The 510,818-nt window shown below is 39.5% G+C and overlaps 3 protein-coding genes across 3 annotated transcripts in view; all 3 read right to left on the bottom strand.

Moving 5' to 3' along the window:
- Positions 1 to 49,209: 49,209 nt before the first annotated feature.
- LOC309825253 (intraflagellar transport protein 70A) lies at positions 49,210 to 51,691 on the bottom strand (the record flags this gene model as incomplete). The annotated part of the gene is made up of 1 exon (XM_082658766.1): positions 49,210 to 51,691. The coding sequence occupies one exon, from the start codon at positions 51,689 to 51,691 to the stop codon at positions 49,694 to 49,696; it is 1,998 nt and encodes a 665-aa protein (XP_082514892.1). The 3' UTR covers positions 49,210 to 49,693.
- Positions 51,692 to 61,033: 9,342 nt separating this feature from the next.
- Positions 61,034 to 473,236, bottom strand: PDE11A (phosphodiesterase 11A; the record flags this gene model as incomplete). The annotated part of the gene is made up of 20 exons (XM_082658917.1): positions 472,334 to 473,236; positions 421,017 to 421,175; positions 317,003 to 317,092; positions 310,915 to 311,055; positions 289,035 to 289,099; positions 257,439 to 257,571; positions 242,196 to 242,271; positions 239,760 to 239,827; positions 238,730 to 238,822; positions 201,379 to 201,429; positions 146,738 to 146,884; positions 146,369 to 146,476; positions 131,683 to 131,792; positions 121,354 to 121,444; positions 117,653 to 117,753; positions 104,100 to 104,177; positions 98,249 to 98,312; positions 92,079 to 92,153; positions 86,693 to 86,776; positions 61,034 to 61,192 (listed from the first exon to the last, which is right to left on the bottom strand). The coding sequence occupies exons 1-20, from the start codon at positions 473,231 to 473,233 to the stop codon at positions 61,034 to 61,036; spliced, it is 2,793 nt and encodes a 930-aa protein (XP_082515043.1). The 5' UTR covers positions 473,234 to 473,236.
- Positions 473,237 to 494,433: 21,197 nt separating this feature from the next.
- LOC309825315 (cytochrome c 2) overlaps positions 494,434 to 510,818 on the bottom strand; it is a gene marked incomplete at both ends in the record, with an annotated part of 22,362 nt that continues 5,977 nt past the window's right edge. Inside the window, one exon of the mRNA XM_082658859.1 lies at positions 494,434 to 494,582. Coding sequence (XP_082514985.1) covers positions 494,434 to 494,582 — 149 coding nt within the window. The remainder of the gene's footprint in view (positions 494,583 to 510,818) is intronic.

The following is a 510,818-nucleotide window of genomic DNA, read 5'->3' as shown; positions in this document are numbered from 1 at the left end:
CAAAGTTACATATACGCATAGGCCTGTTTCTGGGCTCTCTGTTCTATTCCGTTGTCAGTTTATCAAGTTTTGGACCAACATTTTCTTAATTTCTGTAGCTCCATTAAAAATCCAAATATGGTTGGGGAAATACCCCCTCTATACTTTCCTTTTTCAGAAGTGAAGTGTCATGGCTATTCTTGGTCCCTTATCTTTCCTTATACACTTAATTTTTAAAAATCAACATAATATCCCTACTATAATACAAAGAAATAAAAGAAAAATGACTTATAGTAAAATAGTATGCAGTTTAATATGTTTAAGTGCTTGGTCAGGCCGACACCAGAAGAACATCCCCACAAATATTCAAAATGCCCCGTTAGAGTAGTGCAGCCGCATTGAGAGCTGACAGGCTAGAGAAGTGGGGTGATAATGTAGAGAAGCCTTAAAGGATGGGTAGGATTTAAGCTAGCAGATCTGAGAGAGAGAGAGAGAGGCAGAATTTCAGTGCAAAGGTGAAAACAAAAAGCACATGGTATGTTTGTAGAAAGTTCATCCTGTTGAAATTAGGAGTAAGTTAGAAAGGTATTTTTTTGAATGTTTGTTGTATGTTTGGGGGATGCTGGCACAGGCCAAGATTAGTTAATACCTATATTACAACCCCTTGGCTTGTATAGTCCAACACACAGCTGACCCAGCTGCTTTCCTTTGGGCAAATCATCTAGAGTCTAAATTAAGTTTTGAGAACATAAACCAATAAACCAAAGCAATAAATCCAGCTTTAATAGAAATGAAACAGGTTCCCCACATTTCACATTAAGCTGTAACTTTATTAAGTACATTTACCTTGTATTTTATTAAGCACATTTGTAATAACCTTTCTTTTAATTGAAAAGTATTTCCTATTGTTTCACATTGCCTCTGTGGATGGCTTAGATCTTTTGTAAAACAAAATTTGGACATTTTAAGAGCGTGATGGTTATTGCCTGATAAAGCCAGGTAGTAAGGGCCTCACTTGATTATATGGTGACTCAGCTGGCCTAGTTTTGTTAGGTAAGAGTCTCCAGGCTACATTTCATTCTGTTGACCCTATAAGTAGGGAGCTGAGGGACAAGCTATTCACTTGCCTCTCTATTGATTAGTTTCTCTGTAAGTTTAAGGGTCTAAATAACAATTCCCTTTAGAGATAGAATAGCTAGTTTTTTTAGACAATTAGTAAGACAGTGGTGTTAGAACCTCCTTGAAGTTTTTATGGCTAGTGTTGATGTTGAGAAAGAATATTCACATCATGTGTTTCGTAGTCTGAAAAACCATGTAACTGATACAAGTTTGTGAAGGGCTTTGAGCCTGACTCTAAATACAGTGCCTCTGAAAATGTACAATATTATTTAACCCAGACATTCACTGTACCCAAGCCATACTCTTCTGTGACATTTAAAATGTTTTTTACGTAGTCCAGCATTCCCTTACTCTAGGTCTGCCAGCTTTTGCAGATAAAACTACAGGACATGTATAAGGAGAAATATATCTGGGACATAACTTAAAAAGTCATTTGTTTATCTGAAATTCAGATTTAACTGGGCATTCTGTATTTTATCGGGCAACTCTGCCCCACCCCAATATTTTATAGATTTTTCACTTTCCCTGAATTCTTGATTTCTCTTACGTATTACTTTTTGCTGCATATCCCTCTTTAGGTCTTATAGCTATACAAATATGGAATACACTCATTTTCCTTACTCTCTTCCAAATACCATTCCCACCAGGTACTGAGTAGGAGTAACAATTAGGAGGGGGGTGTATGTGAGAATAATTGTGTTAAAGAGAAGCTGTGAAACCCTGTCTCGTACCCTAGGTACAATGTATAGCTGTGTGTGAAAAAGAACTTCACTTTATTTGGGTGCCTATATATGTAACATATTTTGATATGTTGAACTAATTTAAATGATCTTTATTAATTAATAATGATCATTATTTTTAAGCCTATAGCTTGTTTCATTGAGTGAATTTAATCGAGCTCCTTTTAATATAAGACTGATGTCCATGGCAGAATAAACAACTTTATATTGAAAACATTAATAATTCCTATTCTAAAAAGTCCATTTGTCATATCCTTCACTGTGAGTTTCTCACTCACTTTCTCTTTTTCTTGAGTCATAGACTCCCCTCTCTTGCTGGGCCATCCCTTCTCATCTCTCCTAGTTTATCCCGTTTCCCAGGCCCCCTCTTCCTCCAGCACTGCTCCTGTAAACTCAAAAATTCTTCTCACTTTATAAACCTTCTTGTCTCCATTCCACCTATGTCCTAAGGACCATTTTGCTTCAACCAAAGTGGCTTATCTTGGTAAACAAAAGACAAGTCTCTACCTGGTGAGTTCTGCTACTAACGTCTAAAACAAGGTTTCCCTCCCCCTTGCTGTTATTAAAGGGGAGAGAGATGGGGATCAAAAATGCCAGTTGGGCCAAGAGGATGATGAATGGAGGGACCCTCCATGGTCCTTTGGATCAATTTAAAGCCACTATGGAAAGAGGGATGAAGGTCAGAAGCTGATGGAGCTTCCCACGAGAAATTTTATTGGGCCTAGATGGAAATTCCCAAGCCAGTTGACAAGACAAGGCTCTGAGGGAACAGGAGGAGGCCGTCCTTCCTGACCTTCCTCAGCTTCCTTCTGGTGCCTGCAGTATGGGAAATCTTGCTGGCACCCAGCGACAGATAATGGTGTTCTTCCGACGAGCAGTGTCCTCTTCAGGCTGGGTTGTACAGCAGGAGAGAGAAGCACTACTGAAGAAAGATGGGGGACTGCTGTTAACAGACTGGTTCTCAGACCCCTATGAGGCTGCCTTTTGGGTCCCTCAGGAATAGCTAGGGGACATTATGACAAGTGACAAAAGAGAGGTCAAGAGAGAAATCACACTTGATTATTGGATCTATGGAGGAGGCATTACTTAACTAGATCTTGAAGGATTTCTCAATAGGCTGTCTGGCTTTGAGAAGTAGCATCTGTTATGTAAAGAGAAGTGCATCCATGTATATGATTTTTTTTTTAGTATTGTTACTAGCTAATGGATGTATGGACAATGACTTCCTGCTGAGGAAACAACTGCATTGCTTCTAGTAAATCACGATAAATCTCTCTCCCTGTGTTTTTAACAGATAGGTTAGTAATGTTGGCAGCTTATAAATGAGAACACTTGGGGGAGTGTGAGGATTGGTATAGCCCACTGAGATAGTGGCTGTGGGCCATGTTGGTTCATTCTGCCTTCATGGAATCTAGGAATACAAGTGTTTTATGACCTACAGAGAAATGTTTTTAAAAACTCACCTCCCAAAGAAGAAAAGCAAGCAAAGAAAACACCCACCAGTATAGAAGAAAAATGGCAACCAAGATGTGTCTCTGAGGGTCGTAGAAGCAGAGTCTGTCACTTCTCTCCTGGGAGCCACATTCATTACAGCTTATGAGAGTGACTCTACCCACTCTCTTAGAACCTTCTTGAGGTGTGTGGAGGAAAAGCTGCCCACTCCGGGTGGCCACATGAGAAGCAGATCCATTTGGCGGATGGACATTTTTAAAACCTGCCACATATGTTAGCCATTTTTATGGCAAGTAAATTGTCGGGGGATCTGTGAGGTGAATGTGCAATAAAACCTTTCACAATAAACCAGGTGGAAAATCATCTAATCCAACCTCTGGAGGTCAAAAGCCACAGTACCATGTTGCTTTCTTCCATGAAGAAGAATTAAGACTCTTTAGACAGCTTGCTCTTTCTTTTGTTCTTTATAGACTGGTGCTGCCTATTTGGGGTGGAAGGTAAATTGTGTGGAATGGCAGTGGTGGGCTGGAGGCGACAGGGGCGGGGGCTTCTCGCCAGGTGGAACCAGGGAGTGCTTTGCCAGTAATTTTTAAAGTGGTGTTGTTTCTGTGCCACTCTTTTGCCATCCTCAGGCAGTCGACATTCTTACCAAGGGATACAGAGCAGGGAAAGGGAAATAGGACATGGAAGTAAGACACATAAGTCAGAACAGGATTTCACAGTGAAAGGACTTGAAGTTTGGGAGGTATAAAGAGATACTATGATTATGTTTATTGAGATATATGCATGGGAACACACAGCCTTCAGGACACTCGAGATCCTTTTCATTTTCTCTTGAGGAAATACAATGGTTGAACTGAAAATAGAAACTTATAATAAGAGTTCGAGGACACATTCTTACTGATTTGTACTTTGAGGACTAAAGCCTCAGTCATTTATCTATATGAGAGTCTGAAAAGTTATTACAGTTAAAAGAAAGTCTTGGGGCCAAAAAACATTTGAAGTTTCTCAGTAAATTTTGAAAGATGACTAGTAAGTTTGTCTCCATTTGAAGTTCATTTGAAAACTTCTATCATTGAAGTTTTTTTTAATTTCCTAAAATAGGCTTCTAATGAAGTCAGCATGCTATTGAGTCCTCTTTTATCTTTTCTACCCAGTTGTTTTAAAATTTGAGATTTAGAGCACACCTGAATAACATGAAATGTATGGTTAGAACTGTTTAAAAAGAAAGAACAGGGTTGGTATTAACAATCAGAATACCATCAGTCGTCCTCAAAAAACTAAAAACAGAACTACCATATGACCCAGCAATCCCACTCATGGGCATATACCAGGAGGAAGCCATAATTCAAAAAGATACATGCACCCCAGTCTTCACTGCAGCACTGTTTACAATAGCCAGGTCATGGAAGCAGACTAAATGTCCATCAACAGAGGAATGGATAAAGAAGATACGGTACATATATACAATGGAATATTACTCAGCCATATAAAGGAATGAAATAATGCCATTTGCAGAGATGTGGATAGACCTAGAGACTGTCTTACAGAGTGAAGTAAGAAAGAGAAAAACAAATATCCTATAATACCGCTTATATGTGGAATCTAGAAAAATGGTACAGATGAACTTATTTGCAAAGCAGAAATAGAGACACAGATGTAGAGAACAAACTTACGGATACCAAGGGGAAGGGGGGGTGGGATGAATTAGGAGATTGGGGTTGACATATATACTATGTATGAAAAAGACAACTAATGAGAACCTGCTGTATAGCATAAGGAACTCTACTCAGTGCTCTGTGGTGACCTAAATGGGAAGGAAATCTAAAAAAACAGGGGATATATGTATATGTATAACTGATTCACCTTGCTGTACAGCAGAAACTAGCACAACATTGTAGAGCAACTATACTCCAATAAAAATTAATTTAAAAAAAAAGAATACCATCAGACGTCAAATTCCTATCTCGAATAACTGAGAAACAGTCTCACTCTCAGTCTCACTTTGTGATGGTCTAAGGTCTGCCTGAGGAATGACACAGGCGTTCAGGCCACGCTCACTGACCTCAGGTGCAAACCCAGACCACATCTGAATGAATAAAGATATGTAAACGGTGTTCCATCTGCCTGATTCTAAACACCTTCACAATGTGGTTCATTTCTTTGAAGGATGATTTCTGATCAACAGAGGATGTGCAGATAAAACAGCTGGTTGATGGATCAAATTTTCACTTCTAAGTTGGTTGTGAAGTGTGATTCCAGGGATCTGAACTGTACCATTTTCAGAACAAGCCTCTAAGATCTTAGTTGTGGCCCCTTTTCTGGGCTGGATCTTAGGGAGCATTTGGTACAAAACTTTCATTTTACAGATGACAAAACAGGTTCAGAGAAGTATGGGGAGGGGTGACTTTTCCATTCAGCAAACTAGGGCAAGAACCAAGGTCACCTGAGTTGAAACCCCAGGTCTTCTACTAAATAGTTGTGTGATCAGGGGTCAGTCAGTTATCTACTTTGGACCTCTTGCTTTTATAAAATCAGAGTGTTTGGAGATTTAACATGGTTTCCCTCTTGCTCCCAACATTCCTGCATTCTTTCCACTGTACTCTATCTTTGATTTCATTCATTCATTCATCCTACAGTAAGGGGCAGTTGTTTGGATCCCTTTAGGGATCATATTTCTCAGCCTGCTCCCCCCGCCCTCTCATCCTCTGCACCTAGCTGAGGCCAGTTCATACCAATGGGATATGATTGGAAGAGAAACATGTCACTTCCAGGCAGAAGTGATTAGGCAGCAGGTGTATCATTTCCATCCTTTCTTTCCCATCTGCTGACTGGAATATACTCTAAAGCCCTAGGGGATGGCAGAGCCACAAGATGGAAGGAATCTGAGTCCCTGAATCACCCTGTTTAAGGCTGCCTGCTGAACAACTGCACTGGACTGTGCACTGAGAAATACACTTCTATGTCTTAAATTTTGTTTTTGTTGAAACAACTAGCATTACCCTGACTAATGCAGTAAGGCCACAGGCATTTAAGTACTTACTATATGCGTTATGTTGGGTAGTAGGGACCCATCTGTGAATAACACAGTTTCTGCTCTCAAAATGTTCAGCCCAGTAGGAGAAGACATATATACCAACAGTTGCCAAACAGTGTGGTAAGTACCATGATAAACATGGGATATTGTGAGAGGACATAGCCTTGGACATTTTAGGAAACACTCCCAGCAGAAGTAGCATTTAAGTCAAGTCCTAAAGCAAAGCCTATTTGATGGTTATGAACCGAATGTTTGTATCCCCCCAAAATTTATAAGTTGAAGTCTTAACCTTAAATGCGATGATATTTGGAGATGGGACCTTTGGGAGGTTGAGTTGGATGAGGTCATGAGGATGGGACCCTCATGATGGGATTAGTGTCCTTATAAGAAGAGGAAGAGAGGTTTCTCTTTTCACCTTGTGAGGACACAGCAAGAAGGCAGCCATCTGCAAGCCAAGAAGAGAGTCCTCAGCAGAATCCAACCACGCTGGCACCCTGATCTTGGACTTCCAGCCTCCAGACAGTGAGAAATGAATTTCTGCTGTTTAAGCCACCCAGTCTATGGTGTTTTGTTATGAGTCTTACTGACTGAGACAGATGGGTTTTTCTTGCCAAGGGCCAGCCTTTATTTCTATCCCAGAAATAAGAGAGAACATGACTTAATTCAAGGAGCTTGGTGTCTCCCTATGAGGATGGAGAGGAAGGCTGAGGATGGAGCTTCAGGAGAGTCGCTCATTGCACTAAAGCCCCTGAATAAGGTTCCTGGGAAGAAGGCTTCTGTCGGGAGTGCCTTGCAGTGGCACCTGAGGATACTGGGATGAGCAGAGAGGGACCTGTGGGCATGGTGTAAAGGTTAGGCAGGTAGGGGATTGGCCTAAAAATGGTACTAGTGGTAGCCATAGCTTCCTTAGCAAAGATATCCAAATACTGTCAGCTTGCAGATCAATTGGATTTGATGCAATTTAGCAGCAAAGAGAAAAGCAGCTCCAAAAAATATAGTTCACTTACTAATAACATTGTTAAGCAGACATGGGCTTCACCTCAAATTCATGAAAACAGAATGCTATGTGGGCCTTAAGATTGGCAGTGAAAGCAAGTGCTTCAGGACCCCAGCAGGACTTTGGCTCTAACACTAATGAATTCCTCACTATAGAGAGAGAAGTCATTATTTGCATCATGATTTCTGACTTGGCAAGTAACCAAAGGAAGTAAATCAGAAATCTCCCACCCCATTTTCCAATGAGCATCATCTGGTGGACTTTTTAAATTGTCTTTTTTCTAGGCTTTTCCTCACCTTCAAATTTTTACAGAAGAGGGAAGAAAAACAGCAGAGACTCCCTTCTCTCTCCCTGTCTAATCCTTTCATAATTCAAGATCACAGAGCGGCTGTAAACCCCCCCTCACTGCTGTGCTTATTCCCTGTGTGCTTGGTAGAGCAAGCAATTCCATCTACCAGCACTCCAGTGAGCGTGTGGTGATAAATAAAGCTGCCACCCTCCACTTGCCCACCATGTTTAAAATGACACATTGGACAAGTGGGTCTCTATTGCCTCGACTTTTTTCATAAAAAGGCTAAAAGTGGCCTACAAAGGCAGTAAATCTTAATTTCTAATATGAACTCCAAACACAGAAAAAAAAATCCTAGGCCAGTTTAGACTGGAGTGATTTTGATGATCAGATGGCGAGGGTTTGAATACTAAAGAGATAAACAATCCAAAAACTAATTCCAGGAGCTGCCTGGATGTGTGGGGCTTTTCTTTCTCTCTCCTTGAAGCAAACTTGCCTTCTCCCCATGCAACGTTATTGGAAACTAAAACCACAAAGCAGGCAGAATAAAGTCAACATGAAAAAAGCTAAGTGTCTAACTTCATAATCTCAGAATTTAAAAATGACCTCTTGTTATGATTGTTCAGCCTGAGTTAGCTTTTATTAAACACTTAACTGTGTGACAAGTCCATGCCAAGTTCTTTCATGCATATCTCACTGAACTTTTGGATCTGTGAATTTTCTTTTAAATCTTCCAGTCTAGAATCAAGGGCATTCTTTTTCCATTGCAACCATTAACAGGAGAATTGACTTTGAGTTACCTATTGAGTACTGACGCTTGGATGGATGATCTCTAAGAGGATGAACATGAAACTGTCTTGTTGATCTGTTGTACGATAATAGATCCCTTTGACTGATGATCAAAGCCCTCCTGAGTTCTGTCCAGCCCACTTGGGAATCTGATTTCCAGCCCCTCTGCTTCATTCACTCTGTGCTCTAATCTCATTACACAGTGTTCTCTTTCCCTATGGGCACCTCATGGCTTTTCTGCCTCTGTACCTTTGCTCTCGGTAAGCTGTCTGCTTGGGCTGACTTTTTCCTCATTATCATCTCATAGTCTCTATACCTAAACATCAGGTCCAGCTCACATTTCATGTGTGCCGTGAAGCCTGCCCCAATTCTCCTCCCTAAGCTGAAAGACACCGTTTTTCTTCTGACCAGCCAGTCCTCTTTATTAAGTTCAGAAATGGTCTTTGCAGGGATGTTCACAGCAGCATGGTTATCACAGCCAAAAAAAAAAAAAAAAAAGGGAAGCAATATAAATGACCCTCAATATGGTGTCAGTTAAATAGATTATTGTATTCTTGTATATTGTGAAGAACAATACAGCTATTAACCATGGTGATAGTGAAGTGTATGCTGATTTAGAAAGATGCCCACTATAGATTGATAAGTTCAAAACCAGGTATGATCCTATCTTTAAACACAAAAGTAATTTAAATATCACTTGCTTCAATCTTCAGTGGCTCCAGTCCTCCTCCTCCCTTCTCCACCTGCTCAAGCAGGACCCCATGCCCTGACCTTAGAAGTGGCCCAGGGTGGTTTCTGAAAGTCCCCGAAGGGTGAGGAGGGAGGTTAACATGTGCCCACAGGTGCAGTCACTGTTCCGCATTTGCTCCTGTAGGTGCTCTAAGAAGTTTTATTGCTTTACCTCCTGACAGAGCCCATGGTGGGAATGATGCTGATTGGGCAAAACCCATTGGTCTGTGATCTGGCACTGAGTCCCACTGGGTGCCTCAAGTTTTCCTGCCCCTCTTCCTCCTTCATTCACTATTCATGATGAGTCTTCCACACACCAGCCCCTGAGACAAAGGAAAGCAGGACATGATCCCTGTCCTGAAAAGACTCCCAGACTGTCCAGCCTCCCATTGCAAGCCCTGCTTGGGAGTTCCTGCTTGGAAGTAGCTATAGGATCTTAGTACTCTTACAGCTACCCTAAGGCAGGCAGTGTGGACAGAAAGCTGAGCGAGAAGATCTGGGTTCCTATCCCAGCTCTGTCACTTACTAGCTCACCATCTTGTGGAAGTCAGTTTCCCTGAGGCTTAGTTTCTTCACATAAAATGGAAGTGACACTGTTACTTCCCATACAGCTTTGTTGTGAAGGATAAAGAATATGTGAATATCAATGTTATTCATACATCATAAAAATCTAAAAGGCCATTATTAAACGCATACTTAACCCTAATCCTACTTGTCTAACCCCTGATGAAATATCTTGCCAATTCATATGACTTCTGAGAATTTTTAAGCTCTAGTTATTTTTTAAAATTTTTTTTTATTTTTTGATATTTTTATTCAAATTATATTAACCTTATACATTAATATGGGGAGAACTATCAACTTTATGATATTTAATTCTTAGCCAAGAATGTGGGAGGTCTTTCAATTTGTTCAAGTCTACTTTGTGTTTCTCAGAAGTGTCTTATAGTTTTCTTTTTTATACATTTATTTATTTTTGGTTGTGTTGGGTCTTCACTGCTGCGCACGGGCTTTCTCTAGTTGCATTGAGCGTGGACTACTCTTCATTGCAGTGCGTGGGCTTCTCACTACGGTGGCTTCTCTTGTTGCGGAGCACGGCACTCGGACTTCAGTAGTTGTGGCACATGGGCTCAGTAGTTGTGGCTTACAGGCTCTAGAGTGCAGGCTTAGTAGTTGTGGCACACAAGCTTAGTTGCTCCACGGCATGTGGGATCTTCCCAGACCAGGGCTCGATCCCGTGTCCCCTGCATTGGCAGGCAGATTCTTAACCACTGTACCACCAGGGAAGTCCTTTTATAGTTTTCTTTAGATAGATTTTGTACATCTATTAGGAAACCTAAATCTTAAATATTAGGAGCTACTGACTTGTGAAAATGAATTAGAAATGTAGACTAACTACCTCTGAAATTAAAATACAAATCAAAGGGGAAGAGTGGGATTGATACTGTAAAGCTTGATTTACATGATTTTCCAAAGAAAAATATTTTTAATATAAGGTGAGCATTTATAAAAATAAATGAGGTGATTAACAACTATAATAAAATGGGAGAAGAAATGTAAAACATGCCTTTGTACCCTTGAATGAGCCATTTTCCTTGTAGTTGGTCTATTTTCTACTAAAATTAGCAATTTAGGTACTGTTTTCCTACTTTTTCTACCAATTACTGAGAATGGTGTTGAAGTCTCCAAACATAATTTGGTTTTGTTTCTTTTTCCTTTAAGTTCTATCAGTTTTTGCCTCAAATATTTTCAAGATCTGCTTTTGGTGCACAAACAATGCTGTTAAGTCTTTTTGGTGAACTGTCCCTTTTAACATTACATACTGCTCTTGTGATATCCACTGTCTGATATTAAAATAGTCATTCTGGCTTTATTTTTTTTTATTTTTTTTTTAACATCTTTATTGGGGTATAATTGCTTTACAATGGTGTGTTAGTTTCTGCTTTATAACAAAGTGAATCAGTCATACATAAACATATGTTCCCATATGTCTTCCCTCTTGCGTCTCCCTCCCTCCCACCCTCCCTATCCCACCCCTCCAGGCTGTCACAAAGCACCGAGCCAATATCCCTGTGCCATGCGGCTGCTTCCCACTAGCTATCTACCTTACTACGTTTGTTAGTGTGTATATGTCCATGACTCTCTCTCGCCCTGTCACAGCTCACCCTTCCCCCTCCCCATAACCTCAAGTCCGTTCTCTAGGAGGTCTGCGTCTTTATTCCTGCCTTACCCCTAGGTTCTTCATGACCTTTTTTTTTTTCTTAAATTCCATATATATGTGTTAGCATACGGTATTTGTCTTTTTCTTTCTGACTTACTTCACTCTGTATGACAGACTCTAGGTCTATCCACCTCATTACAAATAGCTCAATTTCGTTTCTTTTTATGGCTGAGTAATATTCCATTGTATATATGTGCCACATCTTCTTTATCCATTCAGAAATCTCTGGCATTCCTATACACTAATGATGAAAAATCTGAAAGTGAAATCAAGAAAACACTCCCATTTACCATTGCAACAAAAAAGAATAAAATATCTAGGAATAAACCTACCTAAGGAGACAAAAGACCTGTATGCAGAAAATTATAAGACACTGATGAAAGAAATTAAAGATGATACAAATAGATGGAGAGATATACCATGTTCTTGGATTGGAAGAATCAACATTGTGAAAATGACTCTACTACCCAAAGCAATCTACAGATTCAATGCAATCCCTATCAAACTACCACTGGCATTTTTCACAGAACTAGAACAAAAAATTTCACAATTTGTATGGAAACACAAAAGACCCCGAATAGCCAAAGCAATCTTGAGAATGAAAAACGGAGCTGGAGGAATCAGGCTCCCTGACTTCAGACTATACTACAAAGCTACAGTAATCAAGACAGTATGGTACTGGCACAAAAACAGAAAGATAGATCAATGGAACAGGATAGAAAGCCCAGAGATAAACCCACGCACATATGGTCACCTTATCTTTGATAAAGGAGGCAGGAATGTACAGTGGAGAAAGGACAGCCTCTTCAATAAGTGGTTCTGGGAAAACTGGACAGGTACATGTAAAAGTATGAGATTAGATCACTCCCTAACACCATACACAAAAATAAGCTCAAAATGGATTAAAGACCTAAATGTAAGGCCAGAAACTATCAAACTCTTAGAGGTGTTAGGTTTTGATCCCTGGCTATAGTTCAGGATTATTTAATTTCTATCTCCTCCCTCACCTCCCTACTCTCAATCTGTTAAGATTTAAACCCTCAGGCCCATAACTCTGGTTGTCTGATTTGTATCTGTTTTGGGGCTACAGACGTTACCATTCTTGCCTTTTATAGCTTTAGAGTGAGACTTTTCTTTCCATGCATGAAGAGGTTGGGCATTGATGGGGAAACCTGTCACATTCAAATACTTCATGCTCTTTTGATTCTCTTCTCCTGGGTGTGGATAAGAACTGGGCAGATCCTTACTGCTGTGGCCCAAGTAATTGACTTAAAAACAATAAAAACAACACATATGGGTTTATGTTCTCATGTGTACAGTTTTCATTTTAACACGCATACCCTAGTCCTTCTTCAGAATCTTGCTCTGAGTCAGATGTATGAGGGGTTTCCTACTGGTTATTTTTCATCTTGACAAACCCAAACCCTCAATGGACTCTGTTGATGGACAGTCATTCTCTCTCATATTTTCTCTCTCTTGCCCTTGATTAAAAAATAATACATATCTATTGTAAAAAATTTAGAACATAGAGGTGTACAAAGCAGAACACAAAAGTCACACATTAGCCTGTTAGCCTGAGACAACTGCTGTTAACAAGTGGTATGTCTTTCAGCTAAGATCAAACAGAATTGGTACCATCCCATTTAGGCTCTTTTGCAAAGTACTTTTTTTCACTTAATATATCACAGCCATGTTACCATGCCTGGTCAAGCATTCTCACTCTTCAATACAGTTCTTTCTGGCCACAGAGCACTGAGAGCTCCTGTCTGCACTGGCTCCTTTGAATAGACCTTGTCTGGCTCCTGGGTTGGAAGCAATGACCCAATTCCTGGGGCTGGGTACAGGCTCACTGGAATCACTATCCCACTTCTGAACATGGCTATATGCTCTCAGAAGGAATAATTTCAGCATAAAAATGTAAAATATTTCCATGTCAAAAAGAACCCAAGAAATCCGCTGAGGGCCCTAGATGAGAAACTTACCCATCAGATCCACTCTTCAAGTTTCCACAGCTTGGAACACCTTATTTATTTATTTATTTGTTTATTTTTTGGCTGCGTTGGGTCTTCATTGCTGCACGCGGGCTTTCTCTGTAGTTGCCGTGAGCGGGGGCTACTCTTTGTTGCAGTGCGCAGGCTTCTCATTGCGGTGGCTTCTCTTGTTGCAGAGCACAGGCTCTAGGTGCGCAAGCTTCAGTAGTTGCAGCATGCGGCTCAGTAGTTGTGGCTTGCGGGCTTGGTAGTTGTGACTTGTGGGCTCTAGGGTGCATGGGCTTCAGTAGTTGTGGCACGCAGGCTCAGTAGTTGTGGCTCGCAGGCTCTAGAGCGCAGGCTCAGTAGTTGCGGCGCATGGGCTCAGTTGCTCTGCGGCATGTGGGATCTTCCTGGACCAGGGATCGAACCCGTGCCACCTGCGTCGGCAGGCAGATTCTTAACCACTGCGCCACCAGCGAAGTCCCTCTTCCACGTCTTTTTATGGCTTGATAGCTCATTTCTTTTTAGCGCTGTATAACATTCTGTTGCTTGGATGTACCACAGTTTATTTTTACTTTCAAGTTTTGGCAATTATGCATAAAGCTGCCTTAAATCTGTGCGCAGGTTTTGTGTGTGTGTGTGTGTGGACATCAGTTTTCAACTCCTTTGTGTAAATACCAAGGAGCATGATTGCTGGAACATATGGTAAGAGTATGTTTATTTTTGTGAGAGATGGCCAACCTGTCTTCCAAAGTGGCTGTTCCATTTTGTATTCTTACCCGCAATGTATGAAAGTTCCTGCTGCTCCACATCCTTATCAGCACTTGGTGGTGTCAGTGTTTTGAATTTTAGCCACTCTAGTAGATAGTGATAACCCTTTTTTTCCGTTTTCTTTTTTGGTAAAGATAAAAGCCTTTCCTGGTTGGAATTGCCTGAAGATGAGTGTGTGAATCTGAATCTAAATATGTTATTTCCTCTCTGTTCTTAAGCAGATGAACATTAACTTCGGAGAGTAACATAGTTTGTCCTTTAGCCCCTGTGTTTCAACAGCATGCTTGGCACCCTGGAGGTGTTTAGTAAATATTTGCTAGTTGCATGGTTCTCAATGACCTGTCTGTCTCTGCTTTTGAGAACCATAAGGGGTCTATTTGGAGAGATTCAGACCAGCACATGGGCCTTTTCACACACATGCACGTGTATGTGCACACACAAAGAAACAACAGGTACTCTTCTGCACAGCTGGGAACCATATTGTCCAGGCTTTCGAACCCCAGACTCTAAGTACTTCCAAATGCTGGCCTTGCTCTGTAAGTGATAATAAATGAAAAATATTTTCAGTGATGTTTTATTTTGGTCAATAATCAGGTCTAGTACTATCTCTGGGTCTCAGACAATGAAAAGTCACTCTTCCTATTTCGTCCCACACCTGCACCTATGGACACTCACATCTTGAGGTGATAGGAGCAAAGGCTGATGTAGCTGTGTTCACCATTCTTCTCCTTTGTTTTTGTTTTTCTTCCATCATTGTTCTTCCAAGAGGGTTCTTGGAAGCCATGAGACCTAACATGTATTGAGTCCCCTGGAGGTAAACTTACCCCCCATTTCTTGGTGCTTCCATGGTGCTGATTCTGCACTATGTGCCTGGCATATGATAGGTGGTAATCAATGTTTATTGAATGAATAATGTACCTTTGGTCTGTTATAGAAGTCTAGAGTTTGCTAGTAAAGAACTGCTTAACATTCTAGGGCTCATTGTTTGGAACCACTGTTGCAGTTGCTTTGCAGTAGCAGAAGTCACTACGGGTTTGCCCTCAGTAGCCCAAGTCCATGGGCGAATCTGGAGCCAATACTCCCCAACCCCCCCACCTCCTGATTATTGTCAAAAACACACCACACATTGTAGCAATCATATTGCCAAACTTTACAGCATCTATAAATCGAAAACTACTGCCTTTGACAGTTATGGGCCTGTGTCAACACCAGATCATGTTGACCCTCCTGGAATGTGTTTGCAAATGTACCATGCCAGCCTTGGAAGCTGTTGACGTCAGAGGCTGTAAGTTAATTAGACGTGGCCCCAGAGCATTGTGGGTCTTGCTGTCTGGGAAGATTTTTTTTTTCTTAAATTCTTCTTTGATTTTGTCCCAGGGCAGGAGCTGTCTTGGCTGTCATGTTTGGCAGACAAAAAAGCCAGTTTAGAGGAGTCCACGTTGCTGCGCAAGTGATAATATCTGTGAACCGCTTCCCTTTCTTCCCTCTTGGCAGATTGCGGTAGGAATTGCTGGAGACACTAGGAAATGGTAGTGGCTGTGGATTCTGCTGTGAAGGAGAGACTAAGTGCATCCTGTGTGGTTTGAGCAGGTTCTATCCAATCTGCCAGGGCAACCACCTGGACATGGTGCTGCTGAGACCTATGTTGTGATTTTATTCTAGCGGCAGTACCTGCTTGAGTTCCCTGGCCTGTGACTCTCTGTGCGTGTGTGTGCACACGTGTGTGTAATGGACTCCCTGAGAGCACTGTACATGCCTTTGTGCATGGACATACACGTGTGTAACTGAGTTCCCGAGAGGATACCCCAGCTCTTGCTGCCTTATTTTTCCTCTCTTCTCTAACATCTTTGTCCCTCACAAAAATAACAAGAGAATCTCCACTAGCTAGAATACGTCCCAGAGTATATATAACAGCTTCTATTCTGGAGAAATCAAGAAAGGAAGAAGGAACTGGCCAGTTCTATCACTCTTTAAGGAAAATGTCTGCCTTGGGACACCTTCAAGACTTAGGTCCCTCTCCCATTACCAGTGCCCTGTTGCAGGGCATCACCCTAAACTCACAGATGTCTGCAAGTGCCTCAGCTGACAAGAGCCAGGCAGAGTGACAGAAGTGGGCATCCTGGGAAGTGGGAAATGAAGCCAACGAGGTCAGAGCTATTCGCTGCCAATTCACTTCCCTGCTTCCATCAGTATTTATTGAGTTCCATGTGCAGAGCACTGAGCAAGACCCAGGAGACAGATAGAAACCCATTTCTGCCTTCAGGTATACAGTTTACATTGTAGTGATAGAAAGATGCACACATGTGTATATCCACACAAAGCCATGTACGTATGTGCCCAGAAACAAGGGTAGCATAACATAAATAGTAGCGAGTGGGTGGTGACTGAGTGAGGGCCGCAGGAGTTCAGAGGAAGGCGAAAAAGATGGCTGTCCTCAGAGACAGGAGACACTGAACTGAGATTCAGATAAGTGCGGCTCCGGCAGAGAAGACGTTCTAGGCCAGGGGAGAGTGGGAGCAGAAGCCAGGAAGTGGGGAATAAGGATGTGTTTTCAGGTAGTGGGGAGCAGGTGAGAAAGACGGTGAAGCATGGTGGGGTAGACGAGGCTGCAGGGCTAGAAGGTGAGGTCCCCAAGGGCTGGGAGGTTTTTTTTGTTTTTTGTGGTTGTTTTTGCGGTACATGGACCTCTCACTGTTGTGGCCTCTCCCGTTGCGGAGCACAGGCTCCGGACGCGCAGGCTCAGCGGCCATGGCTCACGGGCCCAGCCGCTCCGCGGCATGTGGGATCTTCCCGGACCGGGGCACGAACCCGTGTCCCCTGCATCGGCAGGCGGACTCTCCACCACTGCGCCACCAGGGAAGCCCAGGCTGGGAGTTTTGTCCATTGAATTCACTGCTGTGAATAACTAGAGCTGGTGTTGCCAGTTCACTTTGTTGACTATTGTTGAGAAGTAAGTTGAGGCTAGAAACTGGAAGACCTGCAATTCCATAGACCAAGTTCTCCAGATATGTGGAGGAGTGGGGTGGGATTTTGTGTGGGGTGAATGCTTCTGGCAGGTGATATGTAGAGTGATTGAAGAGGGAGGTTGCTTTTAGACCAGTGTCCTAATTAAGAAATAAGTGTGACAATGCAAGCATGAGATACTAAGGGGCTCAACTACCTTAGATAGAGCTGGAAAGGTGGGACAGTGTGAGAGGCAGTGAGCATTTAGGGAGCAGGCCCACTAATACATGTTGCAGAAATCTCAGGAGACCCTCTAACTCATCCCCCTACTTCTCTGAGAGCTGAGTGGCTGTGCCTGCTGGGACAGACCTCTCCTTGCCCTGCTGCTGCTCTTCAGCTGTGGAGATTTCACTGTCAGTCTTTGTGGAACATTTTGTGTTTTATCACCATCCCCAAGTATATCCCACTGAAATGACTCCTGTTGTAATTTGAGCTGATTTACTCATTCATTCATTTACTCATTCATTCATTCTTCAGCAATTATGGAGCATGTATTTTGTGCTTGGTCCCCTGCTAGGCCCTCAGAATTTGCAGGTAAATCAGACCTTGTGCCTGCCCTCAAGGAGCTTACAATTCAGTAGGGGTCAGGCATATAAACATACGTGTGAGTAATAAGGGGCTGTATATCTGCCAAGGGCATAGTGAGTGCATGGAGGAGGGTATCAGCTCCACATTGAGGTGTGAGGCCGGGAGCATCTTAAAAGAGGAATTGACAACTGAGTTTTTGCTTTAAAGGGTTCACAAAGTGGACAAAAGACGGTCAGGGAGACGATGTTCCAGCAGAGAACAAAGGGTGCAAAAGCCTTGAGGGGGAGACAGCTGACGTGGCTTTTGAACTGGGTTCTAAACCCTCCTTACTGTGGTGAGGACAGGTGTATTGGGCTGGGAAGACTCGAAGTCAGCAGAAAACTATGGCCTGTTCACTATGTATGTGATTTTAAACAATACATGTATATCCAAGCCAATGAGACTAGTATGAGGCAGAATGCAAGAATATCAAAACTTATTCTACAGCAAAAAACTTCAAAGGAATGTCAAGGTTTATGCAGACTATTTCACAGTATGCCCCTGTCTTAGTCAGCCTGGGCTGTTGTAACAAAATACCATAGACTGGGTGGCTTAAATAACAGAAATTTATTTCTCACAATTCTAGAGGCTAGAAGTCCCAGATCAAGGTCATCTGGCAGGGTTGATTTCTGCTTACAGATGGCTGCCTTCTCATTGTCCTCACATGACACAGAGAGACCTCTGGTCCTTCTTCCTCATCTTTTTTTTTTTTTTTTTTTTTGCGGTACGCGGACCTCTCACTGTTGTGGCCTCTCCCATTGCGGAGCACAGGCTCCGGACGCGCAGGCTCAGCGGCCATGGCTCACGGGCCCAGCCGCTCCGCGGCATGTGGGATCTTCCCGGACCGGGGCACGAACCCGCGTCCCCTGCATCGGCAGGCAGACTCTCAACCACTGCGCCACCAGGGAAGCCCTTCCTCATCTTATAAGAACACCAATCCCACTGTATTAAGGTCCTACCCTTATGATCTCGCTTAAGCTTTATTACCTCCTTATAGGTCCTTTTTCCAAATACAATCACACAGAGATTAGGGCTTCAACATATGAATTTTGAGGGACACAATTTAGTCCACAGCACCCTGTATTCAGGCAGTGGGAGAAGACAGTTCTTTTACCCACCTCTTCAATGCAGACGGTTAGCAGGCACTAACTTCATGTGAAATTTCAAGTGGTGAAAATGGTGAAGAAGGGAGAAACTTGCAAGAGATCTGGAGAAGTAAGCCAGAGAGTAAGCATAAGGGTCCTTTTGTGGTGCTAAGACTTTCCTGAGCGCAATGGAAGCCCCTTAGAGGGAGAGACACGATCAGATGTGGGTTTCTAAGCGATCCCTCTGGCTGCAGTGGGAGAGTATTGGAGGGAGAAGCCTGAAGGCAAGGAGACTGGTTAGGAGGCTCTGGCCCTGGGCAGGTGAAAAGCTGGAGACCTGAAGGGTTGTGTAGAGATGAGAAGTGTTCAGGGGACAAAGTGAAAGAAATTGGTACCCGATCTGATTTGGGGGAAAGAGGAAAGAAAATGGAGGCATCTAGGTGTCTCCCAGGTTTCTGATTTGGATGAATGCTATTCCTCTATTCAGGTTTTCAAGGAAGTGGAAACAGCTCCAGGACTCCCCTCTCAAGGTCTATTGTCAGACAGTTGCCAACAGTAACTGGGTTCCCTCCTGTCCTTGATTCCCTTAACTTTTCCACCATTTTCCTCATAGTAAAATCTAGTTATTAGCAAGGTAGAGCAAACACGGGAGTGAAGAGCAAGGGATTCTGTGGTTTCAGGTGGTGAACACCTGTTCCTTTTGGCCACCCAGCTGTTGTCCCACTGTCTCTTGGTAGAACCCTCATTTCCCTTTGGGAACAAGCCCTCCCCTCTGCTCTGTGAAGTCTTGGTTAAGCCAATCTGATTCACCAGGAAGCTTGAACAGCTGGATACTGGGACAAAAAAATGTTTCGAAGGGATTAATGAGTGCTCATGCCTCATAACCTGGATCTCAAGACCTTCCCTTCTTCCTGCCCTTTCTAAGACTTTGTTTTGATTTTGTGATCTACCGTGTATCTTTTCAGCAAACTCTTTTTTCTTAAACTTATCATATTTGGTTTCTGTTGCTTACAACAAAGGAACCCCAGCTAATGCCCAGAGAGTAGCAGGAAAGGCCCTATATCCCCAAACCAGCTCAGTTTGGCCTGCCCTGGGTTACAGAAGGAGACCTGAGACCACTCCTACTGCCTCATTGTGGCCACTGCTTGCTCTGCACAGTCCCCTGTGCCCATCTGCGATGGGGAGTTAGGTGTGTATGCTGCATGTCTAAACCATCTCCCCTCTACCCCAGTCTTTGCCGACAACCCATATGGGAATTGCTTCAGCTGTCTTGCCCAGCTGTCAAACTGTAGGGAGGAAAGAGTAATAAACCAGTGGACAGTGGAAGACCATCCACAGGCCTCCCCGCAACGAGGGCATGGAAAGGACAACATAGGCTCTGATCACTAAAGAGAGAGTAAAAATGGTGAGCCACAAAGGGGACGACAGATGGAGGTGGCCCCAGGTGAGCTTTGCCAATGTGACATTAGCTTTCCGCACATTTTTTTAAAGGTACTATTTCCCAGGTTCTGCTGCCAGAACTTTCTGAAATGCCAGGCCTGAGCGCCAGGGCAAGCTGCAAAACCAGCCAGCCTGGGCTGCAGGTGCCAGAAGATCACAAACACAGCCACTAATAGCTCGCCCAATATCCCAGTGCCTTTTCATTTCTGCCAAATTGCTGTGGCCATCAAGGTAATCTTCCCGGCCTCACGGCCCAGGTAGCATGCCTGGAGAGGCAGGCCCAGCCGGGAACCCTGAATCTGGCCTCTGGAAATGGTTTGAGGGCTTTAACGAATGGCCCTCCTTGTCACTTTCAGGCAGGTCTGCGGCCACCTGAGAACTGCAGCTCTCAGTGTCTCTGAAGCCAGGAGTGATCGCAGAACATCTGTCGGTAGTTGGATCAGGACTCACTTCTGTCTCTCTCTCTCTACTCCTTTGCGCTTCCTTTAAACAAAGAGGCCTCCCACTTCCTTCCCCACCCCCATTCCCCCTCCAAAAGTCAGCTGTCAAAGAGCATTTATATGCCACAACTACTGAGCCTGCACTCTAGAGCTCGTGTGCCACAACTACTGAGCCCATGTGCCACAACTACTGAAGCCCGCATGCCTAGAGTCCATGCTCCACAACAAGAGAAGCCACAGCAATGAGAAGCCCACACAGTGCGACAAAGCGTAGCTCCCCGCTTACCACAACTAGAGAAAGCCCACGCGCGGCTACAAAGACCCACCGCAACCAATAAATAAATTAATTAAAATCTTTTTAAAAAGAGCATTTATACACAGATGTTTGTGTCTTATATTTCTACAAAGAAATATCAAAGACAGAAATAACAATAACCTTAGAATTGCCCTGAGCCAGCAGCCACTATCTATCCTATGTGCACATTTGGTCTCAAATATCAGGCAACTGATAGCCTTAAGTGTGAATTTACTTTATCATTTATTGAGCACCTACTATTCCAAACACTGTGCTAGGTGCCATCGGGGAAGCCCTTGAGGAACTTGGTTGTCCTAGTGGGGGACAAAGACAAGGTCATAAATAACTGACCTCAAGGTCTAAAGCTCAGCTCAGGTTCAGCTCAGAACACAGTTGTTCTGAGGACTGATTCTAAATTCCCTATGCTCTATAGCAAGACATTCTGTACTATCAGGGTATTGCCTGTGCCACTCTTTGGCACTTATCACACACCTCCTCGGATGCTCAGCTCTCCTTGTAGATATGTGGGTATCTCTCCATTTACAAGGGAGGGCAGGGAGAGACTCACCTTTGATCTCCTGCCTCAAAAAGCAGGAGAACTTTATTTGAAAAGAAAGCCTGAACTTCATTTGAAAAGAAAAATGTTTTTAGTCTCAGTGAGAATCTATGTACTGAATTATCCTATAACTCAGGCTCATTTCAAATAAATTAGTGAGATTTTAGAGGTGGGTGCTTAGGCTGTCAAAGAAAAACCCAAACTGCTTCTCCTTTTGTTTGGGATTCCTGGATGAGAAGGTGGGGTAGAGGTCAGTGCTCACAAATGCTCCTACTTGACTGATGAGGGGAGGGCGCCTTTCAAAAACAAGAAGGTGGGGCTGACTGGGAAATAAGAGCAGGGTCTGTGGATAGTTTACAGCGAAATGATCATTTCAGGGCCATTTCAAGGCAGATAGTATATCTCATTCCTTTACTCATCACAACTCATTTATGATTTCATTCAAAACTGTTTAATAATAAATGGTTATATTATTTATTGCATGTTTGTGGATATGCTGAAGTACAAAAGAGCATCTGTAATGTGAACTCCTTATTGTTTTTTTGAAAAAGGATATACATGTTATATATATGTTTATACAGACATGGAAACATTTCTGGAAGGATACATAAGAAACTGTCAACCATGGTTCTCTCTGGGAGGGAGTAAGACGGATGGTGGTTCAAGAAGAAGACACTTACATTTTATACATTTTACATTTTGTACCCTTTTGTACATTTACATTTTATACCTTTCTCTACTCTCTGAGTTTAGTTAAATATCATTAAATCTCTAGCGCCTGGTACCTTGTCTCTTAATAAGGTTGTCATGTGTTTTCGTAGTGAAATTCAGTGTAGCAGTTTTTAATGGTGTTCTACAAAGAGCACAGTGAATTCTGTTTTCTCTATTAGAGGAACATGTTTGAGCATCAGTGCATTAGCTGGTCGGATGTGCTCATGATATGTGAAAAAAAACAAAATAACACAACACAGGGACATAGCAAGCATAGAATAGCAGTTTGATTTGCCTTATCAATGACATGCAACCTTTAAAAACCCATACATTCTGGATTACTAGTGGTGCTAGAAACCTCCTTTCCTACTTGGACAATTGATGCCAGCTGCCTTCCTAGCTAGACAGATGTGGAGTCCCTTTCTCCCCTCTCCATTGCTGTCCTTGTCTTGAAATGATCAAGACCTCATAGGACAAGCTGGTACCTGCCAGGTTTCCTCAAGCTGAGGACAGTGTGCAATTCCTTTAGTTTTGTTTAAAGGTTTGTATCAGACATTATCCCCGAGGATTGGTCCAGAAGAAGATGGTCATTTTCAGACCTATATACTCAGTCCTCCCTGTGGTCTTCACAGTAGTGCCTTACTCCCAGAAGCCCTTTCACTTCTCCCAAGAGTGAAATGTGTGTCCAACCAAAACAAGCTCCAGATTGCACAGGAGTTTGGCAACTTGGAGACAAATGCAAAATCACAAGGACACAGCCCTCCAGGACTGTTACTAATAGCTGGGCCCTGAGGAAACAGGCAGAGGCAATGTGGACTCTGGAATAGCCCACTTGAATCCAGACTCTACCAGCTATGGGACCTTAAGTAACTTATTAACCTCTCTGAGTCTTAGTTTCTTCATCTTTAAAATGGGAATTAAAATACCTGCCTTGCAAGCCTATTGTGAAGATTTACAGTAATAAATAAATCCATAGTGATATGATTAATCTTTCATTTGTGGATAGCACATTACTTGTTTATTATGCGTCAAGCAGTGTTCTAGGCACCAAGAGAGATGTCAATATTAATAAAACACAGCCCTTGCCCTGCAGGGATTTGAGTCTAGAAGAGGAGATGAAAATTTAACAAATACATTATATCAAGATGATAAATACAATAATAAAATATATACCAAGTTCACTGGTGTTACAAAAATAGGAGTGAAATTCAGAATTTCAGAAATCACTGTAATAGGTAATGTTTTTTTTTTTAAACTGGTAATGTTTTGATAAGATGATTTCTTTATAACAAACTGAGATTACACTTTGTTCATTTATTAAAAAACTTAGGGCTTCCCTGGTGGCGCAGTGGTTGACAGTCCGCCTGCCGATGCAGGGGACACGGGTTCGTGCCCCGGTCCGGGAAGATCCCACATGCCGCGGAGCGGCTGGGCCCGTGAGCCATGGCCGCTGAGCCTGCGCGTCCGGAGTCTGTGCTCCGCAACGGGAGAGACCACAACAGTGAGAGACCTGCGTACTGCAAAAAAAAACAAAAAAACTTAGATGCCTCATATGGGCCAAAAAATTGAGAGGATCCCTGTCCCTTTCTTCCATTCCCACTACTTCTGCCTGGGTTCAGGTTAGCATTGCCTGTAGCTGGTGACCAGCAGCAGCGTCCTCACTGACCTTGTTACCTGCGGATTTCCCTACCACCAGTCCTTCTGCTTGTTAACTGTGTGCTCATGCTAGGAAGAATCTCTCACATCTCGGCAGCATTTTACCCATTTACAAACACTTTCCCCGAGTGTTGTCTAAATTGGTCTTTACTATAACCAAATGAGGTGTGGGGAGGACAGATGTAATTATCCTACTTTTAAAGGAAAGTGAGGGCCTTAGGGGCCAAGTGACTTGTTCAAGGTCAAACTCAAACTCAAATTCACCCCTTTTGGGTCCAAGCCCAATACTTTCCCTTCCATGTCTCTCAAGCAAGGGCACTGGACTCAAATAGTATTTTGGCTTCTTGTTCTTTAACATAGTTGACAACTTTGTTAGTTGGGAGAGCTCATGAGAAACATCTGTTGGACTAGAGATTTTTTGACACTCCTGGTCACTCTTGCCAAACCTGAGATTGATTAGGGAGTGCAGATAAAGCCCTCTCTCACGCCAGATGCCTCTTGGGTCAAACTCCTGTTGTTGGCAGGGGGCAGTTTTCAGGGCCAGAGGGAGGTTCTGGGTGAAACATCTGGCAGGCAGGGTTTTTCCTTGCTCACTCTCTGAGAGGGCGGCCTGTGAAGGGCAGGTCTGGGGTGTGGGAACTTAAGAGCGTGCCAGGAACAGCTCTAGTTCAGGAGGGCTGCTGAGCAGTGTCCCGACTCCTTTTTGTCCTGGTGTTAGAGTAATTGTCTTCCAAGTAGCACTTGCTTCTGCTTCATTAATTTCATTTATGAAATATGTTCTTTCATTCATTTATCCATTCATTGAAAGCATATGAAAGCACTATATGGGCATTAGGGATACTAGAAACAATAAAGTGTGGTCCTTGCTTCCTTCTTTCTCTCTTCAGACCTGTACTGGATGTATCAGTTCTGTGCCTGCTTCACTGACTCACCCCACCCCCATGCCCTAAGGAAATACCATGATCACAGCCCTCCTGCCAAGGTAGCCCAATGTGGTACCATGTGACCTTGCCCTGCAGCCCAGGCTGATTGGACCTGGGCTGGGCACCTCACCCAGAGCAGCCATCCAATTGACTGACCCAATGTGGCCTGGTGGTAAAATATGGGCTGTACCAATCTGATCTATGCTCCTGGAATTTTGAATTGGAAAACATGCAGAGATGCAGGCAGTCCAGAAGCATAAGCTATAAGGCCGACCTAAGGTTGAGCTGGAACCATGGCTGGCTGAAATGATGTGTAAGCTGAAATCATGGGGAAGAAGCGATTAAAGAGCAAGGGATACCGTGGTGAGCAAATAGACAAAATATCTTTCCTCATAATGTGAAAATCTTTTGGATGAGCCATCCTCAAGTGGAGACCTAGTTCACTGATCTAAGAGCCAAGTTATTTAAAAATCTCAAGAGAAAGATTTTGTTTAGTCTCGGCTGGATTAGAAACAAGTGTATGAAGTACTGTGATTGGGCCAAACTGTGTTACATGCTTCTACTCCTGTGGCCAGTGGAGTGGAACGCCTTCCAGAATACCAGGTGTGTTTTGGAAGAAGGGTACTGAGTGAAAGATATTTAAAAAATAACAATGGTGGACCCCTATGGCTTTCCACCGCATTGGGGTAGCTGGCATAGCTGCATATCTACCACTGACCAGTGAACCTTAGGGACATTTTCACCTTGGAACCATTCTCCTGGTCTGGTATGTGATCCAGTTATTTCAAATCCATCCATATCAGTGAGCTTCATCTTTGCTTAGGGCAGCTCTAGAACTCCTCCTCCAAACCAGTTACTCCAGTTACATAAAGGATCTGGGATACACAGAAGTGGAATTAATGCATGCAGAAGAATAGTCAGGCACTGCATAATGGTGGGTTTCTAACAAGGATGTTTCCAATTAACCATCCTCACATCTCAGATGGGGAGAGGGCAAAGAGCCACTGAGGGCATGTCAGCACAGGCGCGCTACATGGCTTCTAGTTAATGGCAGGTGCCGTTATGTGAGCAGCTGCAACCAGATCCCACCCCCTTGTGAGGGAGCATGCAACTGAGTTAAGTGTTTCTGGGTGTAAGAGTCCAGAGGGTCATAACTGAGAACTACTATGCTCTGTGCCCCTCACTAAGCTTGCCTTCCAGGGGCCAGCGTGTCCATGGGGGAGCCTGCAGTTAGGCCTCAGTAGGGTTGTACCAGAGCACAAAGTCATGTCTAGGCAACGCCAAAACCTTAGGGGAAGAGGCTAACAATTCAGGCTGACTCCTGGATTGCCTACAATAACTATAATCCAGGCAGATGTGGAAGCAGATATGGAAACTCTGCCCTACGATCTGGCAGAGGGGCAGGGGTGGTGGTGGACAGAGGAGATGCAGCCTGCTCAGAGCTGTTAGCTGGCTCTGTGAGGCTCAAGCAAATAGGCAGGAACCTTTCAGTCCTTTCCATTGAATTTTGGAAGGGGATTCCTATGCCAGGCCACCAGCGGAGAAATGAGGTCAACAATGCCTATTATGTAACCAACAGAATGTCAGGATCAAAGACATCCTAGCTCACAGAGCTGCCCACCCCTTGGGACTGGCCCCATTACAACTGTCATGTTTCTTGCTTTTTCAAGGCGGCACTCTCCTTTCTGGGCCGCACTGCATTCACCACCAAACCGCTGAGCACCATCCTGTGGCCCTAGACGTCTTTCGTTATAGACATCACCATACTGATGAATTGTGTTTGTCAAGAAATGTCAAGCTTTCCCCCCAGTATTAACAAATGATTGTAACTTTTCTTATTCTGCAACCATATTGCCAGAAGTATTTCAGAGCACTACAGCGCTAAGTTCTAGATGGCTAGTCCTGCCAGATTCTGTCCAGGTCATTTATAAAATATCCCAAGTAAGTCATGAGACCTGGACCCTTGCTCAGTCTTTGTTATGATCAGACATCAAATTTTCTTTAGCTCCTCAAGTTTGACCAATGTCTTGTCTTTTCATTCCCTATAACTTTCCTTTTTCATTGATATCGAGACTTTTAGCTTCATATATTTGTTTAGTTGACCTGTGATAGATTGTAATATTGTTCAAAATATTTACTTATCCTTTCTGGGGCAGAATTATGCTTCTTCACCCTGTTGATGTCAGACTTGGTCATATGACTCTCTTTGGCCAATGAAATGTGACCAGAAGTGACATGTGCCACTTCTGAGCAGAAGCTTTCAGAGGCATCGTGTGGCTTCCCAATGTTCTCTCTCCTTTTTAAGGGGACTGTCAATATCCCATACAAGGGCTGTCCCATCAGTCTGGCTCCTGAAGTGGAGACAAAGTGTAGCATTGCCACAGCTGACATGAAGTGGCATGCAGCCTGAGCAAGAAATAAACCTCAGTTGTCAAAAGCTCTGAAGTTTGGGGAATTTTTTCTTCCTGCAAAAAACTTAGCCTATCCTGATTAATAATGGGCCCATATATACCAGGTAGATTTTGGAAGTATTTCATTTCTTTTTGAGACACAATCCTCAATACTTTTATGTCATGTGTCTTGGGTGAAGGTTCAATAATTCTAAGACTTGTATATGAAACTATGGTAATTTGTTTCCTTGTTACTGTGGGCCACCATCCTAGTTCAGTTAGAATTTTCTGTGTCTCAGTCAATAATAACAAAAGCTATCATTTACTTGGGGAATAAATGCCACATATTGAGATCTGGGATTTATACAGTCCTCACACGTGAGCCCTGAAAGGTGTGTAAAGTCATCACAATTTTCCAGATGAGATGATTGGAATTCAAAGAGATGAAATAACTTACTCAAGGTCATGGAGGTGATAAGTGACAAACCAGATCCAGACCTAGATCTGCCTGGATCTTTTCACCATGCCACATTGTAGGAGGAAGAGGAAATGGCTATCCAAATGGCCAAGATTAGGTATCTTGGGATAAACAAGCAATGTAATTCCTTGTTTCAGGGAATCCAAGATTCTCAATTCTCTTTCTGGGCACTGTCAGTTGAAATGGAAACTTTGGAAAGAGAAATTGATAACAGGAGAGAAATGGCTTGAAGGCACCCTGTTGGGCTCTGTGGTTTAATCATAATCATGAAGATCAGTTATGTAAGCACTATCTGTGATGTAGAAAGTCTTGGACCTGTAGTCTTGGTCCTGGGGCAAGGGGAGGAGGTCTCCCTAAAATAATCACAATTCTGAAGCAAAACACCACCGTCAGAATTGGGGATGGAGTATTTATTTTGTGTAAGTAGCTTCTTGGAAGTTATTTTATTCAAAAGTGTTCGGAATTAATTTTAAAAATGTTTAAGTTCAGTGAAAGCAAACATTTACTATATTTCATATACAAAAATTTATTAACTTACTGAAAAATATCAAGTAAAAATATTAATTCATACAAATATAAATGATAAGCATATGCTGCCATTCTGATATAAACACCATCTGCTCCTGGCTTGGCAGTTTCCTTTCAGTCCCCATCCCCACTGCACCCTGCAGTTCCCTTGGAGCTGCCACCTTTGAGGTCACTGGCCCCGCAGGTCTCATCCTTCTGCCATGTTTGGCTTTCTTGAGTGGGGGTCTCAGGAACCCCATCTCTGCACCATGCTTCAGTTGTGGCCAGTAATTTCCAGTTGTGGATGTACGATTTTCCTCCCGCTGACCAGGAGGGATGAACCCACTTAGGATTTACCCCGCCCCTTCCCTTGTGGAGAGATCTGGCTCCTGCCACCAAGTCCAGTCGAGGTGAACAGTAGAGCTTAAAATGCCCTTGTCCGGGAAGATCCCACATGCCGCGGAGCGGCTGGGCCATGAGCCATGGCCGCTGAGCCGGAGCCTGTGCTCCGCAACGGGAGAGGCCACAACAGTGAGAGGCCCGCGTACCACACACACACACACAAAAAAAATCCTGCATCGTAAGGAGGGGCTAGGAGGATGTGTGGTGAGGGTATCAGTGATAAGGGTGGGAGATAGGTAGGGGGCAGGTGAGGTTGGAATTGGAGACAGCCCAGTTAACTGATGACCAAAATAACATTATTATACCAATAAAAATGTCAGTATTTCTAAACATAAAATAGCATGTTATACCAAACATCAGAAAACTGAAAACAAGTATTGCAATCGCTGGATAGATCCCTCATGATTATTATTTTAAAACGGCCTATACAGTATTTTATACAGAGGGGTAAGCTCTCAAGCCTAGTCCAGTCATGGTTCCCATTTTCTCCCCTTCCAGTCCCCAAGGCTCCTGATCCAGACTCCAGCTAATTCTGGGAAGGGGAGGGAGAGAGGCGAGGAGGAGGCGCAGAGGGAAGTGTTGGTAAAGATGTGGCTGCAGAGAACCAAGCCAGGAGTGACAGCAGCTGAGCTGGCCATTACAATACGCAGGTTTTCCTAAGTGCTGTGTGTGGCAGCCTTCTTGTGCCAGCACAGAAGTAAAATCTGGTTGAAGGGGGAGCAGGGAACTTTTATGATGCCCAAAGATTTCCTCAAAACAGATGCTTTTGCTTCATGGCAGCCTATTTCTGAAGGAGACAGCAGAGAGATAGACTTGCTGTCATTTAGAATGACACTGTCCCCGTAGTGAAATTGGCCAGCCAGAACTGGTAATGTGTTGAGGTGGTCTCCTAGTTTGGTTAGCTTCCTGGAAATGAAAAGCCTTATTTCTCTGAGCAGGTTTCCCTTTAATTATTGTGCTTTCCAGGGCCCCAGGCTTCAGCTTTACCCAGCCCAAAATAATTTGGGTCCAGGCTCCAAACAGGACTCCAACAGGGAGTGTAAAGACTCCAGTTCCTGAAATGGATATGTTTCTTTTCCCATCACCTCTACTCCCACACATGCCTATGACATGAATTTGAAATGCTCTGTTCACTTGAAGACTGCATGCTGTTTCAAGCCATCGCAACAATGGGTGACACACATTTAAGTCGTCCCTTTTAGTGCAAAAGATGGGGCTACGCTAAGCCATGCTGTAATTAGCTTTGTATGTTTTTTGTCACTACCAGAGTCTGCCATGCGTGGAACCAAGATGAAATGCCATTCCAGCTACTCTGACTGTGAGAATGTGTGTTTAGGCACTTATTTAAAACATAACCACAGGCCAGTGTGCCTTTATTGAAGCACATGGATATCATTACTGCACTTGCATTTGGGTTGGAAGGAAATACAACAGTTAACCACCTGAAATCTCAGTAGACAAAAGGAGAACACCATAAAGTTTTACCACTGCGAGACAAAAGATTGCAAAATGTAAGTTCCATTAAAGAAGTTAGGAAATTATGTTATGTTACATACTTGAATAGTTCTGTCACAGAGTGATTAGTAGAGCTTAGTTATTACCTGTGACTAAAAGATTCCATTTCCACAAAGAAATGGAGTTAAGAATTGGAAAAACGTCAGTTGTTACGTCTTTGATCCCAATCCCATTGTATTCAAACAATGCAAACAGAATTTCTCAAAAGCTTTCAGTATGTAAAAACAATGAACTAGTATTACTATTTTGAATTTGTGTTGCTAGTTTTTTGCCTGCAGCGACAATGACCACCATTAAGGTTTCTGTCGAACAGTTTTCCTCTTGATTAGGTGCTCCACAAGACTCATTTTCATGGAGAAAATCCCATTCAAGCCCTGAAAGATTAAAACATCTTAACCTTTAGTTCTAAATATAGTTTCTCTGGGAAGCGAGTTGAGATCCAGAAGTCTTGAATGAAACCGAATGCTTTGGGAGACAGCTTGGGTTGGCTTAAATTAAAGCTTGTCTCCTGAGGGCTGTAGACACCACAAATAAAGCTTTCTCTACTGTGTTCTGCTACTGTATTCAATGCACTGAGTAACTCTAAATGTTCCTAGGGTTTCCTAAATGGCCTAGAAATAAAGCTAACAGAAGAGAGCAATATATTTCACTTAACTAACTTTAACAGCATACCCAAAGTTATTTCTTTTCAAAAAGCTCATGAAAGGCCTTGGTCAGAATTTTGGTGGCAATAGAAATACTTGAACAAGAATCTATCAGCTGCCTTTGAAGTCTCCAGACTTTAAGTACATTAAGAATGAAGCACCACTCTGGATGCTATAACCTTTATAGGTCTTTATTTCTTTTCAACAACAACAACAAACCCAAAAAACACAAAGTCTCCAGTCTCACAACAACTGGAGGAAAACTCAGTAGAAACTCAACATTTTGTCAATGAGAAATACCTGATGTCATATATTTTGTTTAATAAAGACTGAGTTGGCTGTACAGTAAGCCAATTTAAGAATGTGATCTGTAACTCACAGTCTTAATTACATGGAGAAAAAAGTGAATGGGTTCATTAATGCTGTGAAAAGGAACAATGACCTATCTGCCAAGTGGCAAGGTGGAAATAATTAATCTGGTCAATTAAAAAGTAACAGATAATTTAAAATGCAAAGACTTCCAGGTGGTGCACTGGAATTGCAAATTCTTACTGCCAATGCTGGTCTTCTCAATAAATTTTCTTCATCCTTTCCTTTTCTTTTTGTTTTTTCTTTTTGCCATAGCTCAAATCTAATAGAAAAAAAATCTTTCTGAGCTATAAATCACCACTTGTTTCTTTACGTCTTATGTTCTAAAATATTTATTTATTCTAACATGTACTCCAGAAATCCTCCGGGGGTTACCAGGTCCTTACTACCAGCTCCAGAATTCCTTTTCTCTCTTTACTGGGGGTCTGTTATATCTTACTTTCCCTTCAAAATTGTTTGCCTTTTTTTCTGGAGTTTTAATAATATTTTTAAAGTGCTGGAGTCTGAGCCACACTATCTGGGTTATCTAATCCCATTTATGATTCTATAACCTTGAAGCTTGCCACGGCCTAGTTGTCAGCGCCAGGTTCTAAATACATAGGGTAGTGTATTTGCTCCACGGGACCGGAAATTAGTCAAACAGTTACTTTTCTACAAATGTTCATAATTCCTCTTGACATTTACAGGCAAGTAATAGTTCTTAGTCATAGAGTGATCTCAAAACAACCCAGGTTGCGCCACGGATGCAGGATGCTGGGGGCACTCTGCTCCATCCGCGCCCCGCCTCTCCGTGCGCTGCTGAGATGCGGAAAAAGGAACCTGTTGGTAGCTTAATCCTTTCCAGCTGGTCCAGACTTACTCCCAGGACAAATATTACTATCATGTTCATTTTCACCACGGCAAAGCTTTATAAAAGCTGCATACGAGTTTTTTAAAAAAAAAAAATGCACCAGGGAAGGCTGTTTCTATGGTGAGTGGCTGTAAATTTCTGGTTGCTAAGGAGGAAAAAAAAAATCTCATCTGAGAAAACCAAATGCTGCCGTGGTGAAGTGCGAGTTGAAAGTCTCTGTTGCCTAGGTGTTAGACTTGGCAAGTTAGAAATAGCTGGGGAGGCGAAAGACGCTTTCACTTATGTGCTCCAACAAAGTAGTACATATTGTCGGCTCCGCGGGAGGCGCGCGGCGGCCATATGTGCGTCGCCCAGCGAAATGGAATAAACAGCTGCTGCCAGGAATCCAGTTCCTGGCAAAGAGGCAAACCCAAGTCCGCCTGTTTCCAAAATAAAAATCACCAGAGGGATTCCCCTTCCTGCAGTTCCAGCGAGTAGCTTTATAAAAGCATAAGGCATCGCTGTATTGTGGTTTATAATAATCCCTTACATTTGTAAAGCATTTTACAGTTTACAAAGCTCTTTACGTACATTATCTCATTTGAACCTCATAACAGCCCTGGAGAGGACAAAGCACAGATACTGTGATTCGCTTTTCAGTTGAAAAAAGGAAGGTTCAGAGAATGATGGTGAGCCTGTGCCTTGCCCAGCGCTGGCTACTCAGAGACCTCCTAGGGCTATGGCAGGGGGTCCCAGTGAAGGGATCAGTTTTTGGGTAGTCGAAGTCCGAGCTGCACTTTTTCCCTTTGTGCAAACATCAGCTCCCTCTGCCAAAGGTCTTCGCCTGCACTTTTTGAAGCAGGAAGGGAAGCAAGTAGGTTGGAAGGGAGCAAGGGGCAAGGAGAAAAGGTCCTCTGCACTTCTACTGGATGTGGAATCTGGTTTGCCCTCGATGGCAGTCAGAGCCGCCATTTCATTTTCAGTATATACTGCAGAGATCAGCTAAGGTCACTCTGAGCTTCAAAACTGCAGGGAAGAAAGAACTTGGATATTGTTCAATTCATCTCAGACACCGCTGCCTCTGCACAACCCTTTGCAGAAAAACAGGCCTTTCTCCGGAAACTGCCCTGCTTGTGCTCATTGCAAAAGCAGATTTACAGAAGGGATCTACCAGAGACTTTTATCCAGAAATCCCCTCTGACCTTAGGAGATGGTGAAACACTGGTACAGCAGAGCCCTGCCCCGTGGGATAGAGGACATCATGGGCAGATGCAGTGGTGGCCCATCATAGGCTGCTTTAGTTTTGAAATCGGGACTCACTTTCTGGCAGACACTTGGACACCTCACTAACATGTGCCTGGTTTCCTGGTCATGTCTCGCTGGGCCTGCTACAGTGCCTTGGGATTTCGTGGTCTTTGGTTCTAGCTGCAGAATCTGGCGATAGAATTTAGTGGTTAAAACACAGGTGCTAGGACCAAATGCCAGGGCTCTATGCTTCCCAGCGGTGTGAGCTTGAGCAAGTTTACTTCAGCTTTTTGTGGTGCCAGAGGTGTGCCGTACCCGAACAGATGAGGCTATTAATAAAATCTGCTTCATGGATTATTGTAAGAATTAAGTGATTATTACCTGTAAAGTGCTTAGGGCAGTGCCTGGTGCAAAGTGAGTGCTTCATCAGGCTTTGTGAAATCCAGTAAGGCTGTGCATCAGGCAGCAGCAGCCTAGCTCCAGCCAGCCCTTTCCTGTTCCCTGGTGGTGTCCCAGTTTTGGAGAGTAGTGACATCAACTCCTTCCTGTGTCAGCTTTGACCCAGATGTGCCTTCTCAGGATCCCCCAGGGAGATGCACAAACCAAGAGGCAACTTTGCTTCTCACAATTTGGTCCCTGATCTTTTCACTCTGCAAAGCGATCAGGGTTTACAGGAACACAATACATTTTATTTGACTGTATTTACATGGTTGGAGTCAAAGCAAACATTGCACCAGACAAAGGTAAACATACGAGGAAGACTACTCAAGGATGTTGCAATAGGGGAGCGAGGCCAGAACTCAGTCTGAAATCAACTCTGTTGAAACAAAGCATTGGGGGTGAGAGGGAGATCATGGGCCAAGGGAAAGTCACTTCTCATATCTTTACGAGGAGAGGTAGTCTTGTATCTTGGAGTGAGGTGCCTGCAGACGTTAGGCTCTTACTCTCCCACCGACCTGAAAGATGGCGGTGGTATCTGCTTGAATGATTACTTTTAAAGAGATGGCTCCCAGGTCCTTGAGAAATATATTCCTGGGTTGTCAAACTGTCAAGAGACTTTTAAAAAGATCTACATACATATATCTCAAAGGGGCAGAAAGAGAACTTATCATCACAAGTTTTATAAAGAAAATGCACTAGAAAAAGGGAAGTCAGGGCCTAGAGTCAGGAAGAAACCTATCCAAAGTTTAGGCAAGCTGAGGGAAATGTTAAGGCCATCTTGGTCATCTGTGTTTTAGAAATTGGATGGGAATTTGATGCAAAATGTTGCTTCCACAGACGTCCCTTGGAAGGCGAACAGAAACAGTGCAGTTTCCCTCTGAGGCCATGATAAAGGCCCAGTTTCTTTTGGTTACCAGTGTCCAGTCTTAGCCCTTTCCTCTTTCAGAGGATAGCTAACTCTCACTGACTAATAAGGAGAAAGCCTCATTTTACTTTCTGTCTTGAGCCTTCTGAGACCTGGTCCACTCAGTAAGGAAATATCTCTCCCCTGGACCAGAGATGGACATTCTGTCCTTGAGTTCATCAAGGCTCTATGGTTTTGGAAAGAACTACATAGCAGAGGAAAAGTCAAGACTCTAGCCAATTTGGAATTTGCCCTGAATCTCAAAGGGGATGTACTTTAAAGATGTAGGCCTCCTCAGAGGAAGAAGACCCCTTGTGGATTCCCACTCCCAACCTGAGTCCCAACTAGCTCATCAGCCCTCAAGTGCACACCCATTTCCTTTGGGAAAACTCCACTCCCATCCATTCCTAGTCATCTGGTCTACAGAAACCATCTGGGACTGCAGCACAATGGTTAGTGATGCCTCTTGCTGTTTAAACCTCATGAAGCAGCCAGGGATGAGGGCTCCTTGTTACATGGAGATGGGTAGTAGACCTGGAGTCTGCTGGTCAGATTCATTTTTCATGATTTCTACCAGGGTAAGCTACAAGCATGCCCATTCCTTCACCCCTTATGTTCTGTCTGTCAGTCTTTCCCAATGGCCATATTAATTTTCAGGGATGATACAGTCTAAGTTGATATTGAGAAGTATTTCTCAAACTTGCAAGTCCCCTTTCTCTTCTCTTCCACTTTTCCCTCTCCTCCCTCTTCCCCTGAGACAGTGAGCCCCATTTTTGTTCAGAACAGTGTTTAATTTCTTTTCTTCTCTGCCCTGGGGTGAGCTCGGGGTGGGAAGGAGAAGATGACTGGAATATTGAAGGAGCTGCATTACCCAAGGGCCATCCCCACCCTCCTTAGGGCCTTTTGTGAGCGACAATGGGGTGGGAAGGTTGCCAGTTCTTGCTGTAGCCCATGGGCTTTTGGCTGTAGGAATAATCCAGAGTTATAGTTAAATTGCTATATTTTAGCCTCTCAAAGGAACCACTTTCAGCCTTAAAGCAGACTCTGACCAGCAGAAGACAAGGGTTAAGGGTCAAGAGAGTTTTGAGTGAGACACAGTAGGACACTGGGGCCCCTTTGTTGTTTGCCACATGCAGGTCTGATTCGGGTCAGGATGGAGCCCCCAACAGCAGGAGTGCACACTAACTTTTACCCCAGGCAATGCTTTAAGAAGGACTCACTTGCTTCTCATGTCGGTTCTAAGAGGTTAGAGCATTCTTAGAGCAGCCACAGTATAAAGAGCACGGGACTCTGGACATTTGGGGCAGAGACAAAAAGCATGCTGGATGGTATGTGACCAGACACGGGCTCTGACCTGGAGTTTAGAAGGCAAGAAAGGACTCAGCTTCACAGAAGAGGCCCACAGGCTGCCATCTGAGCTCTAGGAAGACACAGGCTCTTGACTCGCAGTAGGCCACAGCTGACTATGTTCAAAAGGCTAACTAACCAGTGAGTGGCCAGGTAAGAAATGCATGCAGTAATATGAATGGCCTCAAAAATGCCCAGCCCAGGGACTCCCTTGATGGCACAGTGGTTAAGAATCTGCCTGCCAGTGCAGGAGACACGGGTTCGAGCCCTGGTCCGGGAAGATCCCACATGCCGTGGAACAACTAAACCCATGCGCCACAACTACTGAGCCTGCATTCTAGAGCCCATGAGCCACAACTACTGAGCCTGTGAGCCACAACTACTGAAGCCCACGTGCCTAGAGCCCATGCTCTGCAACAAGAGGAGCCACCGCAATGAGAAGACCGCGCACCGCAACGATGAGTAGCCCCTGCTCGCTGCAACTAGAGAAAGCCTGTGTGCAGCAACAAAGACTCAATGCAGCCAAAAAACAAAAACAAAAGTGCCCAGCCCAAAGCAGCTACATCATTTTCGATGCCCAGTGCAACATGAAAATGTGAAGTCCCTTGTTCATAAATTATTAAGAATTTCAAAACAGTGCAGCAGAGGATTAAGCCAAGCACAGGGGCCCTTCTGTGTGTAGAGCCTTCTGTGATTGTACAGCCGTCCATGAACTTGGCCCTGTGTCTCCAGCAGAATTAATCCAGATGTGTAGGATGCACCATCAAAACTCTTTTCTGCATTAATCTTACATAGCAGTCAGAGAAAGCACTTTGTCCTCTCCACAGAGCAGTGATATCGGAGTAGTGGTGGGGTGGGCCTCCCCAGGGTCCAGTCTGAACAAAGGTGTCTTTTCTCTGCAGTGGAGACTGACTCCCTGCCCCTCTTCCTTCCTTTCTTTTGTGTGTGTGTGGGGTCTCTATTTTAATTTATCTGCTGGTATCCGTGCCTGATCTGGAGTTGCCTTTGTTCTGTGAAAAGGCTTTCCTTACATATGATTTCTTTCCCACCTCCCTTCTTCTTAGCAAACACACAGCTCTTTAAAAGACTTTTTTTTGGCAAGTTTTGTGGGCTTTTATTAGATATACACTGTAATTCAAAACGGTGATTACATGATGTCTGGCTTTCCCTGAACTCAAATTTAATGTTCTGAAAAATGGGAAGCTTTATTGCAAGGCTGAAGCACACCAGAAGTGGGGGACTTGGGGGTGAGCACTTGTGGGCCTGCTGATTGCTTTCATTCCACCTCCTAAAATCTCTACCTGGCCATGGTTTGATACTTATTAACCTCCACTTTGCCTTTTAGATTGACTTTTTCATCCTCTTGAATTATGTTCATTACACAACGGTTATCAACATTTTTTAGAAGATGAATCATTCATAATTCTACAACCTTAATACTCCAACTTTTCACCTTTCCACATTCTCTTACTGTCCTGGATTATATATTTTTTGATTGTCACATTCATAATGGAGTTATAGCTTTTTGTCCTGGTGTAGTTGAATTTTAATCCCTTCTATACTCATAAAGGTAAAACACATGTATAAACTTAAAGGAGATGAATGAACAATAAAGCAAACAAGAAGCCTTAGAATTGCCTGCAAATAGAAGCAAAAGCAGTAATCATTTAGAGGCAGAGAGCCTAATAAAATAGAACTGAAGTGATCTTAGCAATTACTGGCTCTGTGCCTTTATTTTACAGAAAAGGAAACTGAGGCCCAGACGTTAAATAACCTGCCACACAGCTCCTAGGGGGCAGTCAGGACTAAACAGCTGCAAATGACTTTTTAAAAATAAAAGCTGAACAGTACTATTTCCGCACTAGTGTCTTTCAGTGGAGCATAAGTTCGAGTGTCTATCCCTCATTTGTGATTCGAGGGAGTTGGAACAGATGCTCTTAAAAATCCTTCTAGCTCTAAAACTTTGAATCCCACTTGAAGTGAACACAACTGGATCCCTGCCTAGTCAGTGCAGAACACACATAATGAAAAGTGTGGTAACAATTAGAACATTCACTATTTTAGCTTTTAGCAAGATGTGTTGAACCCTGGCTCACCAGGTCCTTAGGAAATCTGAAGACTGGACCTCAAACTGGATTGTGACAGCATGTCCACTGCCAGACTGATCCCTAGGCTAGTGGTCTCATTTTAGAATTAGTGACTCAGAGAAAAGTGACAGGGTGTTAAGCAGACAAACGGATGAGCTATCCTCTTTCGACTGGAGTAAACCATCCCTTCAGCCTTTCAGAATACTTTTCAAGCCGAGTGAGGCCCCCTCTACTGGTAGGATCCATCATCCACCAAAAAATCAGAACTTGGTAGGTTTGTGAGAAATGGAAAAAAAGAAAAAAAAAGTCATAGGATCAGAACAGATCAGAACGGCAAGGAAACGTGAATAAATGGCTAGTCTAAAAATATCAGCTTTTCAGACAAGGAAATGTGGATCTAGAAAATTTAAAACTGTTTTCTCATAAATTTGTTAGTAACATTCTTCTGAGGAAATGTTCACAGTAGGTGGCAAAAATCTCTGTATTAAAATGTGAAGTTAGCTTTCTGAAAATAGAAGACCCTTGACAAATACGTACTGAGTCAAAAATGGGTAAAAATCCCACTTCTGCTCAGAGGAGAGTGGGGTTCTCTCACCCTCACACGAAATTCTGTTCTCCATTTGCTAAACCAAAGTTTCCTAAATTGTAGTCATTCAAGTCACATGCTTCTTGCCACAGCCAAGTACTAAGTGTCTTAGTATTTAATACTTTTCAATCAAGTAATTTTTTATTTTAACCTCATCCTATGCAATAGAATGCATGAAATTTCAGGTTTGATGTATCTTGTGTGTGTGTGTGTGTGTGTGTGAACATGCATACAGTAAAATGAGTGCATGGCTGTTAAACAGTGTTCTTTTGTGTGCCAACTAAATTCATCTCATTTAATTATCTTGTGCATTTATCGTGCTTTAGAAAATACTGAGGTAAATATATCTCATGTTTAAGTCATGTAAATATAGTAGCCGTAATTTCATCTTTCCATTAAAGGCAAGTTGTTTATTGCCTTTCTTCACCTGGTCTCTCCCTCGTGCCTTACCCTCTGTCTTGAAGTCTTCCTTCATCCCCTTTCCATTCTTTCACAGTCTTTTAGTTCAGTACTCACATTTCCTTTTCCCCAGGGAGGTGAGGAAAACTTTGCCTCTCTACGGCCCACTGGGGACTGTGCCTCATTTGATATTGAACTCCAGGAAACCATATTGAAACAAACTGGTATTTGACAGAATGAATAAAAAGACCTTTGTATTCTTGTCTTTTTCTAGGAATTGGGGCTTGAGGGATATTGAAAAGTGGTGTTATTTCTATTTCATCCTTATAGTTAGCCTTCTCTGAGGAAATGGCACATAAACACAGAAAGTCCGATTTATAAAAACACATTTAATAAATGATTCCTTGAGGAATATACTGGAGAGTCTGTTTTTGTTCAGGCACTGTGAAAGCTCTAATACCTGTAGGGGAGAATGGAGATGAGATAAAGGTTGATCTTCATGAAATCTTTTCCTTTATTAAACATTCCTGTGGAATTAATTGAAGCTTTGTTTTTTCAGGAATAAAGGGGACCATTATGCATTTATTGTTGGATGAATATACTCCATTCGCAGTTAGTTATACCTTGGTACCAGTGTGAACTCTCAATTTACAGTGAATTATCTGTATTGAAGCTGATCTGAAAAAGATCAGTTTTGAAATCTCTTGTCATTATAATCTGTTTTCTCTGCTTTAACCTATTGTATCATCTCTGTTGACCCTTAATGAGAAGTGAATAAATAGCCTTTTGACACAAAATATTTATATTTTTAAGCTCAGAAGGAGCTGCTCCAAATTCAAGCTGATTTATAATAAGAAGTGCAGAACAGGAAGTTATGTAGAAAACTCTTCTCCCAAAGGAAAGAATGTCAGTGATCGGATTTTCATTTTGGTAATATTTGCATAGTAGTTTCAGAATCATATGGAAAATTTTTACAGAACAGTCCATGATAAGCCAAACATAAATTAAAACTAAAGTTACAGCAATACTTTCCTATTCTGGGAAAGCTTAAGCATCTTCAATCCTAACAACAGTTGATTTTAAAAACACTAATGCAAGACTCTGGGACCCTTGGGGAGGAGTGGGTGCTCTGCATTTACTGTGGCTCCCCAAAGAGGTTCTTTCTGATGGCAAACAGATGGAAACCCTATAGAGAGGCAGATTTCCGCTGCAGCTATCACAGGGATATACCGTGCCTTTGAAATGACATCAGCCAGGCGGAAATCAGTGACTGGAGTTTCAGATTTCATAGGAGGGTTTTGCTTTGCTTTTTGTGGGCCAAAGGATGGCAGGCGGAGGCAATAAATTCTGTCTTAGAACCTCTCCTGGTAGATGTTTAAAGAGATTGTATGAATAAATCAACTGTCCCAATCCCCGGATGTGATAGGGACTATCCTGTTTGAATTTGAATTTTTTTCATCTTTCTTGTACAGAACTGGTATAAGCCAACAGCTCAGAATAAGTTGGGCCTGATGGGTGGAATGCAGAGCTGGTGGGGATTATCAAGAACTAAAGTATTTATTTTTCATGAAGTTATTCCTATAACCAGGTTTATGACTGGAAAGGGCCAAAGCTGAAATAGTGCAGTACATAGATTAGCATTTCTCACCGGAGAAAAGATGAGGTTGCCTCACTTTAACACGTAGGTTTACTGTTCATGAATAAATACCGCTGTTGTTTCCATTTTCATCTTTATTCTTCTATTATTATTGCGCTTTTACTGAAACAGTCTTACATGAATGTGGAGGAAATTCTGAAATTGAGGAATATGTTTTCTGGATGAGTCACTATACACATTCGTGTTTATCTTATATGATTTTGCCAAAAAGCAGTGAGCAAGCCTTAGACTTAAGGCAGTTCATTTGGGTGGGGCAAAACAATTCTCATATACTTGTACATAAGTGAACGTTCACCCGAGAATACGAAGGCACACCCACTTTCACGAGTAGCCACTGCAATTTCAAAAGGCTGGATGAGCAGTTAATACTAATGAAGTCAAAGTTTCAGGCAATGTCTTTACAAAGGTCAACTAACTTTGTCCTGTTCACTGGTACCTAAGGAGTGGCACTGGATCTCAAGGAAGACTGGGTGACTAACAGGGATTTGCATAAAAATTCATCGCCTCCTGGACAACACTCAAAATGTATGACCTAAATATGATGAGTGTGGTCTGGGTGCTTTTAGACACAAGTAACAGAGAAATTTGGCTCAAATAAGTTTAAACAATAAAATAATTTATTTTTTTCCCATTTTGAAGGAGACCCAGAAGTAGGTCAGGCTCTAGGATAGCTATTACAATGGCTTAAAGATGTCATCAAAGACTCAAGTTCTTTCTTTTTCTTTGATATCTTCAAAGTCACTTTCACCCTTAGATTGGTTTCTGTCATGGTCGTAAGATGGCGGCAGCAGATTCAGATCAACAATACACAGAGAAAGAGTCCTTCTTACATCCTTTTTGTTTTTTTAGGAGATGAAGAAAACTTTCTCAGCAACCCTTCAAGAGACTTCCCATGCCTTGGAAAAGATTGGTTCACATGGTTATTTCTAAATCAATCACGAAAAGGGGAGTTGCAACAATGGCCTTAGATCAGTGGTTCTCAACCTTGGCTGCATTTTGAAAGTTGAGAAAAATACTGATATCTGGGTCCCATTCTCAGAGATCCTGGGATGCAACCTGGGGCATTGAGAGTTTTAAAAGCTCTCCAGGTGATTTCTAATGTATAGCTAAGCATTTGAGAACCATAAATTTAGACCAAACTTCTGGAGGTGAGGGTAGAATAGGGGTAGGGAATGGATATTGGATTATAAACCACCATAACCATTAAATTTTATTGTATTTGCAATGTAAATTTTAAAATGTTAATATAGAAATCCACACATGGGATTGGAGTCAAGTTTGGAGGAATTCATATTTATAGGGAGACCTGATGAATGTGGTCCATTTTAGGAGAACAAATTAGATGCATCCAAAGCTAATCAAAACCATTTATAAGAATGGTTATGATATTAAATAATCAGCAGCAATGAACGTAGTAAAAGTCGTGGCTCTGGAAAACGAAATGCTTAGCATTTTATAGGGTCAGAATAATTTGGAAAAAAAAAATCTAAGGAGTGAATGAGGTCTAGTGGAAAGAGCACAGGAGCTGAGCCAGAAGCCCTGGATTCTGATTCTGGCTTGGCTACTATTTGCTCTGGGGCAAGTCGTATTAATGTCTGTGAACCTCAGGTTTCTGATTCAAGAGGTGAGCTAGTCCAAGCCCCGGGCTCATTGTTGCAGATGCATTCCAAATGTTTATCATAATACCCAACTTGTAACTTAAAGAATCTATTTAAGTCATATTTACAAATACTGCAGAAGAATGCATTTATGGTTTTCCATTTTATATTCCACACTATTATTTCCAGAATAATTTTACAGTTTTGCCAGTCATTTCATTATAAATCTCATATACATTGTCAGAAAGTCTCCTTAGTTTCTGAAAGGGGCTAATAACTACTCTCAACATCTTGGTCAGATCATGTGTAGCTCATGACCATTCTTTGGCATTCTGTTGAAACAGTTTATATGTAATGAATCAGTACGAAAACAAAAGACCTGGAAACAAAAATGCTCTACTAACTACTTTTTCTTGTAAACACACAAAATAATGGCATTCATTGGCATATGTAGGTATCAGGTATTTCCTCATAACAGAATTCTTTTTAGCAATGTGTTTCTTTTTTTTTAAATTGGAGTATAGTTGATTTACAATGTTGCGTTAGTGTCAGGTGTACAGCAAAGTGATTCAGTTATACATAAACATATATTCATTCTTTTTTAGATTATTTTCCCGTATAGATTGTCACAGAATATTGAGTAGAGTTCCCTGTGCTATACAACAGGTCCTTGTTGCTTATCTATCTTATATATAGTAGTGTGTGTATGTTCATCCCAAGCTCCTGATTTATAAACCACCCCCCGCCATACACACACCACGTTTCCCCTTTGGTAACCATAAGTTTGTTTTCGATATCTGTAGGTCTGTTTCTGTTTTGTGAATAAGTTCATTGGTATCGTTTTAAAATTAGATTCCACATATGAGTGATATCATATGATACTTGTCTTTCTCTGTCTGACTTACTTCACTTAGTATGATAATCTCTAGGTCCATCCATGTTGCTGCAAGTGGCATTATTTCATTCTTTTTTATGGCTGAGTAATATTCCATTGTATATATGTACCACATCATCTTTATCCAGTCCTCTGTTGATGGACATTTAGGTTGCTTCCATGTCTTGGCTATTGTAAATAATGCTACAGTGAACATTGGGATGTATGTATCTTTTTAGATTATGGTTTTCTCTGGATATATGCCCAGGAGTGGGAGTGCTGGATCATATGGTAGTTCTATTTTTAGTTTTTTAAGGAACCTCCATACTGTTCTCCATAGTGGTTGTACAAATTTACATTCCCACCAACAGTGTAGGAGGGTTCCCTTTTCTCCACACCCTCTCAAGCATTTATTGTTTGTAGACTTTTTGATGATGGCCATTCTGATCGGTGTGAGTTGATACCTCATGGTAGTTTTGATTTGCATTGCTCTGATAATTAGCAAGGTTGAGCATCTTTTCATGTGCTTTTTGGCCAATCTGTATGTCTCTTTTGGAGAAATGTCTGTTTAGATTTTCTGCCCATTTTTGGATTGGGTTTTCTTTTTTGACATAGAACTGCATGAGCTGTTCAGAGATTAATCCGTTGCTGGTCACTTTGTTTGCAAATATTTTCTCCCATTCTGTAGGGTGTCTTTTCATTTTGTTTAGGGTTTCCTTTACTGTGCAGAAGCTTTTAAGTTTAATTAGGTCCCATTTGTTTATTTTTGTTTTTATTTTCGTTACTGTAAGAGGTGGATCAAAAAAGATATTGCTGCGATTTATGTAAAAGAGCGTTCTGCCTATGTTTCACTCTAAGAGTTTTATAGTGTCCAGCCTTACATTTAGGTCTATGATCCATTCTGAGTTTATTTTTATGTATGGTGTTAGAGAATGTTCTAGTTTCATTTTTTTATATGTAGCTGTCCAGTTTTCCCAGCACCACTTATTGAAGAGACTGTCTTTTCTCCATTTTATAGTCTTGCCTCCTTTGTCATGATTAATTGACCATAGGTGTATGGGTTTATTTCTGGGCTTTTTCCATTTATCTATATTTCTGGTTTTGTGCCAGTACCATACTGTTTGATTACTGTAGATTTGTAGTATAGCCTGAAGTCAGGGAGTCTGATTCCTCCAGCTCTGTTTTTCTTTCTCAGGATTGCTTTGGCTATTTGGGGTCTTTTGTGTTTCCATATAAATTAAAAAATTTTTGTTTTAGTTCTGTGAAAAATAATGTGTTTCTGTTATGATTTGATTCCTGAAGCTTTTGCTTTACATTGTTAGGGTGTGACCATATCTTGAGATATATACACTGTATTTCCTGACTTAAAGAGGAACTAAATGTCTTCTAGTCTCCAAAGTATATATTCTCCTTTCCGTATATGAAGTGCATAAATTATAGGAGATGGCTTTGGAAAATTTGGAATAACTGGGACCAAGAGGTTGAGTCTTCCCAGAATAGCCTCTCACCATATGCAGCAGAGACAGAAGTACTAACCAGCCAGTAATTTCCTGGTGAGTCTTGACAAGCTTTTCTAGAGTTTGTGGACGCTCTGTGGACATACTTTTTAGAGCAGTTGCCGTGAGTGCTGGTGAAACCTTAAGTCATGTGTCTTTTATCTTATGCATTTGCCTCTTGTAATAAAATAACTGGAAACAAAATAATAATAGCAATAAATGCTTGCTCACATAGCTTACTTGGGTCCTGTTAGCACAGTGCAATTTTAGCCATTTGCTCTTTTGAACTGAGGTATCCAGTCATTGACAGTGATGTGCTTACTTTCACAAATATGTGCAAATTTCACTTTTGGACAAGGACTTGGACTCAGTGTACATGTTCACCTAATAATATTCACAATCAAGTTATTGTCTGGTCCTACTTTAACAAATGCTTATTTTTCATGATAGAAATATGTATAGAACTCTATTTTCTAATATTTTTTCCCTATGAAGGCAATTCCTTTTCTATTATGTACATATTTTGTTGTAGACAAAATTTCAGTATGTGATGGATTAATCTTGGCCCAAATCCAAGGGAGGTGATTTAATTAAACAGCCAAAAGAACCTCAATTAATAGGGGGATTCAGGTATAAAATAATCTCCTCAAACTGCCCACACACAGCCTCTTACCAAGACAATATTAAAACAAGACCACATTATACATGATATAAAAAATATTCAATATAAGTATGATTATGGATGCAGAAAAGCAAGTATACACTAGAGTTCAGAGTATAATTAATTCCCAATGTCATGGAACATTTTAAATAATAAAAATATTGTACATCTTTTTCAGTCACTGTTTTTCTATTGAGGTCAAAGAGAGTTTAAAAGAAAGTATAGGGGGCTTCCCTGGTGGCGCAGTGGTTGAGAGTCTGCCTGCCGATGCAGGGGACACGGGTTCGTGCCCTGGTCCGGGAATATCCCACATGCCGCAGAGCGGCTGGGCGTCCGGAGCCTGTGCTCCGCCACCGGAGAGGCCACGACAGTGAGAGGCCCGTGTACCACACACACAAAAAAAGAAAGTATAGGATTTACTGCAAGGATACAAATAAAGCTCACTGTGTTCTACAAAATATACAGATCCAGTGTTTTAGGTGATTCCTTTCAAAATTTTCTTCTGGCTTTACTAATTTGAGAGTCACTTTTTATTGATAAATGTGATTTCAATTTGCAAAGATGCATGGTTAAATGGTTTCTAAAGTCACCTTGATAATCATAGTGCTAGCTTACCTGACACTTATCGCTAAAACGTTGGTATGCATATTTTATACCAGCTTGTGGTTTCAACCGCCAGCTATCAGAAAAGTGTCCCTGTAATTGACAAAAGGGAGAAAATAAAAGATAAAAAGAAAAAGGAAAGGCGGGGTGTGGTAAGGGAGAGAGATTTTTCATTTCTTATCTTGTGATACATTCTGTAGCAGTAAACACTACTACCTCCTAAATAGACCTTTTGAAGGCAAAAAAAGAAACAGCTCCAAAAAAAGCTTTATAAACTGGAAATTGTCCTCCTGCTCATTGTGGCTTTGTCCTTTTGGAAAGTCTGCATGACCTCCTTGTATTAAATAAAACAAGGGTGTGAGGACTGATGACTTGATTGAATGAGTTATTTACAGAAGTAGCTCTGGCATCTGTTATCCATTACTGCTGTTCTGTTAATGGCAGCAGACCTTTGATTAACTACTGAGATTTGGACATGAAGGGGATCCAAGGTGGGTTGTGAAGTAAATCACATAGCTAAAGCTCCGTTTCATCTTCACCTCAGTGTTCCTCTCTTTCCAGATTTCTGGCAAACCAGCAGTTGGAGGCCTCCAGGGGTAGGAGAGACTCTAATTATTTCAAGAATAATTGATTTTAAAAATGCATATTATAATAGCCTGTTAATAAACTCCTGGAGTATATATCATTTATGTATCATTTTTGGTATATCATCTTGGGGAAGAATTAAAATCACATCTCCCCATCCCCAACAAATAGACATTAGTAGATAAACTAAAAGAGGGAAGTTAAGAGAATTAATTTCTAAATATTTACAAAATTCTTGATTTATGCACAACCATAGCAGAGAACGAGGACTGCCTTACAGTACATTCATAGCTAGAGCTGTAAGCAAATCTCCAAGTGAACAAAAAGACAAAAATGCAAATTTCTTAGTAGTAGTCAAAATGTTATAGCATCCAACAATAACAACAAACATCTACCTGAGGGGTTAACGTTTACTGTCATAAGTCAAAATACCATAAAACATTCATTTATAATACAAATATATATTGTGTTCCTTAGTGACTTGTTTATATATTCAGGTCGTAAAAGAAGGCAACTTTCTTCTATATGACTTATACAGAATCAGATGTTACAGCCAGAAGTAACTGTGAAGAGCATCTAGTAGTTCGAATGATTGGGATCTCAAGGGGTAAATGAATTTCTTAAGTCCTAAAACTTAATTTTGGAAAGTCTGGAACTCATACCTTAGTCTTTTCATTATCAGTTTGGTGCTCATTTTCACCTATACTGAACACATCACAAAGTGTCCACACTTGATATTTGTTAGTATTCACAAGGAGGCACAACAATTCTGGAAAATAAAAAGTGGAATATGAAGGGAAATTTTGATTATAAAACTTAAGACCAACCAAGCAACCAAATTATAGAAGAAAAATGAAGTCATGGACCAAACTTCATACCTGAAAAAAACCAATTCTCATTCAATACTTCTAAAAGAGCTTAGGCCAGGGTCCGAACTCAACTTTGCTGAGACCCAGAAAGTTGAAGGACTAAAAAATGAAGTGGAGGCAAAAATTAAAGTGAGAATTGGTCTTATTGGACAGCACGGTCTGTCCTGAGATGGCGCAATGCACCTATATTTATTTGCTGCTTGAGAAATGGTCCAGCCATGGACCATTACATATTGGTCACCAGATGAATGCAAACATACCCACTTTAGCAGTTCTTTCGCTCATGCCACACCCTTTTCTACAGCCTAAAGTAGAATAGAAACTGCTATTTACGGTTACTTGCTTATACAAAGATGTCACTCTAGCAATTGTTGCTTGGGGGCAAGACCTGGTGACTGTTACTGGCAGAGAGAATGCAAAAGTGATTTAGCTCATACTGCATGCTCCCTACTCTTCTTAAAAAAATGGAAAAGTTCATCAAATAATATTTGTTATTATAATTTTAAGTGTACAGAGTTCAAATGTAACAACTGTAAAGTTGTCAAGGATAAATACAGATTTTTTAAATGTGTGAAATGGGAGTAACGAAGCTATTTAGATAAAAGCCATTATCAGACATTACTACATATTCCAACCTATAATCTCATGAATCAAAGCTTTTAACTGTCTGGATTCAACTGTGACTGTATTCTTTCCAATATGCATTGTTTCTTCTCCCAGGGGTTGTTCAGTAACAGCAGGTGTGTTGAGTGTGCATCCCAGTTAACATGCCAACAGGAAAACCAAAACTGTAAAATATTTATTTCTTTACATGCTCCAGAAGTTAATTTGTAATAGAAGGAACCACTAGGTTTGGAAAGGAGTCCTTTACTTGAGTGAGGACACTGTATGTTTTCTATATTTCTTAAGCAAATGGAAAATTTCCTCCAATGTACAGCATATTAATTCATTTAATAATGCCTTCAGAGTTTCCTTCCAAATATGAGACCATCACCATCAACTAGATAAATGGTACCAGCTCGGATAACAGGCTAGAGGATGACATAAATTCCAGCCCATGCAGTAGAAGTCACTATGAGCCAAATTCTCACACAGATTACAATAGAATTTCAGTACCCAAAGATGTCATGCTACAGAAGAATTATTCTCAGCATGCTTTATCTGGGCACCTATCTAGCTGTTTCCTCTGTGAAAGAAAAAGAAAATTATTATAGCAGGAATTCCTACTGTTCATCAAGAGCTATTAGGTTGATCCATGGGAATTGCTATTTTTATAGGCTGAAAACTTTCAAAATCAGCAATTTCATATGATTCAACCTAATGCTTTTGACTTTTTCTAAACCAGATCAAGTGAGCATGGCAGTTACTTTTATGAAGAGCAAAGGTGTAAGGGGTTGGGGAAACAAACAGTAAATCTCTTGTAGCTTACAGAAAATTAAATGTCTATGCAGAATGAGTGGGGTTCACAGTGAGAACCCCCAAACACTATTGAGTTTTGACTATGAAACTGACATTATGAGTCTAACAGATAAGTTTTCAGAATCCATTGATACCATTCTATGGTATGAGTAGGAGAGTTTGATAGGGTCATTGGAATAGCATAGAATATTTTTCCTTTTCCAAAAAGCTACAACATAAAAACAAAGTCCAGTATTAATGTGTCTTAAGTAGAAACAAGAACTAAGAACCGAGTTCTAAGGGTACTTGTTATTAATCACTGTTAAAGATCAATTATGCAAAGAGTAAGATTATATATTCAAATTATTCACAAATGGACACAAGAAAACCATAGAAATTTGTCAATTGTTTATTGTCTCCATACCATAGCACCATAGTTTTACTATGGCACAAGATTTCCTACTGAATCTTACAGATTAAAAAAAAAAATTTAGAACATAAGGAATTCTTGTTAGATAAAGCATTACAATTGTATTGGAAAATTCTGCCAAGACATACTAAAATCTATGCAAAATGTATGCATTACTAATTAGTGTTACTTAAGGGTAAATTATTGAAGTATAATGTGAAACCCTATTACTAATGTCCAGATGTTCTATACATTAACTGAGTTCTGGATTTGATAGTGCCTGGTCTCTGGATGATATAATCTTCTCATGCAGGATTTTTTCAGGATATAGCAAAACACAAAAGATACAATGGAGAGAGAACATAGGCATTACAAATACTATTAGACACACTTCCCCATTCATTTTTGAATTTTTCATAAATCCTTCTAGGGTTCAAGTTCTTTTTATTATAATTCTTTTGTGAGGTTTCTCGAAAGATACATCAAAATTATTTTAATTATAATTTTAAAGTGTACAAATTTCAACGTATCACAAATGTGAAGATGCCAAAGGACAAACACAGATAAAAGAGTTGCAAATATGTATAGTTAACAGAGCCATTTTGATAAAAGCCATTATTAGACATTACTACATATTCCAACCTATAATCTCATAAATCAAAGCTTTTAGTTGTCTGGATTCATAAGTGACTGTATTCTTTCCAATATGCATTCTTTCTTCTTCCAGGGGTTGTTCAATAACAGCAGGTATGTTCCTGCCATAAAGTTCACAGTGTTCTAGAAACTGGACACATTCTTGAATAACACTGTCACGAAGAACAATCATGTGTTTTGACATGTTTTCTAGTAATGACAGGAAGCATCTTTTGGCGTAATACCAGGTATCAGTTCCCAGTTTTTTATTATAAGGTTCCAAGCTTTTGATAACCCGAGAAATACCAAAGTCATAATTTCCTTTGGCACAATAGAGCGTCCCTATCACCAAATTCACAATGCAGAGATGGTAGATTTTCTTATCTGGGTCCTCATAGGAGAGCTGCTCTTCCTCCTTTTCAATCTTCCTCATCAACTCCTCGGCTTCTTCGTTTTGACTTGTCATAATATATGAAACACACAGGTTAGCCAGCACAATAGCACTGACATTCAGGATGTTGTCATAATGCTTCTTGACTATGGGCTCATAAAAACCTATGGCTTCTGTGTATTTGTTTTCCTGCATGAACAGAACATGAGCCACATTCAGCTTCCACACATCATGATCATTACAGAATTCCACAGATTTGCGGAAGATCTTTTCCACCATTGGATAATTTTCAAGGTCCCAGTAGATTTTGGCCTGGGCCATCAGCACGGGAATATACTTCTCAAGGGTGTCATCATATTCATTCACTGCCTTTTTGACAGCTTCATCATCTCTGTTGTGTCTTGCTTCCTGTACTTGTTTGGTGAGTCTCCGGAGCTGTTCAGTCAGCATCCCTGCTAGCCCATCAAGCTTAACGAAAGCCTCTTCAGGAGCTGTCTGGCAAGTAATCATGGCATCCAAGAAGTCATAGAGATAGGGTGTGAGGAACTTGTAAGTCAAATGGGCATTCTCTGCCAGGACATCTGCTGCCAGGTCAAAATATTCATATTTACAGTAGAGCAGCAACAGGTTGCCAAAGGTCTCTGGGGGAAAGGGATTCTGTTGGAGCAAAAACTGTAGCTTCTCAAACCCTTCTGTAGGCCTGGCATCCATGTTCATTAGCGCCTGGTTGTGCAGGGTCACAGGGTCTAACTCTTCCTCTGCCCTCGGAGGCATATCTGTGAGGGTTTCCTGGGCCACCTCATAGTTTCTCAGTTGGTATTCTATGGCGGCCTTGAGGTTGAAGGCTTCCACCAGAGCGGTCTGGTGAAGGACTAAGGTGTTGCCAACACTTCGAACATCAATGCCCTCAGTGGTCATGCCCACACCCAGCTCTGGGTGCTGGCGGATGCCGTGCTCAATAATGTCGGCGATATGCTTCAGTGCGGATGCATACTGCCGGCTGCTGTAATAGGCCAAAGCCAGGTTGTAGGAAAGGTCAGGCCGGTAGCCCGAAGCCTGCAAGGCAGCAGAGAACTTGGAACACGCGGCTTCATAATGTCCCTCCTTGTAGAGCAAACAGCCCAGGTTGACCTGGCCATCGAGCTCGTTCTCGCCACCGATGTCTTCTCCTCCTTCCTCACTCAGTAGCTGCTCCACCAGGCTCCTGGCCCCGGGCAGATCGCCCTCGCTGTACTTGATCGCGGCTTGGAGACGGAGAACCCGATTGTGGTAGGCGGGGTTGTCCAGGAGGAGGAAGGCGACGCGGGTGGCCTCTGGGTAAAGGCAGGCCTTGTACAGGGCCTGGGCCTGGTACAGGCGGTACTGCTCCAGCTCCGGGTGCAGCTGACCCAGCTGCTCATAGCACTCGGCGGCCAGCGCGAACTCCTGCAGGCGGTAGTAACAGTAGCCTAGCAGCGACAGGCCGGCGCGGCTTCTCGGGCTCCGCTGGAGCTCTCCGCCCAGCAGCTGCACGGCCTCGGCGTAGCGGGCATCCCGGATGAGCCGGTACACGACCGCGGTGAACTCCCCGTCGGGCATGGGCGCACCGCTCAGGCCCGCCATAACCTCCTCGGCTGTGCGTCCGTTACCACGGCAACATGCCAACCGGAAACGGAAGGCTGTCCGGATATTGCTTTGCAACGGAAAAACTCTGTAAGGAATATAAAGGAATCACTGAGGTGAATCATTAAACTACTGTATTGGCCCTCGAAGACTCTGGGCTGCGAAGGTCGTGAGTCCAGCAAGAGAGATGAAAGGCCTCGTGGCAATTCAAAAACGGAAACTCTACTTCCCGGCATGCACTGGTCCGATGGCGCCGACGTCGGAACGTGGCCGCGCTGCACTCTGGGAGGCGTAGTCTCTGCGGGACGGACCCTCGGTTGCCGGGAGATGAGGTTTCACTTGCCTTTCTTTAGTGTTGAGGTTGGTTGAGAGTTGCTGGCTGCGTGCTGTGTCACCTGTCTCCGGCGCGGGGAAGAAAGATTTGCGGTCTGAAATCCCTTGCTTTTTTAGCCTTATACACTTTGCAATACATACTAATGGCGTCGTTTCGCGGTTTGTTTTTGTATTTTAATTGGAAGGAAAAGGTGGAATATCTCTTTGGCATTCTCCTGGAATTAGAGTAGCCTCTCTTTTTAAGCTGCCTTGAGGGCACACTGTCTAAGACATAAATGCAGAGGGTAATAATAGTTCTTATTTTTATCGTTTCCACAAATTAACAATGGTAAATGGTTTTGTGAATATTATCTGGTATTGGGAGATGTTTAATTTTAGATCCAGGTGTTCCCCCCTCACCCCAAACAGTTATTACTGAACAGATGTTAGCCTTTAATCTTGGCCATATCTATTGGCCTGGCCCTCCAACTTTCACTAAAAATAAGAAACCAGTCTTCCTTGATCTCCCTGCATCTCCACTGGTCGTCCATGATCTGCCTTGGACTATCTAGTATCTAAGATAAACGGCGTACGAATAAAATTATGTCTTTGCTATATACTTAAAGGCTTCAATGCAAGTCCTTTTGCTGCGCATAACATCTTTTCTATGTATAAATTCCAGAGCCAACACCAACCATATGTATGGCCCTAAGACAATTTACACATTAAGATTATTTTTAATCTTAATGACCACCGTGTGATCTGTATATTACAGATATGGAATCTGTGCACTAGAAAGTTTTAAATAATTTGCTCAAGACCACACAGCTAGGTAGCAGCAGTGCCATGATATCCAGCAGATAGTTTCAGTAGGAAATAGTAACTGCTTGTAACTTATTCCATTTATTTCCTATAGATGAGTTTGTAAAGGCCCAGTGTTTGCTGCCACATTGTATTCTGGAACATTAGTGTCTTTTTTTCCTCCATTAAAACAACGAACCAACTTGGTGTGGGCAGTAGAAATTTGAACTTCCAGATCTGATTTGCAGCTGTGAGCAGGTGTTAGGAAATAACTAGTGGGGGTGGTATAGTTCCTAGTCACCCAGTATAGCTGGCAGGGGACTTCTGCAGGCATGTGATTGCTTGTATCATAAAGCAACTGACTTTATATACTCATTCAGTCTTCCCTGCTGAGAAATTGACAGAGGTCTGTCCTTCTGGGTGGGACCAGACAAGGAACCTTCCACCTCATGAATACTGAGAAAGGGACAAACTGTACCCATTTCAGACGGGTTGAGTGGCATTCTGGCCCACCTAAGATCCCCAGAGAAAGCAGCTGATGGGGTCCACCATAACTCTATTCCGGGGCTTCTTTGCACCTGATCTCTGGGTGCACTCTTTTAGGGCCTTCAACTCAGGGAGGTATGTGGGTTGAGGGTTGCTTGCTGGTGCCTCTCAGTAATTGGGGAGTGGGTAGGTGGCTGGGGGAGGATCTTTACCTTTATGGCTGCCTGACTACACTTGTCTCTTGGAAACTCAGGCTCAGTATTTATTTTTAAATCCTTATGTATGACCTGATACTTTGGGTGAGGTGCTATTGTAAATCAAGGTAACATGACAGAACATGGAAATGGGAAATTGCCTTTTATATCTTTAGTCTATCAGTCTGATTTTCAGAGTTGTATTCGCACCATGAAAGCATTCACCTTCAAATGACTTCTTGGGAATGTAAGCAAAATAGAAGGAATCTCTGCTGTCCCCCAAATTTCTCCAATCCCTACAGGCATCAGTTGAGGTTCCCTCTTTGTGCTGGTACCTGTCTGTGAGTGTGGCTGCTGAAGCGGGCAGGAGGGAGACGTTCTGTGCCTTCCTCCTTATTTCATGTGCTGCTGCTCCTGAGGCCTGGCTTGGAAAAAGCAGGACATTCGGCTTAGACAGATGGAGGGCAGGGTCATTTGCAAAATAAAATGAGTGCACAAATCACGCTGTGAAATTGGCATGACCATCCCTGCTGCTGTGATAGACTGACTTTTATTTAGTCTATGACAGGCAGTTGGGGAATAGATTAGGGTTTTTTTTGGGAGGGGGATGGTGAAAGAAGGCCCTTTAATTAATGATAGAAATTCTGGAAAGCAGTAAATGGGGTGGAATATTATAAAATGTCATAAAGGATCATTTTGTTTCCAACAGAATCTTGGAAAGCTGGAGCATGTATCAAAAAAGTTAGTGTATTGTACCATTTCTAGCAATAAGAAAGAATTTTGTGGTTGCAATAAAAAGATTTAGTGCCTTATTGAAAGGAATTAGACTTTAGGAAAGCAGTGTTGGGCTCAGGGTGGATTTTGCTGCATAAAGGGAGGCATGTTTACCATGTAGAAGAATTCCATTCGGGCAAAATGTATAGGAGCTAAAAGTTCTTAACATGCTTATGCTTCTGCCTGTCAAAATGTGAGATGACCAAATTCCATATTCTGTTTGTATGTGAAATCTATTTGACATTCTCTTTTAAAACTAGTTGGAAGTTATGTTTTCTTATTTATCCTCTAAATGTAATTGCTTCCTGTTGGTAAACATTGGTAATTTATGAACAGCTCAACAACCACAGCTGTGGTCAATTTCCTTGTTAAAGAAAGACCTTCTGCAAAACCATTTTCCAGCTGTTATTTCTCTTCCCTTTCATTCTAGGCCATTTTCTTCAGGATGGCCAGTTTGGTGGTTCAGTCCCCTTGCTTCTTCCTTCCCACCCCCCAATCTTCCACCATAAAGAAGGCAGAAAGAATAAATTAGTGTCAAATTGATAATGTAACTGATTGACTTTTAGGATCATCTGTTTAATCTTTTAAGAGTTTTGGAAAAATTGTATACCAAATCAATATTTGGGAACATTTATGCTCAGATGGTAAGACATTTAACCTCATTATGAATTCTCCTTTCACTGGCAGTTCCAGCTTTATTAATATTTTAATTAGATTTCCTTCTTGGATATACCTTTAAAAAAAAAATCAAGTAGTTTATATTTGGGGGCTTGTGGTGTTATTACCTAAATTAACTTGTTAGGAAGAGCACAATAACATGGTTTATAAATGGAATTACCAGAGAAGGCACAACTGTGGATATTGACATTTAAAGAAATCAATCAACCATCCAAACAAAGAGCTACTCTAAGCCCCTGTGTTTATGCAGGACTTTCTGTACCAGGACCAGATCCTGCTTTGCCTAACTTCCCTCATTAATCCTCACGGCCCTTCTGTGAATTAGGTAATTTTAACTGTTGGCCTCACTTGAAAAGCATGGACTGAAAAGCACAAAGAAGCCTGTGGTCGCCTCAGCACGGGGGGGTTGGTGATTGCTTAAGCTGGCCAGTAGGGGCCACACTGCACCTCTTCCCTCTCCCCCTGAGCACCTCCTCTCCAGTCATTTGAATTGGCTTTGGATCATTTGCTGCAGTTCTAATAGAACAGGCACAATGGTGTAAGAATTTTAAAGTTTAAGCACCTAAGCCGTTGTGTAATTGTATGGCATCAGTGGCTGGAGGCCCTGCATCGATGCGATCCCCCTGTGTAATTGCCCACGCAAATTTGAGCAATCTGTAACAGACACAGGAACCCGTCTGCATTGGGCTGCAGACTCTTATCCCTTCAGAAAAACCTCAATAATTCAAAGAAGACCCTTTTGTCATCTTTAAAATGCTCTGTGGACAGGGCTGTCCTACTATCCCTCTCACACAGGCAAACATCACAGATCAGGACAAGGTTAATGGGCTAAATTGACAGTCAAAATTTAAATCGTAGGTATTCGGATGCATGCTTGCCTCGTTCAGTCCTTAAATCGTCCTTCCTAAGAGAAATAAAGATTATTCCAGAGCTTTAGTTAAACTTTAAGCATTTTATTAAAAACAAAGATATTTAGGTCTCTTAAAGCAGTTTCAAAATCATGGATTAGATGCTTGTGAAATGGGCAAACAGTCTATAATGTAGTATTCTTAAAATGACACCTCAGCTTGGGAAATCTACACAAATGGAGTGATGTGAGACAATTCAGTTGAAGACATATTTCCCTTCTTTTGTGTAAAACAATAATACTTAGGAAGCAAATCAGTAGGGGATCCTTTTTAGATGATTGTACATCAAAATAAAACGGCAAAAGCATTTTTCACCAAGGGAGTGAGATTAGCCAAAACCTAAACTCCTGTTCCCATACAATGCTGTTTGTGTTTTTTAAAATTCATCTAAATATGATTTAATCTAAGTCTAAAGAAAAAAATAATCGACATTCTAAACACATACACACACAGCAAATAAATACAAAGGTAAATGGTGGCCTGAAATAACACATTTTTTTATAGCAAATACTTCATTTACTTAATAAAACAAACATATTTCTGTGCCAGTGTATATATTCAGTGACATTGGTAGAGATATGCTACACAGATAAATAACTTATCTTTAGCACTGTTGAGAGATGGACTAAATATGCAAGAACATTCAAAATTAAATTAGAAAAGATGTACAACACCAAATTACTAGTTGAGGAAAAGGTACACAAGCGATGTAAGCAGGACCTCAGGCATTGTTAAATCCAAGTACTCAACATGAACTTCCCCAGACACACCACTTTATTTCTGCCATCTACGTGTTTTATTCTATTATTGCTCACTTAAGAAACTTAAGAAATTTTGGCCTTCTTGTAGTCAGACTCAACCTTTAAATTTCCTGTGACATTTGAGTTTTGGGAGTTCTTTACAGCATGCGGCAGAACAACAGTTTCAGAGACTGTTATTCTGAAGCAGACAATGAAACTTCACTGGCATTGCCAGAGTTTTTAGGGTCCCAAATTAGGTTTTGCTCTTTTGCTTTAATGAATCCTTTATGAGTGTTTACTTCCAGCCAAAACATTTTTCTTTAGATGTAAATCTTCCCTTAATATATTTAGATTTCTGTCCTGCTTGAGAGGAGTTTTTCACACTATTAATGGGGATGAAATTGTATTTTATCTTTGTGCAATTCATTAAGAGTCAGCAGGAAAAATGGATTTTAAAATAATTCTACCACAAAGTAAATTGAGCAGACTCTGTTTAACGACTTCAGGTAAGTGGATCAAATATGATAAATTTTGATACATGAAAAAGCAACTGAATTCTTGTAGCATTAATATTAGATAATGTTATTTCACTAACAAAATTTTAAAGATTATTTCCAACCCAACCCAATGAGTATGCAAATATAAAATACCTGGAAATGTGTAGACAGCTTAGATTTTAGAAACAGAAAGCACACATGCAATTTTAACTTCTTTTGACTCACTTTATAAATTGTAAATTAAACTACCATTTATGGGATATCTATGAAATGAGATAATCTAAAGTTATGAAATAAAAGGGTATATTTTTGTACCTATAACCATGTACTGATGACCATGTCTTTCGTGATCACTAGAGGCAGGCTCAGACATATCTGTGATAAGGTTGTTTTTATATCTACTCCATATATGTAACTTTTTATTTTGTCTTTAGTGAGGAGATGACCTCTTTGCTCCTATCTTTTTTGAGAAGTTTTTAAAGTTAAATACAGCTTGGTCCTTTGGTGCAGAAATGAACTGAATAAAACTCAGTGCTTTTATTTTATAAGTGGAAACCCGAGACCTGAGAGTCCCAAGATAACAGGTCTGGCTGATGGCCAGGCTTGGGGGAGCCCCATCCACTGTGCACTGGGGTAGTGCCCTTTACAGTTTGCCAAGCCATCCCTCCTGGCTGGGATTGCCAGTTACATTGTAGGTTGTGCATGTATTCTCCACATACTGACTAATAAAATTATAAATAGCCTGCCTGAAAAAAATACACTTCGTGGAGAAAGTAGGATGAAGTCATTTCAACCATTAATGCCAAGAGACCTGAGGAAGCGCACATAATCTGGTCAGTTGTAGGTTTTATAAGAAGGCTCACATTTCAAATGCCTTCCTCCAATAGGAAGTAAACAATAATAAGGATTGGAAAAATTTCTCTATTTTGGAAAAGCAGATTATATGGGTAACCACACATACCCCCAATTCGTGGAAAGTTATACATTAGAAAAGGGATTAAAAATACCTCAAACGCCCAAGAGTTCAACCTCTAACCCTCTGGGTTGTTGGCACCAGGGAGGCTGCTACCCTCTTTTCTACTGTTTCATGGTTGTGGAGGAACAGACTGGGGCATTAGTCAGCAGTTTCTGAATTTTGACCCCAATAGGAAAGATACCTCGAGACAGGAGAAATAATAGATGGAGGCAGTTACAAACAGCTGCTTGATTGATGGTTGACATTGTCAGGGCTCCACTGTATGGCAGATTGCAATGGTGTTGAGCTGCTCTTGCTACCAGTGGGTGTTGCTATTGGCAACCATGCAGTGAAGCCAATAAAACGGCAAGAAAATGAGAGGAAAACTCAACCTTAGTGGAAGCCGTAGAGTTTGTGCTATAAATTACATTCCCCTTAGCAATATGCAGCATCAACGTTCAGGGTAGCCACAGTGCGTGTAGCTACCTGCAGTCTCCATTGGACCCTGGGTCTAGTTTTATCATAAAGCACATGCTTTCAAATTTTACTCTAGATACAATGGCATTCGTCTGTCTGGGCTATTTATTTATTTATCGTTGGGGAGGATGACAGATGTGGGTTCATCTCTGCCTCACATGGACTGATTTTCAATTCCCACTTGTGATATAAACATGATGTGACACAATAGCTAGGAACACCTGCAGTGCTTCTGAGCTGCAGACACACGACCAGAGTCTGTCCCTACCTCCACCCCCCCTTTGTTCCTCACCTGAAGGAGGGAGACAGCCCGGCAGAAGCTGTTTTCCTTTATAGCAGAGTGATTCAGAAAACTGGCTTAATAAAATCCATAAATCTGAACAACCTCCTCTTACCTGCTCCGTGGAGGCAATTTTTCCTGCACTCATTCTCTCCTCTAGTTTCTCCAGTCTTCCCCGCAGAGACAGCTGTAAAAGGTAGCTGGGAACATTAATTTTTAGGGTTCCTACTCCTTCCTTCTCTCTTTTGTCAACCCCCTCCCTGCTCAAGTTTCTCTCTTTTCTAGGCAATTGATGATAGGATTCTGTACCCTCATTTTTTTGGGAAGACATGCCATTTTTCTTTGTTTGGATTGATGTTCACCTTCCCTTTATCAGTTCTCTTACCACCTGCCTCGGTCCCCATCTCTTCCTTGTTAGCTGTTCTCTTTTGCTTCCCCTCCTCCTCTTCTTTTTCCCTCTCCTCCTTCTCTTCCCCCCATTTGCCTGGTTTATAATTTTCTTTTCCTCTAGTTCTGCCCATATAGAATCTTCCTTTTACCCCATGGGTACCTGCTCTTCCCTTACTTCCGTTTTGGTACTTTAATCTACCCATTCTTTAAACATTTCCCAGATGTCTACTATGCGCCAGGAAAAAAATGTCCTTGGTGGAACTTGGCCCCTGTTCCTCTGAGTAGTAAAGTTAATAACTGACACTGACGAGCAACAACAAGAACAAAACTGGTTTGTAAATTTTAGATTCTTTAGAGCTGCAATGGACTTCAAGGTTCATCTGGTCCAGAGATTTTCAAACTCCTCAGAGCCCAATTATGGGCTACTAGGTATGTAATCAAAGAAATAAGGATTTGTAGGGGCTCTGGCTCTCCCAACCCAGCTTCAAACTGAGGACTTGGGCTTTTAGATGTTTTATGTCTTGGGGATTCTTTGTAAGATTTATTTGAACAAAGAGTTCTAAGGTTAAATCATGTTTGAAAATAATTTCCTAGTGTAATCTCATTTGACAAATGAGGAAAAAGGCTGGGAGAAGTTAAGTGACTTGTCTAAAGCCATCCAGTGAATAGTGCCAAACCTAGGGTACAAGTGTAGCTTCTGGCCCAGCGTTCTTTGGATAAGGCATACCATGTCCTCAGTCTCTCAGCTTTCTAGTCATTGCATCTATTTAATATAGCTTATTCTTATCTACTATAAACCTAGCTTTCTACAGAATATCTGTTCTCTGCCTAGACTGTTGTTTCTTAACCTTTCAAGCATTGTATCTTACACTTAAGGAAAAATCCAAAATTGGGGACCTTTCCATTTGGCTTTAGGTTGGCACTGGTAGTAACCTTACATTTTATACTGAAACTCATCACTAGGAGAGCTAAAGGTAGTCAGTGATCATTCTCCGTGGCTCTGCTGCGTCCTATGAAATGTCTCACTGTTGGAAATAGTTCTGAATGTTCATGTGTCATTTGCGTTAAATCCACCTATAGATTTCCTTTCACCCTTACTTTAAGTCTATTAATCCATTCCTTCTGGGAGAAGACTTGGTCTACAATGAAGGTTGAATTAAAAAACTGAAAAGGGGGACCACAATCCCAATACAATGTTATGAATCTTGTCTAAACGCCAATCAGACAAACACATTTGCTGTCTTCCTACTATCGACCTTTTTAGGGGAAAACTGGGAATGGCTGGTTTTTGTAAGGATAATATAGTTTCTCTTTTAGGTAGGCGATTCTAAAGGTTCTGATCCATCATTAAGAAGCTTTAGGATTAAAAATAAGATATCTCTACAGAATACCAATTGGGATGCTTGGGACAGTCTGGCGCAGAAGGGGGAGCTCAGGAGAGGATGCAAAAGCAGGCGTTGTTTGGCTTGTAACAAACAGAACAGCCATACACAACATGAAGCAGCGCTAATGACGCCTTCACTGTTCAACATTCCCTCAGCTCAGAGTGAGCAGGGCCAACCGTCCTCAGGTCCTGGACCCAAGTGGCCCACTGCCCAGAACCTTCATCTCAGCCCATGTGTGTTCATCAGGGAGAGGTGAGCGTCCTGGGGCATGTGCTCCCCGCCCCACCTCCTCCTCTGTCCTTTCTGCTGGCACCACACTGCAAGGTGAAAGCCCAGGCATGCTTCCCAGCACAACCCTGAGACTTTATGTCTGTTTGAGCTTAAAGGAACGAAAGAATACTGTGGTGGGACCGAAGCTGGCTCTTGAGGATGCAGTCATTTCACAGCTGCGGCTGACCTGGAGGGTTAGTCTCTGTCATCTCCTGTCACCATGAGATTGACAGAGGGGGCAGAGGCAGCCGAAGAGATGAGCAGCCTTTTCTGGTGCAGCTCTTCCCACTTACTTCTGTTGGCAGCTACTGAATCCAGCATCGGCTTCAGTTTCACATTGACCTTCACCAATGCCTAAAATATAACAAAAGCAGGTGGGGGAGAGAGGAACCGGAGTTACTGCCATGATTTTCTAGGTTTTTGCTGTGAGGAGAATGACAGCTGGCTGTAAGAAATGCAAGTGATTATTTTGGTAAACATGAGCTATTTATAAGAAGTAAATATGCACTTAGCACCACTGTGTTGTATTAATAGAGCTTATATAGAAAATGAAAAAAATAAGATAGATGCCTGTGCTCTCCTCCAGGGGGTGCCAGCCAAGTTGATTATGATCCTGTTTTAAATTCACATCAAACAAGAAACGAAATATGCAGCTCACACCGTCTACTAGTATGTGTATCTTTGCTTGCTAGGGAGGGCTCCAGATCTCAATAGATAAGGAACTGAAATTTTTACAAAAATAAACCTACCATTTGCTCCACCAGAGATGACTCTGGGTGGACTCACGTGAATGAGAAAGGCCAGGTGAAATCCTGAGATGAGAGGAGCTCATTTTTAAAGCACAGGATCTGGGGACAGATCACCATGAGAATATGCATGGAAATAGACACGAGAGAAAAGAAAAAGGGGTGTGGAAGGGAGGGACAGGTGGAGGGGTGCAGGAGAGAGAAGGGAGAGGAAATGTAGGGTGGGGCTGGAGGCCGACTGACCACAAGGCTAAGGAAGCTCAGGATTCAGGGTCCTCACTTTTAGGAGACCCTTCTAAATATTTCTTTTTTGCACTTAATTTTGTGTTATTTTTAAAAACGGGTCCCCAACTCCCAAATGGTACAAACTTTCAGCCTCACAAAATGTGGATCACTCCTCTGGGGGAACAAAGCAATGAATGAAACAGGGATCACGGGGCTGCGGGGCTTTAGCCCCTGGAAAGGAAATGGTCCCGCTTAATGCCTTGGGTCAGCGTTCTGTGGCCAGAGATTATACTCCCAGTCCCATGGAGACACCCTGCAGGTGTGTCTCATTCATCACAAGGGGAACAAAAGGTGACCGGTGACTAAACCACCGTGGTTGCAGGACACCTCCTGAAAAGCCTTCTCCAAGCCGGACCCATAGTTAGCGGGTACTCCAGAGCGAAGTCCTCCAACAGGAAGAATAATAGTTCTTTCTGTTGAGGATAATCCCCTAAGCATGACTGCAAACCACCTGTTAGGAGGACCTGAAGTATCCCCTCAAATAACCCTCCGCTCTGGGGAGTTTCAGGGATACAAGTGAAGTGTAACTAGATGTAAGGTAAGCGGGGGTTTGAAAGCCCAGAAATATGCAGGGATCCTGTTAAGCGGCGAGCGCTCCACCGTGGCAGTGTCCCCTCACACTCCTGTCCCTTAAACACAGCATGTTCTCGCTTTTATAAGCGATGTTTATCACACCAAGCAACAACGTCTAATTTGAAACCAGATGTATTTGTTATGCCATATGATAATAAATCACAGCAACATAATAACTCAGGCAGTGATCAGAATCCCCTTTACATCCATGAGAAAAATGCAGGTGCCTGTGTTCTGCTTAATGCAGTGGTTTTATTTAGACAATAGTGTAAGAGGTGGGGACGAATGCCATGGTTTTTAGTATAGTTTGGCACTGGCTCCTCTTCGCTCTGATCAAGCCTTTTAATTAAACTGACTACTATAATTCCTATGGAAATTAGTGTTTATGTTATTTTCCTGCCACAAAAGCATTTCTCTAGAACTTATTTTTTTTTTAATCCCAGGAGCACAAATTGGAATTTTTTTCTGCATGAAATGTAATTAAAAACTCATTTGATTACTATAGTTCTGGCTCTGTTTTACTTATTAAATTCCTGTAATCAGTTTTCTTTTATGAAGCTGCTGGGAAATGATCTCAAAAGCAACACATTTTTCTCTTCCTTGGCAGGTTCCCGAGCGTTTACTAAATTACGTTCATAGCACCTGCCCATGATTCGAATTACTCCACCAATTTATTCCTTAAACTATTTAAGTTTATTCGGCTTAGCCCCAAACAGATTGCTTTCCTTTATCTAGCTCTTTGTTCTCTGTCTTCCTTTCTTTGTGTTGAATAAAAAAAATTTGGGGGGGTGTACATTATTTCTCAGAATTCCTTCTTCTCTTTATTTCATATTCTCCTTAAACACAGACTTGCCACACTGGAATATCGTTTTCCTCTAGTCAGGTGCTGGTTCTAGGCAAAGGTAGCAAGAATCTCATCTTGAAGAATTATTCTTACACTATAAATTTGTTATATAAATGCAGTTAGCTGGAAGAATATGGAGCTATTAGAATATTAGGAAGGCAAGGGATTATCCACAAACCTAAATTCCAAGGTTTACGGTGATTACGTGCAATGTACCATCAGCAAGAGAATTGCTACCAGTATTTAGAAAGATATGGGTGTTCCTACAAACAATCAGCGAGTGACACCCAATGAGTTCTGTGCAAATGCTACTGGTCTCTGTCTCGTTTGACTAACTCTACTCTTAGCAAAAGAGAAAGGGGACACATCACCCATCTGCCCACTCTCCCTGTACACACAGAGGGACTCTAAAGGTTATGTGTGTGGCACCATCCACCACAGGATGCTGAGTCCCTTCCTTGACATCCCCGTGGCGTGACCATTCAGTGTTTAAACACGTCTGGAGGCAGTGAACTCACTACCTCCCTGGCTGGGGGTGTCAGTTTACTCTTTGTTCTGATTTTAGAATGTTGTTCTTTATACTGAGCTGAAAACCATATCCCTGTAATCGACCTGATGGTTCTAATCCTTGGGGCGCTCTCCCTTTTTTTGGGGGGGGGGTGCTCTCCCTTTAAACTCGAATCTACTGAGCAGTAGGCTGATGACTCATGTGCTGCTCCAAGTGTCGGTTAGGATTGATTTATTGACCTCAAAACCCAACTTGGGCTGTGTATGGATATCACTGAGACTCCCAAGCTCACTGCAGCTCCCCAACCCTGGCCCATCACAGACAGGACCCTGGATACTTGCCTGACTTGGGGACACAGCCCTGGGCACCTAGTCATCCAGGTGGCTGAGGGGCCACTTGCTTCTTCATTCCTTTCACACTCCACTGTTGAGTCCACTTGTGACCAGCACGTACAGTTTATTCCATATTTTATTTATTTTTTAAATAAGTAACACATTCACTAGTCCAATGAATACAAAGGGTACAAAACATAGTGTTAAAATCTCCTTTCATCCCTGCCCCAGAGACTTAGTTTCCTTCCCTAGAGGCAACTGATGTTACCAGTTTCTTGGGTATCCTTCAATAAACATTTTATGCCTATGTAAGCATAAATACATAGAATATATTTATATATATATATATAATGTATATATGTATAATTAGGTTGATTCCCTCATCATTTGCAGTGATTCTTTCAGAGAGGGAGTGAAAGCAGAGCCTTGTGGAACAACATTATTATGATAATGCTTGAGTGAGACTAATCACACTGTGTAGAAATTAGTATCTGGAGTATATAGAGAGGAGAGGGATCAAATTCCAATTTTCTATTGCTATGCCACTGAATTTTTCTTCTGCAGAGCTTAATCTGCTGTGAATCCTATCTAGTGTAGTTTTCCTCTTAAAAATTGTAGTTTTCATTTCTAGAAGTTTGATTTGTGTCTTTTTTTTATATCTTCCATGACTCTGTTTTTCATGCCCAATCTTTCCTCTACTCTCTTGAACATATAAAATGTAATAAATGTCTTAGTGTCCTTCTTTATCAATTCTATGATCTGTGTCATTTCTTAGTCTGTACTGTTTGATTTTTCTCATCATTATGGGTCAGATTTCTTGCTGCTTTGCATGCCTGGCAATTCTTGATTGGATATCAGACATTATGAATTTTATGTTGTTGGGTTCCTGATTTTCTTTTCTTTTTTTAAATTTCTTTAAACGTTTCTCAGTTTTATTGGAGACTGCAGTTTTGATGGTTTCTTGGAAATAATAATTCGATCCTTTTGAGGCATGCCTTTAAGCTTTGCTAGGTGGGTCCAGAGCAGCTTTAGTCTAGGGCTAGTCTGGCCCCACTACCAAGACAGTAATCTTCTGAGAACTGTACCCAGAACTTCATCTATTTCAGGGTTTTTCTCTAAAATTCTGGGTGGTGGGACCACGGACTACTCCCCCGCCTGGGTGAGCTCTGAGGATTACTCTGCCTTCTCCTTTTTGCTGGTGCTCTCCAGCATCAGTGGTTTCCTCACATGCCTGGGGTGAACAGCACCGAAGACTCAAGGGGCCTCTGCAGATCTCTGGAGCCCTCTCTTCTCTGCTGCTCTTCCCTGGGGACTCTCACCTCCTTGGCCTCCCCAGGTTCCTGGCTCTGCCTCCTCGTCTCAGTGGGACCATCGAGCTCTGCCTGGGTTCCCCTCCCTGTGCTGTGGCCTGGACACCCTCCCCAGGGAGTAAGCTGGGGCACCTGGAGGGCCCATTTCATTTGTTCCCCTTTCTCAGGAATCACTGTATTGTGTTGCCTGTAGCCCAGTGTCTGAAAACTGTTGTTTTATGTATTTTTCTGTTTGTTTTTGTTTTTTGGTGGTTTTCTTTTCCCCCTGTTACTCTGGTCCAGCAGTGGAAGTCCCTATAATTCGTTTTAAACAACTCTGTCTTGGGTACTAGCCCATGAGCTCCAAGGGAGACTGGAATCAAGGCCTGTATCTTTGGATCTCTAGCTCTGAGCTCAGTCATCTCTGGGAACAGCACCCCTCATCTACTCCACCCACAGAGCAGTGGCAGGAGGATGGGGTAAGGCCAGGACGAGTGGGGTCAGTACGTTCTGACCTGCTACAAGATCCTGCAGTAAAAGCAACCTGAGAATGAGCCCCTTGGGAAATGAATATAGTATTCTGTCTTATTACCATTATTGCTGAGAGCTTGTTTTTATCAGTTCGCTAAGCTGCTAGGAGTGTGACTCTTGCTTTCCCACTGCCATCAGTATCCACATCTGCTGTCATCTGGCCCCATGTGTGCTTATTAGTTGACCACAATCACTTCTTGGAGCTCAACTGCTGGACAGATGGAGGCAGATGTGGGACAGGGGAATAAGCAGAGAAAGCCATGCTCTTAGAAAAAGTCCCTGCACCTACAGTCTTGCAGAGGGGAGAGAGGAACACCACCAAATTACAACCAGATTTTCTTGAACCCTGAAAATGTCCAACTATGTCATTAATACCTTTAAAAAACTTTGAGGAAATTATCTGAGCTGGCTAGTTATTTATTTTTTTAAAAGACAAAGAGGGAAGATGGTTTTTACTTCCTATTGTTGACTCATGTATTTCCAGAGTGTTGGCAATAAGAATTATATTTTCTGCTGTCCTCCATCCCCACCTTACCCAAAAGAAATAATCAGAAACTAAGAGATACAATGCATGGCAGAGAAGAAAGAAATTAAAATATTTTTTAAATATCAATTTTTTGATAAAATATGAAAATAAACTTGGAGCCCCTCTCATATATCTTGTTTGAGGCAATATCCCTGTAATGAAGATGTGATCACTTTTCTAACATGATTATTTAACTTCCTGGGTGAGAATGTCCAGAAGCTGACTTGGGCGTTGGTATTTTGAAAAGGAAAGTAATTGAAGACATGACCAGCTGGTGTCATCTCTGCTCAGACCATCAACAGAAGGGGCAAGAACGCATGCAAGTGGTGGCAGCTCCTGAAAGCCTCTTGAATTCTCGAGACTGGCCAGCCACATGTGTAAAGAGTACCTCTCTCCAAGAAACAAAGGAGGCTTCTACTTAAGCTATGTGACTTCAGAGAGAAGTGGCTAATTGTGCAGCAAACCCAAACTTTTAAATTAGTGAATTGTTGAACTGCTAATCCTTCTTGGTTCCCAAAGGTAAAGATTATTCATCATTGAGTCTGACATATTCCTGAATTTTACATGTCACGTTGCAATGCTGTAGTTGCTAAGAATCCCAATTGGCTTGTCAACCTTCTATTCTTCCATTGTGTCATAAAGGTCAGAGCCAGTGAACTGATTGTCCTGAACTGAACTCATCGCCTTCCTCCGAACCCTCCTCTGCTCTCAGGTTTACTCCCTCAGGGAACTAAGCATTACCTCTCCACCCAACTGCCCAACCCAGCAATCTATGGATCATCCATGACCTCTGCCTCTTCCACCGCATCCAAACTATCACCAAGTCCTCTCAATCCTACTTCCAGATTGTCTCCGTGTGTCAGTCCAGTGCCATTCCTACCACCCTACTTCAGGCTGCCCTCACTTCTCCACTGCCTTAACCTCCTGCAGCTCCTACCTGGGCTCCCTGCTTCCTCCCCTGGGTCCTGTCCAATCAACTCTCATTGTAGCCATCCTGGTCAATCAAAATCACACAGCCGAGCTGGCTGCTCTCTACCCTGAACCTTTGGGTGGCTCCCATATGATATGAATGTGTTGTAAGACCTACCAGAAAAGGAGAATTGTGGGATTAAAAGGCAATGAAAGCCAGAAATAACACAGAAAAGAAAAGAACCATAAAGCCCAATGGAAAATCTGAGTTATGGTACAAAAGCAGAATTTTGAAATGCTAAAATAATCCCTTTGAGTCTCTAGAAAACCTGAAATACACATCTTTCTATACATCTTAACATTTTTCTGAGTAAGGAAATAAGCTAAACTCCACATGGTGCGTTTGGCAGGGGAGTAGCTGAAGTGTTAGTTACTACATGTGAGAGCAGACGGAGCTGGCTGTGGGTCCAGATGGGAGGCAGCAAGCAGATTCCCCCAAACCTCAAACCTCCCCTCCCCAGTTCAGTGGCCTTCGAAACCCAAGGTTGTGCAAAAATTAATTTGCATTAAATTACTTAAGATAATGTATTAACTACCACAGGAGGCTTCCAGCAGTTTTTAAAACTTGCTTTGGAAAACAAATAATCAAACAATAATGGTGAACACAGAAGTGAGCCAAGACTTCTTTGGATAAATGTTTTTAGACATTTACATTAAAAATACCACCTTTAAAATAAAGCTTTAGTATGTAACTTGATCAAGATGGAAAATTAGTAATAACTGTTTATATATGTCACACATGTACCTGTGCCAGGCACCGTGTTCTATTGGGTTCTTCCCTGGCTAGAACAGAATGGAGTTTAAAAGGTTCTAGGCTTATGACTTCTGCCCCATTGGGGATGGAGTCATTTACCCCACAAGGACTGTGGTATCTCTAACAGAGACTGCTAGTTGCCTTCCCACCTCCCTTAAGCTTAGGAATGGCCAGGGAGGTGCAAGCAGAATTCAGAAAGAAGAGCTTCTGAGAAGACTCTTAAATGGGAGTTTATTCAGTTGGGAAGTGCATCCTTTTGCCCTTGCCCCTATCTCCTTCTTGCTGCTGGAATATTAACATGATGGCTGGAGCTACAGTGACCATATTGTGACTATGAGGCAACCTTGAGTATGGCAGCCATGTCCTAAGGAAAGATAAACAGGGACTGGGTCTCTGATGGCTATGGAACTGCCACATCATAGCAACCTAGAACTGACTTCTCTGGATTATTTTTATCAGAGAGATAAGTAAATTTCTATTTTGTTTAAGCTATTGTGATTTCAGATCTCTGTTACTAGTAGCCGTATGCAATTCCTAATTGAGAGAATTGATATCAGGTTGTTGGTCTCTATTTTATGGCTACCTGTGTAGGTGTCAAAGGATTTAGGCATCTTGATACTTGAATAAATTGATCCCCTGCATCGTGTAGTTGTGAGTTAACTTTTTTTGGCAGTGGATTATAAGTGAACTGCAGTAGACAGCAGAGGCTATATAAGGTCCCTTTACCCTTCCTCAGGTAACAATCCACTCCATGTGCTCTGGGTAGGAGCATAATTCAGTCCTGACCAACACCAGTGACTGGTGTAGGGATGTGGATGTGGGTGTGGCTCAAGCTAAGGCAATCAGAGGTCTCGCAAGGTTTTCCCCAGAACTATTGGAAGTGAGGCTTTTTCTTCTTTCTTTTGGTATGATAATACCTAGAATGAACATGTGACCTTAGAGCTGCCAGGATGTGTGAGGAAAGCTTGGTTGAGAATGAAACCAAAACATAACTAGGAGGCAGAGGAAAGGGGGTGTCTGTCTTATGATATCCTTTGAATCCTCTGGATGTGGCCACTTGCTGCCCAGTCAACCGCACCTCTAAGCTCCCCAGTTGCTTGAGCCAACAAATTCCCATTTCTGCTCAAACTCATTTGAGGGAGTTTCTGAGCTCCAAATTATGGGCCTTTTGCTATGGTCCCTTATTGTTCTCTGTCACCCCCAGGAATTACTTGAGATTGAAACCCCCCACCAGACTTTGAACTGGTGGCTGGCATAAGGGAGTCTCAACTTGCCCAGCATAAAAGGTTGCTGCTAATACTCACCGGGCAGCCCTCTCTACCCAAGTTCATGAGAGTCAGGGACCAGCTAGCACTTATCTCTCTTCTCCTTGAACCCCCAGAGTCTGCCAAACAGACTCTTTAAAAGGTTTTAAAGGTTGCTGAGTCTGAACCGCCCATGCTATGGGGACTCAGAAGACCCTAACAGAGGATGCCAACTCCCCCTGGTGGCAAAGTCAGCTGACCTACGGGATTTCGGCTTCCAATAAGGAGGACTCAAAGGACCCGGGTGACGGCATCAATTTAGCCTGCGTTTTTCCTAAGGACCAGGTGAACTCAGACAGAAAGGAAAAACAGCAACTAGCTGTTATTTTCTCCTTAGTGGAAGCTCAGTGTCACTCCACATTTATCACATCAGGTGAGAGTCTCTTTCCAGTTGAGAAAACTATTTTTCTATATGTGATATTAACTCTGCAGATCTGTTACAGCAGTAACAGTTGTAGTATCTATTCAGCAGTAACAGGTTGGCTATGTCTGATTTTTGCAAATGCCAAAAAATATTGTCAGATCTTTCTGTTTTGTTAGTGATATTTGAGAGCTTAAAATCTAAATAGTGTGAGAGAGTTACCCAAATTAGTAGTAAAGATGATAAAGCCACAGAGGTAATACTTAGTATGAGGAGGGCAAGCAAGCTCATTAGAATCCAACATAAGAATGATTCAGATCTGTAATCGGAATCCTAAGGGCATAGTCTAGCGAAGCTGTAACACTGATGTTTGTAGCATCAGTTCTAATCTCCTGAAAGCTAATTACAGTACTACTAATAACTTAGAAAGAAAGACATCATTTTCTTTCCTAGGTTTGAAGCAGATTAATAGGGACTGTAAAAGTGAAAATGCTTTATTGAAATTTTCTCTCCCTCTTTTCTTTCCCTTTCCATTTCCTTCCTAATCTCTCAAGTTCCTTGTTTCGCTTATTTTATTTACATGCTCAAGGGATTCCTTTGTGGAAAATGATATTTACAAATGAGATTAACATTAGGAATTAATGAGGGAGGAATTTTAATCTCCTTGGATTAACGGCATTGTTATTTCCATAATACAGGGCAAGAGTTTTAAATACAATGTCCACCGGGCCAGGCCAGTAAAGTTGATGAATGAAATAGGCTGCATGATACAGTTGGGAATGGTGGGGCCTTTGGCAAACTGGATATGTTACACGTTATAAACAGTGTTCAACTGAATGAGACATGTCCGGCCGAGTCTACTCTGAAGGCCACCCACTCGCTCTCGGTGAGAGAGAGTAAAACACACCTTGCCAAAATGAACTAATAACTACTGAGTACTGAATGTGTCCAGTGTTCCGCGTGCCATCCTGGGGCCTGTCCAGATGGGAGCTCATTAAACCTCACAACAATGCGGAGCGATTGGTATTGTTGACCCTGTTGTGACAGATACGGAACCTGAGATTGCGGAAATCAACTTAAAAAGGCCAAAGTTTACATGGGTAAGTATACAGCAGAGCTGGAACGTCAGTTCAGGCCTGCCTGAGGACAAAGCCCCTGGTGTCTTCCCATGAGGGATCTCAGTGGGATGTTGGTGATGACACGTGTCTCACACTTGACTACAGTGTCCGGACACTGGAGCAACTTTTCGGTTCTAGTGTCCTCGGCACTGCTTCAGGACAAATTCACAGGAGGGAGGCAGCCTCACGCCAGCTTTTTTCAAGGTAGGCTCTTTTCAAGCCTACCCTGGGAAAATAAAGGTTTTAAGTGGTAAATCACGGCAGGCCTAAAGATGGCTCCTGTACACGGGAGCCAGGAGACAGCTTCTTCTGTTATAATGAGCCCCTCTAGGATTCTGTCCTAGGTTATCCTGTTGGTCGGGTTTTCAGAGCACACTGGTAGCTAATCAATCATGTTCACTGTGTAGCCAACATCTGACTTGGAAGGAATAGCTGCTGACCCAGAAGCCACAGCCTTTGATGAATGGGGCTTCATGTAAGAGGTGGTTGGAACATGTAAGTAAAACACAGCCACATGGTAACAATCCACCTCTCCATACACTGTAATGTTTTCTGGTGAAACTATGCCACTTGAGATTTTATATACATATATATACACACATATATATGTATATATATAATCTATTGTTTTTGCAAAGTTCAATGTGTAAAAAGAACCATTTTAAAAATTTATTTTTTGCGGTGCAAGCATGCGTTTACTATATATATTTTTGTATACTTCTCACATGCCTTGAGCCCTAGGGTTCTCCAAGCATAATGGCTAGGATGCCTGTGTGGGAGAGGGTTTTACAAACGTGGAATCCCTTGCCCTTAGTGTGAATGGTGTTCTCAGTAAGCTACCATGGTACCTCCTAGAATGGATTCTAGAATACCCTATTATCATTTGCCCTGCTATTTTTTAGCTGATATTTGTACTAATGAACTGCTTAGGGAGTGCCATGCAAATCTGATGATGCCTGAGCATTTCTTGTGAGAGTTTAAAGGTGTTCCTCATGCCAGCACCAAACAGGGCTCAGATTTGAGACAGAGAGGGAACCATCAAAGTCTGTGCATCCCAGTGCCCCAGATCGACAGCGAACCAGACCCAAAGAATCCATGAGAGATGTTTTGTCTTTAGGTGAACATCCCTGGGGACAAAAATCCTCTATTATTTTACTGGTCTCTCTCCATATGGTAAGATAACCTACTTTTTCTTAATTTTACAACATAATAAAGATTTTGGGGAGAACGAATAGGAAGACAAAGAAAGGGGTATTTTACACATACCACTGGGTGTATCATTTGCTGGCCTTTTGTCCAAAGAAAGGGTCACCTTTAAGAGCTGATGGAAGGTATGTTATTGTGGCTTTATTGCATTGCTAACTCTCCCACAGACTAAGATATGGGAAAAGTTTGTATGTGTGGGGACAACAGGACCAATACTCTGAATGTTTTTTTTAATTAAATTTTTGAAGTGTCGTTTAAGGAAGGGAACATTAGAATTTTAGGAACAAAAACTTCCTAATAGGCGACGTTTTTCTTCTTTTCAATGTTGGGAAGTTTTACGTTAATTTAACTTTCAGATATTGATCATTTAAGATTAAATAAGCATCCCAATAAGAAGACAAACTAGATTTGTGTTTGAACTAAATTCTAAAGCTTATATGGAAAAATAAACAAGAATACCTAGAAAATACTGAAAGAGTAATGGGGAAGGTGAAACTAGGCTTATTATTAAAATATAAAGCAATATTAATTAAAAGAGTGTGATTAGGCAGACAGAGTAATACAACAGAATAGAAAGAGTAAAAATAGAATTAAATTTAAGGGAATTTGGTATATGATGAAGGTGACCTTTTAAATCATAAGGAAAATGATTAGTCAAAAACTTATGGGACAACTGGGTAGCTAACAAAAAACTAAAGTTGGAATCTGACCTCACACTTCACATTCAATCAAATAAAGTAAAACCAGATGAGTCATAGATATAAATATAAAAAAATGAAGCCATAAAATACTAAAAGAAGTTCTGAGAATTTAAAATTTTTTATAATTTTGTAATGGGAAAGTCACGATCTGTATGACATAAAATCCAGAAGCCATAAAAAAAAGATGAATTTGACTACATAAAATCAATGTATTTCTGTATAGCATAAACAAAGTGAAAAGATATATGAGAATCTGGGAAAAATATTTGCCACTTTTGCTACAGATAGAGGTCTATTTCTTTAATATATAGTGAGCTCCTACAAATCAATAAGAAAAGACCACCAGCCCAATAGAAAAATGGGCAAAAATATGGAGAGTTTACAGAAAAAAATACAAATGGCTCCTAAGTAAATAAATCTGTACTAAAAACATGATCAGACTCATTTATTATATGGAAATTACAAACTAAAACTACCATGAGATAGATTTTGCACCATCATATTGGCAAAATTCAAGAAGTCTGATAACACATTGTCTTGGTAAGAGTGTAGAAGGAGAGGCACCTCAGCCATTGCTGGCAGAAATATAAATTGGTTCAGACTCCACAGAGAGAAAGTTGGCAATACCCATCAAAATTTCAAATGCCCATATGCCAAATGCCCACTAATTCCACTTCCAGGTGTTTGTCCTACAAATAAAGTATGAGGATGATGCATTTACAAATATATTTATTCCACTTTGTTTATAATAGCAAATTATTAGAAACATCAGTGTTCATAAATAATTAATTATTGATTAAATAATTTATTCTACATCTTTAAGATCTAATACTCTGCAGCCATCAAAACGACTGTGATAGCTGCTATATGGACACTGAAAAGGAGTGACCTCAAAAATATATTAAGTGTAAGAAAACAAGGTATGGAGCAGGATAGACACTGTTCATATATGTGTATATGTGCATATATACACACACATACATGTATATGTATACATCCATATATGTATTACACACCAACTATATCTCAATAAAAGAAAAAGCCAAAAACACTATTTCTGCTTTTGTATAGACTGTTTTTGGATGAAATTGCTTAATAGTGGTTGCCCTGAGGGAGAGGACCTGGGTGACCTGGGGACAGGAGTGTGAGGGAGGACCACTTTTCTCTAATACTTTTGTGCCTTTTGGACCTTTTGAATTCTGTTCACTGGGCATGTATAAACTATTTAACAATAAAATATTCTACTTAAAAGTGTAACATGAACTGATAAAGGAACTAGCAACTTTTGATCTTGTGTTAGAATTACTCAATAGCAAGTCATTTCATTGTTAATAAAGAAAGCTTACGAATACGAGGATAAAAAAGATAAATATTTCATAAAGATCAAAATAATATAGTGCTTTGCCACCATGATTCAAAAATTATCTCAGTACCTTAATGCACGCTGTTCTAATGTGTGTAAATCCTCTCCCTACATCCACGTTCCAATAAGGGCTGACTACCTCATTGATCCTAAACATTTCCTCTGAAAAGCGATCAATGTCCCCTGCCTGGACATTAAACAGATTTTGAAAAACTCTTCAATCCGTATCAGTCTCATATCCTTATTTAGTTCCTCAAATTTTCCCTCAGCTGGGAATCGTGCAGGCGACTGTGATTCTGTTGTGTTCACCACTCATTTGAAGGGCCCCATTCATCATCATTTCTAGGCCTTTTCTGATGCAATGTAGCTTGTTCTTTGTCTTTCTTAAAAACTGAATGGCTGTTAAATTATCCATTTATCTTCCTTCAGATTTTCTGTTCAGTTTCTCAGGCCCTCTCAGGGCTGTCTTTTCTACCTTGTTTGCTGACTTTTCATTCCATTTCCCCTGTTCTTAGAGGCATCTTGGTTCACCATGCTGTCCTTCAAAGCAAACTCCCTGCTTCCATCTGCTTTCTGTGTGTTTGAAATCTGCATCACTACTCAGATAGATTTCCTTTTTAAACTCTGTCCCCTCGGGATAGCTTTGAACACTTGGAGACAATATGCTTCAATATGTTCGTGGCAGAGTATCTTGGGACAAACCCTACACTGGAGGTCAAAAGTCTTGGTTTCTAAACCTAGCTTTGCCACCGTCAAGCCGGGTCACGGGTGACCTTTCAAGGTTTCACTTCCCTCATCTACAGATGATCTGCAAGCTCACTGTTAGATGAACATTCTAGTATTACAACAGCGTGTTGCTTCTGTTTCAGGGGACCTGATAAGGACCTGAGGTTTGTATAACATTAATGCCTGCTCACACATCATCTCAGGTGGCAGTAAGGTCCTATCGGTTAGAAGCCCAGATTTGAAGGCAGAAAAAAAAAAATCAAAGCTCTGTCACTTAATATCTGTGTATTCTTGGGCAAATCACAGAAACTCTGTAGCTTCAGTTTTCACATCTGAAAAGGGGGATGATAGTAGTATCTAACTTGATATTGCTAAGAGAATTAAATCAGATAATGCTTGGAAAGTCAGTCTGGTGCCTGGCACATAAGAAGTGCTCAGGAAATGTTGTTATAGACGCACTACACCTTAGTGAGACCAGCAGTTTGGCTATTTACTATCCAAACTTCCAACAGAGGCTATTGAAGCTTAGAGATGATATTAATGGTGATAAAAGAATAATGGCTCACATGTATGGAGGGCTTTAGCATGTAATGTTTACTTTTCCCGAAGCATTTCCACATACTCTATCTCCCTTGTTTCAGACTCTTGGAAAGGCTGATATTAACTATCATCAATTCTACTTGCTCCAAGAAGAAAGTCACTTTGTAAGGCCAAAGGTGTTAAAAAAGCAGCAGAGTGGAGTTATTTTCATTCAAGCCTTCAAGCCAGGGGTGATCACCATGAAAAGAAAGCTGAGCATATGGAGCTAAATCCAAAGGCTGGTCTCCTTATAAAAGAAGGCCATGTGAAGACACAGGGAAACAGAGACACAGGGCAGAATGTCATGTGAAGACAGAGTTGGAGATTGGAGGGATTCAGCTACATGCCAAGGAACGCCAAGGGCTGCTGGCAACCACCAGAAACCAGGAGAGAGGCGTGGAATGGATTCTCTCGCAGAACCTCCAGAAAGAACCAGCTCTTCTGACACCCTGATTTCTGACTGCTGGTCTCCAGAACTGTGAGAGAATAGATTTCTGTTGTTTTAAGCCACCCAGTTTCTTGTATTTTGCTAGGCAGCTGTAGGAAATTAATAGACCCCCTCTTGGCTGAACTTGGACCCTTAAAGTCCTGAACCTGTTCCTTCTGAAAGACAGATAAGCTCTCTTCCTGTCGATGTCCCCTTCTGCAGACATCCTGGGACATAACTTCCTTTCCAGCCTCCAATATTTGAGGATATCTTATGCCCTCTCACATTCTGTTGTCCTTGAGAGTTTATATCTTTTTTTAAAGAAATGCAACGTTATTATTTCTAATCACACTTAACAGCATTAAATAATCAATAAAATATTGAACAAAGGTACTCATTTTAGAATTATGTCACTTAGCAAAAACAACAACAAAACAACCAAAAAAAGTAGGCAATGACTGAATAAATTATGACAAGTCACTGTTTGGAATACTAGGCTGCTGTTTCAAAGGACAATATGAAAACTATGTTAAGGATGTGGAAGCATGTTTTGAACTTTATCTTAAGTGGCCAAAGCAGAATACACTGGTGTACCTGGATGAAAATGTGTTTGCATGTAGACAACAGTATGAAGGGGCATCACAGGAAAAAGAGAATGTGAGTCCTTCCTTCTGCCCACAGTCTGCTCTTGACGATTTAGGTGTGCTCTGAGGCCATGTATGTTTTCTCTCCTGTACTCCTCATTTCCTTCCTGGTCCTCAATCGCACGTTGTTAATACCCTTACTTACAAACTGTTCAAGGCATTGTAGGCTTTTTCTATCATGCTCCTTAAAATTCTTCCAGCCTCTTCCCATTTCGTAGGAAAGCTTGTATCTTTAAAAAATTCCTATATTATTTTATGAATGGAATTCTCAGAAGGATGTGGAATAAATTATGGAGGTCAATCCAACATCCTTCATTGGCAACATCAACTCAGTTACAGGTGAAAGTGTTTGGTCAAGGACAATTTGACATAAGGTCTTTCTGAGAAAGTATTTCTCTGGTAACCAGTTGAACAGAACCTACAGTAGCCCATTCGGTGCTCTAGCAATTACTCTCCTTGGAATCTCTACTCAGATCCCTGTATCCTCCCCTCTGAAGAATTCAGAGTTTTACTTTGTAAATGGGAGGTTTAAAGAGGTAGAGCACTGCCGGACTAATGGAATGGCCTTTCACTTCCTCAGGGCAGTGCAGTGGGAAAAAGCAGCAAAGTAAGGCTGAGAAGACTTGGCTTCGAAATTCTGGCTCTGCTGTGTATTAACTGCTTCACTCTGGTTAAGTCCATTAGCTTCTGTAGGTTTCAGTTTCCTCATTTATAAAACTTAAACTATTAGACATTATAGGATTCAGAATGAAGTATTTTCTTCCTTCACAGGGTTAGGGTAAAATTACATTGTGTATGTAAAAGCGCTTTGTAAACTTTAAAATTTAAGCCCTATCCAGTGGCCACTATAGTCAGTATTCACTAAATGTCTGCTTATTGAAAAAGTATGCATAAGGATACCTTTGTATTCTTATGGGCTTTAATACTGAACTTCTTTTCCAAAAACTCAGTCAGATAGAAGTCTTTAACTTCGTTTTAGACTCTGGCTACCAGACTCAACAGCTGGGCTGCCATGTTCATTGTACATGAGGTTGAGAGCCTGGCTCCCTCTGAGCACATCTGCTCGCTAAGATGGGGCAATGTGCCTGGAGTGATTTATTTAATATTTTTACGGCTGCGGCTCTGATAACGAAATATAAGAATAGTGAGAGCTGAGGATCCAGATATTGCCTCCTTGAATTCTCTTAGGAGACATTTTGAATAATACAGAGGATTCTGTTGGCAATAGCGTAATAAGAATGCTTTATGTTTATCTCATGCCTCACTTCCCAGCAGCAAAAACAATGCTGACCCTTCAAATGAACTTTAAATTTCAGAGATTTTGGAGAGGCACTTAGAATGCAAAACACAGTCTTTAAAAGAGGACTTGATTCATTTCCTAGTGAAAAATGCAAGTTTTCTTCTCTTTCTCCCTCTTTCGCTCCCTCCTTCCCTCCCTTCCTCCCTTTCTCCCTCCCTTCTTCCCTCCCTTCTTCCCTCCCTCCTCTCCCTCCTTCCCTCCCTTCCTTTCTTCCTTCTTTCCTTTTTCTTCTTTAGAGAGTCACAGAAGAGAGGACCATGAAGAAGACGTAAATCCACGTTTAAAATACGCTTTCTTGAGGAACTGGAAAGTAACTTAAGTAAAGACGACATTCCAAGCCTTGTATGGACTTGCAGTTAAGTGATTTTTAGCTTCGTGATTTCAAAGCATAAACACTTTTAAAAAGAGTTATTTATGTTGGTCAGCTGGATAGGGAGAAGTAGATCTTATCTTAAATTCTACCCTCAAAAGCCTTATTAGGGGACTTCCCTGGTGGCGCAGTGGTTAAGAATCTGCCTGCCGATGCAGGGGACACAGGTTCGAGCCCTGGTCCGGGAAGATCCCACATGCTGCAGAGCAACTAAGCCCATGCGCCACAACTACTGAGCCTGTGCACTAGAGCCCGTGAGCCACAACTACTGAAGCCCATGTGCTACAACTACTGAGCCCGCGTGATGCATCTACTGAAGCCTGCGTGCCTAGAGCCTGTGCTCCACAACAAGAGAAGCCACCGCAAAGAGAAGCCAGCACAGCACAACGAAAGAGTAGACCCGGCTCGCCACAACTAGAGAAAGCCCGCGTGCAGCAACGAAGAACCAACGCGCCCCCCACCCCCAAAAAAAAGCCTTATTAGGGAGTATATTGTAACTTTTTTTTACCTGATTCCAGCGTTTTAATATAGATTCATGATGGCAGTTTTGAACTCATATAATGCATATGAATAGAAATTAAGTCCTACTGTATAAAGAACAGGTTTTTAAAAGCTGCGTGAAATAAACCAAAGTCCACTTTATTTACAAGAAAATGTATACAGAGCTGGTTGCTTTATCAAGTCAAAGTCATTTTTTGGAGGTGGAAAACTCTCCAAATCAAACAGCCTGGCATGTCAGGTATTCAGGAAGAACTCTGAGATGTAGCCAAGGGTGTGAAATGCCTTCACCAGCCACATACCATGCTTGATGCAGAAAGCGACATGAACTTTAATGTTCTTCTCTTAATGAGCCCTCTGGGCTATTCAGCACTTCACCCTACAGAGCACATTGTTATTTCGTGTTTGTATTGATAACTGTTAGGCACTAAAGGATCTGAAAAGTCTTCTAAGTCGAACAATTATATTTTAATCATGATAATTTAGTGTTTTAGATAATATATAATATTTCTTGAAATCTGTGTGTATGTGCTAGCTCTCCCTATCAACTTGAATACTAAAATAATGAGAAGACTATATTTTCTGCCAGTGCTGGAAAAAAGAAAATTTCATGTATTTCCTAGCTGAAAAAGTCAAAGCCCTGAAAAATTCATGGCTATAAACTGGTCTTTTTATGCTAGAATTAAGGACCAATTCAACCATGATGAGAACTAAACCACTTTCTAAGAAGACATCATAGGCCATATACTTCAGATTATGGGCAGTAATATAACAGTGCACACTCTGATGAAAGGTTTTATATATTTACAGATGATAATTTAAAATGACATTATAACCCTACTTCGTACATTCCACTGCTTATTAATTCTGTGTCCAGTGTCTCATCGTTCACTCTTCTGTTTCTTCACTCATTTATTCAACAAACAGCAGTTTGAATATACTTAGGCACCATTCTGGGTACCAAGAATATGATGGTCCCAAGAAACTAGTCCAACAGGGAAGAAAGACAGAAAAGACAGACAGAAAGATGACCACAACACAGAGTATTGCGTGTGGTTATGAAGAGATAGGTAGAGTGGAAATGCTGAGGAGGAGTAAAGGTTTTACAGAGGAGGTGACAGTTTGAGCTGTCCTCTTCCAGGCAGAAAGAAGAAGGAGGGAGGTATAAGCAAAGGCAAAATGGACAAAAGCGTTCGTGAGTCCTGTGCTTTGGGGCAAATGGTGTGTGGGTAACAGGAGATGAGGCCAAGAGGCAGGGAGCCTCAGAATGAGAGGGCTAACCCCAGGAATCTGGAAGGTATCTTATAGATTGTGGTAGTAACCTGAGGTTTTTAAGCAGGAGGATACCATGATCTGATATTTTTTTAAAAAGGAAGATCATTTTGGCAAAAGTTTGGAAGACAGGGTATAAACTACATAAAACTGACACTTCTGACTGTTTATATTTCTCTTCCATTTGTACTTGACTAATAGTACATAGAAAATTTTGAACAGGTTTTCCTATCAGCACTCAGATTTGGATATAGCATATGTAACAAGGACAATAATTTGAAAATATTAAACCAATGTATTTTCGTTCTGCTTGAATCGTGATGCCAGTGGCTTCCCACCCATTAGCTCAGTAGGCTTTCCTCCCCCAGGCAAGCAGTGGTTCCCAGCTAGAAACAGCGAACTATCATCACCTAGCTTTCAGAGAGAATAACTCTCAATGCCAGCTTTGCGTGGTGAGAAAAGGGATTTCTAAATTCCAGAACTCTATCTCTTAGGAACCGAGCCTGGCTAGGTCAAATCATCAAGTTTGAGTACAAAGTTCTGGAGTGGGGAGCACAGAGGAGACTATATAAGGAGAGTTCCCATTAAACTAGGAAAAGGAAATTCAAAAACTTTCCACTCTGGGTGTTAGAGAGGGGAGGAGGAGGGAGAGAGACAGAAAGGGAGTGAGGGGGGGAGAATGGGATCAGAAGTGAGTGTCCTGGCTCTGTGTTCCCTGGGGGTCGAACCCTGGGGGTGAGGGGAAGGCTTGTCTCTTGAATCTCAGAGCCTAATTCAGGAAAATGACAGAACTTTCCTAGAAGGAGTTGGCACTACCCAGGTGGCATATTAGAAAGAACCGAGGAAGCTCTTGTGTGGATGGCAGGGTGAAGAGAAAGTAGCTGGGGGTTCATGCGTGCCACAGGCTGAGCAATGGCAGAGAACCAGCTGAGCAGGAAGCTGGTAGCGGCTTGCCATGGTCTGCATGGACCGGGGTCTGCAGCAGCCAGAGCCAGTGGTCAGGCCCTCCACGAAGTGCTCACTGCGCCCACCCCACAGTCCCAGAGGCCAGCTGGGCATCACGCCCAAAGCCTTGACCCCAGAGGCTGCATGTGCACTCGGTCCCTCTCCCTCCAGTCACAGAACCCTTACAAAGACAGGTGAGCTCTCCTGGCACCTGGATGTCAGCTGGGGAGAAGAAATGGTTCTGACTGGGAACAATTCACATTTTAGTCTTCCCAAGGACTTGTTTTAACCGGAAGGAATTGAGATACTTTAATTGTCAAGTTTAAGTACCAGTCCCTGAACACCGCGCCCCCCCCCCCCCGCCCATCACCAGGAAAAGGTGGAGCCAGATAAATATAAATTATAGAGAATACAGGAAGTTATTTTCTTCCCTCCCTCCCTTCCTTCCTCCCTCCCTCCCTTCTTTCCTCCCTTCCTCCCTCCCTCCCTCCCTCTCTCCTTCCCTCCCTCCCTTTCTTTCTTTCTTCTTGAGTTTTTCAAGTTATATATGATGTCATTCCATATATGTCCCCCCTTTGTAGGGCAAATAAGAAATCAGCCTCAACTATTTCTTTCTCTCATTCACAGGAATACTAGAAGTCGTACAGATAACATTTACAGGAAACTGATTTGGGTGGTGTCCTGCTTTTTTTTTAAGTATGGGATGAAATTGTTTCCCTCTCTAACCACATTCCATTCCTTGTAGGTTTTTAAGAGGAGATGATGTTATATTCTAACTAGTCACTCTGTAGCTCACTACTTTTTCTTTTTTGAAAAAACCTGAACACAAGGCACGAGCCATCTGGGGAACACTGAGTTGTTTCTGAAGTACTTTTATTGGTGTCCAGAAAAATTGTCTTGGAGTAGCACCTTACTTCCTCTTTTCCAGTTTATCAATTCTAACTCCCAGTTTCTACAACTTCAACTATATTTTAAAGATTTTTTTCCTCCCTTCTTTTCAGAGAGCATATTTAAAAAAATTTTTTTTAAGTCTTAATTGAATTTGTTCTTCTGTTTTATGTTTTGGTTTTTTGGCCACAAGGCATGTGGGATCTTAGCTCCCTGACTAGGGATCAAACCCACAACCCCTGCATTGGAAGGTGAAGTCTTAACCACTGGACCGCTGGGGAAGTCCCCAGAGAGCATACTAATAACTGCATCAGATGGAATGCATTTTCCAAAACAACCATTACAGCTGAAGGCAGAAAAAAAGTCAAAAATCACTGTTATCATAACTTCAGAAGCCCTGCCTGTTGCAGAAACCCCATGACATTTTTATAAAGAGACAACACTCTTGCCTAGCTCTTCTTTTAATGGAGAGAGAGAATTATTCCAGCTAGATCCTGTCCAAGTCAAGCCGTTTTCATTATCTGTCAAACACTCCAAAATCAAGAGCCAGTTTGAGATAAGCTGAAAATCTGATTATGTTCATAATAAAAATTAAATCCCTCAATCCTTAACAAACAGAAGATTTATAATGATTTACAGTGTATCATTGAAATTCTAGGTACACTGAGGTTTGAGTTGAGAATGAAAATAAAGGGCAAAAACTTTGCCCACTATTGCAAAGAGAGGCTCAGTGTGACGCTGCCACATCAGGTATTCTGTTTATCCCTAAGGCTGGTGCAGCAGTGACTTCAAAGTTTGATAGTGCCTGTTTTTTTTTTTCTTTCTTTCTTTTTGCTTTTTATTCCTCCAAAGATGTTGAGCAGCAAGCTAATGGATCCCCAGCGGGGTGCAAAGACAGCAGAAAGCACAGGAATCAGATGTCAATGTATTCCTCGGAGATACCCTGCTAGGACAGAGCTAACTAACTAGGGTTTTAGTCTTCTCTTGGGGGAACACGCTTTGATGGTTCCCTGCCCACTCTTGGCTTCCTATATGTTTCCTGATTTAAATGCTGTCACAGATAAATCATGACTTCTGCCTGTCAGGACAATTTTCTATTTTTTTTTTTAAGGAAAAGTTTGGAATCATAAGCTTAAAAAGATGAGCAAGTTCTGGAGAATTTTATACTCACATATAAACATATGTATATAAGCATGTCACATCTCCCTACTATAGAATCATCCATGGGTCTGGGACTGTTCTCTGCATGCTCTTTCCCTACCCATTACTTTATTAGATATATCTATGTATTTTCTGCCAGTCACTTTCAGTCAATTGCTAGATTGCTTAGGAAACTTATTGAATAGATTTCGGGGGTTTGGGGGGTTCTCCTTGTTTTTCCTCAACACAGGCACAGATTGGAAATTGAAGTTGTCCCAGAGGTAAGAGTTTTGATTTTAAGTGTAATGGGCATCCAAAATGTACCGGTGTACTTTTTGTGGGTTTCCACCTATAAACAGCCCTTCAGGTACCAGAGAGTATTGTTAATCTACCCTTTGCTTGGAGCAGAGACAAAACTCAGCAAACTGGAGCGAAAGTGGAAAGAGCTTGATCTACTTTGACCAAGCACAACCCTCTCAAAACCATGAAGTGAAACCGATGTACCCAGTGAAAGTCAAAGAAGTCAAAAAGCTGCACTAAAACCATATCTGCATCTACTGACCGGCTGCCCCTCCGCCCTCGCCTCCACAAGCCCTGTCCTGTCCCAGTCTGCGCCCAGAAGCCTCAGGCACACAGTGCCTTTGTTTGGCCTCTGCCTTTGCTGGACCGCATCTCTCCACACTGCTCCTCCTGCAAGGGGGGGGTCCTCATCGTGATGTACGTGTCATTTTGCTTCGGGCTCTACATGAGGCTTCTTGCCACCCAAACCTGCCCCACCTTGGGGTCAGCAGGGCCCTGGCCATTACAATGACATCTCTTGGTCTCATAGCTACTGTTCTGTATCCTTTTGCCCTCTGCCCAGACTGACTCAGCAAAGCCACGTTGGATTCTTCTGTTCCGTAACGCAGACTATGTTGTCTCTCACAGTCTGGGATTCATGCCATCTGCATACCTTCCCATTTGCCTCTATCCTCTCAGACTCCTTATCACTGCACTTTCACATTAAAAACCCCAAACTGACCTCTCAGCAACAACCTGAGTTCCTGCAGACATTGTGACATTTGACCAGTGTCATAGCAGGGACCTTCCTTGCTTCGTGAGTCATTTCCTCAAGATTTTGTGTCTTCGTACTCATGGTGATTCCTGCCCACTGAGGGATTCCATTACCTTTCTGGAGCATCAACAGTTAATGTGAGATTAAATAATCTCACATTAACTCTCACAGTTAAATAATAAAAAACACCCAACTGCTTGAGATGGGACAAAATGAGGACTCTCAAGGGGCATACTTAAAGTCACTCTGCAAGGTTTCAGTCTGAGGGCTTTTTGAAATGTTGGTTTCAAAATTATATATATTATATATATATATATAAATTATAAAGCATTATAAAGAATTTATAAATGAAATCCATGAAATTAAAAAAATAAGTGATGATAAGGAATTTTAAAAAAGAGCATGATTTTCATGCTTTGTTCACTGAGAAGATCCAGCAGCAGGTAGGAATATGAACTTTTATAAACAGCTCCTTCCGCATTCCTCTTTAAATGCCATGACTTTCCCCAGTTAAATAAGAAAAGATTGTGGGACGATATCCAGCAGAGGTGAAGTGAGGCAGTAGAAAGGCCATTACATCAAAACCAAGGCCACAGATGAGTAGGACAAAGCGAATTTGGTGGGAGTGTCACTTAAGCTTTCTATATGTCAATTTCCTGTGGATAAAAATAGCAGGTGTATCTAATGTCACAGATAGGGAGTAAAGTAAAACAGATGTGAAAAATCAGGAATGATAATATGATGGGTTAATATTACTCCTTAAATTCTGGAAGCTGCTATTTTCATTTGAAATTCAAGTAACTTCCTTTTTAACCTGAAGATTTCAAAGTATTTAATGGGAAGTATAAAAGTAAGCCCAAATGATTGTGAACCAGTAATGAAACACTTAAATTAACATGGAAAAGCGCACGAGAGTCCTTTCCAGCATTTACTGTAACTAATCACATAGGAAGGATGTGTGGAGTTGGGTTCATTCCAAAGTAGCTTTTCAGACTAATACCAAAAATTTATCAGCCCCACAAATACATGTCTTCATCCTCCTAAGCTTTACCCACAGTAAAAGGAATTTATTAATTTCAAGAATTCATCTCATTTATGGCCTAAGTGTGCACAGCAAAATGAATAATGTTAAAAAATAATTCAACATGGGTGGTCAAGGTCAATTTAGCAAAGCAAGGTATACCTGACACAACAGCGATGTGCCTTACACATGGGGACCCAGCTTATTCAGAGACACCACAGGAGTGAGGGTGGGAGACGCAGATGGGACAAAAGAGAGTTGAGGATCCTCTTATAATATCGTAGACATCATTCTTGATTTTTCATCCAAACTTTCATTGTTAAATAAAAGAGCATTATGTCCCATGTATAACTAAAAGAATCTATTCTAGATTCTTTTAAAGCTTTACTTGTCTGATTTTATGCTGTCATGTATTTAATGGATAATATAATACAAATAAGAACTTACTTTTGTTGCTTATAGTCATTAAAAATTACATTTCCATCTTCAAGACAGAATTCTAGGTTTTTTTAGTTTTTACTTTTATTTTTTTTAGAGTAATGTGACAGGGCTCAGCAGTCCCTAAAAGTGCCGAAAGTTAAGTGGTAGATAAGCCTCAAACTTAATGGTTGTGAGGTCCTTAAAAAACAATACTGTGTTTTTAATGGAGTTAGACAGAGTGAGAAATGAAGCCGTTTTGCTTTCCCTGCATGTGTTTCTCACTTTGAAGTTAAAACAGCAGCTCAGTCTGATTGAGGTAGGTAGGGGGTAAAGAACTGGCCAGGTTTTACACATGAAAGCAAATACTTAGAAGCAGAATTAAAAGCCAATGCACACTAAACTGTGAGTGTTAACCCACGTCAGCCCTAATTGTACTCAAAAAGTGGAGTGTGAACATTCAAAGCTGATGACACTAGTCTCCTTGCCAGGAGCAGGGTCCCAAACTCACGCAGCAGGGCTGGAAACAGGGAGTTCGCCTTGCTCAGGGTTCAGTGGTTGCCGTTTGTCATGCATCTCAGACAGAGGCGTAAGATGGAAGGGGCTTTTCAAAACCCTGTGGCCCAGACCATGGGGTCAGAGCAGAAAACCATGGAACTCTCATGTCTAACATGATATTAATAAAAGTAAAAGAAAAACGTAAAAAAACTGAATGAGATTTCTATGGTCAAATGTTTGAGAAATTCAGAATTAATCAAGGTTAAACGTGTTTCTTTTCCAAAGGACTTATCCGAGCCTTCAGTATTTTAATGTGCAGGAGAGGTTCCCTAATTATTGGGCCTGAGAGCTTTTTCTGAAAAGTTATGGGTGGATACTTATGTCCCATGGGGCACAGTTTGGGAAATACTGAGATAAAATATTACTGTCCTTGGTTTATAGATGAGGGAGTTGAGGCCCAGGAAGAACTCGGGTCTCCGGCCTCCGAGTACCAAATCTTACCGGGGGACCGATCAGAAATCTGAGAAAAGATAAGCTGCAACCTCTTTAGGCAACACACATACCCTGGAAGGGTGTCCTAAAACTAATACTTCTGAAAGTGCGGTATACACACTCTTCTTTCCTGGCTCGATCAGGACACACAGACCCTCCCAAGTCATGATTACCTGATACAAAGGCATACAGATGCTATCAATCCACTCCAATTGCAACCGAGGCAGCTCATCCTTCCGGTTCCGATCAAAAATAGCCTAGAATGGGGGAGGAGAACCTTGCTTTATTACACTGGAGTCTTTTCAGGCGCTTTGTCAAACACTTTGTCACAATGATCCGATTTTTACCAACTGAACACTTCACAAATGACAATCAATCTTTACACGTATTTTCTTTTCCTTTATCTATAATGAGAAATAAAGTATTTTCACCTCTTTTTATGAGATTTGTAAATGAATTTATTTGAACTTTATAGCATGCAACTCCTTGGGGCCAAAATCTGTCTTCAGTTATAGGTAACTGCCACTAAATCAAGTCATCAGGTCACTGGGAATTGGGTACAAGTCAAAGGAAGGGGAGATGTTTTTTTGCTACAAAAATAGTGCAGCCTTTTATTTTTATAGCGAGAGAGGGTGGGATAGATTGGAAAAGATCCTTAAAAGCAATTTCATTTTAAATAGAAATTATTTGTATTAATTTTTCAGGGTGGGGACAATTTTGTGTTTCTCAGTAAGGTCCTGTCATGAATAAATTCCTAAATTTTTATCTATCACTGGATGGATGATGGGGGCAGGTACCCATTCTCTCCTCATTCCCAGCCTTTAAACGTTATGATATTATAATGTTTAGAAAACTTAGAGAAAAAGAAGTGACATATTCCGTTGGGCAGACATAAAAAGAAAGACAATCAGTTGGAATTGGATAGCTGAGATAGAGTCCTCGGACAAACACTGCCTGTTCTACGCCAGTGAGACTGTCCCTCCCTTTATTCCTAAGGAGTAAGGCCAGGGTTTAAGAAGCAACCCTGCCCTGCCTATGGTCTTACAGTAGGTTTCATCTTTTTTCTAAATAAAATGTGGCATCCACATCATTTTGGCATTCACATAGGTTGTGAGGGCAGATTCACAACATCTCCTTGGTTCAGATATGTTGAGAAATCCTGCATCCTTCAGACTTAGGAACAAGGGTGGGAGTGGGTGGGGCCCAAATCACTAGCTGCTGAGGTCACAGAAGATAGAAGGGCGCCGCTGAGGAAAATACCTCCAAATTAGAGAGGAGGTCACCGTCTCCTACGGGCTCTGTTCATCCTTGATTGTAATGTGAAACGTAAGTATCAGGAAGGAGGACTAGGCATTTGGAGAAGACTCTGAAATATGCTGGAGGAAGGGCTAGTTCTTGTGAACTGCATGAATCTTGGTCCAAAATGTTCCTTTAAAAAACATTACTCTGGGGCTTCCCTGGTGGCGCAGTGGTTGAGAGTCCGCCTGCCAATGCAGGGGACACGGGTTCGTGCTCCGGTCCGGGAAGATCCCACATGCCGCAGAGCGGCTGGGCCCGTGAGCCATGGCCGCTGAGCCTGCACGTCCGGAGCCTGTGCTCCGCAACGGGAGAGGCCAAAATAGTGAGAGGCCCGCGTACCGCAAAAAAAATAAAAAAGTAAATAATAAATAAAAATAAAAAATATTACTCTGTTTTATCCTCTCTAGCTCTAATTGTTATCTGAGATTTTTAAATTTATTTAATGACTGGTGCATAGTATATAGTTATTTTGTTTTTAATTCACTGGTTTTTAGTATATTCACAATTAGCTGTGCAACCATTACCACAATTTTTTTTTAATAAATTTATTTATTTATTTTTATTTTTGGCTGTGTTGAGTCTTTATTGCTGCCCGCGGGCTTTCTCTAGTTGCAGCAAGTGGAGGCTGCTCTTCGTTGCAGTGCACAGGCTTCTCATTGCGGTGGCTTCTCTTGTTGTGGAGCACGGGCTCTAGGCGCGTGGGCTTCAGTAGTTGTGGCACACGGCCTCAGTAGTTGTGGCTCGCAGGCTCTAGAGTGCAGGCTCGGTACTTGTGGCGCATGGGCTTAGCTGCTCTGCGGTATGTGAGATCTTCCAGGACCAGGGCTCAAACCTGTGTCCCCTGCATTGGCAGGTGGATTCTTAACCACTGTGCCACCAGGGAAGTCCAACCACAGTCAATTTTAGAACATTTTTATCGCCCCAAGGAAAAAAAAAATCACATATCAATTAGCAGTCGCTCTTCATTCTTCCTCAAACCCCCCAAGCCATAGGCAGCCACTAATTCACTCTCTACCTCTATGGATTTGCCTGTTCTGCACATTTCATGTAAATAGAATCATATGATACGTGGTATTTTGTGACCAGCTTCTTTCGCCTAGCATAATGTTTTCAAGGTTCACCCCGTAAGCATGCATCAGCACTTCAATCATTTTTATTGCCAAATGATATTCCCTTGTATCATTATTGTATACCATATTTTATTTATCCACTCATCAGTAGATGGACATTTGGGTTGTTTTTACTTTTTGGATATTATATATAATGCTACAACAAACATTCAAGTTTTTGTGTGGATGTATGTTTTCATTTCTCTTGGGGCTATACCTAGAGGTAGAATTGCTGGCCCCATGGTAACTCTAATGTTTAATGTTTTGAGGAACTGCCAAACTGTTTTCCAAAGCAGCTGCATCATTTAAATTCCCACCAGCAATGTACAAAAAGTTCCAATTTCTCCACATCCTTGCCAACTCTTGTTATTGTCTTTTTGATTATAGTCATCTTAGTGGGTGTGAAGTGGTATCTCAGTGTGGTTTTGATTTGTATTTCCCTGATGACTAATAATTTTGAACATTTTTTTTTCATGTGCTTATTGGCCATTTATATATGTTCTTTAGGGGAATGTTTATTCAGATCCTTTATGCATTTAAAAAATTGGGTTGTCTTTCTATTGTTGAGTTGCAATAGTTGTTATATATTCTAGATACTAGGCCCATATCAGATATATGCTTTGTGACTAGTTTTTCCCATTCTGTGAGTTGTCTTTTCACTTTCTTGATAGTGTCCTTCAACACACAAAGTTTTAAGTTTTGATGACATCCAATTTCTCTATTTTATCTTTTGTTTGTTGTGCTTTTGGTATCATATCTAAGACACCATTGCCAAATCCAATCCAGAAGATTTATATCTTGCTTTCTTCTAAGAGTTTTATAGTTTTAGCTCTAACATTTAGGTCATTTAGGCTATGGTGAGAGATAGGGTCCATCTTCATTTGCATGTGATATCCCGTTGTCCCTGTGCCATTTGGTGAAAAGATTATTTTTCCCCCATTGCATTATCTTGGCACCCTTGCCAAAAATCAGTTGACCATAACTGTAAGGGGTCATTTCTGGATGTTTGATGAGTATGTGAGATACCACTTTGTCCTGCGTTTTCCCTTAACAGAATTTTGCATCTTGTAATTGATTATTGGTGATTATTTATTTAATGTCTATATTTCCCAGCAGTTGACAAGCTTCTTGAGGGCAGGGAAGATGGTGCCTTGCTCATGGCTGGATGCACTGTGTCCAGCTTCATGCCTGATACTTGAAGGTGTTCAAGCATGTGCTGTTAACTGACTCCCTGCTTCCAGTATTAATCTGGATGTTGCCCACATTAGCCTTTGTCTTCATGAAGTTACTCTGGTGACCTTTAGGACTATGACACCTGAAAGGGCTCTTGGACAATTTTATTCCTAAATATCATGGAATAATGGGCACAGCAGGTGTCCAATCTGGGTGTGTGCATTTCCAGACATTTCTGGAAAAGCACTAATGTGGGATAGCCCTGCCACAGCAGTTAGGCCTGAGGAGATAGTCATCAGCCGTGTTAAGTAGGCTTTTGTGGGGAGAGAGCAGCACTTACAGCTATGTATCCACCTCAAAATTAATTTCATTTATGTCTCCAGAAAAACCCCTACCTGAGCCTACAAAAATTCCTTAGTGCTGCACCACTGCACCCACCAGCTTGCCAATGCTGTCAATTGACTCATTTTTTTTTTTTTTTTTTTTGTGGTACACGGGCCTCTCACTGCTGTGGCCTCTCCCATTATGGAGCACAGGCTCCGGACGCGCAGGCCCAGCGGCCATGGCCCACGGGCCCAGCCGCTCCGCGGCATGCGGGATCCTCCCGGACCGGGTCATGAACCCGTGTCCCCTGCATTGGCAGGCGGACTCTCAACCACTGTGCCACCAGGGAAGCCCTGACCCATATTTTTTTCATTTAATTAAATAACCTGTGGTTTTGCTGCATTGTAAACCCTTCAGAGGAGGCCTCTGAAACAGTTTTTTAAAGAGGAGAAAAGCTTTTATTTGAAAATAGATATACATATAGTTGACAGAAATTTGAGTTGTGCTACGTTTTACACGTTAACTATGTATCCCAATCTAGTATCTGTATTTTGTAACCAAATTTGGTGACATCACCAAAGAAGAACAAAGGGATGTGTTGAAAACAGTATAAATAGATATTGCTTTGGAAACTAAAATAATTGATGGGTGTTTTAACTTATGTAGTCTTTCTGACCTTTGTAGGTAAACAACAAATAAAGAATAGTCAAAATTAGTAAGTCTGTGAGTTCTTTAAGCTAGGCGCTAGTTCTGCTGCTTTTCCTTGTCTTTAAATGTCAGCAAAGAAAGGTGTTTTAAAACTTGAAGATCTTATAAATAAAGCCAAATATTCAAAACTGAATTGATTTGAATCCTCATAAACAGACATTCTTGACAATTAACACATTCCTTGAGCTGCAGTGAATCTTCTGTGCTGTGGCAGGCTTTAGAATACTCTGGACCATTCTTTGAGTCGTTGGGTGGTTTGAAGCTACCCATTCATTAAGAATAAAGAGGCCGCCCTCTCCTTGAGGGTGGTGACTGAGGCATTTATGTCTTTGTCTCCCGATTAGTAAAAACAGAATCATCCTTAGCCTACAGTAAGCATTCTCAAATAATAATTGAATGGATGAATCCAATCTAAATAGCATTTCAATCAGCAGAACTTAGTTCCCCAGATGCAACTTTTCATTTCGCAAAAAAAGGAAAAGAAACAGAGACTTGATTTGCTTTTGGGATTTTGGAAAGTTCAAAATTGGAAAGTAAAATCCAGAATATCCATTATTTACTGCACCTGCCTCTTCTAGCCCATCAAGGCTGGACAGCTTGCTTGCCTTTAATTTTTTTCTGTATTTCTGTTTCAAAGTAGCCACTGATTACATATGAAATGCCAGCCCTAGGCTTTGTGTTATTCAAATACTACTCTGCGATCCTCCCTTGCGCCTACTTCTCCCACTGTGGGAGTACAGGAAATGCTTGTTAAGTAGATCAGCCCTGTTAATCAGAAACCTGGGAATAAGTGTTTAGCATCTAAGTTCAATTAAAGCTTTAAACTTTAAAGAGTGATTCCTTAAATCCATTCTCTGTCTTTCCCATTTTCAAGGTGCGATTTGAAGTTATTTTTGAAAATGTCATTTGAAAGGGTAAATACGTCATAAGAAAAGGAAGAACTTACTGAAGGAGTGAGTTTGAGTTCTGCTCTCTCCCGATCTCCTTGTTCAAAGAACTCGCTGGTTACAAGTTCAGCCACCTGAAACAGAGAAATATTTAAATTGACAGGTATGTGTAATTCATCACGAGACACAGAAGTTATTTCTGGCTTATGTGTATGGTAGCTATCTTCAAGACAGACAATCATTTAAAAAACTTATGAGTAAGTACATTAATCTTTTGTGTTTGAAGGTATTATAGAATTTAATCAATGAAACTGATTTCCTTTTAATCAGAAGAACTTGTGCAATGCTTTTTTATTTTTGTTGAAATAGAATTGAAGTACAGTTGCAATGTATCCTTAAACACATGCCGATAGACCATCTCTGACAGTAGAGCTTATATATACACATGAGGCACAAGGTTCCCACCTTCAAAGCAGGCAATGTTCTTATCCAGAAAAATGAAGCAAATAATAATCTAATAATAACTGATGTTATTATAATATATTATTATACTATGTTTGTAATAATAATTCAGCCAACTTTCGGTTGTTTCTGTGCAGATTCTTTACTTTGTCACATACCTGTATTTTAGTTTGGTTTCATCTTGCCATCACAAAAACTCCTTAACCACGTCACCCTACCAGTATATATGTGCCCTCTGGAACGGACACACCCAGGGCCCACCCCTTACTTCCTACAGTAGCCATCAGTCAAGGGGCAGAACTAATGCTAGATTCACTGTTCATACCAGACTTTTACAGTATGTTATGATATAGTCTGAAGAATTTGATTTGGTCTTCAGGCTGTCTCAATCCATGTACTAAATAACAGTGTTTATTTATGGTGGGTTCTAGCTGGTACAGCACAATGGAATGGCTGTTCTACCCCAAACCACAGAGATTTTTTCCAAAGTAAGGACACATATTTTTCTACTTTTCATCCATTAGTGTGGATGGTCAGAAGCTACTGATCATGGTCAAGCTTACAGACATTTTCTTCTTCCCCAAGCCCTGTGCTTCTACTGATAGTTTTATGGGAAGCAAACTGATGTAACAGATAAGTGCTGAACGGGCGTTTTCAACAACACTATGATGTACATCTAGGATATCTCTGAGGTGAACTAGCTGGATTACAAAATATTGGAAGAGCAGAAAAGAAATACCAGACAACTTGATGGCAAGAAGATCTGGATCCCCAGACTAATTTTTCTCTATTCCAGGCTCTTGTAAAGATGAGGTTTTTAGGTCTGGCAAAGGTTAGAGTGGTTTAATTTTGGTCAAGTGCAGAGAATCAAGATAATTTACCTAAAGTATATCTCTCAGGAGATTTGTCAACCATAAATGGTAACCATTGCCAAAACTTAACAACAACCTCTAACACCCACACACACATCTGAGAGTAGCAAGTATGCAGTCATTTATTAAAAAATAGAACGGCCAGTTCAGATTTTAAACATTTTAAAAATTCAACAGCATAAAACCAGTTGGAACTGACTCAGTCTTTCTAGGACCAGGTTCACTTGTCTCTCTCTAGTCTCTGCCACTGCCTTTCACTTTAGCACTCCAGGCCTCTCTCATTGGTCTCTGGCCTTCCTTTTGAGAAGAAATGGTCCCCCAAGGACCTGGCCTCATTATTCAGTTCCCATAACTCTCCCTCAGAATCCTCTGAAGTGGATCTTTTGCACTAAAGAATGCAAGTGTGCATATGAGGTCACCCCGAGGTGGGAGTCCTGCAGAGGTCAGTAGCCCCTGGAAAGCAAAGAAATTAAAACAAAATCCTTTTCCTTGAGCTTTCCAAAGTGATCTTGGGTATTTCCCCTGAGCTGCTTTCACAGCTCAAATTGTACCACTGTTTCATTTGTACTTAAAATCCCAATCAGGACAATTAAGTGGCTCTTGATTGAATTTTTTATTAAAAAAGGAAATTGAGATGCTAATCAGGCCTTGGGGGCTGACTGGGGAAACCCACATGCTTAGAGTCATGTGTGTGAGGAAGGCAAAGTGAAATAGACACCAATGAAAACACATTTTGAAAGGGAATTAAAAAAAAATCAACATCCAGGAAATTGGAAATACATTTCTATTCTTAAAATAAGTTTCTATTGTTTTTGTCTCACTGTTTCCTAAAATCCTATTAGAAGTGAGTAAGGTTTTGAAAATACCTAACCTATTCAATTCAGATACAAACACAAATGAGATCTACAGTTTAGAGTCGTGACAAGATTTCTGATGGAAACATTTGGAAAAAGATGGTTTTGTGTTTTATTTCCCTGACCTCATGAGTTTCTGCACTGGTCGGCAGAAGTTCAAATCCTAAAAATAAAATAATATTTATATCAGTGACCAAGAAGACCACCTACAAGTGGCCATTGGGCCTCTTCATTCTATAATCTCAATGTGGAAACTTTTTTCCTTTCAAGTACTTTGGTCACTTTCTGGCTCCCACATGGGCTGCTGCTCCTTTCCTTGTGACATGCATTTCACTGGGGTTCTGAAGGCCCTGGCAGATCATCCCTCATCTACCCCCTTTCTAATCTTCTTTATTTTTCCTCCGGTTCCCCTAACTTTCTCCTACTCTCCACTACCTTCCACCCCTATCACAGGGGCCACTCTCAATACTACACTTTTCCCCACTACCTGGAAGAGCCACTTACACATTCTCTTCAGTTTATTCCCAAACTGTACTGTAAGGGAGGCCTTTCCACACTGGGCAAGGGAAGGGTGGGCAGAGATGTAGAAATAAGCAATGTAACCACACAAATCCTTCACCATAACCTGCTTTATGTAACTTCAAGCATGTCATACTAAAACGAAAACCAAGGCACTGGAAGAGAGCTATTCGTTGGAGGAGAGTCTATAGGAAAACTGCACCACCTGCACTGAACTGTGATGTGAGAAACACATAAACTTTCATTTGTGCTAAGCAACTAAAACTTGAGATTATATTTGTTACTGCAGCAAAGCCTAGCTTAGCCTTGACTAACAAAAATTGGTATGGAAGTGAGGTAGTGCTATTAAACAGAAAGGAAGGGAAGGAAGGGAGAGAGAAAGGGAAAGGAAGGAAGAAAAGAAAGAAAGACCCTAAGATATGTGGCATCGGCTTGGGGGCCAGGTATTTGTGAAACAGTGAGGTTGTTAGAAGCTATGAGGATGATGACCCATGTTACACAGTGGCAAAATATTTTGTACAGTTCTCATGGAAATAAAGCAAACAGTGTACCCAATGAATTTACAGCCTTAGGGGAAGAGACTGGAAAACAAAGTTAATAGCATGTGATGGTTGCTGTTGACTGTTTTGCTAGGTTATTGTAAGAAGTGAGCTCAGAAAAGGTTGGCAGGTCTATAACTAGGAATGAAAGGGAATAGAGAAAGTTACAAATTCAGGATCTTGTAGGGATAGAATATGAAGCTGCTTCTTAATCCCAAACTATGAAAATAAAAATTGAGATACACTTTGAATGACAAAAGCTGATCAAGACTCAGCCTTGCAACAAGAATCAAATGGAAGATGTGGCCAGTAACACATAGTTAGCAACTATGAATGAATTAGGTGGCACACACAACATCCTTTTAGTTAGACAAAATGGCCCAGAAAAATGATTGAACTACATGGTTTCCTCACTGGTGCCAAATACTAGGCCCCCAATACTAGGAATTAACTGTTGAGAGAGGAAGAAAGATGTATGCATGCTGTATTTCCTTGTTCCTGAATATAAGGAAGCAAAGAAATACAGTAGATCTAAGAAGGTTGTATAGAATCTAACTGTGGATGTGTTATTAGCAAATGGAAGTGACTGGAATCAAAGACCTAAGAAGGTGACTAAATGTGCCAAAAACCCCCACAAGCCTTTGACTATTTAAAACTTAAAACAAGCCTTGGGTCTTCAAACTTCTTTAGGGGGGAAGCAGGCTGAGAAAGCTGCTTGGCCTTTGAATCTAGCCAAGGAGGATAATGGAAAAGGAATAATTTCCTAGGGTGGATCTAAAGGCCATGGAAAATATTGAATTGGGCAGCATCTCCCTGAGAATCAGGGCCTACCACAGAGTAGAAGGCCCTCCCAGAGAATGCCCAGTGGGATTTTGGAATTGCTGTGGACCCCTAACTGCCAAATATTGCCATCTCTTCCCTTTCTAAATGGGATTGTCATAATGAGTATTTTGTGGAGTGGGTGTTATGTGCTGCATTTTGGGTGTGTGTGGGCCTTTAGTTCATCTTTAGTTTAATCTTTACAGACCTGCTGTAGAGATTAGCACATATCATCCAGAGATCCTGGACTTCCAGCTTAATATCACGACTGATGGGATATTTGGGTCAACTCCCTTGGAGGGTGGGGGGATGAGTATATTTTGCCTGGAGGAAGGAGAGTGAATCACATTTTTGGTGATTAGAAGGGCAAACAGTGGTATGTTTTCACCAACTATTTCTGGCTTTCTACTTTCTGGGCACATGGAAGGATGGGCACTTCCTGGCTGGGTGGCATCATGTGACCAAGTTCTGGCCAATGAATTGTAGGCAGGGGGACAGCATTTAACTTCCAGTGTAAGACCCACCCGGGCCTCTGCTGGAATGATCCAGACAGTAGCTGCTCCCTCAGCCCCAGTCCAGGATGAGGACAGAGGCGCCAGCCATGCCCAGAGGCACATGTCTCCAGGTGATGTGTTAGTTTAAAACACTGAGATTTTGAGCTTAGTGATAACATAGCCCATTCTGCCAACACACTTGCACCATTTAAAAATGCTGATTAGTGCCTCCTGTGTAAGAAAGCATAAAACACTAAGAATGAAGGCTTTGGAATCTCATCTGCTAGGATTTGAATTCCTCCTCCACCACTTACCAGCTATATGCCTGGCTACGTATCCTTTCTAAGCCTCATTTTTCCCATTGGTGAAATAGGAATAATCACTGTATTAGTTTCCTAGTGCTGTCATAAATTACCACAAATTTGGTGGCTTAAAGCAACAGAAATGTATTCTCTCAAAGTTCTGGAGGCCAGGAGTTCAGTATCACTTCACTGGACAGAAATCAAGGCGTTGGTAGGGCCATGTTCCCTCTGGAGGCTCCAGGGGAGAATCTGTACTTTGCCTCTTTCAGTTTCTGGTGGCTGCCAGCATCCTTCTGCCTGTGGCCACATCACTCCAATCTCTGCCTTGTCTTCACACACCTTCTCCTCTTCTGAATGTGCCACCTCCCTGTGCCTCTCTCTTATAAGGACACTTGTGATTGAATTTAAGGCCTACCTGGGTAATCCAGATAATGATGATGATAATGATAAAGGTGGTCCTTAACTTAATCACATCTGCAAAGACCCTTTTTCCTTCTAAGGAAAAACCATTTACAGGTTCCAGGGATTAGGACCTGATATCTTTGGGTTGCCATTATTCAGCCCACTACAGTCACAATACCCACCTCAGGGGATTTTTGAGGATTAAATGATATAATACTTATAAAGCAGTCATTTAACATTGGTTATTTAGTCAATAAATATTAGTTTTTTATTGTTATATGAATGTATCTTATTTTCCCTTAAATGTCAAGTCTCAGGATACCAAGTTATCATTTTAGACCCTGCAGCCCATCCAGTAGGTGCCTCATAAAACCAAAAGAGCTATTAACCAAATACTATCAAGGTAATAAAGGACCTTTAGTTGGGTAGTTATGGGATTAAAAACTATTCTAGCTCTAGAACTAACACTTTTGGGCAGTGAAACCAGAGAGGTGGTAAAGGCATTAAATTTGGGACACAAATTAAATTAGATACTACACATTTTGGCCAAAGAGCCCTCTGATCTCTAAATAGACTTTAAAGAAAAAGAAAAATAGAAATTCCTTTTTATCCTTGTTTTTTTTTTTTTTTCCTTCAGATGTAAAAAACTGGACCTTGTACTAAAACACGGTTACCTATTCAAGAACACTACGTATGAAACTCCTGCCTTAAGAAATGGTCAAGGTGTTATTTGGATTTAGTGCATTAAAAAAAATCTTACAGAGTCAGAAATATTATTTCTCAGTGGAAGCACGATAAAGAAAGGCTGGGCAATAAACCGTCGCCCTAAACCTCCTGCTATTTTTTACACCACGTTAATACTGATGCAAATTGACTCAGGTTTCAGTGCCTGGTAGACAGGGCTCTGGGAATACTGTCCCCCCCCAGTCCCTCCTCGGCTGAGACCTGTCATTAATCACCACTCGCCTGTCTGGAGATCTCCCACGGTTTGGTCACGGCTCCAAGGTCACAGGCTGTCATTAACATTGATCTGAAAAACAGAACCAAACAAAACAGCCTGAATAATCTTTTGTTGCATTCCTAAACAAACCCGTCCTAGATACATACATAAATAAAATGGGACCCGGCCAGCTTACATCTTCTTTTCCTCAACAAGGGCAGCACTGCTGACAGACCCATGTTTAGCACCTCCATCATGCAGCCGCACTACTTCGGAAGACAAAGCTCGCGCACACTCTCGGTGGCCCTTTTGTTTTGCCTGCGGCAGATCAAGGAAAGCCAAGCACTGCTTTCTCTATACCTGAACCAAGCAAGCTCTGCTTAAAATAATTTGTAATGGACGATGCTTTTTATTTTTAACTCTCAGCAAGGGAATCAGTATATAATACTCTATACATAGCTCATAAACCTGTTTACCAATGTATCACTGATTGATAGGGACAGAAGAAAACCCACACCAAAAAGGCAAACTACATGCCCCATTAGGGGCTCCTGAATTTTCTTTCTTTCTTTTTTTAAAATTTTTATTGGAGTACAGTTGCTTTACAATGTTGTGTTAGCTTCTACTGCACAGCAAAATGAATCAGCCATACATATACGTATATCCCCTCCCACTTAGGACACCACAATGCATTAAGTAGAGTTCCCTGGGCTATACAGTATGGTCCCATCAGTTGTCTATTTTATACGTAGTATCAATAGTGTATATGTGTCTCCTGCATTTAAGATTTGCGGGGGAGAACCACACAGTTTGACTCCAGTTTACTACCTGGCTACAACCATATTTTATAAGCGTTACGAAGAAGAAACATATTCAGCTACAGCTTTCATTAATTTGAGCCCATAAGAAAGTACAGGAAATATCTGAATCAGATTTTTGAGGGGCAGATTTCTATTGGTTTAGAAATCTAGAATCCAGATTGAAACCTGGATATAAAAAACAGGGGGAACAATTCAAATTGTAGATAACTCTTGTATTTCTAATTGGATGTGGTGAGAAGGGAAAAATCAGGCACACTCTTTGTCCAAAATCTGCTTTCTTTTACTAAAACCAGCAGCGCGTGATGAAAACTAACGAAGGATCTGAGCTGGGAAACCACATCTTGGCTAACTCCTTTTGGAAGAAAGGAGTGTGTTGTCAAAGGTCAGAGGGCTGCCCTGATGTCAGGTGTTAACATTTCATACCCTGCTGGATTCTACTGCCTTGGAAACATGTCTGCTTCCCAGATGGCAGGGCATGCCTGGATGGTGGTAGGGTTTGTGTAACTTCTCCAGAAAACCCTCCAGGGAACAAGGCAGACCGGCAAATAACAATAGGTCATTCAAGGCACAACCAGGCAGCGCCAGCATGAGCAGCCCTCTAGGAATCAGGCACCGTCTAATTCCAAACACTCCTGTGCTAAGCCCTGTGCAAAGAGACACATCAGTCTATTCTTCGTGCTTCATCTTTTGTGACAAGCACTTCTACAGTGCTTACATGTGCCTGCCTCTGTACTAAGTGCTTTACCAACTACCTACTAACTAACTACTAACTAAATGACTCCTCATCACAAGATGCTGTTATTTCTATTTTACAGAGAGGTCAATGGCAGCATGGAGAGATTAAGCAACTTTCCCAAAGTGCGTAAAGGATTCAGGATTCTGTGCTTATCGCAAAGCTGCCAGAGCCCCTCTTTCTAAACTCCAGTGATTCTCATTTTAGGTTCTGCTGGTACCAGAGAGGGACATGACTGTAGGTAATGCATTAGACTTTGTAGTCTCTCTCCCGGACAGGAAATAATCTCTGTGAAGCTGCCTACTTGTACCATAGTTGGATAATTACTTAAGTTCCATCTGCTTGATAATTTGAAACTTACTTCTCAAATTCATATCAACATTAATCAGTCAATCAACAAATTTATTGAGTATCTGCTAGGTGCTCTGATGATGAGAATTCTAATAGCTACCATTTATTGAAGAGGCATTAGAGGGTGATTTACATAGTCTCTATATGAGGTAGGGATACTATTATTATCTCCATTTTACAAAGCAAATAGTGCTTTGCATTCCTGGATCAGAGAGTTCGGGTACCTTGCCTGAGGTTACACTGCTAGGAGCTATCAAAGCTAGGATTAGGATCCATATAGTCTGACAGAAGAGCCTCTACTTTCAATGAATACTCTGCAGTGGAGCAGAAAGTCTGTATAGAGAAGGAAGACTGAAAAAGACTGGGAGGGAGGACGGTGGAGTGTCTGAAACCTTTATCCAATTGGTGTGGGGAGTCAATGAAGGTTGGGGACACAGGAGGAACCTGGCCAGAGCTTCAAGGAGAGAACTTTAGGTAGTAGATGTGGAAATAGTTTAAAGAAGTAGAGAATGGAAGCAGAGAGACAGTAGGAAAGCATAAATTGATAAGGTCATAAAACAAAGGAGGGGAGAGGGGAAAGAAAGTCAAGGATAGGGTTGGGAGCTTGCACAGGAAGGATGAACAGAAGGAGGCGAATGGGCAGTTTTACCTTATTTTTTAGATCAAGCCTCTGTACTTGAAAGGCCTTCTCTAAAATATGAGAGCAGGGAGGGAGTTTATAGCAACTGTTTGAGTCCTGAGGTCTGCACAACTCTAGTGCATTTTAGAGCTAGGTGGTACAATCTGCTTAGTGTGACTGCAGGAATGAACGGTCAGGAATGTCCTCTGTGGGGCGGGAAGGGGACGGTGTGTTCCTAGTGTATCTGAGACTCGCAGCAGCTCCTTGTTATCATGGCTCTCCTCCTCTAGGAGCCAAAATTATTTGGATAACTATCTTGTGATTATTACTATTTTCTTGTTTTTCTCTACTTTTTAAAAGCATTAACAACTCAAAAGGAATACACTTTAATTTAAAAGATATATCCAAATTCAGTAAAAGATTACACGTATGAACTGAATTTTATGCTTACCATACAAAAAGATTACACCTCGCAATCTGCATTCTGTTTCACTGTTTTAAATTTTGAACACAAATACAGACCCCAAATGGTCAACATAAAATGACAGAATGGAAGTAACTCAAGTTCTGTTTCTTTATCTTTAAAATCACCGAGCTATCATTGTTTATTCTGAATATATGGTTTAAAAGCAGAAAGGTGATGTTCTCAGAGGTTGGAGACACAAACTGCATCTGGAGTGAGTGCAGAAAGTTCCGAACCGTTAGCAACTTACTCTTGAAAATGTGTCCGGAGTCCACCTGTGCCAGGGGCTGACGGAATAACTGGACGTTCTTGGAATTAACTTACATGTATGATAGATGCACAATGAAAGGATAAGTAATACTGTGCTAATTTGAAGCGTTCATAGCAATTATTTTGATACTCAACAGTAATCTCAGCCGTTGTTTAGAATTTATTCCAACAAAAGATTTTTCTCTGGGAGGAGCGTCTCATTGTTGACATTGTTTAGATTGCAGGCACATGGTGATGATAAAAAGCAGACCAACTTTTAGTTGGTTTTATTACTATTTCAAAATTCTCTAAGACAGTGCTCCCCCTGAGCCCCGCCAGCTGCCCGCAACGTGCACATGGTCAGAGTCCAGCTGTGAAATTGCGGGGCGGGGGGGGGGGGAGGGCAGAGCTGGGGGAAGAGGAGAGTTCCTGAAGCATCTCACCTCTGTTTTATGTACTGTGCTTCTAAATAAGATTTTCTTACATATGGGGTTCCCTGCCGAAGAATTTGAAAACGTCTGTGGGAAAACACTCAGGTGGAGACATGGAACGAGTGCTGGCATTTTACGAGTTGTGCTCAGGAGGGAGGCCAGACCCAAGAAACCCGGTGGGACCATTTGTGAGGATGCTGAGGAAAAAGAGAAGAATTCCTTGAGGGACGATTACACTTAGGGGGCAGTGGGGAGGAGGAAGGACTAGGGAAGCACAAATAGGAGAAGAAAAAGTCAGAAGAAAGTGAATATACAGAAGAGCGTGGGCTTTGCGGAAGCCAAGGCAGGGAAAAGTTTTAAGAAAGGAAAGGCCAACACAGTTAGGGCTGCGAAGAGATGGAGGAAGCTGAAGAGAACAAAGGCTGTAGGATCTGATCCTTAGGAGGTGACCGGTGACTTTCAAAACGCACAGAAATTACATTTCAGCAACTAAATTCCTCAGTGGAGGAATTCACTCTAAATACTAAATACTCTGTGGTAACTTCATACTTTGGAATACTATGCAACAATCAAAGATGATACTGGTATGGACATGGAAAGAATTCCAAGGCATACAGCTGAGTGAACAAGTGAGTCCAGACTGACATGTAAATATATAATTTATGTTAAAATGAACAAACAAATCTACACTAAATAGTATGTTTCCCATGGGTACACATGTATGGAAATGCTCTGACAACAGTCTGAAAAGAAACAAGGAATTGCTAACAGAGCAAAGCTATGCACAGTATGGGAACTGGGAATGATGCTCAAAGAACTGGGGGGTTATCTGTAATTTTACTTTGTTTCAGAAAAATATATTCCTGTCATTACTTGTGGGATTAAAAATGATTTAAAAAGAAATAAATTGCCTTGTAAGAAGTTAGAAGGAGTGTGAGTGAAGTGTGGAATTGAGAGAGAGAAGAAAATTATGATTGAACTTGAAGAAGGAGGCAGATTTTAGGGATTTTTTTTTTTTTTTTTTTTTTTTACTGAGGAGATGGAAGCATATTTTTTAGGCTTAGAGAGGTCATGCTGGGGGGAAAAAGAAGTCAGCTTTTGAAAATGCAAGCCAAAGAAGTATAATTGACACAGCAAGGTCAGGGGTCGGGGTGGGGCAGGGAGGTGGAGGGACTGGAATAGGACAGGAGCAGAGATGCTAGTGTTGAAGACAGGAAGGGTCCTTCCCACCCTCACCCATCACCAGCCCCCCGCCCCTGCCACCCCACCGGAAAGGATGCAGAAAAGGTCTGTAAAGATAACAGATCTTGATTTGTAAGACAAGCACAGTTGTCTTTAATTCCTCAAAAAAAAGCTAACACAGAGAAATAGTAATGCAGAGAGGGGAGAAGTAGAGCGCCCTCTGGTGAGAGAGTGAGAAGAGGGAAGCGGCAGGCAGGGCTCTGTGTTCTCAGATGGAGGCGGAGGTCTTGCACGTGCATGCGGGCCAGGGCTGGGGTAGGGATCTCACTGGGGGCGATGCCAGTGGTCGCCTGGCTGTGGAGCAGACACACTGCGCCCAGAAGCCCAGAAAGCTCACAAGCTTTCCCAGAAATGCTTAATAAATCTGGAACAGGACTAATTCACCAGAAAGTCTGGGGATGGGTGAGATGGGGACAGTGGAAGGACAGGGTGTGAGAGAAAGAGGAATAGTGCCTAACCAGCTGGAGTGGCTGCAATCAGGTGGTTAAAATGTGCCACATAAAAATGATGGTTTGCTGCTGTCTTTTCTAAACAACTGGGAAGAAGTCCTGTGAAAAGTCTAGAACAGATTCCTTATTTCCAGCACCAAAATCTTTTGATTGGTTTTCTATCTACAATGTCTATTGTCTCTAAAAAAAACCCCAAACTAACTCTCACTTTCCTTTGTTCTGTGTAACTGTTTCCGGAGATTCAAAAATCCCCCCTCTCCTGCAATTTGCATGCCTGCTGAAACGGGACCAATTCAAACATCATTTTCTAATTTTGAAGGCAAATTTATGGAGAGGAGGCAAAATAAAATAAATTAGAAAACGAAAAGACACATTCTCTAATTATTCAACTAATTTCTGAACGTTTTGAATGTAAGCTTTGTTACTTTAAAAACTACTTGTGTGCTTTTAGCACTGTCAGAAAAGCATGGCTAAATCGTCAAATAATGAAGAAACACATAAACAAGAGCTGTTTCTTACCGAAATATATCACGATGGTTTTTGATGTTCCAATCATATTCTCCTTTACTGACAAGTTCGAAGAATTCAGTTCTCCTCCTGCATGAAATCAAATGAAAAAAGAAAAAAAACAAACCCTGGAATGAAATTTCTCAGTCTGTGCGGTGACATAAACACATTTATGGGAAAATATAAGACCACCTCAACCAAGTAACTTAATATTTGAAATCATGAGGCTAAAGTGCTATCAAAATAAATCACTTTAAAAAAAAATGTTGAGGCTTCAAGAAAAAGCCACAATCATTTCTGAATGTATTTACAACGGAGGAGATTATCGAGCCACAAAACAGAAAACAGTGTGGTCCTGCATTTGGGATTACTTGATGTGAAGCCCTGTGACTCTTACTGAAAGTCAGAGAAGGGAGGCAAGGACACATAAAAAGCGGGAAGAGTTCCAGAATGTTCTTTTATCATTCAACTTAGAACTGACCTGTATGATGATCCAAGATATGATAAACTCCCTGGTAGTAAATTCAGGACAAATACTTTTGTAGAGGTTAGAAGATAACTATTTCACCATTTCAGTGCTTAAACACATAGGCTATGGAGTCAGAAATAACTCTGTTTAAATAATGGTTCAGTCACTGCCTTGCTCTGCAACTTTGGAAAGTCACTTAAACCCTCCGAGCCTCAATTTCCTAAGCTCTAACTTGGGGGTCCTATTTGCTGACTCAGTTATTGTGAGGATTAAATGAAACGACATGCAGCGCATTTAGCATGTGTCTACACATTTTAAGTGCTGGATACACACGCATGTGGAGACACATTTGGAGATGTATAGATATGGAAAAGACAAGAAGGGAATCTTCTCAAATTGTGAATATAGGGTGACATTTCTATTTTCAAAATCTTCCTTTAGTCTAGTTATGTGATTTTCATATTTATAGTGAGAAAGGAAAAAAAAAGACATCACCATTTTTATTCTTTAAGAATCATTTCCCAAGGTTTCACTCTCTTGGCACTTCCTAATGAGAGACCATTTAAAGGATTCTGGCACGCTGTTTCCCGAAGTGCATCCCACAAAATGCCAGTCTTAGGAGGTGCTGCATGAAAAGGAGTGCTCTGGCCGAGTGGGTATGAGAAATGCTGCCTGTGATATACCTCTCTAGAGACTCACCACGACAATAGCCTTTTGAAGGCTCTGCAAAATACTGAGAAAAGCCTACTCACCCTGACTTAACCACAGAATCCCATAGCACTGATGTTTTAAGGAATACACTTTAGAAAATAGTACCATGTCATTTATGGTGGAAATCAGAGTAGGATCTTAAACACTTATGCTGACCCATTGTAATCTGGGGGGACAAAGGACAAGATGCTGAGTGCTATTGGCTTCTCTGTTTCTTGTCTGGAGTCCCCATCACCAGCTGGCCAACAGTATGGACTTCTTGCCACCTGATCAGATGGAGAACTCAATTCACCTGAAAGGGGGCAGGTCAGGAAGACAAACAGGTGACTCATTTCCTTATTTGAGACACAAAGGCAGGGCCTGGATTTGCTTCTTCAAGTGGGTACAGGTCAAGGTCACACCACGGATGGAATAATCTCCCCAACAACATCACTGCACCTTTACCACCTTTTTCACTTGCCCACTCCCTTCTTTTTGACCATGGTCATGCCTTTTTCACATCACCACCACTGACTGTGATCTGCAGTAGAAAGAGATGGTGGAATGCAAAGAGCCCACGTCTGGACTCACACAGACCTGGGCTTGATGCTGACTGTCACTCACTAGCTGTATGGTCCTGGGCAAGTGGTTCCACATTGCTGAGCCTCAGTTTCCAGCTCTGCGGTGAATATTTGCAAAGAGGTGCATCAAGTGTTTGGTACTGGTAGATACTCAATACCTGATAGCCATGGTTGATGTGTAAATAATATTAACGGTATTACTGCCAACAGTGATACACACTGGACTAATTGGACTTTATGGAGATTGAAGAGGTCATCTACTTCTTTTTTCTGCCTGAATGGAAATTCTTCTTCTTTTGAATAATTGTGGAGCAGAAAGTTTGGTGCAACAGATATTTATTGAACACCTACTGTGTGCCAACTCTTTACTAGGCTTTATGGACACAAGACAATTTGTAAACATCTCTGAGTTTACCAGGGGTGATCAACAAATACAGGTAATCCCCCTTCAAAGGTGATGCTAATGATAATACTAATGATACTGGGACTAGAGTGAGGTTAGAGAGAGACTCGCCTTGGGTACAAAATTCAAGTGGGTGCCCCAAACTCAGTAATCAAGACAAATAATATCTTAATGCAATGTTTTTAAAAATCAGCATAAATACAAAAAACCCCATGATGAACAAAACATCAAAATTTTAAATAAAGACAGGATCTGACGCTGCACTCTTCGTGACCCACCTCAGTTGCCTGCCCCTACTCCTCACCCTGAGGAGGCTAATATTTGTTGGGCCCTTATTATGTTCCAGGCGGACTTCCTGGGTTCTGTCACTTATTAACCACATGACTGACCTTGGGTAGGTTATTGAACTTTGCTGGGCTTCAGTTTTCTTGTCAGAGAAGAGTAACAGCAATAGGATCTATCTTGTTAGGGTTGGTGGGAGGATTCAATGAGATGATTTATGTCACACACTTAGCAGAGTGCCTGGCACACAGTAGGTGCTCAGTAAGGATTAGCTACTGTTATTAAGCTCAGAAGGGTTGAGTGAACTGGCCCCAGGTGGTGAGTGGCAGAGCTGGGATACGAACACAAGCTGTTGGAATAATGGCTGCCCCAAGCAGCTAAGATGTGCTCAGGGTGTCCTGGGAGCACAGAGGAAGGCACTTGGCTTAGATAGGAGAGTCATGGAAGATCATGGAAGGCCTTCTGAAAGAGCTTGTCAGTCATCATCTCTGTCATCATAAGCACCTGGATGTCTTTTCAATCCTATGAGTTATTCTAAGAAATCATTAGAAGGCAAGCTCTATGAGGACAATAGCCTGGCCCATTTTTGTTCACCCCTGAATCCCCAGTGCCTACAACAGTGCCGGACATGTACCAGGAGCTCAATAAATATTTGTTGAGTTGGTGAATGAATGAAGAAGATGATCTCAGAAAACTATTCATTAAAGAAAAAACTCTTTAGACACTGGTTCCACCTAGATTCCAATTGTTCTACACTCTTCACAGCTGTCATTTGGAGAGATTGAGATAAGAAAATAACCTAAAACCTATCCAAGAAAAGCCCTGTCTTGAAGACTAGATTCTAACTTGATCCAGGTGGACAACATAACAAGTTGGGGGAAATGTAAGAACACCGTTCCCAACCAACGTCTGACCCTTCCTCCATAACTATTGGAATACCTGCTGAGAGTATGTTCAATATATGAGACATAACATTTTTGATGTAAAGTGGAAGCATATTACCTAGGCGTCTAACTCAATATAGAAGTTTGTTTGTTTTAATTGCAAATGTATGACATGCCAACCAAATAGCACCAGAAGAATAAATCTCCATGATTATGAAAATTTTAACACCTAGAGCTGCTGGTGTGAAAGTCTTAAATCAACTGAACCCAAAATCAGTCATAGGCATCATATAACATTATAACAAAGCCAGGGTCTACTGCATCAGGACAAAAGGGAATATCCACTATCCCTAGGGGGTGGTAGGTAGAGGAGGGGCAGAAGGAATCTTTTCATAGAGAACAGAAAAATGTGGCATACTAATTTTATTTTTCTCCACTGACTATTTCTTTTCTTTTTTTTTTTTTTTTTTTTTGCGGTACGCGGGCCTCTCACTGTTGTGGCCTCTCCCGTTGCAGGGCACAGGCTCCGGATGCGCAGGCTCAGCGGCCATGGCTCACGGGCCCAGCCGCTCCGCGGCATAGGGGATCTTCCCGGACCGGGGCACGAACCCGTGTCCCCTGCATCGGCAGGTGGACTCCCAACCACTGTGCCACCAGGGAAGCCCAATGTGTGGCTATTTCTTGATAGGTTCTATTTATTCTGGCGTCCCAAGGTTTGGATCCCTCTTTGCCTCTCTGTCTGTCTGTCTCTATGTGTGTTTGTGTACATAAATCACACACACACACTTATATATATGTAAAATTGCTGGGTCATGGAATGATTTCTATGTTTAATTTGAGTTTTCATTATAAATACAGATTGTTAGGGGTATACGGAACCTTTGAAAAAAAATCTGCTGTAATTCTCTCATTTATAGGTGAGGAAACTCAAGGTGAAGGAAGGTGAAGTGATTTGCCCAGGGTCCCAGGGTAGTTATGGGCAGATCTAGGTAGATTCCGGGTCCTGAGCTTCCCAGTTCTGGCCCTCTGAGATAATCTTTATAAACTGTGTGTTGCATGAACGGGGGCAAAATAGGCTTGCATGCTGTGAAAATCTGGACATAGGTATAATGGCATCACAGGCTGCTGTACTAAGGAAGTACCCAGTACTGAGTACCACGGTGGGCACCAGACAGAGGTCTTTCCGTCAACAATGAGATGCTCCAAAGAGCTGCAGATGGCCCAGACCAGATTGGTAGTCTGCAGCTCTAGGTGGTGTATTTCTGACCTCCTCCTTAGAGATAATCGTGAAATTCACTGTGCTTTTGAGAAATTGGCCCACACAGATGCTCTTTTTAACATCTGTATGTGTATGTGTATATAGATCATAGAGTCAAAATCAGCATATGTGAAACTGTTAGAAATAGGAGTGCTTTTAAAAACATGGGGCTGCTAAAACGAACATTTGAAAATCCACAAAATTATATAACACTCCCTGTATCCAGACTCCTTGTCATGAGGAAATATATCATTAACTTTTCAAGCAGATCATTGGGAACCTTGGTTTTCAAGGACAATGGCAAACACCTCAGCTAGTGGAAAGCAACTTACTGGAAAATCTCATTTATAATCATATATGTTTTTATTAGGCTTTTATTCTGCTCTCCTGACATACGTTTCACTCCGAAAAATAGCAATCTTTAAAAAAGCACCATTTGAACAGCACTGCTAAAATTACCTTCAAAAATAATTTTAAAGGTTGGTTACCAGTCACCCATCACTACATTGAAAATTTTTCTGGTTTGTAATTCATCTACAAGGCACCTTTTATTTGTAAATTGAGAAATCACCAATCCTGTGTATATTTTAATCAGGAACATTTTTTGTAAATTTATATAACTATACATGTATATATGGACACATAATCTTTATCTATTTATCTAACTGTTCTGAATCTACTAAAATTCTATGAATGTTAGGAAGGTTTTACTGCTGAGGTGGAAAATCATCATTGTGACTCTCCTGCAGTTTCAACTCCAGAATTGTCAGACGTGTGGAAGGAGAGTATAGGGGACGGGGTGGAATGGGTATAGGGGAGGGGAATTTTGTTCTTTCAGCGTTCTTGCAGCTCGTTCAACAGGCAGACCATACATCTGCGACTGATTGCTAAATGCAGATTCTGGAGACACTTCTGGACTTTGGGCATAAAAGCATCAGAGAGGAATAATAAATTAGTAGGCAGATGTTAATTCCAGTAATTATGACTAAAGGCAAGAAAGTCATATATTTTATTTTGAAAGTGAATTGTCTCCCTGTGTTAGACTAGCACTGATAACACATGACCAGCTAAGAACCTGAATGAAATTACCTGTTAGGTGCTGTGCTGTTGGTGACAGCACGAATAAAACTGGCAAATGCAGGAAATGGAAAGACCAGAACGACTCTCAATATTGAAAATGACAGAAAATTAGACAATACAAGGCCCTGTTAGTTCAGTTGATCCATAATCTCCAGGACAAGAAGTGGTCCAAGGGGTGGCTGGATAGAGCATGCCCTAGTTGCCCCTGCATTTACTTGGCCCGTAGCACTCCCCACGATGTGGTATTACTGTTTTTCTCACTTTTACACTGGGTTCTCAGTCCCTGAAGGGGAGAATTATGTCTTCTCTGCCTGTGATCCCCAGCAACTAGCACAGTGCCTGGCATAAAGAGGGCATCAGTAAGTGCTAGTGGATAAATTTCTCATGTTTTATTCAGTTGCAATATCACGTGGATGGGGATATGAGGATGAATAGATATAAAATGCTTTGATGTGCATAGAAAAGTACCAAAATATTTCTTCCATTAACCTGTCACTGTGTCTGTTGTTTTACCATTAGAGTAATTTCCGTGGGTTAATTCATCAGCTCTGTTAAAATATAAGAATGTTTGGGAAAGAACAATGGGTTAAGCCCTGTAAGTCATTACACCTTACTATGCATTAATTTATCCTCTTCCTTTCCAATATGGGGCTAGTTGAGTGTAGGCTACTATAGAGGTTGAAAACTCTGAACATAGTGGACTCTTAATAAACATTTGTATGAATATTCCTGTCTGCATAGCAGTAGAAACATTTGTTGAGTTCCTATTGTATTTTATAAAATAAATTATTTTGGATATTAGTTTAATTTTTAGAAGGACAGTCAAACCATAACTCCTAACAATCTAAGACAATTTAGTACATTTTGTTGTCATCATCAGATGCTTTTGAGAAATGCTACTTATTGCATCCCTTTGGAAAGACAAAGACAAAGAAACCATTAGACTGGGCATTTTCCTTAATGGCTGATGAATGCTTGCAGAGCACAAAGGGAAGTGAAAAATTTTCAATTTGAAGATTAGTCTGATGAATTTAGAAAGCCAACCAGAAAAGCATTAAGCACCCAAATGGGTTTATAAAATCTGAATTCTTGGATAATTCTCGGTTTAAATAGTGATCTGAGGCAATGTGGCATGGAGACATGTCACAGACAACTTGATGACTTTGGGTAAAGTATGTGCCCTCTCTAAGCCCAGGTATCCTTATCTAGAATATGGGGATAACAATATCTACCTTGCAGGCTGATATGAGAATTCAATATCAAAGAGTTAATATTTTGAGAATTTATTATGTCAGGCAGTGTGTCAGGTTTGGGGGCTCCAAGAGTGAGCTAAAGAGGAAGATGTCTGCGTTCATGGAGCTCCCATTCTAGTGGTGATACAGGGAGATACTATGCCTAGAACAGTGCTGGGCATGGAGCAGGCACCTGGTAAATGATGGATATAGTATTCTGTGGTCACAACCTGTTGGGGATGAATGCTAAACAGTTACTGCTACCTGAGAGCAACAGCTTCCATGACTGTATTAAAGCTAAAGAACTGCCAACTTCTGATGTCCCAGGATAGCTCAACAACAAACAAGGAGCCTCTACTTGCAGTCTCAGCCCCACAGGTGAGGCTCCTGAGCAACTCTCACCTGGAGCCTCCACCCTACCCACAGCCTGCTGGTGGCATCAGCAGTTTGTTCAGTTGCCACCGGCTTGATATCTAGTGGGTCTGGAACTGGCATTACTGCTGCCCTTGGTGCCCAAGTATTTCCAGGAGTGGCCTCAGTTTCCCCTTTGGTTCTCTTAAACTAACTGCAGAGAGAATGACAGAATAGTTACAAGCATTTTGGAGTCTAAATACTTGGTTCCAATCTCAGCTTTACCATTTAACATGGTGAGCAATTTACTGAATCTCTCCAAACCTCAGTTTCCTCATGTGTATGATGGGGTCAATAATAGTACCTGCTCTGACAGAACTGCTTTAAGTATTAAATGGAATAATGTATATATAAAGCTCCCAAGTGAGCACTCAGGAAATTTTAGGTGTTGTTTTTATTACTAATTGTGGAAGATGCAAGGTCATCTTTGTTGACTTCATGCAGACAGTCTAAGGCAACTGCGACATCTCTTTGAAGTTTTAACACTTGTAATTTTGGATCTCTCTCTCTGTCTGCCCCAACAAGTGCCATCTTTTATGGTCCAAATTTTATTAATTTTTCCGGCTGAATGATTCTTTTCTTTATAAGGTACTTTAAATGATCGGTGTTATCAAATTTAAATTATTTAATCTAAATTTTAATTATCTTTCACATAGGTAATCTCCTTTGGCCACCACAAGGACTCTAGGAGCTCGGTATGGGTGATGTACCTGTTCCCATGTTGCTGACAAGGAAACCAGGGCAAAGAGAGATTAAGTGAGTGACTCTCTCAAAGTTACATGGCTGTTACCAACAGGGTATATCTAATTCCTGCTTGAGATGCTGAAATTACTATTTAATTATCAAAGCCATATTCACTGCGGGGACTCAGAAATAGGCACAGAAATCAATTTCAGAAAATCACTCAGCAGTAACTGGAAAATGCTTTCAATGAGTTGGAAAATCAGACTAAAGACTTAACCCCCAGACTTAGGTTGTGAAGCCTAGAAATTCACACTGAGGTTTTGTTTGATTTTCTGTTTTTTAAACTTGTGAATTCTGCTTTCACCCATCATTTGTAGTATAGAATCCTGAGCATACCCAAAGCCATTAGAAATTAAATTTACAAGGTTTTGTGGTTGTTTTTAAAGGAATTCCATATTTCCAGGAATTTTACATTTTTCCCTTTTGGCTCATGGCAGGAAATCCTGCCTCCAGGAATGAGTCATAACCTCCCTGCAAAAGGACTGGATCTTCTCCCTGCCTGCTTTGACCCCTTCTAGATTGACTTTCCCCTTCTTAGGGGAGGAAAGCAGTGAGCTTCCTTTTTGGTTGACCTCAACTGTGTCAAGGCTTTTGATTTAAGTAGTCAGGGCAGAAGAACCAAGGATGATCCAAACTTCTAGAAAGGGTACAAGGCTGCTCCATTGTCCACCTTCCTTCAGCCATTGCTGCTCCAACCAGCACCATGGCTCCTGCCTCGGCTGCCCTGTGCCTTGCTTACTTTCTTCCCTGGCACTTCTCTGCGCCCATGCATGGGATGGGGAATGGCTGTAGGAATCCCCAGCCCTTGGGCATGCATGTCCTGGAAGTGCATGGAAGTTTTAACTCCCATGGAACAGCCTCGCTGATAGAGGCTGGAGGCTGGTGGGTAATTCTGAGGTGCAGCTTATACAAGACTTTTCAGACAGTCCCTGTGGTATCAAGCCCGACTGACCACAGTGGTGACCAACAAGGGAATGTGTCTTTACAAGAGCTTCCCTCCTTCCCCATTTCACTGTCCCAGTCCCCGACTCCTACTCCTGATGTTACCTCCAAAACTAGACTATGTGCATGCAAACCCCTGTCTCTGGCTCTGCTTTGGGAGAGAGGATGGGAACTCATCCTGCTTTTCATAATAAACCAATTCATGTACACCTGGGAAGGTCAATGTTTCCATGTAATGCATCCCCAACTTAAATGACAACTACTTCTTAATTCTTCCATTAGAGGAGGAATACAGTATTTGTGGAAAAGCCTCGAAACAGGAGGTGTGGGTTCCAGCTTAGCCACTAATTAGTTATGTGACCGAAACTACACTATTTAACCTTTTCAAGCTTAGTACCTGATCTACAAAATAAAGGAGATGAATTGGATTACATCATTTCTAACATCCCTTCCAATTCCACAACTGTATCTCTGTGAAATAAAAGCAACTGGGAGACAGTCTGTAGTAGCTGCTTTCCCCCTCATTAACCCTAGGAATTGTTTTGCCTAAAAATATGGCAGTACTTTAATGCAACTTTAGACAGGCAAGTGAATCAGCCTCCTGAAGGTCTAGATTAGAGAATGAGCAGCTATTCAGAAACTCAAAGAAACAATAAGGCTGACAAAAAGAGAACAAGCCAGCTTTTCTGGAGTCAGCAAACATTAGCCGGGGCTGCAGCATTAAGATAAGAGCAGAGTAATGAGAAAACAAGTTGCAACCAACTTCCTTGACTGCATCCCAGCGGTCACTCAGTGATTCGTCACATCCCTAACAGGGCTTAATGAATGCACTCCTACTGTTGACATTTTTTTCTCCCTTAGAACTTACTTGGAAACTTGGTTTGGGAAAATGCTTCTACTTTGAGAAAAATAACACAAAACCCTGCAAGTGTCAGACACAGGAAATAAGAATATTAAAGGGATACAGGCTTCCATAAATAACCAATTCAGGAGCATCAATTCAGAAAAAGATGGAACAGCATGACAGTTAAGTCAAAATGAGGGCCACAAAACATGCAAAATAAATAGCCTATAAAGCAAATGAGGTTGTAGATGCCACCATTTATAAGACATACAAGACATTTATAAGATATAAGACATTCATAAGACAGATAACATAGGTACTATTATCTCCATTTTACACATGAAGAAGAGAGGCTCAGAGAGGTAAATAATTTGATGACACACAGCTATGTAGTGGCAGAGCTAGGATTTTTTACTTTTAAAATATATTTTAAAAATTAATTAAATTTATATTTATAAAAGTAATACAACAGTTAACAAGTCAAACAGTACTAAAAAGCATATAATGAAATAAAGCAGTGTTTTTCATATTGCTGCCTTGTTGTCCTTTGACTGTATTTCTCAATGCTTTCATTTGATTTTTATTTTGGCCATCATGTTTTTAATTTGCAAGAGCTCTTTCTTCTTCTACAGTTTGCTCCTATTATTTTTTAAAGCGTTCTGTTCTTATTTCATGGGGGCAATATTTTAGCTCTCGAAGGATATTAACAACAGTTTTTGGTTTTTGTTTTCTTCCTCTCCCTGTTTTCTCTGAATTCCATTTATTTTCTGTTTGCTTTGGTCTCTGCATTTCACATGCGAGACTTTCATAAAATGTTCTGTGATCCTTGCTATCTGCATGTTAAGAGTACGGCATTAAAAGGCTAAGCAGGAGTTGTATGTGTGTGTCCCCCACACACACTGCATACGACACATTTATACTAAAAATTATTCATTGTTTATCTGAAATTCAAATTTAACTGCACTTCCTGTACTTCCATTTGCTGAATCTGAGAAACCTGGATGTGTGGCTTACAGATTCTGGCCTCTGGGTGACTGGGCTATGGGCTTGGGGTTTCAATCCAGAGACCTGTTCCATTTGATTTCATCCCTTCTTCTGAGCTCTGTGTCTCATTCCCACCTTGAACTTTTCTCAGTCCAGAGTGCTTTCTTTCATTTCTCCAGAGAATAAACCTCTGCCCTTCTCCAGGGATAGAGGAAAGGGAGTTATCTGGTTAGGTTGGTGGAGGACTTAGTGGGCTCTGAGTGTTCTGAAAACTGACTTTTTAGTAATTTCCTTGTCTTAAGCTGTGAGCGTCGCATTCACTTTTCACTGGTACTTTTTGTCTCTAAGCCCCAAGCAAGGCTCTGCAAGACAAACTGGCTTGCTTCTCAGAGTTGTCCTCCCACTTTCCACTCCACTCTGCCAGATCAGTTACATTCATCAGCTGGCCTTCCATTTTCCACAAATGGATTATCTCTTATCAGTTGTTTTGGGCCCTCTCTGGTTCTCTGATTTACGCCTTTTTGTTTTTGCTTTTAAATTTATTTGGTGCCATTTTAGTGGCGTTTCAGAAGGGAGAGGACATAGACACTTGGGCTCAATACACCAGGTTTAACTAGAATGCCAGAACGAGACTTAAATCCAGACCAATATAATTCCAAAGCCTTTTACTCCTTGCACTGTACTGTGTCATAACCCATTCACTAGAGACCAGCAATAAACACCTGTGGCACAGATTATCCGTTGTCTACTCAAATATCTCTCTTCCCTTTCTTTCTTAGTAATAGAACTCCTAGACTTTAGCAGGGCACATAATTACCCAAAATGAAGCCTTCCTTTCCTAACCTCCCTTCAACCTAGGGATGGCCAAGTGACTAAATTCTGACCAATGAAATGGAAGTGGAATTGTTATGTGAAGCTTCCAGAAAACTCTCTTAAAAGATAACTTGCATCACCTTTGGTCCCTTTCTTTTTTGTCCCTTCCTTCCTTCTGATAACTGGAATGTGGACATTTTGCCTGGAAAATGAGCAGCTATCTTGGACTCAGGTGGAAACCATGTGTTTGAAGGTGGCAGCACAGAATGATAAAGTAGCCTGGGTCCCTGATGACTTAATGTAGCTACTCTGCCAACTGCAGATTGCTTATCTCCAGATTTCTTTTATGCGACAAAGAAGTAAGCTCCTGTTACTCTGGGTTTCCTGTCCCTTACAATTGAATCTAATTCTAACTGATGCAGTGCCAAGTACAATAAAATTCAAAGGGAGTGACATACGCTTCCTGGAAAAGGTGGTAGAAGATAGTTCAGCCAGATGGGGAAGTGGAGGAAGAGGATTCCATGTAGGAACGGTGAGATGATTGGGGAACTAGGGCCATTGCATAAGGTGTTTTCACAGGGTAACATGCAGTTAACTAACAAAAAGGATTATTTTTTCTGAAAAACAAAAAACAAAGGGTAACATTAGACCTGTCTGGTTGGAGTACAAATCATGCTGGAGAGAAGTGGAAGATAATAATGAAAAATAGTTGGGGGCAGATTATGGAGGGAGAACCTTGAAATGCGAACCAAGTTTAGAGGTTGCTTTGAAAGCAATGAAGCCACTGAAGGCTTTTAAGATGGGCGTTGGAGATGCAGGTCTAGAATGTGAGGTAGTATTAGAGTGAAGAATTTCAGGGTCTTCTCTATGCCTCTATAGACGTAATATAGCACTGAGGCTAGGGGAGTGAATCTGAGTAGAGTAGAGAAAGAAGAACATGGGTTCAGGAACTCATACGTAGAAGCAAGGAGAAAAGAAATCTATAAGGGATCCAGAAAAGGAGAGAGGAAGGCAGATGGATGTTGCGGAAGAAAAGAGAGTAGAAATTGACAATGAGAAATCAGTAAACCTGTAGATGTCTCAAAGAAGCTAGAAAATATCAGAAATGAGTAAATGACATCGAATTTGGGGACAAGGAAGTCTCTGGTGACCTCTGAAAGTACAACGCTGGTAGAATGTGAAGGTGGACGCTGGTCTCCAAAGTGTAAGTGGGTGTTAGGAAAATAAAGGTACTCATGTGCTCCATTTATTTTAAAAGGTGGGCAGTAAAAGAAAGGTGAATTGAAAAGCAACTAAAGACCAAGGGGTCAGGTCAAAGAATTTTTTAAGGAAGGGAAGTTGTTTGGTCTTTAAGATCAGAGCAAACTGTGCATATCAGTGAAGGAAGAGATAACCAGGCTGCCAAAAGAGGTGGTACCCGAGGGAGCAGGTCTCACAGGAAACGAGCGGGATGGAATCGCCAGCTCAGATGGAGGCCTGAGCTTTGGGAAAAGGAGGATGGCTCTTCTGAGAAAGAGAGCTAGAGGAGAGGCAAGGAATGAAGGCTGGGCTTTCTGGTCATCCTTTCAGCAACAAATCTTTTTCATTAGCATCATCATTGCCATTAGAGATCTAACCGGAAATCATAGTCTAAAATAGCAATCTTAGCCAGTCTCTAAAATAAAAATGGCCATCACTTAGTTTCAGCCAAGAGTCCCAAACAAGGCTCATAAAACAGAGGAAAGATATAAATCTCGTGATTGTAGCCCTGATTGTCTTGTTTTATAGACACCACACTAATGAAGTTCTCTTAGATGAGGGGAAAAAAACAACAACAAAAAGTTTAGGTCATTTACACATTGATATCAGTGCTAGAATAACAGGCAATCCCTAATATGGACCTGAAAATTAATTACAGCTTGAAACTTTAGATATCCATTTGTCAAATAGATCAAATGCCAATACCTACTCAAAGTACAGCGTGAGGTCTGTTGCTAGTATTGACTGCTTCAAAAGCTGCATAAGGTCACTGTATTCCTTGGAGGACAAATTAGCAAAGATGTTGTGACCCTGGAACGAGAACGTACAAAGTCACAAAAGACAACGTTAAATCTGAGCTTGGTGACTACGTTTTTCCTTTTTTTTTTTTTTTTTTAAAAAAGGTTTAGAAACATGATAAAATCATTTTCTAAAAAGCTTAATGACATTTTGTGCAACTACAAACAGATTCCCTGGCAAACATAGCAAAGCTAGGAGTACAATCATTGTTGAGGAGGACCACCAAGGGACACTTTATTATGCTTAGTCTTGAAGACAAAATTGAAGAGTGTTTGAACTCATCTTCCTCAGGCCACGTTTGTGCCAACAACTCCATTTAACTGCCCACGTCCTGTGGAATTACAGAGCGGAAAAGCTGACAAAACTTTCAGGAATCTTTCTGACCCCGATATATCAATACATACTAGTCTCACTAGTAAAGACTTAAGTTGGCCTTTTGGAAGTATTTGCTCTGGCAACAAATGACTTCAAGGAAGAGAAGAAACATTAGACCAGTGGTACAAATGGGGGTGATCTTGGGAATGGGCACTTCTAGCAATGTCTAGAGACATTTTTCTTGTCACACTGAGGGACGGTGCTACTGGGATCTAGTGGAGAGGCCAGGGATGCTGCTAAACATCCTACAGTACACCCTACAGACCCTACAACAAAGACTTACTTGGCCCAACATGACAATTCTGTTGAAGTTGAGAAACCCTGTGTTAAGCTGTGAAGATACGTCAGGATGGAGTGTGTGAAATTCAGGACAGTGAATAATTACTGAGTAGCTAGAATGTATAAGATACTGCTCTTGGCATAGGAGGGCTCTAAAGATGCCTTTGGCCTTGAACAACCTGCAAGTACACCTGTGTCTCCATACCTTTGAAAAGTACACCTTTTTCCATCCAAATTTGTTTTAGCCACACTAGACAGTTCCACAGTATTTTTAATAAAGTGTGAAAAAATCCTTTTTTTTTTACATCTTTATTGGAGTATAATTGCTTTACAATGGTGTGTTAGTTTCTGCTTTATAACAAAGTGAATCAGTTATACACATACATATATCCCCATATCTCCTCCCTCTTGCGTCTCCCTCCCTCCCACCCTCCCTATCCCACCCCTCTAGGTGGTCACAAACCACCGAGCTGATCTCCCTGTGCTATGCGGCTGCTTCCCGAAAAAATCCTTCTTTAAATGACTGACAATTCACTTAATTTGCTTTGAAAGTTAAGACTTCATTTGTCAGGTTTTCTTAGCATGAGATATGAACTCATAAACAGGTGGTCTGGGAACTGGATCAGTTTTAAACCTAGCGTTGAGAGCCAAAAGATGGTGCAGAAGGAAGGCAGTGAAATGACTGCCTGAGAATATTTTCCAACAAGAGGTACATTAATTCTTCCAGGGAACCAGAATATCAATTGGTAAATTACTACCTACCAGGTACCAGATGATAGATAATCTGCTTCCTTGAGTTAATTTATCTCATTGGGGGAACCCACCACTCCTTAGAGACTAAAGTATATTGGTTCCACCTGGGACCAGGTCCAGTATTAATAATAATTTTCAAATGAACTGTTCCAGACCCTTAATTCAGCCATTAGGAAGAAGACTAATAACTAAAGGAATGCCACACCATAATTCTGCCCAGCGTTCTTTGCCTCAGCCTTGCCCCATGGATCAATCACAGGCTGGTGTACTGGGGCCTGGGAAAAAGTGGTTGGGACCTCTGGAATAGTGGTCATCTGGTTCCAGCCACACATCTAGCATCTCTCAGGGAAAGAAATATAGCTATTAGGAGCCAGTTACAGTAAAACCTAATGTGGAGTCCAGGAGAAAGTTGGTCTGAATTTGAGGATCTTGATTATTTTGAAAGTGCATTTTACTACTTTTAAAGGACATAAAGTAACTTAACACAATTTATAGTTAAGAGAGTGACAAAGCCAGCCAGGTTAGCTTTAATAATAACAATAATAATAAAAGTTAATTTGCAATCAATGTATTGCTTATATGTAAATTGGCCTTCTACAGTGCCTCAAGGGTTTGGTCTCTAAAATAGATTAGTCTCCCTAAAACACTACTTCTACTCCTTGTTTAGGGAGGAATGGTATTGATGGGGGAAAAAAAATGTAGAGGAAGAAAGGACTGGAGCAACTTTCTTCAGGCTATCTAACCTCTCTGTGCCTCTGCATTATTTGGAAAGTGGGGTGGTGATGACATCTGCATTTTTGCCTTTCTGATGGGCAGGATGGGGCAGGGCGGGGGGAGCGTCAGGGCAGAGCCTGAACACACCACTGCTTGGTTCCATTACTGTTATTCTGCGTTCTTCAAAGAGAACCCCTGGAGTGAAGTGCAGCTGATGTATTTTGTTTATATGAAGACGAAGTCTGAGTTAGTGGGGTTTGTTTTCCCAGAGAAACAAGCAAATGACCTTCTAAGAAACCCTGACCTCCTGTATATAATCTGTTATTACAAAGGTGAGAATGTCTAGCCTCAGGGGTGTAAACCCATCATACTACCAGTACAGAAAAGATAGTCTGACCCCAGTTTCCTCCTGTTCCTACTTCCCTCTGCCACAGCATGCAGCTAAAACATGGCCTTCATAGGAAAATTCCAGAGCTGCAGATGCTGGGATACTGGTTTCTGTCAGAGTTACTGAAAGCCTAACCCTTGATGTTTCATTCCCAACTGCAAATACATCTCCCCCAGCGGTTTTGCCTTCTGCAGCTGCACTCAGGTTCCGGAGTGCCGACTCTCCTTTATGGGGTCGAAGAAGGCTTTCGTGATATTGCAAAAGACACTCTTTCTCAAGATAAGCTGGAGGAAAAAAACCTCCATATTTAATGATGCTATTCCAGCAAAGCAGGGCCTTAATGATGATAATAATAATAATTAATGGCACAGCTAGAGAACTGACAAATAATGGGGAACAGATGATCCCTTCCTGGCCTCAAAAAAAAGTCTGTATGCCTGCAGAAAATTAAGCAGATCCTTTCTTGGCAATTTCACACTCAGACGCCTCAGCCAGAGTCAGTTAGCAGTTTTACTTTTTTTCCATGGAGAGCTAAAAGTATAAAAGACCAACTACTTCTAACTCCTGCAATGCACATGAAGCAAAATAAGCCATATGGCTGCAGCCCTGGGTCTCAAGTTTAGTTGCAGTTCTCACTTTCAAATCGGTCCCACCAGCAATTTTAAGTTCTCTGATCTTTTATAGGTTTCTCAATTATGCGAATAAAGTGTAACTTTCTCACCCTGTTTCTGCTTCTACCATCTTTTTAAATGGGTTTCACAAAATGGAGATGTTGGGCCACTCACTACTTGGATCTGTTAGTGGGCTTCTGTATTGTTAAGAAAGGTAAGGCCATGCTCTGGTGACAAGCTGTGGCAGTCTGCTCTGCTAAGTGAATCTGAAAAGCCTCCTAACCAATAATAAAACCCAAATGAATCAGCTCAGGACGAATTTGAACAAGGTCCTTGGTCAGGCATCTGAAAGAATTTTTAAAAAGCCACACAGAAAAGGTCCAATAGTGCCGATTCTCTGTATCTTCCTGTGGCATTGCAAAGAAAGAGAAGTAGGAAACATCATTTCATTGGTTTTCTTTCAAGGGGAGAAGCAGAATGTTAGGTCTGTACCTCGCTTTGAAGGATCATCACTGCGTGGTTGAAATGGTGATGCTCTAAGGTAGCAGAAGTTCCATAGAGTTGGGCCAGGGCAGAGCCACTCCTGAAAGAGGACAGATGTGTGAGTGACCAAGGTCCTTCACCCGTCAACGATCCCCCGACACTGGCTCTTTGGATCAACGTGTTTCTCCTGCTTCCGCAAAGGACCATGAGCAGATACATTCTCAGGTAACCACCTGTGTAGTTCACGAATGTATTAAGTAAACGTTTTGGGAATCTTCTCTGTGTTAGGCTAGATGCTGTGGATGATACGACCGTGAAAAAGACACAGCCCACGCTGCTAAGAAATTTACAGACTAGTAAGGGAGATGAGATGTGGTCCTACGGGAAAATAATGCACAGAGCACATAATATAAATACCATAGAAAATGTTCCAGGTCCAGTCAAAGTGCTTTGGATGATCTGAGGACAAGAGACATAATTCCTGGCTTTGGGGATCAGGATAGGCTTCATGAGCTAAACCTTATAAAGCTTCTGAGTGTCCAGAACGAATGTCATATACCAAATGTATTTGCGGCTCCATGGGAAAAGACCTTGTGAATATTATGTAGAACCCATTTAATCTGCTTTACATGTAAGGTTGACAAGCTTCTACATGTAAGGTTGACAAGCTTTTCCAACCTACAGTCACACTGTGATATCTCAATGTCGAACTCCAGAAAGTTCCCTGGATTTGGAGTCAGAACTCAGCTCTCGGTAATAGTTTCGGGTCATTACTTGGTTGCTTTAAGCATCAGTTTCTTTGTCTCTAAAATTATGATAATACTCTTTACCTCACTTGTTATTTAGGAGCATACAATAAAATACTTGTAAGTGCCTATCATAGTGCCTGCCATGTAGTAGATTGTAGTCTATACTAATTATTAATCAACAATGAAAATACATAGATATTTCCATTTTAAATAAATAAAATGTTAATTGATACTTGAAAGGATAATTTTGAATTATCTGTATATTTTGCTTATGTAGAACAACCCATTCCTCAACAATGTCAGTTTGGCAAGTGCTCATTTAAAATGTTCCAGTGTGTTCATTTCCAATTCTCCTGAAGTAGCATTTAGAGCATCTTAAGAGTTGAGAGACATTCTGAGAATCCTATGGTTTAAAGGACAGTCGTGGGATGGCAGCCGAGGACCCATGAAGGTTCTTGTGTTCCTTCTTGCTAATTGCAGAGAGTGTGGACATTGAAAGGGCAATTTGGCCTTAACCTGGAAATGACAGACATTGCCCGATCACAGTCTGCCCTTTTAGTGAGAGGAGCAAAGACTGCATGTAATGCCACGTGAGGGGTTTCACTCATAAGGTGCCCTCTAGCTCCAGCATGAGGAGGCCCAAGATCATGGCCGGTTTGGGGGTGCGGGGGACCTGTGATCTCTGGAAAGACTCAGAGCTGACCACATGTTGGAATAAAACAGCAGGGTTAGGGGTTATTAGGAATAGGGTTAGTAAGCAGGGTACTAGAGTTTAATCAGGTGGTGTTATTTCTTTAAATCTTGCCTTAATCAATATCATTTAATATGTTAAAATTTGTTAGGCTAATCTTAGCATTAAGTGATTAATATTTAACATTAGTCACTATTTTTCTAACATAGAGTTCATTTTTATGAAAATACATTTTTCAAAATGCACACTGTATTGTGTCTTAGCTGTATTTGTCTTGGCTTTTGAAATTCTAGGATGTTTTATATGCATGTCAAATCCAAATGCCTGGCATGGAGTAGGTGCATAAAAAATATTAGTTGCTTGGCTAATAAAGTTGTGGTGGTATGTCTAGAGATTATAGTTCAAACTGAAGGTTGACCATAATAAGTGTGTTAACATTTTAAAATAATGTTATTAATGATAATAGCTCTCATGAGAAGTACCTGTCATGAACTAGGCAACATATTAACACTTTAATATATTACTTCATCTAGTCTTGACAACAACCATGAAATAGGTATTATTTTCTCATTTTACAGATAAGGAAACCAAGGCTCAGAGAAGTTATGCTACTTTTCCAAGGTCACAAAGCTAATAAGTACCAGTTCTAGACTGGAAGCCAAATTGTGAAGCTTTTTCTCATTACATAATGAGAAAGATAATTATAACTTATACATTTCTGATATTCAGTTCTCCATTTTTGCCAAGCTGGTTGTCATCAATGAAAGAAGGTTTCAAAATTTAATTCAGAATTCTTCTAGTATAACTGCTAACCACAGGCTCAGATTCCTGTGATTTGTTTCTATTAACTAGCCATGCCAGATGTGCCCCAGTTACTGGTGTGAATCCTGATAAGAGAGTCATTGATGTAAAGTAGGGTCAAGATGCAAAATATCCTCTCTTCCTTTATCAGGTTGGTTTAGCAGACCTCACAAAGTTAAATCAGCTACATGATAACAAGTCACTAAATATTTTCTTTTTTCAGGATGAGTAGGATGTTTCCTCCTTTAACCAGGGGACACCTTGTAACAAAAATACTGGTGCCTCCTATGCTGCCCTCTCCTCTCCACCAGATCCACATGGATTTGGAACTGCTGCATTTCATCAGAGGACTCTCAGTGTGTTTGTGCAAATGCATCTGATGGCCCACGGTTTGAGCATCTTCATCCTCACATTCTCTTTGTTCCTTTTAGTAATTCCATCTTACATTGCCCCCACCCTCACACAATACTGATTTAATCACAATATGTAGATTTTGCAACAGAACCAGACTAATGCTATGAAGAGACTGTGATTGATTGATTGATTCATTCATTCATTCACCTAATAAGGACTGATGACTACTGCAATGCGGGACTGTGGGCATGTGGGATACAAAGATAAAGAAGACATGGCTTTTACCCTTAGGAAGCTCACAGTCCCCTGTAACTGCGCAGGAGACTTTCTCTGTCCAGACTTGCACTCACGATGTCACCTTTCTGCAAGCAAGATGCCATCTTAGCATTCACAGGATGGAGCATGATACTAACTCTACTTTTTTTGTCTAGAATGAAATCATCTAAGCAAGAATGCTTCCAATTCCATATGGTTCCTTTATTTACATTACTAGGTTTGGTCTCTGTCAGATTTTCTAAGACTGCAAGACATCCTGGTGCTCTCTCTCAGTCCAAGGCTCACTGAGAATGCGCCTACACCTGCCATTACTCATGCACATGCTATGAACCTCCTAAGACCGCAAGAATGAAGTCCATGGTCAGAAAACTTGATAAAAGTGGCAAAAATTAAAATCTATCTGTTAGGATAAACTTTATCAAAATGTATTCTACAGAATACTAGTTCTCTGGAATGTTAAATGGCATTACAGGCAGAAATAAAAATGGTCCCATGGTTAAATATGTTCGGGAAATGCTGGGTTTAAAAAGTTAAACTGTTTCTTTATTATAGGATTTCTCCGTGGCATCAATATGTGAAAATATGCACTGTGATTCTGCAGGAAGGGGACGTAATATGCAGTATTGACCAATCTTACTTGATCATAAAACCATTTTTAAAAAAGAAGACATGTCTTTCATGTAATGTACTTTATGTAAAGGCATACTGTCATTTATCATGTAAAATGTGAAAAAAAAAACCCTCAAATCAATCACATGTGGAAAAAAATTGACTTTAGCACCACACCTCACTTTCTGTGGTAAGTAAATCCATCATATCAGTAGCTCCGGGGCACAGGCATTGTAATTGTGAAAATATTACAGATACATGTAGGGTATGTGGAGACAGGGCGAGAGAAGGAGAGCAGAAGAGAATCCAGATCCCTTTAAGCACAGGAAGATTTATACCTGTGATCTTTCATGATGCTCATTATTGATTAGGTCATCCCAACATACTGAAGTTTTTAATTTTTGGACAGGCAGCACACCGAGGAGAAACTTATTAAAAAGAAAAGTCAGGGCTTCCCTGGTGGCGCAGTGGTTGAGAGTCCGCCTGCCGATGCAGGGGACACGGGTTCGTGCCCCAGTCTGGGAAGATCCCACATGCCGCGGAGCAGCTGCGCCCGTAAGCCATGGCCGCTGAGCCTGCGCGTCCGGAGCCTGTGCTCCGCAACGGGAGAGGCCACAACAGTGAAAGGCCCGCGTACCGCAAAAAAAAAAAGAAAAGTCAACGTGAAAATTCAGTCCCCATAGGCATCCAGCACTTTGCACAGGCACCAAAAATAAGCGTGTAAAAGGAACTTGTATAGCTATGAACTATGTACCTTCATAACTTCCCTAGATATGCATATTCAGTGGAAGTGTGCTGCCATGGTTTTCAGAAAAGACAAGAAACTTTCAGAAGGAAAACTATGAAAGGTAATTAGGAAATTGAGAATTGTTGGGAGGTGGTGAGGAATGGGATTACGCTGTCACGGCAGATTAATGCGCCCCCGTATTTCACTTCTGGGACCTGGCTGAAAGCGACAAGATGGGTTTTCATTCCCAAGAAATGAGTACAAGAGATTATGCTAGAAATGAATAGAAGAAGTCTCCTAGGAGAATATACTACAAAGCTGCTCGGTACTGATATTTAATCATCAGGGGCAGCTGTAATAGGGAGGGCGCTGAGTGGGAAACGCTGTCCCCGGAGAAAACAGGAGAGCGGTGTTAACAGAGTAATTTCAAAGCACTGTGGGATCGCTGCCCTGGCTACCTATCGATCATTCACTGCACGCACTCCAATACTTTAAAATTAAGAATAAAGCATGAAAATGCAAAGGTTCACTTATCAGAAAGGCTAAGAGAATAAATCATACTGTGCTATAACTAAAATCACAACTTTTTATTGTAGAGGCATTTTGCATTTTATATAGTAATTTGTCCCTTGCTAAATGTCTCGTTTCTTTATAGCCTTATATAGGAAAAAAGGTAGCATATGCTTTGCCACATAATAATTGGTGCATTTAAATCCCATTTCCAAATCACTTGAAAGGTTGGAGTTAGACTGAGTACTTTAAGGAAAGGGACTATTATACTCCCCACACAATGCCTAGCACAGTGCTTCGCACTTAGAGAGCACTCAATTAATGGGGAGTAAATAAGGAAATAAGGATATAGATTTCTTTCTAGGGATTTTCCTAAACAATGGCACACTTGCTGAATAAATCTTATTCTAATCAATAAAAAGGTAGTTCCTTCATCATGATGTAAAAAGGTCTCTTTCAGCATTTATTGAAAAAAATTTTAACTGAGGTTGCATGGTGGTGGCCTTTGGTGTTCTAAGTTCAAAAGTGACTCTGTCAGTTAAGAGACAGGGCTGATGGACATCCCATGAGCTGGTAACTTGTGTACAAGATCGATCATTGTGAGGAAACACGTCAGACCATCTTGGAACAGGTAGATTTGATCATGTGGTATGAGGATGCAAAAAAAATTTTGAATTCTGGTATCAGAGACTTAATATCTGTCTCATATGTGTGAAAGCTGTTCATTATAATACAAGTCACTTGAAATTTAGGGACCTCAGTTTCCAATTTCTAAAAATTAAGGCACTGAAGAATATGACTACCAAGGTCTAGTTGTGTTCTATGAATTTTTTGGCTCCACATCTTGAGTTTTTGGATGTCAAAATATATCTTAGTTTTCCAGAGTTCACATATATGGCAAGTCAGCCAATAAACTGGAAGCTCAAAGGGCTAAAATAAATATCACAAAGTCATGAAAGAGAGTAGAATAAAGTGGTTAAAGAATGGTTTTTGGAGTCAGATAGCCCAGGTCCAAACACCACTCTGCCACATGCTGGATGTATGAATTTGGGCAAGTTACTTACTTTCCTGAGGCCCAGTTCCCTCTGTAAAATGGAGACAAAAGTATCTACATACAAGGATGTTGATGAGCACTTGAGATAGTAAACAACAAATAAACTGTAGTTCTTCTTATTGTCTCAGGGACCATTCATTGCAAAGAACAGAAATGAATTAGAACCAGCTTCACTAAAAAACAAAAATAAAACAAAACAAAACAAAAACCCGTTGACTAAATGATGCCAGGAGCTCTGAGTAAGGCCCATTGTCACAAGTATGGCTGGGTCTCTTGGAAATAGGATTAAAGATATGGAAAACCAGGGATCAGGTCTGCTTTTTCTCTGTCTTTCTCTAGGATAGTATAATCTCTGCTTCTCTCTGAATGTTGGCTTTCTTCTTCTCTCCCTGCAGATTTGCTTTCTTGTTTATCCACTTGGGACGTGGTCAACACAGCTTTCCCCAAATGGCAGCCTCAGCTTCCAAGTCTATGTGCAGCTTAGACCTCAACAGCTAACTGAGTCAATATCATGGTAATCCAAGTCCAAATTCCTGGGAGATAAAATATGATTAGCTGGGTTTGGATTAGATGTGTACTCTTGGTCCAAACAGCTAAGAGGTCAACTAGCAAGGAGGGCTGGCTCTCTCAGTGTGACACAGAGGCTGTCTCCAGGCCAGGGGCTGTTATCTGGGTACATATATTGTGCACTTGACTCTTAAAAGAACCCACAAGGTGCTCACTCTTGTTTTATAGATACAATTCTTTGTGCATAAGTGGCAGAATGGTAGGTGGCTGGAGGGAGGCTGCTCGAGGAAGACACAGTGACAGTGATGCCATTGGCCTCAGAGAGAGGTATCCTAAAATAATAATAGCAATGAAATGCAGGCACAGGGGCTCAAACCTAAAAATTCCTAAGACCCTATAATGAAAGTGTGCACAGTTTACCATTCAGTAGGCCCCAGGGACACTATTGTTTTTAGTACAACATCAAACCGATGTGTGTAAAAACTGTGTTTTAGGGCTTCCCTGGTGGCGCAGTGGTTGAGAGTCTGCCTGCCGATGCAGGGGACACGGGTTCGTGCCCCAGTCCGGGAAGATCCCACATGCCACGGAGCAGCTAGGCCCGTGAGCCACGGCCGCTGAGCCTGCGCGTCCAGAGCCTGTGCTCCGCAACGGGAGAGGCCACAACAGTGAGAGGCCCGCGTACCACAAAAGCAAACAAACAAACAAAAAAACTGTGTTTTATAATAATCTTATGAAAGGTTGCACTTGTTGAAGAAATCAGGAAACTTTGTTGAAAGGCAATATTAAAATAGTTAAAACGTCATCCATTCATGCATTTGTCATTCATTCATTCACTCAGCAAACATTCCTTGTGGTTTTATCATGCTGCTGGTACTTGTACACATCACGAGGACTCAAGAAGAGGGGAGGCACACTGGTAAATCAGCAACTAACATGGTGTGAGATGCACACTTTTTTTTTTTTTTTTTTTTTGGTGCGCGGGCCTCTCACCGTTGTGGCCTCTCCTGTTGCGGAGCACAGGCTCCGGATGCGCAGGCTCAGCGGCCATGGCTCACGGACCCAGCCACTCCGCAGCATTTGGGACCTTCCCAGACCGGGGCACGAACCCGCGTCTCCTGCATCGGCAGGTGGACTCTCAACCACTGTGCCACCAGGGAAGCCCGATGCACACTTTTGAAAAAGTATAGCCAGGGCATGATGTGGGCACAGAAAATTGACAAGGGGAAGGTACATCAGAGATAGAACCCTGGGCGGGGTGCTTTTAGAGGAGTTTGGGGGAAAGAAGGAGAGGAAGGGCATTCTGTTCAGGGGAACTGCCGACTGGGAGCAGAGAGAAGGGAACTAGCTGGACCCCACAGAGCACTTTAAGTAGCCCCTTGTGTCTGGAACCTGGATGCCTGGGTGGGGGTGGGATGACAAGGAGTGACTGCTGGGCCAGAGGAATGGGCAGGAGCCTGATTGAAAAGGGTCTTAAGGGCTAAACTAAGGAATCTGAACATTATCCTGAAAGTTACAAGAGGCCAGTGAACGTCTTTTAAGCAGGGGAGTGATCTGATCAGCTCTGTGAATTATAAAGAGCATTCTGGAGCGCCAAGGGGAAACGACTAGAGGAGAAGAGTTACGCTGTTGGTTGTAGCAATCCAGGAGGGATGCAAAAGAAGCAGTGGTTACTTTAAGAACGCAGAGATGTCGACTTTGGGGGGCGCTAAGGAGGGAATCTGGGTGACTTGTGGATTTCTGGTGGTGCCATTCACTGGGATAGAGAATAAGAGAAAAAGGGAGAGACTGGGATTGGGGTGACTGTGGGACTTGAAATAGGAGGTGCTCCTCAAGCAGCTGGAATAAGTGTGTGGAGATAAGCAGAGAATTATGGTCCAAAGGTATGGGCTTGGGGCTGAGCACCAGGTGGGTGGAGGTCCAGCGAGAAGGATAAAACGTGGAGCAGAAGAACAGGAGAGAACACGTCCAGCGAAGCCTGGGGCAGGAGGAGAGAGGCCTTGAAGCAAACTGAGAAGAAAGCCTAGAAAGGTGGATGGAAGGTGTTCCTCTCCCAGACAAAGGAAGACAGAGAGCTCTAGGAAGGAGGAAGAGCTCTACAGGCAAAATGTGTCTCATAGCAAGAAGGGTCAAGAAAGAAGGACAGTAAGAGTGTCCAACAGCTTTGGGACAAGGGGTTGTTCATTGGTGGCACTACTGAGGGCCGCTCCCCTGGTGGGCAGAACTGGAAGCCATGTGGGAGGGAAGTGAAGACAAGGAACAGACAACTTTCCAAGAAGATTGGCTGGAAAGGAAAGAAGAGAAATAGAGCAGAAGCTCAAGGGGGAAGCGAGATGGAGGTGGGGTTTTTCAAGATGGGGGACAACTGTTCATATTGTTAGGATGCTGAGAGCCAGTAGACAGGGGAAGGAAGATACGGGGTAGAGAAAGGAAGATTGATGGAGCAAGGTCCCGGAGGAGGGAGGGAGAAGGGATCCAAAGCCGAGGTGGAAGGATTAGCCTCACATATGAGGAAGGACAGCCCTTTCACTGAGATAGGAGGGAAGGAGGAAAGGATGGGGCCAGACAGATAAGTTTGTTCGTGGCAGGGGAGGAAATTGAGGGAGTTCTCGATTGATGGCCTCAATTTTCTCAGTGAAGGAGGAAGCAAGGTGATCTGCTGAGTGGCGCGGGGGAGGGGGGTAGAACGGGAGGTGGTTTAGGAAGAGAGAACATTTGGTACCTATAACCGCTGACAACAGTGGGGGACGGAACTGGCTAGGGACCCAGAAAGATTGGTGGGGAGTACTGAGCACCTAGCCGAGTTGGGAGAATATATATTGGGTATGCCCTAAACTCACAACTGTGACACTTTCTCCCAAAGCCTTTAAAAGTCTAGACAGAAGAGCAAGAAATTAAATTGCTAGATTGAGCCAGGGCTGAGTTTTTGCAGAGTGACTGTCCCAGAAAGGTAAGAGGGTCAAGAAATTATAGGACATGGAGAAGAGCAGTTTGAAGTGATGGGCTACTGCATTCAAGGAAGATAGAGGGACACAAAATCAATATTCATCTGCGAGATCAGGAGCAAATAGAAGGGCCCAGGACCCCAAGGCCTCAGTAGGTAGGTGTTTTGGGGAACAAAACAAGTGACGAGCTGAAAGGTACCTGTTGACACACAGTGGGCTGCTGGGGTTTCAGATTATAGAGGCAGACCTGCTCCACAGGCTTGGAAATTGGTCATCTGACACCTGATCTTACCTCTTTCTTGAAGCTTTCCTTAGTCCCTCCATCCCCAAACGTTTTTCTCTAGCCCCTGAAGTCTCATATCAATTTGTTTGCAGACAGGTAGTAAAAAGCACATTAAACTGTAACCTCAATATGAGAGCCAGGAGACCTGGGTTTTGGTCTTTTCTCCAGCACCCATAAGTTCTGTAGCCTTGGCCACATTGTGAGCCACCAAGCAATGGCTATCTGGACCAGTCCTACTTGCTTAAGGACAGATTATTTTGTCCATGAGCATTACGTGTCTCACATCACCTGTATTGGTGGAATTCCTTTGTTTGTTTCCCACCGTTCTGTAGGATGAGGCCTGGCAGGACCAGGGACCCTCTGCCTTCTGTGTCACTCTATTTCACTGCGGTTTCTACATACCCAACATCAAAAGAACCTGGAAGAAATTCTATTGAGGAAGGAAGAGATCTTTTGCTTCATAAAATTTCCACTTTTATTTTAATAGTCTCAAAACCAGCTTGCAAGAGTAGCAAATCCAAGAAACTTATAATGCCATGAAGGCAGACATTCTGGGAGAAAAAAAAAATAGACCTTTTAAAATCTGAGCTTTGTTATCTGACTGAGGTCAGCAGAGACAGACCAAATCAACAAGCATGACATGAAGGGCAAATTTGCAATTAAAAGAAGAATAAGGAATTATAAAGATGGATGAGCCCTGTTGACACACGCACCCAAGCCTGCGTGGCCTTGGCCTCGGATGCCAGAAATTAATGCTTTACTCTTTAGCATTCGTCACCTTTGGCTCAGAACAGAAAGGCAAATGCATTAAAATAACAACAATTAGAACACTTACTTAGCTTGGAAGGCATTGTTGGTTCCCCTGTGGTCGAGGTCATGACACAGGCATCCCACAATCACCGCTAAAATTTCCACCTCGGTCAGAATCTCTTGAAACCCGGCGGTCTGGGAAGATGGGAAAACGGCAAGAGTCACTGCTCGGGGCAGGCAGGATGGATAAGGCTCGTCTGCTGAGCAGCCATCAGCTCTGTTTTCATACCCACGTCATTCAAGGGAATGATTAACTGCCACCCCTTGTGGGTGAGTTGGGTGGTCAGTTGCACAGCCCAGGGTCCCCAAGGTGATGAATTAGCTTCACTGGCTGGCACACCAGGACAGAGTTCAGACTATTTTGTTCCCTCTTTGAAGAAGAGGCTGTGCTGTCCAGATACAGTGACAGTTTGGCAAAGGCCCAGAGCAAAATGTGTTTTGTGATTCGACATTTCAAAATGAGCGTCTAGGGGTAGGGGGGAGAAGGGGCTGTGAATTTAGAACTGAACGCTATATCCACCAGATGCCATTCAAATGAAAGCAGGCAAAAGAAACCCCCCTTTAAAACATATATATATTAAAAGAAGCAACTTAGAAGTACTCAAACTATTACATGATGATATTTTAGCAGTTATCTTGTAAAAATCTTAATGTATATTAGCTTGGAGGACAGATTAAATTTATACGGATAGCAAGGCAGTGAGTGTCTTGAAAACTAGAATTTGGCAGGGGGTTAGGCAACCTAGAATGAGGATCAGGTGCGGTATCCATTACATGGAATACTTTTTCTATTACGCTCTGGTAGCTTGCTCATGAAATGCATAGGGGTGGTGTAATATCTTTGGGGAGCAGTGTGATGTAATTATATAATCAGGAGCCAAAATGGTTCTCTGGTTCCTGCTATCCTTTCATTAGTTTAGAAGAGAAAGTGAACGTATGGAAAAGCAGGTCTATGTGTTTTCTTGATCTAAGGCCTTTATGTCTCCCCCTTTTACTTTGTAAGTCTCCCATTTCATTACTTACTAAAATCTTTACCAGAGGGCAGGAGGAGGGGAAAGGTAGAGTTCAAATTGCTTCCCTTTGAGTGTTTTTTCTCCACATCTAACATCACTAGCTAGTATCCTAAGACACTTCTCTTAGAGCAATGAACACTTTGTTTTTTAGTTAATTATGTTTTTATTGCAGAAATAACTGAATAATAAAGTTTCTGTGTTGACAATTTTATTTTAAAAGATTGAGTTGGGTCCACTGATACACTTAGAAATATATATAATTTCATTTGCATAGCAAATGGGAATGTTAATAAATTATCTGGGGAGGATAAAGTAGCCCATATTAAAGCTGTGTGTGCCCTTCATTTTAAAATTTGGAGCTGGCTGTTGGCTTTAAGTTAATTTTATTCTATTTAAGACATTACCTGTAATAGTTTTTAAAAATTCAAGTTGTAGTAAGAGACTTAGAACCAAAAACAATGGTCCCTCATCCTTCCCCTATCCTGATTCCCAAAGGCAACCACCTTCAGTTTTCTTTTTTATCTAATTTGGTAGGTATTTTCCTCCATATTTCTGTATAATAGACACATATTATAATTATATATATATAATTATAACTTGGTTATTCATCCTTCCTGTGTGCCCAACACTGTCCTAAGAGAATTACAACCGTTTAACTTACTTAATTCTCATAAAAGACCTGTGATGTAGGAATTTTATTATCCACCAGTTCAGATGAGGTAACTGAGGCACAAAGAAACTTATGTGCCCTGGGTCTCAGACAGTGCCTACCTGATTGTCACTCTAAATATTATTCGCTGCGGAGCCAGTTAGGTATCCAATTATTGTTTCCTTTGTTATGTAAATGTTTTCATTTCCTGGAGTTAAGATTTCTTTGAACATCTAAGTCGACTCACATCCTGTACAACTCTCCAGTCACACCTTTTATTAGATCCCTTCCTGTCCCAGGGACTCCCTGCTTTGGCCTGCTGCTGTTCTTTGGTCTGGATTCTCTGTCTGCTGTCAGCTTCTCCCTCCTGGGGTTGGTCTCTTATCTCCTGCATCCCACATCTCTCTCTTTCCTTGTTTTTCTCTCTCAGTTTGCGGGAACACATCTGCCAGTGGCTTCATGAGAAAGGGTGTTAATATTTCTTTTACACCTAGGAAGCTGATTTTTTTGAGGCTTTGCATGACTGAAATGTCTTTAATCTATTCTTCTACTCAATTGTTGGCTTGCCTAACAATTCTGGGTTGCAACATTTTCAGTCAGAATTTCGAAGGACTGCTCTATTGTTTCCTAACTTCCAAAGTTGCTTTTGGGAAGTATAAATCATTCTTATTCCTAATCCTTTGAATGGTACTTGATCTTCTCTCTTTTAGAATCCTCTATGCCTGGGGTTTGCCAGTTTCACAAAAATCTGCTTTGGTTTGGGACTTTTTCCCCATCACTGCTTGATAAACGCTTTCAATCTGAAGGCTCATTGTCTTCAGTATAATGTTCTTGTAATCTTTTTTTTTTTCCTTAATAATTTCTACTTCACTGTTTTTTCTGTCCTATTTGAATGGCGCTCCAATTGGTTGGACATTGGATTTCTTGTACTGATTTCCTTATTTGCTTTTTTTTTTTTTTTAAACATCTTTATTGGAGTATAATTGCTTTACAATGGTGTGTTAGTTTCTGCTTTATAACAAAGTGAATCAGTTATACATATATATATGTTCCCATATCTCTTCCCTCTTGCGTCTCCCTCCCTCCCACCCTCCCTATCCCACCCCTCTAGGTGGTCACAAAGCACCGAGCTGATCTCCCTGTGCTATGTGGCTGCTTCCCACTAGCTATCTGTTTTACATTTGGTAGTGTATATATGTCCATACCACTCTCTCACTTCGTCCCAGCTTACCTTTCCCCCTCCCTGTGTCCTCAAGTCCATTCTGTATATCTGTGTCTTTATTCCTGTCCTGCCCCTAGGTTCTTCAGAACCATTTTTTTTTTTTTTTTTTTTTTTAGATTCCATATATATGTGTTAGCATACAGTATTTGTTTTTCTCTTTCAGACTTACTTCACTCTGTATGACAGACTCTAGGTCCATCCACCTCACTACAAATAACTCAATTTCGTTTCTTTTTATGGCTGAGTATTATTCCATTGTATATATGTGCTACATCTTCTTTATCCATTCATCTGTCAGTGGACACTTAGGTTGCTTCCATGTCCTGGCTACTGTAAATACAGCTGCAATGAACATTGTGGTACAATTTCCTTATTTTCTTGTCTCTTCTTTCCCATTGCCCATATTGACTTTTCTCCCCTTACTTTCCAGGAATAATAATATTTTAAATTTATAAGCATTTTCCTGTCTGCTGCTCCTTTTCTAATAGCATGCTATTCTTCTCTCATGGATACACTATGGTCTCTTCTTTTTTTTTGCGGTACGCCTCTCACTGTTGTGGCCTCTCCCGTTGCGGAGCACAGGCTCCGGACACGCAGGCTCAGTGGCCATGGCTCACGGGCCCAGCCGCTCCGCGGCATGTGGGATCTTCCCGGACCAGGGCACGAACCCGTGTCCCCTGCATCGGCAGGTGGACTCTCAACCACTGTGCCACCAGGGAAGCCCTGGTCTCTTCTTTTGAAGATATTAATTATAATTCCTTGAAATTCTCTTCTGTCCCCTGAATTGTCTGTTTCCTCTGAACTCCTTGTCTCTGTATTTGGTGGTTTCCTCAAATGCCTGATATCCTTGGTAGTCTACTTACTCATGGAAGAGTAAAGCACTGCTACGCTCGCCACACACGCATACTTGGGGATGGTGTCTGTAGATGGCTAACCTCATCGCAGGGTGAGCACACGGCCAGCTGGTCCTGCTGCAGGTCCCCATGTGTCAGTATCTAAACTCACTTCCTCTGGACTTTCCAATCTCGTGCTTGGTAATGGCGTGAGCACGGGTGTTGGCATTCTGAGAAAAGAGTATGTAGCTTCTCACCTTTGAGGATATAGACTTTCACTTCATTCTCTTACTTTCAAAGTGCACCTCATGCTAACTTTTCTTTAACTGGTGTCCCCAAGTCTGGGGTTCAGTTTCTTTGGCAAATACACTGGCTTCCTGAATAGATGGGGGAAGAGTAGTTCTCTGACTACATGGAGAGGGGATGGAGACTTGGGGACTCAGTGTTTTCATTACCCCCTCGCTCCTGCTCGCCCCATGTTTATGGTATCTGATGCCTCTGGTTCTTGTGCTTTGACAGCTCCTGGGGGAACATTGTTTCTCAGGTGTACCCCTTCCTCCACTCTCTGCCCCTGAAGGCACTTGGGTTGGACCTTCCTTTTCTTTGTTAATCTACGAACCATCCTCCCTCCATGAAAAATGGAATTTGTGTCCATTTCTTGTTCTCCTTGTTGTTTTGGGATAATTTTTGAAAGGATGAGGGGATATAAATGTCTTTCTCTGTCATTTCTGTCACCTTGAAAAGGTAAGTCAGTTTCGTTGGGTTTGGATCTTGCTACTACTAAGTAAATTCTAAAAGTCCCTCAAGTATGAAATAATTATCCGTGATACTCTGGAAATCAGTGTGTAAACACAATGACAATGCACTGAAATTTAGAGAGATTGTTGCCTGTGAAAATGCTACTGTTTAGAACTTGCTGATGAATTAGAACAGTAAGAATAGAGGTGGGATAATGTCAAAATAAGGTAATTCAGCTAGAAATTTAATTGGAAGATAAAATCGAATGCCATCTAATAGACTCACGTTCAGAATGCCGAATCACTGTTACGCCATTGGTTATCACGCATTGTATGATATGATGGACTATGTTTTGCTGTAAGGTTCTATGTAGCCACTCCTGCCGCCCCCACTACCCCGTCCCTTCTTGGAAACCCAGCATCTAGCTCTTAAACTATTTGTATCATCGATACTTTTGAGAGTTTAATAAAAGCCACGGACCTTCTCCTCTGAAATTACTCTATGATTTTATGGTGTTCAAAGAACATGGAGCCCACCCCTGGATCCTTGGAATAAAGGATACCTCAAGTACAGCACACACACCATCACACGAAACATATTTACCTCTCTTGACTGTGGTGCCTGAGTTACTGAAGCAGCACCTATCTCTTGACTGTGACTTAAAGCTGCCTGGTAAGTGGTTTCAGAGAATCGTCAGGCCTGAAAAGTATCCACCTGCCACTAAGTGTCCATTTGCCCCTCCCCACCTTCATCCATCTTCTTTCTAGTCCTATCCATTCTGACCTACACTTTACACACACTGAGGAGAAAAAGTCAACTGCCACTGAAGACAATATACTTTCAACAGAGAACAGAGTGGCAGTAGGAAGTATATTTTAATGTGTTTCTCCTATGCTTAATTCTATTTTATTTTCAAATAAAATGATATATTTGCTGCTCCTGATCCAATAATTATGGGTTTTATTGACCACTACTTTATTCTATCCTCTCACCTGTATTCCCCCACGGTCCATATCAGAAATATATAGGTATGTGGTAAAGCAGTGAATACCATATACCTAAGTAAAGAGATAGCCATGGCATATAGAGCTAGTTCCCATGTCACCCTCTCCAGAAAAGCCTGTGACTACCCTCTGAGCAGGTCTCCTGTGACAGTCCTTCACTGGGTTAAATGTATACTGGGATAACCTTATTCCCAGCCATTAGAGCATATAATCACTGGAATGCCAAAGGACCCAAACAATAAGATTGATTTGAAGGGTTTCACTACCCAGTAGTTTCCTATCACTTAGTCAACATAAAATTTAAACCAGTGAGGATGTGCATCAAAATATTACCAGTAGTGGGATCACAGATGACTTAAATTTTTTTCCTTTGTGCCCAAAATTTCCATAAAGAATGTTTATTCATTAGAATACATATACATTATGTGTGTGTAGGTAAATTCTTTTTTGTTTTAGAAGTAAGCCCGTGTTTCATCAAAATGTCCTACCTTGGAATAAAACAGTGACATCCTGAAAAGTGTCCATTCATTCATTTATTCATTGAGCAAATGTTGATTCAGCATTTACTCCACTGCAGGCTGAAACGGAGAGCTAAGGAAGAAAGGTGCATCTGGCCCTTGTTGCGCATATAGTCTGGTCATGCCTTGTGCCAACCAGAACAGTGCCATGGAGCACCCTTTTCTAGTGAGAAACTCTCCCAACATCGGTTGCAATTTGTCGCAGAAAGTGATGGTGAAAGTGGCTAGCTCCTGCTTTGTTTCTGGAGACGGTGCATCATGGTCTGCATGCCCGTTGTCATGTATGCAGCTACGGTGCGGGAATCTGAGAAAGTGATGCCAGAAATTCTGCCTTCACGTTTCTTTTTGAACTTGGCTATCAGAGGTACTGAATGACGAGGAATTTCCTGGATAATCCTGTTGATTCTGAGATCTGGCAGATGGCGGACTAAGAGGGAGAGAATCCGGTGATGTACTGGAAATTCCTAACGGTCCCAGAAATTCCAAACCGAAGAAGATCCTTGGCTCCAAATGCTCCTCCGTGGATGCTGGCAGCCGGCACTGCAGTGGAGCCTTCCACAGATTGGCTGAGGTTAAGAGAGAGCATGATGGGCTTTTGTAGAGCTTTTCTTCTCCCCTTCATCTTTCTCTTTCCTTGGATTAGAAGAGCAAAGAAGACTGCTCAGACCATTCCAAGAGGTTTGGAAGAACATAGTTTCTCAAGGAAGTGCCTTCTCTAGAAGAATCTGCACACCATATCCCTAATCGTGTCATCATGTCTCAACTGATCTAAACATGACTTCATACCTTAGAAGTGATGTGAGCTTGGGGACGAAAGGTAGCATTTAGAGAAGCATCATTTAATTCCTGGTGTTTCTTAATTTCTGGTATGCAGTGTTGCAGGGGCCCTGTCTGGGGCCTTTGTTTGGTACATTATTAAAATCAAATTTACTGTAGCCAAATAATGCTCGTTGAGGGTTTCATTGTAAATGCCACATACAAAGTGTGTTGGTCTTCTAAAGAAAGTCCCAAACTACAATGCTGATGGCTGGTCCAGCTGTGCTAGACCATCCTTCACATGTGGTGTCTATCAGTGAAACTCAGATCTCCTAACAAGGACGGAAGGTTCTGTGAGAAGGGTGCCTCTGTCACCCTCCCAACTCAGCCCATATCCCAGCTGACTGGATCAGAGTGGATCAGAGTAGTAAGAGCATTAAGCCCGCAAGTTTGGGCTTCACGGGCATTTACAGCAAGTCCAGCGTGCTTTATTTTGGGATCTATTTTTTTGCTTCAAGATGGAATGGCCACCTCTTAACATGTAAATCCTGGGGGCAGGCTGATGGATACCAACCTATTCAATTTGCTCCAAAGCAGTGATTTTAGGCAGAGGACTTTCTCAAGCTTTAAGATAGAAGTAGATTTCATTTGCTTACCAAGAGTGCTACGAACAAATTTATGCTTAATGCCATATCCTATCTTCCTTTTAAAAAAGATCCTGTCTTTGCCAACCAGAGATAGTGGGTAATGAAAACACAAGGGGGAGAAGAACAGATATTCACACAAGCGCAACCTTCCATTGCAGGAAAAAACCCTACTGGACAAACCATAGCATCTAGATTTAACGGTCATACTCCTTTGGTGTTTACAGATATGTTTGTCTGCCAATATTTGGGTCTGCTAGGCTGAAAACAAGGCACTTCAGTCCCATTTTCAGGTCCAGACACCAGAACCTTACCAGCTGTTAGGGGACCACCAACCACCAGCACCATGTTTACACGTCTCCTTCACAAAAGCATGCGATAACAACACAAACCAGTTGTAGTCTGTCTGATTTCCACAGGAGTCGGATAGTTTTGATCAAATTTGCTTCTCTTTCTTCTCAAGATATTAGTCAATTATTGATTTGGCATTAATTAAATACTGATTTAAGTCCACAATAATCCTTTCCTCAAGCTCAGAGTTGGAAAGACCTTACAGTCTACACTTACGTACTTTCTTTTACAACCAGAAGCTCCTGAAGGCACTTATTATCAAATTGCAAAACCTAAGTCATGTTTTGGACACAACTTGTCTCTGATTCTCAAATGATATTGCGAATGCTTGTAAGTCGCAGAATGGCAAGGCAGCAAAACTGGTATAAGTATGTATGTTTGAGTAGATGATGCATGAATTATAAAAAATGAATTGATTGTAATCAATTTTATTTAGTTATTTTTTAACCACCTCCTTGACTTAATTTTTAACCTACTTGTTACCCTAATTTTATAAAATCATCTATTTTGTAAAGTTAAAAGCATATGAAAAATAGAATTCTGTATTGAGCCCCCATGTACTCATTACCTAACTTCAGGAGGAAGCCATGTTCCTCTGTCTTGTTTCAGCTACCTCTTCACATGCACGGTTTTGTTTGTTTGCTAGAATATTTCAAGGCAAACCTCTGGCATCTGTCAATACTCTTTATTTCATTCTCAAGAGGTCTTGATGTGGTCAAATAAAAATCGGTCAATATATCTCTGCTCTCATATTTAGATAAAATGTGTGAAAACAAATACAACCAGTAAAAGGAAAATTTCAGAGTAACTATCTTAAGACTTTAAAAATTGAGGTTTTTCCTTCAATTTAGATAATACAAAAAACAGAGCTACATGTATGTAGCATGCATACTGTATTTCAAAAAGAGACAAAAGAAAAACCACATTAGATTCTTAAGGACTCAGTTTGTAATACTAAGAATATATGCGCTTTATGATTTTTTGGATAAAGATAGCATGTTTTTTCATGTTTAGAAATATGGTTTATATTTTATGATAAATTGCGAGTGAATTGAATATAACATGTGGTGTGTGAGCACAGAAAATGAAGCACATCACCTGGTGCACATTAATTGTGCAGACAGACTGTCCTCTCCAAGTGCCACAAAAAAGCAAGGTTGATGAATTTCAAGAATATGAGGCCTCTTCAAAACTTACCCAAATTTTTATTACGCATCATTGAGCTAAAATTAAACACGAGACTAGTGAAAAAAAACTTAAAAGTTCCCAGCTTGACACCCTTAGGTGCCAAGTTTCAGCCTCAAGAAGGTGCCGCTACTAAGTCATAAACCATGAAAAATGACTGGGGCTCTACTCCTGGGTCTCCCTGACCTGGAGGATTTGGCTGGCATCATAAAATACAGAGTGACAGATTAAGCAGTTTACCAACACCGTAAAAATCTCAGGAATAAATTCACTGTAATCAAAAATCCTATATTGTAACTAGGCAGCCCCAGCCCTGAAACCACATACATTTCCTGACAAGCCTGTGTCCATGGACAAGAGCTTATATTCTCCCCGAAACAACGGCACAATTATGTTCATACACTTTTACAGTTTATGTGTCCTAAGAAAAATACTCAGCTCTGGCTGATGGTGCGGGAGAATTTATTTTCACTAGAAAGGGAATGACCCATAACTCACGAATGGCAGCGCTTAAAGTGAGTTATGGAGGGTACTCTCCTGTGTGAGGAAATGGATTGCATTATCCTTCTGCCCAATTGTTTGTTTGATTATTAGCACACCAGGTTCTTAAGTATGTGCGGCTTTGCCTTTTTCCTTTTGTAAAATAAGTGTGGAAAAAGGGAATGTCAGCTAGAAGCATGGGGTACCTCACTGGAGCTCTGAGAGGTGGCAAGAGAGAATAAAAATAGAACCCTTCTTAAATGATTAAAAGCCAGAGTCTTAAATGTAATTTAAACACAGTATTCAAATTGATTAGCTCCATAGTGCCCAGTGCTGGTATTCTGCAAAAGCATTAAAAATCACTCCTTTCCTAAATTAAAAATTTGCCTTCTTTGAAGTTACATTGGAATTCAAGATATACCTACATGATGATTAAAGAATTGGTATTTCTTACATACAGATTTTATTGTATTATTCTGATAATGCTGCTATTTATTTTAAAGTAAATATAACTAGTTACTACTTACAAGGAAATGCAATGTAAAGTGATGTTTGATGATAATAAATACGATTATTGTTTGTTACTTTGTTACTGTGAGTTACAGAACAAGACCGCAGATCTCTTTGTACCTTCCAACGTTAGGACCTACAAAGAAACTAGATTTCCGTCAAGATTAGGATCCTGGTTATTGAGCAAAAATATTTTATTTGAAAATTCAACTGGTTCTGTCCTTCTCTGGGTTGGAAGGGGAGGGAGAATTACAACTGTGCTTCTAAGATCTCCTTCCAGAAGGAATTTTCTACCTCAAAAATCAAGGACTTCAATGCAAACGGCAGACAGAGGACAGCACATTATCCTCACGCTAGTGAACAGGAAGGATTTTTCTTCCTAAACGTCCCTTCTGCTCTGTAGTTTGAATTATCAATAAAACGACTTGGCTTATCTCTGAAAATAACCTTGTTGACAACCCAAATATGGACTTAAACGCGCTACCTCCACATTTAAGATTTAAGAAGCCCCCAGTAAATGTCAGGAGGTGTCAATGTGTTTGCTGCAATACTTGGTTATTATTAGTGTTTAACTGCAATTCCCAACCAGCACCAGGCCGCCAGCACCACCATAAATTTTAATGTGATCATGTGCTCATCTCTTTTCATATCCAGTGAATTCTACAAGATCATAATATTCTATATGAACCCTAGCTGAACCTTAGTGTGATAGGAAGAAAGAACAAGATTTCTAGCAATGATAGCTGTTCATCATTTTATAGTTTTTTGAAAAACTGGACACTGAGCAGCACGGGTCCCTGAATAATATGACCCTAAACTGAATCCACTCATTCAGTGAATCTTTATTGAGCCCTACAGGATACTGGGCATGGCCCAAAGTGCTAATGAGTACATTTATGGGATAGTGAAGAATACTGACTCTTAAGGAAACCTGTTTTTCCCCCTGGAAAATCTGTCAGAGCTCATACATCATTTATAAAACCGAAAAATGCCCCTGCAACCTTGGCATCACCACATGCCTTTTTATTTGACAGAATACAAACAAAAGCGTGGTCGGTTCCTGTATCTGGTCTACATTGTGCATGTAAGAAATGTGCTTATCGTCTTTCACTATGTATGTGCTTGCTGGAATATTTATTCTACAAGCTTCTATAAATAAAGAAAATTTGTATAATTATTCTTGATCTATCTGCAGTTTTTATTCCCTGTTTTAACCACAAATAGTAACTGGCACTGCAGACTGCATTTATCCAAGGAATTAAAAATATTTGGTAAATTTTAACTACCTAAATATCTCTTTAGAAGCAAAGAATAAGACTGAAGCTTTCATTTTAATATTTGGAATTTCAGGCCAGAGGCTTGTAATAATTTAATAAGTCATTAACAGGATTCCCAGTGAACTAAATTTCCACCGTTTATACATCAAATTGCCTATCCTAAAATGCAGTTTGTTCTTTTTCTTTTTAATTTCTAAAGGAACAAAACCTCTTTGTTACCTAGACATGAGGTGGAATACTTTTGCAAAACATGATTCTGAATGAATGAATTCACTCATTCATGAATAACTTTATATTCTGTGTCTGAAATTATTTTAGGGTTAAAGGTTGGGAAGCCGGTTCTTATATGTATAATTTGCTCTGTTGTACATCGTGTCATAGTTTGCTCATCAATGACACACAAATGTGCATCTTCCCATTCCCAGAGACAATGGGCTTGGAAAAATACACACCCACAGATGTTAGACACATGGAGAGTGCCATACTATTCACACTAATAGCTCTGCGGGCAAGGAGGCAGCCCTAATACAGGTCCATCTTGATAGGAGGGGCTCTTTTCGGCACACTGGCTTTGTTGGTGTCTCTTTTAAGAAAAGAGTGTGGCGTGTGTGTCTCAGTACTTCTTGTCTTAGAAGAAAAGAAGCATTTTCAGGGAATGTTGGTAAGGTTTCCGCCCCCCCACCCTTCTTTCCAGGCAACTGGCTGGGAAACTTTGCCTTGGAGTGCCATCTAGAGGAAAATTTCGTGCACATGCACCATGCTTTCTTGGCTTTGTGACTCAGGCTGAATGGATGAATCCAGGGGTTAATGTATGATGATTTTTTACTTTCATTTTTTGGTTCTAACTCAACACATGCAAATGGAATATGGGATAACTAGAATGTAAATAAAATCACTGATGAGAACAAAACAGTGAAAGACCCTAACAGTTTTCAGGAGTACCTGAAGCATTAGTGCCCACTCATGGAGAAAAGTAGGTTATCATTTTGCCTACTTTGCCTACTGAGGTCGTATTCCAGAAGGTAGAATTGATGAGGGAATTAAGTTCACTTTTTCTTCCCTGATCAAGTAATATTTGTTATTTCTATAATTATTTTCTTAGTGAAAAAATTCTGATTGACCAGGCTGCCCATGGTCAAGTTGGAGAGGAGACTGCTTGTGTTAGGGACAAACAAAAGTTGACATTTTCAACCTACTGTAACCCTTAGTCAAGTTCAGCAACATTTAATGAGCAGAAAATAATATCTTTTCCAGATGTGGCTATTCTATTCAATGTGAGGGAGAAAAAAATAACATTCACCAATGTATTTTCCCCAAAGTCATGTTTTTATTTTGCAACCTCTGCCCACCCTACCCCCCAGCCCCACTCCCGGCCAGAAGAACTTTAAGAGTGAATTCTTCTCTTTTTGAGCTAGTATTAATACGAAAACAAAACCCAGACTTTCTCAAACAGTGATACTCTTCAAGGTTGCTGAGCGGACTTGCAAAAACAACTATACCCTTGAAATATTTTGGCAGTAAGAGTACCTCCATTGTGGTTGACATAGGTTGAGAGTTCTGCTGTCTTCAATTTCTCAAAAAGGATCAAGATTGTCCATATTGTGGAAACATTTACCAAAGAAAACTGGGTGTGGATTCCATTTTCTCCTAAGTGTCCACCTGACCCCGAAGCTCTTGCCAGCTTCCCCCATCCCAACTATTTTAAGGCTTGTCGTAAAATCTATTTCTGCTTTTGACATCTCCAATCCTTTGTTGAACAAGGTTCCCACTTACTTATTTTGGGAATTCACCAAAAATCCATATGTTTTCCAAAATAACAGGTTAATAATTTCTTTATTAAATGTCCTCTGTGAGCCATGTACATAAACTCTACACACAGAAAGTTATTCCTTGTCTACTGAGATCTGATATGGAAAAGCAAGACGAAAGCGTTTTTGTTTTTGTTTTTTTCATGTAATTTTGGCACTTCAGCAATTAAGGCTCACAGCTCAAAGCATCTTCCTTCCTCATTTGGCTGCTTTCATGGTGTATGTTACAGCGAGATGGGGCCAGTCCAGTTTTTCCAGGTTATTCTCCTTGCTCCTTAAGCAGTTAAGGACCCAAAAAACAAGTCCTTGAGTATAACAATGAAGACATTTTGGTCTCATCTTCTTATGCTACATGTGCATTTGAGTTCAAGTCAATCCAACACAAATTTGTTGAAAACCTACCAAGTACATGATTGAGTATAGGGTGCTAGTGATGCTCTCAACAGATAGATTAATTAAGATTATTGCAAGAACAACAAATTATCTCTTTAGCCTCAAGCTGCTTACTTTATAGAAGAATGAGAGATCTTTAACTTAAAATACACAGCAGAAAGAAAGATGTGTTGTACTAGACACAGTGCAGAGAAGTAAGTAATTACTGATGATTGCTGATGATTACTGAAATTATTGATGATTAATGGAAAGCAAAGACTTCACGGGAAAACTGGCATTAGATCAATGCCTTTTAAAGAATGAGTAAAATTTTAGTAGGTAGAGAAGTGGGCAGAACATTTCATGAGGAAGGAATGGAAGTCTTCCTTCATGTGGACCAAAGGAAAATGTCATTTGGAGTTCCTTCTTTTGGGTTTAAATTTTAATCTGGGTGCAAAGATGTAAGGTATTTGGATTTATGTTATGAGAATCCAAAATAGGTCTCCTCTTTTTTGTGAGTGTGGTAAATATGTTTACACACACACATATGGGCACATATATATGTATATATCACCAGGAGGCCAAAGAAACCAATATATTTAAGCCAGAGACCATTTTACTTGATGATAGCTTAACAGTGTAAGTGCAAATAAAACCAAAACAAGCCTTATTTTTTGCCAGCAAATGGAGGTGAATATAGGATTTTGTTTCAGTCTTTGCCACAAACATTTCCTTTTAGATTAAATTCCAAGGCTTACGTCTGGCCAGCTGCCCTGGCTGTCCCCATTAAAACAGACTGGCCACCTTAACTGAGTTACGGCACCTGGAGCGAAGGTTTGAAGCCTAGTGTACCCTTAAACCCTGAGAGCATTCACTCCTACTCCTTCCTTCCCGGGGCCTCCTTGGACCTTCTCTCAGATAAGCATCTCTCAGGATTCCCGTGTCCCTGGGGGTAATGTTCACACACCCCGTCTTTGGCTTTCTACCAGCCTAGAAAGTCTTATCCAGTGGATCTCTTTGTTTAGTCATTCATCCCCATATCCTCTGCAAAAAGATTGCTTTGAAAATCCAAGCATTTCTTTTGTTAAAAAAAAACAATTTCCCAAGATAAAACATTAAAAAGAGACTAAAGCAATCATTCCAAGACTACACCTGCTTCAAGGTGTCAGAGATCTTACAGCCTTAAAGCTCAGAGATCATTGTGAAATATATACTCCCATCACCAGGGTAGGTAACTTCCAAAATAAAATAAGTCACAGGGCAATTTGTCAGAGAAATGGGAACGTGAAGGGGAAGCCTGTAGGTCCTCACAAATGACAGATGACCTTCCATCGTCACCGAACACACTTACAGTTAACATTGCGAACATCAGCTGGCACACGTTGAAGGCATGTCTCCAGTTGTGGTATAGAACCATCCGATAATTTTTCCTTACTGTCAGAAGCCACCTACACAGTGTCTGAAATGGGAAGGGAAAGATTATGTCAGGAAGTTGTATGTATCTCCGGTGGACCATTACCAAAATGATGTCTTCTGTCTGAGTAATCCTCAACCATTGAAGTCCTGCCACAAGCATCTCACAGGATTCTCACGGTAATCCCACCAGGTGTGCAGGGAAAGTATTAACTTCCCCAATTTTATTCGGGAAACCTGAGGCTCAAAGTGGCTACCATATTGTTCCAGGTGCACTCCTGGGATCGCCCATGACAGAACATCATACCTCATAGTCGATTTTAAATTTCTGTACCATCCCCAGCTCCATGAACATCCGAAGAGCAGCCGTGATCATGGTGTCAACATCGAGAGAAAAGTCATCAAAATGTATGTCGTTGATGGCAAGTTCTGACACCAAAGGGATGTTGGCTGCCTACAAAAGCAGAAGACATAAGTCAAGCCAAGTTCACCAGCTTTCCCAAACCCTTCATCTTGCTCTCCTCTCCTACTTATCAGACGTGCCACATAAATCAGACCTGACCTGCACTTACACTCTGATACAGCTAAAGTCTGAGCTGGAAATGTCTTTTGTTTCTGAACTGCTAATGCCCCAAGCAAATGAAGGGGGTAGGGGAGAGGGAAGCTAATCTGAAGAAAAAATATACACACTGGATCTAGTCTGCAGAATTTAGAATACAAAGCAGTCTAGTTTACTGAAACTGCAGTCATACAGTATATTCTGATGCATATTACAGAGCACTAAACACAAGAAACATCTGGGCAGCCAGCAGCTGTGAATTTTAATTGCCACTATTCAGGAGAAGGACATGGGAATACACCACTTTGCCTTGTTTCTTACATCCTTATATCCTGTAGCTGTGTACTTGCTCTTTGTTACACACATGTTCTGTATATTCAGAAAGATGGAAAGGATCAGACAGCACATTTCTAGTGCAAAATGTGTTTCTTAATAGGATAGAGATGTTTGCAGCATATGTTTCATTGAAGGAATAAATTTGCAATATAGTTTAGTGACATTCTATAAAAACATCACAACATAATTATAATACTGGTCGTACATATTCAGTGTTTTCAAAACACTCACTCATGTTAAGCAGCTGTCAGTCAGTTGCCCTACACAAACTTAAAGGGCATAAAAAGTCTTGGGGAATAATTATTTTTGCTGGTTTCATTGGGCCACTCTTGATAAGGGAATCATTTCTATGTTTTCAGATTATCAGAGACCATTCTGTGTTCATATTCCTAGTCTATTCACTGGGTGTAAACTACCCAAGGAGTAATTTATGCCCTGGGACCGCTTTGGCCGAGCAATGAAATCCAACTCTGCTCGCTCTAAGCATCCCAGAAACCACTGAATCAATCCTTCTTTCTCAGCCCCATGCTCCTCCATAAGAGCAAACACCTCTAGGCTAAAATCCAAACACTGGTTATTCACCACAACATGGAAGAACAATGAACAGATACATACATTATGGGACAATTTGCCTGCTATTCTGCTGATTGTTTATTTTTGTTAAAAATTAATCAGCTTATCTTTCAGTGAATCATTTTACTATATTAACACATTTGTAGAATTCAGCTCCTTGGAATGAAAAAGGTGAGGCTTGTGAAATTCAAACACGGTGGTGGTAGAAATAGTCTTTGTGTGTAGGTGTCCTTATTTGGAGTTCCTGGCCTCATGCTAAGCACTTTAACACCTTGCTTTTTGCTTTAAGAATAATTTAAAACCAGGGACTTCCCTGGTGGTCCAGTGGCTAAGACTCCACTCTCCCAATGCAGGGGGCCCGGGTTCGATCCCTAGTCAGGGAACTAGATCCCGCGTGCCGCAACTAAGACCCGGCGCAACCAAATAAATATTTTTAAATCAAAGTTATACGTGCACATAGTTTTAAGAGTTAGATCTGCAAGGTTAGTTACACACGCGTGCACGTACGTGCACACACACACACACACACACACACACACACACACACATATACATACACATTAGCAGAACTCTTCCAGTACCAAAATTTTCCCTTACCTAGAGGCAACCACGTTCAAATCATCTAGATACACTTTTTTGGGTATTTGGCAAAGTAAGGTGCTTGTGATTTAATTTTTAAATTATTTTCTGATTTAAGCACTATCTACTAACTTCCCCCCATTGAAGATGAAGATGAAGCTGTCTTACACTGTACCTGTCAACCTCTGCTACCTCATACACTATCCCTTCTCACTCCCCAGTATAATAATATAATAACTTTGTTTAGAGAAATATTCAGGGTTTATACTATAATGACTCTGTAAAAGATATTCATAGCTAAGTCATGCAATTTAGTATGATTACTTTTCCTTTCCTCGACAGCATTTTGTATTCTCAGAGTTAATAACTGTCTTCCTTAATGTGCGCTTAGTTTTCTTCATCCTTATCACTAATTCAACCTCGAAACTCTCTACCAATTATCTAAATCTCGTCTGAAAATATTCAGATACTTTGGGTATTCCATCAGTTTTATTAAGAAATATCTGTTGGAACTTTCTGAACTACAATCTGGACTGGCAGTCTTCTCAGCTTGTTATATAGCTTTCATCCTAGATGTTTCCTCACCATAATTTTGGGGGTGTCTTCATCTCTCTTTTATTTCTGTATCCCACATCTTTCTCTTTTCTGGCTCTCTCCTTATTTTGGTGAGACATGTCTTCCAATAGCTTCCCAAGAAAAGGTGTGTGTGCTGGGTAAATTTATGAGAGCTTGCATGTCTGAAATGTCTTCATATTATTGTCACATTTGATTGATAGTTTGTCTAGATATCAATTTCTAGATTGGAAATCATGCCATTAGAATTTTTAAGGCATTCTCTATTAGCTTTAGATGTTACTTTTGACAAGTCAGAAGCTATTGTGAATCCATTACCTTTGAAAATGACTCCTCCTCCCTCTCTGTTTTTGTAGGATCTTTTTGCTTCCAGAGTTCTGAAATATCATGAAAATGTGCCTAGGTGTGAGTTTATTTTTAATCATAATCCTAGGTACCTGGTGTGCCCTTTAATCTGGAAAATCATGTCCTTTAATTCTAGGAAAAATTGAAAAATGAACTCTTTGATCATTTCTTCCCTTCTTTCCTTTTCTGGAATTCCCATTATTTGACCTTTGGACTGTTTTTTTTTTTTCCTCTGTTTCCTCCTATATTTCATTTCTTTTCTTTTTTCTCTACTTTCTAGGAAATATTCCCTCTCCTTATTCTTGATATTTTAATATCACAGTTTTCATTTCTAAGAGCTCTTCTTTTTTGTCTGGGTTTTTAAAAATTTTTTTAATAGCACCTTAATTTTGTTTCATGGATTCAATGTCTTCTCTTACCATTGTGAGGATGTTAATAATTCTATTTAACGTTTTCTTCTCCCTTCAGAGTTTACTTCACTCCCTTCATTTTGTTTTAGTTCTCTCTTTTTTATTGTGGTTAGAAAACACATAGCATAAATGTATCCTCTTAATTTTTAAGTATTGTTAACTATATTTACATTGTTGTACAACAGATGTCTAGAACATTTTCACCTTGTGTATGAAACCCTGTACCCAATGAACAACAACTTCCCATTTCCCCCTCCCTCCTGGCAACCACCTTTCTCATTTCTGTCTCTATGAATTTGACTTCTTCAGATACCTCATATAAGTGGAATCATGCAGTACTTGTCCTTTTGTGATTGGCTTATTTCACTTAGCATAATGTCTTCAGGGTTCATCCATGTTGTACCACATGACAGTATTTCCTTCTGTTTTAAGGCTGAATATTGTTCCTTTATATGTATTCACCACAATGGTAAATACATTTTTAATCCACTCGTTGATGGTTTAGCCTCTTTCTCAATCAGCTTATCCTTCCTTAATCATTTTAATATATTTGACTGCTTCAGAGGTATTAGAAGTTTTCCCTAGCTGTGTGGTGATCTTTGGTTTTCAGCCCCCATTTAAAAATGCGCCTCTGAAAGCTTCTATTAGAGCTTCTGGGGGCTTCTCTGAAGAGGGATCTGACTGACCTGTTTCCTTGGGGAAGCTACCGATATCTGTATCTTCGGGCCTTTGCTCTTTAGCTACTCAGATTCCCCGGAGAAGAACCTTCTGGGTGTTACAGGGATGGAGATTGGAGGAGCTCAGCATTGGTATATAACTTCATTCAATCCCATTGTTTCCAGCCTGTATTCCTATCCTCAAGCTCTGCACTGCTGTCCCCCTATCCCAAAAAGCTGCTATTATACCCGCTTCAGAGGAGAAGCCTCCAGTCTTTATGGAGTGGACGTGTGGGATGAAGGATCTGGAGATCTAACTGCTTCTTAGATTCTCCATTTTCTTGTTTACGGCCCTACCTTCATCCCTATTTCCAAAGGTACTTAATTAGCCAATTCCTGACCTATTTGGGGGAGAGGGGTCTGTGGCATAAATCTGTTTACCTCTCAGCTTTTCCCACTTAGCTTATTTTGGCTTTCTTGGGTTTGCTGAATTAATATTCATCCGTTTTCTAGCTTTCAAAATTTTGTCATGGTTAAATCCCTTCCCAATTTCTTTATCTTTGAGAATTTCTGCCTTTAAAAAAGTCCCTTTATTGTTGTTTTAGTGGGGCTTAAGGAAGGAGTAAAAGAAAATGAGTGTGTTTACTCTACCATCTTTATCTAGAAATCATTGAAATTAACTTTATTAAATGGTACCTTAAATGATCAGCTTGGAGAACTCAGAGGTAATCCAGCCTTTGATTTAGCCCCTTTGTTTCTGTGTGCATGGCCTGGCTGCAACCATGTAGACCTCTTTCTCTTGTTCTGTGTCCCCATGTGTTTACTTGTGTCATCCTGACCTAGCTTATTAGGCTGTAAAAATCTCAAAGGCAGGGCTTCCCTGGTGGCGCAGTGGTTGAGAGTCCACCTGCCAATGCAGGGGACACGGGTTCATGCCCCGGTCTGGGAAGATCCCCCATGCCGTGGAGTGGCTGGGCCCGTGAGCCATGGCCGCTGAGGCTGCGCGTCCGGAGCCTGTGCTCCGCAACGGGAGAGGCCACAACAGTGAGAGGCTCGCGTACCGCAAAAAAAAAAAAAAAAAAAAAAAAAAATCTCAGAGGCAGATGGCATGCTTCTTTCCCTTAGGGAAGCTCCAGAATGACTCTCTACTTCCATCACATGTTTCAGGGCTTTGCATACAGAGAATGCCAGGTACTTAGAATGTTCTGTGATTGTTGTAATTTGTTCAAATTCAAAGTCAAATACAACTGGAAAACCACTTCCCAAGAGGGTAGAAGCCTTGTCCCAGAAGACACAAGTCTTTCTGGTTTCAGGAGAGGAGTTTGGTTCTGCTTTGGCAACCCTCTTACAGCTTGTTGCCAAAGAGCAGAAATGGCGATGCAGACTGAATTGCTGCTCTCCAGGTGCCCCTGTCTTGTGGATTATTAATAGCATATTCCCTGATGCCATTATAAATCCTCTACCCTTCAAAGGCACTAAATTCACTTAATTATCTTAAAAATTAAAGAATATAGGCATTTTTTCATTATGAAATGTTAATGGAAAGGAAATAAGAACATTAGGTTGAAAAATGTAAGATGACCTCTGGTTCACCAAGACCCATCCTTATTGACCTTGTCTTTTTTCCCCTACTAGGTTGAGTGATCCACAGTTAAATAATACCAGTCTATAGATCATCCTGAGCCCTGTCATAAACCCTTGCTGACACTTGTAGATGCAGAGAAAGTTCCAAGCCTTTCAGGAATGACCATTTTCAGCTATTTTGAGAAGTATGGATAGCTTTCATCTACATTCCTGGGTTCAAGAGCAGTTTCTGGAGAAATCTATGAAGAATAAAGAGTAGTGTGTGTCCTCTGGAGGTGCACATGGAGGTCTAGTCTGCAAAAGATTTGAGAAGAGCATCCCCAAATTTCCTTGTTACAGAGCCATATGCACCCCATCTCTTCTGATAGGTAGAGAATGGGGTCACATCTTCCAAAGCTATAACTACTCTAGCCATAGGATATTAACAAAACAAATCAAAGTCAATTTCTCCAAGTGTCAGTCTTCAACTTTTAAATATTTATAAGGTACCATATCCCTAAATCAAAGAGGAGTGCTACAATCCGAAATAACTACTGAATTAATAGCCAGGAAATAACATTTGGTTAAAAAAACCATTTACTTTATTGTAACAACAAATGAAAACACAGAATTATGAGTCCTGAAGCTAATTTGAATAATGTTCAAGAAGTGGGACTCTAGCTGTCTGGGGGTACCTGATACCCTGTGACCATTCCTCTTCTTTGTTTGGGTCTTAATAGTTAAGTGGTTATCAAAGGGAGTCATAAAACTGTCTCCTCTAAACCTGAAAAGGTAGCTTTACAAAGAGGCTATAAAATGTTAAAATACTATCCTGGACCCCTTGACACAAGAGTATTACATTTTGTGATGCTCAGAAAATGGGAAGAAACAACAAAGTGGGTGGTGGTCCAGCCCTAGAAATTCAAAGGAGAACTGTGTTGTCAATCCAACCCACTCACCCACTAAGCCCTCTGGACCAAAGGATTCTGGGATGAATGAAATAATGAAGACAGGACACTGGGCTGAGGTGATGTGGAAGGGACTGCAAAGTTGTCTGTTTTGCCAGCACTGTTATAGCACTTGCTACATACATGCCAGGCACTCTTCTAGCACTTTATGTATATTAACTCATTTGATTTCCTAAGAGGGATCCTAAGAGGTAAGGAATATTCCTAATCCCATGTTATAGATGAGCCAACTGAAACAGATGATAGAAAATTTGTTCTAATTTGCATTGTTGTGATTGGCAGAGGTGGATTTGAACCTGAGGAGTCTGGTTCTAGATCCTGGCGCCTAACCACTATATTGCCTCTAAAAGCAGACCGCTGCCAAGTCGAAGGGTTTCCCATGCCCGCATTATGCAGCTAACTTGGGTGCACTGTGAGCAGTGTTTGTGATTCCCAGATGACTAGCCTGTTGATCCATTTTTTATGATGGGCAGCCTGGATCCGTTTGAAGGGACAATGTTTTGGTCTGTACTTATTTGAATCCATTTGGGGAAGTCTCTAAACTTGCAACTGACTTTGGAATAAGCTCCAGTTGTTAGCTTCGTTTTGATTACTGTGAACACAGAATCAGCTAAATACTCCCAAGACTATCCTGCAAAAAATAACTTGTCCTCTGAGGGAGCAGAGGCAGACTTCAGGCAAACAACCTTAGCTCAGACTCATCAGCAGAGCATTGATGGGACTCTAATATCACCCTTGGCTGGACAGGATAACTTAGTAAAATAAGGGAAGCAGCAAGCAGGTGATATAGTGGGGTGAGCAGGGAGATGAGGGATCCTTCTGTCTGGATGGGATTCTGTGAAGGTTTCTCTTGTATATTTGGGACACAGCTGAGATATGCTTAAAACACACACGCACTCAGGCTTTAGAGGGACTAGCAGTACTACAAGTAACTAGTCGTTTAGATAGCACACAGGCCCCTGTCCAGTAGGGAAGGGTGAAATTTTAACTAATTTCTATTCTTCCTCAAGAAGGGAGGACACAGGTCCTGCTGAATCTCAGTACAAGTTTGCTTACCTGCACCAACTTCCGAACGGGGAAAACTAGGATACTTAGGTGGCTCACAGATTTATCCACGACATGTGAAACATGGGAAAGATAGAGAATTCCAAAAAGAGGCAGCAATAAAGCTTCAGTAGTGCACCGTCAGCTGACCAAGAATATGCTGGCCCAGCACATTCCCAGGCTCCACCAGCTCTCTCAATCTACACACAACACAGAAGCTGCAAAAGGCTGCGAAGCCACCTGGTGGCGTGTGTGGCAGTGATGTGAAGATCTGAGTCCTCCTCGTGTTCTCGGGGTCAGGCATACAACAATGCCATAATCAACCTCTGCAGTTCATGGGCTAGATTTATATACAGAAGCAGTAAAACTTGGAAGCTAAGAGTGAATATAAATGTCTAAGAACTGTGAAGAAATATTTTTAAAAAAGAATTATTAGGCCTTATTCTATCTCATATTAAAATAAATAATAAACATGGTATATGTTTTTATGTTAAAACTTAGACTTTATCCCTTTAATTCAGCCGATACCATTTTTACCATGTCACTCCCTCTTTAAATGCCTTTAAGGACTCATTGTGGCTTGCTGAATGAAGTAAAATTCCTTAGCTTGGTATCCAAGGCACTTCATAAACTGGTTCTACATTGCCCATCCTGTGTTACCATCTTCTAGTCTTCCATGGATGCATCAGGATGGGCAATTTATTATCCTTTTTCTCATCTCTCCCTCTATGGTTGCAGATTATTCTACCCCTCCACCCACAGGGTTTGACTTCTTCCTCACTCTGCCAATTGAAATTCAAGTCCCATTTTCTGTACAAGCTCATTCCCATTCATTCATCCATTCCTTCTTATTTTTTTTTAACATCTTTATTGGAGTATAACTACTTTACAATGATGTGTTAGTTTCTGCTGTATAACAAAGTGAACGAACTATACGTATACATATATCCCCCTATGCCCTCCCTCTTGCGTCTTCCTCCCACCCTCCCGATCCCATCCCTCTAGGTGGACACAAAGCACCAAGCTGATCTCCCTGTGCTATGTGGCTGCTCCCCACTAGCTATCTATTTTACATTTGGTAGTGTATATATGCCCATGCCAATCTCTCACTTCGTCCCAGCTTACCCTTCCCCAACCGTGTGTTCTCAAGTCCATTCTCTACATCTGTGTCTTTATTCCTGTCCTGCCCCTAGGTTCTTCAGAACCATTTTTTTTTTAGATTCCATATATATGTATTAGTATATGGTATTTGTTTTTCTCTTTCTGACTTACTTCACTCTGTATGACAGTCTCTAGGTCCATCCACCTCACTACAACTAACTCAATTTCATTTCTTTTTATGGCTGAGTAATATTCCACTGTATATATGTGCCACATCTTCTTTATCCATTCATCTGTCGATGGATACTTAGGTTGCTTCCATGTCCTGGCTATTATAAATAGAGATGCAATAACATTGTGGTACATGACTCTTTTTGAATTATGGTTTTCTCAGGGTATATGCCCAGTAGTGGGACTGTTGAGTCATATGGTAGTTCTATTTTTAGTTTTTCAAGGAAATTCAATACTGTTCTCCACAGTGACTGTATCAATTTACATTCCCACCAACACTGCAAGAGGGTTCCCTTTTGTCCACACCCTCTCCAGCATTTATTGTTTGTAGATTTTTTGATGATGGCCATTCTGACTGGTGTGAGGTGATACCTCATTCTCATTGTAGTTTTAATTTGCATTTCTCTAATGACTGGTGATGTTGAGCATCCTTTCAGGTGTTTGTTGGCAAACTGTATATCTTCTTTGGAGAAATGTCTATTTAGATCTTCAGCCCATTTTTGGATTGGGTTGTTTGTTTCTTTGATATTGGGCTGCATGAGTACCTTGTATATTTTGGAGATTAATCCTTTGTCAGTTGCTTCATTTGCAAATATTTTCTCCCACTCTGAGGGTTGTCTTTTCGTTTTGTTTATGGTTTCCTTTGCTGTGCAAAAGCTTTTAAGTTTCATTAGGTCCCATTTGTTTATTTTTCTTTTTATTTCCATTTCTCTAGGAGGTGGGTCAAATAGGATCTTGCTGTGATTTATGGCATATAGTGTTCTGCCTATGTTTTCCTCTAAGAGTTTGATAGTCTCTGGCCTTACATTTAGGTCATTAATCCATTTTGAGTTTATTTTTGTGTATGGTGTTAGGGAGTGTTCAAATTTCATTCTTTTCCATGTAGCTGTCCAGTTTTCTCAGCACCACTTATTGAAGAGGCTGTCTTTTCTCCACTGTATATTCTTGCCTCCTTTAACAAAGATAAGGTGACCATATGTGTGTGGGTTTACCTCTGGGCTTTCTCTCCTGTTCCATTGATCTCTATTTCTGTTATTGTGTCAGCACCATACTGTCTTGGTTACTGTAGCTTTGTAGTATAGTCTGAAGGCAGGGAGCCTGATTCCGTTTTTCTTTCTCAAGGTTGCTTTGGTTATTCAGGGTCTTTTGTGTTTCCATACAAATTGTGAAATTTTTTGTTCTAGTTCTGTGAAAAAGGCCACTGGTAGTTTGATAGGGATTGCAATGAATCTGTAGATTGCTTGGGGTAGTAGAGTCATTTTCACAATGTTGATTCTTCCCATCCAAGAACATGGTATATCTCTCCATCTGTCTGTATCATCTTTAATTTATTTTATCAGTGTCTTATAGTATTCTACATACAGGTCTTTTGTCTCCTTAGGTAGGTTTATTCCTAGGTATTTTATTCTTTTTGTTGCAGTGGTAAATGGGAGTGTTTCCTTAATTTCTCTTTCAGATTTTTCATCATTACTGTATAGGAATGCAAGAGATTTCTGTGCATTAAATTTGTATCCTGCTACTTTACCAAATTCATTGATTAGCTCTAGTAGTTTTCTGGTAGCATCTTTAGGATTCTCTATGTATAGTATCATGTCATCTGCAAAGAGTGACAGCTTTACTTCTTCTCTTCTGATTTGGACTCCTTTAATTTCTTTTTCTTCTCTAATTGCTGTGGCTGAAACTTCCAAAACTATGTTGAATAATAGTGGTGAGAGTGGGCAACCTTGCCTTGTTCCTGATCTTAGTGGAAATGGTTCCAGTTTTTCACCATTGAGAATGATGTTGGCTGTGGGTTTGTCATATATGGCCTATATTATGTTCAGGTAAGTTCTCTCTATGCCTACTTTCTGGAGGGTTTTTATCATAAATGGGTGCTGAATTTTGTGGGAAGTTTTTTCTGCATCTATTGAGATGATCATATGGTTTTTATGCTTCAATTTGTTAATATGGTGTATCACATTGATTGATTTGCATATATTAAAGAATCTTTGCATTCCTGGGATACTGGTATATGATCCTTTTAATGGGCTGTTGGATTCTGTTTGCTAGTATTTTGTTGAGGATTTTTGCATCTATGTTCATCAATGATATTGACCTGTAGTTTTCTTTTTTTGTGACATCTTTGTCTGGTTTGGGGATCAGGGCGATGGTGGCCTCATAGAATGAGTTTGGGAGTGTTCCTCCCTCGACTACATTTTGGAGGAGGTTGAGAAGGATAGGTGTTAGCTCTTCTGTAAATGTTTGATAGAATTCACCTGTGAAGCCATCTGGTCCCGGGCTTTTGTTTGTTGGAAGATTTTTTTTTTGCGGTACACAGGCCTCTCACTGTTGTGGCCACTCCCGTTGCGGAGCACAGGCTCTGGACACGCAGGCTCAGCTGCCATGGCTCACGGGCCTAGCCGTTCTGTGGCATGTGGGATCTTCCCGGACCGCGGCACGAACCCGTGTCCCCTGCATCGGCAGGTGGACTCTCAACCACTACGCCACCAGGGAAGCCCATGTTGGAAGATTTTTAATCACAGTTTCAATTTCAGTGCTTGTGATTGGTCTGTTTATATTTCCTATTTCTTCCTGGTTCAGTATCGGAAGTTTGTGTTTTTCTAAGAATTCGTCCATTTCTTCCAGGTTGTCCATTTTATTGGCATATAGCTGCTTGTAGTAATCTCTCATGATCCATTGTATTTCTGCAGTGTCAGTTGTTACTTTTGGGGTGTCTGTGACCTTATTATGATTTTAGGCAGCCTCTCTGTTAATGGGTGGGGTTGTGTTTCTGTCTTGCTAGTTGTTTGGCATGGGGTATCCAGCACTGTAGCTTGCTGGTCATTGAGTGGAGCTGGTCTTAGCATTGAGATGGAGATCTCTGGGAGAACTCTCGCCAATTGTTATTATCTGGGGCCGGGAGGTCTCTGGTGGTCCAGTGTCCTGAACTCGGTTCTCCCTCCTCAGAGATTCAGGCCTGACACCCGGCCAGAGCACCAAGACCCTGTCAGCCACACAGTGTCAGTCGCCATGGTCCGGCCCCGAGATTGCAGGGCTTATTCATTCTCTCTTATCCTACAGTGACCTTTTCCTTCTCTGCAGTTGTATAGATCACTGTAATATTTATAATCACTTTATAGTGTAGGGTTTTCAAATATACCCCTAGAGTAGGAATTAGGTCCCTGAATCAGCTAGGTGGATTGGCTCGAATGTGTTTATGTGTGATTTGGGGAGAGGGGTCCATAGCTTTTTTCTGACTCCTCTGTAGTTCAACACGGGTTCTTAGCTGGACACAATTCCCAGATGATTCTTATATGCACTCATGTTTGAGAAGAACTTCACTAGAGGCTGTTTGCTCCTAGGGCCTTGGTACCTATTAATACCTAAGCTTCCCATGGAATGGCAAATCTTTCCATTATAGGGCTAACCAAGTCAAAGGGCATTTTATATATTTGTCTTTTTTAAGTGCATAAACGCAAGGAAGATTAGTAGTCAATAATCTCTATATTGAAAAAGAGAGGAATGTGTAAAGAAATGCAAGCTTCTAAGTACAATATTTCCCCTCTCTTACTAAAGTTCAATTATTCTCAATTATTGCTTAATTCACTTTGGTTTTCTAGGCTTGAGTAGACCTATTACTTTGATCCCCTTAATAGGAGAATGAAAATTCTATCATCTCTTCACATGTGATTTTCAGGAATTTCACCAGAAGTTAAAAATCTTATGGCCTTTCCTTTACTTCTGCTTGAGCTATTCTGGTGAAACAATCTTATCTGTAACTGTTTCCTATTAATCTCAGAAACTGCCTTTGTTATCCTTCATGCAGCAACATAACCTTCATGAGAAAACATGATTCTCACATATTTTTCTTGTCATGGTGAGAACCAAAAGAAAAAGAAACATCATAGTGACTACCTCCTTTTGAAATAGAGAAACTTTCTCTTACGTGAACTGTCTTTTCAACCCTGGCTCTTGGATAGTTCTAATATGCTCTCATTATTTATGTTTATCAAAGAAACAGTTCTCATTAGCAGCACTGAAAATTTAAATGCTGCATTTCAACAGAAATAGGTCATTTCAAAAGAGATTTTCCTTTTTCCCGGTATATAACATTTAAAATAAAATTAGAAAACCATTTGGTACAAGTTTTTAAAAGAAAGGTATCCAGTGTTTCTTCTTTAACACATGCAGTTGATGTAATATTTGATTATGTATTTCCATGTTTTCTCTAGTTTCTTTATGAAAGAAGATTATTTAAAAGAAGGATTATAAGATTAATCCACCTTGCATTGTGTACATTACAATGATCTTAAAGGCAGTGTGTAAGGTAAGTAGAACCAGCCCTGAGAGATGATGATGATGTGTTGAATCTTTAATTTAAAATGGCTGTTCATCAAGCCTATGGTTCCTAAGTGAGGTTGGCATTCTGAAGTAATTTTTCTTTGAAAAAATGTTTCTGTTATGAAAGTTTACTGCTTTCTTATTAAAGTTTACTCAACATGGTTTATCAAAGTGTTGTTTTGTTGTTGCTAGCAGTAGTGATATATACATAACCTGTTTTGTCCCAAAAAAGGTTTAATGTGGATTTCAAAGATCCAAGCAATAACAGAGAATAAAAGAAAGTAAAAATAGGCCAGAAAGACAAATCAAAGGGAAACTAAGGAGAGGAATGTAAAACATGATCAGAAGTGAAGTTACTAGACAAAATGCATGCTGCAGCATCAATGCATTTGTAAGGATAGCCAAATTTGTCTGTAAGCTTCCTAGTAACCATTACAAAGAGAATCTGATATATTAGATGATTTACAGTGTTCGTAAGATTAAAGAAAAGCAAGGGCAAAGGAAACCCACAGAGACACAGCTATGCTATCTCTGAGTCTAGAGAGAAATGTCTTTTGTGTTTTGCAGGGAAAAATTTCCCAAACCAGTGATTCCCAAAGTTGTACACCAGACCAACTACATCAACATCATCTGGGAACTTGTTAGAAAGGCAAATTCTGAATCAGAAATTCTATTTGTGTTTAACAAGCTGGTGCCCATTAACAACTGAGAACCATTGTTCTAAACATTATCCCCACCACAAGCACTCAGAGCTGGGGTGGCTTTGGGTGGTGTGCAAATTTGGGGGATGGAAGGCAGAGTATAAGGGGTTCTCCAAGGAAGTTAAAAACCACAGACTGATGAGGGTTTTCTGTGCAATTCTTCTGAATTTTTCTGTTTGAAATTTTTCATAATAAAATATTGGGAAAAAATAATTCACTGCTAACAAGGGATGAAACATCAAACTAACAGTGCTATCCTTCCAGAGAAAGGTTTGACTCTATCAGGGATTTGTGCAGTGATATTACTAAGACGTATGGTTTAAATTTTTCTAGTAAGTATTTTCTCTTGAAGCTGTTTATTAAATTTACCTTGTACTTGCCTAGAACACTCTTCACAACAGTTATGGTCTCTAATCCTACCTCCGGTTCCTACTTGCTAAGTGGCTGTGGGCAAGAAACTGAAGTAAGCCTTGATTGAGCGTTCTCTGTGTAGACAATAATACTACTACTTTGTATGGTTGTTGTGAGGCATAAATGAAATAACACACATAGAGTCTAGCATGGGGCTTCCCTGGTGGTGCAGTGGTTAAGAATCTGCCTGCCAATGCAGGGGACATGGGTTCAAGCCCTGGTCCGGGAAGATCCCACATGCCGCGGAGCAACTAAGCCTGTGCGTCACAACTACTGAGCCTGTGCTCTAGAGCCCGTGAGCCACAACTACTGAGGCTGCATGCCACAACTATTGAAGCCTGCGCGCCGAGAGCCCATGCTCCGCAACAAGAGAAGCCACTGCAATGAGAAGCCCCCACACCGCAACGAAGAGCAGCCCCCGCTCACTGCAACTAGAGAAAGACCGCGCACAGAAACGAAGACCCAACACAGCCAAAGATAAATAAATAAATATATAAAAATTAAAAAAAAAAAAAGAGTCTAGCATGGTGCTCAGAAACAGGAAACACTAAATCATACTGACTGTGACTGTTATAATAATTATGGTTGTTTTTGGCATGTTGTTGTTACACTTATTATTTTTATACTGATATCAGCCTCAGAGAAGGAAAGGGTGGACATAAAAGATTTCCATGACTAGGCCATGAGGAATCAACTCTATCCACTCCCTTTGGAGACCTCTACATTTAATTCAACTTAAGTTAACACACATGTATTGCATGCCTAATTCTACAACAGGCCCTGCCCTGTGTTATAGATACATTTGTGAAATCACTGTGGTCCTTGTGTTCACAGTGGGTCAGGGGACCAAAGAAGTAAACAGTCAATTATAATACAGTGTGGTAAGTGCTGTTAAGCAGGGGAAATATAGGACTCCATTGGAAGCCCTGGGAGAATGTGATGAAATACTTCTAGCTTAGAGTCTCTGCCTTAATTCTAAATCATTGTTAAACTTCAGCTTTATAAAGTATATTTATAATAATTTAAAAGGTTTAAAAATAGTTATCATGATCGAAAGTTTCTCAAGGTCACAGAGCTTGTATTGCAACCTAAAAAAAGATGTGGACTCCAATCCTAAGATGCTCATGGTCTACTCAAGGAGAGACAAGAGTAAACAGAATGGAACTAGTCCAGAAGATGGTGGAGGAGTAAGATGTGGAGATCAGCTTCCTCCCCACAAATACATCAAAAATATATCTACATGTGGAACAACTCCTACAGAACACCTACTGAATGCTGGCAGAAGACCTCAGACCTCCCAAAAGGCAAGAAACTCCCCTACATACCTAGGTAGGGCAAAAGAGAAAAGAAAAAAACAGAGACAAAAGAATAGGGACAGGACTTGCACCTCTGGGAGGGAGCTGTGAAGGAGGAAAAGTTTCCACATACTAGGAAGCCCCTTCACTGGCGGAGACAGGGGGTGGGCAGGGGGGAAGCTTTGGAGCCATGGAGGAGAGCACAGCAACAGGGGTGCAGAGGGCAAAGTGGAGAGATTCCCACACAAAGGATCGGTGCCGACCAGCACTCACCAGCCTGAGAGGCTTGTCTGCTCACGCGCTGTGGCGGGCTGGTGCTGGGAGCTGAGGCTCGGGCTTCGGAGGTCAGATCCCAGGGAGAGGACCGGGGTTGGCTGCGTGAACACAGCCTGAAGGGACTAGTGCACCACAGCTAGCCGGGAGGGAGTCCGAGAAAAGTCTGGACCTGCCTAAGAGGCAAGGGACCAGGGTGCGCGAGGAGAGGGGATTCAGAGCACCGCCTAAACAAGCTTGAGACAGGTGCGAGCCGCGGCTATCAGCATGGACCCCAAAGATGGGCATGAAATGCTAAGGCTGCTGCTGCAGTCACCAAGAATCCTGTGTGCAAGCACAGGTCAATATCCACACCTCCCATTCCGGGAGACTGTGCAGCCCGCCACTGCCAGTGTCCCATGATCCAGGCACAACTTACCCGGGAGAACACACGGCGTGCCTCAGGCTGTTTCAACGTCACGTCGGCCTCTGGAGGGCACAGGCTCACCTTGCATTCCAGTTATAACTACCGTGTTCCTCCCTCCCCTCGCATGAGTGAGCCAGAGCCCCCTAATCAGCTGCTGCTTTAACCCCGTCTTGTCTGGGTGGGAACAGAAGCCTGAGGGCGGCCTACATGCAGAGATGGGGCCAAAACCAAAGCTGAACCCCAGGAGCTGTGCAAACAACGAAGAGAAAGGGAAATTTCTCTGCGCAGCCTCAGGAGGAGCGGATTAAATCCCCCAAATCAACTTGAGGTACTCTGCATCTGTGGAATACCTGAAGAGGCAATGAATCAACCCAAAATTGAGGTGGTGGACTTTGGGAGCAACTGTAGACTTGGGGTTTGCTGTCTGCAACTGACTTGTTTCTGATTTTTATGTTTATCTTAGTATAGATTTTAGCACTTGTTGTCATTGTTGGATTTCTTTATTGGTTTGGTTGATCTCTACTTTTTCTTAAGCTACTTTTTAATTTTAATAATATTTTTAATTTTTAAATTATAATTATATTATTTTATTATTATTTTTTTAATCTTTTTTTTCTCCCTTTTCCTCTGAGCTGTGCGGCTGACAGGGTCCTGGTGCTCCAGCCTGGTATCAAGCCTGAGCCCCTGAGGTGGGAGAGCCAAGTTCAGGACACTGCACCACCAGAGACCTCCCAGCCGCATGTAATATCAATTGGCGAGAGCTCTCCCAGAGATCTCCGTCTCAACGCTAAGACCAGCTCCACCCAATGGCCAGCAAGCTCCAGTGCTGGATGCCCATGTCAAACAACTAGCAAGACAGGAACACAACCCCACCCATTAGCAGAGAGTCTGCCTAAAATCATAATACGTTCACAGACACCCCAAACCACACCACCGGACACAGTCCTGCCCACCAGAAAGACGAGATCCAGCCTCATCCACCAGAACACAGGCACCAGTCCCCTCCACCAGGAAGCCTACACAACTCACTGAACCAACCTTACCCACTGAGAGCAGACACCAAAAAAAACTGGAACTACGAACCTGCATCCTGTGAAACGGAGACACCAAACACAGTAAGTTGACTAAAATGGGAAGACAGAGAAATATGCAGCAGGTGAAGGAACAAGGTAAAAACCCACCAGACCAAAAAAATGAAGAGGAAATAGGCAGTCTACCTGAAAAAGAATTCAGAGTAATGATAGTAAACATGATCCAAAATCTTGGAAATAGAATGGAGAAAATACAAAAAACAATTAACAAGGACCTAGAAGAACTAAAGGGCAAACAAACAGTGATGAACAACACAATAAATGAAACTAAAAATTCTCTAGAAGGAATCAATAGCAGAATAACTGAGGCAGAAGAATGGATAAGTGACCTGGAAGATAAAATAGTAGAAATAACTACCACAGAGCAGAATAAAGAAAAAAGAATGAAAAGAATTGAGAACAGTTATAGAGACTACTGGGACAACATTATATGCACCAACATTCGAATTATAGGGGTCCCAGAAGAAGAAGAGAAAAAGAAAGGGACTGAGAAAATATTTGAAGAGATTATAGTTGAAAACTTCCCTAATATGGGAAAGGAAATAGTCAGTCAAGTACTGGAAGCACAGAGAGTCCCATATAGGATAAACTGAAGGAGAAACATGCCAACACATATATTAATTAAACTATCAAAAATTAAATACAAACAAAAAATATTAAAAGCAGCATGGGAAAAGCAACAAATAACATACAAGGGAATCCCCATAAGGTTAACAGCTGATCTTTCAGCAGAAACTCTGCAAGCCAGAAGGGTGTGGCAGGACATATTTAAGTGATGAAAGGGAAAAATCTACAACCAAGATTACTCTTCCCAGCAAGGATCTCATTCAGATTTGACAGAGAAATTAAAACCTTTCCAGACAGGCAAAAGCTGAGAGAGTTCAGCACCACCAAACCAGCTTTACAACAAATGCTAAAGGAACTTCTCTAGGCAGGAAACACAAGCAAAGGAAAAGACCTACAAAAAACAAACCCAAAACAATTAAGAAAATGGTAATAGGAACATACATATCGATAATTACCTTCAATGTAAATGGATTAAATGCTCCAACCAAAAGACACAGACTGGCTGAATGGATAAAAAAACAAGACCCGTATATATGCTGTCTACAAGAGACCCACTTCAGACCTAGGGACACATACCGACTGAAAGTGAGGGGATGCAAAAAGATATTCCATGCAAATGGAAATCAAAATAAAGCTGAAGTAGCAATTCTCATATCAGACAAAATAGACTTTAAAATGACTATTACAAGAGACAAAGAAGGACACTACATAATGATCAAAGGATCAATCCAAGAAGAAGATGTAACAATTGTAAATATGTATGCACCCAACATAGGAGCACCTCGATATGTAAGGCAAATGCTAACAGCCATAAAAGGGGAAACCAACAGTAACACAATCATAGTAGGGGACTTTAACACCCCACTTTCACCAATGGACAGATGATCCAAAATGAAAGTAAATAAGGAAACACAAGCTTTAAATGATACATTAAACAAGATGGACTTAATTGATATTTATAGGACATTCCATCCAAAAACAACAGAATACACGTTCTTCTCAAGTGCTCATGGAACAGTCTCCAGGATAGATCATATCTTGGGTCAAAAATAAAGCCTTGGTAAATTTTAAAAAATTGCAGTCTTATCAAGTATCTTTTCGACCACAACCCTATGAGACTAGATATGAATTACAGGAAAAAGTCTGTAAAAAATACAAACACATGGAGGCTAAACAATACACTACTAAATAACCAAGAGATCTCTGAAGAAATCCAAAAGGAAATAAAAAAATACCTAGAAACAAATGACAATGAAAACACGATGACCCAAAACCTATGGGATGCAGCAAAAGCAGTTCTAAGAGGGAAGTTTATAGCAATAGAATCCTACCTCAAGAAACAAGAAATATCTCAAATAAACAACCTAAACTTACACCTAAAGCAATTAGAGAAAGAAGAACCAAAAAAACCAAAGTTAGCAGAAGGAAAGAAATCATAAAGATCAGATCAGAAGTAAATGAAAAAGAAATGAAGGAAACAATAGCAAAGATCAATAAAACTAAACACTGGTTCTTTAGAAAATAAAAAAAAATTGATAAACCACTAGCCAGACTCAGCAAGAAAAAAAGGGGGAAGACTCAAATCAAAGAATTAGAAATGAAAAAGGAGAAGTAACAACTGACACTCCAGAACATAAAGGATAATGAGGGATTACTACAAGCAGCTATATGCCAATAAAATGGACAACCTGGAAGAAATGGACAAATTCCTAGAAAAGAACAACCTTCTGAGACCGAACCAGGAAGAAATAGGAAATATAAACAGACCAATCACAAGCACTGAAATTGAAACTGTTATTAAAAATCTTCCAAAAAACAAAAGCCTGGGACCAGATGGCTTCACAGGTGAATTCTATCAAACATTTACAGAAGAGCTAACACCTATCCTTCTCAACCTCCTCCAAAATGTAGCAGACAGAGGAATACTCCCAAACTCATTCTATGAGGCCACCATCACCCTGATCCCCAAACCAGACAAAGATGTCACAAAGAAAGAAAACTACAGGCCAATATCACTGACGAACATAGATGCAAAAATCCTCAACAAAATACTAGCAAACAGAATCCAACAGCACATTAAAAGGACCATACACCGTGATCAAGTGGGGTTTATCCAAGGAATGCAAGGATTCTTCGATATACACAAATCAATCAATGTGATAACCCATATAAACAATCTGAAGGATAAAAACCATATGATCATCTCAATAGATGCAGAAAAAGCTTCCGACAAAATTCAACCCCCGTTTATGACAAAAACTCTCCAGAAAGTAGGCAAAGAGGGAACTTACCTCAACATAATAAAGGCCATATATGACAAACCCACAGCCAACATCATTCTCAAAGGTGAAAAACTGGAACCATTTCCACTAAGATCAGGAACAAGGCAAGGTTGCCCACTCTCACCACTATTATTCAACATAGTTTTGGAAGTTTCAGCCACAGCAATTAGAGAAGAAAAAGAAATTAAAGGAATCCAAATCAGAAGAGAAGAAGTAAAGCTGTCACTCTTTGCAGATGACATGATACTATACATAGAGAATCCTAAAGATGCTACCAGAAAACTACTAGAGCTAATCAATGAATTTGGTAAAGTAGCAGGAAACAAATTTAATGCACAGAAATCTCTTGCATTCCTATACACTAATGATGAAAAATCTGAAAGAGAAATTAAGGAAACACTCCCATTTACCATTGCAACAAAAAGAATAAAATACCTAGGAATAAACCTACCTAAGGAGACAAAAGACCTGTATGCAGAAAACTATAAGACACTGATGAAAGAAATTAAAGATGATACAGACAGATGGAGAGATATACCATGTTCTTGGATGGGAAGAATCAACATTGTGAAAACGACTCTACTACCCCAAGCAATCTACAGATTCATTCCAATCCCTATCAAACTACTAATGCATTTTTCACAGAACTAGAACAAAAAATCTCACAATTTGTATGGAAACACAAAAGACCCTGAATAACCAAAGCAACCTTGAGAAAGAAAAACGGAGGTGGAGGAATCAGGCTCCCTGACTTTAGACTATACTACAAAGCTACAGTAATCCAGACAGTATGGTGCTGGCACAAAAACAGAAATATAGATCAATGGAACAGGAGAGAAAGCCCAGAGGTAAACCCACACACATATGGTCACCTGAACTTTGATAAAAGAGGCAAGAATATACAGTGGAGAAAAGACAGCCTCTTCAATAAGTGGTGCTGAGAAAACTGGACAGCTACATGGAAAAGAATGAAATTCAAACACTCCCTAACACCATACACAAAAATAAACTCAAAATGGATTAAAGACCTAAATGTAAGGCCAGAGACTATCAAACTCTTAGAGGAAAACATAGGCAAAACACTCTATGCCATAAATCACAGCAAGATCCTATTTGACCCACCTCCTAGAGAAATGGAAATAAAAAGAAAAATAAACAAATGGGAACTAATGAAACTTAAAAGCTTTTGCAGAGCAAAGGAAACCATAAACAAAATGAAAAGACAACACTGAGCATGGACGAAAATATTTGCAAAGGAAGCAACTGACAAAGGATTAATCTCCTAAACATACAAGCAGCTCATGCAGCTCAATATCACAAAAACAAACAACCCAAACTGAAAATGGGCTGAAAATCTAAATAGACATTTCTTCAAAGAAGATATACAGATTGCCAACAAATACGTGAAAGGATGCTCAACATCAATGAAAACTACAATGAGCTATCATCTCACAGTGGTCAGAATGGCCGTCATCAAAAAACCTGCAAATGCTGGAGAGGGTGAGGAGAAAATGGAACCCTCTTGTACTGTTGGTGGGAATGTGAATTGTTACAGCCACTACTGAGAACAGTATGGAGGTTCCATAAAAAACTAAAAATAGAACTACCATAGGACCCATCAATCCCACTACTAGGCATATACCCTGAGAAAACCATAATTCAAAAAGAGTCATGTACCACAATGTTCATTGCCTCACTATTTCCAATATCCAGGACATGGAAGCAACCTAAGTGTCCATCGACATATGAATGGATTAAGAAGATGTGGCACCTATATACAATGGAATATTACTCAGTCATAAAAAGAAACGAAATTGAGTTTTTTGTAGTGAGGTTGATGGACCTAGAGTCTGTCATACAGAGTGAAGTAATTCAGAAAGAGAAAAACAAATATCATATGCTAACCTGTTTATATGGAATATTAAAAAAAAGTTGTTGTGATGAACCTAGGGGGCATGACACGAAAAAAGACACAGACATAGAGAATGGGCTTGAGGACATGGGGAGGGGAAATGGTAAGCAGAGACAAAGTGAGAGAGTAGCACTGACATATATACACTACCAAATGTAAAACAGATAGATAGTGGGAAGCAGCTGCATAGCACAGGGAGGTTAGCTCAGTGGTTTATGTCCACCTAGAGGGGTGGGATAGGGAGGGTGGGAGGGAGATCCAAGAGGGAGGGGATATGGGGATAGATGCCTACATATAGCTGATTTACTTTGTTATACAGCAGAAACTAACACACCATTGTAAAGCAATTATACTCCAATAAAGATGTTAAAAAAAATAAAAAAAATATTATGAGCAAAAAAAAAAAAAAAAGAGTAAACAGAATGAATAGTGAAAAAATAGAAGCATGAAGGTCAGAGGCCACAAGAGGAGGGAGCATATAGGAGGCCAAGAAACAGAGTGGAGGAGTATCATCTGATGTGGGTGTTGAAGGATGAATAGAAGTTCACCAGGAGAATTAGGAAACATAGACTGTTCCAGTCAGAGAGAACAGCATGGGCAGAGTACAGTTCCAATCTCATCTGAATATAGCACAAAACCATGAGATGCAGACCTATAGGGCCCCAGAATCGATGGAAATGCTGCTTGATTCAGGACTTACCCTAACTAGCCCTGAGAACCCATAAGGTGTCAGCTTTGCCAAGCTCCCTTTGGTGGCCTTGGGCCACAGCACTGGAGTTTGACTTTCCCTCCCAGAACCTCCCCTTCAAAGCTGTGGTCACAGTTTTTGTTGTGGCAGGTGATAGATATACAGACTCTTCCTATGGAAAGGCAATTGTCTTTGTTTCCTTTTCTCTTTCTTTGCTGCATTCAGCAGCAAACTCTTTCCCTCCTCTTCTGGGAGAAATTGAAGATCAAAAAGCCCTCTGTGTCCTCCAGGAAAAAGAACTTGTTTTTGGTTGAGTCAATGGGCCATCAGGATCTATTTTGAAAGAACCAGAGGAGAAAGGAGTGTGCTCTTGGGGAGGTAAGAAAAGGGGAATGAACACTGTGGCCGTCTCACAGAGGTCAGGGAGTGGGGTAAGAGAGGAAGGAGAGAGCCCCTGGGAGCATGGCAGCTGTACCCAGGAAGGAGATGCACCCAGCAAAGGACCACTGTGGAGGCATTGGTTGAGCTCCCGTGAGCCACACGGTAGTTGAATCAGGACCATGGACGGTCCCACCTTTGCTCAAGTAGATACCTCCCGTTGCTTGCAGTCAGGGACCCACCAGCCACTCCTCCCATGGGAGACTGGTGAAGACTTTAGCTCCTCAGGGTCCAGCACCTCACCCACTGAGCAACCAATGGGAGGGGCACTTGTCTGGGCAATGCACTTCTGCCCAGTGCCCAAACACATGCCTAAGAACCTCAAGAAATCTAAGAAGGAAGGGCAGGATCCTGGGTACCTAGAGGAGTGCTGGTGGGGGAGCCCTGCACACATGGACTTGGGTGGGAAGCTGAAATAAACCAGCTCAAGACTCCCTGAGAGCTGGGAGCATGACATTCCTCCTCCATCAGTAATATGTTGTGTAATTATTTGTTAATGGTCTGATAGAGGAGGGTAGGAATTGGGTGTGTCTACTGTTAACTCCTAAGTGCCCAGCACAGTCTTCATGGGCAAACCTGCACATGGAAGAAGCTCGTTAAATATTTATTGGATGAGTGAATGAAAGCCTGATAGTCTCACTGAAAGTTATTTTTCTAGTTCTACCCAAGCCATGCCACAATATCCTCTGGTGGATTTTCTGCCAACCACCCCTGTGAATACTTCACACTTAGACACACACACACACAGAGGAATCCTAGACACACACACACACACACACACACACACAGAGAGAGAGAGAGAGAGAGGAATCCAAGATTAGGTAATATGAGCCAAGTAGCCTTCTAACTTTGAGTGAACCCAATGCACTATTTGTTCACACACCACTGGGACTATTTGTAATAGGAGACACACAGAGAGGCCCTCACCCCTGCAGCCCTAGTCTTCAGGCTCCAATCTGAGCTTGCCAGCTGTGTGACTCTGAGCAGTGAGACAGCCTGCTTCATCCCTCCAAGAAGATTGGTCCTTGCAGTGCAGATGTGTGAGTGTGACATGGCGGCCCTGTGAGGTTATCATGAACTTCTTGTGGCATTCTTCTTCCTATGTCTTAGTAACGGAAAGATAGTAGATATTTACAGGCAGCTGAAGGTGTGTTGACTGCGTTAGACTTTAAGGTTAGAGATGTGAGATAAGAATACCCTAAAGCAAGTCCTGCCTGTTCAGCATGGTCTTTCTAGCCCAGAGAATGGCCACCTGCAGTCTTGGCCCTGACAGAACCACCATCCCCTTTGGCCACTGCTTCTCTGATTCACGTACTTGGTTGGATCTTAATGGCTTCCCGCCCACCTCAACCTCAACTTGCTGTACTGTGGGTTTTGCTTGAGTCCTTGCTGCCCCTCTCAGCTGCAGCCTCACCTGAGAGATGCCTCGTCTATGCTCTATGGTGCCTGGTAGCTTACAGGGCACGTGGCAACTCTATAATTGTGCGATGAGTAAGGGTAAACTCTACGCTCACTGGTAGTTTATCTAAGTCCCTAAGTCCACCTGAAGAGTATTAAAAGAGAGATAGGAAATTAAATAACATTACAAAAGAGATTTTTGAAGATAACCGAGGTCATCATTTAGGAAGTAATACAGATTTTGTAATGAATAATATAGATTTAACCAACATTGCTTCCATTTACAAAAGGACACTTCGAATGTTAGCATCCTACAGCTTGAATACAATCTACTCCAACTAACAGCCCCTCTATATTGGTTTTAGAACAATCTAGGCATCTTAGAAAACAAACAAAAACTTCACCCAGCACCCTTAACTTTTTCTGCTATTAGCCTCGGCATGCTGTAATTTTTCTAATGGTTTGAATTTAGTGAGCAGACTCATGTTAATTTCATAAACAGAAACTTATAAAGATGGTCAGAAATTCCCAACTCTTGGTGGGAATGGTGAAAAGAAAAAATGCAGTTTCATGCACAAATATGATTTCAACATGGGTTGAATGGATAACTGTCTACATGCCAGGTTGGGGGAAAAGATCTACAATTCCAGCTGAGGGCTCTCTTCTGCCTGCCTGAAATATCACCGTTAGAATTTCATCAATATACATCAGAGAATTATTCCCTATTAAAATGAAAATACCTTTGAGGCAATGGGGTGGAAGGAAAGGCTCATAAAGCAGACAGAAAATGAGAATAATTCCCTAAGAAATGCGACAACAATTCAACAACTAGACAGAAAAGGATGAAAGGAGGAAGAAGAACTTCTGCACCAGCAAGAGGTGAGGCTGTTTAGGACATCAGCCCCTGGTGATGGATCTGGGTTTGGAAATAGGGACCAGGTGAGTTGACTAACAAACAGCTGAAGACTAAGGAACATCATGCTGCTTTGTTTCTGTAGTTTAAAATTACAGGTTTATGAAAGGATTTCCACAAATAAGAATTCACAGGAACAAGCAAACTCTTAATACTGAAGCATGATGCCTAAGGCACAGGGGTCAGCAAAGGGATGGAGCCTGGAGGCCTGTGAAGTGGTAGAGAAGGACAACGTTGGGGATCAAAAGGAACCGGAAACTCAACCTCTCCTCTTTATGGTTTTGGTAAAAGTCCACCTGATCCTGCCCTTCATGTGCTGGGACGATGGGTCCCAATGCCCTGTTACAAAGTTCCACACCCCACCAAGGGAGCAGAACCAGCGAGGGGCAAAACCTGAACATTGAGATTAGAACCAGGGCAATGGGGCGCCACCCTGGGTGTGAGGAGGAGAGTGCGGAGCCACTGACCAGGGTAAGGCTTTGCTTGGGTTTTCCATTCATGCCACTGGCCTGATCCCACGCTCTCTCTCCCCTTGTTCCATACCCGGAGCCCCATCTTTTCGGCCTGCTAGTTGGGGTTGGGAGTGCAATCTATCGCTACAGACATATGTGGCTGGCCACCCAGGCATCACTTTCCAATGAATTGGCCAGAAGAAATATTTCAATGTTCATGCATTCAATAGAAACGATGGAAATCCTCTGCATCAAAAGTATAACAAAGCCCCTTTGTCACCTCTGAAACTAAGCATGTATTTGCTTTGCCTCAGCGTGTAGTTGGATGTCTTCTTGGAAAAAAATACTCAACTTTCCACACGTTTTTCATGGTTTCACTGTGCAGCAAGATAAATAAGACTTTATATACTTTTACTTACAGATCCAGTAAATACTTATATTGGTTTGTGCCATAAAAGCACAGGAAGCATTATAAGAAAGTTTCTGCTCTTCGGGCCAAATAAAGCAATCACCTGCAGTGAGGAAACAATCTATCAAGTAAGGCAAGGAGGGTGCAGGGCTGATTCCTCAGCCACGATTCCCTGTCCAGAATCTTATCTGGATTTATGCTCAGATGGGCGGAGGTGTGCCCCAAAACACGCTCACACATACATCCATGCACACAGTGTCACACACACACTATTTTTAATTTGCTCTTTAACTTCTATCAGATATTTTATTAGTCCTTTCTGTCTTGCCTTTCTGTCAGACTCTCCTTCCACACTGATGAACATTTTAACTTTGCCCTGACTGTGTTGTTGGTGGTGTATGTTGGTATTTGATTTAAGCTGAATGTCCCAATAGGCAAACATATTTTGGAAATGAAATTGTATTTAGAAACCCACATATGTGTCACTGAAAATATTCACAAATTTAACAACACTAAACATTTTCATTTAAACAGTTAGGAACTCAACCATGTTTAGATGGGTTGGCTATTTTTGTTAGTACCCAGTAGGATACACATTAGAAGAATTGTTTTTTCCATCATGGTACATTTATTAAGATGTACTATGTACCAAGCATCATGCAAAGTGCTTTACAGTATCTTATTTAATCCTCCAACAACCCAAGGGGTAATGTTCCATCATTAGTCCCAATTTAGCCCCCCTAGCACAGATGAGGAAACTGATGAGGTTAAGGATTTAAGTAAGGATAAAAGCCCAAGGTCACATAACTAGAAAACTGCTGAAATCTGCCCCCTGGCCCCTGTGTTTGTAGCAACTCCCCTATGCTGCTTTCACAATCATTTGAATGCTCTCTTAGCTTAGGTTCACCATGGCGTTGCCATGGCATTATTGATTCCAGGTGGTCTGGTCCAGGCAGCACTTATTTATTTATTTACCTTTGTAAGTCTGTCTCTCATCATTTATAAGTTCCATAAGGAAAGGATTAAGGTTCTCAAATGTCAGCAATTACTATAGCCTCGTACTTCTTTCATGGTCAGTGCTTCATAAATGTGGGTTGGTGGTATGCTAAGCGCACATGTCTGGAGCCAAACAGATGTGCCTTTGAATCTGAGTTTTGCCACTTGCTAGAGCTGTGGCCTTGGGCATCTATTTTCTCTTCTGAAAAAGGAACATAACAATAACTGTCTTTCATGGTCATTAAAAACATTAAGTGAGATCAAATACTTAGCACAGTGCCAGGCCCCTAGTAGGCCTCAGTATATGACAGTGTTATTAGTTTGCTAGAGTTGCCACAACAGAATACCACAGACTGGGAGGCTTAAGCAATGGAAATTTATTTTCTCGAAGTTCTGGAGGCTGGCAGTCCAAGATCAAGGTGTTGGCAAGTTTGGTTACTCCTGTTCTTCTTGCCTTAGCTCACAGATGGCTGCCGACTTACGGTGTCCTCACATGGCCTTTCCTCTGTATGTGTGGACTTCCCTGGTGCATCTTCCTCTTCTTACAAGGACACCAGTCATCTTGGATTAGGGCCCTACCCTTAATGATCTCATTTCGCCTTACTTACTTCTTTAAAGGCCCTGTCTTTAAATATAGTCACATTCTAAGGTACTGGGGGTTGGGTTTCAACATATGAATTTGGGTGGGGGGGACACAATTCCATCAATAACAGACAGTTATCATTACAGCAGATGAACTGAATACTAAATTTCCAGGAATTCAAAATAATTCATGTCAGACCCATAGTGGTCCCCTTCAAAAGTATCCTGATTACAATTCTAGTCTTTTCTTTCTCTAGTTCTTTAGAGAAGCCAATCTAGAAAGGCTTCCTCTCCCCAGCAAACTGCACCATATTCACTCCTGGAAAGAAACATATTCTGCGCTGGGATATCTAAGATACACTGGAGGAAAACATGATTCATCAGGTTCAAGTTAAACATATCAGAAGATAAGGATCAAGGGGGCTGTAAACTTGTCGAATCTGAAATCAGGCTGCCCGTTCTTCCAAGGAAGGTGATCCTCTTGTGGAGAGCTGGTAACCGAGTCCTTCTTCAGTCTAATGCCTTGTTGATCGAGCCCTTACCATCCCTGTGTTCCTATCACTGTACTTCCCTTATTTAGAAAATGACTGCATGGCTATGCTGTTGAGAATAGGCCCAGGAAAGATTTCTTATTCCCAGGGAGCCCTGGTGTGCCAGCCTCATTTGTCTCACCCCGCCAGGCTCAACAGAATGCCTCCGGCTGCAAGGCTCTGCTCTTATCTGTCTCCCCTTATGAGGCCCTCCCCGGCGCCTCTAACAACCAGCAGTCTCTCAAATCAACCCCCCCACAGTACATTTTGTCATTTTTTCCTCTATAGCATTTGCTATAGTCTGTTAAAGTCACTGTGTAGTCATTCCTTCACTCATTCATTCAACAAATACTTAGTGAGGGCTTCCTGTGTGCCAGGTACTTTGAAGCATGCTGTGTGCCCATTTATCCTACTAGACAGGGGCCCCCTGAAGGGCAGGACAGAACAGAAACTGTGTAGGCTTCATTTCTGTACCACCCAGACGGCTTTCCCTAAATGTTAGCTTAATTTGATGGACAGATGTAAAAGGATACTTTCTCTGAGAACAGTTTCCTGGGAAGGAAGAGGTGGTTAGGAAAAAAGGAGGAAGCAGTATCTGGAGGTCTGAAGAAAAGCTCCATTTCCAATGGGCAATACAAGTAACAGAGGCTTCAGTTCCCAACCTCTCTCCCCGAAGAGGGGCCCCGGGTAAGAGCAGATGTGGCACAGGCAGCGTGAGGGGAGTGCCAGGGACCGACCTCCTCATCGATCACATCAGCAATGACCAGGCAGCTCCATATCAGCTGCTCTTTCCTCCTCTGCTGCTTCTGGAATTTGTGGGTAATGTGTTTCTGAATTTGTGTCCTGCTACTACATAAACAGCAAAGTGACTTAATGATGTGAAGAGTCGTTTGACAAAGCCATTCATGCTGGTTTTTCTTCAGTTCTCTTTGGGACAAGGAGAGGGATAGATGAATCAAACTGGATACAGATGCTGATTACAGACACCAGAAGTAGAACTGAAGATTTAAATAACGGCACTTTACTGCCTTCCTTATTTTCTGTTAAACCCTCATAGTCTCTGACCATTAGCATCATGGGTTGTTAGCCCCACACATGAGTCAAATGTGCCAATGCTGCTCTCTTGGTTTCGGCCACGAAGTAGAGGAGGTAAGAACAGGATGTGTGCAGAGGGGGTGGAACTGACAAGGTGAGGGGCAGGGCAGCGAGGGAGGAGGGAGGGAAACTGGGTCATCAAGTGCTCATTGAGCACCTACTGAATGCTTTGAACTGTGCAAACATTGGATAAGAGGGTGCAATGTAGAAATGCCTCCAAAAGCAACCTCACCTGATTTAGGATGGCCAAGAAATAGTAGTTCACTCAGATCCTTTGAAGAGAAATAAAAAGAAAGGGAGCTAGCATTTCCTGAGTGGCTACCACCTGCAGCTAGTTTCTCATTGAATATCACACCCCTATGAGGTTCAGAGAGGTTAACCAACTTGTTGGCAAGAAGCTTGAACAAGTTAAGAAGAAATGAGAAGTCTAAGGGGAAAGGGAGAAGGGTGGTAGAGCAAAGGCTTTGGACAGTTTTGTACTCTGACTGCCGGCACTCAGGAAGAGAGTACTAAACAGGCCCAAGCATGAAATTCAAGTTGGAAATGAGAGACCGTGTGAGCAGGGAAGCCTAAAATCCATGTCAGCCTTGGCTGGGTGAGATAGCTCGTGCTTTTTAGGTATCTGGATCATCCACCCGGCATCCAGACCACCTTGGGGCTTTCCTCCCCTCCCCTCCCCCTCTGCCCCTGCCCAGCAGTGATACCAAGCAAGAAGGGAAGAGCTGGGCAGGAGACTTTAAAATTTCTAACACCAAAGGAGGATGCCAGCTTAGAAAACAGAGGGAGGAGAGAATCTTGATGGGGTAGAAATTAAAAAAAAAAAGATATTGGGGGAGGGGAAGAAAAGAGTGTGTGGGAGAGCTCCTAGGGGGAGGCAGGAGGAGGAGAAATATGCCGTGGTGACCTAGTAGGATGTCCCTGAGGTCTGCCAGTGATGCTCTGTGCTGGGGGAGAGTGCTGATGAGTTGGGCCACTCTGAATGTTCCATGCTTTTTATGACTATGTAACAACATTAGATAGATCAGCATGAATCCCAAGTATGTTCAAACCTTCTTTGAATTCCTTTTTGAACATTCACACTGTGGAAGGCAGGAGGAGAAAGAACATCTCCCCTCCTCCTGAATCACGGAGTACCTGAGATCCACCAGCCAGGACCTGCAGCTGGCCATTGGTCCAGATCACCTTATTCAGTAACTGTCTATCAGGTGATTTTCCTTATTGGGCCTCCTTATGGGAATAACTTCTAAAGGGGATGCTTTCCTGCTCAGTAAGTATAATGAATGGTATAATTATTCCTGATTATTTGCTCCCCTCCATGTGAGAAGATTCCATGTGCCCTTGTACCACCACACGACCCAGTTCCAGCTGTGGAATGGAGATACTTCCCTGCCCATTGACTTCAGGCTTGGCATGACTTGCTTTGGTCCAAGGAATGTGAGTGGAGATGACTGTCTACCACCCCACCCCACACATACATGGAGCAAACCTGTAAGGCCCACGTTGTCATTTTGTCTTGTGCTTGAATCCTGGAATGAAGAAGATGGGTGGGGGGAGCCACAGAGCCACAGTCGACCTATAACTGACACAGAATGAGAGCTAGAACAAACCTTTGTTGTGGTTCTTTCCTCAATATAACCTAATGAAAGTAGCTCTAATGACCCTTTCCTTTGTACCCCCTCCTCATTCTATATTGCCCTGGCTTTATAGGTCCAGTGTCCGTAGTAAAGGATAACTGTTTCCATTCAGGAATACTTTTCCTTCTTACCTCAAACAATAGCAGATTTTGTATGTCACAGAAAAATCATGGTCTAAGGAGAGAGAAAAACTGGCTACTGAGAAAGAAAAAGAGATTAAGCGTATCTCAGGTCTTTGGGTGACTTAGCACCCCTGGGTGTAAAAGCACAAGGGCCAGAACTCTCACCAGGGTATATGCAGCCCCAAGCACCTCTAGAATGGGCTCCTAGCACTCTTAGGTGGAAGCACCAGCTTCCACCTTAAATCAGTGGTTTCGATACTCAGTTCTGTTCTAGATTAACCTGAGTAGATTACAAATCCAGATTCCCAGGCCCTGTCTTGAGATTCTGATTCAATAGGTCTACGATGGGGGACCTGGAATCCTTTATTTTCTAAACATTCCCCAGGTGATGCTGGTGAGATGCTGGGTTGTGAAGTCACCACCAGCCCCCCTCCACTGGCAGGCTTGCAGGGCTTTTAGGGTGCCAGGAAAACCCAGGCTCTGCCAGGATTCTGGTCTGAAGACTAGATTGGATTCTGGCTTCTCTGGGCCAGATGAGAGTCTGGGCCCAGTGCTGAAGAGCCCCCCATATTCAAGGAATACTTAGCCCCCTGTGGTCCTTTGTGGAGGGGAGGGGCAGCAATGGCATGAATATAACTGTTCTCCCAGGCCCCTCTTCACCCTCTCCCCAAGCTTATCAGGTGGGCTCAGTCCTCTTCCACTGCTGAGAGGGAGGGATGGTATCAGCCTTTGCAGCCAGTTGATGGGCCCAGGAAGCCAAGATGTCTTCTGCTGAAGTCTCCACAGAGGTTAGCCTCCTGCCTATTAGCCGTCGCTCACCTATGGGGTCTCTGTGCCTTCCCATGCTCTTTGGACTGTTGCTACTGAAGTCTCCCAGGAGTTGGACCTAAGCCCCGGTGAACAAAGCGAAAGAGCAATGCATAGGAAGGAAGTCAGGTCATAGAGAGACAAAGCTGCTGGAGGACAGAAGACAATTTGTACATCACCATCATCACCGACATTTAAGGATTATCGCCATCACATTTAAGGATTACAGCAGAAAAATTGGACTAAAAATGGAACTTTTAAAAACAAAATTCAGTAGATAAATTGGAAAAGATGGTTCCTGTGCCAAGTACTCAGTTGAAAGATCAAGTAGGAGAAATATATTGACACACAAGAAAAATGAAACTATTTGGAAATCTAGAGGGAAAAAACAAAATGCTTGGAGGATAGATCCAGGAGGAAAATAAGCAAACACCAGGAATTCCATATTACTCAGCCATTAAAAGGAACGAACTTGGGGGCTTCCCTGGTGGCACAGTGGTTGAGAGTCCACCTGCCGATGTAGGGGACATGGGTTCATGCCCCGGTCCGGGAGGATCCCACATGCCGCGGAGCGGCTAGGCCCGAGAGCCATGGCCACTGAGCCTGCGCGTCTGGAGCCTGTGCTCCACATGGGAGAGGCCACAACAGTGAGAGGCCCGCGTACCGCAAAAAAAAAAAAAAAAAAGTAACGAACTTGGGTCACTTGTAGAGACGTGGATGGACCTAGAGACTGTCATACAGAGTGAAATAAGTCAGAAAGAGAAAAGCAAATATCGTATATTAACGCATATATGTGGAATCTAGAAAAATGGTACAGATGAACCGGTTTGCAGGGCAGAAATAGAGACACAGATGTAGAGAACAAACATATGGACACCAAGGGGGGAAGGGGGGGTTGGGATGAATTGGAAGATTGGGATTGACATATATACACTAATATGTATAAAATAGATAACTAATGAGAACTTGCTGTATAGCACAGGGAACTCTACTTCACTTTTCTGTACAGTAGAAACTAACACAACATTGTAAAACAACTATACCCCAATTAAAAAAAAAAAAAACAGGAACTGCAGAAGGGAAATAAGGAACCTACTGAGGAAAGGAAATAATGAAACAGCCAAAATAGACCATCTTCCTAAATTGAAGAAAGACCAGAGTCTGTAGAAATGATGAAAAATGGCCTACATCCAGGCATGTTCTGATAAAATTCCTGAAAACTAAGGTAGCAGGAAAAACAAATCTACAAGCTGCCAAACAGAAACAACGAGTAACTTAAAAAGGAAGAAGAATCAGACTGGTATTTATTTCTCAATGCAATGTTGAACGCAAAAGGATAGCATCTGAGCACACGTGAGAAAAAAAAAAAAAATGCAACCCTAGATTCCTACGCCCAGCAAAGATGAGCTTCACCTGCCAGTGAGAGAGAAATATATTTGTTGCTAGGTAAGGATTCAGAGGCCCTAACCAAAAAGTGGGCCTGAACAGAGATTCCGAGAGAGTGAAAGATGAAGAGGAGAGGAAAATTGTGCTGAGCAATGAAACTTGCAATATAGAGAGCTCAATCTACCTGGGAGATAATAAAAGATTGACTGGGATTATCTAATATAAGTGTCTAATAAGGATTACTGATAAGATAGATATTGACTGCCTGGGGAAACCTAATTACCACCTAGACGAGAAAGTATTAAAAACTATGACAGCAAAACTTAGGGTTGGAGGGTGGATATGAGGTGGGTGGGCACAGGGGAGGAGAAGAGAAGGGAGGAAAACATTTCATGATCTCAGCTGCTTAGAGTGGGGAGCAGAAATGTCCTGAAGGTTCACTGAGGTGGTGGTGGAAGATGCAGTGGGGAAACGGTTGACTTGTGGCCTCCATGTAACACCAAGTACTCTGGAGTACTCTCCACATAGGTGGAGGAGAAGGAATGGCTTGAGAAGCACCAAAGATTTTCTCAGGGACCTGCTTCACTGCTCCTGAAATACTACCTAATGGTCCCTCACCTGGGCCCTGTTTTGACAGGTTAGCTCCCAACTCTGAGTCCACCCCTGCTCTGGGAACTACCCTGATCTGCCCTGTCCTATGCTCCACTTTGCACTCATTTGCTGTGGGCCCTGCGCTCTCAGCAGCTGGTTCCAGCCCTCCTTGCACCTAAGTCACCACACTTCCCAGCTAGATGGGCTAAGGGCAGTACAGGGAGTCTGCTAGGGAGGGTCTGGGCCAAGCCCCAAATGGCTCGGGATCTCTGAACTCAGGAAAGAGTTGTCCAAGGAGAGCATTCAAAACAGCTCTCTTGGACCAGTTTAAATCCTTAGGGATGCTGGAATGATTCCTTCCACACACACACACACACACACCCATGGTCCTTCTAATTCTGAACTCCATTTTGAATCTTTGGGTTCTTGGGCGACTTGCAGACTGCCTGTCATTGGATTGCCTGTAGCATTCTGGGATTTCATGAGAGCATTTGAGACCTTTGTCTCATCCTCAGCTCAGCTCATTAGAAACAAAGGAGAATAGGTGTGGGCCTCTGAATATCACTCAGAAAGTTGGAAAATGATAGAAGGCTGGTGTCTTCTAGTTTAATGCCAGAGAAGTTGAATAACTTGCCCAAGGTGAGAGCACCTGTTGGTGTCAGAGTCAGGATCAGGATCTCCTGATTCCTGGTCCAGGGCTTCCAGTTTGAGGCAAAATTTACAAACATTCAGGGCGCTCTGCTCCATCTCTGTCTTAGATCTGACCTACTTAGTAGCATTATGTAGCTTTGCCTTGACTATGAGGCATTTTAGATGATACATTTAACATCATGGTCCTATTTATACTTCTATACCAAGAAAATTCCACCACATGGAAACATACTTAATTCATCAAATAAATTATAAATAATATAGTTTATCCAAGAGAGAATATTCTTAAAAATTGTAATTACCACTAAGAAGAAATAGTTTTCCTTTATAATAATGATTTGATTACATGGAAACTTCAGACTGAGTCCATTTTATGGATCCATATACAACTGTGCACTAACCCATCTAAGAAAGAGTAGATAGACTGTAAATTTATATTCTAAAAGTGAATCAAGTCATATTTCTCATCATGTCAGTTACTCTTACAAAGACACACCAGGTGAATAAAGCCCTTTTTCTGTCTTATCTATTCGTGTCTTATTAAATACTGAGCTCATTCAGTGCCCTCGGCTTCCTAGCAACAGTATATGGGTAATTTTTCCAAGAGTCATGAACCACAGGGTGAAGGAAAAAAGCTTCTTGCTCTTATCTAATGTGGCTGGATATAAACTACGGGCATGAGACAGCAGTTATTTTTTTATTCTTTTAAAGGTCACAAAGGATAAATGATTACAATAACACTTCACCCACTGACTCTAGCTTTTTACTAGTAAATCCTGATACTGATTTTAAAAGCTGAAAATATTTAATTCAAATATTTCTGATTGGACCATAAATCCTTAAAATTCAAATCTTTTCCTGAATGAAAGATCTATGAAAATAGATGATGGATTTCATGGGCTGTCAAAGAAAAAATGTTACATTTCATAGTTTGTCACTGAATATGACATAAAACACCTGAAGGTAGATTATTTATACTGATAAAATTATTCTTGGGCATCGGAAGCTGTTTTCTGGGAAATAAAAATAAAATATTGAAATAACTAGAAATTTTCTGCTTTCGAATTAGGTGGTGAAAATAATGTGGGAAACTGCCAAAGCTATTTTCTTTGAGTCAAATACGGGGTATGTTATTGCAAGTATAGGCCAGAGTAGACTAGTTTCCCGTGAGACACGATATATTTTAGCAACCATCTACCATTATTTTTGCTGGAGATATAGGAGTTCATCTTTTAACTGCTTTTTGTTGTTGTTATTGTTCTTTTTTACACTTCCTTCCCAGAGGTCACTGAACATTAGATTCAGATTTCAGTCAGATTAAGGATGTCAAACATTATTCTCCTCTTTCTGGGTCGTGATTGTGGGATTAAGAAGCAAGTTAGCTTTGTTATTTTCTACGGCTACAGACATGTTCCTCACTCCAACCAGCTTTCTCATCAATAAATGTGTCATGAAGGGGCTCATTAAAGAAATGTGGCCAGACAAAGCAAATCCAATATCACAGCTCCCCAAAGAACTAGGAGTTAATGTGCCACAGAGATGGGTCTAGAAAGTCATCTTCCCCTAATAAAGACATCAAAGGATGCTTACTAGATGGAATAGAAGCTGGTACATGTATGTGTATCTTTGTCTGTATAAATATATATGTATCCACTAATCTGCTCTTTGCAGCCCCATAAACCATTTTGCAAATAAGGACCACAATTATATGATGCCAAATATTCTTTTAAAAATTAAAAATTGCTAAAAAAAGAAAATTAAAAAATGCTATAAAATTATATTCAGAGATTAAAGTCTCAGTATACTGAAAGAGTTCACATATGAAGTTATAAACATATATCATTATCTCCTTTATATTAATTGTCATTTCCTTTAACTAATGGAACAAGGTATACCATACATTTAAGAGCAGGCCTTACTGCAAAGAGCATTTACAGGCAGTAGTTCCAATCCCAGCTTTGATGCTGACTTGAGCAAGTCATTTTATCTCTCTAAGATGTAGCTTAGGCCAAGAAGGGCCAAATCACTAATCTCAGAGAATTGTTTTTATGATTAAATTATGATATGTCATATAAGGTGCCTGGCACATAGTAGGTGCTCAATAAATGATAGCTATAATAATGATAATAATAATTGTTAATACTATTATTTTCATCACAAATAACTTGAGTAATTTCTGAGGTCCTTGGATGCTTGTGACGGAGTATGGTCCCTATTTTACTATGACTTAGAAATTGCTAACTGTTATATACTACTGACACTACGAACAGAAAAATGATGAGGTCATTGGAAAACGGAATAGGTCAGATATTTAGAGAACGTCCTGGGCAGAAGGGAAGATGCAGACTCAGAGAGCTCCCTTCTCAGACCCTGAAAATTGGAGTTGAGGTTTTATTTACAACAGTACATAATCTCAGCGGTACATAAGAAAGCTTGCCACCTCTGCCCAGTAAAATACAAATCACTGACTACCCATTTTTATTTTAGGCAGTTAGATAGTTAGTACGTCGTTAATTCCTGTACATACTCAGGCTCAGTATCATTGTCAATTCCATTTTATTTCCACCTCCTTTCCAAGATCCCCAGTTGGAGGTAAAGCCCTGCTCTCTGAGCATCTCTGGATATTCTAAGGCAAGATGAATCTTTAGGAGCTGCCCTCCTTTGAGGCAATTTATAACTCAAAACAGCAATACATTTTCTTTTCAGGGTAGAAATACTGACAATAAAAATGGAGCAGCTTTGAAACATACATTACTGTAATTAAAGTGACTTGCTCTTTGGAAATTCCTGAGACAAGTCTTTACTGCAACTATTATTTAATGATAAACACAATAATTAAAGGCTTATTCTCAGAACAGTATCAATGCTAGGATCTGGACGTTCCACAACTTTTCAGATTACAGAGCATGGCCACTGCCGGATGCCCCTACTCATTGTTCTCAGGACTCTCTGTGCCTTTCTTTCCTTTGATGATGTGTTGACCCAGGCCAGAGTGTGTTCAGGCTGGTGTTCCCTGACACCCTGATATAGATGCCCTTAGCTGAGAGGCTTTGACAGAGATGTGGTCCAAAAAATGGCTGGGCAAAGTCGATATGTACTCTACCAGATGAGGCACAATGCCCACGAGGGTATAAAGTCTCAAAAATGGTGCAGTAAAGTCACCTATTTAACTTTATTGAATTGAGTATTTACCAGAACACTTATTGTGGATGTGTGACACATATTAATATTCCATGGAATGGTGCTCTGGGAGACACCAGTTTTGGAAATAAGCCAGACCCGTGTTTTTCATTCTTAGCTCCATAATAGAATGAACTGAGAGTTTTAAAACATATAGCAAGCCAGCCCTCTGCCCCACTTCTTTTCAGTCAGTCTGGGGGTGATGCCCAGGTATTGGTATTGTTTTTAAAAGGTCCCATCCCTAGGTGAGTCTAATGTCCAGTCAGGATACTCACTCTGATCCAGGTCTGCCACTTAGGCCACCTCTGCATCCCAGTTATCCCCTTTCGAGTATATAAAACCACAGCGAGTAAGAGAGAAAAAAGCCCTCCAAAGCTCTGATGTGTCAGAGAAGGTTTTCTCTGGGGTGAGATCTGAATGATCAATTGATCTTGAAGTTTTAGCCCATGTGCTGACGTGCTGGTTTCACAGGCCCATGCTTCCTTCTCCTTGGTTGTTGACATTTTCAGTGGGAAGGGACAGGCTTGCCTGCTTCACACAGAATCTTTCCTGAAAACCCATACCTGCTAATATCATGGCTTTACGTGAGGAATTGCTCTTCCACAAAAAATGGTGAGACCCCCTGCTGTAGGTAAACCTTCCAAGATTTTCTCCGTGACTTAGGGTAGCCTGTCTGCCACTTGAGCTAGCAGGTGACAGAGGCCTCTGAAACTCCCATCATTGGTGCAGTTTACCTGGGAAATGAAAGCCGGGGCAATAGCCTGGTAGCTGGAGCCTTGGAAAGCTTTGTTGAATGTAAATTTCTAGCTCAAATTTGCACCTTGTCTCTGAGTTTTTCTAGAGTTTTGATGGAATAGAGAATGCATTTCTTTTCCTCCTTAAATAGGAGCCAACATTTATCAATTAAATAAGATCAGAGAGAAAAATTGGATAATTCCATGGACTCCTTTCACAATCTGCTAAACAAATAAGATTCTTTATCCTTTTTATTTGAGGGTACAGGAGAAAGAGAGCTGTTCCATATGTATCAAGCATCTGCAATGTGCCAGGATAAATACAGTTCTCTCCATACTGTCAACTCATTTAATCCTTATACAACCCCTCGGGGAGGTTCCTATTATCCCACTTTTCTGACTGTGGAAAGGGAGGTTCAGAGGGGTTAAGGCATTGCCCACGGTAGAATCAGAAGTGTGAGGCAGAGCTGGGACTTGCAGCAGGTCTAGTGATGGCGGTGGCAAAACTGTATCCAGACAATCCGTTTCCCCGCCTTACAGGGCCCACCACAAGAAACAGGTTGGGACTCCAGTCTGGGCCTGATGACCTGTTTAGAGCTCAGAAAGTTCTAGGTTTTCTATCCATCCTGCATCTTGACTCTCAGTTTATTTTGTATCATCTCCAAAATGGTATCTGAAACATAAGCATTTTCTCCTCAACATTCTACTCTGTGCTTTGAAGCAGAAGGGTTAATGCTGTGGGGAAAGGCAGCATGTCCTGCTCCACGGGCTCACATACCAGTACTTAAAAAATACACAGGTGTGCAGGCAGACTCACACCATGCTAACAGCATGAGCTTTGGCTTAGACCTGCGTTCAGATCTTATGCTTGTGACCTGGGGTGAGTTACTGTATCTCTTAGCCCTCGGTTTCTTTACCCATAAAATGAGGTAATAATAATATTTATCTCATAGACTTGTGACTGAACAAGAGTACAACTCAGGTCTCCTGAGTTTAGTTTCCACTAGAAACATACACCCAAACAGTTAAAAGAAGATTGAAACGTTTCATAACTTTCCAAGGTTTGTCATTTGTGAAACTCACGCAGATTCATAAATTTTGTGTCACTGGCTGATACCTCAGTTCAGTCATCAATGTATTGCTTTCGTCACTCAAGAAATATTTATTGAGCACCGACTATAAGCCGGGCACTGGGTTAGGCACTGGAGATACAGCAATTTTCAAGTAGCTTAGAGTCCAGCTAAGGCAAATTTGTATTATATTTATACCCATTAGAGATACACAGAAATGGTATTCACATACTAATTTATTAATGTGCATGTACAGAATTAACATGCATGTAATCGTATTGGATCTACTGTTAATATGCTGCCCGTTGTTAATTATAATTACTATTGACTGTGGTTAATTTCCAACTGGATGAACTCTCAGGAAGAGCAGACAGCACCTTCCCTCCACTTGGCTGTCCTAAGGTGGCCAAGGGCAGTTGCTCAGGGGAGTGGGCAAGGAAGAGTTACACTGAGCGCTGAGTGAGCTCTCACAACCAACTGCCTGCTCTGCATTCCACTAACGTTCCTTAACCAGTGACAGGATATGCACATGTTTCTGGCATTGAAGCCTTTAGAGTTTAGCTGTTTTTAATTATTGAGAGCTTATGTCCTTCCATCATACAACCTGAAGTGAAGAGAGGCCAGGGCCTCAGCAAGGACTGGGTGCTGTCAGTTGAAGAACTTATTTTTCTCCTTGTCTGGTTTACGGCGAGTTCTTTTCAGAGCTTTGTTTTGCTCTTTGGTTCCCTAATGGCTTTGATTTCACATATGCATGCAGTCAATATTAATTTTCTGTCCTATAGTAACAAGAAAAGAGTAAAAACAGAAAGAGAAAACCCTGTTTTCCTGTGTGGCTTGCACGGGACCACCTGAAGGAGAAATTAGAGGAGCCTGGGGGGGCCCAATAGCGTGCTATTCAGAGCCCAGGTCACCTTGACTTGTACCTTGGCCCTCTCTTTGGTTCTTCTCTGGCGGGGCGGGGGGGGGGGGGGGTTGGGGGGTGGAGTCAGCCTGAAGAGGAGGTAGAAATTTTTAAGAGCAAGATAATTCACAAGATCAGATATTGATAAAGTAACTTAAGGGATTTACATCACATTTAGAATATCCACTATAGATGGCATCCCACCTGTGGCAGAGAGGCTAATTGTTTCCACATCAAAAAGCCCTGCCCTTATTTATTTCTCACTGAGGCTCCATATTCAGCAGCACTTCCTTTGATCGGGCAGATAAGACTGGGGGCCAAGTTTGATCTTTTATGCGTCTTTATGACACTGCAGATGAAAACTGCCTGCCTGGTGACAGTGCTATTCTTTAACATTAGATTTTTACTGGCCAGGGGGGAGGACAAAAACATCATGCTTTAGACTTATAAAATATCACATTTGCCACTGAGAGGCTCGGATGTTCAAACATCCAGCCTCCCCACCTTTCCACTGACTCATCTTGATCTTCACAGATGAAGTCCATCCAATTGTCCTCCTTTCTAGCTGACAGGGAGAGAGCCAATGAAATGCCTTTTCCTGTTGCTGGGTGACTGCGAATATTTTGAAAACACGTCCCATAAATGCAGCAGCTTAAAAGCCTGCCATTGGCTGGTTGGGCGTTCTGTGCATGGTGACGTGTGAGGCTGGCACAAGTGACAGGTGGGAACAACTATGCAAATATATCACTGGCCTGATGTTCCACTGGAGAGGAAAACTATTTCAAGGCTGAGTGACAACTATAACATACCCTGTAGAAGAAAAATAAATCTCCCTGAGTCTACATTTAGGCATCTGAAGAACGGTTATGGGAAAAAAGCAAGAAAAAAACCCCTCAAGGTTGTCTTACCCTCAATACCCTGTTTTCATGGTCTGATTAGCAGTTCTACCTGTCCTAGAAATATATGTGTATTTCTCCATATCTTTTGCAGTTCTGTGTTGACACATTTTAAAGTCCAAACTTGTTTATTCAGGGAAATAATTTAAACACTGTCAAGGAGGCCTTTTAAATTTTTCTTTGTCTCCTTGTCTCCAGCGCCCCTTCCTTCACCTTCCTCCCCTGACCTTCAAGTCCAAATATCCCGGGGCCACAGGATGTGGTCAGTGTCAGGACCAGCACTGACTGCATTTTATCTCCCTCTGTCCACTTAAAATATTTGCATCCTGGTGGGAGGATAAGCAAAGTCTTGTCTAAACAGCTTTGGGATTCTCTTTGCAGCCAGAGAGCTGTTTGGATTCAAGTAACTGCTTTTGCTAACACTGGGTTAACTGTTCATACACAAATCTGCCAAAGAGCCTCTAGGAAAGAATGTCCTTCTACTAATTGAATTCTAATGAGGCCAGGAAGTAGATCAGGAATTGAGCTATTTTACTGTGAGTTTCAAACATCAGATATAGGGATGTTTGGCTTTGATCTGCTTAATTCTTTAGTAGGTCCTAATTAGTTCACGAAAAAATGATTATTCCAGAAGGTATCTGTGGTTTATTGGTGGATCCAGTTGAAGGGCGCTTTTCTGGTTATACATCAGAGCCTCCAATGTTCAAGCACAACAGAAAGACACTGTTATGATAGGACCAGATGAAGCAGTTGTTAATGAGGAGTTTCTGGGCCAATTTAATTGGCACATCCCCGGAAGTTATATTTATTTGCTTTATAAGGTTTGGGTGAGTTTGAGAGCCAAATCAGGGTGACCATCAGTGGGATTAGCTTTGGATACAGAAATGCTTTCAGGACATAATAGAACTTTTTTTTCAATAATGTGACCTAGACAAAGTCTCTCGAGAAACCACTTCAGCAGACAGATCACTGGCGGGTATCACCCAGTGTCTACAAATTATGAGTTATGAAGGGGCTATTGTGAGCACCTTACCTGTGCCTCAGGGAATCTGAAAGATACGTGCATATACACCTCACCTGTGAGGGACAGCCATGATATTATCTGCCTCGTACGTCTCTCCTTTCTGGGGCTCTGGTCCTTCTTCCACTCCAACCATGTTTTGTCCTGGGGGCTGACATATTCTTCAATGACTACGCCCCTGTCACAGTTGATTGGTCCAGGGATGGGCACTGGACCAAAACTGGACCAGCTGGAAAACTTCCCTAAGATTCTCCAAACTGGAACTTGGGAATAGTTCTTTCTAGATGGGGTTGCTGAAAGATTAGAAACTTAGGCCCTGACAGAGGCCATGGTGACCCCTTTGTAAGGAAAGCCAGGCTGTAGTCAGCATAGCTGGGGGCTCAAGCTGCAGTGACATAGTTCTGTCCATTTGGCTTGAGGGACCACCGGGGTGCTTGCTGCAGCCAGTTCCAGGAGTGGTCAGTTGGCTTCATAAGCACAGTCTGTGGGGCATATCTTCCTTTTGCTATGCAGTGTACTCCCGTTTGTAGCACTTCCTGGGAGAAACTTTGGGCTTACGTATAGAAGATTTATCTGGGACCTTGCACCCTAAGCAATCCTGCCTTCTCATGAGTGAATTACTGTGCAGGGAGAGAAAGAGCTCCAATGGGGAGAGATGCTGAACATAGCTCACTGCACAGAGAGACATCCCTAACAATCCGATACTTGGACCTTTGGTTTTCAAGGGGGTTATCAAAATAACCAGCCTTTGTTCTCACACATAACTTCTCAGAGAACCAGAGGAAAGCTATATTCAAGGAGATCACTGATGGTTTGAAAGATATTTCAGGCAGAAGCATAAATTTCTCCACGGTTTTAAAGGGAGAGAGAGTCCCATGATTTTTCATATTGGAGCAACGAAGTCATAGAAAGCATCTCTCCCTGTTCTCTTTCTTTTCTGAATTCTGGTAGTGGGGGGAAGAGTACAAAGTGTCCTTCCTTAAAATCTAGCTTCAGTGTTTCACGGACTTCTTTGACACATGTAAGCCCAGTGGTGAGGATGGCCACCTGTTCCTGCAGAAACCATCACAAAGCTTGGTTTTCACAGAACTCCCTTCCGCCTCCGGAAAGGCCTGAGATGAATTATAATATATGTTAGGAAAATAAACCTAGTAGAGAGAGGAATGGGGTCATTCAGCATAAGAGTTGTTTGGGATTTACCCTGGGGGGAAAATTGCTTTTAGATCCCATAAACCTACCCCTTGAAGTTAGTTTTCCAGAATGCTAAAGGCGGAGAAAGCACACTTGCTGAAACAGTTGGGCTGGATTACTTTACAAACTATGTAACCTTAAAAACAAAGAGGGGTAGGATAGGGAGGGTCGGAGGGAGGGAGACGCGAGAGGGAAGAGATATGGGGACATATGTATATGTATAGCTGATTCACTTCGTTATAAAGCAGAAACTAACACACCACTGAAAAGCAATTATACTCCAGTAAAGATGTTAAAATAAAAACCAACAACAACAAAAACAAAAACCAACCAACCCAAACACCCGCAGCAGAATCTCTTGAAATCTGAACTCGTCTATTAAGGAACTAAGCCATAATTACAGAAGGGCTCATAATCAGACCATAAGGATAGCACCAAGCCAGGACCAGAAAAATCTAAGATAAAAAGGGTTCCACATCATTTTGAAAGGGAATATAACAAATTCAGCATGCCTACCTATATCTCATTTTTTTCATTTGTACCCTATAAATATTTGGGCATTTCTCTGTACCTCAGTTTCATCATCTATAAAATATGAAAAATAATAGTAGGGGTTTTGTTAGGATTAAATGAGTTAATACAGGTAAAGCACCGGAAACAGACCTGGCACATGATAAAATGTTCATGAAACGTTTGTTGTTTTCCAGGTGACCGTCACACTGAGTGGACTGAACAGGTACTGGGCAGGAGAGTCCAAGGAAAGGACCTCAGCAGCAAAAAGTGAGTCCCCCAAACTGGCAGTGAGCTGTCTCCCTCAGCTGCCTGATTCATAAATAGGATGCAGCCACCAACACCTCTTTAAAAGGCCTCTCTGTTAACATTCAATGAAATAAGAGCTACGAAAGCACTTTGGATCAGCAAGCATGCTACAGCTATAATAGCACTACTCTGAGCAAACAGCAATATTTAGACGTATATAATGATTGGTATCAGGTTATCCTACAGTAAGCCTAGAAAATGTATTTTAAAGTCCATCCACCTGGAGATGCTTAACAGCAGAATAGTATATAAGCCTTTTATCCCAGGATAGGTTGAAAACAGCCTGCCCTTTCGTAAGTTCTCACCAGCTCTTCTCACACTGTCCTTTCATGGGTGTATGGATTTGATTACAGTGAATCTAAGGAAGTACCCATAGGCGCTGCTCTGGGCCACCTTCTAGGGCCAACTAGGAGGTCAGCTGCATGGCCCCCAGCCTGGGGGCATGAGGCAAAATCTATTTTGAGCTTGGATCCCTTCTACAACATGGTCTCACAGAAAGGATTCTAGAGTTTTCTCTGTTATAGTGTGGCTGACAAATTTTCAATTTTTATTAAAATTCTTGCTTGTTCACACACTAATTCGTTTTAATCCCAACCAAATGTTTGAGGCCCTGGATGGAAACATCAGCCTGTATTACATGACAGTCTAAGAACAGTCTCTGTGGTTATTCTTGTTCATAATACTGAGTTTAATTTCTTGGTTTTATGTATATGAGTGTCTAATGCAAAGACAGCAAAATCTTGCACAGATATTGTGTCACTGACTATGGGGCTTCTGATGCCTGGTTAAGGTGATGTCTGTAAAAACTCCATGAATTGCTCCTAGGGAAACAAAAGCACCAGAAACAGAGTTACTATACCACCAACCAGCAGCATTCCTAGCAAGAAGAGCGTGGAATAGCTCCACCAGCTCTGGTAATGAAAGGGCTGCTTTTGACGGGACAGAGCAGAGCCCCTCAGATGGCTGGGTTCAAGCCCTGTTGCAGGCATGCTGCAGTGCATGTGCAACAATGAGAATAATGGAGCATCTGACCAGCTGACCTCTGGCTACTGACCACACTACCTCACCATCCACATCGCTTCGCCACCAACTCCCAGCCCCTCCAAGGGGCCTCCCCGGCTGCCCACTGGGATACAGCCAGTGGGATGGCTTTGACCAGGGTTTGTCGATAAGGCTGAACCACAGGGAGATTTTCCCAATCCTTCTGCCTCGCGCCTGGGCAAATGAATAAGCTGCCTGTGTCACTAACATATTCCAGGTCATGCACACACACAAACATTATTAGATCTTGGAATTACTTTTAAATTACTGTCTTTTAGGTTTTAACCGTTTTCCTAGAAATGCAGCTCAGCAAATCCTTGCGTGGAGCAAGGATGGCACCCAGTGGCCAAAGTGTTTCATCTCAGATCTTGTTTTCTCACAGATTTTCTGTTGCTTTTCTCTTTGGAAACAATGAATGCCGCAAGATCTTTTTCTAAAGCCAGAGTTGAAACTCCAGATCACTTGATCCCTTTGAGCTAAAGTGCACACACACACACACACACACACACACACACACTCACACACACAAATTGGGGCAGTATACAGAGATTAATTCAGAATAACTTCTAAAAATCCTCAAAGATTTACCTTAAATGTCTTGTGTTAAAGTCATCATATTGCAGATATGCAGATTATTTCTCACGATGTCCCTAATATCATACATCACCCTAGGAAATACTATAGAAACATAAACCCAATCTCACATTCTTCACTTCCTATCTTCCCCCAAATAGTCTCTAGTTCATGAGTTCTCATGCCTTAAGCATAAGACTTTATCTCCTGACAAGTGCTTTATCATTAAACTGATATTTGCAATCTCATATCCTTGTTATCTTTGCTACAAGGTACTTGGCAGGTCTGGAGAGCACAGGATAATAAAGTGAGACTGCTCTTTTTCCTTTGAGCTTTCCAGATGTCGAGAGATTTCTATACAGCTAGATAGCCAATCAGACTGTAAGGAAGACAAGCAAGATGTCAGAATAATGGATCATGTACCCTCTTGCTACGAATGATGCAATATCTTCATAATGTTTGCTGTTTCCAATTTCCTTAGGTTTCTAAGCAGTCTGAAACCCCAGGGCAAGAAGTCACATGGACGGCACAACCACAACACAAAAAGAAGCTTCTAATAAAATAGCTAATAATAAAATATATTGATTGCCCAAAGAATACCACAAAAAGTCTCTTTTAAAATGTCTATGTTAAGTTCAGCCCAAAATTCTGTTTTTCTCAGACATCATCACCATTCATGCTTATTTGGCCCCCAGGCTGTTGAAATGCCATGAAGGTTCCAAGATAATAGTTAGATCAAAAGAAGCGGCTTCAGGATAAAAATCCATGATATTGCTTACACTTTCCTATTCAGCCACCCAGAAAGAAGCACTGTCTTCAGAGTCAAAATAAAACACTGGAGAGAAAAATCAAAGCCAAGCATGTGCATTGTTCTTGCTGGTGCTTTGGTTCTTGTTGTCTCATATGTAAAATGGAGCTGTGATAACCCTGCCCTCACCAAGAGGTTGTGAGGCTCAAGTGAGATAAAGGTATGAAAAGGTTTTTATATACTGAAAAGTCATTATTTAAGATATTATCAGGGCTTCCCTGGTGGCGCTGTGCTTGAGCGTCCGTCTGCCGATGCGGGGGACACGGGTTCGTGCCCCGGTCCGGGAAGATCCCACATGCCGCGGAGCGGCTGGGCCCGTGAGCCATGGCCGCTGAGCCTGCGCGTCCGCAGCCTGTGCTCCGCAACAGGAGAGGCCACAACAGTGAGAGGCCCGCATACCGAAAAAAAAAAAAAAGATACTATCATTCAAACATTTATAGGTAGCACTAGTGTAAGTTTTTATTCTGAAGAGACTGAGCCTCTTGTCTTACCTAAAATAATCACTTATCTTCCTCACGAGTATTATTGTACTATTTCACCCTTCAAATGTAATAGAGCAACGGTGGGCTTTGGAAATCACTTATAATATATAATTAAATCAAGTTGAGCCAAATCTTCTACCAAACACCCAAGTTTTTAAACAAAGCTTAATTTAAAGCTTAGGGTATTTAGAAATTATAAGGACCCCAAGATGTTTTGTCAACTTTATGTTGCTTTCTGTTTTATTTTCCCCTTCCCTCCTACAGATAAATTTTACAGGCTTGTAAAATTATAGCGTTTTATAGCTGGAGATGGCTTTGTTTTTCAGATGAGGAAACCTGAGGCCTAGAAATTTTAAATGAGTCAGGAGGTTTGGTGGCTGCTTTGTCTGCTTACATGTTTGCTCTTTCTTGCCTTACTGTCTGTGGCCTTACAAAGACTGCCTTAAAAGGGGCAGCTCTGGCTACTGAGACTGTAGAAAACCCTTCAATCAGACACTCTCTCCTAATTTCATATTTCAGATGGTACCTTGGAACCAACAGAATCATGATTTGTACACGCTTTTAAGATTTTGAATAGATCCATTTTCAACTGAGAGAAAACATACAGAATTACCAAAGCAGTACATAATTTCAAAAATAGGTAGAAGGGAAAGAATACAGGGTCATACAAATAAAAAGAATTAGATAGGAATCCTGAGATTCAAGAAAATAATAGTTTTAAAGAATTTAGTCAGCAGAGTACTGGTAGCAGGACACGTGACTGAAGAATCTCACTTAACATTAAAGAAATTGCTGAATCAACTAAGAATTAATTTGCCCTGCTGTAGAGCAAGGAAGGACAGATATTGTCGTTACTGAATACTCCAAAGAGAACATCTTAAACAAAGACAATGAATCCCTTTATTTTCATGTAGTTTATGCTTCATAGGAAATCCAGAAAACTAATCATCAAGAGCTTAAAACAAGGGGTTGAGGCAGGATTTGCAGACACTCTCAATGTCATAGACACTTGCTTCAAAATTCTACTCACATGTTGTAACTTCCTCTGCCATCAAAACTGCAAACAGTTCAATGAATTTGGTCACTTGGTAGAAATTTCTCCAGCACCCAGAAGCAAGGCATGGCTTTAGGTGATTGAAGGGTTACAAAAAGGAACTAGACAAGGGCTCTCACCTAAAAATGCTCCTAGTTTCACCAGATGCTTAGACAGGTGCACGAAGATTTATATCACAGGGTAGACACTGATAAGTACAATGAAAGAATGAGCAGATCACCTTGGCCTGAAGGACAGTTAGAATGACTTCATGTCGGGGGGCAACTGAGCAGGATGAGATGGCCTGTTAGGACTTTAAATATGCAGAGAGAGGAACAGGATGGGAACAAAGATAGGGAAGGGCCAAGTATGGAGAGAAAACATCACATAGAACTCGTGTGAAGGGTGGGTAAATGGGAGCATGAGAAACAGGCTGGAAAAGTGAACTGGAGCTTAAAGCTCAGAGCACTTTTAATGCGCACTGAAAGAATTTGTAATGATGGACTCCAAAGGCTTATAGCAGATGCTAAGCGTTGTGAGAAGGAAACTGGCACCAACGGAAGAGTACTGCTGATTTGGCAGCTGTGTACAGGATGAATTTGGGAGTGCAGCAGGGAGCCCAGACAGGAGAGCACTGCATAGCCACCGTCTGCGTGAGAGAGAAGGAGGACCTGAACTGTGATGGCTGTGAGGATGATGAGAGACGTTCCGAGTCCGAATGGAGGGGACACATGAGAGTGGGGGGCGTGAGGACTCAAAGATAACTGCACAATTACATCTACAGTGCACGTCTGGAGAGGAGGGTGAGGGGAGCGTAACAGGAGTTTGTAGCTTCTACCTAAACTGAAGAAAGAGCAGAGAGAAAACCAACCATTGTGATGGCTAAGTCACGCCCACATCATTGAAGTGATGGGCTATTGGTTCTTTATTTCCGGTTCCATCTCTATAGTTGCAGATGGCTCTTACTAGAGAGAACCAGAAAGAAGGGAGAGTGATCCAGGCCCAGATGCCCTAGTGTTCTGGAAGGTTCTGAGCCCTTTGGCCTTTACAGTTGCCTTCATCGTTCAGGGGTCAGGGCTCTAACTGGGCCACCCTGTCTCCCTACACTGCTGTCTTCTTCCCTGGACCTTCAGGACTGTCACTGCTCTGAAACCAAAACCGAACTGCCTTTGATTTCATTCCCTCAGGCTCAGACTCCCTGGGCCTTCAAGTGTGACACTAAGGAACGCAGGGAATCCAGCTGTGTTAATGGGTAGAGGCAAGAAAGTGGGAGGATCTCCGCCCAGGAAAAGTAGATGTTCATAGTGCCCTTTGGGAGACAGCTTTCAAATGGAAAGAAGTGACAAACAGTGGCTATTTTAGGTGATCTGAGAGGAGGTCAGTGTCACCACAGGATGTATTTGGCCAGGTGGGTCCTTGAAGAGCCCTCCACTCAGAGACGCTCAGTTCAGCAGGAGGAAAGATCAGCCTGGACTCGCAGCCCTGGCTCCCCTCACATCACCCCCCCCACCCCACCTAGTATTTTCTACACTTGGAATGACAAAGTACAAGCATCTTTTTTCTGATGTGGCATTTGATTAAGACACAATTCATCAAGAGGACTGTGTATGAATACATGGACATTTGAACACAAGGACTCCACATATTTATGGGGTTGTCCTAAGCAGCTCAGGCCATCAGCTCAGTCTGCTGCCTTAGGAGCAGAAGATGCACATTAGGATGCTGACTCAGCTGTTTCCCCTGCAGTCAATTTCTTGCTGAAGGTTCAATAACTTTCCCTGACGATAAAAAAATCTGATATTAAACTTGGCATAAATACTATTTAAAGTCAAAACAACCCCCTCAATTCCAGAGGTGGGGGGGGACAAGAGAGGAGACAGAATAGGTTAGGTGTAAGATGATAGCCAAATTCTGTTCATAATGCTGCGAAGTCATCTTTTAAACAACCTTAGAAATAAGCTCGAGTGAACTGGAAAGTCATTGTTGAGATTCCCAAAGGCAGCCTTTCATGAAGGCTGTGAGGGCTGAGACTAGAGAAACAAGGGAGAGTTCTTCTTCCCTCCCTGGCACCCTGAGGCCTGGGGTTACCCCTGGGCCATGAAGGCACCTCTGTGGGAACACTCAGCCTGCGGGAGAGCAGCTGGAAGATGTTCCCTACTGACAGGGGTGGGGAACACGAGCTACCCAAACCTCTGCCACACAGTGCCCTGTGCCATTTCTCCCCTCTCTATACAGTGCACTTGTCCTCTGCAAGAAGCTGCTGCAAGGATTGGGCTTTTCCACAGCTCCACAAATGGAGCTGGCAGGGCAGTGGTCAGCACACCTGCTGCCTTCCTGCAATGAGAAAAAGATGCACCCTCTGGAGGCTCCATTGCTAAAAAGCATCCCGTGCACTTGGCCGGCCAGGTGGGGATCAGTCCCAACTCCTGCCTCCCTGTGCAAGAACCCTTGTGCAGGGCCCTATGACAGACACATCCACCGGCATAGTGGCAAGGGCGGTTCTGAGGGCAGGAACTTCTTATTATAACATCTGAATATTTCATGGGTCAAACGTGTCTCCTGAAACTTAATTACTTACAAAAATAGTACATCACATCCCATTGCTCAGCCTGTCCCCTGCCATCCATCTCACAGAGGAGGCCATAAGATCCTATTTTTGATGTGGCCATTCGTATTTTGGTACGTAAAGGCCACAGGGAGCACCTATCCTCAGTACTTTATTTGCTTTACCAGGATGTTAATTTGTGGCCTAGGCAATAACACTGAAAACTTGAAATATGCAAGAGGCAGTCCAAACCCAAACACCCAACATGAGTTATTGGCGTTTAATTACTGAGGCAGTTAAATAGTGCTGTAAACGAGTTCATCTCTGATTGCAGCCATAACCCTTGCAGTTTGGAATTGAAAGAAGGGATGATAGAAGATGGCAATATAACATGAGGACGTCCATGAGTTGGTTTTAATTGGTAAACTGGCATATATAGTGATAACAGTTTGGTCTGTCCAATGCATTGGAATCCTAGGAAAGTGCATAAAATTACGGAAGCATATAATTGGTGTACTAAACTCATTTTCTTATGTTATCACAGCTGACATCTTCAGGTTATTAAAAGCCTTTAAACCAGTCATCTTCAAAGAGATCTAACTGACAATATGGTCTTTATATATTATTCCTGTTCGCACCAAGCAGAAGAGATGTAAACAGGCACTAAAATCTGCACAAATTTTCTGGGCACATCTTTCTTAGTTCAAGTTCAAGGAAGATCAGTAAATGTTAATGAGGATAAAAACCATTCTTTAGATCCTGGTTTCCTCATTCAATGCACAGGGCATCAACCCATAAAGGATAAACTAATATTATAACCTGAATCAGACTTTCAAAAAGTTAACTCATTAGTTTGAGGAAGTTCTGTGATCTTTTCATGTATAGGGGACCCTACATAAAGGACTGTTTCCCAAGGTATAATGATATATTAGAATGACAAAGATGGGCTTAGGTTCTGACATTCCTGGATGAGCAATTATATGTTGTTTCACCTACTTATTCTGCTTAGACAATCTAGGTGCACTTCTGGGACGGTTTTCACTCTCTAACCACCGTTCACCCACTCACCACCACACACCTCTCAAGGAGATTTTTCCCAACAGGAGAAATAGGGTTAACCGAACAAAACAAAATGAACAGAAACACCCTCCCCCTGTCTTATGGCATTCTAGAATAGGAAAAGAAATCCCCAAATGTGGAAGAGTGTGAAAGAGGAAGAAAAGGTAAGTGGAAAGGTAATGTGGTGTCATCCTAGCATGAATGATTATTGAAGATTCACTACAGGTTTATCATATAGGAAATCTGTGTTCCTTTAGGCCATACCACCTAGGAGTACAAATAGTAGTGAATTAAAGTGATTAACGGTATGTATCACACTCTCCAGTATTTTGGGATCTCCATCTCTCCTACTTGTTCCTGGGATTACTCAAGGTTCTTGTCCTTAAGATGTGACCACTCAGCTCGCAGTGAGTCCTTCCACCTCTGTTGGTCATATTGGTAGGCAGATGTCTTGCATCTGGCCATAGTGATGCTTCCTTCCATTGGGCTGCTGCTTCCTGTTGTGTGCTACTGACACTCTGGAATCCCTGTGCTCTTGGGGTAATTTAATGCACGGAAACCATACTAAAGTCCATGCCTTTTGTGTTCATTCATGTTCTTAGCTGAGAACATGAATCCATGGGAAGCTGGAGTAAGAGACAAATCCAAGAGACAAACTCCATGCTGAACCTGGAATCATCCAGACACTGAGGCCCATGGCCTCAACTCCCAAAAGGGAGTTTTTGACTCAGAAGCCCTCTTAGTCTCTCATGTAAACAGACCACATCTCACTGGTCTTCTAGACATCTCTGAATCCCAGATATGGTGAAGCTTAGGCTGCAACTGGAATCTGACCTGTGTACATATGTATTTGACCTCCAGATCCTGTTAGCACTCGATGATGAAATAATTTTCTTCCCAAAATTCTGGCTTAATCTCTGAATCACTGATCACTAGCTTGGTCCTGGCTGGGCATAATCCAACACACTGAAACTCAGCCATTCTTTAACTCATAAAATCTCATGGATAACTCTGATTCTACATTTCAAATCTCTCTTTTCTCTCCCTCTCTCTCTCTCTAAATATATATATTATACATACATACATATAGATATATAGTACTAGCTCTGTTAAAAAAGTATTGCAGTAGCCAAGGTTACAATATTTTTGAATATATGCATAGTTTATTTGTATATATTGGTCAAAACAAAGCACTTATTTACTGTGATTTAGCTACGATGTTAGGAAACTGCCATTGCACACACTCTACTGTGAAACTTCAGTAAATACTTTTCTATGTGCAGGATTATTTTAAGCCCACTGCAATTATAAGGCATCAGCTACCAATTATGATAATGTTTCATTTACTTTATATATCAAGAAAAAAGCCATTAGGTTAAAATTATCTACTATATCTCAATTATATTGTAACAAGATATTCACTAATATCTTACGATAAAATCTGGAATACATCACTTTAGTTAATAATCTTGATCATTTTAAGACGAAATAACCCATTTTTTCTCAGATTTAAATACTTCATGTTTTTAGTATGTTTGTGAACTAAAAATAAAAAAAGCATGGCAAATTCCAAGACAATGGTGTTTGCCTTACTCTAAGGAAAGAATTAAGCCTGAACATAGGGCAATACTTTTAGAGAGTAGACAGCTATTGATTTTGGCTGCTCTAGCTCTAGACATGTCCCATCACATAGCTTCTGCAGTCATATTTAGTCCATTATGAGCTTTGCTGTATTTCTCCCTGCCTGCCCCTTTCATCTTTTAGCAATTAAGATGATTATAAAATGGTAAAAATATAAAACACAAAACAGTAAAAACAGTAAAATGTTTATGGAAACTTATTTCCATAAGTAGAATTGCTAGGTAACTGAACTTGATTAAAGTAAAAAAGCTTTAAATATTTTTGATGGAAATATTTATCAAATGTATATAATATAAAATATAAAAATTTATATATAACCATGTTTTGAACATTTTGTTAATGACTAATTGTTTTGAGTTACAGAACACTAATGCTTTTTGGATTGATTCAATCATTCATTCATTCAACCATTCAACAAGTATTTATTGAGTGCTACTATGTTCCAAGAACTGTGAAAGGCAGTAGAGATAGAGCAGTGAACAAAACATACAAAAAGCACTGCCCTGCTGGTGCTCATATTCTAGGTGGTATGTAGGATGTTTATCTCTACAGCAAATGGACCCTGACTGCTGTGGTTTTAGCTGTTCTGTCTCCTTCCTCTGTTGTCAGCTGTCACCTCACTGGCACCATGCTTTGTATTGTACCTGATCCATAGTAAGCACTTGGTAAATGGTAGCTACTATTATCCTAATCTCTTCACTTATTTTTACAGATGAAGATATAAGCCCTAAGATTTTTTAGTGAACAGAAAGTTAGAGGTAAGACCGAGGCCAAAAGCAGGCATCCTGATTCTCACCATGTTACACAGATCTTTTTCTGATACCCTGCATACTTAAAAAAAGAAAGAAAGAAATACTGAATCATTTAAATGATCATGAAGGGGCCGTTCAGCTCTATATAAGTCCCTCTTACCCTCTAAAACTGAAATATGCAAACATGCCTTCCCCTAATTCTATTCCCCCAACATTCAGTGGGCAGACCTCGTTCTAGAGACAAGTAACAAAGGGTCCGAAAGCCCTGGGAAGTTTAACTTTATGCACCATTAGGGCACCATTTGCTCCCTTACCTTAAACTTGTCAACTTCAGCTTTTGAACATGTTGCATGATAAGATAGCACCTGGTTCAGAAAAAAAGGAAAATAAACTTTAATAACGAGACATGATTCAATTTTCTGAAATTCTCCTGGCTTAAAAATAAATTTTGTTCATGTATATCGCCTTGACATAACAGTGAATGCTAATGCACGACGAGATATTTCCAGTAACAGTCTGTGACACAGATTGTCATCTGTGCAACTACAGTGGAATCTATTACAATGTGGAATGGAACAACAGCCCATGTTAAAGGCTAAGTATTTTATATCAGGATGTTTTTATAAGTAGTTATTTTATAAAAGGGACATAATGTGGCTCAAGACCACAGTTCCCAAAGATGTGAATACTTGTCCTGTGAAATGCTTTGGAACACAAATAAATTAAAAGGTGGGGTGTGTGTGTGCGTGCACGTACGTATGTGCGCAAGTGTATGTGTGTTTGTGTGTGCATATGTGTGTGTACTGTGGCAAACACTGTAGCTTGCTGACTCCATTTCCATGTCTAGTCTATGTTCACTTGCCTGCTTTTGTTGTACAGGAAAGATTACATTGTTATGCCCAATCATCTGCAATGCTTTTTGTAAGAGGATTTTATTTCCCTGTCCTACTGACAGCCTGTTATAGGTCTAGAGTGGAAAGGGAAAGAGAAATGAGGCTGGCCAGGGACTGCCCTGCCCCAGACTTCTTGTTTTGTAGAACAAATAAACTCACATTTGCTTGAGTCAGTATTGGATGTTATAAGGTATATGTACACACTTACGCACGCACAAACGTAATGTATATATTATATATACGCTATCAGTCCCAGCCTTAATCTATACATATCTCAAACAAATAAATTTGAGAAAAGCTAATTCCCTCTTCAACTACCAACCTTAGAGAATCTCAGTGCATGTTTGGCCCTGAAAAGCGAAATAACACATTTTATTTTGTTAAACTCAGCATTTCCCAAATCTAGCCACAGAACTTCCTTTTAGGTGATATATTAATCTAGGAACATTCCAACCTGATAACCTACTGACCAAGGACTTTGAGAAACGCTGACCCAAGTTATGTACCATCCGTATGATAGAAACAGAGCCACAGTGGAGGCAGTGTCTCACAGAGGTTAGAGCACAGCCTCTAGAGCCCGACTGGCAGGGCTCCACCGCTTCCCAGCTGTGGGAGTGTGGACCAGCATCTTCATAACTGAACAGATTTTGCTCTTTTGGTTCATAGTTTACTGTGGTAAACTTTAGTTTGGCTGCCATTAAAACTTCTTACTATTTACAAGTCTCTTTCTGTAGATTCAATCTTCAAAATTTATCTTTATTTACTTTACAGAAAAATTCCCCTGAAACTCAAAATCTCTGCCACTGGGTGTTGCGCGGCCAGGCTTTTAGTATTTAAGGCATATTACCCACTCCCTTTATTTAAATCAACTTTACTTACTTCCTTTATTATTATTTTTTAAATAATAAAAGCTATTAACTTCACTACATTGAAACTATTTGAATGAGTGAAGCAGACAATTATTACAGATTAAGAATTCTGTCCACTTAACATGTTCTTTTGTTTTGTTTGTCATTATTGAAGTGTAGTTCTTTGTATATTTTAGATACAAATCCTCTGTCAGATGTATGTTTTGAAAATGTTACCTCCCAGTCTGTAGCTTGTCTATTATTTTCTTTCTTTCTTTCTTTCTTTTCTTCGTTTAATTGTGAAAGGATTCCCACCATCTAGTTAATTTATACATCTATCACCTCACATACTTATCTGTTTTTTTGTGAGAGCATTTAAGTTCTACTCTCTTAGCAAATTTCAGTTATACAGTAGTATCATCAACTAGTCACCATGTTGTGTATCAGATCTTCAAACCTTATATGTCTTATAGCTGAAAGTTTGTACCCTTTTATCAACCAATTTTTCTTTCTTTTTTTTTAAGCAGTTTTATTTTTATTTTTTGAAAATTTTTATTGAAGTATAGTTGATTTACAATGTTGTGCTAGTTTCAGGTGTACACAAAGTGAATCAGTTATACATATATCCCAATTTTCTTTTAATGAACAAAAGTTTTCAATTTAGATCAAGTGTGAATTGTCAGTTTTTGTGTATTGTATTGTTTTTATGTGTCCTTTCTAAGAAATTTTGCCTATCCTAAAGTTGTATATCCATACTTTTTGCTATCTTTTACAAATTGTATAGTTTTATAGTTTTGTTTAGGTCTATGATACATCTGAAATTAAATTTGTGTATGATGTGAGATTAAGACTTTAATGAAATAAATGCCTTGGTTACTTTGTTATGATTCTTAAATTTTCCGGAGCCAAAACTTGGAGCCAACATCATTTTGGAGTTCATTCTGAGATCTTAAGCCTCTCTACCTGCCAATCTATTAAGTCTAATGACAAACTGATATCATAATGGAATAATCATAGTTCAGGCATACAAAATAGAGTTGGGCAGCCATTGAGGATCTGGTCTCAGATATTTCTCTGCACCACTGAGAACTTGAACTTTCTGTGAACTATACCAAACCTAAGGACAGCAGCCATTTTAAAAACAACATCTGCTAGCTGGTCTCAAGGTTGTTCCCCTTTGTAACTATGCAACCATTTTGGACCCCAACCAATTCTTGCTTAACAAGCACCCTTACTTCTTGCCAGTTCCAATTATAATTCTTGGTAAACAACTCATGTAACTAACTGTGGCTCCGCAGTTCTTGACTTTATAAGCTTTGTCCATTTTGTAGTCCAGTGGAACACAATTCAAGTGCTTCTTGAATCTGTGTCTCCCGGGCTGCAGTCCTAACAAACCCCCAGTAAATGCCTCTTTATTTCAATCAGGTCTCCGTTTCTGGAAGTTTGGTTAACAGTTCATAGGAATTTACTTATTCTATCTAATTTGACCAAGTTAACAATAAGTTCTACCCTTTGAGTCTTTCTGCGCTGAGAGTTCTCATTTACTTTTGTAAAACTCTGAGAACCAGTAAAGGGAGCGGGAGAATGACCTCACACAAGAATCTCACAGCCACTTTCTTCCGAAAAAGTACAGTCTCTTGTGGATGAGCAGGGAGGAATCATCAGCTAATAAGAGTACCTTGTTCCTGCAGGAGCAGGCCCTTTGGTAAACCGCAGTCTGGGAGGATGCAGCATTGTCCCCTCTAAGATTCCCTAGAAAGGCAACAAGCCAGCAAAGCTTGAGATTCCTCAAGACAAGGGGATTCTTGAGTCCTGCCACAGAATACTCTGATTTTTCTCCTTCCAAGCAGTTTCTGCTGTTTGGTCCTAAAGGGTTTCCTGGGATGCAGCAGGAAGATGGAGATGTTTCATTGCTCCAGTTACCCTCTGGATTTGCTCAACACACAGAGCACAGCAATGGGAACCCAGCAATATCTGTACCCCTTTCATATAAACCATCAATGTAGCTATCACACAATCCTGACTAGATAGAAGTACACAAAAGTGATCTTGCTTAGCTCCTAGCTTCTTACGGTAGTAAAGTCTCTGATCAAATGTGATCACCTCACTGTTTTTAACAAGCATCTACAAAGGTTGTGAGGACACACAGGACTTTTCCTCATCACCTGTGGTCAGTGATCACATCCCATTCACTCCTCAAACTGCATCAGTTTTGGTTGTGCCCCCATAATTTCATTGAAACAGCTTGTATAAAGGTTTTCAGTTTCTTGCTACCAAATCCAAATCTTGCTGGACAAATCTGCAAATGTCTTTTGCAGCAATATTGAGCACAGGTGATCACTCTTGCCTTTTTTGAAGAATCTCCTCTCGGGGCTTTCTTGACACCACACTATTTTGGTTTTCATCCTACTTTTCTGTCTGTTCTTTCTGTGTTCTTTGTTGGCCTGTCTCCTCTACTTTAACTCTAAATGTAGAAGTTTGTTGGGCTCAGTCTCTCCTTCAGTGATGTCATACACACTCACGGCTTTATACATCACCTATAGGTTGACAACTTCCATATTTAGCGCTAATTTCTCCTTGAGCTTCAAACTCACATATTGTGCTGCTTACATCACTAACTTCCTACTTGGTTGACTCACTGGCATCTCAAATTTAACACATCTAAACATGCCTGTTGATTTTCCCATCTGTAGTAGGCAGAATGATGCTCCTTGCCCCTTCATGATATCCACATCCCAATCCCTAGAACATGTGCATATATTTATGTTACATGGCAAGGGGGAATTAAGGTTTCCAATGGAATTAAGGTTGCTAATCAGCTAACCCTTAGATGGGAACATTATCTTGGATTATCTAGAGGAGCGTAATGTAATCACAAGCGTCCTTATAAGTCAAAGAGGAAAGCAGGAGAGTCAGACTCATAGTGATGTGATGTGAGAAATATTGAAACTCCACTGCTAACTCTAAAGATGGAAGGGAGCCACGAGCCCACAAACGCAGGTAGCCTCTAGAAACTGGAAGCACTATGAAGGCAAGGATCAGATATGGTTTTGGTCACCAGTGGGTATCCTGTCCCTAGGAGAATGCCTGATACTTAGTTGGCACTCAGTAAATATTTAATGAATCATGCAATAGAAAATAATCTTAAAAGAAAAGAATCTTTCTATTTCTTGTATGCTTCTCTGCTTCTATTATTAGTGGCCTTAATTTATGCTTTTTCCTCAACAAAAATCATAATATGTCTTAGAGCACAGACTGAACAGTGTAGGAAGGGTTGTAAGATTTAGCAAATAAAAATACAGGACCCCCAGTTAAATCTGAATTTCAGGCAAACCATTAATATTTGCACTATTTGGGACATACTTCTACTAAAAATATTATTCGTTGTTGATCCAAAGTTCAAATTTCACTGGGTGTCTTGTGTTTTTACCTGGCAGCCCTACTTCTCCAAATTAAGAAGGCTAGAAACAAGTATGGAACACTCTGCACCATGTTCCCAAATATTCATGTTCCTCACCCAACCCCAACCCCACAGCAATTCCCAGTGACTTTTTCTTCACAGCATTTTATCTGGCAATCTTACTGAATATCTTCAGTCTAGAATATTTTCAGCAATGCCAAATAACCTCATTAATCTAAAATCTGTGACAAATCTATGGATGCCATTGAAGGAAATATAACAAAAACAAATCCTGATTACTTATAGCATAACCAATATTCCAAAGAGAATCATTACTCTCTGTGTGTGTGTGTGTGTGTGTGTGTGTGTGTGTGTGTGAATGACCATATGGCACAGCTAATGACTAAAGATCAGGCAAATTTCTATGGTTGAGAATAAAATGACAAATTAAAGAATTTATTTTTTTAAACTACTATTGTTGTTAAGCCCTTTTGGATAAGTTAAAGCTTCCTCCATGATTCCAGACTACATTAATTTTATAAGAATTTCCTCATAGGTTGTTGGGTTATGAGAGTTTAGCCATAACACACACATTCACAAATTTTGTCTGACAGCTAAATAAAATCTGTATAACATTTACATTCAAAAGTAAACAGCTGACCCACAGAGCACTTGACAAACATTAAACTTTCACAAGAAAATGTCTATCCCAGATAGATTTATCTTTTGTGTCTGTATTAATTTAGAAAATATTTTAAAGTAAAATCTAGTGACTCAGTTTCACTAGATTTTACTTTAAAAGATTCTATTAAGAAATCTTTATAATTCCAAAAATAAATCACTATTTGCAAAACCCTACCAACTGCAATTACCTTTTGGATTGAACTTGCTCCTAGCAAAACAAAGAAACAGAGGCAAGAAAATGTAAAATAAAGCAATAATCAGACTCATGCACAACAGAGTGAAGAAGTCATGTTTTTGTGTCGAGTCTCCACAGCAGGAAAAGACCATTAACTACATTTCAAAAGAAAAACCATGAGCAGAGCTATGAAATAGGACCACTGTAGTAAGTAAGCCTTGCCCTCCACCACGTGCGGTTCAAGACCAGAGCCAAATGCTTGCCTTGCAATCCCAGGAACTGCCCCTAAGTAGCTGAGGGCAAATCTCTCACATCAGTAGTATTGAATGTTAATTTATTGTGAATCTAGGAAGCCATTTGCTCCTGTAATGAGAAATGGACCATTACAAATGCTGGCTGCCAGGAGCATAAACATAAAGAACCACTTAACAAGGAATAGGAACACAGACCTCGCTGAGGACCCAGACTGGCTGTCTCGGGTGGCATGAATATTTACTGATAAGTTTATGGCTCAGGTGGCAAAGTGACACTTGGTGGCACTTGGAAAGTAAACTGATAACAGAGTTAAGTTAAGGTGGTCTGAAGTAAAATTCAAATAATTTATATTGATGAGCTCCAAAGAAGTAAAGAAACTTAGCGATCAGCAGCAGGCCTCCGGCCAAGGATGGTGACGAACCACAGCAATGAAAAGTCAATTTACCTGGGATGACATGATGGAAGTGCTAACTGAGTGAAGAAGCATTCTCCAGGATTTCTTAACAAGAGGATGGTAGGCTTCAAAGACACTGCAACTGAATGAATGCAGAGAAACTGAGAAATCATCAGTTTCTACTGTCAAATATTTAAGAAACTGCCTGCTGCTTAATGGAATGAAATGTTTCAAAAAGATAACTTCAAATAAGTGCATCTGCTGTGTGATCTGTTATCACACCCTTTGGATTATATCTGTCATGAAACATATTTTTAAAATTCTAAAAGTGACAAAACCTTTCTGAATTTAAGGTAGAATAAAAGATAACAGCGGAATCTGGGGTAATAAACAAAACAGTAAATTGTCAGGATGACTTTAAGGTCAGCTGCTTTTTAAATACTACGTGCAGGAAACAAGGGCCACACTTGTAGTTCATATCAACATATATTTCTGGTGTACCTACTATGTGTAAACCATTGTGATAGATATTTTGGTCTTCTTTTTCCCATATTGGCAAATACATTTTATTGGAGGCCTCAGTTTTATTTGATTGTTGGTAGTTGTATGAAGCACTGTGCTGAAAATGATTGTTGAGGCTTAAGGCGGAGCTCAGCAGGAAAGTACGCTGTGATTGATTAGTGATGTCTTCCATAGGCTTTGGGGAGGGAAGAGTGGTGGCACGTGTGCTATGTATTTGCAATCACTGAAAACATCAGAATATAAGAAATGACTCTCTGGATCAAACTCATTCAGACTCTATTGATGAAAAGTGATGCAAAATATATTTTGAGAAAATCATGGATGTCTAAATTTAAATGATTAGGGATACACCTAAAACATAGATGTACTTTTGACTGTCAATTTCATTTTGTATTAGGTAAAATTTCTACTGGCAATAAACCTATTAGCTCTGTAGCCAGCCACTGGCCCTCTGTGATATAAGAAAGAGTGACCGACCTTCTCAGGTAAGAGGCTAAAAGTTCTCCATTTGACCAGTAGGACAAGCTGGTAGAAGGTATAAGAAAGTACAATTACAAGAAAGTACCAAGTTCTTACTGGGTCCATCTTCTTAGGTATTTAAAATAATTGTCTTGGTTTTGAAAAAACAGGTTTCCTGTTATATGGAAACAGGAAGAAAATAAAAGCATCTATTAAATTGTGTTTAGGGGGATATGAGTAAAAGGAGTTTTCCAAAGAGCTTCTTGTACTGAAATCTATCTTGACAACAGTGTCCCCATATTAAAAAGACTTCTAGGGTAATATGAGACCTGCCCATCTTGCTTGGATTCTCTTTTAATTAATCTTCTTGACAGAACAGACATGCCATTTTTACATTTCATTCAAAGATTCGGAGTCAACTTCTCCAGTGGTTTGAGAGAGGCCTCAACTTAGGATGAGAGACACATTCATTATTTTTTCACCCAAAGCAAAGATTTAATTTAATCATTCTATGTCACTACCAGATTAAAATGTTAATATTTATAATCACACTCCAAATTTCAATCTAATTTTGAAAAGTAAGCCCTAAAAATACTGTCATTATTATAAACGTTACCCATTAGCTAGAATATAATGACAACACTAGAATATAATTCTTTTGGTAGCTACCCAAACTATCTTTCACTCTTTGCTCATAAGTTGTTAAACATTGGTACTTGTGCACTTTCCAGAGGATAATGTTATCTTGTATTACATAAATCCTGAAAATTAACAGGTACTCTGAAACTACATCCAAATTATTATCCATGGCAGATCAAGAAGGCCACACATTCTTTGACACTCTTCCCATAAGAAGTGGAGTCTACGTCCTTTCCCCTTGACTCTAGGTGGGGTTCATGACTGGTTCACTAGTAACATAATATGTAATAGTGATACTGTGCCAGCTGCACTGGGCCCAGGCCTTAAGAGACTGGAGGCTTCTATATCCCAGCCCTTGAAACATTCTCCTCGTAGCTCTGAGCTGCTGTATATAAGGCCTATTTACCCTGTGAGAAGTTCCAGCCACATGGAGATGCCTGAAGGATGAAATACCAAACACAAGGAGAGAGAGGCCAAGGAACACCACGAAGCCACACGTGTGAGTGACTGGAGAAGCCATCTCAAAATGCACTGTCCAGTTCCAACCACCCCAGCTGACCCATGTGGATCAGAGATGAACCACCTATCCCGGCCATTTTGGAATTCCTGACCCATAAGATCAGGAGCCTTTTGTGTATCTTAAGACACTAAATTGCAGGATAGTTGGTTAAGAAGCAATAAATAAAACAACATCAAACTTCAACAGGGCTTGCCACCCTAGGCCATCCACAGATTTCTGCAATTCAGGTGTCAACTGAAGCTCATCTTTCAAAATCTAGGTAAATTGGTTTGAACCCTTAAAACTATAAAAGGCTGTGGAAATTCAAAGCCTTTTTCAAAATATCTGCAAATTACTGGCAGGTTTATATTCTTACCTGACCTTCAAATTCTTATGTATTCTTGTACTGTATCTGCAATATAATCACCACACAAAAATGTGAAATTCAACTCCGCTTCCATTTCCACAAAAAGATCCACTCACATCAAGCGTTCATGAGTTCAGCAGATCTTGAAGAAGATTTTTTTTGTTCTTTCCTCCCTTCCTTCCTTCCTCCTTCCTTCTCTCCCTCCCTCCCTTTCTATCTTTCTCTCTTTCCTCTCTTTCTTTCTTCTCTTTTTTTCTCTCTTTCTCTTTCTTTCTTACTGGAAACAAATGACGATGTTTCATGATTTCCGATAAAATGTCAGCCTTGCCATTCTCAAAACATCTCTTGGTTCTTCCACCAATGGGGCATTTCACTGACCATTGACCTTATAACTTTTAGCCTCTCTTCATTTTTCTGGCTTCTCTCCAATATAACCTTCCTTTTTACTTTTTCTCCCCTATTCCTCCATTTCAAACGTAGAATAACACAATTATCTCCCTTTCTCATATAGAATGGTTTTCCACACCCTCTGGTTTCTGGAGGTGGTCAAAATCTATTCCTTCATATCTTTACTATCCCACGAGGGCTTGTCAAGGTTCTTCCCATAGAATTCCAGTGCCTAAGTTAGATAGTATGTCGCCCACCTTCTTACACTTTGGGAGTTCTCACATGTCTCTTAAGCTGTTCATTAGCTCAGTGGTTCTCAAACTTTAGCATGCATCAGAACACAGATGGCTGGGCCCTGCCTCCAGACTTCCTGGCTTAGTGTATCTGAGGTGGGACCTGAGAATTTACATTTCTAACAAGTTCCCGGGTGAGGCTGATGCTGCTGGTCTGGGGACCACACTGTGAGAAGCACTGTTCTAATTCCCATCCATGGATTCCAGGTTAAAGATGTCTGGGTTAGAGGGGAGGTTATCAGCTGGATGTTGGTATGAGCAGAGAGGAAAGAAACAAAGTTGTTTGGGTCTTCTCCCAAATACCAGTATGATTTGAATAGCTCTTTTAAAGAGGTTTAGAACTGTTTCCTTAGTTTTATTTTGCTAGTTACAGTTTTCATAACTATCTTTTCATTTCTGAATCACGTTGAAAATAGAGATGAAAAATGCTGTGAAATTAGTTTCAGTGCATATGTTTAGAACACTTTGGTTTATGAAAGCAATTTGGTAAAGATCCTGCTTAAAATCATGTCATCATGTAAGTCAACTCTCTGACACTTCTGAGCACAGATATCAGAATTCATCCCCTGAACTGCACTGGTTTGCAGAATGACCTCATTCTCTCCTTGTCTATAGGGGTCAGTCAGTAGGAGTCCTTGATTTTGCTTACATAGATTAACTGCTTTATGGATTATCTATAGCATTCTTAAGGCAGGCCATTTCCTTCCATTTAGTACTTTTGTTTTGTTAATTTTTCACCACTTGGTACACCAACATTAGGAAGCTGTATAGCTTGTTGGTTGAGTACAGGGGCTTTGGAGTTAGACCGCTTGAGGTCATAATCCTGGTCCACTAGCCCTGTAACTTTGGCTTAATTATCTAACCTGATAATTAAGTCTCAGATTCCCCATCAATAAAAGGCAGGAAATATCTGCATTTTCCACTCACATTTCACTGGCTGGAGCAAGTCCCATGGCTCCATTTAACTTCAAGGGAGTGGAAGGTATAACCCTACCATGGACTCAGCAGGGGCAGAATCAGAAATATTTTGTGATGAACTCTAAAGATTACCACAATGGTTTAGGCAGTCAAACAGCAAGTTGTGTTAGAACTGTTTTTGAAATCAGAGCAAATTAGTCCAATATATGAACTCTAGTATATGGATTTTACGGTGTTTGTTCAACTTTTGCTTCTTTCCTGATTCTCTTCTGTATTTCAAAGAGTTGTAATTTGGTAGGCAGGCTCTCCAAATAAGTGGGATTATAGTATATCCTTATTAAATTCTCTATATTTAACAGATACAGTACATGTAGTGTATGGCCATTAAATACTGTTGATTTGACTAAACACACTTTGATACCTATTGAAGAAAATTATTATAAGTGAAGGATCATTATTGGGTTATTTCTGTTCCATAACTTTTAGAGCTGCTTAGTTACTAATTTCAATCACTTCAATGTCCTTAGGGTGAAGGAAACAGCCTATTTCTTTTCAAAAAGTTGCATGTGGCAATAATTCTTCTAATTTTTAAAAAGTTTTTAGTTGTCTCTCATAAAAGGTCTCAGCCATTAACACTTAAATTTAAAAGGTTTTTTTGATTAATTCTTAGTGTTATTCATTATAACTCTATACCTATGCATATTGGACTATAATTTATAACTGTTTCAAAATAAATGTTCCTTTTTCACAGTTGCATTACTCTCTACACTATATGTTAAAGTGAGGCTGTTTTTCTTAATCATGTAGGTTATTAAGTATATTAATGTTTCACAAATGCTTTTCTAATGAACTCCTTGCTTACTTGTTTTTTTATTTGTTAATAGCAACAGAGGAAAATATAGCATTCTTTTGAACTAACTGAGCAACTTCGATTAGTTATTTCTGTTTCTAAAACAACTATAATATATGCCAATGATTTTTTCAAATCTATAATTTAAATATCTGGAACCATTAGTGATCTGATTTCACTTACTGCCATACTTCCAAGTAGCCCATTATTGAATATTTATATATATTTATTTTTTGTACCTCTCCCCTCGTGGTTTTTGTATAATCAACAAGGCTACCACGGTTGATGACTTGGGAGAGAGATACCTTGCTTATTTGCATTGATTATGCAGGAACACCATGGAGAACTTTATGTTTGAAGCAGCGTGGTTTTGCTGGGAGCTCCCCCTGGAGTAAAAGGAATAAGAAGGGACCGGACCTTGTTTGGGCCACTGTCAAACTGACTGGGGCCACAAGGGCAACCGGTTGCCATGGAGGAAAGGGAAGTCCAAAAGTAAGACTGAAAAAGGGCAACTTTTAACCTGCCTGGGCAAGGTTGGTGGCTACAGAGATCAGATTAGATTTGAGGGAGTAAGTCAGGGCATAGCATCCATGCGGTTGAGGTGTCCAGATTATGAATCATCCATTCAATCAAGAAATATGAATTGAGGACTTGCAAAACATTATCTGACATAAATGGTACCAATGTTTTCTTAGGTAGTCTCCCAAGGCAATATAAATGAAAACAAAAATAAACAAATAGGACCTAATCAAACTTATAAGCTTTTGTACAGCAAAGGAAACCATAAACAAAATGAAAAGACAATCTACAGACTGGGAGAAAATATTTGCAAATGATGCGACTGACAAGGGCTTAATTTTCAAAATATACAAACAGCTCATATAACTCAATAACAGAAAAACAAATAACCCAATCAAAAAATGGGCAGAAGACCTAAACAGACATTTCTCCAAAGAAGACATACAGATGGCCAATAGGCACATGAAAAGATGCTCATCATTGCCAATTATTAGAGAAATGTAAATCAAAACTACAATTAGGTACCACCTCACACCAGTCAGAATGGCCGTCATTAAAAAGTCTACAAATAACAAATGCTGGAGAGGGTGTGGAGGAAAGGGAACCCTCCTACACTGTTGGTGGGAATGTAAATTGGTGCAGCCTCTGCGGAAAACAGTGTGGAGGTTCCTCAAAAAAACTAAAAATAGAGTTGCTATATGATACATCAATCTCACTCCTGGGCATATATCTAGAAAAAACTAAAATTCGAAGAGATATTGATTCATGCATCCCTATGTTCATAACAGCACTATTCACAATAGCCAAGACATGGAAACAACCTAAATGTCCATCGACAGATGAGTGGATAAAGAAGATGTGGTGTATACATATACACAATGGAATATTACTCAACCATAAAAAATAATGAAATAGTGCCATTTGTAGCAACATGGATGGACCTAGAGATTTTCATACTAAGTGAAGTAAGTCAGAAAGAGAAAGACAATTATCATATGATATCACTTATATGTGGAATCTAAAATATGACAAAAATGAAACTATCTATGAAAACAGAAAAAGACTCACAGACATAGATATACAGACTTGTGGTTGCCAAGGGGGATGAGGAGGTGGGGGAGGGATGGATTGGGAGTTTGGGATTAGCAGATGCAAACTACTTTATATAGAATGGATAAACAAAAAGGTCCTACTGTACAGTACAGGGAACTATATTCAATATCCTGCAATAAAGCATAATGGAAAAGAATATGAAAAAGAATATATATATATATATAACTGAATCACTTTGCTGTACAGCAGAAATTAACACAACATTGTAAATCAACTATACCTCAATAAAATCAATTTTAAAAAATATCTATTGAGGACTTAATTGTGCCAACCACCGTGCACATGGTCCCTGTCTTAATGGAACTTCTGTTTTAGCAGTAGAGACATACACTAAACAGGCAAACATATGCATTGAAATAATGGCTACAAAGTCAACTAGCAAAATGCTGAAAGAGACAGTGGGGGTGGGCGGAATGTGGGGAGGTGGCAGGAAAGTGGGTTAGAGACTCCCTCTCTGAGATGGTATTTAAGCCAAACCCAGAAAATATAAAGGAGCTAGCCAGGACAAGGGCCAGAGGGAAGGTATTTTGGGTGGAAGGCAAAGTTGCTTGGAGGGCAAAGTGAGTGAGGCGGGGAGACCTGAGGAGGCAGGGCTGGGCAGAGGCCAGGCCATCCAGGGCCTTCTAGCCCAATAAAGGATTTTACTGTTGTCAACGGGATGACACTGAGGGATTTGGAGCAAGAGGCTGGCTGTGACCTGGGCAGCCCCTTATGCACTCCTCCTCAGTCACACCCCACTCCAGGCGTGACCACCACTCCCACTTTCGAGGTATTCTTTTCCTTGGTATATTACGTAGTTTTTCCTGTTCCTGAACTGAGAAAAGCAGATCCCCATTACATGTAGAACATGACCCTGTGGAGGATGGACTGGAGGTGGACAAGAGTGAACGGGGAGAGAGAACGGTGGCTGGGCCAGGATAGTGGAAGTGGAGACTGAGATATGTGGAGACAATGCACCAGGATCTGGAAAAAAGAGCCCCATCCAGGGAGAAAGGACCAGAACCATGGAAGTGCTTAGCCTTTGTCTTTGTCTTTGTGATGCTTAGACAACTGTATTGCTCGAGACCCTGGCCACCCAAGTCCCAGCCTGGGCCCCACGCAGTGAAGGGTTCAGCTCTGGCCATCTTGGGCTGTGGTCCACCTCCTTGGGGAGGGAAGTCCCTGGTTCCCAGGGGGACATGTCCACCCAGACTATGTTCCAGGTACCCCAGAATTTCCCCAGGCACCCCACAGGCCCCAGTCCACTGCCAGGACCTGCATGGGCTTCTACCCGATTTGGCCTCCTCTGGGTACACGTTTATGGGGCTGTGGACAGAGTCTGGAATGTGCAGACTGGGGGGTTCACATGTATGTACAAACCCAGCACAGTGCAGGGAGGGGATGGGTTGTAGAGAGAGGCAGGCAGCAGGTAGTTCCTGGGTGTGATTTACCATCTTTTGAAAGCAGCATCCCCTTTCTGCTCCCTGTGTTATAGCACTATCAAGCTACTCAGCATCCAGATACTGAGTGAGATACTGAGTGAAGGCCAGTTTCTTACTTAGTCAAGTATAAACCTGGTTTCAAAGGCCAGTGTTTCACTACAGAAGCAGGCAGGCTCAGGCAGGGCTGCTCCTCGGAGGAACACTGTTCTCTCTCACTCTGTGGAGTAATCAACCTGCGCCTACTGACCCAGGCTCAGCATTTGCTTCTGTCAGGATGGAATTAAGGACTGTGATGCTGGAGCTCAACACAGACCCAGGCTATCACTCCTAGAATCTGTGCTGTAGAACCAAAGGCATTACAGCAGAAAGGAACAGTCTCCTAACTGATAAATAAGGTAGTAACTTTCAGTGAAGCAAAAGAGAAGGAGGACAATACATTTCCAAGGTGCTTTATTCAACTTGAGCTTTTAAATCAACTGCCTTTTCTTCATTATTTGTCCCTTAACTGCTGTCATCACTGTCTCATGAACCAGAAGAGACCCTTTACTTTGGCTCTCTTCTCACTCGCATCACAGCTGGTCAAAGGCTCCAGTGGTAAATGCAGTCCTGCAATTGATAGGACATTCCCTAAAAGACACCTGGCTGCACAATCTGCAAACGTGGCTCCTTCAAACATACAGACCGAGCTTGAACCCTTTGGCTCTGCTTCTAGCTGTGCAATGCAAGCCACAAAACCTTTCTCAGCAAGTTTCTAAGACTTCCTGAGCCCTAGTTTGCTCATTTGAAAAATGGTAATGATACTGTCTACTCCATACTGTTTTGGTGAAGGTTAAATGAAATATACATATAACTTAATTCAGTGCCTGACACTTGATAAATATTTAATATTTGTAGCATTTTAAAAAGTACCAAAGAATAACATGACAAAAGGAGAAGAAAAAATAAGAATGTAAATTAATGAAAGAAAAATGTTTAAACAAATAAGACAGAACAAGTTACCATGGGGACTACTGTAACTTACTCCAAACATCCTGTGTCCGGGAACTCTTGTCCAGGATCCCAAAGCACATTCCTGAGACCACGGTAGTGGTGGCAAATCATTTGAACGTGGATTTGATTTTGGAAAACCACCAAATATCACTTAACAGGAAATAAAATGAAAACATGGCCAACTTTTCGTTAAAAAACAAAGTATGACTATGAAGTACTGAGATGAATTTTCTCTCTATAGCTGCCAGAATGATCCCTCTAAAATGTCAAACTGATCATGTTCTTCTCCTGCTGAAACTCCTCCAATGATTCTCCACGGCCTTCACAATCAAGTCCAATTCCTTCCAGTAACGCAAGCATCTTGGTGATCTGGTCGTTGCTACCTCTCCAGCCTCAGGCCCTGCCTCTGCCCCTGGTGTGCCCTTCGCTCTGGCTGTACTGAGGCAGCCTAAACAGCAACTACCTCAGCCCTCCATGCTTCTGCTACAACCCTCCTGCCTGGAGTGTGCCCACTAGTTGTCTTTCAAAATTGTAGAGCTCCCTGACACCTGTCACTCAGAAGTTACCTTCTCTACAAAGCAGCAATGACTGAACTTTCTGATTTAGATGCCCCTCCTCCATGCTTCTCAACCTGGTACCCACCTCTCTCCTGGAACTCATCACCCTGTACGGCAACCATACTGTCACTTGTCTCTATCCTCCACTACACTGAAATTACTTGAAGTATTGTACCATGGCTTATGACATTTACATATTATCTGTCATGTTGTTTTGGTGAGACATTAAAAAGTACGAGGTATGAATGTATATACCTCAGGGTTAAGTGAGTTCTTGGCACATAATAGGTAATACATTCATTACAATAACAATTATTTCTTGCAAACCTCACAGTTTCCACTAAAGCGTTTCAGAGTTAATGATGATAGGAGTTAGTTAAATGATGACAGGATTATTAGAAGAAGTGCACAGACTCCTCAGATGACTATTTTTGCAGGGAAGCACCACTTGCTCATATCCATGTGTTCTTTGTTAAAGCTTACTGGATTCTGGTATAAAATGATATAAGATAAATGGGGGGGACCTTCAAGATGGCAGAGGAGTAAGACGTGAAGATCACCTTCCTCCCAACAAACACATCAAAAATACATCTACATGTGGAACAACTCCTACAGAACACCTACTGAATGCTGGCAGAAGACCTCAGACTTCCCAAAAGAACAGAGGCCAGAGGGTGACCTACATGCAGTAGCAGGGCAAAATCCAAAGCTGAACCCCAGGAGCAGTGAGAACAAAGAAGAGAAAGGGAAATTTCTCCCAGCAGCCTCAGGAGCAGTGGATTAAAGGTCCACAATCAACTTGATGTACCCTGCATCTCTGGAATACCTGAAGAGACAACGAATCATCCTCAAATTGAGGCTGTGGACTTTGGGAGCAACTGTAGATATAGGGTTTGCTTTCTGCATCTAATTTGTTTCTGGTTTTATGTCTATCGTAGTTTAGTATTTACAGCTTGTTATCATTGGTAGATTTGTTTATTGATTTGGTTGCTTTCTTCCCTTTATATACATATATATATATATATATATATTTTTATTCTTTCTTTTTCTCTTTTTGTGAGTGTGTATGTGTATGCTTCTTTGTGTGATTTTGTCTGTATAGCTTTGCTGTTACCATTTGTCCTAGGGTTCTGTCTGTCCATTTTTTTTTTTTTTCAGTATAGTTTTTAGTGCTTGTTACCATTACTGGATTTGTTTACTGGTTTGGTTGCCCTCTTCTGTTTTTCTTTTTTTTAATTACTTTTTTTATTTTTAATAAATTTTTTTAAAGTTTTTATTTTAATAATTTTATTTATTTATTTTTCTTTCTTTCTTTCTTTACTTTTCTCCCTTTTCTTCTGAGCCATGTGGCTGACAGCGTCTTGGTTCTCCGGCTGGGTGTCAGGCCTGAGACTCTGAGGTGGGAGAGCCAATTTCAGGACATTGGTCCACCAAATACCTCCCAGCTCCATGTAATATTAAATGGCAAGAGCTCTCCCAGAGACCTCCATCTCAACGCTAAGACCCAGCTCCACTCAACGACCAGCAAGCAACAGTGCTGGACATCCTATGCCAAACAACTGGCAACACAGGAACACAACCCCACCTATTAGCAGAGAGGCTGCCTAAAATCATAAGTTCACAGACATCCCAAAACACACCACTGGACACAGTCCTGCCCACTAGAAAGAGAGACCCAGCCTCATCCACAAAAACACAGGCACCAGTCCCCTCTACTAGGAAGCCTACACAACTCACTGAACCAACCTTACCCACTGGGAGCAGACACCAAAAACAACAGGAAGTATGAACCGGCAGCTTGCAAAAAGGAGACCCCGAACACAGTAAGTTAAGCAAAATGAGAAGACAGAGAAATATGCAGCACATGAAGGAGCAAGGTAAACACCCACCAGACCAAACAAATGAAGGGGAAATAGGCAGTCTACCTGAAAAAGAATTCAGAGTAATAATAGAAAAGATGATCCAAAATCTTGGAAATAGAATGGAGAAAATACAAGAAACATTTCAGAAGGACCTAGAAGAACTAAAGAGCAAACAAACATTGATGAACAACAAAATAAATGAAATAAAAAATTCTCTAGAAGGAATCAATAGCAGAATAACTGAGGCAGAAGAACAGATAAGTGATCTGGAAGATAAAATAGCGGAAATAACTACCACAGAGCAGAATAAAGAAAAAAGAATGAAAAGAATTGAGGACAGTCTCAGAGACCTCTGTGATAACATTAAATACACGAACATTCAAATTACAGAGGTCCCAGAAGAAGAAGAGAAAAAAAAGGGGACTGAGAAAATATTTGAAGAGATTATAGAAGAAAATTTCCTGATTATGGAAAAGGAAATAGTCAGTCAACCCCAGGAAGCACAGGGAGTCCCATACAGGATAAATCCTAGGAGAAGACACATACTAATCAAACTATCAAAAATTAAATACGAAGAAAAAATATTAAAAGCAGCAAGGGAAAAACAACAAATAACATACAAGGGAATCCCCATAAGGTTAACAGCTGATCTTTCAGCAGAAACTCTGCAAGCCAGAAGGGTGTGGCCGGACATATTTAAGTGATGAAAGGGAAAAACCTACAACCAAGATTATTCTACCCAGCAAGGATATCATTCAGATTCGACGGAGATATTAAAACCTTTCCAGACAAGCAAAAGCTAAGAGAATTCAGCACCACCAAACCAGCTTTACAACAAATGCTAAAGGAATTTCTCTAGGCAGGAAACACAAGAGAAGGAAAAGACTTACAATAACAAACCCAAAACAATTAAGAAAATGATAGGGCTTCCCTGGTGGCAAAGTGGTTGAGAGTCCGCCTGCCGATGCAGGGGACACAGGTTCGTGCCCTGTTCCGGGAAGATCCCACGTGCCGCGGAGCGGCTGGGCCCATGAGCCATGGCCGCTGAGCCTGTGTGTCTGGAGCCTGTGCTCCACAACGGGAGAGGCCACAGCAGTGAGAGGCCCGTGTACCGCAAAAAAAAAAAAAAAGATAATAGGAACATACATATCAATAATTACCTCAAATGTAAATAGATTAAATGCTACAACCAAAAGACATAGACTGGCTGAATGGATACAAAAACAAGACCTGTATATATGCTGTCCACAAGAGACCCACTTCAGACCTAGGGACACATACAGACTGAAAGTGAGGGGATGGAAAAAGATATTCCATGTAAATGGATATCAAAGGAAAGCTGGAGTAGCAAGTCTCATATCAGACAATATAGACTTTAAAATTAAGTACTATAACAAGAGACAAAGAAAGACACTACATAATGATCAAAGGATCAATCCAAGAGGAAGATATAACAATTATCAATATATATGCACCCAACATAGGAACACCTCAATACATAAGGCAAATGCTAACAGCCATAAAATGGGAAATCGACGGTAACACAATCATAGTAGTGGACTTTAACACCCCACTTTCACCAATGGACAGATCATCCAAAATGAAAATAAATAAGGAAACACAAGCTTTTAATGATATATTAAATAAGATGGACTTAATTGATATTTATAGGACATTCGATCCAAAAACAACAGAATACACTTTCTTCTCAAGTGCTCATGGAACATTCTCAGGATACATCATATCTTGGGTGACAGATACATTATATCTTGGGTGACAAATTAAGCCTTGGTAAATTTAAGAAAATTGAAATCATATCAACTGTCATTTCCAACCTCAACCCTATGAGCCGAGATATCAATTACAGGGAAAAATCTGTAAAAAATACAAATACATGAAGGCTAAACAACTACTAAAGAACCAAGAGATCACTTAAGAAATCCAAGAGGAAATCAAAAAATACCTAGAAACAAATGACATTGAAAACACGATGACCCAAAACCTATGGGATGCAGCAAAAGCAGTTCTAAGAGGGAAGTTTATAGCAATACAATCCTACTTCAAGAAACAAGAAACATCTCAAATAAACAACCTAACCTTACACCTAAAGCAGTTAGAAAAAGAACAAAAAACCCCAAAGCTAGCAGAAGGAAAGAAATCATAAAGACCAGATGAGAAATAAATGAAAAAAAAATGAAGGAAATGATAGCAAAATCAATAAAACTGGGCTTCCCTGGTGGCACAGTGGTTGAGAGTCTGCCTGCTGATGCAGGGGACACGGGTTTGTGCCCCGGCCTGGGAAGATCCCACATGCCGCAGAGCGGCTGGCCCCGTCAGCCATTGCCGCTGAGCCTCTGTGTCCGGAGCCTGTGCTCCGCAACGGGAGAGGCCACAACAGTGAGAGGCCCACATACCGCAAAAAAATAAATAAATAAAAATAAAAAATAAATAAAACTAAAACCTGGTTCTTTGAGAAGATAAACAAAATTGATAAATAAAATTGACCATTAGCTAGACTCATCAAGAAAAAAAGGGAGACGATTAAATCAATAGAATTAGATATGAAAAAGGAGAAGTAACAACTGACACTGCAGAAATCCAAAGGATCATGAGAGATTACTACAAGCAACTCTATGCCAATAAAATGGACAACCTGGAAGAAATGGACAAATTCTCAGAAATGCACAACCTTCCGAGACTGAATCAGGAAGAAATAGAAAATATGAACAGACCAATCACAAGCACTGAAATTGAAACTGTGATTAAAAATCTTCCAGCAAACAGAAGCCCAGGACCAGATGGCTCCACAGGTGAAATCTATCAAACATTTAGAGAAGAGCTAACACCTATCCTTCTCAAACTCTTCCAAACTGTAGCAGAGGGAGGAACACTCCCAACTTATTTTACGAGGCCACCACCACACTGATACCAAAACCAGACAAAGATGTCACAAAGAAAGAAAACTACAGGCCAATATCACTGATGAACATAGATGCAAAAATCCTCAACAAAATACTAGCAAACAGAATCCAACAGCACATTAAAAGGATCATACACCATGATCAAGTGGGGTTTATTCCAGGAATGCAAGGATTCTTCAATATATGCAAATCAATCAATGTGATACATCATATTAACAAACTGAAGGATAAAAACCATATGATAATCTCAATAGATGCAGAAAAAGCTTTCGACAAAATTCAACCCCCATTTATGATAAAAACCCTCCAGAAAGCAGGCATAGAGGGAACTTACCTTAACATAATAACAGCCATATATGACAAACCCACAGCCAGCATCATTATCAATGGTGAAAAACTGAAACCATTTCCACTAAGATCAGGAACATGACAAGGTTGCCTACTCTCACCACTATTATTCAACATAGTTTTGGAAGTTTTAGCCACAGCAATCAGAGAAGAAAAAGAAATTAAAGGAATCCAAATTGGAAAAGAAGAAGTAATAAAACTGTCACTGTTTGCAGATGACATGTTACTATACATAGAGAATCCTAAAGATGCTACCAGAAAACTACTAGAGCCAATCAATGAATTTAGTAAAGTAGCAGGATACAAAATTAATGCACAGAAATCTGTTGCATTCCTACACACTAATGATGAAAAATCTGAAAGAAAAATTAAGGAAACACTCTCATTTACCACTGCAACAAAAAGAATAAAATACCTAGGAATAAACCTACCTAAGGAGACAAAAGACCTATATGCAGAAAACTATAAGACACTGGTAAAAGACATTAAAGATGATACAAACAGATGGAGAGATATACGATGTTCTTGGATTTGAGGGATCAACATTGTGAAAATGACTATACTACCCAAAGCAATCTACAGATTCAATGCAATCCCTATCAAACCACCAATGGCATTTTTCACAGGACTAGAACAAAAAATTTCACAATATGTATGGAAACACAAAAGACCCTGAATAGCCAAAGCAATCTTGAGAAAGAAAAATGGAGCTGGAGGAATCAGGCTCCCTGACTTCAGACTTTATTACAAAGCTACAGTAACCAAGACAGTATGGTGCTGGCACAAAAACAGAAGTATAGATCAATAGAACAGGAAAGAAAGCCTAGAGATAAACCCACGCACATATGGTCACCTTATCTTTGATAAAGGGGGTAAGACTATACAATGGAGAAAGGACAGCCTCTTCAATAAGTGGTGCTTGGGAAACTGGACAGCTACATGTAAAAGAATGAAATTAGAACATTCCCTACACAAAAATGAACTCAAAATGGATTAAAGATCTAAATGTAAAGCCAGACACTAAAAACTCGTAGAGGAAAACACAGGCAGAATACTCTATGACATAAATCACAGCAAGATCCTTTTGACCCACCTCCTAGAGAAATGGAAATAAAAATGAAAATAAACAAATGGGACCTAATGAAGCTTAAAAGCTTTTGCACAGGAAAGGAAACCATAAACAAGACAAAAAGACAACCCTCAGAATAGGAGAAAGTATTTGCAAACGAAGCAACTGACAAAGGATTAATCCCCCAAATATAGAAGCAGCTCATGCAGCTCAATATCAAAAATCAAACAACCCAATCCAAAAATGGGCAGAAGATCTAAATAGCCATTTCTCCAAAGTAGATATACAGACTGCCAACAAACACATGAAAGGATGCTCAACATCACCAATCATTAGAGAAATGCAAATCAAAACTACAATGAGGTATCACCTCACACCAGGCAGAATGGCCATCATCAAAAAATCTACAAACAATAAATGCTGGAGAGGGTGTGGACAAAAGGGAACCCTCTTACACTGTTGGTGGGAATGTAAATTGATACAGCCACTATGGAGAACAGTATGGAGGTTCCTTAAAAAACTAAAAACAGAACTACCATACGACCCAGCAATCCCACTACTGGGCATATGCCCTGAGAAAACCATAATTCAAAAAGAGTCATGTACCAAAATATTCATTGCAGCTCTATTTACTATAGCCAGGACATGGAAGCAACCTAAGTGTCCATCAACAGATGAATGGATAAAGAAGATGTGGCACATATATACAATGGAATATTACTCAGCCATAAAAAGAAACGAAATTGAGTTATTTGTAGTGAGGTGGATGGACCTAGAGACTGTCATACAGAGTGAAGTAAGTCAGAAAGGGAAAAATACCGTATGCTAACACATATATATGGAATCTAAAAAAAAAAAAAAAGTTTCTGAAGAACCTAGGGGCAGGACAGGAATAAAGACAGATGTAGAGAATGGACTTGAGGACATGGGCAGGAGGAAGGGTAAGCTGGGACGAAGTGAGAGAGCAGCATGGACATATATACACTACCAAATGTAAAACAGATAGCTAGTAGGAAGCCGCCGCATAGCACAGAGAGATGAGTTTGGTGCTTTGTGTCCACCTAGAGGGGTGGGATATGGAGGGTGGGAGGGAAATGCAAGAGGGAGGAAATATGGGGTTATATGTATAGCTGATTCACTTTGTTATACAGCAGAAACTAACACACCATTTTGAAGCAATTATACTCCAATAAAGATGTTAAAAAAATGATATATGATAAAGTAGTAGTTTATTTATTATCCAAAGTATAAAATATATATCCTTGAGTCCATACTAAGATAAATAACTAATTGAATAAATATTCAACCAACCAGTAAGTTGGTAGAAGAGAAATACCCTGTATAAAGAATTCTAGATAATGTATGTGGCTATTTCTTTCCTCAAGGAGGTCAAGCATAACTCCCTACTCCTTAGGTGTGCTTAGGGACTTCCTTCCAAGATTTCAGTATGGAAAGGTGGGGAAGAGGAGAGTAACTCCACAGTAGGGAGACCTGAGAAACACTACCCCAGTCAGGTGATCAAGGTCAACATCAACAGTGATATGTCATGTTGAAAGTATGTGCCCTTGACATGATGTAATGAAAATGTCACCTTACCTCTGTGGTTTTCCTCCTCCAGACCCATAACCTCAGTTTAGTCATGAGAAAAACATCAGAGAAATACCAATAGAAATTCTCACAAAATACCTGATCAGTATTCCTCAAAATTATCAAGGTCATCAAAAAAAAGAAAGCCTGAAACGCTGTTAGGCAAGAGGAGCCTGAGGAGACATGGTGACTAAATGTAACTGGGTTTTCTGGATGGGATCCTAGAACAGAAAAAGGATATTAGGTACCTAAGGAAATGTGAGGAAAATAGAGACTTCAGTTAATAATAATGTAGCAATATCAGTTCGCTAATTATAAAATGTACCATACTAATGTAAGATGTTAATAATTGGGGAAACCTGGTATAACATATATGGAAACTCTCTGTATTATCTTTCCAGTTTTTTCTGTAAATCTAAAACTGTTCTAAAAACAGAGTTTATTTTTTAAAATGTTATCTGGCTGATTCTCCATGTAGGGTCTCCCACTTTGCACAAAATACCTAAATGGAAACCCAGAAATCATCACTAAAACTGATAACCCACTGCTAGATTCTGGGAAGAATTTTCCCCATTTATAAGGCAGGTGCAGCTAAACTGAGGAAAATGACAGGCAGCGTAACCATGTTTCACCCCTGAAATAAAGCATTCCCCCGGCCTGAAAGAAGATGGGATGGGAGAGCATTGCTCCTTTCTCTCCTGTCAGGGCTCTTACTCAGAGACCCAGGATCTGCACTAAGCAGAAAATTAATCAGTTGACCTATTGAATGACAGCTGTTTTTGAAGGATTAGCCTTCATCTTGGGGGACAGAGTGACTGCAAATAAAACACTGTATGATGGGGGGATATTATAAGCAACAATTATTATTGACATTTTATGAGCACTGTGCTAAAGGTTTAACTTGCATTATTTCCTTTAATCCTCTTAACAATCCCACAAGGTTGGAAAGTGAGAAAAACGAAGCACAGAGAAGTTAAGTGACTTGCCAAGAAATATACAGAAAGTGGCAGAGCTAGAATTAAAATCCTAACAGTCTAATTTTAAAGCCCACACTTTTCTTTTCTTTTTTTAAAATTAATTAATTAATTAATTTTTGCTGTGTCGGGTCTTCGTTTCTGTGCGAGGGCTTTCTCTAGTTGTGGCAAGCGGGGGCCACTCCTCATCACAGTGCGCGGGTCTCTCACTATCGTGGCCTCTCTTGTTGCGGAGCACAGGCTCCAGACGCGCAGGCTCAGTAGTTGTGGCTCACGGGCCCAATTGCTCTGCGGCATGTGGGATACTCCCAGACCAGGGCTCGAACCCGTGTCCCCTGTATTAGCAGGCAGATTCTCAACCACTGCACCACCAGGGAAGCCCAAAAGCCCACACTTTTAACCCTTCTACTGTACTTCATAAAAAACCCTACCAGTAGTGTATACTGAGGGTTGAGATTCTTATTGTACTTTAATTGTGATCTTTATTTGTACTTTACTGTACTGGATTCATTCAACAAATATTTTTTGCATGTCTACTATGTGCCAGGTCCTGTGCTGGCACTGGACACACAAAGGTGAACCAGACATACAGACACATCCCTATACACAAGAGATCCAGAGTTCACTGGATTAAAGGGAGAATACACCATTTCAGCCTGGCAGAACCACACTAGATCTGTGCCTACATACTGGGTACTGACTCAACATGGAACTAAGTACATCAGCTTGCCCCCTTTTAGTGTATCTAATAAATGGGATTCTATAGTATGGAAGTGGACAGTGAGAGAGGCTCAAGGCCAATCACAAAGCCTTGCCAGTTGGTAAACACTGAAATCAAGAGAAAGCGCATCATCATGAAAACTCAGATAATCACTTCATGCAAGTGTTGTTACCTTTCAGCAATGTTATGCTTAGTGTCTTCAACAAGATACAAGAAGAAAGAGCCTCATTGAAACTACAGCAGAAAAACATAGGTAAAATATGTTGGGACAAAATTTAAAATACAAACAAAAGAATGAGACAACAAAGCTCAGCTGTTACTTTGTCAGGGAGGGCTCTCTGGGACATACAACAGTAGCCCCCTATTTCTAGTCACTATGAAAACATCCTGCTTTGTTTTCTGTATGACACAACATCATGGATTTATCTTGCTAATCTATTTGTTTACTTATCTACTGCCTGTCTTTTCACACTAGAATAGAAGGTCAATAAGAATATGAAAATTATTTGTTTACTACTGAATCGTCAGTACCTAGAACAGCATCTACCACAAAGCAGAAGCTGAACAAATATTTATTCAGTGATTGAATACACAGGCAACAACGTGCAAATGGAGATGGGTGTAACAAATGGAAAAATTTCAAGGGAACCCAAATTATGACAGCAGAATTTAAACCCACATTGGAGTTAATAAAGATTTTTTTAAAGTGTAAGAGCTCAGGATCAACAAATCAATGGAAAAGAATGGACAGGCTAGAAGTGAACTGACACTTATAGTCATTTGTTTTTCAACAAAGGTGCCAAAGTGATTCAGGGGAGGAAGAAGAACTTTTCAATAAATGGTACAGATTTTTTAAAATGAACCTCAACTGCTACTGTATACAAAAATTATTGAGATAAATCATATATCTAAATGTAAAAGCTAAAACCATAAAGCTTTTAGAGGAAAACAAGGAAAACATCAAAGAATATATTCTTGATTTGAGGGCAGGCAAAGATTCTCAGATCACAGAAAGTAATAACCTTAAAAGAAATTTTTAAATGATATATTAGACTTCATCAAAACTAAAGATATGTGCTCATCAAAAGACACCTTTCAGAAAATGAATAGGCAAGGTGCAGATTTGGAGAAAATATTCACAATACATATATCTGACCAAACACTGGTATCCAGAATATATAAAGAATTCCTACTACCTAAAAATAAAAAGACAAGCAGTCCAATTAAAAGTGGCAAAAAATTTGGACAGTTCACAAGAGAAGATATACAAATGGTAAATAAGTACATGAAAAAGTATATAACTTTATTAGTCATCAGTGAAATGAAAATTAAAACCACAATAAAATGCCATTATAGACTTACCAGAAAGGCTAAAATTAAAAACAATTATGGCACCAAACATTTGTGACATTGTAAAGCAACTAAAACTGTAATAGTTACTTCGTAGGAAACTAAAATGGTACAATCACACAGGAAAAGAAAATCTTATAATTTCTTGTAAAGCTAAATATACACTGACCTTTTGACCAGTAATTCTAATACTATTAGCTCAAGAGAAGTAAAAGTATATGTTCACAAAAATACTTAAACAAAAATGTTCATAGCATTAATTCATAAAGCCCCAAACTGGAAACACAAGCATGTTGATCAATAGGAGAACGGATAATCCTGTGGTATAATCCCACAATGGAATACTACTCATCAATTGAAAGGAAAAACTTATATACCCAACATGAATGAATCTCAAATGCATTATGCTGGTTGAAAGAAGCCTTACACAGAAGAGTATATATTGTATAATTTAATTTATATGAAATTCTAAACAGGTAAAACTAATTCCTGGTGGAAAAATTAGAACAGTAGTTGTCTCTAGCGTTGGTGGTAGGTGTCTCTGGGAAGAGGCATGGGGGAACTTTTTGGGGTGATGATATATTAAGATATACTTCCAATTGAGAAATAACCAAATTGTCATTTTAAGCTAGTAAGTTTTGGGGTGATTTGATAGGCAAGATTAGATTACCAAACAGAATCTATGTCCAAATAAGTATTAGAAATACAGTTATAGTAATATGGAAAAATATAAGTAGTGCTGCTTGGAAAAGTAACTGCATTTTGTAAATGTAATAATTTATTACTTATAATGTAATTAAAACCTTTTAATACATGAACAAAAACAAGCAAACTGAGGTAAGCACATACTCAATTCATTTTCTTACATAGTGGAGAGTTAAAAGATACAGTTTCAATTTTGTCTTTATTAATTAGAGATATACTGATTAAAGAATGCTTTTGTAAAAGGAGCATGATAAATAACTTTCACTTCACTGAAGTAAAACAAGTCAAGCAAAATATAGTACATATAGTAGAATTCAGAAAAAGCAAAACATAATAAAGTAAAAATTCAGAAAGAATAAAATAATAGACTTAAAACCAAACACCTTATTTAAAAAAAAAAAGATTCTCAGACTGGATTAAAAAATTAAATTCAGATGTATGGATTTATAGGAAATATGCCTATAACAAAATTAACCAGAAATAATAAAAATAAAAGAATGAGTAAGGAATTATCAGTTTAAACGTATATCCTTTAGAAAAGACTTACCTAAACCCCAGTTTACATCCCCTGCTAGATGCTTTTATGACATCTTGTATTTTTTCTGCACAGAATTTATCACAACTGATTAGATTCTGATTTGCGAGACTTTTTTGTTTGTTTGCTTACTTCACATTCTAAGCTCTGTAAGGAAAGGCACCAGCTCTGTTTGGCTCACTGCTTTATCTCCAGTGCCCAGCACAGTGCTTAGAACATAAGAAATACTCATTGAATAGATGTATTCTTAAAATTCAATAAATAAAAAAAATAGAAGCACAGATGACAACATTAAGTTCAAACTAAGTAGATTTCAAAGTAAAAAGCAATCAAGTAAAACAAAAGAGTAATTTTGAATCTGTCAAAGAAACAATTCTCAGTTGTGAATCTGTTTTTGCAAAAAATATGGAATCAAAAATATATAAAGCAAGAAATATTAGCAATTCAAAGAGAAGATTGATGATGACAGACTATAAAAATATTCAACTCCCTTCCTGACAAAATATGACATTACAAAGAAAAGTTAATATCTAATAGATCCATATCAGCAGTGGAAAGTAAAAGGAATTGGCCAGAGGTTTCCACTTCCTGATAGGATAAAGAAGATCTTAGAAGATTGCTACCCCCTTCATAACAATAAGAAAAAAGACAAAATAAAGCTGTCATTTTAAAGCTGTCAAAGAGTGAGTGGTGGACAGAGAGAAACCCAAATGAACTACATTCCAGTCAAGAGACAGCCTTTATAGATGAATGGAAAGCAGGGGTTACTTTCATACCTGGGACCAGCTGCTTACAGTAGGACGATGAGCCTATCATCAGTAGAGTGACTGCTGAAAGGGGGAAAACGAGCCAAATTTTTAATAACAGGGTGGGCTGGCACAGCATATAGGTATCTGCAGCCACAGATGCAAAAGTAAATTTCTCAGCTTGAAATTACTCCTCCATGGGAAGTTTCCCATGAAAGTGGTGGTGCGTGCAGAGCTGGAAAATCGAAATCTTATATTCGTGTACATTAGTTAGGTTTTAGGCCCTGATGGAGTTGAATCTAGAAGTCAACTGAAATGAACTTTAAGCTACAACTCAAATGGCTTCAACTCAAATCCTGAACAGAGCCTGAGTATTTGGGGTTGGGTTGAAGGGCAAAAGGAGATCTCCATAATCTCTTCTGAGACCAGAAATAAAGGGAAACTAACAAAAGCTCTGCCTGTTTTCAGCTAAGCACCACAGATGGTTGAATTTGAATGATCAACCCTTCATGTTAGCAGCCTGACATAAAAAAAATCACATATCCTATCTGGAAAAACAGAACACAACAAAAAATATTATTTAGCTCAAACGGTACCCACTAAAACCTTTATCTACTCTTGTTTTTCTATACAAGATGTTTTACATGCAATAAATATTTATGAAGACAGGCAAAGAAACAGAAAAATGTGATCCCTCACCAAGAAAAGAAATACTCAATAGAGGCAGAGTCATCAATGCCCCTGATGTTAGAAATAAAGATGAGTGATATAAAATAACTTGTGAAGAATTGTACGTTAAAAATTTAGAGGAAAAGTTAGACATAATAACAGTTGGGACATTTCAGCAGAGAAACCAAAGCTTATAAAAGAACTAAGTCAAAATGTCTAGAACTGAAACATATAATATTAATACAACAGAGTACAATAAAATATCAGAAATGGATGGACTTTATAGAAGACTAGAAAAAAGAAAGAATCAGCAAACTCTAAGAAAGTTCAGTAGAAACCCCCCCCCCCAAACTGAAGCATAAAGGAAAAAAGAATGAAAACATTACAAGTGTCAGAGATCTGGGGGCCAATATCACACGATTCAACATACATGTAACTGGGCCCAGAAAGACAGAAATAAAGAAAGATAAATATTTGAAGAGATATTAGCCAACTATTTTCCAAAATTAATGAAAGCTATCAACCCTTGGATCCAAGAAAATCAGTGAAACCCAAGAAAAAGAAATACAAAGAAAAACACACCTAGACACATCATAGTCAAATGATTGTAAAACCAAGATTAAAAAGAAAATGTTAAAAGCAGTGAGAAATAAAGACACATTACATTTACAAGAATAATGGCAGATTTTTCATTAGTAACAGTGGAATCCAGAAGACAGCCTTTAAAAAGGCTGAAAGAAAAAAAGAAAGAAAAAATTGTCAACCCAAATGATAAGGTGGTAAGCTCTAAGCAGTAGGTTACCACTGATTTTGATTTCTGATTTTACATCTTCTATAACCATAATACATTGTTTAAACTTAAAAACACTTAAAAATATAAGAAAAAAATTATATCATATAGGGGTCATATTTAGTATAAAAGAATCATAAGAAAACAATCTGATTAATCTTTATCCTTATTACCAAAGACTTAAATGGTAAGCACTATGTTTTTACTAGTGTAAAATATTTGTAAAATATTTCTATCTGAAGATCAACCAACACAACAGAGATTTTATATGACAATAGCCCTTTTGTAAAGAGATTAAAGGAAAGGAACAATCACATCTCTTGGGGACACATCAGGAAACATTAAAGGAAGAGGTGAATCTGAGGTTTGTTAAAAGGTTTTACAAGCAAATGGAGAAAAGACCCAGAGTGGGAATCTCTGGATATTTCTGAGAAACACATAATAATAGAGATTTTTTTCCTAGATGGAGGCAGTGAAAACTAAGGTAAAAAGAACATTAATGTCAATAGTGGAGGATCTTGAAAGGTCTAATTTGTAGGCAATGGGAAGGCACTGATTTTTTTTAGAGCACATTAGAGATACGGCCAATATTATACTTTAGGAAAACAAATCCGTACATTGTGAGTACCATGGGTGGGGAAAGAAGAAACTAGAGCCAGGATTATCAGCTTGAATAAGCAGCATTAATACAGGAAAGAGAAAATAAAGACCTGAACTACAGAGATGGCAGTGAAAAAGGAGATACTGCAGGAACCAGATTGACTGAACCTGGCAAATGGCTGGATGTGGAAAGCCAAGGAGAAGAGAAGTTAATGATAAACCACTGTGAATGAAAACATCATACCAATATTCTATTAATAACATATATACATATTTTTTAATGAGGATTGTAACTGTTACATATGTTAAGTCTGAACTTTTGGACGTACATAAAAGAACTAAGAGTTAGTTGGAAATGAAAGTCTGAAGCTTCAAAGAGAGAGAAAGAGTGAACTAGGAATACATATTGGAGGTCATCTCAGTTAAAGCCAAATGAGTAGCTGCAGTTGCTCAGGGAAAGTGTGTATAGAGAGAAAATAGGAGCAAATGGGTCAGATGATTCAACCTTGAAGAATATTCAGAAGAGGGCTGAAGAGAGGAGATTTAAGAATGAAAGACCAGAGAAGAACAACCTAGGTATAGGGTCATAGAAGCCAAGGGAGGATGTAGCAGAAAACATGGAAAACAGGAAAATCTCTAGAGTTATGACTGATCTGCCTCCAAACAAAAAGATTTTTAAAAATACTTTGTGACCCTAATTATCTACAGCAGATATTATTGAGACAAAAGAAACAAAAACATATCTACTGGGACTTCCCTGGCAGTCCAGTGATTAAGATTCTGCGCTCCCAATGCAAGGGGTGCATGTTCGATCCCTGGTAGGGGAACTAAGATCCCGCATGGCCAAAATAAAAAAAAAAAACCATATATACTTCCTCATTGCTACCTCAAGGAATGCCCCACAGAGCCAGTTTTGTAGAATTTGTGGAATTCATTTACAAAATTATAAACTGGAAATCACAGTTTTCATAGATATTTCAAGACTATGTCCTAAATTTGCAAAAACAGATGCTTACAGAAGCTGTTAGCAAGTCACAAAATGCTTCAGATACCATTAGGTATCAAGTTAGGTATGAAATTAGGTTCATTTATTCATAAATAAACTAATAAATTAAAAAATAATATAACTAAGCAAATATTTATTGAGTACCTACTATGTGTTGAGAACTATTCTAGGCACTGGAATAGAAACTGTTTCTCCTTTTACTAAAGAAAATGGAATATATTATAGATAGCTATAAAATTCTAGTAAATTACATGATGAGTCTTGTAATACTAAAATTGCTGCCCTGTTCCTTGTTTTTAAGGTTCATCTATCTTTGCTCTGGATCCTGGTCTCTCTTATGGCCATGAAATAAACCAGTCATTTACAGGTTAATTACCACGGTGGACTGGTTATTTTCTTTTCTGTGATCGGAGAAAATAGTCAACAGCATGAACAGATAAGAGAAGTTAAGAACTGAGAATGGGGACTGGGCATAGGTGTTCACTGATAACATTCCAGATGACTCCTCAAAGGAGAGGTGACAATGGAAGCCATCAGAAGGAGTCAAAGAGTAAACGGGTATTTAAAGCAAGGAGGAGATAGCACCCTTCAGCCTCACCTCATTTCATCTACTGTCTTCAACCTAATTCAACAAATATTTACAAAGAAAGTACTGATATCCAATACTGTGGTTGCTTTTTGTGAAAGAAAGACTTGGAGAAATTAACCCACAAATAGATCACTCTGTGCCAATGGTTCTCACCTTGCACTGTGCATCAGAATCACATGGACAACTTTTTGTAAATACATATGCTCAGTCTCTATTTCCAGAGATTTTGATTCAATCAGTTTAGAAAAGGGTGCAGGCATCAATATTTTTTAAAAGCACCCTGTTGATTCTAATGTGTGGGCTATGCTAGAATACCCCAAAAGCCCAATCAGCATGTCAACTGTGAGACTTTTCTTTGGGCAACAGAAAGCAGCAAGTGAAAAGTTGAAGCTCACACTATCGTTTAGTTGGTCTTTACTGGCTATTCAAAGAAGTTCAAGAAATTTGGCATGATTATTTTCTTAGTGCCTTTTTAAAAGCCATAATTTGATCATAAATTTATAAACCAGCTCAATAAGAGCCTGGAATTTTCACAGAGAACAGCTTCCAGAGTTTTTTTTTTCTTTCTTTCTTTCTTTCTTTTTTTAAGTAACTTACGATGTAGTAGTGGCTACAATGGGGAACTAATTACTACATAATCATTTCAAGACAGCAATTAATTTGTGTTTCCTTTTTTCCTTTTCTCCAAAAGAAGTGTTTACATAATCCAACATATTGTCAGTAAAGAAGAATTCACAAGTGGGAACAATTCCATTTCTGCTGATGTGTTACATTTGGCTTTGTAATTGAGAACCTGGATCCATTGTACCTGCAAATAAACATGGGTCTTCCCAGGCCTGACACTTATCATTCAGACAATCATTGGATCATGGTCTGACAGTAACTTGGTCTGAAAAAAATCATTTTGATAGACAAAATAGGATGTTTAAATGAGACTCTGTCTGAGTTTATAGTTGAGACCAACAGGTATCACATTCTAAAGGGAGTGCTAAGGCCATCTAGGCCTTCTATGTAGGACTTGGAAAGAAGATGCCCTTGCCTCCAAGTTAAGGTGCTGGTTTCCCAACTCTGCACTGTGTAAAAAGGGTAACAGTTCATGAGAGCCCCATATTGAGGATTTCCTAGGGTTTCTTGAGAGTTCCTTCCAGAGAACCACTTGTAGGACCTACAGTGTATTTCCCCAGAGTATAGTGTGGGAACAGAGACTGGTACCTGATTCATGCCTAAAAATTCCAAAAGTTAGTGGGCAGGAGAAGAGAGCTGCTTTGCAGAAGACTTGCATTTCAATCTAATGGTTGAAGACATGTGAGTTTTCCCATGGACCAAATGGACCTATGAAAGATACCCAGGCTTAAAAGGACTTTGGCATGGAAGCAACCCAAGTGTCTATCAGTAGATGAATGAATGAACACAAGGTGGTATATACTTACGATAGAATATTTACCAGACTTAAAAAGAAAATTCTGACACGTGCTACAACATGGATGAGTCTTAAAGACACTATGCTAAGTGAAATAAGCCAGTCACAAAAGGACAAGTACTGTTTGATTCTGCTCATATGAAGTATCTTGAGTAGTGAAATTCATAGACATAAAGTAGAATGGTGGTTGCCATGGGCTGCATGGAAGGAAGAATGAGGAGTTGGGGGTCAATGGGCACAGAGTTTCAGTTTGGGAAGATGAAAAAGTTCCGGCGATGTATGGTGGTGATGGTTGCACAACAATGTGAATGTACTTAATGCCACTGAACTGTATGCTTAAAAATAGTAAATTTTATGTTGTGTCTGTTTTACCACAATTAAAAAAAGAAACAAAAACAGACCCTGACCAAGAGAATTTCCTGGAAGAGTGAGATGATCCCCACAGAGGAAGGGTCTGGATGGGCCCCTGGAAGCCAGGGGCTGAGAGGAGATTATAACCCGTCAGTCAGGAGAGGCAAATCCACATCAGGGATGGCTATCAGGAGATTGCTAGCCCTGAGAGTCCTCTAAGAATTTATAAAAGCAACTCATGATAAAAAGAGAATGCTGATGTCTGATATAGAGGGTCCTGAAACCAACTTAGGACAGCATCAGTCTTGTAAGGCTTTGCCCTCTCATCCAACCTCCTTGTACCTGTCTTAGGGGAGGAAGTGAAGTGAGGAAGAGTCACAAAGCCCACTATGACTCTCTCCTGACCATAGGCTTCTAATCCTGGGCAAGGGGAAAAGCTCAGAGACTATTTAACACCTGAGTATGTCAGAAGAGCTGTGGAATCTACCAGACTTCACTCGAGTAGAGAAGATTGATTCAACAGAGTAGGTTTAAAGGAAGAGGGGTGACAAAGAATCAAATGGCATTCTGCTGGCATCCTAGAAGTCTAACTTCTTTAATCACCCAGTTAGAGAGAAATCTCTCCTTGGAGCTTAGAGGATTGCTCACGGAGAATCATCCGTTTCACTTCTCTCCTTCTTCCCCACCTTCAGGAAGCCAGACTGGTCTCTTAATCATCATCTAAGAAATACCCCAGGGAACACAATATCTGGGAAGAGGTCCCACACCCAAATAAATAAATAACAATTTTCTACTCATGGCTTATAAAGGGGGAAGGGAATACAGAGGTGCTGCTATGTGGCCAGCAAGACTGTCACTAAAATGACTGCCAGTTCCTCCATCACAGTCCTAGCTTTCCCCTTCTGCAATGTTGATGTGGCAGACCAAAATAATTATTTGTGGCTGCATGCATTCATTTATTCAATACACTTTTATTGAGTACCATTATATATAAAACACCAAAAGGAATAAAAGATAGCTAAGACATGAACATATGCTTTGATGGACATATGTTCTAGTGGAGGAAAACATACAGACTCACCATTAACTGTAATATAGGTCAAAGAGAGGAACAAATAACCATGAGATTAGAAGGTTTATAGAGAGAAGGTTACATTTAAATTAAGCTTTGAATGATGGGACAATTTTGAGGGAAGATGGCATAATTGGAACAGAATAAAGTGGAGAGGATGTTAGAGCAAAGATCAGAGGGCAGAGAAGCAGGTGGCTGATTTGTAGACTATGAAGTAGTTGAGTTTGTAATTTGCATAGAATACTCTGAAAAGAGAAATGAGGGCCGGGAGCAGGAAGATAGTTTGGTATGAGATTTCCAAGGGCCTCAAAGGCCAGAAGTTTGTACTTTAATAGGTAATGGGGGAGTAATTTAAGGTCTATGAGTGGGTGAATGATGCAATCTAAAATGTGTTTAGAAAGAACAAATAGAAGGCTATTACGATTGCTCAGTCAAGAGGTAATGAAGCCCTTGAGTAGGATGGTTGCCGTGGCAACTGGAAAGGAGGAAAGGGATGGGAGAGGTTTTGGGGAGGTAGAATAAATGGGGCTTGGCTCCTGATTGCATATGCCCTTTCCACACCCTCTGTTTGACCTTCATTCCTTCCCTCTTTTGATCATAAAGGTGTATAATGTGTCCCTTAATACCCTGACTTATATTTCCTGGAAAATTTCTCATCAGTGTTAGGTAAGGCTTCATTTGCAGTATCTATGAAAGATTCCCCAAAGGACAATTCTTGATGTTCAAAATGAAGAAGTAATATTCTACATCTACATTCCTGCTTTAATTTCTCTGTATTCTAGACTTACAGGTAAAGTTTTACCCCTTTTATCCTAGGATCCTTACTGTCAGGAAATGTAAGCACACATTAGTACATTTCTCATGAAGCTCCTGCTGCTCATGCAAAATGGAAATCAGGATCATAAAAGTAAAGTTATTAAAAATGATAGTAAATTCCTTTCTTTGTTCCGTTAGTCAGCTTTAGGAGCATCTCTGTTCTCTAAGAGCCTCAGAGTATTAATTTTATATATTTAGGAACAAAAGAACTTAACGATATTTGTATTCACGTACAATATTTATAAATACATAATTCTAACGTACAGATCTATTCAGAAGTTAATGTATACTATAGTATAGGTATATCTCATTCCAGAGTTTGAATTCAGTAGCTCTCAACATATCGTTTTTTGTCTTCATAAAATTCTGAGATAAGAAATCCTTCCAGAGGAAATTCCCTGGTGGTCCAGTGTTTAGGACTCTGCGATTTCACTGCCGAGGGCCTGGGTTTGATCCTTGGCTGATCCCTGGTTGGGGAACTAGAATCCCACAAGCCGCGTGGTGTGGCCAAAAAAAGAAATCCTTCCAGATATTCTTGCATATGGATTCCTGGGCTAGGGACTGAGGTGATACCACCTGATTATTAGAGTCGAGAGTTTGGTATCTGGTGGGGCAGGGGTTGAGTGGAGGTGGGAGGGACAAAACCAAGATGGCAACACTTGAATTCTGACTGGGAACGCTACTTTTGACACTGGCACAAATAAAGCACACAGAACATACAAGGCCACACAAATAAGTCAGCTTCTGAAAAGTGAGATTGTCACAAGGCTCACAATTAGGCTGGAAATTTGGGAGTGTCAGTAATAATTTTTGTGTCTAAGGACAGAAGGTATCTGAGTTATACAAACAAGGGGGTGTACACTATGAACCCAAATGAACAATTCATGGGTGAGGAGACTGTGACTACATTAGCACAGGGAGGGGTGCATAATGACAGAATCAGTTTCCCCCATCTGAGTCACAGATCTTCATAGAGAGGTTTTTTTCTTATGGTAATAAAAGTTGTGAATTTCCAGAATATCTATACATATTCAAAATACATTCATAATACATTTTACATCCTGACAAATTCATTTTGGATCATCTCTTTTAATAATCCTAATATTTAAAATTTAACTGTACACCATACATGGCTGGGCTTCAAGGAATCTGTGAACTCCCTGAAATTACATGTAAAACTATGTGTGTATGTATATTTTTCTAGAGAGGGTCTCTAGCTTTCATCAAACTCAAACCTATAACTCTAAAATGATTAAGACCCAATGAATAGATAATTAAAAATTGAGGACCTTTTTCCCCTCATAAAATCAGGGCTTTTTAGCATAAATTCTGACATAAATATTGTACTTACATCAAGAGCCACAGATTGCTTGGCCCACGACTTCTTCACTTGATCATACATAATTGTATTGTTGATGCCAAGGCCACAAAAGATGACAAAAGCCTAGGAAAGAGAAAGCTCACTAACTGAAAATTGCAATAACTCATTGGCATAATCTAATATAAAAGCAGGCAGTCATCAGGAATGGGCCTTAAATATAATTTTATTGTATACAGAGGTAGGCCTTAGGGAAATATGTACATTAAAATTCTTAATTACTATTGTCATGTAACAACTTTATCGCTCACATTGCACATGAGAAAAATTATTAATTTAATGTCATTGTGAAGAAATGACTTTAAATACATTTAAAAACGTACAGTCCGTTTAAATGCATTCTTTATTTAGGTTGTGAACTGATTTTAGTAATTTCATCCCATTTAACCAACAGCCACCTCTTTCAGCAGCTAGGCTATAAAATATTTTGGTAAGGAAACCAAGTGAGTGTAAATGAGGTAAATGTTAAGGGGACAGAGGATTCAGATTTAGAACCAATTAGTAAAGAAGCCCTGATGTAGCCTCAACTGGAGAAAAAAAATCATGGGGTTTTCATGTTGGCTACTGGTACGAAGTCTCCTAGGAAGCCTGTTCAAGGCTAACCTCTCTAGCTAGAGGGCAGACTGGAGTAAACGGAAGCTTGTAAACATAAGAAAGGTGATGGCAGTATGCCTGGCAGAGCTGGCTAGAAGTCTCATGACTGAACACACACAAACAAGACAAAGGTAAGACAACACTTTGGAGAGAAGAGCAAGGCAATTCAACTCTGTAAAAACAATCAATTAGGGTAAAAACATCCAATTCATGAAAAAAGAGAATCAAATCTTACCTAAACATTGATATATTCTTTAAATCTTCCTTTAAATTTCATCACACTGTCAAAGTATAATGATTAATAAATGTCAAATAATAATTATTTATCCTTCCTAATGGGGGCAAGCTGTAACCAGGAGACTACTGATGACTCAGCTGTAACCCCTGGTTCACAAATTTATTTTCTTACCTCAAAAAGTCGTTGATCTGCGTCATCAAAAGGTTTCCCATCAAGTCTATTTAACACTTGAGCCACTCCTGTGAGAAGAGGTTGGGATATGTGGTCATTTTCGGTGCTGGACACCGTGTTCCTACAATACAGTAAGATGACTCTATCCTCCTTTAAGTGCACACACTCAGCTTAATCCCTGGTTACTCTCACACCTGCTGCCTCCGTGAGAGCAGATCTGAGGTGTACAGGGATGCAGTCTATTTTCCAGCTGTGATATCCAGACCAGGTCTCAGGGAAGCCTGGAGTTCTACCAGGCATCAATCAGATTCCCTAAAAATGGTTTTCAAGATGACTGTGCACAATAATTGATGTATCTGGCATACACATATATACACAATTACATACTTATACACATATACATACTTGAATATCTATAACTGTATGTATATATAAACACATATATACATGCAATATATTAAAAAATTAATTATAAATTAAAAATATATAAAAATATAATGTACATAATTATATAAATATAAAAATTTTTAAATATACATAACTAAATTTTTTTTTCAATTCTCTGAAGCACAGCGCTTGAGTTCAGGCAGCACGGCATAGTGATTAAGAACATAGGCTCTGGAGTTAGACAGTCTTGGTTTGAATTTTCAACTCCACCATTAGTGGTGTTACCATGAGCATGTTACCTAACATTTTTAACACTGAATTTCCTCATCAGTAAAATGAGGATTAAAATGTTAACTGTCTCAGTGGGTTATGAAGATTAAATGAGATAACATTTGATTAATGTTTGGAAAGCATATTGTTCCACATGGAGAGAACATTCAAGAAATGTTAGGAATTATGATACAGTTAACTTTCAAAACAAGGTTAGTTTTGTTGCCTGCTCGCAATGGGGTTAAACTAGTTTTAACAAATTTAACTTGTGTGTGTCTTCTTTCCAAAGTTCATTTCCAGCATTATACCAGATGTTTGGGGCACGACTATCAAAGCACACAAGTCTAACTGGAAAAATTCAACAATCTTGAAAACCATTCCCTTGTATCCCTATTTAGTATAAACAAAAATGACTGTAATTCTAAAGCATGCTTGTTTTAAAACACCTAACTTCGCATCAGGGAGGTAAGTCGTCATATGCTAGAAGACATGTATAATAAAATACAAAGCTTTTAGTGTGTAACAGGCAAACTACAGTCTTAGTTTTGAAAGAATAACAGATGTTTACTGTTAGAAATGAAATGTAGGACTGCATGTGAGATTGCCATTGGACATCTACAGATAACGTATGGTGTTTCTTATGAAATTTCTCTTCTCTTTAAACTTATATATTATATATTTTGGGAATTCCCTGGCGGTCCAGTAGTTAGGACTCCACGCTTCCAGTGCAGGGGGCAGGGGTTCTCTGGTCGGGGAACTAAGATCCCGCATGCTGCACAGCGTGGCCAAAAAAAAAAAAAACCACCTTAAATATATTTAAAATTCTACCCATGATGTAATTCAATGCTTTGTACTAGGGGCTCAAATTCTCAAATCTTAGAATATACTTTATGTTCAATAATGTACTAGTATTTTCTGCAAATTAAGCAAACTGATGAAAAAATTCTCTTAGAATTCAAGTCTTAACAATATTTACAGAATACTGAATCCTTTGGTAAGTCCAATATCTTAGAGTTTAAGAGGCAACCTTAGGGTGAAGCAAAGAGAGGCAAATAGTTACATTAGTTACCAAATGTATTAGTTACCTTATGTCTCTTAGAAAAATAACACATTTTCATTGTGTTTAAATAACTAATGTCTCCATCCTTCTTGACTTTAACAACTGGTCCCTTCTCGCCTAGACTTCTTTCTTAGGTTTGAGATTTTCTAACTGAATTTTCAAGGAAAGGAAAGGAGCAGGGAGGGAGAGAAAAATTGGAAACTGCTTTGGTCCACAATTCCCTTATTCAGGAATTGGACCTATTTTGGAACCATCCACGCAGAAAGACACATGTACAGTATATGCCTAACAATGCACGTCCTTTCTTCCTTTGCATTTACTCCACGTGGAAAAGCATAGATGCACTAGGAGTTAAGAAGCCCGAGTTTTACTTGGGACTCTGCTACTAACTCACTTTGTGACCTTATGCAAGTCTTTTCTCTCTCTTTGGGCCTCAGTTTCCACAGAGTAAGATAAAAGAGTTCAGTTAGCTGCTTTCTGAAATCCCCTCCAACTTCAAAACGATTGGTTCTTATTTAAAGGAATAAATATTTCTTCATTGTCCTGATTAACACTGATTCATCAGGAGTCTTCACTTACGAGATTACACAGGAGTATGAGACATAAGTTGATGAGTCCTGGACATAAAAAGGGGAACATTTAAAAAAGAGATGGATGTATTTTAAAGTAAATTGTACTTCTTTATAAAAGAAGTTTGAACTATTTAGGTAATGTCTTACCAATTATTTGGTGGTTGCTATTCCAAATAGGTACACAGAGAACCGATCTTATGTGAAAACCAGATATCTGTTCAGCCTAGGATAAAAGAAATTAACTAAAATTAAATATTATCCACCCATTTCTGACATATAGCTTACCACTCTTCATAACAGATATTTAAAAATAACTTTTAAAAAGACATATTATAATCTAATTGTAATGCATATACTCACCTGTCTCTTTTCATTTAAAACATCACAATGCACATCCCAAGGAAAGCATGCCCTAACCAAATATGAATCAACCAATGAACCCTACACCCACACTACCTCTCCCAATCCCTGCACCCACGTAAAGCTGAATGTAAAACTATCTTGATCACGATCACACCACCAGACAAGAATTCTGGCAACTGTTTCTGCTCTGAGTATTTAAAGCATTTTAATTAAACCAGTGGTCAATATTTCTCTTTGAGCACATCTTTTAGTAAAAAAATTGAGTCTATAATGCTGTTATATGGGTATTTACTTTTTAAAAATTTATTGAAGTATAGTTCATTTACAATGTTGTGTTAATTTCTGCTGTACAGCAAAGTGATTCAGTTATACATATGTATACCTTCTTTTTTTTAAGATTCTTTTCCATTCTGGTTTATCACAGGATACTGAATATAGTTCCCTGTGCTATACAGTAGGACCTTGTTGTTTATCCATGTATTTACTTTTAATATTCTATATTTCTAACATTACTGATTTATTACATATGTTGCAAAATCATATAAAAATAAAAGTCACGAAAGATAAGATAAGATAAGGGTTCAGCAATCTTTCTGTACCCTAACAGATTGTCAGGAGATGATATATATGAAATACAAAAGTATAATTATCAGCATCAGACAAATGTCATTCAGTAACAAGCTCCACTTAATATTAAAACCAATGATCCATATTTGAATTGCTAGATAAGAGCTACTAAAGACTGAAAGGGTGTTAGTGAATTGATATGACCTTGGTTTCTAGTGAGAAAGGTCAACCTGTCATCCCAATCCAATCAGAGAAAAAATAAAACATTGAGGTTCTAGATTATCGTTATTGGGATAAAAGATTTTTTTATTATTTTAAAACATTTACTGTAGGAGTTAAGAGCTACATATTTGTTGAAGTTGGAAGTTAATTTATACACCTAAATTTTATATTTGGATTTTTTTTTTGGTTTTCCTCTGAGGAATTAATTTTTCAGATATCTTCTACTCTTGATACCAGTATATTAGTTTGTTTTTTAAAGTAATTTTTTGATCTTTTCCTTGAAATCTTTCCCTATTCCTAGCTCATGAAGATATTCTCCTATTATTTCCCTAGAATCTTTATTGTTTTAACTGTTACTTTTAGATTTACAATCCAACTGAAAATAATTTTTGAGTATAGTGTGAGCTGAAAGTCAAGATTCTTTTTTTTTTTTTTTTCTTGGTGGATATCCAACTGGACCAGAACTAATTCTGTGGGGCAGGGGAAATGCCTCTCCCCACCACTATCTGGTACCACTTTTTTCATTAATCATGTGTCCATATATGTAAGGATCTGTTTCTGGACTCTGTTCTACTTCATTGATTTATGTGTCTACCCTTATACCAATACCATACTGCCATGAATAATAAAGTCTTATAATACATCTTGGTATCTGGTGGTGTAATTTCTCCAACTTTTTCCTTCTTTAAGATTGTCTTGACCATTGTTGGCCCTTAGCATTTCCATATTAATTTTAGAATCAACTTGAAGTACACACACACACACACACACACACACACACACACACACACACTTACACTGCTGAGATTTTTATTAGGATTCTATTGAATTTATCAGTCAATTTGGGAGAAATTTGGCATATTTACATCATTAAGTCTCTCAATCTATAATATCCCTCTATTTAGAGTTCTTAAAAATTTCTCTAAGCCAACTTTTATAGTTTTCTATGCAGAAGTCTTACATATAATTTGTTATATTTGTACCTGGTGTTTTAAAAGTTCGTGTTATTATAAATGGTATTATTATTTTCTAATGCTTTTAATTGACATATAGAGACATAATTGATTTTTGTATATTGAACTTGGATCCATCAATCTTGCTAAATTCAATTATTAACTTTAATATCTGTAGTGCTTTAGATTTTCTAGGCATATTATCATGTCATCTTACTCTTCAATTTTATGCCTCTTAATATGTGATTTTAGATCATGTGATTTTTTTCTTTTTCCATTTGCTAAGAGCATAAATTACATCAATTGATTTTTGAGAATTCCAGAAAAAAACAAAAAAAGCCAAAAGCCTGGGCATAAATCATTCATCAATGCACTCTTTCATTATATATTTATTTACCACCTCCTATGCACCAGACACATTGCTGGGTATTAAGGATATAAAAATGAATTCAAACAGTTATTACCCTTGAGGAGCTCACAGTCTAGTCAAGACAGAAGTAGTTAAGATAAAATAAGTGTCCAAGTAAAGAACGTTCAGAATACCACAGAAAAGTCAGCAACTGACTGTGTTTAGAGAAATCTGTAGCAGTTTTAGCTCCTTAAAAAGTGGGTCTTCAAAGATGAGGGTGACAATGATGATGACAAGATAACATTTACTAGATGCTCACTTGATATCAGGCACCCTGTTCTGCACTTTCACATGCATTATTGCATATACTTACTCAAACAACCCTATGAAGTAGGTACTGTTAACATCTTCCCTTATCAGATAAGACCTAGAGAGACTGACTGCTTTGAAAGTGGAAAGACTGGTTCAAAGGAAGCCAATCACAAACACATCCATCAAAGTTATCTTCCAAAAGAACAAAGTGGTTTTCTTCCTCTCCCTAAGGAGAGAGTCTGAATAACAGCAATATCAGTGAGCACAAAGAGAAGGAAGTCAATATTAGAGAGGCCTGGGAGGTGTAATCTATAGACTTGGGCTGGCCTGAGTAGCACTAGGATGCTTGGGTGTGTTTTGTTTTGCTGAGGGTCATACACAATTGTCGGGCGGTCCCGCCCCAGCACTGAGCAGTAGGCACAATTGGCTCTGCCAGCTCTTGGGACAACTGTAGCCCCTGTCTCACCTCTCCTGGGAAATCTGAAGCAGCTGAGGGTAGAGGTCACAGTGCAAGAAGAAAGGGAACATGCACTGAGTGACAGAAACAAGGAGAGAGACAGCCTGAGAGGCTTAGTGGTGACAAAAATAAACCTCAGGCTCTTTGTCAGTGAAGTAAAAGATAATTTTGCTTACCAAAAAATTAGTGTAGTTTCCCAAAAGAATTTTTGTTGTAGGGAGGTAGGAGTATGTGTTCTCCCATCCCTACAAAAGATAATATTGAGGTTCCTGGTTTGAGGAAGGGCGGTGGAGCTCCTTGAGGTGGGAAACACAGGAAGTTTGAGGGAAATGATTCCAAATTCAAGCTGACACACATTACAATTGAGAGGGCAAGGGGAAGGGAGAGTGACGAAGGAGCCCCTCGTATTAACTGCGTGGGTAAAATCACCAAGAAAGAGCTCGTCCAATAAAAAGACAAAAAGGATGAAAAAATTGAATCTGAGGGGACACAATATTTAGGACTGGAAAAAGAAGGCAGGATGGAAAAGAACTCCAAAGCTCATATTCTTCAGCTCAGGCTTTATAGCATTCCTAATGTGTGAACACATTGCTAACAGCCTTTCTGGAAATAGATTTATTGACGTGTATCCAGAGTCTAAGAAGTACAAACACCCTTTGCCTTATCAATTTTATGTCTAGGAATTTATCCTATGGTAATTATCATAGCTATGCACAAAAGTTTACGTATAAAGGTATGAATCATAGCATTATTTATGATAATGATATATCAGAAATAACCTGAACATTCCACTGGAGGGAGTTGGTTAAGTAAATCATAGCACAGTAGAATATTATCCATCTAGTTAAAATCATGCTATAGAAGAATATTTGTAAACAGGGAAAATTGTAATACATTAAGTGATAGTAGTGTGGGCATCTGTGGGTGTACAAACATATATTACATACATTGGAAAATCCTGGAAAAATTATAACCATAATAGTTGCCTTTGAATTGTTTGTCCATGGGGGTTTTTGTTTGTTTCTTTGCTTTTAAAATAAACTTTATTTTTTAAAAACAGTTTTAGGTTCATAACAAATGAGGCACGTACAGAGAGTTCCCATATACCCTCTGCCCCAACACATGCACATCAACACCCCTCACTATCAACATCCCCCACTAGAGTGGTACATTTGTTGCAACTGATGAACCCACACTGATTCATCATTATCATTCAAAGTCCATGGTTTATATTAGGGTTCACTCTTGATGCTGTATGTTCTATGGTTTTAACAACTTTATAATGACATGTATCCACCATTACAGCATCACACAGAGTAGTTTCACTGCCCTCAAAATCTTCTGTACACCACCTATTCATCCATCCATCCCTCTGGCAACCACTGATCCTTTTTTCATCCAGCTCTATTGAGGTATAATTGACAAAACTGTAACATATTTAAAGTGTACAACATTATGATTTGATACATGTATACACTGTGAAAGAACTCTGCCTATGGGAGTTTTTTAAACTACTATTTCTATTTTCTAAATTTTAGATAATGAATTACTTGTACACAAGAGAAAAAGTTATTTTCTAAATAGAATTAGAGGGGAACAACAGTGTCAAATGTTGCACAATAGTCAAACAGGATAAGCGCTGAAAATGGGCTATTGGATTTAGTAACACAGAAGGATAACTGAAGGCAAAGATAGTCAAGGGAAGAAGGAATGGGATCAGGAACAGAAGTAAAGTGGTTAGTTCTGGAGAAGAGGAAGGCCACACTGAGAGAGCAGAGCTAGAGTCTCGCACGGGCTGAGCCCAGGAGGAGGGGAGCGGCGACTGAGGATGTTGAGGGTATTTCTAAGCCATTCCCACTGTGGCTGAGGAAGGGAAGTGGGGCCAGCACTAACTGGCTATGAGCACAGGGAAGAGGGGGTGGTGACGATTAGCAAGCTTGATGAGCCCAACAAGGTGGGAGAGGGGAAGAAGGAAGGATGGCAGAGTATGATGAGAGTGAATTTTCCAATTTTAAGATAATTGAGGCAATCCTCTAGTTGTCTATTTGTGGCAATGGCTGTTGTTTCTGGAAAGATAAAGATTAAAATTCACATTATTACAGTCCCAAATATTAGACCATATGAGACTAAGCAGCCTTTCCAGGAGGCTACCATTAAAATAAATACATTATCTAGGGGTGCCTAGTTCTTTCCAATTAAAGATGTATATACTAAAAATTTTCCAAGTCTCTGTCCTCACTGGGTCTTTCCAGTTAATGGATATAATTTAAGATGGTTTACCTCATGGAGCCATCAAAACATACTTGTCATATTTTCCAGACTCTCTAAGGCAGTCAAAGGGAATGTTAAAAGAATTGGTGATAACGTAATACTACTCATTAATGTGCAATGTGTTTTCTTCCCCTAGAACAATATGTGCAACTTTAATAGTAATCTAAAGTAGTACTTTATCCCCCAAACACCAATCTACCAGTGAGAAATTCTGGTACTAGGACAAGTGAGGGAGGAGATGTTCTGAGTCAGTCCCCTGATTTCCCTGAAACAACAAAGAGGCATTTCTTTATGCCAACCTCATCTGCACATAGGTTTCTAGAACATTGCCTACAAATGATTCCTTAAATTCCTGACGAAAGCACTCCTAAATAATAACTGACCTTTGGACTTAGAGCCGATGCGTTGTCTTCCACTATCAATGCAGCAAAGTCTGTTTGACTCTTACAACCATGGCCCCCTATTTGTCTTCACTACCCACAGCTTCCCCATTGTACAACTTATTCAAGTCTTAGTAATCCTCCTAACTTTCCTCACCCTCCTGGTCATCTGGAAATTTTATATCCATTGTCCAATCTTCCCTACCAAATCCCATTCTCGGGAAAGGCTCTCAGCCTGGTTTACACTAAGTATCAGCAACTGAGAGATTACCGGGAGCGAGTGCATTTCAGCCCTACCTCTTAATGGTTCCATTTTCCCACATTTCCCTTTGTAACAGAAGCATAACTGATAGACCAGAAGGCGTTACAAAGAATGGAAAAGGAGCTGTCCTGTCAGGCTAGCACTCAGCATCCCAGATTGCAGAAGTGCTTTGCTGTGAAGATCTGACAGGCGAAAGGGGCTTTAATGCTCTAGGTCAAAGGATCTCAGAGCCTGAAGTCCCATTATCCTTAAGTGCTACAGGACAAGGGTAAGAATTTTTGAGTTGTCTGTAACAGGCTTTAATAAAAAAAATTTTTTTTTTTAAATCAGAGAAAGAACGTCACAGGGAAGAATTGCATGGGATTGAAGAGTGACAGAATTAATATCATGATATCTTAGATTTAACTGTGTAACTCTGGGCATCAGCCCCCCATGGCAGAGGAGACCTGGGTGCTGATGGGTTTTCCGCCACTCCTGAATCTGTAACACACAGACCACCAAACCATCCATGAATAAGGCCTGCCCTACTTTTTAGTTATTTTCTGCCATTCCCCTTGCTGAACCTTTCCTATTTAAATGTTGGGTCCAATTGTTCATTTCTGTTGCAGGCAGAAAAGAAACCCTGCATGTAATGGCTCTGAAAATTCTTTCCATAACTATATAAAGGGAAGGAAATACTAAATTAAGCAACAGAATAGTATACCTTATATTGAGTAAATAATAGCTTGTTGTGCATTCGTATACTTGTTTTAAGGTGTTCTTTGATCTAGTATGAAAAAAAAGGGCAGAAAGCTTCACAGATGATGTGCTAGAGTGTAACTAATTATTGGGAGTTGAGTTCATAAGCACAATGCTGACTAAAAGCAAGGCCAGAATAATTGTTTCATGGTGAAGGTATTTGTAAATAGAGTATGCACTCCAAGAAGCCACCTGACCCAATGTCAGGTCATTTGCAAATGCAGTTTATGTACATGCTGTTGGGACAGTCTCAGACAAGGATATTAGTTAGAATAAAATCCAACAAACACTCCTTGCTGACGAGGGCAATAGAAAGTAATCCATCTGAATTCCCCAAAGATACAGCAAGACAAGTTAGTTTACTTAGATCTTGCATTATTTCAATTCTGGTTTTGAGTAACAGTTTATAGTTTTTAGAGGGCTCATAATAGCCTGGTAAAATATAATTTCACATAAGATATAAAAGGTCTAACATTTTAAAACTTCTTTATAATTTTGCCTAATTACAAAAACAATATATGCACTCGTGAAATTTTCAAGTTAAACCAAAATCAAAAGCTGTAATCTTGCCATCTCTAGAGATAGCAACTATTAACAGTTTGGGATAAGTTCTTCCTGATCTTTTCCTACAAATATGTAATATGTTCATACATCAATTTATAATATTCAACAATATATAATTATTCATAAATAACACAGATAATATATTCAATAATATTGAACAATATTCAATAATAATGCTTATTAGATATTGGGGATACATCAGTGAGCAAAACCAATAAAATTCTCACCTTCTTTGAGCTTACATTCCAGTGAGAAAAGGCAGATGGTAAACAATACAAAAAAATACATAAATAAACTATATGTTAGAAGGTATTAAAAATTATGGGGAAAAAATAGAGCAGGATAAAAGGGATTAGAAATACCACCTTACTAACAGGTAACATTCGAACGATGACTATAAAGAGATGAGGATATGACCCACGCAGACATTGGAGAAAGAGTATTTCAGCAGAGGAGTAGCCAGTGCAAAGGCCCTGAGGTAGGTGTATGAGTGGCATGTTCTAGGAGTAACAAGGAGACTGGTGTGGCTGGAGAAGTATGAATGAGGGCTGAGGATAGAAAATGAGGTGACATCATGTAGGGCACTGTAAACCTCTGAAAGAATGGTGAGTTTGGATTTTACTCTAGTGAAGTAAGGAGACTATGAGAACTTTGTGAGCTGACTTGTGATACAATATAACTTAAAAATTTAAAACCCCTGGTATTGTATTGAGAAAAGAGTGTGGAGGGGAAGAGTGGAAGCAGAGAAGTAGGTTAAGAAGCTACGGCCATGAAATGGTCCAGAGATGATGGTGGCTTGGACCTGGGTGGTAGCAGTTGAGTGGTGAGAAATGGTCAGATTTTGGATAAATTTTGCAGGTAGAGCCAATTATACTTCCTGATGAGTTAGATGTGCAACACGAGAGAATCATGCCTATAACATTTTTGGCACAAGCATTAGGAAGAACTGAGTTGCCTTAACAGAGATAGGGAAACAGAGGAGCAAGCTTGGCAGAAAAGAGATTGTAAGTTCTGTTTTGGACATGTTAAGTTTGTTGTCTATTAGAAAAATATGTGCATATATATGTATATATACCCACATATATTATTCTATACATACTTTTAAACATTATTCTAAACATACTTCTCTATGACTTGCTTTTGTTCTTGTGGACATTTTTTCCATATCAGGACATACAGATCATCTCATGGGATATTTTGTATGGACTCAATTTTGGTCTTTATTATAGTGTTATAGGCAGAATTCTAAAGATATGGCCTCTAAGACTCACACCTGCCCGCCCTTTACTTTGTACAAATCTGGTATAATCCCCTCCCCTCGGGTGTGGGCAGGACTTGTGAATGTGATAGGACTGTCACTTCTTTGATTAGGTTATGTTATAAGGCTGTGATGGGACAGCCTCTCGTGTGTCACTCCTGACATTATGTAAGCCTCTGTGAGAGTCAACTGGAGTTTCTCCCTTTGGCTTTGAAGAAGTAAGCTGCCAAGTTGTGAGAGGGTCATATGGCTAGTAGTACCTGAGGGCAGTCTCTAGGAGCTAAGAGAGACTTTTGGCCAGCAGTCAGTAAGAAAATGGGAAGCTCAGTCTGTAACTGCAAGGAACTCAGTTCTGCCGACAACCTGAATGGGTTTTGAAAAGAATGCCAGGACCAAATGAGAACGCCACGGGGCCACCTCCTTGGTTTAGGCCTTGTGAGACCCTAGGCATCATGCCAGACTTCTGACCTACAGAAGATAATAAACAGGTGTTTGCCTTAAGCTGCTGAATTTGTAGTGATTTGTTACACAGCAACAGAAAATTAATATACATGATATTCCTGTCCGTGTCTTTAGGAGCCAAGCATGAATACCCCTACCACGGAGCAAATGACTGATTAGACTACAAAACTCACTAGCATGATAACCCATGAATGTGAGTGTTTCTTGAGCCACTATGAATAAATATAATGAGTTACATTTAGTCAGTCTTTTCTGTCTTGGCTCCTTTTTGAGGACTGCAGAATCTTGTAAGAGAATTAGCATACAGTGATCTTCATAAGGCTGCAGAATGTAAACCTCAGAAATTTGGTTCTGGCTTTGTGACTATCTTATATAACCACTCTGTCATAATTTTCCACCCATAAACCAAGGAGTTTGGCCTTAAAACTATGCATGCTATCAAGCCCAGCAGGTACCTCTCTAGGAGTCAAACAGGCAGACAGAAGGCAAGTAATCACTGTGCCTCACTGCTAAGTCGTTCTGTTCACCACAAGGAGGGAACACCATTAAATATTTAAAACAATCACAAAGAGAACACACAGCAGGTAAACAACTATGATTACTTGCCCCGTAGCCCTCACAGCAAGTGCCTGGGATGAGGTTTACATCACATTAAAGACACCCCTTTGTAGCTTCTATCAAAAGGAAGACCAAGGGTTTCACAACTGAGATTTCAAAATAAGGATCGTTCTCTTGCTGCATATCTTTGGGCAGAGTTTCTGAGGACTTACCAGAAGTTACCACAAGGTAGGAAAGACACAGAAATGAGAAATGCAGTTTCCACTTTGTATAGCCAAAGCAAATGTTGATGGAATAAATTCTCTCTTATTAGGCACTGGCTTTTAGCCTTATGATTTAAGGACTGGTGGGCTGCTTGGGCCTGGGCAGTATAGCCAGCCCCTAAAATCCGATCATACCTAAATGTGCTTGGGTAACCTGGCCCCTGGATGACTGGCCAGCCACTCTCGTGAAGAGCCAGGGCAGCATATTGCTGGTCTCCGCAGGGGAGGATATGGTGAACATCTCCCCAGAGCCGCCCAAGGCCATAGGACATGCATCCAGCCTTATTCACCTTTGTAGGTAACACCTGCTATTGTTTCTCCTCTGACCAGACAGGAAAAGACCTGGCTTTCTTGAAGACCTACAAGTTATCAGATTATTGCCACCATCCCTTTTTTGCTGTCAACAGTCACCCTTTATTCCTCTCTTTGGCTAGAGACTTTCCTCTTCTTTCCTCATGTGTCTCTGGAGGAAAAGAACATTGACATTGGCTTGTCCATGATCAAGGTCTGCTGGTCTGCAGTTCTGTGTAAAGACCTCCTCATTTAGAGAAGAGGACCTGCTTCTAGCAATCCTTCAAGAACCGAAAAACTAGTCCTCAACCAGACTAAAATCTTCACCTGACATTTATATATTTATAGGACTGCACGATTTACAAAATAGTTATATAGAATTTTACTCGTTACATTATGTATGCAAGTAGTATGCCCAAGGCCACCCAGCTGGTGAGTAGGGCAGCTGGGACAAAAAGATAGGTCTGCCGTACATAAATTCCTACACCAGTGTAGACAGAGGAATGACAGAGTGGTGACTGTTTTCCAGGCAGCCCCTGAGCAGCTGGTCCCCGTGAGAGGCCACTCAGGGAGAGAGAACTGAATTAGGAATCAGAAAGCCCATAGTCTGTTCTGTGCCCTGTCTTGAGGAAGCTGTGTGGCCTTAGGCAAGTCACTTCAGCTCTCTGAGCCTCTGTTTCCTCACCTGTAAATGAAAGAAATCTCTAATATTTCTATTAACTGAAAGTGATATATCTACAGTATGAAACCCCAGAATAAGGCCAATCCACTTTGGGGGGCTCTATCCCAGGTCCCTGCTGTCTAATGAATTGGTGTCCTTCTTCATGTTCAGTGAAGAGAATTCAAACTGCCAGAATTAGTCACTGAGCCATTGAGAAATTTAGGATAGATGCCAGTGCTCAGGATATAGAGTTATGTTGAGAAAATCTATATGAAAAAATAGGAAATGCTTTGAAAAGAATTCCCCATGAAACCTCCCTGCAAATTATCATTTTTGTTAACCAGCCTCAAATTATTCAGGGAACTTAGTGAATGTAGAGAACAAAAAAGCATACAGTTTTCCCAGTGGAGATACCTATTGGAGATAATCCATTAATCCTAGATTTTAAAAAAATGATTTCCTTATATTCTATCACTGATAAACAACTACTTAGTTATGATTACTGGGAGAAATTATGGACCCATATACCAGACTCAAGAAGAGAGGATGTAAACCTTTCCAAGAAGACAGCACAATTCTAAAAGGTACCCTCTGTCTCTAGGATAACTCTAGAATTACCTTTAGTGAAAGGGTGAAGCAATTCCATTTTGTCATTGTATTTTTTTATCTTGAGGGAAATACTTAGTATGTTAATGAAAGATACTATCTGAATTGATTATCTTTATCATATCATCTACACCATCTTATATCAGGCTTGTAAGGAGAAGGTTCAAGCCTCTTAACTTCTTGAGGGAGAGCTCTGTGGCTCAGTCTGGAGTCTGTTTCATTCATTAATTAACATAAGCAGTTGACACCTGTCACTGAGGCATAATATTCTTGAAAAGGGAGGAAGCCTAAGCAGATAAATAATTTTGTTTTTCCTGGTGTGATACATAACACACACACACTCACACATACACACACACAACATACACACATTTGCAGGACAAATCTATTAACTACCTATATTTAGGCAGAATTCTCTCTCTCTCTCTCACCTCCATCTGTATTGATTAATTCTTTTCCAATTTTTTCCCTCTCAGCATGAGAAGGGGAACATAAAGTAATTTTATATTTCAGTACCACACAAAGAGAACATGTAAAAATCATGGTATATTGCATCTTCAGATTTGCATTTAAAATCTGGTATTAGTTGTGTGGAAGATTGGAAGCATTTTAGGTGGAAGGTCAAGAAATAATGATGGTCTAGGTACTAGGGAAGAAAGTGACTTCACAAAATGGTCACTGCTTAAACTACCACAGTTTACTGTCTTCAGACATCATTGCCTCTAACTACTGGATCAGGGCATGAAATTTTTATGCTCAGTCCCATAGAATTAACTGTTGCATTTTTGCTCAAGAGCCCACAACATTCTTTTTATAGATGAGCGGGCAGGCTGTCTTACTGGAATGGAGCAGTGTGTGGAGGAAGACATAAAATGGCTATATCGCTAATCAGGAAGAGATGTGGTAGGAGTCTGCCTGTAGACATAAGGATATAGGCTATTCAGGCTCACTATATTGTATCAGCAAGAAGTATTCTTGAGACATATACTGTTTTTCATAAGAAAAAAAGTAATGATTGGTCAAGAACTTTTTATTCCCTGTTAAAGGTGAAGATACCTGTAGCCTATGACCCAGCATGTCACTCTCCTAGGTACAGACACTACAAAAACTCTTGCACATGTGCACTTGGAGACATGGACAAGAATGTCTTTGGCAGTTATGCATGTAACAGCAAAACACTGAATCCAAATGTCCATCAACTCTGCAGTGGATAAAGTGACACATTCATACAATGTAATACTTAGAAGCCCTAAAAATAAATGAATGAATTACAAGTGCACATGACTCAGGAATTTATGTTGAATGAACAAGCAAGCCACAGAAGAAGATATACAGTATAATTCAATTTATATAAAGTTCAGAGACATGCAAAATGTAAAATATGTAATAATATGTAAAAAATGTAATAATATATTTGGCAGGGATTCAAACATATGTGATGAAACTATATATAAAAGCAAAGGAATGTTAAATTTAAATTAGGATAGTGTGTGGGAAAGAAAGGAGACTGGATTAAGGAAGATCAGTACAAGGATTCAAAGGTAATGATTGTATTCTTTTTCTTAAACTGGGTGGTGGGTGTTTATCATGTTTTGTTACACTTTTGCATATGTCTTATGAACCAACTTTTAAAATGGTGTAAATTTGTTGACTCTTTTTGCTACCCCAGAATTTGACTTTATGGCCCAAAGCTCAGAGCAGAATAATAGCAAGCCATACCAAATTTAGCACTATAATTTGGGGTAGGAATCGACCATCATCTCTTAACCTCTAATCTAATATGTTGACTTTGTAACAATGAATTGGCAATTAATGATTTTTTTCTGCATAGCTAGCCTTTCAGTTTGTTCAGCTGTTACTGATGTTAGTAATAGAATACTGAGAACATTTCTTCATAAAAGTGTGTGTTTAGAGGTCTTTTCTTCAGTATCCTCTCTCTAAAGTCAAGAAGGAAAGAAACATAGCAGAAGGCAAAACTTCATAACATCAATCCTAACCCAATTATAATGTTAATGCATATAAATATTGACACCTATAAATCATTTCTGCTCTGTTAGTCACAGAACCAGGGATGATGGTATTCTTCCTTACAGGAGGAGAACTAAAGAAGTTCTGGACTGTGTACTTTCCCAGGGAGGGTATCTCAAAGCTCAGAAATACTGCATCAGAACTGACAAGAGCTAGAGGCTGGTGAGCATTGGGGCAGCTAAGAGAGCACACTGGAGAGACACCCAACTCAGAAAGGGAGTTCATGAAAGGATGTCCAAGATACAGGCATCTCCACTTGATGTTGAAGAATGAAGAGAAAATACGTAGAGGATGTAGCCTGGGGAAAGAGAATTCCAGGCAGCCACAGAGATGTGGTAAATTTCACGAATTTAAGCTTTCCATGCAGACATCTGCAAAGATCTGAATGAAGTTATACATTTGACTTGGATTCCAGCCTCCCAACCATTGCTGTGTCCCACCCCAGACATTGGAGACAGCACAGGGCAGGATTCAGAGGCAGAGCTGTGGAGTCTGAGAGACTAGGACTGAATCCTTGTCTGTCTCCAGAGTCGTAGACCAGCTCTCATTTCTGATTAAATGTTCAGTTATTATTACTGATCTAACCTTTGTTCTGAAGCCAGTGTGATCTTTCTAAAGTATAACTCCTGCTTCTCCCCCATATGCAACTCAACTAGTGTTTCCCCATTGCCCAAGATAAATACTCAAACTTCTTAACAGGGCTTTCAAAGCCTTTGGGCGATCTGCCCCCTACTTCCCTCCCCCACCTCATCAACCTGGCCCTCCAGCTACATTAACTCATCTCCATTCCCAGACTCCTCATGCTCTCTCAGCCTTGCCTGGAACACACCACTGTCCTCACTGCAACACTCCTGTTACTCTTCAGACCTTAGCTTTGTAATGTAGTAATTTAATCTTGCAATTTATTGAATACACACCACACACACATATGGGTGCACACACACCCCTAGAGACATTTTATAAATTAATGTAAATTTATCTGGATGCTACTCTATACCACCTTAAAAGTTAGGCTTCTGCCAAGTCAGAATCTATATTAATATATTCTGTACATCAGCACAATGCGCCTACATAATTAACATTAAACAGTAACAGAAGCCAACGTACTCTTTCTTGGGAGCAATCTTATAAAATATGGTAGTTGTACTAACATCTATCGGGAAATAACTATGTTATATACACATTTTTATTATTAACCATTTCATAGTTTAATATAAACTATGTTTAATATAAAATGTGCATGAGTATACTTAATGCATGTGTTTACTTATATGTTTAATACAAAATGCCCCCAATCATAAAAGAGCATCAGACTAGAGGACTAAAGAATGTCTTTAGCAGTTATGTGTGTAACAGTGAAACACTGAATCCAAATTTCCATCGATACTACAGTGGATAAAAAAAGTGACACCTATTCATACAATGGAATACTTTGCAGCAGTGAAAATAAATGAATGAATTACAAATTCATGTGACTTAGGAACATATATTGAATGGAAAAGCAAGTCACAGAAGAATACATACAGTATAATTCAGTTTATATAAAGTTCAGAGACATGTACAATATAATTGGCAGGGATTCAAACATATGCAATTAAACTATATAGCCATTTTGCCACAAATCAGTGTAGAGAGAGGAAGCTTTCCTGTCAGTCAGCAGTAGGCGATGCTAAAACTCAGATCACAGGGGAAAGATTTAGAAGAATTGCCAGTAAATTCAGGGGTTGCTCTTGAGTTGTATGATGTCCCTTTTTTGCTTCAGCCAGCAAACCATCAACAGGGTAACAACCGAACCTTAAGACTGCAACCAGAGGCCTCCTCTTACCTCAGCATCAAAGCGGGGATCCTGGTAGGCGTCACTGATGTTTACTGGAAGGCCTGTAGAAGCTACCAGCTCAGCAACGCTGTTATTTATCAGCCAGTCGGAGTATGATGATTTCTCCATGCTTTCTTTGAAACTATCAGAACACCAAGGCAGGCAGTAAGAAAAGAGAAAAACATCAGTTTACCTGCAAGCAAACCCTGCAAAAGTACACTCATAGCAGGATTACCTACCCTCATTAAGAAGGGGTAAGTGACCTTAATCACAGAACAATAGTGAGGTAATTATAAGCAGCTACTTTATCATGTAAAATAATCAATTCCATTGGTAGAAATGATAGACCCTCTATGATCCAGAGGATAACTCTAGGTTGTATTTAGGCCCCAAAGCAGGCAGACATAAAGCAGATAACCAGGTAATGACCAAAATTGATGATAGGATGCCAACGCCATGGCATAATCAATTCCACTGACCTTCCCAGCTTGCATCCCCTAACTAAGCAGACCAGATGCTTGATACCAGGGAGAATTAAACCTAAGGATGGAGAAAAATCCGGAAATAAATTGAGAATTTACAAAAGTTTAAGTGTAGCAAAAGAGCACATCTAGACTCAGTGTTAAGTGTTTTGTAACTATTGTTGTAGTTTCAGAGTATGTTTCTTAACAAAAACACACTTCCTACTTACAAAATCTTACTGGAAAATCTGTTTTAACTCTACCCTTAACAATAATAATTTAAAATAATCCATATTTGATTTTAACAAGGAATTTTATGTTAAATGATTTTGTGAATTTTCCTTTGTGTCACTTTCACTACTTCACTACAAATGTCAAATTTACAGAAATGCCATAAGAATTAGTAAGATTCCTCACTTCATCCCTCCCTTCCATCATTTCTCCCCCCCATGCCTATTGAGCACTGCCACGAGCTGTGGAAATGCAAACTTGAGCACTGTTCAAATTAACAATATCAAGGAAAATTTTCTGGGAGGATGTTAGATTTGTGGCTTGACCAGTAATAACTGAAATTATGTAAAAGAATGCAAGTATACAGGGCAATGTTTTCCAAACTACGTTCTGTGGAACCCTGGGTTCCTGAAGATGTTAATGAGTGTACTACAGTCAGAATAATACCTCTGTTGACTTTTTAATCTAAGCTGCATTATATGTAATAAAAACACTAAATGCTGTACACAGTCGTTGTTATTATGCAATAATGTGCCTGTGTGGAATTTGTGCCATACTGAGAATGCCAGAAACTGACATGGAGAGGCCACCAGATGTGTGAATGAGAGGGAAGCACAGACATCATTTACCATCATGAATATATCTCATCTGTAATGACTGCTGGTCTGCGTCTGATAAATTCAACATATATTTGTGAGGTTATTCAGCCCTTATTGCATATTAAACATTACTGGTACATAAACGTATTCCCTATGGATCTCTGGCTGAAGATGGAAGTGTTAATAAAAAGCAGAGTCTTGAATTTCTCAGATGATGGCTAAGTCAAAGAAGGAAAAAGACTGAGGACTTCAAAGAGAAGATGAAGCCTTTATTTTCTCAAACAAACAAAGGAACAACAAAAAAGTCCACGTTTTATTTTCTCTTTGCTGTATTCTACCTGTGAGAAGTGAAATTTTACATTGTGCTGTAATGAAAGCAAAATACAGGAAGAAACATAACAGTGCTCCTGATATGAGGTTCCAACTTAATGAAGTCACTTGTCAGCTTATAAAATCATTCAATGCTGATGATTTCTTGCAGTGATTAATCAAGCTATTGATTCATTCTGCGCTGCCTGTGTACCACAGGTTTTGTCTACATCTCTTCTGTGATGAAACAATGTGGAAAATGCTGACCTGGTGTGTGGTGGGAAGAAGAGCTGTGCAGGACCCTGGGGACGAGCCAGGGAGGGAACCTGCGAAAGAAACGCTGGGGTGGGGGAGGCTGAGGAGGGGTAACCAAGAACTAAGGAAGGAAGCAGCTTTATCAACAAGTGTCAAAAACCTTTAAGTGGGTCTCAGGATGGGCAAGAGTTCAGCAAGGAGAGATTGGAAGGGTGAGGAAGAAGGCACCCATGGAGGAGGAAAGAGCAGGAACAAAGGACATGAAGCAGCAGAGTACAAGGGTGTGTTCTTGGAACATGGATTAATCGCCTTGGAGCACGGGACGCATACTGTGGGGAATAAGACTGAACAGGAGGTCAGAGCCCAAAGGTGGAGGCTTTGACCAAGGAGCTGAGACCTATGTTATAGGCAATGGGGAGTGATGTAAGAGTATTGAGCAGGGAAGTGACAGGACTTGAGCTGTGACCTTAGGAAATTTAATCCAGGGAGAATGAGCAAGAAGAACTGGCTAAGAGAGGCTGAAGGTGGGGAGAGGTCCTGGCAGACCAGTTAAGTTGTGCAGTGGGAGGTGACGATGCTGGCCACTCAGGAGGTACTGCAGACGATTCCACAGGGCTTGGTGGACAGGCAGCAATGGCTTACATTTTGCTGCTGTATGCCTGTGGCACTATTGGCAGAAGGGAGTTGTTTAGAGGATTGGGGAGATGGAAGAAGATAACAGACATTCTGTGAGCCTGGAACACGTTATTCATTGTTGAAAATCCAGGACCAGAGCCCATATCAAGTCTTCAGGACTGAAAATACTGATACAGAGTTGGGGCTATCTTCAGGGAAGATAGGGAATGAAGATAGGGAAGATAGGGAATGGATGAGATCACTCAGGGAGAGAATATATAGGTAAATCTGTAGGGGAAGGAAGAAGAAAGGCAGTAATAAAGAGGAGAAAGAAAAAAGGGAAAACAAATTAATCATCACCCACGGTGAGCGAAGGGAAGCTGGATGCTTACCTAACTAGTTTGTTTTGTCCTCACCTAAATCCTATGAGTACAATTCTCTACATTTTACAGATCAGAAAACTGAGGCTCAGAGATGCTAAATGACTTTCCCAAGTGGAAATAGGATTTTCAGCTAAAGTGTGACTCCAAAGTGTGACTCCACTTCTGTTTACCCTGTTGCCTCTCTGGGAAGGAGTCGATGGGTAGGAATAGAGCAAGAAGAGTAGGTTTTCACTAAAAAGAAGGGAGGCCAGTCAACATTACAGAGGGTTTCAGGGAGAGGCTGCAGGTAACAAACACTTCAGCCTCAGGCTGCAGTCAAGGAAGAAGGAGGACAAAACACTGGATTTGACAATCCAGAGCTTTAGGTCCCTACTTACAGAATCCTCAAAGATGATGATGGAAACACTTACTGAGCAGGGGCTCCTGAAAGACTCCTTCTAGATCTAGAGCTGCTCAGAATCTGGCTTAGTGCAGGCTGCACATGTACTGAAATCACTCCAAACTGTAGACAATGCAAAAGTATCAGCCCTGGGCTACAGGCACTGCTGAGGTGGTTTCTAGAAAGTACAAGTTATGGTCTCTGCCCTCGGGAGCTTGCCACCTAGTCCGGGAGGTGAGAAATAAACACGCTGACATTAAACAACGCACGACTCAAATACTCAGTTCAAATTTCAAATAAAAAATTTGTCACATGGCTGTGTTGGCTAGTTGCCAAGCCAATTGTGCCAATCATGAATGAGGAAGAAGTATAGGGAGGGAGAAACAACTGCAGGTGGGGCTAAGGCTTCAGGTGAGGCTAAGGCTTCAGAGAGGAGATGAGATTTGAACTGACCTAAAGCTGCAACAGTGCAAACAGATTTTCTGAAAACCACCCCTCCATTTCCCTCAGTTTAATCTTGCCTAGGTACATAAATTAAGGCCCAGGGGGACAGGATGGTTAGAGAGACAGCAAGGTTGATTTGTCAGTCTAAGTATTTATATCACATTCTGGCCTTTGTACCATTCAACCTTCCATGATTCTGGAATGCAGAATCATGACACTGAGTTAGAGCTTTCAAAACCTTGATCCTTTTCTTTAAAAAAAAAAAAAGGTAATTTTGTTTTATGATTAAGACTATGGGTTTCAGAGTCAGACACACTGACTTACATGACTCTCTTGCCACTTCCAAGCAAAGTACTCTCAGACAAGTTACTTACATTTCATCTGTAAAATGGGTATAATACTACTACTTAGTTATTGTGCAGATTAAGGTAATAATTTATGAAAGTACTTATCATATTATCTAGCCCATAGCAAACATTTTTTTTAAGTATCAACTTTTTAACAACTTCTAAAGTAAATTCTGCATGTGACAGTACCCCTTTGGACATTTCAGCAATGTGGTGTTGTGGGTTTAATCACAAAGGAAAAGGCCCAAATTATTTCTACTTCTTGAGGGACACATCTAGCTTAAAGGATCAGTTCTTTCATAAAGGTCCTATAGGTCAACTCCTCCTGATTTACGAGGGCCCTTTTATTCTGTGTGGTTTACTCCCTTTGACTGACTGCTGTTGGAATAGAACATGGTAAGATCATGGACAGAGCTATGTATATTATGCAGGTTTTGCCCTGTACAGGGGTGCCCTGTCAAAGGAATGAATGGGGCTGAAATCTAGCCTAGTTGCGCACGTTGGTTTAGAGCTGCATCCATCTAGAGGGAGTACCTTTTTCCTATCTCACAGAGACGCTGTAAGGGCTGAAAATGGCTCTGCTTCAATCTCTTCTTCAACACACATGACAAATGGACATCAATATCAAACTGAATGCCTTTAGTGACAGGGAACTCATTACCTACAAAAATATTCCATGCCATTTTGTGGCAGCTCAATCTACTTTCCAATAATCACCATCTTTTGCTCCCAGTCCCATGGTTTGCAGCCACAGAGCATGGCTCTAATTAACTGACAGCCCTTGAAATATTCGACAATAATTAACATGTTCCCTATAATCCTCCACCTGAGATCATTCTTTTTAACTTATCTCCAATTCCTTCAGCTACTCCCTTTGTGGCATAGCTTCCTTATTCTCATCCTCCCAGTCCTAGATGCGTCCGAGATGGTTAATAGCCCTCTTGCGTATGAAAGCCAGTCCGGAACAGTCTTGGCCATGGGGTCTGAGCAGCATAGAGGTGGGATGACCACCTCCTTCATTCTGGATCCTGTTCCCACCAATGAGGCTCAGAATTAATAGTTCCTAATAGCTCTTTTTTAAAAATAGGGTTTTTTGTTTGTTTGTTTTTTGCGGTACGCGGGCCTCTCACTGCTGTGGCCTCTTCCATTGCGGAGCACAGGCTCCGGACGCGCAGGCTCAGTGGCCATGGCTCATGGGCCCAGCCGCTCCGCAGCACATGGGATCCTCCTGGACTAGGGCACGAACCCGCGTCCCCTGCATCGGCAGGCGGACCCCCAACCACTGCGTCACCAGGGAAGCCCTTAAATAGGTTTTTGAAAGCTTAAATTAATATCCCAAATTGAATTAACCAATTTTCTAGAGCCCCCAAAATATGACCAGAGATATCAAAGGTCAATAAATTCAACACTAAGGTTTTCAATTTGAGCCATAATCAACCTAGGGAGAGTCACTGCAGTTTGGAAACACATCAATAATTTGATTACTCCACAGCCTGTGAGTGCAGATGAGATCATGTCAGCTCAGTGGATCTTAGCTGCCATGTGCATGACTGCAAAATGACCAGTTAGGTTATTTTAACTGTTTAAAAAGTAGACCTCCTTAAGATCAAGATTAGTTTAAAATAACAAGCATATTGTAAAGTAATCCTTCAGCTTGTATTTTACTAGAACCAGGTGCATATGAAGATGTGGGTTTTTAAGTGAGTTTCCTGTAAAGAGCTACAGTTTGATTCCTTTTCCTCAGTGGTATCTTGCTTCCAAGTGTGAGACTCATACTGACTTCAAAGAGAATTTCATGAGCTTAAATATATTGACTGTGGAGGGATAAAAGAGAATTGCCCTATTACAGAAAACACATAGTTCCTGAAATGTGGCTGTCCCTGAAATAAGGGCCAGTGAGATAGATATAAACCTCGGGTCGACAAGGTGCAGAGCAGCATAGGAGAGAAATCGATACAAGTAAAACAAAACTAGACAAAATAAAATACCCCGGGGAGCAGGAACTTTGCCATCTTCAATTGTCTGAAAAACCTACCTTAGCTAAAGGTTCAAACACAGAAAATTGTATGAAAATAAACTTAAGACTATTTTTTAGAATTCTCAAAACAAGTCTCTAAATTAGAAGACAAAATATCTGAAGAAAATAATATTAATCATTAGACTGTGTCTGTATTGACGGTTTTGTTCTCAACACTAGAGTTCACTCTAGTTTTCACTAGGGACTCCCAAGACTTCACTTTTTCAAGAATAACCATTGGTTGGGCCCCTACAAAATGCTGGAAAGTAGTGGGTGAATCTTGCATGAAGCAATTAAAAAGGGTCTTTTCCTTTTTGCTGAAAGGAGTTGGTCAGCTCAGCCCTGACCATCCTTATATATATGTATATACGTACGGAAAGAGGTATAGACAGGAGCAAAAGGGGCCCCACCCTCAGGGAGCTCACAAACAATGACAATGGATTGTGACGTCCTAAGGAAGGATGTACAAGACATTACGGCAATGGAGAGAAGGGCCAGTTCTGTTTGGGCTGGGAATGGTATTTGGGAACTACTTCGCAAAGGAAGTTGGTATAAGCTGATCTTTGTAGGATAAGAATGAACTCATCTGGCAGAGGAAGAAGGTAAAAACAATTCAGACAAAACCACAGCAAGAGTAAAGCTTTAGAAGTGTGAGGTTTTCTGTGTTGATATGATGAATAGTAGAGCTAAAACTTAGGCTAAATGGTAGAAGTGATGAATAAGGCTACAACGGAAGAGGCCAACCTGTATATTGTGTGGCTCCATACACAAACACAACCACATTTATACTACTGATGATTCCTGCACGGGTATCAGGAGCCCACTGAGTCCTGAGTTCCCTACATATGCATCCAAGCACTTTCTGGACACTTCCTCCTGGTTACCCACAGGCACCTCAAACTTAACATTTTCAAGACTGAACTAATACACTCTCCTTGATGTGCTAACAATCATTAATAAAAACTGTGACCATTAACTAAAAATAGATCATTGGGTAAGGAACAGAAGTTTCAACATAGACACAATCTATTTTCTCATTTTCAGGGAATGATTGATTGTCAATTGACCTCGATAGTGTGAATATTATCCAGTGGGGGTAGGATTCAGAGAGGCGAAGAGTCAGGAACTCCAAGAATTCTTTAGGACAGATATTTCTTTTTCATGCTTTGTAAACAAAAAATGATTTTTTTATCTACATGCTATGCCTGGTACTATTTTCCATCTTGCTTCATTGACTAGAGGTCAGTCTGAACTTTGGTTCACAAAGATATATTCCCCTCCTTACTTCTTCTTCTCAAGTAAGCCTGCCTATCCCTGGGTCCTTCCTGAAGCTTCGAGCTGTGCAACATTATTTGAAGTTGTCTTTCAATTAGGAGATTAAGGAACTAAGTCAATATCACTGGGACTTAAAGCTAGGATCCCAGCAGGAGAATCTCAAACATCTAAGTCTAGGACATTAATAATTTCCTACTGGCTTCAGTATATCTTTGAAGGTTACCAAACAAGTCTTTCAGACATAAAAGGTAATGGGAGAGAATGTAGTTAGCAAGTAGAACCAGCCTGTCAGTTCTTATACTGTGGTGGGAGAGGAAGATGCTCTAAGTTGCACACCTTCCTGAATTTTATCATGACCTGGACCTGTTAATGGACTTGCCTTTAAGGTCTTGCCTGAGGACACTTCATCACATGCATATTTCTCTCATTTCAAGCATTGTGTTATCAGAAATGAAGACGTGGAAACCAAATAATACGTTTTCTATACTTCATTTCCTCAAGCTGTACAATTAGAGTGATGAAATTTATCACCCCTAGGAGTTGGTGTCACTTTGGGAAGTGTCTTGTGCCTCTCAGATGGGTGTCAGATGGCATTACTGTGAATGGTTGGTGTCTACAATTTAGCACCATGTGGTGACAACTGCTTGGTTTCATAGCTGAGCAAAGCTGGGTTTTTGGGGTTTTGTTTTTGTTTTTGTTTTCTTTGTATCTTGGCCCAACATTTCCTTGCTGTGAAACTACAGATAAAATTTTAACTCTGCCTGTTAGTTTCCATAATAGAAAATAGGGGAAAGATAGCCCATTTTACAGGGCTGTTTTGAGGATACAATAATATAATGTTGAAGAATGCATGACACATAGAAAGTTCTCAATAAGTATCAGTTCCTTGTAGGCCACAGATTTTTCTTTTATTAAAAACACTAGGTGAGACATGCTCTGTTTAACTGCTTATCTACTGGGGCAGGAGAGATGTTACTGTTTTTGGCTGTGGCATTGTTGTCAGATTTGAAGAAAAAATGTGCTATGATAATAAAGGACAGAGGTAAAATTCTATGCTTCTAGATGGGTCAAGTAGCCCTACCCCATCTCTCTTTGGGGCTGCTGTGGGCACCTCCACTCATCTGCTCTGGATTGAGGGCATACCTTCCCACAGGTCCTGGGCATATGTCTACACAGTAAGAAAGAAGTAGACTCAATGTGTTAAAATATTAACTAAGGCATGTTAAATGAGAGACCTACAAAAATGAGAGAGCCAAGCATAAAAACCAATCGTTAAGAATTCTGAGTTGCCATGATTCCGTTTACTGTGTGCCATCAATCTAAGGGACAGCTGACCTACATAGCTACTTCCTTATGTTTGATCTCAGTACTTATTCATGTGCCTTGTTGTTCATGGGATATTTGTATAGCTTTAATTCTCCTCTGTGACAGTTTTACTAGAGTGACAAGCCCACTGGCCTGAAATAAATAGGGGTAATGAGAGGGTTTGTCTTTCATTTGAGTCTTCATGTTCAAAGGTAGAAAAAAGAAATTAAATGTATTTAAGAGGTGAAAGTTAGATGCTTGGGAAATATGTCTACTTGAGTTTCCTAAGATTTTGGAAGATACAAAACTTTGTTACAAATATTTCCTCTCCTTAATTGATGTTTAGTTCTTATAATTAGCATCATGCAAACCGGGTGTAGACACATACATTACTAGTGCCATGGAGGGTATTTATAAAATAGGGTTATTTGGGGGATTGGGGGCCATATAAGCCTAAAAATATCAAAGTGATACTATCCCTGCTCAGGTCAGTGTGTAAACACTCCATTCTAATGACACTCTGTATATTTTTAGGGAAACGGGCTAGGAAATATCTAGGTGACTATGTAACAATGGAGCTTCCTGATAAAGAAGAGGCCTTGGTACCAGAGCTTAGTTTCTGGTACCAATCTGTCTTCCATTAAACTAATTCAGACCTGCTGAAATACCTCCTTGCGAAACAACTGAAAGGGAGTTGGGCCATCTGGATCTTTCATTCTTCAATTAGCAACATTAAATACTGGCATAATAAGCTTCAGCAGCCCTGAATTTGCCACAACAGACAGTCAAGAAGAATGTCCTAAGGTTTCTGTTTAAAGGAAGTTACACAACAAAAGAAATCTTATGTTCCAAGATGACTGGTCATGGTGGTGACAGTGCTGTTTTCATGTTTAATGTTTTAAAGGTTTTCTTCATTTCCTTGAAATCAGAATAAGTATCACGTTTCTATTTCTACAAAAACTCCTGTCATATGCTTCCTAGCAGAGGTACAGTCAAAGAAAGAAGATCCATGAAGAAGAAAGTAAAAGAAAGAAAATGTATTCATGACATACTGTGGGAGTATTCTGTCTTACATCAGTGTGTAAGTTTGTCTAACATTCCCTATTACTCTAGGTAATAGAGAAATTTAAAAGAAGGTAAGAAGACGACAGACCTTCCAAACTGGCACAGTAAAGCCCACTAAAAATTTGTTCCTCCATAAAAGCATGAGAATACTAGCAAAAATTGTCAAAATCAACTTTCTGAAAACCCTGGAAATTAAAGAGAGGCTTACAAAAATCCAAGGAGTGTTTATTCAAGAAAGACAGTTCAATTTCTGTAAGGGCAGTATGTTGTGTGGCATTTTAACTTACCTTATTCTCATCTCCCTCTCCCTAGCTCTGGGGTAGTGGTGAAAACCAACAGATTCATAACCATGCTAGCTGTGAAAACCAGCAGGCAAGCAGCCACTGGCAGAAGAAGAATGGGTTTGGAGCCCTCCAAAATCCTATCGCCACAGAACTGTCATTATTTGACATGTTTGGCAGTTCCACGGAAACCTCCACTCATAGAGCTTTCCTTTATTTAACCTGACTTGGAGCTTGCTCACTAAGAACAGCCTTTATCCCCAGGTATCTGTGGGAAAAAAACACAAAACAGCAGCAACTGTTTAACATCACAACTGCCTTAGGCAGAAAAACAGTTACAGCTAACAAGAAACTGACCAGAAAACTTAAAAAGGAGAAGTGCAGGAATAAGATATTCCTGGGGAGGTTTGAAAAGTTCTGACATATTCCTGGAAATCTAGAGTTGTATTTATGCCCAGGAAAGACCTGAGAAGGCCCTAATCTCCCACCTCTGGTTGACCTTAAAGTTCTATGAAAGCAGAAAGTAAAAGCTAAGTAAACTTCCTGTCAGAGAATTGAAAGTATCCCCCACATGAACACAGATCCCCTCAGCAAGGCTGGAAGACTTATTGGTTCAAGTTTTTTTTTTCTTTGTTTGTTTTTAAGAAAATCTCGGTCCAGTCATTAGCTGGCAAACTACCTAACTATGCAGAGAATTCAGTTGCCACACACAACAAAGATAGTTCATGAAAGTCATGAAACAAACAAACAGCAGAAACAACAACAGAAACAAATAGAAACAACCACAAACTCTGGATGGAGTGGGTGAGGAGCAGATTTTATTTCCAGAGTTTCCACATTATATTATTTAAATTATTCAGGTTTCAACTAAAACAGAGAGAGAGAGACAGAGGGAGAGAGAGAGACAAAGAAATAGGAAACTATACAGGAAAAAGCAGATGACTGTCTCCAAGTAAGCCCAGATGTTGGACTTACTAGACAAAGACTTTAAATGAGCCAATATAAATATGTTCAAAATACTAAAGGGAACCATACCCCATTCCCTCCAAAAAACTAAAGGAGAATATGATAACAATGTCTCACCAAATATAGAATATCAATAAAGTGATGGAAATTATAAAAAAAGAACCAAATAGAAATTCTGGAATTAAAAAGAATAATAACTAAATGAAAAAATCACTAAGAGGGCTCAACAGCAGTTTTCAGAAGCCAGAAGCCAGAATCACTGACCTTGCAAATAGGTTAATTGAAGATAGAGACTATCTGGTCTTAGGAACAAAAAAATGAAGGAAAATAGAGTCTCAGAGATATGTGAGACATTATTAAGCATATAAACATATCCATAATGGGAGTCTCAGAAAGAGAGGAGACAAAGAAAAGGAGCAGAAAGAATATTTGAAGAAATATGGTAGAAAACTTCACATATTTGATTAAAATAAACATTAATCTATACATTCAAAAAGCTCAACAAAATCCAAGTACCATAAACTCAAAGTGATCCACACCTAGACACATCATTAACAAACTGTTGAAAGTCAGTGACAAGGAGAGAAGCTTGAAAACAGCAAGAGACATGACTCATCACATACAAATGTTCCTCAGTAAGATGAATAGCTCCATGATCAGGAAACATGGAAGCCAGAAGGCAGTTGAATGACATATTCAAAGTGATCAAAGAAAAAGACTGTCAACCAAGAACTATAGATTCAGCAAAATTACACTTAAAAAATAAAGGAGAGGTTAAGACATTCTCAGATAAACAAAAACTGAGAAAATTCATTGCCAGTAGACTTACCCTATGAGAAATACTAAAGATAGTCCTTCAGGCTGAAATAAAAGGACACTAGAGAGTAATCTGAATCCACATGAAGAAATGCAGAGCACTGATAAAGCTTACCCTATAATAAATACAGAAGACAGTATAAATGTATTTTTCGTTTCTAATCCTTTTTTCTCTCCTATCTCACTTAATGGCATAATGAAACAACTTTAAAACTTCATTAAAGGGTTATAATGTAAAAAAAATATAATTTTTAAGACAATAATAACACAAATAGAGGGAGAACTATATAGGAGCAAAGTTTTGTGTACTATAGAAATTAAATTAGTATTAATCCAAATTAGATTGTTATAAGTTAAGACGTTAATTGTAATCCCCAGGGCAATGACTAAGAAAAGCATTGAAAAAAAGATAGTAAAAGAAATGGCAAGATAATTTAAATGGCACATTGAAAAGTATCTGTTTACCAAAAAAGAAGGCAGAAATGGAGAAATAGAGGGACAAAAAGACATGACATAGAGAAAACAAATAACAAAAAAGGTAGATGTAAATCTTACTTTATGAGTAATTACTTTAAATATAAATGAATTAAACTCTGCAAACAAAAGGCAGAGATTAGGGGCTTCCCTGGTGCCGCAGTGGTTGAGAGTCTGCCTGCCAATGCAGGGCACACGGGTTCAAGCCCTGGTCTGGGAAGATCCCGCATGCCCCGGAGCGGCTGGCCCCGTGAGCCACAATTACTGAGCCTGCGTGTTTGGAGTCTGTGCTTCGCAGCGGGAGAGGCCACGACAGTGAGAGGCCCACACACCGTGATGAGGGATGGCCCCCACTTGCCACAACTATGGAAAGCCCTCGCACAGAAATGAAGAGCCAACACAGCCATTAAAAAAAAAAAAAAAAAAAAGGCAGAGATTAGTAGAACAGATAAAACTAACATGATCCAACTATATGCTGCCTACAAGAGACACACTTTAGGTTCAAAGACACAAACAGGTTAAAAGCATAAAGATAGAGGGCAGACAGCAGAAGCAAGAAGAACTACAATCCTGCAGCCTGTGGAACAAAAACCACATTCACAAAAAGACAGACAAGATGAAAAGGCAGAGGGCTATGTACCAGATGAAGGAACAAGATAAAACCTCAGAAAAACAACTAAAAGAAGTGGAAATAGGCAACCTTCAGGAAAAAGAATTCAGAATGATGATAGTGAAGATGAATCAGGACCTCTGAAAAAGAATGGAGGCAAAGAAGGAGAAGATGCAAGAAATGTTTAACAAAGACCTAGAAGAATTAAAGAACAAACAAGTAGAGATGAACAATACAATAACTGAAATGAAAACTACACTAGAAGGAATCAATAGCGGAATAACTGAAGCAGAAGAACAGATATGTGACCTGGAAGACAGAATGGTGGAATTCACTGCAGTGGAACAGAATAAAGAAAAAAGAATGACAAGAAATGAAGACACCTAAGAGACCTCTGGGACAACATTACACGCAACAACATTCGCATTATAGGGGTCCCAGAAGGAGAAGAGAGAGAGAAAGGATCAGAGAAAATATCTAAAGAGACTGTAGTCGAAAACTTCCCTAACATGGGAAAGGATATAGCCACCCATTTCCAGGAAGCACAGAGAGTCCCATACAGGATAAACCCAAGGTGAAACACACCAAGACACATAGTAATCAAATTGGCAAAATTTAAAGACAAAGAAAAATTATTAAAAGAGCAAGGGAAAAATGATAAATAACATACAAGGGAACTCCCAGAAGGTTAACAGCTGACTTCTCAGCAGAAACTCTACAAGCCAGAAGGCAGTGGCATGATATACTTAAAGTGATGACAGGGAAGAACCTACAACCAGATTACTCTACCCAGCAAGGATCTCATTCAGATTCAATGGGGAAATCAAAAGCTTTACAGACAAACAAAAGCTAAGAGAATTCAGCACCACCAAACCAGCTCTATAACAAATGCTAAAGGAACTTCTCTAAGTCGGAAACACAAGAGAAGAAAACGACCTACAAAAACCAACCCCAAAAAATTAAGAAAATAGCCATAGGAACATACATATCGATAATTACCTTAAACATGAATGGATTAAATGCTCCAACCAAAAGACACAGGATTGCTGAATGGATACAAACACAAGACCCATATATATGCTGTCTACAAGAGACCCACTTCAGACCTAGGGACACATTCAGACTGAAAGTGAGGGGATGGAAAAAGATATTCCATGCAAATGGAAATCAAAAGAAAGCTGGAGTAGGAATACTCATATCAGATAAAATAGACTTTAAAATAAAGAATGTTACAAGACACAAGGAAGGAAACTACATAATGATCAAATGATCAATCCAAGAAGAAGATATAACAATTAGAAATATATATGCACCAAACATAGGAGCACCTCAATACATAAGGCAACTGTTAAAAGCTTTAAAAGAGGAATTTGACAGTAACACAATAATAGTGGGGGACTTTAACACCACACTTACAAAAAAGGACAGATCATCCAAAATGAAAATAAATAAGGAAACAAAAGCTTTAAATGATACAATAGACCATATAGATTAATTCATATTTATAGGACACTCCATCCAATAACAGCAGATTACACCTTCTTCTCAAGTGCACACGGAACATCCTCCAGGATAGATCACATCTTGGGTCACAAATCAAGCCTCAGTAAATTTAATAAAATTGAAATCATATCAAGTATCTTTTCTGACCACAATGCTATGAGACTAGAAATGAATTACAGGGAAAAAAACATAAAAAACACAAACACATGCAGGCTAAAACACGTCACTAAATAACCAAGAGATCACTAAAGAAATCCAAGAGGAACTCAAATAATACCTAGAGACAAATAACAATAAAAACACGATGATACTAAACCTATGGGATGCAGCAAAAGCAGTTCTAAGAGGGAAGTTTATAGCTATACAAGCCTACCTAAAGAAACAAGAAAAATCTCAAATAAACAATCTAAACTTACACCTAAAGGAACTAGAGAAAGAAGAACAAACAAAACCCAAAGTTAGCAGAAGGAAAGAAAACATAAAGATCAGAGCAGAAATAAATGAAATAGAAACAAAGGAAACAATAGCAAAGATCAATAAAACTAAAAGCTGGTTCTTTGAGAAGATAAACAAAACTGATAAAACATTAGGCAGACTCATCAAGAAGAAGAAGGAGAGGACTCAAATCAATACAATTAGAAATGAAAAAGGAGAAGTTACAACAGACACCACAGAATTACAAAGCATCCTAAGAGACTACTACAAGCAACTCTATGTCAATAAAATGGACAGCCTGGAAGAAATGGACAAATTCTTAGAAAGGTATAACCTTCCAAGATAGAACCAGGAAGAAATAGAAAATATGAACACACCAATCACAAGTAATGAAATTGAAACTGTGATTAAAAATCTTCCAACAAACAAAAGTCCAGGACCGGATGGCTTCACAGGTGAATTCTATTAAACATTTACAGAAGAGCTAACATCCATTCTTCTCAAACTCCTCCATAAAACTGCAGAGGAAGGAACACTCGCAAACTCATTCTATGAGGCCACCATCACCCTGATACCAAAAGCAGACAAAGATACTACAAAAAAAGAAAATTACAGACCAGTGTCACTGATGAATATAGATGCAAAAATCCTCAACAAAATACTAGCAAACAGAATCCAACAGCACATTAAAAGGATCATACACCATTATCAAGTGGGGTTTATCCCAGGAATGCAAGGATTCTTCCATATATGCAAATCAATCAATGTGATACACCATATTAACAAACTGAAGAATAAAAACCGTATGATCATCTCAATAGATGCAGAGAAAGCTTTGGACAAATTTCAACACCCATTTATGATAAAACCTTTCCAGAAAGTGGGCATAGAGGGAACCTACCTCAACATAATAAAGCCCATATATGACAAACCCACAGCAAACATCATTCTCAATGGTGAAAAACTGAAAGCATTTCCTCTAAGATCAGGAACAAGACAACGATGTCTGCTCTCACCACTATTACTCAACATAGTTTTGGAAGTCCTAGCCACGGCAATCAGAGAAGAAAAAGAAAAAAAGGAATATAAATCGGAAAAGAAGAAGTAAAACTGTCACTCTTTGCAGATGACATGATACTATACATATAGAATCCTAAAGATGCCACCAGAAAACTACTAGAGCTAATCAATGAATTTGGTAAAGCAGCAGGATACAAAATTAATGCACAGAAATCTCTTGCATTCCTATAGACTAATGATGAAAAATCTGAAAGAGAAATTAAGGAAACATTCCCATTTACCACTGCAACAAAAAGAATAAAATACCTAGGAATAAACCTACCTAGGGAGACAAAAGACCTGTATGCAGAAAACTATAAGACACTGATGAAAGAAATTAAAGAGGATACAAACAGATGGAGAGATATACCATGTTTTTGGACTGGAAGAATCAATATTGTGAAAATGACTATACTACCCAAAGCAATCTATAGATTCAATGCAATCCCTATCAAATTACCAATGGCATTTTTTACCGAACTAGAACAAAAAATCTTAAAATTTGTATGGAGACACAAAAGACCCTGAATAGCCAAAGCAATCTTGAGGGAATAAAACGGAGCTGGAGGAATCAGACTCCCTGACTTCAGAATATACTATAAAGCTACAGTAATCAACACAATATAGTACTGGCACAAAAAGAGAAACATAGATCAATGGAACAAGATAGAAAGCCCAGAGATAAACCCCCGCACCTATGGTCAACTAATCTATGACAAAGGAGGCAAGGATATACAATGGAGAAAAGACAGTCTCTTCAATAAGTGGTGCTGGGAAAACTGGACAGCCACATGTAAAAGAATGAAATTAGAACACTCCCTAACACCATACACAAAAATAAACTCAAAATGGATTAAAAACCTAAAGGTAAGACTGGACACTATAAAACTCTTAGAGGAGGAAAACATAGGAAGAACACTCTTTGACATAAATCACAGCAAGATAATTTTGATCCACCTCCAAGAGTAATGAAAATAAAAGCAAAAATAAACAAATGGGACCTAATGAAACTTCAAAGCTTTTGCACAGCAAAGGAAACCATAAACAAGACTAAAAGACAACCCTCAGAATGGGAGAAAATAATTGCAAACGAATCAGTGGACAAAGGATTAATCTCCAAAATATATAAACAGCTCATGCAGCTCAATATTAAAGAAACAAACAACCCAATCCAAAAATGGGCAGAAGACCTAATTAGACATTTCGCCAAAGAAGACATACAGATGGCTAAGAAGCACATGAAAAGCTGCTCAACATCACTAATTATCAGAGAAATGCAAACCAAAACTACAATGAGGTATCACCTCACACCAGTTACAATGGGCATCATCAGAAAATCTACAAACAACAAATGCTGGAGAGGGTGTGGAGAAAAGGGAACCCTCTTGCACTGTTGATGCGAATGTAAATTGACACAGCCACTGTGGAGAACAGTATGGAGGTTCCTTAAAAAACTAAAAAGAGAATTACCATATGATCCAGCAATCCCACTACTGGGCATATACCCAGAGAGAACCATAATTCAAAAAGACACATGCACCCCAATGTTCACAGCACCACTATTTACAATAGCCAGGTCACTGAAGCAACCTAAGTGTCCATCGACAGATGAATGGATAAAGAAGATGTGGCACATATATACAATGGAATATTACTCAGACATATAAAGGAACGAAATTGGGTCATTTGTTGAGACATGGATGGATCTAGAGACTGTCATACAGAGTGAAGTAAGTCAGAAAGAGAAAAACAAATATCGTATATTAACTCATATATGTGGAACCTAGAAAAATGGTACAGATGAACCGGTTTGCAGGGCAGAATTTTAGACACAGATGTAGAGAACAAACGTATGGACACCAAGCGGGGAAAGCCGCGGTGGGGTGGGGGAGTGTGTGATGAACCTGGCGATTGGGATTCCCATATATACACCGATGTGTATAAAATTGATAATAAGAACTTGCTGTATAAAAATAAATAAATAAGCAAAAAGATGGAAAAATACATACCGTGCAAACAGAACCAAAAGAGAGTTTCAGTGGCTATATTAATATTAGACAAAATAGAGTTTAAGAAAAAAAAAGTTGATAAAGACAAAGAAGGATATTTTAAATGGTAAAACGAATGAACCATCAAAAAAAAAAATAACAGTTACAAACATATGGCACTTAACCACAGAGCCCCAAAATGTGTGAAGCAAAAACTTAGAACTGAAGGGAGAATAGATAATTCAACAATAGTGGTTGGAATCTTCAACACTGTACTTTCAATAACAGATAGAACAACTAGGCAGAAGAATAACAAGGAAGTAAGAGACTTGAACAACACTATGAACCAACTAGACCTAAGAGACATCTATTGAGCACACTAAGCAACAGTAGCAGAATAGACATTCTTCTCAAGCACAGATGAAGCATTCTTAGGATAGACCTTAAAAGAAGCCTCAATAAATTTTAAAAGATTGATATCATAAAAAGTATTTTCCAATCACAAGGAAGTGAAATTAGAAATGAATAACAAAAGAAATTTGGGAAATTCATAAATATTTAGAAATAGAACAACATACTACTAAAGGATCAATGATAAAATATCCTTATATGAAAAAAAAAAGAATCAATGAGTCAAAGAAGAAATCACAGGGAAATAAGAAAATATTTTGAGATGAATGAAAACAAAACGCAGCATACCAAAACACACTGGATGCTGCTAAAGCAGTGCACAGGAGATAATTTACAGCTATAAATGTCTACATTAAAAAAAGAAAAAATATTTCAAATCACTAACTTCACCTTCTATCTGAGACACTAGAAAAAGAAGAACACACTAAACCTACATACGCAAGCAGATAGAAGGACATAATAAAGATTAGAGGAGGAATAAACAGACTGAGAACAGAAAAACAATAGAGAAAATCAACAAAAACAAAAGTAGGTTCTTTGAAAAGATGAATAAAATTGATAAACCTTTGGCTAAGCTTACCAAGAAAAAAAAAGAGAGAAGACTGAAGTTACTAAGATCAGGAATGAAAGAGTGTTACTACCAACTTTACAGAAATAAGATGGTAAGGGAATACTATGAATAATTGTACAACAAATTCAATAACCTAGATGAAATGGACAAATTTCTAGAAAGACACAAAGTACTGAAATGTACTCAAGAAGAATTAGAAGATCTAATAAAACTATAACAAGTAAAGAGGTTGAATTAATAAAAAATTAAAATATATAATTTCTACAAAGAAAAGCTCAGGACTAGATGGCTTCACTAGTGAATTCCACCAGTGCTTCAAGAAGAATTTTTCTGTAAGCACCAATCCTTCATTTCAACAGCATAGCAGAGAACACTTCCCAACTCATTCTATGAGGACAGTATTACCCTGATACCAAAACCAGATATCACAAGAAAACAAAATTACAGACCAACCTCCCTTATGAATATATACATAGAAATTCTCAACAAAATACTAATGAACCTAATCCAGCAACATATAAAAACGATTATACACCATGACCAAGTGGGGTTTATCCCAAGAATGCAAGATTGGTTTAACATTCAAAAAATCAACCAATGCAATACACCATATTAATAGAACAAAGCACAAAAAATCATGTAGTCATCTCAATAGACACAGAAAAAGCATTTGACAAAATCCAACACTCTTTCATGACAAAAAAATCTCAACAAACTAGGAATAGAAGGAAACCTACTCCAAAATAATTAAAGCAATATTAAAAAAGAACAAAGCTGGAATAAAAGTAAGTTGTAGCTTATTTCAAAGCTACAATAATAAAGACAGTATGATACTGGCATAAGGATAGACATATGGATCAATGAAATAGAATTGAGAGTCCAGAAATAGACTCATACATCTATAGTCAGTTGATTTCCCACATGGGTGCCAAGACAATTCAATGGGGAAAGAATAGTCTTTTCAATAAATGATGCTGAGGCAACTGGATATACACATGGAAAAGAATGAAACTGAACACCTCTCTCACATCATATACAAAAAGTAAGCTGAACATGGATCAAAGACCTACATGTAAGAGCTAAAACCATCCCACTCTTAGAAGAAAGGCAAAAATCTTTATGACTTTGGATTAAGCACTGGTTTCTTAGATATGACATCAAAAGCACAAGTGACAAGAGAAAAAATATATAAATTTGACTTCATCAAAATTAAAATCTTGTATTTGAAAGGATACTATCAAGAAAGTGAGAAGACAACTTATAGAGTGAGAAAAATATATGTAAATCATGAATGTTATAAGGGACTTATATCCAGAAAGTACAAAGGATTTTTACAACTCAACAATAAAGACTACTAACATAACTAAAGGATGGCAAAGGATTTAAATTCATATTTCTCAAACAAGATATACAAACGGCCAATATGGACATGAAAACATATTCAAAATTGTTAGCTATTAGGGAAGTCACAACCACAATGAGATGCCACTTCATATTCACTAGAATGGCTTTAATTTTGTAAATAAATAAAGTTGATGAGGATCTGGAGAAATTGGAACCCTCATACTTTGCTGATGGGCATATAAAATTGTGTAGCCATTGTAGTAAACAGTCTGGCAGTTGCTCTAAAAATTAAACATACAGTTAACATATGATCCAGCAATTCCACTCCTAGGTCTATACCCAAAAGAATTGAAAATGTATGTCCACTCAAAAACTTGTACATGATTGTTCATAGTAGCAGTATTCTTGCTAGCCCAAAAGTGGAAACAGCATCATCAACTGATGATGAATGGATAAACAAAATGTGGTCTATTCATACAAAGGACTATTATTCAGCCATAACAAGGAATGAAGGAATAAAGTCCATGCTACAACATGGATAAATCATGAAAATGTGCTAGGTGAAAGAAGCTAAATGCAAAAGGCCACATACTATAAGATTCTATTTATATGAAATGCCCAAAATAGGCAAACTGATAGAAATAGAAATTAGATTAGAAATTGCCAAAACCTGGAAGGAGGAGGGAGTAGGGAGTGACTACTAATGGGTACAGAGTTTCTTTTTGGGGTGATAAAAATATTCCAGAAACATACAGTGTATGGTTGTGCAATCTTGTGAATATATGAAATATACTAAAACCCACTTAATTGTACATTTTAAAAGGATGATTTTGTTGTACGTAAATTATATCTCAATCAAAAATTTAAAAAATAAGAATAATTAGGACAAAGATGATAATTAACCTGCCAAGTGAGAATTTGAAAAAGATTTTTGGATAGTTAATTAAAGCAAGTAATATGAGTGGCCCACTAGTGCAGTTGCTGTGGGAGATGCCCCATTCATATTCCCCTTTAAAAGAATCTGCAACAGAGGGCACAGTGGATTGAAAGTCTCCATCTCCCGACCTTTGGATCCAGGCTTCCTCTGGGGCTGTTGTCTGCCAATGACTGAGCATGGCAAGGGTAGGAACTGAGCCATTCCTGGCGATGAGATTCTTCCCATGGGCATCTTCTGCTTAGAACTCCCCACTGGCCTGGGAGAGATGTTCTCCAAACTATGCTGCAATCTATCACTCCTCCTGTTCACTCCTTTTTTCCACTCTCCTTTCTCAGAGCAGGGTAGTAAAAGGTTCTCCCTGCCTACTCCTTGTCCCACCCTTTATCCTTCACAGCTGTTTCCCCTGAAAAATCTTTTGCTCATTTAATCTTAGCATATGCTTCTTGGAGGGCAGGAACTGACTCACTAAGGTATATATAAGAATGACTCTAGCACAAGACTTGAAGAATGTGGCTGAAAAGTGCTGGTAGGACTGAATGTGTCTGCTCTCTAGCAAAAAAGAGTGTGGGGACATCATTACTTCTTGCATCCCCAGGATTCCAAAATCAGATCATGTAACACATTTCATTCACTTGTACTAAACAGATGTATAAAGAACTTACACAAACAAATTCTCCCCAAGGTGTCTTATTTGAAGAACAATATGTATTTGAGTGAAGGAGTTCTGAAATGTTTGGGAAAAATCAGTTTCACACAACTACTATATTTTAAAATAACAAATATAGGCATTGATTGAGGCCACACACACTGCAAGTGTAAATCAGATGTGGCTTAAAAGTCTAAAGTTTTGTTGTGGATCACAACAAAATAGTGAATCATGAAATCAATTTTGTGGGTCAAGACAGCAAGTGGGTTTTTTTTTAAGAACAGAATAAATCAGAAGATACATACATAGTAAAGGTAAGTATAGTTTCATGAAACTTGTTTTAGATATATGTGTGTGTGTGTATTTGTGTACATATTTATATACATTAACTAGGTTTGGATATAAAATGTATTTTTGTTGTAGGTTGCAATCAAAAAATGTTGAAAGTTACAATCTAAGGGATACACAGTGAAGCTGGCAAGGTTAGGATTCATGGTAAAGATATTTAGCAGGCTTCCCTGGTGGTGCAGTGGTTGAGAGTCCACCTGCCGATGCAGGGGACATGGGTTCGTGCCCCGGTCTGGGAAGATTCCACATGCCGCGGAGCGGCTAGGCCCGTGAGCCATGGCTGCTGAGCCTGCTCGTCCAGAGCCTGTGCTCCGCAATGGGACAGGCCACAAGAGTGAGAGGCCCGCGTACAAAAAGATATATAGCAACATTCTCCAAGGTAGGAACAGAATTTCTAATTCCCCAGAGCCTCATCAAGGGGGTATGCTTTTGAGTGGTAATGTCCAAGCAAGGGTGAGTCACATCACACTTTCTGGAAGCATGAGCCCAAAATCATACTCATAACCTGGATAAGAGCTGGAGATTACCTCGCCTGGGCCAGGTACATCTCGGAGTTATAAAATGTACAATATGACTGCAAGGTACAATCACAGTAAACATGATAAACAAAATCTCACTCATCATACTTAGTCTCTCCAGGCTAACACAGTCTATCCCAAATCTATTCCTGAAAATATCATTGCTGCTGGCCCAAGACAAAGAACATCTCTAGAAAGCTTGTTTACAGACTCTTGACCCAACGCTAGAGCTCATCCTGTAGTTTTGTCTCATTACAGTCACATCTCATGGAAGTCAGTCCCTGCCTCCACACACACCTAAAAAGGCCTGATGTGGGTCATGGAGGCTGGAAGCCTAAAGGAAAGAGTTACAGAGAAGTGAGGAATGTTGGAAAGAGTAATTTCTTTGCAAAACTAGATTCCACACAGAATTGAAAAGGAAAAGAAAAAAATCAGTAAGGCATTGAAACATGAGTTTCAGCATTCTGACCCCAAAAATGCAACAAAGAAACCTAATGTTGAGAAGAATCATGGGGCTGTTCCATCTTAAAAATGAAAGAAACCCTAAAGGTCTCCAAGATGCTTCTCAAAGTTGAGATATATGTACCCTCAGGGATAGATGTAGATGAGCTAAGGAATAGAAAATCCACAAGAAAAACGACGTGTGGAAGGGTCATATTATTTCATTGAATCTACAGTACCACAGATTGTAAGATGCACTGTTATTTTTGAACCACTGAAAGAAGAGAAAAAATGCTGCAATGAGTCAATGTGTTCTTTCCACTTAAAATATTTTAATCTTATTTTAGAGATCTTTTGGATTAGATATAAATTTTATCATATACCATTCTTGAAGGAAAATTTTAACTATACAAGTTGATTATATATAAAAGGAAAAATTATGGGCAAAATAAATTGACTAAGACATTCTAAAATTTCTTCAAATTCAGTGTCACTCTTCTGAATCACTTTTCAATATACAGTCTTTGATGTTCACAGATATGAGCCTTTGAGTCATCAGGATGCAGCCTTTTTTAGAAGAGTGCTCTGCTATCATCTCCAGGACTCTCTTCCAAGCTGCCAACCCCTCCTGCAAGTCTTGATGCTGTCATTCTACTGAACTTAGTAAGAGGTGTCATTGGCGGGTTTTTACACAACAACCAGACTCACATTCTTTCCTCAAGTATTCCTTAGTTCGTTTGTTGACAGAAATTTTAAGGGGCTACTGTTGTCCAGTCACACCACCAGCAATTCTTTTACTGTGCAGATACATGTCTGAAAACTGTATCAAGACCTAACATAACTTGGAAGGTTACGTAGGGTTCCTGGTCATCTGTTCCACATGGCTGTACATCGCTCATTCATCAGCTCAGCTGTCATCCATCTGTGGGAGTGTGTGTGTGTGTGTGTGTGTGTGTGTGTGTGTGTGTGCGCGTGCGTGCACACTTTTAGAGGTTGCCCACATTCCTTGGCTCATGTCTCCATTCCTGCACCTTCAAAGCCAGCAATGACAGGTTGAGTCTTTCTCAAACTGCATCACACTGACTTCTACTGCTTTTCTTTTTCTCTTTTATTATTTTTATACAGCAGGTTCTTATTAGTTATTTATTGTATACATATCAGTCCATATATGTCAATCCCAATCTCCCAATTCATCCCACCCCCACCACCCCACCCCCACTTTCCCCCCTTGGTGTCCATACATTTGTTCTCTACATCCATGTCTCCACCCCTGCCCTGCAAACGGTTCATCTGTACCATTTTTCTAGATTCCACGTATATGCATTAATATATGATATTTGTTTTTCTGTTTCTGACTTACTTCACTCTGAATGCCAGTCTCTAGGTACATCCATGTCTCAGCAAATGACCCAGTTTCGTTCTTTTTTATGGCTGAGTAATATTCCATTGTATATATGTACCACATCTTCTTTATCCATTTGTCTGTTGATGGGCATTTAGGTTGCTTCCATGACCTGGAGATTGTAAACAGTGCTGCAGTAAACATTGGGGTGCATGTGTCTTTTTGAATTATGGTTCTCTCTGGGTATATGCCCAGTAGTGGGATTGCTGGGTCATATGGTAGTTCTATTTTTAGTTTTTTATGGTACCTCCATACTGTTCTCCATAGTAGTTGTATCAATTTACGTTCCCACCAACAGTGAAAGAGGGTTCCCTTTTCTCCACACCCTCTCCAGCACTTGTTGCTTGTAGATTTTCTGATGATGCCCATTGTAACTGGTGTGAGGTGATATCTCATTGTACTTCTGACTTGCATTTCTCTAATAATTAGTGATGTTGAGCAGTTTTTCATGTGCCTCTTGGCCATCTGTATGTCTTCTTTGGAGAAATGTCTATTTAGGTCTTCTGCCCATTTTTGGATTGGGTTGTTTGTTTTTTTAATATTGAGTTGCATGAGCTGTTTATATATTTTGGAGATTAATCCCTTGTCCGTTGATTTGTTTGCAAATATTTTCTCCCATTCTGAGGGTTGCCTTTTCATCTTGTTTATGGTTTCCTTTGCTGTGCAAAAGCTTTTAAGTTTCACTAGGTCCCATTTGTTTATTTTTGCTTTTATTTCCATTACTCTAGGAGGTGGGTCAAAAAAGATCTTGCTGTGGTTTATGTCAAAGAGTGTTCTTCCTATGTTTTCCTCTAAGAGTTTTATAGTGCCTGGTCTTACATTTAGGTCGTGAATCCATTTTCAATTTATTTTTGTGTATGGTGTTGGGGAGCATTTTAATTTCATTCTTTTACATGTGGCTGTCCAGTTTTCCCAGCACCACTTATTGAAGATTGTCTTTCCTCCACTGTATATCCTTGTCCCCTTTGTCATAGATTAGTTGACCATAGGTGCATGGGTTTATCTCTGGGCTTTCTATCCTGTGCTATTGATCTATATTTCTGTTTTTGTGCCAGTACCATACTGTCTTGATTACTGTAGCTTTGTAGTATAGTCTGAAGTAAGGGAGTCTGATTCCTCCAGCTCCGTTTTTTTCCCTCAAGATTGCTTTGGCTATTCGGGGTGTTTTGTGTCTCCACACAAATTTTAAGATTTTTTTGTTCTAGTTCTGTAAAAAAAATGCCATTGGTAATTTGATAGGGATTGCATTGAATATGTAGAATGCTTTGGGTAGTATAGTCATTTTCACAATATGGCTTCTTCCAATCCAAGAACATGGTATATCTCTCCATCTGTCTGTGTCATCTTTGATTTCTTTCATCAGTGTCTTAACAGGTCTTTTGTCTCCTTAGGTAGTTTTATTGCTTGGTATTTTATGCTTTTTGTTGCAGTGGTGAATGGGATTGTTTCCTTGGATTTCTTTTTCTGATATTTCATTGTTAGTATATAGGAATGCAAGAGATTTCTGTGCACTAATTTTGTATCCTGCAACTTTACCAAATTCACTGATTAGCTCTAGTAGTTTTCTCATGGCATCTTTAGGATTATCTATGTATAGTATCATGTCATCTGCAAACAGTGACAGTTTTACTTCTTCATTTCCAATTTGTATTCCTTTTATTTCTTTTTCTTCCCTGATTGCCATGGCTAGTGACCTCTGCTTCTGTCACCACATCTCCATTTATAAGGACCCTTCTGATTACATTGGACCCATCCAGATAATCCAGGATGATCTCCCCATCTCAAGATTCTTAATCAGATCTGCAAAGTCCCTTTTGTCATGGTTCCACAGATTAGGACCTGTATATCTTTGAGGGGGCATTACTCTGCTTACCATATACCCTCATCTTATGAAACAGAACATTTTAGCTCTCCACCCTCCAGGCTGACCTGCATGCTGAAAGACTCATTAAACAGAGATTCTTACCCTTTATTTACCTCCTCTGGGATTTCTAGCTTTATTTTTCTCCTCCCCTTCTAGTCATACCAAATGAAAAATATAGTAAGAAGATGGCTTTTTAAAAAAGATTGTTTCCCTCTGAAATAAGTTTTCTCCCCTCAACTCCCTTACTCCCAAAATGCTGAAATGATTACAGTGCTTGTGTTTTAAACAATATATATTTCCATTATATTCCATTAAATGATTATGTGAAAATTCCCTTTTAGTCAGTTGTTACCTTCTAGAAATTACAGACATTTGGCTTTTTAAAAAATTTCTTCTTCTTCTTTTTTTTTTTTTAGCCTTAAGTAGCAGTGCTGAGAAAGTGCAATTTCCAAAGCACCCACATTTATACCTAGGAGATACATCAATAGAATGTGGCCAAATATATTTTAAACTAAATAAAAATTTCTAACTCTTAAGATGTCCATAAATGTTCTTTTTCATTTCTAAGTACATATGATCATTCAGACACCCTATTCCCATTGAGAACAGAAAGAGGTTTATTAAAGCTTGAATAAGAGATTCAAGAAAGTTTATTCTGGCCGCTTCACTATATATTATTAAATTAGGCTTCACATGAAAGGTCCTAGAGTGAGATCTGAGGGGTAGTCGAATGAATCAGACAAGATCTTAATTTTTTTTTTAAGTCAGTATGGACAACCCAAGAGGACTGTAAATAATAAATGCATCAACAGTATTATATTCTGCAAAAGAGAGACACATGTCTATTTCTAAACTGTTCTGATTCTGGAAAAAACTGGAATATCATGTTCCATTCTAAGCTGGGGCACGTCCAGGGGAGAATAAAAAGGGTGGTGAAGAGTCTGGGGACCATGAAATATGAAAATAGTCTAAAAATAGCAGTTGCTGACTTGGAAAAGTTAAGGATAGTGGATCCGTGCAGTCTACCATAACTGAACCACTGCCATGTGGGTAAGGAAGTAAATTTAATCCTTGGTGGCTTTAGCTTGTCATCCTCTGGTCCTTCTCCCACACCACTGCCCAGAGGATTTTTCAAGACAAATCTTAATATTTCACTATCTGTTGCTACTCCCCCGTGAGCAAGCAGGCATGTAGCCAGTCTCCAGGCCAATTAAGAGGGTCTGAGCATCTGAGGACCAGATAGGACCCAAACCCCTATGAGATGGCATTCAGGGGAGCTGGAGGCCCTCAGAAGGAGTTAAGGGCCCTCACCATCAATTATGATGACCCTTGTGACAACAGATCACAGCCCTAATTAAAGATTCTGAAACATGCCATGTTTTCTCTCCCACCTCTATGCTTCTGTTTACGATGTTTCCTCACCCTGGAAGGTAGTCGTGTCACTGACTTCCCATCATTCTACAGTAGTACCTAAATGAATTTTTACCATGTCTGAAAGCTTTCTCTGAGGATCATCTTCCAGTTTTCCCCAGATGAGTTGGGTGCCCCTTCCTCTATATTAAAATACCACCTTGCACAAACCTTTTACAGAAAGTATTGAATTGCTTTGCTATCACTGATGTACTTGACAGCAGGACATATGAGCCTAATCTGGGACACATCTGTATATGAGGGGGCCTTTATGTGTTATATAAGCTGATGTGCATGGAGGGGAAGGGACTGGGAGGAGGAGGTCTTGAGCATCTGAGTCTGGTGGCTAAGATGGAAAAAAGGTGGGGAAATCAAAAGAACAACTTAGTGGCTAGCTCTCAATCTGGGGACTGGTTCCTAAGCCTGGCCCCATGGACTAAGTCCAAGTCCTATGGAGAAAGAAAAGCTTTAGGAACTAAAAGACTTGTAAAAAAAAAATGAGGTACATGCAGGACTGATTAGGGGTCAGGCAACAAACTATAGCACACTGTAGGGAAAGTGAAACTTCTTACTTTCTGCACTGACTACCAAGCCCTGCTTGGATTTGGAAAGGCCATCAGTGCATCTGAGACAGTGCCCAGGGAGCTGTGGCACAGCGGTGGTGAGGAGTCCAGTTATGCTCATGGGAATTCTGCAGTGGGCCAGGAAGCCCATGTCCAGCAGATGCTGTTCTGCCATGTTTAGAGGAAGAGGACTTAGGAATACTTGGAAGAAATGATGGGTGAGCAATAAAAAAAATTTTTTTAATCTTGGGGATTCCCAGAGCTACTTCAAGAGTGACTTTTGCAAATGGCTTGTGTTCTTACACTACGAGGGAGAAATGACCAAGCAGCCAAGTATAGATGATCACTGTTACCGTGACTCTACTTATAGCCATGGTCTGGAGGCCTGGTGAAATCCAGGTATGGTTATATTATATTCTTAACCCACTCCTACCCCTGTTCATTGGCCTTGAGATCCTTGAGGGCAGAGACTGCTGATTAAAAAAAAAAATCTCTGTAGCCCCATTACCTATCAGAGAGTAGGTACTCATCATATGGCTGTTGAATGAAGTAATAAAATTAATGAAAGGATAACTATCTCCAAAGGACAAATTTAGGACAAAGAGGTGGAAGTTACAGAAATGTGATTCAACCTAAAATGCCTTTCTAACAATTAGAACTCCCTATCAGTAGAAAAAGCCCACCGTGACAGTGTGAGAATCTTATCACTAGAAGAGTCATCAAGGCTGTCCCAGAGGAGGTAAACACCGCATGAAGAAAGACAGATCAAATCATTTCCAACTCTCAAATTGCTTGGTATTAATTACATGGAGACCAAGAGGAGACTGGCCATGACAAAAGAGTTAGCCGCATAAGACAGGAGGCAGAAATGATGAGTCAGCAACAAAATTGGTTTTTAAAAAAGTCTTCAAGGACTGTCTATAAAAAGCAGCAAGCTTTAAATCAAAGTTCATCAGAATTAAACTAATGCCCTGAAACATTGTTGCATGAAACCCTAGACATTACCTTCAAGAGCTATCCTATTAAAACTCTGAATGATGTCCAGAGGACTAAGGTATCCAATGGACATTAGCTATAGAGAAGATGTTAAGTGATGAAGGTTAAAGGAAAAATTTACAACGTGTTGAGAGCAGGCTGTCATTTGTAGACTCATAGCCTGTTTCAATGTCTCTTCCATGGCCACTGGCAAAATAAATGCTAGAGCCACTTGTCTTTATTCCTTTAACCTGCAATAAATGACCAAAGGATCCCACATCTACATGAGGAAAATTACTAGACAATGCAGGAAAGATCTTCTGAAATAAATGGACATTCTACATAAAGGCCACAAATAGAATGATGGAGAGTACTATCTCATAATGTCAAAGTTCAAAGGCACTTTTCAAATGTCTCTTTAAAGAAAATCTGACCTTTCTTTCTTTCTTTCTTTCTTTCTTTTTTATTATCAGAAGTTTGCCAAGAGCAGTATGGGCCCTGGGTCATTTCGTTTTGACATGGAAGTTCTCTCAGCATTAAAAATAATGAAATATTTAACTCTGCAGTGACCATGAGGACACATTCAGTAGTTAAAAAAAAAAAAAGAACAATATTAAAACATTAGGATTTCAAAGGAAGGCTTTTCCCCCTCATATATGAGAGAGAGAACCTATATGAGGCCATAACTAGCTAAAGGACTAAGTACAGACAGATATTTTTAAATGTATTTCATGTTATTTTACATGAAAATTTTAGGAAAATGGCTGAATACACCACTAGTAACTCTATGTCTAAATCTTTTTTGGGTATAGATTAGCTGACATTAAACATAGATGTGAACATACATTTTCACGAAAACAAAAACCTCTTACAAAAGACCTCTTGCTTCCCATTTTAAGGTATAATTTACAAACAGTAAAATTTATGTTTTTTAAGCGCATAGTTCTGCAAGTTTTGACAAATGCAGTTGTATAACTGCCACCACAAGCAAGACGGAGAACGGTTCCTTCACCACTCAAAATTCCCCTGTACCCCCTCACAGTAAACTCTTCTCTCTATCTCCACACCTGGCAACTACTGATCTGCTTTCTGTTGCTATAATTTTGCCTTTTCAAGAATGCTCTATAACTGGAATTAGAAATGGACTCTTTTAAATATCATACACTTGATAAAAAGTGAAGCAACTAAAGTGCCCATTTTAATGTGCTGATTTCTATTTTCTGAACTTAAAGGCAATAATAAGTACATAAAATCAAATTACCCTCAACTACTACATCTTGAAACAGGTATTACCCAAGGAGCCTTTTGAATATACAGATCTTTAGGACTTCACTTTCAACATATTGAATCAAAAGCACTCATGTGGGTCCTGAGAATTTAGTTTTTATTCAGTTCTCCTAGCTTGATTCTGATTGATCCAGCCAGATTGGGAAACAATCCAGCAGACATTCACTATATGAGATTAATTACCAGACTGTAAATTATGTGTGCAATGGGATCAAAATTCAGAGATTGGGAGGGTTTTATGCAGGTGATCTTGTCCTGAGATGTGGCTACCATTTACTGGCTGCAGGGCCTTGAACAAGTCACTTAAACTCACTGAACCTTGGCTTTCTCCTCTGTCACGCATGGGTAATGATGCCTACTTCATCAGGTTATCTGGGGGGATTCAATGCATATAAAGCATTTAGAATAGTACCTGGCACACTCAGCAGGTACTCAGATAAATGGAAGCTGCTTATCTAGCTGGTATTACCATCATTGATATTGTCATCATTATCATCATCATGCTTTACTTGTCCTTCTCCATATTTCTGCATTTTGGTCAATTTCACTATTTTTTTAGCCCTTCTTCTAGAGGTGACCAAAGTAAAGAGAATCTATTTTTGTAGTAGCCAAACTATTATTCAGGGTAGTGCAAACTAAAAGAAATTCACTGATTGTCCCCAACCCTAATTTTCACCCTGCTACAGCTTCAAAGATACCAATAGGGACAAAAAGTGAATTACCAGAAACTCTTAGTCTTTTCCCCAAGGGGTATTGGTCAAACACAAGCAAACAAAAGGGAAGAAGACAAACGAGGGACCAGAATAAAGCAAAAAAAAAAAAAAAAGGTTATCTATGCAGTTATGGAATATCTAAAAATCGACTTTATTCATTAGCAGTTTTAGATGTATATACATGTATTTTTATGTATAGTTTTAATTTAAGCCCTGAAATATAGAAGAGTGATGATATTTGGCTGCACTTGCTGATCTAAAGAAAGAAAAACTCTTATCCTCAGAAATTATGCAATGCTGCCAACACCACGGATCGAAGATGAGGATCAGAGACAAAACTGAAAGTCATAAGCCCTACCTGTTCTCAGCATCGGCACTGCACTTTGGGGACAGCAATTCAAAGGATTTGGTAAACTTCACCACCTGCCACACAGAAAGACAACAAATCCAAGTCAGTTAAAGCTTTCTCACAGTTTAAAATATTCCAGTAAACATTTTTCATCTTTATAATGACTATTACAATAATTGGAGATTAAAGAGAGATTTTAAGTGGAGAAATCCCGAGGGATACGAGAAAATTTTATCCTACATTTTGTACTTTATTTCTTACACGGCACATATTGCCCAAGTTTTAATACATTTCTAAATATGTATATATTTTTACAATAAGGTGTAAGAATCCTGTGGTGGTCAGGCAAAGGGACATCTCATTTGAAAACTTTTTTACTGCCCTTTTAACAACCCAGTCACCATCCATGGAGAACCTGGTAGAGACAAAACATCTTTCAAAAGGTTGCCCTCCATCAACCCCAGGTTCCTGAAATTACCTTCCCTGGCTTATCACTGTCCTCAGGTGAATGTTTTTCTGTCACCTGCAAAGGGTAACGAAGAGGAAGACACTTAAGATCATCCCTAGTGTGGACACTTCCTACCTTACCTGTCCAGTGAAACTGGCACAATCAGTTCAAAATCCTGATCAAGACCTATTATGCTGAAAGGTAATTTATAGGCACAGAAAATGCAAAGACAGTTTTTCTTATCATTAGCTACTGTTGAGTTCTTACTATAAACCAGGCCCTACATCAGAAGCTTCTTTGACTATTTAATTTCCCTATTACAACTCTTTGAAGTGGGAATTTTTATCTTCAGTGTATAGATGAGGAAACCAACCCATAACTTTTAAGAAACTTACACTGTTTCGCACAACTAAATGGGGCCTCTGGGATTAAAGCAAGTCTGCATGACTCTAGAGTGTCAGTTTTTTCAACAACGCTAAAAATATTGAGTGGGAAAGGCACCGTTTCTGCTCCTCTTTTGACAAGATATAACACATGATAGAAAAAGGAAGCCCTATACTGAAAGGAGTCATCTGAATGTCACTGGATGCTTCCAAGGTTGACATTTAGATTTGCCTTAGCCAGATGCAGTCATGCTTCAAAGGCCGTTTAAATTAACCACTTATAAGGAATTGATGGGCACTTGAGAAAATGACTTGGGAACTGGGAATAGATTAAATATTAAAACAGCTCTATCAGTGAGGTAATGAACCCATACTAAAAAAAATGCAACATTAAGAAAAAGATAAAAGCCCATCACAAAGAAAACTGTGTGTGACTAGCAGGGCAGTGACAATAGCTCAACTAAAAGGAAATACCCTTGAAAACTATAGGACATATTTCATTTCATATTCTAATGTGAAATAAGCCTCTACAAAATCACTCATTGTGGCAAACTTTATTTTCCAGAGATGGCCACAGCAATATCTCCTATCCCACATTCCTCTCTACAATATGACCCTGCCACCTTCCTACCAAGTTGTAGGGTCTATGTTTCCTCCCCTTGAATCTAGGTGGGCTCTAGAGCACTACAACAAATAGAATATATAGAAGAGAGGCTATGTGCCTTCTGAAGTTGTCATAAAAGGCAATGCAGCTTCTGCCTCATCTGACTGGAATACTTGTGCCTGGAGCCCTGAGCCACCACGTCATAAGTCCAACTACCCTGAGGACACTATGCTGAAAGGTAGCCAACCATACAGAGGAGTCACGTGTAGATGCTCTGGTCAGCAGCTCCAGTCTTTAAGCCCTCCCAGCCCAGGTGCCAGACATAAAAGCAAACAGACCTTCAGATGATTCTAGTTCCCAGCCATTAAGTCAACCCTGATCTCCAACAGTGGTTCCAGATATCCTGGAAAGAGGTAAACCATCCTGGCTATTCCCTCTTCAAATTCCTGATCCACAAGATCAGTTTAAAACAACATGGTTGGTTTAAGCCTCTCAATGTTGGGCTTATTTGTTACACAGCAAAATTAACTAGAACACTTATCTTAACTGAGGGCTTAAACAGAAACCAATCACTTAGAACACGGAAATCTTGATCTAGCTGCAATATTCTTGGGGTCTCACAAGGCCAACAAGCCACAAACAGACTATTTGCTATCATCAAACAATAAATTCCTCAAACCATACCCTAAATAACTCTTAAAGTTAAAACAATAACAGGATAATAAAAAGAAGCATTTCATTTATGCTTGCAGAATAGGAAACTGTTACAGATTTTAAAAGAGAAAGTCATATCTCTACTTTGATCTCTCATCATCTGTGATTTCTTTCCATTATTTTGTTAGATGACAGTAAATTCTTCTACTTTTTAATCATGTTTTAGGCTGTTGCTATGAACTGAATGTTTGTGTCCCCCCCAAAATTCATATGTTGAAACCCTAATCCTCAATGTGATGGTATTTGGAGATGGGGCCTTTGAGAGGTTATTAGGTTGTGAGGGTGCAGCCTCATAAGGGGATTAGTACTTTTAAAAGAGACAGAGAGAGCTTGCTTCTTCTTCTCTTCTCTGCTACGTGAGGATACAACGAGAACATGGCCATCTACAAACCAGGAAGGGTGGCCACACCAAACACTGGATCTGCCAGTGTCTTGATCTTGGATTTCCCTTTCCCAGCCTCCAGAACTGGGAGAAATACGTGTTTGTTATTTAAGCCACCCAGTCTATGATAATTTGCAATAGCAGCTCAAACTGACTAAGACAACCATATCCTACCATTTTACTGCAAATCTGTATGAGGCATTTTGCATACATTATGACCAATCCTTTATGTACGTATCGATGCTTACAACGTCCTAGCAAGGTAGGTATTATTATCCCCATTTTCCTGAAAGAAAATGAAAGCTTAGAGGGGTTAAGTGGTTTCCTGGAAACCATATAACCAATATGTTAACAGAATTGGGATTTGAACCATGTCGGTCTGATTCCACAGCTTCTAATTTCCCCACTACTCACTGCTTTCATAAACATGAGCAAGTAGCATTGACAGAGAAAATTATTTGGACATGACTCCTTCAGAGCCAGAATACTTAGATAAATTCTGCCTTTATTTATTAATTCTATGAATATTTATTGAGTACCTGCTATATACCTGAATCTGAATAAACATAGACTAAAAGTAACTTGAAGTAAAACACTTGGCTTGATATATAGTAAATCAAGTTACCAATCAACTAATAATTGTTTTTGCATTTGGAAATCAAGAAGGATATATCTTTTAATTTCCAGACTTGATAGATGAAATTAAACTCTCCAATATTACTAAGAATACTTTATTTGGCTTAATTTTCACTGCTGATTAGAATACTTTACAACTCTGAAAGGACATATGTTAATTTCTGAAAAACTGATATCCATTGGGTGGTAAAAGGGGGAGTAAGCCCCCTTGGCGGGGCTTTTGAGTATCACTCTAACACGGCCGCAGAGATTACACTCAGAAACGCATGAGAGATTACACTCAGAAACGCATGTGAAATTAAAGGGTTTATTATATTCACAGGCCCTAGAGAGGGGGGGGGACAGTATGCCCAAAGGACCACAGAAAGTCATCCAAAGCTCAAAGTTTGGTTACTGCAGGCAGGCAGACAGCAGAGCAAGGACCCACGGGTAAGTGCCTTTATAGAGGGTCATAGGTAGGGTAACTTGTGGCACTCAGGAAGCATTCCCCTTGGGTAATTTGAATGTGACTGGGTCTACATGGAAAGGAGACAAGGGGTAAAATGAGGAAGTCATCATGAGGCTTGTGGCTTGCGTACATTATGTTGACGATGGGTACCCAGAAGTGGGCAATAACTAAGTAGAAGTTCAAAACAAGCAGGGCAAGTGCTGTCACTCAGGAAGCCACTGGGGCAACAAAGATCAGTTTGACATTACAAAAATGATTTTTGTCCTATAGCAATGCAAATGAATTTTATCCAAGCAGAAATGCGAATGGCTTCTGTGCAGTAGAAAAGATAAGCCCATAATTACAATTTTATTGTCCTGGATGATGGTAAGCATTTTTTTTTTTTTTTTTTTTTTTTTTTTTTTTGCGGTACACAGGCCTCTCACTGTTGTGGCCTCTCCCGTTGCGGAGCACAGGCTCCGGACGCGCAGGCTCAGCGGCCATGGCTCACGGGCCCAGCCGCTCCGCAGCATGTGGGATCTTCCCGGACCGGGGCACGAACCCGTGTCCCCTGCATCGGCAGGCGGACTTTCAACCACTGCGCCACCAGGGAAGCCCGGTAAGCATTTTTAAACTCTAACCTAGCAATCTTGTGCCTGCATTCTCTGGTGTCTGTTTCAGAACGGACTACTACCTTGCTGGCTTCTCTCATTAATGTGTTAACTACATCTCTGATACTTGCTTGTTTTAGATTTGTGCAAGGGTTAGGTTTTTAACTTTTTGAAAACTGTTGTTTGACACAACAAATATGTACTGAGTGTCTGTATGTGTCAAGTAGTGCAATAGGCACTGGGGCTACACAGTAAAAGAAAAAAAAAAAACCCTGCATGCATGGAGCTTACTTTATGGTAGGGAGCTTAATTTGTCCTGGCTCATCAAAATTAGTGCTCCCTGGAATAAAAAGTGAACTTCTGCTCTCCATACCTTAAGAAATAAACCTGGAAAATGTCTAGAGATTAAAAAAGAATAAAGATCTTCTAAGAATTAAAAAAAAAACCCTCTGAGTGATAGAAGAAATGGAACAGAAAATCCTGAAATCTTAAAGCTATATAACTTACAGCTCTAGAATCACAAAGAGAATGGATAAGATCAACAAGTACCTCAGTGAAATGTCAGAATGTTTGAACCCTTGAAATGTAAGAGAGGACTTGTTAAAACTAACAAAAGGAAGAAATTCTTTTTTCTAAAATGTTTTAACTTTTTATTCTAACATAAATCACATGCTGAAAAGAAAAACAGGGTCAAATATTTTGTTTTATTTTATTTTTTGGTTTTAGTTTCTAAATTCCTTTTTAATGAGTAAAGGGAAAGTCAAGGATTATGCATCTTTCAACTTTAGCACTCCATATGGAAAGTACTAGTTGTGTTCCCCAGTAAACCAGCCCATGGTGTCCTGATCAAAGTCAGATACTAGATTCATGAACCACAATGTTGACCGTGTGTGTAGGAAGAAGTAAGCTCACCCAAAGAAAGGTCTGGCCTTTGCCTTTGTCTCCTGGGAGGTAACCTCTAAGCCCTTGGAATGTCCAGCCTGGGTAAAAATGTCTTTGTTTACCTGGGTGCCTTGGGCCAGCCAGATAGTAACAATGTAACTTAAAGTGGTGGCTTTGAGCCACACCAACAATGTGATTTAGGGTGGAGCCTTTGGGTCACATGGTATCAGTTGACCTCTGGAGGGCAGGGAAACTGAGGGCAGCTATGAGGGTGGCCAAATAGGTTTTAGTGATCAAGCCCCAACAAAGACCCTGGATGCCAAGGCCCAGGTGACCTTCCCTGGCTGGCAATACTTCATGCATATTGAATACTTCATGCACACACAGTGATGTGTGCATCACTGCTGGGAGAAGTTAATGCTTTCCATGACTCCATGGAGAGAGGACAATTGGAAGCACCACTTTCGGAACCTTCCTGGACTGATCTCTCCCTTGGCTTACTTTAATTTGTATCTCTTCCCGTAATAAACCATGACCGTGTATATAACCGCTTTCAGTGAATTCTGTGAACCCTTCTAGCAAAATATTGAGTTTGAGAGTGGTCTTGGGAACTCTTGAACTTGTACTTGGTATCAGAAGTGAGGACAGTATTATAGACTATGTTTCCTAATTTCATACCTTGTATAATTCTTAGGTTCCCGTGTCTTTAGAAGAAAAATGAGGACAATACTAATGTTGCCTTGTCTTTGGATACATACTGATCATCCAATGTGTATTAAGTACTGGATAGCATAGAGAGATAGAAAAGAAATAGTAAATACAGTCTCCAACTTTTAAAGAATTAATATTTTAGAGAAGAAAAATTTTTTAACTTAATGGTCAGAAAAACTTTCTTAATCTGTTGATGTGTTCCTTTTACTAAACCAAAGGAATTATAAAAGCCTATTCATTTTTTTCTTTTACCTTGGCTGTTGAGAAGCTCAGAGAAAAGCCTTAGGTTCAAAGTTGTATCATTTTTTGCACCACAATTTGGTTTTGAGTTTGTTGTTTGATTTTGTTTCACTTACAACATCTACTTTCTCTTTCTTCCTTTTAATTTGAAAGTTTGCCTTTCATTCTGCTATGTGTCTGGAATACAATAAGCACTCAGAAAATATTTGTTCACTATGAATTTTTGTATTTTTGCTGAAGGGTGCCTTAAATGCTTTCGGCGATTAATTGAGTAAAAGTGTAAACAAAAAGGGGATGAAGTACTTACATACTTGAAAAATGTATGAAGTATATAAAAATACTTTTACACATGAAATCACATAAATTTGCTTATGTACAACTAATTACAGTTGAACAAAGCTATTATGGGCCATTAATTTGTGTAAAAGAGTATTTTTCAGAGGCATGGGAAAGGAATCTGGAATGGTGGGTAAGAGAAATACAACATTTAAGGATCTACAGCTGATAGCAAACAATGTAAGAATAAAAGAGAAGCAAGCTTGAGTCCCATCAAGAGAGTGACAAAATATAAGCAGAGCAATGAAACTGTGAAGACAAACACACTGCTGACTGTAAGCCAGATAAGATCAACGAAGTGGCAAAACACTAGCCTTGGCTCCATAAGGTGCATAAAGTTAGCCTGGTTCCAAGCCATCAGACTATGAAGGGCTTCAGAAACATTCTAGAATAAATCTAAGATTGTCACAGAAATTCTAGCCTAAATCATATATTCAAGAACGCAAGGTTGCTGGTGGAATCCCCCTAAATTCTCTGAACTTAGGGCAATCTGAGATTAGGCTCACAAGCAAATTAACCCTCAAAGTCACCAGAATATTGAGCCCTTAAGGCGACATACACATGGGCCTTGGTCCTTGAGGACAGCAAGGAACAGCAAAGAAGTATTACAGTTCTGGAGATGTAAACTATCTGCTTGCCTCCCATTCCTCCAGAGTGGGGTTGGGCAAAAAAACTCTGTAAGCTCAATTTGTCCCCCCATCTGTTTTTATAAATAAAGTTTTATTTTAACAGAGCCCACTCATTCATTTAAATATTACCTATGGCTGCTATTCGCTATGACAGTAGAGTTGAGTAGTTGTAATAGAGACCCTATGGACCACAAGACCTGAAATATTTACTAGCTGGCTCTTTGCAGAAAAAAATTGCTAACTTCTGGTCCAGAGAGATCTCTGAACCAAGTCAACTAGCTATTTTCTGCTAAATCGTTAATGGCTAATGATAGATTAAAGTATTCGTGTTCCCATGTAATTTATCTATAGTTCAGAAAGGAGATTCCTGGAGTCAAAATCTTCTCATCTAAAACAACACTGTAATGACAGAAATTTTAGGCACCAGGGCGAGTGATGAGGGGTATATCTGAGGACATGCATATGTCCCACTTGTCACGGGACCATCCCAGTCTAATAAAGCCTGTTGTCATGCAATAATTATTAAAAGTACCTCCTTGCACTCTCAAAAATATCTTTGTTTGAAAAGCAAAACTCTAGGCAGCCATGCCTCAAACAATTTATATTTTTAAAAGGAATTTATTAAAAATATAATGCACCCAGTGGAAAATTATTTATAGTCAGACACCTGGGTTAAAAAATGAAACAGCTAAAATTTTTTGATGCAATTTAATGGGATATATATAGTGTCACTGTGGAGATTATGACCAATAAAAAATAGATGAAAGCATAAGTAAATGAGAATAAAGTTCATGTTTTATTCTCGACTTGGACAAATTGAACGGTTCTTAGTTTCATTAATTTTTTAAAATTTATTCTCTAATTCTGATTTTTATTATAGATGCACTAAATGAACATAGATTAAATAAATAAATACACACACATACACTAAGTAAAAAGAGAATCTTATACGAGAAATATCAGAAGTGGTTTATAGGTCAATGAAACTGAACAAATGATTCCAAGCTCCTCTGGCTGTTGATCAGCCCTGGGCATTACACCCTGGGGAAGGCGGTACACACGCCACAGGGAAGTAAACAAAATATCCCAAGCATCTCTGACTGTTCTTTGGAAAAGCTCCATGGGCAGAAGTCTTTTTGATTTGAATATTTATCAAGCACTAGCTGGTCTGATTGCTCTCTGTTTTTTTAATTTAAATACAACTAAAAAAACAAAAACTATGCTCAAATAGATATTCCTGCTACCAAGAAGAAAACAGGAATGATCTAACAAGTAATCACCATTTTTTGGGTTTGAGTTTTCTTAATTCCTATTTTTCCATAAGAAGACTAATATATAGGGCAAAAGAATGAATTAAATGGCCATTCACTGCCATCCTTCTTGATTAATTCCTCTCTTACACCGATGAGTAATTTACTCTAGTCATTTATTCACTCAATCAACATTTTCCAAATACTTAGGGTACAAGGCACCGTGACAGGGTCTGGAAATAACAAGAGGCATAAATCACGTCCTCTCCTTGTACTCACAACACAGTATGGAGGGAGAAACTGTTCACAAAGGTATAATCTCACCACAACATATGGTCAAAATTCTACCAGCACACAGAGGAGAGTGCTGAAGAAGTTTTCATGTGAACTCTGTCCTAAAGGGGGAGCAGGCATGCTCTAGGCTGAAAAGTGGGGAAAGGTTTCCAGGTTGAGGGACTAAATCAGTGAAGGTTTTGCCAGAAAACAGAGAGAACACTCCAAAATGGTTTAACTGAAAGTAATTCAACAAAGGGACTAGGTACAGAAGCATGGGCAAGATTAAAAGAAACCAGTAAGGAATGGTGAGGTACCTAGGGAGTAGACATTGGGAAAGTCATTAACACCCCTAGGTCTGAGGGGACACAGGAGAGAGTGAGGGAGAGAAGGAGAGATGGAGGAAGGGAGGGGATAATGTTATTGGAGCCCCGGGGCCATGGAGAGGGGCCTTGGAAGAATTCAGCCACCTCTACAACTGACAGAGAAAGAACGAGGGGAATAACTACTCCCAGTAGCTCTCTCCTTCAGCTCTTAAATCTTCTGCTGCTTCCTCCCATTTGTCAAACGCAACTGAAAGCCAGAGGACAAGAAAGCCCAAGTGGCGCAGTACATAGAAATCAGCCTTCAAAGGCACTTAGCTGAAGAAAGAAAAACCAGCATGAGACGGGGGAATTGGGATTTGTAAAGAATAGTCAGTACAGAGGTGACAATGTTGAACTTTACCTGAGCCCTGCTCCCCAAAAAATGGTATAATGATGAAGAAATACCCCTACTGCTTTGTCTTCCAGATTTGGCTAACCTCAAAGAAACACCCTGCCCTAGAACATTCCAAAATAAGACCTTTGTTCTCATGACTCCTCTGGGATACACAAATGATGCAGTCAACTCCTTTGTCTACATGCTTCTGTAGGACCCCAGGCACCCTTTCCTTTCTTTGAAATGTTCCTCATAAATGAACGTTCTTCCTATTGCAATAGCCCAGATGAAATCATCTCCTTAATTGCCTGGTGCCTTTTGTCTTTCACAGGAATTATATATGCAAAGATACAGAGGCAACAGATGCATAGGCTGACCATGGGGAGGAGAGGTGGAAGAGGAAGAATGGGATAGAGCGAGCCTGAGGACCAGAGAGGAAAGCTAAAAGTTAAGTTGGGAGCAGAGGTGATGGACCTTGAATGTTGGGCAGTTTGAATTTTACTGTGTAGGCAACAGATAATAAATATTTTGAAGCATGAGACGGGCAGATGCATGTTTTAGAAAGATAACTAGAAGTAGTATTAAGAACTGATGAAAAGGAAGAGTGCCCTGTCTGCAAGTAAAGAAATGAGTGAAGAGGAAAATTTCCAAGCTAGAGACTAGTAAAGTCAGAGTAAAGAAAGTGGTAGAACGGGTGGGAGGGAGGGGCTAGAAATGATGTTTCAGCGTAGAGGCAACAGACCTTACAAACAATTGAATGTAAATGGTAAGAAACACTCAGAGATTACTCTGTGGTTTTTAGCTTGAGTTACCCATTAACTGAAATAGGAAACCTCAGAAGTGACAGGATGCGGTGGAGATGGACAGTGGGGACTAAAGTTCACAAGTTGGAGACATATACACATATACATACACACACACACACACACACACACACACACATATATTCACATACCTATATACGTATATTTAACATATATAAATGATTAATGATGTGAGTTAATATATTGACATATAATTACTAATAAAGTGAGTCAATATATGCAAATACATAATATGATATATTAATGATTAATGATGTGAGTACATACATATGTATATACATACATATACATAACAATGTTTGGGTAATTCTTGGAATTCTTTTAGATACCTTCTATTCTGCACTCTGGAAAAAGCACTTGGAATAAAAATCAAATAGAATTTAAGTTGGTTTCCTAACAGGGATAAGGAAAATTAAAGAAAGTAGGATGGGGAAAAGGAAGAGAAAGTGAAGTAGAAAGGAAAGCCTGAAGCAATTTTTACCATCCACTTAGGATAGTGGCTGTTTCAGAACAATCAGATGACAATTACTATCTCCATCTCTTCCTTTCAAGTGCTGGGTTCAGGAAGATCATCTAGTTCAATGGCTAAATTGTATGTGTATTCACATAAGAACCAAGAAGTTAAGGAACACATTAGAAAACAAGTGGAGCTTGTGCTTCATGGTTTAGAAAATAAACTCCAGAAACCAGTCTCATATTGATAAGCTCAGCTATAAAGTACTTCATGGAGCTCTGAACAACAAAATAGCTGCCAGCCATCAGGATAATCCATGAAAGAAGAACACATGTAAACACCAGTGCTGAGACAGCGCCTCAGGACAGAAGATTAAAATGTCTTCATTCTCGCTTTCCTCGACTAAGTGCAAAAAGAAACAGAGATAATAGTAAGTATACGAGCTAGAAAAGAGCTAAGAGAATTGATAGGAATTGCTTAGACAGGTTCATGGAATGGAATAACATTAAGCAGGGAATATTCAGTTCAAAGGACTAAGTAGTTCCTAATGTTGACAGCAGCTAGCTATGGAACAATCTTTTTATTTTTTCAGTCTAGTGGAAAATACCATTGACAAAGTCACTTAAAATTGATTGACTGACAGAATGAGAAAAACAAATACCGTAGGCTAACACACATATATGGAATCTAAAAAAAAAAAAAAAAAGGTTCTGATGAACCTAGGGGCAGGACAGGAATAAAGACGCAGACATAGAGAATGGACTTGAGGACATGGGGAAGGGGAAGGGGAAGCTGAGACAAAGTGAGAGAGTAGCATTGACATATATACACTACCAAATGTAAAATAGATAGCTAGTGGGAAGCAGCTGCATAGCACAGGGAGATCAGCTCGGTGCTTTGTGACCACCTAGAGGGGTGGGATAGGGAGGGTGGGAGGGGGATGCAAGAGGGAGGGGATATGGGGATATATGTATACATATAGTTGATTCACTTTGTTATACAGCAGAAACTAACACAACATTGTAAAGCAATTATACTCCAATAAAGGTGTTAAAAAAAACTGATTGACTGAAACACTAAAGAAAAGCAAAAGAGGGTAAAACATTAATTTTGGCAGGAGAGAGGGCTAGGAAGGCATTTCTCATCTCTATTTTTGGCATCCACGGAGTAAACTGATCAGTTTACACCTGATTGCCCAGTTTAAAGACCATGAATGCAGTCTTAACACTGAGTTAAAATCTTGGTGAATCAAAGCTTCTACAACTAGATTTAAATGCTTTTTTCTCCCTCTTTCCCTCAAATGTAGAGAGGCCATGAAATACCATACATCTGCAATAACCAGCTTTTAAAAATATACAAATCACACACACACAAAAACCAGAAGTTTTTGTTTCCAGGAATGATTCTAATAAAATAGAGAAAAGCAAAAGCTATTTTCAGAGGAAACTGAGCAGATTTTTTTCCTGAAATGATACTTTTTTCCTGAGTGTAAAAAGTAGTGTATGGAATGCCAATAAAGATGGTGCTATAAGTTCATGCTTTGATTCTTCTGCTCTCTTCCAAAAACAGAACAAAGATCGATAAACTACAGAAAGAAAAAACCAGAAAGACATATAGAGGTTTAAAGGCAGAGAAAAGATAAGGGGAGGGGAGCAGAGGGGAGAGAAAAAATAAGATCTCTAAAGGCATGAGCCTGAAGACTTAGACCTACTGTGCTCCAAGTCCAGAAACAGGCAAGGAGCAATGGTTGGGATTTCAGCTTCTACTTTCAGTTTGGGGACTAAAAGCATTCCCTTGAGACAGGTGGCCTAGCTTCACCCCCAGAAACTGAACCAAGCTGCTTCTGGTATAGTGTAATATTACCACACAGCAGGAGACCCAAGCCATCAATATAAGACCTGGTTCCTGACTAGGGACAAAGGAGTTGTGCAAACTATTAGACAGGGAGGGAAGAGTACAAGAGAGAATGAAAAAAACAATGGCACAAACAAATAAAACACCCTCCCACTAAAATGAGCTCCAATCCCAAATTCAAAAACACATAAACAATTAGGATTAATACAGACAACTAAGTCAACAACCTACAGAATTGGACAAGAAAATAGTGATAAATCAGTTACATTGAAGATCTGAACACACGTCTATCAGAGAATGATAGATAAAGAACAAAAAAATATTGAGAATATAAATGATTTGAACATCTTGTTCTTGACCATGGGTCTGGAAGGAAAGTCAGCTAGGAAAAAACCCTTTTGAAAAAGGCTTTCCTCCCTGAGAAAAAGAAGGATACGTAAAAAGACATTTCCCTTCTTCTTCGGGGACACAGTTACAGGATGACAAGCTGCCTGGAGTTGTGCCAGCCTGTTGGACCATGAGGGTGAAAGCCAGCTGGTGAAGGCCAACCACTGAGACACGGACAGGAAAAGGACAAAGCCTGGATCATTGATTACATTATCTGCTGCTGCAACATCCCCAGAACTACCTTCTGCAGCCTTCCTGTCATGTTAAGATACAAATGTTCTTATTGTTTAAGCCATTTTCCCCTGTAGATTCTGTTACTTGCAGAAATCCCGCAAATCAATCTATCAGTTAAAGCAATTTCAATCAAAATCTACACAGAGTTTTTCATGGAATTTGATAAGCTGCTCTTAAAATTTATATGGAAGGGCAACAGGTCAAGAATAGGCAAGCCAATTTTAAAGAAGAACAACATTGAGGACTTCTATCAAATATCAAAGAGGATTATAAACTTACAGAAATTGAGAAAGTGTAATACTGGTTGAGAAATAGACAGAGCAATGGGACAAAATAGTGAGCTCAGAAACAGTCCCAGGTATATATGGAGACTTGATATAATTCAGAAAGGGGGAGGGGGGGATAGTTCTGAGACAATTGGTTATACATATACAGCTTTACACTATACACAAAATAAAGTCTAGATGGATATAAAAGCCCATAAAAACCAGATGGATTAAAGAAAAGATAAAAGAATGTCATTATAACATGGAGGTAGATAAAGAATTTTTAAAATCAAAACCTGTAAGTCACAAATCAAAAAGGAAGATTGATAAGTTTGACACATTAAAATTAAAATATTCCATGCAATCAAGATACCTGTTGAAAGAAGCATAGTGCTAAGTGGAAAGTCTTGGCTGTGTATGCCAAGACCGCAAGGCCCTGCTCTCTGTCTGGTTCATTTCTCAGGATTGTGTTCGCAGGGAACATTTGAGCAATGAGGTATCATCTCTCCCCAGACAAACAGCAGGCTAGACACCACTCAATGTAAAAGGGATCTAGTCTCTAGGCACAGTGTTCCTCTATAAGCATATGCCTACTGTTTTTTTGCCTTAGCTCTATATTCAATACTCAATACTACTCTTATTCATCATGTTTTCTCCATTGCTTGCTTGGCTTGATCTCAACCTCTCATATTTTTCAGGAAGGGCTTCTTGGAACTATGTTTCCTGCACTCTCCTTTGCATATTTAAAATGCATAAATGTCCCATATGACATAGATATTTTTGTGTGATGAAATTCTATGTCTATGTGTGGCTTACATAATTGAATATGAATTTTGCTGGATTTTAAATTGTAGAGTCATATTTTCTTTCCCTGAGGACTTGGTAGCTATCACTATGTTGTCTCCTTGAACTGGAGAGTGCTACCAGGAAGACTAACACCAGAATGAATTTTCCTCCAATAGGTGACTCGATTTTGTCTAGACGCCCAAAGAATTTTTTAATTATCTTTGAAGTTCATTAGCACTGAATGTGTTTCAGTACTAAGCAGTGAGCATCAACTTTTCCTGAAATGATATGTTCTTTCAGTCTGTAAATTCAAGTTTGCCTTCATTTCAATAAAATGTCCTATTGTTATAATTTGACTTTGTTTCCTGTTTCATTTGTCATGTTCTCTTCAGAGATACCAATTATCCTTATTTTGGACTTCCTTTATTTTGACTCCATTTTAATCATTCTATCTTGTCTTTTTATTCTGTATTATTTTCCATTTCATTTCCAATTTTATCCTCCATGCCCCTGAAAGTATTTTAGAAGTCCTTCTCTTCTTTTTTGATGTTTTTAATGTAATATTCAGTTCTATATGGTTATATATTTTTCTTCTATTTCTTTCTAAGCTCTGCAACTCAGTTTTCTTATCTATTAATATTTACTGCTTATCATTTATTCCTTGAGTCTTGTATCTCTTCTTTGAACACTTTTTTCCCCCCTGAGAGATCACACTATCTTTAATTTCATTTCATGGAAAACTGTTAGCAATTTTTCTGGGGTGTGTTCTTCATCTGGTTTTTGTTTTCACATTCCTTTCCTTCTTTTTTCTTGTGGTATCTTTGCATTAGCCCCATGCTGGGGACTTTTTGTTCTATGCTTATCTTTAAGTGAATAATGGAGGAGGGGTGACTTCAGGGGAGTGGATTAGGGTGACTGCATTTGAATTTTGGTCTATCGTCTTTGAGTACTTTCTCACCAACACTCTCCTCTGGCAGCAATTTCAGCCCCTGCCTAGCAGAAGCCTCCCTTGCTTACTCTGAAGTCTCATATGACATAGATATTTTTGTGTGATGAAATTTTCTTCAGCTGACCAATATTAGCAGCTGCAGGGTGACTTTTCACTCACACTGTCAATTATCTTGACACACTGACAGCCCTGTTTCCAAGATGGCTTGTCTAAAAGTTTTCTTGCTCCACCCCACCTCTCCTGCCACGCTATGGCAGCAAGGAGGACTCAAGAAACATCTCGCCTGGCCAGGCACTCGCCCTTACTGCTCCAAGCAGGTATGTGCGACTTGTTCTGATGAACACTGTACTCTGCCCAAGATAGTTGGATGCAGACAACCACACTCAGCTTTCTACTTCACCCCGCCCAATTTTCACAGCATTGGGCAGCTCTCCCTGCATTATGTGCGGCATGAGTGGGGTGATGATTGGAAGCATAGGGTTGTGAATGCTTCTTCTTTTGTGGATTATGGAGTTTTACTTCCTGTCCTTTTTGTTTGTTTATTTGTTTGTTTTCAGGTTGGCCCTTAACTGGTAAAAGGCAATATAAATCCATTTAGCAGATCCTCTCTCCTGACACCCGACTTTCAAGTTCACTCTCTTACCAGAAGATCTTCTTACCAGAAGATCCAGTACCTGCCCTTTTTTCCCATGAGGTGATAAATTCCTGACTCTGCCTAACAGAGAAGATACAAGGAAACATAACTCAAAGGGAGAAAATTTAAATTCCATCAATTTAATAGTTGTGAAAATATGATCTCATTTATGTACCCATATATTGATAAAAATCACTTCCTTTTATATTTGTTTTCTCTCCTTTATTATTTGATTAAAAATATATCAAGGATATTGTTCCTATAGATATACATCATTATTTTAAAGGACATATAAAATTTCATTATATAAAACTTCTGTTGATATTTGAATTATAGTTTCACTACTGTAAATACTGCAATAAACATTCTTATATACTGATTTTACTTTCTTCTCCATCTCTTTCGTTATGCTAAATTTTAAGAGGAAGAATTGCTGCGTGCAAAGGCTAGGCCCTTTTAAAATTGAAATATATTTCACCAACCTTATATCCATAAAGGTTACCCCAATTTGAATTCTCATCATCAGTAATGATAATGTCCATTTTCTCATAACCACACTCAAACTCACTGTTATAATACTTTTAAATCTTTACCAGTCTGATGGCTGCAAAATCATAGAAGTGTTTTAATGTGCTTATATTCTCTAAGGAATTGCATGCATGTTTTAGAAAGCCTTTACCCACAGAATGACTATAAAACAATATTCACCAGTATTTTTACATTCTTTTTTTTAAACATTAAGTCTTTGATCCATCTGAAATTTATACTGACTTACAGAAATAAAGCAAAAAGGGGGGCAGCTCATCTTTCAATGTCATAAGAGAGTAAAGGCCACACAAGAATTATCTAGGGCAGAGAACTGAAAACTACTGCCTGCTGCCAAATATAGCTCACCACCTACTTTTTTTTTTTTTAATATTTATTTATTTGGCTGCACCAGGTCTTAGTTGTCACACGTGGGATCTCTGTTGCCAAGTGCGATCTTTGTTGCAGCATGCGGGATCTTTTAGTTGCAGCATGCAGGTGAGATCTAGTTCCCTGACCAGGGATCAAACCCAGGCCCCCTGCATTGGGAGTATGGAGCCTTAACCACTGGACCACCAGGGAAGTCCCCCCCACACCTATTTTTATAACTAATGTTTTATTGGAACATAGCCATACTAAGACTGCTTTCATGCTACCATGAGTAGCTACGACAGAGATCATGTGACTTGCAAAGCCTAAAAAATATACTATCTGAAAACTTACAAAAAAAAATTTGCCACCCCCAATCTAAGAAATGTACTAAGTCCCATCCTTGGTTACTACTTATTAAAGACTCCAGACTTAATAAAGTTACATGTTAATTTGTAGCTTTTTCTCTGATTAAAAATTTCTATCCTACGGAAAAGATAACCTTAAAGATTACAGTTTATGGACTTGCTTTGTTTCTAAAAAGTTTTGTCTCTGAGAAATTTTATCCTAACATTGCCTATAAATACCTAACTTCTCAAATGCTCTTTGGACTTGTTTTAACATCTTATTTGTTCCCTCATAAATTAATGAATTAAAAATAATCTTTGATATGTATTTATTAAATATTTACATGAAAGTTACGATTTTGCCTTATAGAAAATTATATTTTGATGAGTATGAGGTAAGAATCCAGCTTTTTGAATTTTTTCTTCCTAAGTTACCAGCTATTTGTTTCCAAAACATTTGTAGGACAATCCATCAATCTTCCCACCAATCTAATTTCAAAGGCTTGCTTTGTCATATTTGTGTACTGAATATAAGATGATTGACTAGAGAATACAATTTGTATACTGATTATAAATTTCAAAGGCCACAGACATAGGTGTACAAAAAGTCACTTATGTTATTTTCCTGTGGCAACTGAATCTCTTCTTGAGCCCTAGTTCTGCTTGCTGACAGAAGGCAAAAGAGACAATCCAGTTAATTCAGCCACTTCAGATTTTCTCAATCGTTTCAGAATTCAATTCATTTAATACTGAAATTTTCACCAGGATGACATGCAACTTTTTGGCTTCTTTGGAGCAAAGCATCTGATCTATAGTCACCCTCTCAGCCAGGCTGGCCTCTAAGAGGCAAGAGAGCCTCACTGATCTTCAGCCTAGTCATTCCTAACAGTGGATGTGCTTAAATATCTACACCTATAGCTCCCCAGGCCCAGGTCAGATCCTCTGTGCCTCCCTCGTCTTGACAGTTAGGCTTCTTTCTTCAGGTCTCAGCCCTCCCTCTGTTACCTTTTATCAGGAAATGGGAAAAACTGTATTTGCCCCTCATGCTTTCGTGGGGCTCTGGCTGTCCCATGGCTCCTCCCATATTGCCGCCTCCAGTCTTCTTCCCTGTCGCGGGGTCTGGGGGGACTTTCAATCCCCACCACCCCCCTAGCTCCACTATGAGTGGCCTTGAGGCTGGGCAGGGCTAGGAGAGCTGGAAAACCGTATTTCCTCTTCTCTCCAACTCTCCCACTTTAGTCCGGGCAACTCATGAATGGGAGAGTCTAGGGCTTCATCTATTCTCTTTCCAATCTACTGTTTTGGGTACAACGTTAAGCTCTGGTTCCTTCAAGTCTCTAAGAAAGCCTTGTTCTTGCCAATGAAAAAGTCTTGGTTTTTGAGAATAACAACTCTGTCATAACTTTTTAAAGCCCATTTTGGCACTCACAAACCCCGAATGGAGTTCTTTGTCTCTGTATTCAGTGCAATCCCTTGCCTGAAACAACGTACCAGGCTAACTGGAGGGTTGGAGAGAGGGATGGAGAGTGATAGGTTTGCTGATGATAATAAAGAAAGAAAGGTCATAAGTAACAAGGGCAAGGCATGACTGAATTCTGGATTTGCTCAGTGACGTTGAGAACTTATACGTATTCCTTTATAATTACAAAAGCATCTTTATTGTTGAAATGCTTGCAGTAAAAAAACAAACCCAAAACACTGTCATTTCAAGTCTGAAACTCTCTAGTCCTCCAACACACTTTTGTTTCTCAGAAATAATTTTCTAAACTCTACAGGAAAGAGAACAGTCTTTACTAGCTTTTCACATGTATAGGGGTCTTTGGACTCTATTCTGTTCAGTTGTTTCTTATAAGGAACAAATCTCTAGTGTTATAATATATTTTAACAGCTTCACAGGCAAAACCTCATCCATTTTACATCTTTGTTGCCTTTAAAACATTTTTTCTGGCTACTTTTATATGTTATTTTTCCATATGAACTTTTCAAAATTAAAAATCATGTTGTCAAGTTCCATCTTTGTTTTCTAATATTGGGATAGGAATCTAAGTGTGCTCTTAATCAGTAAAATAAGATCATGTAGCATTTACAGGTGTTGCTTGGGTCCCTCTATAATAATCATTCAACCCCCTGATTAAATCTAGATGACAAAGGTTTTTAATATCATTCCATCCATTCAGCATTCTGAGGTGAGGAGGACGAAGTCCCAGCCAGAGAACTCTGACTCGGCATGATTTTCTGTTTGCTGTGCCAGCACCAGATTTTGGCATCTGGTGTCCTGAGTTGGCTTCTCCTCTTACACATGGAGTGACTGTATCTGATCGCCTTCGTATCATTTTTACCTGACAATCAGGGTAGTGCACAGAACAGCTATCCCTTTGAGTCTGAAGTTTCAACAAACCTTTGGTGAGAAGCGTGTTAAAGGAAAGCAGGGCATTGACGGGTTTTCTGCATGGTGATGCCACATTTATACCCCATTCCCACCCCACCTCCCCAAGCAGTAACCTCGGCAAAAAATCTTCACAGCTTCTCAAATGGAACCAAACAGATTAGTCTCCTCTTTTTGCACATAGTTCACTTTTACCTGCAGACCTTGCCCCTCTGGAGTAAAGGAGTTCCTCCTTACTGTGAGGGGGAGGGGTTGGGCAAAGAAGAAATGATAGGCTAGGCCCAGATAGTCTGCCCTGACCCCAATATTACAGTCTTAGAATGTTCAGCTGTGACAGTGAAAACGTCTTCTTAACCTTCAGTACTACACCAACACCTTTATGCATGTACCATCTAGTCATCTAGTCTAGGGAGTGATTTTTGACCCCCTCCCTACTTTATACCCTGAAGCTATTACTGTCGCTGTTATTCTCTCCAGCTCTGCCCGCACTTTCCATATCATTGTCTGTCTTCTGTATTTTTTCATCGGACTTGCCAGAAAGCAAGACTGCAGGGTAAAAACTAGTCCATGTTAGAAGATTTACAAAAGTGACCACCCTAAGCTGGTTTAAATTAGTTCCATGTCTGTTTTAACTGAACTAGCAAACAGTGAGCTTGTCCTTGCTTAGATTCCACATGGTCCCCCAGCCACTTGCCCTCACAGGGACCTGGGAGTGGCTCAGGAACCTTGGAAGCTGAAAAGCCCCAAGCACTGCCCCTTCCTGCCTTTGCTCAGGGAGAGCCCACAGCCTGCCAAGAACCACCGAGCACCCCACCTCTTCCCACTCCTTGTGGGGGTTTCAGAGTCAGGTGGTGGGGAAGACTAATAAGTCACTCGACTCTTGGAGCCTTAAGTCCTCACCTGTAAGTGAGGATAATAATAATACCTATCCCGTAAGGATGCAGTGAGTACTGAATAAACCCAGATGCTTCACAAAGCATCTGGAAGCGCTTCACAAATATGGGCTATTGGGGTGTGTGTGTGTGTGTGTGTGTTCTCCCAAGGTTCTACTGAGTTTTACACAATCGCAGGATAATTGCAAGGCTATTGTTTGCTTAAACCACACCTGCTGAGTAGAAATAACGCCAAACTCTGCTAAGATATAGGGAAACACTCCTAAACATTTTAAACATATATAGATTTTTTTTTAAATTTAATGTTGAATAGATAACCAAAAAGGACCTACTGTATAGCACAGGGAACTATACTCAATATCTTATAATAACCTATAACGGAAAAAAATCTAAAAAGGAATATATATATGTTTACAGTTACATATATATATATGTATATATATGAATCACTTTGCTGTACACCTGAAACTAACACAACATTGTAAATCAACTTTATTTCAATAAAAAAAATTTTTTAAACTTAATGTTGTAAGTTTTACAATACTTATGATTAAATCTCCAAAATTTATCCTAAGGTTCTCATTCTTTGAGGAAAGCAAACCTAAAGACAATAACATTTTTTAAGTAAAGTATGGTAAAATATCATTCTCTGAGGTATTAAAACAGCACTTAATTGCTAGACAATTCCTGGTCTTTGGCGAGAGTTCATGGCAAAGATATTAAACTGCTGTTGAGGGTTAGACAGAAGCAGCCGCATAGCACAGGGAGATCAGCTTGGTGCTTTGTGACCGCCTGGAGGGGTGGGATAGGGAGGGTGGGAGGGAGGGAGACGCAAAAGCGAAGAGATATGGGAACATATGTATATGTATAAGTGATTCACTTTGTTATAAAGCAGAAACTAACACACCATTGTAAAGCAATTATACTCCAATAAAGATGTAAAAAAAAAAAAAAAGAAGTTAGACTGAAGATGATCATTATTTTCAATATTGTTATGTATTTAACCAGCAGATTTCCCACAAAGAGCCAGAACGTCTAACAGAACCTGAGAGCCAAGGTGTGGCAGGCCTGAGGCTGAGACCTAGCTGCTCGCCCTTGGAGTAAGAGCAGCCCCTGCATAAGGAGGAAAGGAGCCTCCGCCTCCTGACTGGAGTACACTGTGTAAGCGTCCACAGGTCTGAAGCAGCAGTGGAAGAACCTGGAAACTGCACCTGAGAAGCAGCAGGACAGACCTTTGCTGGAGAGCACAGCCCAGCTCAGGGTTGCTCCACTCAGCTCAAGCACAAAGGGCACTGCTTCCCCAGGGTTCGTTTGCTTCTCCTCACCCCACCCCCAGAAGAGGGCTGTGGAGCACTGTGTGGATTGCAATCCATGCCCACCAGTGCCCACTGAGGGCCTTCCCTTGCTGGGTGGGTACGATGGGAAGCTGGCACCCAAGCTTCTCTTCTATTCAGCTGTGTGAGTTTGGGCAAACCCTTCCAACCCTTAGCTGCCTCATCTGTATACATAGGGCTAGGCTAGACGTCGAAGGTCCCCCATCAGTGGAAGAGTCTATGTTTCTCAGGTGACAGCAGATCAAGACCGAAAATACATGTAAAGGAAATAAAAAATTTTACTTTTATAAAAAGTCACCTCACCTCATGGTTAGAAGAGTCACAAAAGAGTGGTTCAAGTCACGATTTCACAAACTTAATTACAACTAAACAAAACTAAACTTTACTTCATTAACGCAGATGACAGATAAAAGACGACTTACTGGTGATTCGATGTCCTCTAGGAGTAAAACAGAACAGCGTTCACATTTCAACAGTGTTTGGGCCCGATGCATTATTTTCTTGACAATTTTCTCCAGGTCAGTCTGTTCTTCAAAGAGGTCATTAACCACCTCTAGCAAAGCCTAGGAAAGATAAAGTGGATGTATTTAGGTGGCTAAGGGACTGAATTAAAATTTTTCTCTCAAAATTCCATTTAGTCTTTGCTATAAAAATATAAACATTTTTGTGTGGCTAATTTTTATAGTGTTTATGGTTGTTCTGACAAACTTCCATCATTTCATTTTATAACATAGTCTTTTTTTATATGTAAATTTATTTATTTATTTTTGGCTATGTTGGGTCTTCGTTGCTGCATGCAGGCTTTCTCTAGTTGCAGCGAGCAGGGGCTACTCTTCGTTGCAGAGCACGGGCTCTAGGCACACAGGCTTCAGCAGTTGTGGCACGCAGGCTCAGTAGTTGTGGCTCGAGGGCTCTAGAGCGCAGGCTCAGTAGCTGTGGCACACGGGCTTAGCTGCTCCACGGCTTGTGGGATCTTCCCAGACCAGGGCTCGAACCCGTGTCCCCTGCATTGGCAGGCAAATTCTTAACCACTGCGCCACAAGGGAAGTCCCTATAACACAGTCTTGAATTGTAAAATGTAACTTGAGAATACTGCCAGTCCATAAAATCCCACATAAGTTCCTCATATATCTGTATGACTATATTCCATATAGTTAATGACTACATGATCTCATATAATCATTATTGATAGGCTTTTCCCCTCCTACAGTAGTTTTTCTGCAATGTGACTAGGTATAAAACCAACATTTTATGAATAACAGATACCTGATTCTCTCTAATGCACATTTATTTCAGAAAATTACAAAGCATCTCTTCCTCACCAACCGGAAGAAATAGCTTCATGGTCAAACTCAAGACTTATTTTCACTAATACCCATCTCACACAGAACTCTTTAAGAATCACAGTGGCGGATGCTACTTAAGTTTCAGAGCCTTCAAAAAAAATATATAAAAACTCCATTAATCCCTCTACACAAGAAGTATTGCTTCATCCCAATCTGTCCAGGAGAACATTTAAATACCATTATACTTCTCAAAAAGAAACCACCATTAAAACTTCTATTAAAACAATAGAATGAAAAGCACAAAAATTAAAGAAAAAACTTAAATTCTAACTTGAAAACTGTATACTCATTTAAAAATGAAATTGTAATAACTTGCCATTCTATCCAGCTAAGTTAGCTTACAATTTATGCATTGAGATAATATTTATTTAGAATTTTTAATTACATGGATATTTCTGGAGGTGGAGGAATAGTGGGCCATTTACAGGTGGCAGATATTATGCCTCTATAAGAGTGCAATCAGAAAATTACACAGCCAGTGAATTGACCAGAGCCTGCTTTATTCAATAGAATTTAATAAGATGTGCACTCTCCAGTCTGACCTGTCACAAAAGGATTTCATGAGTTTTCAAATTCACATCTATTCTGGTAGATGGTGTTGACTAATTTTCAACTTTGGTAATGAATTTGATTTGTCCTGAAACCATTTGAAACATGTGAATATTCCTTCTCTGAGTCTATTCAGGTGGAAAAGCATTTGAATGAGTTAAGAGATCCATGAAATGAGTCTAGTTCACTGAGCATCTAAAATAGGACCCAATATCTTGGGTAGCGCTTTCTCTAAAGAGAGCTTGTGACTATGGCTAAGGGCCATGCATTGCTCTATGAACCCAAAGCAAAGAGAAACACCAGGAGGTGAAAAAAGTTTTAAATGTATCCTGTCCATTTGGCATTTGGACAGCAAATCACTGTAAGAGGTCAATGTGCGATAATTTCATGTGCAAATATAACATTAAAAATGAGGCGGGCTTCCCTGGTGGCGCAGTGGTTGAGAGTCCGCCTGCCGACGCAGAGGGCATGGGTTTGTGCCCCGGTCCGGGAGGATCCCACGTGCCACGGAGCGGCTGGGCCCCGTGGGCCACGGCCGCTGAGCCTGCACGTCCAGAGCCTGTGCTCCGCAACGGGAGAGGCCACAACAGTGAGAGGCCCGCGTACCGTAAAACAAAAACAAAACAAAACAAAAATGAGGCAACTGTCTGCATAATTACCAACAAAATCCCCTGTTATTAAGGGAGAGGACATTATTTCCTTAATCATCCAGACTATTTCTTCAGATGGATCATATTAACTGAACAATTATTTAACTTTTCAATTTGTTGGGACTGCATGGATGGGGTCTCTGGGACCCATATACAAGAACTTTTATCTCAGAGGAAAAACTAATTGTGCCTTGAGTTTTGCACTGACAAATTACATTATAGTAATTTTATTGTTTCTAATTAAAAATTTCTGCTTTACTAACAAGTGATAAAAATTTCACAAAACAATGCAGACTAGCTCCAAAATAAGAGAAAAAAAGAAGAAAATCTAGGATGACATGCAATTCAACAGACATTGGAAGCCTTGCACACAGCTGAATACTCCTTGCTTCTTGATGTCACTTGCATTTCCCCACCTCCTTCTTCTTATCACCTTTTTTGCTCCTGGGCTCATCCTTAGACCTCTTCCCTTTCTTACCCATATATTTCCCCCACCTGTAGCCTAGTTTTAAATACCATCTATATGCTGATGGTTCCCAAATATTAATCTCGAGTCTTCACATCTCCCCAAAACTCTAGATTCCTGTATCCAACTGTTTACTTGCCACCTGTACAAGCCTAAAGTCGTTTTCACTCATTTCCAATATCAGTAAGCCTTATATATTTTACTGCTAATTTTTTTGTATAATCTCTCACTTCTCACTGACCAACCACATTATTTCTCCTCCCCCCCAGTTTTATTGAGATATAATTGACATAAAACTTTGTGTGAGTTTATGGCGTACAATGTGATGATTTGATCCACCTATATATTGCAAAATGATTACTACACTAAGGTTAGCTAACACACCCATCACCTTACATAATTACATTTTTTGTGTGGTACGAACATTAAGAGTTATTCTCTCAGCAATGTTCAAGTACATAATACAGTATCATTAACTATAGTCACTATGCTGAACACTAGATCTCCAGAATTTATTCATCTTACAACTGGAAGTTTGTATACTTTGACCAACATTTCTTTTCCCTCACACCCCAATGCCTGGCAACTACCATACTACACTCTGCTTCTTTGAGTTCTGCTTTCCATAGATCCAACATATACATGAGATAATATAGTATTTGTCTTTCTCTGTCTGACTTATTTCACTTAGCACAGTGCCCTCAAGTTTCATCCATGGTGTCACAAGTGGTAGGATTTTCTTCTGTATTATGGCTAAATAACATTCCATTGTGTGTGTGTATGTGTGTATAACAATTTTCTTTATCCACTCATCTATTAGTGGACACTTAGGTTGTTTCCATGTCTTGGCTATTGTAAATAATGTTGCAATGAACATGGGAGTGCAGATATTTTTGAGCTAGTGATTTCATTTCCTTTGGATATATACTCAGGAGTGGAGTTGCTGGATCATATGGTAATTTTATTTTTAATTTTTTGAGGAACCTCCATATTGTTTTCTGTAATGGTTATACCAATTTATATTCCGATCAATAGTGCACAGAGGGTTCCCTTTTCTCCACATCCTCACCAACACTTGTTATCTCTTATCTTTTTGATAATAGCCATTCTAACAAGTATGAGGTGATATCTCATTGTAGTTTTAATTTGCATTTCCCTAATGATGTTGAGCATCTTTTCATGTGTCTATTGGCCATTTGTATGTCTTCTTTGGAAAAATGCCTATTCAAATCCTCTGCCTATTTTTTAATTGGATTACTTTTTTTTTTTTTTTTTTTTTTTTGCTATTGAGTTGTATGAGTTCCTGATAAATTTTGGATATTAACCCCTTACTGATATGTATGATTTGCAAATACCTTCTCCCATTCCGTAGGTTGCTTCTTCATTGTGTTGTTTCTTTTGCTGTGAAGAAACTTTTTAGTTTGATGTAGTCCCACTTTATTTTTGCTTTTGCTGTTTGAGCTTTCATATCAGATCCAAAAAAATCATTGGAGCTTTTCCCCTACATTTTCTTCTAGGAGTTTTACAGTTTTAGGTCTCACATTTAAGTGTTTAATATTTTTCAAGGAAATTTTTGTGAGTGATGTAAGATACAGGTCTAATTTCATTCTTTTGCATGTGAATATCCAGGTTTCTCAACACCATTTATTGAAAAAAAACTACCTTTTCCCCATTGAGTATTCTTGGCTCCCTTGTCAAAGAGATGTTAACTATATATGCATGAGTTTATTTCTGGGCTCTTGATTCTATTCCATTGGTCTATGTGTCTGTTTTTAGTGCCAGTACCATACTATTTTGATTACTATAGCATTGAAGTATAGTTTTAAATCAAGAAGTGTGATGTCTCCAGCTTTGTTCTTCTTTCTCAGGATTGTTTTGGCTATTTGAGGTCTCTCCTCTCTGCTCTCTAGACACATGGACCAAGGTTTCTCCTACCCCAAGGCCTTTGCACTTGATATTTCCACTGCCTGGAATGTTCTTCCCAGATCTTTGTGTGGCTTTACTCCTTCATTTAATTCAGGTCTCTGCTCAAATATCATCTCTCTATAGACACTTCTTGATCACCTTCTGAAATAAACATCCTCTGAAACTATCCTTCAGCAACCAGTCTGTATTCCATTACCTCACTTCATTCTTCTTTATAGCACTTACCACTACCTGATACTATATTAATTTTTATTTGCTCGTTTGTCTCTTATCTACAGTTCCCACTAAAATAGTAAGTTCTATGAAGGCAGGGGCTTTGGACAGACAGTGTCTGAAGAGTACCACAAAATAAATACTTGTTGAGCGTGTAAATGAATACATGAGGATGGAAAGATTCATAATTCATGAAGTGTTCCTTAAGGAATTTAAAATGTAGTTGGAGAGGAAGGCCATCAATACATATTATACAGTGTGGTAAGTGCCCACAATAAAACAGTGGTGGTATATATAAGGCAAAACAACAAGCAAAGGAAAGATTAAATGGAAGACTGAGCTGGGTCCTGAAGGAAATGCAAGGCAAAAGCAGTGGGAGGAAGAAGGTGGACATAAGGCATTGAAGGCAGAGGAAGAAATATTACTAAGGGAATGAGAAAGTGAAACAGACTGTTTTCTGGAAATTGGGGACTGTATTGCTGGGATGTCCAATGAAAGGAGGAGAATGGTAAGACATGGGGCTAAAGATGACAACAGGATCCAAGTCAGAGAAAACAGGTGGTATGCTGTGCTAAAGAAGATAGCTGTAGCTGTCAATTGTCCCCTGTGAAATATTCATAAATCATAATGCTTAGCAAATGAAACTTTTAATCAATTTGATTACCAGTTAACTGAGGGTTTCTAACCTTTCTGAACATCTTCTTGTTAAACATATTTCTAAATTGTGACAGTAACTTCCCTATATTTAAAAGTATAGTGAGCCTAATATAATTTAATCTGTATTTGATCATTTTGCAATTATTTGAGCACCAGTCTTTGTTTTTGTTTTGTTTTGTTTTTTACTATTTAACCCTATAATTGGTGAAGGTATATGAGATCAATCCCTCTATGTGAGTTTCTTTATAATCTATAAGATGGTGTTTGTAGCATTATTGTCCAGTTACCTTGTGATGCTCTTCCAGGTAAACTTTCAATTCAAAATTTGTGAGGTGGGGTGAAATCATTTGTAACATACCTTGCTTCTTAAGGGAACTAAATTGCAAAAAAATCACTAAATTGTGTTATTGTTTCAAAGCTATAAGTAAGCAAGAATATATCTGCTGCCTTGAAGTATAGATGTGAAATTAATTTCCTTTTTAAAAGAAGCTATTTCCTGCAAACAACAACAGAGAATTTATATCCACTTCCATTTGGGTTTATTGCTTAAAGGGGATCTTCAACCATAGACTTGAAGGATTATACAAATAAAAAGGATTCCTGGACTATTCAAAGATCATCCGCTGTTTTTAAAAGACATAATGACTCACAGACACTTGAAAGAGAGCTTTGAGGGTTGTCAGCAATGTTTCTTTCTACTCACCCTGCTTCTTTCATATTCTTTCCTTGAGGCAGCAAATAGCTGAGCATTAGATATGGCAATTCCGCAAAATGGAAGATACATCTGCATAACCTGGGGGCAAAGAGAGTGTTATGAACATTAAAACATAAAAATATGGAACTAAATTTCACATTTCCTTCATATGCCTGATTTCAATACTATCTTTTCAACCACAGAGACTGAGTATGGTGTTGTTGATACTAGTATCTTAACTTCAGAAGGAATATTTTTCAGAGTTAACTAGGGACAGTCAAGCTTTAACTAGGGACAGTCACATCTATGAAGATATAAAGTGAAGCAACAGACTGTGATGGCTGTGATACAGGAACTGTGTCTAAATCATCTTTGTATTCCTTCCTTGATCAATGAAAAATGAGTAAATGAAGTCTGATATATTTAGAATTTAAGGCAGTGCCCATACTCACACTTGGAGGTAGGCAGGATATAAGCCAATTTCTTTGCACATATGTATCCACAGCAGGGATCTCAGCTTGACGCTAGAACTCTGTCAGCTACAGACTTAAGCATGCCTGTTAGGATGGGCCCAGTAGGAACATAGGCGCCAGAGGGCCTAAGAGCCTCATGCAGAAGGGTTCAAATTGAACCCACTGCTCTGTTGCTATAACTACCCAGGAAAGGCTGGGTACCCTTTAAGAGAGCACTCCTCCTATGGGAAGAAACAGCCACGTGCGATGGGCATGATCCTAACAAAGATTTTCTTATCAAAGCGGGTCTAGGTCTAGGGATTCTCAGTAATTCCTGGCACTCTCACTCAAATTCATCTCCAGAATCTCTGATTCCAGAGAGAGAGAGAGAGAATGTCTCAAGTAAAAACCAAAAGAATTCTTTCTATAAACTCTTCACAATGTAGGACATTGTGAAAAGAGACAACGCTTTGGGATTTTCTAAAGTAGAGGGAAACGGGCATGTGGGCATGTTTTATATAACAGTCAGTTTCTCTCTTTCTCTGTCTCTCTCTCTCTCACACGCACCATGATGCCATGTCAAGAGGCAGCAGCAAAACCGAGCAGTTCCTGCCATGCCCAGAAGAGGGCAGTGCAGTGCTCACCGTGGGTGAGGGATGCAAACAGCAGAGGCAGATCCACCCAGGAGCAAGCGTGAGACACCCCTGGGATACCCAGAACAGAATTACCTGGAGTGGGAGGTGCTTTTGTAGAGGGGCTGGAGGTGAACAAAAGATGATTGGCACTTCACAATCCCTATCATTTCTTTCCTATTAAAATCTTGCTTTGGCTACCTGGGCATACTCAACTCTGACAGTGTCCCTAAAAGTAATTCAGAATTTTGTAGAAGTGAATGCTGAGATCCCACTTTTTACTGAGATATAGTTGATGCAGAATATTATATGTATATGTTGTACAACATAGTGATTCACAATTTTTACACAATTTTTAAAGGTTATGTTCCACTCATAGTTATTATAAAATTTTGGCCATATTCCCTGTGTAGTACAATATATCCTTGTAGCTTATTTTATACATAATAGTTTGTTCCTCTTAATCCCCTGCCCCTATCTTGTCTCTCTCCCCACTGGTAACCACTAACTTGTTCTCCATATCTGTGAGTCTGCTTCTTTTTTGGTATATTCACTAGTTTGTTTTATTTTTTAGATTCCACATGTAAGTGATAACATACAGTATTTGTCTGTCTCTGTCTGACTTATTTCACTTAGCATAATGCCCTCCAAGTCCATCCATGTTGCTGCAAATGGCAAAATTTCATTTCTTTTTTTTATGACTGGGTAGTATTCCATTGTGTGTATGTGTGTGTGTGTGTATACACACACACACACACACACACACACACACACACCCCACATCTTCTTTATCCATTCCTCTGTTGATGGACACTTAGGTTGTTTCCATATCTTGGCTATTGTAAATAATGCTGCTATGAACATTGGGATGCATGTATCTTTTCGAATTAGTGTTTTTGCTTTTTTCAGATATCAATCCAGGAGTGGGATTGCTGGGTCATATGGTAGTTCTATTTTTAGCTTTTTGAGAAACCTCCATACTGTTTTCCACAGTGGCTGCACCAATTTATGTTCCCACCAACAGTGTACAAAGGTTCCCTTTTCTCTACATCTTTGTCAACATTTGTTATTTGTGGTCTTTTTGATGACAGCCATTCTGATAGGTGTGAGGTGATAGCTGAGACCCCACTTTTAAAGAAGGGAGAATTAAGGTATTGAATAGAGGTTAAAAAAAATCAATGAATTGATTTTTACAGATATTTTCAGGATAAATTCCTTCACTGACTCTGATTCAAAATAAACTAATATTTAATGAGGACCTGCTATGTGTCAGACACTCTCACTTCATTTCTTCATTTGAATCTCACATCACCTCCTCATGGAGGAACATTATGTACATTTTAGAGATCAGGAAACCCAGGAAACTTGCTCAAACCTACAAAGGAACTCAGGTCATCACATTCTACAACTGGTGATCATTCCTTACAACATGTTGCCTTCTAGAACTAGATATTATTTCTGTCACCCGCTCTTCCTGCCAGTCCCCCTCATGCCTTAGGAAGTATGTTGGTAAGTCGTATAAAGCTGTTGACCTAAAGCTGCCAGATATACTGCCAGAATTTCCCTGCCTTTAGCCAGAATGGGACCACTTTCAACATCACTTACACACACACTGAGCACCTTCCTTGCAGTTTTCTGGGGTTTTTTTTCTACCGTGGAGACAGTGACTATGATGGAGGTGGAAGAGAGAAGATGGTTAACTTTCCACTTCTTCCTTCCTTCCTCCCTCTCTCCCTCCCTCCCTCCCTCTTTTCTTTCCTTCCTCCCTCCCTTCCTTCCTCCCTTCCTTCCTCCCTTCCTTCCTTCCTTCCTTCCTCCCTTCCTTCCTTCCTTCCTTTAGTTGCCTTCTGGGGCCAAGTATTATATAATGTGGTTTATAGGTCAAGCAAGTAGGAAGAAGAGAATGACTAAAGGAACATGTGAAATATATATATATATATATATATATATATATATATATATATATATACACACACACACACATAAAACTGAAGATTACTATTGATGGAGACGATACATACCTTCATGACACACTGCAAACTGAGAAGGGGTCTTTACTTACCAAGGGAATGATCTATACTGTGTCATTCACTGGCACAACAATTCAACACTCTGGGGCCACACTCAGCTCCATTATGGATAACTATATGACAATCTATATAATTTCTAAATAAATGTGCAGGAGAAGTGGTCGAATACATTTTGAAAGAAGGGAATAAGAAGAAGCTGAAGCATTATGGAAATAGGAGATAATGAAAAATAAAAATATTTTTATATCTTTTGTCCATTCCAGTGCAAAAGATGTCTTTTTTAGAAAAAGATATACTGTTCTATTCTGCTCTTTCTGAAATTCCCCTCCTCCAAGAAAAAATACTAATTTGGCCTTCACCATCTAGTTTCTGAATGCCAAAAGATCTAAAAAGCCTTAAATGACTAAGAAGCTAATGAGTCTGTACACCCTTGTGCAGCACTTTTCAGCTTGAAAGCGCTTTATGAACATTGGCTAATTAATCTTTACAACATCCCACTCAAAAAAGTAGTTAAACTGAAAATCATTAAACAGTGTGAAAAAGTCACTTTAGCCCTGGAAACTCATGAAAAGTATCACTAATAAGCATAAAATCTGAGCACTGGGACTGTCCATCAATATCCTAAAGAAAGACAGTAGGTACTGAGCACTTTCAAACTTGCAGACCACAGAGTAAGGCTATTCAAGCCCCATGGTCTGGTCTGGTCCAATTATATATCATTAAAGAACACTGGAGGTCTACACTGGAGGTTCACAGTGAGGGGCCTGGGGCCATCCCCTTTATGGACCCCACTCCTGAAAGCAACACAGCTGGAGGGGCCACATCACTGTCAGCCAAATTAATGGGTGAGGGGATTTCCCACCAACACCTCCTTTCTCTGTGCAGACCCTGAGATTTGTGCTCTCAAGTCACTTCTGCCCTCAGGCATTAACTATAAGGCAAAGCTTCACTGATTCAAGCCACACTGATTTTGGAACTGGGGATTATTTCATAATTGTAATTCAAAAGCTAAATAAACTCCTCAAGTAGAGTAATTTGGAAAATAAGTTATCAAAATAGGAAACAGTCACAGTATTTTCACATAATGAAACATCTTCTACATCTTTCAGAAATAGAATATTTGAAATAGTAAAAAATTAGTTTGAAGTTTTCTAGGAACTCCAGAGGAAATTCCTGCTACCAGAGGTATAGTTTAGTTCACTGTAATTTTGTTTCTATGCAAATTCAGTAAAGACAATATGTCGGGTTTTTATTTTGAGAATCAGAATAACAAATGCATCTTGTCAGATCACACCAAAGTATATACTCTTGGTTAAAGCATGCCTTTTTCTCTCAGAGCTGTGCCCTCTTTGAAGAAAAGTCTCCAAAAAATACACAGAGGCATAAAGTACCAACTTTGTTTCAAAAAACATTGGCATGGAGTAGATGATCCAATTACATATTTTTTTGCAACTGTCCACTTTAGGAATTAACACTCATAAAGAGAATGGGGTGGGAGGAGAATTGTATTCACAAAAGATGCAGGAGAGCAAGATGGCAAATGAGGAAGGAAAGGTTCACTGGTCCTGCACTTTCTCTTCGTAGGAGAGGGGGATGTAAGTGCTTCTGCTCCTGCCCCTAGGTATTAAAGCTGGGCCCCCAGAAGAATTGGAGTGAGCACCCTATCCTCACCTCTCTCCTTGAAGCTAGTATTGGCTAAAATATCCACAAGAGGACAAGCTTCTGCACGGTAGACTGGTCGAGTCCAATTCCTGCCAAGTAGCTGTACAACATCAAATACTCTCTTGGACTTTTTAGAGGCTGTGGTCCGCTGAGCACCTGAATCATGCAGGTACTAATCACATCAACCAATAATCTTATCTCTATGTGACCCCATTCCCCACCCCCGAGACTTTAGAAAAATAACCCTCTTATGTCCACAGGCAGTTCTAAATTCCCACCCACTTATTCACAGATATCGAAGGGAAAACCCATTTCAGAAGCTGTGTTCTTTCTAAGATAATTTGGATTGTCATAAGATTTCAACAGAAAATAAAAGTACTCGTATTTCCACCACTCAGAGGTAACCATCATTAACATTCTGGAGACCATCATTCAAGTTTTCCTCTCTCTCTTTCTCTCTTCACATAAACTCGAATAGGTGTATTATATAATAATAATAATCCTGTATGTAATATTTTGCTATCTGCTTTTTTCACTTTTTATAACCAACTATCACTTATAATGGCCAATTTTTATGGATGCAAAAATATCCCATTGTGTAGTCTGGAAAAAGAAAATGCATGGAGAAACAAAGTAGATTAGTGGTTGCCTTGCAATTAAATCTTTGCACATCCCATTATTATTTTCTTAAAATAAAGCCCTAATATTTGAACTTATTTATTTAACACACGTTTACATGGCACTTCCTCTGAATCAGGCAGTATTCTGCATGATTTACTAATGTTAATTCACTGATGTGTGTACACTTTTAAATAACTCCTAACAATAAACACATTTTTAGTTTTCGTTTTAAAAAATCCAACAGTATAGAAGTACATACATTAAAATAACTACAGATCCCCCTTCGTTTCCTGTCCTGCTACCCACTCCTCTCCCAAGGAACAACCGCTATTAGCATTTACAGTGTATTCTTCTGGGTACTTTTTTATGAACTGCATACATATAATATCTAGTCTTAGGGTGGTGGTAAACACAATAGGGATCACACTGTAAGTTATGTTCTATGCCTTCTTTTTCACCTGGCAATATATCTTGGAAATCATTGTCAGTTACTTAATTCTTTTAATCTCTGCCTAATATTCTAGGGGGTGGATGTACCTATTAGTAGAGGTTCACATTGTTTCCAATTTTTCCTTATTACAAATAACACTGCCATAAACTTTCTTACAAATATATCTTTGTTCACCTGGACAATAGTTCTGTTGGACAGAGTCCTAGAAGTGAAATTTTAAGGTTGCAGAATATGTGCATTAAAAAAAAACTTAAGAGCTACTGCCAAACCAATCTCCAAAAACACTCTACCAATTTATATCTCCACTAAAAGTAATGCCCTTCTCATGTAACATTGGGTATTATTATCCTTTTAAAATTATGTCTATATGATCAATTAAATCAATACTCATTTTTGTATCAACTTACATTTATTAGATTACTAGTGATACTGAACACTTTACATAATTTCTTGGTTATCTCTTTTTTTCTTAACGTGCCCTATTTATTTTTTCTTACTGGACATTCATCTATCTTTATTGCTTAGTAAGGACTCTTTATATTCTAAGGATATTAACCATCTTTCATTTTTGAAAATCATGACTCTTTCTTGATAATTAGCAATTGCCATCTATGTGATATGGTCCAATGGGTCTACAAGCTATGATTGCTTTGTCTAAGATGAATAGATATTATGGCTCAGTAAACTTGGCCTACTCCTTCTCACTGTGTGAAGAAATTTTACAGCAATATCTACCTATGTAACTCTGTCAAGGTTATTTTTGTAAGTAGGTTGACCTACATATCTCAGCCTGCCCAGTTGCTCCATTCGTTTTTGTAACTCAAAGTTCCTATAAGAAATCAGTTTAAGCTACATTTTGATCCAGGCATTCTTTTTTTTTTTTTTTTTTGCAGTACGCGGGCCTCTCACTGTTGTGGCCTCTTCCGTTGCGGAGCACAGGCTCCGGACGCTCAGGCTCAGCGGCCATGGCTCACGGGCCCAGCCGCTCCGCGGCATGTGGGATCCTCCCGGACCGGGGCGCGAACCCCTGTCCCCTGCATCGGCAGGCGGACTCCCAACCACTGCGCCACCAGGGAAGCCCCGATCCAGGCATTCTTGAGTCTTAACTATTAATATTGTTAAGATCTCTCCACTTACCAAGCATAGGTATAAATGCAGGAAGACACACTATATAGTAATTTAGTCATGGTATCAACACCCTGATGCTAGAAAAATTCTATTATATCACAATCAATGTATGAACAGAAAAAATCCTCTTAGACTATTTTCTGATGATAAATACATATATTTTTCTTTACATTTGAAACATAGTCACATGATTTCTTCCTGTTAGCAGCACAATACTTCCTTTAGCCATCTCATTTATCTAGCGCCTTGTTTTTTATAACTCATGGTTCTTAAAGTAGTGGACATTTTATATAAATGGAATCACATAATATTTGGACTTTTGTGTCTGGCTGACTGCTTTCACGTAGTATACTGTTTACAAGGTTCATCCATGTTATAACATGTATCAGTAGTTCATTCCTTTAAAATTTTCTTTTAATTAATAGACTTTATTTTTTAGAGCAGTTTTAGTTTTACCCAAAAGTTGAGTAGAAAGCACAGAGATTTCCCATATACCTTCTTCCCTCCCGCAACATACAGTTTCCCCAATTATTAACATCTTACGTTAGTGTGGCACATTTGTTAAAATTAGTGAGCCAGTATTGATACATTACTATGAACTAAAGTTCACAGTCTACATTAGGGTTCAATCTTTGAGTTGCATATTCTATGTGTTTTGAGACATGTATAATGACATGTACCCACCATTACAATGTCATACAGAATAGTTTCATTGACCTAAAAATTCCTTCTGCTCTGTCAATTCTTTCCTCTCTCCCTCTCCCCAAGCCCCTGGCAACCAGTGATCTTTTTACTGACCCCACAGTTCTGCTGTTTCCAGAATGTCATATGGTTGGAATCATATAGTATGTGGCCTTTTCATATTGGCTTCTTTCACTTAGCAATATTCATTTAAGGTGTCTTCATGTTTTTTCATGGTTGGATAGCTCATTTTTTTAAATCACTGAATAATAGTCCATTATATGGATGTACTACAGTTTGTTTATCCTATTAAAGGCATCTTAGTTGCTTCCAAGTTTTGGCAATTTTGAATAAAGCCTGCTGTAAACCATTCAGGTGTGTTGTGGTATCTCCTTGTTGTTTTAATTTGCAGTTCCCTCATGACATGTGATGTTAAGCATCCTTTCATATGTTTATTTGCTATCTGTATATCTTTCTTGGTGAGGTATCTGTTCAGATCTTTTGCCCATTTTTAAATTGAGTTGCTCGCTATTGTTGTGTTTTAATTCTTTATATATTTTGGATACTAGTCCTTTATAGCTATGTGTTTTGCAAAGATTTTCTCCCAGTCTGTAGCTTATCTGTTTATCATATGTTATTTCTGTATAAAGCTTAACCAGACTTTTTGTTTGTTTCTATTCTGATTCCAGAGAACTTTAGGCTTAATACAAAGTTGTAACGTATTTCCTCATCTACTCTCGACCTTATCTCAGTATCAGTCCACACAGGACGATATCTTTTTTCCTAGGCCCAAGGAAAAAGGCATGTTTTGTCTGTGGAGGCAAGTCATTTGCTGGAGTTTTTCATTCTGTCCTTTCTGAGAGACCTTAGGCCCTTCCTCTCTATCATCATAATTTCTGTCTCTTGTGTCCAACTCCTCTCCTCTCCCTTCAAAGGGGAATGTGTTCCCCTTCACCTGGTATTGCTGTTTCCATCTTCACTGTGTGACCTACATCTGCTTGTCTTCAGGTCCTCACATCCTACCTCTAGCTTACAACCTTCAGTCTACAGGAAGATTGTCTATAACTTTCCAATCACAAGATCATAAGATCCATCAACTATTCTAAGTTCTCTCTGAAGCCTTTAACACTTGATCACCAGCTAGATGTTAAAACCTTGGTTCCCATGTACTATACACTCCTATTTCTCTTTCTGTGTTTCTGATTCCCCCATTTAAGTTATAATTCCAGATTCAGTCTTTGGCCTTCTAATCCTCTTTTTTTACAATTTCCCTCTAAGGATTGATTTATTCATACAATATAAGAATCCTACAAAATAAGGTGGGTTGGCCATGCAAGGATTAACCTTTGACCAAGAGTTAGCTAGAAAAGACAACAAACTTGGTACAGCCAGATATTTAAGGTAGCTGAGAAACTTCCTCCTGCTTACTTGCTTCTCCTACCTCACTCTTGCACTTTTGTCCATGGCTAATTCCTTTTGCCTCTGACTTCATTCTCCTATTTTCCTACCCCATTTCCTCTCAGCCCCGCTCTGCTATTTCTCAGGTTTAGGTTTTGCAGTTTCTGACCCTGATCCACCAACCTGAGTTCTGAAAACATTTGCTTCCTCTATCTTATAGTCTAATTTTAGCATTGCTGGTCCTAAATTGAACTCAACTCTGAATTCAACCTTATTAACTAAATAGGTGCCAAAGTCTCTTTCTCTTACCTGTGTCTCAATGGTAACCTGTGGGATGATTCTCAAAGTTGGCGCTTTGGTGCTGACCTTTTCTCTGTGCTGTAGCTCCACATCACCAGTTGCCTACAGGACATTTCAACTTGGAAGTCTGTTTACTGCCTTAAACTCAGCATTCCAAAACCAAGTTTGTCATTTCAATCCCCCTCTCTTTCTGAAGAAAGAGCTTCCTTCTCCAAAATGCCCCATGTGCCAAAAGAACCATTAATGATTTAATCACCCAGTTCCAAACCCTTGAAGTCCTCTTGGATTGTTGTCCATAAATAGGCATAATCACATCATAGCAATTCAGCAGTTTTTGAAGCCTCCATCTCCATACCATTGAGCTTCTCTGGCTCAGCACTACCATCCCTCACCATCTCTGAATTATTTTAACTGTAGTCAAGACGCTCTCATCCTTACAATGTGTCAAGAACTCATTAACCTCAGGTTTCCCATCCAGAAAGTCATGAGTTTAAACACACTGACTGTTCATCCCAATGTTTCCTGTTGTCATAAGTAAAGAAGGTAAGAAACTATATAAAGGCCTTACACATATTAAAAACCAGGTTTTTTTAAAACTACTTTTGTATGAGCATTTTTATACCACACACAGTATTTTTAAAAAATCTCATTAGAAGCTCTTCAGAAAGTATCTCCAATATTTAAGACTATGGCTAAGTATTTTATAGATGCTTATGGAAGATATGTAATAATCTCAGGAAAAATAGTGAGGAAATATAAAATTGCTATTCACAGAAATGCACGAGACCCAGAGGGGATTCTTCTGGTTATCTATCTTTTTTCATTTTCCAAAAATAATTTGTCATCAAAATGCAACACCAATGACATGGATAATAAACCACACTATTTTTTAATTTCCGGCAATATTCTCCAGTGGAGAAGAAACAGAGAAGGTTATGAAAAATATGCTTAGAGCATTAATATTTAATTAATGTAATAGGACTCTAAAATGAATATTTTAACTGTAAAAGCCTTGTAAGTTGTGTCTATGCAACTAAAATACAGAACTGGTACCTAGTAAATTCAGGACATTCTTAATGGACAACCTTGAACACAGAGAGAGCTTAAAGCTTGGCCTAACAACAAAGAGAAATTTGGAAGGGCTAATCGTTTATTACCAGAGTGGCATATCAATCCAAAGAGGTGAGGGAGAAGCATTCCATGTGGTTCATCAGTAGTTCAGCCAAGGTCTCTCATTCTGTATCTTAGAACAGTCTAGCTGACAAGCTAGGAAGCAATCTTCAAAACCATAATGCGTTACTGCCCCCATAAGCACTTCCCACTTTCAACCAGGTTCAGCCAGTCGGCAATAGTGTCTCATCGCTTCCTTTAGGTGCTGTTTCTCTTCAAAATTCAACTATTTATTTTCAGGGGTAGATTCCATATGAGTAAGCCAAAGAACAAAAATTCAAACCCAAAGAAATGGATGGAAGGAAGGAATTAATAAAAATAAAATCTGAAAATAATAAATGGGAAAACAACCAGCAAAACTGATAAATTATTCCAGAAAAGGTCCTTGTAGAGAAAATCAATAAAACATACATAAATCACTAGCTAGTTTAATCAGGGGAAAAAGGGACTTCCCTGCTGAGCCAGTGGTTAAGACTCTGCACTCCCAATGCAGGGGCACGGGTTCGATCCCTGGTGGGGGAACTAAGAACCCTCATGCTGCATGACGTGGGCAAAAAAAAAAAAAAAAGAATCGGGGGAAAACCCCACAAATATATTAAAACAGAAATGATAAAGAAAATATAATTACAGCCACAGAAAAAAATAAAAGAACTATAATAGACTCTCCACACAACCCTAAGCTTATATATTCGAAAAGTTATATATTGGCAAGTTGTGAATTTTAAGGAAAATATAAATTAACAAAATTGAATCAAAAAGAATGAGAAAATTTGAGTAAAGCAGTCACCACAGAAATAAATAATAGAGAGAGTTGTAATATCATTCTCAGAAAAGGTGTCAGGTGTAGATGTCTTCATAGGAAAATTCTTTCAAACCTTCAAGAACAAGGTACTTCATAAGCTATTCAACTATTCCAGAATCCAGAGAAATACAGAAAACCCTCAAATATTTTCTGAAGACACAATAATTCTGACAGCATATACTAATAAAAATAGAACAGATCATTTTAGAGGATTGGTTCAAGATGGCAGAGTAGAAGGACATGCTCTCAACTAACTGCTGAACAATCACTGACAGGAAGACACTGGAACTCACCAAAAAAGATGCCCCACATGCAAAGACAAATGAGAAACCGCAATGAGATGGTAGGAGGGGCGCTATCACAATAAAATCAAATCCTATAACTGCTGAGTGGGTGACGTACAAACTGGAGAACACTTATACCACAGAAGTCAACCCCCTGGAGTGAAGGTTCTGAGCCACATGGCAGTCTTCCCAACCTGGGGGTTTGGCAACGGGAGGAGGAATTCCTAGAGAATCAGACTATGAAGGCTAGCGGGATTTGATTGCAGGACTTCGGCAGGACTGGGGGAAACAGAGACTCCACTCTTGGAGGGCACACACAAGTAGTGTGTGCATCGGGACCCAGGGGAAGGAGCAGTGACCCCATAGGAGACTGAAGCAGACCTACCTGCTAGTGCTGGAGGGCCTTCTGCAGAGGTGGGAGGCAGTTGTGGCTCACCAAGGGACAAGGACACTGGCAGCAGAAGTACTGGGAGGTACTCCTTGGCCCTCCCAGAGTCTGCCATTAGCCCCACCAAAGAGCTGGGTAGGCTTCAGTGTTGGGTTGCCTCAGGCCAAACAACCAACAGGGAGGGAACCCAGCCCTACCCACCAGCTGACAAGTGGTTTAAAGTTTTACTGAGCTCTGCCCAACAGAGCAACAGCCAGCTCTACCCACCACCAGTCCCTCCCATCAGGAAACTTCCACAAGCCTCTTAGATAGCCTCATCCACCAGAGGGCAGACAGCAGAAGCAAGTCAATCCTGCAGCCTGTGGAACAAAAACCACATTCACAGAAAGATAGACAAGATGAAAAGGCACAGGGCTATGTACCAGATGAAGGAACAAGATAAAAGCCCCCAAAAGCAACTAAATAAAATGGAGATAGGCAACCTTCCAGAAAAAGAATTCAGAATAATGATAGTGAAGATGATCCAGAACCTTGGAAAAAGAATGGAGGCAAAGATCGAGAAGATGCAAGAAATGTTTAACAAAGATCTAGAAGAATTAAAGAACAAACAAACAGAGATGAACAATACAATAACTAAAATGAAAACTAGACTACAAGGAATCAGTAGCAGAATAACTGAGGCAGAAGAATGGATAACTGACCTGGAAGACAGAATGGTGGAATTCACTGCTGTGGAATAGAATAAAGAAAAAAGAATGAAAAGAAATGAAGACACCTAAGAAACCTCTGGGACAACATTAAACGCAACAACATTCGCATTATAGGGGTCCCAGAAGGAGAAGAGAGAGAGAAAGGACCAGAGAAAATATTTCAAGAGATTATCGTCGAAAACCCTAACATGGGAAAGGAAATAGCCACCGAAGTCCAGGAAGCGCAGGGAGTCCCATACAGGATAAACCCAAGGAGAAACATGCCGAGACACATAGTAATCAAATTGGCAAAACTTAAAGACAAAGAAAAATTACTGAAGGCAGCAAGGGAAAAATGACTAATAACATACAACGGAACTCTCATAACGTTAACAGCTGATTTCTCAGCACAAACTCTACAAGTCAGAAGGGAGTGGCATGATATACCTAAAGGGATGAAAGGGAAGAACCTACAACCAAGATTACTCTACCCGGCAAGGATCTCATTCAGATTCGATGGAGAAATCAAAAGTTTTACAGACAAACAAAAGCTAAGAGAATTCAGCACCACCAAACCAGCTCCACAGCAAATGCTAAAGGAACTTCTCTAAGTGGGAAACACAAGAGAAGAAAAGGACCTACAAAAACAAACCCAAGACACTTATGAAAATGGTAACAGGCACATACATATCGATAATTACCTTAAACATGAATGGATTAAATGCTCCAACCAAAAGACACAGGCTTGCTGAATAGATACAAAAACAAGACCCATATAGATGCTGTCTACAAGAGACCCACTTCAGACTTAGCGACACATACAGACTGAAAGTGAGGGGATGGAAAAAGATATTCCCATACACATGGAAATCAAATGAAAGCTGAGTGGCAATACTCATATCAGATAAAATAGACTTTAGAATAAAGAATGTTACAAGACACAAGGAAGGACATTACGTAATGATCAAGGGATCAATCCAAGAAGAAGATATAACAATTATAAATGTATATGCACCCAACATAGGAGCATCTCAATACATAAGGCAACTGCTACAGGCTCTAAAAGAGGAAATCAACAGTAACACAACAAGAGTGGGGGCCGTTAACACCTCATTTACACCAAAGGAAAGATCATCCAGACAGAAAATTAAAAAGGAAACACACACTTTAAATGACACAATAGACCAGATAGATTTAATTGATATTTATAGGACATTCCATCCAAAACAGCAGATTACAATTTCTTCTCAAGTGCGCATGGAACATTCTCCAGGATAGATCACATCTTGTGTCACAAATCAAGCCTCAGTAAATTTAAGAAAACTGAAATCATATCAGGCATCTTTTCTGACCAAAATGCTTTCAGATTAGAAATCAATTACAGGGAAAAAAACGTAAAAAACAAAAACACGTGGAGCCTAAACAATACGTTTCTAAATAACCAAGAGATCACTGAATAAATCAAAGGGGAAATCAAAAAATACCTAGAGACAAATGACAACGAAACACAACAATCCAAAACCTAGGGGATGCAGCAAAAGCAGTTCTAAAAGGGAAGTATATAGCTATACAAGCCTATCTCAAGAAAAAAGAAAAATCTCAATCTAACATTACACCTAAAGGAACTAGAGAAAGAAGAACAAACAAAACCCAAAGATAGCAGAAGGAAAGAAATCATAAAGATCAGAGCAGAAATAAATGAAATAGAAACAAAGGAAACAATAGCAAAGATCAATAAAACTAAAAGCTGGTTCTTTGAGAAGATAAACAAAATTGATAAACCATTAGCCAGACTCATCAAGAAAAAGAGGGAGAGGACTCAAATCAAAACAATTAGAAATGAAAAAGGAGAAGTTACAATACACACCGCAGAAATACAAAGCATCCTAAGAGACTACTACAAGCAACTATATGCCAATAAAATGGACAACTGGAAGACATGGACAAATTCTTAGAAAGGTATAACCTTCCAAGAATGAACCAGGAAGAAAGAGAAAATATGAGCAGACCAATCACAAGTAATGAAATTGAAACTGTGATGAAAAATCTTCCAAGAACAAAAGTCCAGGACCAGATGGCTTCACAGGTGAATTCTATCAAACATTTACAGAAGAGCTAACACCCATTCTTCTCAAACTCTTACAAAAAATTGCAGAGGGAGGAACACTCCCAAACTTGTTCTATGAGGCCACCATCACCCTGATACCAAAACCAGACAAAGATACTACAAAAAAAGAAAATTACAGACCAATATCACTAATGAATATAGATGCAAAAATCCTCAACAAAATACTAGCAAACAGAATCCAACAACACATTAAAAGGATCATACACCATGATCAAGTGGGATTTATTCCAGGAATGCAAGGATTCTTCAATATAAGCAAATCAATCAATGAGATACACCATATTAACAAATTGAAGGATAAAAACCATATGATCATCTCAATAGATGCAGAAAAAGCTTTTGACAAAATTCAACAGCAATTAATGATAAAACCTCTCCAGAAAGTGGCATAGAGGGAACCTACCTCAACATAATAAAGGCCATATATGACAAACCCACAACAAACATCATTCTCAATGGTGAAAAGCTGAAAGCATTTCCTCTAAGATCAGCAACAAGACAAGGATGTCCACTCTCACCACTATTATTCAACATAGTTTTGGAAGTCCTAGCCACGGCAATCAGAGAAGAAAAAGAAATAAAAGGAATACAAATTGGAAAAGAAAAAGTAAAACTGTCAGTATTTGCAGATGACATGATGGTATACATAGAGAATCCTAAAGATGCCACCAGAAAACTAGTAGAGCTAATCAATGAATTTGGTAAAGTTGTAGGATACAAAATTAATGTACAGAAATCTCTTGCATTTCTATAAACTAATGATGAACAATCTGAAAGAGAAATTAAGGAAACACTCCCATTTACCACTGCAACAAAAAGAATAAAATACGTAGGAATAAACCTACCTAGGGAGACAAAAGGCCTGTATGCAGAAAACTATAAGACACTGATGAAAGAAATTAAAGATGATACAAACAGATGGAGAGATATACCATGTTCTTGGATTGGAAGAATCAACATTGTGAAAATGACTATACTACCCCAAGCAATATACAGATTCAGTGCAATCCCCATCAAATTACCAATGGCATTTTTTATAGAACTAGAACAAAAGATCTTAAAATTTGTATGGAGACACAAAGACCTGAATAGCCAAAACAGTCTTGAGGGAAAAAACGGAGCTGGAGGAATCAGACTCCCTGACTTCAGACTATACTACAAGGCTACAGTACTCAAGACAATATGGTACTGGCACAGAAACAGAAATATAGATTAATGGAACAAGATAGAAAGCCCAGAGATAAACCCACGCACATATGGTCAACTAATCTATGACAAAGGGGACAAGGATATACAGTGGAGGAAAGACAGTTTCTTCAATAAGTGGTGCTGGGAAAACTGGACAGCCACATGTAAAAGAATGAAATTAGAACACTCCCCAACACCATACACAAAAATAAACTGAAAATGGATTCACAACCTAAATGTAAGACTAGGCACTATAAAACTCTTAGAGGAATACATAGGAAGAACACTCTTTAACATAAATCACAGCAAGATCTTTTTTGATCCACCTCCTAGAGTAATGGAAATAAAAACAAAAATAAACAAATGGGACCTAATGAAACTTCAAAGCTTTTGCACAGCAAAGGAAACCATAAACAAGACTAAAAGACAACCCTCAGAATGGGAGAAAATATTTGCAAATGAATCATTGGACCAAGGATTAATCTCCAAAATATATAAACAGCTCATACAGTTCAATATTAAAAAAACAAACAACCCAATCCAAAAATGGGCAGAAGACCTAAATAGAATTTCTCCAAAAAAGACATACAGATGGCCAAGAAGCACATGAAAAGCTGCTCAACATCACTAATTATTAGAGAAATGCAAATCAAAACTACAATGAGGTATCACCTCACACCAGTCAGAATGGGCATCACCAGAAAATCTACAAACAACAAATGCTAGAGAGGGTATGGAGAAAAGGGAACTGTTTTGCACTGTTGGTGGGAATGTAAATTGATACAGCCACTATGGAGAACAGTATGGAGGTCCCTTAAAGCACTAAAAATAGAATTACCATATGACCCAGCGATCCCACTACTGGGCATCTACCCAGAGAAAACCATAATTCAAAAAGACACATGCACCCCAATGTTCATTGCAGCACTATTTACAATAGCCAGGTCATGAAAGCAACCTAAGTGCCCATCGACAGACAAATGGATAAAGAAGTTGTGGTACATATGTACAATGGAATATTACTCAGCCAGAAAAAGGAACGAAATTGGGTCATTTGTAGAGTCGTGGATGCATCTAGAGACTGTCATACAGAGTGAAGTAAGTCAGAAAGAGAAAAACAAATATCGTATATTAACGCATATATGTGGAAACTAGAAAATGGTACAGATGAACCAGTTTGCAGGGCAGAAATAGACACAGATGTAGAGAACAAACGTATGGATACCAAGCAGGGAAAGTGGCTGTGGGTGCGGGTGGTGGTGCGATGAATTGGACGATTGGGATTGACATGTATACACTAATGTGTATAAAATGGATGACTAATAAGAAAGAAAAAATTTTTTAAAAATAGTACAAAAATTAAACTTATCTAAGTCCCTTATGAAAACAAATAGGAAATATCCTAACATATTAGAAGATTAAATATATATATTCATATATTAAATACGTGTATTTACTGTACTACACCATTTTACATAAGGGACTCTAGCATCCATGGATTTTGGTATTCATAGGGGCTCCTGCAACCAATCTACATACCTTGTCTACATGCCTTTGACCTCTAAATTTGTATTTCTAACCCAGAGTTTTCCTTTGAGACCCGGATCTATCTGCTTCCTCAATATTTTCATTTACATGTCTTATATACCTTAAAAGGACCTCAAATACCTTATCCATGATAGAACTCACAATTAACCACCCTCAACAACTTATTTCTCTTCCAAGAGGAATGTGGTGTCTTGTGAAGATACCACCTTTCAAACAAGGGTTGAATCCAAAAGCCTAGAAGCCATGCCCTATACCCAACACATCACCAAGTCCTTTTGATTTTACCTGTTACTTATCTCTCAACATTGTCTGCTTCTCTTCAATCATTTCTTCCCACTCCCTCACTTCCACTGCAATCCAAGCTAACTTCAGGGTTCTTCCATGGCTTCCTACTGCCTAGAGGACCTGCATTCAAAGCCCTTCACAGTCGAGCCCCAGCATATTTTTTTAGACTTGTCTTCCAGCACCCTTCTCCCTCCATATTCCATCTATGCTAGCTACAGTAGGTTATTCACTCTTATGCATAATAAAGTTTTATGTCTCTGTCTTTCTTCATTATTATTCCCTCATTCCAGAATATTCTTGCTCACTTTGTCCATCTGTTCAACTCTACTTATTTTACAAGGCCCAGCTCAAATATCATCTTGATGAATTTTTCCTGAACCTTTCCTTTTGCCCTACCATTTTCTCTCTGCCACTCTTTCACTCTACCAAACAAGTAACTGGTACTCTATCGTACTTTTATAGCTCTTTGTACATACCACTAATACATCACTTTTATATTATGGTACAGTTTTATCAATATCTATAACCCTGGATAGATTGTGAATTGCTTGAGGGCAGAGACAATGGCTTACTCATCTTTGTGTCCTTCAGCCACTTGGCACAGGGCCTAGGCACAAGGTAGGACCTCAACAAATGTTTCCACAGCATAGCTTTTAGACTCTTTCTGTTACAAGTGAAAAAATCCCAACGGGATCTGGTACAAGCAGAAAAAAGAAATTTATCTGTCCACATAATAAAAAGTACAGGAGTAGATACTGGATCAGAGCTCAAATGAGTTCGTAAAATGCTGTCCCTACTTACTTCTTAGCTCCCCTACATGTGGGTTTTATTTTCAAACACCACAGTAGCTCTAGATATCATTCAAGGTAAAATTTCAGCAATGTTGGTAGAGCTTCCTTTCCCTATTTGCACAAGAATGCTGGGCCTGGCCTTCACTGGCCCAAATTGGGTTACATGATCATTGCTGAACCAATCCATGAAGCCAAAGAAAAGCAATCTTCTGTTAGGCCAGAACGGAGCCATATGTCCATCATTGAGCTTGGGGTAGAAACAAGGACTTAGAATGGAGGATGGGTTAGCTCTCTAGAGGAAAATCAAGGCCCAACTACCAAGATGCTGAGTGCCCAAAATAATAAGTGTACACAGGTATTTTACAATTAATGGGGAAAATTATCAGTAACTTTCCTGTCAGACAGTATTCTCAGTGTTACCTCTCTGATTTGATATTTCATAAATGTGAAATCTATCCCTGAGAATATTCTTGGGTTCTTAAGAGCATTAGGTTCATGTTTCTGAACCTCCAGCATAATACCTAGCACACAGTGGCTGCTCAAGGAATATATTTCTAATTAAATAAGAGAATGATTTAATAAATAACACAGTCTGTAAAATAATATCTAAGATAATGTATAGAAAATTTCAAACATAAATACATAAATTAACCACAACAAGAAACACAGAGATCTACTCTACCCTAAAGTGCAATTCATTATTTAACAAGTGACCAAGTAGAACAAAACTTGTGTTGGCTTAAAGGATACAAATACTTGTATCAGTATTGCAAAGCCTGGTGGGATGAACCTGGAACTTCCTCTGTACAAGGACAAGACTCTTGTTTCAGCTCATAATTCCTGTGAGGCAGCTTCTGTGGTTTTCTTTCTCCTTCTTTTCACATTTGTATGCTTGCTATTGTCTTGGGTTTCTTTTACACTTAATCTCAGTTAAACTTCTTCAGGAGGTTGTGTGTGGGTGAATGTGGAGGTGTGGGGAGGGAGAGTGAATTTTATAGTTGAATAAATTCTGTTTAGAATTTTTTAAAGCTCCCCCTCTCCCCAAGTTCACATCAAACTCTCAGTACAGAAATCACAATGCACAGTGTTGTTTTTCTTCCAGACTGCTTCTAAGTGGGGATCTAAAGACGGCAGTAAGATCTGTAAATAAGTAACTGCTGTTTGAACAATTATCCCATTTTTGTAAAAGTTATTTACTTAATAAACCAAAGTTTCAGGATAAATATGATTACAATACACAAAATAAAGTCCCTGAGAAGAAACAGCACTGAAACACCATTTACAACTTTGATAGAATGAGTGGGCTGTTCACTTTGTCAGCATACATGTGTGATTTGGCAGTTAATACTTCAGATTTCTCTTTGCTCAATTTGAAGCTTATTCTTTGAGGTTTAAACTGATCAATTAATTATGTACAATTCAACAGCTATCTCACAATATCATTTTATATTTGTGTAGCTTGTCATAAAATGACTAGTGTTTCTGAAGCTAATTTTTCAATTATTAAAGCTGTATTAGAGGCAAATTTACTCTTTAAACAAGTTCCTCAGTGCATGCAGTAGACAACCCATACATGCTTCTAGAGTAAAAGGCATGCATCCAAGCAGGCAGGCAAGCATGCATTAGCAGCTGCACAATGCCTACCTTGCAGGTAATCAAGAGCCATATCCAATATGTGGGTTAGTAGTCAACGAACTAAAACAAGATCAGGAAAGATAAAAAATATTGTCTTGGCATGAGTCCCAGTATTTATCCTGGGGAAGACCAGGTCAAAGGCAGAAGCAGCAATCAGTGCTGAAAGTAGAATACTGAATAACTACCAAGCTCTAGGGCCTGATCCTTACTCTACATGGAAATGTGATGCAGAGCAGAGTAAAAAGGGGAGGAAATCTCATCCCACAAGTATTCATAAGGAAGCTACTACCTAAGCATCGACTAATACAAGGCACAGAATCACTTTGGGAACCCTGAACAAAACCCAAATGCTGGTTCCTCTGATTACAGTGACCTGAATCCTACAGAGGATCCATGAGCCAACTAGCACCTGTAAGGATCCACAGAGGACTGGATCCTTAACTGGTCTCTGAAACTTAACTGGAAAAGCTCTAGAACTTGCACATCAAGAAGAGTCCTGTACTGTGGCTTCTTAGCCAGGCCCACCTCCCCTTGGGACTTATAGTCACAGGCTAATCCACTGATTCCCATGCTTTTCACCATCAAGAACACCTTTTGTTATTTTTCCCCTTATAGGTACTATCTTGTAAAATCTTCATCTTTCTCTAAATTTGCTATTATTAATAATTTGTTTCTCATTGTTTTATTCAGCATAGACATATATAAGTGCCAATCAGGACTTCCAATAAGAATACTGATAAAATTCCCACCAAAAGACATTTAAAACTCTTGTTTTATTTGTGTAGACTTGTCGTGGTTGAGCATATTGTCTCTGTTAGTCTTTTTGAACTGTTTAAATTATTCATGAATCCCACCTCTTACCAAGCACTAACAAGCACCACAACTCTTACAAACACGACTGCCTTCCTGGACTGCTAGGGGTGAGGAGTCCTTATGCTGGGAATCACTGAGCTAAAATAGCTACAAATTTGCTTAGTCCAGAACACCAGAGTAGTTCAGCTGTAGTGAATGTCACAGTGAGACATGATTTTACTGTGTTCATCTAGGTATGAAATTTTCAAGGCAGTGCTTTTGTTTTGACGTGAATATTGAGCACCTCAAATTGGCATCTTAGCCCATGCCAGGTGCAAGGTTGCATTTGTCCAGAGGCATGACACACAGCATACTGCAGGCAATACCCAAAAGACGTCACAAACCAAACCGATTCCTTCCATGCTCAAGGCAGGGTGGTGGCGTGGGAGGGGAGGGCACTGCCTTATCCCCACCAGCCTGAGGCAGTGTCCCAGGATCCTTGGGGAAAGATCAGCCAGAGGCAGATCTGTCGGAGGGCACGCCGACGGAACAAGCTTGAGCTCTGGAGCCAGAAGATCTGGGTTTGAGTCCTGGCCCTGACCATAACACCTACCAGAAGTGTGAAACTGAGTAAGACAACTAACATCGGCCAAAGGGAGTAATAAGAAGCTCAGCCCGACTTCCCCATCTCAAGCACATGTCAGAAAGACCAGAATACCTAATCAGCTCTCAACCTGCTCCGTTTGGTGTCTTGTAAAATAACTTGTCAACATACTTTGTCTCACCCGTGTATAATTTTGCTTTATTTTCTCCTGGCACTCTTTTGGGCAATTCAGTAGATATCCATGTATTTATCTTAACATACTCTCATAGGGAACCATAGAAAAAGATGGGTAGGATGTCATTTGAGGAGTGTGAGGTATCAACAGAGAGAAAAAAGCCAAGCGCATGTTTTACTAGGCAGACTGAAGTCTGAAAAATATTAGTGAGTCTTGAGCCATAATAAACAATGCTCTTTTACTATTTTTTCCCTTGCTCTCCCAGAACACAATGTTAATGTTTTCTATGCCTGGTCTACTTTGAGTTTGGTTGTATTTCGGCATTTGTGTGACAATGTCAGAGTCACAGTCACAGCCTGTCATTTCACATTCTGCTAGTGACACTTAGATCTATTTTTCATTCGGTTTCTAGAAAAAACTGTCACTCTACTTCTGTGGTTTGAGGCCATGGACAGAAAGCCATCCCTGTGCCCTTGGTGCAATTTAAACAAAACACCTTGTAAATCACTCCTTAATCACTTCTCCACTGCTCACAGATCTCCCCTAATGTGAAAACATGCTGAGAAGGACAGGATCCTGAAGTTGCCCCATCAGAGATGCCCTGTGGACAAATGAATGATTGAAAAGTGCCTTGGATAAGAAATTTATCTAGTTATTCCCAGGATTGTAAAAATCAAGGAATACTTTTACTCAAAGTTTTGTAATGTATTGTGAAGATCCCTATGATATTCCTGGGAGCTGCAAATTCTGAGAGTTTGGACTTCCAGGGAAATCATTAGGACTAATTACTATGTCCCTAAAACATTTGCGAGGCACCCCTTTACACATTTCTACAAAGGAAAGTTGTGAATGCCTTTACACACTCTAATTGGAGTGACTACACATCACATTTTGCTGGGAGATCTGGCTTATGCCTGTTGACCGTTTGCCTTTCACTTGCAGAAGTGTCCTGACTTGGATGATAAAGTATATAGTCACTTTATCTGGGTATGAAATTTTCAAGGCAGTGCTTTTGTTTTGATGTGAATATTGATCACCTCAAATTGGCATCTTAGCCCTTTATATAGAGGTATAGTATATACCTCTAATACACTTAGTTATACAAGTCAACCCTGAGGGAGACATGAACGATAAACAATTGATTAACCACAGAAATTTAGTAACAGAGTGAAAGCTTCATTGGCAAGAAGGTGTGGCTTTTTTCTTGTGAAATCTACCTAGGAAGATGATCTAAAGTTGCTTTCTACCTTTTCTTTGCAAAAAGCTGCAATGGGATAAGCAGGAAGAACACTTTAACTTTGCCTTGAGCTCCAAGGTGAAGAGGAGATCCTATTTACCCAAAGAGGAAGCAGAGTCACCTCTCACCCAGTACAAAGGATGCTTCCAAGAATAGAGAGCAGGATATCGATTTTGTTTTCTTAAGAGCACCTCAACCACCCAAAGACATAAGCATAACCACTAGAGAAAGAGAAAAGTATATATATGAAGACAGGCAAAATTACTAATTGTCAGTATTCACAATCTTTTTCTTCAGCCTGGAGGAAATCGGAGAGAAGGAGTTTCTAGGAGAGGTTGGAAAATTAGAGGGGAAAGGGAAAAAAAATCACTATCAGGATAAAAAGGAATGGCTCCTGGAAGGGAAGAGGAGGTCTGAAGAAGAGGGGAGGAGTGAAGCATAGCGCAGCTGGGTTTGGAGTTGTTGAATGTGCGGGAAAGTTTATGGATATGCTGCTTAGGATGCCTCTGAAAGCAGCAACAGAAATCCAAGCTAAAAGTGCCTTTAAATAAAAGGGAAGATAGCATCACACATAAAAATCCCAAAGCAGTTGGTTAACTCAGATTCCACAGTCTCTTCCAGGACTTCGCCCCTGTGCTCTGCCATCCATGTCAATTTGAATGTTTTGTAAACAGTCGACTCAGCCTGCTCCCTTCGTGTTTCAGCAGAAGAAGCTCCATTTCTACCCATGTGTCATCTTTTTACTCAGTGAGGAAAATCCTTCTAAGATTCCCAGCAGACTCTCACATCTCATAGGCCATATTATACCCATGCTTAAACCATTCCTGGGAAAGGAAAATAGGATCACCATATGGCTTAGATCAATCATAATTCACCCTCCTGGGGCTCAGAATGAGGCTCCCCTCCTCTGGAACCCATGGTAATGAGGCACAGGGTAGATTCTTATTAGAAAGGAGGAGGAGGAATAAGGAGTGTTTGGTTTGTGTTAGGGGATGAATTGTGTCCTCCCAAAATTTATATGTTGAAGTCCCAATACCCAGTACCTCAAAATATAACCATAGTTAATCTTTAAAGAAGTAATTAACATAAAATGAGGTCACATGGGTGGGCTCTGATCCAAAATGTCTGGTGTCCTTAGAAGAAGAGATGAGGACACAGACCCATACAGAAAGAAGACCATCTAAAGATGCAGGAAGAAGATGGTCACTTACACACCAAGAAGAGCAACCAAGAAGCAACCCTGTCAACAACTTGATCTCACAATTCTAGCTTCCAGAACTGAAAAAATAAATTTCTGTTGTTTAAGCCATTTGGTCTATGGTATTTCATTATGGCAGCCTGGGCTGACTAGTACATACACAACTGGGAACATTTGCAACAAGGGAAGAACTAAGAGCTGGAAAAGCATTTTTAAGATGTTTTGATATTCTACACATTGTTTATCAACAACTGCTGACATCACAAAAAGAGATAATGGAAGTGTACAACATTATAAGTAATAAGGCAATCTTGCCCCCAAAAAGGAAAGAAAAATTGAACCTGAATTTAACCAAGACATTAGACTACCAATTAGACTACAGATTAGACTACCATTAGACTACAGATACAGAGAGAGGAATGTGTTTGCCACAGGGATGCAATCAGTCAAATCCATATTGTGGGAAACTGTAGGACAAATGTCCCTGGATTGGAGGGTTTTTCCAAGATATGGGACTTTCACTGCTAATACAGGGAAAATTATGGGCAAACCAGGACAAGTTGGTCACCCTAGCCATGTCTTCAGCAAACAAACTGCAACCAAAAAGAAGAGATGGAGAGGGACTCTATACATTAAAAATACTTAAAGACATATCATCCAATCATAATATGTGGAACTTATTCTGAACTAGTAAAAAATGTTATGAGGCGAATCAGTATTGTTAATTTTTCAGTGTGATAACAGTATTGTTATGTTTTGTAAAAGAGTGAATCCATCTCTTTTAGAGATATATAATATTTATAGATAAAATTGAATAATGTTTGAAATTTGTTTTAGAATAAGATGGGAGGAGGAGGAAGAGTGGGGGTGGGGATGAAGCAGAATGGGTCAAGAGTACATGGCTGTGAAACTGGGCGATGGGCTTATACTATTCTGTTTAATCTGTATAAGTTTGAAGTTTTCCATAGTAACAAGTTTTGAAAGATTTTTTTCCATATATTAAGAATATACTCTCCTATTTAGTGTCTTCTTCAGAGGCAGAATAATATCTGAAGTAACTGAAATCACCTATTTGTTTCTGGGCTGTTTCTTCAAAGGCATCTGGGCCAAAAGGCAGCCCTGATTATATTGGAACTGTATTTGAAAAAGTACATGAGATGATAATTAGGACAGAATGGGGTCCTGGGAATTTATGCTATTTTATTTATAATTAGGACAGATAATGGGGTCCTGGGAATTTATGCTATTATATTTATCCCAGGAAAGCTTAATAAAGGATGTGAGATTTCAGCAGCTGCTTGAATGAAGTATGCAAGTCCTATTTATAATCATTTGCCTTCCTATTAGCGTGTTGTGCTCCTAGCTAATACCATTATCAATTTCATTTCGAAAACAAACATTCCAATACATTAAAATTATTATTTAAATATGAGCAATTCTCTTTGCAAACAATAATCATTGAGAAATTACTCAAAAATTTGTTCTGCATGATATTAATTAGGGTTCTGTCAAATAAGTCCATGAATCACTGAATTAAACAGAATGCTGGGCAGTCCTTTTCATACCTTGCACAGGTGAGTATGCACTGTGAATCTCTAGGAAGAAGACACAGCGTAGCCTCTATTCTGCAGATTCTAAAGGGAATGGTGTTTCATGATGCACATGGACTTATTTCCAAGTTAATGCACTTCTTAATTAATCAAAGTCAAAGCTAGCTTAAAGTGACGATATTTTGGACCAGATCAATCTGAAAGATGTATTGGAAGGGTAATGTGTAGTAAAAATTAGCACCAGCCAAGAAGTTTAGGGCTCTTAATCTTCTCCACAACTCCCAGGCTCACCTCCAGGTAATGAGAGCTCCTTTCTCACCTTTCCTGCTAGCACTTGTCCAATGCCTGCTCCATGCTAGATCCTGTGGTAAGCATTTTGGATAGATTATCTCATTTAATCCTCACATCGACCCTCTAATTTGAGTATCATTAGCTCATTTTAACAGACTAGGAAACTGTGCCTTGAAGACATCAAGCAGCTTGCCCTAACCTTTCCACCTAGTAAGTGGCAAAGCTGAGATTCTACCAGATCCATCCCACACTTTCTTCTAATTCTCTTATCTGAAAATTCTCCCACCAGTTAAATTCCCAAATCCCTAAAATCCCACATTTTCTTTATGCAAGTGTTTTATAGCAGCAGGGCACTTTTTCCTGGAATATTCCAGGAGTAGAAATTCAGATTTTTTCCAAAACACTGAGTGCTCTGAATAATATTATGATTGTATATCATGATTACCATTGACCATGGTAATTTAAAAAGCACCCTAAAGCACACACATAACGTAAAATTTACCATCTTAACTGTTTTTAGGTGTACGGTTCAGTACTGTTAAGTATGTTCACTTTGTTGCGAAACAGATGTCTAGAATTTTTACATCTTGCAAAACTGAAGTTCTTTTGTTTTTTAAACTGAAGTTCTTTACCCATCAAACAACTCCTCTTTTCCTCCTCCCCTAGCCACTGCAACCCCCATTCTACCTTCTGTTTCTATGAATCTGACTATTCTAGGTACCTCATGTAAGCGGAATCATATGGTGTTTGTGATTGGCTTATTTCACTTAGCATAATGTCTTCAAGGTTCATCCATATTGTAGCTTGTGATAGGATTTTCCTCCTTTTTCAGGCTAAATAATATTCCATTGTATGTATATACCACACTTTATTTTCTATTCATCTGTTGGTGGACATTTGAACTGCTTCTACTTCTTGGCAATTGTGAATAATGCTACTATAAACACGGGTGTGCAAATATCTCTTCAAAACTCTGCTTTCAATTCTTTTGGATATATACCCAGAAGTGGAAATGCCAGATCATACAGTTAGATCATATTTTTAATTTTTTGAAGAACTGCCATAAGGTTTTCCATAACTGCTGTACCATTTACAATTCTACCAACAGTACACAAGAGCTCCAGTTTCTGCATATCCTCCCTAATACTGGTTACTGTCTGGTTTTTTTTTTTAATAATAGCCAAAACTGTAGCCTCCACCAAGAAAAACAAAATTCTAATGCTAAAGCATATCAGAAACAAAAGCAATTTTATCACAAAGCCTCCTGTTGAGGTTCCTAAAGTTAAGCAATCTTATGTAAAGATTAAAAGCATAAATATAATCTACATGCATTCTCCATTCCAAGTGAAAAATCACTTTGCTTATATATATTTACCAGGAGACAACTGAGAAATCCCTTAGCTAGAAGGAGGTTAATAAAAATTAATATCATACAAGTTATGTTATATCCTTCTGAATGTTTATAGAGAACACTGAAGCATTGATACTAGGAAAATAATCAGCTCCAATTTTTTTCATTAATGTTGAGTACAAGCTGCTACTTCAAAAATATCTTCATCAGATTTGAATTATTCTATAATTCCATCCCCCATTTCCAATACCCCCAAATGATGTTGAAGCTAATTTATCATTCTCAGGCATTCATTCTCATGATCTTGAAGGAAATAGTGATTAAATGAACCCTTGGTGAATCCATCCCAGAGGTAAAAATGAGGTGAACATAAATCCCACTAATTCTCATGAAAATTCCCAAAAGAGTAAGAAGGCAAGTACTCAGATTGCCAGAAATCTCCTTTAGAAAAGGATAATACACAAATAAACTCTTAGGTTATTTTTCAGAGGACTGGCTGCAAAATCTAATAATGCTAGAAATGCTTGAGGTACAAAATGGAAAAATGTAAATATGTAAAATTCCACATCAATTTGTGAATGTGTCTTGGGGGCAACCGTTATAAATGGGAACTTTATCATAGAATTTCACTTCCTTTATTTGAGGAAAGGCATTACTAGTGATGGTAAATTACTACCAGTCTATATGCTCTTTCCTGTTCTCTTTGAAATCCTGAATCCTACAGATTTTTATGTGTTCTTAGGCTTATAAAATGTCCGAGACTGTTCATTTTATAACTGCAGTATTAGCCAAGTACTCCTACATGGAGAAAAAAAAAACAGTTACTTACAATTATTTAGTTATAGCACAATTACTCATTTCCAACATTTCTTACAACATAGCAAGTATTCTCCACAAAGGAGCCCAAGAGAGAGGACCCTTTCAGACTTATTGTTTTTGAAAAGTCACTCATAACATAAAAATCAGGGTGCTTTTCTGAGATGGACTGGTAATTAGAGCAGCAGATAAAAAATTAGAAAATATAATAGTTCTTAGAATCACTTCCAGATTTGAACAACTTCTTTGTATATCATCCTCCATGGACATGCAGGAAGATAGCACAGCAGGGCATGTATTTAACGATATTCCAATAGAAAAAGGAACTTCATTGTCCAGAGGAAACAGAATCAGTATTCCTTAGATATGAAAGACACACAATTCCCCAAGAAAGCCATTTTGGAATTTATTGAACACATTGCTCTGTGCAAATAGTTCTTAACCTGGCTATACTTTAAAATCACCCAAAGAGAATTAAAACAAAACAAAACAAAACCCAGTAAGCCTGGTCTTCACCCCAGAGGTTCTAAGATTTTGATTCAAGTGATCTGGCATGGGATGAATCTGATATTCAGCTAAGGTTAAAGAGCACTGCCTTAGGAAATCAAAACAGTCAAAAAGATAAAGTTAAAGGCACAAAACTCATATTACGGAGAAGTTAATCTTTTTAAATTATCCTAAAGTATGCAGGACCTATGAGAACTGAATGAGCAATTTTCTCCTAATCTAAACACATCAGGACCAGTGGGGCAAACTTCAGTTTTGGGGAACTAGGGAGCTGCTTCCAAAAATTCCTCATCTCTGTGATCAGCTCTCTGGTCAGCTTGATATTTTTAAATTAAAACAGTAGAAAAGGCTCATTGATATTTTTTCCTAAATTTTTCCCAGACAAGGGAAATAATTCTGTAATTACAAGAGTTATTCTAATCCATCTTTCAAGGCAGAACATGCTTTTGCAGCCTGGAATAGGTAACCTTTTTCTTTTTTTGGCTTCACGAGAATCTAATGAAGGCTGAGTAGGCACATGGAACATAATTTTATGTAGAATTTCAGTGGTTTCACACATCACCACCTACAACTCCCTAAGAGTCCACAGACCCCAGCTTAGAACTCCTACTTTATGGACTTTGCCATTAGGGGCTGGAGAGAAGGAAAAGGAGAGGGCAGTAAAGGAAGCAATTAGGAACTGGAAATTCCCAAAGTATAGCAGGACAATGCTTCTCAATTCATGTGCATAAGAATTGCCTAAGGATCCAATATAAGTAAAATCAAAAATAAACAAACGGGACCGAATCAAACTTAGAAGCTTTTATAAGGCAAAGGAAGCTATAAACAAAACAAAAAGACAACCTATAGACGGAGAAAATATTTGCAAATGATGTGACTGACAAGGGCTTAATTTCCAAAATATACAAACAGCTCATGCAACTCAATAACAAAAAACCAAACAACCCAATCAAAAAATGGTCAGAAGACCTAGACAGACATTTTTTCAAAGAAGACATACAGATGGCCAACAGGCACAAGAAAAGATGCTCAACATCGTTAATTATTAGAGAAATGTAAATCAAAACTACAGTCAGAATGGGCATTATTAAAAAGTCTACAAATAACAAATGCTGGAAAGGCTGTGGAGAAAAGGGAACCCCCTACACTTTTGGTGGGAATGTAAATTGGTGCAGCCACTACTAAAAACAGTATGGTAGTTCCTCAAAAACTAAAAATAGAGTTGCCATATGATCCAGCAATCCCACTCCTGGGCATACATCAAAAAAAAATTAATTCAAAAAAATACATGCACCCCTATGTTCACAGAAGCACTATTTACAATAGCTAAGACATGGAAACAACCAAAAGGTCCATTGACAGATGAATGGATAAAGAAGATGTGGCACATATATACAATGGAATATTACTCAGCCATAAAAAGAATGAAATAATGCCATCTGCAGCAACATGAATGGACCTAGAGATTATCATACTAAATGAAGTAAGTCAGAAAGATAAAGACAAATACCATATTATATCACTTATATGTGGAATCTAAAATATGACACAAATGAACTTATCTATGAAACAGAAATAGACTCACAAACATAGAAAACAGACTTGCGGTTGCCAAGTAAGAGGTGGGGGTGGAGGAGGGATGGATTGGGAGTGTGGGGTTAGCAGATGCAAACTATTATATACTGAGTGGATAAACAACAAGGTCCTACTGTATAGCACAGAGAACTATATTCAATAACCTGTGATAAACCATAATGGAAAAGAATATGAAAAAGAATATATATACACGTGTATATATATATATATGTGTGTGTGTGTGTGTGTGTATATATATATCTGAATCACTTTTCTGTACAGCAGAAATTAACGCAACATTGTAAATCAACTATACGTCAATAAAATAAATTTTTAAAAATCAAAAAGAAAAAGAATTGCCTAAAGATCTGTTAAACTGCAGATTCTGATTCAGTAGGTGTGCGGTGGGCCTAAGAGTCTACATTTCTAATCAGCTGCTACTCCATACATCAGATTTGGAGCAGCAAGGTATTGGAAATATGTCATCAACATTACGGGCTTTCCCTAGTACCTAAGAACATAAATATACAAATATTTCCACCTTTCTTGAAAACCCAATATTGTATGTAACATATGCTATTTCTCTCAACAAAAAGGGATAAAGAAGATGGCAAACTTAATTCTTTATTTTCAATGGTCTCAGAACTCCAATTGTTAGAACTGTTAAATTCAATACTGTTTCTTTTCATGGAACCAAATGTTATCAGTTCAATGCAAGTAATTTTTTTTTAATCCTAAAAACAACAACAACAAAACAAAACAAAAAACCTCCCCTGGGTGACGCTGTTCAGGAAGAAACGAAATTCCATTATGTAGTACAATGTGATTTTTAAATCAGCTTTTGTCTGGAAAAGAATTATACATCAAACCAGTTGTAAACCTAAAACCAGCTTTTCTGAACCAGAAAATAACACAAGAGCCCACTGAGCTACGTGATCTTCGAGGTTATTAGACCAGCCTTGGGAGTTCAGTGATGGTCACACAGAAAGGTACCAGAGCCCTGGCAGCTCACAGCCTACCTGGGGGTTTAGTTCCAATAATTCTCTCTTTTAAAGAGTATTCTTTTTTCTGATTTTAAGAATAATAAAAATAATAAACAAAATAATACATGTTATTTCTTAAACTTACAAAGTATTAGAAGATATTTTTAAAAATCCATCATTCTAAAACTATATACTGAGGATCTATATACTGTTGTTTTCCCTTCCTCTGTTTTTTTCAATGCATTTTCAATATAATTAGAACCCGGAAGTACATAAAGTATCGCAGCATGCTTTTTCCCCCTCAATACTTGAAAGGGCATAGCAGGGTGTGATTAAATGGCCTGCAGAGAGGAGTGGAGGTGGGCAGCAAGCACATCCCAAGATCAAGACCAAGCCATTTGCTAAACCACTATCATTCTATCTCTACTTTAAATTTTTGTGTGCAACTTACCTACTTGTTGAATAATTATATTTTATTTTGGATGTGGAGAGAGAATACCCAGACTAACAAATCTCTATCTACAAAAGAAAATAAGATAAGGTTGAGAGGGGTAAATTATTCCCTTGCAATTTTAAAGAGTTAATCATGGAACATCACTCTTGCACACATTGGGAATTATTAATTTCCCTCTTTTGGTTTCTGCCTCATGAAAGGAAATGGAAAGAATGGCTATCAAAGGAGAAATACTAAAACCGCTGGTGAATTTCAAAAGGATCAAGCCATAAGGAAAAGACAAAATTCCCTAAACTGAGCAATTCTCAGAGTGGGGTTCAGAAGAAGTAGGTGCTATATTTTTCCTGTCTCTCCATATAATTTCATTCAAGAGTTAAATGGAGATTGATATAATAGTAAGGGCAGACAGAATCTGAGAGAAAGAACTAAAGGTTTCTCTCCTTAAGTTGATTAAATAAAAGAAGGGAAAAAATACTGAATCCATAAACTGGATAATGGAGCAAAATTTATTGAGCCTATCTATATTCTGTTCCAGGGACTGTGCTAATTAGTGGGAATAAGTGGTTCTCTTGAAGATAAGGTTCCTATTCTCATGTGGCTTACATTCTAGAGTAGGGGAAGTAGAGACAGACAGTAAACAAACAAACAGGAAATGAATGAGATAATTTTCTTGCTTTGTAAAAAGAGTGACTTGAGGATGGAGGGACTAATTTAGGAAAGGTCTCCCCATGGAGACCCTGAATGGGCATTTGAGTGACAAGAAGAAGCTGATCTGGAGACCAAGAGTTGAGGGGTGAAGAGGTTAACAGCCCTAAGACTGGAATGAGCTTGGCATGTACCAGGAACAGAAAAATCCCTGTGGCTGGAGAGTACTGAACATGGAGGGAAGCAGTAGGAGAAGAGTCTCAAAAGAAGACTAGGCCCAGATTGTGTAGGACCTTGTAACCAGGGCTGAGAATTTGGACAGAGTGAGAAGGCAGGGATAGGTTTTAACCAGAAAAGTGCCATGATCTGATATACATTTTTAAAAGATCTTTCTGGTCACCCTATGGAGAATAGATTGTTACGGAGTGTTAGTAGAATCAGGAGGACCAAGTAGAAGACTATCTCAATATTCTAGGCAAGAAATGGTGGTGGCTTGGATCATGACCAGGATGGTAGCTGTAAAGATGGAAAGGAGAGATTGGGATATATTTTTAGCCAACAGGACTTGCCTATTGGTTGCTTCCATTTGAACAGTGAGAAAAAGTTTTGGGCATTGAGTAACTGAGTGGATGGTGGGCTCATTTATTGAAATAGGGAAGACTAGGGGGAAAATAGGTTACAATACAAACCATAATTTTGGTTTGGACCATTATTAGATTTGATATATCAATTAGATATCCAAAAGTCAAATCAACTAGATAGTTGGATTGGTAGGTAGGAGTAGATACACAAATTTATCAAGTAGTATTAGTGAGGAGGTTAGATATACGGTTTCTTTCCTCTAAATTTCACTCTTGTTGTGATGCCTTTAAATTTTTAGATACTAGGAATAGAGGTTGATGTTTATAATTAGAATAAATCATTATAGCATACTTTTAACAGAGTAACTGAGTAAAAACACTCTCTTCTTTTTCTAAGTAGCCAAGCCTTGATCCCAGCCAAATAGTGATGGTCTTGCTTATCTATATATCTCAAAAGGTTTAGTAATATCCAAGCACCTCCTGGCAGGGGTGATGAGCAATCATTGTCATTACCGTTTTGATCTCTGGATCACTTGGGGGAGTACCCCATGGATTAGAGTTTTATCTTTTTTCATCTGTATTTTCGAGTTTCATAGTGTCTTTAGACGACAGATATAAAAAATAAATTAAAGCAGATTTGCTGTAGTTGAAGTAGAGATCAAGACCCAAAGTTTTCCTTCTCACTCACTATAGAGGACAGACAGCAATTTGAAAATATTTCCACTTTGATATCCTTGGGTTTTCAAGAAGGATACCATTTTGGAATTCATTTGGAAAGAAGAAATTTCAACTAAATAGCAAAATTAGTAATGTTTTTCATTATTTACAAATATAAAACATTAGAGTCATCTAATGTTTATTTTTTTTCAAGGCAAATTTTTATTTAACCATAAAATAAAAATAAACTTAGGGGAACACCCAGGTTGCTGAAAATGGACTCCCAGGTTGCCCCAAAGTAAAATCCCAAGAGAACTAAGGCAAATTATATTTGTAAGGGAACTTGAGACCTGCCATAGTCATGTATAATTGTCTAAAACAGAAAAGCTGCTGAGTCTAGAAGAAAAAAGGAAACACGTTATGACAAATCCAATAACACATGATTGCAATTCTTTTATGTGTACCACATTGCTCTATAGAGAAGACAGGTCAGCCTCAAGCAAAACTATTGAGAGAAAGTAATCTTGGGCTGCCCAGCATCCCATATTTTGATGCCATTCTAGCCCTGCCCTATACATCCCCTGTTTAAAGGACCCACATTCTAATGCTGCCTTCTGACTAGTTGGCCTTTCAAGCTACTAACTGCTATAGAACCACAGTCGGTGGTAAAGGAGATATTAATACCAGATAACAAATCCTTCAGTATTGACAATGGTCAGAATCTCATGTTGGGAAATGTATGTGATCCAAAAGGCTTTTCAGATTTTCCCAATCATCAATCATCCCTCCTGGAGGCTGGAAGTAGAATAAAACACTTCCTCTTATAAATAGCCCAAACAACCCAGGTTTCTCAGCATAACATTCAATGCCCTGAACAATCTTCCTCCTTCAGCCTACATTTTCAGTCTCCCTTCCCATACTCTCCTACACAGACCCCCCACTGTAAACTCTTCCTCTTCCCCTTAATATAATGTGAATTCTGGCCTCCAGGTTCTTCTACCACTGTGAGAACCACGCCCTTGACATCCTCCCTCCTCTCCATCCAGTCTTAAGTCCTTTCTTCTCCATGGAGCATGCCCGAACCTCCAGCCTGCCAGGACCTTTCCTTCCTCCAGCACATAGCATTGATGGTAATGTGCCTTGTTACCAAATCATTTCTTTCATCAGTGTCCCAAATCTCAGTATTCACATATCCCTCACTATTTTTTTCCATATCCACATATTACCTATTACGTTTTCCTCTTTAACATTTTCTTAAAACCAACTCCCATATTTTAAATTAAGTACATTTAATTTTATAGGAAATTTTAGATTATAACCATAATGGAAAACCAATAACATTTGACACAAATTGAAGGTAATTGTAAATATATATACAGCATTATATAATTATAAATATAACCATTAATGTAAAAAATGTTTCTTCATGCCTACTACCTAAAATTATCTCACATACCACAATTTGAGAGATGCTACTTTATGGTGTTGTCTCATATTGCAATTTTTCTTTTATCATGTAACTTTTTATGTGTTTATATCTGTTTCCCCTAATAAATTGAAAGTCTCTAAAGGAGATCACATATTATACTTTACGTTTCCCAGTGTTTTTAGCCCAGTGCCTGGTATATGGTGGGCATTAAATAAATGTTTGGTTCAGTGAATAAATGACCACAAATATATCAATATTCCTAGTCATAATTTGTAGGTATATAATCAGTAAAATGAAGATACTGAATCCTTCAGTTAAACTTAACAAGGCCATTTAATTATATACTGAATTTATATATATATATAGTATACTATCTTGGATATAAAATACATTGTAAATAAACAAAAACTCTACATTGCTGTTAGTAGTAATGGTGCTAACCACAGGAGATTCTGGATTTTAAATTTCAAAGTGATAGTTTTAGATTTTAGGAGAGTAATAAACAGGAATAGTTCCAATGGTTAATCGATGTGCCTTGATTTAGACAAACCTAATAGATTAAAATCCAAGGATACATCAAAGATAAATTAAGGTCAAATAACTTACACTGCAAATAAATTTACAATAGAAACCATTTAAACAGCAAATCCTCACTACATTTTAAATATGATCTGATTCTTATTTTGGGAACATATTTATTACATAAATTAAGGTGTGTTTTATCATAAAAATGAACACTGATGCAGGGGAGAGAAAAAGCTAAAAAAAAATCAGAAATTTTCAGATTTGAACTGGAGATTTAGTTAATATTATATCTAAATATTTTTTAAGTTTTGAATTGTTACTTCCCAAAGGTCAAAGTTTTCATTTTCAGCAGAAAAAAGTTGCCTACAGGAAATATTAAAACAAATTAAATAGGGAAACTCTTTGAAGTGGTGGGACTTATTCCAGCTCCCTATGCTTTGTGTTGGAAAAATAAATAAAATTTAACAGTCAATGAGCTTTCTGTATCTATGTCCTGTAATTATCTCACAGAAAAAATAAGAAAGTAAACTCTTGCTTCAAAATTATCAAGTATCTGCTGCTCTATTTTCAAGCGTCGCTGCTCAATTCTATCAGTCATTCCCTGGCCACACCAGTATTCCTGTATCTCAGGATGAGCTCTACATGGATGCTTAGGGGAATCATTAAACAAGAATCATACATGAGCATGTGCTGGTGTAACCTTGTGTTCCACATACCACAAAGATGTATTCCTCTGCAGTGATCCACCCTCCTACATGGGGAATCAGGAAATGTCGGTACAGGAACAGATCTCGACAACCCTCTAGTACAACTCCCTCAAATATAAAAAATGACCCCAAAGAAAGGAAGTTTTTTTCCCAATTCTGACAGATGAGATCCAGTGAAGTGAAGTGAACAGTCCCACTCAGGCCACAGTCTAGCTACCCAAGTGTCCTTCTCTCCTTGTCCACCTAAAAGGTAAGAGAGCAGGTCCACGGACATATCCAACTCATTCTTGCTCTGTTCCCTGCTCCTCTCAAAATCTGTTTTCAGAGATATGGTATCTAAAATAGCTCTTACCTTAAAGCAAAAGCTTACTCCCAGTATCTGCTTCATATGATTGTTTTAAGTTTAAAGCACCTAGTACAGAGTCGGACAAATAGTAAATACTCAATAAACCTTAGCCTCTACAGCCCCAACTTACCCTGACCCCAATCTGCCCTCTCCCCAGGCCACACCCCACCCCCAGCACCTCTTTTGTATACCTGTCAAACTAGACTACTCACTGTCCTAAGCTAACTGAATGTACTAGGTGCTGGGCTTTGTGCTAAGCAGTTTACCTGCATTGTATTAGCTAATTCCCAAACAACCATTGTTGGTAGGTACTATTAATACTGCCTTACTAGAAGTAAATCCATGAGAGCCAAGATTTTTGCCTGTTGTCACATGAAAAGATAGTTAACATTGCTAATCATCAGAGAAATGCAAATCAAAACCACAATGAGATAGCAACTCACACCTGTCAGAATGGCAATCATCAAAAAGAACACAAATAACAAACGTTGACGAGGGTGTGGAGAAAAGGGAATCCTCATGCGCTGTTGATGGGAATGTAAATTGGTGCTGCCACTGCGGAAAACAGTATAGCAATTTCTCAAAAAACTAAAAATAGAACTACCATATGACCCAGCAATTCTACTCCTGGGTATATATCTGAAAAAAGCAAAAACACTAATTCAAAAAGATACATGCACCCCAGTGTTCATAACAGCATTATTTACAATAGCCAAGACACAGAAGCATCCTAAGTGTCCATTAACAGATGAATGGATAAAAAAAGATGATGTATATACAATGGAATACTACTCAGCCATAAAAAAGAATGAAATTTTGCCATTGGCAGCAATATGGATGAACTTGGAGGGTACTATGCTAAGTTAAATAAGTCAGACAGAGAAAGACAAATACCATATGTCAGCATTTATATGCAGAATCTAAAAAATACAACAAACTAGTGAATATAACAAAAAAGAAGCAGATCCACAGATACAGAGAACAAACTACTGGTTACCAGTGGGAAGAAGGAAGCGGGGAGGGGCAATAGGGGTAGGAGAGTAAGGGGTACAAGCTTCTATGTATAAATAAATAAGCTACAAGGATATATTGTACAGCACAAGGAATATAGCCAATATTTTATAATACCTATAACTGGAGTATGACCTTTAAAAATCGTGAACCACTATATTGTACACCTGTAACTTATATAATATTGTACATCAACTATACTTCAATTTAAAAAATAAAAATATTTTTGCTTGTTGTGTTCACTGTTACTCCCCAGATCCCCGTAATAGAACTTGGCACACGGTAGTTGCTCAATAAATATTTGCTGAATAACCGAACAAATGAACGAACAAGTGAATAAATGAATACCTATTTTATGGATCAGGAAATTGAAGCTGAGAGAGACCAAGCCATTTGCCCAATGTCACACTGTTACTAAGTGGTGAAGCCAGAATTCCAGACACAGTCTGACTGATGCCAATGCCCACAGTCTTAAGCACTCTCCCACACCCTCTCAAATGGGAGAGCGGTGATTTAGTCAGACAAAGTGCTCATTTTGACTCATCCCACATAGACTTGATACCAGACTGAAAAGACAGAGGGACCATATTTATTCTAACCCTTAATTTTTTAATATCTTTATTGGAGTATAATTGCTTTACAGTGGTGTGTTAGTTTCTGCTTTATAACAAAGTGAATCAGCTATACATATACGTATATCCCCATTATCTCCTCCCTCTTGCGTCTCCCTCTCACCCTCCTTATCCCACTCCTCTAGGTGGACACAAAGCTCCGAGCTGATCTCCCTGTGCTATGTGGCTGCTTCCCACTAGCTATTTGTTTTACCTTTGGTAGTGTACATATGTCCATGCCACTCTCTCACTTCGCCCCAGCTTACCCTTCCCCCTCCCCGTGTCCTCAAGTCCATTCTCTATGTCTGCGTCATTATTCCTGTCCTGCCCGTAGGTTCTTCAGAACGATTTTTTTTTTAAGATTCCATATATATGTGTCTAACCCTTAATTGAAGATTATTTTCCTAAAAAACCAAGGCTTATCAATGTACACATTTACTTTTTTTTTAAATAAATTTATTTACTTATTTATTTTTGGCTGCATTGGGTCTTTGTTGTTGGGTCTTCGTTGCTGCGCGCAGGCTTTCTCTAGTTGCAGTGAGCAGGGGCTACCCTTCGTTGTGGTGCATGGGCTTCTCATTGCGATGGCTTCTCTTGCTGCAGAGCACGGGCTCTAGGTGCGTGGGCTTCAGTAGTTGTGGCTCGCGGGCTCTAGAGCACAGGCTCAGTAGTTGTGGTGCACAGGCTTAGTTGCTCCTTGGCAAGTGGGACCTTCCCAGACCAGAGCTTGAACCCATGTCCCCTGCATTGGCAGGCGGATTCTCAACCACTGCGCCACCAGTGAAGTCCCCACATTTACTTTTATGACGACAGCAATGAATTCTCCTTGTGGTTCTCAAAATAATAAAATAATTCACTCAGGCAAACCTAGTTAAGAAGACAAATATTTCTCTGATTTGGAAGATTTTCTTTAATTTCTGATTTAATCTGTATCATAGAATTATCCTAAGGGAGAAACTGTTTTTACTATAGCAAACTAAAAATGATTTAGAATACTGGTGCTCTCCCAATCAATACGGACTGGTTCAGAAAGTAAAAAGAATTACTATATACAAGCTAAATAAACTGAAGTTTAGGAATATAGCTGTTTCAAAAAACAAACTTCCAGATGAAAATACTTTATTCATACACAGTCAAGTAAATTCCTATAGGATGAACCAACTTTTCAGCTATTAAAACTCTCCAGTGTTTGCAACAAGGCCATAATTTCATTGTTAATCATGATACATATTTAAACACCCAGTGTTTCACATTGGGAAGCTTTGCTACCAGAAAGCAGGGAACAGATATTTCACCTGTAATACTCTATGATACCAAAATCTGAGGGTCCTATATGTGCAAGATTTCATGTAGAGAAAAGCTGTAAACAAAATCTTTATTACAAATATTCATTATTATCCACTGTATCCATCTGATTATCCAATCAGATCTTAGGGACTAAAAGAGTGGTTTGCAACTATTTATGTCAGTACCAATCTTGTAAATAGCTATTCTCCCCAGTGAATAACAATTCATGCTGCTCGGTAGTAAAGAATGTTTATTTCTTTAACTGGTTATTTTACTATTTTATCCCTCTTAGGGAAAAGATGGATATTAAAAATACATATAACCATGCAGATCAGTAATTCTTTAGCTTTTGTCTCCAAGTAAATATTTCTTGAGTACCTACTGTAATCTCTGTTAATTGCTAGAAATACAAAGATGAAACGATTTGATCTCTGCTTTCATATTATGTGCAGGAGAGAGACTAATCATTATATTTCAATCCAACAAAAATTTATTGAGTAGTATTATGGGGAATTTTTAATAGAATTTAGTGATATTAACTGAATTCTGGGCAGAAGGAATTGAATAAGCAAAAATTCAGGAGTTGGGAGATGCATTTTGTGTCCTGTAAATGGCAAGAATCCCAGTGAGACTTAAGTGTGAACAATGTATGGGCAATGTGTCGAGAAATGAGAGTGAAAAAGTATTTGAGACTCAATCCTGAAATGATTCAAATGCCATTCTGAAGAGTTTGGGTTTTATGCTGGAAGCCACAGAGATCCGTGAGACTTACAGTGAGTGGCATGGTCACATCAGGACTACAAAAATAGAACTCTAGCAACAGAACTCCAGAGAAAGGCGAAGAATCAAGAATGGGGGGACACAAACCATCACTTCTAAAGGTTATAGACCAAGAGTATTTTGTAAGTAAAACGGATAGAATTTGACAACCAATTAGATATTGGACATGGACATGAGATTAAAGGAAGGAGTAGAATCAAGGATGATGGCTAGGTCTCTAGCCAGGTGGTTAAAAGAAGGGTGATACTATGGAGTAACACAGAAAACTCCAGAGGAAGACTACAGTCGGGGCACCAGTGCAGGAAGGCAGTGAGTTTGGTTTGGAATTTGTAGCATTTGAGAGGGAGCAGAAGATACAAGTAGGAATGACCTGTGGAATCCTGGAGCTTCAGAAGTGAAATAAGCTTACTGACCTACATTCAGCACCAGAGTGAGAGCTGAACTCACATGCACTTAGGCTACTCCCAAGGGACAGAGTGGAGAACAGAAGAGAAAGCAGAAGATAGCTACCACCACTTCAAGACCAGGTAAAGGAAAGGAGGCAGAGGAGGTACAACAGGGGAGGCTGAGGCAGGCGGTGAACCAGAGCAGTGCAGCAGGGAGTCAGACGGCCAGGGGAGGAATTTCAGGGAGGAGGGATCGTAGACACTGTCAGCTGCTTCAGGGAGATTAAAAGCATGACTAGTAATATTCCATAGTTAGGGGATCAGTATTTATTGAAGCAAATGTTTTTGTTGTTGTTCAGTAAAATGGTCATCTAGGGAATACCTGGTCAGGCATGAGTAATAAAGCTGCCAGAGGAATAAAAGTCACTGGATTCGATAAGATTGTGAAGCTGAACAGCAAGAAAACGCACCTGCAGCCGTGCATGCAGAATATTGGGCCGGCTATCTTATAACAATACAAAAATAGTCAGCAACCCTCTACAGTATATTTCCTTTTACTTTTTCTTTTCAAATTGTTTTGTCTTTCTTTTCTCTAACACATTGTTTATAAAGTAGAAAGGAGAAGTTAGCAGTTTTACATATTTGGAGATTAAAACTCATGAAGGTTAAATGACTTGCTCAGAGCCCCACAGCTAGTTAATGGCTATTCTGGGGAGGCTGGGAAGGCTCAAACGTCACCTGCAATCATCCTGCCCCCTACCGATCCTTTCCATTTTAGCAGGCTTTTCACAAAGCCCTGGACTTCAATCCTGCCACGTTGCCTGGCTAAACTAAACTAAATTAAAACTGCACTAAACTAAACTAAATGACTAAAACACAGATCTGTCCTGAGTTGAAGAATGTCAGGTAGGGACACCCTCTGTTAACCAGTTATCAGCAACCCAGCACATGTACATATGTATATATTTACATATATAAGTGAAATAGTAACAATACTTACCCTCACTATGGGCAATGCTCTCTGATGTTTTATTTCATTTACAAAATACACTGCTCAAGACAAGATTTCATAACGCAACTCGTGGGTCGTGACGCATAGTTTGGGAAACGCTGCCTGAGAGCCATCCTTGCCTGATCTGAATCACAGCACACACATCTGATGGGCTGGCAGAACCTGCCTGCTCTGCCTCACAGTTGTTCTCTTAATCTGTCCTCTCCTCTCTAGCCCTGTCCTGTCTCTAGCTTAGTGGCAGACTTTCCCATCTATCTTCCAAACTGTTAATAGGTGCACTTTCTCTCTTTACTCATTGGTGGATCCAAAGCTCTTCTTCTCTCCTTAAGGCCACCACCAAGCTCACCTTAGTCACACTCAGTTGGTAACTGGCTCCTCAGCCACACATAAAGTATTTGGCAGAAGCTCCAACCTCTAAAATCCTAACCTAGCCTCTAACCCAGAGGCGTCCTCCTTCTGTCTAGGGCCAACCCCTTCTCATCTACACCGGACCCTTTGTCCACCCACTCTTTCCAAAGCTTGTTTACTCAGCTCTCCCTTCTCCTTGGACTCAGTCCCCTTGGCTCACTTCTCCCTCTTTATAAAATATCCTTTCAATTCAACTTCCCTTGAGGGATAAACATCTCAAAAGGTGGTTTTACCCTGATGTGACCAGGTCACTCATTTCCATTTATTCTTTGCCCCAGTTTTGTTGGGCTTTCTCCCCACCATTCACCGAAAGCTTGCACTGAGATTATGACCTCCCTGCCAAATCCCAAGGCGTATTTTGAATTATCAGTCCTTCTTGATTTCAAAGCCATAATGGGTACAACTTTGAATCTTTCTGGCTTCCTTCTCTCACTATTGTCTTCCGGTCTGGTCTCTCAGACCATCCCTTCTCTGGCTCTCCTTTTTTTCTGCATATTCTTCATTATCAGGATTCTTTACCTAATTCTCTTCTAGTCTTGGTCTACAAGCATTTTTTTTTTAATGAACTTTTCCATTTCCATGACATCGCCTACCACTTTTACCTTAAAATTCCTAAATCTCTCTTCATAGCTCTGTCCAGCTATTATAGAAATCTAGTTTTGATGGATTTAGCTTTTACATCCTACGGATAATATTGCTTTTATCTAAGTTAGAAAGACATGCAAAAAGTGACAAATGTTACTTGCTTTCCTATGAGAATCTCGCTGACATCTAGATGTCTCGCTGACATCTCGCTGGACTAGTTCCAGCAGTCCACAGCAGAAAGCCACCACTCCATAGTCACTTCTTATATACATGGTTTTTTCCCCCTTTCTTAAGAGGTTCCTATCTTTTAGAATTTTCTCTTTGAATTGTCTGAGTGTTACCCACCAGCTCTGAAATAAGCTGCATGACCGGTACTGTCGTCCTTTTTCTTCATTTTATTCATAGGTAGGAACAGAAATACCCTGGTGGCCTTAAGTAATGAGACATTGTAAAGTATCAGTGTCTCTCTAGCCCTCTTCCTCTCTTTTCCCTCTTCATGACCAATCAATAAAGCATGTCCCTACCTGACATTCTTCAACTCAGGACAGATCTGTGTTTTAGTCATTTAGTTTAGTTTAGTGCAGTTTTAATTTAGTTTAGTTTAGCCAGGCAACGTGGCAGGATTGAAGTCCAGGGCTTTGTGAAAAGCCTGCTAAAATGGAAAGGATCGGTAGGGGGCAGGATGATTGCAGGTGACTTTTGAGCCTTCCCAGCCTCCCCAGAATAGCCATTAACTAGCTGTGGGGCTCTGAGCAAGTCATTTAACCTTCATGAGTTTTAATCTCCAAATATGTAAAACTGCTAACTTCTCCTTTCTACTTTATAAACAATGTGTTAGAGAAAAGAAAGACAAAACAATTTGAAAAGAAAAAGTAAAAGGAAATATACTGTAGAGGGTTGCTGACTATTTTTGTATTGTTATAAGATAGCCGGCCCAACAGCATGGCTGCTGTTCTGTGAGTTGCCTGAAGCCTTGCTAATGGATGGTTTGTCTCTACAGCGGTGTTTGTTGGAGCATGGTACACCTGCCAAGCAGGTGGGTTTTCTTGCTATTCAGCTTCACAGTCTTAACAAATTCAGTGACTTTTATTCCTCTGGCAGCTTTATTACTCATGCCTGATTCCCTAGATGACTATCTGACTGAACAACAGCAAAAACATCTGCGTCAATAAATACTGATCCCCTAAGTATGAAGTATTGTTAGTCATCCTTTTAATCTCCCTGAAGCAGCTGACAGTGCCCACCATCCCTCCTTCCTGAAACTCCTCCCCTGGCTGCCTTGACTATGGGTTGTAGACAAAAAAGTTTGAAACCTACCACTTCAATGTGGAACACTGAGCAGAAGGTGACATCTTAAATCAAGATCAAGAATACAGACAAGGAGAAGTTTCAGAGCTTAACAATCAAGTATACCCTGAGATTCCTAATTCTCTCTTTGTTTCTCTAATGAGCTAACAGAAATCTAATTTGATGGCTTGAGGTTTTACATTCTATGACTAATGTATAATCAACTGTTTTGTCTAACTACTGGTCTAACTAGAATTCCTTTTTTAATTGTTTCAACCCATGGCACTTCATAAACTAATTTCTTGGGTTTTCTGGATCAGGCAGTGGAGTTAAACTGAAACACAGAGATAATTATTAATAAAAATAAGGCATTCATTCTGTGATTTAGAAAAATAATTCTGCTCTCATAATGATATTAGTTTCACTGATAGAATTTTGAGTTTTAAGTGTTAGCCCGGTTTTCAGTATCTCTGATATCTACACAGTTCAATCCCAGTTTATTTGGTCTTTTGACAAAGAGATTTTTTAAACAAATTCTTTTGAAGCAGAAAATTGACTCTGTAGTTTTTTCACTCTGTTAACATATTAAACTTTGATTTGGGTGATGGAAAGAGGTGGAAAGAAATGGAGAGGTGTGAGGGAAAAGGCCAATAAGTTTATAAATTTCAAATTACAAAGAGACAAGAGAATATTACCAATCCTTTATTGTCAGAGAAATGAAGAATCTTATTCATGCCCTTGAAAACGAAGAATGGAGTTGCCAGTGTATGCCAAGAGTGATTCTCTTCCGAAATGGAGACGAGTGGTTCTAGATGAGCCATGAGGGTGGTGTGACAGTGGCTGCAACACACACACGCACACACAAACACACACACACACAGCAGAGTCTAGAGTTAAACCAGCCTGGGTTCCAATCCCAGCTCACTCACTTACTATGATATTGGGCAAATCATTTAACCTCAGTAATTTAATATCCTCATCTGATAGTATCTTGGGATGATAAAAATAGACTTCTCAAGGTTGTTATTAGGTGGGAATAGGACAATTCCTGTAAAGTGCTCACAGGGAAATGCACTAAGTACTAGTTCAATATTATGATTGCATTTTTTTCCCTAGGGATGCCATAACAAAGTACCATGAATCCGGTGGTTTAGAACAACAGAAATGTATTATCTCACAGTTCTGGAGTCAGCAGCCTTCATCAAGGTTTTTGAAGGGCCATAATCCCTCTGAAACCTGTTGGTGAAGGATCCTTCCTCTTCCAGCTTCTGGCAGCCCTGTCATCCCTTGGCTTGTGGCACCATAACTCTTATTTTCAAATGGTGCTCTCCCTGTGTCTCTCCACATAGTCTTTCCTCTGAGCATGTCGGTCTCTCTATCCAAATTTCCCCTTTTAATAAGGACATCAGTCATATGGGATTAGGGCCCACCCCAAAGACCTCATTTTTAATCAATTACCTCTGTAAAGACTCTATATCCAAATAAGGTCACATTCTGAGGTCCTGGAGGTTAAGACTGCAACCTATCTTTTTGAGAGGAACACAATTCAACTCGAACAGTGATTCACTAAATTATCTTGCTAGAGATATTTTGCAAGAGATAAGTTAGTAAAGGACTTTAAAATTGTAGAATATCCTTCTCTAGTGATTCATTTTCTGTTTCTTTTTCTTTTTAAAAGAAGGAATACTTGATCTTTTTCATGTCATGACTTGTGTAGAAATTGAGTTTCCGGCTCTTAGTTGACTCTGGAATGGCTGGGTGTGACTTCTCTGTCATCCTATAGTTTCCTGGTCTTCAGGAAAAGAAAACAGCCACAGGCCTATGCAGCCAGGCCTGCATAAGAACACGCCACAGAAAAAGAGCATATACCTCCACTCTGAACGGTTTGTTAATCACATAACAACTTCAATTGCACTCGTCACAACTGGAAGAGAATGGCTCTTCAATGGAATTTAAATGAGTATAAATTACATACTTATTAATCAAAATGAATTCTTCTCAGCCAAGTACTTTTTTGTCTTGTTAAATGTTTTTAATGAGTAATATGGACTTCTTGTTGTCCAGTTTTCTCTGCCATGACCCTGATTCTAAACCCACTTTCATCATGCAAAATGATACCCAAACATTAAACATTCATTTCTACTTCATATGCTTTACAAAATGACATATATTTTTGCCCCAAACTGGACCATACTATGAAGGTTTGATCTCCTAACACTGCAGTCATGGGTATACCTATCAAAGGCTTTAAATTAATTAACATAAGAAATAAAAACAGGAATATCTGAGGACTGAATGCAGGTCAGTAGTGAATTCAGCACCTTTATTTTTTATTCAGTGCTGTATTGATCCACATTTACTCAAATGCATTAATGACCTCCTCTGACAGAACTCTCATTTTAATTATAGTTTGTCATTACCTCAGTTTTCTCAAGTATTAATAACCTGAAAACGCATAATTACACTCACTCCGGATACATTTCTTAAAAACTGCTATTTTCATATTTGGCCCCTGGAAAGGGACTGCAGTCATTGCTAATTGGCAGTAGTAATGATCAAAGCCACAAGGTGGCACTATAAGCAATAGGCTACTGGTGCTTATTTTATTTATTTATTTATTTTACATCTTTATTGGAGTATAATTGCTTTACAATGTTGTGTTAGCTTCTGCTTATAACAAAGTGAATCAGCTATATGTGTATATATATCCCCATATCCTCCCACACTCCCTATCCCACCCCTCAAGGTGGTCACAAAGCACCGAGCTAATCTCCCTCTGCTACGTGGCTGCTTCACACTAGCTAGCTATTTTACATTTGGTAGTGTATATATGTCAATGCTATTCTCTCACTTCATCCCAGCTTACCTTTCCCCGTCCCCATGTCCTCAAGTCCATTCTCTGTGTCTGCATCTTTATTCCTGTCCTGCCACTATGTTCATCAGAATCATTTATTTTTTTAGATTCCATATATATGTGATAGCATACAGTATTTTTATTCCCGTTCTGACTTACTTCACTCTGTATGACAGACTCTAGGTCAATCCACCTCACTACAAATAACTCAATTTCGTTTCTCTTTGTGGCTGAGTAATACTGCATTGCATATATGTGCCACATCTTCTTTATCCATTCATCTGTCGATGGACACTTAGGTTGCTTCCATGTCCTGGCTATTGTAAATAGTGCCGCAATGAACACTGTGGTACATGATGCTTTTTGAATTATGGTTTTCTCAGGGTATATGCCCAGTAGTGGTATTGCTGGGTCATATGGTAGTTCTATTTTTAGTTTTTTAAGGAACCTCCATACTGTTCTCCATAATGCCTGTATCACTTTGCGTTCCCACCAACAGCGCAAGAGGGTTCCCTTTTCTCCACACCCTCTCCAGCATTTATTGTTTGTAGATTTTTTGATGATGGCCATTCTGAGCAGTGTGAGGTGATACCTCATTGTAGTTTTGACTTGCATTTCTCTAATGATTAGTGATGTTGAGCATCTTTTAATGTGTCTGTTGGCAATCTGTATATCTTCTTTACAGAAATATCTATTTCTCTAAATATCTTCTGACCATTTTTGGATTGGGTTTTTTTTTTTTCTGATACTGAGCTTCATGATCTACTTGCATATTTTGGAGATTAATCCTTTGTTAGTTGCTTCATTTGCAACTAATTTCTCCCATTCTGAGGGTGGTCTTTTCACATTGTTTATGGTTTCCTTTGCTCTGCAAAAGCTTTTAAGTTTCATTAGGTCCCATTTGTTTATTTTTCTTTTTATTTCCCTTTCTCTAGGAGGTGGGTAAAAAAGGTCTTGCTATAATTTCTGACATAGAGTGTTCTGCCTATGTTTTCCTCTAAGAGTTTTATAGTGTCTCACCTTACATTTAGATCTTTAATCCATTTTGAGTTTATTCTTGCATGTGGTGTTAGGGAGTGATCTAATTTCATTCTTTTCCATGTAGCTGTCCAGTTTTCCCAACACCACTTACTGAAGAGGCTGTCTTTTTGCCATTATATATCCTTGCCTCCTTTATCAAAGATTAGGTGACCATACGTGCGTGGGTTGATCTCTAGGCTGTCTATCCTGTTCCATTGACCTATATTTCTGTTTTTGTGCCAGTACCATACTGTCTTGATTATTGTAGCTTTGTAGTATAGTCTGAAGTCAGGGAGTCTGATTCCTCCAGCTCTGTTTTTCTTTCTCAGGATTGCTTTGGCTATTCGGGGTCTTTTGTGCCTCCATACAAGTTGTAAATTTTTTTGTTCTACTTCTGTGAAAATTGCCATTGGTAGTTTGATAGTGACTGCACTGAATCTGTAGATTGCTTTGGGTAGTAGAGTCATTTTCACAATGTTGATTCTTCCAATCCAAGAACATAGTATATCTCTCCACCTGTTTGGATCATCTTGAATTGCTTTCATCAGTGTCTTATACTTTTCTGCATATAGGTCTTCTGTCTCTTTAGGTAGGTTTATTTCTAGGTATTTTATTCTTTTTGTTGCAATGGTAAATGGAAGTATTTCCTTAATTTCTCTTTCAGATTTTTCATCACTAGTGTATAGGAATGCAAGAGATTTCTGCGCATTGATTTTGTAACCTGCTACTTTACTAAATTCATTGATTAGCTCTAGTAGTTTTCTGGTAGCATCTTTAGGATTCTCTATGTATAGTATCATGTCATCTGCAAACAGTGACAGTTTTACTTCTTCTCTTCTGATTTGGATTCCTTTAATTTCAAACAGTGACAATTTTACTTCTTTTTCAATTTGGATTCCTTTTATTTCTTTTTCTTCTCTGCTTGCTGTGGCTAAAACTTCCAAAACTATGTTGAATAAGAGTGGTGAGAGTGGGCAACCTTGTCTTGTTCCTGATCTTAGTGGAAATGCTTTCAGTGTTTCACCATTGATAATGATGTTGGCTGTGGGTTTGTCATATATGGCCTTTAATATGTTGAGGTAGGTTCTCACTATGCCTATTTTCTGGAGAGTTTTTATCATAAATGGGTGTTGAATTTTCTTGAAAGCTTTTTCTGCATCTATTGAGATTATCATATGGTTTTTATCCTTCAATTTGGTGTATCACATTGAATGATTTGTGTATATTGAAGAATCCTTGCATTCCTGGGATAAACCCCAATTGATCATGGTGCATGATCCTTTTAATGTGCTGTTGGATTCTGTTTGCTAGTATTTTGTTGAGCATTTTTGCATGTATGTTCATCAGTGATATTGGCCTGTAGTTTTATTTCTTTGTGACATCTTTGTCTGGTTTTCGGATCAGGGTGATGGTGGCCTCGTTGAATGATTTTGGGCATGTTCCTGCCTCTGCTATATTTTGGATGAGTTTGAGAAGGAAAGGTGTTAGCTCTTCTCTAAATGTTTGATAGAATTCGCCTGAGAAGCCATTTGGACTTGGGCTTTTGGTTGTTGGAAGACTTTTCATCACAGTTTCAATTTCAGTGCTTGTGAATGGTCTGTTTATACTTTCTATTTCTTCGTGGTTCAGTCTCGGAAGGTTGTACTTTTCTAAGAATTTGTCCATGTCTTCCAGGTTGTCCATTTTATTGGCATAGAGTTACTTGTAGTATTCCCTCATGATTCTTTATATTTCTGCAGTGTCAGTTGTTACTTCTCCTTTTTCATTTCTAATTCTGTTGATTTGACTCTTCTCCCTTTTTTTTTCTTGATGAGTCTGGCTAGTGGCTTACCAATTTTGTTTATCTTCTTAAATAACCAGCTTTTAGGGCTTCCCTGGTGGCGCAGTGGTTGAGAGTCCGCCTGCTGATGCAGGGGACACGGGTTCATGCACTGGTCCAGGAAGATCCCACATGCCATGGAGCGGCTGGGCCCGTGAGCCATGGCCACTAAGCCTGTGCGTCCAGAGCTTGTGCTCCGCAACGGGAGAGGCCACAACAGTGAGAGGCCCGTGTAAGGAAAAAAAAAAAAGAAAGAAACTGCTTTTAGTTTTATTGATCTTTGCTATCATTTCCCTCATTTCTTTTTCATTTATTTCTAATCTAATCTTTATGATTTCTTTCCTTCTGCTAACTGTGGGGTTTTTTTCTTTTCTTCTTTCTCTAACTGCTTTAGGAGTAAGGTTAGGTTGTTTTTCTTCCTTTTTGAAGTAGGATTGTATTGCTATAAACGTCACTCTTAGAACTGCTTTTGCTGCACTCCACAGGTTTTGGGTCGTCGTGGTATCATTGTCATTTGTTTCTAGGTATTTTTTGATTCCTCTTGGATTTCTTCAGTGATCTTTTGGTTATTTGGTAGTGTATTGTTTAGCCTCCATGTGTTTGTATTTTTTACAGACTTTTTCCTCTAATTGATATATAGTCTCATAGGGTTGTGGTCACAAAAGATACCTGATAAGATTTCACTATTCTTAAATTTACCAAGGCTTGATTTGTGACCCAAAATATGATCTATCCTGCAGAATGTTCCATGAGCACCTGAGAAGAAAGTGTATTCTGTGGTTTTTGGATGGAATGTCCTATAAATATTAATTAAGTCCATCTTGTTTAATGTATCATTTAATGCTTGTGTTTCCTTATTTATTTTCATTTTGGATGATTTGTCCATTGGTGAAAGTGGGGTGTTAACGTCTCCTACTATGATTGTGTTACTGTCGATTTCCCCTTTTATGGCTGTTAGCATTTGCCTTATGTATTGAGGTGCTCCTATGTTGGGTGCATAAATATTTATAATTGTTTTATCTTCTTCTTGGATTGATCCTTTGATCATTATGTAGTATCCTTCTTTGTCTCTTGTAATAGCCTTTATTTTAAAGTCGATTTTGTCTGATATGAGAATTGCTACTTCAGCTTTCTTTTGATTTCCACGTTCATGGAGTATCTTTTTGAATCCCCCCACTTTGTTTGTATGTGTCCCTAGGTCTGAAGTGGGTCTCTTGTAGACAGCATATATATGGGTTTTGTTTTTGTAACCATTCAGCCAGCCTGTGTCTTTTGGTGGAGCACTTAATCGATTTACATTTAAGGCAGTTATCGATATGTATGTTCTTATTGCCATTTTCGTAATCGTTTTGGGTTTGTTATTGTAGGTCTTTTCCTTCCCTTGTGTTTCCTGCCTAAAGAAGTTCCTTTAGCATTTGATGTAAAGCTGGTTTGGTGGTGCTGAATTCTCTTAGCTTTTGCTTCTCTGTAAAGGTTTTAATTTTTCTGTTGAATCTGAATGAGATCCTTGCTGGGTAGAGCAACCTTGGTTGTAAGTTTTTCTCTTTCATCACTTTAAATAAGTCCTGCCACTCCCTTCTTGCTTGCAGAGTTTCTGCTGAAAGATCAGCTGTCAACCTTATGGGGATTCCCTTGTATGTTATTTGTTGTTTTTCCCTTGCTGCTTTTAATATTTTTTCTTTGTATTTAATTTTTGATAGTTTGATTAATATGTGTCTGACATGTTTCTCCTTGGATTTATCCTTTATGGGACTCTCTGCACTTCCTGGACTTGACTATTTGCTTTCCCATATTAGGGAAGTTTTCAAGTATAATCTCTTCAAATATTTTCTCCGAACTTTTCTTTTTCTCTTCTTCTTCTGGAACCCCTATAATTCAAAGGTTGGTGTGTTTAATGTTATCCCAGAGGTCTCTGAGACTGTCCTCAATTGTTTTCATTCCTTTTTCTTCATTCTGCTCTGTGGTAGTTATTTCCACTATTTTACCTTCCAGGTCACTTATCTGTTTTTCTGCCTCAGTTATTCTGCTATTGATTCCTTCTAGAGAATTTTTAATTTCATTTATTATGTTGTTCATCATTGTTTGTTTGCTCGTTAGTTCTTCTAGGTCCTTGTGAAACGTTTCTTGTATTTTCTCCATTCTATTTCCAAGATTTTGGATCATCTTTACTCTCATTATTCTGAATTCTTTTACAGGTAGACTGCCTATTTCCTCTTCATTTGTTTGCTCTGGTGGGTTTTTACCTTGCTTCTTCATCTGCTGCATATTCCTCTGTCTTCTCATTTTGTTTAACCTACTGTGTTTAGGGTCTCCTTTTTTCAGGCTGCAGGTTTGTAATTTTCGTTGTTTTTGGTGTCTGCCCCCAGTGGGTGAGGTTGGTTCAGTGGCTAGTGCAGGTTTCCTGGTGGAGGGGACTGGTGCCTGTGTCCTGGTGGATGAGGCTGGATCCTGTCTTTTTGGTGGGCAGGGCCATGTCCGGTGGTGTGTCTTGGGGTGTCTGTGAACCTAGTATGATTTTAGGCAGCCTCTCTGCTAATGGGTGTGGTTGTGTTCCTGTCTTGCTAGTTGTTTTTCATGGGGCATCCAGCACTGGAGCTTGCTGGCCATTTGGTGGAGCTGGGTCTTAGCTTTGAGACAGACATCTCTGGGAGAGCTCATGCCAATTGACATTATGTGGGGACAGGAGGTCTCTGGTGGCCCAATGTCCTGAACTCGAATCTCCCACCTCATAGGCTCATGCCTGACACCAGGCCAGAGCACCAAGATCCTGTCAGCCACACAGCTCGGAAGAAAAGAGAGGAGAAAAAGAAAGAAAAAAAAATTTTTTAATAGTAATAAAGAAAGAGGGCTTCCCTGGTGGCACAGTGGTTGAGAGTCCACCTGCCAATGCAGGAGACACGGGTTTGTGCCCTGGTCCGGGAAGATCCCACATGCCGCGGAGCGGCTGGGCCCGTGAGCCATGGCCGCTGAGCCTGTGCGTCCGGAGCCTGTGCTCCGCAACGGGAGAGGCCACAACAGTGAGAGGCCCGCGTACCGCAAGAAACAAAAACAAAAATAATAATAAGGAAAAAAAATTATTAAAATAAAAAAATAATAATAAAAAAAGAGAGCAACCAAACCAATAAACAAATCCACTAATGATAACAAGCGCTAAACACTAAACTAAGATAAACATAAAAATCAGAAACAAATCAGCCACAGACAGCAAACCCCAAGTCTACAGTTGCTCCCAAAGTCCACCACCACAATTTTGGGATAATTTTTTGTCTATTCAGGTATTCCACAGATGCAGAGTACTTCAAGTTGATTATGGGGATTTAATCTGCTGCTCCTGAGCCTGCTGGGAGAGATTTCCCTTTCTCTTCTTTGGTTGCACAGCTCCTGGGGTTCAGCTTTGGTTTTGGCCCCACCTCTGTGTGTAGGTCACCCTCAGGCATCTGTTCCTGCCCAGACAGGATGGGGATAAAGCAGTGGTTGATTAGGGGGCTCTTGCTCATTCAGGATGGGGAGAGGGAGGGGTAAGGTAGTTACAATTAGAATGCGGGGTGAACCTGCATTGGCAGAGTCCAGCATGACATTGCAACAGCCTGGGGTGCACCATGTATTCTCCTGGGGAAGTTGTCCCTGGATCACAGGACCCTGGCAGTGGCAGGCTACAAAGGCTTCTGGGGGGAGAGGGGGTGTGGACAGTGACCTGTGCTTGCACTCAGGATTCTCGGTGGCTGCAGCAGCATTAGCATTTCATGCCCATCTCTGGGGTCTGAGCTGATAGCCACGGTTTGTGCCCGTCTCTGAAGCTCATTTAGGCGATGCTCTGAATCCCCTCTCCTCATGCACCCTGAAAAATGGTCTTTTGCCTCTTAGGCAGGTCCAGACTTTTTCCCGGACTCCCTCCTGGCTAGCTGTGGTGCACTAGCCCCCTTCAGGCTGTGTTCACGCAGCCAATCCCAGTCCTCTCCCTGGGATCTGACCTCCGAAGCCCAAGCCTCAGTTCCCATCCCCCACCCACCCCGGCGGGTGAGCAGAGAAGCCTCTCAGGCTGGTGAGGGGTGATCGGCACCGATCCTCTGCGCGGGAATTGCTCCACTTTGTCCTCCGTACCCCTGTTGCTGCGCTCTCCTCCGTGGCTCCGAAGCTTCCCATCCCCCAGTTCCTGCCAGTGAAGGAGCTTCCTAGTGTGTGGAAACTTCCTCCTTCACAGCTCCCTCCCAGAGGTGCAGGTTCCATCCTATTCTTTTGTCTCTGTTTTTCTTTTATTTCTTTTGCCCAACCCAGGTAGGTGGGGATTTTCTTTCCTTTTGGGAAGTCTGAGGTCTTCTGCCAGCATTCAGCAGGTGTTCTGTAGGAGTTGTCCACATGTCGATGTATTTTTGATGTATTTGTGGGGAGGTAGGTGATCCCCACATCTTACTCCTCCACCATCTTGAAGGTTCCCCCTCTGGTGCTTATTTTAATTGGCACCTACTCTAAAAGCTGATCTAGTCCACATGGTTCTAAAGAAAACTGGAAAACTCTGAGACTCAAATGAAAAATGGAGAAAAGAAAAGATTACATAAATAGAAAAAAAAAGCAGCTATAATTATTGTATCAAAAACACAATCCAGGTCTTCTACTACACATAAGAAGCTACTTTAAAGACTGCTCTTATTTACTGTAATGAATTAGTTACTTGAAAAATGAAACACAAATTCATGAGGGTTTTGTTACTTGATGGACTAAAGGAAACTTTTTCATATGTTATGCGTTTCTTAATTTTTTTTTATTTTGAAAGACATGGCACCAGTGAGTTTATAGTTGAACCAGAAGACAGACAGAAAACTAAGAATTAATAGTACACTAGTTATAGCCATAAGATAAATAAGTTTGGTCATCAAGTCTGTGTAATATGATTGTTTCGGTCAAGTAAGTAAGGCAACGGGCACTGACAGCTTAGAAAGAGTGACCTTCCAGATCAAGAATTCTGAAGCTAATGACGGCCCATTATTAGGAGTACATGACAAAGTCACCCCCCAAAGTAGAACCAATTAATAAAATAAATTAGCAACATAACTTCTCTTTAACGTACTTATATTTCCTTCTGTGAAATTCTGACTTCTACTTAGCCTATCAGTTATACCAAAATGACTATCTCTTGCTGTGCAATTGTTGCAGGGCTTAGGAAAAGAAATGATTTACATAAAAATTTGAAATTTGCCTATTGCTGAAAAAGATCTACTATAATTTGAGAGTATCTTAATACTCTGCTGATTTTAAATTGGTGCTGAATGTAAGAGCTAAAAATGATGCATAGCAAAAATGCATGAAATTGCTTGCTCATCTAAGCAGTTTGTAACGACAGAGCACATGAAAAGTTAAACAGTCCATATAAAAAATCTAGAACTAAAGTTTCTCTCATGAAATCAATAGCATATTGCTGAAGGTATGTATGACTGGCATAAGTACACTTTTTAGAAATTTAGATATAGTTGACATATAACATTATATTACCTTCACGTGTACTACAGAATGATTCAATATTTATATATATTGCATGTACACTCTTTAAAAATTTGAGATATATATCATGTACAATATTATATGAGTTACAGGTGAACAACATAGTGATTCACAATTTTTAAAGGTTCTATTCCATTTATAGTTATTATAAAAATTGGCTATATTCCATGTTGTACCATATATCCTTGTAGCTTATTTATTTTATACATGATAGTTTGTACTTCTTAATCCCTTACCCCTATCTTGCCCCTCCCCGCCTTTCCTCTCCTGGCTAGTAACCACTAGTTTGTTCTTTATATCTGTGAGTCTGTTTCCTTTTTATTATATTCACTAGTTTGTTTTATTTTTTTAGATTTCACATATAAGTGATATCATACAGTATTTGTCTTTCTCTGTCTGACTTATTTCACTAAGCATAATACCCTCCAGGTCCATCTGTGTTACTGCAAATGGCAAAATTTGCAAGGACACTTTTAATTGAGCCAAAGTAAACCCAGAAAGAAGACAAACATAGTTTATACCAGTGCTTCCTTTGAGCATTTTCAAATTATGAGGTTTAATTTCTTATGCTTTTATTCTTGATTCTGCATTAATTTGCACCTATTTATATGTTTCAGTCCCCAATTAAATCAAAAGCTTCTTGGACTCAGTAATATACCTCCTAATTTTTAAGTCCCCCACAGTCATAATAACAATAATATAATAAAGTCTACCATTTGTTAAGTTCTTATTAGATGTTAGGTATTGTGATAAGTAGGTATCATTGCACATTGACCTCACCAAAAAATCTCATGAGATTAGTCCTAACACCCTGTCTGTTAATAAAGAGGAAACAAAGGTACAAGTTAACTTGCCAAGTTTACACAACTACTGAGTAGCAGAACCCAGTTCAGAATCCAAGAAACTTTATGCCAAATCCCCTGGCTTGCCTCGTAGAGTGGAGGTAGAGGCACGGTGGTTAATGGCACATTGCCTGAGGTCTCTCTGGCTCTCAAGCTGACTGGTTTTATGGTCTTGGTATATTACTCAGGCACTCTGTGTCTCAATTTAGTTATTATACCACCCGGCAGTTCATAAAGTAGAAGTTCAAAAACTCTTACTAAGAACCTTCCAATTCCTCTCAGGTACCTCCAAACAAATAAAAGCTTTTGTGAAACATTCTCCAGCTGCTTTAATAGGCGAGTAAATCAACTGGCATTTGATAGAACTGAAATAAGGTGGATATCTGATTTCCAGTAGTGGTCCTCAATGGCTTCTGACAGGTTACACTGTGCTGTGACTACTAGCATTTCAGGATATTGTAGTTAAAATAGCGCTTGCTTTCTCCAACAAATCTACTACATATCTACATGTCAAGCAGGGTTGGTAATTGAAATGAAGAGTGTAGATGAATAGTAAACCTTTTTGGGAAAATGATAATTTGGAGTACTACTGAATTTGAACATTACTAAACCTGACTGAAGGATTGCCATGGTTTACCTTCAGTTTTATTTAATTTAATCTGTGTGTGGCTTTCATTTACCAAATATCAATACCCTTCTGGGAGTACTGGGAAAACTGTGATTTGAGCTAAAATTACATAAATCAGGGAACACAGAAGCATAAGAGAGCTTCCTATAATTTTCTAGTGACTCATTTAAGCCAAAACAATAAGGAATAATGTTCTCTTCTTACTTTCAAAGGCTTTGGGGCATTCAGCCAACATATACAGAGAAATTCATTAATCCCTTAATCAGTGGCATAGGAGGCAACACATTGTAGTAGAAAGAAATCTGAACTCAATGTTAAGAAATGTTGAGTTTAAACCAAGCTCTGCTACTAATCAGTTGTGTCTCACTAGGTAAATCACTTCTCCTATCTGACTCAGTTTCCTGCTCTGTAAAGTAAGAGGATTTCTGTTCTTGAACTTTAAAGTTTTAAGAATTGGTACAGTGTAAAAACAAAAATATTTATCTAGGTTGGAACCCAGGAGTTTTATAAAATGCTACATGAAGAGCCAGAGTAAGGCCCATGTGCTTATATTTGCTTCTTTAAAGTTAACACATCGAGACACTGCTTTGGGAAAGATCCCCGGTGTTCTCCTTACTTGCTGCAAGTAATAAATCCTTCCTTCTTCCACAAAAAAATAAAGTTGAGACATTATGTTGGAAAAAGGAGTAGTTACCCTAAAAAACATAAGCCAAAGTGATCTTAGACAAAAACCTTTTGCTCTAGTGCAAGTTTTCTCAAACAAGAGGCTGCCAAACTATTTCAACTATCAAGGAAAATATAAAAAGAGAAAAAGACACTCTGACTTTCAGTGTTCTTTTTTTTTTTTTGGTCCAAAACTAGAGTAAGATTAACCCCACCCTGTTGCATGCAACTACAGACATGGAAATGAATAAAAGATAATAGCACTGAACTACCATGTCCCTGGGAGTAAGAACACACCTGTTATCATCTTACACGTTGAGACATTCAGGGACGTGGGGTCCCAGCCCCTACCATCAGGCTAATACACTCTTGACTCCCTTCCCCTCTTCTCACCTCTTCTCAGCTATGTCTCTTGCTGCAGTGTCAGCCTGGGGGAGTCATGTACCTGGACAGAGCAGAGGACAAGCAGGAGCATCTCTGGCAGTGGGATCAGAGCCTTTTCACAGCCCTGTGGGCTTGCTCTGCCCACTACAGACCCTGTTTCATGAGTGGGATGGACGCTCTGTGTTCTCTCTTAGAACCATATGGAGAGTGTAGGGGGCTGGTTCCAATCCCAACTTACTGCTTACCAGTTGTGTGTCTAACTCTCTGGGCTTGGTTTCCTCTTTTTAAAAACGGGGATTATAATACCTCACTAAATTACTCTACCATGCGTGCTACAGCTGCAGCAACTAATGAAGAAAAAAATGGAGACCTGATATAATATGGACACTTGAGAAATGTCTGATCTGTGGGCCCATGTCTACACAATGTCTGGCAGCCTGGATTTGCCAAGAGTCCATTTACATTAGACACAGAGGAGTCTCCCTGGAAATAATTCCTCCTAAGGGAAGAGAAAGGCAGACCTACACGCTTAGCCCTGTAACAATGCCTCGATTGTCAGAGGGAAGGGAGTGACTAGTAGGATATCCTGTTTGTTGACATTCATAACTGTGGCTGACCTGGCCTCCAGATGCTTATGTTTGATTTTTAAAAACAAAGAAAGATACGAGTAGACCCTGTAAAGAGCTGGTTACATTAAGGGGATGAAGGTAATGGTGGTTTCCAGCCATGATGGAGTGTCCAGTAGCAGACAGCCCAGCTGTCATCATCTAAGGCATGCCGCCTTCATGAGGCTTAGACCAACAGATGCCCAGAAAATAAGGAAAATTATTTTATTTTAAGGAAAATAAAAAGAGTTGTTTATGAGTACATGGGTGTCACCCTGGGACTTCCCAGGGTTTACGAGTACAAACATCACCCTGGGACTTCCCAGAAGTAGGTAGTACGGTCTGAGGAACTGAAGACACCACAGTATCAAAGGCGGTTAAAAGGTAGAAAAATATAATGTTACTACAACAGAAGCTCTCTTAATGACCTCCACTTAAGCAATCTGCAGTATAAATTGATGACCTCTGTAAAACATAGTGACATATATCTAAAGCATGCTGAAAGGTTTAGCTAGGAGACCAATACTCCTGCATACACCTGGCCCCACTAGCTGAGTGTTTTTGCTTACCAAGTGTCAACTGTATTTGCTTCCAAGCCTGTTTATGTCAGTTGTAGTTGTTCTTGTAAGTTCAGATATGGGTTTTTTTAATAAACCAAACAACATGAAAAAAAGAAAATCTTTTTTTCCCTAGGAAAGTTAAGTGGAAATCCAGAGAGTTTGATAAAATTGTGTCATCAAAAAGAAAAAACTCTCAAGTTAGATGTAGATAAGACAATCATAAAAAGCTGAAGAAAAATCAAAAAGCCTAGAATGATTCTAGATTTCTTTACAAGTACCTTTTAACTCTAGCTCCATTTTAAGTCAAACTAAATTATCAACCACAGATAATGCATTAGGGGTGTGGTTTATGTAAGGAAAACAAAGTGATTCTCTAGTTAATGGATCCTCAATCAAAGAAAACACTTGCCTGACAAAAAAAAATTGTCTGATGGATGTACATTAATATTTTAATTAAAATAACATGTTTAAGATGTATATGTATTGCTTTGCAATAATTTGCTATTGTAATGAATTTGCAGCCTACCTAACCAATTACCAGTCCTGATCATATCAGATAAGAAGCCTTCCTCTATATTATTGTGATCTTATTTCAACCTAACTTAGTATAGTCATATCTATCAGGTTTTACAGAGTACACAATAACCCTAAAATTACATCTATTTTACTCAAAGAATTGTATTTAGATAACTGACTCAAATCTTGGAAATTGAAATGTTAACTCTAAAGACTGCATACAGTACTTAGTGTCCAGTTTTTCTCAGCAAACATTCCTGACTACATCCTTCTGGGTATTTTTACAAACAGAGGCAGATTCACCCACTGATGTCTGCTTACATAGTAAAACTTCATAGTAAAATTTCAGGGATTCCATGAAGATACTCTGTCCCTCAATATATCCCCACTAGCTTGCAGATGTCTACAGGGCTACAGTTGATACTGTTTTCCTTATTGCTTTCTGAGAGCAGCTTTTCCTACAGTCAGAATTGAGGGCCAGAGGACCCTCTAACACTTATAGAGGGGAAGAGGGCAAAGGGCAAAGAGCAAAGGACCCCAGAATGTCAATTATATAGTCCAAGTTTCCTAATCTTCTCTAATGCTTGATAAAATCAAGTATTTTCCCAAGCATTTGACTATCATGGAAAACTACTAATTGACACCTTACAGAATCACTATTCTGAGGGACATCATTAGTGAAATGTTTGTTTTCTGAACCACATCTTCCTCATCTCTAAGTGTAAGCAATGGTACATACCAAACTGCATAGTCATGTAAAATAAGGATGCTACAGACAAAGTTGTCTACTACAGTAAGCCACTCCACAAATGTTAGTTTCATGTCCCTACATGAGTTATCTTTTTCTCTTCAGAAATAAACAGATGCTTTATTAAACTTCTAGATGAGTAGAAAACAGGTCATTGTCTCTAAGAATTATTTTGTTTAGAGACAAATATTCCATGTGTGACTATTACATTAAAAATATGGTGGCTATAGGAAATAGATGAAGATGTGGTACATATATACAATGGAATATTACTCAGCCATAAAAAAGAACAAAATAATACCATTTGCAGCAACATGGATGGACCTAGAGATTGCCATACTGAGTGAAGTAAGTCAGACACAGAAAGACAAATTTCATATGATATCCCTTATATGCAGAATCTAAAAAAAAGGGTACAAATGAGCTTATTTACAAAACAGAAGTAGAGTCACAGATGTAGAAAACAAACTTATGGTTACCAGGGAATAAGGAGAGGGAGAGATAAATGGGGAGATTGGGACTCACACATACACACTACTATATATAAAATAGATAACTAATAAGAACCTGCTGTATAGCACAGGGAGCTCTACTTAATACTCTGTAGTGGCCTATAAGGGAAAAGAATCTAAAAACAAAAAAGTGGATATATGTATATGTATAACTGATTCTCTTTGCTGTACACCTGAAACTAACACAACATTGTAAATCAACTACACTCCAATAAAAATTTTTTTAAAATTAAAAAAAAATGGTGTCTACTCTCTTCTTAAGTAATTTTAAAAACAGAAGAAATTTCTCTGTTGTGTTTTTTGTCATTTACTGTTTTAATTTTTTGTATGGCTTAATATTTTGTGTTATAGCAAAAAGAACCAAGCAATATTCTCCTACTAGCTTTCCAATGGCTCTGAAACATTCCTCAGAATTAATGCTTTCTCCTCCATTGTCACAGTCCATCCAGTAAAAGGTGACCAGCTGTGTAAAATGAAAGTCAGTGAGAAGAGTGACTGCAAACATAACTTCCAGGGAGTTAAGTGTGAGAAGTCACTGGGTGCCACCACCACTGCCGCACACCAAATCTTCTGAAGCAATGTTTTCTTGTCTCTTCTAAGTTCTGTGAGAATCTTGACTCTAAAGCTGTAACTAATGAAAGCAACCCACATCTGGGTCCATAAACAAACATTCACCATGAGCCTTCAGGAATTTGAGAATGTCACCTATACCCAGACTGAGCCTTCGGGGGTCACCTCTCAATGCTTCTATGGCTCTACCTGACCCTGTGACTGGCACAAATAAGAAACTCTCAGATCCGCCCTGTGCAGCTTCTCGAAGAAAGTGTTTGCTTCTACTGCAGAGAAGGAGTGCATGCTATCATCATCCACCTTGGAACTTCAGTGGTTTCCTTAAATTTAATATTGTGAGATGCCATAAACAAAATTCATCCATTCTTCTATTCATTTCTAAACTGCGCAGATTTAAGCAACTCCCTCTCTACCTTTGTATTTCCAGACTAAAGAGCTGGACCAGCTTCCTGGGTGGGCGACCTGTACAGTCACACAGTACCCTGTGCTTCAAAGTGTCCTGAGCTTGCCTTAGTGCTCTCCTGTGACAGGCTTAAAATTCTTAATAATTTTTGAACAAGGAGCCCAGCATTTTCATTTTGCACTGGGCCCTACAAATTATGTAGCCAGCCCTGCCACAGAGTCTGAATTGTCTAGCTCTATTCTCATGTGAAAGCCCATTTTCTCTTCACTGTCTGTGCCTCTGCGATTAAGTCAAGAATTAATGTCCTTTTAAGTCAAAAGGACAATGGAACCAAGGTCCACAGACAGCAGCTGCGGAAAGCCTGTTCCCACAACTAGTGTATGGGCAGCAAGAGATATACATCGAAATTATAGCCTCTGAAACTTTCCTGGCATCTTCTGTAGCCCCCTTATTTTTTCCTTGCTCAAAACTAACCAGAATCTTCCAGGTGCACCAAGGTTACTTGTGTTATACATAAAAATGTATCGCTTCTTCTTGCAAAATTTCAGTACGATATCTCAACTAGATCGGCAAAAGAGGTCTGTCGACTAACTGCGCTCAAAGCGCCTTGCATACATGCTGAACTTTTTGGTGACTTCAGAGTCTGACTCGGTTATTTTGCACAGAGTTCTTTTAAGTGGTCCTCAAAACCCATCACACAGTCTAAAACAATTGATAGCTTTAGTGCCTCTCTTATGTCAGAAAATACATAAGAAGAACAATGTGAGCAATACACTCTGCTTTAAAAAAGATAAGCAATTCACTAGAGATGTGAAATGCTGTTTTCCTAAAGCAGTATCAATTTTTGATGTGGTTATGAGGAAAAACTATTAGTCACAGCACAGAATGAATGAAGTTCAGAGGAATACTCTACCAGGCCTAAATCTTCCTTTCACACCAGAGGCGAGTTACAAATAAGAAAGGAAATGAAGGCCCATTTCCTCTGTAAAACAGAGGCTATTTTTCTGTGAAGTTCTTTACGCACAAACTGCGGATTTATGCCATTTACACAGGGGCAAAATGGATCCACTAACTTGTCCACTGGGGCCAAAATCCTGATAGTTATACTTATGCCTTGGCAAGGTTCTTCTTTATAGTTGATGAATTTCTCCACTTTGAGAGAGCAGTTTTCCTGGTTGGCAGGTCACAAACTGTTTATCTCCTTGAATAGTGTTATTTGTTTTGTGCATTCTCAGTGAGCCACGCCCCCCCATTCCTAAATTCCTTCCACCTGAGACTTGGGAGCATCTATCTACATACTAGGAGTCCAATGGAATCCTCCAGACTCACCCTATGCAAGAGAGATGGGATGGATCAATGACATATTCTGGTCAAGACTGAACGTAGTCAGATCACCATCACATCCTAGCAGCTAGAGATCCTTACATTTCCCAAAATCTACATTAAAAAAACAAAACAAAGAATCCTCTCAACATCTCTGCAAGAACCAAGATGGCTGAGTAGAAGGACATGCTCTCACTCCCTCTTGTGAGAACACCAAAATCACAACTAGCTGCTGGACAATCATCGACAGGAAGACACTGCAATTCACCAAAAAAGATATGGGCATCCAAAGACAAAGGAGAAGCCACAATGAGACGGTAGGAGGGGCGCAATCACAGTAAAATCAAATCCCATAACTGCTGGGTGGGTGACTCACAGACTGGAGAACACTTATACCACAGAAGTCCACCCACTGGACTGAAGGTTCTGAGCCCCACGTCAGGCTTCCCAACCTGGGGGTTCGGCAATGGGAGGAGGAAATGCTAGAGATTCAGACTTTGAAGGCTAGTGGGATTTGATTACAGGACTTCAACAGGACTGGGGGAAACAGAGACTCCACTCTTGGAGGGCACATACAAAGCAGTGTGCACATCGGGACTCAGGGGAAGGAGCAGTGACCACAGGGGAGACTGAACCAGACCTACCTGCTGGTGTTGGAGGGTCTCCTGCAGAGGTGGGGGGTGGCTGTGGCTCACCATGGGGAAAAGGACGCTGGCAGCAGAAGTTCTGGGAAGTACTCCTTGGCATGAGCCCTCCCAGAGTCGGCCATTAGCCCTACCAAAGAGCCCAGGTAGGCTCCAGTGTTGGGTTGCCTAAGGCCAAACAACCAACAGGGAATGAACCTAGCCCCACCCATCAACAGTCAAGTGGATTAAAGTTTTACTGAGCTCTGCCCACCAGAGCAACAGTCAGCTCTACCCACCACCAGTCCCTCCCATCAGGAAACTTCCACAAGCCTCTTAGATAGCTTCATCCACCAGAGGGCAGACAGCAGAAGCAAGAAGAACTACAATCCTGCAGCCTGTGGAACAAAACCCACATTCACAGAAAGATAGACTAGATGAAAAGGCAGAGGGCTATGTACCAGATGAAGGAACAAGATAAAACCTCAGAAAAACAACTAAATGAAATGGAGATAGGCAACCTTCCAGAAAAAGAATTCAGAATAATGATAGTGAAGATGATCCAGGAACTCGGAAAAAGAATGGAGGCAAAGATCAAGAAGATGCAAGAAATGTTTAACAAACACCTAGAAGAATTAAAGAACAAACAAATAGAGATGAACAATACAATAACTAAAATGAAAACTACAATAGAAGGAAATAATAGCAGAATAACTGAGGCAGAAGAACGGATAAGTGACCTGGAAGACAGAATGGTGGAATTCACTGCTGTGGAACAGAATAAAGAAAAAAGAATGAAAAGAAATGAAGACAGCCTAAGAGACCTCTGGGAGAACATTAAATTCAACAACATTCGCATTATAGGGGTCCCAGAAGGAGAAGAGAGAGAGAAAGGACCAGAGAAAATATTTCAAGAGATTATCGTCGAAAACCCTAACATGGGAAAGGAAATAGCCACTGAAGTCCAGGAAGCGCAGAGAGTCCCATACAGGATAAACCCAAAGAGAAACACGCCGAGACACATAGTAATCAAATTGGCAAAACTTAAAGACAAAGAAAAATTATTGGAAGCAGCAAGGGAAAAACGACAAATAATATACAAGGGAACTCCCATAAGGTTAACAGCTGATTTCTCAGCACAAACTCTACAAGCCAGAAGGGAGTAGCACGATATACTTAAAGTGATAAAAGAGAAGAACCTACAACCAACATTACTCTACCCAGCAAGGATCTCATTCAGATTCAATGGAGAAATCAAAAGCTTTACAGACAAGCAAAAGCTATGAGAATTCAGCACAACCAAACCAGCTCTACAACAAATGCTAAACGAACTTCTCTAAGTCGGAAACACAAGAGAAGAAAAGGAACTACAAAAACAAACCCAAAACAATTAAGAAAATGGTCATAGGAACATACATATCGATAATTAGCTTAAACATGAGTGGATTAAATGCTTCAACCAAAAGACACAGGCTTGCTGAATGGATACAAAAATAAGACCCATATATATGCTGTTTACAAGAGACCCACTTCAGACCTAGGGACACATACAGACTTAAAGTGAGGAGATGGAAAAAGATATTCCATGCAAATGGAAATCAAAAGAAAGCTGGAGAAGCAATACTCATATCAGACAAAATAGACTTTAAAATAAAGAATGTTACAAGAGACAAGGAAGGACACTACATAATGATCAAAGACTCAATACGAGAAGAAGATATAACAATTATAAATATATATGCACCCATCATAGGAGCACCTCAATACATAAGGCAACTGCTAACAGCTATAAAAGAGGAAATGGACAGTAACACAATAATAGTGGGGGACTTTAACAACACACTTACACCAATGGACAGATGATCCAAAATGAAAATAAATATGGAAACAGAAGCTTTAAATGCCACAATAGACCAGATAGATTTAATTGATATTTATAGAACATTCCATCCAAAACCAGCAGATTGCACTTTCTTCTCAAATGTACATGGAATAATCTCCAGGATAGATCACATCTTGGGTCACAAATCAAGCTTCAGTAAATTTAAGAAAACTGAAATCATATCAAGCATCTTTTCTCACCACAATGTTATGAGATTTGAAATGAATTAGAGGGAAAAAAATGTAAAAAACACAAACACATGGAGGCTAAACAATACGTTACTAAATAACCAAGGGATCACTGAAGAAATCAAAGAGGAAATCAAAAAATACCTAGAGACAAATGACAATGAAACACGATGATCCTAAAACTATGGGATGCAGAAAAGCAATTCTAAGAGGGAAGTTTATAACTATACAAGCCTACCTCAAGAAACAAGAAAAATCTCAAATAAACAATCTAACCTTACACCTAAAGGATCTAGAGAAAGAAGAACAAACAAAACCCAAAGTTAGCAGAAGAAAACATAAAGATCAGAGCAGAAATAAATGAAATAGAAACAAAGAAAACAATAGCAAAGATCAATAAAACTAACAGCTGGTTCTTTGAGAAGATAAACAAAACTGATAAACCATTAGCCAGGCTCATCAAGAAAAAGAGGGAGAGGACTCAAATCAATACAATTAGAAATGAAAAAGGAGAAGTTACAACAGACATTGCAGAAATACAAAGCATCCTAAGAGACTACTACAAGCAACTATATGCCAATAAAATGGACAACTGGAAGACATGGACAAATTCTTAGAAAGGTATAACCTTCCAAGAATGAACCAGGAAGAAACAGAAAATATGAGCAGACCAATCACAAGTAATGAAATTGAAACTGTGATGAAAACTCTTCCAACAAACAAAAGTCCAGGACCAGATGGCTTCACAGGTGAATTCTATCAAACATTTAGAGAAGAGCTAACACCCATTCTTCTCAAACTCTTCCAAAAAACTGCAGAGGAAGGAACACTCCCAAACTCCTTCTATGAGGCCACCATCACCCTGATACCAAAAGCAGACAAAGATACTACAAAAAAAGAAAATTACAGACCAATATCACTAATGAATATAGATGCAACAATCGTCAACAAAACACTAGCAAACAGAATCCAACAACACATTAAAAGGATCATACACCATGATCAAGTGGGGTTTATTCCAGGAATGCAAGGATTCTTCCATATAAGCAAATCAATCAATGAGATACACCATATTAACAAACTAAAGGATAAAAACCATGTGATCATCTCAATAAATGCAGAAAAAGCTTTTGACAAAATTCAGCAGCAATTTGTGATAAAAACTCTCCAGAAAGTAGGCAAAGAGGGAACCTACCTCAACATAATAAAGGCCATATATGACAAACCCACAGCAAACATCATTCTCAATGGTGAAAAACTGAAAGCATTTCCTCTAAGATCAGCAACAAGACAAGGATGTCCACGCTCACCACTATTATTCAACATAGTTTTGAAAGTCCTAGCCACGGCAATCAGAGAAGAAAAAGAAATTAAAGGAATACAAATTGGAATAGAAGAAGTAAAACTGTCACTCTTTGCAGATGACATGATACTATACATAGAGAATCCTAAAAATGCCACCAGAATACTATTAGAGCTAATCAATGAATCTGGTAAAGTTGTAGGATACAAAATTAATGCACAGAAATCTCTTGCATTCCTATAGACTAATGATGAAAAATCTGAAAGAGAAATTAAGGAAACACTCCCATGTACCACTGCACCAAAAAAAAATAAAATACCTAGGAATAAACCTACCTAGGCAGACAAAAGACCTGTATGCAGAAAACTATAAGACACTGATGAAAGAAATTAAAGATGATACCAACAGGTGGAGAGATATACCATGTTCTTGGATTGGAAGAATCAATATTGTGAAAATGACTATACTACCCAAAGCAATCTACAGATTCAATGAAATCTCTATCAAATTACCAATGGCATCTTTTACAGAACTAGATCAAAAAATCTTAAAATTGTATGGAGACAAAGAAGACCCCAAATAGCCAACGCAGTCTTCAGGGAAAAAAACAGAGCTGGAGGAATCAGACTCCCTGACTTCAGACTACACTACAAAGCTACAGTAATCAAGTCAATATGGTACTGGCACAACAACAGAAACATAGATCAATGGAATGAGATAGAATACCAGAGATAAACCCAGGCACCTATGGTCAACTAATCTATGACAAAGGAGGCAAAGATATACAATGGAGAAAAGACAGACTCTTTAATTAGTGGTGCTGGGAAAACTGGACAGCTACATATAAAAGAATGAAATTAGAACACTCCCTAACACCATACACAAAAATAAGCTCAAAATGGATTAGAGACCTAAATATAAGACTGCACACTATAAAACTCTTAGAGGAAAACATAGGAAAAACATCCTTTGACATAAATCACAGCAAGATCTTTTTTGATCCATCTCCTAGAGTAATGGAAATAAAAACAAAAATAAACAAATGGGACCTAATGAAACTTCAAAGCTTTTGCACAGCAAAGGAAACCATAAACAAGATGAAAAGACAACCCTCAGAAGGGGAGAAAATATTTGCAAACGAATCAAAGGACAAAGGATTAATGTCCAAAATATATAAACAGCTCATGCAGCTCAATATTAAAGAAACAAACAACCCAATCCAAAAATGGGCAGAAGACCTAAATAGACATTTCTCCAAAGAAGACATACAGATGGCCAAGAAGCACATGAAAAGTTGCTCAACATCACTAATTATTAGAGAAATGCAAATCAAAACTACAATGAGGTATCACCTCACACCAGTTAGAATGGGTGTCATCAGAAAATCTACAAACAACAAATGCTGGAGAGGGTGTGGAGAAAAGGGAACCCTCTTGTACTGTTGGTGGGAATGTAAACTGATACAGCCACTATGGAGAATAGTACGGAAGTTCCTTATAAAAGTAAAAAGAGAATTACCATATGATCCAGCAATTCCACTACTGGGCATATACCCAGAGAAAATCATAATTCAAAAAGACACATGCACCCCAGTGTTCACTGCAGCACTATTTACAATAGCTAGGTCATGGAAGCAACTTAAATGCCCATCAACAGACGAATGGATAAAGAAGTTGTGGTACACATATACAATGGAATATTACTCAGTCATAAAAAGGAATGAAATTGAGTCATTTGTTGACACATGGATGGATCTAGAGACTGTCAGACAGAGTGAAGTAAGTCAGAAAAACAAATATCGTATATGAACACATGTATGTGAAACCTAGAAAAATGGTACAGATGAACCGGTTTGCAGGGCAGAGGTTGAGACACAGGTGTAGAGAACAAACGTATGGACACCAAGTGGGGGAAAGCCATGGGGTGTGGAGATGGTGATGTGCTGAACTGGGCGATTGGGATTGACATGTATACACTGATGTGTATAAAACTGATGACTAATAACCTGCAGTACAAGCAAACAAACAAAAAACAACAGCTAATACTAAACTTTCTTTGGGTTATTTTTATGGAAATATGTTAATATAAATGTTTCAGACATTACATGAAATTTCTAAAAATCTTATATGTTCTGGTATAATGTTATAAGTCATAATTCTAGTTATTACTTTAAAATGTATATCTCAGAAATAACTAAATTTCCTTGTCAACTGCATTATTATGAACTTTCATCAAACCTTTAACCGTGGTCATTTTTAAGTCTTTTTTCATTTACAGACAGTTCTGGGTGTACTCTGATGCTTTTGCAAAAATGTTCCTATAAAAGGGTTTCATCTTCAAGGAATTCATGGAAAAGACTCTGACAAGTACAGGTTTCTGGTAACTGACTATACTGCTGAACTGAATGAATAAGCATTTTCAGAACTCGAATGGAAAACTGATGAATTCATAAAAGTGCTAACAAAAGATCAAGATAAAAAAAATTAATTACATGGGACTGAGTGAACTGATGAGGATGATTATAATTTTTGTGACTTTCTGTTTGAATAAAAAAAAAATCCCACAAGGACTCAGAGGCAAAAAATATACAAATCAGTTTTCACTGCAAAGTAAAGGAGCTGTTACAGTGGAGGATTACTGGACTGAATGTCAATATTATGACCTAGTATGAGTGTGTTTCATGTTTGGTAATTGCAATCATTGTTGCTTTTGTTGTGGTCTTCCATTTACAATGCTTGGTGTCAGTTTATTTATCTCTTGTAAAAATAAAATACAGTGTGTGTGTGTGAAAAAAAAAAGGAATTGCCAATGGCCAAAGATGGAACAATTTGAACAATGAAGTAGTATTATTTTATAACCCATGGTGTATAATAAAATATTGAGAGACAACACTAAAAAAAATAAAAAAATTTAAAAAACCAAAAAACAAAACAATATAACACCTTAGAGAATTCCCAGCTCATCACATCAACTGACCAAGAGCCTTTTTTTTTAACTTTTTATTTTATATTGGAGTATAGTTGATTAACAATGTTGTGTTAGTTTCAGGTGTACAGAAAAATGATTCAATTATACACATATATGTATCTATTCTTTTTTAAATTATTTTCCCATTTAGGTTTTTTTTTTTTTTTTTTTTTTTTTTTTGCGGTACACAGGCCTCTCACTGTTGTGGACTCTCCCATTGCGGAGCACAGGCTCCGGACGCGCAGGCTCAGCGGCCATGGCTCACGGGCCCAGCATCTCCGCGGCATTTGGGACCTTCCCGGACCGGGGCATGAACCCGTGTCCCCTGCATCGGCAGGCGGACTCTCAACCACTGTGCCACCAGAGAAGCCCCCATTTAGGTTATTACACAATATTGAGCAGAGTTCCCTGTGCTATACAGGAGGTTCTTGTTGGTTATCCTGGCCATGAGACTTTTATTCATATCCCAATGTTTCCCAACATTTATCTCAAATCCTTTAAGGAACCAAATGGAGAAAGAGGGAGGGGGGGATGGAGAGAGAGAATTAACTGTGTGATATTTTGATCCAAACTAAAACATACACTACTACAGTTTCAAGTTAAAAACATCTATATCTATATCTATATCTATATATCTCAAATAGTAAGCAAAACTGACCTTCTTTCTCTGGTGAACCTCATCCCAGCACCAATGGAAGTAGGTGGGGATGGTGTTGGAGTTAATCTAGCACAAAGTACATATGGTTAGAAATCATGCACTCATCTCAGAAGGAAACATGAATTATTCCAATCAAATACTGCTTCGTCAATGAGAATCCATTTGTATCTTGAATTTTCTGCATCTCAGATATTGCAATTCCACCTTTAATGTCACAATTGTGACACTCACTTACTCTTGTCTTTTAAATAATGTAGTTGATCAATAAAAGAACTAACTCTTTTTACTTAAAAAATTTACAGCAGTAATTTTCAGTTACAAATTCCTGAGGGGATAGTTTGAAAAAATATTTAAAATATAATACTGGTTTATATTTGTAAATAGAAATATATGTACTGTTACCATAAAACAAACTGCAGAATATTTGGTCAGACAACATCTTCTGGGCCAGTCAAGCTAGGACTCTTGGGCTTCCCTGGTGGCGCAGTGGTTGAGAGTCCACCTGCTGATGCAGGGGACACGGGTTCGTGCCCCGGTCCGGGAAGATTCCACATGCCGCGGAGCGGCTGGGCCCGTGAGCCATGGCCGCTGAGCCTGCACGTCCGGAGCCTGTGCTCCGCAACGGGAGAGGCCACAACAGTGAGAGGCCCGCGTACCGCAAAAAAAAAAAAAAAAAAAAATAGGACTCTTGTAAATGCTTATGAAGGCACAAGTTTTTAAATGCTGCAAAACAATCTATCTAAAGGAAAAGCATTATCTTCTTCCTGTAAGTTTCCTGAGTTTCTTTTTTTTAACTTGGTATATATTAGGGGCCACTGGGTAGGGAGGACACCTGGACCATAATAAAAATCTCTCATTCTCAGCTTCAGATCACACAGAAGACCTTAATTAAATTTCTAACTCTTCTCTAAATAACACATTTACACTTATAATAAAACTCATTTATAGTAATGCCTTTGGGGTGTATCTAATAACCCCTTGGAGGCTTTCCAATTATAATAGACTAAACAATATTTTACTGCTTTTTTCCTAATTCTAAAATAACATGCCTAACATAATCTTAATAAAAATAGCAGAGTTAGAAATAGTAAGAAAAAAGTTAGAGATCAGTCTCATTTATAAAGTGCTAACTGAACCCAGCAATATAACAAAACAATAATACATTACCAAACAGCAGTCATCCCAGAAATAAAAGCAAGACAAACCCAAAGTTCAAAAGTTTCCAAACAATAAATAAATTAATAAATTGGAAAGTAAAACTTTCCCAGAATTGGGAAGGGGATTAAGGTAGAACTAGGTGTCTGCTGGCTTTAATTCTGTCAAAATGCCTGCATCAAAAACACTTGAATCAAAATGTTCTGTGTAGATAGGTGATAAAGAGAAATTACTAAAATATTCCTACCATTCATACTATTTGCCTCTTCAATAAACATCCGTCTCTTACTTACTCTTAACCCATTTCTACAAAAATTTTGTCTCCTATGGTTCTTAAGAGTACATTCCATATAGAGTTTTATTCCAATGGTTCATTTTATTCTTAAATACATTGTGTTAACTATAAAAAATCAATAATCACCAGTAGGTAAACAGTTGTAGCTCTCTTCCAAGGTCCTTAAGCCAAGCAGACTACTGATTCATGTAACAGTTTTTGAAGATTCCTCGGTCTGACATGACACAAATGACAGATACCTTGACCTATCCAAATATCAGCTTAGGAGCATCAAAACTACGTCAGCCTAGAATCACAGCCTAGAATCACACCTGATTCCAGCATGACCGAGGCTATAATAGAACATGACAATAGGTACTTTACTTCAATATTGACTGCAGAACAGAGATTCTTTTTCAATCACTTCTTTTCATTCTCAATCCTTGTGGCTGAAATATAGAGATGATTTTCCACAAACCCTTTTTATGGTGGAAGCAGAAACATTGTAGGCTCCAACATTTGTGAGAAGACAGGCAAGGAAGCACGTGGGAGAGAGATTACACCACTGACTTGCTAATTGCTGCTGGGGACACTCCTTAACCAGGATTTCCTACCCATAAAATGGGGCTACTCTATGTGGTATGGCCCACAAAGGAACCACAGAGATGAATGGGACCACCACTGTTGTCTGACCCTCTGCCCATAGGCAGCCAAACATCTGCATGGTACAGAGTAAGGTCCAGAAACACTGGAGTTTAAAGACAGATTCAACTCTCAGCTCTGTCGTTTTCAATTGTGTAACATGGAGCAAATCACTTAAAATCTCTGAACCTCTTTTTTTTAAGCTGTAAAATAAGACTGAACAAAAACAACTTCAGAGGTATCTTTACTTTCTATGATTTTCATACATTCAGAGCAGATGTTTCTTAACAATTTTCCACTGAGGTATCAGGGAAGATTCTGATGTCACCTTTATCTATTTAACAAGCTCATTGTACATTGTATGTGAAAAACTGATTTCATTGTTACGATCTTCCCTTTCCTACTGATCAGTAAACTGTACATTCTGGCATATGAAATGGCATCACTGCTACAATTAATTCAATTGTGCTCTCTGCTTGCAGCGCTCCTCTTTCTAAGTAGTGGGAATAGTCAATGCACTGTTTACAAAAAATAACAAGCCAAGCAGAAGGAGAGGAAAGAACACTGATCTCCCAATTCCACTATTAACTTCTTGCTAGACAAGATGGACTACAGTTACCTCAATAAAAAAATTTCACAGTTATCTTACCTAAGAATACTGACAGAATCATATGAGTTAATATGAGTGAAGATTAAAGTTTTTATAAGTGTAAATTTTGATGTTATTATGAAGATTGATTCTTCTAATAGCTTCTAAGATAGTAAATGTAACAAGCTGTACACCTGGCATGTATTCTACCATCTTCCAGTTGACTGTCTTTCTAAATATAGCGCTAGACCCACAGGTCTATCTGTTGGATAAGCTCTCTGACCTTAGTGCCCATAACAAGTGCAGTACAAACACTTTACATCATTGAACTATAAAGGGCAGAGAGCATTATTCTGAAGTATTTTTCTGGGAATAATTGTGAAGGATCATCTTCCAGTTGAATGGCTGTGACCTTGTACTTCCAGCACCAATAGAACTGTGTTTTATATACTGGTCCTAGTGAAGATGTCATTTCAAGAAGGAGAATGACTTATTACTTTGTGCATGGCAGGGGGAACAATAACACTTGCTTAGCCCAATGATCTGTGCATAATCTTCCCCCTGGCAACAAATTGAAGACAAGAAAAGAAGAAGCAGTTTGGTTTCCAGTTTTCTTTTACTTAAGAAATTCATGCTACAGACCAGAAGTTTGCCATGATTTGTACAGTTTTGTTGTTCATAACTGGATGGGTCTTTAATGTGTAAAACAATGGAAACATCCATGGCAACAAGTCATAAGCATCCGGATCAAATCTTCAAACAATTGGCATTCCGGATCTAGAGCAAAATGAGTTTGTTTTCAGTCTCATAAAGATAATTTCTGTCACCCTGCCTCAGAGGTTAAGAGAGTACGAATTGCAAAACTCCCATCATGTCCCATCAAGATCCTAACTATGAGGGTATCATGTCAAACTACTAAGTTGAGATTTTTTTTTTTTTTTTGCAGTACGCAGGCCTCTCACTGTTGTGGCCTCTCCCGTTGCGGAGCACAGGCTCCAGACGCGCAGGCCTAGCGGCCATGGCTCACAGGCCCAGCCGCTCCGCGGCATGTGGGATCCTCCTGGACCCAGGCACGAACCCGCGTCCCCTGCATCGGCAGGCGGACTCTCAACCACTGCGCCACCAGGGAAGCCCTAAGTTGAGATTTTTAAATAAATTTAGAGTTAACAATTGAAAAGGAGCAATGGACACTTAAAGGTTCATCAAGGACTATGATTCTCTGTCTTCGTGACAAGGGAGAATAATTCAAGGCTTATTTTGAAGCCTCATCCTGTGTTTGGACAAAATACCTAGAACAAATTTCAGTTATATTAAACCAAAAATACCACTGAGAAATTATGACAAACAAAATTGATGTCAGTATTAAAGGATTCATAAAATTACTCAAAAACACTTTTTTTTTTAAGAGATGGAAAGAAAACAGATATGGATAGGTTTTTGGAAATGAGGTTTACCAGATCACCAAGCACTGAAGATGGAGTTAAGACTTCTCAGATGCTATGGGGGATATAATTACTTAGTGCTATTAAACACTGGGTGCACCTTTAAAGAAAAGGTATTGATTTCCCAGTCTTTTATTATATGCTATAGAAAGTCTTCCAAAACACTAAACACACTTTTCAGACAGACAAAGCATGTTTTGGCCCTCCGATGGTATCAATTAATTCTAGTGAGTAATCATTTTAAATCCTCTCCAGTGAGAAAATTTCATTATTGCATTTTAGTTCATTTAAACCCCTTTTCAAGAACTGTGTCTAATAGACCTTCGGAGCATCTCTGGCAGCTCTAACTTACATAACCTCATTTTTCAAAACTGTTCATTACTTTCTCCCCCTCTTAACATGCTCTCACTCTGGCTCAGGGCCTCCCCGGGTGAAAGCTGCCTGCTTTGGTAATATAGTAGTGCCTACCTTTGAGACTTTTTCTCATTTCTAAATGGAGTGTGCACACTATAAAGGGGGTGGGGGAAATGCTCCTTAACTTTGTTGATTGGTAATGGAATCAGAATCTCCCAGTGAAAATAGCCTGTAATCCTATCTAGCCAGGATATTATCCAGGGCACAAGTGGGAGAAATAAAAGGAAATAATGGAAAATGACAAAAAGAAATGGCTTCATTTCCACCTTCAATACAGAAAAGAAGAGAAGGAAAAAAATATCCAAGTGTATTTTAAAAATCAAAATACACTGTTAAAAATTACGAAGTCATCTTATATTCCATTTGAAATTCTCCAACAAAGAATGTAACATAGCTTCTTTTAAACAGCATACTCCATAATTTTGCTAAACATAGGGGGAAAAAAAAACCCTCTAAGCAGGCTGCAGGGTAATTTACACTGGAACACCTCACTTCTCTGCTCATTGAAACTGAACACTACTGTATTTACAAATTCTGGCTTGAAGCACAACTTTTTAAAGCATGAGAAACTGATCCTCAGCTCCTTTTCATTCTCAGGAGAGAAAAATATACATTAAAAAACCATAAATTTAAAATGTTTTGCTATTTGTCAGTGAAAACACAAAAATTGAATAAAAGGAAAATATTAAATTATCTACCTCAGAGTTGAATGTGTTCAAAGCCATCATTTTTTAAAAATAATTCCTAATTCTTAGCCTGTTGGTTTTCTATGTTTCTTACAGACATAAAGCTCAAACTTGGTTACAGATATTCATGAGAAGCTGAAATGCCACAGACATTTCACATAATTTAGAAATAATGTTTTACTCAATAATATATTCTCCCCCAAATTTATTAAATATGCAGAATCTCAAATTTTATTTAACCACCTATACACATGCATCAGGCACAACATGATCTATGTGTCCATGAGTCCCTGAAGTGAAGATGACACAATAGGAAAATAATAAACATCCACCAAGAATCCCCACATGCCATGTGGATGTGGACACAAGCCAAGTGATCCTGGACACATTATTCAAATCTCTCATAATCAGTCTTCCCATCCATAAAATGACAGTAATAATAATTACTCACAGGGTTGTTGTGGATTAAATGAGATAATGAATGCAAAGCACATATCACAGAGTAGGCACTTAATAAATGGTTTCTGTCAGTTTCTCATTTTCTTATTTAAGAAAAAAACCAAACACTGAGAGATACTGCACACTTTTTTGAGGTCTGTAATTTGCTTTAAGCTCTTTAGCAAAGATAATGTGAAATTATGTGTGCATGTGGAGGGGGCTAGGTTTAATATGCTATGGAGGAGAAGACAGTTCCCCTTTCAAGAATATACAATCCGATAATCAGAAAACATCTCAAATGTGATTATTACAAGTGCTCCAGAGATCTTTATCTGCCATCAATAGCATAGGGCTTTTGCCAATGTTAGAAATGGACTTTCACGGTGAAATTAGTAGCTTGTTAATCAGCACAATGGATATTAGATATGGACTCTACTGAAATAGTGGTATTCAAGATACGTATACTGGTAATAATACTCTAGAGACACCCCAACCCTTGTATTAATAAGGTGTAAAAATCTAGCAAGTTCCAAATGTGTATCCTTAGGGATAGACTCTGAGGCTGTCCAATCCTGCCATTGGCTCAAAGGATCTGGTTGCCTGATACCCACCACAAGAGCAACCAGATTCTGCTTTTGAAATATGGCCAGGGGTATTCAGATCACCTAAAACAAAGATAGTTGGACTTCATGAAACTTACTGAATACAGTGTCTGAACTATTTGACCTGACTTATCAATAAATTTTGGTTTAGATAAATGTATTTTATGTAGCAGATAATGAGACCTGTCTGAGACCTGCTTTCATTAAAAACAAGTAGCAAAGTTGTAGGAAAGCAGTCAGCTCCTATTGACTTCAAACTTTCAGGCAGCTATTATGATGTACTTAAGAGCTGTTATGAATAAACTAGTAGTTGTATGTGACCATACTGGCTTAGGTCAGTTTGCGTCATGATAGTCTATTTTCTAGGCAAAAAATTATGTTAACTTAGACCTATGGTTAATTAATTCCTTGTGAAATGCATACACATACAGAATAAATCAAAGAAGTGGAAATAAAGTGAAATCAGAAATCAAAGGAATGCAATTTTTAAAAATTATAATATTGAAGCTAGCAAATGCTCAGTGAGTTGATACACAGTTATTGGCATTATAAAGTAATACAATTTTATGGAAAGAAAAATGGGTGAAATTTATCAAGAGCCTTAAAAAAAATTTCCACCAGTAAGCACATGAAAAGATGCTCAACATCATTAGCTATCAGGATAAGGCACATCAAAACCACAATGAAATACTATTTCATTCCCACTAAAATGACTATAATCAAAAAGACAGATAATAAGTATTGGCAAGGATGTGGAGAAATTGGAATACTCACACAAAGCCGATGGAAAGGGAAAACAGTGTGTCCATTTTGAAAAAGAGTATGGTAATTCCTCAAAAGGTTAAACATTAGAGTTACCGTATGGCCCAGCAATTCTACTCCTAGGTTTGTCTCCAAGAAAAATGAAAATATATGTTCACACAAAAACTTGTATGTGAATGTACGCAGCAGCATTATTCATAAGAGTCAAGAAGCAGAAACAACGCAAATGTTCGTCAACTGATGAATAGATAAATAAAATGTGGTATGTTCATACAATGGACTATTATTTGGCCACAAAAAGAAATGAAGTAGTACAGATACCTGCTACAACATGGATGAATCTCGAAATCATTATGCTAAGTGAACGAAGCCAGTCATAACGGACCACATATTGTGTGATTCAATTTATATGAATTGTCCAAAATAGGCAAATCCATAGACACAGAAAGTAGATGTCAGTTGTCGAAGACAGAGAGCCGGGAGCAAATGGAGAGTGACTGCTAATGGGCATGGGATTTCTTTTGGGGTGATGAAAATGCTCTAAAATTGAGTGTGGTAAAAAAAAAAAAAGAAAGAAAGAAAAAAGTAATTGAGTGTGGTGATGGTTACAGATCTCTGCAAATATACTAAAACCACTGGATTGTGCACTTTAAATGGGTGAATTGAATGGTATGTGAATTATATCTCAATAAGGTGGTTATTAAAAATTAACGTTCAAAGGAAACAAAGGCAGAAAACAAATGGGACCTAATTAAAACTTAAAAGCTATTGCACAGCAAAGACAACCATCAACAAAATGAAAAGACAACCTACTGAATGGGAGAAAATATTTGCAACTGATATGACTGATAAGGGGTTAATATCCAAAATATATAAACAGCTCACACAACTCAATATCAGAAAAACAAACAACCTGATTTAAAAATGGAGGGGGGGCTTCCCTGGTGGCGCAGTGGTTGGGAGTCCGCCTGCCGATGCAGGGGATGCGGGTTTGTGCCCCGGTCCGGGAGGATCCCACATGCCGCGGAGCAGCTGGGCCCGTGAGCCGTGGCCGCTGGGCCTGCGTGTCCAGAGCCTGTGCTCTGCGGCGGGAGGGGCCTCCACGGTGAGAGGTCCGTGTAGCGCAAAAAAAAAAAAAAAAATGGGTAGAAGACCTGAATAGACATTTTTCGAAAGAAGACATACAGATGGCCAACAGGCACATGAAAAATTGCTCAACATCAATCATCAGAGAAATGCAAACCAAAACCACAATGAGGTATTACCTCACACCTGTCAGAATGGCTATCATCAAAAAGACCACAAATAACAAATGGTGGTGAGCATGTGGAGAAAAGGGAAGCCTAGTACACTCACTTTTGGTGAAACTATAAATTGGTACAGCCACTGTGGAAAACAGCATGGAGGTTTATATAGAACTACCATATGATCCAGCAATTCCACTGCTGGGTATACATCCAAAGAAAATGAAAACACTAAATCAAAGAGATACATGCAGCCCAATGTTCACAGCAGCATTATTTACAATAGACAAGATATGGAAGCAACCTAAGTGTCCATCAACAGTTAAATGGATAAAGAAGATGTGGTGTATTAGCTGTAAAAAAAGAATGAAATTCTGCCATTTGCAACTCTGTGGAGGGAATTATTCTTAGTGAAATAAGTCACAGAGAGAAATACAAATACTCTATGTTATCACTTACATGTGAAATCTAAAAAATAAAACAAATGAATGTATATAACAAAACAGAAACAGACTCACAGATATTGAGAATAAACTAGTGGTTACCAGTGGGAAGAGGAAAGGAGAAGAGGCATGATAGTGATGTGGGATTAAGAGATACAAACTACCATTACAAAATAAATGAGGAACCATTATAAAATAAACAATAAGGATATATTATATAGCACAGGGAAATATAGCCATTATTTTTGTAATAGCTTAAATAGAGTATAATCTATAAAAATATTGACTTACTATGATGTACACCTGAAACTAACATATTTAGATCAAATATGCTTCAAGTTTGAAAAAGACATAGTAAACTCAAAACAAGACAAGAAAATTTCTTGAACCAATAATCTTAAGCACCAGTTTGAACCATAGGGAATTGTAAATATTTTTGACGTACAAAAGAGAAACCATGTAGCTATTCTAAAACGAAGTCCTAGATTTACTTATAAAGAAGTTAATAATTATAATTTTATGATAAAATGATTTGGGAAAAAACCTAAATGCTGAGGGATAGAATGATTAAACAAACTATTGTATAATTACATGAGAGAATATAATGCACACGTATGAATTATGCCCTTGAAGAATTAATTTTTTGTTTTTCTATTTTTCAACATCTTTATTGGAGTATAATTACTTTACAACATTGTGTTAGGTTCTGCTGTATAACAAAGTGAATCAGCTTTACATATATATATATCCCCATATCCTCTCGCACTTGCATCTCCCTCCCACCCTCCCTATCCCACCATTCTAGGTGGGCACAAAGCACCGAGCTGATTTCCCTGTGCTAAGCGGGTGCTTCCCACCAGTCATCCATTCTACATATGGTAGTGTATATATGTCCATGCCACTCTCACCTGGTCCCAGCCCAAGCGTCCCTCTCCCCATATCCTCAAGTCCATACTCTATGTCTGTGTCTTTATTCCTGTCCTGCACCTAGGTTATTCAGAAACATTTTTTTTTTTTAGATTCCATATACATGTGTTAGCATACAGTATTTGCTTTTCTCTTTCTCACTTACTTCACTCTGTATGACAGACGCTAGGTCCATCCACCTCACTACAAAAAATCCAATTTCGTTTCTTTTTATGGCTGAGTAATATTCCATTGTATATATGTGCCACACCTTTATGCATTCATCTGTCGATGGACACTCAGGTTGCTTCCATGTCCTGGTTATTATAACCTGTGATGCAATGAACATTGTGGTACATGACTCTTTTTGAATTATGGTTTTCTCAGGATATGTGCCCAGTAGTGGGATTGCTGGGTCATATGGTAGTTCTATTTTCAGTTTTTTAAGGAAATTCCATACTGTTCTTCACAGTGGCTCTATCAATTTATGTTCCCACCAACAGTGCAAGAGTACCGTTTTCTCCATACCCTCTCCAGCATTTATTGTTTGTAGATTTTTTGATGATGGCCATTCTGACTGCTGTGAGGTGAAACCTCATTGTAGTTTTGATTTGCATTTCTCTAATGATTACTGATGTTGAGCATTCTTTAATGTGTTTGTTGGCAATCTGTATATCTTCTTTGGAGAAATATCTATTTAGCTCTTCTTTCCATTTTTGGATGGGGTTGTTTGTTTTTTTGATATTGTACTGCATGAGCTACTAGTATGTTTTGGAGATTAACCCTTGGTCAGTTTCTTCGTTTGCAAATATTTTCTCTCATTCTGAGGGTTGTCTTTTCGTCTTGTTTATGGTTTCCTTTGCTGTGCAAAAGCTTTTAAGTTTCATTAGGTCTCATTAGCTCTCATTAGGTCTCATGAGACCTAAGTTTCATTAGGTCTCAAATAAAATGGTTTTTATTTCCATTTCTCTACGAGGTGGGTCAAAAAGGATCTTGCTGTGATTTAAGTCTTAGTGTGTTCTGCCTATGATTTCTAAGAGCTTTATAGTGTCTGGCCTTACATTTAGGGCTTTAATCCATTTTGAGTTTATTCTTGTATATGGTGTTAGGGAGTGATCTAATTTCATTCTTTTCCATGTAGCTGTCCAGTTTTCCCAGCACCACTTACTGAAGAGGCTGTCTTTTCGCCATTATATATTCTTGCCTCCTTTATCAAAGATAAGGTGACCATATGTGTCTGGGTTTATCTCTGGGCTTTCTCTCCTGTTCCATGATATATATTTATGGTTTTTTTTGACAGTACCATACTGTCTTGATTACTGTAGCTTTGTAGCATAGTCTGGATTCAGGGAGTCAGATTCCTCCAGCTCCATGTTTCTTTCTCAAGATTGCTTTGGTGATTCACAGTCTTTTCAGTTTCATACAAATTATGAAATTTTTTTTCTCCTTCTGTGAAAACTGCCATTGGTAGCTTGATAGGGGCTGCACTGAACCTGGACATTGCTTTGGGTAGTAGAGTCATTTTCACAATGCTGATTCTTCCAATCCAAGAACATGGTATATCTCTCTATCTGTTTGGATCATCTTTAATTTCTTTCATCAGTGTCTTATAGTTTTCTACATACAGGTCTTTCTTCTCCTTAGGTAGGTTTATTTCTAGGTATTTTATTCTTTTTGTTGCAATGGTAAATGGGAGTGTTTCCTTAATTTCTCTTTCAGATTTTACATCATTAGTGTATAGGAATGCAAAAGATTTCTGTGCATTGATTTTGTATCCTGCTACTTTACCAAATTCATTGATTAGCTCTAGTAGTTTTTTGGTAGCATCTTTAGGATTCTCTATGTATAGTATCATGTCATCTGCAAACAGTGACAGTTTTTCTTCTCCTTTTCTGATTTGGATTCCTTTTATTTCTTTTTCTTCTCTGATTGCTGTGGCTAAAACTTCCAAAACTATGTTGAATAATAGTGGGGAGAGTGGGCAACCTCAACTTGTTCCTGATCTTAGAGGAAATGGTTCCAGTTTTACACCATTGAGAACGATGTTGGCTGTGGGTTTGTCATATATGGCCTTTATTATGTTGAGGTAAGTCCCTCTATGCCTACTATCTGGAGGGTTTTTATCATAAATGGGTGTTGAATTTTGTCAAAAGCTTTTTCTGCATCTATTGAGATGATCATACGGTTTTCTCCTTCAATTTGTTAATATGGTGTATCCCATTGATTGATTTGCATATATTGAAGAATCTTTGCATTCCTGGGATGACCCCACTTGATCATGGTGTATGAGCCTTTTAATGTGCTGCTGGATTCTGTTTGCTAGTATTCTGTTGAGCATTTTTGCATCTATGTTCATCAGTGATACTGGCCTGTGGTTTTCTTTCTTTGTGACATCTTTCTCTAGTTTTGGTATCAAGGTGATAGTCGCCTCGTAGAATGAGTTTGGGGTATTCTTCCCTCTGCTATTTTTTGGAAGGGTTTGAGAAGGATAGGTGTTAGCTCTTCTCTAAATGTTTGATAGAATTCGCCTGTGAAGCCATGTGGTCCTAGACTTTTGTTTGTTGGAAGATTTTTAATTCGAGTCTCAATTTCAGTGCTTGTGATTGGTCTGTTTATATTTTCTATTTCTTCCTGGTTCAGTCTCAGAAGGTTGTGTCTTTCTAAGAATTTGTCCATTTCTTCCAAGTTCTCCATTTAACTGGCATATAGTTGCTTGTAGAAATCTCTCATGATCCTTTGTATTTCTGCCATGTCAGTTGTTACTTCTCCTTTTTCATTTCTAATTCTGTTGATCTGACTTTCTTCCCTTTTTTCTTGATGAGTCTGGCTAATGGCTTATCAATTTTGTTTATCTTCTCAAAGAATCAGCTGTTAGTTTTAATGATCTTTGCTATCATTTCCTGCATTTCTTTTTCATTTATTTCTGATCTCATCTTTATGATATCTTTCCTTCTGCTAACTTTGCGGGGTTTTTGTTCTTCGTTCTCTAATTGCTTTAGGTGTACTGTTTGGTTGTTTATTTGAGATTTTTCTTGCTTAAGGTAGGATTATATTGCTATAAACTTCCCTCTTAGAACTGCTTTTGCTACATCCCATAAGTTCTGGATCGTCATGTTTTCATTGTCATTTGTTTCTAGGTATTTTCTGATTTCCTCTTGGATTTCTTCAGTGAACTCTTGGTTATTTAGTAGTTATTTAGACTCCATGTGTTTGTATTTTTTACAGATTTTTTCCTGTAATTGATATCTAGTCTCATAGTGTTGTGGTCGGAAAAGATACTTGATATGATTACAAATTTTTTAAATTTACCAAGGCTTGATTTGTGACCCAAGATATGATCTATCCTGGACAATGTTCCATGAGCAGTTGAGAAGAAAGTGTATTCAGTTGTTTTTGGATGGAATGTCCTATAAATATCAATTAAGTCCATCTTGTTTAATGTATCATTTAAAGCTTGTGTTTCCGGCTTCCTGGGTGGCGCAGTGGTTGAGAATCTGCCTGCTAATGCAGGGGACACGGGTTCGAGCCCTGGTCTGGGAGGATCCCACATGCCGCGGAGCAACTAGGCCCGTGAGCCACAACTACTGAGCCTGCGTGTCTGGAGCGTGTGCTCCGCAACAAGAGAGGCCGCGATAGTGAGAGGCCCGCGCACCGCGATGAAGAGTGGCCCCCGCTTGCCACAACTAGACAAAGCCCTCGCACAGAAACGAAGACCCAACGCAGCAAAAATAAATAAATAAATTTTAAAAGAAAAAGAAAAAGAAAAAAAAAAGATTAAAGCTTGTGTTTCCTTATTTATTTTCATTTTGGATGATCTGTCCATTGGTGAAAGTGGGGTGTTAACGTCCCCTACTATGATTGTGTTACTGTTGATTTCCCCTTTTATGGCTGTTAGCATTTGCCTTATGTATTGAGGTGCTCCTATGTTGGTTGCATAAATATTTTCAATTGTTATATCTTCTTCTTGGATTGAGCCTTTGATCATTATGTAGTATCCTTCTTTGTCTCTTGTTAAAGTCTTTATTTTAAAGTCTATTTTGTCTGATAATGAGAATTGCTACTCCAGCTTTCTTTTCATTTCCATTTGTATGGAATAGTTTTTCCATCCCCTCACTTTCATTCTGAATGTGTCCCTAGGTCTGAAGTGGGTCTCTTGTAGACAGCATATATACAGGTCTTGATTATGTATCCATTAAGCTAGTCTGTGTCTTTTGGTTGGAGCATTTAATCCACCTACATTTAAGGTAATTATCAATATGTATGTTCCTATTACCATTTTCTTAATTGTTTGGGGTTTGTTATTGTACATCTTATCCTTCTCTTGTGTCTCCTGTCTAGAGAAGTTGCTTTAGCATTTGTTGTAAACCTGGCTTGGTGGTGCTGAATTCTCTTAGCTTTTACTTGTCTGTAAAGGTTTTAATTTCTCCATCAAATCTGAATGAGATCCTTGCTGGGTAGAGCAATCTTGGTGTAGGTTTTTCCCTTTCATCACTTTCAGTATGTCCTGCCACTCCCTCTGGCTTCCAGCGTTTCTGCTGAAAGATCTGCTGTTAACCTTATGGGGATTCCCTTGTATGTTATTTGTTGCTTTTTCCTTGCTGCTTTTAATATTCTGTCTTTGTATTTAATTTTTTATACTTTGATTAATGTGTGTCTTGGTGTGTTTCTCCTTAGATTTATCCTGTATGTGACTCTCGGCGCTTCCTGGACTTGACTATTTCCTTTCCCATATTACAGAATTTTTCAACTATAATCTCTTTAAATATTTTCTCAGTCCCTTTCTTTTTCTCTTCTTCTTTGGGGACCCCTATAATTCGAATGTTGGTGTGTTTAATATTGCCCCAGAGGTCAGTCCTGAAATCTTTTCATTCATTTTTCTTTATTCTGCTCTGTAGTAGTTATTTCCACTATTTTATCTTCCAGGTCACTTATCCGTTCTTCTGCCTCAGTTATTCTGCTACTGATTCCTTCTAGAGAATTTTTAATTTCATTTATTGTGTTGTTCATCATTGTTTACTTCCTCTTTAGTTCTTCTAGGTCCCTGTTAAACGTTTCTTGTATTTTCTCTATTCTATTTCCAAGATTTTGGATCATCTTTACTATCCTTACTCTGAATTCTTTTCCAGGTAGACTGCCTATTTCCTCTTCATTTGTTTGCGCTGGTGGGTTTTTACCTTGCTCCTTCATCTACTGCATATTTCTGTCTTCTCATTTTGCTTAACTTACTGTCTTTGGGGTCTCCTTTTCGCAGGCTGCAGGTTCGTAGTTCCCATTGTTTTTGGTGTCTGCCCCCAGTGGGTAAGGTTGTTTCAGTGGGTTGTGTAGGATTCCTGGTGGAGGGGACTGGTGCCTGTGTTCTGGTGGGTGGGGCTGGATCTTGTCTTTCTGGTGGGCAGGACTGCATCCAGTGGTGTATTTCGTGGTGTCTGTGAGCTGATCAGTATTTTAGGCAGCCTCCCTCTCTGCTAATGATGCAGTTGTGTTCCTGTTTTGTTAGTTGTTTGGCATGGGGTGTCCAGCCCTGGATCTTGCTGATCGTTGAGTGGAGCTTGGTCCTAGCATTGAGACGGACATCTCTGGGAGCGCTCACGCCAATTGACATTATGTGGGGCCAGGAGGTCTCTGGTGGTCCAATGTCCTGAACTCGGCTTCCCACCTCAAAGGCTCAGGCCTGACATCCGGCAGGAGCACCAAGACCCTCCTGTGGGTTGTCAGTGAGCTGGGAGACAATGGTCATCTGAGTGCATCCAAACCAGAAACGAGACTTTTTTCGTCCTTTGTGCTTAGTCTAGTTTCACTTGCTCGTAGGGTACCACATTTGGAGGTGGTACCTCCACAGGTACCTGCACCAGGCACTTCAGATGAGAGTTCCTAGTGTGAAATGGCTGTGCCAGCACCTCAGCTTAGGCCGCTGCTTATGAGTCTTGGATTGTTTTTACTTTGTAAAGTGTAAGGAGCTGGTTGGATCTTCTTCCCACTGATCCTCACTCACTTCCTTGGGGTTTGACGTGTGTGTGGCTACAGGAAGGTCTGACATGCTCGGGCTCTTTGACTTTTCTGGGTTCCTCTTGGCAGCCACACTTGGATTCCACAGGTCCAGACTACTGGTTTATTATCAAGGGTACAACCCAGGAACCCAGTCAGCCAAACAGCAGAGATGCACAGGGCAAGGTATGTGAAGCTTCCATGCTCTTTCCAGGATGCAAACCTCCCAGTACCGCCAGATGTTCAACCCAGCTGCTCACCAAGACCCCCATTTATAGCGCTTTCAAGGGTGGTCTCCTTACATAGGCCCATAAACAGTTAAGCACGCTTGATTGAAAAATTGGCCACAGCTCTGCAGAATTGTTTAAAGCATGATAAAATATTACATATACTACATGATGCAAATCTGGAAATGTACCTTTGTTTATAAGTAAAAGTAAATATAAGGAAATACATCAAGAATATTAAAAATATTCTCTTTGTAAATTAGGATTATAGGTATTTTATGTTTTCCTTTTTCTACTTTAAAAATACACTTTAATAAGCTTGTATTACTTTTACAATTAGGAAATAACCTTATCACCTAAGGAAAGGAAAATAAAGAAAGACAGATATGCCGAGTTCAAAGACAGCCACTTGGAATTCTATTAAATTCCACTTTTAATCAAAGAAGAATCTGACTTAAGTTTTCAAAATTCCAATTCAAGTATTTCAGCATTCTAAGGTGAAAAGAAGCAACCTTGCTCTTTTATTCAAATGACAACACTAAACTAGTTACTCAGAGAAGACAATTATCTATCTTAATTTGAAATTTCCAGTAAACAAGAATCCACAACACCCTGTTCTAGTTCTTCAATAATCATTCTTCCTGCCAACAAGTGCTTATTTATTTCTAATCTGCGATTGCAGATCACTCTACCTTGTCCAAGCCCTGTATAAATCAGAGGTAGAGTTTATGAGGCAGTTTTTTGTCATTCTGCACTTTTAGAAGTGACTTGACTACAAGACTATTTCATGTCCTGCCAACTATTAAAAGCCATGGATGTACTGGTCTCTGAAAATCAGAATGCATGGGACTCCTCTCGGCCCCACCACCTTTTCCTCCCAGATGCCCCAGCGTCCTGTCTGTCTAGCACTATATATAGGTCTGCAGCCTGGCTGTGTCAAGTTAAGATCATCAAGTCTTCTTAACTTCTCCAATTCAGGTGATGGTAAATTGAGATTTTGCTTACAGCTTGATACTCATGAGACGATGCAGCACAAAGATACTTGAGGTGAACATAATAAAAAGACAGCACTTTCTTGTAGTTCAAGTTTAGTGCTTATGGCAGCCTAGAGGGTCACACACCTTATGTGAACACCTGAAGTTTAGAGGGAAAAAGAGATTCAGTTGAAGAGTCCGTCATAGTTTATCATGGTTATTTGAGAAACAGATTTGGATCAAATCTTGCTCCCTACTAAAAGATCCTATTTTACTGTGAGCCTTTTTTTTTTTTTTTTTTTTTTTTTTTTTTGCGGTACGCGGGCCTCTCACTGTTGTGGCCTCTCCCGTTGCGGAGCACATGTTCCTGACGTGCAAGCTCAGCGGCCATGGCTCACGGGCCCAGCCGCTCCGCAGCACATGGGATCTTCCCGGACCGGGGCACGAACCCGCGTCCCCTGCATCAGCAGGTGGACGCTCAACCACTGCGCCACTAGGGAAGCCTTACTGTGAGCCTTTTAATATTACCTAACTTAATTAAGCACACTCATATGAATAAAAGCTGCAAAAAAAAAATGGTTGAATTATCTAAATTATAAGAATTATATTTCTAATCACTACTTGAAGTTATGTTATGTACTTACATATTTACTTTCTTTATTACCTCTCTTTACCACAAGAATGTAAACTCTAAGAAGGCAGGAACTTTTATCTCTTATTGAGCAGTTTAACCCTGGTACTTGGAACAGTGCCTCAAAAATAGTAGTGTCTACTAAGTAGAACTCAATAAGTAGTGAATGAATGGATGGTTCTTCCACAGTGAAACATTATTTGGCCATTAAAAATGATATTCAGATCAATGATTACTCAAAACTCCTCCTGATTCTGCATTGTAACAGTTTCAGCCCTATAACTTTAGTTCATTTATTTGTGTCCTGCTGTTTCATGTCCCTGATAAATGCAAACTACCTTACAAGGTTCTGCAAAGGATATGGAAAGAGACAGAAAGAAGGACAAGCACTTATCATTTCCTTGGTAACTCTTAGAAACATAAAAAGAGAAGCTCAAAAAGCAGGAAATGACAAAACCCAGCGTATCAGCCATCTGAAGACACTGGAATTTTTTGCAAGGAGCCTGTAAATCTGCATGCATACCAAGCATTATTTGCATCTGAAATACAAAATATACTATGTACGTATTGCCTTTCATTTTGCCAACTGTTGTATTATTGATATTTTTAGTTCCTGAATATTTGGTCATTATATATTTTCTCAATGACTGGTTAGTCAAAAATCCAACTGCAATCCCTAGGGACACCTGAAAAAAAAGTTAAACTATAAAACATTAGCAACCACTATTAAGGACAAGTAATAATCACTTTTGGAATAGTACCTACTTAAGATGACAAGATTTGACTTAAACCTTGAAAGAGGGTGAAGAAGAGGAGAATTTTGTGCAATCAGATAAGAATATGAGTAAAGGTACAGGAGTAAGGACATGACCAAATCAGGGGCAGAATGACCAGTTTTTGTTTGTTTTTTAAAAAAATTAATTCATTCATTCATTTATTCATTTTTGGCTGCTTTGAGTCTTCATTGCTGCATGAGCGCTTTCTCTCTATTTGTGGTGAGCGGGGGCTACTCTTTGTTGCAGTGTGCGGGCTTCTCATTGCAGTGGCTTCTCTTGTTGCAGAGCATGGGCTCTAAGCGAACGGGCTTCAGTAGTTGTGGCACGTGGGCTCAGTAGTTGTGACTTGCAGGCTCTAGAGCACAGGTTCAGTACTTGTGGCACACAGGCTCAGTTGCTCCATGACATATGGGATCTTCCCGGACCAGGGCTCGAACCCATGTCCCCTCCACTGGCATGCAGATTCGCAACCACTGTGCCACCAGAGAAGTCCCCAGAATGACCAGTTTTTGTTGAGCGTTAACACTTAAGCTGACCCTGGCAGGCAGACTCACACTCTTACCCCAAAATTAGACCCTGCTTAAGGAAGGGGCAGAGAATAGAGCTAAAAGTCAGAGACAGTACTTCTCCAATAGAAAATAATTCCCTGAAGTTGAACCTGAGTTCTGACAGGTACTGTGTTGATAATAGTTTTCTTGTAAATCTTGCTTCTTTCTGAAATTCTCAGTCAGATGTAGTCCAGTGAACACACAGAACATGAAATAGGTCTTGAAGCTCTTGTAGCTTCAGTGATTACACACGACCTGGGTAATAGATGTTAAAAGGCAAATAGTGCAGTGACTAGACAGTTTAAATGTAGATAAGATATTGCAATTAACAAGTTATGAAATTCAATCCAAATTTTTTCAGGACTGAAATCTTATTAATTGAATATAACTTGAAATCATAAGCCATCTGCCAGGACTTTTAAAACCTTTTGCCAAACACTGATTTTTATTCTAATTTTATTGCAACAGTTTCGAAAATCTAACTTAATTGGAATATAGACAGGAAAGGGGGAAAAAGGCCAATTTCTATAATTAGTTAACTCACTGCTCGTTTAACATTTCGGTATCCAAAAGACAATGCAGTATTAATAGGAAACACATAACAGAGTTATAGGACCACTAGCCACACGTATAATAAGATTTTTGAAAAATAACAATTTAAAAAGCACTTTTGAAAAGTACCTTCATATAGCATCTAACTCTTCATAAGATGACAGAAAAAACCTGTCCATCTCTGCTTAAGTTGATTTTATTAAATTGACTAGTAACTTGGGGATTGGCTATTACGGCAGAACTGGAGCTTGTAGGCATGTCTAAAGGCTTTCCAAAAACAAAAAAAGAAATTCAATCCTATGCCAGTCCAATACCATGCAAGTCATACATCTGTGAGCTGCATTCAATCTTCTGGGACCACCAATTTGTTACCCCTATCAGCGCGAAGTATTCAACATCCTCCTGCCCCACTAATGTGAAATTTAATAGCTTTTGCACCCGTGACATCTCACCAGGATCCTAAACACTGGCCTTCACAAAATCAGGAACAGTTTAAAAATGTAAGACCAAGAGCTTATGAAATCCTTCCCTTATCTGGCTGTGAGTCTCAGGCCTGTTGCAAATAACAAAACTCCAGCTTTTGCAAGACTCATTAGCATCATTCGTGCACCATCCTCAACACCAATTGGCAGGGCAGCATCAACCATAACAGTTCTTGGAGTGTGGCCAGTCCTGTGGCAGCCAAGCTCAGCTGGCTGCATCCCAGCTCTGCAAGGTGTCTGAACATGCTAGCACGAAGGAGAATAGCAGGGTAGCTGAACACTCCAAATTATGAGCTGGAGAGAGGTGATTACAGGCTAAAGAGACCCTATACAGATTAGCCAAAGAAGACCTTCAAGCCACAACTTCTTACATGTCGGCTGTTGGAAAGTAACCGCAATAGACATAGTCTTCATGCAACAATGCAATAAGAAATAGCTCCTTTGAGTCCCAATCTAGGAAGGTCGGATAAGAGCCCATGCTTACTTCCATATCCCAGGTTTCCTCTGGTGTGCACATACAACTTGACAAAACTCAAATGTTTGCTCCTATCGAGGTCTCATTACTTTATTCTGCAAAATAACACTTCTTTTTACTCACTCAGGAAAATGAAGCAATAAATTAACTGAATGCAAGGAATCTAGTCATATGACCAAAATCAGCTACCTTATACATATCACGGAAAAATAGGAACATTTGCTGAAAACGCATGAGGTAAACCAGGAAATTCTGACCATCTCTTCTGTATGGTCTGCTTTTGGGTGCACTTGCAATGTGAACTACCAAACTAGTAACTTGTCAGTACATAGCTTAAATTATTAATACGTGCATATGGTAGACTATATTTCACACAAAACTCTAACCACTACCGATAAAATTATTGCTAATTCTGAAAAAACTTTAAAGAGCATGATGAATTTTTTAAACGTCTTTATTGGAGTATACCTGTTTCACATTGCTGTATTAGTTTCTGCTTTATAACGAAATGAATCAGCTATACATATACATATAGCCCCGTATCACCTCCCTCTAGCGGCTCCCTCCCACATTCCCTATCCCACCACTCTACGTGGTCACAAAGCACCGAGCTCATCTCCGTGCCATGCAGCTGCTTCACACTAGCTATCTGTTTTATATTTGGTAGTGTATATAGGTGATGCCACTCTCTCACTTTGTCTCACATTACCCTTCGCCCTCTCCGTGTCCTCAGGTCCATTCTCTACATCTGCGTCTTTATTCCTGTCCTGCCCCTACGTTCTACACAACCATTATTTTTTTTTGATTCCATATATATGTATTAGCATACGGTATTTGTTTTTCTCTTTCCGACTTACTTCACTCTGTATGACAGACTCTAGATCCATCCACCTCACTATAAATAACTCAACTTAGTTTCTTTTGAGGGCTGAGTAACATTCCATTGTATATATGTGCCACATCTTCTTTATCCATTCATCTGTCGATGGACATTTAGGTTCCTTCCATTTCCTGGCTATTGTAAATAGTGCTGCAATGAACATTGTGGTATATGACTCTTGTTGAATTATGGTTTTCTCAGGGTATATGCCCAGTAGTGGGATTGCTGGGTCATATGGTAGTTCTATTTTTAGTTTTTTAAGGACTTCCATACTGTTCTCCATAGTGGCTGTATCAATTTACACTCACACCAACAGTGCAAGAGGGTTCCCTTTTCTCTACACCCTCTCCAACATTTATTGTTTGTAGATTTTTAGATGATGGCCATTCTGACTGGTGTGAGGTGATACCTCATTGTAGTTTTGACTTCCATTTCTCCAATGATTAGTAATGTTGAGCATTCTTTCATGTATTTGTTGGCAACCTGTATATCTTCTCTGAAGAAATGTCTATTTAGGTCTTCTGCCCATTTTTGGATTGGGTTGTTTGTTTTTTTGATATTCAGTTGCATGAGCTACTTGTAAATTTTGGAAGTTAATCCTTTGTCAGTTGCTTCATTTGCAAATGTTTTCTCCCATTCTGAGGGTTGTCTTTCATCTTGTTTATGGCTTCCTTTGCTGTGCAAAAGCTTTTAAGTTTCATTAGGTCCATTTGTCTATTTTTGTTTTTAGTTCCATTTATCTAGGAGGTGGGTGAAAAAGGATCTTGCTGTGATTTAACTCATAGAGTGTTCTGGCTATTTTTTCGTCTAAGAATTTTATAGTGTCTGGCCTTACATTTAGGACTTTAATCCATTTTGAGTTTATTTGTGTGTATGGTGTTAGGGAGTGTTCTAATTTCATTCTTTTACATGTACCTGTCCACTTTTTCCAGCACCACTTATTGAAGAGGCTGCCTTTTCTCCATTGTATATTCTTGCCTCGTTTATCAAAGATAAGGTGACCATAAGTGTGTGGGTTTATCTCTGGGCTTTCTCTCCTGTTCCACTGATCTATATTTCTGTTTTTGTGCCAGTACCATACTGTCTTGATTACCACAGCTTTGTAGTAGAGTTAGAAGGGAGACTGATTGTTCCAGCTCCGTTTTTCTTTCTCAAGATTCCTTTGGCTATTCAGGGTGTTTTGTGTTTCCATACAAATTGTGAAATTTTTTGTTCTAGTTCTGTGAAAAATGCCATTGGTAGTTTAATACAGATTGCATTGAATCTGTAGATTGGGTAGTAGAGTCATTTTCACAATGTTGATTCTTCCAATCTAAGAACATGGTATATCTCTCCATCTGTTTGGATCATCTTTAATTTCTTTCATCAATGTCTTACAGTTTTCTGCATACAGGTCTTTTGTCTCCTTAGGTAGGCTTACCCCTAGGTGTTTTATTCTTTTTGTTGCAATGGTAAATGGCAGTGTTTCCTTAATTTCTCTTTCAGATTTTTCATAATTAGTGTATAGGAATGCAAGAGATTTCTGTTCATTAACTTTGTATTGTGCTACTTTACCCAATTCGTTGATTAGCTCTAGTAGTTTTCTGGCAGCATCTTTAGGATTCTCTATGTATAGTATCATGTCATCTGCAAACAGTGACAACTTTACTTCTTCTTTTCCAATTTAGATTCTTCTTTTCTGATTTGGATTACTTTTATTCTTCACTTTCGATTTGGATTCCTTTTATTTCTTTTTCTTCTCTGATTGCTGTGGGTAAAACTTCCAAAACTATGTTGAATAATAGTGGGGATAGTGGGCCACCTTGTCTTGTTCCTGATCATAGTGGAAATATTTTCAGTTTTTTCACCATTGAGAATGATGTTGGCTGTGGGTTTGTCATATATGGCCTTTATTATGTTGAGGTAAGTTCCTTCTATGCCTACTCTGGAGGGTTTTGATCATAAATGGGTATTGAATTTTGTCAAAAGTTTTTCTGCATCTATTGAGATGATCATACGGTTTTTATCCTTCAATTTGTTAAAATGGTGTATCCTACTGGTTGATTTGCATATATTGAAGAATACTTGCATTCCTGGGATGAACCCCACTTGATCATGGTGCGTGAGCCTTTTAATGTGCTGCTGGATTCTGTTTGCTGGTATTTTGTTGAGCATTTTTGCATCTATGTTCATCAGTGATACTGGCCTGTAGTTTTCTTTCTTTGTGACATCTTTCTCTGGTGTTGGGATCAGGGTGATGGTGGCCTCATAGAATGAGTTTGGGAGTGTTCCTCCCTCTGCTATATTTTGGAAGAGTTTGAGAAGGATAGGTGTTAGCTCTTCTCCAAATGTTTGATAGAATTTACCTGTGAAGCCATCTGGTCCTGGACTTCTGTTTGTTGGAAGATTTTTAATTCCAGTCTCAATTTCAGTGCTTGTGTTTGGTCTGTTTTGTTTATATTTAATATTTCTTCCTGGTTCAGTCTTGGAAGGTTATGCTTTTCAAGGAATGTGTCCATTTCTTCCAGGTTGTCCATTTTTTTGGCATATAGTTGCTTGTAGTAATCTCTCACGATCCTTTGTATTTCTGCAGTGTCACTTGTTACCTCTCCTTTTCCATTTCTAATTCTATTGATTTGAGTCTTCTCCCTTTTTTCTTGATGAGTGTGGCTAAAGGTTTATCAATTTTGTTTCTCTTTGCAAAGAACCAGCTTTTAGTTTTATTGACCTCTGCTATCACTTCCTTCATTTCTTTTTCATTTATTTCTAATCTCATCTTAATGATTTCTTTCCTTTTGCTAACTTTGGGGGTTTTTGTTTTTCTTTCTCTAATTGCTTTAGGTGAAAGGTTATGTTGTTTATTTGAGATGTTTCTTCTTTCCTGAGGTAGGATTGTATTGCTATAAACTTCCCTCTTAGAACTGCTTTTGCTACATCCTATAGGTTCTGGGTCATCGTGTTTCCACCATTATATATTTCTAGGTATTTTTTGATTTCCTCTTGGATTTCTTCAGTGATCTTTTGGTTATTTGGTAGTGTATTATTTAGCCTCCATGTATTTGTATTTGTTACAGTTTTTTTTCTGTAATTGACATCTAGTCTCATAGCATTGTGGTCAGAAAAGATACTCGATACGATTTCAGTTTTCTTAAATTTACCAAGGGTTGATTTGTGGCCCAAGATATGGTCTATCCTGTAGAATGGTCCATGAGCCCTTGAGAAGAAAGTGTATTCTGTTGTTTTTGGATGGAATGTCCTGTAAATATTAATTAAGTCCATCTTGTTTAATGTATCATTTAATGCTTGTGTTTCCTTATTTATTTTCATTTTAGATGATCTGTCCATTGGTGAAAGTGGGGTGTTAACATCCCCTACTATGATTGTGTTACTGTCGATTTCCCCTTTTATGGCTGGTAGCATTTGCCTTATGTATTGAGGTGCTCCTATGTTGGGTGCTTAAATATTTACAATTGTTATATCTTCTTCTTGGATCGATCCCTTGATCATTATGTAGTGTCCTTCTTTGTCTCTTCTAATAGTCTTTATTTTAAAGTCTATTTTGTCTGATATGAGGATTGCTACTCCAGCTTTCTTTTGATTTCCATTTGCATGGAATATCTTTATCCATCCCCTCACTTTCAGTCTGTATGTGGCCCTAGGTCTGAAGTGGGTCTCTTGTAGACATCATATATACAGGTCTTGTTTATGTATCCATTCAGCCAGTCTCTGTCTTTTGGTTGGAGCATTTAATCCATTTACATTTAAGGTAATTATCAATATGTATGTTCCTACTACCATTTTCTTAATTGTTTGGGGTTTGTTATTGTAGGTTTTCCTTCTCTTGTGTTTCCTACCTAGAGAAGTTCCTTTAGCATTAGTTGTAAACCTGGTTTGGTGGTGCTGAATTCTCTTAGCTTTTGCTTCTCTGTAAAGGTTTTCATTTCTCTGTCGAATCTGAATGAGATCCTTGCTGGGTAGAGCAATATTGGTTGTAGGTTTTTTTCCCTTTCATCACTTTCAATATGTTCTGCCACTCCCTTCTGGCTTGCAGAGTTTCTGCTGAAAGATCAGCTGTTAATCTTATGGGGTTTCCCTTGTATGTTATTTGTTGTTTTTCCCTTGCTGCTTTTAATATTTTGTCTTTGTATTTAACTTTTGATAGCTTGATTTATATGCATCTTGGCATGTTTCTCCTTGGATTTATCCTGTATGGGACTCTTTGCGCTTCCTGGACTTGACTATTTCCTTTCCCGTATTAGGGAAGTTTTCAACTGTAATCTTTTCAAATATTTTCTCAGTGCCTTTCTTTTTCTCTTCTTCTTCTGGGACCCCTATAATTCGAATGTTGGTCCATTTAATGTTGTCCCAGAGTTCTCTGAGACTGTCCCAGTTCTTTTCATTCATTTTTCTTTATTCTGCTTTGTGATAGTTATTTCCACTCTTTCATCTTCCAGGTCACTTATCCGTTCTTCTGACTCAGTTATTCTGCTACTTATTCCTTCTAGAGAATTTTTAATTTCATTTATTCTGTTGTTCATCATTGTTTGTTTGCTCTTTAGTTCTTCTACGTCCTTGTGAAACGTTTTATTTTTTCCATTGCATTTCCAAGATTTTGGATCTTCTCTACTATCATTATTCTGAATTCCTTTTCAGGTAAACTTCCTATTTCCTCTTCATTTGTTTGGTCTGGTGGGTGTTTACCTTGCTCCTTCAACTGCTGTGTATTTCTCTGTGTTCTCATTTTGCTTAACTTACTGTCTTTGGGGTCTCCTTTTCTCAAGCTGCACGTTCGTAGTTCTTTTTGTTTTTGGTGTCTGCCCCCAGTGGGTAAGGTTGTTTCAGTGGGTTGTGTAGGCTTCCTGGTGCAGGGGACTGGTGCCTGTATTCTGGTGGATGAGGCTGGATCTTGTCTTTTTGGTGGGCAGGACCATGTTCGGTGGTGTGTTCTGGGGTATCTGTGAACTTATTATGGTTTTAGGCAGCCTCTCTGCTAATGGGTGGGGTTGTGTTCCTGTCTTGCTAGTTGTTTGGCATAGGGTGTCCAGCACTGTAGCTTGCTGGTCGTTGAGTGGAGCTGGGTCTTAGCGTTAGGATGGAGATCTCTGGGCAAAGTTTGGCCCTTTGATATTACACGGGGCAGGAGGCCTCTGGTGGACCAATGTCCTGAACTCAGCTCTCCCACCTCAGAGGCTCAGGCCTGACACCTGGCCAGAGCACCAAGACCTTGTCAGCCACACAGCTTAGAATAAAAGGGAGAAAAAGAAAGAAAGTAAAAAATAAAGAAAAATAAAATAAAGTTATTAAAATAAAAATATATATATTATTAAAAAATTTTTAAAGTAAAATAAAAAGATAGAAGAGAGAAACCAAACCACCAAAGAAATTCACCAACCATAACAAGCGCTAATAAAAAAAAAAGAAAACAGACAGAACGCTAGGACAAATGGTAAAAGAAACCTATACAGACAAAATCACACCAAGAAGCATACAGATACACACTCACAAAAAGACAAAAAGGAAAAAAATATATATATATATATTTATAAAAACAAAAAAGGAGGAGAGCAACCGAATCAATAAACAAATCTATCAATGATAATAAGCTCTAAATAGTAAGTTAAGATAAACATAAAACTAGAAACAAATTAGATGCAGAAAACAAACCCCAAGCTCCCAAAGTCCACCACCTCAGTTTTGGGATGATTCGTTGTCTATTCAGGTATTCCACAGATGCTAGGTACATCAAGTTGATTGTGGAGATTTAATCCACTGCTCCTGAGGCTGCTGGGAGAAATTTCCCTTTGTCTTCTTTGTTCACAGAGCTCCTGGGGTTCAGCTTTGGATTTGGACCCGTCTCTTTGTGTAGGTCGCCCTCTGGAGTCTATTCTTCACCCAGACAGGGCAGGTTTAAAGGAGCGGCTGATTAGGGGGCTGTGACTCACTCAGGCCTGGCGGGGGAGGGGTACGGAATGCGGGGACAGCCTGTGGCGGCAGAGGCTGGCATGACGTTGCAACAGCCTGAGTTGCACTGTGTGTTCTCTCGGGGATGCTGTCCCTGGATCGTGAGACCCTGGCAGTGGCGGGCTGCACAGGCTCCTGGGAGGGGAAGTGTGGACAGTGACCTGTGCTTGCACAGAGGCTTCTTGGTGCCTGCAGCAGCAGCCTTAGCATTTCACGCCCGTCTCTGGTGTCCGTGCTGGTAGCTGCGGCTTGCGCCCATCTCTGGAGCTTGTTTAGGAGGTGCTCTGAACCCCCTCTCCTTACACACCCTGAAACAATGGTCTCTTGCCTCTTAGGCAGGTCCAGACTTTTTCCCGGACTCCCTCCTGGCTAGCTGTGGTGCACTAGCCCCCTTCAGGCTGTGTTCATGCAGCCAACCCCAGTCCTCTCCCTGGGATCCGACCTCCGAAGCCCGAGCCTCAGCTCCCAGACCCCACCCACCACAGCGCGTGAGCCGATAAGCCTCTCAGGCTGGTGAGTGCAGGTCAGCACCAATCCTCTGTGCAGGAATCTCTGCCCTTTGCCTTCTGCACCCGTTGCTGTGCTCTCCTCCATGGCTCCGAAGCTTCCCCCACGGCCACCCCTCGTCTCCACCAGTAAAGGGACTTCCTAGTGTGTGGAAACTTTTCCTCCTTCACACCTCCGTCCCAGAGGTGCAGGTCCTGTCCCTATTCTTTTGTCCTTGTTTTTTCTTTTTTCTTTTGCCCTACCCAGGTATGTGGGGAGTTTCTTGCCTTTTGGGAAGTCTGAGGTCTTCTGCCAGCATTCAGTATGTGTTCTGTAGGAGTTGTTCCACATGTAGATGTATTTCTGATGTATTTGTGGGAAGGAAGGTGATTTCCATGTCTTATTCCTCCACCATCTTGAAGCCCAGCCCCGAGCATGATGATTTTAAAGTCATTGAAAGAGAAGTTTCTAGGCAGAGCCTGGATGACCATCTGTCAGGTGGATTCATGCATTGGATGAGGGCAGGGTTGGTGGGAAATGGACCTGATGACCTTTCTAGGTGCTGCCATCAACTATTACACGATACAGCACAGTCACTGAAACTTAGGTATGTATCGAATTTTCAAGAAACACAATATGATCCTATGGACAATTATGTTAGGGATGTAAATAGACTAGAAATGAATGTACCACATTTAATTTTTAATTTATCTCAGGCAAATAATTTACTGATTCTAATATTGCAAAATGTTTTGGAATTACACCAAACATAACAGAGCTGATAGTCTCCAGAAGTTGACATTTTAAGATATCAGGACATACAAATCACATTAGGTTAAATGTGCAATAAATTTACCACTACCCATATGGACGATGACATAGGAGTTGTATGTATAAAGTAAAATAACAAATATAGTTCAAATTATTTTCTTTTGGGTTTGAAGTAGATGGTGAGATTTCATGAAGCTCATTTATTGATAATAAGTGCTACCCTAAGCACTTTACATCTGTGCTCTATTTTACTCCTCACAACGCTAGGAGGTCCTGAGGCTAACAGGGATGGGGCAACTTGCTCAAGGTCACTGAGCTAACATGTAGCAGGCAAAGACTTGAGCCTGCCCCAAAGGCTCTCTGATATGGTGCCCCTCACCTAACACTAAACACTGTGCTTCCATTTCCCTCCCATGTTTCCTTATTTGCAGGCAACACTGAAACTTCTGTTGCTGGAGTTTATACTGGTAAATGCGGGAGGAGGTTCTCTGAAGCCTGCCTAGAAGACTAAGGCAAACTAATTTGAGTTTTTAAATGTGAATTGAACAAACCTGGCAGGGCTCTGTGAAGAGAGGTATATGTATGTTGCTACCGTTGTAAATGGGTTCAGTATTTCTGAAAGCTATCTGATAACTTGGAATGAGAGCTATAAAACTTTTCCTGCCCTTTGACTCAGTAATTTCCTTCTCTAGAATATACCCCAAGGAAATAACACAAAAGAAAAAGGTGACTTGTTCAAGATGTTCATTCAGGGGCTATTTGTGTTAGTGAAAAACTGGAAACAACCCGAATTTCCAGTAATAGGACAATGACTGTGCAAGCTCAACTACATAGAAAAAGAAGAAAACTTTATAATCTCTAAAAATGGCAAATGTAGACTACATTCACATGTGGACACATATGTAAGAAATTACTCTGAAAAGTAGAATACAAATTGGTATAAGCATAATCTTGTACAATCAAGTAAAACAGTATGTGCATAAACAATCACACAAGAGAATTGTGAATTTATAAAGAAGTATATCCCTCACTTCGTTTTTAAAACTCCAACAGTGAAACTGGCATATAGATTGTATTTAATAAAGACTTAGAGGGGCTTCCCTGGTGGCGCAGTGGTTGAGAGTCCGCCTGCCGATGCAGGGGACACGGGTTCGTGCCCCGGTCCGGGAAGATCCCATATGCCACGGAGCGGCTAGGCCCGTGAGCCATGGCCGCTGAGCCTGCGTGTCCGGAGCCTGTGCTCCATAATGGGAGAGGCCACAGCAGTGAGAGGCCCACGTACCACAATAAAAAATAAAAAATAATTTAAAAAAAAACAAACAAAACAAAAAAACTTAGAGACTTAAATTATACAAAGGTAATTTCTTAACTGAGACCTGACTATATCTTACATGTATTAACATTGTATCAGTAAAAGCTAATCTTTTATGAGGACTTACTAAGTGCTAGGTGCTTTTCCAAGTTCTTTCCTTGTATTTTCTCATTTAACCCCCTATAGCCTTAGGAGATCGTATTATTATTATAATCTCTCTCCTAAAAGGAGGAAATGGGAGCATAGAGAAGCTAAGTAACTTGCCCAAGGTTACACAGGCTATGGCCGAGATGGAACTTCAACCCAGGTAGACTCACTATCTGGACTGTATGTACCCATTATGCCACAATGTTTTCTCTTATTTGAAGAAAAGTTTCTAGATCTTGTTCTTTCCCATTAATTATTTCTAGATTTTGTTTTCTGCTTTTCTTCTTCATCACTCCTGTTTGGTTTACAATATATAGAATTCTTGCAGGAAAGAGCCAGATACAAAATTTGAGATAAAAATATTCTCCATCCAGTGTCACCTGCAAGAACACAACCTACCTGCCCTAAGTGGTAAGGTTTTTTTTTCCAAGAAGTGAGACTAAAGCAGGGTTTTTTAATCAGGTGAGGAAATCGTAGAGCTTGGAAAATAAAATGTTACTGTGGGCACATGGGATAATTGCAGAGGAGAAAAAATATAACATTTGAGCAAGGAAATACTCAAATGAAGTTAAACCTAAGAAATAAATTGGCTTGGGATAACTGACAAATATAGAATAACATTTTGAAACTCTTTGGGAAAATGATAGTTTAAAAAAAAATTTTATGTTTACATTTGCCTAGTTTCTTATACTTTGCAAAGTATTTGTTAATGATTACTGAATTCTCATACTGTAGAATGGTAGACAGTCTAGTCGACAGAAGAGGAAACAAAGTCAGAGGTTAAGTGGCTCACCCAGAGCAGGCTGCTTGTCTCTAGCCAAGCTGGAGCTCAGTCCCAGCTCTCGTACTCAGTAGACTAAGCATTGATGCTGTTCAAGACAGGGACAAAGCTCTGTGCATACCTTCCCTTTAAACCATCCAGAGCTCATGAAGCCCTACATCATAAGTATAAATCCAATGAGAAAAGTCCAGAAAACAAATATAACATAAATGGAATCACAGATGAAAATTAAATATACAATGGGATCCTCTTAAATGAAGGAGACAGAGTGAAAGCAGGACTAATCTCTGTGTATAAACTCAACGGTTTGGGAGATGTTGTGGGCACGTGGCTGTTATGTTTGGAAAGACAAAGCTCAAATCCTTCTATCTAAGTCCTTATAAGAGGCACATAATTATAGGACTCTGTCATCTTCGGTACAAAATGCACAAAATAAAATTTTTGTTCTATCTGTACATCCCATGGAAACATTTGCATAGTGAATGAGGTAGACTATATTTTATACGTTCCTAAACAGCCTCACCTTCTCACCTGGCTCTGTCTTAGGGAAGCCTACACTTTCTTCAGAGGTCAGATCAAAGTCTCTTCAGATTCTTCAAGTAAGACTCATCCTCCCTTTCCTAGGCCCTCACAACATGTCCTAGAACATCTTACTGCTGACCTTGCCTTCTTCCTTGTGCAGTTCCCTCATGGCATAGCACATCTGGGATTTATCTTTGTCTTTTACGGCCCCAACACAAGTGCCTTGAACACTGTAGTTGATTATTGAATTGGTAAGACCTTGCCTGAGGTCCTATCACGCTCTAAGAGTTTATAAACATTTTCTTGGATCTGGGTTGTTCAAATTTGACCACAGAAATGACCTCAATAAAGGACTCTCTTCACACTTAAAAAATTTTGTCTCCTTATAATCATATTTTATGTTGACCTTTTATACCAGAACATTTGCATTAATTTAATGCATTAGTAATCAGCACTGGCAAATAGCAACCTCATAGCCAGAAGGTTAAATTATAAAGTGTCTTTTAAAATCAAGTAAGAATATGGCAGTCATCAAACTTAAACAAACTAACTTGAGATTTGCTTTTACCATAAATCTTATAAATAGTCCAACAGATTCTATTCAATATGAAGGTAAGAGATTCAAAGCCAGAACTTCAGCTCTTTGAAGGTCTCTCTTTAAAATGAGCTGGTGAATAAAATGCTGGTGAGAGAACTCAACATTTCAGAGCAAAAAGTACATCACTCTACCAAGGCCAACTGCTCTTCATGGACACAAATAATGTTCTTTTTATTAGCAATTTGGAATAACAATATAAAACATTCATTTTATCGAGATTTTTATATAAAAACTGAGAAAACAATTCTTCACAGTAATTATGAAAATATGAGAAAGTGCTGAGCTTCTGAAACACAGTAATCTTCCTAACTCCCCTATCTTTCCCTGGGCCATGTGTGGTAGTGCTGTGATCCTCAATTAAAAAGCTTATTTAGCCTGGAGGGGTGGGATAGGGAGGGTGGGAGGGAGGGAGACGCAAGAGGGAAGAGATATAGGAACATATGTATATGTATAACTGATTCACTTTGCTATAAAGCAGAAACGAACACACCATTGTAAAGCAATTATACTCCAATAAAGATGTAAAAAAAAAAAAGACAAGCCACAAACTAAGAAAAAAATTGGTATTCAGAATATATAAGGAACGCCTACAAATCTATTAGAAAAAGATTTTTTTTTTAAACCAAAAGCAAGTAGGTAAAAGACACAAGTAGATATTTCACAAAGGAGAAAAAACACACGGCCAATAAACATATGGAAAAAAAAAAAAGAACAACCTCATTAGTAATCAGGAAAACAAATTAAGATTCCAATGATATATCCTTTTATATCCACCTGATTCCACCCCCACCCCCCAAAATAGTTGATAATACCAAGTGTTAGTAAGCTAGAACTCTTTAAGCCCTACTGGAGGGAGCATACATTGATTTAACCACTTTGGAATACTAGCACTATTTGTAAAGTTGAATATTCACATAGCCTATGACCCAGCTGTTCCACTTGTAGGTATGCCAAGATATACAAAAGAATATTTATAGTTTATATTCTCTCACCCCCCAAAAAGATTGGAAACAACCCAAATATCTGTTGAAGGAAAATGAAATGAATTTTCATTTTGAATACATAAATAGTCACATGATGGAACATTACACAGCAGTGCAAACAAGAGCACTACAGATACATATAACAACATGGATGAATTTTAGCAACGTCATACTAAGTAAAAAAAGCAACTTGTAGAAGATTACATTATAATACGATTTGTAAAAAAACTCCAAAACAAGCAAAATTAATCACTATGTTGTTTAGGGATTGTAAATATAAATTATTTTTTCATAAAGCAAAGGAATATCAATGAAAATTTAGTTTAGTGGTTATCCTTGGGTGTGGTAGAAGGCAGGGAAATGGGTTAGAAAAAGAGCACACACATTGATGTGATGGTACTGGCAGTATTCTTGGTGTTTTTTTAAAATATCGCAAATTATTTATGTTTTAAAAAAAGGCTTATTTATAAGGAAGATAAAGACTAGGGAATAATAAGAATACTACTAGGGCTTGCAATGAAAAGCAAGCTAAGAAGATGAAGTAATTATTTTCAATTATACCACATTCTACAAAACAGCAAAAAACTCCCATTACATTTTGTGTAATATGAGAAAAAGCTCTTTGATCCATGAATGGCCTAATCCAACAGCTATTCACATAATTCCTGTCCTTTTCAGGGAGAATAGCAATCAATGATCAAGAAGGAAAGTACAAGTCACAAAAAGCATGAAATCTTACTTTTTCATCATCTTCAGTAAATGGAGCACCTTCAGGAATCTTATTTATTGCTTGGGCCACACCGATAATCTCACCATCACTGCTTCGGATAGGCATGCACAGTAATGATTTTGTCTTGTATCCAGTTAGCTTGTCAATTTCATCATTGAATCTGCGATCCTAAAAATAAGACAAAGAGGGCATCATTAACTGCATTTGCATTGTTGTCAGGGAGAAGGAGAGAGAATGTTTCTGTGTGTGATACCTTATCACTGGGAACTTCACCCCACGGATTTTTAATAACAAGAACAGATCTGATTTCATGTTGAATTCACCAAAGGAACATAAATGAAAATAAATCACCACCATAGTTTTTAACCATGGTAAATGAAGAGAGAAACTTTAAACCCCACTACAACAATATAGTAAAACTGGGGAAGGGGCAAGTGTTTTTAATAGAACTTCACACTGTGCTATTTATTAAAATATGTTATTTCGCATAGACAACTGGCTATGAAGTATCATATAAGAAATATATATTAAGCATTATGAAAAAGTATGCAGAAAAAGCAATTATGTTTCCTCAGTCAAAATGATCCTGTGAAAAAAACAGAACTTATAGGTCCATACTGATACTTTTTAAACATTCTAAAAAATGTTTTTAATGTGATGGGTAGGGAGGAGGTAAAGGCTTCTTTACACAATGTCAGCTAAAAAGTGTAGAAGGACTGATAAAATTATATAATATCTATTTTGCAACTACAGATACAATAATGTATACAAGCAAGGATCATCAATAGATGGCAATACCATTGGATGAAAAATTGTTAGTAAACAGGGTATTCACTTAGTCTCAAAGTGCCTCATTAAATTCAAAGAGAAAAAGATGTCTTTATCATTATCTAGTGGACATCATATTAAACAAGTAATCAAACTTAGCATCACCATTAATGAGACAAAACAGCACCGTGTGCGCCTCCTGATGTGATGCAATAAGAAGGACACAGCGTCATCAAGAATGTGGAATGGGGCTTCCCTGGTGGCGCAGTGGTTGAGAGTCCACCTGCCGATGCAGGGGACACGGGTTCGTGCCCCAGTCCGGGAAGATTCCACATGCCACGGAGCGGCTGGGCCCGTGAGCCACGGCCGCTGAGCCTGCGCGTCCGGAGTCTGTGATCCGCAACGGGAGAGGCCACAACAGTGAGAGGCCCGCGTACCGCAAAAAAAAAAAAAAAAAAGAATGTGGAATGTTCTTGTCAAAGAGCTGAATCTGATCATTCAGGAAAAGAAAATTAAGAAAAATGCAGATTATTGCTCATTCCTTCAGAAGCCTGACCTGTACTTTTCAAAAATGTCAATATCATGAGAGATGAAATAAATTAAAAATAAAAATAAAGCCATGGGAGCTGTGCTGGTTTAAAGAAGACTGAAGAGACCTGAAACTTAAATGAAATGTGAGATCCTTCATTGAAAATTGTTATGCAATTTGGGAGGGAGACAATTAGAGAAAGTTGAACAAGGACTTTACATTAGATAATATCACTGTATCAATATAAATTTTCTTGGGTGTGATAGTGGTATTGTAATTATGTAGGAGAATGTTATTTTTAGGATATACATGCTAGAGTATGTTGAGGTGAAATGTCATACTACCTTCAACTTACTTTCAAATGGAAAGAAAAGGAAGGAAGGAAGGAAGGAAGGAAGGAAGGGAGGGAGGAAGGGAGGAAGGAAGGGAGGCAGAAAGAAAGGAAGAAAGAGAGGGACTTCCCTGGTGGTCCAGTAGTTAAGGCTCCGTGCTTCCATTGAAGGGGGCACGGTTTTGATCCCTGGTTGGGGAACTAAGATCCCACATGCTGAGTGGGCCAAAAAAAAAAAAAGAAAGAAGAAAGGAAAGGAAGGGAAGGGAACGGGAGAAAAAAGAAGGAAGAACGGAGAGTGAGAGAGGGAGAAAAGACTGGCTCCTAAAAGGGTAATAGGGATTAAAAACATTCCAAGGAAGAAGAAACTGGATCCAGGCTCACTGCTTCAAGCCAGGGGCTGAAGTGAGGCTTTCCCAATGCTCTTGATATTTTCTTGTTAAAAGAGGCTTAAAAATCAAAAACAGAGGCTTCCCTGGTGGCACAGTGGTTGAGAGTCCGCCTGCCGATGCAGGGGACATGGGTTTGTGTCCCTGTCCGGGAGGATCCCACACGCCGCGGAGCGGCTGGGCCCGTGAGCCAAGGCCACTGGGCCTGCACGTCCGGAGCCTGTGCTCCGCAATGGGAGAGGCCACAACAGTAAGAGGCCCGTGTACCGCAAAAAAAAAAAAAAAATCAAAAACAAAGCACTGTTGTCAACCACCATAGAGAGCTATAAATTTTATCTGACTGAGGGCCTAGGAAGGCTGGCTGCAGACAAGGTGATAACTTCAAGACCAAATTGTGCTGGGCTTCTATGACCTCTGTGATATCCCCAATATCAAAAGACCTCTGTGATATCCCCAATATCAAAAGAACAGGAACCCTCTTTGTAATAAGGCCTGATTCTGGTCTGGGGCCTATGGAGGCCATTCTAAACCCTTAGTTAGGGAGAAGGGAGCCCTCAAGAGAGAGGGGAATCAAAACCCAGACAAAACCAAATCTCCTGCTCAAAATGAGCCTGCAACTAAACTTTCAGAAAAACACTAATTTGTATTACGTTTTTTTTCATTCACTGAGGAAACATTATGTGTCAGGCCGTGAGCTAGGAGATACAGCAGGAAACAGAAGAAGCATCATCCCTGCCTTCAATGAACTTGAAATTTAGTAGATGAGGCAGATGACATATAAATGTATAATCATATATTGTGCTAAGTGATACTGAGGAAAAGACAAGGTATCAGGAGAGAGGCTCAAAAGAAGGAACCTATTTTTATGGGGATCTAGGAAGTTCTCTCTGAAGACAGGACAAGTAAGCTGTGACTTGAATCACGAGTAATAATTTGCCAGTCAAATAATGGTGGGAAAAACTTTCCAGGAACCTGGAACAATGCACACGTGAAGGTCCTGAAGCAAGAAAAAGCTTAGTAATTTCCAAAAACTCAAAGGTCAAAGGCAAGGGCACAGGAAGCCACAGGGAAAATGGAAGAGGAAGGCAGGGGCCAGATGGTACCAAGTCTTACAGGACCAGACAGGAGTTATATTATTCCTAAATGCAATGGAAAATCACTGAAGATCTTGAAGCAGAAGGATGGTATGATTCATTATGCAGCACTTGGCATTCTCTGAAATCATCATCTTAGTTTATTTGTTCTCCCACCACTGGTATATAAGATCTGAGAGTGCAAAGCTTTTATTTCTCATTTACTACTTCATACTGGCTTACTAGAGGTGTTCCACAACACTTTTCCTGAGTAATAGGTGGGTTTTTTTTAAAGACTGTGTTGTAATTATGCAAAATATTAGAAAGTTGAAAAGGCCCTAAGGCCCCACATTTCACTGTGATACTATTGTACATGTACAGAAGAGAGATGCACAAATGTTTACTGCAACATCAACTATGAAAAGAAAAAAACTGGAAATCATTTGAATATTGGTCAATAGAAAGATAAACAAATTATGATGTCTTGTTTTGATATACTATATAACAATTTAAAGGAATCAGCTAAAGCTACTTGTATTAACATGAACAAACATCAAAAACATGTTAAATGAAACAAGCTGCAAACTGATACCATCTATATAATACCACCAAAATTTAAAAACAATACTAAATATTATGTATGGATTCATACATGTAGCAACAGTATAATGCATGCATGGGAATAATAAAGTCTGAATTGATATAAGTGGTTACCGCCAGGGAGGAAGGGAGGAAATAGCATGAGGGAGAGGTAGAGGGAGGCTTCAATTCTAACAACACAATTTTCCGTCTTTAAAAAAAAAACTGTGAAGCAAATGTAGTACAGTGCTAAAATTCTATAAACTTTGATGGTCTTTTCTTATCTAAAGGTTTGAAATATTTTATAACAAAAAGTTTAAGACCAACTTTTAAAAGTTAAGAACTTTGTGGAAGATGATATAGGGTTGGAATAGGAGAAACCAATAAGGAAATTTCAGTGGTCCAGGTTAGGCAAGAAGATGGTCTGGGTTAAAAGAAAAGCAATGGAGCTAAGGAAAAATAGATGGATATGTTGAGTCTACAGTACTTCCTAATGAATTGGTTGGTGATGGGGGTCTAGAGAAAGAAGAATGAATCTCAGGTTTTAATTTGAGAAACTATATAGATGGAAGTGCCATCTACTGGAGTGGGGAAGTTTGAGATGAAGGTGAAAGTCTACATATAAAGAAAGTATAAAGAAAGTCAAGAAGGTTGATAAATCAGTGAGGTATATCCTGCAACCTAAAATCAGTGGTTCTCCACCCTGGCTGCATGTGAGAATTACCTGAGAAGGTTTTCAAAATACCAGTGCCTGGGCTTCACCCCATCCCAAATTGAACCAATCAATACAAAGCATTGGTTTTTAATTGGTTTTAAATGCTCATAGCTGATTCTCACATGAGAACAATTGTCCAAAATGATAAAGGGCTTAGTCACTAGTAAGATCAATAAAGTTCATTGATAAGAAAAGCCTTAAAATGGGAAGGAACAAAGAGAGTGGCATGTATTCCGGTGGTTACATATCATTGGTGTGGACCATGTGAGACGACTTGAAAATCTACTCTGGAATAGGCAAGCCTTTCTACTCTTACCTTTGTGATAGTCTGTATCTCTGGAGAAGGGCGTCATCCACCAAAAGCCAACTCTGAGTAAATCAACCACCAAGACTGTGGGGTATTCATTGCCAAAATATCCAAAGCCACATGACAACAACAGATACAGGGGTGCTTCATCATGACCAGGGGGAACAAAAATATAGTAAACCCTCCTCACCATCTCTCCAACTCTCTACACTCACCTGATAAACTTGTAACTTGAGGAGAAAAAGATAATTATGTTGATATAAGTGGTAAGTGTTAATCTTCTAATTTAAAAGCTGGGAAGATAAATTTATTTCATTAAGTCATAATGGTTTTTTAAAAATAATGCATCATAAAACATACTTTGTCCATGTCTTCATTACACTATTTATGGGATTATTCTCACAAATTAACTCAAAACTTGATATAATCCATCTAATGAGAGGTCAGAAGAGCTGATACAATTGCATACTTTACAATTATATTAATCTCTAGATTAATTTTCCAATTTAAGAAAATGAAGAAAGCTGAGCCCAAAATCGAGGTATAAATTAATCATAGGAGATGAAGAACACTAAGGAAATAATTAGATAAAGGAACATATTACTCTGATGTTACAGAGAGAGGGAAAGTTTAAAAATGGAAGATAGCAAAAAATAGATTTTGCTAGCCAAGCAATGACCACAAATGAGTATAGTAGTAAAGGAAACATAGGGCATTGTGGAACACACAGTCTGAGGGAGGGGGGGCGGCGTGGGGGAATCTCCCAAGGAAAGTGAAACTTTTAAGCTGACAGCCAAAGGATTGGTTTCCCAGGAAGAGGGAATAGTATTCAAAATTTAGAGGCAATAGGAAGCTGGTGAATTTGAGGAACTGAAAAAAGTTGAAGATGGTTCTCAAGGGAAGAGTCAGAGATGGAACAAAAAAGACCAGGTGGAAGCTGAAGAAGGGGTGCTTAGCGACCAGGTTTTGAACTGTAAATTTACCATAGAGGAAGATGGAGTCACTAGAGGGTTTTAAGAAGGTAGGTGGGAGTAATATGGATGATTCTTCATTTTCGAAAGAGTTAGTATGGCTTACAGGTAAAGAATGAATGGGAAGCAAGAAGTCTAGGTGAGAGATAAACCATCTCTGGACTGGGATGGTGGCTACTGGTGGTAGGGGTGATGGGAAAGGACTGAGTTGAAAGATACTTAGGAGGCAGAATCAATAGGACTTGCTGATTAATTTGATGTAAGGTTGCTAATGCTAGAGAAATAAAAAATAGCTGCATATAGCCAGTGCAGGTACCTGGGTGAGTGGTAGATTCCCTGAGTAAGGAACACAGGGAGGGGACAGCTTCTGAGGGGGTAATAGGAGTTCCCTTGTGGATGTTTTGAGGTTTGGTTAACTACGGGCCATCCACATGGTGGTATTGCCCCCAAAGTAGTTTGAGATATAGGTAGGTAGGTAGGTAGATAGATATATAGATAGGTGTTTTAATTTCAGGAAAAGGAAGGCAACGAAGAGACTAATTAGATAAGAATGAGAGATTCTGCTCAGTAACTTCACTTGAGGTCTTCACCACACTCACCAGCAAAGCTTCACAGAAGGCCAGGCACAGAGGTGACAGGAGCAATGAGAAGGTAGAAACATTGGGCCTACTTACTGTTGGAGATGGAAACTTGAGTAGGAAACTAACAAACGCCTCTAGGTCTATAATGAAATATCACATTGAGAATGGTGTCCAATTTTTATTCATCTCCCTTAGGACAAAAAAATAAGAAATGATCTACAACAGGAGAGATTTCTAATAAATTAAAGGGCTTCTTTAATAAGGTTGTTAAAATCTGGAATGAGTTTCTTATGAATGTGGCAGACTCTTTTTTGCTTCGAGTATTTTTATGTCATAATATTTTTCATATCACAGATACTTTAAGTATAACTGTTCTTGAGAAGTGCAGGGATCTTCTCAGTGCTTTTGTGTAGACCTACTTTTTGCATGTGACACTCAGCTATGATTTTTAATATTTAAAAAGATAAAGTCATAAGGCCAAAAGCAATTTTGAATTTTTAGCAATGGAACTGACCTGTGCCCGCTACAGAGAGAACAGTAAGTGCATGTACTTCTGACCCAGGACCTTGCAATTGCAGCCTCCTCTGCACATTCCTGAGTTGAATATGATGCCACAGAACACACCCAGAAAGTGGATCCCACCTGCAAAGTCCACTAAGGCTGTAGAAAGAACCAACTTCTGAAGTCTGAGCTTGCAGGTCCTTGAAAAAAGAGCTATGTTCACTGCACTCGAGAATCCCAGCCAGCCTCAGGGAGACATATTTTTGAGGCACATAAGAAGCCTCAAAGCAAAAGGGAAACTATCCACTCTTCTTTTCACTTTCTCAGAGAAGCCACTCAAGGCTCCCTAAGGCAGGAGCCAGAGCTAAGAATCTTATTCAGACTCATAGCAAGGATGGGTCACATAAGATCTCTTTTACCCTCTCTGTGTTTAAGGTTTCTCTCCCCAACACTTTACAGTAAAATTATCCAGTGCTCATGATTAAGCGAAGAACTAGTCTTGACCACCACTTAACCTATAAGGGTGATTGTTTTAACCACAATTTCAACTTTACCTTGGGTCCTTCAGAGCCAAGATGATCAAACTCTTCAAGTCTGAGAACATCCACATGATGAGAATTATGTTTTTAGAACATATGGATGAGAAAACATGTAAATGCAAAAAGCTCCTCTTAACTCCATGAAATGTTTAATGAATTTGTATCTGAGTTACTGTGTCCATAAATTATAGAGGAAAAGTAATACAACATGTGTGTATATATGGTAATTCTTCAGTCTACAAACACTGTTAGGTATTCATAAGAATAGAGCAGTGGTTGGCAACTGTTCCTAACACTGGAATCACTCGAGGAGCTTTAGGTAACTACTGATGCCCTAGCCCCATTCTGACCGATTAAATCATAATCGGTGGGAGGAGGGGTTGTGCAGGGGATCTGACTTCTAACTGTTGGTCCGGGTTAAGAACCACTGAATCAAAGGTCCCTTAATAAATCCAAGGCCTCCAGAGTTCTGAGGGGTCTTGTAAACCACTGCTTTAGAGCTTTCAGAATAAGATTGTTCGTTAGCTTTTGTTTTGTTTCAGTTTGTTATGTTTTCCATCCACTTTCCTCATAGGCTTAATACACTGGGCCTGCATACCTTACACAGAACCCTCCTATCCTCCCCACAACAAAGAAAGGTTTGGAGACCAAGTTCAGTCCCGCATTTCATCTACATCTTCTTTCAAATGCCTTATGGAGCTGCAATGTAGAGAAGCTAATGGAAATATAAAATATAAAATGAATATGCCATTGAAACTCAAACCAAAGGATTGCCCACTATCTGAAGCTTAAAAGAAAATTGCTTTTATTGGTACATCAATTAGTAACACTCATTTAATTCCAATTCATAAAAGCATCTCCTTACATTTATGACTGATCATAAACACTTATTTTCCAAAAACTGCTTGGAAAGCTAAGCTCTCAAAATTTTTGATTAGTCTTTAATCATTTGAAATGTACTATTCTGCTTTTCTCCATACAAGGAAGCATAACTAATTGTTCTGAACTGATGGAAGGCTTGAGAATATAGTGCACAAAAACAAAGACACAGCATATGGTAAGTAGATAGCTAACGCTTTGGGCATCCTAATTTGATACTTGTTGAGAAAAAGTGCAGTTATCATGGTTGTTCCTAATATGTATTCATAGAATGTCATTGCTCAACAGCAAACAAAAATCTTGTCTCTGAATTCTTCTACAAAGAAACGTGTATAGCTTTAAATAGTATAAAATATTACCAAAAAGTATGTATGTTTTTGAAACGTCACTCTTTTATGGACCTGAAGTGGTGTGGTAGGTGGTGGAGCAGTTTATAAATATGTACAGGTCACCTCTATTTGGTTAATGCTTAATGGGCACACTTTCAATTAAGTCTTCCAAGCTGAATTAGTGGTTAACAGACACCATAAAAGAATTTAATATGAGGTTTAGAAAGAGCCATTGTTATTACCAAGTCACTGTACTTTAGGTGCGTTTCTAAAGTAAACTTGGTTTGCTGATCTTATTTCTTTGTTCTGCCTTTCTTAGTTGGCACTTTTCTTTGGTCCTGTCTTATTGTTGTCATCATGACTATTATTATTTATCTTTCTTATGAGAAATACAAATATATCTCAAGGCATAAGACACAAGAAAATAGAAGAACTACAGCACAGGTGAAACCAAAGTTGGTGAGGTGGTATGAAAGAAAATGGTGAAATCTTAAACTTCTTTAATACATAGCACAGATATCTACTAAGGATATACTGTAAGTGTGCAAATAAATTGTATGTAGAGTTAAAATTCAACTCCATTTCTATAAGATTTATTGTGTATAATTAAAATGTCTGAGCCAAAGACCACTATCTGAAGAGATAGACATAGGAAGAGTCAGCTGGCCAGAAGCACCTTTCTTCCTGTCACAGTGGAGCCATCTAAGAACTCTGGTGAATCAGGGAGGTGAGGCTACAGGTGGAACCAAGAAGGCCATGAAGTCTATAAATATGGACAAGGGATTGTCAACATGGAGCTGTGATTCAAAGCCAAACAGTCAGGAACCAGGGAATATAGGGAAAGCCAAGGTCAAAAGAGTGATGCATGAAAAGCCAGATCTGAATCAGGGGTACAGATTAGATTAACAGAGACACACCAGAGATTTGGTCTCATTTATTTGTTAAAACCTAACAAGGATCATAGAAAAAGAGATCAGATTTGTGGTTACCAGAGGCAGGGCATGGGGGCAGCGGGAATTGGATGAAGGTAGTCAAAAGGCACAAACTTCCAGTTATCAGACAAATAAGCACTAGGGATATCATGTACAACATCATATGATGAAAACTGTGTGTGTCATATTTCAAAGTTGAGAGGAAATCTTAAGACTTCTCATCACAAGGGAAAATTTGTTTTCTACTTCTTTAGTTTTGTATCTATACAAGATGATGGATGTTCACTAAACTTACTGTGGTAATCATTTTATGATGTATTTCAGTCAAATCACTATGCTGTACACCTTAAACTTATACAGTGCTGTATGTCAATTAAATCTGGATAAAACTGAAAGGAAAATTAAATAAAAGCTCTGGATTTAAAAAAAAACCCAACAAGGACCACCTCCAACAGAAAGCCTATTTTACTCTTCCCACTGTGACCAATTGAGACAACCAGAAAAGTTGGCCCCCAAATGTAACTAATTGGTAAACAGCTGTATCAATAAGATTGTGACTTTCCCACATTTATGGCAAATACACTAATTTCTAGTATCAAAGTGTATAAGTTATATTTTAATACATATTTTATTAAGGTTTTACGATTAATATGTGGAAGTTACTGTTTTTGTTTGACAAAAGTTTAATGTTAAAAAGTAATCTTAGATTTCTCCTCGGACAATTGGTGAAAAAAGTGGCCTACACCATTCAGTCACATTGTTGTTGCTGAAACAGAAGCCCAGAGAGAGCCGTGTGGCTGAGAGGGTCTTGGTGCTCTGGCAGGGTGTCAGATCTGTGCCTCTGAGGTAGGAGAGCCAAGTTCAGGACATTGGTCCACCAAAGATCTCCAGGCTCCATGTAATGTCAAATGGCGAAAGTTCTCCCAGAGATAACCATCTCAATGCTAAGACCCAGCTCCACTCAATGACCAGCAAAATACAATGCTGGACACCCTATGCCAAACAATAAGCAAGACAGGAACACATCCCCACCCATTAGCAGAGAGGCTGCTTAAAATCATAATAAGGTAACAGACGCCCCAAAACACACTACCAGAAACAATCCTGCCCACCAGAAACACAAGATCAAGCCTCATCCACCAGAACACAGGCACCAGTCCCCTCCACCAGGAAGCCTACACAACCCACTAAAAACACCGTAGCCACTGCAGGCAGACACCAAAAACGACAGGAACTATGAACCTGCAGTCTGCGAAAAGGAGACTCCAAACACAGTAAGTTAAGCAAAATGAGAAGACAGAGAAACACACAGCAGATGAAGGAGCAAGGTAAAACCCCACCAGACCAAACAAATGAGGAGGAAATGGGAAGTCTACCTGAAAAAGAATTCAGAGTAATAATAGAAAAGATGATCCAAATTCTTGGAAATAGAATGGAGAAAATACAAGAAACATTTCAGAAGGACCTAGAAGAACTAAAGAGCAAACAAACAGTGATGAACAACAAAATAAATGAAATAAAAAATTCTCTAGAAGGAATCAAGAGCAGAAAAACTGAGGCGGAAGAACAGATAAGTGACCTGGAAGATGAAAGAGTGGAAATAACTACCACAGAGCAGAATAAAGAAAAAAGAATGAAAAGAACTGAGGACAGTCTCAGAGACCTCTGGGACAACATTAAATGCACCAACATTCGAATTATAGGGATCCCAGAAATCAAGAGAAAATGAAAGGGACTGAGAAAACATCTGAAGAGATTATAGTTGAAAACTTCCCTAATATGCGAAAGGAAAGAGTCAACCAAGACCTGGAAGCACAAAGAGTTCCATACAGGATAAATCCAAGGAGAAACATGCCAAGACACATATTAATCAAACTATCAAAAGTTAAATACAAAGACAAAATATTAAAAGCAACAAGGGAGAGCTTCCCTGGTGGCGCAGTGGTTGAGAGTCTGCCTGCCGATGCAGGGGAAACGGGTTCGTGCCCCGGTCCAGGAAGATCCCACATGCCATGGAGAGGCTAGGCCTGTGAACCATGGCCGCCGAGCCTGCGCGTCCAGAGCCTGTGCTCTGCAATGGGAGAGACTACAACAGTGTGAGGCCTGCGTACGGCAAAAAAAAAAAAAAAAAAAAAAAAGGCAACAAGGGAAATCCAACAAATAACATACAAGGGAATCCCCATAAAGTTAACAACTGCTTTTTCAGCAGAAACTCTGCAAGCCAGAAGGGAGTGGCAGAACATATTGAAAGTGATGAAAGGGAAAAACTTACAACCAATATTGCTCTACCCAGCAAGGATCTCATTCAGATTCGACAGAGAAATGAAAACCTTTACAGAGAAGCAAAAGCTAAGAGAATTCAGCACCACCAAACCAGGTTTACAACAAATGCTAAAGGAACTTCTCTAGGCAGGAAACTCAAGAGAAGGAAAAGACCTACAATAACAAACCCAAAACAATTAAGAAAATAGTAATAGGAACATACATATTGATAATAACATTAAATGTAAATGGATTAAATGCTCCAACCAAAAGACACAGACTGGCTGAATGGATACAAAAACAAGACCCGTATATATGCTGTTTACAAGAGACCCACTTCAGACCTAGGGACACATACAGACTGAAAGTAAGGGGATGGAAAAAGATATTACATGCAAATGGAAATCAAAAGAAAGCTGGAGTAGCAATTCTCATATCAGACAATAGAGACTTTAAAATAAAGATTATTAAAAGAGACAAAGAAGGACACTACATAATGATAAACGGATCAATCCAAAAAGAGGGTATAACAATTGTAAATATTTAAGCACCCAACATAGGAGCACCTCAATACATAAGGCAAATACTAACAGCCATAAAAGGGGAAACTGACAGTAACACAATCAGAGTAGAGGACTTCAACAGCCCACTTTCACAAATGGACAGTCATGCAAAATGAAAATAAATAAGGAAACACAAGCTTTAAATGACACACTAAAAAAGATGGCCTTAATTGATATGTATAGGACATTCCATCCAAAAACAACAGAATACACTTCTCAGGTGCTCATGGAACATTCTCCAGGATAGATCATATGTTGGGTCACAAATCAAGCCTTGGTAAATTTAAGAAAATTGAAATCATATCAAGTACTTTTTCTGGCCACAACGCTATGAGACTAGATATCAATTACAGGAAAAACACTAAAAAATACAAACACATGGAGCCTAAACAATATGTTACTAAATAACCAAGAGATCACTGAAGAAATCTAAGAGTAAATTAAAAAATACCTAGAAACAAATGACAATGAAAACAAGATGACCCAAAACTTATGGGATGCAGCAAAAGCAGTTCTAAGAGGGAAGTTTATAGCAATATAATCCTACCTTAAGAAACAAGAAAAATCTCAAACAAACAAACCTTACACCTAAAGCAATTAGAGAAAGGAGAACAAAAATACCCAAAGTTAGCAGAAGGAAAAAAATCATAAACATCAGATCAGAGATAAATGAAAAAGAAATGAAGGAAACAATAGCAAAGATCAAAAAAGTAAAAGCTGGTTCTTTGCAAAGAGAAACAAAATTGAAAAACCATTAACCAGACTCATCAAGGAAAAAAGGGAGAAGACTCAAATCAATAGAATTAGAAATGAAAAAGGAGAAGTAACAACTGACACTGCAGAAACACAGAAGATCATGAGAGATTACTACAAGCAACTATATGCCAATAAAACAGACAACCTGGAAGAAATGGACAAATTCTTAGAAAAGCACAACCTTCTGAGACTGAACCAGGAAGAAACAGAAAATATAAACAGACCAATCAGAAAATACAAATAGACCAAACAAGACCAGATGGCTTCACGGGCGAATTCTATCAAACATTTAGAGAAGAGCTAACACCTATCCTGCTCAAACTCTTCCAAAATATAGCAGAGGGAGTAACACCCCAAACTCATTCTACGAGGTGACCATCACCCTGATACCAAAACCAGACAAAGATGTCACAAAGAAAGAAAACTACAGGCCAATATCACTGATGAACATAGATGCAAAAATGCTCAACAAAATACTAGCAAACAGAATCCAACAGCACATTAAAAGGATCATACACCATGACCAAGTGGGGTTTATCTCAGGAATGCAAAAATTCTTCAATATATGCAAATCTACCACTGTGATACACCATATTAACAAATTGAAGGAGAAAAACCATATGATCATCTCAATAAATGCAGAAAAAGCTTTTGACAAAATCCAACACCCATTTATGATAAAAACCCTCCAGAAAGTAGGCATAGAGGGAACTTACCCCAACATAATAAAGGCCATATATGACAAACCCACAGCCAACATCATTCTCAATGGTGAAAAACTAAAACCAATTCCTCTAAGACAAGGAACAAGACAAGGTTGTCCACTCTCACCACTATTATGCAACATAGTTTTGGAAGTTTTAGCTACAGCAATCAAAGAAGAAAAAGAAATAAAAGGAATCCAAATTGGAAAAGAAGAAGTAATAAAATATTCATTGTTTACAGATGACATGATACTATACATAGAGAATCCTAAAGATGCTACCAGAAAACTACTAGAGCTAGTCAATGAATTTGGTAAAGTAGCAGGATACAAAGTTAATGCACGGAAGTCTCTTGCATTCCTATACCCTAATGATGAAAAATCTGAAAGAGAAATTAAGGAAACACTCCCATTTACCACTGCAACAAAAAGAATAAAATACCTAGGAATAAACCTACCTAGGGAGACAAAAGACCTGCATGCAGAAAACTATAAGACACTGATGAAAGAAATTAAAGATGATCCAAACAGATGGAGAGATATACTATGTTCTTGGATTGTAAGACTCAACATTGTGAAAATGACTCTACTACCCAAAGTAATCTACAGATTCAATGCAATACCTATCAAACTACCAATGGCATTTTTCACAGAAGTAGAACAAAAAATTTCAGTTTGTATCGAAACCCAAAAGACCCCTAAGAGCCAAAGCAATCTTGAGAAGAAGTAACAGAGGTGGAGAAACCAGGCTCCCTGACTTCAAACTATACTATAAAGCTCCAGTAACCAAGACAGTATGGTACTGGCACAAAAACAGAAATATAGATCAATGGAACCAGAGAGAAAGCCCAGAGCTAAACCCATGCACATATGGTCACCTTATATTTGATAAAGGAGGCAAGAGTATACATTGGAGAAAAGACAGCTTCTTCAATAAGTGGTGCTGGCAAAACTGGACAGCTCCATGTAAAAGAATGATCCGTAACTCCATACACAAAAATAAACTCAAAATGGATTAAAGACCTAAATGTAAGGCCAGACACTGTAAAATTCTTAGAGGAAAAAATAGGCAGAACACTCGATGAGTAAAATCACAGCAAGATCCTTTTTGACCCACCTCGTAGAGAAATGGAAATAAAAACAAACAAATGGGACCTAATGAAACTTAAAAGCTTTTGCACAGCAAAGGAAACCATAAACAAGACCAAAAGACAACCCTCAGAATGGGAGAAAATATTTGCAAATGAAGCAACTGACAAAGGATTAATCTCCAAAATTTACAAGCAGCTCATGCAGCTCAAGATCAAAAAAACAAACAACCCAATCCAAAAATGGGCAGAAGACATAAACAGACATTTTTCCAAAGAAGATATACAGATTGCCAACAAACACATGAATGGATGCTCAACATCACTAATCACTAGAGAAATGCAAATCAAAACTACAATGAGGTATCACCTCACAGCAGTCTGAATGGTCATCATCAAAAAATCTACAAACAATAAATGCTGGAGAGGGTGTGGAAAGAAGGGAACCCTCTTGCACTGCTGGTGGGAACGTAAATTGATACAGCCACTATACAGAACAGTATGGAGGGTCCTTAAAATACTAAAAATAGAACTACCACAGGACCCAGCAATCCCACTACTGGGCATACATCCTGAGAAAACCGTAATTCAAAAACAGTCCTGTACCACAATGTTCATTGCAGCTGTATTTACAATAGCCAGGACATGGAAGTAACCTAAGTGTCCATCGACAGATGAATGGATAAAGATGTGGCACATATATACAATGGAATATTACTCAGCCATAAAAAGAAACGAAATTGAGTTATTTGTAGTGAGGTGGATGGACCTAGAGTCTGTCATACAGAGTGAAGTAAGTCAGAAAGAGAAAAACAAATACCGTATGCTAACACATATATATGGAATCTAAAAAAAAAAAAAAATTGTTCTGAAGAATGTAGGGGCAGGACAGGAATAAAGATGCAGACGTAGAGAATGGACTTGAGGACATGGGGATGGGGAAGGGTAAGCTGGGACAAAGTGAGAGAGTGGCATGGACTTTATATATAGTACCAAATGTAAAACAGATAGCTAGTGGGAAGCAGCCACATAGCACAGGGAGATCAGCTCGGTGCTTTGTGTCCACCTAGAGGGGTGGGATAGGGAGGGTGAGAGGGAGACACAAGAGGGAGGAGATATGGGGATGTGTGTATATGTATAGCTGATTCACTTGGTTATAAAGCAGAAACTGACACACCATTGTTAAGCAATTATACTCCAATAAAGAAGTTTTAAAAAAAAGTAGGGCTTCCCTGGTGGCGCAGTGGTTGAGAGTCCGCCTGCCGATGCAGGGGACATGGGTTTGTGCCCCGGTGCGGGAAGATCCCACATGCCACAGAGCAGCTAGGCACGTGAGCCATGGCCACTGATCCTGCGCGTCCGGAGCCTGTGCTCCGCAACGGGAAAGGCCACAACCGTGAGAGGCCCACATACCACAAAAAAAAAAAAAAAAGTAATTTTAAAGTTTGCTTTAAAAGTTCTGAAAATTCTAAAACCTTTTAAAACCTATTTTCAAAGGTTTCTAAAAACATTTTGAATCATTCTTTCTTGCGAGAATATGAAGATAAAAGTACATGATTACCTAATATTAAAATATATCTTAGGGACATCCGTGGTGGCGCAGTGGTTAGGAGTCCACCTGCCAATGCAGGGGACACGGGTTCGAGACCTGGTCCAGGAGGATCCCACATGCCGCGGGGCAACTGGGCCCATTCACCACAACTACTGAGCCTGCACTCTGTTGTCCGTGGGCCACAACTACTGAGCCCACATGCCACAACTACTGAAGCCCACGCACCTAGAGCCCATGCTCCAGAACAAGAGAAGCCACCGCAATGAGAAGCCCGTGCAACGCAACGAAGAGTAGCCCCCACTTGCCACAACTAGAGAAAGCTCGTGTGCAGCAATGGAGACCCAACACAGCCAAAAACAAATAAATTTATTTAAAATATATATATATATATATATATCTTAAAGCTACAATAACTAAAACAATGTGATACTTGTTCAAAAAATAGAAAAATTGATGAAAGTATAATGCCAAATATATACGTGCATATATACATATGTATATATGTGTGTGAATAAATGTATTTAATCATAAGAGTATCATTTCAAATCAGTCAGAAAATAATAAATTATTCAATTAGTTACATATTTGGGAAAAGTAAGATTCTTTCCTCACATTATACATCAAAATTAATTTCAAGCAGAATTTGAAGATAAATATACTCATCTCTTGATGAATTACAAAAGTGGAACAGATCACTCAAACCCTGCCAAGACACATTTCTTATTTTAACATGAAATACTACGAGAAAAATGTCTGAATATTAATTATAATAGTCAATAATATGAGAATGCATATATCCCAAATATTATCAAGTAAATCCTAAATTTGCACTCAGAAAAGTCAATGGCCTTATGTTCAAATGTTGGCCTTCTTTTCCACCAAATCTTTAACCAAAGCAGCCAATAAAAGTAAGATTAATTCCATTTCTTTCATTTGTTCATTTCAGCTAAGAGTCTTATCAGAAGTACAAATGGTTGAAAGTTTTCAGTAGAAGAATGAATAATGACATGATAAACTATAAACTAAACCATCATTTACTTTACTTGGAAATTATATTAAAACATTTTTATAATTTAAAAAGTTAAATGTCAAAAATAAAATAATAAAAGAATGGAAGGAATATAACTGGAAATTTGTCTGATCTCACTAGAGGGAAGTCTTTCAACACATAATACCAAAAGGAGGAAACATAAACACTAATATATTTGACTAATAAAAATTTTAAATTTCAGTACCTAAAAAATAATACAAAGAATTAAAAGTAAAATAAAATTGGAAAAATATTTTTAAACACATCTGGCTGACAAAGTGTTAAATCCTAAACATACAGAATTCTTACTAATTAATGAGGGAAAATGAGCACTGGGTAAGAATCAGAAATTAACAAAATAAAAAATTGATGGGAAAGAATTGTCTCATATTTCACATAAATATTTGAAAACTGTCAAATTACCACAACAGTTATAGTTTTTCTATAAAATTGGCAAAGATTTAAAATTTGAGGTGTCAAGATACCTAGATTTATTGAAAGTTTTTGTGAAAAGTTTTTGTATAAAAGTCTACTTTTATACATTGCTGGAGAGAATACAAGTTAGTGCAATATATATATGGAAGACAATGTGGCAGTAAATAACAAAAACCTTTAAAATATTCATACTTTTCAATACAACAATTTTATTTCTAGGAATTCATAAGAAAAAATTGAAAAATACCTAAATATTCAACAGGAAATTGATTATGTTATGGTATATTCACAATATCACTAAAAAAGTTTATAGGTTACTATTATACATGTTATAAATAATTTTATTCTGACATGAGAAAGTGACACAAGGAAAAGAAATTTAAAAAACAGTATTAATTAGCATAGTTACATCAAAGTGATGAGATTACCATTCAGGACAGCACTACAGCTTCAGAAGTGCCCTCCAAAAAGAAGTCTTTATACTATTGAACTGCCAGTAAAATAGGCAAGATATACCAAATGACAACTGTCAAGAGGGCAGTGAGTCAATCTTCATAAGTAATATAAATATGTGAAAAACAGACAGCATAGCACTCTATACTTTTAGCAGGATATAGCAGCCATCTAAATGTCCCTAGTTTTTAAAGCCATTATCATCCTGACTACAAAACTCTTTACCATAAAAATTAAGTCCAACTGAATTGCTACATGGAATGCTAAAGGAATTTGATATTTTCTGAAAATCACAGAGAGCTAAGAACAAAAAGACTGTCAAGATGCTATAGTTGGGCAAGGTTCTGATATGTGAAATGGATGGATCTTTCAACTCTCTCAGCCTCTGACCCTTTCCACATTTAACTGGTAAATATCACAGCAACTTAATTTGGCATAGCATATACAGTATCATGGTGGAAAACATCTGATTTTCCAAAAGGATGAATACTGGAAACCAAAAACTAGTAGCCTCATATTGGTTTATAAAACAAAATTCTCAACAAACTATTAAACCAATAGATGTAAGTTTGGAAGAAAATGATAAAAACAAATCTTCCAATCACAAGATTGCATTCAGCCACTGAAAACCCAGGTTAGAAAAAGCCACATCATCCACTGCAAAGAGGACTTGGAAGCAGCACGTCACTACTTCCCACTGATCTTCCAGGTGGATCCCTGGGGCTAGCTGGTTCCACGCACATTCCTTTCCCCACTGACAGCCACTGTGTCCCTGAAGCCTTTCTTTCTTGTTCCTAGGCCAGGCTCTATTCCCCTGGTGCTCACCCTAGCTTGGCTGCAAATAAGCAGCTGTGCTGAGAGTACTCAGACTCCCTCCAGAAGGTATACGGCCATGTGCTCCACAAAATAATGGGGGCATGTATCTCCAGCCCTCAGATTTGAGAGTAAGAGTGATGAATCAAACTGAAGGTATCAACACATGGTTTGTTTCCACCAGAGGATTGTTTTCATCAACAGGAATTATTCATAAATAGTCCAGAGAGACACAGGAGTGGACTCAGCACCCAGGGTGCCTTTTCCTGGATGAAGCACCAAGATACTTTCTAAGAAATGCTTGTAAGTAGGAGCCTTCTAGACATACACACTGGAGAACTGAGTCAGCCTGATTTTTGGCAGCTTTGTCTAAGTTATTCCATCTTGGATAGAGTTGGTTAGTGCCTCCTAGAACTGGTCTCCTGCCTGCTGCCTTGTTCCAGGTATTTCCTAGGCCAGTTGGCAGAACTCTGCACTGGCTGTTTTATGAACTAGATCAAGCCCTTAGCAGAGCCAGTCAATTATACCGTTCATCATATTTTGCAGGTCTGGGTTCTGCTGGGTTAGAAAGATTGGACATATCAGCTAGCATTTACTCTCATAGAAGCAACAGGGTCAGGAACCATTTTATAAATCTTAATTTACTTCTGAGATGCTTCAATTGAATGAGCAATCAATTTAACCAACTACAATTCTTCCCTGGTTTAGGATCTGCATAGGATGGAACAACAAAAGCAGAAACCACAGCAAATCCTGGGCTGCTCAAATCTAAAAGCCCTCCACATGTTCTCTTAGACAGAGTAATAATACACTTCCAATATCTATGGAAACTCCAACTTTAAAACTTACTAGTGAGTCCCTCTATCTTTTAAGTAAGTCCCTCTGCCTTATATAAAAAGAAAGATTATCAATGGGCATCATTGCGTATTATCTCCCCCACAATAACCCACCCACCAACATGCTCATATACAAGTACATCTGATACATCTGGCTACACACTACACCCAACAAGAAGACACTTCATACAACTGGTCAAGTTGACATTGAATATTTATGAAAATTGACTAAAAGCTAGGTCATAAAGCTAGCCAATTTGAAATCATTATATGAAATAACTGGTATCACACAGAACATATCATTTCACCCTAATGTACTTTAGTTATTAAAAAATATGTAACTAAAGGAAAAAATACTTGAAAATTTAAAATACATTTCTAAACAAACTATCAACCAAAAAAAATAAATGGAAATTATAAACTATTTAGAAAATATTTAGAAAAATACCAGGATTATATAAATATTATGTACCAAAATGGTAGGACACGGTTAAAGAGGTTCTTAAAGTTTAGTCTTAAACGCTTACATTAAAAAGAAAAGCTCAACTTAATGAAGTGATCATACAACCATAAGGAATTAGAAAAAAGAACAGCAAAATAAACTCAAGATGAGAGAAAATAATAAAAATAATAGCAGAAGTTAATGAAAAAGAAAATAATCATATAATGAAGAGGATCAACAGAGGTCAGAAAAGTAATAAAATATACAAATCTCTGGAGAAAATAATCAAGGGGAAAAAAGAGGCATTTTAAAAAATTTTAATCAGGAATGAAAAGGGGCAAAGCTATAATTGCTACAGAGATTAAACAGATAAGATGTTATGAATGAGTGTCTATAAACATGAAAACTTAGATGAAATAAACAGATATATACAGCTTAACAAGAGTCCTATAAGCTTTAAAGAAATTGAATCAGTAGTTCAAAATAGTCCCATTACACACACACACACATACACACACACACACACACTGGATCCAGACAGATTTCTAGGAAATTCTACTAAATGTTTGAGCATTGGGAAATTCTAATCTTATACAAACTATTTCACACAATGGGAAAAAAATCATTTGTGATATAACTTTGCCTTCAAAACCTGATGAGGATATTATAAGCAAAGAAAAATATAGGCCAGTCTCACTAATGAATGAATACAGATTCAAAACCTCTAAAAAATAAACATTTTTATAAAACAAATCAGACAGTGGATAAAAAGATAATTTGTTATGACCAAGTTGGTGTTTCCTAAGAAACCTAGATTGGTTTATCATGAGAAGATCAATTAAAGTAACTCACCATGTTAACATGTTAAGGTGAAAAAATATTGTATCTTAACAGAAGTAGGAAAAACTGGATAAAATTTTACATCCATCTGTGATGTAAAAAACTAAAAGCAACAACCTCCTTAGCAAACTGGGAATAGAAGGCACTTAGCCCAATAAAGGGCATTCCAAAAAACCCACAGAAACATCATATCTAACAATGAAACTCTGAGAGCATCTTCTGTAAGATCAGGTTCAATATAAGGATGCCTGTCTTCATCAATCTTATTCTACATTGTTCTGGAGGACCTTGCATAGTAAATCAAGAAAAAGAAATAAAAGCTAAAGGACTAGAAAAAAAAGAAACAAAAACCTTCATTATTTTACAGATATGATCACTTACATAGAAAGTCTCAAAAAACAAAGCTTAACACATAAGGGTTATTTAATAAATGTTTGTTGAGAAAAATAAGCAATAAAATAGTTGTGAGGATTAAGTGAGATCACCTATGTTGACTATTTGGCACATAGTAGGAACTTAGTTACTACTAATTTCCTTTCCCTTAAAGTTTACTTTTAGGTATCTATGTCACGAGGGAAAAGGATTTTTAAAAAGTAAAAATTTCAACCCGATGTTCATAGCGGCATTATTTACAATTGCCAAGATATGGAAGCAATCTAAGTATCCATCAACAGATGAATGGATAAAGAAGTGTGTGTGTGTGTGCACGCAGGCATGCAATGGAATACTACTCAGCCATAAAATAGGAGAAAATTTTGCCATTTGCAACAACATGGATGAATTTGGAGGGTATTATGCTAAGTGAAATAAGTCAGGCAGAGAAAGACAAATAATGTATGATATCACTTATATGCAGAATCTAAAAAATACAACAAACTAGTGAATATAACAAAAAAGAAGCAGACACAGATATAGAGAATAAACTAGTGGTTACCAGTGGGGAGGGAGAAGGGTAGGAGATTAAGAGGTACAAACTATTATGTATAAAATAAACTATAAGGATATATTATACAGCACAGGGAATATAGCCAAAATTCTATAATAACTATAAATGGAGTATAACCTTTAAAAATTACAAATCACTATATTGTCCAACTATAACTTATAATATTGTACATCAACTATACTTCAATAAAAAAATGTTTAAATCTTCAATAAAGTATTAGCAAGCGAAAAATAAAAAGTAAAAATTTAAATTAGTAAGAAGGATGTTAATTAACTATACTTCAATTTTTAAAATGGTTAAAATGTTTAAAGAAAAGAAGGATGTTAGATTCAAAATCAATATACAAAAGTAAATTGCATTTCTAGAGACCCACAACAATTGGCTAAAATTGTAAAGTTTTTTAAAGATACAATTTAAAATAGCAATAAACATTTAAAAATACCTAGTTTAAAATAAGGAAGCTGTAAGTCTTCTAAAGAGAAAACTAAAAAACTTTATTAGAAGATATTAAAGAACAAATAAATAACTAGGAAGATCTATCATATTATTGGGTGGAAAAACTGAACATCATAAAGCATATCATAATTCTCTCCATGATTGATCTACAATGACAGTGCAATTCAAGTAAAATTTCTATCAGACTGTGTATTATGTGCATGTGAAACTCAACAAGATGATTCTAAAATTTACATGAAATAAAGGGCCAACAAAAGCCAAGACACTCCTGAAGAGCAAAATGTGGGGTGGGGTTGGGAGCTCCCCCCTCCTAGATACAAAGATTTACTGTAAGTTATGGAAATTAAATCAGTGTGATACTGGTACAGGCATAGACTAATAGATCAAAAGAAGAATAGAGAGTCTAGTAACAAACCCATGCTAATATGGAAAACTACTTATATATGGAAATGACACTATGTCAATTGTTTATCCAAAAAGAAAATAAAAAGTTGTATCCCTATTCTAACACAAAAATGAACTGCATTAGATTAAATACTTCATATGGAATACCAAATTATAAAATTTTCTAAAGATGATATAGAATGCTTTCTTTTTTTTTTTTTTTTTTTGCTGATTTATTTGGTTGCACCAGGTCTTAGTTGCAGCAGGCAGGCTCCTTAGTTGTAGCTCTCGGGCTCCTTAGTTGCAGAAGGGTCTTAGTTGTGGCAGGCGGTCTCCTTAGTTGCAGAATGCATGTGGGATCTAGTTCCCTGACCAGGGATCAAACCCACATCCCCTGCATTGGAAGGCAGATTCTTAACCACCACGCCACCAGGGGAGTCCCTAGAATGCTTTTCTTTATAACCTTTTATTTCTTAAAATTAAAAAAAAGAAGCAAATAATGCAAAATTTAATGAGAAGATTGATAAATTAAATTGCATTAAAATTAAGAACTTGAGCTCATGATTAAAAATGAAATGCAAGCAATAGAGAAGATGTTTGAAATATATATAACCAGTAAGGGGTGTTAGAAAGATACATGCATATATTTTAAGAACTCCTACAAATCAGTAAGAAAAAGGTATACTAAGAATGTGGAGCAACAGAAACCAACACATCACTAGAAGGAGTGTAACTGGTCAGCCCTACTTTGGGAAAGAGTTTGTCATTAACAGTAATTTTGACATGTGCATAAAATATGACTCCCCAAATTCTATTTCTATATATATGCTCCAAAGAAACCCTCACTCAAGTATATTAGTTGCCTATTGCTGCCTTAGCAAATTAACACAAATTTAGTGGCTTGAAACAGCACAAATTTATTCTCTTACAGTTCAGGAGGTCAGAGGTCCTAAAAATCAAGGTCGGTAGGGCTGCATCTCTTCTGGAGGCTCTAGGGGAGAATTCAGTCCCTTGCCTTTTCTAGCTTCTGTAGGCTGACTGCATTCCTTGGTTCATGGACCAATTCTCCATCTTCAACTGAATTTCAAAGCAGTGCAGCATCTTCCAAACTCTGGCCCTCCTGCCTCCCTATTGTAAGGACCCTTGTTACTACACTGAACCCATCCAGATAATTCAGAATAATCTCTCCATATCAATATCCTTAGCTGAATCACTTCTTCAAAGTCCCTCTTGTCTTATGAGGTAAGATATTCACAGATTCTGAAGTTTACAATGTGGACATCTTTGAGAAGCCATTACTCAACATACCACAAAAGTAAACCAGGAGACATGTACAAAATGCTTATAGCAGCATTATTTGTAACAGCAAAAACAACAGCAACAACAAACCCTAGAAATAACTCAAAAGTCTATCAATGATAAAATGGATAAATTGTGATTTTTTTTTTTTTGGCGGTATGTGCGCCTCTCACTGTTGTGGCCTCTCCCATCACGGAGCACAGGCTCCGGACGCGCAGGCTCAGCGGCCATGGCTCATGGGCCCAGCCGCTCCGCGGCATGTGGGATCTTCCCGGACCAGGGCACAAACCTGTGTCCCCTGCATCGGCAGGCGGACTCCCAACCACTGCGCCACCAGGGAAGCCCTAAATTGTGATATATTTATTCAAAGAGATATTATACAGCAGTGGATAGTATTACTATGCATTTCAACATGAATTAATCTCAAAAACATAATGGTGGGCAGAAAAAGCAAGAAACAGAAGATTGTACATAGAATGATTCCATTTATACAAAGTTCAAAGACAGAGAAAATAAAATTGCATATCGTATAGGAAAACATACATAGGTGGCAAAGCCATAAAAACAAAAAAAGCAAGGGAATAATTACAGGATGGTGATAACAGGGGTAGGGCTCAGGACAGAGGACAGTAAAGTTGTGAAGGGGCAGCAGACAACTTCTAGGGTAATGGCAATGTTTTATGTTTTAACCTGCAGTAATCAGAAGGCTGTCCAGTTTGTAATTATTCTTTACTCTGTACATGTATATTTTCTGCCCTTTGGATATGTAATACATTTCATAATTTTCAATAAAGGCAATGGACAATACAATGAAAACTGAAGATCCAAAGCTCTTGTCATTGCCAATATGTTCAGCACTCGTTTTGCTTTTACTTTAATTTGCAGGGGTACAAGGGGTATGCTTTAGCAACGTACATGAACAGTTAACAACCCAGCTCTCACTGTGTTAATGGGAACTAAAACTTTACTCCATTGAGTTATTGGTACTAAAATGGAATGTTTATTCGGAGAACTACACACCTCAATTTGTTTACTTTTCTCGTTCTTTTAGTGTGTTGACATTACCATATATTACAGATAATCTACTAAACAGAACTGCTTTCCTTCTCTACAGTTCTTTCCACATTGTTCTGTCCCAATTAACTTTTATGACTTTGATACTACTGATATGTAATTTTAAGTTAATAATCTAATCAACAAATACAGATTGATAGTAATAAGCAATCAGAATTTTTTCAACCTATGTCATTTCTCCAAAGAAATATTAACCTCTAACTGGATAAAACTTACAATGAGCTATCTTCACACGCAAAAAAAATTTTTTCAAAAGTGGCACAAGCCAATATTTAAGTCCATGTGGCAATAGTTCTCCAGTTTTTCCATAATCCTTTGTATGACAGATGTCACTGTCAAGGTACCAAAGCACTTAATTCTGCTTTTGAACTACTATCTGTCCAGTTTACCTGCTCTATATCCTCTTCTCTAAGAAAAGACAAAATTTCAAGCATTATCCCCCTACATGTCACAATACAAATAGCTGTACCTGCCTGTGAATTCAAGGACTCCCTTGAACATAAGTTTCTTATAAGACCCATATTTATCATCTGACAAAAGCTTTACATGACCACACAAAAATAATTTTCCCACATAAGAAGTTTTTGCTTTCTTTTGAAAAAATTTTAAAGAAATGGTATAAATATTACAATTATTTTTTTATGTTTCTATAGGGATCAGGGTGATGAGCATGCTTTCTTTTGTGAGCAAAGGGGACAATGGGTAGAGAGGGTAGTTTTCTTATAGAGGCTCAGCTGGCTTCACATATCACATAAATATGCAATAATTCTGAAGATACATAGAATTAAATAAAATCCACACTAGTTATATGTTTTATCTATTTTATATTATAAAAGATGTAACAGAAATTTCTACAAATGCAATTTTAAAGAGTAAGTGGCTAATCAAAATTAATAACTTGTATGCATATTAGAAGATATTAAAGTACAGGTAATCAGTTTTAGATGATATATCTTCCACTCTCCACAGTGGGCCTCAGTATGTGATTTTGTTAAGTAATATTCAGAATAGAAAAATGATTTTAAAATCCTAAAATTATATAAGATATTCTGCTATGAAGTCTCTAAAGTTATTATTATGTCACATAGAAGTTTTTAAAAAACAACAGTTAGAGCAAGAAGACTGTAACCAAGCAAGACATAGCTTCTTCCTGCAAAACTGCTCTATATCAACCTCATACTAAATCACTGGAGCAGGCAACTAGGGGTAAAAATATCCAAACAATTCACCAACATTGGACTCCAGAACTTCCAAGCAGTCATAACACCAATCTCTATTTTAATGTTCAGGGTACCAAGAAAATATACCCAAAACACCAATGAGAGAAGACTCTAATGCCTTTAATGGCTTTGCTCTTGTCAACTGGGAAGAATACCATCGGAGTTGCATGGTAGAGATTTTACATATACAGAAACTGAGGCAAAAAGCAGTTAAGCAATGCACCCAAGGCCACGGGCAATAAGTGACTGAGCCTGGATACTAACAGATGACTGCTTAATTTTCCGAATCCACACTGTGTACTCAGATTTTATATGGCACGTGGTCTGAATCTTAATTAGAAAAACTTGAACCAACTTTGGTCCAGATCCACAGCAGCTAGCAAAGACAGGTGGAATAAAATTTTCTCTGTTGTTTTTTGTCTTATGCTCCTAAATTTAGCATCAATAGAGGTCTTAAGGCCCTTAATAATTCATCCTGATTGATTCCATTGTAGGACATAGAGTGACATACTGAAGAACAGAAACCTCCTTAATCTCCTTGACCTGTCATCTCCAACAATCCACCCAAGGTCGCCCTTAGCATTTGATACCATCTTTTCAGATTGGCCTCTTGCATGAAATAGGATCATGACAGCTTGTAAATTCCCTAGCCACAAATTCCTTAAATTCAACTGAGATAAAAGCAGATGAGAAATAATTCTTATAACCCATATTTTTGCAAGTAACTGGCTTAGAGGTGTACTTGCTGCAGTAATAATCTGAGACAATACCATCTCCTTAAAGCCATCATGAGAAGGAATTACCACAATTAAAATAATCTTCCATGGGTTGATCATGCAAAAATCAATACATCTTGGCCAAGGTTTCTTAATAAATTCCCAAGGAAAGGTAAGTGCTTCTGATGGGTCATGACAGGAAGCCTGAGCTCTATTCCTGTCTCCTCTAACAGTCAACTGAGGGCTCAGGACACTGGCTCCGGATCAGTATGTGGTGCAGCAGAAGCCTTGGTTAGGTGCAGGGATGGGTATCATGTGCTTTTGAGAGGTCAAAAGGTGGAAAAGGGTGGCGAACAGAGGTAGCATTTGAAAAAAAGGCCAAATCAGAAAAGTGAGAGGTGCTTGTAAAAAGCGAGAGGTGCTTGTAAAAGCAGTCAATCAGGAATTCCCTGGCAGTCCAGTGATTGGGACTCTGCGCTTTCACTGCCGAGGTCACGGGTTCGATCCCTGGTCAGGGAACTAGGATCCCACAAGCCCTGTGGAACGGCCAAATAAATAAACAAACGACAAACATTAAAAAAAAAAAAGCAATCAGAGGGGCAATTAAGAGAGGAACAATCTAGGTACACTGTATCAAGAAGAAGACTGGGACACTCACAGCATTTGGTGGGAGGCACAAAATGGTGGAAAGCAACTCCTGAAACAAATTCCTATAAATTCCTGTGATGCGAAACTGGGATACTGCTCCCCTTGGGCGTGGGTGGTGAGTAGCATCATAAAGATGCTGGAAAAAAAGATTTTATAGCTTTTTTTTCTTTTACAGTATAAGGATGAATTATAAGCCTTTAGACATAGATTCTAATGTATTGTCATAGAGACAATTTCTGGTTGTGGTTCGTGCAATGTGGCCTTACACTATTACAATCATACCTGGCTGATATTAGGTACTCAGTGCGCATTTGTGAAGTGGAATTTAAGGAATGGCATGCTTTTTGATAAGAACCAATACTATTTTCCTCACAGACAGTATCTGTCATGGGCAGATGATTCACATTGATGCCTTATAAATAGCATGAATTCCTTAGGAAATTTCTCCACAACCCCTCCCTTCACACTAAATTCAAGATATTAGTCAAATCCTGCAGTGCTAAGTATATATATAAATCAAGTCAGGATTTTACTGACACTAAACTTGAAGAGAGAACAGTAACACAATCTGGCTTTGCAGCAGCAGGCAATCCATGACTTTGACTTTCAACCTTGGCCTTCTAAGTCATCAGACAAGCATACAGTAGACAGGGTCATACCAATTACTCCAGCACTGCATGTGCTAGGTTAGCCTTTAACAGAGGTACTAAATGAGCCTTGTGATCTGTTTAAATTGTAAAGGAATTGAGGTAATAATGGAGCTAAGCGATTCTTCAGATAATAAGAATGATGGCTATCATTTACCAAGAGCCTACCATGGACCCAGTATCTGGGCCAGGTGTTTTACATTCATATAATATTCACAACAGCCATGCAAAGTGAATATGACTGGTCCCATTATACACACAAGGAACCTGAGGCTAAAAGGTAACTAACTTACATCGTGTAAGTAATTTACCAATAACTGTGCTAAAGTGTGAATAACTCAGAGATGCTTGAGTCTAAAGCTTGGGCATTTTTTTACCATACTATGTTACTTTGAAGAGTTAGCCATTTGTGCTCCGGGCCACTGCCCATGTTGTTAAATGCAGCTCCAAAACCATAAAGAGATCTGTCAGTGGTAATAAACAATAGTTTACGTTCAATTTAATGTACTAGAACAGAGTCAGAAGTTAATACTGTTTGTCATTCTTCTTGCTGGCCAGCTCAACACCACGGTCACATTTTTTTCTAGTCTATAATTAAATATATTAGCAAAGGTTGACTTCCGTAGAACGAAAACACAGAAGAATCAAGTAAGCCTCCCAAAAGCTTGAAGCTCTTGTTTCATGAAGAGTAGGCACACCACGAATTGCAAATATCTTTCCCCAGGTGCAGCCCATTTCACAGAAAAGATGAAATGACCAAAGAAAGTGAAGCTAGAATCCCAATTTGATTTTATTTTCCAAAAACAGAAGGATGATATGCAAGTACAATGTGTGATTTCCTCATATATTCCCCTGAGTTAAACCTCTCATGATCACGGTCATATAGGAAGTTCTCGGGAAATGTGAAACATGCTGGATGTGATGACAGAAGTCCTAAATTCCCTATCCCAGCTCTGCTACTGTTTAGCTCCAAAATTCTGGTCCATTTAATTTTTCTAAGCCTCAGTTTCTTCACTTTTTTAAATGAGGATAATGATTCCTACCTTTCACAGCAGTAAGGATGAATTGAGATAGTGTAGGTTGAAGCATTTTATAAATCAAGTTCCACACAAATATACCACCACATTCAGAATACAGAACAGGAATCAGACTAGAAGCATTAGGAACTCTCCAATTCCCAAGTTCTGTCCCCACAAGGCTTGACTTACTTCCTGTCTTGAGTTCAGTGATATTTCCCTATATGTTATTTCTGGGATGTTATCCCTCACCCCACTTATTATTTCTGATTGCTTCAGTGGGTGTCTGTCCCCAGCAATCAAACAAACCCATGACTAAAGCAACAAATGCCCCCAAAGGACTTCCCCTCTAGCCAAACAGGAAAAAGCTGATGAACCAATAAATCACTGTTATGGCTATTAACTCCAATGCCTTATTTACAGTTCACCTATAGTTTCCAAAAAGTTTCACAGCAATTTATTCTAGGATAATTGGCTTGCTTATATACTCCAGAGCTCCAGATCTTTTCTTGGAAACAAGTGTACATCTCTTACTCTACAATGGATATATGCAATTATAAGATCTTCAGAGAATAATTCTATCTCTGCCTTAAAAATTATCAATATCTCTCAAATATCACAGGAAATCTCTTAACAATTTCCTCCAGTTAAATCCTAATGATGTAAACAGATTTTCTTGGTAGGTTTAGGTACTAAGCAGTTGTGATGTTTTTCAAACCTTTCATCTTTAAAGGAACTATCCATGTTGTACACTCACAACCCAGCTTCCAGAAATATCAACTGTGTAGTCCATGTCAAAGTTGTCTCACAACTTTGGTAAAGGGCATTATGAAAAGATGTTGAATAGCTCATTACTCATTGTTTACACACCACAACAGAGGCTGCAGGTAGTGGTTCTCAAGAACACAAATTGTGGCCCCAAACATTCTGGGATCAAACCCTGGCTCTCCAACTTATTAGCAGTGTGATCGTGGGGAGGTTGCTTAACCTCTCTGTACCTCAGTTACTTCAACTGTGCAATAGATTGATAATAGACCTACCTTACAAAATTGTTGCATGAACTATGTAAAGTGCTTAAGACAATACCTGGCAAACAGTAAGTGTCTTATAAATGTTAGCTCTTACTACTTTTACTACTCTGCCTTCACAGGCATTAATGGGTTATACTGCATGCAGTGAAGTTTCCTGAGTCATCGTGTCCCAAACTCTCCAAACATGATACAATTCCTGCGATCTTTGCTTGTAAATAATCAACAACTCCTCACGTCAATGGATGTAAATTGCTAACACACCTTCTGAAAGGCATTCTAATAGATTTTTGAACTTCCTATTCTGTCAAGGAGCCATCTTCTTTCATGGGCAGGACTATTACAACCTTGAATACCTGAACAAGACATGAGTATAATCCTTAATATCTCCCATAGTAGTAAAAGTGTGCAGTCTTGACAAAGTTAGACAACCTGGGCTTGGATCCTGGCTCTGCCATTTACTAGCTTTGTAAACCTTGGCAACTTACTAAACCTCCCAAAATCCAGTTTCTTCACATGTAAAATGTGGAAAGTAATGATACCTATCTCACAGAGCTTTGTGAGGATTAAATGAGATAACTAAATCTTAGCATAGTGCCTAGAATATAGCATATTAATTTTTCTTTGGTTTGCTTAGTCCAGTTGAAAATGAGTTCTTTGCCTGTGTGTTAATTGAAAAATTCTATTAGCAGTTGCTACTTTAAGGACTATAAAATGTAAGGATGAAGTTTTACTAGCAGAAGTCTTTTCTTGTGCCATTATCTTGTTTACTTGTTATCTTGTTTATCAGGTTTACTCCACATGAAGAGGCATTTTTGGAAGATTTTATTATAAACCTTACCGTATAATCCTGGAGCATTTGTCTAACAAATATATAGAAATATGTTGAAAAGGTGATTGACCTCTGAAAAGAATCATCAATGCTTTCTTTCTACTTAAATTTCTTGTTTGTTTTCATAATGTAAGAATTGGGGTCAGAACTTCAGAATGATAAAGTCATAGGGTTAGAAGGTTAGAGGATGTCTAGAGGAAGGCTCTTAACTGCCCCCATTGAAGTCAGGCAGACATGACTTAAACATGGTTTGTCTTTGGCAAAGCTGAACTAGTCTGGGCGTCGTTGGTTCCTTGGTAGCTTTTCTTTACTCTTCTCAGTCCTTGAACCTATCCTGGTCCCATTATTGTTCTTACCAAGTGGTCAATTCATTTCTGTTCATGTTAACTGCTAATTAACTTGTTCACAGCTGATGGGCTCTCAGAGATGTTTGGAGATTCTCACAGTTGGAAAAACCAGAAATACTGAGGGAAATTAAGCTATGATAGTAGAATTACAGGTTGTGAAGTTGTTAGTTTGGGGGAAAGATCATTGCCTGATATTTTTTACCCACCGTTCCTCTGTCTAGGGCATATCTTGTTCCTGTGGACTCATTAATGTCCTTAGATTGGAATAATTATGCAGAAAAACTTTCTTTGATTTCTGATTTGGAGATGAAGAGACTCAGATCCTATTACATAATAGTTGGCTATCTCCTCTATTGCAGTTAATGGGAAGACCCAGAATGCAATCCTGAACCCAAATCATTTCTTTCCTAAAGATATCACCCAGTGACAATACCAAGGAATGGCTTATCTCCAGCCTTCCCAAAGATATGTAAAGATAATGTGTAGCTATACAAATAGAGCTTTATTACAAGTCCCCTAGACTATATTGCCAGCCAGGTGGCAGTCCTGAGCCCCTCCTGTAACATTCTGGAGCAGCCACTGGTAACACTATGAGTGGCTCAGACATAAGTCTTATTCAAAACTAAGCATGCCTTGTTACAAAACTGTTAATTTTACAACTCATACCCAGTATTGTTTTGTTAGGTTTCTGCTCTTCGATTTCATAACTAAGATTAAATTTTAGAGCTTGAAGACTCTCAGAAATCATTTTCCCAGCTCTCTCATGTTACATATGAAGGTTCTGAGGTGCACAGAGAGCAGGGCATCTGCCCAAGTTCCCAAGGGTGATGAGTGCAGGGCAGTCCAGATCTGTGTCCCTCTCCTGCTCATAGGTCTTCTATGGTTCTTTGCCTTCAAAGTGAAGGTAACTAGGATAACAAGTCTCTCAAAAAATCTGGTCCCACTTTCCTATCCATTGCTTGGGCTCCTTGTTGCCTCATAAACATTCTCTGTGGGAAATGGCTAAGAGTGGAATTAGACCCATTATGAGGCAGATTCAATCATCTAGGCGAAAGAAAATGGGGACTTGGAGTGGAGTTGTGACAGTAGAGATGGAGAAAAATGGATGGACTTGAGATCTGTTTTAAAGACTGAATCAAAAGGACTTTCTGATAGATTGAGTATGGTGGGTGAATAAAGGAAGGAATCAAAGATGACAGCTAGGTTTCTGGCTTGGGTAACTGAGGATAAGGAAGATAAGATAGGGACAGGAGAATGTTGCAGGTCAAGGTGGTGAAGGACAGAGTGCTCTCAGTGTTTCAGATATGAAAATCTATTTGAGAGATGGCATGGCATATGTGAGAGGAGGAACAACTCTTTCCTCCTTCTTTGGATTTCATGAGGAGAGATCTTCCTTAAGCTCGCCAGCCTTTGTACCGTCTCCTTGCTCCTCCCCAAGGAGGTAGGGTGAGTTACCTTATTAGGGTACTAGGGAGACTAATTGGGCATGCATCGCCAACCCCTTCTTCCTCTTAATCTTCTGCCCACAGGAAGCATGCCTCTGCTCTGTTCCTCAATGCTGTACGTTTCAAAGGGATGGGCCTCTCTTGTGGGGAGGACTGTAGGCATCCAGCTTTTTCTATATCTGGGAGTGTAGGGCTATTTAATTTTGGAGGTATTATAAGCTCATACTCCAGCATCTGCTTAGTAAATTGTAAATGTGATATTTTGATGTCCCATTTCCTCTTTTGTCTTATTTCTCATCTACGTCAGATCAGGGTAGGAAACAGAGATGTTGTTTACTGGGTCTTCTCAAAGCCAAGAGTAGAAGAAACAGTGATAGAGGAATAGAGAATCCTAAGTCTAACACTTATGGCCATGTGGTCTCGGGAAAAGGCCTCAGTGCTTGTTTCCTAATCTAAAAAAGGGAGAAGATAACATGCACTCCCCCCCTTCTCATCAGATTATTATGAAGATCACATGAGATAATCCTGAAAAAATACCAGGCTCAAATTAATATTCAAATACAGGAAACATTACTTTTAGTTCCAAATGCACTGACTAAGGAACTTAAAGATGGAATTTCTGCAAAGAGAACACCAAACAATGGACAAATTAATATTTCTCTTGTAATAATAATTATTATAGATATCTTATTATATATGTCTCCTTAGGCAAACAGTGGTTTATCAAAGGTGACAGGCATGGAGGAAAAGAAAGGAAAAAAAAGTAGTCTAATGCTCATTTAGTCAAATTTTCCTATTTCAAATATTGAAAAACTGCCCTATTCTTTAGCTTTGTACATTTATACAGAATTTGAGAATTGGAAACACATTCTAATGAATGGCTTCCTTTATCAAGGATGGGAAAAAAATTATCTTTCATAAAGCTGGAATGACAATTTAAAAAAGAACACTTCCACACACAAGCCAGGTATTACGTTCTGCTAGAAAGGAGGAAGCAAGATACAGATGTTAAGGTTCAATGTGGTTTTCAGTCAAGAGAAAACATCAACTCTAGGAAACAGAGTCACACAGCTTATAAAGTTTGGTGGACCTTCCCTGTGATGGATTGCCACAGAAGGGCAGCAGCAAGTCTTGTGGCTAAATTTTACAAATGATTAAGCAAGTTTCAGAGTGTTAGTACATTGGGGGAGAAGCAATATAATAACAGAGGTGATTAAATCCCACATGCTTCCTAGTGGATTCAGGAGGATGGAAAATATTTCTTTTCTGCCTACAAAAGGAAAAGGAAAAAAAGAAAAAAAAATACCCTGAAGAGGACATTCACCAGCAGGAACTTTAGGTTAACAGAGGCAAAACCTCAAATAATCAATCAGCCTGAGAACTGCTGGCATGGTAACTTCTGTGTCACTGTTGCTAAGAATTCCTGGTGGATACTAGGCTAAGAGAAATACCAAAGAAATAATATTTATCATTGTTCTCACTTTAATAAAAGCCTGGATATTGTATACCAAGTGTTTAAATACCAATTTCCCTGTCACTTGTTCTACTTAGAATGTACAATACTTCAGGGGCAAGGTCTTTTTCACACTGCAAGGCATTCACCTACAGGAACTAAATTACAACCATGGGCCACATGGGTTAACAGTTTGAAATGTAATTAAAATTTGTGTGTTTTAAAAGAAAGGCAAATATTCCATGTACCCAATTTTAAAATTTAAAAGAGAGATACTAATCACGGGCCACATGGACGTAAAAAAGAAACTCAATTGTTTTCTGAGGTAGGTCTACGAGATTTTAAACTTTGATTTGGAAATTATAACTAAAACTTATTTTCATGTTATATCTGCTTTATGTTCAAGTCAGTAATATCATAGAAGGCAAGAAGAAGACATGGAAAAGAGAAGAAAGAATAAGGAAAAAGAGAGATAGCCAATTCGAAGGATGGCTGGGGGAGAATAGGATAGGGAGGGGGAAAAGAGAGGGAAATTTGGGAGGCACAAAGGGAAGCAGTTACAAAAAAGGAAGACAGGTGCGGAATGTCAGAAAAGAGGAAATGGAAAGCATAAGACAAAGAAATGAGAGAGGAAAGGAAAAAAGAGGAAGACAGAGGAAAAGGAAAGAGGTTGGGGCAAGCCAGTGGTTCAGAAGATTCTGAACTATGTTAGGTAAATGCACTTGTTGACAGTATCATTCCATTGAACTTTGAAGTGGTAACAATTGTGATAACTGTCTGTGGGAATGTCATTTAACAGTTTAACACAATTGGTCACAGATGACTTTTGAAGAATTACATACTTCTCAAAGGACTGAATCTTTTCTAAGGTAATGATAGATAATGCAAATTAAAATATCTAGAGTCCAAAAAAGAATCTGACAATCTTGGAGGATGCTTCCTGGAAACAAGTACAGACTAGAGAAACATAAATATTAATACTTCTGGTTCTTGGGGGAGAAATGGAAATGGTGGTAGTGGTAGTGCATTGCTTTCATCAAAGGCTTGGTGCTGGGCTCTCTACATGCATGAATTTGGTTTAAATTACCACTCCAGAAATCAGAGAGCTCCCAGTCTGACCTTTTATACTCTCCCTAGCGAATCACCTGCCTTGCCTAAAAGACATCACTATTGCCATTTAAATAAACATATGAAAAGTAGACAATATCCTCTTTGTTCCAATGCTGCCATTATTAACTACATAATCACTATTTTCTCGAAGCCCTGGGACTGCTGTCATAGTTGGTATCCTTTTTCTCTTTCACTTATCCTCCCAACTCTGCTAATTCCTCTTTTTTACTGATAATAGATGAAATGCTTGGTTCCTTGTGCCTTCATCTCTCTAACTTTCAGAGCCTGGACCACTAGAGCCCTGTACCTGACACTTGACCTGGGAACCCAACCCTTCCCTCTGCTTAGGACAACGAAAGGACCCTTGGCCTATAAGTAGCCTAGTTCAGCATTATTAGCTAAACCCCTGGTCTTAATCTGACCTGTAACCTGGTACTAGTACCTAGGCCACTTGCCCTTGTGACCAAATTCTCAATTACATTCCTTTTTCTCATTTATTTATGCAACAAGTATCTGTTGAGTACCCAACTACTACGAGCTAGGCATTGGGCCACACACGGGGTGCTACAAAGCTAAGAAAGTCATAGCATCTGCCCTCAAGGAGCTCACAGCCTAATGGAGAGAAAGACAGGTGAGCCAAAATTGAAATTACCAAAAATTGAATAAATAGCAAGCGTCATATGGGCAAAGTGCTACAGAAGTAGGTGGGAAAAAAACTTTCATGGGGAGTTTGCCATCCTCATTGTTTATTCTTAAAGTCAAAGTATAGGTGCCACCCCAAAATGGCTTTATGGATGAGCATCCAGTGTAGTCACAGTGCCCCATGTTGAGAAGCCCCCCTTCCTGTCCCGCCACTTGAAGTTTAAGTTGAATTTGTTTTGTAGGTTAAGTCAGATGGAACATGCTCCAGGGGCTCACACACCATCCAGCTACCTGATGGTTTCTCAGCCTCCCACTCCCTGCCCCAGCCCCATGACCTCTACTTCCTCTATCCAGGGCTGCAACAGGGTCTGGTTGACGGGTGATGTGATGGGGGCGGGTGCCCACATTCTGATGTTGCTCTCCATTCCCAGTGAGGTCACGGGCATGGATACTGGGAAGGTCAAGAGCCCTGAAATGTCTCAGGGTGAAACAACGTGCTGGCTGTCCCCACCAGGCTGATAGCATCTCGGTACGCTCAGTAAGCAACTCTGCCGTGGCCTCTCCCCCAACCATGATCCAGGGACAGAGAGCATGTTCTGGCACAGAGACTGCAATCTGGTGGCTGGCCTGGGGAGACTGACTTCCCTGATCTCTGCCAAGACCCCAATTTTGATTTTTCTCTGGGTCCCACAAATTACGTAGGTAGGTTTGGCCCCACTCCTTGACCTTTTAACCCTCAGACCTTCGAGCTTAGAGGCAACAACCTCCTTAGCAAACTTCCTGCCTGCAGAGTCCTATTCTTGAATCCATTCTCAACAACGTCAAATAAAACAGCAAGAATCTTCTCCCCCTTTTCCAAAGCCCAGCTGATTTTCCCTCTCAAATCTTGTTGTAGGCAATTAATGATGTACATGAATCCCAGCCTGTGAAAACCAGGAGGATCCACTAGAGGAGACGGCTCCCCACTTGAAGGTCCTGCACTTTGAGCTGCATGAATTAGTTAGATGGGATCTGAGGCTGGGAGCCACTTTGGGACAAGGCTACACATTTTCCAGCCTTCCTGCAGTTAGGTATGGCTACCTGCCTGAGTTCTAGAGTCTAGAAAATCAATGAAATGGGACCAGAAAATGATATGTGCCATTTCCAGACCTGACCCACAAAGTCCTCCTGCTTCATTTGTCCATTTCTTTCTCCCCTCATCTGCTGAAAAGATGTTGATGCTGAGGGCAACCTTGGAAGCCCCATCTTGAAGGAGTGAAGACCTAGGAAGGAAAGAATCCCTTCTTGGAGGAGAGCTACCCATCAATCAGGAAGACTTTGCTGAGCTTAGGAAGAGTGAGAAATAAGCTTCGGTTGTGTTACCACTGTGCGCCACCGAGCTTAGGAGGTGTATCTATTAAAGCAACTATAGTTACTCTATTAATTAATACATATGTGGAAATTTCAGAAAAATAAATAGAAAACACAAAAGAGAAGAGAAAAGTAAGCCCACCACTCTGAGATCACCTCTATTAATGTTTTGGCTTATCACCTTACAGCCTTTCCACAGGCGCTATTGCAATTACTTTTCACTGAGTCTTCAAAAGGTAACAAACAGAATGTTAAACTTTTCATATATAATTTTATTTAACTCTGAGAACAACCTTTTAAGATAGGAATCAATATTCCCACTTTAGGATTGCAGAAACTAACAACTGGAGAAGTGAAATATGATATAACTTTTAGGTGGTAGAACTGGGAATTGAATCCAGTCTGTCTGATTGTAAACTCAACCCCTTATCTCATGCTTTTGTTGTTACTGTTAAGAAAACTGGGGTGCTATTGTTTTCTAAATATGCTTTGCTCGCCTAATAGTTTGTGAGCAATTTCCTCTGATTAAATATTCCATTTTATATGTATCATAGTCTATTTATCCAGCCCTCTAGTTGGATGTTTGGGTTGATATGTTTACACTATTATAAATAAGACTGTGGTAAGTATTCATATAGACAAATCTTTGCACATACCCATAAAAATTTCCTTAGGGCGATCTGGAATTGCTACATCAAAAGTTGTAAATATTCCTAAGGCAGTACATGATTATTGCCAAATTGTTCTACATCAGCGGTTTCTAAAAAGGGGAGGAACTGCCCGCAGAGGACAACTGACAGTGTCTGGAGACATTATTAATTGTCAGGACTGGCAGGCATCTAGTGAGTAGAGGCCAAGGATGTTGTTAAACATCCTTCTATGCACAGATCAGCCCCCCTTTCCCCCAACGAAGAATTATCCAGTCTAAAATGTCAATAGTGCCACTGTTGAGACACTCAAACTGACATAATGGTCCCATCAGTGTATGTTACTCTTGAGATGAAATAAAGGCTGTAATAAGGGCTCTTCTCTTCATTCAAATATAATTTAAAAAGAACCTACTATATGCCCTATATGCCAGATACTGTGGTAGGTGCACAGGTAGCAACCAAGGAGGAAGCTCATATCAACAGCCACGAGTAAAGAGAGGAGGTGACTTGGAAGTAAATTTTGGCTTCACTTGCTAGAGAGAAAGCACATCTATTTCATTTTATATGTTCATATCTTTCATATCATTGTCCATTAAATTATTTCCAGATAATTCTGCATTAAATTATACAACCTCGCAAGGTTGCTACAAGAAGCAATTAATATTGTTATATTCCTATTGATACATACATGAATGCTTGATCCTGATTATTTTGAGGCAATCTCTAAAGAATAAACTTGGTTGTTTCCATTTAGAGAAGAGCTAACACCTATCCTTCTCAAACTCTTCCAAAATATAGCAGAGGGAGGAACACTGCCAAACTCATTCCACGAGACCACCATCACTCTGACACCAAAACCAGACAAAGATGTCACAAAAAAAGAAAACTACAGGCCAATATCACTGAGGAACATAGATGCAAAAATCCTCAACAAAATGCTAGCAAACAAAATCCAACACATTAAAAGATCATACACCATGATCAAGTGGGGCTTTTCCCAGGAATGCAAGGATTCTTCAATATATGCAAATCAATCAATGGGATACACCATATTAACAAACTGAAGGAGAAAAACCATAAGATCATCTCAGCAGATGCAGAAAAATCTTTTGACAAAATTCAACACCTATTTATGATAAAAACTCTCCAGAGTGTAGGCATAGAGGGAACCTACCTCAACACAATAAAGGCCCTATATGACAAACCCACAGCCAACATGGTTCTCAATGGTCAAAAACTGAAACCATTTCCTCTAAGACCAGGAACAAGACATGGTTGCCCACTCTCACTGCTATTATTCAACATAGTTTTGGAAGTTTTAGCTACAGCAATCAGAGAAGAAAAAGAAATAAAAGGGATCCAAATTGAAAAAAAAGAAGTAATAAAACTGTCATTGTTTGCAGATGACATGATACTATACATAGAGAATCCTAAAGATGCTACCAGAAAACTACTAGAGCTAATCAATGAATTTGGCAAAGTAGAAGGATATAAAATTAATGCATAGAAATCTCTTGCATTCCTATACTCTAATTATGAAAAATCTGAAAGAGAAATTAAGGAAACACTCCCATTTACCACTGCAACAAAAAAAATACCTAGGAATAAACCTACCTAAGGAGACAAAAGACCTGTATGCAGAAAACTATAAGACACTAATGAAAGAAATTAAAGATGATCCAAACAGATGGAGAGATATACCATATTCTTGGATTGGAAAAATCAACATTGTGAAAATGACTCTAATACCCAAAGCAATCTACAGATTCAATGCAATACCTACCAAACTACCAATGGCATTTTTCACAGAAGTAGAACAAAAAATTTCACAATTTGTATGGAAACAAAAATGACCCTGAATCACCAAAGCAATCTTGAGAAAGAAACATGGAGCTGGAGCGATCAGGCTCCCTGACTTCCAACTATACTACAAAGCTACAGTAATCAAGACAGTATGGTACTGGCACAAAAACAGAAATATAGATCAATGCAACAGGAAAGAAAGCCCAGAGATAAACCCAGGCAGGTATGGTCACCTTATCTTTGATAAAGGAGACAAGAATATACAATGGAGAAAAGACAGCCTCTTCAATAAGTGGTGCTGAGAAAACTGGAGAGCTACATGTAAAAGAATGAAATTAGAACACTCCCTAACATCATATACAAGAATAAACTCAAAATGGATTAAAAACCTAAATGTAAGGTCAGACACTATAAAGCTCTTAGAGGAAAACACAGGCAGAACACTCGATGACTTAAATCACAGCAACATCCTTTTTGACCCACCTCCTAGAGAAATGGAAATAAAAACAAAAATAAACAAATGGGACCTAATGAAACTTAAAAGCTTTTGCACAGCAAAGGAAACCATAAACAAGACCAAAAGACAACCCTCAGAATGGGAGAAAATATTTGCAAATGAAGCAACTGACAAAGGATTAATCTCCAAAATTTACAAGCAGCTCATGCAGCTCAAGATCAAAAAAAAACAAACAACCCAATCTAAAAATGGGCCAAAGACCTAAGCAGACATTTCTCCAAAGATGATATACAGATTGCACACAAACACATGAAAGGGTGCTCAACATCCCTAATCATTAGAGAAATTCAAATCTAAACTACAATGAGGTATCACCTCACAGCAGTCTGAATGGCCATCATCAAAAAATCTACAAAATATAAATGCTCGATAGGGTGTGGAGAAAAGGAGCCCTCTTGCACTGTTGGTGGGAATGTAAATTGATACAGCCACTTTGGAGAAGAGTATTAGTTCTAGAAATAGAACTATGATATGACCCAGCAATCCCACTACTGGGCATATACCCTGAGAAAAGCATAATTCAAAAAGAGTCATGTATCACAGTGTTCATTGCAGCACTATTATAGTAGCCAGGACATGGAAGCAACCTAAGTGTCCATTGACAGATGAATGGATAAAGAAGATGTGGCACATATGTACAATGGAATATTACTCAGCCATAAAAAGAAATGAAATTGAGTTATTTGTAGTGAGGTAGATGGACATAGAGTCTGTCGTACAGAATGAAGTAAGTCAGAAAGAGAAAAACAAATACCGTATGCTAACACATATAAATGGAATCTAAAAAAAAAAAAAAAGGTCCTGATAAACCTAGGGGCAGGACAGGAATAAAGATGCAGATGTAGAGAATGGACCTGAGGACACGGGGAGGGGGACGGGTAAGCTGGGACGAAATGAGAGAGCGGTCTTACATTTCTTACTTTACCCTTTTAAATATGCTTTCCAATTATCTCATTAGAATCAAATGATTAGATCCTTACAAAATATCATATGGGCTAGATGTGTCTGAACATATCATCCTTATGTTATAGCTGAAAAAACTAAGGCAGAATTGAGAATAGAGTCCAAGATTCCTGTTTCCAAGTCTAGAACATGTTCTCTTACACTCTGATGTCCTTTACAGTTTAACAAAGTGATTAGTGATCTAAGATTTTAATTCTCAAACAAATGGGCTTAATCAGGCATTGCAGGGAAGAGGTTCCATAAACTAGACCAATGTCATTTCTTCCCTGTAGGTGCCTTTGGCCCTCCTATAGGGTTTCTTCTGAGCAATAGGATGCCAGGAATAAACAAAACTATTTGGAGAGAATAAGACAGTCAAATACCACTACAGCATTTCTGAACTTGTTTTCGATAGATTTCAATCACTATGCTCTATAGACTGATGAAATTTAGTGTTCAGTGAAGGATATTACTACCCGACTTGGGCTTCCTATACTTACATCCTTGGTGAGTAAACTAATATCCCTGGTGACTCTGGATAGTCCCCATTTGTCTCTCCAGATGCACTTGCCACCTTTCACTGCCCTGTTCTGTGCCAGAAGGCTGACTCCTATGACCTACTGCACCAGGGCTCCCTTTGCCCTCTTGGCCTCAAGCAAGGCTGGGTTCAACCAATGAGTGGCGCTGGCAGGAGATAGAGGGTGTGAGGAGAGTAATGTTTCCCCGGCTCTCTCGTCCAGGTCATGGTTTGCCAGTGTCTGAGTTCCTCTCTCCCAGGGCCACAGCTTTGGCTCTCCCACTGCTGTAACTCTCTCTCAGAACCTCTGAGAGAGAGGCTCTGGTAGTTGCACTCTCCTCTTCAGATCTAGGAGTGGCAGTTAATTTCTACATAGCAAGACTAGCTACACTGTTTACCCTTAAATACCTTATTATTTCTTCTGGGAGGTGGGCTGAGGAGGAGGTGTAGCCAACAGCCAAATTTGATTACTATACGGATCAGAAAGGATAGAGATGCTCTCACTTGGACATGCTCAATGCATATCTAATAATTACATCTTGGAAAGAGTAGGATGTAAAGGCAACCATCTCAGAAGTTACAATTTTTATGAGACTTTTTGGGCGTATATGAAACATAAGATATGTAATCAATAAACCTGAAAATTCAATGTTCCTGAAAGGTTGGTCAATATAATAATAGGACTTCATAAGCCCATTATAAATAAGTATACGGTTGGTCAATATAATCTCCCATATCTGAAAATATTTTCAAAGAAAAAATCCTAACATCTTCAAGGCCTAATGCTGGAAGGGGTTTTACCTTCAGTAAGTTATACTGTATGAATGAAGTAGTCATGAGAAAACTAGAAATTTCAGTTAGCTGGAACAGTCATGCTTCATCCAATACTTTTGCCTAGAAGAAGCTGGCAGTGGGCTGTTGCTAGTTACCATTTGGTCAGCAACAGCCTACTTCCTCTATAATATGGTCTCCACATGAAATGGAGTAAAAGAAAAAAACAAACAGGAAAACAATGGAAGGGATGAGGAGATGAGGGTCCAGCAATTAACATAAAGATCAATTAATGCAGGGCTTCCCTGGTGGCACGGTGGTTGAGAATCCACCTGCCAATGCAGGGTACGCGGGTTTGAGCCCTGGTCCGGGAAGATCCCACATGCCGTGGAGCAACTAAGCCCGTGCGCTACAACTACTGAAGCCTGCACGTCTAGAGTCCATGCTCCGCAACAAGAGAAGCCACCGCAATGAGAAGCCTGCGCACCGCAACAAAGAGTAGTCCCCGCTCACCACAACAAGAGAAAGCCAGCGTGCAGCAACAAAGACTCAACGCAGCCAAAAATAAATAAATAAAATCAATAAATTTTTAAAAGAAAGATCAATTAATGCAGAAAAGCAGTTCAGATAATTCACCAGTTATCCGGGCTTTATAAGTTCTATTTTTAAAAATTTATAAAATAACGTCCAAATAATTAAAAGATGTGTTCATGAAATGAATTTCCTGGTTTAACTGTCTATATTAGCTGAATAATATTAGCTATATTGGCTGAATAGGCTGAAATTTCTGCTTAGAGGTGGTTGAACTGACCACATAAGGAGGTATCAGTGGTAATTTTACTCAATTGAATAGAAAACCTTGCATTAAGCCTTATGGTGCAGTGAAAAATGAGAAGTCATGACCTTGAGTTCATAGTCAAGTAGTCATTTATATACCCAAATACTTATAATATTAAGAAAATAGAAAGGAGTATATTTAAAGCATTACAGAAGTTCACAAGAGGGAGAGATTATATCCAGTTTACGTGGGATGTGGCGAGGATCACCAAGAGTTTCATGAAGATGGGCTTTAAGGGATGAGAGGATTTGTACACCCAATAGTTAATGGTCAGCAGAGGTCACAACAAGAGTGGCCGGGCATGAAGGTTCTGCAATCCGAAGACCTCAGCTTGAATCCCAGCTCCCTCACTTACCAGCTGAGTGACTTTGAGCAAATTACTTAACCTCCCAAGCCTTAGTTTCTCCTTCTGTAAAATGGGGGTGGGAATAAGCTACCTATGGGGACTGTTGAGAGGATTAAAAGAGGCAATGCTTGCTGAAGAGCTAATTCCAGGCTCGTAGTTAGTGCTCCATAAATAGAGTTATTGTTAATCAACAGTGGAGCTTCCATTTCCCTTCTATCATGTTTACATTTTTTAAAACTTGATACCCTAAAGAGGTATCTCAAAGGTTCCTCATTTTTTTCACTCAGGTGAAAAAGATCTTTTGAACTAAATTTGCAACAGCCTAAAGCTATGTTTTAGGAAAGAAAACAGAATTTATCATTAATATGTGAAACCACTGTTCAGCCGCTGAAATAACCAATTAACAAGAAACTCTTGGAATTATAGAAAATACACATTTTTTATGCCAGGAAAACATCTTTACTATTTTAATCCTAAAAATAAATAAATAAACAAATAAATTTAGCCTGAATGCCTGTGAATGATCGGAAACCCAAGTTTCTCCTAAAATATTAGAAATCCAACCCACTCTTTTATGACTAAACTGTTTCTGTGATTCAAATTCCACTTTCCAAAACAATGTGGTTAAATGCAAACTACCCTTAAAATAAGTGACTAAAGTACCAAGTAGTGGACCTCAAGGATCTTGTTGACTTTCCATAAAACAACTCAAAACTATTTCAGAGGAAAGCTTCATATGACTCTTCAACACTATACGAAACATGAAACACTAACTTCTAAATTAAGCCAGCCTTGTAAATAAATGGGTGACCCAAACCTCAGGAACCAAAATAAATTGGTCAGATTAGTAAACATTTAGATTATGGGCTGGGAAAAAATTGAGTTAACCTTAAATTACCTCCCCATGATTCTGTAGGAACTGTACTTTTCTATAATCTATCCTCATGTTCAAAGCAGCAAATGCAATTTGTCACTGTGTTTCTTATGATCATGTGTCTGTCAGGAAGAGGGGCTGAAACAGCAAATGTTTCCTGCTTCAAACACAAAATCGATTCAGGTTCTGGACTAGTGAACATGGTTGTGGGCTTGAGGGAATTTTTAAAACACTATGTGCAAAGTTGAAATGAGATTTCATGAAACTCCTTTGTAATTCTAGTGTTGGAGTGGAAGCAACATCTGCCTTTTAAGCAAATCTCAGCAATTCAATCACAGGACTATAGACCCATGTCGGTCATCGCTGGCTTATCAGGGAATAAGCATATTCACCACTGAATCTTCTACATACATGAAATTAATCCCTTCTGAGACCAAACACTTTTAAATATATTTATTTCAATGGAAATCATTCTAAAATAAAATTAAAAATGAAGTTCAGTGAAAATAAGTTATTAAATATCATTACATTAATATTTTATATATAATAGCAGTATAGTACAATGCATTCTTTTTTATATATAAATTTATTTATTTTGGCTGCATTGGGTCTTCGTTGCAGTGTGTGGGCACGGGCTCCAGGTACATGGGCTCAGTAGTTGTGGCTCACGGCCTCCAGAGCACAGGTCCAGCAGTTGTGGCTCACGGGTCTTGTTGCTCTGTGGCATGTGGGATCCTCCCGGACCAGGGATCAAACCCGTGTCCCCTGCATTGGCAGGTGGATTCTTAACCACTGCACCACCAGGGAAGTCCCAGTGCAATGCATTCTTAAATATAACTCCCAGTATAATTTTTTGTTTGGTTTTTCATCTCTTCTTTTCAAAGAGGAGCAATCAGCTCTCCTTTCTTATATCATGAGAAGGCAGAGCAAGATCTGAATGAACAAAGATGGAGAAAGAGGAGTCCTGGCAGAAAGGATGAAAAACACAGAAATAGAAAAGCACTATCCAGCCATTGAAAATGGCACGGAATTTAATTAGAATGGAGCTGAGGCCATGCGAAAGCAGTAGATACTACGCTGGAATAAAATTGAACTTTTCCACCTAAGACTCACTATGACTCAGAATCAGGGCCGGCTTCTTGGGCATGTGACCAGGGCAGTCGCACAGGCGCTCCCTGCTTGAGGTTTAATGCTGTGCTGTGTGAAATTCTCAATAATTTTATCTTTGAACTTGTGCTTTGTAAATGAAGTCCAACAGAACAATAGTGTATGAGTCCAGAGCTTGGAGCCTTGGCTCACACTCAGTCTCCCCTCCCACTGCCTGCCCAGGACTGGTTCTTGGCCATGGATTCCTGCTCCCTGGTACCCTGGGCCCCACCCAGCCTACCCCCTTGTCAGCCCTTTCCTAAGACCAGGAGCCACAAGCAGGTCAAAACTGTTGAGAGTGAGGCCCAACTGATCTGCCATTGCCCTCTGCTCCTGGCTGGGGCCTGGGTGGGAGTGGGGGGAGGGTCAGGCGCACGCCCCATGCCGTCATGAAGAGGAGCAAGGCTGTGGTCATCCCCACCCAGAGCTCGCAGCACTATGGCACATTCAGCAGGCAACTCAGCAAGGGCCTCTCACTCACACCCAATCCAGGTACTGAGAATTTCTCAGCATGGAGGTTAAAATCACTTGGGGGTCACACATCTGCTGTGGGTTGGAGGAGCAGAACCTTGGGAAGGGAAAATTGACTTCTCCACCTCCAGCCAGGCTCCTGCTTAATCATTTTTCACTGAGCTCCACAAATTATGTAGCTGGCTCTACTTAGAATCTCTACTCATCCAAAATAGGAAGAACTATTTTTAACGATGTCTTTACCCTTCTCCATATTTCTCAGGTGTAGAATCTCTGAGTCATCACTGACTTCTCTCCCTCCTTGCCCAAATTCACACCTGCAGGACAACCCCATCTCTCCTCTGCTATCTATTCCTACTGTTCGTGCTTTAGTTCAGTAGTTCATCTGGCTCCACCAGTCCATCATAATAGAGTCCTAATTATTTTCACAGCTTTGAGTCTCCCCTTGTTCAATCCATTTAGCCACTGCCACCAGGTTACCCAAAACCCCACTCTGACCATGCTAAAAGGTTCTCAAGGGCTCCCTGTGGCTTACTGTTAGTGAAGCTCGAATTCTTTAGTCAGGTACTCAAGGTTCTTTCTTCTTTTGCCCCCATCCTATTTTTGCATACCCATTCTATAGCATATGCAATACTTTGGCCAAATTAAACCACTCACTATCCCCTATACATATTTTGGGTTGCTCATTATTGTGTTTCTGCTAAAGCCATTTTGCTGTACCTGGATGCCTTCCCCTACTCCACAGCTATCTCCAACAGTGAAACCTAACTCTCTTCCCAGCTTGACTGACACCTCCTCCATGAAGTCTTCTATAATGATCCAAGTCACAATGTGACTCCATTTTCCTCTGTGACTAATGCCACTTAGTTTGTGTCATTTATTTATCAATTTATCAATAGTACAGCTTGACATTAGTTGTTTGTGAACAGTACAAAACCTTGTACTTGGAAGAACTTGGAAGTACCTAGAAGGCAAGAAGCATGTCCTCTTAGTTTTGTACACCCATAGGGCCCCTACCCGGGGCTTAGGTATAATGGGCACTCAATGTATAGTGTATGTTTGTTGGAAATGATGAATAAATGAATCTGTTGTGCAAATAGATCAGGCTTTCTGAAAGCCTGGCACACCTACATAACCCTTCTGCGTCATCCCCTTTCCTCCTCTCAGCTCACCTAACAAAACATCCTGGCTGCTTTTCAAACCAAAAGCCCATCAAACACCTGTATCATCATTATCAACGCTAACAAAAATATCATCTCACACTTTTTATTAATGTTTAAAGTTCTGTATTCTGAATGCTTAGAATAACCTCAAAGAGAACACCTGTTACTTGAGTGCTCTTATTTTCAACCTCTTGAGGGCTATTTTTTCATTACTATATTAAAGTGGGTTGTTTAATAACTTATAACAGGGAAAAAAGGTAGATTGCAGTCACTATGATACTGGATACGTAGAATAAATTTTTTTTCACTTGCAATTCTTTATTTGTCTCCTAATTTCAAGTCTGATTTTTAGGACTAATTGAGGAAAGTGATGAAAAATAATGAAATAAACTGTGAAGGTTTTTTTGCTGTCAAAACTTTTATTCGACTTTAGTAGTTCATTAGTCTACTCTTGACTTCGGGATGCCATGTTTATTATAATTTTGTAAGTGTTTTCAATGCCTTTCTCTCACCCATATTCTGAACCTCTAAGAGGATCATCAATCTTATTTATCAAATAATTAAATTTTTAAACTCCATGTGATAAGTTCTTCAAAGTTCATCTCCTGAAGAAAAAAAAGCACACTAGTTGATCCTGAGCAAGAAACACCTTAAAAATATAGTAGTTAATAAAGAATCAGGGAGGATGGTTACATTTTTACATGGAAACTTCAAGATGTTTATGTATACTCTCAGAATTACAACAATATTGTGATAAAAGAACATGCATTTGGAAGGTCGTCAATTTTCATTAAGAGAAATCTATAACAGCAGGAAATGGAGAGGAGAAGGGAAAACACTAGAACTTGGGAAGGATGTAACATTAATACAACTCTATAAAAAGTTTTATATTGCATGAGTTCTAAAAGGAACAAAATGTAGAACTTTTGATAGGATAGTATATGGTCAAGTACTATCAATCACATTTAGAGGAATCTTAAGCAGAAGGTGGAAGAGTAGCTATTTCTATATTCCTTGAATGTAAAGTTGGTTCTAAAATATTTAACTTAAGGGTGGAGTATTGCTTAGGGAAAGATAAGGCTGGTCAGGATGTGCTGAGTTCATATCTCAGCCCCAGATAAGGAGAAAAAAAATGGAAAATTAGACAAAGAGAAAGAAAGAGAATACTAGCAAACTAGATATCACCATGGTCATCATAAACTGTTACCATTTCTTGAATAATTAAAGTGTGCCAGGTACTGTTTTGGGGGCTTTAATGCAATATATCTCATTTTATTTTCAAAACAATAATCTTGACCACAGAGGTGTTATTATTCCAATTTTGCATATGAGTAAATTGAGACTCAGAGATCAAGAAATTTTCCCAGGGTCACAGTAATGGTGACTGGTGTACCATAATAAAGAAAAAAAAGTAATTTTATTGAAGAAAAGTAGTGAAGTAAAAATGAAGAAAAACACACCAGGTTAAAAATACAGACATATATGGTAGAAGATAATGGAGAAAGAAAAGAGAAACTTTCTAAGCAGATCAAAATGAAGACAAAGACTGAACCAAGATCTTCAACTCTATAACACACTTCCCCTCCCTGCCTTTTGCCAGTCCTCCCAACAACCTAGTCTTTACAGCCATCATTACTACCCTGGGGGGATAAAAGAAGAACTCTCCATTCCCAAAGTCAGCTCCCAAATATTAAAAGGCAACTTTCCTTTACCCTCTGTCTTCAGAGTAGAGTAGGGCCCTGAAGAAACATCAGCAGCTGAAAACCTGATTTTCTATGCCTGTGGTAACACCTCTAGCCGCAATTCTAGGAAGCAGGAAGACAAGTTAACTGCTGAGGAAGCTGAGAATTATGCTCTTGAAGAAAAGACAGTATATGAACAGTATTAAATAAAAGTTAGGAGCTGACAGAGGGGAATAAGAAACAAAAGCTATAGAAATGGAGAAAATCAGTTGGGGAAGAATAAGAAAAGTAAGGGCAATAAAGAGAAAAGAGTGCAATTCTGGGCTATAACAAGCCATTCTACTAGGAAGGGATTTTTTTTAGCCCAAGTACACAATAAGGATGTGGAAATAATGAGAAAGAGAAGAATTTGTGATTGTTCAACTTTTTAAAGAATCTTCAACATATCAATTATTAAATGCTTTTATTTCTTCCCATGGCTTTCTAGGGTTATACAGAAATAGACACTTATTAAAGATCACTCACTGCTTGCTTGTCCTAAACATAACAAAGTCTTTAGGAAGGATATAGTGAATAATGCATCTAATAAATAAAAAAGTAAATAAAATGGTATTTTGATAGGCATTCCTTAATATTAAAGCGTTATATTGATAGACATCTCACAAAAACATGAAACTTGGTTTCAGTACAAGCTCGTCAATTTTCTACATAATATTGCCAACTTTCAGATGAAATAGAGAAATTTTACCTTTAGTGTCCTTCCCACCACTTTTGCTATTCTGAGCAACAGCAACAAACTCTAGAGAAACATGCAGCTTTATTAGACAACTGGAAGAAGAGCTCATCAAATGACTACAAAACTTGCATGACCAAGGATAAGAACTTTCCACTATTATGAACACGAAAGAAGTCCCATAGAAAGTGGCATCCAGTTTCATTATGCTCAGTGAATAGATACTGAAGAAATTAGAACAGAATGGCTTTCAGATTCGGGATCTAATAGCAAGTTCAAATCACTGTGAAAATTAAAGGCAGACGACAGCATGTTGGGTTTCCTTTTCCCCCTGAAACTAGCATGTTCACCCTGCTCATTGCCTTTGGAATAGCTAGAAAATTATCCATTTTTTGTTTGTTTCACAAACTAAAAACCTACTTGCTCAGTCCTGTCAAAAGCTGACTGCAGATAATGCTGGATTCAAGCCTAAATAACCCCTCAATTTGTCCAGCCTCTCTCAGCTCAACAACAGAAACAGTTAAAAAATAGATGCTAAAAAGGCATAAATGGGTCAGAGGCCCATTCTTCCCCTGACTTTCCTCCTCTTTTCCTCGTCTTCCTTACCTTGGAACTCATGATCTCTCCCCAATCTTGAATGAGAATGAAATGCATTACGGTCCCAAAATGACATCAGAGACACCAACATGCCCATTTTCTTCAGACTAACACTGGAATTTTGGAGTAGACATCTTTTTCTAGCACCTAACAAATGCATTCTAAAACCATTCTGTGATATTCTTAAAGACAAGGTATCTTGACAGAGAAACACGAGGTATTATTGGGTACAAAACGTAGCCCCTGTGATACATGAATATTCCACAAGCCACTGTGTGTTAGGAAAAGACCATTAGATCAAAGGTAGTATAGTAACATTCTAACTAGTCTAAACTCAGAAAGAATTTAAATAGCAAAATTCATATTGTAAAGAGTCTACATTAATGTGTTCCTGGATGCCAAAGGGTAACAGAAGGTTTGGTTCCCAGACCAATGGGGCTCTGGAAGGGGACAATGCAAAGTCCTACCTGGTAGGCATCAGGAATGTTGACCGTCTCTCCATGCTCCCCGACATAGCCAATGATGCCTTTGCCCCAGGGGACCTGCACCTCATTTGAGTTTTCTGTGCAGCTGCAGGGCAGCAGTGGGGTTCCTGCGTGCACGTCAAAGAATTTGGAGACCAAGCTCTTCTTGCCAGCAGCTGCCCCTTCCACCAGGAAGAGAGAGCAGCGGTCAGCGTCCACCATGAGACAGACAAAGATGAGGATCTTGTAGCTCAGACTGGTAAGGTCAAGGTCATTGGAGATATCCTTGACCAGTTCCAGGAAGAACTGACGCTCATTATGCTTTTTGAGGTGGCACTTGTAGTCCATGGCGGTAGGGGGGTACTGAGGCACATTCACCCGCGATTCCAGCAGTGCACTGAGAATGTGAGCAGTGGTGGGGGGCAGGGAGCTGGCCTTCCGGAGAAGTGCCCTCCGCCGCACACTGCTCAGGGGCTCCTGGGCCCGGGAGGTCACTTGTTCATCGTAGGTCCTATTCACGTGGATGGCCTTGGAGCGGGCAAAACTCTTCCTTAGCTCTTTCTGAGAAGCTCTCCGCTGCAGGCTCCCATCGTTGCGGCTGCCACTGGCCCAGCTGGGATTCAGGGGAACCCCACCTGAGTCCCCACCACCCGGAGTGTGCTGGCTGCTAGCAGAGACATTTGGTCCGGTGCCATCACCAACGCTGCTGCTACTACCTCTGCCACCGCCGTGAGCCACGCCGCTTGTGCCAGCCACTAAAGACCCCTGACTTTGACTGTGTCTCTGCAGCCACTTCTCCACCATCTCCTGCTTTCCCTTCCGCATCAAGTAATCTTCAAACAACTCTGGGTGCCTGTCCAGAAAACTTTCCACCTCCCCAAAGTCCAGGCGGGAGGCTGTCATGGTCCCAGACACAGCTTTCTCTGCCTCTCTACACTTGGACCAAATGTTTCCCTGCCCCAGCCGTCTAGCCGGCCCTGCACATGACACCCCACCGGTATTCCCAGCTCCGGGCCGAGATTCTGCGGAGCAGTGGAATCCTGGGAAGCGCCCCTCCGTTCGGGCTCAGCGGCTGGCACGAACCCCACCCCCGGTCCTTCTACTTCTGCGCCGCACAGGTGCCCCCACAGAGCTGCTGCCGCTCGTTCTGAAAACCCCGAGCTACCGCTGCTCTTGCTCTGGCTGCCGCCGCCGCCGCCACCGCTGTCGCTGTAACAGGATGAGTGGACCACTGTGAAAGGGAGGTAGGGCAGGACACGCCCCTGAGTGAGGCATGAATCCCGGAGAGAGGACGAGAGAGGTGGGAGGAGGGAGACGCGAGCGCCAGACCAGCCGAAGTTCGCGGCCAGGATGCCAGGCGGTTCCTGGAAGAGTCTCTGGACTGCCGGCCGGAATCGGCGCCTGGGAACACGGCCGACTCCTGATCGGAACACGATTAGAGGGGGAGACGCACTTTACTGCTTCCCCCTCCTTCCTTCCTTACCTCCCCAGCCCTCCCTATTCCCCGCCCCTTAATCCTCCAGCGTTTCACAGAGGCCCCGCGGGAGACCAGGTACTAGGAAGTGTTTGTGTTGTGCATGGATCAGACCCAGAAGCTGACTCGGAGGAAATAATGATGCTGAGAGACAGGGGTATTATTTTTCTGGGATGTGACTGTGGATTCTTGGCTCCTAGGATTCCTGGGACTGCCTACTAATACTGCCCAGCTCCTTGTGGGCCTTCAGTAAATAGTTAACAGAACTAGATTTATGAAAATTACTAAATGAAGTTCCCCATCTGAGCAATTCATGACTTGAACCAAATTCATGGTCCTGGAGTTGGGGACGGGAGGATGGTACATGGAAGGAGGGTGTAAAACACAGGTCCTTGGATTAGGGACCCTGCCTAGCAGGAGCACATAGTAAAGTGGACTTGAGGGCCTCAGGGCTTCCTTCCAAGCCAGTCCTGCATACGGGGTGGTTACTCTTCTTTTCATGAATGACTTGCCATCTCTTTCTTTCTTCACTCAGTCTGGCTTCCTTTACTTTCAATATCTTAGGGCTGTGGGTGAAGATTCTCCTCTGTGGGAGCTTTTCTTTCCCAAGCCCTAGGGATGCTCCAGATTTGGCAAGTCTCAGCTAGTTAGGCTAAGAATAACCAGGTTTCCCTTAGGCCTTTTCCAACTTAGTGGCTAAGCTTAGGTGATTTGTCAGGAAAGAGAAGCAGGCTGATCACACTTTCTTGAAGCCCAAGGGTCTCCTCTTTTGTGAGAAACAAAAGCAGATGGAGAACCATCCAGTTCCCTGGGACAGCAGGACAATCTAGAAGTGCTCTTACAGAACGCCAGTGACGGGACTTCCCTGGTGGTGCAGTGGTTAAGAATCCACCTGCCAATGAAGGGGACACAGGTTCGGTTGGGGAAGATCCCACATGCCGCAGAGCAACTAAGTCCATGCGCCACAACTACTGAGGCTGCACTCTAGAGCCCGTGAGCCACAACTACTGAGCCTGTGTGCCACAACTACTGAAGCCCGCGTGCCTAGAGCCCGTGCTCCGCAACAAAAGACACCACAATGAGAAGCCCGCATACCGCAACGAAGAGTAGCCTCCGCTCACCGCAACTAGAGAAAGCCCACGCACGGCAACAAAGACCCAGTGCAGCCAAAAATAAACAATAATTGATTAATTTAAATAAATAAACTGCATTTACAAAAAAAAAAAAAAAGAATGCCAGTGACGAGGGTAATAGAAAAGCTGCAGAGGAGGCAGGTAGCGAGTTTTATGGGGCTTCCATGTGGCAGGACACACAGGTGACTTATGCAGTAAGTAAAGCTTACTCCAGACGATGTCCTCACCAAGGTGTATTGAACACTTGCTATGTGTTGATCACTTTAAATTAACATGTTAATTTAATCCTCACAACAGATTTATGAGGTAGGGACTCTTATTATCCTGTTTTAAACATAGGAAACTCTGAGTAACCTACCCAGCGCACACAGTGAGCTGCTGCCAGAGCTGGGATGTGGGTCCACTGAGACTGGCCCCAGAGTGAGGTGCACGCTCGGCCACATCACTGGATTGTCTCCCACCTGTGTCAGTTGAGCCCTAGCTCTACTGGGATTCGGGCCAGTAACAGAGATGCAGGGACTGGGGCATAATGTTCTCTAAACATTCCTTTGACAGCAGCAGGAGGAGCAGAGAGGGAGAAGAGAGGCACTTGTTTGAAAATTCCAAATTTCCCAGCTTAGTAGTGTGATTAAGGGCATGGTCTTGGCACTGGCAATGCAACTGTGAACAAAAGATTCTGCCTTCACGGAGCTTACAGTGTGGTGGGGAGACAGCCAGTAAACAAATAAAGTAAATACAGCTGACCCTTGAACAACAGGGGTTTGAACTGCAGGTCCCCTAATACATGGATATTTTTCAGCAGCAAATACTACAGTACTACATGATCCGGGGTTGGTTGAATCCATGAATGCAGAACCACTGATACAGAGAGCCAACTATAAGTTATAGGCGGATTTTCAACTTTGCAGGGGTCGGCACCCCTAACTCCTACTTTGTTCAAGGGTCAACTGTATACAGAATAAGAGAATGCCAGTGATAAGTGCTATGAAGAAAAACAAAACTTGGCAAAGTATTAAATAAAGTGATGAGGTGGTAGAAAGGCCTTTCTGAGGAGGGAATACCTGAGCGGAGATCTGGTAGAAATGAGGGAATGAGCTATGTTAATATCTGTGGAGAAGAGGGTAACAGTTAGAGGAAATGTGCTGAAGTTGTGAGATGTAATGTGTTTGGAGTACTTAAGAAACAGTAAGGGGACCAGCTAGGAGACATTGAACCAAGCACAGAATACTGGTAGTTTGGAGCTGCAGGCTGCTAAGGAGATGAGTTGTGATCAAGAATTAAATGAGAAAAAACAGCTTAGCACAGTGCCTGGTACACATAAAGTGCTCAATAAATGTTCCCTGTTGTATTACTTTTATTATCATTATTATTATCCTAAAGTAATAGTGTGTGGCCACATCTCTGGTAACTTGGGTGACCCATCAGTAAAGATGGTCAGAGCGGTATGCTGGAGCTGGCTTATAGGGGCTCACAAGAGCCTGTTTTAGCATCTCTTTCCAACTCCATGTTCAGTGACATCATGTAGCTTGCAATCAGCCATGATGGGGGTATTTACACCAAGGAAATCAACAAATGCTATGAAGAAGAACTTTTTTTCCCAGATTGCTAGTTGTCAAACACCTACCAGAATTCAGAGGAAACAATTCTACTGCCCACCAGTTGATGAATGGATAAATAAAATGTGGTGTATCCATATAGTAGAATAAATTTAGATGTAACAAAAATGAATGAAGTACTAATACATGCTACAACTTGAATGAAGCTTGAAATCAGTGTGCAAAGTGAAAGAAGCCACTCACAAAGGACCACATACTGTACAATTTCATTTATATGAAATGTCCAGCATAGGCAAATCCATAGATTAGTGGTTGCCAGAAGATGAGGGCAAGAGGAGATGTACGAAAGTTTGGTGGGGGAGGGGTAACCACTAATGGGTATAAGGCCTGGGGGGGTAATTAAATGTTCTAAAATTGAATGTGGTGATGGTTGCACAATTCTGTGAATATACTAAAAACACTGAATTGTACATATTAAATGGGTGAATTGTATGGCATGTGAATTATATCTCATTAAAGCTGTTATAGAAAAAAAAACAAAAGCCATTTACAAAAGCACATGACTGGTCAGAACAGAGCAGCACTGCTGTGCAAGGAGGCAAGAAAAGCAATGAGCATCCTCAAGGAAGGGAGAGAAGCAGAGCACCCCTGGGCTGCCTGGAAACAGGGCTTAATAAATAGACATTTCCTTAATTCCATCTTCCATGTATTCATTACATAAGCAGATGTTTCACATGTATTATGTTCCAGGCTCTAGGAACAAAAAGAAGACCAAGACAAAATCTCTGCCTTTGATTGAGAATCTCATAGTCTACGGTGCCAAGAAGAGCTGGAGTAGAATACTGGGAAGGGTAGGAGAAGGAATTGAGCATTTGCGGCTTGGTTTTGAATTGGCTATAGCCTTATTCCCTGCTTGGTCCATGAGGCCACTGAAGAAGCCAACTGTTGAGGAAGAAAATGAAAAGGTGACAGAGGGCACAATTAAGATGCTCCAGAGGGCTGTGATGGAGGGCTGCATGATAAGATGTGTGGCGATCTGGCACCAGCTGCCATTTCATTTCCATTCTCCATTTGTAGAATGGTATAGCTATTAGTCATGGTTCCAGCAGGAAACAGAGCACACTCAAAGTAATTCTAAGAGGGTTAATTTAAAAAGGAACTAATTACACAGGTAAACCACAGGGATAGTGAAGGAACTTGGGACTCACAGCAGCAGAGAAATCACCACCCCTAGACCTGATGAGAGCAGGAAGGGAACAGTTACCAGGACCCAGAAGAAGAGAGACTTGTGAGTGACTATTGCCTTCAGAGAAGAAGTAACAACATGTCAAAGGACATGGACAGCTCAAGCTGACCTCAAAGGGTGGGATATCAGGAATAAATACCTTGATTTCATTTTTCTCCCTCCCTCATATCCTGACCAGACCTAGCTAGAAGCTACAGGTCAGGAGCTTGTTGATGGAATCCATATGTCATCCCTCCTGGGCAGAGAGTAGAATAGGACAAGGGATTTGTGTAAGATCTTCAGGGGCAAATGGAAAATAATTGGCCCAAAATGGAACCTTGAAGGAGTCCCCTTAGGAAATAATGGATGCTATATAACTCCAGAGAATTTTCTGTGTAATTCTGCCCTCTTCTGCTCCCTGCTAATTCCACCAATCTGTCTATAATACACCCTATAACTACATTTGCAGTCAACAAAACCCTCTATGGCACTCACCCTGAAAAGATACAATATTGTGAAGATAGTCAGCTCAAGTAAGAAACTCTGCAGACTCCCTCCCTATCTACACTTCCCCCTTTCCACCAAGTTGTAAATATTGACCAAGTAGCCTCTCATCGGAGAAGATAAAGGGGCCCTCCTATTTGTAGTTTTCAAGAATAACTAGTTTTCAAGAATAATGATCCAAGTATTCATTACTTCATCACTGCCATTATTGAGCAACATGCAAAGCACTGGGTTACTTGCAAGGTAACTTTTGTTATTCCAAAGAAGACCTATTAAATTTTAGTACTGGATGAAACCTTAGAGATAATCTAATACTCCACTTTCATTTCACATATGTGTAAATTGAGATCCAGAGCAGACACCTAACTCCTCCAAAGTCACCTGCCAAGAACGACCTCTGATCTGCTCCTGGTTCCATCCTACCCATACATCCCAGAACTCGATACCAACCTCTTGAAGCCAAAGAAATTCTGTTGCCTAAGCCTGTCTCATAATCATTCCATCTCCTGAAACAGACTTCCATTAATGTGGCCAGTAAACATCATCAGATACGCTGATCCAATTTTCAAAATGAAACATTCACTTCAAAATTAATTAAAATTGGCATAGTATTCTTTTAGGAAATAGGAGTTCACAGGATCAAACAGAAGATGGGTTATTCCCATTCCAAAAAGATGAAAACTTCCACAGAGATGTTTACCTTTATAGAAATTTCATTATCAGAATTGGTCATAGTCTATACCAAATCCAAAACCTGAGGTGCTGTGTTACTCAGGGTTCTCCAGAGGACACAGAACCAATAGGATTATATACAGAGAGAGAAAAGAGAGATAGAGACAGAGATAGAGATAGAGACAGAGATAGGTTTATTAGGAGGAACTGGCTCACATGATTATGGAGGATGAGAAGTCCCATGACCTGCTGTCTGCAAGATGGAAATCCAGGAAAGCCAGTAGCGTAATTCAGTCTGAGTTTGAAGGCCTGAGAGCAAGAGGAGCAAATGATGTACATCCCAGTCCGAGGGCAGGAGAAGATGAGATGAGGTGTCCCAGCTCAAGCAGTTAGGCAGGGGAAAAAGGGTGAATTCCTTCTTCCTCCACCTTTTGTTCTATTCAGGCCTTCAATGGACTGGATGATGCCCACCCACAATGGGAAGAGCTGAGTCCACCAATTCAAATGTTAGTCTCATCCAGAAATATTCTCACAGACACACCCAGAAACAATGTTTAATCTGGGTACTCTATGGCCTACTCAATTTATCACATAAAATTAACCACTACAGGTACCTTACCTGCTTTTAAATTTTGTAAGCACCGTTTTTTCCCATTCTATTTGTGCAGAATCTCTACATGTGCCTGTTTAAATTGTCACTCCCTATCCCAGTAGTGATTTCACCTTAATCCAGTGAAATTTTGTAACCCATAGTAACTCACAAGAGAATGGTAAATATATAAAGTAACTGTGTGGATTAATATACACCAGGAGGGATAAATTAGATTAGCACTGTCCAGCTGGGCATTTGGGATTGAAGTCTGTTTCTTTAACTGCAGAAGAAGAAACTGTGCATGTAAATTCTGAAGCACGCATTTACACGCTACCTAGACAAGTATAGCTGTGTTACAAAGTATAACTGACTTAATTCCTAGTATCACTAATCAAATTAACAGGTTGCCCTCAATAGCTCTTATACTCTTAGCAATAGTCATGTACAACAAATTACAATGGTATACTTTTTGTTTAAAATATTTTAATGTTAAATTTTCTTTTTTACTCCATTTCAATTGTCTTTTTTCCCTCCCCTCACTATTACCATTTTTAGCTATTTCTCCCCAAATTATCTTTGAACAAAATATAGCTCTCATATTTAACTTACAAGGACCTCAGCTTCCTTAGATTTAGTGCTCCCAATACTGTGCTATCCCATATGGTATCCACTAGCCACATGTGGCTAACTAAATTTAAATGTTAATTAATTAAAATTAAATAAAATTATAAATTCAGTTCTTTGGGAAACTACTCACACTTCAAGTGCCCAATAGCCATGTGTGGCTAATGGCTACCATACTGGACTGTGTATATCTTAGAAAGTTCTATTTGGGAGTGCTGCTCTAAGATCATCTGCAGCCCTAAGATTCAGTGTTTATTCACCAGTGTCATTCAATGGCCTCCCAACTGTCAAATATAATGTCCATTTTAATCCTCATCCTAGTTTTATGATAGTGCTCTGTTCGTGAAACTTTTTCTCAACAGCACCATTTCCTGATTCTGTATTACTTGAATGGATTTTAATTACATTCTCTCAAAACAATGAGTAACCATCATTTCTCAGTTTATCTCACTAGTTTTTCTACCTCCTGTGGCCTTCCTTAATTGTTGCAATTACTCATTTAAGGTCCATTCCCATGACTGCATCTCCTGTTTTTATACTCCCCAATCCATATATCATGTTCCAAGGTGATTCCGTTTTCTACCAACAGATGCTATCTTATTTAACTGGGCTGCCATAATGAAATACCATGGACTAGGTGTCTTAAACAACAGAAATTTATTTCCCACAGTTCTGGAGGCCGAAAGTCTGAGGTCAGGTCAGGTACTAGCATGGCTGTGTTCTAGTGAGAGCTCTCTTCTTGGTTTGCAGATGGCTGCCTTCTCCCTGTGTCCTCACATGGCAGAGAGAGAGAGAAAGCTCTCTGCCGTGTCCTCACATGGCAGAGAGAGAGAGAAAGCTCTCTGGTGTCCCTTCTTATTAAGGCACTAATCTCTTCAAACCAGGGCCTCACCCTCAAGACCTCACCTAACCTTAACTACCGCCCAAAGGCCCCATTTCCAAGTACCATCACATCGGAGGTGAGGGCTTAAACATATGAATTTTGCAGGGACACAAACATTTAGTCCATAACACATGCATAACAAACCACCTCAAAATTTAGTTGCTTAAAACTAAGGGGTGTTTTTTGTTTGTTTGGTTTTTTGCTTATCACAATTGTGTGGGTTGACCAGTGGTTCTTCTGTGCCACTTGGTATTAGCAGGAATCGCTTCTATGGCTGCATTTAGCTGGCCGCTGGAATGCACTGGAACCTCCAAGAAGGCCTCTTACACACATCCAGGACCTCAGTGCTGGTGTTACTCATTTCTCCTCCAGGAGGGCCCTTGCCACAGAAGCCTCCAGTTTTCTCACTGTCTCATCCTCCAGTTCTTCTTCATATGGCTTCTCTCTCCAGAAGGACAACCTGTCCTTCCTTACAGTGTGGCATCTGGGTTCCAAGGGGGAGTGTTTCAAGAAGATAAGCCCAATGTGCAAGAGCTTACCAAGCTTGCATCATACTTAATATCCCACTGGCCAAAGCCAATCATATAGCCAAGCTAAATGCAGAGGAAGGACAAGGATGTGAATCCTTACAGCTGTGGTTCACTGGGAGCCACCAATTTGACAGTCAACCACACAAGCTCTCCCCTGAATCCCCAACCCACATTTACAATTGCTACGAGAAATTTGCTCCTAAATATCTCACAGACACCTCAAATTTATCATCTCCAACATCACTCTCACTCCTCCACACCTTAGGTCATTCAATTCTATATATTTTACTTTAGAAATTTCTCTTTGAAACCAGATTCTCTCCTCCAAACCCACGTGCCTTAATTCAAGCCTTCATTAACTGTCCAGTTCTCTACTGAACAGTATTGTCTTCCACATAGCAAGTGTAATAATGGCACAGCCTTACTTATAAACTTTATTTTTAAATAAACTCTTTATTTATAGACATAAGTCCTTGTCAAAGACATGTAGTGGGTTGAATGGCAGCCTTCCAAAAGACATGTCCTCCCAGAACCTGTGAACATGACCTTATTTAGAAAGAGGGTCTTTGCAGATGTAATTAAGTTAAGGATCTCACGATAAGAGCATCCTGAACTTAGGCCTAAATCCAGTGGCAGTTTTCCTTATAAGATACAGAACAGAAAACAGAGATACATAGAAGAGAAGGCAACGTGAAGACAGAAGCAGAGATTGAAGTAATACATCTACAGGCCAAGGAACATCAAGGATTGCTGGCAGCCACCACAAGCTAAAAGAGACGTGAGAGATGGATTCTCCCTCAGAGCCTCCAGAAAAATAAATAAATAAATAAACCTTTCCCAACACCTTGATTTTGGAGTTCCGGCTTTCAGCACTGTCAGAGAATAATTTCTACTGCTTTAAACCACCAAGTTTGGGGTAATTTGTTATAACAACCCTGGGAAACAAATATTAGATCCTTCATCATTGTATCTCTGTCTTCCATCTCTGTTCTCATCTTCTGCTACTCCCTACCACACAGTCTCCAAGCATGCAGATACCTTCTCTCTTCTTGGCTTCCTCCTGAAAAGCCCTTCTCCCCTGTCCTGTCTCTCTAACTTCTCTGTTCCACTTAGACCCATTTGAAATGTCACATCCTACATGAAGTTTTACCTGTTTCCATAATGAGAAGCAGTGTTCTATCCTCCTGTGTGATCTGTCCTCCTGCTTCCATATATTTTGGTCAGATATCTGCTATAAATTATTTAATACTTGGTATTTATTTAACCCAATATGATGCATTTAATTCTCCATTTTAAAAAATTTTACATCAAAGCACATTTTATTATTCTTTTATTTATCTCTTCTTTTTTCAATTAAAAAATTGAAACCACTCTGAGCAACAAGCCCACCTGCATTCATAATTGTATTAAAGAAAAATAAGTACCTAGAAGGTAAATTTAAAAATTTTAAAAGATATCTAGGTGAACAATAATGACCCATGAAGATACAGAAAAATATGTTTCCATATCATGCCATAAATGTTTTACATATTCTGTTTTCTTCTTCTTAAAATCAATAGAGTATTTTATCTCAGAAGAAAAATCAGCAATAATCAAAGTATCTTGCTGAAGAATGATATGCTGATAAAATTAATTCATTGGCTTTTAACAGTCTCAAAATATTTTCTCTACATTTGGAGACTCAAACTTAGTAGAATACGCACAAATTTAATATTTTAAAAATTCCTTGAATCTTTATAAAGGTAACTTTGCTAAAACTATCTTAAACAATCAAATGTTGAGTTAGACGCTGAGAATATAAAATAGTCAAAGGATTATCCCTTTCCTCAAAGAACATTATTTATAGTCTAGCTAGGGAGATATTTACATTAAACTACAGCTGACACTACAAGCTACCATTGATGGAGTAGGACAGACAAGGAAATCTATAAAAAGAAATCAGACGTATTCTTAAATGCCGTATGATATTGTTTATATCTAATAATAATCCATAATTAGTATTAATATTGAAAGTGTAGGCCCACTAATACCAGAACAAAAGGAGGAAAAAATTGGAGGAAAATTCAACTACAGATGGTTCAGTTTTCATTTAGGGAATTAACACATAAGAAGAAGGATAATAAATATTAAATACTGAGGCCTTTCTGCTTAATTGCCATGCCTTCATTCACTAAATCAAAAGTAATTAATCATTCCAGTTACTGCTTTACATGTATTATAGGAAAAACACTGTAAGAATAGAATAAGGATACCTTATCACTTAAGACAGTCTCCATTTGTCTCATCTGTTATTTACAGTTTGATTCAAAGATGAAATATTACTCCCAAGAGTAACTTTAACAGCAACTAATATCAAAAAGCAAACATGTCAGCTCTTAATTATTTTTTATCTTTCGAGTGATTATGATAAATGAGAACAAGGCCAATCTATAAGTTTTAAATAAACATTTTTGACAACATACCACATGCTCTCCATAAAACATTTATAATGTTTTAATGTTAGAATTTACCTTCCCCCAAATAAATATATCAAAATTAAAACAATTTGAACTTGAGAAACTATGAATCTCTTGCCAAAATAATCTTCCTAATATAGGATATAATGTGAAATAGCAGCTAACATAATTAGTTACCGTTCCAGAAACTCTAATCACATCATTGTTATGTGCTGTAAGAACAGATAATGAGTGTAGCCTTGTGCATTATGCAAACAGTCAATCCAAGATAGATCCTGATGCTGGATATTTCCCCCGAAATTTAGCCTCTGAAAGATTTTCTCACTGTGTATATATTTTTTTTTTCAGCACAAAACCTGCTTCTTAATGAGACTCTTGTAAGTGTAGGAAATTTCTTTACCAGTTATTTTACCACCTAGAAATAGAACAATTTAAATGTCTTACCAGATATCAACATAATAAATATAGTAAAGAAAAAACAAAAAATTTGGCCAAATTATTAAATTCATGCCATAATACAATAATAAGATAAAGAATGTGGTTAATTTCAGTTTCTCATCCAAATACTCTTTCCAGCAAAGTAAAATTTGTCATTTTCAGCCTGGCTGCCTTTTCTTGCACTCTTTCATCCATCTGTTCGATTGGGCTTCTCCAAATTTTCCCTATTAAATGAACTTTACCCTCCAAAGATATTCTGACAATGACCTTGGAGGGAGTTTAAAGCATTTTTTGTTTGTTTGTTTGTTTGTCTGTGGTAGTGACTTCATTGTATTGCTTCTAACCCGATCTTTTTTTCTGAAATTGCAAAGTTGTGTCTTAAATACGTACTTTGTAGGCTGGCTTTTCTCCTTTAGCAGATTCCCTAGTGAAGTGGGAGTGTTGCTATCTATCATAATCATGGTCACAGTGAAGGCCATTGTGGGGAGCACAAGGCAATCTCTGTCACTGCCCTTAATGATTTTAGGTTGGTCAGAATTTCTATTTAACATATTTTCATTAGTTTCAAGCTAGGTATGGTAGGGCAACTTACTTAACTTCTCCATGCTTCAGGTTCTACGTCTATAAAATGTGAATCATTTCCCTAACAGGATTGTCTGGAGGATGAAATGAGTTCATACATGTATAGCACTTAGAACAGTATTTGGCAAATAGTAAGCTCTCAGTAAATGTTAGCTATTCTATTATTGTTATTGCTATCACTATTTTAACCACCAATCCATATTCCTTAAGGAAATACAATTTTAAATACACTATTTTTAAGGAACATAAATGCTGACATGAATAATTATTTTTAAAACCATAATTTCTGCTAGTTGGGGGTAACTGAAAAAAAATCACTGTAGAGAAAGATAGAATTTAACAGAACTAAATATGTGAAAGAGCACAATCGTGGCAGGAAATTGAACCAATTTGAGGAGCCAAAAAACATAAACAACAAACAAATAAAAAACACTGCTTAGAAAGACGACGCACTTGCTTTTCAAAAGAACTGGCTGTCCTGGTTTTGCACATGTTCAGGGGAGTCTTGCAGATCAACACAACCAGCCCTCTCAGGACGTGTCAGCATTACTGCTCCCTGCTACAGTAGCCACCATGCCTTCCGGCAGGCGGTACAACTAACTCCACATTCCCAAAATACACGCAAAGTAAGCTTCCCAATAACTCACTATGCATGGAAATGTTCTTCTTTCTAAATTTTCATAAAATGAGATTTACTGACACACAAAAAGAATTCACAGATTTTACTTTTACATCAGCAACAAAATTTTAGTGACTTTTGTGCTTTCTTTTTTTCTTTTTATTGACAGGATAATATATACTTGTAAAAATTTAAATATAACAAGATTATATAAAGGAAAAATAAAAGTCTTCCATCCCTGTTCCCTAGAAACACACTTATCAGTATAGTATGTATCAACAGACAAATAGATATACAGATACCTTTATATATACATATTTTTGTATGTGCACAGAAAAAAAACATATATAAATTGAACCGTTCTGTAACATTGATCAGAAATTTACTTTCTTTTTTTTTTGCAGTACGCGGGCCTCTCACTGTTGTGGCCTCTCCCATTGCAGAGCACAGGCTCCGGACACGCAGGCTCGGAGGCCATGGCTCACGGGCCCAGCCGCTCCGCGGCATGTGGGATCTTCCCGGACCGGGGCACAAACCCATGTCCCCCGCACTGGCAGGCAGACTCTCAACCACTGCGCCACCAGGGAAGCCCCAAGAAATTTACTTTCTTTACTCAACAGTGTATTAAAGACATTCGTCCACATCAGAATAAAACCTTTCAAAAGAATAAAAATCCAAAAAAGGTTTTTATCAAGTAAAATTAACTCTCCAAGAAGACCATGTTTATCCTATCCAGAATTATAAGAGAAGTGACTGTCTCTTCTAAATCAGAATTTAACTTCCAATGATAAATTATATTGAGTAGTTTACCGAAGTTCTCAGATATAATAGTAGAATAGAATCTTCTAGTCCTAGCTACCAAAGGTAGCTAATTTTTCATGCTTCAAGTAAAACTGCACAATAATTTGATCATTAGTGTATAGTTAATCTAAAGTTGGAATTTTCAAAGGCTTTGGTTTTTTTCCTCACATATCAGAATTGGAGAAGTAGTAGGAGGGTAGGGATAGTTAGAGCAAAGCTGATGGTTTCACAATCCAGAATGCAGATATGAGCAAGTCTGAAATGAGAGTAGGCAGCTGCAAGCAAGTAGAGAATTGAGAAACAAGAATGCAGCAGTTGACAGCAAAGGAAATCATCAACAAAATGGAAACGTAATCTACAGAATGAAAGAAAATATCTCCAAATCATCTACCTGATAAGGGGTTAATATCCAAAATATATGAAGAACTCATACAATGCAACAATTAAAAAATGGGCAGAGGAACATTCAGACATTTTTCCAAAGAAGACATACAGCTGGCCAACAGATACATGAAAAGGTGCTCATCATCACTAATCATGAAGGCAATGCAACTCAACACCATAATGAGATTATTAACTCATACCTGCTAGAATGGCTATTATCAAAAAGACAAGAAATAACAAGTGTTGGTGAGGATACAGAGAAAAGGGAACCCTGTGTACTGTTGGTGGGAATGCAATTTGGTGCAGCCACTATTGAAAACAGTACAGAGGTTCCTCAAAAAATGAAAAATAGAATTACCACATGGCATAGCAATTCCACTTCTGCATATTTATCCAAAGGAAAAAACCACTAACTCAAAAAGATATCTGTACCCATATGTTTACTGCAGCATTATTTACCACAGCCAAGATATAGAAACAACCTAAGTGTCCATCGATGAATGAATGAATAAAGAAGACGTGGTATATATACACAATGGAATATTATTCAGATGTAAAAAAGGATGAAATCTTGCCATTTGTGACAACATGGATGGACCTTGAGGGCATTACGCTAAGTGAAATAAGTCCAACAGAGAGAGACAAATACCAAATGATCTAACTTATATGTGGGATCTAAAAACCAAAAACAGCAAGCTCAAAGATACAGAGAAAAGATTGGTGGTTGCCAGAGGTGGGGGTGGGGGATAGGCAAAATGGATGAAGGTGGTCAAAAGGTACAAACTTCCACTCATAAAATAAATACATCATGAGAATATAATATGCAGCATGGTGACTGACTATATTTAACGATACTGTATTGCATATTTGAAAGTTGTTAAAGAGTGTATGTCTTAAAAGTTCTCATCAAGGAGAAATAAAAGTTTTGTAACTATGTATGGTGATGGATGTTAACTAGACTTGCTGTGGTAATCATTTTGCAGTATATAAAAATTTGAATCATTATGTTGTACAGCTGAAATTAATATAATGCTATATGTCAACCCCCAATTTAAAAAAATAAAATTTAAAAATTAACTTTAAAAAAAGAGCAAAGTTAACACCTATATATAGCATGACTGATCAGGGTAACAGGTAAATCAAAGAGCGAAAAGGCTGGGTCCAACAGAGTAACTGTCTGAAGTGAAAATATGAGCAAAAGAAATACATACACATGTTTACGGTGGATGGTATTTTGCTTGCATTATTCACTACCCTCTTCCTTCTGAAGGGATGACCTACTACTGTTATATGGCTTGCCATTCCTCCTGCAGAGGGAGCATACCCCCTCACCTCACTGGTACTGGGCTAGGCCACTTACCCTGTTTTGGTCACTCGATGTATGCCACACCTAAACAGAAGCTTTATGAAGCATCAGGAGCTTCTTCCAGGACTCTTGATCTTTTCCTCTTCCATAAGAATGGGAAATGGGACTGTCTCATAGAGGTACTTCTCCTTTAACATGATCCAGAATGAGAAGACACTTGGAGTAGGGCCACAGTTGACTACAGGATACAAGCCATGTGAATGAGAAATAAATGTTTTATTGTTGCAAGCCCCTAAGATATTGTTACTGGAGCAAAGTTGATTAATACAGAAATTGGTACCTAGAAGTGGGGTGCTGCTATGTGGCCCTACCTTCTGCACCAGATAGCAGGTGGCAAGGAAACTATTATTCGGAGCTAGAAAAATGGTGACCCGTGTTATGCAAGGATCAAATATTTGGTGAAATTTTCACCTGCAATAACTTAAACAGCAGGTAATAACCCTAATAAATTTATGGCTTTGGGTGAAGAGAATGCAAAACAAAATGTTACTAGTGTACTCTGGTCATTCCTAGCTGTATTTAACAAGATTCTACAAAATAGGTGAGCTCATGAAAAGAACAGGCCTATCTACAAGCATGATGCAAGGGAAAATAGAGAACCCAGAAATCCTAGGAGTTGCCACCTTGAAAGCTACAACTGTTTCTCATTTCAACTTCAGATAGAATTTGAAAATACTCTGTGCAACAAAGGCCAAATAAGACAGTCTTGGGGCTGAGAAATGGCTCAGAAAAAGAATATGACTCCATGAAACCCAGATAAGCACAAAGAACCATCAACAATAAGAACAAAATTTAAAAAGATGTTTGGAGACAGTTGTATTAAAAAAGGACTGTGTTTAAAAGGACAGTGTTTAGGGCTTCCCTGGTGGCACAGTGGTTGAGAGTCCACCTGCCAATGCAGGGTACACGGGTTGTACCCCGGTCCGGGAAGATCCCACATGCCGTGGAGCAGCTGGGCCCGTAAGCCATAGCCACTGAGCCTGTGCTCCACAACGGGAGAGGCCACAACAGTGAAAGGCCCGCGTACCACACACACAAAAAAAAGGACAGTGTTTCAAAAGGACTGTGACTGTTAAACATAAAACAATCTTTGGGCTGCTGTCATCTGGGGGCTTGGCTGGACTAAATGGCCCAGGCTGTGTGGCCCCTTCACAGAGATGGCTGAAGTCCGGGCTCAGTGGGTCTCTGGAACAGCTGAATCAATTGATTTCTCTCTCACACTCTCTCTGCCAGCTAAATCAATCTCTCTCTCTCTCCTTCTCTCTCTTTCTCGACAGTTTCAGGCCCTCTCACTCACCATAAGGTTTCTCCATGTGGTCTTTCCAGCAGGATTGCCAGACTTCTTACATGGTGGCTTAGATCTTCCAAAAACGCAAAAGAGGAAGCTACCAGGCTTCTTAAGGCCTAAGACCAGAATTGTCATACCATCACTTCTACCACGTTCTGTTCATTAAAATGAAACAAGGTCAGCCCAGATTCAACGTTTGAAGGGACTACAAAAGGCACGAATACCTGCAAGCCAGTTTACTGACCACCATTTCTGGAGACCAGCTGCCGTGATGCACAATAAATATTTATTATATAAGCTCACTTATTAATAACCTTCTACCGTAGCAGACCATATTCTTATTGTGGTAGAGATAGGCACACAATGGTTTAAAATCATCACCCTTATTTTCATTATCAAACAGCATTTATATAGTCATGATTTTCACACACTATTCCAAAAAAGGAAAATGAACCAAAAATAAACCTCTTGGCAGGATTAACACAGAAAGATTTTATTTCAAAGATTCTGATTCCATATCATTGTTGCAGTTTTATAAAGGAAAGTTAAATGTGAAGATGTAGATTTGACAACAGTAATTAAATGAGTATGGACTTAGCCAGAATCCCACATAAAAAGTTGAAAAATCAGATATTTGGAAATCAGGACACAGGTTCTAGTCTCAGTTTTGAAGGTTAACACTGACTAAGTGTTTGATTTTGGAAAAGTCTCTGAACTTCAGTTCTCTCAACTATAAAATGGGAATATGGGAACCAACAGTTTTCAAACGTTTTCTAGCTTGTATACTTTATTCAAAAGTAGTTTTACTCATAGGAGGCAGGGAAATAAGATGTGGGGGAGTAGGGATGTGTCTGACCCTTCCCCAATCAGAGTACTTTTGTTTTAAATACTGAGTTTTCTTCGGAGGACTGCATATAAACAAATGATTCTGTAAATAAAATGTATTTGAAAATGAGAGATCTGGCCCCAAACCCCCATTTTATAGATGAGGAATTTTATAGATTTCGCCCCTTTCTGCACCCTTCCCTCTGCCTTCTTAGTGCCTGTCATCAGCTCTCGTTCCTTCGTACAACACCTCACCCCTCCAGTGGCTCCCTACTCTCAGCTGCCCTACAACCATAGTATTCTGTGCTTAAATGAGGCCCAACTCTGTGGGGAATGAGGAATTCAAGATGAAGAACTCCATGAGATTGTGATTTCAAACTCACAAGCTGGTAACAATGATCACTGAGTGAAAAATACAGAAAAGAAAATTTGATTCTAAATTCTAATGTGATGATGAGGGAGAATAAGCCAATAAAATATTCTCAAAATCATGCTGTATTATACACAACCTCTTGTAGGACACAAGGGTTCAATTCAAAAAGTTACTCTTCTTAAGAAACAAATGGTATGTTGTTTCCCACAAGAACCCCTGACTAGAGGTTTACATCTGAGAAGTACTTCACTTACTAGTGTAAAAAATTTTAAGAACACAGGAACTAACAATGTTCCACTGCTTTCTGATGAGTTCTCTCTTTTCCTTCCAAGACACAAATAATTGCCAAGTGATCTCATGTTTTCACTCTAATTAAATGAAATAACACTTTATTCTTCCAGATCCCTATCAAGATATATATTAAAATTGCCTATGCTAAAAGTAATAAATGTAGATCTTATATAATCATCCAACTGTTTACAATACATTTCAGATATCTTTTTGTTAGCATGCAAACAGCATAACATTTCCTGGTCACTGAAGTCTCCTGGTTCCTATTAATGGTGCTATAAAACAAGGACATTTACTTTTTATTTTAGATTTCATAATAATAAGAATGTGTTCTCTTATTAACATGAATCTTTTTTCTACTGAATCTTTAATTCAAGATTAGGAGACATTGGCAGACTTCAATATCTTGACAACATTAGGTCACTGTAAAGTTAATTATTCTTTCCTTTGCTCTGTCAAGGTACACCAAATTTAGCTTGAAGAGCACTCAGAGGGTAATTCCCCTAGAGGGTCCTGTTATTCACAAGAAGGTATGTTGCACAGATATGGTGCCTGTATCAGTTAGGGTTTGACCAGGAAAGCAGGACCGCTATGAGTGATGTGAATAAGGGAATTACTACAGAGATTAGACTTTACATAATTTGGGGAGAAGCTAAGGAAATAAATAATGTCTCAGAAAGGGACAGCTAAATGATCAAATTTCCTAAGACCACAAAGGGGAGCTGGTGAAGATTACGGAAGGTTACTGTCTCTGCATCTGGTGATGAACCTGTAGGTCAGCAGGGCAGGGAGTCAGGAAGAAGAGCCGAGAACAAACTACAGAGAGCAAGGACAAACCTGTGAGGACAAACTGGTACCAGTGTTGTCTGTTTCTCACCATTTCACACCTTGATTATATGGATGACCTGACCTAAGCCTTCCCCCTCAAAGCAGCACATACCCTGAACCCCTGGTCTAGGACTCAGAAAAGGTGAAAAAGATCTGGTAGGAGTTGGAGGCGCTGAGTGCCCAGCTGCTGCCCCACCACCCAAAGGCTGCTGTAGTGACAAGTATGAGTTGCACCTGGGACCCTACATGGAGCTTACAAATGTAAAGGCTTCCGTTTAACTGCTGCTTTCCAAATCTCAGGCAGATTTCTCATGTGACCAGACCTAACCAGGAGCCATACAGAGAAGAGAGCTCTGGAAAACACAGTTCCAACTTAGCTAAATTGGCACAATATCAAATTACCACAGTGCCCAGAAGCTCCTTCATGGACTGTAAATTGATCCTAAGATGGATTTAAGCCTCTCAAAGTCGACATATATTCATTCAGTGATAAAGCCTATGAAAATACAGAATTTTAATTACTGTATTTATTTGCAAATTTTCCTCCAAATTTTTTTCCTATCTAATATTAGAAACATTTCTACCAGCAAAGAGGTACTTATTTTGCTCTTACCTAGACAAACATAAAATGTAAAACACTCAACACCTTATCACTAGCTCAACAATTTTTTAAATGTAAAAAAATCTACTTAATGTTTCTCCATTTCCACCAACTACGTTTTATCATTTCAGCTCTTCTCACACTATCTTCTTTCTACTATTCCTAAGTCAAAAAGTATTTAAACTCCAAACAGGAGGCCTTCTTGCTCCTGTGCAGTGTGGCTTTTTCTCAGTACCACCAAGTTTATCTATCAGGACTGTATAAATCTGAACTATAATTATAAATCTGAATTGAGTTCAAGCTCTTTCTCACAGAGCTCTATGTCTCATGCAAATTAGAACACAGGGTATGTCACCCAGTTCTACATCCCTGCAAATCCAACTCAGCTCTGACACTGGCAACATCCTTAATACATGCTTGGAGTCCCTACAGATGTCTCTGCCCTCATCAAAGAACTCCTCCAGGGAGAAAGTCACAAGGACAGCTTTGCCTAAGGCCCTCTGTTGGCCCACAGGGACACACTCTCCTATTCAACACCCGCCCTGGACTCCAGGAGGAGTTCATTCTCTCCCACTTGCCAAAGCATTAAGAGTGATACCAGGCACTTAAATGATTTAGAGGAACCTTCTGGAAATCACAGCTTTTTCAACCACATTCCCCTCACTTTGGAAACCTTCTGACAGGAATATCTTCTCAGTAGTGGCATTTGCTAGTAAGTTAACTAGCTAACATATTCCTAGGACATGTTGAAAAGTCACCAAGAATTGGAGTAGAAGATCTAAGTTTTGGTTCTGGCACCAGGTCTTTCTAAGTCTCACTGTAGAAGGTAAACTTCACCTTACAGAGGTGTTGTCGTGAAGTGGAAATGAGATAATGAATATCTTATCCTCACCCATAATGACCCTGACCAGTCCATTATCCACCTCTCCGGTAAAGAAACAGCTTGTCCTTGTATGGGGCCGTGTCGTTTGGGTGACAGGGTACTTGTAGGATTTCAAAGCCATTTCAGGGGCCATCTCAGAGCCACCGTTCCCTTCCACACGGGCCCTGTTGTGGACCTGCCCCACCATGCCTCATTCCCACTTACTGTGAAGTGGGAGGTCTTTTACATTTAGGGTGAGGGTTGTTTTTCTTTCTCCCTCTCTCTCAGGGTCCCTGCTATCCCTCCCTACAGTCCAGCCTTATATTACTCAGGATTAGAAGGGCATCATAAAAAGATTAATTCAGAAAAAGAATGTTATGTGATATAAATGCATATTAACATGGAACATGCTTTTCTCCTTCTCTCTAGGTTTTATTTTATGTCACCCATGGTCAACAATTGCCTTTTTTTCCCCAATGATATTCCTAAGATCACATATTTGCCTTCATCTTCCCTACTTTTTTTCCCTTAAAGTTACTTTAAGTATTGTTTATAATAAAAGGCAAACATATAACCAAACAGCTTAATGAAAATTAAACTTAATGTCTGCTATATTTACATTTAAATTGCAGAGAAATAAGTATGTGGAAGCTATCTCCATCATCAACAGCAGTTGCTAGGCCTATAAAATATTTGTGCATGTAGAGACTACTGAAGAGCAATGTTTCAGTTTCCTTCCCTCTCTTCCTCCATCCTGACCTTGTCCACATCCTTAGCGACCAGATAAAATCAAGTTCAGACTCTGAAGGACATTTGATCAGTAGATTACACACAATCAAAAATATCAACTTTTGGGCTTCCCTGGTGGCACAGTGGTTGAGAGTCCGTCTGCCAATGCAGGGGACGCAGGTTCGTGCCCCAGTCCGGGAAGATCCCACATGCCGCGAAGCGGCTGGGCCCGTGAGCCATGGCCGCTGAGCCTGCGCATCCGGAGCCTGTGCTCCGCAACAGGAGAGGCCACAACAGTGAGAGGCCCATGTACAGCAAAAAAAAAAAAAAAATCAACTTTTATTTTAAAATGTTAAACTTACTACAAGCTGATCAGGAAAGGTCAAATATGACTTCTTCAAACATGCAATATTTGAAATAGGAAAAATTTGGCTTATAACTAATAATTTTTAAGTTGTAAGAGCATCTCATGAAGATGTTGCCTGTTTCAAATACTCAATAAGATCTTCTCTCTCACTCTTCTTTTTAAGACCAGCAAAGACCATTTTAGTTCCAGGGATATATTTTTTTGGGTTCTCCAAATATTCCATCAGAGTCTCCTCTCCCCAGATAACACCTATAAAGGTGAAAATAAGTTTTAAATTTGTGAAGTTACATTTGTAAGGTTTACTTTCTGATGTGACCCACATTTGTGAACAAAAGATTACTCTTGGACTCAGTAGGAAGGTTATTATAACTGAGAATACTTAGTTTCTGACCTACAAGAAAATTCCAAAATTAGTCTTCGGTGATCTACTCTTGGGCTTCTTTGTAGAAATCCAATGCTGTTTAAGATTATCTAAGGTACACCAATGACCAACCCAGACATGTTGGGCCTAAGCAGTATGCCATCCTCCTAGAATCACAGAGAATTCCTTCTATCTTAGAGATCAATTAACCAAAATCCTCATTTTGCAGATGAGTAAATGATGACCCAAAGAGAGGATAATAACTTACCCTAAGATGACAAGGCTATATAGAGTAAAGAACTGGTAACTAGTAACTTATATTTCCATGTTTTTTTGTTTCTCTTTTTCCCAATCACACCAAGCTGCCTCTGTCAGGATCTCTAACAAAAACCTATGAGTTCAGGAATCCAGTTTTACAATGAGAGAGAGAGGTTGCATCCAACGTTTTTCCTTTCTAAAGCCAGTTGAAAAGAACATGAACAAAGGGAAACAGAAATGCTAGTTCCACTTTCAATAAAATTTTTGAGTGAGTGCCTCTACCACCAAACTTGATACACTTAGAAGACTACCAAGGACATAAAACCTGGACCAGAGTGAAAGGACACTTTTCACTAATTTCTAAAGAAGAGAAAAGTTCTCCAAAATAGGTGACAAATCCTGAGGTGCAGAGTCATAACCCTCTGTTGGGCCCAAAGAGAGTAGAGTACATATTGGCTGGCTGTGAAAGTCTCCCTAAATTCAATTTGATAACATGGAGGGCCAGGGGAGCCAGGAGTAAAGAAGAAAACACATCTTTAAAAGAAAGATTCTACCTTGTAATAGGATAAAAGAGAAACTTGAGGTGTTGGATAACCCTGGAGCTGCCCGTCTTTGTCAGCTGAAGAGCCAAATAACCCTGCAGCAAACATATACACATACACATAGCTCTAACACATAACTGTGGGTGAGGAAGATCTTATAACCAACTGGAACACTCAGATCCTCACTCTTACTGTCCTTCTGCAAATAACCAATCAAGGACAAATTGTCCTAATCAAAAGATGAGTAGTAATCAGAAAGGAATCACCATGAAAGAGTACCGAAAACACACACACAACATACACACACACAGCAGAAAGGAATATAAAAAAAGTTAAATGAAATATACACAACAAAAATTATATACACCAAGCAGAAAAAATCAGGAGCACATTCCCATGGATTCAGAAAAGGTTTTTGTTATTTGTAATGAGGTAGACGGACCTAGAGTCTGTCATACAAAGTGAAGTAAGTCAGAAACAGAAAAACAAATACCGTATGCTAAAGCACATATATGGAATCTAAAAAGAGGTACTGGGACTTCCCCGGTGGCACAGTGGTTAAGAATCTGCCTGCCAATGCAGGGGACACGGGCCCTGGCCCGGGAAGATCCCACCTGCGGCAGAGCAACTAAGCCCACGCACCACAACTACTGAGCCTGTGCTCTAGAGCTCGTGAAACACAACTACTCAGCCCACATGCCACAGCTACTGAAGCCTTTGTGCCTACAGCCCATGCTCCACAACAAGAGAAGCCACTGCAACAAGAAGCCAGTGCACTGCAACAAAGAGTACCCCCACTCAGTGCAACTACAGAAAGCCTACGCACAGCAACAAGGACCCAATGCAGCCAATGATAAATAAATTTATTTTTTAAAAGTAAATTTATTTTTAAAAAAATAAATAAATTTTTAAAAAATAAATTTACTTTTAAAAATAAATAAATATTTAAAAATAAATAAATAAATTTATTTTTGAAAATAAATTTATTTTTTTTAAATAAATAAATATGGGGACCTTCAAGATGACGGAGGAGTAAGATGTGGCGATCGCCTTCCTCCCCACAAACACATCAAAAATACACCTACAGGGCTTCCCTGGTGGCGCAGTGGTTGAGAGTCCGCCTGCCGATGCAGGGGACATGGGTTCACACCCCAGTCCGGGAAGATCCCACATGCTGTGGAGCGGCTAGGCCCGTGAGCCATGGCCGCTGAGCCTGCGCACCTGGAGCCTGTGATCCGAAACGCGAGAGGCCACAACAGTGAAAGGCCCGCGTACTACAAAAAAAAAAAAATACACCTACATGTGGAACAGCACCTACAGAACACCTACTGAACGCTGGTAGAAGACCTCAGACTTCCCAAAAGGCAAGAAACTCCCCACATACCTGGGTAGGGCAAAAGAAAAAACAGAAAAAAAGAACAGGGACAGGACCTGCACCTCAGGGAGAGAGCTGTGAAGGAGGAAAAGTTTCCACACACTAGGAAGCCCCTTCACTGGTGGAGACGATGGGGGGTGGTGGGGGAGAAACTTCGGAGCCATGGAGGAGAGCACAGCAACAGGGGTGCTGAGGGCAAAGCAGAGTGATTCCCGCACACAGAATCGGTGCCGACCAGCACTCACCAGCCCGAGAGGCTTGTCTGCTCACCCGCCACGGCAGGCAGCGCTGAGAGCTGAGGTCGGGCTTCGGAGGTCAGACCCCGGGGAGAGGACTGGGGTTGGCTGCAAGAACACAGCCTGAAGGAGGATAGTGCGCCACAGCTAGCTGGGAGGGAGTCCAGGAAAACCTCTGGACCTGCCTAAGAGGCAAGAGACCACTGTTTCGGGGTGCGCAAGAAGAGGGGATTCAGAGCTCCGCCTAAACAAGCTCCAGTGACTGGGCGAGCCGCGGCTATCAGCACAGACACCAGGGAGGGGCATGAAATGCTAAGGCTGCTGCTGCAGCCACCAAGAAGCCTCTGTGCAAGCACAGGTCAGTATCCACACCTCCCCACCCATAAGCCTGTGCAGCCCGCCACTGCCAGGGTCCCATGACCCAGGGACCACTTCTCGAGGCGAACATACGGCGCGCCTCAGGCTGTAGCAACATCACGCCGGCCTCTGCAGCCTCAGGCTCGCCCCGCATTCCGTACCCCTCCCTCCCCCTGGCCTGAGGGAGCCAGAGCCCCTTAATCAGCTGCTACTTTAACCCCATAATGTCTGAGCAGGAACAGACACCTTCAGGGGACCTACATGCAGAGGCGGGGCCAAATGCAAAGCTGAACCCCAGGAGCTGTGCAAACAAGAAGACAAAGGGAAATTTCTCCCAGCAGCCTCAGGAGCAGCAGATTAAATCTCCACAATCACCTTGATGTACCCTGCATCTGTGGAATACCTGAATAGACAAGGAATCATCCCAAAACGGAGGCCATGGACTTTGGGAGCAACTACAGACTTGGGGGTTTGCTTTCTGCATCTAAATTGTTTCTAGTTTTATGTTTATCTTAGTTTAGTATTTAGAGCTTATTATCATTGACAGATTTGTTTATTGATTTGGTTGCTCTCTTCCTTTATTCTTTTTATAAATATATATATATTTTTCCTTTTTCCCTTTTTGTGAGTGTGTAACTGTATTCTTCTTTGTGTGATTTTCTCTGTATAGGTTTGCTTTTACCATCAGTCCTAGGGTTCTGCCTGTCTAGTATTTTTTCTTAGTATAGTTTTTAGTGCTTGTTATGATTGGTAGATTTGTTTTCTGGTTTGGTCTCTCTCTTCTTTCTTTCTTTTATTACTTTTTTAAATTTTTAACAATATTTTTTATTTTAATAACTTTATTTTATTTCTTTTCTTCTTTTTTTCTATCTTTCTTTTTCTCCCTTTTCTTCTGAGCCGTGTGACTGACAAGGTCTTCGTGCTATGGCCAGGTGTCAGGCCTGAGCCTCTGAGGTGGGAGAGCTGAGTTCAGGACACTGCTCCACCAAAGACCTCCCAGCCCCATGTAATAGCAAACGGCCAAAGCTCACCCAGAGATCTCCATCCCAACGCTAAGACCCAGCTCCACTCAACAACAAGCAAGCTACAGTGCTGGACACACTATGCCAACCAACTAGCAAGACAGGAACACAACCCCACCCATTAGCAGAGAGGCTGCCTAAAATCATAATAAGGTCACAGACACCCCAAAACACACTACCGGACATGGTCCTGCCCACCAAAAAGACAAGATCCAGCCCCATCCACCAGAAAACAGGCACCAGTCCCCTCCACCAGGAAGCCTACACAACCCACTGAAACAACCTTACCCACTGCGGGCAGACACCAAAAACAAAAAGAACTACGAACGTGCAGCTTGAGAAAAGGAGACCCCAAAGACAGTAAGTTAAGCAAAATGAGAACACAGAGAAATACACAGCAGTTGAAGGAGCAAGGTAAAAACCCACCAGACCAAACAAATGAAGAGGAAATAGGAAGTCTACCTGAAAAGGAATTCAGAATAATGATAGTAAAGATGATCCAAAATCATTGAAAAAATACAAGAAATGCTTAACAAGGACCTAGAAGAACAAAAGAGCAAACAAACAATGATGAACAACACAATAAATGGAATTAAAAATTCTCTAGAAGGAATCAACAGCAGAATAACTGAGGCAGAAGAACAGAAAAGTGACCTGGAAGATAAAATAGTGGAAACAACTACCACAGAGAAGAAAAAAGAAAAAAGAATGAAAAGAATTGAGACAGTCTCAGAGACCTCTAGGACAACAGTAAATGTAACAACATTCGAATTACAGGGGTCCCAGAAGAAGAAGAGAGAAAGAAAGGGACTGAGAAAATATTCGAAGAGATTATACTTGAAAACTTCCCAAATATGTGAAGGGAAATAATCAATCAAGACCAGGAAGCGCCGAGAGTCCCATACAGGATAAATCCAAGGAGAAACACGCCAAGACACATATTAATCAAACTATCAAAAATTAAATACAAAGAAAAAATATTAAAAGCAGCAAGGGAAAAACAACAAATAACATACAAGGGAATCCCCATACGGTTAACAGCTGAACTTTCAGCAGAAACTCTGCAAGTCAGAAGGGAGTGGAAGGACATATAGAAAGTGATGAAAGGGGAAAAGCTACAACCAAGATTACTCTACCCAGCAAGGATCTCTTTCAGATTCGACAGAGAAATGAAAACCTTTACAGACAAGCAAAAGCAAAGAGATTTCAGCAACACCAAACCAGATTTACAACAAATGCTAAAGGAACTTCTCTAGACAGGAAACACAGAGAAGGAAAAGACCTACAATTACACACACAAAACAATTAACAAAATGGTAATAGGAACATACATATCAATAACTACCAAAAATGTAAATAGATTAAATGCTCCAACCAAAAGACACAGACTGGCTGAATAGATACAAAAACACCACCTGTTTAATGCTGTCTACAAGAGACCCACTTCAGCCCTAGGGACACATACAGACTGAAAGTGAGGGGATGGAAAAAGATACTCCATGCAAATGGAAATCAAAAGAAAGCTGGAACAGCAATTCTCATATCAAACAAAATAGACTTTAAAAAAGACTATTACAAGAGACAAAGAAGGACACTACATAATGATCAAGGGATTAATCCAAGAAGATATAACAATTGTAAATATTTATTCACCCAATATAGGAACACCTCAATACATAAGGCAAACGCTAACAGCCATAAAAGGGGAAACTGACATTAACACAATCATAGTAGGGGACTTTAACACCCCACTTTCACCAAAGGACAGGTCATCCAAAATGAAAATAAATAAGGAAACACAGGCTTTAAATGATACATTAAACAAGATGGACTTAATTGATATTTATAGGACATTCCATTCAAAAACAACAGAATACACTTTCTTCTCAAAGGCTCATGGAACATTCCACATAATAGATCATACCTTGGGCCACAAATCAACACTTGGTAAATTTTAGAAAACTGAAATCGTATCAAGTAACTTTTCTGACCATAATTCTGTGAGACTATATATCAATTACAGGAAAAAAACTGTAAAAAATACAAACACATGGAGACTAAACAATACACTACTACATAAGCAAGAGATCACTGAAGAAATCCAAAAGGAAATCAAAAAATACCTAGAAAGAAATGACAACGAAAACACAACGACCCAAAACGTATGGGATGCAGCAAAAGCACTTCTAAGAGGGAGGTTTATAGCAATACCATCCTATGTTAAGAAACAAGAAACATCTCAAATGAACAACCTAACCTTACACCTAAAGCAATTAGAGAAAGAAGAACAAAAAAACCCCAATGTCAGCAGAAGGAAAGAAATCATAAAGATCAGATCAGAAATAAAAGAAGGAAACAATAGCAAAGATCAATAAAACTAAAAGCTGGTTCTTTGAGAAGATAAACAAAATTGATAAACCACTAGTGAGACTCATCAAGAAAGAAAGGGAGAAGAAACAAATCAACAGAATTAGAAAATGAAAAAGGAGAAGTAAAAACAGCCACTGGAGAAATACAAATGATTATAAGAGATTACTACAAGTAACTATATGCCAAAAAATTGGAAACCCTGGAAGACATGGACAAATTCTTAGAAAAGCACAACCTTCCGAGACTGAACCAGGAAGAAATAGAAAATATAAACAGACCAATCACAAGCACTGAAATTGAAACTGTGATTAAAAATCTTCCAACAGACAAAAGCCTGGGACCAGATGGCTTCACAGGCAAATTCTATCAAACATTCAGAGAAGACCTAACACTTATCCTTCTCACACTCTTCCAAAATATAGCAGAGGGAGGAACACTCCCAAACTCATTCTACAGGCCCCCATCACCCTGATACCAAAACCAGACAAAGATGTCACAAAAAGAGAAACCTACAGGCCAATATCACTGATGAACATAGATGCAAAAATCCTCAACAAAATACTAGCAAACAGAATCCAACAACACATTAAAAGGATCATACACCATGATCAAGTGGGATTTATGCCAGGAACACAAGGAATCTTCAATGTATGCAAATCAATCAATGTGATAAACCATATTAACAAATTGAAGGAGAAAAACCATATGATCATCTCAATAGATGCAGAAAAAGCTTTTGACAAAATTCTACACCCATTTATGATAAAAACCCTCCAGAGAGTAGGCATAGAGGGAACTTACCTCAACATAATAAAGGCCATATATGACAAACCCACAGCCAACATCATTCTCAATGGTGAAACACTGAAACCATTTCTAATAAGATCAGGAAAAAGACAAGGTTGCCCACTCTCACCACTATTATTCAACAAAGTTTGGAAGTTTTAGCCACAGAAATCAGAGAAGCAACAGAAATTAAAGGAATCCAAATCAGAAAAGAAAAGTAAAACTGTCACTGTTTGCAGATGACATGATCCTGTACAAGGAGAATCCTAACAATGCTACCAGAAAATTACTAGAGCTAATCAATGAATTTGGTAAAGCAGCAGGATACAAAATTAATGCACAGAAATCTCTTGCATTCCTATAGACTAATGATGAAAAATCTGAAAGAGAAATTAAGGAAACACTCCCATTTACCACTGCAACAAAAAGAATAAAATACCTAGGAATAAACCTACCTAAGGAGACAAAAGACCCGTATGCAGAAAACTATAAGACACTGATGAAAGAAATTAAAGATGATCCAAACAGATGGAGAGATATACCATGTTCTTGGATTGGAAGAATCAACATTGTGAAAATGACTCTACTACCCAAAGCAATCTACAGATTCAATGCAATACCTATCAAACTATCAAATGGCATTTTTCACAGAAGTAGAACAAAAAATTTCACAATTCGTATGGAAACACAAAAGACCCCGAAAAGCCAAAGCAATCTTGAGAAAGAAACATGGAGCTGGAGCAATCAGGCTCCCTGACTTCCAACTATACTACAAAGCTACAGTAATCAAGACAGTATGGTACTGGCACAAAAACAGAAGTATAGATCAATAGAACAGGAAAGAAAGCTGAGATAAACCCACACACATATGGTCACCTTATCTCTGAGAAAGGAGGCAAGACTATACAATGGAGAAAAGACAGCCTCTTCAATAAGAGGTTCTGGCAAAACTGGACAGCTCCATGTAAAAGAATGAAATTAGAACACTCCCTAACATTATATACAAGAATAAACTCAAAATGGATTAAAAACCTAAATGTAAGGCCAGACACTATGAAACTCTTAGAGGAAAACATAGGCAGAACACTCTATGACATAAATCACAGCAGGAACCCTTTTGACCCATCTCCTAGAGAAGTGGAAATAAAAATAAAACTAAACAAATAGGACCTATTGAAACTTCAAAGCTTTTGCACAGCAAAGGAAACCGTAAACAGGACGAAAAAACAACCCTCAGAATGGGAGAAAATATTTGCAAACGAAGCAACTGACAAAAGATTAATCTCCAAAATATACAAGCAGCTAGTGCAGCTCAATATCAAAAAAAGAAACAACCCAATCCTAAACTGGGCAGTAGACCTAAATAGACATTTCTCCAAAGAAGATATACAGACTCCCAACAAAAACATGAAAGGATGCTCAACATCACTAATCATTACAGAAATACAAATCAAAACTACAATGAAGTATCACCTCACACCAGTCAGAATGGCTATCATCAAAAAATCTACAAACAATAAATGCTGGAGACGGTGTGGAGAAAAGGGAACCCTCTTGCATTGTTGGTGGGAATGGAGGACAGTAAAAAACTAAAGATAGAACTACCATATGACCCAGCAATTCCACTACTGGGCATATACCCTGAGAAAACCATAATTTAGAAAGTGTCATGTAACACAATGATCATTGCAGCTCTATTTACAATAGCCAGGTCATGGAAGCAACCTAAGTGTCCATCGACAGATGAATGGATAAAGAAGATGTGGCATATATGTACAATAGAATATTACTCAGCCATAAAAAGAAAGGAAACTGAGTTATTTGTAGTGAGATGGATGGACCTAGAGTCTGTCATACAGTGTAAAGTAAGTTAGAAAGAGAAAAACAAATACCGTATGCTAACACATATATATGGAATCTAAAAAAAAAGAAAATGGTTCTGAAGAACCTAGGGGCCGGACAGGAATAAAGACACAGACATAGAGAATGGACTTGAGGACACAGGGAGGGGGAAGGGTAAGCTGGGGTGGCGTGAGAGAGTAGCATGGACATATATACACTACCAAACATAAAACAGATAGCTTGTAGGAAGCAGTCGCATCACACAGGGAGATCAGCTTGGTTCTTTGTGACCACCTAGAGGGGTGGCACAGGGATGGTGGGAGGGAGATGCAAGAGAGAGGGGATATGGTGATATATGTATATGTATAGCTGACTCACTTTGTTATATAGCAGAAACTAACACACCACTGTAAAGCAATTATACTCCAATAAAGATGTTAAAAAATAAAATTAAATAAATAAAAGTAAATAAATTAAATTAAAAGACAGTACTGATGAACCTAGTGGCAAGGCAGAAATAAAGACATGTAGAGAACGGACTTGAGGACACAGGTGAGGAAGGGGAAGCTGGGATGAAATGAAAGAGTAGCATTGTCATATATACACTACCAAATGTAAAATGGATGGCTAGTGGGAAGCTGCTGCGTAGCACAGTGAGATCAGCTCAATGTTTTGTGACAACCGAGAGGGCTGGGATAGGGAGGGTGGGAGGCTCGAGAGGGAGGGGATATGGGGATAGATGTATACATATAGCTGATTCACTTTGTTGTACAGCAGAAACTAACACAACATTGTAAATCAATTATACTCCAATAAAGACCAAAAAAAACAACTTATCAGCTAAAAAAAAAAAGGTCTTTATAAATCAAGGGCTTATAGCAGAGCTACAAAGGTTCAAGGAGATGATAAAACAGAAAGACATAAATAACAGCAAAAAGAATAGATACTACTGATAGCACAATCAGGCTTGAAAATATTGATAAAAACAAAATGAAAATAAAAAGTTTAAAACAATCATAGGAAAAATAACAGAAATAGAAGACATTTAGACAACAGGTATCCCAAATATGCACAATTGATGGCCCAAGTAAGATTTAATAAAAACAAATGAAATAGTATAAAATTATTAAAACATATAATTCAAGAAAACTTTCAAAAATAAAAGTCCTTAAAAACAAACAACTCAATCCAAAAATGGGCAGAAGACCTAAATAGACATTTCTCCAAAGAAGATATACAGATTGCCAACAAACACATGAAAGAATGCTCAACATCATTAATCATTAGAGAAATGTAAATCAAAACTACAATGAGATATCATCTCACACCGGTCAGAATGGCCATCATCAAAAAATCTACAAACAATAAATGCTGGAGAGGGTGTAGGGTGTGGAGAAAAGGGAACCCTCATACACTGTTGGTGGGAATGTAAATTGATACAGCCACTATGGAGAACAGTATGGAGGTTCCTTAAAAAACTACAAATAGAACTACCATATGACCCAGCAATACCACTACTGGGCATATACCCTGAGAAAACCATAATTCAAAAAGAGTCATGTACCACAATGTTCATTGCAGCTCTATTTACAATAGCCAGCACATGGAAGCAACCTAAGTGTCCATTGACAGATGAATGGATAAAGAAGATGTGGCACATATATACAATGGAATATTACTCAGCCATATAAAGAAACAAAATTGAGTTACTTGTAGTGAGGTGGATGGACCTAGAGTCTGTCATACAGTGTGAAGTAAGTGAGAAAGAGTAAAACAAATACCGTGTGCTAACACATATATATGGAATCTAAAAAAAAAAAAAGTGGTCATGAAGAACCTAGGGGCAAGACGGGAAGAAAGACGCAGACCTACTAGAGAATGGACTTGAGGACACGGGGAGGGGGAAGGGTAAGCTGGGACAAAGTGAGAGAGTGGTAGTGTATATAGAACATATATACACTACCAAATGTAAAATAGATAGCCAGTGGGAAACATAGCACAGGGAGATCAGTTCGGTGCTTTGTGACCAGCTAGAAGGGTGGGATAGGTAGGGTGGGAGGGAGGGAGATGCAAGAGGGAAGAGATATGGGGATATATGTATATGTATAACTGATTCACTTTGTTATAAAGCAGAAACTAACACACCATTGTAAAGCAATTATACTCCAATAAAAATGTTAAGAAGAAAAAAAAAAGTCCTGAATCTGCCAATTGGAAGAATACATGTCCAGGAAAATCTGAAACAGATCAATCAAGGCTTATACACAGCCTAGTAAATTACTAAATTTCAATACGAATTTTACTGAAACTTAGGGGGAAAAGAGTAAAATAAAAATAAAAACAAGTAACTTATAATGGAAAACAATCAGGCTGGCTTCAGATTTCTCCAAAGAAAAATTCAACATGAAGCATACAAAATCCTGAGGAAGTAAAAGTATCATCCAATCATTTTACGTCTAGCCAAACAATTCAAGTGTAATGGGAATCCATCGATCTTTTCAAACATCAAGAACTGGAGTAATATGGTTCCAGTAATTCTTTCTTGGCATAACTACTGATAGATAATCTTCTACCAACCAAAAAGTAAATATAGACACTGTGGTAAAAGCTGGGAATAAGCACTAATACAATCTAAATGTAGGACAAATGTTAAAGCAACTGTGGTAATTATAGTTACATAGGATATAAATTATATGTATCATGTCAAATCAGAAATAACAACATAAGTAGCTCAGTTAAGAGTATGAAAAAATTGGGGCTTCCCTGGTGGCGCAGTGGTTGGGATTCCGCCCGCCGATGCAGGGGACGCGGGTTCGTGCCCCAGTCCGGGAGGATCCCGCATGCCGCGGAGCGGCTGGGCCCATGAGCCATGGCCGCTGGGCCTGCGCGTCCGGAGCCTGTTCTCCGCAACGGGAAAGGCCACAGCAGTGAGAGGCCCGCGTACCGCAAAAAAAAAAAAAAAAAAAAAGAGTATGAAAAAATTGGAGGTTGTATAACCACTTTGATTCTCTCATCCTTCAGAGTGAAGAATAGACAGATATTGCTTAAAGTAGTTAAATAAAATAATAGAGGCATACAGTATAACTTAAAGTATGAATACAGCCACTAAAATTATAAAGAATAATATTACCATATAAAATTAGTTGGTAAAGGGAAAGGAATAGGGGAGTATAGGGAGACATGAATATACATAATTTCCTATCACTCATACTGGTAAGTATCCTTTTAAACTATCTGAATTTTCATATAATATAAATAGGTTTCAAAATATTTTTTAAATTATTAGTACATTTATGATTTTATGTGTCCTACTGCTTATTTTAACAGATCTGACATGACAAAAGGAAAAAGATAATAATAATAATGTTAGTTCAGCTAATATGTTAACCCCATGATATGATTTCATCAAAGGCTGAAGAAGATCTGAGTCTGAATCTTAGTTATATCACTTGTTAGCACACAACCCTGGGCAAATCATGAGTTAATTCAATTTGTTTCAATTATCATTGCCCCCAAAATGCAAACAGCATATAGTTATTCAATAACATGTATAAAGTACTATTCTCAAAAGAAAAATTGTATCCATTTACAGATGTTTAAAAAAAAATACAGATGCTCAACATCACTAATCTTTAGGGAAATGCAAACCAAAACCACAAGGAGATATCACTTCACACCCATTAGGAAAGCTATTATCAACAAACAAACAAACAAAAAACAAAATAACAAATGTTGTCTGAGATGTGGAGAACTCGGAATCCTTACGTATTGCTGGTGGGAACATAAAATGATAGAGCCCTTATGGAAAATGGTACAAGCTATTTCTCAAAAAATTAAACTCAAAATTTTCATATGATTCAGCAATTCCACTTCTGGGTATTACACCCAAAGGAAGTGAAAGCAGGAACATGAACAAATATTTATATCCTGTGTTCATAGCATCATTATTCATAATAGCCAAAACTGGACGTAACCAGAGTGTCCACTGATTGATAAACAAAATGTGGTATATACATACAATGGAATATCATATAGCCTTTAAATGGACGGAAATTATGACACATGGTACAACATGAATAAACCCTAAAGACATTATGCTACATGAAATCAGCTAGTCACAAGAAGACAAATACCATGTGACTACATTTATATGAGGTACCTAGAGTAGTCAAATTCAGAGACAAAACAGAATGGGGGTTTCCAGGGCCTGTTTAATGGGTACAGAGTTTCAGTTTGGGAAGATAAAAAACTTCTGGAGATGGATGGTGGCGATGGCTGCAGAACAATGTGAATGTGCTTAATGCTACAGAACTGTACACTTTAAAATGGTTAAAATGGTAAATGTTATGTTATACATATTTAGCTACAATTTTTTTAAACCACACTATATAAAATTATTGCCACAATCATGAATTTTGTAAAACTATACTCTAAGCAAGTCATATGGAACAATCGTCTTTAAAATATGAGAATTTCCTTATTCTTTTGAAAACTAAAATGGTCTAATTATTTCCAACACCATACATGGAAAATAAACTACGGCTGACAGTTTTCCACAATTTGTATTAAAACTGAACTACTGACTTCTTGGCTCTTCTTATCAAGTCTGTCTTTGATCAAGCTGTCCTAAAGTATTTTTTAAATCTTTATTTATTCTAAATAATATTATTTTAAAATCCTGTTCAATTAACCTAGTAAGCTACTTACATTATTTTTTTCCAGCTTTACTGAGATATAATTGATATATAACATTCTATAAGCTTAAGGTGTACAATATGTTAATTTGATACACTTACATATTGCAAAATCATTACCACCATAGCATTAGCAGAAACCTCCACCCCATCACATGATTACCATTTCTTCTTTGTAGTGAGAACATTTAAGATATACTCTCTTAGCAACTTTCAAGTATATAATACAGTATTATTAGCTATAATCACCATGTTATACATCAGATACCCAGAACTTGTTAATCCTATAGCTGGAAGTTTGTACCCTTTGACAAATATCTCCCCATTACCCTAACTCCCCACCCCTGGTCACTACCCCTCTACTTTCAATTTTTCTAAGCTTGGCTTTTTTAGATTCCACATGTAAGTGGTATTATACAGTATTTGTCTTTCTCTGTCTGACTTATTTCACTTAGCATAATGCCCTCAAGGTTCATCCAAGTTGTTGTAAATAGCAGGATTTCTTTCTTTCTCATGGTTGAATAATATTCTATTGTGTATATACAGTACATCTTCTTTATTCATTCATCCACTGATGGACTCTTAGGATATTTCAATATCTTGGCTATTGTAAATAATGCTGTAATGAACATGGTGGTGCAGATATCTCTTCAAGATTCTGCTTTCATTTCCTTTGAATATATACCCAGAAGTGGGATTACTGGATCATATGGTAGGTCTATTTTTAACTTTTTGAGGAAACTACATATTGTTTTCCACAGTGGCTTACCAATTTGCATTCCCACCAACAGTGTAAAAGGGTTCCCTTTCCTCCACATCCTTCCCAATAATTGCTATTTCCTGTCTTTTGATAATAGCCATTCTAACAGGTGTAAGGTGATAATCTCACTTGCATTGCCGTGATTATTAGTAATGATGTGTACCTTTTCATGTATCTGTTGGCCATCTATATGTCTTCTTTGGGAAAATGTCTATTCAGTTCCTCTGTACATTTTTTAATCTGGTTGGTTTTTCCTCTATTGAGTTGTATGAGTTCTTTATATATTTTAGATATTTACCCCTTATCAGATATATGATTTGCAAATATGTTCTCCCATTCAGTAGGTTGCCTTTTAATTTTATTGACTGTTTCTTTTGATGTGCAGAAGCTTTTTAGTTTAATTAGTCCCATTTATTTATTTTTGCTCTTGTTGTTTGTGCTTTTGGTGTGATATCCAGAAAATCACTGTCAAGACCAATGTAAAGGAACTAGAAGTTTTATGGTTTCTGGTCTTATGTTTAAATCTTTAATCCATTTCAAATTAATTTTTGTCAGTGGTGAACAATAAGAGTTCAATTTCATTCTGCTACTTATTATTCTTATTTCATTAGTAGAACTAACAAATAATATTATATCCCCAAATAAGTCATAAGTATTAATTAAACAATCTGACTCTGGAAAATTTTATTTCTAATTATTAAATAATGTTAAAGCCAAGCCGTATACAGCCTTTTATCATTGATAAAAACCTATAATAAAAGATATATTTATAATAAGCTTTAATATGATTTTAAATCAATGTTAATAAGCAAAAAAGTCTTTAACATATTGGCAGCTAGAGGGACAAATGTTAGGTTATAACTGTTCTAAAAATCAGGACTTCAAAAGTTGACTGCTCTTATAATTGGATAATAAAATAATAAAATGACACTATAGAAAAATATTACTTTAAAAGTTAAAGAGCCATATAAATGCATACAATAAATGCAAGTTTAAGACTGATTTATTCAATAGTCTATCAATTGTAAATCCTACTGCAATAAATGCAATTCCATTCTCATACTAACTGCCTGGAGTTAGCACAGACTCCAAAGTCCCCAACAAGACTGCCTCACTTCAGACACCAGCTGCAAGTTCAGGGTCCCCAGCCCATCCAAACTTCTAACCAACTGACTATAAATTTAAGGGTTCCCAGGATTCCCTTAGGTTTTATAATTTGCAAGAACAACTCACAGAACTCAGGAAAGCACTACTTAAAAATTACAGTTTTACTATAAAGGATATAAATCAGTACCAGCTAAATGAAGAGACCCAGATGGTGAGGTCTGGGAAACTCACAAACACAGAGGTTCCTGGCCCTGGCCCTGTGGAATCATGACTCATCCCCCTCCAGTACATTGATGTGTTTACCAACCAGGAAGCTCAAGTAGAGCTTCCAGTTGAAAGTGGCCAGAGTTTTTATTGGAGTTTCATTACGTAGGCATGATTGACTGAATCACTAGCCATGTGCTTGAACTCAATCTCCAGCCCCTGTCCTCTATCCTTGGAGGTCAGACTGATATCACCTAGCCCAAAGCCTCAATTCTCTAATTACATGGTTGGTCTTTCCAGGTTGCCCAGCCCTCATCCTGAAACTATCAAGGAGCCTACCACAAGTCATCTCATTAGCATAAACACAGGCTGTAGTCCCAGAACCCAACCCTGAGTAACAAATGCTCCTATCACTGGAAAATTCCAAGGTTTTAGAGATCCCTCCCAGGAACCTGAGACAAAGACCAGACAATTCTTTATTATATAGTATCTACTAACCAGCATTTCTGCATATACTAAATACAATGATATTGTATTACTAACAACTACACTGATGTTTAAGAAGGTGATA

The sequence above is a fragment of the Grampus griseus genome (genome assembly GCF_964374135.1).
Source record: "Grampus griseus genome assembly, chromosome: 7".
Lineage (NCBI taxonomy): Eukaryota > Metazoa > Chordata > Mammalia > Artiodactyla > Delphinidae > Grampus > Grampus griseus.
Note: the sequence above shows the minus strand (reverse complement) of the source record. Positions and strands in the feature narration are given on the sequence as shown.